This window comes from Rhipicephalus microplus, chromosome X, assembly GCF_043290135.1.
Source record: "Rhipicephalus microplus isolate Deutch F79 chromosome X, USDA_Rmic, whole genome shotgun sequence".
Lineage (NCBI taxonomy): Eukaryota > Metazoa > Arthropoda > Arachnida > Ixodida > Ixodidae > Rhipicephalus > Rhipicephalus microplus.
Genome location: NC_134710.1, coordinates 19,648,675 through 20,198,741, shown reverse-complemented (window position 1 = coordinate 20,198,741; position 550,067 = coordinate 19,648,675). Strand labels below are relative to the sequence as shown.

General features: G+C 45.7%; 6 protein-coding genes and 1 pseudogene across 12 annotated transcripts; 2 read left to right on the top strand and 5 right to left on the bottom strand.

Moving 5' to 3' along the window:
• Positions 1–30,942: 30,942 nt before the first annotated feature.
• LOC119183336 (uncharacterized) lies at positions 30,943–63,983 on the bottom strand. Of its 3 annotated transcripts, none has more exons than XM_075881922.1 (4): positions 63,863–63,983; positions 63,368–63,459; positions 37,891–38,212; positions 30,943–33,614 (listed from the first exon to the last, which is right to left on the bottom strand). In XM_075881922.1, the coding sequence occupies exons 1-4, from the start codon at positions 63,911–63,913 to the stop codon at positions 33,450–33,452; spliced, it is 630 nt and encodes a 209-aa protein (XP_075738037.1). In that variant the 5' UTR covers positions 63,914–63,983; the 3' UTR covers positions 30,943–33,449. The 3 variants fall into 3 exon arrangements, with proteins under 3 accessions (XP_075738037.1, XP_075738036.1, XP_037289553.2); XM_075881921.1 differs by lacking the exon at positions 63,863–63,983 and adding an exon at positions 63,637–63,744 and having other exon boundaries at positions 63,368–63,574; XM_037433656.2 differs by lacking the exon at positions 63,863–63,983 and having other exon boundaries at positions 63,368–63,757.
• Positions 63,984–67,915: 3,932 nt separating this feature from the next.
• LOC142775016 (uncharacterized) lies at positions 67,916–88,641 on the bottom strand (annotated as a pseudogene).
• A 28,062-nt stretch (positions 88,642–116,703) lies between these two features.
• On the bottom strand, positions 116,704–122,537 carry LOC142777468 (mitotic-spindle organizing protein 1-like). 2 transcript variants are annotated; one of them, XM_075881917.1, is made up of 4 exons: positions 122,444–122,537; positions 122,203–122,357; positions 116,900–116,956; positions 116,704–116,838 (listed from the first exon to the last, which is right to left on the bottom strand). In XM_075881917.1, the coding sequence occupies exons 1-4, from the start codon at positions 122,496–122,498 to the stop codon at positions 116,719–116,721; spliced, it is 387 nt and encodes a 128-aa protein (XP_075738032.1). In that variant the 5' UTR covers positions 122,499–122,537; the 3' UTR covers positions 116,704–116,718. The 2 variants fall into 2 exon arrangements, with proteins under 2 accessions (XP_075738032.1, XP_075738033.1); XM_075881918.1 differs by lacking the exon at positions 116,900–116,956.
• A 72,905-nt stretch (positions 122,538–195,442) lies between these two features.
• LOC119175699 (uncharacterized) lies at positions 195,443–200,928 on the top strand. The gene is made up of 2 exons (XM_037426642.2): positions 195,443–196,421; positions 199,542–200,928. Exons 1-2 carry the CDS (start codon positions 195,813–195,815, stop codon positions 199,683–199,685), a joined length of 753 nt encoding a protein of 250 aa, XP_037282539.2. The 5' UTR covers positions 195,443–195,812; the 3' UTR covers positions 199,686–200,928.
• A 1,266-nt stretch (positions 200,929–202,194) lies between these two features.
• Positions 202,195–307,313, top strand: metro (membrane palmitoylated protein 7-like protein metro). Of its 4 annotated transcripts, XM_037426638.2 has the most exons (16): positions 202,196–206,148; positions 206,664–206,724; positions 207,579–207,649; positions 213,664–213,782; positions 218,347–218,424; positions 218,512–218,589; positions 235,465–235,596; positions 237,643–237,724; positions 250,315–250,400; positions 254,007–254,278; positions 256,317–256,453; positions 270,607–270,693; positions 279,225–279,305; positions 295,806–296,008; positions 298,918–299,058; positions 304,040–307,313. In XM_037426638.2, exons 3-16 carry the CDS (start codon positions 207,607–207,609, stop codon positions 304,223–304,225), a joined length of 1,725 nt encoding a protein of 574 aa, XP_037282535.2. In that variant the 5' UTR covers positions 202,196–206,148; positions 206,664–206,724; positions 207,579–207,606; the 3' UTR covers positions 304,226–307,313. The 4 variants fall into 4 exon arrangements, with proteins under 4 accessions (XP_075738029.1, XP_037282535.2, XP_075738028.1 ...); XM_075881913.1 differs by having other exon boundaries at positions 202,196–206,724; positions 254,010–254,278; XM_075881912.1 differs by having other exon boundaries at positions 202,196–206,724.
• Positions 307,314–320,017: 12,704 nt separating this feature from the next.
• LOC119175593 (uncharacterized) lies at positions 320,018–321,988 on the bottom strand. The gene has a single exon (XM_075876302.1). It carries the CDS (start codon positions 321,986–321,988, stop codon positions 320,018–320,020), a length of 1,971 nt encoding a protein of 656 aa, XP_075732417.1.
• Positions 321,989–335,712: 13,724 nt separating this feature from the next.
• Positions 335,713–451,301, bottom strand: LOC119175697 (trypsin-1). Its single transcript, XM_037426637.2, has 7 exons — positions 450,917–451,301; positions 409,535–409,562; positions 394,424–394,512; positions 393,991–394,097; positions 367,483–367,748; positions 355,569–355,705; positions 335,713–342,508 (listed from the first exon to the last, which is right to left on the bottom strand). Exons 1-7 carry the CDS (start codon positions 451,037–451,039, stop codon positions 342,248–342,250), a joined length of 1,011 nt encoding a protein of 336 aa, XP_037282534.1. The 5' UTR covers positions 451,040–451,301; the 3' UTR covers positions 335,713–342,247.
• Positions 451,302–550,067: the final 98,766 nt, after the last annotated feature.

The following is a 550,067-nucleotide window of genomic DNA, read 5'->3' as shown; positions in this document are numbered from 1 at the left end:
TATAGTGGGTATAGTGAAGGCTTCCGTCAAAATGAACGCGATGCACTCCAGATACCGCTTCGTGTTTTAGAAAGAAGGATTGTGTTTTCTCAGCATATGCCATAGTTCATTAGAGCTAGTAAAAAAAAAAGGTGTTCTAAATGCGCTGGATCTTTGATGTTGGTCCCCTCCCTAAGGGGTTATAGATTCGCTTGTACTCAGACGCTGAGTGACGATGAGCGAGCAGCGATGACGGTGACAATTTTAGTGTCGTCATCGTAGTGTTTACATGTGGTACCGTCTGGCGGTGACGCCTGGCTGTCTGGCAACGGCTTCACTTTGTTTTGCTTGGATAGTGCAGCACGTTAGTGTGAATCCTGCATTTCCGTGGTGCCGCTTCGGGGGATTTGTCATGAGCGTGAATGTGATTATTTGAGACAACGGTCATTGCGAACAAGTAACAAGCACGCAGCTTTCATAAGTCTCCCCAGCCAGCAAGGCCAAAGCGCGCGTCTTCAGCTGCCTCGTCGCTGCGCGGTCCGGCATCGATTTTAGAATCACAGTTCAGAAGCCGATCGAACCGAAACTGATTCGCCACGCCACGAATCATCACGATTCTATATTTCTCAGTGTTTTCATCGTCACTTGTGGACGCTGATGACAACGGTGACGAGAAGGGGGGAGGGTGGAGTGAGCCTAATAAAATAATAAACAGGAGACATAACGGATCCTTGACTGACCCATCTGGACCTATTTGGTGAACATAAGCCACGTCGGGTACAATAAAATTTCCTATCCTTTGTAAACACATCCCACCAATTGATGACATACTGGGGGAAGTTCAAGTTATTGGATGAGTTCAGGAGGGTGACATGTTCTACACTTTTGTGTGCCTGCCAAATCCAGGGTTCCTATATATTGATCTATTGCCGCCTGTCACAATCAAGTGTCACGCATGCCTCTAAATCTACGCGTGAATACCACGTGAAGTATCCACTTCTAAATATTGTCTGACATGGGCTCAATATTGAGTTTTAGGCTATAAGTTTGATGATTCTAAAGTAAAATGCTATTTCAATTTCTTTTGTAACTTGCCAAGCTATAGTGCTATAGGTCTTATATTATCAGTATGCGCACCTATACTACTTGTTTTTAAGCAAGGAGATTATATTTGTGATTCTCGTGCCTAAGCTGCCAAATCACGTGGCACTCCCTCCTGGTATTCATCTAACTTCCATGATTCCGGATATATACGCAACTGATTCCTGTTGCAATTAATTCGTTTTCAAGAGATGCACTTGAAATCACACAAATGAACCTGTCCAAGAAGTACGTCAGCTTTGTCATATCGATATATAGGATGAAGAAAATCTCCACGCACTTTGAGAGTTGTCTACAATTTCCTTGTGGGAACAGTAATTTGACTGCGGCCTTCTCTCGAACGTTGCTGTTGAGCAGTATTGCCATTTCAGTTGCTTTCAAGTTTTCGTCTGCTAGAATGTCTGCAACTCAAGGCACGTCCCGTGCCTACCGAAACGCGCGTTTGGCGTCAAATCGTCGACCACTTGTCTACTGTGGTAGTTGGGCGTGTCAGTTCATGAGCGACCACCCACCGGTACCCCACTCCACCCACCGGTACCCGAAAGCCTTGCTTATGCATGGCTGCAGAGTCGCCGTTGGTGGCTACATTGAGCCAAATGGGACGGAAATTTGCAGTTGGCTTCATGACTACGTGTATATTTTTCAAGCTACCCGTCAAGGTGGTCTAGTGGTTATGGTACGCGGCTGCAGACCCGCAGGTCGCGGGAACGAGTACCGGTCGCCACGGCCAAATTTTTGATGGTGGCAAAGACGCTTGAAGTCCGTGAACTTTGATTTGGGTGCACCTTATAGAACCCCAGGTGGTCGAAACTTCTGGAGCTATTCTACTACGGCGTCTTGCATAACGATGTGGTGGTTTTGCGGTGCTAAATCACAACTATCATTATTTTTGAAGTTCAAGGTCTACTTTCGTGCATTAAGTATAGCCATTCTTTTTGTTAATTGAGGGTAAAATCACCATCATCATCATCAGCCTGACTACGTCCACTGCAGGACAAAAGCCTCTCCCATGTTCCGCCAGTTAATCCAGTCCTGTGCTTGCTGCTGCCAATTTATACCCGCAAACTTCTTAATGTCATCTGCCCACCTAACCTTCTGTCTCCCCCTAACCCGCTTCCCTTCTCTGGGAATCCAGTTAGTTACCCTTAACGATCAGCGGTTATCCTGTCTACGCGCTACATGCCCGGCCCATGTCCATTTCCTCTTCTTTATTTCAACTATGATATCCTTAACCCCCGTTTGTCCCCTAATCCACTCTGCTCTCTTCTTGTCTCCTAAGGTTACATCTACCATTTTTCTTTCCATTGCTCGCTGCGTCGTCCTCAATTAAAGCTGAGCCCTCTTTGTAAGTCTCCAGGTTTCTACTCCGTAGCTAAGTACCGGCAAGATACAGCTGTTATATACCTTCCTCTTGAGGGATAGTGGCAATCTACCTGTCATAATTTGAGAGTGCTTGCCGAATGTGCTCCACCCCATTCTTATTCTTCTAGTTACTTCAATCTCGTGGTTCGGCTCTGCGGTTATTACCTGCCCTAAGTAGACATAGTCTTTTACAACTTCAAGTGCTCTATCACCTATCTCGAAGCGCTGCTCCTTTCCGAGGTTGTTGTACATTACTTTCGTTTTCTGCAGATTAATTTTAAGACCCACCTTTCTGCTCTTTTTGTCTAACTCTATAATCATGAGTTGCAATTCGTCCCCTGAGTTACTCAGCAATGCAATGTCATCGGCGAAGCGCAGGTTACTAAGGTATTCTCCATTAACTCTTATCCCTAACAGTTCCCATTCTAAACTTCTGAAGACCTCCTGTAAGCACGCGGTAAATAGCATGGAGGAGATAATGTCCCCCTGCCTTACACCCTTCTTGATTGGTATTCTGTTGCTTTCTTTATGAAGCACTATGGTAGCAGTTGATCCCCTGTAGATTTCTTCCAGAATGTTTATATATACTTCATCTACGCCCTGATTCTGCAGTGTCTGCATGACGGCTGATATTTCTACTGAATCAAACGCCTTCTCGTAATTTATGAAGGCTATGTATAGTGGTTGGTTATACTCTGAGCATTTCTTTATTACCTGATTGATAGTATGAATGTGGTCAATTGTTGAGTAGCCTGTTAGAAATCCTGCTTGTTCCTTTGGTTGATTGAATTCTACTGTTTTATTTACTCTGTTAGCAATTATCTTTATAAATAGCTTGTATACTACAGAGAGCAAGCTGATCGGCCTGTAATTCTTCAAGTCCTTGTAATCTCCTTTCTTATGTATTAAGATGATGTTAGCGTTCTTCCAAGACTCTGGTACTCTTCCCGTCAAGAGACACCTTGTAAACAGGGTGGCTAGCTTTTCTAACACAATCTGTCCTCCATCTTTCAGCAGATCTGATGTTACCTGATCCTCACCAGCAGCTTTGCCTCTTTGCATGCTCTCCAAAGCTTTTCTGACTTCTATTATTACTGGGGGGGTGTCATCTCGGTTACTGCTAGTTCTTATAGTATTAAGGTCGTGGTTGTCTCGGATACTGTACAGATCTCTGTAAAACTCCTCCGCTATTTTAACTATCCTATCCATATTGGTAGTTATTTTGCCTTCTTTGCCCCTTAGTGCATACATCCGACTTTTGCCTATCCTAAGTTTCCTTTTCACTGCTTTGATGCTTCCTTCGTTTTTCAGAGCGTGTTCAATTCTCTCCTTGTTATACCTTCTTACATCGCATACCTTACGTCTATTAATCAACTTCGAAAGCTCTGCCAGTTCTATTTTGTCTGTTGTACTTGACACTTTCATGATTTGACGCTTCTTAATTAGGTTCCTCGTTTTCTGGGAAAGCTTGCCAGTGTCCTAACTACCCTGCCTCCTACTTCCACTGCACACTCCGTAATGATACTCGTCAGATTATCATTCATTGTATCTACGCTAAGGTTTGTTTCCTCACTAAGAGCCGAGTACCTGTTCTGCAGCGACACTCTGAATTCCTGTACTTTCCCTCTCAGTGCTAGCTCATTGATTGGCTTCTTGCGTATCAGTTTCTGTCGTTCCTTCTTCAAGTCTAGGCGAATTCGAGACCGTACCATTCTATGGTCACTGCATCGTACCTTGCCAACCACGTCCACATCCTGCAGGATTCCAGGGTGTGCACTCATTATAAAGTCTATTTCGTTCTTATTTTCGCCATTAGGACTCTTCCATGTCCACTTGCGGTTTTCTCGTTTTCGGTAGAAGGCATTCAAAATCCGTAAATAATTGCGTTCTGCGGATTCTACTAGTAGCTCTCCACTGGCGTTTCTAGTACCGATGCCATAATCTCCTACTGCCTGGCCTCCAGCCTGCTTCTTCCCTACCTTTGCAATAAAGTCGCCCATCACTATAGTATACTGTGTTTTTACCTTACTCATTGCCGATTCCACATCTTCATAGAAGCTTTCAACTTAAGCGTCATCATGGCTGGATGTAGGCGCGTAAGCCTGTACTACCTTCATCTTGTATCTTTTATTCAGTTTAATTACGATACCTACCACCCTTTCATTAATGCTATAGTATTCTTCTATGTTGCCAGCTATGTTTCTGTGAATTAGGAACCCCACTCCCAGTTATCTTCTGTCTGCCAAGCCCCGATAGCAAAGGACGTGCCCATTCTGTAGCACCGTATAGGCCTCATTTGTCCTCCTAACCTCACTGAGCTCTATTATATCCCATTTAACACCCTCTAGCTCCTCGAATAGTACAGCTAGACTTCCCTCACTAAATAAGGTTCTAGCGTTAAACGTTGCCAAGTTCAGGTTCCAATGGCGGCCTGTCCGGATCCAGAGATTCTTAGCACCCTCTGCTGCGTTGCAGATCTGACCGCCGCCGTGGTCAGTTGCTTCGCCGCTGCTGGGTACTGAGGGCCGTGAGTTATTTGAAGTAAAATACAATGGGTAAAATACAATGTTCCAAAGCTTTGCTGTCGTCTCAAACACGGGCATCCTCCCCCTCACAGCAGGTTGGTGCACACCGAGGCACACCGACGCAACGCCTGCCACCGCGGCCTGGCAGGCCGTTGTCGGCGCTGATGGCGATTGCGGGGCTAGCACGCTACTCATGGCGCTCACCATCTAAGCGGACGCTGCGTGCAAGTTTCTCATTCTGTTGCACAGCTCGTGTACTCGTGTGATCCGCAAAAAAATCGCGTGGCTGTTCATCTTCGATTAGATGTGTGAAGCTGGACGGGTAAATTTGGCCCGTGACGTCAAGCAAAAAAGGCTTCGATGGTTGATGTGCCAAATGGTTTGTTGGCTTGAATGTCCCGAAGTGACTCTGTATCTGTCAATTACGCTATCTATTCTTTACAAAAACTATATAGTGGTGCACTGAAAATAATATAATTTATTTATTTGCAACTTATCTGTGACTTGAAGACCATGCCAGAGAGATTAAATCGTTCTATATATCCACGGTTTTTCTTTTATATTGAAAATAGGTATTTTTTACTGTTCAGTATGACGAAAAATTAAGTCATCTTCACGCTATACTCGGCAACAACTTTTCTTGGCACTGAAGCAAAAGCTACGGAGGTGGAGCTTCTGCACATGTAGGACCACTCGAAGTAGTCCGTCTTGGCGCGCGTATCTTAGCGCTCTGGAAATTGACGGGGGCACACCATCAGCGTTTCATGTAAACGCAGACGCCGCTTAGCGTTTGAGGGGCCCGTGGAAAAGCGGGCCTTTTTCAGGCGTTCGAGAACGTGAAGTCACAACAGATGAATTACAAGAACTACGAATATCTTACAGGAGTGAGTTGCGTTCTGTCTCAAATAGCTCCACGTAGAAAATAAATGATGAACATCTCTATTTAACGTAGCAAATACGGGCGCAACATTGGAACTATACCTTCACAAGTGGTAGGATGCACGTGATTTGGCTCCGTAGCTTTCCCTTCAGTGCCAAGAAAAGTTGTCGCCGAGTGTAGTAGCGCCAACAAAGTGTGGATCTTGGCTGCCTTCTTCGTTTTATCTTTCCTTCTTTTTATATATTCTCTTCATTCTTGCGTGTCTTTGTTTTCTTCGATGTCGGTCTCTCTATGTATGTCTTTCTGCTTTTCCCTCCTCCTTTTTTCTTTCTCTGTCGATTTCTCGCTTCCTCTTTCTTTGTATACGTTACTGTCTACGTGTTTCTCTCCGGTTTGCCTCATTGTTTTTCTTCCCCTTCTTTTTATTTTTCTTTTTCACATTATGCTAATCTATCCCACCCCTCCCTCTGCTCACTTTCCCACCCCTTTTGCTACACTACACTACACTACGCAACGCTATACTGTGCTAACGTGTCTGGATGGCGGAGTGGTTGCGACACTCGCTTTTGGGTCGTGAATACACGGGATCGAATCCCGCCTCACCAAGAGTTTATCTCTTGGTGTCTGTCTCTTTTTTTCTACCTTTTTCTCTATGTGCTTCTTTAGTGCCTCACTGTAACGTTTGTCTCTTTGTATTCTCACCCATAGGAGTTATTTCAGACCACGCTAGGTGGCGTCAGCCACCGCCCGATCAAAAGGGCACAGCCGGATACACCCATATATCCATCCATCCACGCCAAACTAATCGGCACACATGTTCTGGGAGGATGATAGCGGGTGGCCGTTCATGACAGTCTTCTGTTCGCGTATCACAAACGACCGCTGGCATGAGCAGCTCTGCTGTAGGAATAATACAGCCTTTATTCTATTTGGCTACAAGTTTGGCGATAAAATGAACTGGAATGGCTCATATTTTGCTTGAGTTCGCCATGGCTATTTTTCAAATATACCCAACGGCAACTACATGCTTAACTCGCGGTACCAGTTCAATCTATGGCTTCGAGAGCGCATTGGGCGGCTACGGCTTATTGAAATCCTAGACTGAGGATTGCCCCCAGGGTTCATATAACGACCCTGCGGCAGCTTTTGTTTTTAAAAGGGCCCTGCAACACTTTTTGAGCATGGTCAGAAAACACTGCCGATTGGTCGTATAGGCTCTCGAGAACACGCGAGCCAAATAACACGCGGCCTGGAATTCACAATAAATTATCAAAGCCAGCTGAAAATTGCTTTCTCATGCTTCCATCGACAAATGACGGAAGACGCTCAAAAATTGCTCGTGTAATGCCCATCTATCAGCCATTGGCTGATTCGAACATGGCGCACTCGGTCGTCACAGAGATCGCCGCGAGAGGCTGTCACTTGTCCACGCGTGCGCACACAATCCCACTGACAAAAAACAAAACAAAAACAAACGCGTATTTGAAAAAAAAAGAAAAATTGGGGAACCCTTAACCTTCAACGCGATAGCGAAATCTGGCCCCTAGTGCACCCTTCAGCCACTAAGTGCACACTTATTAATATGTTTTGTTACACAAAGACACACACACACACGCACAAACGTGCGCGCACACAAGCGCGACGTATAGTAATGCAGTGACTGTGCAGTGTGGCCAGTTTCCTATGCTAGAACGACGTTCTGCTGTAGTCAAAACATGTTTCTCCCAATATCTCACAGATGGCACACAGACACAAACACGCGCGCGCGCGAATGGTACATACAGGTTTTTGATAGAAATCAAGAGTCGCATGGCCTCCAAGATACACGCCGCGCGCTCGCCATCTCGGAGGCCATAAAGAGTCTCACAATGCCTCGCAGGTGGCAGCACATTATTTAGCCTTTGCTGTTTGCTTGATCAACGCCTCTGGAAAGGCGTATGTTCTCTGCTAGATGGACAAAATTGTCCATTTTTAGAGCTGTTTGAAAGTTCCGGTGTGTTTTTGCGACGATGGCTGCACTATCCCGGCCTTTTTCGACGTAGTTTGATGGCCTCCCAAATGCGCCTACAGATCGCCGAATGGGCTCGTTTTCGTCGTGACACCCGTCGAACAAAATGCGTCGAAAAGACTCCTTCCATTACAGGGCATTTATGTAGTGTTTTTTTTTTTCCAAAGCAGCTGAAAGTAACATCGTGGCTTTGTGGTAGGACACCTGTTTGCCATGCGAACGGCCCGAGTGCGATCCTCAATGGCACTGAAAATTTTATTCTCTATTTTTTTGTTCTTTCTCAATTTTTTTGCGCACAGACGATTTTTCGCTCACAACAAACGGTGCCGATGCCGACGGCGAAATTTCCGCAACACGAGCTCTCTGCGATATTGCGTTTAAAAAAAGTGCTCAAGTTCACGAGGCGTGCGTGACGTTTTTTGTTTGTCCCTCCCATCCCTCCCTGTTTAGCTTCCAGCGCTTTCGTCAAGACGAGAGAAGAGAGAATTTGATTACAGCATGTGACAAATTTTTGTAACCCCGCTAGTACTGGACGAATTCTTAAAATGTTTGCGGCGTTGAATTTGTGAGGCAATAAGCTCTTCCAGTGAATGAATTCCATGGTTACTCAAAAAAAAAAAAAAGTGTTTCAGGGCACCTTTAAGGTTTCCACGGACTTCTGATGCGTGCAGTTCATGGGGATTTTACATCGTATTCTAAAGAACTCTTCCATTCCACCAACACAATGAACGACGCCTTGTAGTGTTGTTCTTTAATGTTTTTTTTCTGCCAAGTATCAACGCCGTTGAGATATATTCACATTCTGCATGCGGGAGTGCTTATACTGTTGAGTGAAGCACTCGACTACAATGTGTGGGACCTCAAGTTTGGAACTCCAACAGAGTTGAAAATAATTTCACTGACACTTATTTGCATACGAAAATTGGCTTGCGTAACAGTGGAAGGACGGAATGACACGCGTGTTTTCTTTCGGAGTCGATGTATGAGAACCGCACATGCATTCATAACGCGATTGACTGTCGCATTTATACTTACAAAATGACGGAGGGGCAGATACTGCTTCGCCCGATAGCGCAGTGCGGTTTACCACTCTGGCATAAACGTATCGTGGGACCTCCCCGTTCCACCTCGATTTTACGGTGGACGACAACTTAGCGCTTTCGAAACACATGCGTGCGTGTGAGGCCAGCGCCTCCCGCTCTTTTAGTGGCGGTCGGCTTCACAGGAGTGCTACCCAATCTGGTCTCCGGGCGGTCACTCGGTGGGCGCCATATATGGACTGCAGCGTGGACAAAAGCAGCTTCGCGGCTCATCTCCAAGGTCTCTCACGTGAGCCCTCGCTCGCGTACCACACGCCGGCGGCCCAAATAACGCGCGCCTAAATGCGGGTGTCGCAATCCGACTGGCTGCCGAGTAAATTGGCGCCCCCCCGGTCTACTCGCAGGGGCAGGCTTCTGCTACGATGACGCGCATGCCAATCATAACGAGGTCCTCGCAGAATGTGGGTGGGCGTCATAGATGTCTCAACGCGTTGTACACACGCCGCTGGCTTGTCGAATTCACGACGTTTGACCCGATACACGAGCGCCCCCGTCCATTGAAATGACGCGCTCCGGAAGAACTAGCCCTGCATGCCCGCGCACAGAAAGCAAAACGCCACCTCGGTTGTGTTGGTTGTGCAAAAAAGACGACAAGAACCCACCCTGGTCATATTCCCCGTACCTTCAGTGACGTGGTCCCAATATTAACTTGAACGAAAAACTTTATGTATTTAATGAATGGGGTTAGCTTATAAACTGATTGGTCCTTGAACAACTACTGCAATTTTTTACCCCGAATCTAGAGAGACTGAACAGAGGTGAAAGAAGGTATAGTTTTACCAATGCCAAAAAACGTCTGCTATATACACTACACTTGAGAGGAGGTGTACGCAAAGCTGAGACACAAGGCGCACACGCACACGATCGCCGCAATGAATACCAGTTTAGACAAAAGGTGTCGAAACCGCGAAAGCGTCTTCGTTGCCTTCTCTACGATATTTTTTGAAGGCGCTTTGTTCTGATAGTGATCTGTTGAAAACGGTTAGTGATGGCAGGAACGCCAGAGGCAATCACAGCTATATTGGTGTACCCGGTGCCCATGGGTGGCGCAGAAAGGGCTGGCTACCATTCAGCCCACCTGCTGTAATTTAAAGCGACCAACACGCAGCAACGATGGTCACACATAACGTCTTCCATCCCTCGTGACCCACAGTTCACTGGCGCGGTCCACGTGGCATGAACGCGTTACTAAAGAACTTTCTCAGGCGTGCTTTCGTCGTGCTGCACACACACGCAATGAAATACGGGCCCATCACCGGTGCCATACTTTATTACGCAGTAAAATGAACCAGTAAGCAGTGTTGCTCTCACAGGCAAAACCTTAATCACTGAGAGTCAACACAAGGAGACTTACTTATCATTATGTAATTGTGTGTGATTTGAATCTTTTTTTTCATTTTTTATGAGGATCTCAGCTCAGACTGACCATTTTCAAAAGGTGACTGCTCTTGGAAAAAACCACTTCACACACACACACACACACACACACACACACACACACACACACACACACACACACACACACACACACACACACACACACACACACACACACACACACACACACACACACACACACACACACACACACACACACACACACACACATATATATATATATGAGGATCAAGTGTATATTTAAGGGCTTGTTTTTTTGTTTCACACAATAATAATGAGATCTAACAGACAGTAATGCCAAGGAAAGTATAGGGGGGGGGGTAAGTTATTAGACCAAATTGTAATGTAAATGTGAAGAAAGAAAAGTGGGTGCAAAGATAATTTGCCGTAGGCAGGAACCGAACCTGCGACCTTCGAATAACGCGTTCGATGTTTTACCAACTGAGCTACCACGGCGGCTATCCTTCTAGCCACTTTGTAGGGTTCATATATGTGAATTAAACGTGGGAGTGTCAGTCAGCGCCACCTGTAGGCATGGTGGCGAGAGTAGTGCACTCTTTGGGAGCCTGTTTTTGGCGTCCCGTAGCACGTGAATTTATTACGAGCTGGCAGCTGACCAATAGTCCCTCGTATACAACCTAAAGGCACTATGTCTGCCAGTACGAGACCCTCGTTAATGAATTAAGGAAAGAAGTGTTTAATTAAGGGCTCCTTATTCCATGTTTATCACAATAATAATGAGATCTAACAGACAGTAATACCAAGGAAAGCATAGGGGAAGTTATTAGACTGAATTGTAATGTAAGTGTGAAGAAAAGTGGGCGAATACCTTGCCGTCAACATATATATATATATATATATATATATATATATATATATATATATATATATATATATATATATATATATACATATTGTAAAGAGGAAGTACTCCGGCGCAGAGGTCATCATCAACATCAGCGTGCAGCAGTGGCTCGAGCTCGGACATTGCGGCTGGTGCATCGCCTTCCAAGCCTTCCAAGCATCAACCTTTCTGCTCAATAAATCTCCTTTATTGGTGGAGCCGTGCTGGGTACCGTCCCCTATACCTTCCCGCTACCATCCTGGAACTCCGTTCTCGACGGCTATCTTCTGCTATGCCGGACGCCGATCAGCAGACGCTTCCATCTCTTCCGGTCACCTGTCCAGGCAGTGTTCCTCAGCGGGAGCCTCCAATCTTCAGTGGAACAGATGACAACGACGTTGAAGATTGGCTCTCGACTTTCGAACGGGTGAGCACTTTAAACAGATGGACGGACGTGTACAAGTTGACACGCGTGTCGTTCTACCTCGCGGGTGTAGCCAGCCTTTGGCTTAGAAACCACGAGGCAGACGTCCGAAAGTGGCCGCAATTTAAAACGTCGATTGTAGCAGTCTTCGATCGACCTGCCATCCTAAAACTTCGTGCCGAGCAACGTTTACGCACACGCGCACAAGAAACGGGTGAAACCTTCACAAGTTACATAGAAGACGTCGTCGATTTGTGCAGACGCGTGAACGCCGCAATGACGGAAGCTGAAAAATGTAAGCACATCCTCAAAGAGACTGACGACGACGCTTTTCAAATGCTCTTGGCGAAAAGCCCGACCACTGCTAACGACGTAATTAGCCTTTGCCAAAGCTACGATGAATTGTGGAAGCAGCGAGCTTTGACAAGACATCCTCCAGCGCACGATTTGGCATCACTGTCTAGTGGGATCAATGGTCATGAGCAAGCGTCACCTATAGCCGAAATAAAAGCATTTGTCCGCGAAGAAGTCGCACGACAGCTTTCCTTAGTGCCTTTCACACCAGACCTACCACAACTTTACCGTCGTCTCTTCGTGGCGTCATTCAAGGAGAGGTCGCCGAGGCCTTACCAGCTGCTCGCGAGCCTAATCTTCTGGCTGCTCCTTTCACCTACGCCGCGGCTGCAGCCATGCCAACTCCCAAGGCGCCTGCGCCTCCATTCCAGCCTCGCGCGAGCTATCCCCCAGCTCCAGTTCACTGGACCAGCACTAACACCACCAACCCGTGGCGCACCCTCGACAATCGCCCGACATGTTACGCTTGTCGATACCCCGGACACGTCGCAAGGTATTGCCGCCGCTGGACGCATATCACTAATGAAAACCACCGTCAGCCTTTCTTCCCGCTTGACTACAACGCGCAATACGGTTCCTCCACTCCAATACCAGCCCGCTACCAGGACGACCACCGCCCTCGGTCGGGACATCTTCGCTCGCCCTCTCCACGCTGCCCCTCGCCTTCTCCTATGCGTCGACGGCCCGCGCCTAACGAGGAGGAAAACAAGACGACGCAGTTCCTGAGGCAAGAACTGCGCAAGTTTCGGTTTGCCCAAGTCCTCATTTGTCACCTACCAATGTTATTGAAGTGTTCGTCGAAAATATCCCTACTGTCGCTCTTGTAGATACCGGTGCAGCTGTTTCTGTTATAGATGCTGGATTTATTCGCTCAATTCGTAAGGTTACGACGCCTTTCTCCGGATTATCGCTTCGCACAGCAAGTGCTCAACCTGTTCGACCGACCACAGTATGTACAGCCCACGTGACAATTCAGGGCGTTCTATATACGATAGAGTTCATGGTTCTTTCATCGTGCTCCCATACTATTATCTTGGGATGGGACGTTTTGTCGCGTCATAACGCCGTAATCGACTGTGCTAGGGCTGAAGCTGAATTTTGCTCACTGGATGACCAAGCATCCGTCGACACCCAGTCTGCCGCTAAACTTGTCGTTAACGATGACACCTACATCCCTCCATGCTCTTTTGCGTTCGTGCCAGTTTCATGCAGCGCCATAACCAATGGGACGGTCTTCTCACACCATCTCCAATATTCGTCGCCCGAAGAGCCCTCTCCCTGCCTTTTGCTGCTATCGACCTTGTAGAAGGCTCAAGCACAATGCCAATTTATAATCATGAGTCGTCGTCTTTATCCTTACTTTGTCACGAGTGCCTCGGCCACGTCGAGACAATCAGTTCTACCAGAATTATATCCGTCCCCGATGAGGTGCCTTCTACCTCCGTCTGTGAACTGGCTGTCGTCTCAGCGGCTGATTCAACGTCGGCGAAAAAATTTCAACCATTCATCGCTGCAGATTTGACATCTTCGCAGCGTTCACAACTCCTCACCATTCTAGAGTGCTACCGCCATTCTTTCGACGTTGAACAAACATCTCTCGGCCGTGCCTTAGCAGTAGAACACCACATCGAAACTGGGTCCCACTCACCGCTGCGACAACGACCAAATCGCGTGTCCGCTACAGAACGCCGCGTCATTGCTGACCAAGTAGACGACATGCTTCGCAGAGGCGTCGTTCGACCTTCAGAGAGCCCATGGGCGTCTTCGGTGGTCCTTGTCGAAAAGAAAGACGGTTCTATTCGTTTCTGTGTCGATTTCTGGCGATTGAACAACATCACGCTAAAGGATGTCTATCCACTACCGCGCATTGACGATGCTTTGGACAGTTTACAGGGTGCCGAGTTCTTTTCCTCGTTAGGCTTGTGGTCAGGCTACTGGCAGGTGCCTATGGCGGAGGCCGATTGCCCCAAAACCGCTTTTGTCACGCCAAACGGCTTATATAAATTCACCGTCATGCCCTTCGGTTTTTGCAATGCACCTGCAACGTTCGAAATAATGATGGACAACATCCTGCGTGGACTAAAATGGAAGATATGCTTGTGTTACCTCGATGATATCGTGGTCTTCGCCCCTAACTTTGGCACCCACTTACGTCGCCTTCAGCACGTCCTTACCGGCTTGACTAACGCCGGTTTGCAATTAAACCTCGAAAAATGTCGATTTGCCATGCGTCAACTGAACAATTTGGACCACGTTGTTTCCAAGGAAGGCATCCTCCTGGATCCCGAGAACTTGCGAGCTGTTACGGCGTTTTCTAAACCTGCCACCATCAAAGAACTTCGAAGTTTCATCGGCTTGTGTTCGTATTTCTGGTGATTCGTCCGAAACTTCGCGTCTATTATATCACCTTTCACGCAACTTCTCAGCAACTGTAAAGACCTCTTATCGTCGTCCCCTGCCTGCGACGAGGCTTTCACCACCTTGCGACGGCTTCTCACGACGCCACCCATTCTACGCCATTTCGATCCTGAAGCTCCAACTGAAATCCACACCGACGCCAGTGGTGTAGGCCTGGGTGCTGTTCTCGCACAGCGTAAACCGGAGCATCAGGAATACGTCGTGGCATACGCTAGTCGCACACTTACCAATGCTGAGAGCAACCACAGCGTCACAGAAAAGGAGTTCTTGGCCATTGTGTGGGCCCTTGGAAAGTTTAGCCCATACCTATATGGTCGTTCTTTTGACGTCGTGACCCACCACCACGCGTTGTGCTGGCTTTTTACGTTAAAAGACCCATCTGGCCGCCTCGCTCGCTGGGCGTTGAAAATTCAAGATTATGACATACGCGTGGTTTATCGGTCAGGACGGAAGCATGCAGACGCCGACGCCCTTTCCCGTTCCCTCCTGTCCCAGAATGCCACAGCTGACTCCGCTTGCGATTCCACATTGTCATCTCTTGAATTTGACCCCATTGCTATCGAACAACGCAATGACCCGTGGACTGCGTCTCTTCTCAATCATCTCTCCGACACTTCTGAACTCCCAAAGACGCGAACGCTCCGGCGCCAAGTTCCACACTTCTCGATACGTGACACGCTTTTCTATCGACGCAACTACGCACCAAATGGACGCAAGTGGCTGCTCGTCGTTCCACGAACCCTGAGGTCGCAGATTTGTTCCTCTTTCCACGCTGACCCACAATGTGGCCACGCAGGAGTCTTCAAGACCTACGAAAGGCTTCGACATCGTATACTGGCGTGGTATGTATACCTTCGTCCACAACTTTCTCCGCTCTTGTGCCGAATGTCAGCGCCTAAAATCTCCACCACACCGCCGGTGAACTTCAGCCTTTACCATGCCCTTCCCGACCCTTCGAACGGGTCGGAAAAGATATTTATGGGCCACTTCCTTTGACTCCGACTAGCAACAGGTGGATAATAGTTGCTATCGACCACTTAACGCGCTATGCTGAGACCGCTGCTCTTCAAACGGCTACAGCACAGGAGGTTGCCACTTTCCTACTGCGTCATATTGTGTTGCGTCATGGAGGCCCTCAAGAACTCCTCAGTGACCGTGGCTGCGCCTTTTTGTCCGAGGTCATTGAAAAATTGCTCGCTGAGTGTGCTATCGTACATCGCACATGTACAGCTTACCACCCTCAAACCAATGGGGCTACCGAGCGCTTTAATCGTACTCTCGGTGACATGCTATCTATGTATGGGACGCCTGATCACTCTAACTGGGACTTAGTTCTCACATTCATTACATATGCCTATAATACGGCAACGCAAGCGACATCAGGCTTCTCCCCTTTTTACTTCCTCTACGGCCGTTTCCCTCCCACACCATTGACACCATTCTGCCCTATCGACCGGACGCGTCCGAGTGCCTACCGATCTTGGACGCCACCAGACACACAGAAGAATGTCGCCAGTTAGCTCGTCGCTTTACTTGCGATGACCAAAACAGGCAAAAAGCAATTCATGATGCCCTGACCTCAACTCCCGTTTTTCTTCCGGGTGCTCTTGTGTGGCTGTCAGTGCCGCATCGCATACCTGGGCTCTCTTCCAAACTTCTGCCAAAGTACGATGGGCCATATTGTATTCTCGAACAAACTTCGCCAGTAAATTACCTCATTGAGCCTCTTACGCCACCGTCAGACTTGCGACGTCGCAACCGCGAAGCTGTAAACGTCCAGAGGCTCAAGCAGTACTATGGTTCAACGCCGCCTGCACAGGACTACGTCGCCAGGATGGCTCTTTTTTTTTCTCCGCGGGGCCATTGTAAAGAAGAGGAAGTACTCCGGCGCAGAGGTCATCAGCATCATCAGCATCAGCGTGCAGCAGCGGCTCGAGCTCTGACATTGCGGCTTGTGCATCGCTTTCCAAGCCTTCCAAGCATCAACTTTTCTGCTCAATAAATCTAGTTTATAATATATATATATATATATATATATATATATATATATATATGTGTGTGTGTGTGTGTGTGTGTGTGTGTGTGTTTAAACACGCACGAAGTAACTATCGACGTTTCGGCAGTGGGTCCAGCCTTCATCTAATTACATTGCATGGCATGTTTATATACATATACGTAGCAAAACACAGTTACCTATCTGTATAATGTGTATCACCCTGTTTATCTGTTATCTTCCTATCTTAGCAAGTCACACTACATCGTCTATATCGGTTGTTTAGGTAGCAGCTATGTAACGTACGTCTTTTATATATAGCTCTCATGATTTTTGTTAGTTTTTTACATATTTGTTTCCTTGTGCACCTTGCTATTACCGGTCGTACTATATGTCATATGCGTTTTATCCTTCATTTGTTCACTCGTTGAAATTAGAGTTTTTTACACGTGCATCAGGTGCTCTTCAAAGCGAGTGGCACGCATTTATGTTTGCCCATATATCAACTTTCATGTCAGTTTTCATATTTTAATCTCATTGATATACACATATATATAAACAACACTCTTGCCATGCAATATATTTTGATGAAGGCCGGACCCGCGGTGGAAACGTCAATAAATTTACATAGTACGTGTGTCAACTTCACTAAGGATATATATATATATATATATATATATATATATATATATATATATATATATATATATATATATATATATATATATATATATATATATATATATATATATATATATATATATATGATGAGTAGATTTTAGTGGCGCAAGGGCCAATTGATGGCCAAAGAGCGCCATTTCAATTGACTACAGATATGAACAATGATATGGTGCGTGGCTGTAAAGGGGCCTTAAAATTCCTCGCTCTAACGCGGGTTAAAACATGAAAGTAATAAAATTATGACAGTGGCGTGACATATGTATGGTGATAGCTGATGGCAAAATGTCATGATAATAAAACCATGATGAAGATATAGTCACCGCAGCCACGACCACTCTATAGAGGTCGTGCTACGGGTGACCTCGAATTATCGGGTGAAAGCTTTGCACATCTTTTAAAAACGTAAAAAGTGTTTGCAGTTTAAAAAGCGGATCCCTACCGATGACCATCCCAGGGTGTAGAGGGAGCTGCTGTCGGTAGGGCAGTAGTGCTTTTTTCTTAGAGCATCTAGCTCATTGCACTGGACGAGAATGTGGAGAACCGTAAGGGGCTCTCCACATCTCTCACAATATGGTGGATCACCGGTAGAGAGAAGAAATGAGTGTGTGGAATGTGTGTGTCCTGTTCTAAGCCTTGTTAGTATTACTTCTGTGTGTCGTGATTTTGATAGTGGCGGCCAATGACCTAAATGCGGCTTAATAGCATGGAGTTTATTATCTGTGTGTTTATCCCACATGCTCTGCCAATACTCCCTGAGCTTTCGTTTTATAAAAGGTTTTAAGTCAAGTGCAGGGACTGGTGTCGATGCATTGGCAGTAGTGACATTGGCGCAAGCAGCCAGATTGTCGGCCAAAACGTTTCCTTGTATTTCACGGTGCCCTGGAACCCAGCAGACAACGACATGCTGTTTTGATGCGTAAAGTGTGCACAGAAGTGAGTAGAGTGACACCAGCACGGGGTTCTTGTGTTTTTTAGGAGTTTTCAGGGCTTTGACCACGCTTAGGGAATCTGTGTATATTACCGCCTTTGTAACTTTATCTGTTTAATGTGTTTTACGACCGCCAGTATTGCGTAAGCTTCTCCTGTGAAAATCCTTGCATTAGGATGAAGAACGCCGGCCTCGGAAAAGGATTGGCCTACCGCTGCATATGACACAGAAGTGTTTGACTTTGACGCATCGGTAAAGAACTCAGGGCATGTGTATTTATGTTGCAGTTCTAGGAAGTATGTGTGTATGTGTGCAAGTGGTGCGTGCTTTGTGACATCAACAAAAGAGATATCACAGTCTATAAGCTGCCACTGCCACGGTGGCAGATTATGTTGCAGGAGCCATCAAACTGTGTTCAAGAGGCACACGTGTTTCTTCGGCCAGGCTCCTTACACGCAGCGCGTAGGGCTGCCTAAACGAAGGACGGTTCTCGAACAAGCCAGAACTAGACAAATCATTAATTGTTAAATGAGAAGGGTGTTTCTTGTCTGCCTTCACATTCAAAAAGTAAAAAAGGACAGAGAACATCTTTGTAGGTGGAGCGACCACTCATTCGAATCCACGTACAGGCTCTCCACAGGGCTGGTGCGGAAAGCACCCGTAGAGAGGCGAATGCCTAGATGGTGGACAGGGTCGAGAATTTTCAAGGCTGATGGTGTTGCCGACTGATAAATTATAGCACCGTAATCTAAGCGTGTGCGTACGAGGCTTTTATATAAGTTAATTAAACATTTCCTGTCGCTACCCCATGTAGTGCGTGACAACACTTTCAAAATGTTCATTGTTTTTAGGCACCTGTCCCTTAAATACTTGATGTGTGGGATGAAGGTTAGCTTAGTGTCTAATATGAGACCAAGAAACTTGTGCTCGGTCTTCACTGACAGAGGTTGACCATGCAGGTCAATGTCGGGGTCAGGATGGAGGCCCCTCTTTCGGCTGAACAAGACACAAGTGCTCTTTTGCGCGTTGAGTATAAAACCATTCTCGTTTGCCCATTGAGATACCTTGTTCAACCCTAGTTGAACTTGACGTTGGCACATTGAGATGTTGCACGATTTGTAACCAATCTGCACATCATCGACATATATGCAGTAAAAAATATTTCGTGGGAGAGACAGGTGCAAGGAATTCATTTTAACTATGAAAAGTGTGCAGCTCAATACACCTCCTCGTGGCACTCCTGTTTCTTGGACAAATACTCGAGATAAGACGGTGCCAACTTGGACACGGAATGTACGGTTGGACAGGTAGCTTTCGATAACTGTCAGCATTCTCCCCCGCACAACTAAATGTGACAGGTCTCGCAATATGTCGAAGCGCCATGCAGTGTCATATGCCTTTTCCATATCGAGGAACACAGACAGAAAATATTGCTTATGAACAAAAGCATCGCGAATTTGTGATTCAATACGGACAAGGTGGTCCGTGGTGGACCGAGCCTCTCGAAACCCACACTGGTATGGGTCAAGTAGGCCACTAATTTCAAGGAAGTGCATCAGGAGCCTGTTAATCATTTTTTCAAAGACTTTGCAAATACAGCTGGTTAATGCTATTGGCCTGTAGCTGGAAACTGAGGCCGGGTCCTTGCCTTGTTTTAAAATTGGGATAATGATAGCTTCCTTCCAGGCTGAGGGTAGCTCGCCAGAAGACCATATCGCATTATAGAGAGAGAGGAGAGCTTTCTGGGTTTCAGTGGGCAGGTGTTTCAACATTTCATATGCCACACGGTCCGGGCCTGGGGCAGATTTATTGCAGCAGGCAAGTGAGGCCTGCAGTTCAGCCAAACAGAAAGGTTCGTTGTATGCCTCATGTGTTCTGGGCTTGCGCTCTAATCTTTGTTTTTCTATTGCGGTTTTGTATCGTCGGAACGCTTCACTATAGTGTGTTGAGCTGGAGACCTGTTCAAAGTGCGCTCCGAGAGTGTTTGCCTGGTCTTCCAAACTCTCCCCTTGTGTGTTCACTAGAGGAAGCGAATGTGCTTCTCGTCCTGCCACCTTACCAACCATGCTCCAGACTCTCGACTCATCTGTGTATGAGTTAATGCCCGATACAAATTTGTGCCAACTTTCTCTTCTCGCCTGTCGGCGCGTCCTCCTTGCTTGCGACTTGACGTTCTTAAAGTTTACAAGATTCTCGGTTGTGGGCGAGTCTCTAAGCAACCTCCACGCCTTATTTTGTTTTTTTCGAGCATCACGGCACTCATTATTCCACCATGGGACTCGTCGTTTGCTTGATGGTCCACATGTTTGGGGAATACATCTTGTTGCTGCATCAACCAAGAAAGCTGTAAAGTAGCATACAGCATCCTCTATGCTCATTGCCGCCATGTCAGTCCAAGATAATAAAGTCATTTTTTGAAAGTTTTCCCAATCGGCTTTGTCAGTGAGCCATTTGGGAACTTGTGCAGGACATGTATTTGTTATTGATGAGCTGATAACGATAGGAAAATGGTCACTACCGTAATATGGATCATTAATAACTTCCCATTTAAGTAGAGGCAGGAGTGATGGGGATATTATGCTGAGGTCTATTGCTGAGTACGTATTGTTAGCAATGTTGTAGTATGTTGGCGCTTTCCGATTCAGAAGGCATGCACCGCAAGAAAAAAGAAGCTGTTTAATCAGGCGACCTCGAGCATCGCAGCGAGAGTCACCCCACAGATTGCTATGTGCATTCAAATCTCCCAGGAGAATATAAGGTTCTGGAAGTTAGTCTATGAGGGACTCGAATTCATGCTTTTCGAGACGGTGTTGTGGAGGTATGTATAGAGAGCAGATGGTGACGAGCTTATTCAATAGAACTGCTCGAACAGCCACCGCCTCAAGGGATGTTTGTAATGTTAGGTGTGTGCATGCAATCCCTTGATTGACTATAATGGCAACACCACCGGATGGCACAATGGCATCATTCCGGTCTTTCCGAAAGATAACGTAGTGACGTAAAAAGTTGGTGTGTTTTGGTTTCAGGTGTGTCCCTTGTACGCACAGCACCTTAGGTGTATGTTTGTGTAAAAGTTCCTGGATATCGTCGAGGTTTCTCAACAGTCCTCTGACGTTCCACTGTAGTACTTGTGTCATTTTAATTTAGTGTGGTGCTGTGCATACAGAGGTGTTGCGTTAGTTTACAAGGCCTTTTGAGGGCCCTGTGATTCGAGGTTTTTCTTTTTTGGCGCGCTCCAAGGAGTTGCGCCTATCCTTCGGCGTCTGAGGCGCCGGAGGAGTGGGACTTGTATCCATCACCTCGTGTGAGGTGGTGGATGGTGCCTGCTGGGCAGGCACATTCACTGAACTTTCGGACCTGACTGCGCCTGCAGTGGTCCGAGGTTCAGCAGACACTAGGGTCTGCCGGCCCTGTTTGTCAGGTGGCGGAGCAGTACAGGCTGCTCCAGCCGGGGGCGCTGGTGGCACGACCGCGGCCACACACTGTGTGGCATTCGCGGGTGCCGAGGCATGTGGCGCGGCGCCCCGGCGCGTCACATCTGCAAAGGAGGGATAAAATGGGTTGTGTATTGCGAAGCGTTGGCACGCTTCTTGGAATGTGAGATTAAATTTAACTTTAAGTTCTACTATTTGTTTCTCTTTTTTCCATGCGGGGCATGATCGTGAGTAGGCAGCGTGATCTCCTTCACAGTTCGAACAATGAGTTGTTTCTGAGGTGCAGTTGTCTGATATGTGTTGAATGGATGCGCACTTTGCGCAAGTGGCACGCCCTCTGCAACTCTGCGATCCATGACCGAAACGTTGGCACTTGAAACATCGACGAGGGTTGGGAATGTATGGTCTTACACGAAGCTTACAATAGCCGGTTTCGATTGATTCTGGTAGGTCACTTGTTCCGAAGGTAATTATTACGTGTTTTGTAGGGGTCAGTTTGTTGTTGCGTCTTATTGTTATTCGTTGGACTTTGACCACGTTCTGGTCCTGCCAACCTTCGAGCAGCTCACTTTCAGAAAGCTCAGTAAGATCATCATCAGAAATTACGCCACGGACAGTGTTCATGGACCTGTGTGGGCCCACCGAAACAGGGGTTTCCCCAAAGGCCACAAGCTTAGACAGCTTTTCATACTGAGCTTTGTCACGAACCTCCAGAAGAAGATCGCCACTTCCCATCTTTGTTACTTTGTAACCTGGGCTTATTGCTTCTGTGAGAGTTTTGGAAACGAGGGAAGGTGAAATAGCTCGGACGGTCTTCTTTTCGTTTTGACTGTGAATTACATGGTACTTTGGGAATGTCGGCTTTGGTGTGTTAGGCAAGAATGTATCTTCGGTGCGCCACCTTTTTAGGGAGCGATCAGGAAGGGGGGGGAAAAGATTTTGCCATAAAATACAATAAAGTTCGGCGGCGATGGTGGCCACCCACCACCGAGCCCAACAAGGGGACGCTGCAAGGTTGACTAGTGAACACTTGGAGACGCCAGCCATGCATCGCCGCTTTAACCGAATATAACTACCCAAGGTTGGGTAACTGCACAGGGTTAACCCTCGCCGCCAGGAAATTCTGAAGTAAACGGAAAAGAGGAGAGGACAGGACAGATAAAAAGTAGAGATAAAGACGAAGATGTAGGAAGAGAGAGATAGGAAAAGGCAACTGCCGATTTCCCCTGGGTGGGTCAGCCCAGGGGTGCCGTCTACGTGAAGCCGGGGCCAAAGGTGTGTGTTGCCTCTGCCGGGGGGCCTTAAAGGTCCAATCACCCAGCATTGGCTCAACCCCCAGGATCCCCTTTTCCCCGGACACGGCAAAGCCACGCACGGCTAGGCGTGGGAGGGAGTAGAAACTCCCCCGTTAGCTCGGGTCCGTGGTGTCGCTACACACCAAACGCCTACTTGCGCAGGTGCCCCTGCGGGGTATATATATATATATATATATATATATATATATATATATATATATATATATATATATATATATATATATATATATATATATATATATATATATATATATATATATATATTGTAGCGATGCTGACGCCGACAGGTTAAGAAAACAAGCGTCTTTATTAGGGCGAACTTGTGCCCACGATTCTAAAAAACTATGGTCGTCAAGTTCGAGTAGCCGAGTGGCACCGATCCGACTATCTTCCTCTTCCTCGTTGTTGAACGTGCGAACGCGTGGCGCATGCCAGCCGAGCCGGGTCTTGCTGGTGCTAGTGCCACGATGATTGTGGCGGGCTACTTGAATGTGGCGAACCTGTCGCAGCATTGCCCCCCTCCTCAGACGCATCGTCCCGATGCTTAAGACAGTGAAAAGATACACGCGCACTCTCACTCGTTTTTCGACTATCTGTCATGATAGGGCTTCATGCGGACTACGTGGACCACTTCCGTGGGATTGCGGCGTCTTGACCTCACCTGTCCAGCGGATCTAACTTCATAAGTGACGTTGCTGATACGGTTGAGTACTTCATAAGGGCCGAAGTATCGGCAAAGAAGCTTTTCAGAGAGTCCGCGGCGGCACACTGGTATCCATATCCACACTTTGTCACCGGGATGATAAAGTGTGTCACTGCGTCGCTTGTTGTAGCAACTAGAATCGACGTGCTGTTGGTGGCGTATTCGGTATCTTGCCATTTGCCGTGCTTCTTCGGCTCTTTGCAAGAAGTCATCTAAGTCAGGTGGATAGCTGCTTTCGTCCTGTAGTGGTAACATGGCATCCAGCGGGGTGGTCACTCTTCGGCCGAATACTAGTTCGATAGGGGCAACGTGGGTTGTTTCTTGAACGGCTGTATTATATGCGAATGTTACGTAGGGTAATATTTCGTCCCACTGTTTATGTTCAACATCAACATACATTGATAGCATGTCGGTCAAAGTTCTGTTGAGGCGTTCGGTTAAGCCATTTGACTGAGGGTGATACGCCGTTGTTCTTCTGTGATCGGTATTTGTCATGCGCATCAGACATTGCATAAGGTCTGCAGTAAATGCTGTGCCCCGATCCGTAATAACGACGATGAGCGCACCATGTCTGAGCACTATGTTCTTCACAAAGAACTTGGCGACTTCGGCAGCTGTCGCACTGTATAGAGAGTCAGTTTCAGCATAACGGGTGAGATAGTCTGTGGCTACGACTATCCATTTCTTGCCTGCACGCGATGTCGGCAAAGGTCCTAGGAAGTCCATGCCGACTTGTTGGAATGGGGCATCTGGAGGGTCTATTGGCTGGAGAAGGCCGGCTGGTTTTACGGGTGGAGTTTTGCGCCGTTGACATTGACAAGTTTTCACGTAGCGCTGCACTGATGCGAGCAACTTAGGCCAATAGTATTTCAGGCGAATCCTGGCGAATGTTCGGCTCACACCCATGTGTCCAGATGTTGGCTCGTCGTGGCATGCGTGCAGAATTTCCTCTCGCATGGCTGTGGGCACGACTAGTAAAAACGTTTCACCATTAGGTTCGAAGTTCCTCCTGTAAAGGACACTTCCTCGAAGGCAGAACGCGGAGAGCCCTCTGGAGAATATGCGAGGGACTTGAACGTCGAGACCCTGCAGGTGTTGTATAAGTGCCAGCAAATCCGGGTCATCTCGTTGTAGTTGAGCGATTTTGGATGTGTCGACAACGCCTAGAAACGGGAAATCTTCCTCTTCAGGTACACTTAGATCGACGGGAGAGCGTGACAGGCAGTCGGCATCGCTGTGTTTCCTTCCCGATTTGTACACGACCTCCTGCAGCCTAAGGCTCCATCTTGCTAGTCGACCTGACGAGTCCTTGAGATTTGCCAGCCAGCATAGAGCATGGTGGTCACTGACAGCTCTGAACGGTCTACCATAAAGGTAGGGTCGAAACTTGTTTATGGCCCAGATGACTGCGAGGCACTCTTTTTCAGTTGCAGAGTAGTTTGCCTCAGCTTTTGATAGTTTGCGGCTGGCATAGGCTAACACTTTCTCTTGACCATTTTGCCACTGGACAAGGATGGCGCCGAGGCCGACATTGCTGGCATCGGTATGGACTTCTGTGTCGGCTGTCTCATCAAAATGGGCAAGTATTGGTGAACCCTGTAGTCGTTTCCTTAATTCGTCAAAATCTTTCTGTTGTTCGCTTTCCCACGTGAAGGGCACGTCGTCTTTTGTCAGTTTTGTAAGAGGTTACGCACTCTTTGAGAAGTTTTCCACAAATCGTTTATAATAGGCACATAAACCCAAAAATAGACGCACTGACTTTTTGTCTCTGGGTGTAGGGAACCTCTGAACAGCGGCTGTCTTTTCGGGATCGGGACGAACACTCTCGGAACTAAAGACATGTCCAAGGAATCGCAGCTCTTCGAAGCCGAAGTGGCATTTTTTGGGTTTGATTGTCAATTTTGCTGACTGGATGGCTTCCAATACTGTGCGTAGTCGCTCTAGATGTTTGTCGAACGTTGCAGAGACTACCACCACGTCATCCAAATACACTAGGCATGACTGCCATTTCAATCCGGCGAGGACAGTGTCCATCATTCGCTGGAACGTCGCTGGTGTGGAACAGAGGCCGAATGGAAGCGCTTTGAATTCGTAGAGGCCATCTGGTGTTACGAATGCCGTTTTTTCACGGTCCCGCTCGTCGACCTCTATTTGCCAATATCCGCTTTTCAGATCTAAGGAGGAGAAAAACTTTGCGGATCGCAACCGATCTAGTGTATCGTCGATACGTGGCAAGGGGTAGACATCTCGTTTAGTTACACTGTTCAGTTTTCTGTAGTCGACGCAGAATCTAAGTGTGTTGTCTTTCTTCTTAACGAGCACTACGGGAGACGCCCATGGACTATTCGAAGGCTGGATGACATCATCAGAAAGCATCTCCTCCACTTGCTTCTTGATAATTTCCCGTTCTTTCTGTGACACCCGATATGGATGCTGGCATATAGGCCTCGTGTCGTCTTGCGTTATAATTCTGTGTTTCGTGATTGACGTGCGCTGGACCTTCGAGGTACTTGAAAAGCAATCAGAGAATTCTTTTACCAAGGCGTAAATCTGTTTCTTCTGACTGTCCGGAAGGCTCTGATTGACGGTCACGGATGTGTCGATGTTGCAGGCCACTGGTCGAGTGGTTGATGTCGTTAAGCTGCATAGTTCGGTCGCCATACAGAAGTCGTGTAAATAGGCGATAGCCGTGCCTTGAGCGATGTGTTGAAGCTCATTGGAGAAATTTGTGAGTAGGACATCTGCACGGCCATTCGTCAAGTGAACTAGACCCCTAGCTACGCAGACACCTTTGTTCAAAAACAGTCCTACATTTGTATCCGCTATGCCTTCGCGGTTGTACAATGCATCATTTTCTACGAGCACCATTATACTGCAGCGTGGCGGCACAGTTACGTCATCATGAACAACGCGTAGCACAGTTAGGCGTCGTTCCTCAGATTCCTCCACAGGTATAGCTCGTTCAGTCGAAAACGACACGCTGGACCTACGCAGGTTAATTACGGCGCCATTAGCTCGCAAAAAATCCATTCCTATAATGAGTTCTCTTGAACATTCTGGCAGCACAATGAAATCGGCCACGTAAATAAAGCCCCGTATTTCAAGTCTTGCAGTGCATCTGCCAAGGGGCGTAATAATGTGACCGCCTGCCGTGCGTATCTGCGATACACTCCACTGTGTCACAACTTTGTTTAGCTTTTTCACCATCTTGTGACTTATCACTGAATAATCAGCACCGGTGTCGACTAAGGCATTCAGCTCCCATCCTTCCATTCTCAACCGCAAATCTGATGTAAAGTTTTCGTTGCTGCACCCATCTACCGGAAATACACCGTCATCACCCTCAAACCAAATTGGAGGATCTTCGTAACTGACGTTATCAGCGGCTTCACCTCCACAGGTCGCTTGCTTCAGTTTTCCGGGTGTGGGCTTGGAGAGCGATGACCAGGCTGCCTTGAAGGTGTACGTGGGCTGGATGACCGGTAGCGCATAGGCGATGGTGACTGTGACCGGTGTTGGCGTAGAGTTAGCGAGTTCTGGCGCGTCGACAAGTACTCCTCAATCTCCGCTGGTCGTTCGCCGTTTCGGGGGCACGGTGCATATGACGGGAAGCCTCTTAATCCAGCCTGTCGGTAAGGACAGAATCTGTACAGATGACCCGCTTCCCCACAATGAAAACACAGAGGCCTGCGCTCGTGATCACGCCAGACGTCACTTTTCCTGGGCCTACGCTCCACATAGTGATGTGTGCTACGTGCTCGTGGGGGCAGATAGGTAGCTGTCGGTTCCCGTGGACGAGGCGCGCTGCGTGCCGCAGGTGGGAGAGGAGTCGTTGCCATCGCAACTGCTGCATTGCTGTGTACCGTGGGTTGTCTGACAACCTCAGAGTATGTTCAGATAGGTCGAACCGGCTGCAGCTCACGCTCTGGCTCTCGTATAACCTGCCTCAGTTCGTCACGAACAACGTCCGTAACAGATAGTGTAGTTGAAGTCTGGGGCATATGCAGTCTGCTCAGTTCTTCTCTGATAACTGATCTAATTAGCTCTCGCAGGGCTTCAACGTCGTTTCGCACGCCTCCGGGGAATACCTGTGCAGATGCGCAGTTAAGATTCCGGTTGTACTGCCGAGCCCGCTGTTCCAGTGTTTTTTCGATGGCCGTCGCTTCCGAGTAAAACTCAGCAACCGTGCTCGGAGGGTTGCGGACGAGAACGGCGAACAGCTCTTGCTTCACTCCGCGCATTAGATGGCGCACCTTCTTATCCTCAGCCATGTTGTAATCCGGACGCTTGAACAGGCGGACCATGTCCTCAATGTACATAGCAGCACTCTCGTTCGTTAGCTGGTTCCTCGATTGAAGAGCTGCCTCCGCCTTTTCTTTCCGGTCTATGTTCGCGAACGTAGCCACCGCTTGTCGTTGAAATACCTCCCAGGTAGACAACGAGGTTTCATGGTTCTCAAACCATGTCTTCGCGAAGTCTTCCAGGGCGAAGTATACGCGACGGAGCTTCTCTCTTTCGTCCCATCCATTCAAGCTCGCTACTCTCTCGAACAGGTCCAACCAATCTTCAACATCCTCGTACGAGTCGCCGTGGAAAACTGGCGGCTGGTGCGGTTGGCTAATGAACACTTGTGCCGGTGTTACCTGGCTAGTCATAGTGGTGGCATCCATCGTTTGAATTCCCCTTGGTGTGAAGTGAAGAGGACCGAACTCAGGTGAGTCACCTCGAAGACGGCGACTTGCCCTCTGGTGTACAGGAGTCACTTCCACGGGGTTGATACGCTGGTCGTCGGGGCTACGCTGTCTTGAGCTCGTGGGGCTTCGATTCATAACCCAGCACCTCCACCAGAAATGTAGCGATGCTGACGCCGACAGGTTAAGAAAACAAGCGTCTTTATTAGGGCGAACTTGTGCCCACGATTCTAAAAAACTATGGTCGTCAAGTTCGAGTAGCCGAGTGGCACCGATCCGACTATCTTCCTCTTCCTCGTTGTTGAACGTGCGAACGCGTGGCGCATGCCAGCCGAGCCGGGTCTTGCTGGTGCTAGTGCCACGATGATTGTGGCGGGCTACTTGAATGTGGCGAACCTGTCGCAGCAATATATATATATATATATATATATATATATATATATATATATATATATATATATATATATAGTCTAAAACTGTATGGCAGCGAGTGTGTGTATACCGGCGCCGTTGTACTTTTTTGTCTCCTTAGCTCTCTCCCTAGCCCTTGCGAACCTTTTTTTTATCCTAACGTAGTCGAGTTATGCTTGTACTGACTCAAGGAACATTTCGGAAATTGAAAAAAAAACATGTAAAGGTGCGTTTCAATAGTTCTTCTAATGTACCTCGCACTGCGCGAATATAAAGCACCACTGCAGCAGTTAGGTGAGGCCAAAAAGTACTGTTACGTTTGGCCCGGCAATTTGTCTGGGCAGACGCCATTGTGCGTAAGCTGATCCACTAGGGAGGCTTTCAACCCCATAGGCGCTCAGTCTGCAAGACGCTGTCCGGTAGATGTTCCAAAAAACAGTCGGGTCTCAACGAAAGCTTCGCGAGGCAAGCCTTTTGTGGAATGGGCTCGAACAGCGAGGGGGGGGGGGTGGAACGGCGCCACTGTGGCGGGTCTCTTTAAGTCAACCTCTTGACTCGCCTTTTGTCATCTATGTGAGGCCTTCTCAACGCACCAACAGCCCGGAAGCGTGGGAACGCTTCGAAGAAGCCGTTCACCGGAATCGAACGTTTGGACGGCCTGAAGCTGAAAGCAGCGTGGACCGCTGCTGACAGTCGGGTTAGCAGCCATCTCCCCGGAGGAGCTCAACTTTCCCTCTCCGGACTCTACCTACTCGCCCTGCGGTGCCTTCAAGGCGTAGGCCGGGTGCGTCTCTGTGTGGTGCGTTCCTGTTACCATTGGACTGTTTCGCCCAGCCGAGTGGTGCAATATCTGCACCCTTTCTGGTGGGTGGACCACAAAGACTTTGTCCCCTGCTGTGTGGCAAGAGTCATCGGCGGTGACGGTGGGCTATAAAAGCAGAAGCATTCTTGTATATAGTGCTGAATCTTGAGCTGAATCCTGTACGGAATCGTGAGCTGAAACTCTGTTGTACATAATGCGGGATCTTCCGGATCCCTGTATAGTTGCTATCTTTCTTTTATAATGTAAATAAATCTTCGTTCTACCTCTCCTAACGCGTCTCCTCAATGGCGAAGATCAGCTATGCGGACGACGGCGGGGTGCCAGCTACCCTAAAGAGAAGCCTGCCGTTCCTGCCATTAACTTCTCTACCCTTTACAGTACTGTCCAGGAATTCTTTGCGTCAGTAGCATAGCGAGAAATTTGCGTCGATGGGAGGATGGGGGAGTAACCATACTTTGTGCATGTTCGTGTGCGTTTGTAGCCAGACTGATTTTTTTTGAGGGGGGGGGCGGGGGGGGGGGTGAACCTGCACTCTTTTGACTATACACCTATGCCTTTGGTGGAAAACCGCCTCGTGTGATCGGATGATGGGTAGCCTTACACAGCATCTCTCGTTCAAGAGGTTTTCAAACGACAAGAAAAAAAGTACTGGAAACATGGTTGGGGAACAAGTGGAATACTGCGTACAGCTTTGTACTGTTTGTGCTCTCGTAAACAGAAAATACACCATGATGCTGCATGCGGTGGGTCTCTTCACGCCATTTCGCACACAGCAGTGAGCTTGGGCACCAGATAAACTTCCATCGTCTTTCATTTGTATGTTGCCGTCAAAAAAAAAGACAATGGACAGAACTCAAATGACTGCGACGAGCGCTGAAATTTCAACGCTCGTCGTCGTCGTTTGTGTTCCGTCCGTCGTGTGTTTTGCGCACTGCAGTGCTCCAGAATAATGTACCAACGAGCCATTCTAAATCAAGTATTTGTCCACCACAGGATGTGCATATCATATGTCGTATACTTTACTGTATTTTATAGACAAAGAACCGCCCATGATTTGCCGCTGCAGAATATCCTTGAGAACCCAAATTCACCCCTTCGTAGCATATACTGTTACTTCCAGCACCAATGCATTCTTGAGCAGTTTGGTATAAACTTTCCTCGTTAGCCGCGTGTCCATTGTGCCTTCCTTCACTGCGCGGCCGTGTTGCAACAGTTATGATCGTAATTCACATAGTTAGTTATAGCCTTTAGGAAGGCGTAGATGTTAACTAAAAACTCGCCAACGAGAACTAGGCTACCGCCACGCTGGTCTCAAGATTGATCCCGCGGGATTTGAATGCTGGCCATTGCGGCCGCAATTCGGAGGACGGGAAAGGTAAAAGCCGGCGTGCTCAGATTTAGGTGAAAGTTAAAGAACCCTACGTGGTCTCTCAATCATATCAGTATTTTGGAACGTAAAACCTCAACTATATAATTAGCGTGTTGTACATACCTATACGTACAATACAGGCCTACTCAGGAACCATGGGCGTACAGCACGCCGTTGTTTATTCGGAGACAAGTCGACTCTTGTGTAGGTAACAAACTCTTTATTCGACAAGCTCTGAAGAACTGCGTCGGGTTACAGCAGCGGCAGGAGACGCTATGTACACGGCCAGCCCGTGAGGCTATCGTGTGGGACAGCTGAACCACGCCGCACTTTCGTTTCGGTCAACTCGAAAACAAGCGGCCTTGTAAGCTTCTGCATCATCCGGAGAATCTTGACATGTAGCGCGCAGAACCGCCGGCCGGTCACGCAGAGGTTTCTGTGGCATACCTATAGCTCAAACGATGCGGCGCTACAGTAGGTCACACGGCCGAAGCACGCACCCGCGATACCGAACGCCCGCCGTGGATCTGAGCCGTAGGTTTTCGCACAGGGATTGCCTTCCCTCGGCAACTATATATATCTACGCGGCTGGCATGCACAACGACACGCTAATGCCCACTCCACACAGAAGTGACGCATTCCTTTGGCACATGAGCGTCTTCGACTAGAAGATTTGTTGATCCTCTTTTACGTTAGAACACATGTCACGCACATGAGAGAGAGTTTATAACGCGATATTTCAGCTTGAACTTTTTTCAGGAGACAAGCCCTTACTTCCCACCCTAAGCGCAACTTGTGTTGGAAACAAGTGGTGCGTTGCGGAAGACTCCTCGGACTGCTAATTCACGCGGGCTACCGCGGTCGTTGGCACGCGAAAAACGCTTCCTGTTGAAATGCGCAACGGGTAATGTTGAGGCGCACAGCTGATGTCACCATCGAAATTGTCGAGGAATTTGCGTAACATCCCGAGGACGTGTTGCCGCGTTAATATACTCCTGTCACATCTTAAGTGTAACTTGACAAGCTCATCTTGGTCATACAATTAGTGTTGTCACACCGGAATAGGGCACAAGCTTCTGTTATTTTGGGGCTCTTCTGGTGAAATGTCCAAATGAGCATTGTAGTGCCAGAGCGATCGATTTTTTGGCTCTAAATTGCAGGAAATAATGCGTATGGCTGTTGTACTCCTATATTGCAAAAACAAGCCAGAAGCATTGGGGACCTCTTGTGTGCACAGAAGCGACAAGTTTAGTTATGCGCTGGTATGATATTCGACTGCTAATCAACTCTATGTCGACCTATACTTGCATACAAGGCATGTTAGTCGTCACGAGAACGTTAGCACAATCTGCGTTAGCTACTAAACTAGCTTAGTAGTAATCTCTCGATGCCGCGCTCGGGGCGTCATATGCGGCTATACTCACAAAGAACGCCGCGCGTTAACTGCAGCCGAAACAACAGGGACAAATACGTTTAGCAACAAGAAAATAAAACTTATTCAATCAAGTCGCTTGAGTTCCCTCTGCATGGTTCGGGCTTCCAGACTTCCGTTAATGGTCGCTCTTTCAAGCGTCATGAACAATCCTGTGGTACTGCGAACGTCACACACACAACCACAAGGGGCCAAACATCTTTCACGCGATAGGTGAACGTACTTTGCCATTTCAAGAAGGGCGAAAAAAATACAGGAGAGCGGCGACAGCCTATCATGCGCGGTCGCCGCTTTTTGCGTCTGAACGTCCAGACGTGAGCAAAAACGAAAACCCGGTTTGTTTTTACAAAGCATTTCGTACAATAGCTGCTGCAGTCTCTAAAGACATACGTAACCACCTCACGATACTCTAACATTTAGTGAAGACGGCCGTTAAACTATCAACCACTCTGTTTCATCCTGTCTCGCACCTAAAGGAAGAGATGCAGGCAAGCAAAAAAGATCTTTGTGAATTACGCCCCTGGTTTGTACAATTCGCTGAATGCCTGCGTGTTGTTGTTTTGTTTTTTTTCTATGGTGTAAACTGTACAGCTATTGCAATGCTACCTCTCCACAACACCTTGCAAGTCTTCGCACCACAGTCTCCAACGGTCTGGAACATTCTTTGAGAGCTTAGCACCAGCCGCTCACGCCAGTAAGGCCCCTCAATACCCGCACCGCATGCAGACCCCACGCTTGCAGTGGCTCGGACAGTTATGGCACAATTTTATCCCTTGCTGAGACAGCATATTCCAACAAGCAAGGGCCAATGCAAAGATGGCAGCTTCTTTTTTGGCCATGTCGCGACTACAACTGTGCTTCCACCATACACCTACAGCACTTCAAAGCAAAGAATGGCATTCCGCTGAAAGGCCCGCTCAGTTTTTTTTACGTACCAAGAATAAGCATGCAATCTGATCAATACTACTGCCACCTTTTTAAGATCATCTCTTAGAGATGTAATGCTCTTAAACGTTCGGGCGCACGGTTTTTGAATACGTTTTGCCCTGTCCAGGACCCACGGCGGCTGTGAGCGACTCTTGAAAGCCGTTGCTGACGAAAGGTGCTGTGTGAAGCGATGGACGTTTCTGTCCAGTCTGTAGCACACCCGAAGGACGTCTTGCGCATCGTCACCGCAGATGTCAGTGAGCCCAAGAGTCCGCACGCGCTCGGCTCACCGGCGACCGCTTGAGCATTGCGGAGCAGCCGGGGAGCCGGCCGGGACGCCGCCGCCTTTCACCGGGTAGCGGCTGCGGCGCGAGCCAAGCCGCGATGCACGTCGTCTGCCTGGTAGCTGGACATCTGATGGTCGCGCGTTTCCTGAGGTACCTGGCGCATCGTCTCGGTGCTGTAGGGCCCGGCGTGGCCTAGCATCTCGGGTTCCATCATGGTCTCGTCCTCCTGCACCGCCATGTCGCTCATTATTGCGTGCGTTGCGCAAACTTATGCAACCCCGTTCCCCAAACAAAGACAAAAATGCAACCACTTTTACTTACCACTGTGGCCACTCATAAAGTTTAGGGCTCGCTGGGACGTGTTTGCCCAAATTTTCCTCATCCGACCTCACTCGGACTCACCCTCACCAAAATATTACTCACCCGGACACGTGCGGACTCACGGCTTGATCTGAGACTCAGTGAGTCCTAATGTGCGGGCTCATGAGTCGGTTCGCCGACCTATATGACATAAGCGATGCCCAGACGGAAACTTTTGTTCCACCGCGGTGGTCTAAAGACATTCGGCTGCTAGGTATAGCGTGCGACTCAGTTTATCAGGCCGAGGTCAAACCAATGATACGTTGTAGTGCGTTTTTAACAGTTTTATAGTGCTCCGTAAGCTTTACGAGGCTCGAGTGGGCGATGTCAGGGGATCTTTTTGCATGCAGAGATCGAATCGCATCGACCGTTACAAGAAGCCAAGGCAGTGGTGGTTTATCAAGCTCTTGTGCAGTTGTGTGGGCTGCTAAAGGACGACAGGCCCATACACAGGACTTGTCAAAAAGTTTATTGCCTAGGAATACAAGTTTCCTAACGCCGACTGCACTAGTGCAAAGCAAAAATTGCCTACATTCTAGCTTTTTTCGAGGTTACGTTCGCGAAATGCGTGCGTTCTTTGTACTAGCTAGCGTCAGTATGATGCGCGAGAGGTGGTTCATTGAGCAAGAAGATACATATTTTTTTTTAAATGTAAGCTGTTGCTGCAAGCCACATCCATGTATGTTTGTTCTTGTTAAATTAATTAGTGTGCGCGTCTTACCTCAGCATCTTGGTGCGAAATTCTTGCGCGATATTCTTTTTCCACTTTTTCTCAAGCCGATATTGTTTCATTTTTCCACCGTATTCAATCGATTAGGTCGCATTCACCCCGACGTATAGCACCCCACTACTGGACCCACCCAACAATACAGGACTAGAAAATCTCACCCTCCCAATTAGCATTGTCTGAGGCTGTTTGATGAATGAGGTTGTTTTTAAACCTTTCAAAATTCATTACATTCAGTCTGATTAACCCTCGTAATCTACAACATCCCCCAACGCTCAACTTCGACTCGGCAAACACGACGATGCCGTCCCCGGCAAGAAGGGGCAGGGATCCTTCGCAAGTGGAACATCACCTTCAAGTCAGGTTCTGCACACAACTAGGTCGAGTGAAGGGCAATTCGAGGCTAGTTTAAGAATGCAGGGGTAAGAATTCCGCAGTGTATTGGCCCGCAAGCTTGTAAAGCTCTCGTTTCTCCTTGACTAGATCGTTGGCACTTTTCCAGGAGGACGAACTACCGCAGCACCCTGCGCCTGTATCCCGTGCGGTAACCTCTTGTGCTTCCATCTTCTTTAAGCGTACAACAAACTGCTTTCGGAAAATGTCTTCTTTCATCGCCATTCTCGTGCACCTTCTTCAGACACTTATATGCCTGACTTTTCATAGACAACACATTCAGCTGTTTCGGGTATATATACGTGCCCGTTCCTCCTACAATTTCCTTCGGCGCTTCGAGCTCGCCTTAGCCGTTCTTGTCTGCACAGAACGCAAAGCCGATGTTATCTGCTGTTGCTGTGAAATGTTCTTGTATAGAACATCAATCGCCGTGGTAAACACAATATGTCACTCGAGGCATAAGCACGCTGCTTGGTTGTTCTATATTTACACCAGGACGAAAATGAACTGGTCATGTGGGATATTTGCGTATAGTGTCGCTGTTTTATGCCATCAATTCGCGCCCGTTCATATTTTGTGTAAAACAGTATATAGAGTGTTGAAGTGGTTTGGTGGGTACATTATACCAAACTTGAAGGAATCAGCGTTACAAACGATACAATACCTTCGTCGCTTAAGGTTATTTGCACCCTTTCAAAATAGGTTTGAGGACTTTTTGAAACTCTTTTGCTTTTTTAACTTAGCCACGCCCTCCGTAAACTTGTGTCTTGATTTGTTGGTGCTAATGCACCACTTTCAGTAACACCCTATGGCAACTTGAAAACCCTCAGCGCTTTGTACGTGTAAGTCTAGAACTGGGCTGTATAGACTCGCTGGCTGGATTCCGTGCCGACCGGTTGTGCCCTCGCGATCTCCGACGACAGCGCAGCTTTGGCCGACTGGGTCGATTATACGCCACGTCCTGCCGCCGGTCCGCTATGACGACGTCAGCGCAGCTCTGGGCGACTGGATTAATTGATATGTGGGGTTTAACGTCCCAAAACCACCATATGATTATGAGAGACGTCGTAGTGGAGGGCTCCGGAAATTTCGACCACCTGGGGTTCTTTAACGTGCACCCAAATCTGAGTACACAGGCCTACAACATTTCCGCCTCCATCGGGAAATGCAGCCGCCGCAGCCGGGATTTGAACCCGCGACCTGCGGGTCAGCAGCCGAGTACCTTAGCCACTAGACCACCACGGCGGGGCGGCCGACTGGATTAGTTCAGCGAACTGGGAGCGCGGGGGTAAACACAGACACAAAGCAAAGAAAAGGCACACAGCACGAGCGCTCAACTAACAACTGGTTTATTCTCATGTTTGAAGGACATATAAGTACACGAGTGCGCATGTCAACAGGAATAAGATGATAGCCCCGCGCTCTCAGTTCGCTGAACCATCATGAATTACCAACTAGCCCACCTTTCCATCCTATTGCGACTCGATTAGCCCTACGCCATCTCCTGTCGCCGACATGAGCTCTCGCAAGTGGTGCCCCGTCCTCAGACTTCTGCAACCGTGTTTCTATCTTTACTATTTATTTATTTATATATTTATTTAAAAATACCTTACAGGGCTTCGTTGAGGCATTGTGTAAGGGGGCAGTACAAGAAAGTGGACTTCCGTAGTAGTTACAAAAACACAAAGTTCATGAACAGCGGTCATGTAGCAGACCACATAATAAGAGGAGAATCTCTCTTATGTGGTCGCTCGCTGTCCTTGCGCATCTTTCTCTCTCTTTCTCTCTCTCTCTCTCTCTACCTTTAATCCTATCTTTTTAATCCCTCCTCACCCCCATTCTTTGTGAGCTATTGAGGTGTCGCACGCTGATGCAGACAGTTGCGGGGCTCACTTTTCTCTTCTTTTCCCTCTTATAACAACAATCTGGACCGTATGTAGGAATCATTTCTCAGGAATTTCGGCATCGCCGACAGAGAGTAATAGTAATGTATTACCAGTTTTTTAAAGACAATACACATTTTTAAAAATAAAAGTTCCATCGCAGCAAGGCTTTTGTCGTTTTCGCACATGAACTCCAAGTCGAGGCGGAAATAATTTTGCGCAGGTCAAATGACCTGGACATCACTAATTGACAAAAATCTTTAATATTTTATTCATTCACTAGAGTGTAGCTTTTGTGACATCTAAAAACGGGTGTTCCACAAGTTAGCATGCACTGCGACTTCCTGATACAAACAACTGCCCCCCAGTCAATAATTAAAAAGTTAGCACGTTTTTGTTAATGAGTCTCAAAAGTGTTATTACACCTGGGAAGAAGTGTTTGCTTTTCGACTGCGTTTATTAAACACCCTGTATATTTTCACATGTGTTAATTTGGCAGCACAGTGCCATGGCCTCTGTGGATGATTTAGGTAACATATATCTGCCCGTATACCCACACGCACTTCTTTTTGTTGAAGCACTGATTTTGAAGACCACTTTTGAAGGTTTTTTGTGCATTATGTATTGTCCCAAATATCCATACAACTTGAGATGGCCCGCTCAAACGACCGAAGCGTGGCGGCAGCCGATGGTCTCCGTGACTAAAGAAATAGTTCCTCTTGTGCACTCGGCAGTGTTTTCAGAAGGCGGGGACGACACTCCACCAATTGGCGCAGGATTGTGTGCATTCACCATTGGGGAGGAAACGCCGCAGTTATATCCAACTATAGTTCAATTTTTACGCATCCCCAAATCATGAATTTTCTTCTTATTTTGTTAGACACATTATTGATGAGAACGCCATGTCTTGTCCTTCTGAAGAAACACAGCCACCACACTCGCTCGAGTTGATAAACTCGAATCTTTTTGAACCTCGCTATGCCCTGCTTTGACAGATTTGTGATGCTATGCAGACAGGCGCGTCGTGACGCCCGTCATGTGATAATCTTATAGATAAAGCCCAAGTCTAGACTAGTCGGGTCTGGTGCACCTGTAGAGGTAAAATTGAGCAAACCCATATTTCAGGTACATATACTCACGGGCGGCGGTGATCCTGGGAAGACGAAGTGGGCCACGTCTTGCGGGAACTGCGGCGGCGGGCTGCGTATCAGGTGCTTGTGCAGGTCGCTTATGTCGTCGGGTGGGAAGAGTAGCTGTCGCTCATCGGCTGCCGGCTCGTCCTGAATCGAGAATCGCTCCATCTGCTGCTGCAGGTACGGGTTGTCGTGGCGCGACTGGCGCAGCGCTTCCATGTCCTGCTCCAGGTTACGCACGCGCACTGGCGACGTGGACAGCAGTTCCCAGATGCGGTCCGACGACTGCGTCATGCTCGGCCCGCCAGCCGGTCGCAGCGAACGCCGCCTGCGTCGCCGCCCGCAAAACATCATCTTCATCTTGGTTCAGCAGCGCGCACGAGACGACGACGATGTAAAAGAACGCAGACATGCACTGACTCGAAACTAACAGTTATTTGGGAAAGAACAGCTGATTTCTGTAGGCATTTTCAGTTAAGTTGCACCTCACATATATCAGCTGTTCTTTCCCAAATAAATGTTAGTTGCGATCAAGCGCCTGTCTGTGTTTTGTTACTTCGTCGTTGTCTCGTGTGCGCTGCTCAACCAAGATGAACGCATACCAACTCGCTCAAGCTTCCATTCTTACGCAGAACATCTTCCTACCGCGGTCTATGTTTCATTACCGGACAAGAAAGACTCTCACGAACACGAAAAACGACAGGAAGATGGAAGCTTGCGATGAAAAAAAAAATAAAAATCCGTTAACAGGAGAACTGTGCGCTCCAGCCGACGTTGGATTTGGCCAGACTTGAAGAGAAGCCCACTTGTCGAAACGTCGGCTAGATTCTCCTGTTTACAGACTTTTTCATCTCATGAATACGGTCACCTCGTTGCTCGAGCGAACCAACAAAACAACTTACCCGTTTTTTTTTTCTTTCTCTCTTCGTGTAAGTGAGCATTGAACATCACAGAAGCTGCTTCTCATCGCTGAAGTCCTCTGACATGACGTACAGGATAACGTCAGTGCATACAAGCCAACCGCTGCAGCGTTCTCAAATGCTCGCTTCAGTTTTTGAAAAGCTAGAAGTGCGAGTTAGTCTTTGCTTACTTGTTTGAGGACTCTAATGTCCTTATAACTTTATTCATAAGGGTTTGCGACACGGGAATACGAGATCAATGGGTGGAGCCCAAAGTCCAGGGCCCCTCTGAATAGCTCCGCCTGCCTGACATGACCCGGGAACGCAAGCTGCACCTTCGGGTCATAACTGGAAATCTGCGCCTCCCATTGGTCGAAGGTATTATAGAGATTGTCCTGACCTAAAATGTATATAAATTTGGTGGTTTGTTTAGGCGACTCTACTAAATGTGATACAGTGATGGTAAGCCGCCACAACATGACAGACGTACCCATTCAGCATAAAATAGTTTGCTTAACATTTATCAAAGTCCCCGAAACCAGTTCTGTCAATCTTTTCGTTCATGATTGCAGCCTCGGGACCAGCATGCAATCACGATAAAGACAAGAAGCGAAAACCCGTTAGCGTTCTGAACTTATGACAACTTTATAATTAAAAACACACTTCTGACACATATAGCCAATCAACCACACCACTGCACACGCCACAAAATTAAGGCTCTTGCTTCACCTCCTACAACCCTAATTGCGGAAATAGTATTCTTTGCTAGATGACAGCATATACCGACTTTGAGCTAACGCACCCATGAATGAATGGTTCTATGAATGGTTCTAAAGTCTATGAATGGTTCTCCCCTTCTATTATCTTCCTCCAGTTATTGTTTCTGTACTGTGGTTGATGATGCCTGTAGCATATATACGCCACATTCGATATATATGATGTGTCATCATTTAAACAACTTCTACGAGGCAGCCCCACCACGGCGGTCTATAGTGGATAAGGTACTGGGCTGCTGACCCGCAGGTCACAGGATCGAATACCGGCTTCAAAGGCTACATTTCCGATGGAGGCGGAAATGCTGTAGGGCCGTGTGCTCAAGATTTGGGTGCACGTTAAAGAACCCCAGGTGGTAAAAATTTCCGGAGCCCTCCACTACGGCGTCTCTCATAATCATATCGGGGTTTTGAGACGTTAAACTCCACATATCGTCTATCAATTCTTCGAGGCACTAATTAATAAAGTTAATTCAAAGCTGCAAAGTATGCATCCTACTCTGCCACAATATAAACGATCGCTTTATTCACTCGATGGTTTTTACACATGCGGTTAGACACAGGCACCCTTGTCTCTCATCGCCCCGTTCTTTCGATGGTGCACATGCAGGAACTATAAATTTTTCTCAGAATGAACTATGAAAATATGAAGAAAGAATATATCCCAGCTACAACAGAGAAAAAACGCATCACTGGTATTACGCATACGAAAATAAGTTTAATGAAAATGCCCGAACAACGCTACAATAGCAGGAGGACACACAGAACATGCGCTGTAAGCAGCGGCGATATTTTAATGATGCTAAATAAGTCAGTACATAACTTTAAGTCTACAAACTTCACTGGATACCTGAATGCTTTCATATGTATTTTTATCTCCATGATTAAATCTTCTTTTTTACTGATGATTCAACTCTGGATATCTACAAAAAGTTGCATTTGCGTGATCGTGTTGCGAGAGAACCCGATGACTCATGACCGAAAATTTGCGGGAGGGGGGGAGGGAAGGGACGGCCAGCGCAGGCACAAGACAACCGTTGACGAATCGGGGGCTTATCTAAAGACAATCAATGGACACTTTGGGTCAATCTCAACCGAACACGGCTCAATGAATTGGTATAGCATTTCCTCTATATGGCAGTGGGTGCATTTACAATGGGAAAGGGGGCTTATTTCTGAGGGTGGTCACTGTTGCAGCACACTGAAAAGCCAACTAAGGCGAAGTTTTCTTTCAAAGTAGCTCTTGCATAATTGCATAATGAAATTTTTTTAACGTACCACCTGCTTCTTATAGGGAACGTTGTCTTCCGGGCCCCCACACGATGCGCGGTATAGCCATATAGGTTCGCGCTGCGAGCCGCTTGTGTGACGCTTTCACACCTTGTGCCCCAGCATTATGGAGGAGTCTGTCATTAAGTATAGGTTCGATCATGGCAGACTATTCCGCCCTATCTTCATTTCATTCTACCTAACATCAAAATAGCATCACCAGTGACGCAACGGTACTTAGAAATGCTTTTTTTTTTTACGAAAATGCATAGCATTGTCTGCTCTATCTCCTTGGCTGTTGAGAGTCGATGAGCGTGCAGGAATGCTGGGTGCTTTAGTTGGGTGTAGTTAGATTGGAACACTGGGGGAGAACAGGTTTCACCTCTACACATCTCTGATTATTCTAGTTCGCAACGCCTATGCCACGCGGCATGCCGCAACAGCATGAAGGAATTTAAAAAAAAAAAAGAAAAAGAAAACGCACCCCCAGAAATGAAGAGTTCATCGAACAGAACGATGTCGCATACACGCATAGCAACGTTATGTTAACCTGGAAAATATTCATAATCGGAAGAGAGGAATTCACACATGTACGCAACACTCACTGCAAACTATACCACCACAGTTCTCGCTCAATATGAATAAATGTTCGTGATTGGCCGCTTTCATTTTTCACACTCGACCTCTGAACTTCCTTCACCAGAGTTCCCAACAAATCGCAGTGGAATTAACCTGTTGTGAGTGCCCTTCACCGCGAGCATGCACAATCATAGACCAACGGCTTGCTAAGTGGGCGATAGCGAGACAAAGCGTGCCGCACGATTAGGCTAGCCACCATAGCACGACGCCGCTTCGTGAATATATTGTGCACAGTTTTTTTTTTCAAACAATTTGTATACTATTTGAAATGCAATGAATGGCCAGGACGATACGCTAAGTTGTTTACACTTTGCGCCTAATGACATTTCAGCGACTGAAATAAGGCAGTTTTCAATGCACAGCGATAGAAAGCGTTCGGGGTTCCAGAGAGATTTCATTTAAAAAATTAAAAGTAACCTTTTTTGAGAAAACCATTTTAAACTGGTGTTTCTGGCAAATCGTTTTTTCTATAGATATATAGTAAACACACGTTTCGGCACATTTTTGAAAAACACAAAAGTTCTTTTTTGAAGAAGCTCAGCTAATAATCAGTGTGTAGCAAGTTCTATTATTCTTGGCTTAACTTGCCTGCAGTCGTATACTTCTAAATTGCAGGTGTTTTGTGCATCGTTTACCGTGCTATCGATTTTTTCCCGTGGCACCTCGGCAACGAAGGGCAATAAAATATTTTTTGTGGCTGGCAACGCAATACCACAGATAGACTAGAAGTATATGGACATGGCACAGCAGTTCTAGTCTATGTGGTTTCGCGCTGTTAGTAACAATGAATCGGCACCTACTCGCGCAGTTTTCCATTTTACCTATTAAAATACAAGATTGCATCTCATTTGTTATTTGCTATGAATGAATATTGTGACCAAAAAGTGCACCGCTTTTTTTCGCTAGGTGAGACCACAGTTCAGAAATTTAGAAGTTCACCATGAAGTTTTTTATGCAGCCAAGGTTTGTCAATTTTTCTTGAAAAAAAAACAATATCAGAAAACATATCAGAAGTCATTGTTTTGGGCCATATAGCGGTGCCGATAGTAAACTTTGTCGAAATCGGGAATGGCCACTGGGACCTCGTGTGCGGTCTCATCTGGGCACATCCAACTGGGACAGAATTTTCGATATCTAACTTCTAATATCTATCTAATATCTATCTAATATTGCTAGTACTTAACTATGGAGCAGAAACCTGGGGGCTTACAAAAAGGGTTCAGCTTAAATTGAGGACGACGCAGCGAGCAATGGAAAGAAAAATGGTAGGTGTAACCTTAAGAGACAAGAAGAAAGCAGAGTGGATCAGGGAACAAACCGCGGTTAAGGGTATATCATAGTTGAAATCAATAAGAGGAAATGGACATGGGCCGGGCATGTAGCGCGTAGATGGGATAACCGCTGGTCATTAAGGGTAACTGACTGGATTCCCAGAGAAGGCAAGCGGGTTAGGGGGAGACAGAAAGTTAGGTGGGCAGATGAGATTAAGAAGTTTGCGGGTATAGAGGGGCAGAAGCAAGCACAAGAGCGAGTAGACTGGCAGAACATGGGAGAGGCATTAATTTGTCCTGCAGTCTGCAGTGGACGTAGTCAGGATGATGATGATGATGATGATGATAATTATGATGATGATGATGATCTAATATATAACAGTATCTAACTTCACTGACCAAAGGCATGCTGACACTGGAAAGACCATGGTTCGCCTCGGTTGAACATTGGCTATGGTTGCTCGGCTGCTGACCCAAACCGAAGGTCGCGGGTTCGATCCCTGCCATGGTGGTCGCATTTCGATGGAGACAAAACGGTAGAGGCCCGTGTACTGTGTGATTCGTTCACGTTAAAGAACGCCAGATGGTCAATCTCTCCGAAGTACTCCACTACGGCGTCTCTCATGATCATATCCTGACTTTGAGATGTAAAACCTCAGATATTAATATATTAGAAACACCGTGGTGTTCTATGTGAAAAGCTTTGTTTATCTCGAATGCATGCTGGTAGTTTTCACTCGTCCTCTCTAAGCGCTGTATTGCCCTTTTCTACTTCAAAAGATCCAGTTGCCAGGAGTTTCTCTGAGTAGCTTCTCAGTCGCCTGTTCATGTCCGCACTGATCATGACCGAAAGTTCGGCAACCTTTTAGATGCGGAAGCATCTTATACTCGCGCCTTGTAGTGCGCCGTCCGTGCAGTTCGCGCCGTCCGCACCGCTTCTCGAACATTCGACAGCTGACGCGCGCGCATGCGCCGTCGCGCCGTCGCCCACTCTTCCACCATCTGTGCATCCCTTCCTCCTCTACACACCGCGCGCGCTTCACTCCTCCACCATCTGTGCACCCTTCCTCCTCTACACACCGCGTTCGACATCTACAATTCTCCTGATTCTCCAGTGGACGCGCATGTGGCGTCGCGCTTCGAGAACATTCAACAGCTGACAGTGCATGCGCCGTCGTGCTGTATATATACTCAAGGTCGGCGCTCGCTCGCTCAGTTGCCGCTCGTCGGTTGGTTTGTACGACGCGTCGACGTCCAAGGTCGCGGTGAAATGAATTCCAACGAATCCACAAACACAATGATCGACGTCCCTTCGACCAGCGCCGCCCTTTCGCATACGTGTGTACGTGTTCACTCATTTAACACCCCCTCCTACAACCACGTTAACCAATTTAGCCATCGACCCAAGTAAGTCACAATTTAACACCCCATTTCACAACCACGTTAACCAATTTAGCCATCGACCCAAGTAAGTCGCACTTTAACACCCCGTTAACCAATTATATGGTCCGCATCCTCCTCAGTGTTCCCCCGAGGGAAGCTGCGGGCAGTTTTTTTAACAGCTCCCCGAACCAAACATTTAATGTCACAACGCATTAAAAATGTGCCTGTTAATATCTTTCGACATGTTACATTTTTCCCTAGATTTTGTGCAGGTATTCTGTGGGTCTGCTTTTTCATGTTCGTATTGTTATGATCGGCCTGCCTGGCTTGACGCCGCTTTGTCTCATGAGACATGGTGGCTGAGCCTACACTGATTTCTTCCGAGTCAGCGCTCTCAATGACGCACCAAGAACGGCGACAACAGAGAAATCATTCTAACTATCTGAGGTCGTCGGCGTCCCTTGTAAAACCCTTTGGATACGCCTGACCGATTGTTGGCCGTCGAGGCGGCTTGCCTTGTCGTCAAGGTGCCCCGGGCAAAGGGCCCAGCGTCTGAGAACCGTCTGCGGATGCATTTGCCACGTTCTCCGTGGCATTGCCACTGTTTCCACAATGTGTGGTCTGCCTGGCGCCGCATACCCATCACTGCAACAAACTACGAAATTGACTTCCATGAAAGACTCAACGTCTTCGTGCCGTGCTGGGTCGTGCGCGGCGTGCAGTGTTTTCCCCTTCGCCATGGGCTGAACTGGGCGTGCCTCTTCCCCCTTTCGTGGGCTGGGAAGGAGGCGGCGTTTCACCCACCCCTTTTGGGGGTGGAGGTGAAGATGGTAATCTTCATTGGACTGTCCTGGCCTCCATTGCTTTTTTTTCACACAGGGAACCCTGGGAAGGCAAGGACATGAAACGCGAGCGCCGAGGCTATCCCGACAAGCTCTCACGAGCTCGCAGAATCTCTGATCATGCTTCTGCCAAGAGCTTCCATGATGCTGCTCTCATCATGTAATAACACGCTACCTGTATATAATGTAAATAAAAGTTACTGTTATTAGCTCCGGCCTCCTCTCATCGACATCTCTCCAAGACTGGCTGGCTCCGGTCACTGGAGCAGAACACTGGTTACATCAATATTGATTTTCTTTCACCTTGACATTCATTTTCGACCACAAGCACAATGGCACGTATGCTTCTCTGTTCTTACCTCTTTAGCATGGGTACGGGGCATACTTACGTAATGAAACTTTTTTTTTGCTTTAAGTTAACAGAACTTCTATTCTTATTAATATGTACCAATACGAAAGCCAATATTGCGGTAAATTGGTTGGAAAAAAATTTGCCTCGGTCCACCCTGTTGAAACAGGAGTTAAGGTGCTCGGCTGCTGATCTGAAGGTTGCGGGTGCGATTACTCAACTAGCGGTCACGTTTTGATGGAAGCGAAATGCTCGAGGCCTGTGTACTGTACGATGCCGGACAGTGGAAATTTCCGGAGCGCTCCACTATAGCATCTCTCATAATTACATCGTGCAGATGTGCCCCGCTGCGGTGGTCTAGCGGCTAAGGTACTCGGCTGTTGACCCGCAGGTCGCGGGTTCGGATGCCGGCTGCGGCTATGCATTTCGCATGGAGGTGGAAATGCTGTAGGCCCGTGTGCTCAGATTTTGGTGCACGTTAAAGAACCCTAGGTCGTTGAAATTTCCGGAGCCCTCCACTACGGCGTCTCTCATAATCATATGTTGGTTTTGGGACGTTAAACCCCACATATCAATCAATATCAAAGCTCCAGATGTTATTATTATAAATGAGATTATCCGGCTAATTATAAATACGTACAGATTAGAGATACATATCAGATGTTAATATAGATATCAATCTGCTTTACAAGTAACGGAAACCTGTCTGATCGGACTTGCGTTGGGTTTATACCGGTTCTTATTTGTTGTGATCGTCTCTATAGAGTGCATTATCTTGATAAATGCTATGTGAAGCCTACTCATGCGTCTTCTCTCGTCGTTCGTTCCGGTAGCCATGCACACGCAAACGTGACGAACCGGTCCTGTCACTAGAGCTACATTAGAGCAGACTAACATGCGCTAGTTGATTGATATGTGGGATGTAACGTCCCAAGAACACCATATGATTATGAAAGACGCCGTAGTAGAGAGCTCCAAAAATTTCGACCACCTGGGCTTCTTTAACGTGCACCCAAATCTGAGCACACGGGCCTAAAAAATTGCCGCTTCCACCGCAAATGCAGCTGCCGCAGCCGGGATTCGATCGCGCGACCTGACATGCGCTAGTAAAGTATAGTTGGACTGTATATGTAATCCCCAGGTATCACGTGACAGACGTAATGAAAGCTTCAGGGACCATTAGTAAAGCAAAATGGCTTTTCTCTCTTTCCCAGATGTTGAAAACCAGGAAGCGGAGCCGTAGTAGAGAACGTCTTGTTTATTAGACGCTGGGTTCAAAACTAAAAACAAAATGGAATGCGCGCGCTATCCGGGCACGCTCTAGTCCTCTTCTTCGCCGCTCTTCCAAATTAATGTTTGACATCTCCCGGCCGAACAAGCTGCGCGGACTTTCTTTCTTTAAGACGATTCTATACAAGGATATTGCAGCTTGTCCGGCATATTCGAGAGGAAACAACAGTTGCATCGGTCTCTTGAACGTGATGCCACCAGAACAGCGCATCTTGTATGACCGAACTTTGCCGTCCTTGCCCTGAAATAATTCTGTAACTTGTCCCATATTCCACAGTTGTCTCGGCGTGTTTAGTTTTTTTACGAGTACGATGTCTCCTTTTTTAACTGTATATGCGATTGTATTTCCAATCAAATGAGCTGAACGAAGCTCTTGGAGGTACTCTCGTCTCCACCTGTTCCAAAGATTGTTCAACACTTGCTCCCTGTGCTTCCATCTTCGTTGAAGAATGTCGCGTGACGATGAAGCTTCTTCTGATGGTGTACTCACACACAATCCACAGGAAGCATAGTCAGTGGTTGTCCCGTGAGGAAATTGCTTGGCGTAAGTGGGGTCGGTTCAGATGATTCTGCGTACACAAAAGTGATCGGTCGCGAATTTATCATTGTTTCAACTTGAACGGGGATGGTCGAAAGTTCTTTTTAATTAAAAATGATTTCCCAGTGTTTTTTTAATGCAGACTTCACAGACATAATTAATCGTTCCCAAAATCCTCCCCACCAGGGAGCCTGTTCGGTGATAAATTTCCAAACGATCGTGTGACTGGCAAAATGCAATTGCACTTCTTGTGATTTCATCAACTCATGAAGTCGCTGAATCTCTCTTAAGGCCTTTTTAAAGGTCTTGACATTGTCGGAGTACACAAGCCTGCAAATTCCTCATCGAGACATAAATCATTTCAAGGCTAGTAGGAATCTGTTGTAACTAAGATTGGTGACGAGCTCCAAATGAACAGCTCTGACGACTGCACATGTGAAGATCAGTATGTAAGGGTTTTTTTGTAGTATCTGCCTTTTTGGAGAAGCGGTCCGGCGAAATCTACCCCACATATTTCGAAAGGTGAAGAGGGGTGACACGGTCTTCAGTTAGAGGTGCGAAGGGTTCCGAATATGACTTACAGGAAAATCTCCGGCAGACTTGTGCATTCGTGAATGACTTTCTTTACCACCTGCCTGGCTCTCAGTATCCAGAACCTTTCTCTCAGTTCCGTCATGAGTAAACAGAGTTCACCGTGTAAAAGCCGTTGATGTTCTTCCTTCACCAGCAACTTTGTAAATGTGTCTGAAGCAGGAAGAAGAATAGAGTGCTTGGAACTTTCGCGTAGGTGGCTGAACTGAAGTCGACCCCCTAAGCGAAGAAGCTCTAATTCGAAGTGACAGGGACTGAACCGCTGAGGTGCAATGTTCATTCGTCGCACATCCGGTCGAAGTACTTTGTTTTGCCTTCGACGTATCCAGTATATTTCTGCATCTTCTAATTCAGTTGCGGCTAGAGGTCTTTTCTTTCTGGTGTCTGGGTGTCTGCAATTCCTAGCAAACTGCTGTATTCATGCAGTCGTACGCATCAGTCGGTTATAAAATCTGTAGTCATCAATGTTTACAATCGTAGGTTCTGGTCGTACAGTTGTTATCAAACACTCAGTTTCTTCTTCTATGTCCATTGTGTTCTCGCTGTAGCAGGGCTCGTTGAATGTCGTCTCAGTGGGAAGAAAGTTTGTTCCTTTCCATCAAAACGAGCTTTGTAGGAGTTGCTCGGCGGTGGCTCCTCTAGACAACAAATCAGCAGGGTTTTGATCACCTGGGCAATGTCTTTACATTTTCACTTCTCTTAAGGAGAGTATCTCAGGCACTCAGTTTGCTACGAACTGTTTCCAGCGCTTTGTTGAACTTCGTAGCCAATTAATCACTATCATAGAGTCTGTCCACACAACAGTTTCAAAGTCTGATAAGTTTAAGGGTATACGTCTCACTGTTGCAATAAGTCGAGCCGCCACAAGTGCTCCCATGAGCTCTAGTCGTGAAACAGTCATCTTTTGTAGCAATGCTACTCTCGATTTGGCTATCAGAAATAGAACTTTCGTGGCTCCATTGAAGCCTCTTACCTGAAGGTAGAGCACGGCGCCGTACGCAGCTGGGCTTGCGTCGCTAAAGGCGTGTATGGCAACATGAAATTTGTTGCCCGGAAGAAATTGACCAAAATGTTTCTGAACTTCCAACTGATTCTCTATTGGGAGGCCTTTCGTCCATGCTGTCCACATTTTTAGAATAGACTCTGGTAGGGGCGCATCCCAGGTGTATTTCTGTAGCCACAGCCTGTGTATTATTAACTTTACCACCAGAACGAATGGCGCGAGGAATCCGAAAGGATCGTGCATAAGTGAGGCAAAACTTAAAACCGGTCACTTCGTAATCTTGGCTCACTTAATGATTGAAGCATCTTGTTTAGCGAGTACTTTAAAATATCTTTGTCGGTATCCCAAACAAGTCCCAGTATCTTCTTCTTGTTTCCTACATCGAACTGTATCTTCAAGTCTTGGTGGTTGTAATAGTTCCGTAAACTGTCCATCATTTGTCGTCGGCTTTGTTTAATCCATCCCCACCTCTTTCAGAATATTGAAGCAGTCGCTAACAATTGTTTGTGCTTCCTCTACGCTCTGTGCTCCGATGGCAAAATCATCACCGTAGATATTGTCTTTCAGTAGTTTGGCAGTCGTAAGGTATTTGCCTTCCACTAGCCGGAAGTGGTGTCGCAGAGTTGCCGCAAGAAGGAAAGGGCTGCTGCAGGCACCGAAAGGAACCCTTGTCATGCATAGTTAACTTTAAGGTTAGAATACCCTTTCTTAAACCAAAAGTAACGAAATGCGTCTCGGTCTTGTTCGGCCAGTGACACTTGAGGAAATGCTTTTTCGATGTCAGCGGAAATTCTAATCTTGAAGTTGCGAAACTTCAGCAGCAGGTCAAGAATGTTGGGGTTCGAATTCGGCCCAGTACACAAGACGGCTTTGAGAGAAAGAAAATTTGGAGCGTGAGACGAGGCGTCGAATACCACCCGTACCTTTGTTGTAATTCTGCCACGTCTTACTACCGCTGTGTGTGGCATGTATTAGGTGACATGCCCGCTCGAAGTGCTCGTTGGAATCTTCTCAGCGAAGCCATTGTTGTAGTAGCTCCTTATCGTAGTGTCATATTCCTTGTGAAACTTTGGCTCCCAACGTAGCTTTCTCTGTAGACACTCAAACCTCTTCAAAGCGACATCTCGGTTGTCTTTAAGCTCGGAATAATTTGCGCCAAGGGAGTTCAACCTCGTATCGTCCATTCATTTGAACAGTTGATTTCACGAAGTTCTTCAGAATATATTCATCATCTTTCGAATGTATCTATTCGTAGGCCAGTCCCAGATGCCCCACTTCCCAGAATTCTCTCAGTTGCTCGAAGACGTTGGCTTCTATTAGACATACGTTGAAGGTCCTTACAGTGTCTTTCGTTTCAAGCTTCGGCAAACTTCTGGTATTGTCATGTAGTGTCCATCCCACGATGGTTTCAACGGCGTTTAAGAAGTTGTCCAGTCGATTAATTTTGCCGCTGACGAGTTGCCAGTATTAGTCAGCCCCTATAAGCACGCATGTTCCAGGCTCGGGTGAGACCTGCAATACAGTGACATCAGCCAAGCGTAGGTTCTGGTTCTTTATTCTTTTAAGAACATTTGTCTCTGTTAGTGCTGACATGTCACTGAATACTTGTGGGACTTCTATAGATACGATTCCCATTGAGTTTGAATTGTACTGGTTATACAACGTCACTCGTACTCTCCGATAAGATTCCCGAGGTGCGGAAATATTTCCGAACCCAGAGATAGACAGCTGTTTTTTGCCTAACACGGTGACTTTCAGCATTCTGGACAACTCTTATGTGATGAAGCTGCGTTGACTACCGCCATCAAATAACATTCTTACAAGGCGTTTCCTTCCAGTCCCTTGAGCCCAGACTTGCGCGGTCTGTGAAAGTACTGTGCTCTTTGAAGCATCCACAGAAGAGCTGGAAACAGTGGTCTGCGTTTTGTTATTTTTCTGTTTCTATTTTGGGTCACACATAGAAGTGATGTGCCTTCTTTTACATTTTTTGCAACTCAACCTCTTCCAGCTTTTGCATTCTTTCACTCTGTGAAAAAAGACGAGCACATCGAAAGCAACCTCCCAATTTGCGCAGTTTCTCTTTTTTCTCGTCCAGCATTAGCTCAGCTGGACAGCCATTCACCGTGTCACCTTTATTATCGCAAAACATACAACTCTTCGGAGAGAGTTTGATGGTTAATACAGACGTTGAACCTCGGTTATCTTTTTTTTTAAATTTCGGTTTGTCGGTTAAGGCTCGTTCTCGGTGATCAACCGTCATCAGCAACGCTTGCTCCCGGCTTCTCACTTCCAGACTCAAGAACTCTAGAAGAATAGACGATTCATTCTGTGGGCTTGTAGTACCACTTGTATTTCTCTAAGACAAGGTACGCTGAGTATAACGAAGTACCAATTTTTGCGGAAGATTCTGTATTATTGCCGTTTCGAGCAACACTCCATACCTTCTGTCTTCGACACCAAGGTTACGAAGTGGTCTCACGCAAGTTTCCACCTCTTCATAGAGCCTTTGCAGCCATTCAAAATGTTCGCATGAGCGTACTTTACGAAGGTTGAGAAGTCGGCGCATGTGGTCGTTCACAATCAGTGATTTGTGGCCAAATCCTTCTTGTAGAAGATTTATAGCTGAGCTGTAACTTTCGTTGGTTGTAGCCAAGCCGCTAATGACACCTTCTCCATTACCCGACAGGTAGCTTTGGAGATATTTCAGTTTGTCTACGTCAATGAGGTGCCCGTTTTGATAAATAGTTGATTCCAATTGATCCCGAAATTCCGGCCATTTATTGAGGTCATCAATAAACTTCGGTATATCAAGCTTAGGAAGCTTAATCTGCGCACGGGCTGGAGGAGAGTCATGATGAGATGCGTACCTAGCTATACGACTTGATGTGCAGATAAAACACATTCGGCGCAGTACTTCGCTAGGACGATAGAATCTTGCATGGTATTGCCCAACGCTTTGAATCTCATCCTCAAGGTTATCCTCAGCCACATAGTCTTCTATCTGGCTATCAAGGTTCGTTAACAGAGTCTCTTTTATCTTCAACAGGTTAGGAAGATCGCTTAGCTCACCGGTCGGCGTTGGTTTCGTTTGCATCAGAGTCGTTGATGATCCTGGTGACCGCCGCTCGAACCGTCGTGCGTTTCTGTCGCAGCCTTTCCATGTCTTCACGTCGGGAATCGAAGTCTCGTGATGACGTGGATCGTTCGCTCGTCGCCCAGCGTCACCGCGTTAATAGCGTCGATCAGCCTTCCTCTTCATCAGGGAGCTCGCCACATCGTTAGGGCTCTCCAACTGCTCGTTCGAATCCTGGTCACGACACCATTATTATGAAAACCAGGAAGCAAAGCCGTAGTAGAGAACGTCTTGCTTATTAGACGCTCGGTTCAAAGCTAAAAACAAAATGGAACGCGTGCGCTATCCGGGCACGCTCTTGTCCTCTTCTTCTTCTTCGCCGCTTTTCCGAATTATTATTTAACACCCGACACACGGCGCCTTCTCTTGTTGGCTTATTTTAGCTCGTAGTTTTCACTTTATTCTCTAAATGACGCACGATAGTATATTTTTCATGTTTTTAGAGACAATAAAGCATTATTTTTTATTTGGTGCGAACCACTCAAGTTGCACACGAATGTTGGTGCAACAGTGTATAGCAAGATGTTACCAGCCCTGATGTAACCGTCCAGTAGTCTGTCTGCGGCCATGTAATAGCATGACTGTGATGTGGTGTAATGAGCAGTATACAGAAAAGCCGCGGGAAACAGCACAACCGTTCAGTGATACGGAGTGGTCATTGTCTAAATCGAAGTTGAAAAGGGTAGTCATGCGTAAGATCGATGACCTGTGACAGTTATTCGTCTGAATTTATGCATCATTTCCGGCATGTAGCTGTGCACGATGACGCCCGTTTTACAATGCACAAACCATCCAAGTCAAATAGAGTACCAATAATTTTCTAAAGTTTGTTCTTGCCTCGCCAAGGATTTCCGACCCAAAGCCATTGAGCCGGTCACGAATGCGTGAGGATTGGGTTGCTATCCTGGACCATCTTCCGCAATTCCTCTATCTTGTCGAATTTTGTAGTGGTGGCACCTGAAGTCAATCGGAAAGGCTTTAGCAGCCCTCCGGACCAATCAGGCATGACTGTACAATGACGAAATTCTACGGCATGGAAGAATTTTACAACGTTCGGAATAGCACCGATGTTTAGCCGAAACAAAAAAAAATTACCCGCTGGTTAAGAAAACACGTGCACGAGAGCAAGATACTTGTCGCAACGGAATGCGGCAGTGTGAGACGCGTGCAGGTGACAGCGGTCACCACAGTGATACGAAAACGATGAGCGCATCTCGATGAGAGCCTTACCATGTGGCCCTTATATTCTATTAACGTGTCTTATTCGAACATTGTTCTCCCATTATATAGGGTCAGTAACACATGAAGGAAATACGATAGTGTTATTCGCAAACTCAGCGGTAGGTAAAGCCATTGCTTTCATGCTACAAACAAGACAAAACAGACAAGTCAGGGGTATACGGCAGTAATCTTGGAGCCATATTCGTCCACGAGCTGGTTATAATTTATACCTTTTCGCTGTTTACGGAGGTTTTGGGCGACTTCCGGTTTGGTGAGCCGCCGTATCCTATACTATAGCACTGGCGGGGAACAAAATCCTTAGCGAGTAGCCTGCTCACTTTCAACCATTTTCTCCCCCTGTCTGGCCAAATATTTTGAAGGCACTTTCTTTTGAGCTACACACAGCAATACAAGAGACCTGAAAGCGGAAAAAGAGTTTTTCCTTACTATAGCACAACTTCAAAACACAAGCTTTCTGCTTCGGTGATAAGTGATTATTGAAGTGACCGAAGTTTCTTGGGTAGCAACACGTAGATGCTGCTATTTCTATATATGTTTAAAACAACCAAAAAGGCGAAGAAGCATAAAGTGTCCACTCCATTCACTTATACCTCCGAGAATACGCGCTGCTACACCACTCTGTGCAAGTTGTCACGTTGTCGCACATAAAGCTATAGATATATATATGTATACGTACCCATCATGCTTGCGTATATTTATCTCCATAAATTACTCCTGCTTAGTGTTTCAATGAAGCTTGTCGTGGGTTAGAATTACGTGTCGTCGGCGTCGTTGTACGTGAAGAATTTGGCGTCGGCGAGTGCACACAGAAATGTGGCGCTCGAAGGTTCACCAATCCTGCGTGCATTTGTTTTCGAATAACCGTGTCTGATATAGAAGTCTGGTAGTTTATCGAGGACTCTCGGCATTTCACGTTGCCACACTCCTTGCAGCTTGAATATGATGTCATGACCGTTGTTGCTGCTTGTAGCAACTGAATTTCTGCGCTGCTAAACAGGTGGATGAAACCGGTCCAGTTCACGGCATGCATGAGGGAAGGGAGGAACTTAGTACGAATGTTTCCGTGCTAAGAGGGTGCATTGCGCAAATGCGAAAGACAGCCGTAGGCTAGGCAAGCACAGGCCAACCTTCACTCGCCACCATTTTCCCGGTAGGGGAAGGGCCTCTGAGAGTTTAAATGAATATAATAACTCATTACTACAGCAGCACGGCTGCTACAAGATTACACATCCAGGCGAATGTGGAATTTTACATTTTATGAAGAAATACGAATACTCCCGAGCTAAGTATAAACATGCTTTCTAACCTTTATAACTATATATGATTGAAAGCGCATTTAATCAACAACACCGTGGCTCCCGATGTTCCTTCTATTCCCCTTCGAGGTGATCCTCGCAGGTGCTGTGGAGCGGTCTGTCTGAGCACGGACGGTGGCAGAGAAGACCGGCGTGCGCGCGGTGGCCATCGACTCGCTACGGGATCTCCTCTGCCGCGTCAGTGGAGGTCACCTCTCCCCAAATGAAATTGATGTGATAGCTTGCCACTCATCTTGTCCAACCGCCAGTGCAATCAATGGGATTCATGTGACTGAAGATGGCTGTTCGGATGACATCATAGTATTTCCCCCCCCCCTTTTTTTTGAAAACGAATGAGAACCCTGCGTACCGAGAGCTCAACCCTTGGGTTTCGGGAGTTCCCCAACCAGAATGTGAAGCACTCTGCGTTGCGAAGACACAGCCACAGGGTGCAGTATATGAGCTTTCAAAAGTGAGTTCACCGCAATAAGCGACGACCAGGTGGCATACGAGTCTCAGTAGTGTTCATATTGTTGTACGTTGCGAGTACTGCCTCTTTAAAGGGGCCCTGAAGCCATTTTTAGTAACCATGCAACGGATTCAATAAAAGAGCTTATTACCTTACTAATGCAAAGCCGCAAAAATTTTAAAAATCTCTCCAGTACAAGCGGTGTTAGTATATTCTGACTTGTTACAAGTTGCAATCGCATTCTCCATTCTCTCGTCCCGACGAAAGTGCTGGAAGCTAGACAGAGAGGGATGGCATCGGCAAAAAAAAAAAAAAAAAAAAAAAAAGAAAACGACACGCGCGCATCGTGGTTTTGGGCACTTTTTCTTTTTTTTTCCCTTTTTCTTCGATCGCGCGGCGTTTTCAGGGTGATCGCGCGCGCACACGTAGACGATTCGCGGCCTCCCGCGGTGATCCCTGTCATGACCGAGCGCGCCATGTTCAAATAAGCCAATGGCTGATAGATGGCCTTCTACGAGTGATTTTTGAGTTTCCTCCGTCATTCGTCGAGAGAAGAGAAATAAATTTTTAGCTGACTTTGATAATTTATTGTGAATTCCAGGCCGCGTGCTGCGCTATAACCATTTGGCTCGCGTGTTGCCGGGAGCCTCTACTACCGATCGGCAGGGTTTTCTGAACATGCTCAAAAAGTGTTGGAGTGCCCCCTTAAGCAGATGCTTACTACTGCGTGTTAGCAGGGGGATTTATTGCTTTGTTATTCCCAGCCGTGTTACGAAATGCAAACTGTGGGATTAGATTTACATTCATGCTAAAAAACTCCAGGTGGTCAAATTATTCAGCCCTCACCCGCAATATTTCTTTTTGCGCTCCTGGTGGCCATAGAGTTTTCTAAAATTAACTAGAGGGAACTCTGACACTGCGATCGTTCAGGGACCATGGGAATGATTGTGTAGTACATGGATTTGCCTATAGTCTTCGTACTTGCGGGCCTCGACTCGCACTTGTGGCTTCGTTTATCACTGTGTTTCCGTTTTGTTTCGAAGAAAATAACGAACCCTTTTGAACTTCGTGACCCTATTTGAAATGGTAAGCCTAAAAGGTTAAGGTAGTGAAGTGTAATTGCTGAACATTTGCTGATTTTAGTTTTGTAACAAAACAGCTTCAAGCCACACCAATGCACACGGAGCCAGAAGTACGAAGATGAGACAAATTCGTGTAGTACCTAACGTTCCCATGTTCACTGAAGCGCTGTGTATTGCAGCTACCATATATAGACACTACCACCAATTTTCCCTTTGGTGTATGTATAGGAAAGTCTATGCTGGTGGCAACCTAAGAATAAATGTAAAATAAACCACCGTATGTGCGCAAACGTGTGCAAAATGCGCGTTCACCCATGGCAGTTCTTTTCTGTGATGTAAGGGTTGACAAGAACCAATTGAAATGCAACGTTGAATCGTATTCTCAGACGAGAGGCGAGGCAGCGGCATTAGGTTTTCTTGTCATGTTTGTTTCATCGGAAAGGTATTTTGGACTCATAGCCAAAGGACAACTTGGTGTCGCTGTCCTTGCTCCAACAAATATGTGCCGTTCTTCTTCTTTTCTTTTTTAGCGGCTGCAATGGCGTTGGTTCCAGCACCGGGCTCGCGAGGTGATTTATACCAATTTATTAGCTAACTAAGCGTAGCCAGCCTCCCAAAACCTGATGAAGCCAAGCACATAAAATCAAGTTTTCTCAGCTCAGCTTGCCTTTGTTGCGTAAGGCGAAGTTGAACTGAAATGAGCCTCGTTATGATGAAACAAGCACAATAAATATGACGACATAAGTAAAATTAGTTTTAAGCCTAATAAAATTTAATTTAGCTAAATGAGACTAGCCTCAATGATTACAAATTATTATTTTCCGCAGCTTGCACTCTCTGAGCTAAAAAAAACTGAACTTGAAAAATTTTTGCGCTTTATTAGAACTTGTTTAATTACACCTAAAATAATCAGGATAGTTTGGTGATGTCATGACCAACCACAGTTATTCAGATTGTTCAATGTTTATCTTGGCGCTTCCTAATTAGATCAGTTACGCATATTTAGTCTAATTATACCACGTGAAACTCTAGTATGTCGTGTGTGATTAGATATTGGACTAATTACCCAAAATAACTGGTAAGCGTCTTAACTAACGATAGTTAGACATAAATGAGGTTGATTGGTACAGTGTCATTAAGGAGTAATCAGTATCCTCCAGAGTTTGGCGCCTCTATAGGCTCGTGGGGAAGTCTACATGAATTAATTGACCGCGATAAGGTTTGCCTTGCAAGATGTTTCAGCGCGCGAACAAAGGAAAAAAAGACAGGGTAGACAGAAACAGCAGCGCTCTTTCTGTCTACCCTGTCCTTTTTTCCTTTGTTCGCGCGCTGGAACATCTTGCAAATATGACTACGCACCAACTAGCCCAAGCTTACACTCTTGAAGGTTTGCCTTATTTAGGCTAATTTTGCACGGCTAAATGAAATGATAGCATAATCAACCATGCATAATTGGATCTCGCTGTACGTGTGCTTTTTCTCGACGCATCTGGGCACATCGAAGCATACTACGCTTAACATAAAACCAGCAACCTTGACTAGGCTTAAGCTTACTTACACCCAAATCGCTCAACTAGGCTGGATTAGATTCGGCTGCACTTACATTCAATTAACTAGGCTCATTCCTCTTGAATTTAGCCCAACGCGACAAAGGCAAGCTGAGCTGAGAAAATTTAATTTTGTGTGCTTGGCTTCAGGTTTTGTGAGGTGGGCTACGCTTATAGTTATGAATCAACCGGCATATATACCTACGCCATCCCGGCGCTGCAACCGGCACCGTCACAGCCTCTACGTTAAAAAAAAGAAGCAGCACAAATTCAATGGAGCAAAGAAGGCGACGCCAAGGTGTCGTTTTTGCGACTTGCTCGTTGGAGAGAGCGACATGCGATGACAACTGATACGCCGGACGTGCATCCGCACCGCAGCAGGCGTCTCGCCGCTATCGCATCGATGCCTTCGGCCACGCGATCACGTGGTCTGCACACATATGCTCACGCCTGTACCTCAGCGTCACTCTCGCCAGTTGTTATCCGATGCAGCGGAAGCAAGAAGCTGGCGATCGAGCCGCTCTTGTAGTACACCGACACTGCATGCTATTGGATCTTGTATACCATTGTTTCGGCAGCCGCAAGTACGCCGCCAAAGACATCGCCTGACGACCGCCACACTCACCGATTTTCGTGAACTATATATATATGCTTGCTTTGCAGCACGCTCTCGTTGGTGGAGCTTATATTTGTTCTTAGGTTGCTATTCGATATACAGGATGGCCCAGCTATCTTTAGCCAGAGTTTAAAAATATGCCGACACACGCAATGACGACGCGATCAAATGCATGTTGGCGACTGTTTCCTGGAGTGAGTCCGACTAATATTTGTGTTCTGATTAATTGCCTATTTAGGTCACTTTTATTTACGCGAAAGCGTTAAAGAGCTCGTTCCGCAGAAAATCCGGTGTCGGCGTCATTGGTTGTGAGCGAAAAATCATCATCGTATGCGTGACTGAAAAATCGAGAACGATGCAAATAAAATGAATAAATGATAAAAACCGCTGGAGGAAAGCGGGGACCGAACCAGGGTTGTTGGGATCCGAGTGCAGATTGAACCCGGGTCATTTGCGTTGCAAGCGGGTGTTCCACCACACGGCCGTGCCTCTGCTTGTGGAAACGGTGAAAGGAACTGCCACTGCTTAGAAATGCAGTGAAAGTAGCTTTCGTGCTTCACAAACACACGCGCCCTGCGTATATGCTTTACGATACAACATGAAATATTGATTGCAGTAATAATGCTTGCTGAAGCGTCCGTTGCCAACGGGTGTCAGAATATGTGATTATCATAATGACTCCGTGGTTGAAAGCCGGTATCAAACTACAAAAGGCACCCACGCTACTGCGCCTGTTGCCTTAAGGCCACGTAGTGGGTGCATAGCAAATTCGAACAGGTTTCACGCACCAAGTGATTGAAGTGCGCACTACGAACAAGATGTCGCTTTCGCGTTCAACTCCCAAAGGCGAAGCTTTAGGGCCCCATCATTTTTTTAACTAACTTTTCGAGCAACGAAAATGGGACGGACATTCAAATGAGAAAGTTGTTCATCGATTTGCAAAGCGTTCGATTAGACAGTTTAGAGCTTTATATCTGTGAATTTTAGTGTTTTTCTAGTAACTTCAAACGCCCGTGAAATGCAAAAAAATACCACGTCACAAGCCCGCTCAGGCGCCAGTGCGCACGATGATTCTATAGTGCTCCCTAACGTCCCGCGTACGAACCACCCCATCATTTGCCCGATCGTGTTGTCTCGACAGGGGCGCCACGATGGTGGTGGCTTTGCTGCGATGAACCAGTTTCGCTATCGGCCGCAAAAACGAAAACCGCTGTGACTGCTTCCCACAGTCATGAACCCGTGCGAAGGAAGCGTATCGTTTGTACGCGGAACGTTAGAGTGCACCGAAATCACGACGCGCATAGGCGCGCCAGTGGGCTTGTCCCGTGGTATTTTTTTTATTTCGCGGGCATTCGTCGTTAGCGGAAAAGCACTAATAATTAACAGACATAAAGTTCGAAACTGTGTAATCGGACGTTTTTGCAAACAGGTCTACAACTTTTTCTTTGAAATTTTTATCCATCTTATACGTGTAACAAGACAGATTCCGAGCGTGTTTTCTCTCTACAGAGAAAAATTTTTTAAATGACTTCTTTTCATGCTTTCTTATCAAATAACTCCATCTGTGAAACCAGAAACATACAATATACCATTCTGAAAGCTGCGTAAGTTTTGTCGGCAACAATGATTTTTCGCAAAGTCCAACTCGATTGTAGCATCTCAAACAAATACTTGAACAGAGAAGTGGCACACGAAACTCGAACTATTTCACTGAAGGAATCGAGACGAATAACTGCGATAATAAAATTCTGGATTATCAAATAATTTCTTTGTGTAATGCATGCCAATCGTTAATCGAAGCGACCAGTGAAAACTCATGTACGTCTCACTTCAAGAAACAAGGGAAGCTATCTTTTCATGCCTCACAATAATATCTGGGGCTTGACATCCCAAAACCGCCGTATGATTATAAGGCACGCCTTAGTGGAGGGCTCTGGAAATTTCGACCACCTGGAGTTCTTTAACCTGCATTGAAATCGTACAGTACCCGGGCGTCTACTATTTCGCCTCCATTGAAATGCGATCGCCACGGCCGGGATCAAATCCGCGACCTTCGAGTCGGCAGCCGCGCACTATAACCACTGCTCCACCGAGGAGGACACTTTTCACGCCTCCTGAAAACCAGCAATAGGTTTTCAATGTAGACTCAAATGTGTGTTTCATATTGAACGTGCTTAATGTGCAAAGACTGTTACAGTGTTTAAGTGTGCGCGATGTTGAATGCCCACTATTAGAGTTTGCATAAACTTTTCCCCTAATATTCACGCTGAAGTCTTTTTTAACGTTCATTTTTGTTTGAATACTGTGTAATTAGCAGTGTAATTACGTTTATAATTCACATTATTTCACAATTAGCTCCTGGTTGTCTAACAAGTAGGTCCCGTGTGCAGGCCTCATCAGGAGCCTTACCTATATGGACATATTTCATATTGTGCATGTACGTCCGAAATAAACGGCTTAAAATTGAATGAGGCCAAGAACATATGGCTTGCCATCATGTAGTGCTTGTTAGGCTATCTTTTATGTTGAGATTACGGAGTTAATTAACTAAGATAAATTGTGCGAAAATGTAGGCGAAGTGCATTTGTTACTATAGAGAGAACCGATACAATTTTTTTGTGTCGCATCGTTGTATCCCCGTCAAATGAAACGCAAACAGCGTCAAGTATTCACAATGGTATAGTGCCAGTTATCACCATGGGCAGGCGCGCATATCTACGAAGTGCTGTCAAACTGCCTGCGCGCGCCTGTCAGCGTTGATTAGTGTAGGGCGCGCATTTAACACTTGGAATGCTTGCCGCTGTTTGCGTTTCATTTGACGGCGATGGTAGATGCTGCGTGATGCTTGACTACGGCGTTTAGCAAAATATAGAATTAAAAAAAAAATACTTGCTACCGCATTACAGCACTCATCAACCTTCTTCGAGCGAAACAACGGACCATCAACCTACCACTTATTACTGGACAAAGGTGCGATTACTTGCCGTGTCGGGCCGTCCAAATGCTGACTCGCTGAGAAGTTGTGAGACGGCGATGCCTAGAGCCAGGAAGGGGGAGGGGAGGGGCTCAGCATTGAGGCTCAGCATTCACCGAGCCTCATTTTGCCGTGGTCTGAGCACACGATTGTTTGCGAATGAGTGCAATAAAACTACGTGATATATGCAGTCACGTGGTTTTATTTAACATTTCGCGGGCTTTATTTAAACGCAATCACCACGAAGCATGTACGTTGCCACAAAAAAAAACACAAAAAACTTGATCAATATTATTGGAATGCATTCTATATACTGCGTAACCAAACGCACTTATCACTAAAGTGAATATTTCGAATGTTGCATAATTGACCTCAGTTGAATTAACTAATTAGGTGTAGAGTAAAACCATATCCAAGTGAGCGCCACATAACGGCAATCTATGCGTTCTTGGTTTCACTCAGCTTCCGTTAATGCGTTCTTGTTACGCACGAGAAACAAACAAGCTGGCACTGCCAACCGCGGTGTAATATTACTTCGGAACTGCCGAGACAATTTGTATGCACGTCAGAACAATTAGGCGAGAAAATGGCAATCAGTCTAAAGCATCGCAAAGCATTAGGCTATATATTATAAGTGGTCATGTATTTTGCAACCTAATCTTCAGCATTCGCTGAGCTTCCATTTGTTTGCTATCGAATCAGTCATCCTGTTCAAAGCCACTACCGTAATGTCTATCATAATTAAGTGATCTCAATTGCAGGAACTCGAATGTAATTAAATAGCTTGTATGGGAGAAAGTCTGAATAGTAGTATTCCGTGATGTAACGTCGAAAACATTTAAACGTTGCTGCCCGGAACATACGTATGAACGGAGCTCGAAGAATCGCCACTCATTAATTTCTGTTGCGCGGTTCCAGAGTGTGGTGCCTTTTTCCTAAATGTCCGTTTTCCCCACCGTGTTGGTCTAGTGGCTAAGGTAAGTTACCCCGCTGCGGACCCGCAGGTCGCGGGATCGAATCCCAGCTGCGGCGGCTGCATTTCCGATGGAGGCGACAATGCTGTAGACCCGTGTGCCCAGATTATTGGGTGCAGATTAAAAAACACTAGGTAGTCGAAGTTTCCGGAGCCCTGCACTACGGCGCTCATAATAATATGGTGGTTTTAGGACGTTCAACCCCACATATCAATTAATCAATCATTAAATGACAATTTCATGGAATTCACTTAATTACACTGACAACGCGAGTACAGAAGATCATGGAATGAATTCACGAGGTCGTGCCACGCTGTCTTCCCTCCATCTACTCGAGAACTTTCAGGATTAATCAGCAGAATGCTGGGGAATGTCCAGGGACGTTTTTTGAAGGCGCGCGATGTCAGTCGATCAGCAAGTCAGTTCCGGATTATGGACGTGACGCTAATTCTCACTGGTCGAATTCGACCAGGCAGTTACAACATAATCCTTCAAGGATGCGTTAATGCTGTCATCTCTTTTATACGCCACTGCATTCGACTCTCCCTTCCACACGATAGATTGATGGGTGTTGGCGTAGGCATCTCTATACAAGTGCTGAATTACGATAGTGATAACCCAAACCGCAACGAAACGCGCGACATGCTCCATGTCTGCTTGCCAGAAGCTGGAAAATAAATCAATCGATTGAAGAGGACGAAAAAGATTGGGCATTTTCGCGCGCGGCATGGGCAGGTATGCAATGCTGTGCCAGCGAATGGAGGTCTAGCCGTCGCCACACGGCAATATACAGCTGTGCGGGACTATTCTGTTACCTGCTGGCGTAGAAATGTTTAGCATGGTAAAAGCGCTCGCACTGTCGTCAAGGCATTTCAGAAAAATGTTTTAGCAGTGTGCTGCTCACTGTCTGAAAAAAGTAATCTCAGGTATTCAGGAAAAATCGCCGATATGTCACGAATATAAGATCTTCCTCGTTAAAACCAGCATTCTCTAATGAATAGCAAAAAAGAAAAACAGCCAGTTTTTTACTGATGGGCACTCATTTTTTCACAACTTCTACGTTGCTTGAGGGTACCAACTTGTATATTTCGAGAAGCGAAATGGACTAGAAATCGCGTCACTCAATACAGAGGTTTTATCACATTTCATCTTTCGGCTGGAGACTAAGCCCACCGTCAACAGTTTGGCTACTGGAACACATTTAGTGGGCGTGTTCTTCCCCGAAACCTTCGCTGATTGGACACACGACAAGATGTGCTTGTTAAAAGCGACACCAGAAGAGCCAAGAGCAAGAAAACGCTCACCTGAACATGCTGGTGAAGACATCGAGTGGGTTTCGCCGGTTGCCCGGTAGCGAGGTGGTCTCCGCGTTCATGGAGTCGGGCTGAAGCATGGCCTGCGAGCGTCGTTCCGACACTGAGCGCAGCCGGACGCCGGAAAGGCAGCCGACGGGGCTCGGAGCCCGCATCAACGGCCGCGTTTCGGCCTCGCCTGCAGAGCAGCCCGCGGACCTAGGGGACAGGGTACGGCTCGGCGGCTCAACTAAGGAGGCGGCGGCAAAAGCGGGGCCTACCTGCTCATGGGCTCGGCCGTCCGAGGGGCCGCCGCGCCGCGCGGCTCGCAGCGAGCACGCCGCTAGCTCCGGCCATCGCGCAATGACTCACAACGCGATCGATCGGCGGTGCGCTGCGGGCCTCGGACGCCACCACGTGGCCCGGTGGCGTCACCGATCGTCAAGGACCGCAGTTGTTAACATGATACATGCTGGTCCGCCATCTAGAAGCCAAATGTCAACTTACCGGTGCAGAGGACGATGGTATTACCCGGCGGGCTTCCCTGGAGTCCTGCATGTTGACGGTCCTGCCGAAACCGATCGGGCACGAGGAGCGAACGGCGGCCAATGCACGTGCTCCTCCAACGCAACTTCCTCGTTCACCTTGAAACCAGGGCTAATGAAACATCTTTTTTTTTTTTTGCATTGATTCGCAAAATAAATGCACAGGCGCAGAAACACGCTGGGTTGGAGCAGTACTAATAGTGGTCCCACCTAGTAGCGGAGGATGAACAACAAAAAGGAAACTTATTTCAGAAAAGGGGAATGCAAGGAGATACATCCACCCTATTATCGTTTGGAGCCAGTCAGTTGGCTGCTGGCCGCAGTGCTATTCTGTCAGTGTTACATAAATCCATTCAGGTAACCAGAGGGATACGCTGCTAGTGGTACTGCCAGATATATCCAATTCTTTGTCCCCCTTCCTCATTCTTGTTAATTTGTTTTATATATTCTGGTTTATCGAATTCTTCTGTCCTTTTTACCGTTTTTTCAAAGGAACATACTATTGTTGTTATCTAATTTCTCTCTTTTTTTAGCAAGCGTTGTACAAAAAATTATTTATTATAAGGTGCAGTGTGGCCGATCTCCCTTGTGGGTATGAGCCAAGATCTCCTAGGCGACAAGACAAGACCTTGGCTTTCACCGCACGCGGACCTAATCTTGCGTTTCCGGGTCCGAGGCGGTGAGCCTCCCATTGCCCCTTTTCATGGTCTATATACTACGGTTAAGAAATTTATCTAAACCAACTGGTTTGCGTTCACATTCCCTTAATATGTGGAAGAGCAATGGCCTACCGCCACGTCATGAGCAGACGACCTGGCACAACGTTGGATGGTTTTAATGAGATATCAACGTATTTGTGCACTCGTTGATTTGGATCTGCCAAGGGGTCATTCACACTATCGCGTACTCGCTATCTAAGAATTTGTCAGGATTGCCACATATATGTCGTGTGCACCCTTCGGTGGGTGAGAAGATTTTTAGGTTTTGTCAACTGAGGCTCTTTGGTGACGGGGAGGTGCACCTCTGGAATAGTGAGCTCTCGAGCTAAAGCAGCCTCGTTTCCTTCGAGTTCGGCGTGCCCCGGGCACCAAACTAGCCGTTGTCGTTAGGCCAATGCCACTCCAGCATTTAAATAGGAAGCTGCCATGGCAGTAGAAGAAGTTGCCAGTTCCAGTGGACTTGGCTGAGCAACAAAAAAATCCGAAATTATCAGATCACGCAACAAACGACATGAGAGCAACGCAAACAAAATCCGCTGAGCGTCTCAGCAGCCAACGAGAGCCGATGTCTTGTGCATTCACCACGTCACAACTCCGAACCAACTAAGTTACGACGCGTGGTAGAAGAAATGGTAGTAATGTGCCAAGATCACCACCACCACCACCACGCAGTAATACGTAAATACAGCATGAATTGGAGCACGTGAATACATGTTCGATACAGCATGAGTTATCTATGAAAACGCATCTACCCATGATTTCAAGCATTACATATGCACGAAGCTAGTGCTCAGGTAATATGGAACTTAAAACTATCCACGATGTCATGCTAGATGCTACATCAATCTAACCATCTGGATAGCCGATTAAGTGCACGCGAGGCTTATTTACAAGTTTACAGGTTCCGTTTCTCAATCTTTAGCTCGCGAGTTGTACACCCTTCGCAGTCCCGAGATGCCAGACCTATAGGGAATGACGTTTCCTGCCAAGCAGGGGTGCTATGCAGGATCGCCGAGTTTCGCGAAACTCAGGATATTTCCGAGTTCTGGCGACACCCTTTCTTGAATGAGCCAACAGTACGAAAATGTCTAATACACCCCTAAGCGCGCGGCGTTTCATTGGTTACGATGGAACCAGTCATCGCGTAAAGAACGGTCGACTATGTTAGGCGGCGTTTTGACACTAGAGGTGTCTTCTTTAATTTGTTTGTCATTTCACTGAGTGCAGAAGTGCACACATGCAATGAAACGGTGAGAAACTTTTCGTGATGATAATTTTTTTGCACGTTTGGGGTGTTTAAATTTATTTTGGAACTTTTAATGCCTGCACTGAGTCTGTTTTAGTATAATCAGCATGGCCTCTGAGATCAGTACCGGCCGAGTGTCTTACAACATCGCGACCGTAGCTAAACTCGAGGCCACGTGTTAATTATCATGGTCAGCACGTACATTTTAACGCGCTGCTCGGCCGGTGTGCGTCTTCTTCGTTGTCATCGCCCGCTAGCAACCGAGCACGTGTGGCCGGCAGATTAGCTATTTGGCTGGACGGTATACTTGGCTAGTTAGGCCAGGACATGCTAAGACCAAGCTAATTGCTAACATGCTATGACCAAGCTAATGGCAAGGCCGAGGTAATTACGCCATTTTTAGAAGACCATGTGCTAATGAAGCCATGTAAAGCTAGGACCGGGCTAACTAAAACATGCTAGTTGATGAGCTGACTAAGTCATGCTAAAGATGCGACATTCGCCATGAACGTGTTAAGTAAAACAATGCTAATTATCTCTAATATATAAAATTAGTATCGTGCTTATCAGGATTACGTTTATTAGCTGCATAATGATCATGGTTTTGCTAATTGCGACATAATTGTATTTTAATGGAAACTTTACGAATAAAGACAGAACAGCTTAGTGTAACGGTGGTTAAGTCAATTAGTACAATAAAAATTAAGACAGAGTTCATGCGGTCTTCACTTCGAAGCTGACCAAGCACATGAGTAGACGACCAACTTTAAGGAGCTGCGAGAAGCTAGGTAATAACAAGCTTCCCTATGGCTCCAGTCGTGCACAAGTAGTGTAAGCTCACCAAATTTTTTTATATGCAAAGAAGCTTGCGCTTAGCGTTCACCACATCAAACGCTTGACAGTCACACCTGAACCATGAAAGTCACGAGTTGAACTGGCTCCTTCTTAGAATCAACGAGTTTGTATTCGAGTTGACGCGTTAATCAGTTTGATTGACAGACGTCCACGGTGAAGATCAGGTACGCCCACCGCGTTTACTATTGCCGAGGAGCCGTACTTACGTCGAGCGGCACAATTAATCTATCAGCTTTATTGCACAGACTATTCACACATGCAGGCAGAAGTTAAGGGAGGGGGGAGTGATTTTAAATGAAAACAAGAGAAAAGTGAGCCCCGTAACAGTCTCTCAGGGGGAGGACACCTCAACAGTAGCTCACGAGGGGGGGGGGGATAAGGAGGGATTAAAAGGATAGAATTAAAAGGTAGAGATACAGGCAAAGGAAGGAGAGAGCGAGGCGCAGGGACAGGCACATACGGAAGTAAGGATAAGATAGGAAAGATGGACACGTTCGCAGGAGTCCCAGGACGGGGCACCACTCGGCGAGAGCTCTTGTCGGCGTCAGGAGATGGCGTAGGGCGAGCTTAGTCGGCCAGAGCTGCGCTGTCGCCGGAGATCGCGGGGGCACTACCGGTCGGCACGAAATCCAGTGAGCAAGTAAGAAGTAAAAGGAATATCATCACGCGGCTACGAAGTCCCGCATTCCATTTCACCTAGCTCACGACGTATCCAATCACATCCACGTTGCCACCATAATATCAGACCACCTGTCCTATATTTATCTGCAATATTTGATACAAGCCAAACCAGCAGCCCGAGAGCGCTGTGCGTGCACCCTTGCGGCCTTCTAGAGTGGAAATTTCCATGCTGCAGGTGGAACGAAATAATGTGTCCGAAAGAGGACAAACGCCCTCGAGCACGCCTGTGGGAGGCACGTGTTGAGTTGGCAAAAAGATAGCGCGACTATCACGCTGGCGTCGCTGCACGGTTAAAAATGTTGCCTGAATGGCGGCGCGGACGTGTTCGTGCGCGATGCTTCTTTTATAACCACCGCGCATGTCCCACACGCGTTTCCGGCCACGCCACGCACGTCCCTGTCGCCATTTTCATCAACGCTGCTATCACGCACTGTCTTCGTGCCATGGCCGCCGCAGAGCGAGCTCGGAGCAAACTCGTCTGCCCGAGAAGCTCGGCTCATGATAGCACCCCTGGTCACTTCGCCTGCCACGCCCACATCACATGCACACCCACGCGCGTGTTGTTCTTGCGACGCTGTCGAAAACATGCCTCCAGTATTCGGGAGGCGGCGGCTCCTTCGTCTCGCTTCTCGATAACCACCCGTGGTGCCGAACGGCAGCCGAAGGCCAGGCTCCCGGCCCTCTCGTCCCAGGGCGTGGATCTCGCCACCTGGCGCTCATCCGAGGACAGACGTCCTGCCAGAGGGGACACGTAGCGCTGTGGTTCGAAGCCCCACCTCTACGTGTACATATCCAGGAAAACTCGGCGTCGTAGGACATGCAAAGTGTTGTATTTCGACTCCAATACGAGACACAAAGGTGGTGTTTCGAGCCGAGCACAACCTCTCACGAAAAACTGCAGGGCGTGCCTTCATGCTTTTTCTTCATGCTGCATACTGCCTTGTTTATTCTGTCCTGGCGCCCCGCACGTGACGGGAGGCTCGCTGATTTTAACAGCTCTTCCGGTACCAGGAAAGCCTCGAATAGCCAGGAAACCAATGGCTGGCCATGCAGAGAGCGTCTGACTGCAGACGTGCAGCTCGCGAACAAGCTGAAACAAAGGGAAACAGCAGAACAATGGATCCATGTGCCACAATGCGCACAAGCGTTCGGAATTAGCTTCAACCAACCAAGCTCATAAAGCAAATGTTCATATAGCACAAACTGAAAAAAATTATAAACCTCGATGACTTTTGACACTTTAGACGCACTGCAAGCAAAATAACTGACCATGTTCCCTCCTAATGTTTCACACAAGATAAAACTTAGTATTAAACGTACGTTGATTACACTTTAGAACTATTCAGCCAGCAGTTAAACAAAACTTCATGTTTTATATAAGCTTCGAGTCTACAATATTAACTTCTACGTCCATAAGTATTTCCGTTTCTCCTTCCTATCTGATGCCAGATGGAAAAGTTGATCTCTAGGAGGGCCAGACTTAATTGGAGTAATCGTTATTCTTTTGTGATGACAACTTCCGCTGATTCAGAATCTCTTGCAGACGAACGGCTGTTTGCAGAATCATGAAGAAGCTGATGTCCTCTCCCGGAGACGTAATCCGTACACCACTCCGCCTTTCTGAACTTGCGCTTGTCGCTGTTACGGCTTATGCGATCACATGGTCGTCAAGCATGGAAACAAGCAAAGTTGATTAATTTGCGTACGATCAGGCCCGTCTGGTTAATCTTACGTATACCGGTGCCAGCGCCTCTGATATCAAATGCACAAATCTCTTCTGAGCGCTTTAACAGTAAACTGCTCTATATAGAGCACCGTAAAACATTAAAACATGCTACTGACCTCACGACAAATCTCTCTAAGCAATGTTTGTTTTAACGCGCGTCCGTAATGCAACTTCAAGACCTGCGGCGCTTGCATAAAACAAATTACGAGGTGTGATTGTGGAAATTGAGCGACACCATCTCGTAAAGTTTTGGTTACTTTGAATTCTTCGTGATACCGCGAAGCCGTAACGAGCGTCTGCAAAGGTACTTTCGCAATTAAAATAGTACACATCATCTCTCTCTACGGGCAACCATAGTGGAATGCTACATCATTGGGGGGGGGGGGGGGGTGGCACACATTGAGTTTCCGTTTCGTTTTACTTGGTAACACGACCAAATGAAAGCTATAGAGTGAGAGTGTGTATTGAAAAGAGAGGAAATGTTTGTACGAGATTGTTGCGTGTTTATTTAGAGATCGTATACGTGACTCTTGGCGTCGGTGCGCGCGGTATCTTGAAGACGATGTCTTGGTGGTTTGTCGAACGTGGGGCAGTTGCCTCAGGTCTCAAAAAAGGACCATGCCCAGGCCCCCGAACGGATCCATTCTTTGACCGGGTTCAGCGCGGGGAGGTGCTCGCGCGTTGACGCTTACGTTCGGCTTCCCTAGCCCGAAATTCGAGGTCCGCTTGCCGACGCTGACGTTTACGTTGTTCATGGTGTTTCGAACATTGTTGCACAAATAATAACGGAAGCACTGCGAATGCGCGTTGGGCGACCAGCGCTGGATAGGTGGCGCGCCAAAAAAAGAGCACTTGGCTGAGTGTCGCGACACAACTCAGCCATCCGCCCCCAGACGACCCATAGAGTAGCATAAATATGACAAGAGTGGTCACTCGGGCCAAACAGCGGCTGAGCTAGACAGCTTCATCTCAGCCGTAGGATGGCAACACATCACTTACTGCTTCAAGGAAACACGCGTACTAGTTATTTACTACAGTACATTTTCTAGTGCATTGTCTACGTGTTTTAGGGGCGAAGCTCCTTATGGCTTGGCTTGTACGTCCCTCGTAGTACGTAACCACCGGTGGCACATACCCGAAATAGCGGTCCTTACGATTTTGACCTCCAAGGTGGTTCCGGTGAGAGATTTCTTCTGTGCGTTGTTGAACAATTAAAGATAGTGCTCAATGCACATGTTAATGGCTGCTAAGGGGGAATGAGAGACAGCAGCATTCGGCGTTTAGGTAACGCGCACGCTACGATCCCCATTAGCAGCTATTGGCATGTACATTGAGCACGATCTGACAAGAAAGGGTTGGTACGTTATACTCGCTGGGTGTAACCTCCTTGGTTTTAGAAAGGTTTAGCGAGCGTTGGGCCGCACAGCCATGAATACTGTGAACTAGTATATACCATGAACTCGAGGTGGTTAAAGGTGGGAAGTAAACCCGAAGCGCAAGCCGTAAGAAAGTGCGCACGTGCCACCTCCCGTTTAGTCCTTGAAATGTCCGCTGGATGGCGGTGTTTCTATAGGAATATATGATCAAAAGATGCGAGATGGTGGTACTTGGAGTGTTGAATAGATGGACGAACGGACACACAGACAGATGCATGGATAGACGCATGAACGGACGCAGGCGCGGATGCATGGACGAACGCAGGGACGGACGCACGAACAGACGCACGCACGGACGGGTGGATGGACGCATGGACGGTTACACAGACGTACGCATGGACGGACGGAAGTAAGAACGAATGGACGGACAAATGCTTCGCCCCACTCCCCATCATTCACTCCGTGGATATGCTGCCATTTTTTTTTTTTTTGCGTATGTGATAGCGGCCTGAATCCATCTTTGTCGTCTGCGATTGTACAGTGCGATAACGTCGGGCAGGGATCAGGCATGAATCGGACGCGAGAGAAGTGCACATGGCGTCGACGCGACGGCAACGTTGTCACGCTCCGTGTTCTTCATGAGCGTTTGTGGCAAAGAAGAAGTACGGGCAGCAGCAGGGATATGCCATAACAGATGTGCGAAAACGTGCCTGGCGTGCGTCGTCCTCTTAGCCTGTTTCGGCTGCCTATCAGCTTGGCTGCTGGTAGGTACGAACGCCATCAATACTATGTTTAGTGTGTAATGCCAGAACCTAACGTTTCTGGCATTGTGCTCTTCGGCGCAAAGATCATTTTGGTGCTCTTCCCTTCGTGTACTGTTTTCGTGGATTGCTTCACACGAAAGAAAACTGCCAGGGATGCTTCGCAGCACGTTTACGAGAAAATTCTTTCTTGGCTCAAGAAATTGAGTCGCCGCTCGCGTTGTGAGGTTTTCGTTGAGCCGCTACATGTATTAGAATTCACTGCATGAGTGAGTTTTTGTAGAAAGTGCAGCTATGCTCAGTTTTGTTTTCTGTGCCGTTTGCAAATACCTTGAAGCACTAACGAGATTAAGCTAACTTGACGTAAAACTGAAATACCACATACTAAATAAATATTATAGTTTGTATTACCTGCAATAATAATAATAATAATAATAATAATAATAATAATAATAATAATAATAATAATAATAATAATAATAATAATAATAATAATTATTATTATTATTATTATTATTATTATTATTATTATTATTATTATTATTATTATTATTATTATTATTATTATTATTATTATTATTATTATTATACAATGAGATGACGATGACAATGATCTCTAAGTGTTTTTACCGGGAGATCTTGAAGAACCTTGAGAAGGCCAACAAACCGTTCTATGAAGCAGTGCACGTACAAAATAAACGGGAAATCGAATAAAACAAGGTGTAGCACAGTTCTCAACGGAGATGTCTGGCAAATACTTAATTTTTCCAGCTTTCCAGCTCCGTTTAGGGATTCTGTTGCTTACGTGTCGGCCGGCTGGCGGTCAAACAATGCTGTGTAAAATGATTATGACTTCTATGGTAGAGCAAACAAAATGAACGCGAAAAAGACACACGGCAACATCTGGCGTAGTGTTTCTTTCTTGTGTCCCAGTTATTGTGTATTTTGTCTTTATACCGGAGTAATCAGTAAATGCGATACAAACAAGCCCCATTGGCCACTTACGCAGTTACAGAACTGCAACTGAGGATTTTCTGGATAATGCGAGTAGGATATCCTATATATTTACCTTCTTTGAGCCTCGTCAGACTACAAGTATGAATGTGCACCGTAAATATTGATTATAAGCTTTGCGGTATTGATTATAAAGAGTAAGTACAGCTCAACGCAGCGAGCGTGTAGAAAAACTCTCCGCTTACGGATCATCTGCATTGTAATTACGCTTACCGATTCGTAATGTCATTCGGGTGCTCAATTTCGGTGACTGAAGCATCCTCAGCGATGACTAATCGATGAACGCATCTTACGGCGGTATGTGCCAAGTAATCACTTCCATTTTTACTGTAATCGAGGATTCCGGTGCTGTTTCTGCGAGTCTTGAATCTCAATGCGGAATATTTTTCGGGAGGTCGGTGAGGATTGTGTTCGACTGGCACTTCAGCGAGACCTGTGGTCTGTTTGGAAGCTCACTGCCGACGCACCTTCGCGCAGCAGATAAGCAGCAGACGCAGAGCGCAAGTTGTAGCGAGCAAACTGAACGTATGCATGCATGGGTGACTATCGTCCGATGTACCACGTGCAAGAAAGAAGGGGTAAACGAAGAGAGCGGGACACATAGCTTCTGAAAAAAAAAAAAAGCTTTTTTCCCTCATTATACCACGGCGTCTTACTGCTCCCTTCTTCGCAACTGTAGTTTTTGCATGACCATCGGGCTTGCTTGGGGTCCGTGCAAGTGTGCGGTGCGGGGTGGCTGGCGACCATGCTGGCGGATCACACTCAGAAATGCAGGAACCACAGAGTACGTATAGCCTCCGCGGTTTGCGGTCGCTTTGGCGAACGAGCCGCGCGCAAGGCCGCCTTTCTTCTCGCCACTCCAGTGCTCATTGTACGTCCGCTGTCTAGGAGAAAATACACGACCACCCTTCTGGAAACACCATTCCTCCGACAACAGCACAGCTCTGGCCAACTGGGTTGGTCCTACGCCACCTCCTGCCGCAAGTGGTGCCCCATTTTCGGACTCCTTAGAATTACTGTATACCTATACAGTAACTCTAGGACTCCTGTGACCGTGTTTCCATCTTTCCCATCTCTCTTAAGTCGTCGCTCACTGTCCTTGCACATCTCTCTTTATATATATACCTTTAATCCTATCCTTTTAATTCCTCCTCACTCCCCATCCTTTGTGAGCTACTGTGGAGGTGTCGCATGCTGATGCAGACAGTTACGGGGCTCACTTTTCTCTTCTTTTCCCTCTTATAGCCACAATCTCTCTTCTGCGCAAGCTCCAAAGAAAACAGAAAACACGCGCTTCGAAGCGCCTTCTGATCTTTAGAACTTTGAGTGGGTTAGAAGTGTGGCAGCTTGGGCTACTTGGTATGGCATGACGATAGTTATAGCGCGAGAAGAAAACGACGACACAGAGACAAGAAGGACATTGCCCCGCCGTTTCGGAATACATACGGTCCCTCTTGAGAGTTCAAAGAGGGGAGGCACGAACCACCCGTCCCCATGGATCCTCGGCTGCGGGCAACGCATTCGAAGTGTGGAATGTCAGCGAGAGAGAGAGAGGAAACTTTATTAGAACTTGGCCGGCAGCTTGGTCTTGGTGGCCTCAGATGGCGGCGCTGAGTCCCTGAACTCGGGCGGCATCTTCGGCCTGCCGGACAGCCCAGAGCTGGTCGTTGAGCTCCGAGCTTCTGAGCGCCGCCTCCCAGCGGCGGCGTCGCCGACGGAGAAGGTCCCCCGCGGCACCCGCAGACGGGACGGCGGCGGGAACGAGTGAGCTCGAGGCTTCCTGTTGGCTGGTATTGGCAGCCGCCATAGGCGCATCGCGAACGGCGGCCGTTTCTCGACCATTGTTATCGGCGCATTCCCAGAGCATGTGGCGCAGCGTTGCTCTGTGCCCGCATGCTTTACATAGATCGGTAATGTGTAAGTGCGGGTAGCAGTGGCGTAAGACGACCGGGCTGGGGTAAGAGTGGGTTTGTAGTAAGCGATAGCTTACTGCATCGTGTCTGTTTAATTTGTCATGCGGTGGCGGGAACTTTCGCCTTTCCAGTCTGTAGTGTTGCGTAATATCTCGGAACGTGATGAGACGATCACCCCACGACCATTGTGGTCTGTGTTGTCGCTGCGTGTCTGTCAAGGTGTCTCGATCCGGCAGATCAGAAGCCCCGTTCTCGGGAGCGGAGGCGGCGGCCACGGAATGTGCCGCGGCTCGGCGAGTGAGACCTCGAGCCGCGGCGTGGGCCGCCTCGTTGCCCGGAAGCGGGACATCGGTGTGTGCCGGGGTTCAAAGGAGGAAGACTGTTAAATTTTGTTGTGGCGATCGCGACGCTGAGTCACCATCACCGCACCTCTTAAGGATGCGGGCCGCTTCCCGCGAGACGCGGCCGCGCGCGAAGCCGCGGATTGCTGCCTGCGAGTCGCTGATTACGATCGTAGCGTTCGGCACCGTGGCGATTGCTAGGGCTATCGCGGCTTCTTCGGCCGCCTCCGTATGTCCCGTGGTCACCGTGGCGCTCGCGAGGCATTTGCCCGCACGGTCAACGACCGCAGCGGCGTGTGCGCGTCTCCCGTCCCCATATCTCGCGGCATCTACGTACACAACTTCGTCGCTAGTGCCGTACTTCTTTTGAAGGTCACTAGCTCGCTGGTTACGGCGCCCGACGTGGTGCGTCGGGTGCAAATTCTTAGGAAGCGGCGGAACAATTAGGCGGTCGCGAACCGAGGCAGGAACATCCGCTTTTTCTCCCTGCTGAGTGTGGTACCGGATGCCAAGTGACTCGAGGATGTGTCGACCCGTCTTAGACCCCGACAAGCGTTCGTTTTGCGAAACGACATGGGCCTCAATTAACTCGTCGAGTGAGTTGTGCAGTCCAAGTTCTAGTAACTTTTCAATGCTCGCATTCAGTGGAACTCCAATTGCTCTCTTGAAAGCCTTTCGTATTATACATTCGATCTTGTTTTTTTCTGAGCCTAGCAATTTGAGGTAGGGGGCAACGTATGTTATACGGCTTATTGCGTACGCCTGCACTAGACGGATCGCGCAGTGTTCGCGCATACCAGTACGTCTGTTCGTGATACGACGTAGGAGTCGGATCGTGTCGTCTACAGAACGACGTAGTCTTCGCACCGTCTCACCATTATGGCCGTTTGCCTGCAGGTGTAACCCCAGAATTCTAATTTTGTCTACGTGTGGAATGGGAGTGCCATCTGCCAATAGAACGCTTATTTTGTAGCACTCCCTTTCCTCGTCGCGCGGGGTTTTGCGACCTCTACTTGTAGGTTTGTAGATTAGAAGTTCCGACTTGGTTGCCGAGCATTCGAGGCCCGTTCCTCGCAAGTACTCCTGAACTTCGTCTACACCTGCCTGGAGCGTACGCTCGACGTGACCATCACAACCTCCGCCGGGAACCCAGAGGGTGATGTCATCCGCGTAGATACTGTGATACAATCCTTGTATGCCTAATAATTTCTCGGGTAGCCCCAATAGAACTAAATTAAAGAGTAATGGCGAAATTACGGAGCCTTGTGGCGTGCCCCTCGAGCCCATCTCAAATTCTTGCAGTTCCACATCTCCAACGACGACGCGTACGCGTCTGCCGGCAAGGAAGTCACGTATGTAATTATATGTTTTTTGTCCTAGTCCTAATGTTTGAACTCTGTTTAAAATTGCTTCGTGTTTAACGCTGTCGAAGGCCTTTTTAATATCTAGGCCAAGGATCGCCTTGGTTGAGCTGGTAATGTCATCAACAATGTGGTGCTTCAGCTGAAGCAACGCGTCTTGTGCGGAGAGATTGCGGCGGAATCCTAGCATGGTGTGCGGAAATACATCGCGGACTTCGAGAAAGTCAGTCACGCGTTTGAGGACTGCGTGCTCCAGAACTTTTCCTACACAAGACGTGAGCGAAATTGGCCTTAGATTATCAAGCGCAACCTGCTTGCCCGGTTTAGGAATCATGATAACTCGAGCTCTTTTCCACGCTTCAGGAAGGGAACCGCGTTGCCAGCACTCGTTGATATAAGTCACAAATCGGGAGATTGACTCGTCATCTAAGTTGCGGAGAGCCTTGTTCGAAACCCGGTCCAGGCCGGGCGCCGATCGGGTGTTTAGTTCAAAAAGGACTGCCCGAATTTCCGCTTCGCTAAATTCGGCGTCTAGTTGCTCATTAGCAACGCCGTCATAATCTGGGTGTTGGATGCTCTCTGCCGACTTAAAGTAACGGTCACGTATTGCACCGAGCAGGTCATCGCCTTTATGATCGTTCACAAGTCTCCGAGTTTTATGGCCTTGAGCGGCACGAGTATCTTCCGGATCCAATAGGTGCCGGAAAAGGCGCCAAGCACTCGCCCCGCGCATCTGTCGCTCGAGGCCGTTGCACAGGTCTTCCCATTGTGACCTACAGACTTGGAACGCATGTTCCTCAATTTCTCTGTCTAACCGTGCTATGCGTTTCCTCAACGCCCGGTTATGTCTTTGGCGTTTCCACCTCTTGAGTAGGGCGTGCTTTGCTTCCCACATGTGTAGGAGCCTGCTGTCGATTACTTCGAGCTTCGCTTCGGGTGGGATGTGGCACGTTACCGCGTCTACGTCCCGATTGAGCGTCGCGGTCCACTCGTCTATATCCGTGATCGGCTCGTCGCCCCGCCCGCCTTCTGCTCTCTTTTTGCGGAACGCGTCCCACTGCACTAATGTCAGCGAGACTTTTTTTTTTTCAGTAGCTGAGTACGTAAGCAGTTTTTCGAACATGTGGTTTCCCTTTGAAGATGCGTGCGCAGCATTGTTTCCGGTTTAGAACTGGCCCTAGCTCGGCCTGTATCCCTCCTATTTCGGAGTTCGAGTGTGTGTGGCCGCAGCGAAAGTGGACGGGCCTGACGATAGTTATAGCGCGAGAACACAACGACGACACAGAGACAAGAAGGACACGAAAGACACGAGCGCTACTCGTGTTCTTACTATCACCTGACTCAGCCTTCCACGAATGGCACGTCGCCAGAGTTCGTTTCAAACGGACGATGGTTTCACTGGCGTCTCGCACAACGCAAATTGATATGTTTCTGTCGTGGTGTTGATAGGGGGAATACTGTTGCTGCATTTCTAAAATTGCATCATTGTGTTTTTGGTTTGAGTAAACAATCTTGGGTTACCGTTTTTGGCGAGATTGCTAAATATATGAAGTTTTTTTGCTCTTTTTTTAGTTGCGTGCTGCATTGAATTACGGCTCTTCGCATTACTGTTTTTATTACTGATGTATCGTGGAGTTTCGGGTGGTCTGAAGTGAACTGAGAATATTAGTTAGGGTAGGTGTGTTTGCAGTTTTATTTCCTGGTTGCGAGAACTTCCAAAAGCGACAATGAGCCTCTGTTTCAAGAGGAACTGAATACTTGTTCAATAAATTTAAATGAGAGATCAAAATGCGTTTAAGATCCCATAAAACGACAGTCCTTCAGATGAATTTGGTCCTTGAGAAGATACTGCTACGGTTAGAATGGAGTTAAAGCATGTTCTTTGGCGTGTTTCATTGTTATAATTTCGCGGCGACATGCAGACACGAGCTCAGAATTCCCGAGGAAGTTTATACATTTAACAAACTTAATGCATTGTGATGAGGCAAGAAAATGAAGAGTCGCACAATGTATCTGGAGAGGCAAGGGTAACTGAAATACTTCTTTCCTTCTTTTTGTTTCAGTGGGTCGATAGCTAACTTGATTTCATCCTGCCAATTTGAATTATACACCGTTTGCACGTCAACAGCAACGTTAATTAAAAAGGTTTTAAATCTAAAGAGCATTGTAGCGGCGACACGCGTTTGCCGTTCAATTTGTGCCTTCGTTCTTACTTCGTGTTTTGAAGAGCTCATTTATCATGCAAAAAGAATGTTTTTGGCAAGTAGTCTGCTTATCGTTGCTATTTAAAGGAAAACAAGCTATCTGGCTGACACAATTCATGTTCACTATAATGTAAAGTATTTGGGAAAAAGTAACAAAACTGCCACTGGCATCGCAACTGGAAATGGGCACCACGTGTTTCACTTCTATAACGAGTAATGCAATTGAATGAACTTAGTTGTTATTTCAATATTATTAGCTTCATGACTTTTTTATTTGAAGAAAGTTGCACTTTTAAAGCAACTTGAGCGTAATGTTATTACTTTGCAGCTTTGCCACATCACACTTTTAGGGCCATTAAATCAAGCCTTGTGAGGCCGATAATTTAGTGGTATCTAGGCACTTGCGATCTTAATCTCTAATTGCATTAGGAGCGTCCAAGTGAACCAGGTATTTGCATGTATGTAAACCTGTGCAGTAGATTTGCCCATGTGAACCAGATAATGTTATAAACGGTGAACAACACTGCAAACTTTTGGTCTGAACATTCATGTATGAAAGGGAAAGAAGACAACCACCCATTCGTAACACGAAGCTACAAGGAAATTCATACAGATTTTTCAGAAAGAAAGCCCCTTAGTTGGCGGAAAATTCGTCCTGGTACGTGGTTCAAACCAGAACCAACACTTATGGTGCATTCAGACGATGGACCGAATCCGGATTTCTCGTGGACGCGGACAGCTAATCCGCGGATGGTCCACCTGCAGGCGCATCCACACGACGGACGGTGTCCTAGGAGAAAACAGCCGGATTACCCTCGACAGAAGATTCGGCGCTCACCTGCGCCCGCTGGCAGCAGGCCGGTTTGAGAGTATTCAACATGGATGCCCGCAAGAAGCGAAGCTTGGCTGCGATGTCTGTCGTGTTGTGACAAATGGACGAGTAGTGTTATTCTTTCAGGAGAAAAGGGAGTTGCTAGCAGGATATTCTTTCAACTACATTATTTCCCACTTGTAGAACTTCTAAACGTGTCTCCCGCCTTTTTTTTTTTAGAAGCGGCACGTCGCCGGTTGCAGAAGTTGGAATATTTCACCACCATGACGGCTAAGAATTTCGCGTGTTAAGCGACGGCGGCGACGTTTCCCGAACCACCAAAAGTGATTTCTGCGTATTTAATCACATGAGAACAAAGTCTCCGGATACTAAGTAAACAGTGCTCAAGCGTAGATGATGCCGACCACTGGATGATGTCGCAGCTGTCCGCGAGCCATGGAGGACATGCCGCGAGCAGACGAAAAGTGTACTGGTTGCCACCGACCCCAAGCTATTCCGCTGAAGTACCGGCTCTCCCCCGCCAGAATCCCGATGTGAGAAACGGGTTGGGTTCATCCGTCCGCGAGCCGCGCGGACGAGTCGCGGACGAGGGGAATCGCTGATGTGAGGTCACGTGACGCGCCGTCCGTCCCGCCACATCGAGATTCGGTCCGTCGTCTGAATGCACCATTATCTGGGGCAGTCGCTCTGCCGATTGAGCTAACCAGGAAGCTGGCATTTGACAGCGTGAGGGTGTACTCATCGACAACTCGAAGCACAAGGACACAAGTATTACAAATGTATGTTGAATGGATAAACAGCTGGCTCAGCTGCTAGATGTAATACGTATTTGAAGAAACATGCACTGTGCACCGAAGCCAAGTCAGGCGGGGCATTGTCATTGTAAACAGCCCCTCTTCCATCAAGAATAAAATAAGAACGGTCAGGCTGACAACTCGTGAAAGCACCTTTTTTTTTTGTACAAAGCTGCTGCTTCACTGGAAGTGAATACAGTTCGAGCCATAGAGCACGCGCTTTCCGCTCTTTCGGTATAAGAGATAGGTGAATATGATAGAATTAATGGAATAAATCAGGCAATTTCGCCCTCAAGTCACTTCTTGGATTGAAACGACAACTTGAAAACAAGGCTGCACTTACCGGGGGGGGGGGGAGGGAGTTGACCTCTGGTGGGGGGAATTAAAACCCCTGTTTCGCACCCCCTTCGGTGCACCACTGACGTAGGTGACTCGGCGACAAGGACATCGGGGCATGTAAGAGGGGGGTTAGATTGGCCTCGGGCGGGGGGGGGTTACAATTCTCTACCCCCCGTCCGTGCGCCGATGCACTGCTGTGCTTCATTTTGGAACGAACAGCTCGAAAAGCCGTTGCGGCAGTAATACTGCACTGTGGTTTAGAAAAATAACTTTTCCGAACACTACTCTCACATCAAAAGCACTAAAAAACGGAATGAAGCCCTGCATAGTTAACTGCATATATGCATGCGACATGGAAGGGACAGTGCTGTGTCATAATAGAAACTCCCTCGTCCTCATTTTCAGGTTGAGTGCTGAGTTTTGTGCTAATTCTAGTCCTGTCTGACATGCCGCCATTGATAAGTTCGTGCTGCGACGATACCACGCTGCCAACATTTGTAGTTAAACAAAACAACAAACAAAAACTGAGTAAGTGGTAGCTGCCCCAATTTTTTTTTCTGCCATCGTATGCACGCCTTGTCCGTGGTATGTATGCACGGGGACGTTTATCGAGCAAACCAGCGTGCAGCATAACACGTGCGGTTTCGTGCTGCTATTCTTTGGGGCGCGGGATGGGGGTAAAATATACAAAAAACACCCGTAAACCAAGATATGTGTGCGCATTGTAGAACCCCGAGCGGTCACAATCCCCATACGCACATTACAACGTGCCTCAAAATGATGTCCTGTTTGGGACATGAAAGCTTATACTAGGCAACTATCGACGTTGAACAGACACCTTTATTTTAAGCCGACATAGGCAAACGGGAAAACTGAAACGAATTTAACGACGAGCAAAAAATGGAAAACATTCGATACTTCTCTATAGCAAGGCATAAATATCGATATTACTTAGCCACGGTAGCCAGTGGAAGAAAGCCTATCACATTGGCTGACTCCAGAAAGCTAAGCTTTGAGTAGTCTGCTGCTTTGTTCGTAACAAGAACCCTTTATTTTGCACTAAAACAGAGGCATTTCGGCATGGAGTGCTCACCGCGAAAGTATCTTTTATTGCAGTTAAGAGGCGTTGGTGAACGTGCCCGAGAACAAATCTTGTGGACAAAACAGCTTTCGTTTACATGCAACTTTTTAAAAATAAATTGACTGCTCGCCTATCGTATGATTCACTTCACGCGGTGGCAAAAGATGGAGTTTGGTGGTAGTGGTCAGATGGATGGATGCATGAGAAACTTTGCTAGTCCTGAGGCGCACGACTCAACGCTCAGTGGGCCAGATAAGAAAAAAAATACATGCGCCGTATGCAACATAAATACGCTCGTTTATTTCCAGCAAAACGCTGTTTAAACTCGATTGTTTGGCCCTGGTTTCCACTGGTGGCCGCCTTCACCGTCGAATAAATATAGCATACACGCGCCATTTATTTTAGAAACGTTTAGAAACCAGCCCGACACAACTAAGCAGGAGAGCGAGAGCAGAACATACTTTGCTCGCCTGACCGCTTGGTCGCAACGCCGCCTCTTCATTCTGCGTTCTCACTTTCCTGCATACGGCCTCCATCTTTCTACATATGGTTGCACTTGGATAAGCAGCAGTACCACTAGTAAGTACCCTTTCGTGTTGTTACGGTGATGCGCACTTGCACCACCTCTACCAGCCGACACTCTCATTTGCGGCACGCTGAGAACATTAGGGAGTTTTAGAATAGCGCACCGCGAGCCCTTGCGGTGCGGTCGCTGCCACTGCGCATGCGTCGTAACGCAAGTCAGCGTTCGCGTTCGCGGACCACACGGAGAAAATCCGAATTTGCTTGCGGTGATGGCGGCCAGCATGTGGCCCGCAAGCGCTGGTTTCGAGGCTACGGGCGGTGATGGCGGCCCGCATGTGCCCGCAAGCGCTGGTTTCGAGGCTACGGTGTCGCTGCGATCGTGCGTTGCGTTAACTCGATAGCTGAGAAGTGCACGCTTTGACCACCAGGGCGGCCGTGGAAACTCCAGTGCTGGTTCTCCACAGAGTTACTGTTTATGCTAACTTTAGGTAGCATACGTAAAGGTAGCATATTACACCTTTTCATGTTTTCACGACAGGGGGCCACTACATTGAAAGGCGCGCCGTCTAACGTGCAAGTTGGGCGTAATAGCCATTATGGGCTGCGCGCACGCGAGCTGACGCATTATCCATTAGTGTGAGATCCCTGCAACAGCCTGAGTTCACCGATCTTTCGTTTGTTCAGACTATTTTGATTGAATTTGCCGATGCCACTGACTGATTCGCCGCCCTCCGAACTATTCAACAGCGCGCATTCGCGCTAGTGACGCAAAAATGAGCTCCGCGTCTGCAGATTGCAGCGCGTCGTCATCGGTACCAGATTCATCATGATGTCAAGTGTCAGTAACTGGTAAGCCGAGTGTCATTTGTTTTCCTTACCCTGTTTACCGCTTGTGCTCGCTCCCGACGGGAAAGTTACAGCAGTGAACATATGGCCATCGTACTTGTTCGCAAATATCTTACCCTACGCCCACCCCGACGATATTGAAGACTGGGCTGAGGACACGCGCGAGTGGCCACAAATAGGACAACTGAACTTGCCTGTTACCTCGTAGAGGCGAAAGCGTGCGACCTTCGCCAGGTGTGCAACTACAGGGCATTAGAGTCATATAACTACGTGCAATCTGGCTGGGTGGGCCAGTTGGTGGCACACACAGTGAACGACGATGTTGTGCTAGTAAAAGGGGCGGTGACACCATCGCAAGCATCGCAATAGCAGGGCCCATCGCACATGGATTTCCGCGAGGCCTTCTGGTGAGGTTCTGCGCGCTGGCTGCACATGCGTAGCCGGACAAGCCAGAGTATGAAGCCATATCGGCACTGTCTTATGGAAAATAGAAAGTGCTGTCTCACGCGGCCTCACCGGCAGAGCGTGCACAGATGTTGCTGTTGCATTGAATAAAGGAACAAAACGTAGCGTTGAGCCCTCAACAATTGACGAAATAAGTTTCAAGTTTCCCCGGACTGCTGTTGACCCCGACCCCGTGGCAGAGTGTCGGCCGCTAGATATCCTCGTGCAATTGGGGAGAGAAAAAACACAAGCATTACATTGCGATTCGGGTTACCAGGGGCTGTTCAACGTTCCAGGTAAGCCGAAAGTGTTACACATACATTCGTGTCAAAAACAAAATAGGGAAATCACGCGGTGCAGTGAGAGCCAGCTAAATCTGCTTTTTTACCTGGCCTGTGGGGCGGTGGAGCAGATTTTATCATGGTAAACCTGTTCACTGCTTTAGTTTCCATGCTCACAGTTTTTAAGTTCTGTTAACAAAAATTTGGTGTTCCCATAACTTTCCAGCCTGGCTCATTAACATGAGGAATGTGATTTTTTGTTCAATCTGTAAAGCTAAGTAGCATTCTCGGAGCACTGTGTTGTAGCAGCAATAATTTTGCCTTTATTAGGGCTGCTATTGTATGAAACTCTCAATGCTCCACCGCGACCACCCAGAACTCTGGCCGCCCAGCCTATTCTGCATGCCCCCGACGACGATGTTGACACTCTACCTACCAGCTGTGCCCCTTGTAACAAATTTTATGAATAGTTGGTCAAGTTGTCGTTCAGAGCTGCAGCGTCGCTTGAGGAGTGCACGAGAAGCCAGACCACAGCCATTTGTCATGCTGCAAGGCGCATTCGCATTACAGCATCCAACATAAAAAGAGTGCTGAAGAGGAGCTCGGCATCCTGCACGAATGCTGTCAACTCAATTTTTAGCTCCAGCTTTTAAGGAAACGCGGCCACAAAGCATGGGCAGAGGTATGAGGATATTGCACGTAGGCAGTTCACAGAGAAGACTCGCCTGGCTGTAACACAGTTGTGTGCCGTGACATTCCCTGGCTGTCAGTGTCCCCAGATGGTCTTTTGAACAGTTTTCACGCGGTGCTGGAAATCAAGTGCCCCTACGTAATTGACTGCGTGGAAATGGTAAATGAAGGCAACTATGATGTGAAATGTGCTGCAGGTAATTACTTTCTTGCTGAAGGTGGCCCTAATGGCTATTATGAACAAGTGCGATTCCAGATGTTTTGCACGGGACGGAAGCTTTGCTTCTTTTATGTCTGGAGCGTGAAGAGTGATATACTGGTCCAAGTACCATTTTGTGAAAATTTTGCCACAGCCTGCATGCCAAGGCTCAAGACATCTTATTTTACAGAGCTGCTTCCAGAAGCAGAGAGGCGATATGCAAATGAATCACTACCAATTTCTACCGATTATGTGAACATTTGCAAATTGTAATGTACATTTCATATTAGATGGATAGGCAGAAGTTTGCAAAATGTTGACTTTAACGTTTATGTCAGCTCACTGGGCTGATGGACCACCACTGCATTGCATTTGTTTTCATTGTATATTTGAAAACATTGAATGTAGTTGGCTCAAATTTGCAAGTACTTACTTTTCTGATTGCCACAAAATTTTTGTGTAACACTACATTGTAAACTGAATGTCAAAATGTAGCTGATTGACACAGGGCATTGCATTGGTGTTAACGTGTCATGGTAGTACAGGGTTCTCTTTAAGAATCATCTTTTTTTTTAACATGCACGCGTCTAAACAAAATGTCATAGGTTCTTGTCAAAATGTCAGCCTCAACAGTCAAACTTGTCCTGTATGTGGTCTCCAGTCGGGTAAAGTGAACCAAGCTTGGTTATGGTATAAATTTATGAACTGTAAAAAAATAAGGCAACTGATTTGAGAACCCTGTTCATGGAAAGTTGTACAGCCCAATAACTCTTAGAAAAGTATTTAACTTGGTCAAAATTATTTTTTTGTTCTTTATCGCTATTGAGCACACTAATTTTCACGCACTTCGGAGTGCCGTCTAGCTAATATGTCTTTAAATATCCTGTGAAAGTTTCAAGAGTTTTTTTTTCATGCCAAGCGTAGTCACTGGCATGATTTTGCATTGAACTGTAGTTATCATAGCCTTGCATTTGCGTTTTGGTTCAGCTGTTCTGCCCAAGCACGAGTGTAGCTGCACATGCCAGGCATGATGTCATCAAATGTCTGCTATTTTGCCAGTAGGCCATACCATTTTTCTTTTCATTAGTGTGAAATACAGGTTACTGTTGCCATGAGTCATTGTGTGCTTGTATATTGCACATAACAATCCAGACGTACATAGTGCATCTCTTGTATGAGTATATTGTGTATGATTTTGTATATATTGCACACATCCTTCTAATAGTGCCATTGTATTCAGTGTAAAACATGAGATAGTGTTATTCATAACTTCTGTGTAACAGTGCATCCTGTCCTGAGATTGCCACGATTGTTGAAAATTTTGCATATCACAATCTCGGGCAAGGTAATTCTACAACCAATCGCAGCACTCATTTTCTGGAAGCCTGCCTGAAAACAAACATGTAACTGTTTATCTGATGGACTCTACTGACTGCCGCAAAACTTTCTGCTTGTCTGCATTGAGGAATTCAGCGAAATATTACTCTTTTTTTTTCCATAAGTCCAGTGGTCACGCTGTCTACTTACTAGTTACAGATGCCAAATGTTTGTTGCCCCAGGCTACTTGCAAGTGGTTGCATGTCTCCATGCCTTCAGTCACTACACCGCGGGGACAACTAGGCACCCTTTTTTTACTATTCATTAGGTTGGGCTCACTGCCAGTCTGCTTCACTCATTAGACCGAAACTCGAGTATGCGTCTTCTGTTTCGGACCCCGGTCTAAAAACATTAAAAACCATTATTGAGCCCGTTTAGAATTGATTAGCACGTTTCATTATGTCAAACTATTCCCGCTCAGCTAGCGTTTTATTAATGAAATCAGATCTCGGACTTCTTGATTTGCAGCTTAGAAGAAAAAGTTCTCGTCTATGCCTTTTTCAAAAAATTCTTCACTTGAAAAATTCAACTAAACAGGAGCTCAATTTTCCCATTTTTATTGCAGCGTTAGTCCTTGAAATGAAATAGGTTCTTCTACATTGTCTTTGTGTGCTAATCGAGCAGCTGCATCGGCATGTTCGTTGTCCGATATGCCACAGTGACTTGGAAGACACTGAAACGTGATTTAGTGCCCTTCATCGAAGAGGTGGTGGAGCAGCTAATTTCCAGCACTAGTTGTTCAAGAGGTCCCCGGCGTAAGGTGAATACCAAACACTGTATTGCTGCCTTGGAGTACGTGAACACGCTCCATTTTTCGGCTTCTCGGTGTTTAATGACTTTAAGTGCGCTAGGTAGAGCAGCAAGTTGCGCAGCTGGTGATGTCTTCTGGTGGGATAACGGAAACTTCGTCGTCCTTGCAGGAAATATCACTGATCCTGCAGACCTATCCACTGTAGTTGAAAAGTCAGTATGTAGATGGTTATGCTCACTGTAGTTGTACAACAGAAGAGAAAGCTGCTTTAGTGCTGAAGACAAGAGCTTGGTTTTGGACCGTATGCCTGGAACCATGAGTTGAACCTATTGAAAAGTATTACACTATAGGGGAGTTGCAATTGTGGATGGAGTTGTATATCTTGTAGGTATGCGTGTACGATATACAAGACTGTCTGGCAAAATGTGGCATAACGTTGGCCTTCTGGCAGCGAGGCTAGATGATGGGCAGGGGTGCAGGTAATGTGCCTCACGTGTGTTCTGAGTGCTTCCATTACGATATGCATCTTTAGCAGGTAGTCATTTGCAATCGCATACGTCTCGGCTGTTGATGAACATCACGGTATCCCTAGACATACTCGCAGAGCCAAAGCCCATGGGCGCTTTAGAGTGTGTGAATGCAGGTTCTGCAGGTATTGTTCAGGACATACAAGCTATGTTGCAAATAGCAGAAACAAAGTGTTTTCTACAATTGCGTCATTGCATGTATTGAGGTCCCCCAGGTTTTTCCTCCAAGATACTTGAAATAAGTTTGCAATGTCTGTCAGCCTTTTCTACAACTAGGCCACATATAGGCCCCAGCAGAGATCTCCATCAATGAATGCACCTAGAAACCTGTGTGTCCTGACATATGGTATGACTTGGCCGTCGATACATAAAGCGTATGAGAGGTATCATTGGCTTTCGACTAAAAGCAATTCATCCGCATTTCGATGGCGAGATCTTCAGACCCTGTTCATTGAGATACACCAATAATGTCTCAGCTTTCTGAAGCTGCACGCGTGCTTGAGAGGTGATAAGAAAAGTTGGGATCTCTTTAGTGGCCTTTGAAGTTATGTACAGTCATGATTTGCTGCTCTACTCATGAGCACTTTTTTAGTTTGCAATCAGGCCTCGCCACGGTGGTCTAGTGGCTAAGGTACTCAGCTGCTGACCAGCAGGTTGTGGGATCGAATCCCGGCTGTGGAAGCTGCATTTTCGATGGAGGCGAAAGTACTGTAGGCTCGTGTGCTCACATTTGGGTGCACGTTAAAGAACCCCAGGCGGTCCAAATATCCGGAGCCTTCCACTACATCTCTCATATTCATATGATGATTTGGGAACATTAAACCCCACTTATCAATCAGTCAATTAGTAAGCAATCAGTGCACCCTTCAAATTGCATAGCCCAGGACAGACAAGCACCATTTTGCCAATACTCTTCTTCCATTTGATGGGTATTGCTTGTTTGAGTATTCTGTAGGTCTTGATCCTATTCATTGCTCGTTCTACGTTTATACGCAATGAAGCGATCCTCCTTGGTCTGGTGACGTCTCCTTCGGAGAACTGAGGCCTCCCTGTGGAGGAGATGGATTGTTAGCTGACATGTTTTCAACCACAACAATAATCGAGCATTAGCAGTTCATTTCTTACCTTTTGTAAAGGTCGACATATTCAGCTTGACTCCTTGCAGCTCAAGGTTTCAGCTTAGACTGAATCCTCTGTCAGCCATAATCTCATCACCAGGACCCGGGAGGTCTTCAATGCTACTGTCGGCAGTTATAAATTTGTCAGACGCTCGTTCTCCGTACACATCGGACACATACAAGATGTAGCCATTTGGCGCAATGGCCACCAAGAATTTAACAGTGTTGTGCAGCTTATAATTGCTATATGTCTGTGTTCGAGGCATCAGCTTCCTTGGTCTATGCAAAAAGACCTCTGTGCAGTCAATGATGCATGTCGTCCCTTCATAATCGCTGTTAATGAAAGAAGGTGGCATGCTGTTTCTTATGGTCTCTCTCGGTAGCCAAAGGACCACTTTTTTCATTACTTTACAGAGTGCAAACAACGTAAGCTTCACAATGCTGTGCACAGAAGCAACTGGTTTTTCAAAATTCTGGACAGATGCCCATAGAGGAGCCCTAAGCGCAGTTTCATTAGGGTCATCAGTAGTTGATCCTCAACACAAATGTTGAACCTTTTGGTTCTTTCAACTGTGATGGCCTTTGCCCATTCCTTAAATATATCTGCTGATACACCAGTGTAAAAAAGGAAGTCGGCTTCTGTGAGGGTTGGTGCGAAGATTTTGCACTTCTTAGAGGCCGGAACAGTCCTTGCATAGTTATGGTCTTCTGCCATCATAGTTTCTCACTGTGTCCACTGGTTTTTTTCTTCTAACCTGTTTACAGAAACAGGAGATATTGATGAGCTACTGCTTCTGAATAAGCAGAACCACACAAACAGAAAGAGCAAATAAACTGGCTAATGCCCTGCCTTTCATCTTGAAGGCACATTAAAGAGAGTATTTTTGATGTGAAGATTTCTAACCTTTGACTTCTTTGAAATTCAATTGTATATACTTTCTACTAGGATTCTTTTGTCCTAATTTCATATCTACAGTCACATAACAGAGAGTAAGCATAGCAACTGCTGTTTACAAACAGCTCATAACTAACAAAATACTGTTGGGCACCTGAATTTTCGAATTCTTACATGTTAAGAATTTACACCTTTCGCAGTGAAGCTGTTTCAGTTGGCTGTAGTTTGTGTGATGTAACCCGAAACACACCATGAACAGGCATGTGCTCTCTTTGTCAAAATCGTGATTGCTCCTAAAACAAGCGTCAATTCCTCCAGCACGAGAATATTACATCCCCTGCTGGAGAAATTGATGAGCAAGAGGACTAGTATTGTATAAAAGAAAGAGAGAGAAAGAAAAATAAAAATAGATGAAGATATTGTTGAGAGAAAAATTTGTTTGCAAGGTGAGATTCAAGCTTACATAGACACAATCTGAAGGCAAGTGGCTAGCAGACCATAAACACAATGGGGTAGGAAGGGAAGTGAGGAAAGAGACAACTTGTTAGTGTGAGGAAGGAAACAGAGGGGAATGCCATCAGTTCCATGGCTCGGCCTCTCCCTTCAAACCACTAGTGGGGAGCTTGCCCTACATTTCTTTTATTGTTAATGCTGAAAGATTTATTAGACAGTATCATTTGTTTGAAAAAGGTTGAAGTTCGGGGTTAAATGCACGGTCAAAGCGATGAAACATTTTTGGCACAGTGTGTTGTTGGAGCCAACTTTAAGACAAGTAGACTTATCTACGAGGCCACGACATGAAGCCAAACTATTTGTCAACGCTGCCTCCAGCATGCCCCCATGTTCACAAATGTTTCATAGCACAATTTGTGTGTTCACTTCAATGCTTTTCTTTTATAAAACCAGGGTTATTTTCCATGTCACTGTCTAGCAGTAGAAGCTTAACAACATGTTGAAATTCATGAATTCTACTTAAAACTTGGGGCAGAAAAAGGGCAGCTATTTGAGCCCGTGCACTACAAAGACTGACATGAAATTCGTACATAATTATAAGCTCAAATTTAAAAAGTTGAAACAAATGTCCGCCTATATCACCTGCATGCAACGTGACATGTTGGTGCGAACATTTCCAGTATACCAAAGAATTTACACTGTAGGGAAAACCAATATCTATAAATTTTGTAATTTACACAATGCATCAAGTTGTAAAGGGGCATCATTAAGGTGAGGTGAATGTCAAGTAACGGCTGTCACAAGGCCCCAGAATGCCGTAGTATTTGCATACTTACTGTGGTATCCTTGACTGTTGCTTCCTCCTCAGTCTCGGTCATGGTCATGGGCTGCACGGCAGAAGAATAGGGTTTCAGACTGGGTGAGATGGCTAGTAAAGAACACGTCAATAGCACAGATACTTTTTAGATTTGAGAGTATCATCATCGTCAGTAGCCTGTTAAGTCCATTTAACAGCTTGTTATGTCTAACAATGCCAATCCGCCCTGGCAACTTGAAGCTTCTATTACCTGACTAAATGCTTTTTTAAAGTGTATAATGGATATCCCCATACCTTGGCAGTGTGCGATAAGTTGCCTAATCTCTTGTGAGAATATGCGTGATGTCTTTCTACGTGGTTCGTCAAATACTTACACTGATTTGAATCTCGTGCACTCTATTTTGTGCCGACTTTGAGTGAACTTTCCACGAAGCTGGTGTTTGAAGTTCTGTGCTTTATGTGTAAAATCAGCTTGTTTTGTATAAGCGAAATGTTGCCTTATTTTTAGCTTTAGTCTTATTTTGCACCTTACCATGCTGTGTCCACTACATTATTTCACCCAATACTTTCTACATTTTGCACTATGCTCTGGTCAGTGCATAATATATAATCTATTCTGTTCTGCCATGAGCACTTTTCAGTGACTATTTCATGTTTTCTGCATGCGTGCTGTCTTCATAATGCATCAGCCACTCCTTTTGAAAGTTCCACCTAAAGCTCTTCACTGCCATTCAAAATGAGTGTGGTACTCACCTTCAGCCAGTTCATTCAATTGATTTTGTCCCATTTAAGCGCTGAAGTCACTGTGACTACTGTTTTTTAGCCTGCATTTTACTCAATGCTGACTCACCTTCCTCACAGAAATATTTAAATAAACATACTACTTATTCATGTCATTTCTGCATCTCATTGTGAAAACAGTACATATTATCTTGCATGGCTGTAATTACGACTTGTTCTTCAGTGTGTTTCACATTACATCTCGTGGTTCCTGTAGACATGTTGTGTGAGCATCTGCGCTCAATAATATAGTCGAATGTTATTAAAGATAACCTGATGGGACAGAAAATTTGTTCAGCTGAACAATTCTGTTTGCTGAGAGAATCCAGGTATGAAACCAATCATTCTAGAAACAGTTATGTTTACAGACAGCCTAATGTACACATTTATACCAAAAACAGAAAAATACTGTTTGTCAAGCGTAAACTTCTTCATGTTCTCGCAATTTTTTAAAGACTAGTGTTCACGTGTATAACAGAGGCAGGCCTCAGTACTTCAAGAGCAGTATGTAGTTCAATGATCAGTGATTGCTACATTTTGTCTGAATTGTGGTCGTATTGTATGAAGATTTGGTTTCTGAAGTGGTCGCTTTACCAACACGACTGGGCGATGTCATGCCACAACCTGTCACGGTGGCAGTGTCACCCCAGTTCATTGGTGTAGCCAGCGGGTGGCACACCAGGCCTGAGCCCCCACCCCTTCAATATTTTCATACCGAATCATTACAGAACAGGTTCCATGTTTTTATATCACCATCTTAAACCTAAAGGCGTGTGGCAGTGCTATTTCTGCACTTACCTATACCATGGCAGCCTCATGGAGGTGGTTTAGTGCTTCCCCGGTGTCAGTGTCGGACATAGACTGTGTGGAAAAAAGAACAGTGGTTGTAGAGCACACTCGTAAAGTGCGTTAAATACAAAACTTCACATGCTTTAGTATGATCATTTTAACATACTAATCGCCATGCACAGAACAAGCCATTACTATGAAAGATAAATGGGTAAATATTTGACTTCAATAAAAAGTGGCAAGCTGCATCCTGTACGTCTCCCTTAATGCTGTTGTTCCTGCGCATTAAGTGAACACTATTCCTCACATGATGTATGACAGAGGCAGCTTTTTTTGTTGTTCACAAGCGTGTTGAACAACCAGCAAGTCTCGCATTTAGGCAAGGTGTTGGCTTCTCAATCCTAACTCGATGCTGTGCTAAATGTATACTTACCGTCCTAGTAGCATCCTCGAGCATGTGCAGATGTGCCCCATGGGTGTCATTATCAGATGTGGACTGAAAAAAATATAAGTCATAACACTGTCTACTGAAGCAATGCCATTACTTGCAAGCTTGAAGTGCATCTGTGTGGTTTTTAGTATTAACCAACAGCCCGAGATGATGGGACTACATCATTAATTATTTAGTTGATTGTGGTAGATATCAGCTAGTATGATCAATGATACTCCAGGAAATAAGGATACATGCATTGGCAGGCCTTTCTGATAAAGGCAGACTGTGAATGTAAGTAAGCACTGAACATGAATTTGCAGCCATAGGCCTGGGAAAGAAAAAAGGAGTGCACTTAGAGTCACACAAAAAATTTCTTGAGGCTCACTCAGGCTCAGATTCACCAAATGTTTCCTGAAACCACTCGAACTCTGACCCAATGAACATTTTGTTAGCCGAACTCACTCAGACTAGCAGCCCGATCTCAGGCAGAGTGAGTTGGCTCATGAACAAGTTACCTGACCTATGCCTACAGCTATCGTTTTACAGCATGGGGTATTAAAAGTCCGACACGTCCACTTACCACAGAAGGCTCACATGGATTAGATATGTTCTCATCATTCTCAGTGTCGCAGAGAGGCTGCACAGCAAAGAAGCATTCAAATAAGTTAGTATCCGCAGCCAAAACCCAGTGCACCAAAACAGTAAATGTTGTGTCACCATTATCATCATCATCATCATCATCAGCCTGACTACGTCCACTGCAGGACAAAAGCCTCTCCCACGTTCCGCCAGTTAACCCGGTCCTGTGCTTGCTGCTGCCAATTTATACCCGCAAACTTCTTAATCTCATCTGCCCACTTAACCTTCTGTCTCCCCCTAACCCGCTTGCCTTCTCTTGGAATTCAGTTAGTTGCCCTTAACGACCAGCGGTTATCCTGTCTACGCGCTACATGCCCGGCCCATGTCCATTTCTTCTTCTTGATTTCAGCTATGATATCCTCAACCCCCGTTTGTTCCCTAATCCACTCTGCTATCTTCTTGTCTCTTAAAGTTACACCTACCATTTTCCTTTCCATTGCATGCTGCGTCGTCCTCAATTTAAGCTGAACCCTCTTTGTAAGTCTCCAGGTTTCTGCTCCATAGCTAAGTACCGGCAAGATACAGCTGTTATATATCTTCCTTTTGAGGGATAGTGGCAATCTACCTGTCATAATTTGAGAGTGTTTGCCAAATGTGCTCTACCCCATTCTTATTCTTTTAGTTACTTTAATCTCATAGTTCGGCTGAGCGGTTATTACCTGCCCTAAGTAGACATAGTCTTTTACAACTTGAACTGCACTATTACCTATCTCGAAGCGCTGCTCTTTTCCGAGGTTGTTGTACATTACTTTCGTTTTCTGCAGATTCATTTTAAGACCCACCTTTCTGCTCTCCTTGTCTAACTCCGTAATCATGAGTTGCAATTCGTCCCCTGAGTTACTCAGCAATGCAATGTCATCGGCGAAGCGCAAGTTACTAAGGTACTCTCCATTAACTCTTATCCCTAACTGTTCTCATTCTAGGTTTCTGAAAACCTCCTGTAAGTACGCGGTAAATAGCATTGGGGAGATTGTGTCCCCCTGCCTTACACCCTTCTTGATTGGTATTCTGTTGCTTCCTTCATGAAGCACTATGGTAGCAGTTGATCGCCTGTAGATTTCTTCCAGGATGTTTACATATACTTCATCGACGCCCTGATTCCGTAGTGTCTGCATGACGGCTGATATTTCTACTGAATCAAACGCCTTCTCGTAATCTATGAAGGCTATGTATAGTGGTTGGTTATATTCTGAGCATTTCTCTATTACCTGATGGATAGTATGAATGTGGTCGATTGTTGAGTAGCCTGTTTAAAATCCTGCCTGTTCCTTTGGTTGATTGAATTCTAATGTTTTCTTTACTCTGTTAGCAATTACCTTTGTAAATGGCTTGTATACTACAGAGAGCAAGCTGATCGGCCTGTAATTCTTCAAGTCCTTGTCATCTCCTTTCTTATGTATTAAGATGATGTTAGCGTTCTTCCAAGACTCTGGTACCCTTCCCGTCAGGAGACACCTCGTAAACAGGGTGGCTAGTTTTTCTAACACAATCTGTCCTCCATCTTTCCGCAGATCTGATGTTACCTGATCCTCACCAGCAGCTTTGCCTCTTTGCATGCTCTCCGAAGCTTTTAGGACTTCTTCTTTCATTACTGGTGGGGTGTCATCTGGGTTACTGCTAGTTCTTATAGTATTAAGGTCGTGGTTGTCTCGGCTACTGTACAGATCTCTGTAAAACTCCTCCGCTATTTTAACTATCCTATTCATATTGGTAGTTATTTTGCCTTCTTTGTCCTTTAGTGCATACATCCGACTTTTGCCTATCCCAAGTTTTCTCTTCAATGCTTTGACACTTCCTCCGTTTTTCAGAGCGTGTTCAATTCTCTCCATGTTATACCGTCTTACATCGGATACCTTACGCCTGTTAATCAGCTTCGAAAGCTCTGCCAGTTCTATTTTGTCTGTTGTACTTGAAACTTTCATGATTTGACGCTTCTTAATGAGATTCTTCGTTTCCTGGGAAAGCTTGCAAGTGTCCTGTTTAACTATCCTGCCTTCAACTTGCACTGCACACTCCGTAATGATACTCGTCAGATTGTCATTCATTGTATCTACGCTAAGGTTGGTTTCCTCACTAAGAGCCAAGTGCCTGTTCTGAAGCGAGACTCTGAATTCCTGTACTTTCCCTCTCAGTGCTAGCTCATTGATTGGCTTCTTGCGTATCAGTTTCTGTCGTTTCTTCCTCAAATCTAGGCGAATTCGAGACCGTACCATTCTATGGTCACTGCATCGTACCTTGCCAACCACTTCCATGTCCTGCACGATGCCTGGGTGTGCACTCATTATAAAGTCTATTTCGTTCTTATTTTCGCCATTAGGGCTTCTCCGTGTCTACTTGCGGTTTCCTCGTTTTTTGTAGAAGGTATTCAAAATCCGTAAATTATTGCGCTCTGCAAATTCTACTAGTAGCTCTCCTCTGGCGTTTCTAGTGCCGATGCCATAATCTCCCACTGCCTGGTCTCCCGCCTGCTTCTTCCCTACCTTTGCATTAAAGTCACCCATCACTATAGTATACTGTGTTTTTACCTTACTCATTGCCGATTCCACGTCTTTATAGAAGCTTTCAACTGAAGCATCATCATGGCTGGATGTAGGCGCGTAAGCCTGTACCACCTTCATTTTGTATCTCTTATTCAGTTTAATTACAATACCTACCACCCTTTCATTAATGCTATAGTATTCCTCTATGTTGCCAGCTATGTTTCTGTGAATTAGAAACCCCACTCCCAGTTCTCTTCTGTCAGGAACCCCACTCCCAGTTCTCTTCTCTCTTCTGACAAAGTACCTACCCAGTCACAAGTTGGCAAAGCAGCAATACATGATAGGCATTCATACATGTAGAATAAAAATGAACTTTACAAGTATAAAATGACACCAAGTACGAATACAAAAGTTATGAAACAAAGCTCCACAAATAGATAGCGAGGTAGTACATATGTATCATGACCTGGCATGAACATTATTAGCAAAAATCAATAATTAGAGTAACCGAAATTCCGGGAGATCTACTATTCGGGAAAGTGAATTAGCTGGGCGAAGCATCTAATGTGACGATTTTGATTATTTAAAATACATATATCTACAGCGCTACAGTTGGGAAATAATCGTAAGAAATAATTACACACAATATTATCAAATGTAAGAAATCATCAGGATCAAAAACATACACTGATACACAGAGACATCACAGCAAATGATGCAATACAGTAATAAGAATGATTTTTAAAATGCGCAAGACAGCCAATCGTAGCAACGTTTCTTGCAATATTTAAGCAGATTTATAGGAAGTTCTGAATGGCAGAAGAAAAAAAAAAGTGTCAATGTCTTCGTGGTTTAAGGTGGTTAATAGGTAAGGTCGCCTGTAAGACAATGTTCATCCTAAACACTTCTAGGAATAGGTAAAATCTACATTCAATTCTTCGTGCCTAGTCAGACAAACACTTGGGTTGACGTTCATCTTATCAAGATAAATTATGATACTATAACCATGTTTAACGAATGCTTTATGAGATGTGAATTATAAATACGAGGATTATTAAAATGATATTCTGGCTCCCGCAGCGCGGGCGCACTGATTCAAACTTCTGATCTTGGAGTATAATCGATAAAGAACCCCAGGTGGTCTAAATTTACGGAGCCCTCCACTACGGCGTCTCTCATAATTATATGGTGGTTTTGGGACGTTAAACTAAACACATCAAGGCCTTTTCAAGAATGGTTTTCAGAGATGAGACTTCAAAGAGCTTAGGTGCCATGCACTGCCCTACACTTGCTCGATCAAAATTATTTTACCGAAAACGGGTCACCACCACACAGCATGGGAGTAATTTTTGTGGATAGTGGCGCGTGTGTCTCGTTAGGGTGGCTAGAATGGAGAGGCGTGAAAAGTGGCCGCCGAAACCGGTCCCCAAAGCGCTCCGATGTCGCTTGGGGCTCTGCATGCACTGGCGCGGGTAACCTTGCGGAGGAGACAAACGAGACAGCGCGCGCCGCTCTCCAAAAAACTGCGCATTGACTTTCAAACTTTGTTGCTGTACTACTGCCAGGGCTACCACCATAAAGGGCACCTAATCATTACCACCCCTGTAAAGCCTGTTTGTGATCCTTCTTTCTTATCCCCAGAGTTTCCTGCATGAAGTTTTTCTTTCGTAGCAGTTTCTAGCTACCCCTGTGTACTGTTCAACTCATACTTATCCTCCCAACGTAGGCATTTTCATAAACCCATTTTGTTTTAATTCATGTGTCTCCACGACCTCTTAAAATTACAAGCACCAGAACTAAAATATAGGCAGTTGATGCTAGAGACTTTTAAATTCCTCCCCACGCATTCATCTTTGCTGCACTTATTACTTTTCTATTAGTTTTCTTTTCAACGTAAACCTGCTAGTATTTATTTCGTTATTTCTCTATGTATAATGTATTCCGACTGGCCCCTGCAAAGCCATTGAGCCCTCAGGATAAATAAATAAAACAATAATAAATAAATAAATAAATGAAGTTACAGTGAATAATCTCAGACATTCTGAAAGGCAGAGACCCTGTTTTGTATAAATAACTACCTTTCTATGAATGACTTAACAACACTAAAGGTACTTCACATGCAGTGACAGTCCAAATAGCATGATGAATAATGGAAATTTTAGACCAATATACCGATGCAACATTTTTGGCCAAAGAAACAAGAAATTTTATTTCTGTCATTGAATCACAGCAATTAAAGAGTAATAACATGACAACTTTTAGAACAGGCAGAGCACACATGAAGAAAATTATGCAGTTTATGACAAGCATTTAAAAAAATTGTCAAAAAAATAAACTGCAAACAACTCTGTTCACAATAAATAAGAAAAAGCCAGCACACTTGGCACTGGCTGAATCAGAACATGAAAACAAACACAACAGGAAATTGCACCAATTAAAAAGTAATACCATGACAACGTTCAGAACAGGGAGAGCACACAAAAGAAATTTATGGAGTTTATGATATGCAAAAAAATTGTCAGAAAACTGTAAAGAACTCTCTTCACAATAAATTAAAAAGTGCCAACACACTTGGTACCGGCTAAGTCAGAACATGAAAATAAACATACAATAATTATACAATAAACATACAATAACATAGTCACTTACAATACAAACAAGAGCTGGAAAAGTCCCCAAGTGTGTAACCGTTTTGACATTATGAGTGACTAAATTTCACAAATGAGAAATGGAACAAAAGTCAGTCGGAAGGCCACTGCATTGTGCTGAAATTTCTAACACTTACTTTGCAGTCTTCTCTTTCATAACACTGTTTCAAAAACAAGCAGTAAACAGACGATTTGTGCACAAACTGATAACTGCTGGTGCGGTAATTGGGAATGTGGATATGCAGTTATTTTTGGCATAACAACGTGAAATATGAAAACATGTGCACTTTGGCAAAGCACTTACTTTGCATAAGGTGACAAAAAAGAGTGACTTACAAAGATGGTTTTAAGCACTGATAACCCAAGCAAAAGTAAACATACTTAGAAATGAAAAGCAACAAAAGGTCACCTAACCTTTTTTCTAAAAATCTTCAACAGATTTTAAATATTATCTGATAACATAGACTAAATATCTCTGAGCAAGCAATTTTGATTAACATCGGTAGTGAATGGAGAAATAGCGTATGTACATATCACAGCGAAGTATTGTTTGGTAATAAGAAATTATTTTCTGCAAATAGGACAGGATACTAGACTGAAATTCCTTCAAACTCATGCTTCGAGATCTTCAAGATCTGTTCATTTTAATGTTTTTCTACCGCATGATAGTCGATTCCAGTGAATAGAATTCAAATCAAGACTTTAGTATACACATAGACATTGCACAGCTTGTCCAAAAGATTGGGGCCTTCAATTTGCATGCAAGTTCCGTCCCATTGGTTCACTCATGGTTGTAGACGATCCCCCAGTGCTTCTGCAGCAGCATTATAATCTTCTCTGCACTGTTGCATCACCGCCTAATCGATTCGTGGACCGGGGAGTCCAGTGGCCAAAGCTATACCTGGATTCTCAAGGGTGCCCTCTGACAGCTGCAGGAGTAATGAGAAATTATATTTTAAGAGTAGTGGGAGTGATAATAACAAACAGAGATTTAATGAGTGCTTACTGGAACAGATATTCATCAATGCATCCTCTTTCATTTTTCTTTTGAAGTTCATTTGGCTATCAAATATTACCTTTGCTGCATCGTATTTCATATGCGTAATCTACCACTATTATGCTCATCCAAGAGTGTAGTAAACACTCAAGAAATGTCAGCAAACAAGCTTTGTTCACAAAAAAGCAGCACTTTTCAGTGCAAAGTTTCAAGAGCCCCTAACATGTTCTTTTTTTTATTGAAAGAGAAGGAAGCAGTGCGCATCACCGCCTCATCAATTCGTGGAACGGGCAGTCCAGTGGCCAAAGCTATACCTGGAACCTCACGGGTGCCCTCTCACAGCTGCAGGAGTAATGTGAAATTATATTTTTAGAGTAGTGGGAGTGATAAGAACTACACAGAGATTTAATAAGTGCTTACTGGAACAGATATTCATCAATGCGTCCTCTTTCATTTTTTTTGAAGTTCGTTTGGCTATCAAATATTACCTTTGCTGCATCGTGTTTTATAAGCGTAATCTACCACTATTGTGCTCATCCAAGTGTGTAGTAAACACTCAAGAAATGTCAGCAAACAAGCTTTGTTCACAAAAAAAGCAGTACTTTTCAGTGCAAAGTTTCAAGAGCCCCTAATATGTTCTTTTTTTTTATTGGAAAAAAGCAGTTCGCATCACTGCCTCATCGATTCGTGGACCGGGCAGTCCAGTGGCCAAAGCTATACCTGGAATCTCAAGGGTGCCCTCTGACAGCTGCAGGAGTAATGTGAAAATATATTTTCAGAGTAGTGGGAGTGATAAGAACTACACAGAGATTTATTAAGTGCTTACTGGAACAGATATTCATCAATGCGTCCTCTTTCATTTTTCTTTTGAAGTTCGTTTGGCTATCAAATATTACCTTTGCTGCATCGTGTTTTATAAGCGTAATCTACCACTACTGTGCTCATCCAAGTGTGTAGTAAACACTCAAGGAATGTCAGCAAACAAGCTTTGTTCACAAAAAAAAGCAGCACTTTTCAGTGCAAAGTTTCAAGAGCCCCTAATATGTTCTGTTTTTTTATTGGAAAAAAGCAGTGCGCATCACCGCCTCATCGATTCGTGGACCGGGCAGTCCAGTGGCCAAAGCTATACCTGGAACCTCAAGGGTGCCCTCTGACAGCTGCAGGAGTAATGTGAAATTATATTTTCAGAGTAGTGGGAGTGATAAGAACTACACAGAGATTTAATAAGTGCTTACTGGAACAGATATTCATCAATGCGTCCTCTTTCATTTTTTTTGAAGTTCGTTTGGATATCAAATATTACCTGTGCTGCATCGTATTTAATATGCGTAATCTACCACTATTATACTCATCCCAGAGTGTAGTAAACACTCAACCAATGTCAGAAAATAAGCTTTGTTCACAAAAAAGCAGCACTTTTCAGTGCAAAGTTTCAAGAGCCCCTAATATGTTCTTTTTTTTATTTGAAGAGAAGCAGTGCGCATCACCGCCTCATCGATTCGTGGACCGGGGAATCCCGTGGCCAAAGCTATACCTGGAACCTCAAGGGTGCCCTCTGACAGCTGCAGGAGTAATGTGAAATTATATTTTAAGAGTAGTGGGAGTGATAATAACTAAACAGAGATTCCATAAGTGCTTACTGGAACAGATATTCATCAATGCATCCTCTTTCATTTTTCTTTTGAAGTTCGTTTGGCTATCAAATATTACCTTTGCTGCATCGTATTTCATATGCGTAATCTACCACTATTATGCTCACCCAAGAGTGTAGTAAATACTCAAGAAATGTCAGCAAACAAGCTTTGTTCACAAAAAAAGCAGCACTTTTCATTGCAAAGTTTCAAGAGCCCCTAATATGTTCTTTTTTTATTGGAAAAGAAGCAGTGCGCATCACCGCCTCATCGATTTGTGGATCGGGGAGTCAAGTGGCTGAAGCTATACCTGGAACCTCAAGGGTGCCCTCTGACAGCTGCAGGAGTATTGTGAAATTATAATTTGAGTTGTGGGAGTGATAATAACTAAACAGAGATTTAATAGGTGCTTACTGGAACAGATATTCATCAATGCATCCTGTTTCATTTTTTTTAAGTTCGTTTGGATATCAAATATTACCTGTGGTGCATCGTATTTCATATGCGTAATCTACCACTATTATGTTCATCCCAGATTGTATTAAACACTCAAGAAATGTCAGCAAACAAGTTTTGTTCTCAAAAAAACTAGCACTTTTCAGTGCAAAGTTTCAAGAGCCCCTTATATGTTCTTTTTTTTTTATTGGAAGAGAAGCAGTGCACATTTAAACCCCACCTGCTATTTGTTGCCTTTAAAATGACAGCTTCAAGTACCTCATCAGACACTGGAAAAACTTGGCATGTGGTACGAAAATTCATGTGACCTCATGCACTATAACAATGCAGTATAAGAAATAAAAAACAGGGTACGAGACAGAATCAAGGCACTCAGAGTCGCAGTCAAGCATTTTAGCACAAAGCCATGCCAGCACTTGGAAGTTCTTCAGAGAAAGACCCTATAGAGGTGTTGGAAGGAAACAGCGCAAAAAAATAGAAATCAGACAAGGAAGGACACATACAGAGCATTGACTTACAACAAAAGATTATTCTTCAAATCGCGCATGTATACGTATGCAGTGGAACGAAAAAAAAGTGATCGTCATAGATAAAAATAAATATCAACATCATAAAAAATCACCTAATAAAAACGCAATCTCATTTTCTGAGAGTGCAACAGATTGTCTGGTTTTTCGTGCTGTTTCCTTACAACTTGTATGTCATACCAACACGCCCAAGCAACCACTTACCTGAGTCATGTTACCTGTAGTAACATGACTCAGTTGAGGAGTCACGTTAACAGATGTAGGTACAACGGCAGAAGTACATGGCAGAGGTGCAAAACTGCACCAGACATAACAAGTAAGTCTTAAACCTGTCCACTCATTAAAATGGCTTTAGCCATGGTTTATTATTATCAGCAGCATTAGCTCCAACATCAATATGCACACGATGGCCTTAAATATATGTACAGGGTACTTCACTACATCCCAAAATGATGAATTTCAACATGTTGAAATTCATGAATTCTACTTGAAACTTAGGGCAGAAAAAGGGCAGGGATTTGAGCCCGTGCACTACGAAGACTGACATGAAATTCGTACATAATTAAATGCTCAAATTTAAAAAGTTGAAACAAATGTCCACCTATGTCACCTGCATGCGAAGTGACATGTTGGTGCCAACAATTCCAGTATATCAAAGAATTTACACTGTAGGGAAAACCAACATCTATAAATTTTGTAATTTACAAAATGCAACAAGTTGTAAAGGGGCATCATTAAGGTGAGATGAATGCCAAGTAACGGCTGTCACAAGGCCCCATAATGCCGTAGTATTTGCATACTTACTGTGATATACTTCAGTGTTTCTTCCTCCTCAGTCTCGGTCATGGTCATGAGCTGCGCAGCAGAAGAATAGGGTTTCAGACTGGGTGAGATGGCTAGTAAAGAACACGTCAATAGCCCAGATACTTTGTAGATTTGAGAGTATCATCATCGTCAGTAGCCTGTTAAGTCCATTTAACAGCTTGTTATGTCTAACAATGCCAATCCGCCCTGGCAACTTGAAGCTTCTATTACCTGATGAAATGCTTTTTTAAAGTTTATAATGGATATCCCTATACCTTGGCAGTGTGCGATATGTTGCCTAATCTCTTGTGAGAATATGCGTGATGTCTTTCTACGTGGTTCATCAAATACTTATACTGATTTCAATCTCGTGCACTGTCTTTTGTGCCGACTTTGAGTGAACTTGCCACGAAGCTGGTGTTTGAAGTTCTGTGCTGTGTGTGTAAAATCAGCTTGTTTTGTATAAGCGAAATGTTGCCTTATTTTTAGCTTTAGTCTTATTTTTCACCTTACCATGCTGTGTCCACTACATAATTTCACCCAATACTTTCTACAATTTGCACTATGCTCTGGTCAGTGCATAATATATAATCTATTCTGTTCTGCCATGAGCACTTTTCAGTGACTATTTCTTGTTTTCTGCATGCCTGCTGTCTTCATAATGCATCAGCTACTCCTTTTGAAAGTTCCACCTAATGCTCTTCACTGCCATTCAAAATGAGTGTGGTATTCACCTGCAGCCAGTTCATTCAATTGTTTTCGTCCCATTTTAGTGCTGAAGTCACTGGTGACTACTGTTTTCTTAGCCTGCATTGCATTTTAGCACAAAGCCATGCCAGCACTTGGAAGTTCTTCAGAAAAAGACCTATACAGGTGTTGGAAGGAAACAGCGCTAAAAAGGAGAAATCAGAGAAAGAAGGACACATACAGAGCATTGAATTACAACAAAAGTTTGTTCTTCAAACCGCGCATGTATACGTATGCAGTGGAACGAAAAAAAAGTGATCGTGAAAGATAACCTAAATATCAACATCATAAAATATCACCTGATAAAAACGCAATCTCAATTTCTGAGAGTGCAACTGATTGTCTCGTTTTTGGTGCTGTTTCCTTACAATTTGAATGTCATACCAACACGCCCAAGCAACCACTTACCTGAGTCATGTTACCTTTAGTAACATGACTCAGTTGAGGAGTCATGTTAACAGATGTAGGTACAACGGCAGAAATACATGGCAGAGGTGCAAAACTGCACCAGACGTAACAAGTAAGTCTTAAACCTGTCCACTCTTTAAATGGCTTTAGCCATGGTTTATTATTATCAGCCGCATTAGCTCCAACATCAATATGCACACGATTGCCTTACATAGGTGGTATGTGGTGTTTAACGTCCCAAAACCACCATTTGATTATGAGAGATGCCGTAGTGGAGGGCTCCGGAAATTTTGACCACCTGGGGTTCTTTAACGTGCACCCAAATCTGAGCACACGGGCCTACAGCATTTCCGCCTCCATCGGAAATGCAGCCGCCGCTACCGGGATTTCGATCCCGCGACCTACCGGACAGCAGCCGGGTACCATAGCCACTAGACCACAGTGGTGGGGCGATTACTTTATATATATGTACAGGGTACTTCACTACATCCCAAAATGATGACAAGCTTAACAACATGTTGAAATTCATGAATTCTACTTGGAACTTGGAGCAGAAAAAGGGCAGCTATTTGAGCTTGTGCACTACAAAGACTGACATGAAATTCGTACATAATTAAAAGCTCAAATTTAAAAGTTGAAACAAATGTCCACCAATATCACCTGCATGCAACGTGACATGTTGGTGCCAACATTTCCAGTATACCAATGAATTTACACTGTAGGTAAAATCAATATCTATAAATTTTGTAATTTACACAATGCATCAAGTTGTAAAGGGGCAAAATTAAGGTGAGGTGAATGCCAAGTAACGGCTGTCACAAGGCCCCAGAATTCCGTAGTATTTGCATACTTACTGCGGTAACCTTGAGTGTTGCTTCCTCCTCGTCATCATCATCGTCAGTAGCCTGTTAAGCACATTTTACAGCTTGTTATGTCTAACAATTCCAATCCGCCCCGGCAACTTGAAGCTTCTATTACCTGACGAAATGCTTTTTTAAATTTTAAAATGGATATCCCTATACCTTGGCAGTGTGCGATAAGTTGCCTAATCTCTTGTGACAATATGCGTGATGTCTTTCTACGTGGTTCGTCAAATACTTATACTGATTTCAATCTCGTGCACTGTCTTTTGTGCCGACTTTGAGTGAACTTGCCACGAAGCTGGTGTTTGAAGTTCTGTGCTTTGTGTGTAAAATCGGCTTATTTTGTATAAGCGAAATGTTGGATTATTTTTAGCTTTAGTCTTATTTTGCACCTTACCATGCTGTGCCCAATACATAATTTCACCCACTACTTTCTACATTTTGCACTCTGCTATTGTCAGTGCATAATATATAATCTATTCTGTTCTGACATGAGCACTTTTCAGTGACTATTTCTTGTTTGACATGAGCACTTTTCAGTGACTATTTCTTGTTTTCTGCATGCGTGCTGTCTTCATAATGCATTAGCCACTCCTTTTGAAAGTTCCACCTAATGCTCTTCACTGCCATTCAAAATGAGTGTGGTAATCACCCGCAGCAAGTTCATTCAATTGTTTTTGTCCCATTTTAGTGCTGAAGTCACTGGTAACTACTGTTTTTTTAGCCTGCATTGCATTATAGCACAAAGCCATGCCAGCACTTGGAAGTTCTTCAGAAAAAGACCTATGTAGGTGTTCAAAGGAAACAGCGCTAAAAAGGAGAAATCACACAAAAAAGGACACATACAGAGGATTGAATTACAACAAAAGTTTGTTCTTCCATCCGCGCATGTAAACGTATGCAGTGTAATGAAAAAAAAAAAGTGATCGTCAAAGATAAAAAATCAATATCAACATCATAAAAAATCACCTGATAAAAACGCAATCTCATTTTCTGAGAGTGCAACTGATTGTCTCGTTTTTGGTGCTGTTTCCTTACAATTTGAATGTCATACCAACACGCCCAAGCAACCACTTACCTGAGTCATGTTACCTTTAGTAACATGACTCAGTTGAGGAGTCATGTTAACAGATGTAGGTACAACGGCAGAAATACATGGCAGAGCTGCAAAACTGCACCTGACGTAACAAGTAAGCCTTAAACCTGTCCACTCATTAAAATGGCTTTAGCCATGGTTTATTATTATCAGCCGCATTAGCTCCAACATCAATATGCAAATGATTGCCTTACATAGGTGGTATGTGGTGTTTAATGTCCCAAAACCACCATATTTTTATGAGGAACGCCGTAGTGGAGGCTCCGGAAATTCTGACCACCTGAGGTTCTTTAACGTGCACCCAAACCTGAGCACATGGGCCTACAACATTTCCGCCTCCATCGGAAATGCAGCCGCTGCTGCCGGGATTTCGATCCCGCGACATGCGGGACAGCAGCCGGGTACCTTAACCACTAGACCACCGTGGCCGGGCGATTACTTTATATATATGTACGGGGTACTTCCCTACATCTCAAAATGATGAGAAGCTTAACAACATGTTGAAAAATCATGAATTTTTCTTTGAACTTGTGGCAGAAAAGGGGCAGCTATTTGAGCCCGTGCACTACAAAGGCTGACATGAAATTCGTACATAATTAAAAGCTCAAATTTAAAAAGTTGAAACAAATGTCCACCTATATCACCTGCATGCAACGTGACATGTTGGTGCCAACATTTCCAGTATAATAAAGAATTTACACTGTAGGGAAAACCAATATCAATAAATTTTGTAATTTACACAATGCATCAAGTTGTAAAGGGGCATCATTAGGGTGAAGTGAATGTCAAGTAACGGCTGTCACAAGGCCCCAGAATGCTGTAGTATTGGCATACTTACTGTGATATCCTTTAGTGTTGCTTCCTCTTCAGTCTCGGTCATGGTCATGGGCTGCACAGCAGAATAGGATTTCAGACTGGGTGAGATGGCTAGTAAAGAACATGTCAATAGCACAGATACTTTGTAGATTTGAGAGTATCATCATCGTCAGTAGCCTGTTAAGTCCATTTTACAGCTTGTTATGTCTAACAATGCCAATCCGCCCTGGCAACTTGAAGCTTCTATTACCTGATGAAATGCCTTTTTAAAGTTTATAATGGATATCTCTATACCTTGGCACTGTGCGATATCTTGCCTAAACTCTTGTGAGAATATGCGTGATGTCTTTCTACGTGGTTCGTCAAATTCTTATACTGATTTCAATCTCGTGCACTGTCTTTTCTGCCGACTTTGAGTGAACTTGCCACGAAGCTGGTGTTTGAAGTTCTGTGCTTTGTGTGTATAATCAGCTTGTTTTGTATAAGCGAAATGTTGCCTTATTTTTAGCTTTTGTCTTATTTTTCACCTTACCATGCTGTGTCCACTACATAATTTCACCCAATACTTCCTACATTTTGCACTTTGCTCTGGTCAGTGCATAATATATAATCTATTCGGTTCTGCCATGAGCACTTTTCAGTGACCATTTCTTGTTTTATGCAAGCGTGCTGTCTTCATAATGCATCAGCCACTCCTTTTGAAAGTTCCACCTAAAGCTCTTCACTGACATTCAAAATGAATGTGGTATTCACCTGCAGCCAGTTCGATCAATTCTTTTTGTCCCATTTTAGAGCTGAAGTCACTGGTGACTACTGTTTTTTTAGCCTGCATTGCATTTTAGCACAAAGCCATGCCAGCACTTGGAAGTTCTTCAGGAAAAGACCTATACAAGCGTTGAAGGGATACAGCGCCAAAAAGGAGAAATCAGACAAAGAAGGACACATACAGAGCATTGAATTACAACAAAAGTTTGTTCTTCCACCCGCGCATGTAAACGTATGCAATGGAACGAAAAACAAAAGTGATTGTCAAAGATAAAAAATAAATATCAACATCATAACAAATAACCTGATAAAAACGCAATCTTATTTTCTGAGAGTGCAACTGATTGTCTCGTTTTTGGTGCTGTTTCCTTACAACTTGTATGTCATACCAACACGCCCAATCAACCACATACCTGAGTCATGTTACCTGCAGTAACATGACTCAGTTGAGGAGTCATGTTAACAGATGTAGGTACAACGGCAGAAACACATGGCAGAGGTGCAAAACTGCACCAGACTTAACAACTAAGCCTTAAACCTGTCCAATCATTAAAATGGCTTTAGCCATGGGTTATTATTATCAGCCGCATTAGCTCCAACATCAATATGCACACGATTGCCTTACATAGGTGGTATGTGGTGTTTAACGTCCCAAAACCATCATATTATTATGAGGGATGCCGTAGCGGAGGCTCTGGAAATTTTAACCACCTGGGGTTCTTTAACGTGCACCCAAATCTGAGCACACGGGCCTACAACATTTCCGCCTCCATTGCAAATGCAGCCGCCGCTGCCGGGATTTCGATCCCGCGACCTGCGGGACAGCCGCCGGGTACCTTAGCCACTAGGCCACCTCGGCGGGGCGATTACTTTATATATATGTACAGGGTACTTCCCTACATCTCAAAATGATGAGAAGCTTAACAACATGTTGAAAAATTATGAATTTTTTTTGACCTTGTGGCAGAAAAAGGGCAGCAATTTCAGCCCGTGCACTACAAAGACTGACCTGAAATTCGTACATAATTAAAAGCTCAAATTTAAAAAGTTGAAACAAATGTCCACCTATATCACCTGCATGCAACGTGACATGTTGGTGCCAACATTTCCAGTATACCAAAGAATTTACACTGTAGGGAAAACCAATATCTATAAATTTTGTAATTTACACAATGCATCAAATTGTAAAGGGGCATCATTAAGGTGAGGTGAATGTCAAGTAACGGCTGTCACAAGGCCCCAGAATGCCGTATTATTTGCATACTTACTGTGGTATCCTTGACTGTTTCTTCCTCCTCAGTCTCGGCCATGGTCATGGGCTGCACGGCAGAAGAATAGGGTTTCAGACAGGGTGACATGGCTAGTAAAGAACACGTCAATAGCACAGATACTTTGTGGATTTGAGAGTATCATCATCATCATCAGTAGCCTGTTAAGTCCATTTAACAACTTGGTATGTCTAACAATGCCAATCCGCCCTGGCAACTTGAAGCTTCTATTACCTGACTAAATGCTTTTTTAAAGTTTATAATGAATATCCCTATACCTTGGCAGTGTGCGATAAGTTGCCTTATCTCTTGTGAGAATATGCGTGATGTCTTTCTACGTGGTTCGTCAAATACTTATACTGATTTCAATCACGCGCACTGTCTTTTGTGCCGACTTTGAGTGAACTTGCCACGAAGCTGGTGTTTGAAGTTCTGTGCTTTGTGTATAAAATCAGCTTGTTTTGTATAAGCGAAATGTTGCCTTATTTTTAGCTTTAGCCTTATTTTTCACCTTACCAAGCTGTGTCCACTACATAATTTCACCCAATACTTCCTAGATTTTGCACTATGCTCGGGTCAGTGCATAATTTATAATCCATTCTGTTCTGCCATGAGCACTTTTCAGTGACTATTTCTTGTTTTATGCATGCGTGCTGTCTTCATATAGCATCAGCCACTCCTTTTGAAAGTTCCACCTAAAGCTCTTCACTGCCATTCAAAATGAGTATGGTATTCACCTGCAGCCAGTTCATTCAATTGTTGTTTTCCCATTTTAGTGCTGAAGTCACCGGTGACTACTGTTTTTTTAGCCTGCATTCATTATAGCTCAAAGCCATGCCAGCACTTGGAAGTTCTTCAGAAAAAGACCTATACAGGTGTTGAAAGGAAACAGCGCTAAAAAGGAGAAATCAGACAAAGAAGGACACATACAGAGCATTGAATTACAACAAAAGTTTGTTCTTTCATCCGTGCAAGTAAACGTATGCAGCGGAACGAAAAAAAAAGTGATCGTCAAAGATAAAAAATAAATATCAACATCATAAAAATCACCCGATAAAAAAGCAATCCCATTTTTTGAGAGTGCAACTGATTGTCTCGTTTTTCATGCTGTTTCCTTACAATTTGAATGTCACACCAACACGCCCAAGCCACCACTTACCTGAGTAGTGTTACCTTTAGTAACATGACTCAGTTGAGGAGTCATGTTAACAGATGTAGGTACAACGGCAGAAATACATGGCAGAGGTGCAAAACTGCACCAGACGTAAGAAGTAAGCCTTAAATTTGTCCACTCATTAAAATGGCTTTAGCCATGGTTTATTATTATCAGCCGCATTAGCTCCAACATCAATATGCACACGATTGCCTTACATAGGTGGTATGTGGTGTTTAACGTCCCAAAACCACCATTATATTATGAGGGAGGCCGTAGTGGAGGCTCCGGAAATTTTGACCACCTGGGGTTTTTTAACGTGCATCCAAATCTGAGCACACGAGCCTAACACATTTCCGCCTCCATCGGAAATGCAGCCGCCGCTACCGGGATTTCGATCCCGCGACCTACCGGACAGCAGCCGGGTACCATAGCCACTAGACCACAGTGGTGGGGCGATAACTTTATATATATGTACAGGGTACTTCCCTAAAACTCAAAATGATGAGAAGCTTAACAACATGTTGAAAGATCATGAATTTTTCTTTGAACTTGTGGCAGAAAAAGGGCAGCTATTTGAGCCCGTGCACTACAAAGACTGACACGAAATTCGTACATAATTAAAAGCTCAAATTTGAAAAGTTGAAACAAATGTCCACCTATATCACCTGCATGCAACGTGACATGTTGGTGCCAACTTTTCCAGTATACAGAAAAATTTACACTGTAGGGAAAACCAATATCTATACATTTTGTAATTTACACAAAGCATCAAGTTGTAAGGGGGCATCATTATGGTGAGGTGAATGCCAAGTAACGGCTGTCACAAGGCCCCAGAATGCCGTAGTATTTGCATACTTACTCTTGTGTCCTTGAGTGTTGCTTCCTTCACAGTCTCGGTCATGGTCATGGGCTGCACAGCAGAAGAATAGGGTTTCGGACTCGGTAAAATGGCTAGTAAAGAACACGTCAATAGCACAGATACTTTGAATATTTGAGAGTATCATCATCGTCAGTAGCCTGTTAGGTCAATTGAAAGCTTGTTATGTCTAACAATGCCAATCCGCCCCGGCAACTTGAAGCTTTTATTACCTGATGAAATGCTTTTTTAAAGTTTTTAATGGATATCCCTATACCTTGGCAGTGTGCGATATGTTGCCTAAACTCTTGTGAGAATATGCGTGATGTCTTTCTACGTGGTTCGTCAAATCTTATACTGATTTCAATCTCGTGCATTGTCTTTTGTGCCGACTTTGAGTGAACTTGCCACAAAGCTGGTGTTTGAAGTTCTGTGCTTTGTGTGTAAAATCGGCTTGTTTTGTATAGGCGAAATGTTGCCTTATTTTTAGCTTTATTTTTATTTTGCACCTTACGATGCTGTGTCCGCTACATAATTTCACCCAATATTTTCTACATTTTGCGCTATGCTCTGGTCAGTGCATAATATATAATCTATTCTGTTCTGCCATGAGCACTTTTCAGTGACTATTTCTTGTTTTCTGCATGCGTGCTGTCTTCATAATGCATCAGCCACTCCTTTTGAGAGTTCCATCTAATGCTCTTCACTGCCATTCGAAATGAGTGTGGTAATCACCTGCAGCCAGTTCGATCAATTCTTTTTGTCCCATTTTAGAGCTGAAGTCACTGGTGACTACTGTTTTTTTTAGCCTGCAATGCATTTTAGCACAAGGCCATGCCAGCACTTGGAAGTTCTTCAGGAAAAACTCTATACAGGTGTTGAAGGGATACAGCGCTAAAAAGGAGAAATCAGACAAAGAAGGACACATACAGAGCATTGAATTACAACAAAAGTTTGTTCTTCCACCCGCGCATGTAAACGTATGCAGTGGAACGAAAAAAAAGTGATCGTCAAAGATAAAAAATAAATATCAACATCATAACAAATAACCTGATAAAAACGCAATCTTATTTTCTGAGAGTGCAACTGATTGTCTGGTCCTTGGTGCTGTTTCCTTACAACTTGTATGTCATACCAACACGCCCAAGCGACCACTTACCTGAGTCATGTTACCTGCAGTAACATGACTCAGTTGAGGAGTCATGTTAACAGATGTAGGTACAATGGCAGAAATACATGGCAGAGGTGCAAAACTGCACCAGACTTAACAACTAAGCCTTAAACCTGTCCACTCATTAAAATGGCTTTAGCCATGGTTTATTATTATCAGCCGCATTAGCTCCAACATCAATATGCACACGATTGCCTTACATAGGTGGTATGTGGTGTTTAACGTCCCAAAACCACCATATTATTATGAGGGACGCCGGAGTGGAGGCTCTGGAAATTTTGACCACCTGGGGTTCTTTAACGTGCATCCAAATCTGAGCACACGGGCCTAACACATTTCCGCCTCTACGGAAATGCAGCCGCCGCTGCCGGGATTTCGATCCCGCGACCTGCGGGACAGCAGCCGGGTACCTTAGCCACTAGACCACCGTAACGGGGCGATTACTTTATATATAGGTACAGGGTACTTCCCTACAACTCAAAATGATGTGACGCTTAACAACATGTTGAAAGATCATGAATTTTTCTTTGCACTTGTGGCAGAAAAAGGGCAGCTATTTCAGCCCGTGCACTACAAAGACTGACATGAAATTCGTACATAATTAAAAGCTCAAATTTAAAAAGTTGAAACAAATGTCCACCTATATCACCTGCATGCAACGTGACATGTTGGTGCCAACATTTCCAGTAAACCAGAGAATTTACACTGTAGGGAAAACCAATAGCTATAAATTTTGTAACTTACACAATGCATGAAGTTGTAAAGGGGCATCATTACGGTGAGGTGAATGTCAAGTAATGGCTGTCACAAGGCCCCAGAATGCCGTAGTATTTGCATACTTACTGTGGTATCCTTTAGTGTTGCTTCCTCCTCAGTCTCGGTCATGGTCATGGGCTGCACAGCAGAAGAATAGGGTTTCAGACTCGGTGAGATGGCTAGTAAAGAACACGTCAATAGCACAGATACTTTGTAGATTTGAGAGTATCATCATCGTCAGTAGCCTGTTAAGTCCATTTAACAGCTTGTTATGTCTAACAATTCCAATCCGCCCTGGCAACTTGAAGCTTCTATTACCTGATGAAATGCTTTTTTAAAGTTTATAATGGATATCCCTATACCTTGGCAGTGTGCGATAAGTTGCCTAATCTCTTGTGAGAATATGCGTGATGTCTTTCTACGTGGTCCATCAAATACTTATACTGATTTCAATCCCGTGCACTCTCTTTTGTGCCTACTTTGAGTGAACTTGCCACGAAGCTGGTGTTTGAAGTTCTGTGCTTTGTGCGTAAAATCGGCTTGTTTTGTATAGGCGAAATGTTGCCTTATTTTTAGCTTTATTTTTATTTTGCACCTTACGATGCTGTGTCCGCTACATAATTTCACCCAATATTTTCTACATTTTGCGCTATGCTCTGGTCAGTGCATAATATATAATCTATTCTGTTCTGCCATGAGCACTTTTCAGTGACTATTTCTTGTTTTCTGCATGCGTGCTGTCTTCATAATGCATCAGCCACTCCTTTTGAGAGTTCCACCTAATGTTCTTCACTGCCATTCGAAATGAGTGTGGTAATCACCTGCAGCCAGTTCGATCAATTCTTTTTGTCCCATTTTAGAGCTGAAGTCACTGGTGACTACTGTTTTTTTAGCCTGCATTGCATTTTAGCACAAAGCCATGCCAGCACTTGGAAGTTCTTCAGGAAAAGACCTATACAGGTGTTGAAGGGATACCGCGCTAAAAAGGAGAAATCAGACAAAGAAGGACACATACAGAGCATTGAGTTACAACAAAAGTTTGTTCTTCCACCCGCGCATGTAAACGTATGCAGTGGAACGAAAAAAAAGTGATCGTCAAAGATAAAAAATAAATATCAACATCATAACAAATAACCTGATATAAACGCAATTTTATTTTCTGAGAGTGCAACTGATTGTCTGGTTTTTGGTGCTGTTTCCTTACAACTTGTATGTCATACCAGCACGCCCAAGCAACCACTTACCTGAGTCATGTTACCTGCAGTAACATGACTCAGTTGAGGAGTCATGTTAACAGATGTAGGTACAATGGCAGAAATACATGGCAGAGGTGCAAAACTGCACCAGACTTAACAACTAAGCCTTAAACCTGTTCACTCATTAAAATGGCTTTAGCCATGGTTTATTATTATCAGCCGCATTAGCTCCAACATCAATATGCACACGATTGCCTTACATAGGTGGTATGTGATGTTTAACGTCCCAAAACCACCATATTATTATGAGGGACGCCGGAGTGGAGGCTCTGGAAATTTTGACCACCTGGGGTTCTTTAACGTGCATCCAAATCTGAGCACACGGGCCTAACACATTTCCGCCTCCATCGGAAATGCAGCCGCCGCTGCCGGGATTTCGATCCCGCGACCTGCGGGACAGCAGCCGGGTACCATAGCCACTAGACCACCGTGGCGGGGCGATTACTTTATATATATGTACAGGGTACTTCCCTACAACTCAAAATGATGAGAAGCTTAACAACATGTTGAAAGATCGTGAATTTTTCTTTGAACTTGTGGCAGAAAAAGGAACGCTATTTGAGCCCGTGCACTACAAAGACTGACATGAAATTCGTACATAATTAAAAGCTCAAATTTAAAAGTTGAAACAAATATCCACCTATATCGCCTGCATGCAACGTGACATTTTGGTGCCAACATTTCCAGTATACCAAAAAATTTACACTGTAGGGAAAACCAATATCTATATATTTTGTAATTTACACAATGCATCAAGTTGTAAGGGGGCATCATTATGGTAAGGTGAATGCCAAGTAACGGCTGTCACAAGGCCCCAGAATGCCGTAGTATTTGCATACTTACTTTTGTGTCCTTGAAGGTTGCTTCTTTCTCAGTCTCGGTCATGGTCATGGGCTGCACAGCAGAAGAATAGGGTTTCAGACTCGGTAAGATGGCTAGTAAAGAACACGTCAATAGCACAGATACTTTGAATATTTGAGAGTATCATCATCGTCAGTAGCCTGTTAAGTCCATTTAACAGCTTGTTATGTCTAACAATGCCAATCCACCCCGGCAACTTGAAGCTTCTATTACCTGATTAAATGCTTTTTCAAAGTTTATAATGGATATCCCCATACCTTGGCAGTGTGCGATAAGTTGCCTAATCTCTTGTGAGAATATGCGTGACGTCTTTCTACGTGGTTCGTCAAATACTTATACTGATTTCAATCTCGTGCACTGTCTCTTGTGCCGACTTTGAGTGAACTTGCCACGAAGCTGGTGTTTGAAATTCTCTGCTTTGTGTGTAAAATCGGCTTGTTTTGTATAAGCGAAATCTTGCCTTATTTTGAGCTTTAGTCTTATTTGGCACCTTACCATGCTGTGTCCACTACATAATTTCACCCAATACTTTCTACATTTTGCACTATGCTCTGGTCAGTGCATAATATATAATCTAATATGTTCTGCCATGAGCACTTTTCATTGACTATTTCATGTTTTCTGCATGCGTGCTGTCTTCATAATGCATCAGCCACTCCTTTTGAATGTTCCACCTAATGCTCTTCACTGCCATTTAAAATGAGTGTGGTAATCACCTGCAGCCAGTTCGTTCAATTGTTTTTGTCCAATTTTAGTGCTGACGTCACTGGTGACTACTGTTTTTTTAGCCTGCATTTTTCCCTTCCCAATGCTGACTCTCCTTCCTCACAGAAATATTTAAATAACCATACTACTTATTCATGTCATTTCTGCATCTCATTGTGAGAACAGTACATATTATCTTGCATGGCTGTATTTACGACTTGTTCTTCAGTGTGTTTCACATTACCTCGCATGGTTCCTGTAGACATGTTGTGTAAGCATCTGTGCTCATTAATATAGTCGAATCTTATTAAACATAACCTGATGGGACCAGAAATTGTGTTCAGCTGAACAGTTCTGTTTGCTGAGAGAATCCAGGTATGAAACCATCATTCTAGAAAGAGCTCTGTTTACAGACAGCCTAATGTACACATTTATACCAAAAAATTAATAATACTGTTTGTCAAGCATAAACTTCTTTATGTTCTCTCAATTTTTTTAAAGACTAGAGTTCACATGTATAACAGAGGCAGGCCTCAGTACTTCAAGAGCAGTAAGTAGTTCAATGATCAGTATGGCTACATTTTGTCTGAATTGTGGTCGTATTGTATAAAGATTTGGTTTCTTAAGTGGTTGCTTTACCAACACCACAGAATGCTCACATGTATTAGATATGTTCACATCATTCTCAGTGTCGGAGAGAGGCTGCACAGCTAAGGAGCATTCAAATAAGTTAGTATCCGCAGCCAAAACCCAGTGCGCCAAAACAGTAAATGTTAAGTAGCCTATGCTATATCTCTAATCACAGTGAGAACTTGGGAGTAGTGCATCAAGGAAATCTCAGCAGATGAAACCTCTCACACTGTGCAACATCACTAAAAAGTGGTATGCCACATGTATTTAACAATATTGATTGTTAACACTATATGAAGACATAGAAGTACACCAGTAGGCATTGTAAAAAGGTAAGTTCAAGCATGAACACTATCAAAAAGAGGCTTGAGGGGCCCTCATTACTGTTGGGCAACCTGATATCTTTTAGCAGACATTCATTATGATTCTTCTGGTGCAATGTATGCATCAATTAATACTGCTTATGCTACCTTTACACTGCTTGTGTTCATGTTCCCTGTTAGTCTGTCTGTGATGTTAGAAAATATTCACAGTACAAGACAGGAATATTTGGAGAGTCCTTTAGCCAAAAATGAAATTAGGCAATGTGGTTTTAACAAGATGGCATCATTCTTGGGGGACTGCACAACTTTCGATACCTTCAGGGGTAAGAAATTTGAGGCTGCAGAGAAGATTTTGTCATTTGATGGCAGAGTGATACAGAAAACTGGTGCACTCTGGTCATTCTGTTTAGCGGCCCAGTTGGTCACAAAGCTTAGAATAATGTTGCGCACTACACTATCTCGTAGTTTCTATCATTGGAAGCATGAAGTCGTTCAAAGAGCACTTTCGAATGCATAAGTGCATACTGAAAGGCGCGTTGCGCCAACGCTGAAGCTAGACAGCCTTCGGGGTGCTGAAGAAATTACTAGAACAAGGTTCATAAAGTTATGCGCGACTTCCCGATTGGACTGATTATTGTTGTGAGAAGTGGCTCGCAATTTTTCATCTGGGTTTCAGCAATGTTGCAGACTTCCCAAAAGTGAACATTAAGTGCCCCACAGCGCAAAGAAAACGCATTGGTTCAGCCCTGCCGCTTTTACATCCACGCGCGCGAGTGCTTGCCAGCCTCCCTCTAAGTGCATTCTTCGGAGTTTGGGCTGACCATGACTGGATCGGAAACACTTACTGTGCCTTTACTTGCTTGCGCACTTGTCCCAGCCGAGTCCGAAAGGGCGTCATCATTCGCCGACTTCTGCAAAAAGAAACCTAGCTTGTCGTCGAAATCACGAGCCGCACGCCAAGTGCACCCGTACCTTCTTTGATTCGGGAACATAATCTTGCCTAACCAAGCGCCGCCGCTCCATAACAACCTGAAGAAAATGATAATTGAGACTTTGAAGAACAAATACGCAATGTTCTCGTAGGTTATTAGGTAAATGATAAGCGATTTGCGTACCTTTCTTTCGTATCCCAGAGGCAGCATGGGGACGTTGTTTTCATCGTTTTTTTTTCGCTTTTTCCAATTTACCGACACCACCCACTGCCTCCGCAATTCAGGTGACGACGGAAAGCGATACAGTAAGAACATGTCACACCTGCAGTCGTCGCGTGGAGTGCTGTGTTGCGGGCACGCAATCGCACCTAAAATATTTCTTTTCCGCTGATTGTTGGTGCACCCATGTACGACACAACGATGGCCGGACGATTTGTTAGAGTACGCACCATTTCTTGCCATTGCAACTGCTGTTAATGGCAAAGACGCGCCGAATTCGCATGCCACATCCAAACGTACCAAGCGTTGAGGTTTAAGATGCACAGCCCAGAGCACGATGGCAACACTGAGAACACACTCTCGACCCCAGCAGCTCGGGGGTTCGAGAGTGCTGCTAGGGTAGCTAGAATGGGGGGGGGGGGGGGGTAAAAAGCGGCCGCCGAATCCAGTCCCCAACGCGCGCCGATGCCGCTTGGGGTGCTGCATGCACCGGCGCGAGTAACCTTGGACAATGTTTAGAGGAGGCGTTGCCTTGGAACATAGAGTTTCTCAAAATTAACTGGAGGGCACTCTGTCGCTGCGATCGTTCAGCAACCATGGGAATGATGGGTAGCCAGGACAGTACACACATTTGCCTAGTCTTTGTACTTGTGGGTGGCAAATCCTACTTGAGGCTTCGTTTATTGCTGTGCTTCGGTTTGGTTTCGAAAGAAAGATTCATCTTTTTGAACTTCGTGACCCGATTTGGAAAGATAAGTTTAAAAGAATAAGATGGTGAAGCGCAACCGCTGAACATTTGCTAATATTTGTTTCGTGATAAAACAGCTTCAAGCCACACAAACACACACGGAGCCAAAAGCAGGCCAGAAGTACGAAGTTTAGACACATGTGTACTACCCAGCTTTTGTGTCATAGCCATGCCTGCGCAACGTTTAGTGTGGGCTCTACGTGCACATAAAGCTTTACCTTTCTTTTGTTGCCACTAAACTGCTGTTATGACTGTCACGTATATGCTGCCTGTCAAGTGCGCCACTTGTCAACGGGCGGGAATGCCAGCCACCGGCCACTCTGCGGGTCACTCGCAGTGCCCGCTACTAAAGGAAAAGATGGCGAGGCTAAGAGCTCGAACTAATTATGGCGGGGCAAAATGGCGGCGCCACGAATCCAGGAGGGGGGATTCAAAGGGGGAGGCTCCGCACCTTGTTCGTACAGGTAAAGCTTGACCACGCACGCCTGGGGACTGGCACCCTGTGCGAGCGTATGGTAGCGGGGTCACTGTGTCTGGCCACCCGTGTCGGACCCGTACGGACCATCGAAGAAGATTCCGCAGCTTTCGGCCGGTTTTGGGGTGGTCGCGGCGAAGGAGGACCCGGGCGCCACAGTGGTTTACAAGCAGCCGCCATTTGATGTTTGCCCCATTTTTGTGGTGAAACTAGTGGTTGCAGTGTACTGTCAGGGGCGAGACTAATTTCGTCTTGGTGTCAGCATACGCCCCGCCCCTCAGGTCCGTGGAACCAACCCTACAGTGGATCGAGGATGTACTATTGAAGGCAAGGTCTCCCAACGTAGTGGTGGCAGGCGACTTCAATGCCAAACACCTAGCGTGGGGACTGAACGCCGGGGACGAGAGGGGAGCGCGCCTGCTAGTGTTCACTGCGGCAAACGAACTTATCGTATTGGACGACTTCAACTCACGTACCACGTACCAGACCCCATACGCGGCCAGTTGGATTGATGGAACGCTAGCCACGTCGACTGCCATGCAGTTCGGGTTCCAGAGGGTGGTACGTGAAGATGTCACTCATTCGGAGCACTGGTACATAGAAGTCCAAATCGGAGCAGACTAAGTCCAGCCCAGAAAGCAGTTGACGTGTTTCGCCCAGGCCGAACTCCTCAGGGTGCTCGCAAGGGACGTTTGGTTTGACCAGGCTGTAGGGGCCGACATCGCACCTCCGGTGGCACTCGATTACGTCACGGAAGCGTTCTATAAAGTCTTTTGCGGCCATCAACGAAAACACCTGCACCCAGTCAAGTCGAGGACTGGGAAATCATGGGGAACGCTGCAACTGGCGGAGGATAGGAAGCGGGTCAACGCGATGCGAAGGCGGTACCAACGTTGCCGAGACGGGGACCTCGAGAGGAATCTATCGCTGCGAATACACTAAGGTGTTCGCACTGTTCTGGGCTCAAATAAGAGAGGCAAAAGACCGATACGCGGCCGAGTGTGACTCAGCCTGTTTGAGACGCAGCTTATTTTCAGCCCCTTTCAGAGAGGCCTTCAGTCGCACTTGCGACTGAAGGCTTCTCTTCTTGCCGCCCTTATCCCTATCTCATTTCAGTAGTTCACGAGTTTGACCACCAGAGGGCGAGCACTTTCTCGAAGAAACATGGCGTCTCAGCATGTGCGTCCACGCCGGCTCCTGCTATGGTCTTGTTAAGCCTCTCTGTCAGTCCATTGGATTGAGGGTGATAAGCCGTCGTTTTTCGCTGACTTGTGCAGCTCAATTTGAAAATGTCCTCCTATCATTCGTGCTGTAAACGACGTCCATGTGTCCGTAATCACGCATGACGGGGCACCATGCCGTAGGACGATTTGGTGCACGAAGAACTGCGCGACCTCGGAGGCCGTGCCACGGGGTAACGTTTTTGTTTCAGCATAACGAGTAAGGTAATCAGTTGCAACTATGATCCATTTGTTCCCAGAGGACGACAAAGGGAAAAGTCCGAGAAGGTCCATTCCCACGGGGTCAAATGGTGTCCGTGGTGGTGCAATTGGCTGGAACAGGCTTGCGGGTTTCAAAGGCGGAGTCTTGCGGTGCTGACACTCACAGCAGCCTTTCACAGTGATGTACATTAGTTGATAGTCGCGGCCATTAATACTGTTGGCGTATTCTGGCGAGAGTTCGCGAATAGCCCAAATGTCCTGACGTGGGCTCGTCGTGGCACGCAAGGAGGATCTCATCACGCATGTCGGTAGGAACAACGAGTGGGAAGGCTTTGTTGCTACCACGGGCCTTTTTCTTGTAAAGAATGCCTCTTCTTAGACCGAAAGAAGACAACTCGTGAGCAATGTGTTGAGGGACCTGAGAGTTCAGGCCTTCCAGGGAATCAATAGCTGAGCGTGATTCTTCGTCTTCCGATGTTTGGACACGAATTCCGAATCGCTAACTGCTCTGAGAAAGCCATCTTCATCCTCAGAGTCTCTGACAGCGTGTCCCAAGGGAGCTCGAGAAAGCGAGTCGGCATCTTCGTGCTTGCGTCCTGACCTGTACACAATCGTAATGTTGAACTCCTGCAAACGCAAACTCCACCGAGCGAGACGGCCGGATGGATCTCTGAGACTGGCCAGCCAGCAGAGCGAGTGGTGGTCAGTCACCACTTTGAAGGAACGACCGTAGAGGTAAGGCCAAAATTCGGTCGTCGCCCACACGACTGCGAGACATTCTTTTTCTGATGTAGAATAGCTGGTCTCGGCTAGAGAAAGAGTACGACTGGCGTAAGCTATTACATGCTCAACGCCGCTGTGTCGTTGTACAAGGACAGTGCCAAGTCCAATGTTGCTAGCATCTGTAGGAATTTCTGTAGCAGCGTCCTCATCGAAATGGGCAAGAACAGGGGCTGTTTGCATTCTCTGTCGTAGCTCTGTGAACTCTGTATCTTGTTCTGCGCTCCAAGTAAAGGACACATCATCTCGGGTGAGTTGCGTACGAGGTTCAGCTATCTTCGAGAAGTTCGCGATAAATCGGCGATAATACGCGCAGAAGAACACGTGCTTGCTAATGTTTTATTTCTCTGGGCTCTGATGCTTAGAGTTCGACAAAGTCCTTAGATGCCTGCAATGAAAGCTAGGGGTGGTGTTTAAAGCGATGACGTTTGACTATGTGTCGGACCTGTCAAGGCGCAACAGCTCCCTCGATTCCACAAATTTATCACAGATCCCGGCACATTTCCTTCATTAGTGTAACTTGTATTGACATAATGCTAAAAAGTAATCACAAATTTAATAATACAATCTCAAGAAACTGAAATGAGCAATTTAGATGAAGTTACCCAACTCTACCCTTGAAACTCGAGCTACCAGCAATAGGTGCGTAGCTGAGGACTGCGTGGCTGCTCTGTATACGTGTGTAAGCACAAGTATTTGTAACAACTCATGCAGTAGACGCGCTGCATTAGACGTGCTCCTGGAATTTCAATAAAAACCGACAAATACACTCACTTCACAAAACCATGTCTACGAATGTGGCCAAAGTTGCTCGAAATCGTTCTCGTGAAATGTTTCATAGCTGCCCTTCACGGCGTGCATCATTTCGGATAGCACAAGGTAACTTGAAGAGAGCGAAACCATTTTCTGTAGATTTACGGCAACCCAGAATTGTTGAAAAACTCGGATATTGCATTGAACGAGCACTGCAAAACAATCTTGGCCGACTTGGCGTACACTGAAACACTCCTCCTTTTCAGTTTGTCCTGGCTACGATTTCGTCTTTGGTCACGGCGAGAATCCGGCTGCAGCCATATGCGCATGCGTACTCGTTTTGAACCGTTTGCATAATAATAAATAGCACCACCAGCCATTTGCACGATCTCGAGCAAGAAATGGACCAATTACACACGCGGATAGCAGAGAAAAGAAGGAGTATGCTGCAGAGTGAGGCAGACTGCATCGAGAACAATGAGTGATGCTACCTTGGAAACGAGTTTAATCTAGGGGCCTTACTCGCGGGGCCAGCGGCACCCCACCTGACGGGCATCTAAAAATAGAGGAGGCGCTGAGCAAGCAAAGCACCTTGAACCTGTAAAACTTCCCAAGGTTGTAGGTTTGGTCTCCTGATAGAAAAAAGAAATTAACAAAGAAGACGTATATAACAAGCTTACATGCATCGCAACCACACTGTCAAATTAGAGAACTTGCATGAACGTCAAGCACAGTTGTGTCGAACGCTCGTGCCAAACTATATCAAGCTTCACCGCGCGATAAACCTAAAAAAAACCAACGATCGAGCTTGAACCAAGTGCACGAGCCCGGTTACTTCAACGATCGGGATAGCCGGATCGTTGTCACACAAGCTAGAAACCTCAAAGCACCTTACGCACGAACATACCCAAAGAAATGAAACCTACCGAAGTGGGGACGTTGGACGCCGTTTGGGCGCGCACCTCCTTGATGAGGCAGGCCAGGGCTACGGGGTTTACGCCGCTTTCGCACAGCTTGACGCAGAGACCGAGCGATTGAGCGTCCAGGCCCGTGTTCAACAGCTGAGACATCTCCAGTAACACTGCACAGTCAGATGCAGCAGGCGTTGTTTGCTTAGGTTGCAAAGAAGGCAGATGCTTGGCCAGAAAGTGAGAAATGTTTACAAACCTTCGAAAGTTTCTATGACAGCTGCCCGCTGTTCATCACCGCCGGGAGCCGCCATCTTTTGTTCGTTTCTTCTAGGGCATAAAATGGCAGAGACTTGTCTTGTCTTGTCTTGTCTCCTGGGAGATCTTGGCTCATACCCACATGGGGGATTGGCCACACTGTACCTCATAATGGATCATTTTTTACAACGCAAAAAAATAAAGATAAATTAGATAGGAACAATAATAATGTTCCTTTGAAAAACGTGAGAAAATTGCAGAAGAATGCGATAAACCAGACTTGCTTGCTTGCTTGTTCCTTTCTTTTGTGGCTCTCGCCCACTAAGGGGGATTGGCCAAGAAGCCGGTGGTTAATGCAAGTCAATACCTTTAGATTTTCTAGACTAGGGGAATATGATTACTGTGTTTTGACTGTGAAATCAATTTGGCGCAATGTAAAAAAAGAAAAAAAGGGGGAGAGAAATAATAGAATTTGTTTAATATCCGAGGTGGAATCGTTATATGAAATTCTCCTGAGAGTTGAATCATTGCAGTGTATCAGCTAAAAGATAAGTGGTAGTGTGGCTAGTAAAATTCGAGAGCTGATCGCTGACTCAGCAAGGTAATCTCCTTGTATTATATATGAATTCGCAGAGAGCCCCGCAGATGTTCCTGTCGCTGTGTCCCAATGAAGTGGCCCCAAAAGACAAAATATTGGGAGTATTAAGTGGTATTCCTAGTTTTTTGAATAAAATTTCGAAGCAGTTTTTTCTTTGATTTTTGAATCAGTGACATGTGTAAGAAAATGGCCGATATGTTAAGGTTCGTTACAGCTTGAGCACAGAGGGGATGGCACCAGACAAGACCTGTTTAAGTGGAAATTAAGAGGTGGTACACGGCAACGTAATTTTGTTATCAAGACTAGAATGCTGCGCCGTGCGGCGCACGAGCCAAACGGTTGCTGCGTCGCACGAAAGTGACGTCATGCATTTTTCGGTGAGGCGCTTTGTTTCAATAGTCGGGAGTGTCTAGCGGTACGTCTAGACATAACGATAAAAGCCGGTAAAGTTACGTCCAAACGAAAAAGTGAACAAAAAATGTTAGTTAAGTTTAGCGTGACCACAATACAAAACCGGCATGTTTGCCATCTTAAACAGATTGGCAGCTGTGGCGTAGTTGGCTAAAGCAACACATCAACTGGTGAGGTCAGTGGGGCAAGTCCCATTGGAGTTTATGTTTCGTAGTTTTTCTTTTTTTGTCTCTTGCAAAATTGACTATATTTATTATGATAAAGTGTTTTGCGAATTAGTGCTCTTAATAGGCGAGACGCAAAAAGACACAAAAAACTCGAATGCAGCTAGCTGCATTGGTTTCTTCGGCACAGGGGTCAGGAATGTTGATTATCACGGTTTATCAAAGTTTTGATGACAGGAAGGCGCACTGCGACGTAGTCTCGGGCAACTTTTTTATGTCGCTCAGTGTACCATCAGCTGACGAGGTAACCGGCAGGCCACTTTCTCTAAAAATACTGACGTGTCACCGCAATGTTCTAGGTTATCAGCACTTGATAAACAATGTCCAAGGGCAAATGCCGACGGCGTTAGTGTTGTGTTCTGGGTTTCGCTTTCAGATTGACATTTGAGGATGCCAGGGGGCGCCGCTCTGGCATCTAGGATTTCAAGGCGACTGTGAAATAAAGACAGTGTGTGTTGGGTAACCGTGGAGTGTGGTTGTTGTTCTTCCTTCGGCGTTTCGCGCCAACCCGCGTGTTCGGGCTGGTCGGCGTCGCCGCCGGCCGCGTACGTCTCCGTCGGCCGTCTTCTTCTTCTGCTACGTCGGGACCAGCCAGCCCCCAACACTGCAGTTAGCCCATCTAACTACAAAGCAGCTTGTCTGCCTAGCTCAATAACACGCGCGGCCTGTGACAGCACGGAAGCATTCACGTAGCAACGAATGAAAATGGCCGTACGTGTTCGCACTTGACAAAACAGACGGCAATGCAGTAGCTCTGGCCTTCGGAGATCACAGGCTTCAGAAGAACAATACAATAAAGTTGTTTCCATTCATCGCATGAACACTTCGCCGACGCACAGGGGGGGGGGGGGCAAGGTTCCTTTTGGCGTTGCATAAGTTTGTTGCTAGACTTTGGGGTGGTTGTTGTCAGACTGCCGCTAAATTTGGCTGAAAAGTTTTCTTCTGTAGTTGTGGCTTTTTCGTAAGACTTTGGTGCTATCCGCGGCGCATTTTTTGGCTGAAAATGTTTCTGCTGTACTTGTGGCTTCTCCGTAATAGTTTGATGCTATCCGCGGTGCATTTCTTGGCTGAAAATTTTTCTTTTGTAGTTGTGGCTTCTCCGTAAGAGTTTGGTGCTATCCGCGGTGCATTTCGCGAGTGCATGACTGACGCTGGCCGTTTTTATTAACGGAATGAACCGAGCCTAGCAGAAGTCGAGCGTGGTGCTGCCGTGCAATTAAGAGGCCGTTTTAATTGCGTTTTAATTAATGGAATGAACTGAGCCTAGCAGAAGTCGAGCGTGGCGCTGCTGCGCAATTAAGAGGCCGTTTTAATTAACGGAATGAACCGCGCATTACAGAATTCGTTTTATTTACGGAATGAACTGCACCTAGCAGAAGTCAAGCGTGTTGCTGCCGTGCAATTCAGAGGCCGTTTTAATTCCGTTTTAATTAACGGAATGAACCGTGCATTACAGAATTCGTTTTATTTACAGAATGAACCGCGCCTAGCAGAAGTCGAGCGCGGCGCTGCTACGCAATTAAGAGGCCGTTTTGATTAACGGAATGAACCGCGCCTAGCAGAAGTCGAGCGCGGCGCTGCAGCGCAATTAAGAGGCTGGTTTGATTAACGGAATGAACCGCCCATTACAGAAGTCGAGGCGCGTTCTCTTGCTGTGTGCGCAGCTGTGCGATTAAGATATCGCGTCTCAGTACTGGGGATTACGGGGAAAACTGAATAGAGTCGCAGGAGGTGATGCGCTGCCCCCCTCCCCCTTACTTTTTTTTTCTCTCTCAGCTGATCGTGTCGCGTCGACCACGCGCTACGACGGGGGACGCTACGCTTCCCCTAGCTGTGTCAGCACAAGACATATCGTTCGGACTCGTGTATACATGTGATGAATAAGCATTCCAAGGCTGGTTAATCGGGGTATGTCGGATATGCTACAGCTATGTACACCTGGAAGGCTGCTTTATCGAAGCAGATGGAGCGCATTAAGCGCGACTTGCGCGTACCTGTAAATGGGACCCGGCCGACGAGCCACCGTCGCTTACAGGGCCCCACCCACAATAAGCTCAAACTACCAAAATTCCAAATAATGATTGTGTATTGTTTCTCAGCGCAAGAGCTTAGTATACAACAAGAAGAAAATGACATAATAAACATAATAATGACAATAATAATAATAAAACATATTGACAACATAAACATAAGAATAAAATGAAAATAAGTATCACTACGCGCTAATCACAATTAAACTGGAAACCGGCGAGCAATTACCTCCATTAATCAAAGAAAAGGGTCTTTCACGTTGGGACGTGCGTTAATTGATCTCCACCAAAGCCAGGCGAGGTGAGACGGCATAAGTGAGGTAGTCGTCTTGTTGCTGTTGCGAACGAGACGGCGCTTGGCCTTTTGCCATTCACTTTCAATCCTTTGCGTGTTGGCGCCTGCCGTAGGATCAACGAAGTTGACACTGTGGTTCACGGTATGCCAGTCCAAGTTTAGCGGTGTTCCGTTGGCATCCACAAGTCTGGGTATGCACAGGTACGCGGCCCACTCGTCGCTGTACACCGTCGTCCCGGGAAGAATGTGCTGCCGGTCGAAGCGATGGCGCAGGCGACAGTCCGATTTCACGAAGAAAGGCCTCTTCCGCGGCAGGGTACCTGATGATGCCGGTGATTTCGACAATGCTGGGGTCTATCCATGGCGTGGCCTTGACGAGACGCTTCCTGAACTGGTAACAGTGTAGCTTGCATGGCTAACGTTACTGCATTTTATAAGGGTCATGAGGTGAAAAAGGGATAGAGCGCTCTAACGTTGACAGGGCGCCTTCGTGATGCAGCATCAGCGGGGAAAGAGGGGGTGGGTCGACGTGGCAGCAGCATCTGCGGAGAAAGAGTCGATGGGCCACGGCCCTAACGCCACGCGAGCACCTGCGGAGAAAGACGGGATGGGCAAAGACACCCGGAATAAAAAAAAGATAAAAAACCTTTTTGGACCTCTAACGTTGGTTGACATGGCGCCGACCCGACGCGACGCGAGTGTCTGCGGATAAACAGGGGGTGGGCAAAGACGCCTGGAATAAAAAAAAACATAGAAAATAACCTTTTTGTACCTCTAACGTTGGTTGACATGGCACCGACTCGATGCGACGCGAGTGTCTGCGGAGAAAGAGGGGGTGGGTCACAGCGCCGACGCGACGCGAGCATATGTGTGAAAATACGGGATAGGCGAAGACGCCTTGAATCGTACAACACCTAGGTCACGTACTCCACTTCGGTGTCCCCCCTTCTCCACAGCAACGGTGACTTGAGCGGGAGTGCGAACGACGTTACGTGATGCTACGTGATGTGACCCACGTATCACGTAAACAGTACACCACCCAGGGCACGTACTCCACCTCGGTGCATTGGGCCTCGCGACATGGCCAAACTTGCTCACGTAAACCTCTTAAATTTCCTTATTTGGTGCTCTCTATCTCGGTCGCAATCCCTAAGTTTTAGGATCGTGGTCCTTACGAAATGCCGTAACGTTAGTTGTGCAAAGTACATTGTCACCATTTCAGGAGACGTCGCGTTATTGGACTGTCGAAGACGCCATCGCTTCGAGCGGCAGTTCAACCTGCAGACAGTCGGGAACAGCACAGAAGCGGCCGCCGACATACGAGTGATGGGGAATTCGCAAGGACCTCGGCTTAATTATGGTGAACCAGGATGCAGTAAGTCGTCACGTACAATCGCTCCGGCAAAAAAAAAAAAAAAAACGAGCAGACCCACACTTCAGGTACAATGGTTGCAGGAAACAGCTAGCTGTCCCAGCTCCGCGGGACCCTCACATGCAGGGTAGACAGGGGCAAGGCTCCTTTTTTGCCTCTCGAGACGTACTTGGTCGTTGCACGTCTCAACGTGAAAGACCCTTTCCTTCTATTAATGGAGGTGATCTCTCGCCGATATCCCGTTTAGGGATCCCTGCCATATCGTGAGTGATGAGCGTGTAGTGAGACATATTATGCGATTTTATTCTTATGTACCCGCCCTATTGTTCTATACTGCGCTCTTGAGCTGAGAGACAATTTGTGCTTATTGTGGGTGGGGCCCTGTAAGCGACGGCGGCTCATCGGCCGGGTCCCATTTACAGGTACGCGCAAGTCGCGCTTAATTCGCTCCATCTGCTTCGATAAAGCAGCCTTCCAGGCGTACATAGCTGTAGCATATCCGACGTACCCCGATTAAGCAGCCTTGGAACACTTATTCACCACATGTATATACGAGTCCGAACGATATGTCTTGTGCTGACACAGCTAAGAGAAGCGTAGCATCCCCCGTCGTAGCGCAAGGTCGATGCGACACGATCAGCTGAGAGAGGAAGAAAAAGAAAAGTAAAGGGGGAGGGGGGCAGCGCATCAACTCCTGCGACTCTATTCAGTTTTCCCCGTAATCCCCAATACTGAGACGTGATATCTTAATCGCACAGCTGCGCACACAGCAAGAGAACGCGCCTCGACTTCTGTAATGGGCGGTTAATTCCGTAATTAAAACGGCCTCTTAATTGCGCAGCAGCGCCGCGCTTGACTTCTGCTAGGCGCGGTTCATTCCGTTAATTAAAACGGCCTCTTAATTGCACAGCAGCGCTGCGCTCGACTTCTGCTAGGCACGGTTCATTCCGTAAAGAAAACGAATTCTGTAATGCGCGGTTCATTCCGTTGAATAAAACAGAATTAAAACGGCCTCTTAATTGCACGGCAGCACCACGCGCGACTTCTGCAAGGCTCGGTTCATTCCGTTAATTAAAACGGCCAGCGTCGCTCATGCACTCGCGAAATGCATCGCGGATAGCACCAAATTCTTACGGAAAAGCCACAACTACAGAAAAAAAACTTTCAGCAAAGAAATGCACCGCGGATAGCACGAAACTCTTACGAAGAAGCCACAACTACAGGAGAAAACTTTTCAGTCAAGAAATGCACCGCGGATAGCGCCACTCTCTTACAAAGAAGCCACAACTACAAGAAAAATTTTTCAGCCAAATATAGCGGCAGTCTGGCAACAACTCAAGCAACGCCAAAAGGAATTTTGCTTTGGGGTTTCATGCATGTGCGTCCGGTCAGTCACACGTGAACTGTGCGAAAGCATTTATTTCATCGTCGACCTTGTCCTTCGCGACAAGCAAAACTCGGCAGCATGAACACTTTCACCTTTGACAACACCACGCTTGGCATTGCAATCTAGAAAATGCAGTACGCCCAACAACTGTAATCCGCACATCATACTGGGAAACTTTGTGGCGCACACACTCAGATGAAGCTGAGCGCGATGGACGACAGCGCTAGCTCCAACCACCAGGTTCAACTAAGCATCCAGCAATCACATGAAGCAGCGACGACACTACAGTCCTCCTTGGGAGTAGCCTAAGCCATGGCCACGATTTCATCGGAGTTTTCACCACCTAACACATCGCACGCAGCTACCATCTCGCTGTGTTTACCTTTCGCAGCCGCAGCGCCCAAGGCGCCCCCTGTATTTAAAATACTTTAATATGTATTTAAATGACCAACCTAGGCAAGTTGACTAGTTAACGCCTGCTTAGTAAAATTTTTGTTGGTTTTGCGCATTACACACGAATAATTTACACAATTACCTACCTTTAGGTAATAATTTTAAAGTGACGTCACTTCCGTGCGGCACAGGAGCCACTTCTGTGTGGGTCTGGCTGCTGCGCCACGCGGCGCAGGAGACGCTGCCTTCTTCTAGTGATGGGCCGGATCTTTTGAACGGGCCTTCTTAAAAAGTGAGCCGCTGTTCATCGGCTCACCGTGAAGCCAACTGACTGACCTGCCGCCGCTACGCGCTCGCAGCCAACTAGATTCTTTTTAGTTTGCTAACTCCGCTGGGACCAGGTGGCGAAACGTGGGCCCTTTCTATTCCCGCTCCGTAAGTGGCGCTTTCGAAGCTATTTGCAACGCCTCCTCTAAAAAGATGGCTGATGAATCGCTCGAGCTCCCAGTGGAGTTGGCCTGCCTTCAGTTTTAAACAAGCTTCGCGCTCGCGACCAACACTTTCGCTGTTCGTCCCGAGCGAACTTCCTCGAACGAACTTCCTCATCCCACCAACCCAAAAGTTGGTGGGATGAGTAACTTAAGAAAGAAATAGAAAAACGTCAGGAAGCCTCTAAGGAACACAGACAAGCTAAGCAGCGGGGTGAACCGACAGAAGATGTTGAAAGAAAATGGGAAACTTTTCTAAGCAGTAGAAGGGATGCATTTCTTCTGATAAATGAGTAGATTTGAAGAAAGGGAGCTCAGTGGCTAGCAGAAGTACATAAAAAAAATAGAAAGGCAGCTGCGAAATTTTAGAACCATCTAAACTCCCTAAGAAATTAGACGAGCCTAGATCAGAGGTTTATATCAACAGCCCATGGTAATACGCTAGAAGGGGACGAAGCTATTGAATATATAAGAACAAGGGCAACAAAAAAAATTTCAACAAAGAAGTGCTTTATGCACCACAGTAGACAAGGATGAATCAAGTGGTGTAATGGCTTCATTTTCACAACGAGAGTGGGAAAGGGCTGAGAAACGTGTTTCTAGTAGTACATCAACAGGCCCAGATGGCATTCCAATTATGCTGATAAAGACATTAGGTCCGAAGTCTAAGCAGGCTTTGAGAGAGGCAGTGAGCAAAATAATAATCGATGGTGAAGCTCCCGATGGATGAAAACTTAGCAGGATGGGCATGATCTATAAAGGAAAGGGGGACAAAGCTGACATAAACAACTACCGTCCTATAACAGTGACATCAGTGGTCTACAGGCTGGCGATGCAGATTATAAAGGAAAGACTGCAGGCGTGGATAGAGGATGAGGGGGTGCTGGGAAAACTGCAGAATGGGTTTCGGAAACACAGGAGGTCGGAAGACAATCTGTTCTCACTGGCGCAGTGCATCAAAATAGCATAAAAGGAACACAGGCACCTGTGGCAAGCTTTTTTGGATATAAAGGGAGCGTACGATAGCGTGGTTCAACAGAAATTGTGGGGAATACTCGACACACTAGGCGTGCAAAATGTAGCCACTAATCTTTTAAACGATATCTATAAAGGTAACAAGGTAGTGATAAAGTGAGAAAAAACAGGTATCCAAGCCTGCAGAGGTAAAACGGGGGCTAAGGCAGGGGTGTTCCTTGTCACCCTTATTATTCATGATGTACCTACAAGGATTAGAGGCGAAATTAGAGGGAAGTGAACTGGGCTTCAACATCTCTTAGGTCAAACAAGGAAAACTCATTGATCAGGTACTACCAGCATTAATGTACGCAGACGATATAGTGCTAACGGCCGACAACAAGGAAGGTTTGCAGAGATTGGTGGACATCTGCGGTAATGAGGGAGATAGGTTAGATTTTAGATTTAGAAAGGAAAAATCAGCAGTCATGATTTTCAATGATAACGAAGGGAGTGAGCTCAGAATACAGGAGGTCACGCTAGAGATAACAGATAAATACAAATATCTGGGCATATGGATAAGCAATGGGACCGAGTACCTAAGGGAACACGAAATATACGCGACGACTGAAGGTGACAGGAATGCAGCAGTGATGGAAAATAGGGCACTGTGGAATTACAATAGGTATGATGTTGTGAGAAAAATATGGAAATGGGTCATGGTTCGTGGGCTGACGTTCGGCAATGCGGTCTTGTGCATGAGATCAGAAGTTCAAGCAAGATTAAAAATTAGCAACGTGGAATAGGCAGGCTTGCTTCAGGAGCTCACGGGAATACACCAAATCGGGGAGTACAAGGTGATATGGGATGGACATCATTTGAGGGCAGGGAAGCCAGCACAAAGATAAAGTTTGAGAAGCAATTGAGAGAAATGGGGGAGGAGCGTTGGGCTAGGAAGGTTTTCAGCTACTTGTAAGGAAGAATGTCGATACAAAATGGAGGAAGCGAACCAGGAAATTGACTGGTAAATACTTAGAAAACAGCAGGTGACCAAGTCAAAAAGACCTATCGGTTAAGAAGAAAGTGAAGGAAATGGAGGCTGACATGTGGAGAATTGGAAAGAATAAGAAGTCCGCAGTTGAGATCTATCGAACTTTTAGGTAGGAAATTGCGAAGGAAAGGACCTATGATAATACTCGGGGTAGTTCTCTACTGTTTGAGGCCAGGACGGGAGTGTTGCGAACCAAGACATAACGGGCCAAATATGAAGGGGTAGACACAGTATGCAGTGCGTGCGGAGAGGAAGAAGAAACTGCCGAACACTTGATAATGTTCTGTGAAGGATGATGGCGCAGAGTTTTTCAAAGCACTGTGGTTTAGGGACAGGGAGGGCAAAATAGACTTTAAGCAGGTAGACTTAACGAGAAGGAGGTTATCTTATTGGTGGCTGAAGTCAAGGCACGAGTGAAAAGTTAAACCCTTCGCTGCAAAATACAAATCCTCGACCTCACTACTTAAAGGAAAAAATAGATGAATCTAATGGTTAGTTCACTAAATATTATGGCTAGGTGGCGTTAGCCGCCGCCTGATCTAAAGGGTACAGCCACATTCATTCATCCATCCATCCATCCATCCATCGGTCGCAGGGTTTGGTTCGGACTGTCACGACAGGTGTTCTGTGGTCACGACGGGGTTCGATTCGGACTGTCACGGTGGATGGACGTGTGTTTTTTAGCGACTGCGCAGATAAGTGTTTTTGCATGTTTTGAGCTTGTCTTTATAATTTTAAGGCAGCAGTTGAAATCTTTGTATCACTTATTTTATTGTACGGCTTTTTCGGGGGCCAGTCACCGGGTATTTATTAGTTAGTGCGGGTGTGTGTGTTTGAATTTTTGTTGTTTTTTTTCTTTTGCCACCCCGTGGGGGAGGTGCGCGTACATTGAACACGCAAATTTTTTGTAGTAGAGCTTAGACTTTCTTGTTTTTTCGTAGTGCAGGGCTGGAGTTTAGTAATTATCGAGTGTAGGGATAATTGGTGTCAGAAAGACATGGTTAAATAGACTGTAAAATGCTCAAAATGTGGAGTGGGTTTGAAAGTAGACCCAAACGTAGAAGCGGATGGAGAAGAGGCTGACGCGAAGTGTAGTCAATGTGAGGTCGAGGAAAAAATGGGGAAAATTATGGTTGCCCAGAGTGAACTGCGGATGAGAATCGCAGAGCTCGAGACTGCATTGGCGACAGAGCAAGAGAAAACGAGGGCAATGGGAGAAAGACTGAAGTACGCCGAGAAAGCACTAGCGAAGCTGAACAAAGAGGCGGCCTACGGAGAAATCAGTAGGGAACCGGCAACCAGAACGGTGGAGAAGGAAGAGCAAGCAAGTTTGGAAAAAACAGGTTCAACCGGTTCAATTGTCGCAAGGCCCAGCTTCAGCGAGGTATTGGTAGGGCTGGGAAAGGACAAAGCAGCCGGCGTCACAGGTACAAGTAGCCCCCAGGTGCAGGACGCTCCAGCTGAAAAGTCACAGCATGTGATAATCGTCGGTGACTCGAATTTAAGGCCGCGGTCAACACTCCGGTGGCGCGAACACATGCTTCAAGCTTGCGTCCTGGGAACGCCCCTACTGCAACCCTTTTGTCACCTCTTACCCTCTCTTTGATGGCTTCTGTGCATCGATTTCAGGCGGCGGTCTCACTCCGGCGGCACAAACACATCGTTTTTGTCACTTTTCCAACTGACGTGGCGGCTGTTCTTCTTGTCCTATATAGTTGGTTTATGTGTCATTGAAAAGCCTAATTATTGTACATTTTAAACATATCTAAAAAAATAAGTAAGCTTTTAGCATTTGAGTAGGGAGAGCCAAGAATAAGCGCTAGTTACATGGTTTGGTCTGACTGTGTGTCAGCAGTGACCATTTTCTGAAATATCTGCTGCAGTTACAGCCCTGTTCTTTGCGCAGAACATTTAAGACATATTTATCTATTTCCTCAACGTAGCAACTTATTCTAGCACGTTTACTGTATTGCTGATTAGCTTTCGAAAAGAGCCAAATTTAGTAAATGTCGATGCGGACTATCCGGCACCTATTCGCCAGAGAAAATTCATTTTATGGGTGTATATAGAGGTTGGCATTTTCCGTTTGAGTGCTCAATTTTATTTATGTACGGCCGCTCGCTTTTTAATTATATTGATCTAAATTGGGCAATATTCTCATTAAATAGACCTACGGTGGCCCATTTTTGCGGAGAAATACTGAAGTTCGTTAGCTGAATTTGCACGTGGATAAACTAGAACCCCTGATCTATTTCCTCAACGAAGCGTTTTCCAATAAAGCAAGCAGAAATGCGAAACAAAGCTCGCAAAATGTCTTAATTTATCGTGCCGTAAACATCAACAAAATCGTTGTTATCTTGAAATAGCATTGAAAGCTAAGCATGCATAGCCTAAAATATAACAGTTACGGTCTTCTGGTATACGTATGCACATGAATCGCACACAAGAACTGCAGGAATATTGAGAAATCTACATTATTCCTATCACTACAACGAAAATCTTCCCCTAGCGCCACCTAAACAGAAATAAGGAAAGCGCTGAATTTGAAGGTTCCCTGTCTCCACGAATGCTGCGTGCGAAAACATTTTTCCTCAGGAAACGTCTTTTCTAACTTCAAACCATGCACCGTCATCTGTAAGCCTTCCTCCCCTCAAAGTCTCATAAGGCTGCGCGGTACCGCGGGAGAGCGTGAAAACAGGTGGGCGGTATCCTCCCAGAGGATGGGGTGAGCGTCTTCACAGGAAAAGAAAGGCCGAATTCTTGGAAAGTCCCTCTTTTATGTCTGCACGTCTTTGTCACCCTCCTCACCCCCCACGGACTATAGCGAAAAGCGAGGGCTGTGCTACAACAGTCAGAAGAAAGCAGAAAAACGAACGACAAACGAGCGATACGAGTGAACTGAGCAGACGTGCGTGGGTAAGGTATTTGTGATTATCTTTTTTTTACCGTGAAATATACGGAGCTGCAGACGTGCTGCGCTTGTTGGTATGAACCCATCACAACAAACAGCACAAACACGAAACGAGGCACACCTACAGGAATGAGATGAAGTCTGTTTGTACTTTCTGCGTGTTTATTCCATTTATTTACTCTGGGGAAAACTATGGTGCGGCAGGAGTTGAGGACGCGTGTTCGCTTTCCGCCTTTATATACGACAAGCGCACATTTCCATAGCGCCGAAATGCGCGAACACCAATGTTCTGGAGTACCCCATGACGGCGTTCCTCACAATCACTGCAAACTCGCTCTAAGGGGACACGGGTGCTTGCAAACTCTTCTCTCGGAGTCGACTGTGAATATCCGTCATCGGTTTCAATAAACCACAAAACCGAGCAATATTTATTCCGTTGCTCACTGCATAAACTGGCTAAAATCATGCTACTACCTGAAAATCTTGCAGATTTTTCAGCCAGTAACAACGAAGCGAAGTGGCATGAAATTTGCTGAATGCACGGCGTGGTGTAAGAAAGTATTTCGGTGCGGGGACAGCAATGAGGGACCAGGGCTCTTTTTTTTCTGCTTTGAAGCACCCGCGACAAGTGAGGTCCTTCAGGGAGGCAGAAAGGCGGATAATTTTTGACTACGCTCCCACTGAACAGGTCTGGTGGGGGAGCGGCAGTGGTGAAGCCCATCTATATTTCCTATGCGCTGAGGGTTTATGCCACTCAATCTAAGGATTGCAACGTCGAGTAGGGAACTTGTTGGTTTTCTTCAGTGCCAGTGTACAACACCATGCGACAAGGCACCTTGCCGACGCTTTCGCCTGAAGGACGGAGAGAGAGAAAGGCAAAGGAAAGGCTTATATGCTACCCTACACGGGGAGGGGGAAGGGGAGAAAAAGAATAGAGAAAAATGTCAAGGGCATGCGGCACCTGCTGACAATTTGTCATTGGGAAGTCTGCCGTGCGGAGAACTGTCAATGCGTTAAGATAAGGTAAGTCGACCCAGAGCAGCTCCTTGACTCGTTAGCGTGAGTCATAAGGCTGACGAGTAGAAATAGCCGATCTTGAACTTACGCCTAGTAGCTCGAAAAGAACAGAAACGTTTCTGAAAAGGATAAGTTTATAAGAAAGTGTGGTGACATCAGTGTGCATAAAACACGTTTACATGAGTGCGAAACATGCGCTTCGCATTCATGTAAGCAATGGAAGGCGCATTGCACTAATGCGTAGGAAATGGGCAGATTTGCGAGTGCCGGTCGATTCACGGGCCGTAAATCACGATGAGGGGAATGGTGGCCCCCCGTTGTGTGAACTTCATGCGTCCCTCTTTCGCTATAAGGATTTAATATTAGCTCAAGAAAACAAAAACACTCGAGAAAGAAGTGGGACGAAGCAGAAATGTCGGGAGCTGAGATATTCCTGTCTCCTGCCACTCCTTTCTCAAGTCATTGTTATTTCGATCGCGCTAATATGTACCTATTTATGAAGTGGTTGATGACGCAGAAAATTGTGCGAATTTTTGTTTCCCATGCTCGAGGCACGACTGAGCTAATGAGTTATTTGTTTTAAATTCTTTTACATAAACCAACTCGCCCAGCTACAAGTCGCTGTAATTCGATACTCGCTCGCTGTAATCCGACATCACATGGTAGCTGCGGCGTACAGAAGACGAGAGGTCCTGCAAACGGCGTCGCATCACCTTTCCGAAACGCGCTTGCAAAGTCGATGGGCTACTCTGGCATTCGTGTAAAATTGATTACAGCCTGACAGCTTGAGGCAACTGCCAGTCAGTCGGCTGCCTGCTGGGGCGACTAACTAACTTCATTCAACAAGAGGCTGGCATGCTGTCTCCACGGTTGTTGGGAGTGGGGTCCAGTTCGTCTTTCCTCGATAAGAAAGCACGTTTGCGTATAGCCGGGCGTCGACAGTTTGCCGTAAGCCGGCACGGCACGCACAGCGTTTATACGAATGCGACAACTGGCGCATCACGACCATGTAAACGGGGGTAATGCGCTAGAAAGACGTATCGCACAAATGCGCCAGGTAGGTCTGGATTCCGAGGGGTAAGTCGACCCAGAGTACTTTTCACGACAAAGGAACGCCGACCACTCGTCGTGTTGGCCTTGTGTGCACTTCTCGCACACTACAAGACAGCTGCGAGGACAGAAAGCAAGAGCTTATCGGGGCTAAAGTCCGCTAAATTTTTCTCTTTCACCTAAGTAACGACAACTTCCTCCTCTCCCAACCCTCTCTCACACACAGCCGGTGTCTGCCGCCATGTGCTTCCTAACTAGGAAGACTTCCAAAACCACGTACGTATAAGTAAATTAGCCACGCGCCTATCAGTGAACAATGTGCGAACGCGACGCGCCTTTCTCCTCCAGCTAGTCCCCCGTCAATCGTGAGCGAGGAACGGGTTTTACCAGGTGCTTCCATGGGAAGAAGGGGTGCCCAAGGCGACACCACTAACACCTGAATAGTCGAGATGGCTTGGCACGAGGGCAGAAGATGTGGAATAACAGCCACTCTGCTAGCCTAAAGGTGCGAGGCAGCATGACGAGGGGGAGGCGGACTGAAAGAGGATGAGAACCGACACAAAAATGCTTGCTCAGCATGGAAGGCGACAGTGCTGTAGTAGCGTGAGACACTACAGATAGAACGCATTTCTGCCGCATCCTCTGGTGTCCACTGCTCGCGTAGAGGGCTTCTTTAGAGTTTGCTTAGCGTGCGCTGCGAGTGCGTGTGGGAGTACCTGCAGCACGAGTGTCTTGCCGGGCTTCACATGAGTCATGACAAATCATGAGAATAGAGCTTCACGGAAGAGGAAGAGAGCCGCCATCGCGGCATGTCGAGCACGGGCAGCAGCTGCATTTTCACACCATTCAAGGTAAGACCATTTCGATTACTGTGGTTTATTTTGATAATAAAAGCGCGCAGCTACAGCAGCAAAAAGAAAAAAAAACATTATAGTAGCCTATTCTCGATACGGTGGCGACCTAGTTTTGTACCCCAGACGCAATGTGGGCTCCGTAAAGGAAGGAAGGAAGCAGAAGCCAAATTGTGCCGTTGTGGGCGACATTCTTTCTAAGATCAGCTTTACGTTGCCAGCTACACTGCTATACTTTACTCTATTTTATGTTGGCATGTTAGTTTTGGCGGCTATATATGTACAAAGACAACTTCGTTAGAACTTCTGTTTTACGGCTTCAGGTGAACAAAACTGTCCAATGCTATAGCCCGTACTTTGTCGCTGCAGCGCCTTTAGGTGCGTGTACAGGACGCTGGACACGCAGTCACTCCTAGATAATGCGCGCCCGTGAGAAGAAAGTGCCAAGATCTGCGGACGTGTGGAGTCTATAAAGAGCCTTGTTTCTTTGTGTATCTGAAATGTCGCTGCCGTGTATCAAAAGGCTAAGGGTTGGTGCTTCTTAGCGCTCTGACGAGAGGTCTGGGCGAATCAGGACCTACAGCGCGCTGTGTGTACGTCACAATGCTCCTGCTTGCGTGTTTGTCTGCTTGGGCGCCTTTTATTTGTCGTGACCTTGGGATCCGTCTATCTTTGTAACCTGCACTTGTCCGATCGAACAGCATATTTGCGGGCGGAACATTGAGCAGTGGTGGAAAAGCCCGGCATTTTTGTCTGATGCTGATTTTGTCGCAAGCACGCGGCGTGCTTGAGAGCTGAGCACTGTAACTGAGAAAGTGTTCTAGAAAAGCTAGACTGTGCTCAAAGTAAAAAAAAAGATGTGAGATGCCCCCAATCAAATGATTCTGTACACACGAGCGCTTATCCCACAGCGTTCGGACGCGCGCGCACACAGCGTGTCACATGCCCTATCCGCCCAACCATCCTCTCAAAACGCTATGATGCACTTGTCAATCCGTAATGGTTCATATTTTATCCCGGTCACCCTTTTCTACCGTAAATATGCTTTTTGGAAACAAAATTATTTAATTTATATATTGATATATTGATTGATTGATTGATTAGGTTCAAGGAAGGCAGCACAAACACGTACCTGTATCGTTTATCTTGCCTTTTATCGACATTCAAGCAACCCATAGTAGACGACTGTCGGGAGAAATTCTTTTCAGTAATTGTCCCGATTGAGAAAAGGACTCGCCCTTTTATTTCGAGTTTTGCATCTGTCCCTCACCACACCAGCTTATTATTCATGCCAGCTTTGGAAGTGTAGTTGCTACGATCCCTGTGCATCTGGTGCTAGCTCACTAACCACATGATGTACTTTCCTGTAAAATTTTCAGGAAGGCGAATTTGCCGGAGAGCAACAGACAGCAACGCCAAAGCGCCCCCTGTACGCCATGCTTGGACGACAGTGGTTTTTCCAGAGAGGATGACGCAACGTCTGAACACTGGGACAATTTCGGCATCATCGAAGAGTCGCTGCCAGGCCTGAGTCTGGAGACAAGCGTCCCAACTTAGCCAGAAGAGCCTATCATCACCGGAAGAAGAGTTGTGTCGCTGGCCCATTTCATGAACGCTGTTCGTAGTCTCGACGACCACAGCTGTCCTGAAAGAACGGAGAGTGAAAGAACGGAGAGTGGGGTTCTGGTCGGAGCTCACGTTTACCTGCAGTGAATGTCAGGAAATCAGAAAGTGGACGACTGACCCCGTCACAGAACCAACGTCCCTCACTGACAAAGCAAACATAGGAGTCAATGATGCTGCTGTTTGGGCATTTATGAGTATCGGATTGGGCCACTCGCCGTTCGAGGAAGCAATGGCAGTCATAGAAATTCCTGCTATGAGCAAAGGGGCTTTTCTACGTTGGGAGGAGTCCCTGGGAAAGGTAAATAAGCTGATAAATATTTATTTTCTCTTTCTGAAGACGATGAAGGATGTACAGCGCTTTGTTTTTAGTAAAATTCACGTGAAGTGACAGTAGCACGTGCATGGCAAGCGTTTTGAACGGGAGTACGGCACGATGAGAATTTCTCTGCAACATTTCGTCGTATATAATGAAACGATTGATCGTGAGATGTCAGGATTACAACTGAGCCAGTAATCGTCCTGTCAAGGAGCTCACTCACGCATTGACGCAATTACAAAGTGCGGCATCGCTATTGTGAAAACAATTTCAACGTTGTAATCTGCTGTACTTTTTGTGTTGTTGCAGGGCTGGAAAACCGTCCTTCTTGACCAAATGATAAAAGCCGGAAAAGAAGATAAAACAAAACTCGCGGAAGAAGCTGGGGCTTTCTGTGAGGATGGCATAACCCCCTATATTACAGTGATTGTCGATGGTGGGTGGTCACACCGCAGTCATGGACACCGGTATTCCGCCAACTCTGGTGTCGCTGTGATTATAGGAGAACGCACGGAGAAGCTCCTCTACCTATGATACGAAACAAGCTGTGCAGTACCTGTGAGCACTAATCTAGGACGGGAAAGGGCAAGAAAGACCATGTGTGCTACAAGAATTGGAACCAAAGCTCAGGGGCAATGGAGTCGGATATTATCGTTGAAGGCTTCCAGAGAAGCGTGTAAATGCATGGTGTGGAATACCGGCCCCTGACCCCTGCGGTCGCTGCTTTTCAATAGATCCCTCATGTAGGCTGCGTAGCCTGCTTGGCCAGCTGCTCTACGTTCCATAGAGTGCCGGAATGCGGGGTTGAGTGAAAAACTCTATCGCGGAGGTCACAACAATGTATACAACGGGGATCGAAAACTTGGACTATGAGTATTCATGCGAGGTTCAACGGAACAGTTAGTTCTACAAATAATTGGGGTTACTGAGCATGATGTGGTTCGGTGGGGCAGGAGAAGGCAAATTATATTTGACTATGTATACTTCCTTCCCAGTATGACCTAAGCTTCCGAATTTAAAAAAAAACAAAAAATGGTTAGTTAGGCAAATCGCGTGCTAAGAAGTGCGGCCGCTGTGACTCACGGTGCCCAACACGTGCCGACTGCATAATCACTAGTTTTCCCCACTATACGTAGCGTAATTTATTTCATTAAAATTGAAACTTCAGCAGGCTAGTATGAATTCATGTTTTGGTTGATGCAGCGTTTATTTATCACGTTGCCGTACGCAAAGCATCGGACTAGTCGACAAACTATTTTTATGACGAAAATGAAGCAATTACCTCTTGTGTGTCATATGAGCGAGACCCGCACATGCGTGGTCTGAATGGTCCAGGTGCGTTATTCCCTTGTCCAAGGAACGACTTCTCTATTCGCGTACGCTATTTCAACATCATTTTTTTTTCCTGTAAAAGTCGTGGCAATAACATGAAGAGTGATCGTTTCGCCCAAATCAGTTATTGACTGCAAGCTCGTAGATTCGAGGCTGTTACCTCAAGCTCTATAAACATCTCATGATAAAAACTGGGGGCGGATTCACACAAACCTCCCAGGAGTGCAACAAGGGAGGGGAAGACTTATGGTACAGTGCATCTCCCATGCATCTTTCTACACAGCCGCTGCTTGTATTACTTCTATGTCGTACCCATTTTGAGTTCGTAAAGCGCATGCAAGGCAAAAAGATGAGTACACAAATACAATAGTTGCAAAGGAGTTGAAGAAAAGGTCTCATCGCACTGGATAATGCTTTTGGATGCATGATTTGTCAATTCAAATAACTATGTCGGCTAACATATCTTCAAGCAACGAGTCTTAGTGTTGTGTATATGCTATGCAATGAAGAACTTCGTGGTTGCTGACCACGAAGTTCTTCTTCGTTGTACAGGTTTCGCTGCTGACGGTCACAGGATTACCGAACACGAATGACACGTGCGTGCCGCCGGTTGACACCATCTACCTTTCCGTGGCAGATCTGCATGTGCGGACGCCGATACTGACCTTTTGTATGGACGCTCCGACGCAGCGACAGTTGCGCATGTCCGTGACATCAGCGACCGAGGCTATAAAGCATCCACTGCAGCATTTCTTTGACAGTGGGCACGGTGAGCCGACAGCGACCATGTTGCTGACCATGAAGTTCTTCTTCGTTGTACAGGTTTCGCTGCTGACGGTCACAGGATTACCGAGCACGAATGACACGTGCGCGCCGCCGGTTGACACCATCTACGTTTCCGTGGCAGATATGCATGTGCGGACGCCGATACTGATCTTCTGTATGGACGCTCCGACGCAGCGACAGTTGCGCATGTCCGTGACATCAGCGACCGAGGCTATAAAGCATCTACTGCAGCATTTCTTCGACAGTGGGCACGGTGAGACGACAGCGACCATGTTGCTGACCACGAAGTTCTTCTTCGTTGTACAGGTTAGCTACTCTGCTTCCAACATAAAAACCAGTGATGAAGTCATGTTAGTAGTTGTGCCGTGCCCAAGAGCCTGTTTAAGTATTGCATATGAGTGCTATTGTGCATGCAAAATGTTACTCTGTGGTGACGTTGAGACAAACCCAGGACCCACGAACGCTGATTTATTACGCAGTATTCTTCATGGCCAAGCAGATATGAAGGCTGAAATACTGCTATTAAAATCGATGAACGAACAAATAATGTGCGACATGGACTTGCGATTTCGAGCAATTGAAGCCAAACTACACGAATTTAAAGATAAATCACCGGAAGTTGCAGCTCTTGAATCCACTGCAGCTTCCTTTAAAACTGTGCTGTCATGGCAGAGCTCCAAGTTAACTGATCTCGAAGACCAAAGCCGTCGGGCAAACCTTATCATTCATGGTGTTCTCGAAAACACAAATAAAAATGACACCTGTCTTCGAACTGCTGTTGTAACCGATATATTCGAGAAAACATTGGGAGTGAAGTGCAAGTCCATAGCCCGCATTCACCGTCTTGGCCGCCAAGGTAGTCGTAAGCCTGTCATAGCTTACTTTCAAGATTATCTGGAGAAACAAGAAGTCTTAAAGAATTCAAATAAATTGAAGGGCTCCAATATTTATGTGCAAAATGATTATAGCCAGTGCACGCTGCGCAAGCGCCGCCTGCTTTGGGAAAGTGCAAAAGCTGAACGCGACAGCAGGAAACGGGTTACTCTTATTCACGACAAGATCAAAATTGATGGCAAACTATTTGGCTAGGATGAAGCCAAAAATGTGCGTGTAGCTCTTAATCCGCAAGCTACAGGTTCTGATTGACCCGCTCGACAGTGTGTGTCCAAAAGTTTGAGAGTGCTTAACATAAACGCGCAAAGCCTGTCAAATAAAGTTGACAAGCTCGAGTACCTTCTACTCACCTACGACCCTCACATTACAATAATCACAGAAACCTGGCTGCACGAAGGTATAAATGATTCAGTACTAATTCCTCCGAGATATCAAATCTTCAGACGTGACCGGCCAACAAGAGGTGGTGGTGTAGCAATAGTTCTCAAAGATTGGATTAGTGCTCGGCCCCTTCAACAAATTCATGAGCACGAAAGTTCATTCCTTAAGGTAAGCTGCTGGGGCCATTACTTCACTGTATGTGCCATCTACAGACCACCCTCTTCAACACACGAATATCTGTCTAGACTTTATGACCACATGTGCACGTTTAAAAATGATCGTCTGATTCTTGCAGGTGATTTTAACTTGCCCAATGTTGACTGCCGCGTTCCATGCTCTGGCTCTGATGTAAAGATGTTAAACCCTCTCGCTGACATTGCCTTGATGTGCGATCTTGTGCAGATTGTTAATGAGTGCACCAGAGAGGCTGGAAACACCCGTTCTACACTCGACCTAGTCTTTTTAAATTCCGATGTATGCAAATACACGGTCTCTATTGAAGATGGCATTTCCGACCATAAAGCAGTATTTTTATCCTTCGGTATTGGTGAAAACAAAGCACACCGGCAAGAGACCAGACATGTCATTAAGGATTACTCGAAGGCGGATGACCAGGCCATTTTGGATAATCTGTGGTTTTTATGTGATAATCTTTCTGATGATGTGTCAATCGCCTGGAACGAAATAAAAACTGCGATACATTACTGCACTGATAAGTTTGTGCCAATCAAACGGGTTAGGAAAAACTGAAATAACCCATGGATTACTAGAGATATCATACATTTGCCCCGCAAGCTAAAACGAGCTAGAAAAAAGAAAAAAAATACCCTGCAAACTTATCTCGTTGAAGGCCCAGCTTGCAACTCGGCTAAGCGAAGCTAAGGCAAGATACTTAAACCACTCGCTTCCTAACTTTTTGAAAAGTAACCCGGATAGATTCTGGCGGTACTTGAGCGATGCGCACAAAACACCGACCGAGATATCAGTAAATGGCTGTATTGTTAACGATCCAGTCAAAATTGCAAACCAATTCAATCAGTATTTTCACTCAGTATTCACTCAGGGAGATCATGCTGACACCAACATTTTTCTCTGTCTACTATATCTGCCGATTTCATAACTGTCGAAGGTGTCCTTTCACTGTTACTGAATGTGACGACTAAATCTTCCGATGGTCCCGACGGCATACCTAATGCATTTTTGCAACGTTACGCCGAACCTATCGCGCATGTCTTCACCCATATTTTTCGTCTTTCGTTTCATAATTCAATTCTTCCCGATGATTGGCGTACGGCACGTGTTATTCCCGTGTTTAAAAAAGTGATCGCCTAAATGTTGAAAACTACCAGCCAATATCATTAACTTCCGGTCCTTGTAAACTTCTTGAGCATATCATCACGCATTACATAATGTCATTTCTTGAAGAAAACAGTATTCTGACTCCTTTCCAGCATGGTTTTAGGAAGGGCCTCTCGACTACCACTCAACTTGTCACCACAATTCACGACTTCGCAATGGCACTTGATAAGGGCAACGAAATAGACGCCATCTTCTTAGATTTTAGAAAAGCTTTCGACTGTGTTTGCCATAGTAAATTACTCACCAAACTTTCAAACATTGGCCTACCCATTACTGTAATTAATTGGATCCGCTCCTACCTTACCAGCCGCAAACAGTTTGTCCAGGTCGAGGGCTGCTGCTCTGGGGTTCTACCTGTAACCTCGGGAGTTCCACAAGGCAGTGTCCTTGGTCCTGTCTTGTTTCTCATCTTTATCAATGACATCGTTTCATCTGTTGACACCTCCGCCATAAGCCTAAAGCTTTTTGCAGATGACTGCATTCTTTACAAGCCAATTAAAAGTGAAAGGGACCAAGAGTGCTTGCAGAACAACCTAAATTCTCTCTCCGATTGGTGCCATACCGGGTCGATGGAGTTAAATATTAGTAAATCGGTCTATATGCGTATCTCAAATAAAATGACCCCTTTTGCATCATGCTACACCTTAAATAATAATTCGTTGATCGAAGTGAGCAATTTTAAATACTTGGGAGTCAATATTACCAATCGACTGTCGTGGAGTAACCACATTGACGACGCTTGTTCCTCCGCCTCTAGAAAGCTAGGGTTTCTTAGACACAAACTAAAAAACGCGCCAACTCAGATCAAACTTCTTGCATATAATACATTTATTCGACCCCGTCTAGAGTACGCATGCGTAGCCTGGGACCCGTATTTTAAAAAGGATGTTTATAAACTTGAAATGGTCCAGAGGAGAGCAGTAAGATTCATCTATAATGCCTATCACAATCTTGATTCACCTTCGTCACTTATGGCTATCAACAACATTCCGCTCTTGAAACAGCGTAGAACTATCGCCAGACTCAAGTTTCTTTTCCTGCTTCGTAATCATCAGTTTAATATCAATCCCAGTAAATACATCTCTCCCTCTTCTTCCAGGAAAACCAGGCATGCTCACAATCATGATCTGACACCTTACTTTGCACGTACTAACCTTTTCAAACATTCCTTCTTTCCGAGAACCATTAGCGAATGGAATGCACTGCCTTCAAATGTTTTTCCTGAACGCGGCATTCCCGACTTTGAAAACTACATGCATCTTTTGTGTAATCAACACTGTTGATATTTCAATGCTAGATTACCTCATCCTATTATTTCAACTGTGTAGCTTTACTTTTTGTGCTTGAAACTGTTTCTAGAAGTTTGTTCGCTTTTTTTCTAGATATGTATAACTAAGCATCCTATTTAGTATGACTTGTTTTTCAGTAGCCTTGTGTATTCTAACTTGCTGTATAACTTGTTCGTTTTTTTTCGCTATGCTCCCTTTTTGTGCCCCTCCTGCTTGGTCTACGGACTGCAGTATGTAATAAATAAATAAATGAAATAAATAAGGGCTGTCATGCAGTAAGCAAGATTGAGTCAATACACGTTGTTGTGACAATTTATTTAGTACGAAACGAGCGTCGGCAGCACTTGGTTACAGCCACGAAGACACCTGCTGGCTTCGCTTGTCGTAACGGGGCCTTCGGCATTTCGCTTGGTTCGCGACGCCTGCAATGCACAAAGTGGTATGCGTAACGCTCGAGCGCTGGCCATTTGCGTGGAAATATGTAAATAGCTACAACTGCACATGGCCGAAACTACAGACGCACTTGGCGTTGCCCCAACACGAAAGTGCGCTCAAAATCACCATTAGGTAGCATCGTCACAATTGGTGAATTTCTGGACAGTGCACGCGCCCAGCAGTCCTACGACTCAAGGCTGTGGAAAATGTCTGAGTCGCCACTGCTTTGCCTCCTTGTTCTTCATAGAAGCTCGTTTAGACTGCTGGTGTGACTCAATTGCTTTCACATTCCACTGTGGTCTGCGTATGGCCATGCTGCGCGTAGTACGGGGATCTACAATTTCAGGTAACATGCAGTCTCTGTAAAATCTGATTAGTTGTGGAAGCATTCTGAATTTCCAAAAGTCATTATCTCTTTCGATCCGCTGTACGTGGATGCCGTTCGACGTGCAGACGACGAAGTGGCAGAAACTTCTTTTAGTGATATGCAGCTGGCCTTGCACTTGGTAGAAATAGTTATGAGAGCGGCTCAATTTGGGTGGTTCTGTACTTGGCTCCTTTGATTGTACTTTTTAGCTGCCTTGGATGGCTCCATGTCCTTCGCAATGAATGGGCACTTCACCTCCACGATACCATCGCTCGCAATTAATCCGTCTGGCGACGCCGCCAAGAATCCGTACTCTGGGTAAACAAATAACCCGCAAGGTTGCACAGCACTTTCCATTTCTTGCTCGTATAACCGGAGTGCGACACGTTCCTGTTGTCTTGCATGCTCAAAAGCGGCACTGGTGAAATTCTTCTTATAGAGCAGGGTCTTCACGAGCATGTCACACGGTGTCCACTCCCTCCATCGGCATACTGCATAGAAATTCGACGCCGTTAGGCGCATGTTTCTTTCAAAATGCCATGTAGGATTATCAGCCTGTCCTCGAGTAGCCTTCTTAATTTCCATCTGCTGTTTCTCATTCACCTGCAGGCTTGCTAAAACAGCCCGTTCTTTCTCGGCATATTGCTCTGGTGGCATGTCTGGCTGCTGGCAATTCAAACCATAATGAATCATTGAGTCGTTCACCGTAGACTCCTTGTGCTTATGCTTCTGGTGGCCATTTTCTTCAAACAGTTTTCTTCTGAGAGACTATTTGTTTGCTTTCTGAGCCGTCTTCTTGCTTGCGTATAGCGCTTCAAGACGGCTGCGGGGCTCTTGCAGGTTACAGCCTTGGATGTGGTGCAGTGCCACTGTGGCCCCAGCTGAAAGCTGAGCCCAGCTCCATAACAGCGGTGTTCATAAGAGCCCTTTTGACATCTGTTGATCTGTTTACCACCAGATAATTTGGCTACCAGTGCCAAGACTGCCTCGGCAAGATTACTTGTATCATCTGTCACAAGACGGTCAGCTTTTTCGGCAATTATATTGGCAGCGGTAACTATTTTCATTTGTAGCACCTTAAGCATGCTATCATAAATGTTGCCACCTTTGGTGCCATCACAGAAGTAGTCTTTGCATCTGTCGGGGCAACCAAAAACATGTTTTGGGCCATTTATGAGGTCACCCGCAAGCTGGCGCGTAAGATCAGCTTTCTCGGCCCGCTGCTTTTGTGTACATCTCTGTACGTCTCTAAGAATGTTTGCGTAGTGCTTTATGGCCTTCCGTGCACCATTCTTTAACCGCTTAATCCTAGGGCCACTTAGGAAAGCTGCACTGCCCTTTGTTTCTTTGGCTATGCCATAGAGCCCAGTGGTGTAAAATTTCACAGCATGGTTTGCACATTCCCTCTTTTTTACAAAGCGCCCGTACTCCACTTTCGTGAGCATCTGATGTAAAACGGACGAATCCCCGTCCTCTATGAATGTCCGGTATTCCACACCATGCATTTACACGCTTCTCTGGAAGCCTTCAACGATAATATCCGACTCCATTGCCCCTGAGCTTTGGTTCCAATTTTTGTAGCACACATGGTCTTTCTTGCCCTTTCCCGTCCTAGATTAGTGCTCACAGGTACTGCACAGCTTGTTTCGTATCCTAGGTAGAAGAGCTTCTTCGTGCGTTCTCCTTTAATCACAGCGACACCAGAGTTGGCGGAATACCGGTGTCCATGACTGCGGTGTGACCACCCACCATCGACAATCACTGTAATATAGGGGGTTATGCCATCCTCACAGAAAGCCCCAGCTTCTTCCGCGAGTTTTTTTTGTCTTCTTTTCCGGCTTTTATCATTTGGTCAAGAAGGACGGTTTTCCAGCACTGCAACAAAACAAAAAATTACAGCAGATTACAACGTTGAAATTGTTTTCACAATAGCGATGCCGCACTTTGTAATTGCGTCAATGCGTGAGTGAGCTCCTTGACAGGACGATTACTGGCTCAGTTGTAATCCTGACATCTCACGATCAATCGTTTCATTATATATGACGAAATGTTGCAGAGAAATTCTCATCGTGCCGTACTCCCATTCAAAACGCTTGCCATGCACGTGCTACTGTCACTTCACGTGAATTTTACTAAAAATAAAGCGCTGTACATCCTTCATCGTCTTCAGAAAGAGAAAATAAATATTTATCAGCTTATTTACCTTTCCCAGGGACTCCTCCCAACGTAGAAAAGCCCCTTTGCTCATAGCAGGAATTTCTATGACTGCCATTGCTTCCTCGAACGGTGAGTGGCCCAATCCGATACTCATAAATGCCCAAACAGCAGCATCATTGACTCCTATGTTTGCTTTGTCAGTGAGGGACGTTGGTTCTGTGACGGGGTCAGTCGTCAACTTTCTGATTTCCTGACATTCACTGCAGGTAAACGTGAGCTCCGACCAGAGCCCCACTCTCCGTTCTTTCACGAGTACAAAAACGTCCAGTCAGCTTAGGACAGCTGTGGTCGTCGAGACTACGAACAGCGTTCACGAAATGGGCCAGCGACACAATCTTCTTCCGGTGATGATCGGCTCCTCTGGCTGAGTTGTGACGCTTGTTTCCAGACTCAGGCCCGGAAGCGACTCTTCGACGATGCCGAAATTGTCCCAATATTCAGACGTTGCGTCATCCTCTCTGGTAAAACCACTGTCGTCCAAGCATGGCGTACAGGCGGCGCTTTGGCGTTGCTCTCTGTGGCTCTCCGGCGAATTCGCATTCCTGAAAACTTTACAGGAAAGTACATCACGTGGTTAGTGAGCTAGCACCAGATGCACAGGGATCGTAGCAACTACACTTCCAAAGCTAGCATGAATAATAAGCTGGTGTGGTGAGGGACCGATGCAAAACTCAAAATAAAAGGGCGAGTCCTTTTCTCAGTCGGGACAATTACTGAAAAGAATTTCTCCCGACAGTCGTCTACTATGGGTTGCTTGAATGTCGATAAAAGGCAAGATAAACGACACAGGTGTTTGTGCTGCCTTCCTTGAACCTAATCAATCAATCAATCAATCAATCAATATATAAATTAAATAATTTTGTTTCCAAAAAGCATATTTACGGTAGAAAAGGGTGTCCGGGATAAAATATGAACCATTACGGATTGACAAGTGCGTCATAGCGTTTTGAGAGGATGGTTGGGCGGATAGGGCATGTGACACGCTGTGCGCGCGCGTGTCCGGGCGCTGTGGGATAAGCGCTCGTGTGTACAGAATCATTTGATTGGGTGCATCTCACATCTTTTTTTTTTACTTTTAGCACAGTCTAGCTTTTATAGAACACTTTCTCAGTTACAGTGCTCAGCTCTCAAGCACGCCGCGTGCTTGCGACAAAAGCAGCATCAGACAAAAAATGCCGGGCTTTGCCACCACTGCTCAATGTTCCGCCCGCAAATATGCTGTTCGATCGGACAAGTGCAGGTCAGAAAGATAGACGGAGCCCAAGGTCACGACAAATAAAAGGCGCCCAAGCAGACAAACACGCAAGCAGGAGCATTGTGACGTACACACAGCGTGCTGTAGGTCCTGATTCGCCCAGACCTCTCGTCACAGCGCTAAGAAGCACCTACCCTTAGCCTTTTGATACACGGCAGCGACATTTCAGATACACAAAGAAACAAGGCTTTTTATAGACTCCACACGTCCGCAGATCTTAGCACTTTCTTCTCACGGGCGCGCATTATCTAGGAGTGACTGCGTGTCCAGCGTCCTGTACACGCACCTAAAGGCGCTGCAGCGACAAAGTACGGGCTATAGCGTTAGACAGTTTTGTTCACCTGAAGCCGTAAAACAGAAGTTCTAACGAATTTGTCTTTGTACATATATAGCCGCCAAAACTAACATGCCAACATAACATAGAGTAAAGTATAGCAGTGTAGCTGGCAACGTAAAGCTGATCATAGAAAGAATGTCGCCCACAACGGGACAATTTGCTTTCTGCTTCCTTCCTTCCTCTACGGAGCCCACATTGCGTCTGGGGTACAAAACGAGCTCGCCACCGTATTAAGAATATGCTTTTATAATGTTTTTTTTTACTGCTGTAGCTGCGCGCTTTTATTATCAAAAGAAACCACAGTAATTGAAATGGTCTTACCTTGAATGGTGTGAAAATGCAGCTGCTGCCCGCGCTCGACATGTCGCGATGGCGGCTCTCTTCCTCTTCCGTGAAGCTCTATTCTCATGATTTGTCATGACTCATGTGAAGCCCGGCAAGGCACTCGTGCTGCAGCACTCGCAGTGCAGCGCACGCTAAGCAAACTCTATAGAAGCCCTCTAAGCGAGCAGTGGACACCAGAGGATGCGGCAGAAATGCGTTCTATCTCTAGTGTCTCACGCTACTACAGCACTGTCGCCTTCCGTGCTGAGCACGTATTTTTGTGTCGGTCCTCATCCTGTTTCAGTCCGCCCCCCCTCGTCATGCTGCCTCGCACCTTGAGGCTAGCATAGTGGCTGTTAATCCATATCTCCTGCCCTCGTGCCAAGCCATCTAGACTATTCAGGTGTTAGTGGTGTCGCCTTGGGCACCCCTTCTTCCCATGGAAGCACCTGGTAAAACGCGTTCCTCGCTCACTATTGACGGGGGACTAGCTGGAGGAGAAAGGCGCGTCGGGTTCGCACATTGTTCACTGATAGGCGCGTGGCTAATTTACTTATACCTACGTGGCTTTGGAAGTCTTCCTAGTTAGGAAGCACATGGCGGCAGACACGGGCTGTGTGTGAGAGATGGTCGAGAGAGGAGGAAGTTGTCGTTACTTAGGTAAAAGAGAAAAATTTAGCGGACTTTAGTCCCGAGAAGCTTTTGCTTTCTGTCCTCGCAGCTGTCTTGTAGTGTGCGAGAAGTGCACACAAGGCCAACACGACGTGTGGTCGGCGTTCCTTTGTCGTGAAAAGTACTCTGGAGGCCCGTTTATATTGACTCGACGAGGGCGCGTTGAGTCGAAATAAACAGGTTTTCTGGACTCGCCCTCCCCATGTATAAGCGGACGCGTCGAGGCGGAGAGTCGTCGCGGCGAGTCCCGTCGACCAGGAGACATGGGGTAGGTTCACCGAACTCGCCGCGCTCAGAAAGGGCATGTATAACCGGTCGCTCTGAGTTGACAGCTCGTCACCTCTCCCGCCCGTCGCGGTCTCCGCTTCCCCTGTCCCCATCACTCCGACGTTGCTCTTTCTCTGTCGGCCGGTACGCGCGCGCTAGGCACGATGACATGAAAAAATAAGGACATATTCATGGACCTGGAAAGATGTTTGAAGGAACAGGGCTTGACGTGGACGTGGGAGCAAATAAGGACCTGTTGGAATAATTTGAAGAAACGCTTACGTGAGCCGATAGAAATTTTACTCAAAAATGTATATTGCATTCCAATTGAAATTACAAGCCCTCAGATTAAAAATTCATCGTGTAAGGATCTCACTGTCCAGTCCAAAAGCCACAGAAATCAGGTTAGCCAAACAGGGTGAGCGTATGAGGCAAGAGGAACACAGTGCACTTAATTGTGGTGGAACTGTACACTTTGTTCCAACAATTGATGAGGGTCTTTAGTCATTTTCATTTAAAAACTGCTTATTGTTTTCAATTTAAAATCTTCAACGAGGTTCAGGGCGCCGCTTAATTCGTATTAGCGACAAGCCACAACTATTGCGAAAAATGACTCGCGTGTAAGGCTTCAAAGGATTTGCCACAGCATCAGGTACACAAATGAAAGGTGTGAACCATGAATCATGGCGAATTCCTGGAGACCAGCCAGGGGTGAACAGGGGACGGTGCGTCAGGCTGCGGATACGCCTGCGGCGAGCGCTGTGCCGCAACAGAACCACTGCTGCCATCGCGTTGTGCAGTGTTAGCCAAGACACCAACACAACCATAAAGTACAGCTGGTGCAAACTGAGAAAAAATACCAAGACAGCCAGCGCGGTGGCGGAGCGACAACTGCGTAAACAACCGCAGCCCACAGCGACGAGAGGCGAGAGCGCAGGCTTGGAGGAGCGGAAACCGGTACCGGAAGACGGGCTTTCAGCTGGCCTCGACGGAAAGCGTCGCTGCGATCACCGCTCACCTCAACTCGTCCGTGCGAGTTCATATAAACTCGGGCGCGTTGAGGTAAGCTGAACCCGCCACTCAACTCAGCCCGCCCCCGTCGCGTCCATGTACACGGGCCTTGGGTCGACTTACCCCTCGAAATCCAGACCTGCCTGGCGCATTTGTGCGATACGTCTTTCTAGCGCATTACCCCCGTTTACATGGTCGTGATGCGCCAGTTGTCGCATTCGTATTAACACTGTGCGTGCCGTGCCGGCTTACGGCAAACTGTCGAGGCCTGGCTATACGCAAACGTGCTTTCTTATCGAGGAAACACGAACTGGACCCCACACCCAACAACCGTGGAAACGGCGTGCTGGCCTCTTGTTGAATGAAGTTAGTTAGTCGCCCCGGCTGGCAGCCGATTGACTGGCAGTTGCCTCAAGCTGTCAGGCTGTAATCAATTTTACACGAATGCCAGAGTAGCCCATCGACTTTGCAAGCGCGTTTCGGAAAGGTGATGCGACGCCGTTTGCAGGACCTCTCGTCTTCTGTACGCCGCAGCTACCATGTGGTGTCGGATTACAGCGAGTGAGTATCGGATTACAGCGACTTGTAGCTGGGCGAGTTGGTTTATGTAAAAGAATTAAAAAAAATAACTCATTAGCTTAGTCGTGCCTCGAGCATGGGAAACAGAAATTCGCACAATAGACCGATCCCACCAGCCGATCAGCGCATGCGCCGGTTTTCCGGAGTTGCCCCGCCGCCATCTTAGTTGTAGTCAATCGGTCAACCAGACTACAGCGACTACGCAGTGGCCGCCGCTTTTTCAGTACTGCGCCGGAGCTTCGCGGACGTCTCTCCGATTTCACCAGCAAGAAAAAGTCGTCATGTGAGTATTTTCAATACCTACATTGTCTGTTAATGGGAGCAGGCGGCGCGAATTTCGGTCATAAGTGCCTGCTACTCCTTCGTTTCGGCGGGACTTAGGACAGCCACCCGTTCATTGCCTGTTGAGTACCGTTTTCATTTGAGTGATGTATGTAAGCGGTTGTTCTGCGCGACTGTTTTTTTCGCATGTGCATCTCGGGGATTGCAACGTTTGTTTGCACAGTGACGTGCTGTTGGGGACAGGCTTTATATGCGGCGCCGAACCTTTCGTGTCTTACGGCACTTACGTGCACGAGTGTCGCGTTCAACATACAGCATTTGGTAGTAATAATATTTGAAATTCTTAATTTGGGTGGCGTTCTGATTTTAGTCCATGTAAGTCCATGTAAGTCCTGTTCATGTAAGTCTTTTTTCCTCCTTCGAAGTGGGCACCGCATACTCGGTGTCCCGTGGTAGGCGTAAACTTGGAGAACCTGAGCACAAAAAGTTCCAGCACTATTTCATATGACACTGAACATCACCTACTGCGTTTTCAGGTTCCTTTTAAATGTCCAGTCTGCATGCTACCACTGCAAGACAACAGTATCACTTTCTCTTGATTAACGTACAAAAAGTTCCATATCAGTCAAGGGCAAATGACAAATGTAATTTTAATTTTCAGCCTCACTCGACAACGCCACACACAGGTAAATTATACAGAGAGAGAGAAAATTTAATGCGGAAAGGCAGGGAGGTTAACCAGAAAACATATCCGGTTTGCTACCCTGCACTGGGGAAGGGGTAAGGGGAAAGGGAGGAAGAGAAGCACAAACACACACACACACACTCGCACACAGTAGTGTCACAATCGTTCAACGAGGCGGGTCGCTCGCAGAAACTTCATCAGCGCCTTCGTTGCTTTCTGTCGTGAGGCTCGATCTTTCCGACATTCCAAGATTGACTGCTCAGAAAATGGCTGGTCGTCGAGGCGAGCAAACACTGCTGAGAGGGACTGTCGCTGAGAGCTGTACTGGGGGCACTGACATAAAATATGTTCAATTGTTTCGTCATTGTCGCAATGGTCGCATGTAGCGCTGTCTCTCATTCCGATGCGGCAGGCAAAAGCGTTCGTGAAAGACACCCCAAGCCACATACGGCAGAGAAGGGTCGTCTCGGATCGGGGTAGGCCAGATGGAATAGTAAGTCGTAGGCATGGGTCCAGGCGGTGAAGACGGGTGTGGAGAAAACCGGGCGTGTTCCGCATAGACCTTGCGACATCCTGCGCAAGCGTATTAATCTTTGCTGCTGCGTCGCTTCTTGATAGTGGAATAGGTTCCATCACTCCATTTTCGTGAGCATTCTTAGCTGCATTGTCGGCATGTTCGTTACCGATGATGCCGCAATGGCCTGGTAACCACTGAAAAGATATGTCATGTCCTTCGTCTATTAGGTGATGGTACAGTTGTCGTATTTCGAGCGCCAATTGGTCTTGAGGTCCACGACGTAGAGCATTGTGTAGACATTGGAGAGCTGGTTTCGAATCAGTAAAAATGCTCCATTTTTGTGGTGTCTCTTGGTCAATCCTGCGGAGTGCGCTGCGGAGTGCCGCGAGCTCCACGGCTGTCGATGTCGTCTTGTGTGACGTTCTGAACTGGATGGTTTCGGCTCTTTCTGGGAAGATCACAGCTCCTGCAGATCCTCCAACAGTTGTCGAGCCATCCGTGTAAAGTTTGACATGATCTTTGTATTCTTCGTGTAGCATGAGTAGAATCATCTGCTTTAAAGCTGGCGCCGAGAGCTCCGCCTTCTTGCGAATCCCCGGCACTGTCAAGCGCAGTTTTGGTCGGTTCAAGCACCAAGGAGGTGTTAGTATCCGTTCCGGAGGCGTGTAGATTGTTGGAAGGCACTCACGGAAAGTCAATACTCTCTTACAGAAGGAGGCACTCGGTCGATCTTCTGGAAGCGAAGCTAGGTGGTGGGCAGGGGCGCGAGCAAGGTGTCTAATATGAGCTCTAAGCACCTCCAAAGTAATGTGCACTGTGGCCGGATGATCTTTGGCGATTGCGATGGTTTCCGCTGTTGATGTACAGCGTGGTAATCCAAGACAAACTCTGAGTGCCTGGCCCTGGGCGTTTTCTATTGTGCGTATACTGCTTTTGCAAGCGTTCGTCAGAACTGGCAAGCTATACCGCAGGTACCCCAGAAACAGCGTTTTGTACAAATGCAACATCGCGTGCACTGATGTGCCCCACGTTTTGCCTCCGAGGAACTTGAAAAGTTGTGCGATGGCCGTTAGGCGCTTCTTTAGAGTGGCCACATGGGGACTCCAGCAGAGATTTCGATCGATCGTGACCCCCAAAAACCTGTGGGTCCTGGCGTAGCAGACACTGTGTCCATCGATGGTGATGGGAAATGACGTCATTGCCTTCCGCGTGAACGCGACCAGCGCCGATTTCTCAGGAGAAATCTCGAGGCCTTGTTCTCTAAGGTACGCCGATATTGAATTCGCTGCTTTCTGGAGTCTCGCACGTACCTGAGGACGTGTTACACCTGATGTCCAGGCACAAATATCATCTGCATAGAGAGATATCTGCACGGAATCTGGTATGCGTTCAACGAGACCGATCAGAACCAGGTTGAACAGTGTGGGGCTCAATACACCACCTTGAGGAACACCACGGTGTGTATAATGTTCAGAAGTCGGCCCATCATCAGTTTGCATAAACAATGATCTCATATGTAGGTAGCATTGGATCCAGCGGTACACTCGCCCACCCAAACCAACTGACTCGAGGGCGTCAAGTATGGCTTCATGAGAAACATTGTCATATGCTCCTTTGACATCTAAAAATAGTGCGACAGATAACCGTCTGCTCATTTTCTGGTGTTGTACGTAGGTCACCAGGTCAATGACATTGTCAATGGAGCTCCGAAGACGACGAAAACCGGCCATGGCGTCTGGATATATTCTATGGCGTTCTAGGAACCACTCGAGTCTGGCAAGGATCATTCGCTCCATCAGCTTCCCTACGCAACTAGCCAGCGCTATTGGGCGGTATGATGTTAGCTCTAGAGGCGATTTTCCAGGTTTGAGAAGTGCAACCAACCGGCTTGTTTTCCACTCTCTGGGGACCGTTCCATCTCTCCAAGAGTAAATTATACAGCTGTTTGTGCCACTCATCTGCATAGGTGCAGCGAAATCGGCCGCGTGCATGCACCAGATAACTATTTTACGGAAAGGACGAGATTACAGAGGCACCGTTTGCATCGAGGGTGATCCGCGAAAGCTAATCGCCGTTTGGCACAACGAGTTCTGGGTAAGTTGTTGCAAGCGTGCCGTGAAGTACGTTACGTCGTTTCTAAAAAGTAAGGTCTCGATGTACGGTAGAGCTATTAGGAGAGCCTCGTCAATGAGCTTGCCTTCCCCTTATGCCTGCATGCTTGCCACTTGCGTTGTAAAAAAAAAAAAACGCAAGCCGCGTACGCGGTGCTGCACTTGCGCAACATGGAAAACTAAAAGACCTCAGCACTACAACTCGTAATAATAATAATATTAGTACGCAGCGGTAACAAAAAACGCTAGAATAAGGAAGATGCGCTAAAAAATGACCGGCATGCACAACCGCGAACCGCGGCTGAGCTATCCGGTAAGAGTATACGCAGGCAGAGTGAGCAAAGATCATATTCTTTGGTATGCTAAGCTTCATGATTAAACATTCACATAAAAAAACCACCGCAATACGCTTATTTAGTTTCAAAGCGGCACTATACATTTAATAAGATGTCTTACCTGCCGCCCCGTCCAGCCCTGTTGATACGCTGAATCCACGTCTCCCGAAGCTTTTGCTCTTTAGGAAAGACGTAGAAACCCAAGCCTTTATCCCTTGTGCTGTTGTTGTAGCATCCAGGAACACAGCACGTAAATCCTCCCATCGTAAGACGGCTACACACGACCGAAAAATCTATCGAAAAGGGAACGCTCAGGCACTTCGGCTGGCTGGTGCGCCCGGACGACTACAAGTACCGGCATGCGCCGCGGCTGCCGCGGCAGCGGTGGCGTCGCGAAACTGGCCTGTGGGATCGGTCTATTTGCTGCGTGATCAACCACTATATAAATAGGTACATATTAGCGCGAGCAAAATAACAATGACTTGAGAAAGGAGTGGCAGGAGGCAGGAATATCTCAGCTCCCAACATTTCTGCTTCGTCCCACTTCTTTCTCGAGTGTTTTTGTTTTCTTGAGCTAATATTAAATCCTTAGAGCGAAAGAAGGACGCACGAAGTTCGCACAACGGGGGGCCACCATTCCCCTCATCGTGATTTACGGCCCGTGAATCGACCGGCACTCGCAAATCTGCCCATTTCCTACGCATTAGTGCAATGCGCCTTCCATTGCTTACATGAATGCGAAGCGCATGTTTCGCACTCATGTAAACGTGTTTTATGCACGCCGATGTCACCACACTTTCTTATAAACTTATCCTTTTCAGAAACGTTTCTGTTCTTTTCGAGCTACTAGGCGTAAGTACAGGATCGGCTATTTCTACTCGTCAGCCTTATGACTCACGCTAGCGAGTCAAGGAGCTGCTCTGGGTCGACTTACCTTATCTTGACGCATTGACAGTTCTCCGCACAGCAGACTTCCCAATGACGAATTGTCAGCAGGTGCCGCATGCCCTTGACATTTTTCTCTATTCTTTTTCTCCCCTTCCCCCTCCCCGTGTAGGGTAGCATATAAGCCTTTCCTTTGCCTTTCTCTCTCTCCCTCCTTCAGGCGAAAGCGTCGGCAAGGTGCCTTGTCGCATGGTGTTGTACACTGGCACTGAAGAAAACCAACAAGTTCCCTACTCGACGTTGCAATCCTTAGATTGAGTGGCATAAACTCTCATTGCATAGGAAATATAGATGGGCTTCACCACTGCCGCTCCCCCACCAGACTTGTTCAGTGGGAGCATAGTCAAAAGTTATCCGCCTTTCTGCCTCCCTAAAGGACCTCACTTGTCGCGGGTGCTTCAAAGCAGAAAAAAAAGAGCCCTGGTGACTCATTGCTGTCCCCGCACCGAAGTACTTTCTTATATCACGCCGTGCATTCAGCAAATTTCATGCCACTTCACTTCGTTGTTGAAAAATCTGCGAGATTTGGCTGAAAAATCTGCAAGATTTTCAGGCAGTAGCATGATTTTAGCCAGTTTATGCAGTGACTCTGAGCAACGGAATAAATATTGCTTGGTTTTGTGGTTTATTGAAACCGATGACGGATATTCACAGCCGATTCCGAGAGAAGAGTTTGCAAGCGCCCGCGTCCCCTTAGAGCGAGTTTGCAGTGATTATGAGGAACGCCGTCATGGGGTACTCCAGAACATTTGTGTTCGCGCATTTCGGCGCTATGGAAATGTGCGCTTGTCGTATATAAAGGCGGAAAGCGAACACGCGTTCTCAACTCCTGCCACACCATAGTTTTCCCCAGAGTAAATAAATGAAACAAACACGCAGAAAGTACAAAACCGACTTCATCTCATTCCTGTAGGTGTGCCTCGTTTCGTGTTTGTGCTGTTTGTTATGATAGGTTCATACCAACAAGCGCAGCACGTCTGAAGCTCCGTATATTTCACGGTAAAAAAAAAGATATTCACAAATACCTTACCCACGCACGTCTGCTCAGTTCACTCGAATCGCTCGTTTGTCGTTCGTTTTTCTGCTTTCTTCTGACTGTCGTTGCACAGCCCTCGCTTTTCGCTATAGTCCGTGGGGGGTGAGGAGGGTGACAAAGACGTGCACACATAAAAGAGGGACTTTCCAAGAATTCGGCCTTTCTTTTCCTGTGAAGACGCTCACCCCTGCGGAGTGGCTATGAAAAGAGAAAAGAAGAGAAAAGCGAGCCCCGTTATTGTCTGCTTCAAAGAGCGACACCGCCACAGTAGCTCACGAGGGATGGGGGTGAGGAGGGATAAAAAGGATAGGAGTAAAGATGTGGGAAAGCCGAAGAAGCAGAAGAGAAGAAGAGACGTGTGGTAAGCCACAGCGAGCGAGGACAAATCGAGGGGATAGAAGAGATAGGAAAGATGGAGCACGGTCACTGGAGTCCGAGGACGGGGCGCACCTGCGAGAGCTCCTTTCGGCGTCGGTGGATGGCGTAGAACAAGTCCAGTAAATCAGAGCTGCACTGTCGTCGGAGGTGGAAGGTCGTCGGCGGCAGGAGATGACGTAGGGCGAGTCCAGTCGGCCAGAGCCACGCTGACGCGGGAGATCGCAAGCGCGCGGAGCGCGCGAGCGCACGACCGGTCAGCTCGAAATCCAGCAAGCGAGAGACGCTCACCCCATCCTCTCGGAGGATACCACCCACCTGTTTTCACGCTCTCCCGCGGTACCGCGAAGGCTTATGAGACTCTGAGGGGAGGAAGGCTTACAGATGACGGTGCATGGTTTGAAGTTAGAAAAGACGTTTCCTGAGGAAAAATGTTTTCGCACGCAGCATTCGAGGAGACATGAAACCTTCAAATTCAGCGCTTTCCTTATTTCTGTTTAGGTGGCGCTAGGGGAAGATTTTCGTTGTAGTGATAGGAATAATGTAGATTTCTCAATATTCCTGCAGTTCTTGTGTGCGATTCATGTGCATACGTATACCAGGAGACCGTAACTGTTATATTTTAGGCTATGCATGCTTAGCTTTCAATGCTATTTAGAGATAACAACGATTTTGTTGATGTTTACGGCACGATAAATTAAGACATTTTGCGAGCTTTGTTTCGCATTTCTGTTTGCTTTATTGAAAAACGCTTCGTTGAGGAAATAGATCAGGGGTTCTAGTTTATCCACGTGCAAATTCAGCAAACGAACTTCAGTATTTCTCCGCAAAAATGGGCCACCGTAGGTCTATCTAATGAGAATATTGCCCAATTTAGATCAATATAATTAAAAAGCGAGCGGCCGTACATAAATAAAATTGAGCACTCAAACGGAAAATGCCATCCTCTATATACACCCATAAAATGAATTTTCTCTAGCGAATAGGTGCCGGATAGTCCGCATCGACATTTACTAAATTTGGCTCTTTTCAAAAGCCAATCAGCAATACAGTAAACGTGCTAGAATAAGTTGCTACGTTGAGGAAATAGATAAATATGTCTTAAATGTTCTGCGCAAAGAACAGTGCTGTAACTGCAGCAGATATTTCAGAAAATTGTCACTGCTGACACACAGTCAGACCAAACCATGTAACTAGCGCTTATTCTTGGCTCTCCCTACCCAAATGCTAAAAGATTACTTATTTTTTTAGATATGTTTAAAATTTACAAAAATTAGGCTTTTCAATGACACATAAACCAACTATATATGACAAGAAGAAAGCCGCCACGTCACTTGGAAAAGTGACAAAAACGATCTGTTAGTGCCGCCGGAGTGAGACCGCCGCCTGAAATCGATGCACAGAAGCCATCAAAGAGAGGGTAAGAGGGGACAAAAGGGTTGCAGTAGGGGCGTTCCCAGGACGCAAGCTTGAAGCAGTCATGAGGCAAGCGAGCGCAAAACTCACAACTACAGCTGATAGACGAAACCTCATGATAATTTCAGGCAGTTTGAACGGTGTCTTAAATGAAGATACAGCAGGACTAGCAACCACACTGGCGAAAGGCGTCGATGACATGCGTGCCACTTCTCCTAAGGTACAGGTAGTGATATGCATGATACCGGAGGTACCGGTGCGTGATAGCAACCTGCAAAGAGCGGTTGTCAACGCAAACCAAGAGATATGGCGGATAAATCGAGAGAAAGGCTTTGAGGTGGTGGAAATAAACAGAGAGGTGCACAGGTGGGGTGGTTTTTAACGAGACAGAATTCACTTCTATGGGCGGCTAGGTCTTGAGGTGGGTTGGCGACTTGCAGAATGCGCAGTAGCTTTTTTGGGGGGCAAGCGAGCCCTTCGGGGTGCTGGATAGCTAGTAACGAGGAAAACAACCAGGGAGACTCTTCGACAGGTGGTATGGACAGATACGATTCGAAAGTGGCACCAATATCTAAGATAGGTAGAGTCCGGGACATAAATAGACGTAGCCACGAGTGCCGAGACAATTCAGGCATAGGGTATATTAACATGCAGGATGGTAGGAACAGGCTGAAATGGGAAGAGATAGAAGAACAGCTAAGGGAAGAGAGGCCGATGGTATACGGTTTTGTGAAAACACATGTCAGGGACATGGAACAACCTCCGAACAATCCGGACTACGCGTGGGAATATTGTAATAGAACAGAAGGCAGCAGAAATGGGGTGGTATTGGGGCATTCATTCATAAAAGTACAGACTGGCAAAGGGTCAAGCAGGAGTGCAAGGAACATTTATGGCTAAAAGGGAAAGTGGCAGGTCAAATGACACTCCTTGGTTTCGTGTACTTGTGGACGGTAGAAAAGGCCAGAGAGGAAAACCAGGAAATTGTAGAGTGTATATCAAAGGACATTCAGGAGCTAGGAAGAGAGTGCTAGATAATTATTTAGGAGAAATGAATGAGCACTTAGAAGATATAGATGGGTATACCGACCCGACAGGCAAAATGATCATAGATATGAGTGAAAGGCTTGATTTGATCATTTGCAACAGTACCGAGAAGTGTGAAGAGCAAATAACATGGGAGATAGGAAGGCTGCAGACGACAATAGATTATGCACTGATGTCACATGGGATGTATGATAAGCTCAGGGGAATGCACATAGATGAAGGTGGCTCCAGAAGTCTGGGTAGTGATCACAAACGTATCAAGCTAAGTTTTGGAAGAGCAGTGAAAGTGGGAAGGAGACAAGATGAGCAACTACAGGAAAACTTTTATCCAGAAAGGCAAATTGAAATAGCCACTAAACAAATTGAGAAAGTAATCACGGAGGATAATAAGACAGTGTGGACATACACGGATCTAATAAAACTCTTTGAGCTAGAGCTTGCTAAGACGCGTGACAAGTCACCCCGGAAAAGAAGACACAAACCCAAACGTTGGTGGGATGAGGAAGTTAAAAGAGCCATAGCAAAACGTCAGGAAGCCTTTAGAGAACACAGACATGCTAAGCCGCGGGGTGAACAAAGAGATGATGTTGAAAGAAAATGGGAAACCTTTCTAAGCTGTAGAAGGGATGCATCCCTTCTGATCAATGAAAAGATTAGAAAAAAGGGAGCTCATGGGCTGGCAGAAGTACATAAAAAATTTAAAAAGGCAGCTGCAAAATTTTGGAACCATCTAAGCTCCCTAAGAAATGAGACGAGCCTAGAGCAGAGTTTTTTAACTACAGCCCAATGTGCTAGGCTAGAAGGGGATGAAGGTGTGGAATATATAGAAACAAGGGTGACAGTAAAATGTCGACAAAGAAGTACTTTATGCACCACAATAGACAAGGACGAATCAAGTGGTGCAATGGCTTCATTTTTAGAACGAGAGTGGGAAAGGGCTGAGAAAAGAGTTCCTAGCAGTACATCAACAGGCCCAGATGGCATTCCAATTATGCTGATAAAGACATTAGGTCCGAAGTCTAAGCAGGCTTTGAGAGAGGCAGTGAGCAAAATAATAATAGTTGGTGAAGCTCCCGATGGATGGAAACTTAGCAGGATGAGCATGATCTATAAAGAAAAGGGGGACAAAGCTGACATAAACAACTACCGTCCTATAACAGTGACATCAGTGGTCTACAGGCTGGCGATGCAGATTATGAAGGAAAGACTGCAGGCATGGATGGAGGATCAGGGGATGCTGGGGTAACTGCAGAATGGGTTTCGGAAACACAGGAGGTTCGAAGACAATCAGTTCTCACTGACGCAGTGCTTCAAAATAGCAGAAAAGGAGCACAGGCACCTGTGGTTAGCTTTTTTGGATATCAAGCGAGCGTACAATAGCGTGGTTCAAGAGGAAAGGTGGGGAATACTCGACACACTAGGTGTGGGAAATGTCGTCACTTATCTTTTAAAGGATATCTATAAAGGTAACAAGGTAGTTATAAAGTGGGAAAAACAGGTATCCAAACCTGCAGAGGTAAAACGGGGGCTAAGGCAAGGGTGTTCCCTGTCACCCTTATTATTCATGATGTACCTACAAGGATTAGAGGCGAAATTAGAGGCAAGTGGACTAGGCTTCAACCTCTCTTTAGTCAAACAAGAAAAACTCATTGATCAGGCAACACCAGCATTATTGTACGCAGATGATATAGTGCTAATGGCCGACAACAAGAAAGATTTGCAGAGATTGGTGGACATCTGCGGCAATGAGGGAGATAGGTTAGATTTTAGATTCAGTAAGAAAAAATCAGCAGTCCTAATTTTCAATGATAACGAATGGAGTGAGCTTAGAATACAGGAGGTCATGCTAGAGATAATAGATAAATACAAATATCTGGGCGTATGGATAAGCAATGGGACCGAGCACCTAAGGGAACACGAAATATACGTGACGACTAATGGTAACAGGAATGCAGCAGTGATTAAAAATAGGGCACTGTGGAATTACAATAGGTATGATGTTGTGAGAGGTATATGGGAATGGGTCATGGTTCCTGGGCTGACGTTCGGCAACGCGGTCTTGTGCATGAGATCAGAACTTCAAGCAAGATTAGAAAGTAAGCAACGTGGAATAGGCAGGCTTGCTTCAGGTGCTCAAGGGAATACACGAAATCAGGGAGTACAAGGTGATATGGGATGGACATCATTTGAGGGCAGGGAAGTTAGCAGAAAGATAAAATTTGAGAAGCGATTGAGAGAAATGGGGGAGGAGCATTGGGCTAGGAATGTTTTCAGCTACTTGTACATGAAGAATGTCGATACAAAATGGAAGAAGAGAACCAGGAAATTGACTGGTAAATACTTACAAAACAGCTGGTGGGCAAACCAAAAAGACCTATCGGTTAAGAAGAAAGTGAAGGAAACGGAGGCTAACACATGGAGAATTGGCATGAATAAGAAGTCCGCACTAGAGATCTATCGAACTTTCATGCAGGAAATCGCTAGGAAAGGATCTATGATAATACTCGGGATAGTACTCTACTGTTTGAGGCCAGGACGGGAGTGTTGCGAACCAAGACATATCGGGCCAAATAAGAAGGGGTAGACACAGTATGCAGTGCATGTGGAGAGGAAGAAGAAACTGCTGAACACTTGATATTGTTCTGTAAAGGATGATGGCGCAGAGTTTTTTAAAGCACTGTGGTTTAGGGACAGGGAGGGAAATATAGACTTTAAGAGGGTAGACTCAACTAGAAGGAGATTATCTGATTGGTGGCTAAAGCCAAGGCACGAGTGAAAAATAAACCCTTCACTGCAAAATACGAATCCTCAACCTCACTACTTAAAGGAAAAAAAGATAAATCTAATGGCTAGTTCACTAAGTATTATGGCTAGGTGGCGTTAGCCGCCGCCCGATCTAAAAGGTACAGCCACCTTCATTCATCCATCCATCGGTCGCGGGGTTCGGTTCGGACTGTCACGGTGAATGGACGTGTGTTTTTTAGCGCTCCCGGTCGACTACGCCGATAAGTGTTCTTGCATGTTTTGAGCTTGTCTTTATAACTATAAGGCAGCAGTTGAAATCTATGTAGCACTTATTTTATTGTGCGGCTTTTTGGGGGCCAGTCACCAGGTATTTATTAGTTAGTGCGGGTGTGTGTGTTTGAATTTTGGTTGTTTTTTTCTTATGTCACCCTGAGGGGGAGGTGCGCGAACATTGAACACGCAAATTTTTGTAGTAGAGCTTAGACTTTCTTTTTTTCGTAGTGCAGGGCTCGAGTTTGGTAATTATCGAGTATAGGGACAATTGGTGTCGAAAAGACATGGTTAAAGAGACTGTAAAGTGTTCAGGATGTGGAGTGGGTTTGAAAGTGGACCTAAACTTGGAAGCGGATAGAGAAGAGGCTGATGCGAAGTGTAGGCAATGTGAGGTCGAGGAAAAAATGGAGAAAATGATGGTTGCCCAGAGTGAACTGCTGATGAGAATCGCCGAGCTCGAGACTGCGTTGGCGACAGAGCAAGAGAAAACGAGGGCAATAGGAGAAAGACTGAAGTCCGCCGAGAAAGCACTAGCGAAGCTGAACAAAGAGGCGGCCTACGGAGAGAACAGTAGAGAACTGGCAACACGAACGGTGGAGATGGAAGGGCAAGCAAGTTTGGAAAAAACAGGTTCAGCCGGTTCAATTGTCGCAAGGCCCAGCTTCAGCGAGGTAGTGGTGGGGCTGGCAGGGGACAAAGCATCCAGTGTCACAGGTGCAAGTAGACCCTAGGTGCAGGACGCTCCAGCTAAAAAGTCACAGGATGTGATAATCGCCGGGGACTCGAATTTAAATCGATGCACAGAAGTCATCAAACAGAGGGTAAGAGGTGACAAGAGGGTAGCAGTAGGGGCGTTCCCAGGACGCAAGCTTGAAGCAGTCATGAGGCAAGCGAGCGCAAAACTCACAACTACAGCTGATAGATGAAACCTCGTGATAATTTCAAGCGGTTTAAACGATGTCCAAATGAAGATACAGCAGGGCTAGCAACCACACTGGCGAAAGGCGTCGATGACATGCGCGCCACTTCTCCTAAAGTACATGTAGTGATATGCACAATACGGGAGGTACCGGTGCGTGATAGCAACTTGCAAAGAGCGGTTGTCAACGCAAACCAAGAGATATGGCGGATGAGTCGAGAGAAAGGCTTTGAGGTGGTGGATATAAACAGAGAGGTGTATAGGTGGGGTGGTTGTCAACGAGACAGAATTCACTTCGATGGGCGGCTATGGTCTTGAGGTGGGTTGGCGACTTGCAGGACGCGCAGTAGCTTTTTTGGGGGGCAAGCGAGCCCTTCGGGGTGCAGGATAGCTAGTAACGAGGAAAACAACCAGGGAGACTCTTCGACAGGTGGTATGGGCAGATACGATTCCAAAGTGGCACCAATATCTAAGATAGGTAGAGTCTAGGGAATAAATAGACGTAGCCACGAGCGCCGAGCCAATTCAGACATAGGGTATCTTAACATGCAGGATGGTAGGAACAGGCTGAAATGGGAAGAGATAGAAGAACAGCAAAGGGAAGAGAGGCCGATGGTATACGGTTTTGTGAAAACACATGTCAGGGACATGGAACAACCTCCGAACAATCCGGACTACGCGTGGGAATATTGTAATAGAACAGAGGGCAGCAGAAATGGGGTGGTATTGGGGCATTCATTCATAAAAGTACAGACTGGCCAAGGGTCAAGCAGGAGTGCAAGGAACATTTATGGCTAAAAAAGAAAGTGGCAGGTCAAATGACACTCCTTGGTTTTGTGTACTTGTGGACGGGACTAAAGGCCAGAGAGGAAAACCAGGAAATTGCAGAGTGTATATCAAAGGACATTCAAGAGCTAGGAAGAGAGTGCTAGATAATTATACTAGGAGACATGAATGCGCACATAGAAGATGTAGATGGGTATACCTACCCGACAGGCGAAATGATCATGGATATGAGTGAAAGGCTTGATTTTATCATATGCAACAGTACCGAGAAGTGTGAAGAGCAAATGACATGGAGGTAGGAAGGCTGCAGACGACGATAGATTATGCACTGATGTCACATAGGATGTATGATAAGCTCAGGGGAATGCACATAGATGAAGGTGGCTCCAGAAGTCAGGGTAGTGATCACAAACATATCAAGCTAAGTTTTGGAAGAGCAGTGAAAGTGGGAAGGAGACAAGATGAGCAACTACAGGAAAACTTTTATCCAGAAAGGCAAATTGAAATAGCCACTAAACAAGTTGAGAAAGTAATCACGGAGGATAATAAGACAGTGTGGACATACACGGATCTAATTAAATTCTTTGAGCTAGAGCTTGCTAAGACGCGTGACAATTCACCCCGGAAAAGAAGACACAAACCCAAACATTGGTGGGATGAGGAAGTTAAAAGAGCCATAGCAAAACGTCAGGAAGCCTTTAGAGAACACAGACATACTAAGCAGCGGGGTGAACAAACAGATGATGTTGAAAGAAAATGGGAAACCTTTCTAAGCTGTAGAAGGGATGCACCCCTTCTGATCAATGAAAATATTAGAAAAAAGGAGGCTCAGTGGCTGGCAAAAGTACATAAAAAAGATAGAAAGGCAGCTGCAAAATTTTGGAACCATCTAAACTCCCTAAGAAATGAGAAGAACCTCGAGCAGAGTTTTTTACCTAAAGCCCAATGTGCTAGGCTAGAAGAGGACGAAGCTATTGAATATATAAGAACAAGGGTGACAGAAAAATTTCAACAAAGAAGTACTTTATGCACCACAATAGACAAAGACGAATCAAGTGGTGCAATGGCTCCATTTTCACAAAGAGAGTGGGAAAGGTCTGAGAAAAAGAGTTCCTAGTAGTACATCAACAGGCCCAGATGGCATTCCAAATATGCTGATAAAGACATTAGTTCCGAAGTCTAAGCAGGCTTTGAGAGAGGCAGTGAGCAAAATAATAATCAATGGTGAAGCTCCCGGTGGATTGAAACTTAGCAGGATGAGCATGATCTATAAAGGAAAGGGGGACAAAGCTGACATAAACAACTACCGTCCTATAACAGTGACATCAGTGGTCTACAGGCTGGCGATGCAGATTATAAAGGAAAGACTGCAGGCATGGATGGAGGATGAGAGGGTGCGGGGGGAACTGCAGAATTGGTTTCGGAAACACAGGAGGTTGGAAGACAATCAGTTCTCACTGACGCAGTGCTTCGAAATAGTAGAAAAGGAACACAGGCAGCTGTGGTTAGCTTTTTTGGATATCAAAGGAGCGTACAATAGCGTGGTTCAAGAGGAAAGGTGGGGAATACTCGACACACTAGGTGTGGGACATGTAGTCACTTATCTTTTAAATGATATCTATAAAGGTAACAAGGTAGTTATAAAGTGGGAAAAACAGGTATCCAAGCCTGCAGAGGTAAAACGGGGGCTAAGGCAAGGGTGTTCCCTGTCACCCTTATTATTCATGATGTGCCTACAAGGATAAGAGGCGAAATTAGAGGGAAGTGGACTAGGCTTCAACATCTCTTTAGTCAAACAAGGAAAACTCACTGATCAGGCACTACCAGCATTAATGTACGCAGATGATATAGTGCTAATGGCCGACAACAAGGAAGATTTTCAGAGATTGGTGGACATCTGCGGTAATGAGGGAGATAGGTTAGATTTTAGATTCAGTAAGAAAAAATCAGCAGTCCTAATTTTCAATGATAACGAATGGAGTGAGCTTAGAATACAGGAGGTCATGCTAGAGATAATAGATAAATACAAATATCTGGGCGTATGGATAAGCAATGGGACCGAGCACCTAAGGGAACACGAAATATACGTGACGACTAAAGGTAACAGGAATGCAGCAGTGATTAAAAATAGGGCACAGTGGAATTACAATAGGTATGATGTTGTGAGAGGAATATGGAAATGGGTCTTGGTTCGTGGGCTGACGTTCGGCACTGCGGTCTGGTGCATGAGATGAGAACTTCAAGCAAGATTAGAAAGTAAGCAACGTGGAATAGGCAGGCTTGCTTCAGGTGCTCAAGGGAATACACGAAATCAGGGAGTACAAGGTGATATGGGATGGACATCATTTGCGGGCAGGGAAGCTAGCAGAAAGATAAAATTTGAGAAGCGATTGAGAGAAATGGGGGAGGAGCATTGGGCTAGGAATGTTTTCAGCTACTTGTACATGAAGAATGTCGATACAAAATGGAAGAAGAGAACCAGGAAATTGACTGGTAAATACCTACAAAACAGCTGGTGGGCAAACCAAAAAGACCTATCGGTTAAGAAGAAAGTGAAAGAAACGGAGGCTGACACGTGGATAATTGGCATGAATAAGCAGTCCGCACTAGAGATCTATCGAACTTTCATGCAGGAAATCGCTAGGAAAGGATCTATGATAATACTCGGGATAGTACTCTACTGTTTGAGGCCAGGACGGGAGTGTTGCGAACCAAGACATATCGGGCCAAATAAGAAGGGGTAGACACAGTATGCAGTGCATGTGGAGAGGAAGAAGAAACTGCTGAACACTTGATATTGTTCTGTAAAGGATGATGCCGCAGAGTTTTTTAAAGCACTGGGGTTTAGGGACAGGGAGGGCAAAATAGACTTTAAGAGGGTAGACTCAACTAGAAGGAGGTTATCTGATTGGTGGCTAAAGTCAAGGCACGATTGAAAAATGAACCCTTCACTGCAAAATACGAATCCTCAACCTCACTACTTAAAGGAAAAAAAGATAAATCTAATGGCTAGTTCACTAAGTATTATGGCTAGGTGGCGTTAGCCACCGCCCGATCTAAAAGGTACAGCCACCTTCATTCATCCATCCATCGGTCGCGGGGTTCGGTTCGGACTGTCACGGTGAATGGACGTGTGTTTTTTAGCGCTCCCGGTCGACTACGCCGATAAGTGTTCTTGCATGTTTTGAGCTTGTCTTTATAACTATAAGGCAGCAGTTGAAATCTATGTAGCACTTATTTTATTGTGCGGCTTTTTGGGGGCCAGTCACCAGGTATTTATTAGTTAGTGCGGGTGTGTGTGTTTGAATTTTGGTTGTTTTTTTCTTATGTCACCCTGAGGGGGAGGTGCGCGAACATTGAACACGCAAATTTTTGTAGTAGAGCTTAGACTTTCTTTTTTTCGTAGTGCAGGGCTCGAGTTTGGTAATTATCGAGTATAGGGACAATTGGTGTCGAAAAGACATGGTTAAAGAGACTGTAAAGTGTTCAGGATGTGGAGTGGGTTTGAAAGTGGACCTAAACTTGGAAGCGGATAGAGAAGAGGCTGATGCGAAGTGTAGGCAATGTGAGGTCGAGGAAAAAATGGAGAAAATGATGGTTGCCCAGAGTGAACTGCTGATGAGAATCGCCGAGCTCGAGACTGCGTTGGCGACAGAGCAAGAGAAAACGAGGGCAATAGGAGAAAGACTGAAGTCCGCCGAGAAAGCACTAGCGAAGCTGAACAAAGAGGCGGCCTACGGAGAGAACAGTAGAGAACTGGCAACACGAACGGTGGAGATGGAAGGGCAAGCAAGTTTGGAAAAAACAGGTTCAGCCGGTTCAATTGTCGCAAGGCCCAGCTTCAGCGAGGTAGTGGTGGGGCTGGCAGGGGACAAAGCATCCAGTGTCACAGGTGCAAGTAGACCCTAGGTGCAGGACGCTCCAGCTAAAAAGTCACAGGATGTGATAATCGCCGGGGACTCGAATTTAAATCGATGCACAGAAGTCATCAAACAGAGGGTAAGAGGTGACAAGAGGGTAGCAGTAGGGGCGTTCCCAGGACGCAAGCTTGAAGCAGTCATGAGGCAAGCGAGCGCAAAACTCACAACTACAGCTGATAGATGAAACCTCGTGATAATTTCAAGCGGTTTAAACGATGTCCAAATGAAGATACAGCAGGGCTAGCAACCACACTGGCGAAAGGCGTCGATGACATGCGCGCCACTTCTCCTAAAGTACATGTAGTGATATGCACAATACGGGAGGTACCGGTGCGTGATAGCAACTTGCAAAGAGCGGTTGTCAACGCAAACCAAGAGATATGGCGGATGAGTCGAGAGAAAGGCTTTGAGGTGGTGGATATAAACAGAGAGGTGTATAGGTGGGGTGGTTGTCAACGAGACAGAATTCACTTCGATGGGCGGCTATGGTCTTGAGGTGGGTTGGCGACTTGCAGGACGCGCAGTAGCTTTTTTGGGGGGCAAGCGAGCCCTTCGGGGTGCAGGATAGCTAGTAACGAGGAAAACAACCAGGGAGACTCTTCGACAGGTGGTATGGGCAGATACGATTCCAAAGTGGCACCAATATCTAAGATAGGTAGAGTCTAGGGAATAAATAGACGTAGCCACGAGCGCCGAGCCAATTCAGACGCAGGGTATCTTAACATGCAGGATGGTAGGAACAGGCTGAAATGGGAAGAGATAGAAGAACGGCAAAGGGAAGAGAGGCCGATGGTATACGGTTTTGTGAAAACACATGTCAGGGACATGGAACAACCTCCGAACAATCCGGACTACGCGTGGGAATATTGTAATAGAACAGAGGGCAGCAGAAATGGGGTGGTATTGGGGCATTCATTCATAAAAGTACAGACTGGCCAAGGGTCAAGCAGGAGTGCAAGGAACATTTATGGCTAAAAAAGAAAGTGGCAGGTCAAATGACACTCCTTGGTTTTGTGTACTTGTGGACGGGACTAAAGGCCAGAGAGGAAAACCAGGAAATTGCAGAGTGTATATCAAAGGACATTCAAGAGCTAGGAAGAGAGTGCTAGATAATTATACTAGGAGACATGAATGCGCACATAGAAGATGTAGATGGGTATACCTACCCGACAGGCGAAATGATCATGGATATGAGTGAAAGGCTTGATTTTATCATATGCAACAGTACCGAGAAGTGTGAAGAGCAAATGACATGGAGGTAGGAAGGCTGCAGACGACGATAGATTATGCACTGATGTCACATAGGATGTATGATAAGCTCAGGGGAATGCACATAGATGAAGGTGGCTCCAGAAGTCAGGGTAGTGATCACAAACATATCAAGCTAAGTTTTGGAAGAGCAGTGAAAGTGGGAAGGAGACAAGATGAGCAACTACAGGAAAACTTTTATCCAGAAAGGCAAATTGAAATAGCCACTAAACAAGTTGAGAAAGTAATCACGGAGGATAATAAGACAGTGTGGACATACACGGATCTAATTAAATTCTTTGAGCTAGAGCTTGCTAAGACGCGTGACAATTCACCCCGGAAAAGAAGACACAAACCCAAACATTGGTGGGATGAGGAAGTTAAAAGAGCCATAGCAAAACGTCAGGAAGCCTTTAGAGAACACAGACATACTAAGCAGCGGGGTGAACAAACAGATAATGTTGAAAGAAAATGGGAAACCTTTCTAAGCTGTAGAAGGGATGCACCCCTTCTGATCAATGAAAATATTAGAAAAAAGGGGGCTCAGTGGCTGGCAAAAGTACATAAAAAAGATAGAAAGGCAGCTGCAAAATTTTGGAACCATCTAAACTCCCTAAGAAATGAGAAGAGCCTCGAGCAGAGTTTTTTACCTAAAGCCCAATGTGCTAGGCTAGAAGAGGACGAAGCTATTGAATATATAAGAACAAGGGTTACAGAAAAATTTCAACAAAGAAGTACTTTATGCACCACAATAGACAAAGACGAATCAAGTGGTGCAATGGCTCCATTTTCACAAAGAGAGTGGGAAAGGTCTGAGAAAAGAGTTCCTAGTAGTACATCAACAGGCCCAGATGGCATTCCAAATATGCTGATAAAGACATTAGGTCCGAAGTCTAAGCAGGCTTTGAGAGAGGCAGTGAGCAAAATAATAATCAATGGTGAAGCTCCCGGTGGATTGAAACTTAGCAGGATGAGCATGGTCTATAAAGGAAAGGGGGACAAAGCTGACATAAACAACTACCGTCCTATAACAGTGACATCAGTGGTCTACAGGCTGGCGATGCAGATTATAAAGGAAAGACTGCAGGCATGGATGGAGGATGAGAGGGTGCGGGGGGAACTGCAGAATTGGTTTCGGAAACACAGGAGGTTGGAAGACAATCAGTTCTCACTGACGCAGTGCTTCGAAATAGTAGAAAAGGAACACAGGCACCTGTGGTTAGCATTTTTGGATATCAAAGGAGCGTACAATAGCGTGGTTCAAGAGGAAAGGTGGGGAATACTCGACACACTAGGTGTGGGACATGTAGTCACTTATCTTTTAAATGATATCTATAAAGGTAACAAGGTAGTTATAAAGTGGGAAAAACAGGTATCCAAGCCTGCAGAGGTAAAACGGGGGCTAAGGCAAGGGTGTTCCCTGTCACCCTTATTATTCATGATGTGCCTACAAGGATAAGAGGCGAAATTAGAGGGAAGTGGACTAGGCTTCAACATCTCTTTAGTCAAACAAGGAAAACTCACTGATCAGGCACTACCAGCATTAATGTACGCAGATGATATAGTGCTAATGGCCGACAACAAGGAAGATTTTCAGAGATTGGTGGACATCTGCGGTAATGAGGGAGATAGGTTAGATTTTAGATTCAGTAAGAAAAAATCAGCAGTCCTAATTTTCAATGATAACGAATGGAGTGAGCTTAGAATACAGGAGGTCATGCTAGAGATAATAGATAAATACAAATATCTGGGCGTATGGATAAGCAATGGGACCGAGCACCTAAGGGAACACGAAATATACGTGACGACTAAAGGTAACAGGAATGCAGCAGTGATTAAAAATAGGGCACAGTGGAATTACAATAGGTATGATGTTGTGAGAGGAATATGGAAATGGGTCTTGGTTCGTGGGCTGACGTTCGGCACTGCGGTCTGGTGCATGAGATGAGAACTTCAAGCAAGATTAGAAAGTAAGCAACGTGGAATAGGCAGGCTTGCTTCAGGTGCTCAAGAGAATACACGAAATCAGGGAGTACAAGGTGATATGGGATGGACATCATTTGCGGGCAGGGAAGCTAGCAGAAAGATAAAATTTGAGAAGCGATTGAGAGAAATGGGGGAGGAGCATTGGGCTAGGAATGTTTTCAGCTACTTGTACATGAAGAATGTCGATACAAAATGGAAGAAGAGAACCAGGAAATTGACTGGTAAATACCTACAAAACAGCTGGTGGGCAAACCAAAAAGACCTATCGGTTAAGAAGAAAGTGAAAGAAACGGAGGCTGACACGTGGATAATTGGCATGAATAAGCAGTCCGCACTAGAGATCTATCGAACTTTCATGCAGGAAATTGTTAGGAAAAGATCTATGATAATACTCGGGATAGTACTCTACTGTTTGAGGCCAGGACGGGAGTGTTGCGAACCAAGACATATCGGGCCAAATATGAAGGGGTAGACACAGTATGCAGTGCATGTGGAGAGGAAGAAGAAACTGCTGAACACTTGATATTGTTCTGTAAAGGATGATGCCGCAGAGTTTTTTAAAGCACTGGGGTTTAGGGACAGGGAGGGCAAAATAGACTTTAAGAGGGTAGACTCAACTAGAAGGAGGTTATCTGATTGGTGGCTAAAGTCAAGGCACGATTGAAAAATGAACCCTTCACTGCAAAATACGAATCCTCAACCTCACTACTTAAAGGAAAAAAAGATAAATCTAATGGCTAGTTCACTAAATATTATGGCTAGGTGGCGTTAGCCGCCGCCCGATCTAAAGGGTACAGCCACCTTCATTCATCCATCCATCGGTCACGGGATTCGGTTCGGACTGTCACGGTGAATGGACGTGTGTTTTTTAGCGCTCCCGGTCGACTACGCCGATAAGTGTTCTTGCATATTTTGAGCTTGTCTTTATAACTTTAAGGCAGCAGTTGAAATCTTTGTAGCACTTATTTTATTGTACGGCTTTTTCGAGGGCCAGTCACCAGGTATTTATTAGTTAGTGCGGGTGTGTGTGTTTGAATTTTTGTTGTTTTTTTTCTTTTGCCACCCCGTGGGGGAGGTGCGCGTACATTGAACACGCAAATTTTTTGTAGTAGAGCTTAGACTTTCTTGTTTTTTCGTAGTGCAGGGCTGGAGTTTGGTAATTATCGAGTATAGGGACAATTGGTGTCGAAAAGACATGGTTAAAGAGACTGTAAAGTGTTCAGGATGTGGAGTGGGTTTGAAAGTGGACCTAAACTTGGAAGCGGATAGAGAAGAGGCTGATGCGAAGTGTAGGCAATGTGAGGTCGAGGAAAAAATGGAGAAAATGATGGTTGCCCAGAGTGAACTGCTGATGAGAATCGCCGAGCTCGAGACTGCGTTGGCGACAGAGCAAGAGAAAACGAGGGCAATAGGAGAAAGACTGAAGTCCGCCGAGAAAGCACTAGCGAAGCTGAACAAAGAGGCGGCCTACGGAGAGAACAGTAGAGAACTGGCAACACGAACGGTGGAGATGGAAGGGCAAGCAAGTTTGGAAAAAACAGGTTCAGCCGGTTCAATTGTCGCAAGGCCCAGCTTCAGCGAGGTAGTGGTGGGGCTGGCAGGGGACAAAGCATCCAGTGTCACAGGTGCAAGTAGACTCTAGGTGCAGGACGCTCCAGCTAAAAAGTCACAGGATGTGATAATCGCCGGGGACTCGAATTTAAATCGATGCACAGAAGTCATCAAACAGAGGGTAAGAGGTGACAAGAGGGTAGCAGTAGGGGCGTTCCCAGGACGCAAGCTTGAAGCAGTCATGAGGCAAGCGAGCGCAAAACTCACAACTACAGCTGATAGATGAAACCTCGTGATAATTTCAAGCGGTTTAAACGATGTCCAAATGAAGATACAGCAGGGCTAGCAACCACACTGGCGAAAGGCGTCGATGACATGCGCGCCACTTCTCCTAAAGTACATGTAGTGATATGCACAATACGGGAGGTACCGGTGCATGATAGCAACTTGCAAAGAGCGGTTGTCAACGCAAACGAAGAGATATGGCGGATGAGTCGAGAGAAAGGCTTTGAGGTGGTGGATATAAACAGAGAGGTGTATAGGTGGGGTGGTTGTCAACGAGACAGAATTCACTTCGATGGGCGGCTATGGTCTTGAGGTGGGTTGGCGACTTGCAGGACGCGCAGTAGCTTTTTTGGGGGGCAAGCGAGCCCTTCGGGGTGCAGGATAGCTAGTAACGAGGAAAACAACCAGGGAGACTCTTCGACAGGTGGTATGGGCAGATACGATTCCAAAGTGGCACCAATATCTAAGATAGGTAGAGTCTAGGGAATAAATAGACGTAGCCACGAGCGCCGAGCCAATTCAGACATAGGGTATCTTAACATGCAGGATGGTAGGAACAGGCTGAAATGGGAAGAGATAGAAGAACAGCAAAGGGAAGAGAGGCCGATGGTATACGGTTTTGTGAAAACACATGTCAGGGACATGGAACAACCTCCGAACAATCCGGACTACGCGTGGGAATATTGTAATAGAACAGAGGGCAGCAGAAATGGGGTGGTATTGGGGCATTCATTCATAAAAGTACAGACTGGCCAAGGGTCAAGCAGGAGTGCAAGGAACATTTATGGCTAAAAAAGAAAGTGGCAGGTCAAATGACACTCCTTGGTTTTGTGTACTTGTGGACGGGACTAAAGGCCAGAGAGGAAAACCAGGAAATTGCAGAGTGTATATCAAAGGACATTCAAGAGCTAGGAAGAGAGTGCTAGATAATTATACTAGGAGACATGAATGCGCACATAGAAGATGTAGATGGGTATACCTACCCGACAGGCGAAATGATCATGGATATGAGTGAAAGGCTTGATTTTATCATATGCAACAGTACCGAGAAGTGTGAAGAGCAAATGACATGGAGGTAGGAAGGCTGCAGACGACGATAGATTATGCACTGATGTCACATAGGATGTATGATAAGCTCAGGGGAATGCACATAGATGAAGGTGGCTCCAGAAGTCAGGGTAGTGATCACAAACATATCAAGCTAAGTTTTGGAAGAGCAGTGAAAGTGGGAAGGAGACAAGATGAGCAACTACAGGAAAACTTTTATCCAGAAAGGCAAATTGAAATAGCCACTAAACAAGTTGAGAAAGTAATCACGGAGGATAATAAGACAGTGTGGACATACACGGATCTAATTAAATTCTTTGAGCTAGAGCTTGCTAAGACGCGTGACAATTCACCCCGGAAAAGAAGACACAAACCCAAACATTGGTGGGATGAGGAAGTTAAAAGAGCCATAGCAAAACGTCAGGAAGCCTTTAGAGAACACAGACATACTAAGCAGCGGGGTGAACAAACAGATGATGTTGAAAGAAAATGGGAAAACTTTCTAAGCTGTAGAAGGGATGCACCCCTTCTGATCAATGAAAATATTAGAAAAAAGGGGGCTCAGTGGCTGGTAAAAGTACATAAAAAAGATAGAAAGGCAGCTGCAAAATTTTGGAACCATCTAAACTCCCTAAGAAATGAGAAGAGCCTCGAGCAGAGTTTTTTACCTAAAGCCCAATGTGCTAGGCTAGAAGAGGACGAAGCTATTGAATATATAAGAACAAGGGTTACAGAAAAATTTCAACAAAGAAGTACTTTATGCACCACAATAGACAAAGACGAATCAAGTGGTGCAATGGCTCCATTTTCACAAAGAGAGTGGGAAAGGTCTGAGAAAAGAGTTCCTAGTAGTACATCAACAGGCCCAGATGGCATTCCAAATATGCTGATAAAGACATTAGGTCCGAAGTCTAAGCAGGCTTTGAGAGAGGCAGTGAGCAAAATAATAATCAATGGTGAAGCTCCCGGTGGATTGAAACTTAGCAGGATGAGCATGGTCTATAAAGGAAAGGGGGACAAAGCTGACATAAACAACTACCGTCCTATAACAGTGACATCAGTGGTCTACAGGCTGGCGATGCAGATTATAAAGGAAAGACTGCAGGCATGGATGGAGGATGAGAGGGTGCGGGGGGAACTGCAGAATTGGTTTCGGAAACACAGGAGGTTGGAAGACAATCAGTTCTCACTGACGCAGTGCTTCGAAATAGTAGAAAAGGAACACAGGCACCTGTGGTTAGCATTTTTGGATATCAAAGGAGCGTACAATAGCGTGGTTCAAGAGGAAAGGTGGGGAATACTCGACACACTAGGTGTGGGACATGTAGTCACTTATCTTTTAAATGATATCTATAAAGGTAACAAGGTAGTTATAAAGTGGGAAAAACAGGTATCCAAGCCTGCAGAGGTAAAACGGGGGCTAAGGCAAGGGTGTTCCCTGTCACCCTTATTATTCATGATGTGCCTACAAGGATAAGAGGCGAAATTAGAGGGAAGTGGACTAGGCTTCAACATCTCTTTAGTCAAACAAGGAAAACTCACTGATCAGGCACTACCAGCATTAATGTACGCAGATGATATAGTGCTAATGGCCGACAACAAGGAAGATTTTCAGAGATTGGTGGACATCTGCGGTAATGAGGGAGATAGGTTAGATTTTAGATTCAGTAAGAAAAAATCAGCAGTCCTAATTTTCAATGATAACGAATGGAGTGAGCTTAGAATACAGGAGGTCATGCTAGAGATAATAGATAAATACAAATATCTGGGCGTATGGATAAGCAATGGGACCGAGCACCTAAGGGAACACGAAATATACGTGACGACTAAAGGTAACAGGAATGCAGCAGTGATTAAAAATAGGGCACAGTGGAATTACAATAGGTATGATGTTGTGAGAGGAATATGGAAATGGGTCTTGGTTCGTGGGCTGACGTTCGGCACTGCGGTCTGGTGCATGAGATGAGAACTTCAAGCAAGATTAGAAAGTAAGCAACGTGGAATAGGCAGGCTTGCTTCAGGTGCTCAAGGGAATACACGAAATCAGGGAGTACAAGGTGATATGGGATGGACATCATTTGCGGGCAGGGAAGCTAGCAGAAAGATAAAATTTGAGAAGCGATTGAGAGAAATGGGGGAGGAGCATTGGGCTAGGAATGTTTTCAGCTACTTGTACATGAAGAATGTCGATACAAAATGGAAGAAGAGAACCAGGAAATTGACTGGTAAATACCTACAAAACAGCTGGTGGGCAAACCAAAAAGACCTATCGGTTAAGAAGAAAGTGAAAGAAACGGAGGCTGACACGTGGATAATTGGCATGAATAAGCAGTCCGCACTAGAGATCTATCGAACTTTCATGCAGGAAATTGTTAGGAAAAGATCTATGATAATACTCGGGATAGTACTCTACTGTTTGAGGCCAGGACGGGAGTGTTGCGAACCAAGACATATCGGGCCAAATATGAAGGGGTAGACACAGTATGCAGTGCATGTGGAGAGGAAGAAGAAACTGCTGAACACTTGATATTGTTCTGTAAAGGATGATGCCGCAGAGTTTTTTAAAGCACTGGGGTTTAGGGACAGGGAGGGCAAAATAGACTTTAAGAGGGTAGACTCAACTAGAAGGAGGTTATCTGATTGGTGGCTAAAGTCAAGGCACGATTGAAAAATGAACCCTTCACTGCAAAATACGAATCCTCAACCTCACTACTTAAAGGAAAAAAAGATAAATCTAATGGCTAGTTCACTAAATATTATGGCTAGGTGGCGTTAGCCGCCGCCCGATCTAAAGGGTACAGCCACCTTCATTCATCCATCCATCGGTCACGGGATTCGGTTCGGACTGTCACGGTGAATGGACGTGTGTTTTTTAGCGCTCCCGGTCGACTACGCCGATAAGTGTTCTTGCATATTTTGAGCTTGTCTTTATAACTTTAAGGCAGCAGTTGAAATCTTTGTAGCACTTATTTTATTGTACGGCTTTTTCGAGGGCCAGTCACCAGGTATTTATTAGTTAGTGCGGGTGTGTGTGTTTGAATTTTTGTTGTTTTTTTTCTTTTGCCACCCCGTGGGGGAGGTGCGCGTACATTGAACACGCAAATTTTTTGTAGTAGAGCTTAGACTTTCTTGTTTTTTCGTAGTGCAGGGCTGGAGTTTAGTAATTTTTGGGTATAGGGATAATTGGTGTCGGAAAGACATGGTTAAAAAGACTGTAAAGTGTTCAGGATGTGGAGTGGGTTTGAAAGTGGACCCAAGCGTAGAAGCGGATGGAGAAGAGGCTGACGCGAAGTGTAGGCAATGTGAGGTCGAGGAAAAAATGGAGAAAATGATGGTTGCCCAGAGTGAACTGCTGATGAGAATCGCCGAGCTCGAGACTCCGTTGGCGACAGAGCAAGAGAAAACAAGGGCAATAGGAGAAAGACTGAAGTCCACCGAGAAAGCACTAGCGAAGCTGAACAAAGAGGCGACCTACGGAGATAACAGTAGGGAACTGGCAACGAGAACGGTGGAGAAGGAAGAGCAAGCAAGTTTGGAAAAAACAGGTTCAGCCGGTTCAAATGTCGCAAGGCTCAGCTTCAGCGAGGTAGTGATGGGGCTGGGTGGGGACAAAGCAGCCGGCGTCACAGGTGCAAGTAGCCCCCAGGTGCAGGACGCTCCAGCTGAAAAGTCACAGCATGTGATAATCGCCGGGGACTTGAATTTAAATCGATGCACAGAAGCCATCAAAGAGAGGGTAAGAGGTGACAAGAGGGTTGCAGTAGGGGCGTTCCCAGGACGCAAGCTTGAAGCAGATATGAGGCAAGCGAGCGCAAAACTCAAAACTACAGCTGAAAGACAAAACCTCGTGATAATTTCAGGCGGTTTAAACGATGTGTTTACTGCAAAGTACGAATCCTGAAACTCACTTTTTAAGGAAAAAAAACAAATCTAGTTTTTCGTTCATTAAGTATTAAGGCTTGGTGGCGCTAGCCACCGCCCAATCTAAAGGGTACAGCCATATCCATCTATCCATCCATCCATCCATCCATCCATCCATCCATCCATCCATCCATCCATTCATCCATCCATCCATCCATCCATCCATCCATCCATCCATGGGTATTGAGCAGCGCACTTCGCAGAGTTTTCCTCGGGTGCGCTGCTTTTTTTTTTCAGACCTGGTAGCTGCTATACAAATACTTCGTCAATCAGTTATTGCGCTGGGTTACTCTGAAATGCCTGGAGGCGTCAACGACAAAAAAATGTAGACCTAACGTCGCTGCATTATGCTTGTCCGCAAAACTTAATGCTTCAGTTCAGCATCTTGGAGAGTCTTAAGGGTGGCAACGTGGCTCACTTAGTGGAGGAGTCGCTCTGTCTGTAGAAAAAAAAATGCTGCATGAGATGGAATGAAATGAGGAAGACTACCAAAGACTTCCATCTGATGAACTAGCAGTGTCTGTCGCCCATGAATCGTACACCGCTGAGCGGCGGATGGTCGCCCTGTATATTATGTGGCAAGCTACGATGTGAGAAATCTGGTACTTCGTAATAATCGTGATGAGTGCAAGAACGCCCGCCTTGTTTCGCAGTGTTGGTGGTTACGCGTAATAAGTAACACCGTTGCTGGTATAGCACGTTACTTCGGCAATTAGTATCTGATGCACTCGTTATACAAGTAAATCTGAAAAGCATTCTTGAAAAGGCCTTGATATGTTTAGTTTAACGTCCCAAAACCACCATATAATTATGAGAGACGCTGTAGTGGGGGGCTCCGGAAATTTAGACCACCTGGGGTTCTTTATCGATTATACTCCAAGATCAGAAGTTTGAATCAATGCGCCCGTGCTGCGGGAGCCAGAATATCATTTTAATAATCCTCTTATCTATAATTGACATGTTATAAAGCATTCGTTAAACATGGTTGTAGTACCATAATTTATCTTGCTAAGATAAACGTCAACCCAAGTGTTTGTCTCACCAGGCACGAAGAATCAAATGTAGATTTTACCTATTCCCAGAAACGTTTAGGATGAACATTGTCTTACAGGCGACCTTACCTATTAACCACCTTAAACCACGAAGACATTGACACTTTGTTCTTTCTTCTGCCATTGAGAACTTCCTATAAATCTGTTTAAATATTGCAAGAAACGTCGCTACGATTGGCTGTCTTGCGCATTTTTTAAATTATTCTTATTACTGTATTGTATCATCTACTGTGATGTCTCTGTGTATCAGTGTATATGTTTGATCCTGATGATTTCTGACACTTCATATATTATGTGTAATTATTTCCTACGATTATTTCCCAACTATGGCGCTGTAGGTATATGTATTTAAAATAATGAAAATCGTCACATTAGATGCTTCACCCAGCTAATTCACTTTCCCGAATAGTAGATATCCCGGAATTTCGGTCACTCTAATTATTGATTTTTGCTATTAATGTTCATGCCAGGTCATGATACATATGTACTACCTCGCTATCTATTTGTGGAGCTTTGTTTCATAACTTTTGTATTCGTACTTGGTGTCATTTTATACTTGTAAAGTTTATTTTTTATTCCACGTGTATGAGTGTCTGTCTTGTATTGCTCCTTTGCCAACTTTTGACTGGGTCAGTACTTTGTCAATCCCTCGAGCTTTTAGTCCCGTGCTCCTCGACCTACTGAAAGAAAAGAAATGAAGTCTCTGACCAAAACAACCAAAGCTAATTTAGTTGAATTAAACTAGCAAATTTTGCACAAGATACCGGACGTAGAACACAGTGGCCTAATGTGCACCGGAGAGTTGCATGCGATGGCTTATAACAACGTGGCGCATGTTAAACCCGTTTCTCATTGTCACAGAAAGCCGAAATATTATTTCACCGTCAAACCTCTCCGCAAAGGTATGATCGCTGACCTAAAAAAGAATTACAGTAAATCTGGCAGCCTGCATATGTTAGCGGACCACAATCACAGGTATTTGCAGTTTAAATAATTTTTGCCCCTTTAACCTACACAGGCCCGCTAGAATTGCAACAGTTTATGGAAACGTGAGCCTTGCTTTTCCAGGTACTGCAAACTTAATGCTCCGCGACCTGTACTATCAGCAGAAGCAAATTTTATTTTGGAAACATAACTGATAAATAGCGCTACCGTGTTGCAAGAACGAATTGCTGACAAATACAACTCGCACAATTTAAGAAGCAACTCCATTTTTACTTGTATAACGAGTGCATCAGATACTAATTGCCGAAATAACGTGCTATACCAGCAACGGTGTTACTTATTACGCGTAACCACCAACACTGCGAAACAAGGCGGGCGTTCTTGCACTCATCACGATTATTACGAAGTACCAGATTTCTCACATCGTAGCTTGCCACATAATATACAGGGCGACCATCCGCCGCTCAGCGGTGTACGATTCATGGGCGACAGACACTGCTAGTTCATCAGATGGAAGTCTTTGGTAGTCTTCCTCATTTCATTCCATCTCATGCAGCTTTTTTTTTCTACAGACAGAGCGACTCCTCCACTAAGTGAGCCACGTTGCCACCCTTAAGACTCTCCAAGATGCTGAACTGAATCATTAATTTTTGCGGAAAAGCATAATGCAGTGACGTTCGGTCTACAATTTTTTTGTCGTTGACGCCTCCAGGCATTTCAGAGTAACCTAGCCCAATCACTGATTGACGAAGTACTTGCAAAACAGCTACCGTTTATGAAAAAAAAAGCAGCGCACCCGAGGAAAACTCTGCGAAGTGCGCCGCTCACTACCCATGGATGGATGGATGGATGGATGGATGGATGGATGGATGGATGGGTGGATGGATGGATGGATGGATGGATGGATGGATGGATGGATGGATGGAAAGATATGGCTGTACCCTTTAGATTCTGTGGTGGCTAGTGCGACCAAGCCGCAATACTTAATGAACCAAAAACTAGATTTATTTTTTTCCCTTTAGTTAGGTCGAGGATTCGTACTTTGCACTGAAGGGTTTAATTTTCACTCATGCCTTGACTTTAGCCACCAATCAGATAACCTCCTTCTAGTTAATTCTACCCGCTTAAAGTCTATTTTGCCCTCCCTGTCCCTAAACCCCTGTGCTTTGAAGAACTCTGCGCCATCATCCCTAACTATAGGGTGAATCCTTTTACAGAACATTATTAAGTGCTCGGCAGATTTTTCTTCCTCTCCACACGCACTGCATACTGTGTCTACCCCTTCGTATTTGGCCCGATATGTCTTGGTTCGCAATACTCCGGTCCTGGCCTCAAACAGTAGAGAACTACCCCGAGTATTATCATAGATCCTTTCCTTGGCAATTTCCTGCTTATGCTTAAAAGTTCGATAGATCTCTAGTGTGGACTTCTTAATCATGCCAATTCTCCACATGTCGCTCTCAGCTTCCTTCACCTTCTTCTTAACCAATAGTTCTTTTTGGTTTGGCCACCTGCTGTTTTCTAAGTATTTACCAGTCAATTTCCTGGTTCGCTTCCTCTATTTTGTATTGACATTCTTCATTAACAAGTAGCTGAAAACCTTCCTAGCCCAACGCTCCTCCTCCATTTCTCTCAATCGCTTCTCAAATTTTATCTTTCTGCTAGCTTCCCTGCCCTCAAATGATGTCCATCCCATATCACCTTGTACTCCCTGATTTGGTGTATTCCCGTGAGCTCCTAAGGCAAGCCTGCCTATTCCATGTTGCTTAATTTCTAATCTTACTTGAACCTATAATCTCATGCACAAGACTGCATTGCCGAACGTCAGACCAGGAACCATGACCCCTTTCTCTATTCCTCTCACAACATCATACCTATTGCAATTCCACAGTGCCCTGATTTTCATTACCGCAGCATTGATGTTACTTTTAGTCGTCACGTATGTTTCGTGTTCCCTTAGGTAGTCGGCCCTATTGCTTATCCATACGCCCAGATATTTGTATTTATTTGTTATCTCTAGCGTGACCTCCTGTATTCTAAGCTCACTACCTTCATTGTCATTAAAAATCCACACCGCTGCCATCAGCGCCCCCAGCGGCATCAGCGCGTGAAGGGCCTTCTCCGGCAAGCAAAAAGGGCCGCGCTCACCACACCTCCCCATTCTAGCCACCCTAATCATGGTGGTAGACTGGTAATCATGGAGGAAAAAAAATGTTTTTCCTTCCTCCATGGGGGTAGTGCCGTACGTACTGTAACGCTTCTTTCAAAAAATGTGAACACACTTCTGTTTCAAGTGTTAGAGTGTGCACTAGGTTTTTTATTGTTTTATTTTTGTTTACGCTACGCCGCGCATGGAGCGCAGGCGATTCGATCCAAAGGGTATAGCCGTATTGCTATCGCCAACGGGTTGCAACCATAGAGTTTCTGAAAATTAACTAGAGGGCACTCTGTCATTCAGCGACTATGGGAATGTAGTAACTTAGTACACAGATTTGCCTAGTCTTCGTACTTGCGGGCGGCGAATCGTACTTGCGGATTCGTTTATTGCTGTGTTTCGGTTTTGCTTTGAATGAAAGATTGAACCCTTTTGAACTTCGTGAGCCAATTTGGAAAATAATTCTAAAAAATACAATGGTGAAGCGCAACCGCTGATCATTTGCTAATACTTGTTTCGTAAGAAAACAGTTCCAAGCCACTCAAACACACACGGAGCCAAAAGCAGGCCAGAAGTATGAATATTAGACAAATGTGTGTACTACCCATCATTCCCATGCTCGCTGAAGCGCGGTGCGCTGCAGCTCCCATAGACACTAGCGCTAGAGTTTCCTCTGGTAAGTATTGTAGGAACCTCTATGGTTGCAACAATGGCGGCAACGTGCACCCCGGCTACAGTGTACTAGAGGAACGCCCAGCACCTTTTCACAGCAGCACTAGGTTGGCTAGCCACCCTACCGTGGTCGCGCCACTCGGTGCGATCACGGTGATGGCAATGGCTGCGTTGTGTTGGCTCTCAGTAAGCGCAAATAAAAAGGATATACCTGCATGCCAAAGAGAGGAAACAATAAAATAACAATAAAATTTATTTATTTCTTCAAAACTTGATATGTTAGTGGTAAGCATACGTGTTTTTATAAAGTGTCAACCTCCGCTCGTGACGTCGGCAGCCAAGTGCAGCGAGCTAGAATCACCAGAGTTACTGGTGCCCTCATAGAGTTAATATATTAACTCTATGGCTGCCCTGCTACGAGTTTCGTGATTTCTAAGCTAAAGCAAAAAAAAGAGATAAACCTTCTTATAAAAGCACGATACAAATATTACTATTTTTATGTGCATGACAATCGTGCACGCGCACAAACCGTGCACTCCGTTGGAATCACAGTTTCCGATAGATGGCCAATTTTCAACACGGTGAATTCACCGCTAAATTGAACTCCCAAACAGATCCCACAAAGGGTGTTTTAGGAATGAACCCTATGCATATCTCCAAAGGACATCTTAATAACCACCCTGTTGGGATGACCCTTATGCACATGTCCAAAGGACATCTAAAAAAAACCCCGTGTTAGGATGTGGGACGTCGGGATTTTTTGGGGGAAGTCCTTTGGATGTTTTGTGTTGTCTGGGTGTTCGCGGCACCTTTGTGTTGTACTTTCACCCATGGCGTGGATAAGCCTCTTTCACCTTCCCACCGCATTTGTAACGGGCACTCTACTGCGTTTTTGGTGTTGCCGCAGGCAATGAACGTGTTGCGATTTTTTTATAACACTGCTGTGTACTTGCCGCGCTGCGCTTGGCTGTAACACACATGTACAGCAGCGTTAGTTTACATGAGGAGACGGTGAACACGGCCCAGTTGCTCGCTAAGGCCGAATCCATGTGAGTGGCCGTACTGCTGTGGGATACGTGTACACTACACTGCACTAAACATCTTGTGAGACTTCGAGCATGGCACCACAATTGACATCCGGTTCCGGGTGAGAGGTCAACGTCTCTCCCGCTCTCTGCATTGACCAACCACGGAGACGGGGAGAGTCATATTTGGACATGAGAACGGCAGAAAAGGGCGAAAAGGCTAGCCCGCGCCATGGGGACGGGTTAGCCTCAATTCACAGCTTCACACTCACTACACCGAGAGTACAGTGTTCTAGAAGTGTTCGAGAGTACTGAAACCTACTTCAAGCTCTGACGTTTTGATCACGTGTTGGGCTGAGAAGGTGGGCTTCACTCGTGTGACATATAATGCTCCCTCCTTTCTTTTTCTTCCTCCATGCTGGCAATCCAACAATGCCAGCCATCGCTCGCGTCTCTCGACTCCCTCATCTTGAATTGAATTAAGTTTATTGCGCAACAAGGTTGCGAGGAAATCAGGGGAAAAAGCTGCACTGAGCAGCTTGAAGAGAACCTGGCCTTCTCACACATTAAGCGGTTACAGTAGTTCCACTTCGGTCCCCTGTACCGGTATGAACAGCAAACGCAGCGAACAATGCTTCCGGCTGGGGCGAAGCACCAGCGCTGTTATGGAAGTGAAAGAGTGGATGAAAAGAGAGATACAACCACACCAAGGTGAAATACAGCCAGAAAGGAGAACTATAGCTATACCAAGACATTTTCTGCCTCCTTCTTTCTACGGTCATCATCTGAATGGAACGACCTTTCCCACAGCAATGTCGTCATTACCTGTCCGACTTTATTATTGCAAAGTGTAACACATTACCTCGCTCGCAAATAACATGCGTGGTTACCATTTTGTATAATATCTCTATATCCAACCCTTATGTAACACCCCCCAGAGGGGTCAAAATGAAATGAGAGGTGGAGAAAAGTAAGATGAAGACGAGAACACGTGCATTCTCCATGAGCCTCGGTGAATTGGACGTCACGGCTCGCGAGCAGCCACCGCGCGCTGACAATTCGTTGATTGATAGATTGATACGCGGGGTTTAACGTCCCAAAACCACCATATGATTATGAGAGACGCCGTAGTGCAGGGCTCCGGAAATGATTCGTCAAAAATATACAACCACATGTTCAAAAATACGGAAAATAAACTCCGTTTATCGGAACAGTGGCATCTTCCGAGACAAATTTACAAGTTTCGTCAATTTTCCCAATTTTCGTTCAGTATCGTTTTAATCTGAGCACACGGGCCTGGAGCGTTTACGCCTCCATCGAAAATGCGGCCGGGATTCGATTCCACGACCTGCGGGTCAGCAGCCGAGTGCCTTAGCCACCACCGTGGCGGGTAAATTATTTCATGTGTCGTGTGCCATCGCAAGAGTGGCAAATTAATCAGCGATCACTGGTTTTCTGATGTTCACTGTCACTAGCGATGCCACAGAAATGCCTGCGCAATAGAAAGTTTTATCAAGAGGCAGAGCTTCAAACCAGACTCCTGTGGTTCCCGGCTCACATGGGAGAGGTATCGGAGACACACCGCAACCTAAACGAGAGAGAGAGAATAAACTTTATTGGGTTCCAGCATGCGGGATTCCCTCCGGCCGCGCAGGGCGTGGGGTTCACCCTATCTCACGTTACACTAGAAGTCCTAATGTCACGCGGGCCTAGACCTCAAGGCCTTCGTGCCCCGTCGCCGCTCGGGTTACTGAGGGTGTCCCCCTTTCGCCTTTGCAGCGCCAGTGCGACCTCGAGCTGCCGGACGGCCCTTCGCTGGTCTTCTGGGTCCGTAGACCCCACACGCTGTTCTACTTGCGGCGGTAACACCGGACCGTCCGCGCTGTCTGCGTCACATCCCCAGAGTATGTGAGCCAGGGTGGCTCTCGCGCTCGCGCACACACTGCACATTTCACTCACGTAGAGTTCGGGGCACACGTGTCGCGCTAGCGATGGGGTCAGCACAGTCTCGGTTTGGAGCTGGCGCAACCTCACCGCCTCCCACCGGGTAAGATCCCTGTGCGGAGGCGGGAAGCCACGCCGTTGCTCCCTGTACCACGCGAGGATGTCGCCGTAATCGAGCAGCTGCTCCTCGCCTTCTTCTTTGGTCGTCGTCGTGTCTTCGGAGGCGGGCGCGGCCGCGGTCCGGCACGTGGCGAGACCACGGGCCGCGGCATCCGCCTCCTCGTTGCGGTTCGGAGATCCTGGTATCAGGTCCCTACCCATGTGAGCCGGGAACCATTTTAGCGTCAGCCTCGACTTGGACTCGTCGCTTGCCAACGCCCTAGCAGCCGCCCCGCACACGGCTCCGCGCGAGAAGCTACGGATGGCCGTCTTGCTGTCACTGAGTATTGTCCGCACGCCCGGGGAGCGCGCCGCCAAGGCTATCGCCATCTCCTCGGCCTGGCTCGCGCTCCGCGTACGCACGCTGCATGACGTGACGATCTTGCCCGTCGTTGCGGCGACCGCCGCCGCCACGTAGGCGTCCTTGTTCTTGACTTTGGCCACGTCCACGTAGACGGCGCCCTCGTCGTTCTGATGTTGCAGCAGCAGCGCCCTGGCTCGCGCCGCTCGTCGTCCCTCGCTTTCGCCGGGACCCATGTTCTTTGGCAGCGGATACACCACCAGTCTTCGCATGGTTGACTCCGTGAGTGGAGACGTTTCGTGGTCTTGTTCCTCGGGGGAGGACAGGCCCACTCGTTCCAGCAGCCGCCTGCCGACCGCGGTGCGGCCCAGGCGCGTCAATTGAGCAGTACGTTGGGCCTCGCCGATCTCCGAGAGCGTGTTGTGCGCTCCCAGAGATAGCAAGGCCGTCGTCTTGGTGCCGTTGAGCAGGCCCATGGCACCCGCATACGCCTTGCGGATGGCCGCGTCGATTCGCTTCCTCTCCGCTTCCGTCCACTTGTGAAAGGCCCCCGCGTATGCTGCGTGGCTAACTGCAAAGGCCTGCAGCAGTCGCAGGAGGCTCGCTTCTCGGATTCCTCGGGACCTCGACGTGACCCTCTTGACGAGTCTCGTCGCTATCCCGATCTTCGTTACTATGTGGTTGGCTGCCGTCCCGTTCGTGCGGTGGGCGTCCACGTACATGCCTAGTACTCGGAGGCTCTGGACGTGCGGGACCGGCGTGCCGTCGCTGGCTCGGACGACTATGTTGCGTTCCGCTTCTTCCGCGGCCCGCTTTCTCCATCTTCCCGGTGGTGGGAGCACCAATAACTGGGACTTCTGTGGCGAGCACTTCAGCCCCGTGTCTCTCAGCGTGGTCTCCACGGCGTCGATCGCTGCCTGCAGTCCGGCCTCGATGTCGCCGTCACTGCCGCCCGTCGCCCATATCGTGACGTCATCGGCATAGATGCAGTACCGGATCTTCGGTCCGAGCGCGTCAAGGCTCTTGGCGACGGCGATCATCACGATGTTGAATAGAAGCGGGGATATCACGGACCCTTGTGGGGTTCCGACGCTTCCTAGCTCCCTCTCTTCGAGTCGTTCGCCTCCCACCTCTAGCCTCGCCGTGCGACGAGTGAGGAAGGATCTTACGTAGTCGTACGTGCGCTTGCCCATGTTGAGCTTTGCCACGCAGGCAAGGATGGCCGAGTGCTCCACCTTATCGAAGGCGCTCTGCAGGTCCAGGCCGAGAATGGCCCGGTTGTCTTTCTGCGGAACGCCTCCGGCTGGCTCTAGTACCTCGCGTTGCAGCAGCAACATCGCGTCTTGCGTCCCCAGGCGAGACCGGAATCCCAGCATGGAGTCGTTGTAGTGACCGTTCTCCTCCAAGTACCGCTGCCACCGGTTGTTGAGGACGTGCTCCAACACCTTGCCCACGCAGGACGTGAGCGAGATGGGGCGCAGGCCCTCTATTCCCGGCGGCTTGTTGGGCTTGGGCAGTAGTATCGTCTTGGCCGTCTTCCACTGCTTGGGAAGGCTTCCGCTCGTCCAGCAGGCGTTGAAGTACTTCGTCAGGGCCGAGACTGCAGCGTCGCTGATGTTACGCAGAGCCTTGTTTGTCACTTTGTCCGGTCCCGCGGCTGAGCGACAGTTCAGGGCGTTCGTTGCCTGGCGCACCTCCCACTCCTCGATCTCGCGGTCGAGCAGCGGGTTGGGCGCGCCGTCGTATTCCGGATGCTCCACGTGGTTTGTGGCCGGGAGGTACTTGTTGTTTAGCCGCTTGTGCATCTCCGCTTCGCCTAGCTGGTTGGCCGCGGCGTGGAGGATCTGCGACATGCGGTGTCGTTGATGTTCCTTACTCTTGGTCTCGTCCATGAGGTGGCGCAGGAGGGCCCACGTGCCTCCCCTATGGAGTTGGCCATCCGCTTCGCTACACATGGCATACCATTGCTGGGCACACAGTTGGCGGCTGTAGCGCTCGATTTCCTTCCCGAGTGCCGCGACGCGTTTGCGCAGCTTTCGGTTGTGCCTTTGTCTTTTCCATCTTCGTTGTAGCGATCTCCTCGCCTCCACGAGATGGGCGAGGCGCGGGTCCACCCGATCGGCTTCCTCCGGTACCTCGACTTCGGTCGTGGCGTCCTTGGCGGCGGAGACAAGGCTCGCCGACCATCTCTCCACGTCGTCCACCTCGCCCAGATCGGCTTCCCTGAACTTGTGCCAATCGGTGAGGAGCTGACGTCGTTTGGTCGTTCCGTCGACCACACTAGCGTGGGCGAGCGGTATCGTGACTTCGACGATGTAGTGGTCGCTTCCGAGATTCCAGCCCGTGTTCTTCCATCGCGCAGTCCCGCCTCGCGGCAGATGCACGAACGAAAGATCGGGCGTGGTGTCTCTGGCTGTCGACGTTCCGATTCGCGTTGGTTGTGCCGGGTCGGTGAGCAGCTCGAAGCTCGCTTCCTCGGCGTCTTCCAGTAATCTCTTTCCCTTCACCGTTGTGCGAGTGTACCCTAGTTCCTCGTGCGGTGCGTTAAAGTCCCCGCAGACGACCGCCGCGGCCCCAGAGCCGTGGGCGGCGTCGCGGATCTTGTGCAACAGGGTCTTGAATCTTTGGTTTCCGTGCTGTGGGTTGCTATATACATTTGCTATGTACACCGTGGTCGAAGCCTTGTTCTTGCCTCTTCCCTTCTTGCCCGCAATGATGATTTCCGTCACGTTGGCTTCGATGGCGGAGTCTTTGTAGTTTAGGATTTCGTCCTTGCCTACGCTCGTGATACCTTTCCTCACAAACGTGCACACGCCCTGCGCGGCGCCTTTCCCACAGGTGCGGGCGCTCGGCGGGCGGGCGTACGCTCGGTAACCCGGCAGCGAGGTGATCTTGGGGTCTTCAGCGTGTGTTTCCTGGATCGCTATCACGTCGGGAAGCTCCTTCTGATCAAGCGACCGCAGGTGCTGTTGAAGTACTGCCTTGCGGCACCGGTAGCCGTTAGCGTTCCAGTGCCACATCACTATCCGATCTCCTTGGGGCCGTCTATCCATGTTTGGGTAGGGTTTCCACCTGAATTTGGGCTCCTTTACCAATCATGTTGAATTGGCTCACTATGAATTTCTTCAGGTCCTCGATTGATTGCTTCACCTCGGCGAATTCTTTCTTTACCTCAGCAAATCCTCTCTCGACTTTGATCTCCAGGGCGCCCACCCGTGCGGTGAGGGAGCCGATCTCCCTGTCGTGTTTCACTAGGCGCGCGTTTATCTGCCTGATTCTCGTTTCGTGGTCAAACCCGCCGCTGGATGGCGACGCCGGGTCGGTGATGTCCTCTTCTTGCTGGAATCTTTCGTCCTCGCTGTCGGTGAGGGGAGCCGGGGCCCGCTTCCGAAGCTTGAGTGGTGTTGGACTGAACGTCGGCGTTCGCGGCGGCGTCGGCGTTTTCGGTGGAGCCGGTGGCGATGATGTTGCCGTTGGTAGCGTGATCTTCTCGACTGGTGGCTTGGCGCCCAGCGCCGTGAAGCTGGCCGGCTTTGGTGCCGATCCTTGCGTCCACGTGGGAGTCGCCTTCAGCCTTTCTTGTGCAGCCAGGAGCTTGTCGATAGTCTCCTGCTGTTTCTTGATAGTTTCCTGAAGTACTTGGATAGTGCTCTCCAATTGCTTCATCCTTTCTCCTTGCGGGGAAGCTTGCTTGGCCGCTGGCATGGCCGGTCTGCCGTTCGTTTCGCGCGCACCACCCGCCCGCGCGCCGCCGTTAGGGGCACCCCCGACATTCCCGCCAGGGGCGTCACCGTCGCCGCCGCGCGCGGTCGCCACGGTCGTCCACGACCTTGAGCTGCGTGACGTACTTCTCTTCCGTTCACTGCTCTTCCCACTCTCCTTGCTCTTTCCCCGGCTCGCGCTGCGGCTCTTGTGACGTGTTGTTTGTGCGCCGAGTTCGGGGAACTTCTCTTCTTCGGGAAACCGGACTTTGATCGCCTGGCCGGCAGATTTTGTCGCCTTTTCGGCCGTCATCTTGCGCTCTTGCTCGCGCTGGCGGACTAGGAATGGAGTCTTGAACCTATTCTTACAGTTACCGGTGCCCGAAGCGTGCGGGCCTCCACACAACTTGCAGCGCGGTCTGCACTCCTTCTCGTGGTTTGGACCCGGGTTGGATCTTCCACATGCGAAGCACACTTTCGCGTTAGGGTTAGGGCAGACATCCTTTCGGTGGCCGACTTTGCCGCACGTGCGACACACTTCTTTATGTTGCCTGTACAGTCTGCACCGTACTATCATGCCCCCGAATATAACGTGCGAGGGGACTTTGTTACCCTCGAACAGGATGATTACCGATTTGGAATTTCCTATTCTCTGCGCTGCCAGTACCGTTGGGTTGCGTTCGTTCACCACAGCGTTGTGGATCACCTCCGCAGAGTGTGCCTGCGAGATGTAGTCAACCACTCCTTTGGCCGTGTTCTCCGGCGCCACGCGGTACGCAAAGATCTCGAAGTTGCGTCCGCCTATTGCGATCTCCCGCACGCGGTCGTACCGCCCAGCGCGTTCTTCGCTGGCCGTGCCGATCACGAAAATGTTTTGCACTACGTTCGGACACACGATGTCCGCAAGGAAGGCGTTCGACTCCATCCTAGCCGCGACGGCCATAGCCCGAAGTAGCTCGAGCGGATCGGTCTTCCCTACCAGCAAGCCGCCACGTGGCCGCACAACCACTTTGTGCTCTCCGATAGGCATGTTGGGCATGCGAGCCGCTTTCGAAAAGGCGACGTTCAATTTCTGGGCAAACTGCGCTCTCGTAGGTTGAGACGACGAAGAACGCTTACCGGTTTGCTTGGCCTGCTGCGAAGGCGCTTGCAAAATCTTCTTAGTCGACCGGCTGCGTCGAGTGGCGACGACCCAACCGTTGTGGCTCTCCGACGACGACTCCTCGTCGAGCGGCGTTCCACTCATAGTTATAACCGTGCGGCCGGAACCGCGGTCTAAAAGTCCATCACAATCCACCGCTGGAGTAGTATCCATGTCCGGTAGAGGCTCCGATGACGACATCTCTTCGCGGATGAAGTCCGAAACAGTCGCCGATGCGGCCGAGGCCGCTCCCGGACCACGCCGGCCCGTTAGGCTTGGCGTGGTCGCCACCTCGGATTTCGGAGCTGTGGGCGTAAAATGCCCAAAGGTCCACCGATTTTCAAAATTCTTTCGGCAGATCGTAGCGGAGATCAAACTGAATCTTTACACACCTTTCCGGTCAAGATGGGGCAAGTAGAACCGCAGATCTTCTTCATCCCGTGCGGAGCCGATGCGAAGCACGTCCGATCGCCTTCGACGCTCGCAGCGCCCCCCCGCAACCTAAACGAGACGGCACTCGACAAGGCGCGCGAGCTCGTGAAGCGCGCCGGCGACCGTCCTCTATGGGGAAACACCAAAGACCGTTTGACGACCCATAATGAAATTACCAAGGCTTTCCACCTGGCCCGCCAAACCTTTCCTCCACCCAGCGAGAAGCTGAACAGGATGCAGGTGGTGTCTCTACGACAGCTACAGACGCACACGTATCGCAACCCGTCGCTGTTTAACAGACTATACCCCAATATATATCCGACGATTATATGCAAGATATGCCATAGTGAGGTTGCCACATTAAATCTCATGCTCTGGGACTGCGCTAGAAATCCGCAAGGTGCTAAATCCGGAACCCTTCCACCGCGGTTGACCGCTGCCCTGAGCAGCCCCAGCCGCGGTGACCAACTTTGGGCCGTCCAACAGGCCCGCGAGGTGGCGGTCAGGCAAGGTCTTGACGTCCTCTCGCGGGAGGCCTAAGGCCCGGTCGGCGAAAGCTCTGCCGGACTTCCAATAAAGTATTTACCAACCAACCAAGGGCACGCCTGATCTTCTCATTAGGCCAGTTGTGAAAAAAAAAAAAAGCTAACGCCATTTTCACGGGCGGATGAAATACACCTACACCGCAGTACTTCACCATTGCACTACTCTCTCCGCGGAGAAAAAATATATTCGTTTGTAATTAAAAAATGCACTGTATATACAGAAACTGAATGATAATTATTCGTCACGAACTCAATCGCCATGGAGACGTTGTGTGGGGGGTTCTCACAAGTGCACCTGTTTTCAGGACCAGAGCCACTATAGAGTGATGCCTAGTGATACGATCTCTGTTGTCGACCGCGACCGCGCTAGGGTGGCTAGTCTAGCCACCCTAATTCCGCGCATTCAGCAACGCGGCCTGCATCGTACACCGCCTCGCCCTCAATGAGACACCGCGACGTTTTGCAATTTCATATACATACTTGAATAGAGGCTAAATAAAGGATCGCTTATTAAAATATCGAAAGGAACTCTCGAACTAATTTGTATAATCTCGTGAAAACTGTATATGACAAGCGAGAGCACTCACACAAGTTTAACTTTCTTACCAGCAATGTATTCTTATCAGAGAAAAATATTTTTAGTAGCCCCATTACAAAAGCTAGGATTACAAGTAACTCTACCAGTACTTTTATCACTTGGCGGCACTTCATTTGGCTACTGCCACAGGGATATATGCTCCACTGTGTTTGATTACATCAACGCAACTAAAAGATTACCGTGCTAGTGAACCCTGACCTTTTCAGATCTATAGTTTACAATTCGTAGCGATGTCTGTCAAAAACAAGAGATGGTTTGACCGCTTGCTCAGCAAACATTTTTGTTTATTGGTACTATTATCTCTAAACTAAATTTTCAGACTGGCTTTAATTTCAATTTAGTTTCATTTAAGTATCCTGCCACCCGGTTCTTGGCCCATCCCCCTCTGTGGGTGAGCGCCATCCATCTCAGGTCATCAGCATCAGCATCAGTTGGCGGCATCGGCGTACCGCGTTGGTCACCAGGGAGGTTTCTTTGTTCTGTCGATTAGGCTGCAGCTAAAACAAGTTCATAACTGCACTAGAACATATTCGTTGCAGGCATTATATAGTTGAGCCTGCGAGACGGTTCGTTCGACGAAGTCCCCGCCTGAAGCAGACGACCCGCGTACAGGAACAGCGGTTGCTACAACGCGGTGGAGAGCTCGCCGTGCCCAGCTCTAACCTCACGCGAGAGGGCGCCCCTCCATTTGCCAGTTTTCACGCTAGTTAGTTCCGACAATTAGGTTGACAGTTGTTCCAAAAGAGGAAACATTTCGATATTACCAACCACTGTGTAGGGCTTCTACTGCAATGACTCACTACGACTTGGCACTATTGAAGTCGAAGCTGAGGTTGGTTTCTCGGGCTCAACTACTCTCCTTGGATAGGTTCGTCATTGCTGGGTGGCGGGATCTGGAGAAAATGGGTCGTAAGCGCGCCGTGAAAGAGATCATCCGCACTTTAAATGTCATGACCCCCGAAAGACGTTTGCATGGTATTGCTTGGCTGTACTGCTGGTTGCTACCGCGCACAAGTGTCCAACCATGGTTTGCCGTCCGCTTCGGTGAAGCGTCAGTCATTGTTCGCTTTGATGAGTGGCTGACACGCATGGCCTCGCTGATGCGCCGTGAAGGCTTTCAAGTGACAATGGAGAATGATTTAAACGATGGAACCATATTCGCCTGTTTCCTCGCTCGAGACCTGGCGGACCAATTGCAAGAACAACACCTCGAGGCGTTCGTGGCCATGTGGCCGGGTGTTCCACTTGTCATGATGCATACCACGGAGCCACGACTGATGTTCAGCTTGCTGCGTGCACTGAGCGACTCTGTGGATCGAGCACCGATGCTCGCACTCAACGTGCCACCTGGAAACCTTCATGCGGGGTTTCACTATTGCCTGTTGGAGCTAGGAATAGAGGTACAGTGCAGTTTTTTTTTTCGCTATTGCTATCGGCAAATAGAACCGTAGGCGTGCACACTTAGTGCGCACAGTTCAGTTCGAAATATACACAAACAAGAAAACATAGTCTTAACAGTCCAAGGTGCATGCGACGCCGATCTCTTTCCACTCTGCCGCTCTCCTCCTCCATATCACACAACAGTCCTAGCCGCCTCTCCCAACTGGCCCTATCCTCTCCCGAACAGCCGCCGTGTGGGCTCCAGACCTTGCTCGCCATTTTTCTATCAAGTATGCTTTCACTGAACATACACCAGAACACCCAAATCAACATTGCACACATCACTGTTATGATGGATGCTGCATTTAGCTAGCCACCAACTGGGGCCAGTGCTTGGACAAAGTATGAACTGAATACGGCTGTAGATCTTAAAATTGTTATTTTTTCTTTATTCGAGAATTACCCCGCATTGCTCTTGGGCATTATAATAGAGGGAGTTTACAACAGTGGTAAAAATAAGTCTTTGTTTGCACAACAAACTTGTTTTTCAGAAACCTTATTCCATTTTGCATCACACTTTGGGGAAAAAAAAATTTGCGAATGTGTATGTCCTGGACACGTAGTCACGAATTTTGAGTTATATATTCATGTTTGTTTGCTTCCTATGAATGATCCCTTTGCAGCTATTATAGACCTTTGAAGAGAAGGCTCCCTGGGCACCACCACCATCCCATCTGGGCTCTCTGGGCTGTGGTAAAAAGGCACTCCCCCAAAATGCACTGCCAAAGCAGCAGTGTCCGCAGCCTTTGCACTCTCGTGCCATAGCTCAGACAGGAGGTGTTTATCCTTTTCAGTGAAAAGGTCCTTACAACAAGACTTTTTGCCTCTGATGTGTGCATAAGCAGCCACCTCCACACTCCATTAAAACAGCTGTTTATCATGCCAAATATCTCAGTGTTGCATGTAAAAAGCTTTGCAGTGCTTTATATGAGCAGACAGCTTTTTTTTTTAACAAGAGGCTATATTTTCGAAGTAGGTGGAGCGTGTAGTTTATTAAGATAGTTATTCGTCAACACCTATAGTAACCCATGTGATTTGGACATGGCTGGAAGTTTTCTGAATAGCATTTTGAGTTCATTTCAGAATTCTTGGATTTTTTCATTCATAGTTGATATTTGTACAACACCAGGTCATGTGTACCAACATGCATGTGCCTCAGAGCAGTACAATGGGCGCTATACTTACATGCTACTGATGTCGAGTCTGTAAAATGCACATTTATCATGTCAATGTCATGGGACCCAGTTGATTAGAATCCACCTGGGCAGCTTATGATTTTCATAGCAAAGTGTCCCTTGTACATGATTCTACAACGACTTGAAGGTGAAACCTATCCGCAATGGCTATATTACGGTGCACTTTATATTGACCCCAATGCTCATTAATGTAACCTTAAGTAAGTAACTTTTACTACTTGACTCACTATTAGCTGAATTCACTTTTATTATCATTATACTATATGTTCACAATAATGCAATTTCACTCAAAGTATTCACTCTGCCACAATTCATCATTTTTGGATGTAGTGAAGTACCCTGTACATATATGTAAGGCAATCGTGTGCATATTGATGTTGGAGCTAATGCTGCTGATAATAATAAACCATGGCTAAAGCCATTTTAATCAGTGGAGAGGTTTAAGACTTACTTGTTATGTCTGGTGCAGTTTTGCACCTCTGCCATATATTTCTGCCGTTGTACCTACATCTGTTAACATGACTCCTCAACTGAGTCATGTTACTACAGGTAACATGACTCAGGTAAGTGGTTGCTTGGGCGTGTTGGTATGACATACAAGTTGTAAGGAAACAGCACAAAAAACCAGACAATCAGTTGCACTTTCAGAAAATAAGATTGCATTTTTATCAGGTTATTTTTTATGATGTTGATATTTAATTTATCTTTGACGATCACTTTTTTTTTTCGTTCCACTGCATACGTTTACATGCGCGGTTTGAAGAATAAACTTTTGTTGTAAGTAAATGCTCTGTATGTGTCCTTCTTTGTCTGATTTCTCCTTTTTTGTGCTGTTTCCTTCCAACACCTGTATAGGGTATTTCTCTGAAGAACTTCCAAGTGCTGGCATGGCTTTGTGCTAAACTGCTTGACTGCGACTCTGAGTGCCTGGATTCTGTCTCGTACCCTGTTTTTTATTTCTTATACTGCGTTGTTATAGTGCATGAGGTCACATGAATTTTTGTACCACATGCCAAGTTTTTCCAGTGTCTGATGAGGTACTTGAAGCTGTCACTTTAAAGGCAACAAATAGCAGGTGGGGGTTATATGTGCACTGCTTCTCTTCCAATAAAAAAAAGAACATATCAAGGGCTCTTGAAACTTTGCACTGAAAAGTGCTAGTTTTTTTTTTTTGTGAACAAAACTTGTTTGCTGACATTTCTTGAGTGTTTAATACAATTTGGGATGAGCATAATAGTGGTAGATTACGCATATGAAATATGATGCACCACAGGTAATATTTGATAGCCAAACGAACTTCAAAAAAAAAATGAAAGAGAATGCATTGATGAATATCTGCTCCAGTAAGCACTTATTAAATCTCTGAGGGTGGCGACTTGGGCTTGTTGGTATGGTTGCATGATGATTATTATTAAATCTCTGTTTAGTTATTATCACTCCCACAACTCAAAATATAATTTCACATTTCTCCTGCAGCTGTTAGAGGGCACCCTTGAGGTTCCAGGTATAGCTTTGGCCACTGGATTCCCCAGTCCACGAATCATGAGGCGGTGATGCGCACTGCTTCTCTTCCAATAAAAAAAAAGAACATATTAGGGGCTCTTGAAACTTTGCACTGAAAAGTGCTGCTTTTTTTCTGAACAAAGCTTGTTTGCTGACATTTCTTGAGTGTTTACTACACTCCGGGATGAGCATAATAGTGGTAGATTACGCATATGAAATACGATGCAGCAAAGGTAATATTTGACAGCCAAACGAACTTCAAAAGAAAAATGAAAGAGGATGCATTGATGAATATCTGTTCCAGTGAGCACTTATTAAATCCCTGTTTAGTTATTATCACTCCCACAACTCTTAAAATATAATTTCACATTACTCCTGCAGCTGTCAGAGGGCACCCTCGAGGTTCCAGGTATAGCTTCAGCCACTGGACTCCCTAGTCCAAGAATCAATGAGGTGGTGATGCAACAGTGCATAGAAGATTGGAATGCTGCTTTCGAAGCACTGAGGGATCGTCTACAGTCATGAGTGGACCAATGGGATGGAACTTGCATGCAAATTGAAGGCCCCAATCTTTTGGACAAGCTGTGCAATGTCTATGTGTATACTAAAGTCTTGATTTGATTTCTATTCACTGGAATCGACTATCATGCGGTAGAAAAACATTAAAATGAACAGATCTTGAAGATCTCGAAGCATGAGTTTGAAGGAATTTCAGTCTAGTATCCTGTCCTATTTGCAGAAAATAATTTCTTATTACCAAACAATACTTCGCTGTGATATGTACATACGCTATTTCTCCATTCACTACCGATGTTAATCAAAATTGCTTGCTCAGAGATATTTAGTCTATGTTATCAGATAATATTTAAAATCTGTTGAAGATTTTTAGAAAAAAGGTTAGGTGACCTTTTGTTGCTTTTCATTTCTAAGTATGTTTTCTTTTGCTTGGGTTATCAGTGCTTAAAACCATCTTTGTAAGTCACTCTTTTTTGTCACCTTATGCAAAGTAAGTGCTTTGCCAATGTGCACATGTTTTCATATTTCACGTTGTTATGCCAAAAATAACTGCATATGCACATTCCCAATTACCGCACCAGCAGTTATCAGTTTGTGCACAAATCGTCTGTGTACTGCTTGTTTTTGAAACAGTGTTATGAAAGAGAAGACTGCAAAGTTAGTGTTAGAAATTTCAGCACAAAGCAGTGGCCTTCGGACTGACTTTTGTTCCATTTCTCATTTATGAAATTTAGTCACTCATAATGTCGGTTACACACTTGGGGACTTTTCCAGCTCTTGTTTGTATTGTAAGTGACTATGTTATTGTATGTTTATTGTATAATTATTGTATGTTTATTTTCATGTTCTGACTTAGCCGGTACCAAGTGTGTTGGCACTTTCTAATTTATTGTGAATAGAGTTCTTTACAGTTTTCTGACAATTTTTTTTTGCATATCCTAAACTCCATAAGTTTCTTTTGTGTGCTCTCCCAGTTCTGAATGTTGTCATGGTATTACTCTTTAATTGGTGCAATTTCGTGTTGTGTTTGTTTTCATGTCCTGATTCAGCCATTGCCAAGTGTGCTGGCTTTTTCTAATTTATTGTGAACAGAGTTGTTTACAGTTTAGTTTTCTGACAATTTTTTTAAATGCTTATCATAAAGTGAATAATTTTCTTTTGTGTGCTCTCCCTGTTTTGAAAGTGGTCATGTTATTACTCTTTCATTGCTGTGATTCAATGACAGAAATAAAATTTCTCGTTTCTTTTGCCAGCAATGTTGCATCTGTATATTGGTCTAAAATTCCCATTATTCATCATGCTATTTGGACTGTCACTGCATGTGAAGTACCTTTAGTGTTGTTAAGTCATTCATAGAAAGGTAGTTATTTATACAAAACAGGGTCTCTGCCTTTCAGAATGTCTGAGATTCTTCACTGTAACTTTATTTATTTATTTATTTATTTATTGTTTTATTTATTTATTTATCCTGAGGGCTCAATGGCTTTGCAGGGGCTAGTCGGAATACATTATACATAGAGAAATAACGAAACAAATATTAGCACGTTTACGTTGAAAAAAAAAACTAATAGAAAAGTAATAAGTGCAGCAAAGGTGCATGAGTGGTGAGGCATTTAAAAGTCTCTAGCATCAACTGCCTATATCCTAGTTCTGGTGGTTGCAATTTCAAGAGGTCATGGAAACAAATGAACTAAAACAAAATGTGTGTATGAAAATGCCTACATTGGGAGGATAAGTATGAGTTGAACAGTACACAGGGGTAGCTAGAAACTGCTACGAAAGAAAAACTTCATGCAGGAAACTCTGGGGATAAGAAAGAAGGATCACAAACAGGCTTTACAGGGGTGGTAATGATTAGGTGCCCTTTATGGTGGTAGCCCTGGCAGTAGTACAGTAACAAAGTTTGAAAGTCAATGCGCAGTTTTAAACAGATTCAAGTTCAGATGCAAGTGAATCAATGACAGAGTCCCGGGTAGAGCCGCATATTCTAATTTAAAATGGACTAAAGCCTAAAGCTATATAAAAATATTTCTAAGCTTGAGAAGAGGTAAAAATTTTGATGCATGTAGGCTACGATGAGGTTAGTATATTTAGTTTCAATGCATGTGTAGTTTCCAATGAAGATAAGAACTCATTTGATAACTGAGATATTTGAAAATGTGCCAGCTTCAAGATGAGTATTTTGTAGGTGGCTGTTTTAACTTGTGATGAAATACATATCATTAACACTTGTTAATCATATGTTTTATGTTTATGATTCACTCCTATGATTCAGCTATCACACACAGAAAATAATGAGGGCAGAAAGACTGCATCGACAAAATAACTTGGAAGAAAAAGTCACAGTTTGTGGGAATTGAGGCTGGCCCGCTGCCTTTGAGCGGGCTTTCCCGCCTTTTCTGCCGTTCTCATGTCCCGACATGTCTGCCCTCCTTGCTGTCTGCCGCACTGGGAAGGGCGGAGTGACGTATAACTCCCTCACCCGGAAGCGGATGTGGACTGTGGCGCCGCGTGCGGGGACCCCCGAGAGGTTTTCGCGCGCTGCGTCGGGAGCGGTCAGATACTCTCCGGGACAGCAAACGGTGAGCCACGCTATCTTTTCGTCCGTCGACTCCCGTCAGTCGGGGGCTCGTCGGACTTCGCTGACGGCGCCTCGCGCCCAAGGCGAACGCTCACCCGCTGTTTGCCCCGCTGCGTACGCACGGCCGAAGGGCGGTACGGTGTCCTAGTGCGTGGCCTCGCTACGCCGACCCGTCTCCCTTCGAAGCCAACGCGAGCGCCTTTGCCCTCGCTCGAGCAACCGGGCCTTTGCTCCGGTGTCTCCGTGGATCGGCTTTACCGCGGAGACGTGCTCGTGGCACCCCTGTGTAGTACTTTGTGCCCGTGGCGTGGATAAGCCTACTTGCTTTCCCGCCGCGCCTTACGGGCTGTACTGCGTTTGGTGTTGCCACAATAAAGTGTTGCGACTTGAGCAGTATCGTGTTTCCCGCCACGGCGACGGTTAACGCGTGCCCTGCGGCTCGCTAAGACCGGACCCACGCTGGTGGCCGTACTCCTTCGGGATACGTGTACACCACAAGTTTCAGCACAAGGCTGAAGCAATGACTGCAATAGCAACACATCGGGCTGTTATATGAAGTAAGGCTAGGAGATTTAGGTACCATACGAAATATAGAAAACAGGGTCAAATAATTGTGCTTGAGGGGACAGTAATACAGTAACCACAATATCTAAACAGATGGTGTGGTGAATAGTTGATTGTGTGACATCTGACAGGAGGCAAAGTTCAAGTTCAGCATCGAGAAACGGGACAAGCTACTGGTTTTCACGTTGAAGTATCCAGTGACTATCACCGGTACATTCTGTAGGCACACCTCATAGAATTTTTGTAGCAAGAAGTTCATGACGTCAGACCGCAAGGTTCCTGGCGAGATATACTCGAAGTAAGGAGATGTTTAAACAGCGCAAGTGTAACCACAACTCACCTGGGGCAGCAAGTTGAGTGTGTCCGTCTAAGGGAGAGTGGGGGTGCGCATTACGATGGGATCTGAATTCACAGCAACTTCCCCAATAATTCTGGACTTGATGCGAGCAATTTTTTTTGTTGCTTCAGAGTTAAAGTGAAGCCAGAGACATTTTGGAATGCCCCTTTCATCAAACTGGATGTGCTTCAGTGAACCGACCCCTCCATAGATTAAGCCATCGGACATGTGCATGTTTAGGAAAAGCATGTATGGCTTGTCCAAAAAAAGTACTTGCTTTGTTCAAGAATGTTTCTTCTAAGTCCATTGACAGTAAGCCAGTGGTAAATTGTGTATATACATAGCTCATTGTTAGTGAGACGAACTGTGTAAGCGGCATGTCCTAGTCAGTTAATGCAGCGCGCTGAAGAGTGGGTGCCATGAAAATTTTTTTGTGACTTATTTTTTTGGGGTGCCTTTTATATTGATATACGCATACATCTACATACTCGGGACATCACGGTGATGACAGAAATCAGCCGAGAGTGTCCATAACAAAAAAAAAAACTGTGTGCAGCTTTCATTAGTGGTGTAAGACTGGAACCAACAGCGAAGCTTGTGTTCAGACTCCCTAGAAAGAAGCTGCCTTCCAGAGCTCGTGTCCTAGTCCTGCTTAACCGTTTAATGCGTTATGTAAGAGCTGAACAAAATAAATATTGTTTTCATTTTCCAGCTTAAAATAGCAAACTTTAAATGATTGTGCAGTTAAATTATAGAAAATTCAACTTTAATGTATACTTTTATGTGTGTTGCAAATTCTCCTTATGTCACAGAAACAAGAACCTTGCAACGGAAAACTTACTTCAAAACTGCATAAAATGTCCTGTGTCACTTCTTGGGTGTGTACACAACAAATAAACAAAATTATTGAAGATAGAACTCGCATCGCCCAGGCCAGAAAGAACGAAAAACTGAGAGCTGTTGCCCGCACTTCATGCTCTCCACCATCAGCTACAAAACAATTGCTTCTTGTATAAACTACCTTAGACGAGACAATGCTACATTTTTCTTGCTGAAAGCTACGTTCCCCGTAAGTACTTGGCAACCGGCAATAAAGGTGGCATGCATTTCATCACTTGCTTACTCAAAGTTTTTTCGGTATGTCGTGAATTCGCGACACTCAGCAGTAAAGGGTTAAATGACATCGGTTTGGCAGAAACATGTCACATAACTTATGCAATATTGGTAGGAACATGTCATGTGACTACTGTTACATTTTTTTGGTGGGAACATGTCCCGTGACTTGTGTTACATAGTTATTGCATCTTACCTGTCAAAAAAAAAAAAAAGCATGTAACCATATCCGGCTGCTCAATTAAAGTATGTAGTTTCTGCGAACTTAAACGTAAACATTTTGACAGCAATCTGTCTGGCTGGGTGGAAAGGTTTAGAAAATTGAAATTGCTCCAGCCACAGTTCAAATAGAGTCCGACGTTTCGAGACCGACTCGGTCCCTTCCTCAGGGGGTGACTGTCTTGGTCATCTTGACCAAGACAGTTTCTGCGAAGCAATGCAGCTCTCCCTCCGGGATCTTATGGGCACTTCTTTTGAGCTGTGATCGTTGGCTGCCTTGCCCTTTCACTACTGTTGATGAGTATATATAGTGGTCATGAGATTTTGTAACAAAATGACCATGCATTGACTCGTCATAAAGAAAATTGGTCCCACTTGGAACCAGTGAAGAATATATACTTATCATACTTGCGTTTCTTCATGCTAAATTTGCTGACTTGACCACGTTGGGCCATTTGTGTCTCAGTTTTCTTTTTATTGGCATTCTTCATTGTATTGCCATGCGGTGAAGCCACCTTCGAGTTTTTTTTTTTTTTTACTCATTTAGTGAAATAAAGGAAACTGACTGGTACCCTAACGAGACCAAGGTGAACATTTCTTAATACATATGAGCGTGTAGTTTGTTGGTCAGATGCTTTGTGAAACAATCGCTGCGCCATACCTAGTGAGAGAGGGTGGTTGCTCGTTGTGCGCGGTGTTTCGAGGAAGTGCAAGCTTGTTTGGCTGTTTTGCTCATGCCACATAAACTGTATATTTGAGATTAAATTATTATTCATAAAATTGGACAGTTACAATTTTCTCGCGCAAGGCACTCTAAAAAAATCACAGCATATTCACGGATGTGAATATGATTGGTGGGGCGATCGCTAGCGTTCGTCAGTCCGCCCGTGCTTCCGTCCGTTTGTTTGTCTGTCTGTTCATGCGGTCGTTCATCTGCCTGTCCATCCATTCGTCCGTCCGCCCGCACCTCTGCCTGTCTGTCCATCCATCCGTCCGTTTATCTAGTGAACACTCCAAGTACCGCTATCTCACATCTTTTCATCATGTATTCATCATATACCAGTACCGCCATCCAGCGGACATTCTAAGGACCGCTCTCTCGGGTATGTGCCACCGGTGGTTACATACGAGACGACAACGAGACGCACAAGCCACGCCGTAAGGAGCTTCGTCCCTAAAAAGAGAAAAAAGAAACCAACTTCGCAGCTAGCTTGTCGAGTGAATGCTGCGATTGACCCAGCTTAGTGGGTGCCGAGCCCCTGCTTATAAAATAGAGGGACCGCACTCGCCCCACGGCAGACTGTTAGCCGGAATCGAGCGCTTAATTGTGTTCCAATTTGAAACTTGCGCTCTTCGGTGGTTTTTACGACCGCTGTACCACTCAGCGTTGAGATTTGTAACTAGTGCCACTCGCTCAACCATGCTTCGCATGCTTGGCACTTGGTGCCACTGGCGCCACTCTATGCTTGGCGCTTGGTTGTTCTGTGGCTTAGTGCACATTCTAGAGCCTTGGCGCCCTGCCAGTCCGCCCGTTTCAGTTTTGTTTTGAAGCTGTGCGCTTAGGTGTGTTGACAACTGTTCCCACTCCCTACTCCTGAGCGTCGTTGACGGGTGCTGTTTCCCTTAACGCGTGATGGTTTTGTCAGGAGGAACTACAGGTGGGTCAGTTGCTGCTGGCTTCTCCGAGCTTAAATGGAAGTTTCAGAAGTTTAATCACGTTGGGGCTCCTTATCCGCCCATTTAAAGTTCTGTAGGATGCGCTAGTACGCTTTGTTTTGACATTGCAAGCATAGGGGTTCTTCCACTCATCCTTATTCTAAATCAGCAGCTCGCGCATTTAAAAGTGGGTACCACTAATTTGGTTACGCAGCCGACAAAGCTATTTTGTTTTCAGCTATTCACGGCAATCGGAGATAGCATAAAATTTTACGCAGGATTTAATATGCAATATCTAGAACCGCGATGTAAGTGAGGAACTAAAAGAAAAAGCTCAGAGAATAGTCCGTTAAGCTTTGTAGTAGTGTTGAAAGGAGCATATGCAGAGCAATCATCGCTCAAACATACGAGCTGTGCACGCTGACAACTTTTCACATGCAGCGCAGAGAACGGACGTGCTTGTTCATCGCACCAACCTCGCTTGACTGCGCAGCATTTCGTTTTGATTTCTTTGCAGTGACGTGACGCGATGACGCCCACTTGCAGCAAGTTGCGCTGGCGAGAAACGTTCTCCTAAGGTGAGATGTTCCAGGCGAAACGCTGATTATTTCATTGACTCTTGCGTTATCCGGGCAGCATTCCATCTGGTTTTGTGCCTTGAAGCGCCCAGTAAAAATTGCTTGCTTATTTACCACTCCAAACGTTCGTAGTGCAGCATTTGCGCTGTTCCCCCAAAAGTGCAAGTCTAATTTGACGCAGTAAACGGGTACGGTGCGCTTTGCTGCCTTTTGGCTGTTAAGGATCGGGAACTTCGACATGCTACGTGCTTGGTACTTGTATACCATTGTGCTGACCTCATCTTTTACATACTGAAGCTGTTAATTAGCGAGCAGTATGTGAAGTGTAGGAGCTGTTGGAGTAAACTGCCTGCTTATCCCTGTTTCTGTGTGTCACCGTGCACCGGCTTCTCACCATTTGAACAGAGCCACAGAATCAGAATGGTCCTGTTGTGATTTATTTGGCACTGTTATAACTTTGAGGTAAGACGGAATTAGCTTTGGAAAACTGCCAGTGGGGTGTGCATCCTCTAAATGCAGCTGGTGGCTCTTGGTTTGCCTCATTTATAGTTATTTTCTGGGCCACAACAGAGTGTGCCTATGTCGGCTGTATTACTGTTCGGGGGAATTCTCGCAAGATGCCGTTGTGCCCCCTTTGCTTCAGCTGTTGGGTTCCTTCCAGGTACAATGTTCATTGAAAACTCTGTGGAAAGTCTTTGTTCCATTGTTTTTTTTTTTTGCCATCATAGAGTAAAAATAACGAAGAGGAAAAAAAAGACAAGTCCCGATTGTAGCTGGTTACCACTGGCTTATTCGTAGTCATATGTTGTTGTAGGAAAGTGCTGTGTTTCTACGTCTTTGTTTTTGTCTTTCAGTAATGATGTCTTGCTGCCACCAAAGGGAATGGCTGTAGGAGGCAAATACAATGGAACACATAGCGACCAAGGTATGTTTACATATGCTAAACTTATCAGTGAAATTGAGCTTTAGATAGCCATTCTCTCACCGTGCTTTTTTTTTGCTGATACTGCTTAACAGTCCAAAACCTTGTCGTATGTATAGTTTAATCAGCATAATTATTTTATCAATCCAGAATGATAACGTTACTGTCCACAATATACAGTAACTCTTGTCATCAATTGTATCCAGACCTCCTGATACGTATGACAGTATAAATGAGATGGTAGAAATAGAAATTGAATGTTACATAATCTTGAAGCAGGGAAGCTTATGTTGACAAAAGTAGTCTGGTGATAGAAAAAGGGTAAATATCAGGAGCAATTCTACTGTGAGATAACAGTGCACACTAAATAGTTCTAGATGGTTGAATGTTCTGGAGCCCTTTACAACTGTGTCCCTCATATTTGTATTGCGGTTTTTGGACATGCCATGATATCACTGCTATCGACTGCAACTAATACAGTGTAGTCCACTTATAATATTGACAAAGTAGGCAAAGTCATTTATAAACGACTATTGTTATACTGGAGCAGGAAAGAAGGAACATTCACACCTGTATTCCTGTGCATATAAGCCTATCGTTTATCACGAGGAATGCTGTAGTGGACGGCTCCGGAAATTTCAACCACCTGAGTTTTTAACCTGCACCTAAGTCACACGTATCTCGAGCATTTGCACAGTCATTGAAAATGCAGCGGGATCAAATCCCAACTCCGGGATTTGATCCCGCGAGTGTCTTTTGCTCATGCCTTGGAAGAGCTGGACTCCATATTTGTACTTTTCCTCATATGTACTGTCTGTATGGCAGTAGGCGGTGCCATGGCATCATTGTTTCATCTTCTGTGTTTCTGAAAAAGTATTGGTGAAAGTTACGACAAAATAGATTTCGCATAGTTATTGCTATAAGGACTCGAGAGAGTCTTCGAAGTACCTTCTTTGAGCATCAACATGCATTTACCAGCGGCTTTTCCATGTCCCGAAGGCCTTCTCATAGGCAGATGTTGGAAGGTCTTTTGGGGCACACGTACAAGCTTCTTTAATGGCACATTGGGTCTCATGGTAGCGTTCGCTAAGGGCAGATTTCACTTTTGAAACTAGGAAATAGCTGGTGCCAAGACGAGGCTGCAGAGGGGTTGGGGAATTTTTGCGGTGTTGTTATCATCGGGTAGTCTGGTATTGTCAGGCCAAGACAAAAGTTGATGCTCGGTCATACCTCTGTTCAATCGTTCATTGAATTGTGCACTTGCACAAATTTCTTGACTGGGGTTCATTAAAAACACAATCTAGCCTGAATGAATGCTCGCAGGTGACTGGCACTTTGCACGTCTTGAATGTAGCATCTCCCACCATAGCGCACGAATGTTGCAAGCACACTGCAACATACAGTCGGGTCAGGAAAAAAGTGTTTCCAATACTTTTTTTGGCTGCTTCCTGGCACAAGCACAGTGATAAAATTTCGATTGGATTTCTCTACCAGAGGCTGTATCTTAAATACACAGTTCTGCGAGACTGTAAGCACTTCATTGTTTGCTAAATGCCAGTTTCTCAAAAGCAGGTAAAAGTGGCCTCAGCTCAAATTTCGACCAATGATTTCAATGCGGTAGAGGTAATTTTCAGTTTTGTCTTGACTCTTAGTAGGAAGATGGACAAAACCAATACAAACCAGGATTTCAACTAGTACTTTCATGTACTTTCATTTCAGGAACATTGGTTTCTGTTTAGTTCTTAAACTGCGATTTTGCATTGAGAGTAGGGACCCCAGAACTTGTTGTGCAAACATGTTCGATTCATTGACCATCATTTGTAGGGTATCATCCTTAATATACTGTGTGTACAAAGTCAGGGTATGATTGCTAGATAGCAACCGACTGATTGAGGGCCGCCTAGAGTGTGGTGTCACACTAGGTGAAGTGGTCAGTCCCAGTGTCCATTTTTCTAGAGATGGGCTGGGAAAAATGGGAGTATTCTTGTCCGAATCACTGTCTTGAGAATCGCCAATCAGGTCTGACTCACAATTTGAAGTCATAGCTGGGGCCTGTTACAGTTTGTAAACATTATTTGCATCCCTGGCCTCACAGTCCGTTCACTGCTGAACATCTGACACTAAAAAAGCACTTGACTCAAGTTGCTAGTGCATTTGTGCTAAAAAGAAGTTTGCCTCTGTGATAAACTTTCTTTAAAACTTGTAAAACGCATGAGGATCCATTAGACATGGTAGATGGTTTGGGCACAGCAAGAACAATGCATATGCTCAGTCAAATGGCATGTATTTCAAATACCATGACAAAAAGTTGGAATGGTAGTTATTATTTGGCCCCTAATAATTTTGGAACCTGCTCAGAGAATTTTTCTCTGCTGAACAGCACTTTTACTGAAAAGCAGGACGGCATCTTCTCTTAAGGGCTATGTCTGTGAACTAGTAAATTCAGGTGTTATGCTGCAAGGGGTGCAGAGCATCGCTTTTATAGGGCTAGTAAACTGGCTCCGACATTTTTTTATAATGCCCTAACAAGCTGACTAATTCATACAGTAAACCCCAGCGATCACATTTTCTGAATACTGTAGCGCACTGCAGACCCTCCATCTCGAAAAACAATTCTTGCGCCTTTTTCCATCTGAACAATCCCCCTTGTGTGCACAGTGACGCAAGCTTGACCATGGGCAGCTTTATGTACCACTGAGCTTGGCGATTGGTCTTTTGCCTTGCGAAACAGTCTCTTAACCCTGCGGTGAAGAAGTTTCGGCCGCGCAGTCTGCATTTTAATTTTCCTGTGCTGCGCGCTGCCGTCTTGTTGATCCCGAGACTACTGAAGAAAACTGTATTGCCAGAACGAAAGCCTCTGAGATAAAGAGGTGTCTCGCTACTTTACCACTAAGGGAAGGGTGCTGCTCGAACCGCGTCTCCTCCCCATGTCTCTATGACATGTGCTCATGTGGGGGAGGTCTTGCTCGATCGTCGGCTGCGCGCCGATGACGTATCGCCAACGTCGTGTCACATTGCCGAAATGGGCGGAGTCATGACCACGGGCTGTGCCTTACACCTTTTTATGGTGAAGGGTGGTGAGGCCGCGCGAAAGTTTGAAAACAGCTGAAACTTCCTTATTTGCAAAACTCTTGCGGCAGCGTGTTCACATCGCAAAAGTGTTATATTTCTCTTCATAACAATTTTTGGACTTCAGGCTTGTTTACTGGCCCTTTAACAGATTGAGACCACTCCATGTAAACTGCTTGTGTCTTAACACATTTTTTCAATTCGTAGTACGACTAGTCTGTGAATACTATTATCATTCGACTTATTTATTAGTGCAGTATTTTCTTTATTCATGGCAAGGTCCTGGCACTTACCAGCATTAAGTGTAACTGCTTTAATAAGTCAAGATAAGAAAAGAAAGCACTTGCATACTCGGGCAGCTGCCAAGAACGCCCCCCCCCCCCCCCCCCCCCCTATTCCAAGGTCTCGCTAGGGTGACCTTTCAGTGCTACACTAATGAAGACTACTAGGCACTGTTGCGCTCGTAGTTTGAGTGTGCTAAGGTCCCTAGATAAAACAAGTTTCCAAGGTAGCATCACTCATTGTTCTCGGTGCCATCTGCATCTGTAATTGGTGCATTCCTTGCATGGGATCTTATGAATGACTGGTGGTATTGTTTATTATTATGCAAAAGGATCAAAAAGAGTACACACGCGCATATGTATGACTGCAGCCGGATTCTCCTCGGGACGGAAGACGAAATCGTAGCCAGGACACAAACTGCAGAGGAGGGGTGTTCCAGTTGGTGCAAAGTCGGCCAAGATTGTTTCACTGTGCATGTTCAGTGCAACATCCGAGTTTTTCAACAATGCTGAGTTGTAGTAAAATAACAGAAAACTGTTTTCCTCTCTTCGACGTACCTCGTGCTATCCGAAATTATGCACACCATGAAGTGTAGCTATGAAACTTTTCACGCTAACGCTTTCGTGCAACGCGGTCGATGGATGTCGACGCGGATCTGCGAAACGAGTTGATTTGTCGGTTTTGTTGAAAAGCCAGGAGCACGTCTAGTGCATGCCAGTTGTTACAAGTACTTGTGCATATGCACATTACATAACAGCTGGAGGGTTTATTGAATGCACCTTGAGGAACATTTCATGCTTGACCAGTTCGAGCCACTTTCCCTAGAATGTGGCATAAAAGTCGTAACATGCTGCTTGTAGACATCTCACCAGTAGAACTCTTTTTTTTTGGGAGGTTCCGCGCACCCCACCAGAATTACCTGGCATCACGATGGTCGAAATGGGCGCATAAAAAAAAAAAAGCTGTCATCGCAGTGCTGCTATACTCGGCAACTTTTTTTGGCACTGAAGGGAAAGCAACGAGGGCGGAGCTTCTGCACATGTAGCACTGCGCGAAGCATTCCGTTGTGGCATGCGTCTCAAAATGCTATGGTAAGTGATGGGGGAGCACTAACAGGGTTTTATGTAGCTGCACACGCCGATTACCGTTTGAGGTACACGTAAAAATGTGGGACTTTCTCGCGCACTCTGAAACGTGAAGTCACAATGAGTAAATTGAAAGAAATATGAATATCTTACTGGTGCAAGCTGAGTCTTGTCTCAAATAGATCCCTGAATAAAATAAAGGAGGAATTTTTATATTTCACTTTGAAAATACGGGTGCTATTCAGGAAATACTGTGAGTGCAGTCACCGACTCTTCTTTATCAATTGGACGTGTCATCATCATTTGTATGTCATCATCTGTAGATATCATCATCAATGTGTGCCAGCACGAGCTCGTCTCGAATAAAGCTCTTCCTCATAAGTGGTGGAGGTGCTGGGTCACTGGATGTAGGATGCAGGCGATTTGGCTCTGTAGCCTTTACTCCAATGCCAAGAAAAGTTGTCGCCGAGTATAGTCGCGTGTTCGTACCAGCCTGGCTGTGGTTTTTTCTTGCATGTGCACAAGCCGGCTATAATCACTCGTCACAATCATCACGTCCTGTGGTCACTGACAGGATCCAGCAAGAAGTGTGTTCAGTTTGTCACAGCACGAACAAAACACATTTGGAGAACTGGATGAACTATGATGTACGATGCGAAATGCCATGGCTAGTGGTATAAAATATGTAACTGCACAACGTTGTAAGTTGCCCCGCCGCGGTGGTCTAGTGGCTAAGGTACTCGGCTGCTGACCCGCAGGTCGCGGGTTCAAATCCCGGCTGCGGCGGCTGCATTTCCGATGGAGGCGGAAATGTCGTTGGCCCGTGTGCTCAGATTTGGGTGCACGTTAAAGAACCCCAGGTGGTCAAAATTTCCGGAGTCCTCCACTACGGCGTCTCTCATAATCATATGGTGGTTTTGGGACGTTAAACCCCACAAATCAATCAATCAATCAACGTTGTAAGTTGAGTAACACACATCCCGCTTGCTCTTGTGTTGTTTCGTTTATATTCATATAGGTAACCGTTTATTCTACGACTCATTTCCTTACATTTTATTTCATTTACATCTATTCACATTAGCGACTGAACCAAAACATTACCTTTTTTATGAAAGTTTTGAACATTCTAGGGTGTGCTCCAGGAATATGAGCGAGGAAGAAAGGGAGGGTGTCGCTACCTTGGAAACTTGTTTTATTTAGAGACCTTAGAATGCGCCACACAGCCAAGAGAGTGGAAGAAGCAGAGAAGGGTGGTGGTGGCAGATAGCATGTGGGGCTGTAAAAAAGAATGTGTGAAGAACTACAGCCACTGCTGCAAAATGGACATTTATTTTGTTAAAGTAAGGAATGTCATTATATTTACATAAAAAAAGCTTTCCAAAAGCAGCCAGCATGTGAAATAGTTAAAATAATAATTAGTAATAGTTAAAAAATCACTAGTGTTACTAGCGAGGCAAACATTGAACCTGTGAAAGTTATTTCTGAAAGACTAAGCATTCTCTTTAATAAACTTGCGACAATGACTAGCCCTAAGGAGCATTGAAGGCAGATTTCCAGGTTGTTTGTTGGCTTCCCTTTCAGCGCTGCAAAGACTTCTGGCTTCTCTGGAGCAGGTGTGCCATAAAGCTCACAGTGCTGATGAGGACCGTGCCTTCCTTGCTGCTCTGCTCCAAAACAAAGCCCTCCAAGCCCTGGTCCATGTTAGTTTTTGTTTACATTACTGCATGGTTTTATTGTTTGGGAGCACTTGGTGTCAAATCGCTTGTAAGCTTTCGTAGTCACTGTGTTTGCTCTGTATGCAAAGTACTGGTTCATGGGTGCATTAGCCAGTTTTAAGCTTATTGAAAATACAGCAACATCTCAATATAGTAAACACAGACATACCTTACTACTGATTCTAATGAGGGAAATGAAAACTCTTGCTATTAGTATTATTATGAGTGCATATTATTATGAATCTTTTTTGTGTCAGGTGCAACATTAGTATAATGATAATAGACTGTATTGTCCTTACGCACTCAAAGAAAAGGTAGAGTAAAAAGGGCAACCTTTTGTCCCACAACAATAATCAATTATCTTGTATTCTTTTCCTTGCTTTATCACCATGCTCCCAGAACTTTCAGGTATCAGCATGACTTATCATTCTTGATAGGAAAGGGACCAGTGCTGAACTTTCCAGGAAGGAAATGGAAGCAAGCCAGATAACGGTTATTGTTGTTTCCACTTCACGCTGTCTTACACAAGTCTATTCTATTTTACGTCTGCTGATTTCTTAATTTCATCGCGCCACCTTACTCTCTGCCGCCCTCGGCTGCATTTTCCATTTCTTGGAATTCCGTTTCGTTGCTCTTACTAATTATGCCCAGGTTCATTTTTTTCATAATAGCAATAAGCACATAATAGTAAATTCACCACTCCATTGATTCTCTAACCGTAGGGTGTAAACAGGTCCTTGAAAGCTCTTGAAATTGAACAGTACGTTTCTAAGGCCCTTGAAAGTTCTGGAATAATTTTTTTATGGAGAACCCTTGAATTTATTGACAAATGCAGTCTAATATTGACTACATAACTTGTTTTCAATGGCAGATGAAGGCTCATATGGCAAATTCCCCGTGTTAAAAGCAATGTGTTTTCGTGAATGGACATGTTCTTCTTTGTATAACTTGTGCGGAACTTCAAACCACACCGCGAACAAAGCCAGGTACTCGTATTGGTGTTCAATGATGGCTGCCTTCTCATGTTTACCATTCGTCCTTCAAGCCTCGTCTTATCATTAATCTTTGCACCTGTGTGCCTTTCTTCTCCCCCGCATTCTTTCAGTTTGCCTGTTTGCGACTAGACACCAGCTCGAGCTCCACTACTGCAGTCGAATCCACTTATAACAATACTCAAGTGCCTGCACAAAAATTTAGTTCTCAAAACCGATTGCTATAAATAAGTTGCACCAAGAGGCAAGATAGGACGTCAGGCTGTTGTGAAGAAACTAATATATCTGATGTGATATGCCAACAGACATCAGTGATACGGATAACAAGGCTGTCGATTTTTTGGACATTTTTGAAAACTGACTTTTTTACGGGACTGCCACAAGCCTTATAGAACCAATGTACGACATCTGATGTTTTGGATATTGAGTCTTCCAAATTTCAACCTTTTACTCAAATCGCATGTCCAAAAGTGTGTTAACAGCCACTTTTCTCCGTATAGTTTGGCATTCTAAAATATGTATCCAAGCATATTTGTGTTTTTGCAAGTAGTATTGAAAAAATATCAACAAAATCGATTGCAATCCTAAAACATCTCACATTGACCCATAGTGTAGGGCCGAGATGTGCTGTGGTGGCCTTCTTGTCATGAGGAGAAGCTCTGCAGCTGGCACGAGCACATTGCGCCCCCAACAATGTTTGGACCTCGCACGTAACCAGAGTAGCTCTACATCGTGCACAAAGGTCAACAGCTATGCGCGTGCAACGAAAAGACCATGTGAGGCTGTAAATGAAACCAATCTCTGAGCGGTTGCGAATGTCCCAGGCTGACACAAAACATAGTCGGCATAAGAACTTGAAGTTGAGGGGCTGTCACTTTCGTACTCAAAGCTCGTCATCACTTATTTCAAGCGTGATTGCATGATAGTTTTGAGCAGCACACATTTGTTTGCGACCCACGTGGGCACCCACATGCATGATGCCACCACCATAAGAGTGACTCGCAAAACTGGATTTGGCCCTGTGTCTTGTACAGTCAAACCTCAATATATCGAACACGGATATATCGAATTATTGCCTATATCGAACGGTTCCTATATCACGTGGGAAATCGCATGCATTATTGATTTTTTATTTCGAACAAAGTTTGACATATAATGGATATATCGAACTCAGCCACCCCAAACTGCCCGCGCTCCATTGACAGGCGGCGAGCTTTCCCGCAACTCTCGAAAGTAGCGGTAGAGCAGCGGGCGTTTACGAATGCTGCACACATCGATGGCGGCGAGAGCGCCACTTTAACGTAGCGACGTACGCGCGCCGCAGCCTTGCGGTAGAGGTTCTTGAATGAGGAAAGTTAAGAGAAAAGCGCGGAGGCACCGACACGGCTTCGCGCGGGAGACGGGGAGTGGGAGGTAAAGATTGAGGAGGAAAGCATTAGAGGGAAAGGAAGCAGGCGACTGTCTCGGACGCGGCCCGCGCTGCCGCCGGGAAAGGGAAAGCAGCCAGGCGAGCCGGCATGGGCGCGCCAGTTCTGTGGGCGCGTCATGTGCGCGCTTTACACCCGGACTCATGCCGCAGCCTTGCAGCTTGCAGTCGTTGCAGTCTCTATGGTGTCAACGGCACACTGCGCACTTGTTGCAAGCTCCTCCCCCGTAGCATCGGCAGGCATCGGTCGTTGTGCTCGCAGTCTTCGTGCGTTCGGAGTTAGGCCTGTCGCGCACTGTTCGGAGTTGGGCTTGTCGGGCGCTGTGCGACAGGCCTAACTCTGAATGGCGGAGCTCACGGATGTGAAGATTGTCGCGCCGAAGCTACTGCTGAGCAGCCAAGAAGACTCTGCCGAGGTGGATCCCGCAAGCGCTGATGGTGCCCCGCTCCCGACATCAGCTGAGGTCGTAGCTGCCTTGGCCCTTGTACGCCGCCACTGCGGTGCGATTGAAGGCACCGGCCTATCACTTATGGATCGCCTGGACTATATTGAGGATGCAGCCGTCAAGCACGCCATGGCCAACAAAAAGCAGGCTACTCTTTTTCAATATTTTAAACCTACACAATAAATACTATGTTTGAATCTTCAATTGAGTATTTACTGCACAACGCTTGAACGGTTTGTTGGTCGTTTTCAGCAAGCTGTTGACGCATTTTTTTCGTGATTTTCTTATATCGAATTCTGGATATATCGAACTATTTCGTGATCGCCGTGCCATTCGATATATCGAGGTTCGACCGTATAACAATGAAAGCAAAACTGAAGCTGCCTAAAACTGGCTGAAACGGCCACCTTCGTACATTCTACATGCGATGGACCTTCAGAAATAATTCTTTTGTAGACTAAATCTTCCCCACCTCCAAACTGCTCTCTAGTGAATAGCTAGCATAAATTTCGAGCAATTATCACTCAACACTTTCAGATTGCGAAGCTGACACCATAATCTGATGCTGGACTTGCAAAGGTTCTCTTGATTGCATGACTTTGATATTACTATAGCACAACCACGGACGGCACGCATTTCTCTCAAGTTCGTGAGCCAAGCTCATTTTCCCAACAACACATGCACATTAGTTTGCTCAAAGATTGTCCGCCATGGGAGTGTAGCGGTAAGAGGGCTCTGCTCTGGCTTTGATCTCTGCTGCAGTGGTCGCATTTCGGTGGAGGGGAAACGGTAGAGGCCTGTGTACTGGTGCAATGTCATTGCACATTGAAGAACACCAGATGGTCGAAATTTCTGGAGCCCTGCACCACGGCGTCTCTCATTATTGTATCGTGGTTTTGGGATGTTACATGTAAGATATTATTATGATTATTATTAGGGTGCAAAGATCTAAAAAATTACTATGTTCCAGAACAACATTGCCAAAACAGGCAAATTAAAAGCGATTCTAATGTTTCAGTGGCTGAACTACCTAACTACTTGGAAGTACTAGGTGCATGAGGAACAAATTCAACATGCCAAAACCGATGATTCATAGCATGGTAATAGCATAATAGATTCGTAGCATGGTTATAGGCATGGTAATAAAAGTGGTAATGTCTACAAGCATGCCTAACACGAGTTTCTTTTTTCTTTATATGAAGGTCCTATCCTGACCTATTATTTCCAGAAAGAATCTTCTGCTCCTTTCTGGACCTACGTGCAAAAAAAAAATGCTAATCACTATCTAGCAAGTGTGAAAATTGGGGCAATGCCAAGTGGGAAGTGATCTTTATTTGTTCTTATTTAAGTAACCCCATTTGAAGTCAAAATGCCATGACGGCCCCCAAAGAGAAAGTGACTAGGGGAGGGGAAATTCTGACGCCATACCAGGGGCTGCATAATACTGTCGTGTGGGCCGCAGGTTGCTCACCCCTGCATTACTGAGTTATAGAGTACCTCTTCCTGAAGCCAGCTTCATATCTGGGTTGCTTAAAGTCTTGCTCCTGGCACCCTATTTGAAACCCTGTACTGAAAGTATTGTAAGGTCTATAATTTTTAGTCTTTTGTGTCTACGTTCTTGTGTATTAATTTATTACCTACAATTGTTGTCTATTAATGTCGTTTCAAAATGTTTATCATGACAGATACATACAAAGATTGTCAGCTTTAGTAACAAAGGAATTGCTCCTTCTAGCTGTGATGCCTCACTCACTGCCGAAAAGGTACTAGTAGCTGTTTTATAATGTTCTTTCTTAATCATTAAATATTTCTGTCACCATCTGTATTATGCTTGACATCATATTTCACAGGTGTTACATGCCCTCCAAAAAAATGTGGAGCCAGAGGCTAAGGAGCTCTCTATTTTGATATCTTCCCCACATGTCAAGGTATGAGCTGTTTTTTTTTTTTTTTTTCCTTCCTGGATTCTCTATGCGTGGTTTGCAAATACAAGAGGTTGCTTTGATTTGTTCATGTAGATATTGTCACACTTTTTTATGGATTTTGTATAGTTAATTGGGCCAGAAGGATGCACAACTGTTTCGTGTACACAAATACATTTAATCTTGGCTTATGTCAGCATATAAAAGCATACACAAACTGAAGAAATATTACACACAAACAAGCAGGCATGTGGGGTATGCACCAACAAAGTCAGTTTTCTAATTTTCGTCTGTAAAGAAATTCAACCTATCTAATGAAAAATAGCCAAGTTTTGATTTGAAAGAGTCCAAATATAATACTTGATCGAGCACAGCTGAAGGATCGCTGAGGATTCCACTGGGAGCCTTCAGAGCAGAAGCTGAAGGAGCGTTTTGGCAAATCGGGTTTGTAACGTAGGAGAGTCGGTGTTGTGCCCCGAGGGAAAACCTCGTTGCCTTCTCCCTGCACCACTTCCAAAGCCGTTCTCCCTGTTGCTAGTTTTTGCGCCATTTTCTGCCAGAGCAACGAAGACATTTAATACCGGCAAACGGCCTTGCGAGCGTGGTGCGTGGTCATTGCTGCATCCACGCAGTGGGGTGCCTCTCTTCACCGAGCAGCTTCAACCCCAAACGCTGGCATTACAGTAACCGTCGTCTTCTCACCACCTTTCACGCTCGGGCTGCCGGTTTGTCCCCTCTTGCCTCATGTGCAGGCATAGGCGTATCAGCCAAAGCGGTCAAGGGAAGCGTGAGCCTCCCCACTTTCGACAGTGGTCACTCTTGGCTGCATACTGGAGAAACCAAGAAGTAAGGCGAAGTTTTCCATCACAACAGTAATCGCTCAATTATGTTCTTATGGGAGAATGAAAATATTATGAGGCAATGTTACAATATAGGGATATTTCGCCAACATTTCCGCTGTGATGATTTTTCTTGAAGGCTCTTTGCGGTGCAAGTCGCCTATGCCACACTTTCACATCTTGTGTTGTAATATTTCAGAGCATGCAAGCGCTGAAAAGGGGCCCTGTAATATTACATCACTTGTTCATGCTTTTGTTCTGATGTGACTTGTTGATGGAGTTAAGGATAGGAAGGAGCAAACTTTTTATGGACCGGTCAAAGCATTTGCTGCTTTCGGAAAATAATTTTCTTCGGTAAGGATATATCGTCACTGCTGCTCTGTTGAAGCTGTTACAAGCCGATGAGTGTGACAAATCATTTTTGACGAAGTTTTTTCGTACTAAAACGGCAAAAATTGTTTCCACTTTAGTCTATGATAAACCTAATCAGCTTTGCTTATGGTAACTTGGAGCCATAGCGACAGCTTGCATAGTGGCAAAGCAGTGGACTCGAGCTTAGTAGGAAGCTCAGCTTCTAAGCTTGCCCCACAACTTGACCCACCGGACCAGGGAGAAGGTGTAATACCATGGTTTTTAGCACTATGGAGGCTTAGTTAAGAGTCGGGCTAGTTGGTTTTCACTCAACTTGAATTGTCCTTTACAGCTCAAAATATATCTCGGAGAGCAATGAAGCACACACGTGTAGCACTGCTTATTTCTCTCTATTCCTCTTCTTCTTTCACAAGTATAAGCTATGTGTGCTCAGATTTGGGTGCACGTTAAAGAACCCCAGCTGGTCGAAATTTCAGGAGCCCTCCACTACGGGGTCTCTCATAATCATATGGTGGTTTTGGGACGTTAAACCCCACATATAATCAACAAGTATGAGCTATGTATACGCACACAAACTGCTAAAAACCATTACGCTGCAAGGGGAAATATTTTGTTAAACTCGTCTCGCCAGCAGCTATATGTAGCTGCTGGTTATGCAATTAGCAGCTAACCTACATGAATTACATTTAGAAGGAGATGCTCTCTAGCTTCATGATGTCATGTAACAAGCAGGCGATATTGTGGCTCACTGAAAACTTTAAATGCCATAGAACCAATGGCAAACAATATGCCATATCGAAAATAATTTGTTTGCTTATTCTTTACATGGTTGCGCATAAGTGTTCATTACGGTATGGGTTATTTTCGAGTCATTGGTTGCCTTGCGTAACATGCTGGTGCTGTGTGCATGACAGACTGTTTACACCAATCATATACAGCTAACGACTATTTTGAAAGAAAGCAACGAGGGATAGTTTAAGGTTACACATAATCACCCACATTTTGTTTTATCAAAGGAAAATTTTGTTTACACCATTTGTATTGGCATATTTATGCAGGTGCCTGGGGGCCCATTAATAAATTTTAATACAAAGAAAATGAGTAGAAACAATGTACTTTACTTTTAACACCACAAATTGTACATTTTTAAAGAAAAAAGTTGACAAGTTGATAAGTTAATAAACAGTAACATAACAGTAGCAATATTAAGAATTATGGCACGCTCTAGATACAGTGTTCAGACTATTAGCAAATAAGGCAAATCATAACACACATGCCTCAATATATGCAAGAAAGTGTAATACTTAATATGAAAAATATAACAGCAATAATTCATTGAAAAAACATGGTTGATCCCTCTCTCAGAGGAATCAGCATATAACGTGAAAGTAAAAGTGCCTTTACAGGGGTAATTAAATGTTTACTGTACATTGATAAAGGAGGGTTCCCCGAATATATGTTTCGGTGTTGTATGTATGTAACCTCGTCTACGCTTGGTACATCTTGATCCCGATGACTTAACATCCATGATAAATTTATTAAACAAACATTGTAGTATCTTTAGATCTTAACCACCTAAGCATATTCAGAGAAAGAGGTGTGATAGCAAGATGAGCGTCTCATATTGAACGCGGAAATTGGGCAAAGTGCGACATTCCTCTGCCGGTTAAAGTGTGATTGAACCTCGTGGTATCTAAGAATGCGCATCGTGTCACCTCTGTGTATGCAAATTCATATCAAAATGCGAGTGCGTTGATGAATTTCTTCTGATATATATACATCCCGCCCGACGAGTGTGGTAGTTTTGCCCGGCCCCCCCTGCACTGGCGAAAGAATTGGCATGCCTAAAGCCCCTAGAACTTCGTAAAGTAGCGACACTCTTCTCCTCCGCTCTCGTTTTTCCTCGGTCTCCTCTCCTTCGCACTCTCTTCTCGAACCTGGTGCCACCTGTATTGGTCTGGCATAGCAGATGCCCATTCGTGACCAGAGCGCTTACTCAGCAGACAGCACGCTGACAGAATTCGCGCCAGCCGTCTAACTCACCCTAAAATTATCTTTAGGGTGAGTTACCTTTATATTAGCAGGCGTGAGCTTACCTTTTTGTCAGCAGGCGTGATAGAGCCCGATGGGACCGTGCAACCATCTTATATACGCACATACATACATACATACGCACAAGACACGCAACAATGTCTTGTGTGTATTTATTACGTGAAAAGTCTTTGAACGGATTTTCTTGCATTTGCGAAGAGGCGGTACGTGCTGTGGTTCCACGCCAGCCAGTAGCGACAATGATGAACTCTGCCATATTTGGTTGTAACAACCAGGCGAAAAAGAAGCCTGGGGATCAGTATTGTGCTACGGAGGGGCGTTCTTTTTTTTTTTTATTACACCAAAGGTGCTAGAAAGTTAATGCTAGAAGACCTCAGAGGTAACGGCATGGCAAAGGACGGAGTGGTTTTGCTGCATTAACTTTCGATACATCCTGCCCTGCCATCCCATGACTGTGCTTACCGGATTCACTGGCGCTAGCAAGACAGAAAAGACGTGATTAGAAATAAACGGAAAGTCTGCTTACTTTTTCGACAACAGTGATCGTGCTGTATAGCAGAACTTTCATGTCTACATTAAACAGCTGCGATCGCTCGGCTACACATCAGTGAGCATGGTTACACAGCGTTTATTGAGGAGAAACAGTCGCTGCAGCAATTGCTGTGATCTCTTTCCTGCCATGACAGTCCCGTACCGTGTTTACAGTATCGACACAACGCTCGCACGGCGCCACAAACGCGATTCAAGTGGATGAGGGAAGTTACCTTTCCGGCTACCGCTATAATCGTGCTGTTTGAGAAAGACGTCATGCCCAGCTGCTGCACCCATCCCCTCGTGTAAAATAGTTGACTCTCCATGGATTTGTAACCTTTTAGTTGCTCATGGGACACAAACCTTTTCGGGTGAACAAAATTGTCTTCTTTATGTCGGTGAAGTCAACCCATGGCAGCAGTTCATCATCGCGTTGGAGTTCAACGACTTGAAGTTTGAGTGGGTCAATGCCACTGCACAGACTCTGTTTCTCCAGGTAGCACTATTGCGCAGGTTTATCTGACTCACGTGCGCATGTGCTTAAATTCATTGCAGTCCACACGTGCACCAAGAAAACAGGAAAAATCAGATAGCTCCACAGTGTCACCGCAGCCACTGCAAGCGCATCGAACCATCGAGACCGCCAAGATAGCGGCATCCGGGAACGACGATAGCGCACCTTGCGGATGACATCAAGTGAATACCCCGGATACCTTTTTATTCTTTGAGTAGGGTATTCGATCTGCAAGAAATGAAATAAAAATAGAAAACAACCCTCCTGCTGAAAACTACACAGAGTATATCTTATACTTAATTTCAGTTCCACCTTTGAGAAAAACAAGTACACTTGTTGAAACATCGGCTCTACCATACAACCAGTGTTGCCGACGAATTCTTGGAAAGTACCCTACAGTCTAGTCAAAATGTTTCTACTTTACATAGTCTTTTTTTATTTTCCCCAACGTTTTACCCTACACCTATAAATAACGCAGTGTAACATAAAAAAAAAAACTACAGCTTTGCTGTACGACATGCAGACATGCAGTGGCACTGTAGTTAATAGCAACTCAGTGGTTTGTAAATTAGTTCAAAGTGGGACTAAACAATAGGAAAGACAGCTGCTGGGAAGAAAAAATGTTATGGTATTTGCATGGAAGAGTGTTAAAGGGGCCCTGAAACACTTTCTTGAGTAACCATGGAATTAATTCACTGGAAAAGCGTATTACCTCACAAATTGAACGCCGCAAAAATTTCAAGAATCCGTCCAGTATGAGCGGAGTTACAAAAATCTTTTACGCGCTGCAATCACATTCTCTCTTCTCTCGTCCCGACGAAAGCGCTGGAAGCTAAGCAGGGAGAGATGGGAGGGGCAAACAAAAAAAATGTCACTCGTGCCTCTGACCTTGAGCATTTTTTCTTTTTTTTTTCTTCGAATACGTGGCTTATTTAGTGTGATCGTGCGTGCATGCGTGGACAAGTGACGGCCTCTTGCGATGACCTATGTAACAACCCAGCGTGCCATGTTCAAATCAGCCAATGGCTGATCGATGAGCTTACGGGGCTTAATTTCATGATTTGTCGAGAGAAGAGAAAGCTACTTTTTAGCTGATTTTGATAATTTATTGTGAATTTCAGGCCGCGTGCTGCGCTATATTTGGCTCGCGTGTTGTTGGGAGTCTCTACTACCGATCGGCAGCGTTTTCTGACCATGCTCAAAAAGTGTTGCAGGGCCCTTTAACGAAAAGAGCCAGGAGACTCCTTAGCAAACACACGATTAGCATTGTAAGCGATATGGTAACAAAGAGCATTAAGCGAGACGTCATAGAGGTGTATAGCAGTGATGAAAGGCAAACCTGCTACAAATAGCTCCTAAAAGTGAGAGCTGAAATATTCAAGAATGCATTTTACAATAATTCAAGGGGAAGATCATTGCCGTTCAAAGTGAGCAGGGATTACCTTGGAATGCATTCTTATAAATACATGTTAAGTAAAGAAGAGAAGGGCACACGCAGAGGAAAGCAGAATGTTTTAATTGAATGTGAAGATATACAATAGAGTGTATGGTAAGACACCAGCCTGCATGAAGGCATGGGTTTTAAGTAAAGGATTAGAAAGGTAAACAGGCCATTGGTGGAAATAAGTAAAAAATGACAGGGGGATTGGTAGAGGAAAAGTAGGCATAAATAAAAAAGTGTGAGAGAGAAAGCCAAGGTTCACTGCAGTCAGCCATAGTTAGATGGTGTGTGCACTTCAGATTTTTTTTTTTTTTGCAGGAAAGCAGAGAATTTGAATTTAACAAGATCAAGTGAAAATGTGGTAAATAATCCAATCAATCAATCCTTTATTTAACGTGCCCAAGAGCAACCATAACATCTTTGTGTAGGCGCATGCAAAAGTAAAACAATAAACAATACAGTACAGAGTCTTCAGAAAAAGAAATAAAACAAAAAAGCTAAAATGCACAGACAAAAAAAAAATTGGAAATAGAAAGAATGAAAAGACAAGACAAGAATAATAGAATTCAAATGCGAAATAATAAGGAATATACTCAACTATATGGAAGGCTTCCTGAAAGACCAAAAAGGAAGAATCTATACATTGGCAAAAACGTTAAAACAGCGCAAAGCTCAGATAAAAGCAATAATTGTGGACTATGAAAAACATCAAGATCAAGAAAGTTAAGATTATAAGAAGGACTGTGTATTTTGTGAATGGTAAAGTGTTGGAAGAAGGTGGCAGGTACATGAAATGGTTCATTCTCTCTGGTTTACTTGGAAGATGATTTCAAGTCTCTGGTTGACTTACGTGAAATTTGAAAATTAGTACAACTGAAAAGTAAAGGGCAGGGTATCATACCGTGAATTAGTTTGTAGAGAAACAGCAGGTCAGCACCATTTCATAGGCAGTAAAGTGATGGCAGTGACAATAATCTAGCAATGTTAGATAGAGATGCAGAGTAATTTCTAGCAAAACGATGGTTGTAAATGCCTATAATTTTTTTTTTACTTGCTCAATAGCATTACTGCTGGACTTAGCAATGCCATTCCAGATCACAGATGCATACTCAAGTTGAGAAAGACATAGTACAGTGTACAATTTGTAGAAAATGCTGGGAGAACTGAATTCTAGAAAGAGATTCTGCAAACACAGCCGAGAGAACGAAGACCTCGCATGGCAGCACATTTAGTGTGAGCAGTACTCTATCAAAAAGAGTACCAAGATCACTGAACTCGTAAAGCTTGCATAAAGACTCAGTATTGATAGAGTATGGAAATTGCACGATGGATGTTTTGCGAGATATACTCATCAATTTGTTCTTTTGGGTATTCAGAGAAAGGTTATTGTTGCAACACCATTTGGAAAAAGAATACAAATGTGACTGCTGCAAGTGACAGTCGTTAACTGAATTAATTTCCTTAAATATCGATGTCATCAGCATACATGGGAAAGAATAACGAAGTGCAAAAGAAACATCATTAACGTAAATTAAAATCAGAGTGGGCCTAATGCCGACCCTTGAGGTACCCCACTTGTCACTTCGTATGAGGAAGATGTTTGGCCATTTACGGCAACATAACATGATCTATTAAGCAGATAGCTATGCAGTAGATTTGCAGCAGACGAGTGAACATGAAAGTGTGAAAGTTTAACCAGAATCGTTGAGTGGCTGATTATGTCAAAAGCCTTGCTCAAATCACAGTTTAATAATAATAATAATAATAATAATAATAATATCCAACTCGCTGGAGTGCAGGTCACCGCCCCGTTATAAAGGGGATGCTCTTAGCATACGATGATTCACTGTCTTAGATAAAACTTGCTTATGCATTTCCCTGTCTCGAAAGTGCAGGCCTTTGTTTTATTTTTCCTCTCAGTTTATTGTATTGACTTGATCCCCTTCAAAAGATTTCTGCAAGTGGTGTGGTTATGCACTGCCTCTGGTATCGAAGGCATTGCAAGCTTTCTGCAGCCACACGCCTCTGGCACCGGCCTAGCTATGGCCAAGTGATGTCATGATGTCATCATTCTATGTCACATTATGTGATGTCACAGGGACTTCACTATAAATTCATGACGATTTCAAAAATTCTGGCAATCTCTGACGTGACAATGATTTCATAAGGTAACATTATATGATGATGATTTTCTCCATAACTTGCGTCAAAGTGGATGGTCACGTTTATGACTATAGCACCGCCGTGGTGGTCTAGTGGCTAAGGTACTCGGCTGCTGACCTGCAAGCTGTGAGATCGCATTCCGGCTGCGGCGGCTGCATTTTCGATGTAGGTGAAACTGCCGTAAGCCTATGTGCTCAGATTTGGGTGCATGTTAAAGAACCCCAGCGGGCCAAAATTTTCGGAGCCCTCCACTAAGGCGTCTCTCATAATGATATGGTAGTTTTGGGACGTTAAACCCTACATATAAATAAATCAGTTAATCAATACTTTAATGACTAGAACTAATGTCACAAAATTTAAAAGCCCCTCTACGCAATGAATGAATGGGAGACGACGCAGAGAGAAATGAAAAATATCCATGAGAAAAACTTCAGCAGCAGCACAGGGATGTATGATGCATTTTCTTTTCTCTCTGCCCTGTGCTGGAATTTCGAATTTAAATAGTTCAAATTTTAGTGAAGCAATAATTTAGTTTTCTTATATTTTTGAGAATGTCTCTCTTGTAGATTTCACATCTATTATTACATTTTTGATGATAGTTGTTAAAGAAAATGTGGAAATTATTCTACGTTTGGTAGGAAAATCATAATACCGCCCTTCTGCCCCACGAGGCCTCAAATATTTTGAAATACCCTGCAAGTAAGGTAATTACCCCTACTGTTGGCAACACTGCGTACAAACCCTGTTTAGATTTTTTTCATTGCAGTCTTCCCTATCCTGTTATATTTTTTATTTTATCTCACAAGTAACTTGCAGCAATGTTGAAGCCATAAGGTATATGAAAGCCATATCTTGATGAAGCACAATATAGCTAGAGAAGTTATGGCCTGGTTATTGGCAGGCGTTATAGTTTTAGGCTTTTCAGGTATATGCTAAGTTGCAGCAAGACATGTCCGCTGCAGTGTTGTAGTGGTTACAGTGCTCGGTTTCTGACTTGAAGGTTGCGGGTTCGATCCCAGCTGTGATGGTCACGTTTGAATGGGATGGAGAATAAACGCTAGAGGCCAGTGCACTATGCAAAGTCAGTGCACGTTAAAGAACACCAGATTGTCAAATTTCCGAAGCCCATTACTACGGCATGTCTCGTAATGATATGATGGTTTTGTTGCATTAAGCTTCTATAATTAATGTTAATAAATGCCAACAGTATATGTAATACATGATACATTAGGCATGCTTAGTATGTATTTTATATAACTAATTTTAATATGTGCATTATGCCTAGTAGCCTCAATGCTTAAGCACATGGCAGTGCCCAAACTCGTCATCGTTACTTAGCCCAGTGCTCCGACAGAAAAAAAGTGTTGAAGTCAGCCATTGCTTTGTGTGATCTCATGTGTCGGACAAAACATCAAGTATACTTTGATGTTACAAATATCAGCTGTTCGTTTTGATGCTGAGAGTTCTACTCAGCAGTGCCAAGCTGTAAAAGTTGCTTGATTTAAACTTGGCAGATGGCGCTTCCATGAAGTGCTTCCAAGGTGGCTACAGTAGAGTGGAAATAGAGCTGTGTGTTATCGACTGAAGCTCCCTTAATTAGTCGTGTTATTGAAACTATAGTATGTAACACCTGGCGGGTGAGACAGCCCGAGGAACTCAAGATGGCAAGAACGCCACACGCACACTTGCCAATGCATTCTAATGTTACTTATGGGCGGGGCCTTGCCACCGTCTCATCTTCCCCATGTAGCTTCTGGTAAACTTGTAGATGAGAAACACTTCATGCAGAAGTGCAACAGCTACCTTTGACTCCATTTTAACTTGAAGGAGTTGCAATTTTTTTGCTGTAGGTGATTCCTAGGCAACCTGCTACGGCAAATATTTTGCGAATACCGTATTTTTGCACGTGTAACACGCCCTCGCATATAATCCGCACCCCCACTTTCACCTCACCGAGAAAAAAAAAAATCCTCACGTATTGCTCGCACATTTGATATACACCAAAGGCTGTACAAAAGCTACTGTTCAAGCAATATAGCGCATATGTAGACAGAAAAAGCTTTGTTTATCAAGCAGAATACGCTGTCTGCAAGGGCAGTCGCAATTCACTCACTGTCGCTGCTCTCGCTAGAGCTATCACTTGAGCCGCAGTCCTCACTGTTATGCACAAGGTCATCTTCAGTTCCATCCATGTTGTTTGTGATAGAGCATTTCTTGAAACTTTTTCGCACCATCTCACCTGGAATGGCCTTCCATGCCTCGACAATCCACTTGCAGAATAGGGAAATATCAGGCCTTCGGACTCGTCCTGTCGACGTCAAGTTGTAGCAGCCTTCGGCCATCCACTCGGCGTAATAGCGCTTGACATGGGCTTTGAAGGGCTTGTTAAGCGACACATCTAGAGGCTGTAACATTGACGTCTTTCCACCGAGTATAACAACTAAGTCGGTGCCGTTGCGTGAAAGGCGGTCCTTCACTTCCTCAGTTGTGTGGCCGCGGATTGAGTCAAGATCGAGTACGGACCTCTTTGCGAGCATCGCACCGGTCTTCTACTCCCATACCGTCTTGATCCAGTCCACGAACAAGTCACTGTTCATCCACGCGTTCTCAAGTGCGCGCACTACCACACCGGCTGGCAAATGAATCTTTGGTAGAGTTTTCCTTTTCAAGATGACGTACAGTCGCAGTTGCGTGCCGTCGGCGAGGGCACAAAGCAAGACTGTGATGCGCAGTTTCGTGTTCCCGCTGGTCAGCACGCTCACCGAACTGCTGCTCGTCTTCTCAATCGTTGTGTCCAATGGCATTTCAAAATAAACAGGAGTTTCATCCGCATTGCCGATTTGCGAGAAAATGTAATTGTGCTGCTTTCGCAGGCCAACTAGATAACTCTGGTACTTGGGCAGCTTCTCCTCATAAGAAGCCGGCAAGCATTGACATATGGCAACGGCGATGATATGGCAACGGCGATGATATGGCAACGGCGATGATCTTTAGCTTTTGCTGTGCCGTGAAGGACTGCTGCCGTACGCTACTCATGGTGACAGAACAGATCGACTTAGGCTTCCACGACTTAGCACTACCCCTTCTAGTACACTGTAACAGCACCCTGGAAACAACAGAACCGAAATGCATGCCTGCTACCACGTCAAAAAGCAGTACATAAGTTTACTGATAATATCTCTACAGGTACTATAATATCTCATTTGCCTTGCTGAAATAAATACTGCCTTATTTATTATGGAACTCAATCGGTTGCGGGAAGTCGTAGGTAAGATACAGGTATCGTTCACTTAGCAAAAATGCCTTTCTTCGTTTTCTATTTCTTAGACAGCACCACCTTTTCGGCAAGCCCTTTCCAAAAGTAAACATGGCGTCCGTGACGTAGGGACATGTGGAGGGTCACTGAGCGGCCGCGAACGTCCAAAAAATATATTTGTGGTGCGACAGTGAGATTTTACACTGAACAATCGAATTGTCTCTCCCCAAATGTTTTTTCTAAACGCTTCCACGATGCAAGCAAGCGAAACCAAAATCGGCCGCGAGCTGCCGTGCTACTTGCGGAGCAACACTAATTTGCGGAAACCGCCTCCATAGTCTTTGCTACACTGTTAAGGGGCTTCACAGCACAACACGCATTGCTGTGAAGCAGCACTATAGAAAAAACCCTGCATATTATCCGCACCTCCAGTTTGCCACTGAAATTTTTGGGTTTTTGGTGCGGGTTATACACGCGAAAATATGGTAAGTGCTGCAATAAGGAGGTTACAGGTGATAGAACTACCTTTTTGTGGCCACTTGCCTGGTTTAAGTTTCTTGTCTGTTCTCCCTAGTTTTTTTAGTTGGTAAAAAGGGCAGGCATAGCCTGCTGTTGGGACTACACCCACTTCAGCAACGTAACACTACTTAGGTGATTTGTGACAATGACATGCAGTCGACCACCGAGTAATGCTTCCTGCACATATTGCTTGTGTCAGTTATTTTTAGGTGATGCGGTGATGAAGTGTGGTGCGAGACACTAATGAGGTTAGCAAAATCTTGATGTGTGCAGCAACTGTACAGCCAAAATCTCATCAATGCAGGGCAAAGGTGCAATTTCATAATGCAAAGGGCCAATCGACAAGCCTACTGCTAGGTCAGGTTTCCCGTGGGAAACCTTACGTTACCTAGCAGGTAAAGAGAACTGACCAGGAACCAGAGAGTGGCACAGGAACGTTTTTTGAACAGAACGCTTGCATGATGTACTGTGCTGTGATATTTGGTAAATGTGACTGCCACGGCCCTCTGTACGAACAAGCAAGCTTGTAGGGGAGGTGTTAATCATATTGTAGTTTTAAGACATAAACCCTGTTGAAGTGCTAAAAAAACTACTGATTTTGATCGATTAGCATTTTTGATACTGCTGACGCACTGGAAAAGTTTGCTGATTTGCAGTAAACCCCTTTTGGTGTTCTGATGGACCCTTTGCAGGGTCCAACTCCCTTTTTATCAAAGGAACTTTGCACAGAAGAAGCTGTTCCTTTGACGACTTCCAGAAAGTCTCATAAATGCCTTTCTGGAAGTCGACATGGGCAAGCGCTTCTGTGTCGGCTCTCTTTGTTGCATTCTTGTTAATTACCATGCTGCTGAAATTTTCTTGACAATGAACTACCAGCTCAGCCAGATGCTCACATTAATTGGCTTCAGAGTGCTTGTGTGTTGGGAATTTTACTTTTTATATGTTGTGCCTTACCACGATATCAGACTCAAGCTACACTCCTTTGTCTTGCAGAAGCTGCTGTGCATAAACACATGGTATCACACCAGCACTAAAAACAAGAAGTCTAAAAAAATTTAGTGTTTTAGCAGGGGTGACAACATGGTTATAACACAGGAACACTGTATCAAAAACCAGTTCTTTGAATGCTAGTAAGAGATATATGTATAGCACCTGAAGCAGTATTATTATACATATACACTATAATGCCGGCACACAGCCATCTTTACGGGGGCTCAGAAAAGTTGGCAATAAAGCTTACCAAAATATACTGTAAAAATCGGTCCAAACGTAGCCAGCAAACAAACTTCAAATTCAAAGACTCAACTGTTCTCATATGGCAGAAAATAGCTACTAATGGCCACATTGTTGGCTGGCGTATGTTAGAACATTATTGCTTTGGGAACAAGCACCTTTGTGTGTGAGCATTATATTGTGTATGAGCTAGTTGCGTTTATTTTAACACGACAGCGTCAAAGAGCTCATTTTGCAGCAATTGCTGTGTTGGTATCGGCATTGGTGGTTGTGAGCGAAAAATCACCTTAGGCTTGACTGAGAAATCAAGAAAGATGCAAATAAAATAAACTATAAAAAATTCTGCATGTGAGTGAGGTTTGAACCCGGGTCATTTGCGTGGCAAGCGGGTGTTCTGCCACACAGCCACGGGTCTGCTGGTGAATACAGTGAAAATAACTTCCTCTGCTTGTAAATGCAGTGAAAGTAACTTTCATGCTTTAAAGACACTCGCGTCCTGTATATATGCTTCACAATACAAGATGAAATATTGTAGTAATGCGTGGTACAAGCTTACATTGTTAACGGGCATCAGAACAGGTGATTATCATAATGACTTCATGGTGGAAAGCCAGTCACCTGCTACAAAAGGCACACTCGGTCCTGCGCCCATTACCTTAAGGTCCACGTAGTGGGTGTAAAGCAAGTTCAAAAAGATTTCATGTGCTATGTGTTTGAAGTATGCACTAGGGACAGGATATTGCTATCACGTTCAACTCTTAAGGGTGAAGCTTAAGCGTCTTCCAATTTTCGCTGTGGCAAATTACCTGCTACTTATTGCTCATTGTCAAATGATCAAACATTTAAATTGAGTTAAGTATGAATTATATTTGTATAAAGCAACCTTCGGATATTAAATATCCTAATAGTTCCTCATTTCTACACAAATTGAAATATCTACTTCTGGATAGTACATCTGGTAAAAAAGTTTTACATTATCAGGTGTTTCAGGCCCTGCTGACCTTAACTATTTTGAATAAATAAAGAATAAAGAAGAAACTAGAATCTAGAGTGGTTAGTCGCAAATTGGAGCAGTGGGCAGTATTTTCTACCCACTGTAAAAAAAAAAATCTGGCTACTGTTATCCGAGAAATCACGTGGGCTGTAAAACAAAACGGGAATGGAGTTGTGCTTGCTGAGGCAACAAAGTGCAACTCTATGCTGCTTGTCAGCCTAGGAGATCAGTTGTGGCAAGATTCCCAACTTAAAAGAATTCATAAAAAATAAAACAGGAAATTTATGGAGTGCTTGAAGCTGAAATTTCATTAAAAACTGTGCACGCGACCAGATTGTTTGTTTCGTTTATTCACTTTGCCTTGGAAATGGAAGAATTGTGGTCTTTCATTTCAAATCATCTAAAGTGGCTAGCTAATGGGACACTGGCTGGCCGAACACCTTTTGTTCACAATGTTTTTCCTCTGTGTGTTACCTTCGAGCACATATTCTCCATGGCTAGCATGGCTGATTATGTTTCACATACCAGTTGTTGCAGTAGCTTGAGAAAAAAATGACATTGTTGCTGTTTGTGTCGGTTCTACTACCACCACAATCTTGTGTTTAGTTGTATGCTCTGTTGAAAAGTTTCAGAACTTCATCAATTGGGTGCTTCAGCAAGCAAACGCAAGACTTTATTTTGATAGTCATACCAGGCTCCGTGTTTCTGTAGTATATTACGTAATGTGGTTCCCAGAATCAAATCATTTAATTAAAGGGGCTCTTTAGAAGTGGTAGCACACACTGTCTGTGATAGTACCATACTCATGGACAAATTGTTCTTGAAAGTGCAATTCCACAATTAGTGAGTGAACAGCAATGTTCACCATTTGAAGCAGGTGGTCAAACTACTTCTTGTTTGCAGCTGACTTTGCGGGAATGGCATCTGTTGCATTGCCTGTTGCTGCGGGCAAAATTGCTCAAACATGGCTTATACTTTATTGAATGCCTGAACATTATAGCATAGAAGTTGAATGCTTGATATGTCAATTATCGATCCCTTCTGCGACATCTATGATTGCAACAAAATCGTTCATAACAGTCCCCTTGCTTTTCACTTTCTTCCCTCAGTTTTCAATCTTTTTGCTTATATTCAAACAGAACCAAATATTCAACTACAGTAGACTCCCGTTAAGGCATTGAAGGGACCATGGTCATTTGTTGAGTCTTATCGGTTTATCAGAAACTTATCTGCTCATCAGTTCGGCTTATCAGAAGTGCCCCCAAAGAAGAAATGTTAGCATGCCAAGTGCATCCAAATATGCTGCTTGAAAACACTGAATGGAGTAAACTTACAATGGGGGAGGAAAAAAAAAAAGGAAAAACATTTATTTGGTCAGCTTGATAAAAACTAAGCCTTCTAAGTATTTACTTAAATCTGACGAGCACTCGATTTTGCCACTTCATAATAAATATACTTATCAATGAATTACTACCACATTTTAACAATAAAACTGTAGCACGACTCTATTTTGACAATTAGAAAAAGAAAAAGAGCGGGAGACAAGGATAATTTTCAAATGGAAAATTTATTCTGGCTGTTCGCTTTTTGTGAGCCTGTCTTTTTGACTTTGATATCACTTTTTGATATGCCTTTATTACATGCTGTTACCTCGACAAAGCCAATATACGCCGAGTTAATTAAGCAAGTTTGCAAGCTTTTCTTCGAGGTTCGAATATTTTTTTAATTTCAGCATGCAGTAACTTTTCCTGATTGACGTGCAGCTGAAGATCTCTGCTTGCCCTACTCACGGTCACAAAGCCTTAAGCACACAAAGAAAGACACGACACAGCTATATTTAGTGCGTAAAATCAACTTCCTTTGTTGTGTACCTATGAAAATGGCACATCACAATTTGCATTTACTGGGAAGAGGTACAACGTGCACAGGCTTTATGAGAAACAATGTAAACTGACCACAACGTCTGCTAAGTTATCATTGTGTGAACTGATCCCTCTGGTGGGAGTGCTAGCACTGCAGTGGTTTCAGTTTCATATGTGATTATAATGCACACACAGTTTTTTTGCTACTGCTTCCCTTTCATTTGGCTTTCTTTAGCCCCCTTCCCTTGCATTTTCCCTTTAGCCGAGCTCGTGTTCTTCCGTCCTTCATTGAACTCCTGTTGGGGAACTAAAGAACGTGGAGAGAATACAAAGGGACGCGATGGCTTTAGGGTCCCTGTATTTAGGCCTGCTAGGTGACTTGCCTTAAATGGATTTTTTCATTGGCGTCGAGTCTGAGAAATTTCTGAACACTTTTTGTTGCTTTCTTTGTTGATAAAGCCAGCTCTTTTTTCACCTACAGGCGAGGGGTGAGGGAGATACAGCTTTATATGCTGACTTGTTGTTCTACTCATCTCGCTTCCTTCATCCCAGTCTCGATTTGCTTTGAATAATTGTGCCAGGAAGTTTCCCCCCCCCCCTTTTTAAAATTTTTTTCCCTCTCATTCACCTGAATGCCCCACCAAGACTACATTGTTCATTGTGCAGAATTGCCATCATTATTCGTCACTGCGAGAGTTTGTGTTAACAGGAGAAGCCTGTTACAAGGTTTGGATTAAGAACATTTTTTTTTTGTATTGGGCCTATGGGAAACAAAACATACATTCTCGTGTTGTTTGGCTTGAGCAAGAATCAGTCTTAAGAGAGTTCATCCTAACTGGATTTTACTGTATATTGAATACTAGTCAGTCCTTGGATGGTACATGTATTGGATAGCAAAGACTGATCTGCATTTGAAAAAATGAAATGTTCAAGCTCTCTTGGTTTTTATGTAGTCATCTAATCGGTCAGCAGCAGCCTTACAGGCAATGATTGTGTTATGACTTTGCCATTCAGGTGTGGTACTAACTGCTTTCTTGCATTTATTATCAATGTGTTGACTCATGCAAATTGGTTGTCATATCTGTAATTTTCGTCTACTTACCAGGCTTTGCTTGAGGCCCATGATATTATAGCAAGAAAGGACTTCCTGCCATCGCTCACAGAAGCTATCTATGAAGCTGAAGAAGATGAAGAGACCATAAAGATAGTCCAGCTTGTGAAAAGCAACGAGCCACTAGTAAGCTCAAAGTACCCTTTTTTTTCTAATATTACCCAGAGGAGATGCCAACCGCTTCTTCCGGCATCCAAGCTGTTGCATAGTCAGAGGGATAAAAAATTATATTATTTTATTCTTGTTGTGAAGGCTGTGGGCACACATGCAACAAGGGAGGAGGAGGGGGGGGTGGTGCTAAGGAAAATTTTTCTCAGTCAGGCCACTTTTGATGTGATTTCACATTGAATTACTTCCTTGACATGAGAACTAAGTGTATGCATTTGAAGGTTGTGTTAGTTTCATATTGCAGTGATGTATTGACAGAGCCTATATGAAACTTGTTAAAAAAAAGTGATGATTTTCGGCATTAGCCATTGATTAAAGTAGTTTGTAAGCTTGTGTAGGAGCATAGGAGAGATTCTTTTCTATATCCAAAAGTGAGAACATGCACAACATTCAGCCTGTCAGAGGCGGTGGTCTTCATAGGTGTGCAAAGACTTCTATTAATAGCCAGGGACCAAATACCGTATTTACTCGCATAATTTGCGCACTTTTTTTTGCGATTTTGACGCCTTGAGAAAGAGGAACGCAAATTACGCTGGGATTTCACGAATGCATACGAAATATTGGGCCACACTCCTAACGTGCACAGTATATATATTTTAATAAAGAATAAATGAATTGAAGCATAAACGAAGTGTATTTGTTAGTTTGAAAGAATTAGCACGTACTTTAACCAGTCAGATCCGGTCACATGCGGTCTAGCGGGAATCGCTGATCGCGAAGTCTGATTGGGAATAATCGGCGCGGCTGCTGCCACTACCCTCCCGAAGCGCATCGTCCTCGGTTCTATCGAGCGTGTTTGATCGCCCCATTTTCGACTACCCCATTTTCTTGAAGCTCTTTCAATAATGCTGGGAAAAACGGCGATACCGGAAGAACTAAGCATCTGCACATATTTGTGTAATTTCAAAATAATTGAAAAGGCCTCCTTCAGTGGCAGGAAACTTGCAATAACGAGCGCGCACTCTTCTGCTTTCTCGTGTACCGATCGCGCCAGTTGTCACATTGAAGTACATTGCCTTGAATTGCTTTGTGGCGGCGGCACGCTTCTCGTTTTCTTCGCCGAAATATACAACAACAAGCTTCAATTTTACTGCTTATATAATCACTGTAGCACATTGCAAGGTAACAGTCAAAACGCGTCGGCTGGATGGCCAAACCTAAACTTCCGAAATCGTCCAGGCATGTGTTGCAGCGCGGACGCAGAGAACGAGGGCAACAGTTGCTGCGACAGGCCCTCGCTTGCCTCCAATGCAGAAAGTCGTCCGTGCTGCGACACTTGCCATTATCGCGGTGGTATAAATTGGGCAAACACCCGAGTATTTTCGGCGACCCGTCTACAGGTTTGTGTTTGGGTGCGGTATTCTAGGGGCCCTAGCTCAGGGGAAGTCCTTGGAAGAAAGTACGTCGCACTCGCAGCCTGTTTGACTGCGCTCGTCTGCTCGGCGAAGCGCGCACCCGGCCGAATCATCGAAACGTCAAAAGGGTCAGGGAGCGCGAAATATGCGAGTAAATTTTTTTTTTTGCGAAAATCTGACAAAATATTGGGGGTGCACAAATTATGCGTGTGAATATGGTAATCACTGCAATGCGGTAATCAACACGGTAAACATTTCTTGGAATGTAGCTGCAGGGGTGGATGGCTGCCGTTGTCATCAAAAACCTGCATGGCCATAAATGCGCACATTCAGCAATGATGAGGCAGGTCTGACTGACTGACTGACCTGGGGCAGACTTGGCAACTCCACTTACTTGATTGGAAAGGCAGAAGGGGCTGGGGTGCGGTGCCCTTGCCACCACTGCAGGTGTGCCTATGGTGGGGTAGGCATCGGAAGTGCTAGAATTAAGGTTGGTGACAATGCACTGCATTTCTTTTGTAAAGGTCTACTAGTGAGCCTCTTCCTCCCTTTGTAGTGCAATATATTATATGCAAGCAAAGGGTTTGTTCAACTTCCACTGGTTGCTCACAGCTGTAACATGAATTATATTGCTCTCTTTTATATGCAGGGTGCCACCATTAAGTACAATGAAATTGCTAAAGCAATCACTATTGCAAGAATCATGCATGGAGGAGCTGCTGACAGAAGTGGTGAGAAAAAATATTTGAAAACGTACGATGTCTGCACCCTCATATACTTAGGTCGGCAAAAAAATTGGAACTCATTCTGACTGACTCAAAATAAGTTTAGCTCTGAGGTTTCACTCGGATACAAAATCACCGAAATTTTTCTCAACTGGATTTGTTCAGACTCAGAATCACTGTCCCCCCCCCCCCCCTTTTTTTTGGAATGATCTCGCATAGACTCAAACTCACAAACATATGTCATATTTTTTTTTAAATGTGCCTAGTGAACTTTAATTAAAGTGAAGAAAAACACCTCTTTCTATTTGTTAAACATTTCAAAAGCTGAAAAGAAAAATTTAGAAAAATAAAGGGACACAAGGGAAACAATGTACAAAAATCGTTTTCAGACATAAACATCATGAAACACAACCAAATTCACCAGAAAGCCAGCTCAAATGACCAGAAAAAGAAAAATCAACATAACAGTACTATGATTAGGTGGTAAGATGAGCATGAAAAAGATCCTGAAATTTGCTAAGATTGTGTTCGGTGGCAATGTCTGATGGTAGTGTGTTCTACTTGGTTATTGTGCGTGGCAAAAACAAATGAGGATAATGTGAAGACTGGCAGTTTAAATGTTTGACTTTATATGTGTGATCACTACGGGGGAAGATAGCTAACGGTGACTGGAAGAATTCATCAGGGAGAGAATCATGATGATAAAGTTTACGGAATAGTGATAACCTAGAAATGTTTTGGCAAAGCGCTAATTTTCCCAATTCAGCTTTCTTGTTTAATGAGGTCACACTACTGTAGTGGGAGTAATGAAAGAATGAATCGCCCAACACGGTTCTGCAGGGCTTCCATGTTATCGATGATATATATTTGTTGTTGGTCCCAGATGGCAGATGCGTATTCTAATTTTGTATGGAGCAACGTTGTGTGTGCTAGTTTAACATGCAGCGGGGCTTCTTTTAAATTATGTTTCAGGAGTCCAAGGGTGCGTTAGCAGAGGCAAGGGTAATATTAATGTGTTTGATCCATGATAAGTTTGACTGCAGATTGATGCCAAGGTATTTGTATGTGATGGTGAGTTCAAGAGTACTGTTGTCAAGGTAGTTCGTGGTCGGTATGCGTTGCTTATTAGTAAAAGACATCAGCTTAGTTTTTGAAATGTTCAATGGCATTAACCAGTCTGAATACCATGTTTTTATGGTCTCTAAATCAGTGTGTAAAAATTGATCTGTTTGACGTGTTACTCGTCGGTAAAGCACACAATCATCGGCAAATAATCTAATTTGTGATGCCACAGAAATGAATAAATCATTAATATATATTGAAAATATTAAAGGTCTAAGCACACTGCCCTGAGGAACTCCAGACAATACATCAGCAAAACATGAGTCAAAATCAGATGCAAACTGAATTTGCGAAGAGAGAAAAATCCATGATCCATGCAATTATTTCAGGGTGAACGTTAAGTCCAGAAAATTCGAGCAACGACTTCTGGTGTGAAATGTGATCAAATGCCTGTGAAAAGCCTAAAAATATGGTGTTAACTTGAAAACCAGCGTCTATCAGTTCAACTGTGATATTTCTAACCCCTGTGTCACTTTGTGTACTTTGCGTCCGGCACGTTTCATTTGCGCAAGCAGGATGAACACATGAACAAGTGTAGCATAAACACAACTTTCATTACACACGGACTATAAAAAGCGCACAGGAAAAAAGAGAAACATATGAGACTCGACAAATATCTCAATGTCCAATGGCCAAACTACTAGCGTCCCTCACACCGCGTCCATTAACGTTGGTTTGAACTGGAGTGGCTTACGCTCACCGTCGAACGCTGTCACAAAGTCGTCGCTTGGTGCGTCTCTCAGCGGCAATGTTGTGAGGCGCTCTCCCGGCAAAGCCCGTTGCTGGCCAGGAGACGCGTGCCGGCAGGCACTTCTGGCACCTCCAGTCTCCTATGGCCCATGAGCAGTTGGCGGGGCGTACATCGGCTGCGAGCCCGGGCTCGTTGAAAGTTGAATGGGTCAGCTTACCGCGCAGTTGGCCAGCTGGATGCCTGAGCATGAAGACGGCAGTTCGCCGAGGTAGAAGCTGTCAATGACTGGGGCAAAACCCCGATAGCCCAGGCAATCAGCCGTCTTCTCCGCCCTGGCCAACGTTCTCCCATGAGCGCGCTCGTCCAATCTGGCGTGACGACGCGCACTTCTTGCTTCTTCTTAGCCTACTCCCCGTGTTTTCTTCTCGAATTTCTTCCATTACTTCTCTTGTTTTTCTCTTCTTTTTTTTCTTCTCTTGTTATCCCTGGCACCCTATTTGTTCCTGGTTCTCCTCCTGTCTCTTAAGGGTTACTGGCACCAAATTTCGTGGCCAAGATAGCCTGCGAGATCGATTCCCGTGAACATGTGTATATTGTCTGCGAAATATCAACAGTGAATATAGCTTGGAAGCTATTTTACAGCACTTTGGAAGTTTGAATTTTGAAGGTATTGACACCATCACAAGGAACCTCATGAAGACCCCCTTACTTTCCTCACGTCACCACGCTGCACTCAATGAAACAATTCATGATGATGTCATAGCCATTATTTTTCTTGTTGCTTTGCTTCCAGCAGTCTATACTTCTCGCAGCTGGCTTTGAGTGCGTGGCCCGGTGCATGTGTTAAAAGTTTTGTAATTTGCAACACTGAAGTCCTGTTTTCTGTTCGAAAAAACTTCTTGATGCGGACCATGCGGAAGTGTCAGTTCTGTGTGCTGACGTGGTCGAGAGCTGTACACTCTGGGTGGCGATAGTTGCACCCGGCGGCTTGTCGTTTTTGAGCTCTCTCAAACTGAAACTGGTTGATAATGAGGAGCCTGTAATTATTTGTCATGTGCTACAGCAAACGATGTGCTGTGTTATGACTAACAGGCTTCGAGGAACACACTACAGCAAAAAAACGCAAAGGCAGTTTTTTTGTCTGTACGCTTTTATGGTTACACCTATCATTTTCGTTTTTCCATCACTCGCTGTGTCGTCCTCAATTTAAGGTGAGCCCTCTTTTTAAGCCTGCAGGAGTTCAGGTTTCTGCTTCGTAGGTAAGTACCAGTAACATGCAAATGTTATAGACCTTCTTCTTGAGGGATAGCGGTAGACTTCCATTCATGATTTCAGAATGCTTGCCGACCCTGCCGTGGTGGTATAGTGGCTAAGGTATTCGGCTGCTGGCCCACAGGTCACGAGATCGAATCCCGGCTGTGGCGGCTGCATTTTTGATGGAAGCGAAAATGCTGTAGGCCTGTGTGCCCAGATTTGGGTGCATATTAAAGAACCCCAGGTAGTAGAAATTTCCAGAGCCCTCGACTACGGAGCCTCTCATAATCATATGGTGGTTTTGGGATGTTAAACTCCACATATCAATCGAGAATGCTTGCTGAATGTGCTCCACCCTATTCTTATTCTTCTAGCTATTTCACTCTCGTGATTTGGCTCTGCAGTTACTACCAGTGTCTCACTGCCTATCTCAAAGCACTGTTCTCTTCCAATATTGTTGCGCATTACTTTAGTTTATTGCATATTAATTTTCAGACCTGCTCTTCTGCTTTCAATGTACAGATCAGTAATCATGAGCTGTAATTCATCTCTTGAGTTACTCATCAATGCCATGTCATCAGCGAATCACAGGTTACTAAGGTTACTGAGATATTCTTCATTAACTCTTATCCTTAACTCTTCCCAATCTAAGGCCCTCAAAACCTATAAACATGTGGCGAATTGCATAGGAGAGATCGTGTCTGTCTTGCTTACACGTCCCTTCTTTATTGGGATTCTGTCACTTTTTTATGGATGACTATGATAGCTGTGGATCCACTGTAGATTTTTTTCAGTATGTTTGTATAGGCTTTGTCGATGTCTTGATTCGACAGTGCCTGAAAGACTGCTAATATATCTGCAGAATCAAATGCCTTCTCGGAATCTATGAAGTTTATGTACAGGGGTTGATTGTATTCTGTGCATTTTTTTACCTGGTTGATAGTATGAATATGGTCCATTGTGGAGTAGCTAATATATCTGAAGAATCAAATGCCCTCTCGGGATCTATGAAGGTTATGTACAGGGGTTTGTTGTATTCTGCGCATTTCTCTACCTGGTTGATAGTTAGTATGAATAAGGTCCATTGTGGAGTAGCCTGTACGAAATCCTGCTTGGTCTTTTGGTAGAGTGAACTCTGTCTTCTTAATTCTATTAGTTATGTTTGTGAATAGTTTGTAGACGATGGAAGTAACCTGGCCGGCCTGCAATTTTTCAAGTCTTTGACGTCCTCTTTTTTGCCCCGCCACGGTGGTCTAGTGGCTAAGGTAGACGGCTGCTGACCCGCAGGTTGCGGGGTCGAATCCCGGCTGCAGTGGCTGCATTTTCGATGGAGGCGAAAATGCTGTAGGCCTGTGTGCTCAGATTCGAATGCATATTAAAGAACCCCAGGTAGTGAAAATTTCTGGAGCCCTCCACTACGGCGTCTTTTATAGTTATATGGTAGTTTTGGGACGTTAAACCCCAAAAATTATTATTGACGTCCCCTTTCTTACGGTATAATATGATGGCATTCATCCAATATTCTGGTACTTTCCCCACCACAAGACATCTTGTGTAAAGGGTGGCCAGTTTATCTAACACAATCCCACAAGCATATTTCAAAAGGTCTGATGCTACCTTATCCTCACCAGCTGCTTTGTCTCTTTGCATTCCCTCTAGGACTGACTTTACTTCTCCTGTCATTCTTGGTGGGATGTCAGATTCCTCTAGGCTATTACTGCTTCTTAAGATATCATCCTGGTTATCTTGGCTGTTGTACAAATCGCTGTAGAACTCCTCCACTACCTCAACTATCCTATCTATATTTGGTGTGACTAGGCTTTTCTTGTCCCTTAATGTATACATCTAATTTTTGCCTTATGTTTTATGTCGGCTATCTCACGCCTATTGATTAACTTGAAATCTCCTCCAGCTCCATTTTGTCTGGTGTGTTTGAGGCTTTCATGGTTTCATCTCTATTTTCGAAGTTTTCTGTTTTCTGGGTTATTTTGGTAGTGCTCTAGTATTAATTGTACTCCTGAGTTCTATTGCTCACTTGTAAATGATACTAGGTAGCCGGATTATCATTCACAGTGTCAACACTAATGTCCCTTTCCTCTGTTAGAGCCACAAATTGTTTCTGAAGCGAAACATTGATTGTCTGTACTTTCTCTCTCAGCATTAGCTCGTTAACTGGTTTGCGTATCTGTCTTTGCTGTTGTTTCTCGAGTCTAGCTGAATTCGAGCCCTTATTATTCTATGGTCACTGCATTGGATCTTGCCAACCACTTCCACATCCTGTGAATGCCTGGGTGTGCACACAGAATGAAGTATATTTCATATGTAGTTTTGTCATTAAGACTCTTCGACATCCACTTGCAGTTAGCCCGTTTTCTGTAGAAGGTATTCAAGAGTCACAGGATTATTAAGTTTTGCGAATTCTACTAGTAGCTCCCCTCTGGCATTTCTAAAGCTGATGTCGTATTCCCCGCTGCATGGCCTCTAGCCTGTGTCTTGCCTACCTTGGCATTTAGTCGCCCATCAGTATGGTATGCTGTGTCTTTACGTTATTAATTGCTGATTATACATCCTCGTGGAAGCGTTCCACCAAGTGATCATGGTTGGATGTTGGCGCATAGGCCTGTACCATCATCTTTTACCTCTTATTAACCTAATTACGATACTTGCCACCTTTTCACTAACAGTGATGAAAGTGCTGGTCTAATTGCTCTATGCTACTCCAAACACCATTTTTTGTTAGGAATTGCTCCAAATTTGCTCCGAAATGGCACTGAGAGAATGAGAAGGACTAGCTTTTATTGTTTGATCTGCTCATAAGTCCTAAAGAAACTGAAAAGAAACTGTATACTATATGATCCCCCTTTGCTACTAGTGTGCAGCATTGTCGGCTCCGATCTCATTTGTGCGACAAGAACTGGCGTACTATGCATATAGGTCATTTGGCAGGTTTTTTTTTCTTCCCAACTAGACTTGCAAGGTGGTGTGGTGAAATGTGAAAATGAGCAGGATTGATTTAACTCAAACCGATTATCTACTGTTTATTTTGCAATAGTTGCGCAGGACTGCGGTTACTTCTAAAATGTGATGCTCAGCTTTACCTGTATGGTTTAATTTCTGCTACAAATACTAGTGTTTTAATTAAATCACTCATTTCACAGCCTATTTTTGACAACCAGCCATCATTTTGTTTGCTTCTTCAAATTTACATCGATTGATATCAGTGAAATATATTTAATAATAAATATTGTTAGACAGTAGCAGCGTTGGAGTCTCGACGGCGTTTATTAGACTGAATCGCCTGATCAACCCTTCGTACGAAGACGACGTTTTTCGTGATGATGATTATATAAAGATGAAGAAGATGAAGGTCAAACGTCAATATTGTGCTTACACTAATTTCCCCCTCGCGCGGAAGCGGCCAATCAGGCCGCTGTTTATGACGGTGGTGTACGGCGCACGAATGGTTTTAAGCGTGACACGTGAACAACCTCCGTACCACGAGAACGGCTGTCGGAAGCCATGACAACAGGGGTTACTTGATAGTTAACAGGAGACGTCTGCTCGACTATAGCGTAGGGGCCGATGAAACGTGAGTGAAACTTATCACACAGCCCGGGAACCCGCGTTGGGGTCCACAACAGTACTTTGTCTCCAGTATTGAAGTGAACTACGTGGTGGACGCCGTCGTAGCGAGTCTTCCGCTCTTGTTGGCTTGCCTGTGTGTTGAGGTGGGCGCGTCGGCAACAATCGGCCAGGGGAGCGATTAAGTGCTCCCTCGATGACGATGACGAGTTCACAGGGACGTCGAAAAAGGAGATGTCGAGCGGAGATGTTGGTTGACGGCCATAGACGAGAAAGAATGGGGAATAGCCCGTAGTGCGCTGCGTAGCGGTATTGTACGACGAGAAAGAATTGGGAATAGCCCGTGGTGCGCTGCGTAGCGGTATTGTACGCAAAAGTCACGAATGGCAGGATGCTATCCCAGTTAGTGTGGTTGGCGTTGATATACATAGATATCATGTCGGTCAAAGTTCGATGGAAGCGCTCTGTCAGGCCGTTAGTCTGGGGATGGTAGCTGGATGTCGTCTTATGAATCGTATTACATGCGTGGAGGACTTGTTCGAGTAGTTTCGAGAGAAATGCCTTGCCGCGATCGCTCAATAAGATGCGTGGTGCACCATGTCTTAGAAAGATTGCCTCCAGAAAAAATGTGGCAATGTCCTCTGCTGATCCTGAAGGAAGTGCAGCTGTTTCGGCGTACCTTGTTAAGTGGTCAACTGCTGTGACAATCCAGCGCTTGCCGCTAGCTGATATTGGTAGCGGTTCGTAGAGGTCAATGCCAATGACATCAAAAGGAGCGTCAGGACACGGAAGAGGCTCTAGAAGACCGGCCGGGGAGAAAGTGGGTCGCTTGCGGCGTTGGTATAGCGAGCATGACGCAACATATCGCGCTACGCAGTTGGAAAGGCCAGGCCAGGCAAAAAGACTGCGGATGCGTTCATAGGTTTTTTGAAAACCGAGATGACCAGCCTTGGGGTCATCGTGAAACGCCTCTAAAATCTGCGCCCTTGGGAAACGAGGAGCAACAGGAACCCAGCGCTGTCCTTTGGGGTGGAAGACAAAGCGGTAAAGGATTGAGTTTTCAGTCTTGAAGTTCCGCAGCCGTCGATGGGCGCGAGCGTTGAGAGGACGAGAGGAGCCTTGAAGGCGCTGCATTATAGAGCGACAGTAAGGGTCGCTGCGTTGGTGCGATGCAAACGTCTCGTTGTTGAAGGTAGAAAGAAAATCGACAGCGGCGAGTGAATGAACTGACGGAGACACTTTGATGGGTTCACTCACAGTTGGCGACAGGCCAGGAGTGCCTGATGAGGATTGTAAAGGACAGCGGCTAAGGGCATCGGCATCGTTGTATTTCTTGCCGGATTAGTAGATAACGTCAAGCTCGTATTCTTGGAGACGAAGTATCCAGCGACCGAGACGTCCAGACAAATTCTTCAACGTCGACAGCCAGCACAAAGCGTGGTGGTCAGTGATGACGGTAAAGTGGCGGCCATGAAGATATGGTCGAAACTTCTGGATGGCCCAGACACCGGCGAGACACTCCTGCTTGGTGATGGTGTAGTTTTTCTCTGCTGCTGTGAGGGTGCGACTTGCGTATGCGATCACACGTTCGTCATAACATTCTGTTTGTTGCAGAAGTACAGCGCCGAGTCCGTGTCCGCTGGCATCGGTATGGAGGAGAGTGGGTGCGGCGTTATCGAAACGACAAAGCACTGGCTCAGACGTGAGGGCACGTTTCAAGGTGTCAAAAGCCATTTGGCATTCGTCCGACCATACATATGACGCTCCCGATAAAAGGAGTTGGTGAAGTGGCGCAGCAATGGTGGCGAAGTCTCGTATAAAGCGCCGGAAGTACGACGCAAGGCCAAGAAAGCTTCCGAGCTCTTTGACGCGTTGAGGCACCGGGAAGTGAAGAACGGCGGCAATCTTGTCGGGATCAGGCCGTATTCCATCTTTGCTGACGAGATGTCCGAGTACTTTAATACTTTTGCTAGCAAAGTGGCACTTCTTGGTGTTGAGCTGAAGGCCAGCAGCTGCGATACACGTCAGAACTTCATTTAGGCACTGCAAGTGCTGTTCGAATGTTGAAGAAAATATGACAATGTCGTCAAGGTAACATAAGCATGTTTTCCACTTAAGGCCCCGCAATACAGTATTCATCAGTCGTTCAAACGTTGCTGGCGCATTGCAGAGGCCGAAAGGCATGACGTTAAATTCGTAAAGTCCGTCGGGTGTGGCAAAGGCAGTTTTTTCCTTGTCATCCTCGTGCATTGGAATTTGCCAATAGCCGGAGCGCAGGTTAAGGCTAGAAAAATATTCCGCTCCTTGTAAGGATTCTAAGGCATCATCAATGCAAGGCAAGGGATATACGTCTTTTCTGGTTACTTTGTTTAATGCGCGGTAGTCAACGCAGAATCGCACCGAACCGTCTTTTTTTCTTACGAGAACGACAGGTGACGACCAAGGGCTTGAGGAGGGGCGAATGATGTTTTGCTTGAGCATATCAGCAACGTGCTTGTCGATGATCTCGCGTTCGCTGGAAGAAACACGGTATGGTCGACGTGTGTATGCGATGAGCCACCGCAGAAGTCTGGCTTAGAGCAGTGGAATGTACGTCGAAAGAAAATTTACGCTTGGACAACTACGCCAGTAGTTCGTCTGCTTGCAGGGGAGTGAGATCCGTGCTGATGGCATTGACGAGAGCCATAGTAGGTGGAGCATCTGTTGGTATTGAACGTGATTCCACCAGACTAGTATCCGAAACCACTACAGAGATAGGTTGTGTGTTCATGCTGGAAACTACAACAGTGTCCTTAGTCAGCAGAATCGGCTCATTGGTGATATTCAGTACTGCGGGAAATGCGGTGCCGTTGGAGAAGCGGACAAGACTCGATGAAAGTGCAATCCCTCTGGATAGACAACGGGCTGATGGACTGACTAGGACGTCACCGTGGTCAATGGAGTCGGACATAACTGTGATAACGTGCTCGTGGTTAGGTGGCACAAGGAAGTCATTGGCTGTTCGTAGCCAGTCACGTGATAATTTCGGAGAAATATCATCCGTCTCTCGCATATGTATGAGTCGTTGTCGACAAGAGATGGAAGCAGCAGCATGAGAAAGTCCCATCCTAAAATAAGCATAAAAGCACAAGAAGCCAGCACGGCAAACTGAATATGATGCCGGATCCCATCAATGAAAACTCTAACGGTGCACTGTGCTGATGGCCGTATCTGCGAGTCATTTGCGCTACGTAAGAGAGTGCCAGTATAAGGTGTGGTAACCTTACGTAGACGAGTACACAAATCCGCATGAATAACAGAAATAGCAGCCCCCGTGTCCACCAATGCCTGAACTGGTATCTCTTTGGCATACACTAATAACAAGTTGGCTGGGCCCTCTGAAAATCTTGGTGTTTGTTCGAGCGATGCAGCTTTCCCTCAAAAAACTGCACCAGCTAGTTTTCCGAGTGGTAGTCAGAAGTAGGTACAGCCGGTCTCAGAGGAGATGTTGAGCTTCGTAGAGGTGAAGGGGACCGGCGGCGTCCGGGATAGCAGGGGCGAGGTGCGGCGAGTGGAGAAGTCGAAGAGAAGGAACGTGTCGTAGGGCGTCGCTGGTACTGGTTCGGGGATGGCTCCAAATCCCTTTCGTAAACAACGTAGCCACGGCGTTCGTCCTGTTGGTGCTTGCGGCAAAATCGTGAAATATGGCCCCAAATGCCACAATAGTAACATATTGGGCGAGGCGAGCGCCAGGGGGCGTAGTGTGCTGGAGCTCTCACAGGCGCTGGTACTGGCGCTGGGACAGGCGAGTGTGGTGCAAATGCTGCTACGTTGAACTGCGCAGGAACAGTATGCACGTGCTGAACCAAGGCAGGTGGCATGGCAGCGACTTGCGCATACGTCATGGGTGGTGTTGCTGGCGCTGTAGTGTTCAATGGGAGAGTGCCAGCCATGGATGAGAGCTCCTCTTTGATGATGTCGTGCAGACCAGCAGATTGAGAGTGAGGCCGAGGGGCGGGTGCACATGACAACCCTTGCGCTTGAAGTTCCTCGCGAATCAGAGTGCGAATCAGCGCACGCAAATCCGCATTCAAGGAAGACCGGCTGTCACTGGCGTTTGGGTAGTCTGGGTGCAATCGAATGGTCTGGAGTTTATCAAGATGCTGACATGTCGTGATGACGTCCTCAACGGTGGTAGGGTTTTTAACAGCCAGAGCATTAAACGCGACATGGCCTATCCCTTTGATGATGTGGTGAACACGATCAGCTTCTGTCATCGCCGAGTTCACGCGGTGGCAAAGGGCAAGGACGTCTTCAATGTACGAAGTGTACGTCTCCCCGGGAAGTTGGGCACGCCCATCGAGCTTTCGTTTCGACACTTCGGAATGGATGTTCGGTCTTCCAAAAATGCTACGGATTTGTTGAGCAAAAGTAGGCCAATCTGGGAAGCTTCTCTCACCACGTTTTCGCGACATCGGACAGATAGAAGGCGACGTGACGAAGTTTTTGAGGCTCATTCCATTGGTTATAAACACTGGTCATGTCGTATTATTTTAGCCATACCTCGACGTCGTCGCGTAGAAGACCACAGAAGATGGGTGGGTCGCGCTGCCGGGCGTTCACGATCCACGCAGGAATGGTTTGTTGGACAAGGATGCTGGATGTTCCAGGCAGCGGCTCTTGAGCCATGACAGCGGACGGGGGAAGCAAGCGGCGGCCTGAACGAAGCTCCAGGGGAACGTGACGTCGGAGAGGACTTGTGGATCGAAGCACCTCCATCACTCTGTAAGACAGTAGTAGCGTTGGAGTCTCGACGGCGTTTATTAGGCCGAATCGCCTGATCAACCCTTCGAACGAAGACGTTTTTCGTGATGATGATTATATACAGATGAAGAAGATGAAGGTCAAACGTTATCAATATTGTACTTACAATATTAATGTTCAAGATGTTTCGACAATGCTTTGAGCTCCTGTTGGTGTATGGCAAATTTTTTATTTGCTTCTAAAACACCGATAGCTGCTCAAACATTTTTTGTGCTCCGAAAAAAACGTATGTCTGCTCCAAAAGAGTACTTTTTCTGCTCCAAAGTGTGCTTCAAAAAGTGAAAAGTCTATTTCATCACCGCACTAATGCTATAGTATTCTATGTTGTCAGCTATATTTTTATGGATAAAGAACCCCACCCCTGGCTCTCCCGTCAACTAAGCCACGGTAGCATAGGATGTGTCCGTTCTTTAGCAGCATTGCATAAGCTTCATGTGTCCTCCAAATTTTGCTGAGCCCTATTACGTTGCATTCAACACCCACTAATTCCTCGAATAACACAGCAAGGCTTGCCTCACTAGATAACATTTTAGCATCAAACGTAGCCAGGCTCAGGATTCTAGTGGGGACATGTCCGGATCCAAAGAATCTTAGCTCCCTCTGTTGCGTCGCAGGTCTGACTGCCGCTTTGGTCTGTTGCTTCGCAATCATTGGGGACTGAGGACCGAGGGTTAATTGGTGTGTTCATAAAAACGGAGAGGCTAGCAAGTTGGTACTGATTCATTAAGGCGTTTTCATGTTGGAGCTGCTTAGTAATTATACAATATATTTTTTTAACCACAATAGCATCACATTATGAGTTATATCAGGCCAAGTTTTGTTTTGAAAATTGCAATTTGTCAAATGCTCGGTTATGGTTTTATATGTGTGGTCTGAACCCTCATAGGCTTAATTTACTATTTAACTTGTCGTCTAAGCAGGAAAGTTTTCACGGAAGTCGAGCCATTACTGTTCCAGAGCTCCATAATCCTGATCTTTCATTTATAGTAGCACACACAACGTGCATGTTTGCTGGCCAATTGGTCACTCACTGCACCTACCCATCAGTCCTTGCAATAGCATCAGTGCCCTCAAACACTTGCTAAAGACGGCTTTTCATGCCTTGCTCCATCAATACTTACAGAAAGTGACTCTTTCTGTGCAGGTCTTATTCATGTTGGTGATGAAGTCCATGAAGTGAATGGAGTTAGTCTGAAAGGCAAGGCACCACATGATGTTGTCAGCATTTTGGTGAGCACAGTTTTCTTAAATGGAATGGCATTGCTCATCTGTTGTATGCCCATGTTTATCTTTTACATACTGTATTAACCTGTTAGGTATCAAACTTTTTCACCTAATGCAACCTCTCAGGGTCACTTTTTTATTGAAGAGACACTAATTTTTGTTCTGCCTTAGAAAGATTTTGGGTTTGAAAAGGACATGCTGATTGGTTGAAAAATTCAGTGTGGTTCATTGGGCTCTAATATGGTGGTAATAAGACGTTCAACCCCAACAATTAATATTACACATAGCTGTTGCACAATTTAGCCTGGTGTTTGCCAAATGCATTAATGGACAAATCCTGCTTCCGAAGTGTTGTGAAAGGGTGCTACATCTGCTCTGAATGGTCCTTCTGGCTGCTTCAAACTTGCTCAAAAAGGTTTTTCTGGATGATACAAGCCTGCTACAAAATGCACTCTTGCTTGCTCCCAGGACTGCTCCCAAACTCATGTAGCCTGTTCTATCACTGTTCATTCCACACCCATCGAAGTATGACTGCTGGGGCCAGTAATTGAACATACATGCAAAAATGCTTACATGTAAGCATGGTAGAATTTCTCTGGGAATTTAGGTGGTCGACACGCAATCATATGATGACATCGCGAAATTACGCAACATTATAGATTGGCCAGACTTATTTACCCCCCTGGGCACGAATCTCCATTTTTTTTAATTGCGACAAATACTTTCCTTTAAGGCATACTATTTTTGCGAGTATGTTTGTTAAATGTGTGCCGTTAGGCCGGTGCTGTGTATGAAGTGGTGTCTTGTGGAATGTGTTGTCATGTATCCAGCGGTTGTAACTGGCTGTGTCGCTGTAGCAAAGGTCGGCTTGAAAGAGGTGACGGGAGCGTTCTGGCTGCAACCCTTTACATGTCCATATAAGGTGGTATGCATCTGCTTGCATTGCTGGAGTGGGACAATATGGACACGTATCACCAACTCGTAAATGTGACCAGTTCCATGATAATGTAATGGACGGTGTAAGGGCCACCCCTGCCCGACGGCTCCTAAGCACAACTTCCTCCTGCCTAGTAAGTTGAGGTGGGAGAGAGCAGACACACGGTAGAATGAGAGCACGTGTATATTGCCGGAGAACATTTTTACGGGTATGGAGCAAGTTAAGGGGCTGAGGTGGAAGGGGAATGGCTGGAAGGTCCATGTCTGGAGGGCAGTGCACCTGCTGGTCAGCAGCATGTTGTGTGGGGTCGCAACATGGCCTTAAATCCAATGTACTTTTACGCAAGTAGCTGTACTATGGTTCAGGTTATGAATCTCCTTGCAGATCTTCATTACCTTGTGTACTTTCTTGAGCTCCTTAATAGCTCCTAAGAAATTAGTCTATATGTCAATCTGCTTAATTGTAGGCAGCTTAGAGGTGGCATTCTGGATTGCATGATGTATGGCTTGAAGTTTCATCACAAGAGGAGTGGCTTCCATGGATAGACCATGCTGGTGGACACTGGCAAAATTATGTGTAGTACTAGGGAATGATGTCCTTCTGCAGTCTTGTAGGATAGCAGCTATATAGTAGGCTTGTGCGAATATTTGAATGCTTCGAATATTCGAACGCTTCGAATATTCGAACGAATAGGTGAGTACTCGAATTCGCTTCGTTTCGATTTTAAATTATCGAATATTTTCGAAGTATTCGCAATAAACAAAAAATGGTACAATAGTCTGCCTGTAAAGGTGGTTTCACTGCAATGTAGTAATGCCAAGCCGTGAAAGCACCTACTCAGGAGAAATTTCCTTTGCCACGAAGCCCTCCTTCAGATTTAAAGGGGCCCTGCAACACTTGCTGAGCATGGTCAGAAAACGCTGTCCATCGGTAGTAGAGGCTACCGAGAACACGCGAGGCAAGTATTATTGCGCAGCACGCGGCCTGAAATTCACAATAAATTTTCAAAGCTTAAAATTTCTCTCTTCCCTCAGCAAATAACACTACAAGCTCAAAAATCACTTGTCACAGCCAAGAAAGAAAATACGGCTCTGGTCACAGTCACTGGCTGATTTAAGCATGGCGCGCTCGTCGTTATCGGACCACCGCGTGAGGCCACCGCTTGTCCACAAGTACGTGCACGATCGCACTGAAAGGCCTTGTATTCGAAGTAAAAAGAGAGAGAAAAGATGCTCAAGGTTGCTAGGCGCTCATGACGTTTTTTTTTCTATTCTCGTGCCATCCTTCGCTACTTAGCTTCCAGATCTTTTGAAGGGTTGAGAATGGAGAATGTAATTGCAGCATGCAACAAATTTTTGGAACTCCGCTCGTACTGGACCGATTCTAGAAACTTTGCGGCGGTAAATTTGTGAGGCGACAAGCATGTTTACTGGCTCCATGGATACTTGAAAATGTGTTGCAGGGCCCCTTTAAAGGAACATGTTACCCTCAAATCAATCCATTTTATTAAGTTTGTTATGATGGTTTATATGATTTAAGTATAATAAATTTTAAAACGTTATGTATCTTACAGGTTATCACTCGGATCCTACCAAAACTACTAATCAAGGTTGTTTCGAGTTCCTTTCAACGAAAAAAAAAAGGCATTTGCATAGAGCCCCTATTTCAATTCAAAAGAAATATTGTGCAGGTTAGTTAGGTTATGATAAATATTCCCTATTTTTATATGTCATACATACTATTCGAATTCGATTCAAAATTATTCGACCAAAATCACTATTCGTTTCAACTTCGCTTCGACCCTGATATTCACTATTCGCACAAGCCTAGTATATAGTTTGCAGGTATTATCGCGTGGGGCCTCGATGATGGAGCGTTCGTGACTTGTAGATGATGTATCGAAGCGCCATAACTTTGTTGTCTTATAGATGTGATTTATTAGATGTAATGGTGGTGAAGAATCTCCAATTAAACGGCAAGAGCTCGTGTGGAAGCAACTGCAGATGAGCTTTTTTTCTACACCAATTCTTTACCCTCACATATATACCACTACATTTACACCTTAGTGTAACCTGTGCCGAGCCCCTAGAGCCAACATCTTCCACATACATTGGGGGCTGTCTGAGTACAAGTGCAAATTACTACAACGATGCAGCAGTGGGAGGCCACACTGGTAAGCTCCGACCACAACGTGCAGGTCTATTTTCAAAAAGACCCTATTGTTTGTGAAATGTTGATTGTGGTTGCAGTGCTGGCTGTCCAATTTTATAGACATTATTTATGTACTTCTATGTACAGCAGTCACATCGGGTTATCGTCTATTGTAGTTAGGTGCGATGCGCTGAAGTTGACTTATGTAGCAGTATCCAGGGCTATTATTCTCGCAAGCTGCAGTGCTTTATATCAGCTTATCGCTTCTGGTGTTCCACATAGTTAGACCGGGATGCCTACTTCGTGAGCCACCGTAACTAGAACATCCCTTCTAGCCCTAGTGTTCCTTTGAAATATTAAAATGAATAATAATAATAATAATAATAATACTTGACTCTTTCATATGTACAAGACAGTTACATGCCACTGGGATAAGGCAAAAGAAAACAGGCATAACTGTTTCCTGACTTTCAATAAAGTAAACAGGCAGCTTACCAGCAAGTGGTGCTTGTATTTTCATGCAGCAGCAGAGCCAAGCAGGGACCATCACTCTGAAACTGGTGCCAGCGGAAGAAGCTTCTGTTGGTCGGGAGAGCAGAGTGCGTGTCCGAGCATTGTTTGACTATGATCCGGCTGCAGATCCATTGATTCCATGCAAGGAAGCAGGCCTGCAATTTTGGCGGGGCCAAGTTTTGCACTTGGTCAGCCAGGATGACCCAAATTGGTGGCAGGCACGCTGGGAGGGTCAGCGGTCAGCACGTGCAGGACTTATACCTGCACAGAGCCTCCAGGAAAGGTATGTTGAATGTGCTCATGAATGACCTTTTCTGACTACTGATGAGATTGAGGTTTTGTACCTGTGTGCATGAAATTTTCTGAGTGCAGAAATCACATGCACACTCACAGAGACACACACAAAAAGTGGTATTACTGCTTCACTGCTCATTTAGAATTCAGTGTTGCATTTTAATGGCAGCATCGGGTACACAGTGTACTTGAATTAGTAAAAAAATGGGTTGAGTTTGATGCCTTATTTTCTCAGATTTGATGTTCCGGAACCATCTACAATGATTAAATGTGTGTGCAATTGCTGTACATCTAGGTTTGCATAAAGGTTTGCAGTAGACAAATTTGAACTTCTTACTCTGCAGACAGTCAAAAAGTATCAGGGCGCCCCACTCAGACAAGTGCAGCCAACTTGAAGCACTTGGCAGCTAGATGATTTTATAGAAGCATAGCGCACGACCCAGATCTCCAGGCTCAATTGCGCTAGATCTGGCAAAGCGATTTTGACGAGAGCATGCATCGCATCACCTCTCGTGAAAAAAAGGGGGTGTCACTGCCAGATTTTATTAGATTTGGGGATTACAGTTCACCCTTCCACGAAATATGAACCCTGTACACGATCATCACTGGTCAATTTTACTTCGTTGCGACGAGGTTAAAAACGCATGGTTCTCAATGTAGCTTACAAGGGGAAATTCATTTACTTCGTTATATTCATTATTGCGTTATATCCTGTTATGTTATAACGAGGTATGAGTGTATATATTCCTAATACCTCTACCTCAAAAAAAGTTCTGTTTTCTATATCGAGGGGGCAGCGGCTTGGTGACATGTAATAGCAGTGTGTCGTCGTGGGAAGATTTCAATTTGCGGCATACTATCGGCAGATCTGCCATCTGCCCATGGTACATATAAGCAACGATGACTGCATTGTCTCCAGTGACCCCGACAGTGATGTCTGGGAGTTAGGCTGCATGCAGTTCACAGAATTCGCAAACTCGGTGGAACTGTGTTGACTCGTTGGGATAATGTCTATGGTGATGGGGCTGGCTTGCTCATGCTCAGTGAGAAAAACTTTAAAATTCAAGAAAATATTTTAGACGTGTTGGCTTACTCTGGTGTGTGGATATTGTTAACATTGCATACTAAGGGAATAAAATATGTCCCTTTTGAGATGTCTCAAAATTATGTCACTATTTCTTTAACCGCATAGCCTGAGCTGTACTTGCCACGTGAGTTTGTACCAATATCATCAACAACGAGTCACACTAGTCCGGCCCAGTTTTTTTTCTCTTTCCACCACCAAAGATATATCACACTCATCAACTGCTTTGCTTGTAATTTAATCCCCTAGACGGCTATATTTTTCCATGAGAAACTGCATCTCGTGCCTCTTGCGCTTGTTTCAAGCCTGGAGACAGTTTTATGAAACAGCATTTTGTAATGCTGCTTCGCAGAAAGAACGCTGTTTGTAGCAATGCTCCAAGAAAAAGATGTGCTTCTTCGAGCATTACGGAAAGCAGCATAGTGATGACATGAAATTTGGGTCTAAAAGCTACTTGGATGTTGTATTTACCTTGGATTGGTCTTAAGGTCACAATGAGCGGTGATGATGCTTCGACACCTTGCTTCGAAATCTACCACAAAAAAAAAAAGTGACTGTTAATCATGAAAGCTTTCGTGTTCACGAAGCAATGTCTGTGCAATTTTCAGTGTGTTACCATTGTGTATTGCATCAAATAAATACTTCTACCATTGCATATTTATGGTGTTACAATAAAGTAAGTATGGATGACCTTGTAAAAGGAGGCACATAAATTTTACAAACCTGTGTATAGCCTATCTTAACTATATAAAGGTCGCACATTGTCTACCCATGGCTGTTGTGTTTAGGCTGTGTGATACATTTATTTGAAATGTATAGCTTTTTGCACTTCCTGTGGCCGTTTAGCTATTCATGACTATTCATGCTTCCATCCTCCTTCATGTTTGTGAACTGCCACATGATGAATTAGGACACTTTGGAGCTCATTGTACTTTAATTTCAGGCGTTTTGCATCATTGCGAGTGGTGAATCAGGATGACGATGATGAGGGCTTGTCAGCGGGCTGCTACTCACCGATGCGCAAAGAGATGAAAGCTCGGAGAGCCAAGAAAGTCATGTATGATGTCTCTGACAATGAAGGTAGGCATAGTCGGTTTTACTGTTGTATAACTACTTCAGTCAAACCTCAGTAAAATGAATTCATAATCGCAATAGAAACTGTCTGTGTTTCATGAACTTAAATAATGTGAACTAATAAACAGTGATGCCAAGGAAAGTATAGGGAATGTTATAGGAGTAATTGTAATATAAATGCAAAGAAAGAAAAGTGGACGAAAAAATAACTTGCTGCCAGCAGGGACCGCTAGTTGTATGTTAGTTCTCATTAATATAGTGTCTAACAAAGAAAACAAGCCCTTAAACTTACATATGAAATTAAATTGTAGTTCTTTTATTTCAACAGTAAAAATAACCTCATGTGTGTTTCTAGAATAGTCCTGCATCTCATTAGTAAGCACTCTGAAGTTTGGCAGGCGAACAAAATACTAGCGTAGCATGTATGCTCACCACGTGAGCCAAGAAAAAACTCGGAAGTGCAGATCAAATTCTGGCTTTATAGAATACAATGGTGATAGCACGGAGCATTTCTAAACCATGACAGGCAACGATTGGGGCAGAGTACAGTCCAACTGGCTTTCTCCTGTACATTTGTACAGTTCATTTGTACAGTAATCTACTACTGAGCGAAAGCTAGCTGCATGGAAATGTTATCTGGTGCCTTGTGGCAGGGATTGTCCCGAGAGATCCTTGTGCAGGCAGTTTGCTTTGCTGTGACAGTATTTGTCCATCTGACTGTGCATATACAGAGCATATATTGTTGGGCTTACACAGGCAGCACACACTTGAAGTGGTCCGACATATAGACCGAGAGTATGGGGGGCTGGGGTGCTCATGGCCCTTCCGGGCTGATTCATTGGGTGCATAGCATCTCCTGCCGCTGAACCAGGATATTTTTTTAAGGGCTTAGCTTAGGCTGTCATCCATTGCCAATGGACTGTTTGCCATCCTGTCTTGCAGCTATTTTAAGCCATCGAGTCGCATGATGAAGAAAATAGCGGTATTTGCATGGCTCTTGTGCAAAACAAGCATGAAATGTACGCACCAAGAAGAAATTTTCGTTTTGGGTAACAGACAATTATTTATTGTCTTCTTAATAATTTAGAAAAGTCTCTCTTTCTCTCTTATATATGTATAAATACAGTTGAGCCTGACTATATCGAACCCGTTTATATCAAATTATCCTGTATATCGAACAATTCCTAAACACGGTAAGTTTACTTTGAAAATATATAGCAAAAGTTACTGTTTTATCGAACGAAAATAGCAACGACAACTGATATATCAAACTCCATGTGCCTCAAAAGTGCCCCAGCAAGTTGGCTTTCCCTTGCGGTGGCGGGGAAAACTGCCGGCGCCACCCTAGAAAAAGTTGGTTAGACCCGGTTGTGCGCGGGCAAACACCCCCCTCCAAGAAATGATCCTGACCCGCTTGCAGCGCTTACAGCCATTCAGAGGCCGTCGTGCTTTCTCCGAGGCACGGAGGCGGTAGAAGTGAGCGCCATTTTTTCTTTCTTTATGCTTGTGTGCCTGCTGCTGTTGATTCAGCGTGGTCTGGGGTGTTGCCTGTTGGTGCTCTGTGAACTGTATTGGCGTGCTGTCATCATGGCTTGCGCAAAGAGGCAAAATTTGGCATTCGCCGCCCAACTCGAAATCATCAATCGGGTTGAGCCTGGTGAAAAGAAGTCCGACGCCGCCGCCGCATACAAAATTCTAAGGAGCACCTTGAGTACTATACTGAAGAACAAGGCAGACATCAGGGCCAAGTCGGACAAAAGGCCAGGTGCCCGGGGCGCTCGACACGTGCGCGCTGCTGTGTACGAAGATGTTGAAGCGGTCGTTTACAAGTGGTTTGTGGACGTTCGGTCGCGAAACATCCCAGTGTCCGGCCCTATGATCAAGCAGAAAGCCAAGGACCTTGCTTTTCTGCTTGGCAGGAATGATTTCCAAGGCGGTTCAGGCTGGCTTCAGTGGTTCAAAGAACTGCTCGACATCGTTGGCGAAGCTGTTACAGGTGAAAGCAGAGCGGCGGACTTGGACAGTGTAGAAAAATGGCTCGAAAAAAACTGGCGAAATATCGCAGCAAGATATAGAGCACAAGATATCTTCAATGCGGATGAAACCGCTCTATTTTGGCAAATGTTGCCAAACAAGACACCTGCGTGTCGTGGCGACAAGACAAGCGGCGGCAAGGCAAACAAAGCTCGTATGTCCGTGCTGTTGGCAGCTAATTTAGACGGATCGAAAAAGCTTCGGCCTCTGGTTATCGGAAAAAGCACGGCGCCACAGTGTTTTCAAAATGCGGCGTCGCTTCCAGTTACCTACCGAGCAAACTCAAAAGCGTGGATGACCGGGGAGCTTTTCAGCAGATGGCTATCGTCGTGGAATGATGATTTGGTAGGCGAAAATCGCAAGGTGTGCCTGCTCGTGGACAATTGTTCATCGCACCACTGCAGTACGACCTTCAGCAACATCGAGCTGCATTTTTTGCTCCCGAACACTACGTCTGTACTGCAACCACTGGATCAAGGCGTTATACGCACAATGAAAGCCGGCTATCGAAAGCGCCTGGTGGAGAGGCTGCTGCAGAACCTTCGTGTCGGCAGGGAGCTTAAGATCGACTTGCTCGGAGCTATTTCTATGTTGAGTAGATCGTGGGCAGATGTCAAGAAGGAGTCGATCCTGAACTGCTTTAGGCATGCCAGCTTCCGCATGCTGGGGATCACACCCCAAATTCTGACAGCACTGAAGACACCGCAGGTGTTTCCGCCGAAGTTAGGAACGAGCTGGCAAAGTTCCCAGGTGCTATCGACGGATCGACATTCGAAGAGTTCGTCAGTGCGGACGATGATGTCCCCATCATGGGCCAATTACAGGATGAGGATTACATTGCAGACGTCGTGCCGACCACGAGCCAAAGCGACAGCAGTATGGAAATCGACGACGGCCCATTGCCTACATCCTCCAAAGTGATTAGTGCACTTGCGTTGGCCCGGCGCTATTGCTTGAATGTGGAAGGTTGCGGCCTCAGCTGCTCCGACTCGTTAGACAACGTGGAGGCGTGCGGGCTGTCGCAGGCAGCGAAGTTGTTGTCACAGAAAAAAATCCGGGACTAATTTGTTCCATAGTAGGACACGCAAGTAAGCCACCATATTAATAAAGTACTTTTCTTCTAGTTTGTTATGTGCCTTTGTGTCAAAACCTATACCGGGCCTATATCGAATTATGCCATATATCGAACTAATAAATGTTTTTTGGCGAGTTCGATATACCCGGGTTCGACTGTATATATAATGTATATGTATGTATGTATGTAGATTATGAAGAGTCTGTCTTCAATTGTCGTAGAATTAGGGGAAAATAAATATACGCTTAAAAAAAACTCTTTATTCGTGACATTTCAATTTCAGACCGATCTTCATCATGAAGATTGGTCTCTGATCGAAACTTCACCAATAAAGTTTTTTAGAAGCATATATTTATTTTCCCATATATATATGTAATGAGATCTAACAGACAGTAATGCCAAGGAATGTACATTCCATTGGTTATAATAACTTCCCCAGTACATTCCTTGGCATTACTGTCTGTTATATCTCATTAATATTGTGTCAAAAACATGGAAAAACGAGCCCTTAGGTATACACTTCATTCCCTTATTCATTAACGAGGGTCTCGTACTGGCAGACTTGGTGTCATTAGGTTGCATACGAGGGACTATTAATCAGCTGCCCGCTCGTAATAAGTTCACGTGGTACGTGACGCCACATATGCGCATAAAAGAGTGTTTCACACTCGTCGCTTGGCTTATAGATGGCGCTGACTAACACTCGTACTTCTAAATTCACATATAAACCCAAAAAAAGTGGATGGTGGGAAGGCCGCTATGGTAGCTCAGTAGTTAGAGCATCGAACACGTTATTCGAAGGTCGTAAATTCGATTCCTGCTCACGGCTGGTTATTTTTTCACCCACTTTTCTTTCTTTTTTACATTCCATTGGTTCTAATAACTTCCCCTGTTCATTCCTGAGCATTACTGTCTGTTAGATCTCATTAATATTGTGTCGAAAACACGGAAAAACGAGCCCTTAAATATACACTTCTTTCTCTTATATATATGTATATGTATATATATATATACGTATATATATATATATATTTATATATATGTATATATATATATACGTATATATATATATATATTTATATATTGTAACGCGGACGGAAAGAGCGAGGAAGAAGAAGAGATCGGACGCGCTCGAGCGATGGTGATTCGGCAGTGACGGTAGAGCGCTGACATTTTTCATTGTAAATAAACCCATCACATCCGTAACAGCTTTGGTGGAGCGGTGCTGGGTAACTTGCCATCCTGGACCCCGCAGCAGAAGTTCTTCGAAGAAGCAGACGCTTAGCTGGCCTGCCTCCGGACAACATCAGCATGAACGACGACATAGCAATCCCATCGACGTCCTACGCTGCTGCATCCACCAGTGCCACCGACACGGCACAAGGTGGCCGTCGACCTCGACAACCAGACTACTTGGCACCTGAGCCACGAATTTTCTCAGGTAAAACTGACGAAAACGTGGACGCTTGGCTAAAACACTTCGAGAGAGTGAGCCGCTACTACGAATGGGGCGCACCGGCGAAGCTCGTGAACGTAGTATTCTTCCTTGCCGGGACAGCCTTGCTTTGGTTTGAGAACCATGAACATGTCCTCCCCACTTGGGATATATTTGTTAAGGAACTGAAGGCCTGCTTTGGGGACACGAGTTCCATGAAAAAGAAAGCTGAGCAAACGCTGTCACGTAGGGCTCAGTTGCCCGGCGAGACGTGCACAACCTACATTGAAGAAGTGTTGAAGCTTTGCGGAATTGTCAACGCAAATATGTCTGACGAAGACAAAGTCGGTCATTTGTTGAAAGGCATCGCCGAGGACGTGTACAATTTTTTGATAACAAAAGAAAACTTGAACACTCCTTCGATTTTCAGGCAGCAGTGTCGCGCATTCGAGGCGTTGAAGACCCGAAGAATTTTACCCAAGTTCGGGCGCTTGGACAATGTTCCCACTGTCGCAAGTATGGACGTCGCCACCTGCGAAGACATTTCCTACCTCGTACGTCGGGTAGTTCGAGAAGAGCTCGTACGACTTCAAGCAGGTGACGTTCACCACCAATGCTCGTTCGCCGCGTGCCTCGAACCACCTCCCTACTGGATGCGAGAGCGTCACGTCGAAAACCGACCACGCAGAGAAACTGCAGATTTTACCCCGCGGCTTCCGTTTTCCCCGACGGGTCGTGGCCACCACCGAATGTCATCATCTCGACGTGCCGCTGCGGACCCCCGACCGTCGTCAACCAGGCCTCTACCAGAAGATTACTATGCTTCATCACAAAATGTTCCTGCGGAGCACGACCCGTCTCCGCGTACTTCTGCCACCTCTGCTCCAGCTAACGTAAGTCGAAAAGTCCCCGTTTGCTACACATGTGGTCTCCCAGGGCATATTTCGCGCTTCTGTCCCAGACGGCCGCCTGCACCGCCACGTTTTTCGACGTATCCGGCTCGTATGTACGAAACGCCTGTGCCACCACGTTTTTCGACGCACCCGCCTCGTATGCTCGGAACCTGGACCTCTCACTCGGCCGACCACCGTCCCCGACAGCAATGGCCTAACGAATTTCGCAGCGAGTCCCCTGCCTCCGAGAGAAGCCTGATGCCGCCTCTAACACGGTCCCGCCGGTCGCCGTCTCCGCGTCGTCGGTCACCTTCCCCGCATCAGCTGGGAAACTAACTGGTGCGACCGATGGAGGTGCGGTCGCGGGACGGTCAGTTTCGCCAATTCCTCCTTCTGCTGTGATGTTGATGAACAAAGTGCGTGTGTGTATAGACGGTGTAGATACTCTTGCTCTTGTAGACACTGGTGCTGCTGTTTCGGTTATGAGCCTTCGTTTCAAACATCGTTTCTTGGGTCACAAAGTTATGTTCGCGTGGAATCGTAAAGAAACTTTTCGTGGAGTTGGAGGCGAAACGTTATGCCCTGTTGGTATTTGTTCAGTTGTACTCACGATTGGTGGACAAAATTTCCGAGTTGAATTCACCGTACTGGCTCGCGCAACTCATGACATCATTTTAGGGGTAGACCTCCTTCATGAATGCGGCGCTACGCTTGACTGTGGAACTGGAGAGATTCTTCTACAAAGTACGTTGCCCGCTGCAATAGTTGACGATTTTCCGACTCTGCCCATCGATGCTCTTTCGTTGTCTGAAGATGTGACGATCCCTGGTCGGACAGCAGTGTTTGTACCCGTATGCTCTTCTCATGTCCGCTCAGGACCCTGCACTGGACTTGTGGAGCCTGATCATGCAAACGCCATTAAGAAGAATGTGCTGGTCCCACGGTCTGTCCTTACAGTCATCGACGGACATGCTTGCTTGTGGGCACTCAACGCAGCCTCAGAGCCTGTTGTTCTACCAGCCGGATTCAAACTGCGTACGTTCGAGGAGCAGGCCACAATTGACGTGAGAATGGTCTCAGAGTCTCCAGCTATCAGTCAGACTGCGCCCAACTACTCAGCCGAGATTAAACGTATGATCAACAAGTCGTTGCCTTCTTCCGAGCAGAATGTCCTTGAGGAGGTACTTACACGCTACGCGGGAGTCTTTGATTTCGCTCAAAACAAGCGTTGTTCCATGTTGCCCGAATCCCGTATGCACCACCGCATCAACACGGGAGATGCTACACCGATACGCCAGAAACCCTATCGCGTATCCCCGTCAGAGAGGCAAGTGATCGCCGATCAGGTCAACGACATGCTGCAGAAAGGCGTTATTCAAAAGTCAAGCAGTCCCTGGGCAGCTCCTGTTATATTGGTAAAAAAGAAAGACAACTCTTGGCGATTCTGTGTAGACTACCGCCGTCTCAACGCCGTCACAAAGAAAGACGTGTATCCGCTACCACGCATTGACGATGCTGTTGATTGTCTGCACTCGGCCACCTACTTTTCGTCTGTCGACCTAAGGTCTGGATACTGGCAAATACCAATGCATCCGTCTGACAAAGAGAAGACTGCTTTTGTCACGCCTGATGGATTATTTGAATTCACCGTTATGCCGTTTGGCTTATGCAATGCCCCAGCTACCTTCGAGCGATTCATGGACTCCATCCTTCGCGGTCTCAAATGGGAGATATGTATGTGTTATCTCGATGATGTAATTATTTTTGGCAAGACATTCCACGAACACAACCATCGACTTAGCGTTGTTCTAGACTGCGTCAAACAAGCTGGTCTCGTTTTAAACGCAAAGAAGTGTCATTTTGGTGAGCGTCAAGCCCTTGTGCTTGGATATCTAGTTCACAAGGACGGTATACGACCAGACCCGCACAAAATCAGTGCTGTCCGAGACTTCAAGCAACCGACGTCTTTGAAGAATCTCCGTAGCTTCGTGGGCCTGTGTTCTTATTTTCGTCGGTTTATCAAAGACTTCGCCCAGCTTGCTCATCCCCTGACAGAGTTGCTCCGCAAAAACACTCCATTTCGATGGACCATTGAGTGTGAGGCTGCTTTCGAGCAGCTGAAGTATTTGCTTACTTCCGGGCCCCTCTTGCGCCATTTCGACACCGAGGCACTCACGGAACTGCATACAGATGCTAGTGGTATCGGAGTTGGTGCCGTGCTAGTTCAATATCGCGATAGCCGGCAGCACGTCGTGGCGTATGCAAGTCGTACTTTGACTAAGGCGGAGAGGAATTATACGGTCACCGAACTGGAATGTCTTGCAGTTGTTTTCGCCGTCCAAAAGTTCAGACCTTATTTGTACGGCCGGCAGTTCAAGATCGTCACAGATCATCATTCGCTTTGTTGGCTTGTCGGACTACGTGACCCAGCTGGTCGGTTGGCTCGCTGGGCCTTACGGCTTCAAGAATATAATTATTCTGTGACCTACAAGAGCGGTCGATGTCACGCAGATGCCGACTGCTTATCTCGTCTTCCATCTCCAACTGTGGATGCTGATGATGATGATTTTGACAACTACCTGGCCGCAATCTCATCCAACTTCCCAAATTTGGATGTCTTTCGTCACGAACAACAGCGTGACCCTTCGCTGAAACCAATAATTGATGTGGCTCGTAGCTCTAAACGCGCCACGCCATTTGTGATTCATGACGCCCTACTATATCGCAAGAATTACTCCAGCCATGGTTCCACACTACTACTCGTCGTGCCAGAATGCCTGCGTCTTGCGGTATTCCAAGCCATGCACGATGACATCACGTCTGGGCACCTTGGATTTGCCCGAACGCTTCACCGTATCCGACAACGTTTTTACTGGCCTCGACTCTGGAAGATCACCAAGCACTACGTCGCAAGTTGTGATGTGTGCCAACGCCACAAACAACCTACCACACCATCGGCCGGCCCACTGCAGCCGGTTAAGCCACTGACATCACCATTCGAAAAAGTCGGCATAGATTTACTGGGCCCTTTCCCCAAGTCTACCACCGGCCGCCGCTGGATTATTGTGTGCGTAGATTACCTGACGCGGTATACTGAAACGATGGCGGTTGCTTCAGCCACATCATCTGATGTGTCATGGTTTCTTCTACACTCGATCATACTTCGTCACGGGGCCCCTCGTGTGGTGATAAGTGATCGCGGCCGTCAGTTTACCGCTGACGTTGTCGAAGAGTTGCTACGGCTTTGTGGGTGTCAGTATCGCCATTCCACGCCATACCACCCTCAGACCAACGGCCTCACTGAGTGCACCAATCGTACCATCATCAACATGCTTTCAATGTACGTCGCAGCGGATCACAAGAACTGGGATGCCGTATTACCTTTTGTTACATACGCCTTTAATACCGCGAAACACGAAGTCACAGGTTATACGCCTTTCTTTCTTCTCTATGCTCGTCATCCGCAAAGTTTCCTTGACACCATACTTCCATTTTCGACGAACGAAAACGCCAGTGTCGCGCCGACTTTGTGTCGCGCCGAAGAAGCTCGTCGACTTGCTCGGCTCCGAACTCTTTCCGCCCACGCTCGCGCGAAAGACCGTTACGACGCAAAACACCCGCCCGTGACTTTCGCTACAGGTGATTTGGTCTGGCTATGGACGCCTGTTCGAAAAAAGGGACTTTGCCAGAAGTTTCTTTCTAAGTACTCAGGACCGTTTGTCATTACTCAGTGCTTAAGTGACATCACTTACGCTGTCGCGAGAGTGACAGCTCAGAACCGGCGTTCGCGCAAGACGCAAATTGTGCACATTGCCCGATTGAAGCCCTACAACAACCGATCGCTTCTACTCGCTCGGTGAGCTTCGTCTGGCCCGGAGGGAAATGTAACGCGGACTGAAAGAGCGAGGAAGAAGAAGAGATCGGACGCGCTCGAGCGATGGTGATTCGGCAGTGAAGGTAGAGCGCTGACATTTTTCACTGTAAATAAACCCATCACATCCGTAACAATATATATATATATATATATATATATATATATATATATAAATATATATATATACCAAAAACAAAAGTTATGCTTGGTCCGGGAAAGATTATTCTGATGATGAAGAGTTTCTGATGAAGGCCGGACCCACGGCCGAAACGTCAATAAAATAACTTCGTACGTGCGTCTTCTTTCCTATACGGATATATATATATATATATATATATATATATAAATATATATATATATATAGTATGTGAGCAAGAAATGCTGCAATGCAAAAGAGTTATGTCTCTTAGCCTTTCGCAATCAACATACGCTTACACTGTTTGGAAACAGCATCTTTGTTGCACTTCACTTATCTTTGGTGGTTGATGGCGTGATCTTCTGCTAGGTATCCCTGCGCCGCCCACGTGCACCATAAAACCGTTTTGCGGCTATATTATCTCGCACTCGTTTAACCGCAACAGTAGTATCTGCTCTGATCTCTAGGGGTGCCCAGAAGCATGCACTACGATGCACTTTGCCAACTTCGCTGCAACCCCGCATGATGACCGCGACGACGCTGTTGACTTTGTAGCAAGTAACCAACGTTGCAGCAAGCTACCCCTGTAGCATCAAAACAAGTTGTCGATAACAAGATTAATGACGAAGTACGGCTGCCGCCTCGCTGTCCACATGAGAAGTCACTGTAGAAAAGGTAGCCTATATCTTGTGTTCTTTGAAGTATGCGCGGATAACAAACGTGAAAAGAAAGTTGAAACCGAAGCAAGAATTGGAAATAGTCGCGATCATTTCTAATTGACAAGCAACTTTTTCTGGTTTTCAGAAACCTGCGATGCGATGGCAACGAATGGCCCTTTGCGACAGCCATGATGACAGCAAATCTTGTCGTCGCTTCAAAATTGCTTGCATATGATTGGGCCATAAAGTTTCGTATTTGCAGAAAGCGACTGTTTGTTAGCGCGGCAGTTTCGTAACCTTCGCTTGCTGTGGGCTTATCAGCTGCGATGTCCTTACTATCGCACCGTTCGTGAACCTGTTGTGGCGCATAGATATTTGAAAAAGACTGGGGATGTGGTGCACAGAGATAGAAAGAAAAAGAATACGACGCACAGGAGTGGGCGAAGTAGAGAGAAAGCGAGCCGAGGTGGATGAGGGGGTCAGCATAATAATGAAAAATGGAAGAGTTCCAACAGGCAAGAAGGAGCCAGGTTCTCCGCTGCGGTGGTCTAATTGCTAAGGTACTCGGCTGCGGCAGCTGCATTTTCGATGGAGATGAAATGGCTGGAGGCCTGTGTGCTCAGATTTGGATGCATGTTAAAGAGCCCCAAACGGTCAAACTTTCTGGAGCCCTCCACTGCGACGTCTCTCATATCATATGGTGGTTTTGGGACGTTGAACCCCTCATATCACTCGAGAAGAAACCAGGTGTCATTTAGCGAGAGGGCAGCGAATGGATGTAGCAACGTTTATAGAATGTTGGAATGTAGGGGGTGCGCTCATTACTCGGCAGAAAAAAATCCAAATTTTGACGACTGAAGTTGGGGGTGTGTTCATTATGCGAGTACAGACACCCACTCACAAACACACATACATACACACACAGTACTTAATTGTATAATATGCGCACTTCTTTCCCAGAAAATTCGGCGCCAAGTTCAGGGTGCACATATTACGCGGGGTAAAATTTCTGAAAATTTTATTTTAGATACTGCATAGACTGTTGATGATGTAAGTCACTGAAGTCACAAATATCCACACTACAGACGAAACATTTTTCTTCATAAGCTATGCTAGGGCAAAACGTATTGAGCATGCCGTCTCGCGTGTCCGAGAATCGAGGCTCATAATGCAGTGGACTTGCAAGCATTCAAATTTCAGAAAATTAACGTTGAATGATCTGCATAATTGCCTACAAAATGAACACGAAAAAAAAATGAACAAAAAGAAGGCTTCATCACGAAAACTCGCTCATATTTCCGGCCACCTGGATGGTTATACGCATTATCACTGTCAAAATGCTGTGCACAGAACGGTACCGATCGATCGTATCGTCACGGGCTCGTCACGTCGCTGAAGGGAGCAGACTCTAGTTCTAAGATCGAACTTTATTCGGCCGAATTTGTGGCCGATCAACGGAAAGTAAGACTACAGCGATACACACTGGCACTGAGAGCAGTGAACTGAGTGTCGCCTATGGATAAACTGACAAGGGGCGGAGCGCGGCGGCATTGATACATGTGCAGTCAAATATTACAGGGTCATCGCTGGCGGCCACATAAGTTCCAGAATAATCTGTAAGGGTCACGTTGCACGCATAATTTTAGCAATATGACCTACTACAGTCCCGAAGTTTTCGAACACTGCAGGCACGTTTTGTTTGCGCCGAACATTACTTCTAAATTCTATATAGAAGATTTTATAGGTTTGTTGGGTATACCACGGTTTGACTGTATTCAAAATACACTCAAACCTCGTTATAACAAAGTTGAAGTGCAGCCACAATTATTTCGTTATATCGATTATAACAGTTTGTGGCAATGTATGCGCACCCCTATAAGCATGCAAAGAAGGAAACCGCCACACGTCCCGATGTACCGCGACGCGACCACGGGTGCCACGGAAAATAAACTCGGTCAAATCTCATTAAATCAGACTTTCGGGTAATTCCAACTCTCGCTGGGATCCGGTCAAAGCTATGTGTATTTCACTGAGCGAAAATGCCCTGTAATTCGAACGCGCAAGCACTTGCAACGGTTCATTCGAACATACCATGCTCCGGAAATACTCTCAGCACCATGCCCAATCCTGCGGCGGCACCTCTCGATGCTGCTCGCAAAGAAGAAAATGAAAAAAAGGAAAGAGAAGACTGTGGCAGATTGTTTTCTTTCTTTCAAATGCCGATCTGCGACGTGCCTGTGCCATTCTTCTGCCTTTTCAGTCTCTGTACGTAGAGACCCTTCCCCTTTCAAGGCCGCACGCAGAGAGAGAGAAAAAAAAATACAGCTGTCGCAGAGAGTCCTGCTTTTTCGGTGCAGAGGGCAGCAGCCATGGTAGCAGCAGAGACGCAATCGTTGCCATAGTGAGAGGGAAATCGCTTTGCACCGCAGCACCGCTTCTCAGTCATGTGACCCGATGAGCACTTCTTCAATCCTCTCCGGTGGCTCTGTGAGAAGGGCGGCTCTCTCGGCCGCGCGTGGCATGGCTGTGAGGTCGGCGCGGGTGTTTTGAAAGAGCTGCGCCGAACAAGCGTCAAACTCCGCAGAAAACAATATACTTAACACACTACGGTCAGGTTTTTTTTATAGAGAGAGAGAGAAACGAGAAAAAAGGAAGGCAGGGAGGTTAACCAGATGCTAGTATCCGGTATGCTACCCTACACTGGGGTTGGGGAATAGGGGGTTGAAAGAGGAAGGGAGAGTTAAAAAATAAATAAGAGAAAAATACTGACACACACGCACATACAAAATCAGTCCACTCAGAGGCGTTCCGACAGGCCAGTAGTTCGTAAGAAGCCCAGTAGCGCTTGCACGGCTTTCTTCTGTGACGATGAGTCATGACGATGGCGCAGTATAGTTTCTTCTGACAGCGGCTGGTCATCTAACCTGTTTAGTTTATTAGAAAGGTGTTGTCTTTCCAGGTTGTATTTTGGGCAGTCACACAGGATATGTCGAATTGTTTCTTCATCTCCGCAGTGTGCACAGTCGGCGGTGTCGGCCATACCTATGCGGAATGCGTACGCACGAGTAAACGCGACTCCCAACCATAGTCTGCACAGAGCAGTAGCGTCGCCTCGTCGAATTTTTGTTGGAAGCTGCATGCTTAACGTTGGATCAAGGGATCGTAATCTTGCATGCGTAAAGAGAGGCTCATTCCAAAGAGCCATGGAGCGTTGGCGAGCAAGAATGCGGAGCCTCCTAGCAGCGTCCGTCCTTGAGACTATTTGATAGACTAATTTAGTTTGTTATATCTATTTACCGGTCAATTTTACTTCGTTACAACGAGGTTTAAAATGCATGGTTCTCAATGGAGCTTTCAAGGGGAATTTCATTTACTTCGTTATATCACATTACGTTATAACGAGGTTTGAGTAATACTCATTCACTGGGATGACTGTCGTGTGGCCATTATATTTGGATGTCATAAGAACTGCCTTGATGTCTTTTAAGGGGCCCTGCAACACTTCTTCATGGAATAGATTTACTAAAGGAGCTTATTGCCTTGTGAATTCACCGCCGCAAGAAACGTTTGAATCCATCCAGTACGAGCGGAGTTGCTAAGATTTGTCGCACGTTGCAATTGCATGCTCTCTTCTCTCATTCTGATGAAAGCGCTAGAAGCTAAGCAAGGACGGATGGCCTGGGGAAAGAATATACATCGCACGCTGCTCGTGACCTTGAGCGCTTTTCTTTTATTCGAACACGCAACTTTTCAGTGCGATCCCGCACGCGTGCGCATGGACAAGTTGCGGCATTTTGCAGCGGCCCGAGTAACAACCATGCGCGCCGTGCTCAAATAAACCAATGGCTGATAGAACGGCTGGACGAGGGATTTTCGAGCTTCCTCTGTCATTTGTCCAGAGAAAAGAAAGCCATTTTTAGCTGGCTTTGAGAGTTTATTGTGGAGCCTAGACTATCGATCGGCAACATTTTCTGACCATTCTCAAAAAGTGTGCAAGGTGCCTTTAAGTACATGTACTGGGGTAAACACTAGAATTTTTATTATTCTTTTCAGACTTCGATCGAGAGCTTATTTCAACTTATGAAGAGGTTGCCAAGCTTTATCCAAGGCCTGGACTTCATCGTCCCATTGTTCTTATTGGTGGGTATGTTTTAAGAAAATTTATTTCAGTGCTTACGAATAGCTACGGCTTTACTAAGATGCCTTTCTTTGTAATAAATTGGCACTGTGAATTTTTCGTGGCATCACTAACTACTTTTGTCATAGTTTTCTTTTGTACGGTGTCACCAAATCCTTGAAGGACAGCCGAAATTGACAGCCAAAAGTAGCAACAATTAACTTTTAGGGTAGTCGGCATCGTTGGCTCACGTGCTATCTCGGCAAGTATATCAGTGCACTTTCAATGCGAAGAGACTGTGGGAAAAGGGCACTTCTCCCTGGAGTGGGTGTATTTGCTCACACCAGCGTTTTGTAGGAGTCCCATGATGTCAGATCCAAAAGAGTTATAACATTACATACAATTTTGTTCTATCGTGCTTATCGCATTGCATTCAGCGCGCCATCGTGTTGTTGCCAGAGCTAATCGGCTAATCGTGAAGGCCTGCGAAAGCCGCCCCGCCGTGGTGGTCTAGTGGCTAAGGTACTCGGCTGCTGACCTGCAGGGCGCGGGTTCGAATCCCGGCTGCGGCAGCTGCATTTCCGATGGAGGCAGAAATGTTGTAGGCCCGTGTGCTCAGATTTGGGTGCACGTTAAAGAACCCCAGGTGGTCTAAATTTCCGGAGCCCTTCAATACGGCGTCTCTCATAATCATATAGTGGTTTTGGGACGTTAAACCCCACATATCAATCAAGGCCTGCGAAAGCCTGCGAACTCGCAGCGCAAGACATAAGCATGTGACAAGTTGACCTCCGATAATCCGTTGTCATCGTTGTCTCAGAGAGTTACCATCAGCGAGCACCTAATCTGACATCCCCTCAATGATGACATGGTTATCCGTATTTAAAAAAAAGAACTTAAAGAAAAAAAGCAAAGCTGCACATCGCCGGGGGCCAGCATGCACGCACAGTGAAACCATGCACGCTCACGTGGCTTCGAACACAACGAGCGAACGACACGGATACTGCAGCAAACTATTCAGTAAAGCGCCCTTCATATGGAGTGTGGCCCCATGTATGTGATGCTAACTAAAAGCATGGCACTGCCAATGCAAAAGTGTTTTTTTTTCTTTGTTCACAGGGAGGGGAGTGCATTTGCGCATGCGGCTGTTGCAGCAGAAAGGGTGGCAACGCTGGCTTGTGGGGCACAGGCCCGCCTGCTCTCTCTCGCCTGGTTTTCGCCGGGATCGCAAGCACGCCGTGCGTGCCACTGCCGCTTAGCACTTTAGTGGTGGCAGGGCGCCCACGGAAGATGCATGCTCGTACCAAAATGACAAAATCTGGGGCAGAATTTTTAGATTTTCCGTGGGGAAAATTCATTATATCAAGGTTTTTTCCCACTGTTACTTTTTTACATAGAGGTAGCAAATAGAATCGATCCCAAATATATCAAACTCTGGTATATCGAATTATTGGCTATATCGAACAGTTGAGAAAAGTCCTTGAATTTCCCATGAAGAAGTATTGGACCAGTGCACCAGTGTATAGAATGCTGCTCCACGACAAAGCCCAGAAAGTGCATTTTTTCTAGCAAATATGGATAAATTTTTGGCCACGTTCTAACAAGTTCTCAATTCTTTTTGAGCGCAGGTAACGAAAAGGCGGTGTTACTCCATCGCGCTGATCTGGATCGTTGCTCAGTGCTTTCGAGTGTACCAGTATATTTGATACGCGATCTGCAGGTCTGAACGAGTGGGAGTAGTGTGTTTCGAAAAGACAGATTGCGGAGGACACCAAAATGAGAATGTGAAGTGACTCTGCAATCTCGTTATAATGGTCACATTCCCTACCTTGTTGGTTAGTGCACAATGGTATGCAATGGGCATGCGTGCCTGAAAAGCATGGCCTTCGAGATGTGCAACCTTGTGACGTCTTTTAGTGTTTTCGGTTTTAAAATTCATGTCTCGGAGGCTGCGCTTTTTCTAGCTTTTCACATCAAAGCAGCTAAAAGCAGTGGCGGCCAACTAAAAAGTCACAATGGACATTTAAATTGCCTACACGTCGACGGTGGTGTTCTGTTGCATTGGCTTTTGCACCTTGAGTACTTCTCGCCTCGTTCCTGATAAATCCTCGTTCGGGAGTTGAACTGAACGTTGACCCTCATTTAGCGATAAAAATCAAGACTGGCGCTAAGAGTGACGTCAAGTAAAACACTGTTGTAAACTTTTCTTGTGGACCAGGTGACAACTTCGGGTGCGTCATGACGGCTGACAATGGCGTGCTGGGCCTCAGTGAATTCACCGACTTATCAGTGTTTCTGGGCGCCATTTCTGATAGTGAGCGATTTTATTGGTGCAGATGACGACTTAGCTGTTTCTCACTGCATCAGTGCAGAGATCATGGCTGCTGTTGCCGCAGAAGTGGACCCATATGGTTATGAATACGCTGCCGCCAATAACCAACCGTTTTCAGCGCTACGAAGCTTGCATCGGCGTTCTGCTTCTATCAAGGCTGTTGTGGTTGAAAAAGATTAATTCGCCTATTTGGAAAGCTTCAATGATATTGAGGATGACAGGAACTTGGTGGCGCGCAAGAAGCAAAACAAGTTTACACACTATTTTTCATGTGAAATAAAGTGCAGTAACCGGCAGTTCACTCCTTGTTTTTTATTATACTGTGGGCAAATTGTTATGTTAAAGCTTGTAACGATTTCTGAGGGCTGAAATGCTTTATATTAGGCTTTAAATGCGCATAATTTGTATTTCGAATTACGATTATATCAAACTATTTCGCGATCCCCTTCAAGTTCGATATATTCGGGATCGCCTGTACATGAGCTTTTATGGAGCAACGGCGGGGAATAGAAAAATTGTTATATGGAGGTTCGTTATAAGCAGGTTTAACTATAAATTTTTTTTAATTTAATAATTAGGAGTGCACTAATAATATAATTCTAAGAAAACAAATTTTATGGTTTTTCTGTAGTTATATGGATTTCAATGATGGATGTTACTTGTGGGACGGCCATTTCAGTCATGCGCAGTTCAAGGGCATGAGTGATAGTGGGTTGTGGTGCAACAGACTCCTTTGCGGGACTTGTGCAGGCAAAAAGATAATTAGCTGGTTTGAAGGGAAACTATAAAGAAATACTTGATACATTTTGTGATTCAAAGATGGCATAAGAAATCGGTAAACAGATATGAATGTGCAAATAGTAAATTTTGTAGCTGAATCTAATATGAATTGTATAGTGATGACACCGAATCAAATACAAATAGTAATGTAATACTGTTCAAATAGCAAGTAGATTATTTTCAAAACACTGTTAGAACATCAGAACATTTTATTTGAAGCAAATATTCACAAACTTCTATCAAAGACAATTACAGTTACCTTTAATCGACTCAAAATATGTCAATTACGAAAAATAAGGCAAGCTCGCATACAGCAGAAACTAGCGCCTTTATAATATTTTGTAACTGTAGGCTCAAATACAGCATTCATTAACCTTATGAATGTGACACTTTGTTGCCCAATTTTAAATAAAATTGGGACACAAAAACTAAATGCTTTTCAACCAAACGTAGATACAGCTAAAGATGTAATGAAGCAGTTCAACCTGTCATCACAACATGGCCTGTGCACTGAAGGCATGTAACCATTGGCATTGCAATCTACATCTGCAAGAACATGTCCTTCAATCACAACTCTTGCATCTGTTATTAGTCATGAAGCCATGAAGCTGCATGCAGTTGTAGTCCCAACCTTCAGGTATTAGAAGATCAAGACAGGAGCTGATTATTATGATACAGCTTTAACATAGTAGAAATAGAAACTGAGCACGAGTGTATTTTTCAGAAGAAACTCGTTCATCTGGCATTTAACATAATGCTAATAGCCTCGTGAAAGTTTGGGCTGTATGAAGATAACTTTAGCAATAAAGAGAAGAATGACGACCTTTAGTTGTTACGAAGTTATGTTGTTTTGGAATTCTCCCTCCGGCACTGATTATTTCAAAGCTATCTGGAAAATATTCGGTATTTCAAATATTTTTAATATGTCCTTTAAGTTATTAGAAGCTATCAAGCATTTGCTTGCCCCTATATACAAAGGGTGTGTGTTGGAACTAACATTTCGACGAGTGGACTTGTCTTTGCACTTGTTAAAATTTCTGTTCCAGCACACACACCCTGTTTGCAAATTTGTCATTCCAAGCTTCCGTCTTCCCTTTCCTGCCTTTTTTCTTAACATTTTATAGTAGTTTTTACTAACTGGAAACTATGCAAAAAACGAACAAAAACAAAACACCAGACAAGAGAAAAGAACATCAGATGGGTGCAGTGAGAAAGGATCAGTTCTAATAATTTCGCAGGGCAGTTCTTGGTTAGGTGGTCATGCTTTAGTTTTAAGGTCAGTAACTCTGGTATGGTATAAGTAATATGAGTGGGATTAACCTAACTGCATGGTTTCAGACAAGTTATATAATATCCTTGCTTAGGTTATGTTGGGCTTGGTCCCATATTGCAGACATAATACTAAATGTTAGAACATCCTTGTAATTTAGGTGAATGTCAAAGAACCCCAGCTGTTCATTGTCAACCTGGAGTCCCCTACTACAGTGTGCTGCACAGTTTTCATGGTTTAGACTCATGAAATCCCACAAGTTAACTTATTTACTTTGCGTAATAATTCCATGATAATTGTAATCACATGTATCATTCTTTTGGAGCTTATCATTAGTAACAGATATCAAAAAGGACAATGTAGGCCAAGCGCCAAAAAGTCTGAAAAGAGTAATAATAACTGCTGGGATTTTAACATTCCAAAACTGCTGTGTGAATAATAAAGACACATGAACGGAGGGCTCCGAAAATTTTGACCACCTAGGGTACTTAACAACGGTACCATAAATTTAAGCACATGGGCCTCAAGCATTTTTGCCTCCATTGAAGATGCCGCCGCCACGGCCGAGATTTGATGCCAGACATGCAGGTCAGCAGGGGAGCTATTCTAGTGGACATGTACAGCCTCTAGTGGACATGTACAGCCTCTAGTGGACATGTGCATTCAGTTACTGGAAAAAGTGGTGATCTGCGATTTCACAGCACTCTTGACCATGTTGACGCACCGAACCCGTCGGCGCATTCTCAGCATAAAGAGAATGAAAGTGGACGAAATGCACAGTAACAAGACTCTCAAACTTAACAAGTCTGAACTAACATGTGAACGTGTCGAGATGTTTGAAGATTGATGTAGGTAATCCGTACCGACCTTCGAGGAGCATCAAGTGGACGGCAGCATAAAACCTAACTCAAGTGCTAATGTGATGAGAGTTGATGCACTATCTCAGGCTCTCTGGGGGTAGCATTCGTTGCAGCAATTCAGTCTTTCTCATTTGCGACGAGAGTTGTGAAAGCTTCGTGACGTACAGTAAGTTGCAGAAAAGACTGGAAACAGGCGGTGTACTTCTCACTGAGCTCCAGCTAATCAGTGGAGGCCGAAGCGGACACACAAGAATCGCGCCTCAGTCGAGCACCATCAGACCACTACGGAGGGTCTGAAAGGAGTAATGGTGACAAATATTTTGTGGGAATTGTTGTTAAAGCTTCGTTTTATACGCTGTTTCGTCATCTGCATCGCTCTTCTTTTGCGCGTAGTGGGAGCCATTTTATTGTGTGCTGCGACATTCTTCAGTTGGCTTTGTGTTTAGTAACAACAGTTTTTGTATGGTCTTTTCAAAGAAATGCATTACTGAATACATCATTCAATAAATGTGTACACTCCTAAAGTTACAGGAATGTTTTTCTTCACTCAGGCTGTGATAAGTTTTCAACCCAAATAAGGCTGCTAAGTTTTCTTGAAGGTATAGATACCCAGAAACAGTTTCAAAGAATCGTACAAATGCATTGGGCTGGTAGCATCAATTCTTTGGATCATTAGCATGCCGAATCGAGTATCCTGGTTGAAGTGTGCAATTTATTGTGATATAGTAATATTAAATGTGGACATTGCTATTAATTGTAGCAGTGCTGCCAGTAGAGTTTGTAGATACCCCTGCACGTGGCACATTGCTTGGGTAAGCAATGACACACACATGACAGATCTGATTGCCTGCACCACTGACATCATAGCTAATTTTTTCAGCCTTACTGTGAAAAAAATGTTGCTCATAATTAGGACACCTTATAATTGTGTGGTAAAAAGTACAGGATGAGAATGAGTAATCTCAACTTATTGCTACACTTGGAAACTTCATGTTGACAGCGAGGTTGTCTGCCTGTGTTGAAACATCTTTCATGTAGACATGGGCAGTGTGATCAGTGTGGATTTCAAGCTTTTTTTTTTTAATGCTACAAATTTTTTTCGCTGTGCCATAGGCAACAAATGTGGTAATTCGAGACATGTCATCCTGTGACATTGTGTGCTCGTGCCAGAGAACTGGCAAGTGCAGTTGCAAAACATTGGTACAGTGAGCATCGGGCTCTCTGTATGTAATCAACGCCAGCGTCGACGCATTTGTGGCAGTCAGTTCATGCTGGAAGGCTACCATCGCAAGTCTCATATATTTACATTTATTAGTGATCATTTTCGGAGAGTTATAGTTTTTCTGCCAACTTTGTGCTTAAAAGTTATTAGCTATCCTGAAAATGAAATTGTAAGAAGCTGCAAGGATATTTGAGGGACGTTTTAGCATAGAGAACTACAATACACACTAGCAGAGGGCTTCAGAAAGCAGAGCTTAGCTTCGACCACTGATCTGTGATAGACCCCACCGCTCTGCGGAGTTGTAGAAGAACGCTGCAAAGGAGAAGAATAACATCTAATGGCCCTCAATTGCATTGATATGAAGTGCTTTGCTTAAATTATGGTGTAAATGATGTGATAATGGGAAACCTAGATGCTTACACAAATTTGAAAAGCAGTTTCAGGGACCCTTTGAGAAGTGAGTAGTAAGTGCTATACAGTCGAGCCCGCTTATAACGAACCTGAGCGTGACGCGGCATACGTTCGCTGTATCCCGAAGTTCGTAGTAAATGAAGCACAGCTTTTAAAAAAAAGTTGCGAGTGAAAACACTAACTTTTTATGCCCCAAAAAGTCCGTCATGCACGTGTTTCGAATAGCATAAGTGGTAAGGGCGGTCTCGAGTTCATTTAAAACGGCAGAGTGCTCGTTCGCCGAGGCCCGTGGCATAAGCTGCATGAGGCACTGACTCCAAAGTTTTGTCGTTCTCGCGATCCAATTCCTCCAAATCGCTCTCGCCACGTACTTAATTCACAATGCCCTAATCCGTGCACGATTCCGCAGCGTCGGAATCATCATCGGCCATAATTAAAGCATCGCAACAGATGTCCCACCCGCTCTCCCAGGTCTGAGTTGACGACGTGCTGTCACAAATCGCCGACGCAGTGGTCCTGTTTGGAAGCTTCAGGCTCGGCATCGGGCCCGACGTCGACGAAGTCGGCCTCGCGAAAACAGTTTCATGCGCATGTAGCCGTCACCGCCGCTGCCCACGAAATATTCACCATCTCCACAGCTGAATACCGGGACGCCTGAAGCGCCAAGTTGGCTGCCAGGTGGTCAACGGCTATGAGCAAGCACTCCTCAACGTGGCACCTAACGCGCGGATTACGCTTAAGCCAAGCGGTCACACTTTCGACGTTTTGTTGAGCGGCAGAAAAAAAAAAAAAGCGAGCTAGTCCTCCCGTCGGCCATCATGACCACACACGCACACCAAGAGCAAGCAAGACGCGCACATGCGACACACGTGCCAGAACACGTGGAACAGCTCTGGGCCCGTTTCCAGTCAGAAAACGAAACTAATTCGAGCCAGTGTGGTGGGCGTCGCGGAGCAGTAGAGATGGGCGAAGGGGTTGTGATCAAGAGAGGAGAGCAGATTTGCGAGAGAAGGGCAATGAGTTGTGATAAAGAGATGGGAGGATGCGGCGGGAGGGCACAATTGGTCTGGTCACTCCAGGCCGGTGACGTCAACGACAGTACCAGCGATCAAAAACGGAGTAAATGGCTGACTGGTCTTCGAAAGATCGGTGGCAGTGTGAAAACATGGGCCTCGTCTGGCGATGCGGAATGCTCAGAGTACCGGGGGGACAAAGGACGTAGGGGTGCGTAACAAAAGCGGTCGGGGAGAGCAGCAACTAGAGGGGCGCGGAGGCAGGGTCGGCGTTTAACAATAAGAATATATGGGCACCTCGTCGATGCCTGATTGGTGGTTTCCCAAGAAGTCAGCAGACCGACTCCGTTCACTGTAACCAATCAGCGGCACTCGGAGATGTTCGTTGTAAGTGCGATTTTGTGCCATTGAACCAATGTATATTTTCATAGCCACGCGGATATTGTTAGTTTTAAGCGAAAGTTCGTTTTAAGTGGGGCTGTTATATGTGGGCTCGACTGTACACATACTTAATTTCAGCATTCCCCAATGTTGCCTTAACATTATTTACTCTACTGTAATGGACAAAACATGCACCGTTCATAATTTGCAAGTTCTCTTAAAATACATCAGTTTCTGCTTTGTGCTATATCACTGAGGTTTTTCAAGTGATTTCTTTTCCTTCAGGTCCTCCAGGTGTTGGCCGCAATGAACTGAAGCGAAGACTTGTTGCAAGTGATCCTGACAAATTTAAAACTACAATTCCTTGTGAGTGATCCTAGAACCTTTTTTCAACTTGTTGTAGTAAAGCAGGGGTGGAACACTTGTAAGAGTGCGCAAAACTGGCAAGGACAACAGAGACAGGGTACAAAGAGTGTTATGGAAGAGCAGTGCCAGTTGTCTAAATGATATCTAGGGTGGTTCTTTTCACTTTTCTGCTCCAAAGTGACATTTCTTGCTGTTTCTGTCTGTGCTGCTAAAGCTGAGATCACAATACAATGCTTGCTGTCATTGTCATAGAAGTTGACTTAGTGGTTATTGGCACAGATCGAGCCGATGTCGTTAATTTGGTCTCATTGTTCTTTTGTTGCTTTTTTTTTCTCTTAAATCTCTTTGTGTACCACCGCTGCAGGGTTCGTCTTGCGCCATGTGTAATGCAGATCTGCATTCATGCTTGCGCAATGAGGTTGGCGAATGAAGCAGCTTTGAATAATGCTGGGCCACAAATTATTCAGTGTAGTTATTCACTGTGCCACTCCCGAAATACCTTGCAAATACAGTACTCAACTATACTCAAACCTCGTTATAATGCAATGGGATATAAGGAAATAATGGATGTAGCGAAGTAAATGAAATTCCCCTTGTAAGCTCTAATGAGAACCATGCGTTTTAAATCTTGTAACGAAATAAAATTGACCGGTGAATGGGTATAACGAACTACATTATTCTATCAAATAGTCTATAGAAAAAACTGACCGTAGTGTGTTAAGTATATCGTTTTCTGCGGAGTATGAGGCTCGTTCGGCGAGGCTCTTGCAAAACTTTCGGGCCGACCTCACAGCCACGCCACGCGCGACCGAGAAAGTCGTCCTTTTCACACAGCCAGCAGGAACCGCTCAGCAGGTCACATGACCGAAAAGCGGCGCTGCGGTGCAAAGCGATTTCCCTCTAAAGACGACAGCAACGACTGCGTCACCGCTGCTACCCTCTGCACCGAGAAAGGAGGATTCCACGACGGCTTTTTTTCTCTCTCTCTCTCTCTCCACGTGCACGGCCTTGAAAAGAGAAGGGTCTCTACGTGTGGAGACAGACAAGGGAGAAGCGTGGCACAGGTGCGTTGCAGACCGGCATTTGAGAGAGAGCAAACAATCTGCCACAGTCTTTTCTTTCTTTTTCTTCTTTTCCTTCTTCGCGCGCAGCGTTGAGAGGAGCCGCCGGGGGATTGGGCATGGTGCTGAGAGCGTTTTCAGAAGGCGGAATGTTTGAATTAACTGTCGCAAGTGCTTGTGCGTTCGAATTACAAGACATTTTCACCCATTGGAATACACATAGCTTTGACGGGACCTCAGCATGAGTTTGAATTAACGGGAAGTTCGAATTAAGCGTGTTCGGAATAATGAGATTCGACTGTGTTTATTTTCCGTCGCATGTGTGGTCACGTAGTGGTACATTGGGCCGCGAGGTGGTTTCCTTCTTTGTATGCTTCTAGGTGTGCGTCCATCTGAGCATACATTGCCGCAAACTGTTATGATCGATATAACGAAATAATCGATATAACAAAATAATTGTGGCTCCCCTTCAACTTCGTTGTATTGAGGTTTGAGTGTAGTACTGATTGTTTTGGGAAGAAGTAAAAGTGCATGGAAAACTTAAATGAAAAAAAAAATCGCAGCATATCCACGTAGAGAATACTGAGTGGGATGAAGCGTCCATCTATCCATCTGTCCGTGTGTGTGTTCGTTTGTCCAGCTGTTCGTGCTTCCTTCCATCCGTTCTATTGCACACACGTCTATTGGACCAGCGCTATCTAGGAAATAAGACTAGAAGCCCTGCCGCGGTGGCCTAATGGCTAAGGTACTCGGCTGCTGACCCGCAGGTCGCATGATAATATCTTGGCTGCGACGGCTGCATTTTCAGTGGAGGCCAAAATGCTATAGGCCCGTGTGCTCAGATTTGGGTGCACATTAAAGAAGAACCCCTGGTGGTGGAAATTTCCAGAGCCCTCCACTACGGCATCTCACATAATTATGTCGTGGTTTTGGGAAGTTAAATCCCACATATCAATCAATCAATTGAGATGAGACAAAAAATGTTGATGAGACAGCACCATTTAATATACTACCATATTTTCGCGCGTATAACCCGCACCAAAAACCCAAAAATTTCAGTGGCGAAGTGAAGGTGCGGATAATACGCGGCGTATTTCCTATACTTTTGCTTCGCAGCAATGTGTGTTGTGCTGTGAAGCCCCTTAACAGTGTAGCCAAGGCTACGGAGGTGGTTTCCGCAAATTTGTGTTGCTCCGCAAGTAGCACGGCAACTTGCGGCTGATTTTGGTTTCGCTTGCTTGCATCGTTGAAGCGTTTAGAAAAACAATTGGGGAGAGACAGTTCGATTGTTCAGTGTAAAATCGCACTGTCACACCACAAGTATATTTTTTGGACGTTCGCGGCCGCTTGGTGACCCTCCACATGTCCCTACGTCACGGATGCCATGTTTACTTTTGGAAAGAGCTTGCCGAAAAGGTGGTGCTGTCTAAGAAAGTTTCATAATAAATAAAGTAAGTTCCATAATAAATAAAGCAGTATTTATTTCAGCAAAGCGAATGAGATGTTATAGTGCCTATACCGATATTATCAGTAAATTAATGTACTGCTTTTTGACGCGGTAGCAGGCATGCATTTCGGTTCTGTTGTTTCCAGGGTGCTGTTACAGTGTGCTAGAAGGGGTAGTGCTGTCAAGTTGTCGCCAAGTGTGAGCGCTCTTTACCTCGCTGATACCGCTAGTTCTCCACATCTCGACCCGTTCGCCTAGATTGAGTCGATCTGTTCTCTCACCATAAGTAGGGTACGGCGGCAGGCCTTCACCGCACAGCAAAAGATTAAGATCATCGCCGTCGCCGAGGAATTTGGAAATCGCGAAGCGGGAAGACGGCATGATGTGGACGAGTCCTGCGTGCGACTGTGGAGAAAGAAGAAAATGAGCCTACAAGCCGCGCCCCGTGACCGTAGGTCATTTTGTGGCCCCAAGACCGGTGCCTACCCTGAGCTGGAGGCAGAGCTAGTAGAGTTCATCGAAGATGTGAGAAGCAGGGGTCGTGCCGTATCGACCGAGATGGCCAAAGTGGAAGCGCGGCGACTTTCGAAGGAGCTAGGCCTACCTCACGAGTTCCATGCGAGCTGCGGATGGCTGCACCGCTTTATGAAGCGGCAAGGGCTCTCAATCAGACGGCGGACTACAATATGTCAATGCTTGCCGGCTTCTTATGAGGAGAAGCTGCCCAAGTACCAGAGATATCTAGTTGGCCTGCGAAAGCAGAACAATTACATTTTCTCACAAATCGGCAATGCGGATGAAACTCCTGTTTATTTTGAAATGCCATTGGACACAACGATTGAGAAGACGGGCAGCAGTTCGGTGAGCGTGCTGACCGGCGGGAACACGAAACTGCGCATTACAGTCTTGCTTTGTACCCTCGCCGACGGCACGCAACTGCGACTGTACGTCATCTTGAAAAGGAAAACTCTACCAAAGATTCATTTGCCTGCCAGTGTGGTGGTGCGCGCACACGAGAATGCGTGGATGAACAGTGAGTTGTTCGTGCACTGGATCAAGACGATATGGGAGAAGAGGACCGGTGCGATACTCGTAAAGAGGTTCATGCTCGTTCTTGACCCGTTGCGCGGCCACACAACTGAAGAAGTGAAGGACCGGCTTTCACGCAACGGCACCGGCCTAGTTGTTATACCCGGTGGAATGACGTCAATGTTGCAGCCTCTAGATGTGTCGCTTAACAAGCCCTTCAAAGCGCATGTCAAGCGCTATTACGCCAAGTGGATGGCCGAAGGCTGCTACGACTTGACGCCGACAGGACGAGTCCAAAGGCCTAATATTGCCCTATTCTGCAAGTGGATTGTTGAGACATGGAAGGCCATTCCAGGTGAGATGGTGCGAAAAAGTTTCAAGAAATGCTTCATCACAAACAACATGGATGGAACCAAAGATGACCTTGTGCATAATAGTGAGGACTGCGGCTCAAGTGATAGCTCTAGCGAGAGCAGCGACAGTGAGTGAATTGTGACTGGCCTTGTAGACAGCGTATTCTGCTTGCTAAATAAAGCTTTTTTCTGTCTACATATGTGCTATGTGGCTTGAGCAGTAGCTTTTCTACAGCCTTTCCTGTATATAAATGTGCAAGCAATACGCGAGGATTTTTTTTTTTCTCTCGTTGAGCTGAAAGGGGGGGTGCGGATTATATGCAGGGGCGGCTTATACGCGCAAAAATACGGTATTCAGGAGATGCTGCTGGTTACGCCTGATTCAGGACAAGGTTAGACGAAAAGGAGCTTCGCCCCTAAAAGACACGCACATGCACACACAGCACCTGTGCATGTGTGTATATGTGGGCCTCTTTTCCTTCCTGTTTTCTGTCTGCATTTAGTACTCTTTAGAATGGATTATCAATGTTCCCTAACTGCTCCCACATTGGTAAACTTTATAACTAGCTGGTAGTTGAGCACAAGAAAAAAAAATAATAAAGGGCTGGGGCATGGACGAAAAGCTGCGCCAATTAAGCTGCAATCTTATATTTACATATACAGGGCTGTGCCAAAACAGTAAAAACTCCTTTAATCATATCTGAACCGCCTCATAAAGTTGGAGATTTGTGAATTCAGACGCGCCTAGAAGAAAAGCACCAGGTGGGCAAAAAGGTCTGTCTCACCTTATATGCTAAATATTGATATTGATTGCAATTTGTTAACAACTACATGGACTAAAGTTTGCAGCTGGAGTAAGCATCCACTTAATAGTTAAATAGTTATCAAGCATGTTAAATTAAAGAGTTTCGAATTTTCAAACGGCTTGTTTTAGACACAAATTCAGATTGAACTTCTGGTCTGGCCTTTCTGGTAGTTATTGCGAACATGTCACTACCAGTGGATAAGCATTGCCTATGAGATTCGCTCACAGATAACGGAAGCAAGGACGCTTGTGTTTCGAGTGCTTGCTCTAGTGTGAGCGATCTTTTAGGCTGCAAGTCCACCTGTTCAGACTCCTCTAAAGGAGAAACTAAACAGGATCTGAAAATACGAAGAACGAGCTCGTTATTCTCTTTCGGTGTTTTCATCTTTTTGGCACAATTCATGATGCCAGCAGTCTGTCAACGTGACGGCAGGATAAAATAAGGTCTCGATTGCTCGATATACGAGAGATATTCGTTGTGAATTGTCGCCTACCCTGCTTTGCCCTGCAGTCACATGTCCGTTTTGCCTTGTATCGCATGTCTATGGTGCGTGATAAACTTTCATTTCATTTTCTGCGTTTACGACTGCATGAGCGGAGATGGCAGCGTGTAGCCGAAAAGTGTGCAATTCTTACTGGCTCAACACTTAGTGCAAGCATTCAACATGTTTTGTGAAGAAATAAGTGTCAAGGAAAGATAGCATCCGTAGGAAGGGTGGGGAGGGCAAGAAGGAAACTACTCTCTCGTTTTGAACTCGGTGGGGTTTAGGGGCACATTAAGGTAACTGGTTGGCAAGAGCCACAGCCTGCTAGTAGTGTACATTTGACTACCTCACTGTATTATGAGTCTCCTACATAGGCTCTCTGCATGCTGGTGTGGCACATGCACAGCTACCATTTTTGTTGTTCCTCAGGCACACATTTTAAAGGGACCAGTCGGAGCGGTAGGTGATCTATCATAAGCGGTGGGTAGTGAACCGGAGTGATAGGCAGCGTTTCCACCCCCGCCCACCATAGGGAGAACCCCTCAACACTAGACAATTTACTGTCTCAGTTCGCGTGTATGTCACTCTTCTCAGACTCCTGCTTTTAGAATGTAGCCTGCCTGTCACAATGGCAGACTCCTGATGCACGACTGTCCACCTGAGCTGCTCTATCAATATTGTGGTAGACTTCCTTGTATTATTGCAATAGCAATTATATGAACACACTCGGCTGGATTTTGCTGTCATTCACCGTATATAAAACGTATCTATATATATGAAAACTCATGAAAGAAAAATAATCCAGAAAATTATTCTGGCGCATGGAATTGAACGTCTGACCTCTCGCTTGTGAGTGCATGGCGTTAGCCACTGAGCCACGAAGGAGCACTTTTTTTAATATTGAAACGGCAAGCTATTTATATCTACCACTTGCGGCTGGTGATGGCGATTTCAGGGGAACTATTGTGTTTTCAGTATTACTGGTGAGATGGTGCAATTAGCGCATGTCAGATCGTCGCAGCGCGGCGACACGCTGATGCATTCATCTCCCGCACGTACTTTGCCCTGCGAGGGGGGGGGGGTAGAGGCTCATGCGTGCTTGCACTTATCTCGCGGTGAGGAGAATTGTACGCCTTGAGCATTCACTGGAACGGTTCTATTGTAGTTACCGGGCGCACAAAGGTCACTGCACTTGCTGCACAGTCTCCGTTTGCGAAAAGGGTGCGCTTTTCTGACACAGCGAAGTAACAACTGAGGCACTTATTCATGTGCATTTGTACCTCTAGAACGTTTCGTGCATCATTTGTGCGTGAGCAATATGAGACACGTTTTGATCTGCTTGCCATTCTTCACATGGCAATCCAATTTGTTTGCTATCGCATTCATTGCTTCGCTTTTGCGGCAAAGCTGTGTTCTTTCTTGCTGCTCATCGGGCCTCCCTATAATGACCAGGTCAGACAGGTTATGAGGAACTAGAAGAGGCTGCATCCCCAAAGGCAGCCCGATGGCAGCATGGGAAGTAGAGTCAAGACGTGCATGTTCTTTGTAATAATGCTAAACACCAAACAGTTGAATGCAGGTGGTATATAGATAAGAAATTTGAAATAAAAATGAGTTGCACGCTTCTTTGACCTGCTCCAAATGGAGAATGTCAGCTCCAAGAACTTCCCATTTTCCTGCTTTGAATATTCCCATGAAAAACCTAAATTTTTCTGCTCCGAAAGTTTTTCCAGCTGTCCCAACCATGACAGTTTGTTTTTAGGGTGTATGATTGGAAGAGCAGTTCGTGTCCATGTTTGAGACTTAAACAACTGTTGCACTGCTCAGTGCACAGTTATGTAGGAGAGATGTTGCCCATTATATGAAACCTCTTGATGTCTTCATCTTAATTTAATGTGGCATTGTTTGATGTGGCATTTTTATTATATTTGCTCACTTTATTCGAAATAAAATCATATAAGCATCTTTATGCTACATTATATTCACTTGTATTTAAAATTCATAATAATGGCCTCCATGTTTTCTTTGGAATGTCAAGTAATATGGATAGAGCAGGCTTTGCCATTCTTGTTGACTAGTATTGCAGTTAATATTGAGACCATATGGTATATAGATGTTTGAAATTCTACCAGAGGTGATTAGTGTAGGCCAATTCAGTTTTTTGACAAGGTCTATGCAAAAAGGTCAAGTGGCTGTTCCATCAACGAGTGAGATATTTGTGTGCATCTGTGTTTGCACTAACGCTTAAAAACTTGATAAATGTTTTTCAGATTTTTTTAATTGCTTCAGTGTGTGTTCAAAATGTTTTATTTTGCTCTTTTTTTATTAGTCAAACTGATGATTTCAAAACAGATTTGCACTTTCAAAACAGATTTGATGAACAAGTAAGAGCAGTTAAATAATGATAGTGGCTTGCTTTTTTCTGTTTTCTTTTCTTTTTTTGTACATGAGACATAAGTATATAATAAATTCAAATAAAGGCAGCAAATGATAGATGAATAGTTTCAGAGGTTAGTATTTAGGCATGTCCATATGAAAGCAAGCAAAGTGTAGAAGGCATGATCTATAATTTTCAATTGAAGCACAGTACTTATGTGATTAAGAAAAATGAAAGTGGATGAATAAACAACTTGCCGCCAGTGGGGACTGAGCCTGCAACCTTCACATTATATATATGACGCTCTATGAATTATGCCACGGTGGGGGTCATTTGCCAGATATAAATAATGCCCCCTAAGTTTTTCTTGGCATTACTGTTTTTTGGCTGCATATGGTTGTATTTCGGGGCTAGTGTATATTTGAAGACAACCTGATTATATATTTTTAGAAAACATTGTTTTAAGGTATTCATAATGTGTGGCACCAAGTATTCTAATTTCATGTTCAGTTTTGGGAATCTTGATACAGAGACCAATCTCACTTATCCAACATTGTCGAATCGATTCAAAGCCGTGCTGCGCATTTTATCTACTCTGAATATACCTATAATTCCAGTGTTTCCAAACTTCAAACTCGTGCTCACTTTCCTAATCTAGAATCACGTCACATATCTCGACTATGCCTTTTTCACAAATTTTATCATGCCCCCATCGAAGTTCCAGCTATCCTGCCAGTCCATCGCTCATCAAGCCGCACAGACCATTCAAGCGCAGTGTATCCTCCATCAGCCCAAAGCACCGCACATTTTTGCTCCTTTTTTGTGACAACCGCATGGGACTGGAATCGTCTGCCTGCAACTACCGTGCACCACTCCGACCCGCATCAATTCAAGATCGCCCTCGAATCACTTTTTTTATTCTGTAATTAATACCCATCCTTCATGTAATACCCCAGCTGGGGCCTTTGAGGTATTCAAAATAAACAAATAAATAAATAAACTTCCAAGTAATGTAGCTGATTTGGCAAAGCTCCAATAGCACTGTGGCAATTCTAGTGTGCTGCTAAGCCTGTGATTATAGATCTGATCCCAATCATATTGGTTCGTGCCTCGTTGGTGGCGAAATAGCAAGAATGTTTTTCCAATTAGATATAGTGCATGTTGAAAAGCCCCGGATGGTCACAACTTATTTGGTGTTGCTCTCAATAGTCCTGTAGCATTGTAGTTTTGGCTCGTAAAATGTCGCAATTAACTCAGATAAAGTATAAAAGATTCCTCGCAGGGAGCTCCGCCATGGTGGTCTATTGGTTATGGTGCCAGACGGCTGACCGACAGGTTGTGGAATCGAACATCAGCTGCAATGGCCGCATTTTTGATGGAGGCAAAGACGCTCGTGTAGTTTGATTTATGGTGCCTGTTAAAGAGCCTCTCACCAGGTCCCATAACGAACTTTACTTAAACCGTGGCAGTTGTGTGTCCGATGAAGAGCACTATGCCGGAACAATTTTTTTTTAGTCTGTTCATTGCGAGCTGAGAAAACTTGTATTTTTAAGCAGCGTGAAACTATGATGCGAGGAGGCAAGCTTGAAGCCCTTGCCGCTTGGCCCACATAGCCTTTGCAAGCCAAATCCCTTCTCTAACCTCTCCAGCATCCAAGTGAGAGAAACACATCATGCGCACATCAGGGCATGTGCACATGACAAGCCCGAGCAAGCCCAAGCCCCCGAGCACTTGTGGGGCATTATTTTGTTGACCAGCATTAATTTGTGGCTTACTCCCTCGCCTATCATCAGGCTTGCAACCTATTACCGAGCGCGAGAACTGCGACATTTCACTGGCACGAGGGTGGCAGCTTCATAATCCAGTGCCGCATGAGCGCTTAGTTGGGTGCAATACAATAAATGAGCATAATCAGTTATCGAACGAGCCAGAACAACACTTTAGTTTTTGGGGCTGGGGTCTGCTCAATGCGTTAACCGTTGGGACACAACGGCATGTGAAACGGAGGCACATTAGCTCCGCATATCACGGCAATTCGTGGAGGAAAAAAAAAAATGAGAGACGCAGACAGTCCCCTTGTGCGTTTCATTATTTATGTCAAGTTTTTTAGTCTATTCAAGCAACTAATTGCCCAAACTACACATGTAGTGTTAAATAATTTTTGCCATGTCTAATGGTATTGTTGGTGACATCGAAGCACAGTCGTCTACGCAGAGGACCGACGTCACAGCACCAATTGTTCTATGTAGGGCGATTCCATAGTGTGCATCAAGCCCTAATTCTCTGGGTGCGAGCACGCAAGAAGGGCAAGTGGGGTTCAGTTTGAAATTCGACCCATTTTCACGATGCATAGCATTGCGAACTTTGGCAGACAGGATCAGGAATTCCCAGTGTATGCATTGCGCTCGTCAGCTCAAAATTGTCATTTCCGGAGTCTTCCACTACGGCATATCTGATAATCATAGCATGTGAAAAGGGGTTTATTGGCGTGTGCTGCGACGGTGTCCCTACGATGAAAACACGATCGGGACAGAGCAACCGTCAAGCAGATGCCAGCGAAATGTTGTAGGCTCGTGTACTCAGATTTGGGTGCACGTTAAAGAACCCCAGGTGGTCAAAATTTCCGGAGCCCTCCACTACGGCGTCTCTCATAATCAAATGGTGGTTTTGGGAAGTTAAACCCCACAAATCAAGCAGATGCCAGCGACGATCAGCACGAGGCGAGCGAGAGAAGCCCAGAACCCAGTACCCAAGCGGTGGCGATGTTGCTTGCCAGCGATGCATTTTCTTCACAATTTTCCCCCACCGAAAAAGAGCTATCCTGGCGACCTAAGAGTGTGAAGGTAGAGAGCTATGATATGGCTTAAGGCGGGCTACGTGGACGATGTCACGTCCACGCCGGCGCATGTCGTCAGATGGGGAAAGTGGCTCAATGAGAAAATTCACCGGCGAGGTTTGGTCCAAAACGTCGTAAGGGCCCTCGTACTTTGGGACGAGTTTTGAGGAAAGGCCGGGGGTTTGGTAAGGAACAGCCAGCCAGCCATACAAGTGATCCCGGGGAATAGCTGTGGCTTCATGAAGAGTCGGCGTTGTTTTCTTTTTGGCGCTGCTGTTCTTGTGACGTAAAGGTGCATGCGAGTTCACGGCATTCTTCTGCTTTTCGGGCAGCTTCGGACACAGATGGGCATTCAGATGCGTCAGGACGGTATGGAAACAGTGTCGATAGTGTGGGGTTGTTCGCGTCTATAAAGAAGAAAGGTGAAAATCCAGTGGTAGACTGTGCCGCGGTGTTGTATGCAAACATGATGAAGAGAAGAATGCGATCCCAGTTAGTATGATCAGATGTCACATACATCGCGAACATATCGCCAAGGGTGCGGTTAAATCTATCCGTGAGCCCGTTAGTCTGCGGGTGGTATGCCGTGGTCTTGACATGAACAACATGGCATTCAGAAAGCAGAGCCATGATGACTTCCAATAGGAATGCTCGACTTCGGTCACTTAGTAGTTCTCGAGGTGCACCATGTCGTAGTATGAAGCGATAAAGGACGAAGGACGCTACGTCCCGTGCAGTAGCACTTGGAAGGGCGGCGGTCTCAGCGTAGCGTGTTAAATGGTCCACAGCGTCTATGATCCACCGATTTTCATCTGATGTTGTCGTAGAGGGCCATAGAGATCAATTCCGATCCGATCGAAAGGTTTGGCAGGGCACGGAAGCAGTTGAAGTGCACCGGAGGAGTGTAAAGGCGGTGATTTGCGGTGTTAACAGTCGGGGCAGCCTATAACGAATTTTCGAACAAAATTATACATTCCACGCCAGTAGAAGCGATGGCGAATGCGTTCGTAAGTTTTGAAAACTCGGGCATGGTCACATTGAGGATCGTGGTGAAAGGAGGCGCATATTTGGGATCGCAAGCTGCAGGGGGACAACCAAGAGCCACTTGCGACCTTCAAGGGCGTAGTTGCGTCGGTGTAGCAGCCGATCACGAATGGCGAAGTGAGCAGCTTGACGTCGGAGAGATCGTGATACCGCAGTGGTTGACGATCCAGAGAGACAGTCAAAAAGGGAAGCGATCCATGGGTCCCGGTGTTGTTCACTGGCAAAGGAGTCGAGGTCGAGAGATGTGACGAAGTTGGTACCAGTGGTTCCGCAGGCCGAGTCGGGAGGTAAAGGCGAACGGGACTGGGCGTCAGTGTCGGAATGCTTGGGTCCGCTCCGATAGATGACGGGAATGTCGTACTCCTGGATTTGCAGTGCCCACCAAGCTAGGCGGCCAGAAGGATCTTTCAATGTGGCGAGCCAACAAAGTGGAATGTGGTCCGTTACCAGGTCGAATGGGCGACCGTACAAATAAGGGCAGAACTTGCGAAGCGCCCACACTAGCGCTATGCACTCCTTTTCAGTGACGCTGTAATTGGCTCCAGCTTTAGTGAGCGTGCAACTAGCATAAACAACGACGTATTCGGAGTAGCCCGGCTTGCGTTGGGCGAGGACAGCGCCAAGACCAACCCCGCTAGCGTCTGTGTGAACTTCCGTTGCAGCTGTTGGGTCGAAATGCCGAAGAATGGGAGGAGATGTTAGCAGACTACGGAGTGTGGCAAACGCGACGTCGCAGTCAGGAGACCAGGATGAAAGGTCTGCGTCACCGCATAGTAGGTTGGTCAGTGATTACATGATCGTGGCAAAATTTCGAACGAAGCGCCGGAAGTACGAGCATAGTCAGACGAAACTGCGTAATTCTTTCAGTGTAGTAGGTTTCGGGAACTCAGCAATCGCTCGCAGTTTTGCAGGGTCTGGTAGAACACCATGCTTGGACATCATGTGCCCTAAGATGGACAGCTCTCGCGCAGTGAAGCGGCACTTTTTAAGGTTCAGTTGGAGCCCAGCGTTGGTTAAGCACGTCAGAACCAGTTGGAGCGAAGCAGATGTGGAGGAAAATTGGGAGAGAAAACGACAATGTCGTCGAGGTAGCATAAACACACAGACCACTTCAGTCCATGCAGCGTGTTGTTCATGAGTCGTTCAAACGTGGCAGGAGCATTACAAAGCCCAAAAGACATTACGTTAAATTCGTACAGGCCATCTGGTGTAATGAACGCAATTTTCTGGCGATCAGCTTCTGCCATAGGAACCTGCCAGTATCCATATCGTAAGTTTAAGGAGGAGAAGAGTTCGGCTTCTTGGAGGCTGTCAAGGGCGGCGTCGATGCGCGGTAATGGATAGACGTCTGTCCGCGTCATCTTGTTTAATCGCCTGTAGTCGACGCAAAGTCGAATCAATCCATCCTTCTTTCGAACTAGAACGACAGGTGATGCCCAAGGACTGTGCGATGGTTGAATAACTTGACGGCGTAGCATCTCTTCGACCTGGTCGTTGATGACATGACGTTCTGCAGCAGACACTGTACTGTCTTTGACGCAATGGCTGGTGCGAACCGGTGTCAATGTAGTGGTGCACTGCGGAAGTGCGACCCAATTGCGGCTGAGAAGGGTCGAATTAATTCGCGAAGTGCTGGAGGAGATTAAGAAGCTCGGCACGTTCTTGAGCACTTAAGGTGTCGGCGGTGGAACTCGAGAAGATGTCGCTCGATGAGCATTCCAGTGGGGAAAGGGCATGAAGTTTGGTCTAGGTGCTACTGCACGACTCGTCTGGCATGTTAAGGAATAAAGAAGAATCGAGGTACTCCACTCAATCGAGGCATTCGCCGGCAAGTAGCATAGGCGGTGCAGAAAGGGGGTTGTGGACGAAAATATTGCTTCGGCCAGCAGTGACGTCAAGTGTAGCGAAAGGCAAGGAAACGGCTCTGCGGCTCATGAAAATGTTGGAAGGTGTAAACATTACTGTAGCATCGTTATGGTCATCGCAGCAAACAGGGACAACGGCAAAAGAGGCTGGCGGAATTTCAGTGTCCTCACGCACGACAAGTTTTGGCGACCGCTCAAGAGTTTCGTGCAAAGGTTCATCACACAGGTGCGAAAATTGAACTTCAGCGTGTGCGCAGTCGATGACGGCATGATGATGTGACAGAAAGTCCCACCCGAGAATAACGTCATGCAAGCACACTGAAAGGACGACGAACTCGACAACGTACATAGAGCCTTGGATGAATGTGCGGGCCGTACAGGTGCCGAGAGGTCGAACTGGTTGTGCGCTAGCCGTACGAAGCGATGGTCCAGAGAGCGGCGTGGTCACTTTGCGTAGGGAGCGGCAGAGCTGGGCGGCTATAACAGAAATGGCAGCTTCTGTGTCGACGAGGGCAAAGGTAAAAACACCATCGACAAATATGGCAACGACGTTAGCAGGTGAAGTGGGAGGACTTGAGTATTTCGACAACGGCGCAGTTCTTGCCTCTAGAACTGCGGCGTTCAGTTTTTCCGTTTGGAGGAAACAGGTCAGGGACGCATTGGGGAAAGTGATCGCCTGCGAGGAGACGGGGAGCGGGGAGAGTGAGTCTGAGACCGGGGCTGGCGTGACTGAGACTCGGGATGGTTACTGTAGCCATACTGTGGTGAGGGATAGGGAGCAGGTAGGTGCATGGGCTGTGGGTCATAAAATAATGGCCGAGTAGCGTCGTGGAGTGGTTGGAAGCGACGGCGACAATATCGTGCCGCGTATCCTGGAGTACCGCAGGCGTAGCAGATCGGTCGATTGTCTGGAGTGCGCCAGGGATTGCTGACTCGCGGTGCGACCCAAAGTGTCGAAAGAGGGGCGGAGTGGGGAGCAACTGAAGCCATGGGTGGCAAACGCTGCTGGGGGGGGGTCTATTGTGTACCGCCTGGGCATACGTAAGAGGCACGGCCACGGGCTGCATAGCCGGCGCATAGGGAACAGGCCTGGCCACAGGCTGCTGGTGGGCAGCGACGGGAACAGCCTGAGCTACCTCTTCAGTAATAATATCGCGGAGTGGTGAGTGCGGACGAGAGGATGGCGGCTGCTGCGTGAAGGAAATTAACAACAGTTGCCGAGCTACTTCTTCATGCACAGTCTTTATTCTCTTGCATGGTTGGTGAGGGATCGGGAACAGAAGTAAGGCTGGAGAGCGAGTCGGCGTGGGAGGAAAATGCCCGAGTAAGGGCGCGCTGCTTCCTCAACTCTTCGAAACTTTGACATAAACTGACAAGTTTCGCAATGGTGGCCGGATTACGGGCCAGGAGCATCTGAAATGCGCCGTCATTTATCTCTTTGAAGATGTGTTGAATCTTCTCCGACTCGGGCATGGCGGTGTTCACACGGTTGCAAAGACCAATAATGTCTTCGATGTAACTGGTGAACGATTCCGATGGCTTCTGTGCACGAGTCCGCAAGCATTGTTCGGCTCTGACTTGCGAACAGCGGGTCGGCCAAAAACGTCAGCAAACGACGTTTTGAAAATGGACCACGTTGTAATGTAGTTTTCGTGGTTGTTGTACCACATTTTGGCCACTTCAGTGAAGTAAAAGATGACGTTAGTCAACTTGTCCGCGCCATCCCACTTGTTGTTCGCGCTCACCAGTTTGTATTTGGTGAACCAGTCTTCCACGTCGGTCTCATCAGCTCCGCTAAAGACCTTGGGCTCTCGCAAGTGAAGAATGCCGGGGTTGCTGGAGGATGAAGTGGAAGAGCCAGGTTGCGCGTTGTTGGTGGCCATGATGGGAGGTAGCGTTCAGTTGCGCAGCTCCAGGTTTAGGCGACAGCAAATGGTCGCACCCAGGTTCAAGCGACGGGGAACGTCAGCACCCTCCACCAATTGAAAAGGGGCTTATTGGCGTGTGCTGCGACGGTGTCCCTACGATGAAAACACGATCAGGACAAAGCAACGGTCAAGCAGATGCCGGTGACGATCAGCATGAGGTGATCGAGAGAAGCCCAGAACCCAGTACCCAAGCGGTGGCGATGTCGCTTGCCAACGATGCGTTTTCTTCTTCACACATGGTTTTGGGACGTAAAATCTCGTCAATTATTATACTCATAGGAGCCAGGTGTAGTTAACAGCAGCTATGATTTTTTTATCAGCTACACTTTATACTGGCTACATGCTATTTAATTACTAATATCCTCATATTAAGGGAGGGGGTTTATCGTTGTGTCAAGACTCCGGTCTCTGAATATGAAATCAGTGTTTGGCTTGTAAAATTTGATGGTGAATACCTTGAAACACAAGAGCTACAGTAGTATTGAAAAAATCAAGTTGTCTTTGAATATGCTTGACTTCAAGTGCCTAATGTAAACATATATTCAGTAACTGCAATGAAAAAGCATTAAGAAACATCAGACATATTAGCTACTAATGTCAGAAAACGACAATGTGCAGCCGGGTTGCATTACCAAAGCAGCTGGTTTGCCGGGTGGGAAGTGTGGCTCATAAAAAACATTTTTTTAGTGATTCGATTGGCAATATCTGTTGCATTTGTCTATTATAGTGGCATTTTGATTTTTAAATATTTTCGCTTGATCTTTATAGCATACCTGCATACTCTTCACTCCTGGAAGGAAGTGAACAAGAGGTGGTTAATGTATACTGTTGGATGGCAAGGTTTATGATATCAGCAGCAGTCGGGACTCAAGTGCCTAGATGATAGCCCTGTCTGTCTGAATGTCTCAAGGTTTGTTGTACAATAAATAATCGCTGGAATTTCATGTTAGTTTCATAACTGCTGCAAAAGACCACTTTAGTTCTTATCAAAACCTTATTTGCTAATACATATTTCTTTATTATTAGCTGTAATGCATTACTTATAACAGGATGTTGTTTGTACAGCACCCTATGCCACAAAAGTAGTGTGCACAGCTGGCCCAACTGTGCTCAATGCATGGTAGTAAAAGGATTAATTTTATTTTAGTGACCCCACTTTTGTGCATTTGTCTGCCAAAGTCTCTAAACCACCTGTGCAAGCAGCACTTGCATTGCTATTAGCGTGTAGCTAACGGTCTTTAATGGTAGTGTCTTTTGTTTGCTGTGCAAGATACAAGTCGTCCCATGAAACCTTGGGAGATTGATGGTCGAGATTACTACTTTGTGAGCCGGTCTGAAATGGAGGAGAAGATTCGACAGGGCCGCTTCGTTGAGCATGGGGAGTACAGGGGTAACCTCTATGGGACCAGCCTTGACACTGTTCGAGCCATTGTTGACCTTGGCTACACATGCGTGCTGAATCCACATCCGCAGGTATGAATGCAATGGTGTCTTATAGGTGTTTATTGACATTGATGTAATGAGTATGTTGGTGAGGCCATGGTATGAAGCCTGAAGGTTGGGCTTAGAACTGTTTTTTTTTATTCTTCTGACGTCTTAGAAAAGTTCATTCTTGTGTAAATTGCCCCGCCGCGGCGGTCTAGTGGCTAAGGTACTCGGCTGCTGACCCGCAGGTAGCGGGATTCAATCCCGGCTGCGGCGGCTGCATTTCCGATGGAGGCGGAAATGTTGTTGGCCGTGTGCTCAGATTTGGGTGCACGTGGTGGTCGAAATTTCCGGAGCCCTCCACTACAGCGTGTCTCATAATCATATGGTGGTTTTGGGATGTTAAACCCCACCTGTTAAACCCCACATATCAATCAATCTTGTGTAAGTTTTGTTTATTGATTTCTTTAATGGTTATTGAGTTTTCAGATTGGGCAAAGTTACCACCATTTCCAGTTAGTGAAGCTTTCCAAAGCAAGCATTTGCTAGCTCCTAAGCAGCTGATATGCAATTCTACATTCCAACGTACATGTAGGGTAATGGAACAATAATGAAATGGCTTTTTTTATAACCAGTGGGAGCAGTATGTACAGCTGTTTTCAGAAGCAGAAAACAGATAAATGTATAATTGCCACCATAATTGCACTTCTTGCATCGAAAATTTTAATTTTTCTTTAAGAAGCAAGAAAAAAAATTCAAGTCTTGAATGTAAAGTAGGGTATTTAAACCAGAGTGCTTTGAAAAGCCCGGAGTGTAAGCCACTTCTGCACATGGCTGCTGTTTGCATGCTGTGCTATTTAAAAATTTATGTGGGCTTCCAGAGGTGTAGTGTGTACTAAACTTCGAGTCATTGTAGACGTGTAAATATGCACTAGAGTTATATTTGGGCCAGTTGGAACATGTTAAAAAAAAACGAGAAATGGCGCGAAATAAAGGACAGCAACTGAGACAAATCAAGCACTGGTCCAGCTCTGTCTTTGTCCTGTGTTTCATGCTGTTTCTCTTGTAAATGGGCCCACAAAAAATGGCAAGGAGACCAGATATCGTGCAGCACTATTAATAATGGTTGATAATAGTTTGAATGTACGAAATTGTTTATCTTAAAATTGGCGGAAAATGTGAAGCTTCGTGTGATGCTAAATTGTGGCCAAGTGACATGATCTTTGCCAGTGGCAGTTAGTAGGTGTTCTCGGTTTGTTGATCACTAAAAAATTTCCTTGTGATTGATTATTAGCTTGTGTATTGTACACCGTATTGTGCAGTGATGCATTTTCAATATGTTATTGTTTTGCGGTTTATTTATTCACTCACTGTGAATTCATAAATACAGTAAAATTCTGTTAATACGAACTCTGTTTAGACGCATTCTCTCATAAGACGAACAACACGGGAGTGTTTGTTTGGTTTGCCATAGCATCAGTGAAAAAAGACAAACTGCCTAACAAGGCTCTTCTGTCATGATGAACGCAGTGACCAACAACGACGGGGATTATGCTCAACGAACGAGCCTCGATGGTGACATTCAGGCAAACAAAAGAAAACAAAATGGAGGGAAAAAACCTCAACTTCGTGGTGCAAAGAGTCAAACCAAATCGAAAGGGAATTGTGACATGGAGAGAGAAAGCGAGATAAATGGAAAAGAAGGGTCCGCACATAAAGCTAGCATCTCCCTCACTCCTAGCCTGTAAATGGAAAAAGGGCGGCTTTATCAGCAAAGAAAGCGACAAATTGCGTTCGTCCTTTCGTATCCTCCTCGCGTTCTTCAGTTCCCCAACAGGAGTACTATGGAGAACAGAAGATTACAAGAGCTTGGCTAGAGGGGAAAATGCAAGGGAAGGGGGGAAAAAAGCCAAATGAAAGTGAAAACGGCAACAAAGTTGTCTGTACTTTATATAATCACACTAAATGAAAACCACTTATGCGCCATTACCACTCCCATCAGAGGAGTCGGATGCATTGTCATCACCGTCACACAATGGCACCTGAGTGCATGTTGTGGTCAGTTTGCATCGTTTTTCATAGGGCCTGAGCACATCGTATTTTTTCCCAATGAAATGCAGCAAATTGCGGTGTGCCATTCTCATTATGAAAGTTCACGACAAAGGAAGGTCATTTTGCACACTAAATATAGCTGTGTCATGTCAAAAGTGTGCCCGAGGCTTGTGATCGTGAGTAGCACAAACGAAGGTCGTCAGTTGTATGTCATTCAGGAAAAGTTACAGCGGGCTGAAAATAAGAAAACATGCGAACCTAAAAAAAAATAAAGCTTGCAGACTTCATTAGCAACTTGGCATATATTGGCTTTGCCAAGGTAGTGGTATGCAACGGAGGCGTATTTGAAAGTTGTAAAGCCAGTAAGACAGCCTCTCAAAAGGTGAACAGCCGGAAGAATAAATTTTTCATTCTTCGAAGGAAAGTTGTGCTTGTCTCTCCCTTTTTATCTTTTTCTAATCGTCAAAGCAGGGTTGTGCTACAGTTTTATTGTTAAAATGTGACAGCAATTTATTCATGAGCATATTTATGAACTCTTGAAACCAAGTACTCGTTAGATTAGTCTAAATACTCTACTCGAAAGCATATTTTTTATCAAGCTGAGCCAAATAAATGCTTTTTTTTGTTCTTTTGCTCCCCATTATAAGTATACTTCATTCAATGTTTTCAAGCAACATATTTGGGTGTACTTGGCATGTTAGCATTTGGTTTTTTGGGGGCACTTCTGATAAGACTAACAAATGATCATGGTCCCTTCAAGTTCATCTTAAAGGAAGTCTACTGTAGCAATACTACTGTTCTCTTTTTGTCATGTCTGGAACTCTATAATCTAGAATCTGTTAACATGAAACTTGTGCAGCCAGATTTTTTTTTTCCTGAGAATACTAAACAGTTCTACATTTCAGGCACTGAAAATGCTCAGAACAGCCGAGCTTAAGCCATTTGTTATATTTATCAAGCCTCCAAGCATCGAAATTCTGAAAGAAACAAGAAATAAGGCCTGTGCACGTTCTACATTTGATGAAAACTGCTCACGAGGTTTTACGGTGCGTATTTGAGATTTATTTCTTTAATCAGAAGCAGCATTTGAGTAGTACTTCTTTTTTAGTCTGTGTGGAGACATGATGGCATTTATTTCTAGCGGCTTGTACTGAAACTTGTCATGCTGCTTGTAAAGTCGACAAGAGAGCACCCACACAATCTTGGTTATGCTAGCCACTTGTTGGTCTTAAGAAATGATCAGCAAATCTTTGCTGACTCATCTAAGAATCCAAGCCACTTCTGGAAGCATGGCATAACAGTTTCCTCATAGTTGACTTTTTTGTACAAGTTCAGCAGTTTAAAAGGCACAGATATCACAAAATACTTTACTTAGTTTTGAAATGTCATTTGTGGAATGCATTGTTGCTTGTGTGGCATTGTGCTGCTTCTGTAATTTTTTAAGGGGATACGTGACTCAAAAAGTTCCAATTTTTTCTAAAATGAAATCTTTTGTTTTTAATTTTTGTCACAAGTTTCATTTCTCTACTTTTCTGCCAAAAGAAATCAAAATTGCAGTTAAACTCAAAGTAGGCTAATATCGCCTTTAAGAAGCACGAAGTGGCTATAAAAAACTAAAAGGAGTTCATTGCCTAGAGTCGCCTTTAAATTGTCCCTTGATAGCTTGCCATTGCATTTCACATGAGGACTTTGCCAAAGCCACATGCACAAAACAATCATGATTCCCAATCTCTCATATGGACCAAATAATTTAAAAAGTGCATCATTGCCACACAGATAATTTCTTTGTTTATAATGCGTTTTTCTAGAGATGCAGTTTTGGGCGACTTCTTAAGATTTGACGACACGTTTTTGGTATTTATGATGGCCAAATAAAGATGAAACTTTTGTCACATATTCCTTGACATGTGAAGAGTGCAATTATCTCCTTTAAAGCGTGGTAGCAATTATATAATTAAGTAAAAGTAAGTACTTTGTATCGATTGAGCATTTAACACTCCTCATATTATGCAATGTTTCTTCTCTATTTAAATGTATTACACACACACTTTTTATAGTTATTTGCATTCTACTGTAAATGTGGAATAATATGAGCTAATAGTGACTCATAATTATAAAAGTTTCTTAATAGGAAAAGTCTGTTCAAAAAGAGCTATATTTTACACATGGTCATTGTACAAAATGAAAACTATGCAATGTACTATAAAACTGATTACATATTTTAAATCAGCATGAAAACTTACGTAAAGAGCAAAATTTTCATTGCCTTAGTCTTCAGAACAAAGAAGCTTTTTTTTTTATTGTTGCTGTGCCTCCCCTTAACTACTACTACTGCTATTAAGGCTTTTTTACTTCCCATTTGTCTACCATATTGTGCATCACATCTGTAGGGTTGGTTCCAAGATGGCAGAGAGAATAACTGTGACTATAGATTCAAGATACACTGTAATGGACAAACTTTTGCCCATTGAGGAAATGTATGGGGCTATGAATAAATATTCTAAGATTGGAATTGAACCCTGATTAAAGATCTTGCCATAAGCAACTTGAATATTGAGTACCTTTCAAATTGTTTTTAACATAGTGAGCAGCCATTTTCACTTCTAATCCTTGTATTATGTTTGCAATATTAGCAGCCTCTGTAATTACATTTCACTATGTGAAATGTTCTTTACTGGGCGAACAAATGGAATATTAGTAGCAAGTAAACAGTGTGTTTGCAAACTGATGTGTGCATGCAATTGGTACTTTTTAGCAGGAAAAGCTTGAATTGCCAAGCTCTTCATAGCATACTCTGCATAGCTGTGCAGAGATATTTTTGCTGTTGGGACCAAACTACTTTGCAGTGCCCTCCTCTTCTCCCCGCCCTATTTCTTTCTTGAATCGTATCCACACTGGGAAATTTCTTGGGCATCGACGAAAAATGAACAGTCATTCTAGAATATGTTTTACACTCAAAGCTCTTATGATATCAGAAAGTCGCTGCAGCATAGTTGTCTGCCACTACCTTTGTCCGTAACGACTACTACACGAAATAAGAATAAAAAAGAATATAAGTAAATAAACAACACCAAGAACACAATGGGATTTGAACACTCCCTTCAAATTCTTGAAGTTATGAAATAACTTCAAGAATTTGACAGAATCTTGTCTTGCTGGGAGGAGACATGGCAGAATAAAAACAAAATGTCAAGCACGAATAAAACAGAACATACGAAAGGGTTTGTGGGAACCAAAACATCTTTGTTCTTGTTTAAATTGTGATCGGTGTTCATTTGAAGGTTGTACAATCACGAATTAAAGAAAATGCCGCCAGGCCTGCACTGAACGGGCAGCACAGCCAGAACGAAAGCGGGAAGAGTGGCCTTTGAAAGGCTATTTTGAAACACTCTTTAGGTAACTGCTACAAACACACTTGCAGGGTACCCACTATGCCCTAAATCAATTTTTGTGTAACAGGGAGGCATTCCTTTTTATCATTCTTCGGAGAAGTGTGGTATTTGCTACATGCTTGCAAGGTACTTTGTGCAATTTTTCAAAGCTGTCGCTAACGACAATGAAAAATTATACCTAAAGCTTTTGTAATGGGTTAGAGCATTCGACGACCTACTCGTTACGCAACTCGCATTGTGTGATGCATGGTTGTCCCTTTTATGCTCTAAAACCCTTTATTGCTTATAATAATGCAATTCTTTTCCCGACATCAAGCCTGCCTAAAACGAGTTTGGAAGCGAGTTCCAAGCGCTGGTGTGGCTCAGTGGTAGAATATTGGGCTGGCATGCAGCAGACCCGTTTTCGAATCCCATTGTGTCTTTGGTGGGTTTTTATTTACTGAGTTTTTTTTTCTCATTATTTCTTGCGATACTAGTTACGGACACTGGCAGCAGACAACTACGGCACCGCACGTGACCCGTGTTCTGATCTTGCAACAAATTTCACTGAAAAAAAGTATTTCCAGCCTAAATCATCATTGGCCCTTTACTCTATGCAATTGCCACGAAAATTACGAGTGCTTATGTGAAGGCATTAAAGGTCAGCCTTGCTTGCTGAGGAATTCAACAACCAGAATTGTATAGCTGCAGTTAAAAGCAAATAGAAGCAAATTTGATTTCTAAAACAAAACTGGTAAACAGCTCTATGGTATTGCAGGGACAAATTGCTGACAAGTACAACTTGAAACAGCCCTGTGGTGTTGCAGGGACAAATCGCTGACAGCTACAACTTGAATAATTTAAGAAAAAGCTGTACCGTATTTACTCGATTTTACCGCGCCTTCGATTGTAACGCGCACCTGGTTTCGAGGACGAAAAAAAGAAAAAAGTAAGACATCGATTGCAACGCGCACCCATTTTTCTCGTTGGCCCGCACGATCACACCACTCGAAAAAGTGATTCCTTACGGGAGTGTCTTCTATTTAAATATGACGTACGGGGGAAGCTTGTGCCCATCTGACGTGTAACAGAGCATTGCCGTCCCTGTAGTTTTACCGTGGACCGACGTCAGCACGCGAACTTGCTTGCGACATCAGGCGAACTTGCGACAGTTGTAGTGCCAGGCATGTCGAAGTAAAGAGGCGTCTGATCGGCATTCCCGATTTGCCCAAGCAGGTAGCCATTGTTGTGCCACAGGTTTAGGACGAACCTCTGAAAACTCTGAAGCTTTTCATCGTACTCCTCCGCAAAACTTTTCGCATATGCCCACTCATCTTCAGAGGGAAAAGCCTTTGCTCTTCATAAAGTTAGTTAGCCAGCACCTGCTCGCATTAAACTGGCTCCGCATTGGACCTTTTTATAAGGCTAATTGCATAGCCCGCACTTGGAGCAGTTCTGTCGTCACGGGCGGCTGTGCCGCTCGCTGCTCAAGCACATACTCACCGAGCAGCTCTTCGATTTGCGGAAACCTACCCTGCTGTAGTCCACTGAAGCCTTTACGTGAAGCTTTGCAGTCGACAATCTTCTGCTTTTGTTTCCGCCAGTCCCGCACGCACGTTTCAGGAACTCCGAACGACCGCGATGCGGCCCGATTTCCGTTCGTTTCAGCACACCCGATGACTTTTCTTTTAAAAGCGGCATCGTGGTGCACTCTTCGAGTCTCAATTTAGAGTCTGCCCTTCCATGCCGTCGATGCTAATGCACTACAAAATGACGAACTCCTCAGCACACGTACGAAGTGCCGCACATGAGAAACACATAGGCAGAAATGGCCGACGCGCCATGCCGACGCACGTAGGGGGCGGCCATTTTGGAAATGCCGATGGCAATAGAATGACCGTATTCATTTTTTTTTTTTTTCGTACTCGATTTTAATGCGCATGCGATTTATGAACCCGCTTAACCGGAAAAAAGGTGCGCGTTAGATTTGAGTAATTACGGTAATTTCTAAGCTGTCGTCGGGCAGCTTGCTCGCTCCTTGGTGAACATGTCCACACCTGCGCCAAGTAGGTGGTCGTTGGAACACATTAGATGATACTACTCCTATTGTCGATGCCTGGCAAGGTTATAGCAGTCCACTACCGCAAAAGAATAGCTCTGGGAAAGTGTCGCCTATGAAACAAAGCAGTTCTGTGTAAGACCCTTTTAGTTGATTGAAGTAAAACGTTACCAGCAGCGTGACACCTCACGTTATTGCAGAAGTGTGACGCAAGTACTTTACCTGTTACAGTTATGAATTGGTGACACACACGTTTTTAAATTACTCAAAAAATTACACATTACAACACTGGCTGGAACGTACATGGGGGGATAATGACAAAGGGGCAAGAAGCTGCGCCTGCATGCATCATGACACTGAACTTTGTCTCTATACATTTTTTTTTGTTTGATTATGTTTGCACACTTCTGATGCGTCACAAACTTGTGGCAATATTCTGCTTTCATGTAGGCAAGAATTATAGTAGAAATAAAAATCTCAAAAAAAATTGATCAATGGAGCTCTGTGAGATTTATCTGCCGTTTTATGCATGTTTCTTGCAGCATTTTTATTGATTGTTTAGGTCAGCTCAACTGGATCAAATTATTTTTTTTCCAGGACGATGAATTCCATGACATAGTTTATTTAGGCCACAAGATGGACTTCCTGTATGGCCACATGTTTGATTTGACCATTGTGAACGAGGAGCTTCCTCGTGCCTTCTACCAGCTGATGGCAGCTGTGAAATCTGTTGAAGCAGAACCACAGTGGGTGCCTGCTAGCTGGGTGGTCACGTCCCAGTGAAGCCTTACCTCTACAACATTTGTTAATGGAGGACCTTTTTCAAAATGCATGCGGTGAAGCTTTGTTGTATGGTCAGTTTCACATTGAAGCCTAGTTTCTCAACCTGACATTTGACTGTTTGTGCATTGTGCAAGCATATGTTTTTGTCACTTATAGTGAATTTTTATTATCTTGTTTAAAGTCTTATCTTTTTTACTAGCATATTTCAGCTCTGTTAACTTGCAGAAACTCGTATTTCATTATCCGATCAGTGTTCGGAGCTACGAACACATTTCTCATATGCTGTTCATGCATCCCACCAGATGTGTAGACATATGTAGACGAATGTGGTGCAATATATCTAAATATTTGGTGACTTTTAGAAATGTTTTATCTTGCAGTCTCTTTCTTTCTCTTATTGAAGTCAAAAATGCAAAAAAGTCACCGCAAGTGTATGGTTTATGTGGGGCATTACTTATCTTTATAGCAGATTTTCGTGTGAAAACTTTGCTTGTGTTTTAGTGTGCAGTGCATTTTTTGGAAGCAGCAGAGAGCATGAACAAAGCTTGTTAACGTAGCATATTGTAAGAATTTTTTATCTCGTGTTGTATATACCTAGCTGTCAACCAGTAACATTTTATTCATAATTAAGCAGGCCATGCAACAGGGCTTCTTATCTTGTAAATAACTATCTTGAAGTACTGTCATTGTTTTAAACTATTCTTTTCTAGCACAAAGGCATAAATTAATGGTATGAAATGAAAAAGCAATGCATGGTTATAGCTGTGAATGTCGCAATAATGTAATTGGCAGCTTTTGCATCCTGCTCTACCTAAACTAAATTTGTAGACCCGTGTACTCAGATTTAGGTGCACGTTAAAGAACCCCAGGTGGTCGAAATTTCCAGAGCCTTTCACTACGGCATCTCTCATAATCATATGGTGGTTTTGGGACGCTAAACCCCACAAATCAATCAATCAATACCTAAACTCAATCCGGTATGTTTTTATCATGTAATTGGCTTTAAGATAATAACAGTTTGATCAGTACTTTCCTGCTAATGCTTTTTTTTATTTTGCTCATCACTTGTTTGATCTTGTAATCATCTGTGCATATTGGAGGTGAAAGCATGGAGCACATTGCTTTTGTAGCATGTAGAACTTTTGTCACATCAGTTGCTCTTAAGTAACATGTGATGGCCTTGCTGTTTGTACAAATTACATAATGGCACTTGTCTTTAGGCAGCGATTTTGTGCATGATCTGCTAAACTTTGTGAGAATCGAAAGTGGCAGCTCTTATAGTGCTGCAAATACATTTCATTGCCTTAAACAGTGCTGTTTACTGCTGATAGCTTTTGTTTTCAGTTATTTTGTTTTGTTTTCAGTCAAGCTTACAGCAGGATTGAAGGCTGTGCTGAACTATTGTTTTCATAGCTGTGTCTAAATTTTCGTGTTTACACACTTCTACTCATGTCTGACAGTCTGGCTATTGAGTGTTTAGATGTATTAGTGCACTTATTAGCTCTAAGTTGTCACAAACCCTTTGGATATTCCTTTATCCAGAGTATTGCAATTATACTCTGATCCACCTAGTGCATTTAAGTTGTTTTTATATTGAGCACATCTTGAAAGTGCAACTATAGTTGGACCATAGGGTGTTACCAAGTAAACTGAACTATCAAGGGGAAAGTGTGTTCTCCTTGTAAAGTTAAAGAATGATGAGCTAAATTAGTCAGTTACAAGAGCCACATGAAGCATGGTTGTATAAGTGCATTAGTAAACTTTGTGTAATTCAGTGAGTGCACTTAATAAAGTGTGCATCTGGACTAGAGCCAACATGGTGCGGTGCAAGCAACACACCACCTCAAATGTTTTACCTCATCTGCCCTTTTTTCCTCAGGTCTGTAAGCTGGGTCTACTGACTGTTATTTTCCTATGTGTGCACCATGTCCCAAGATTTGCACTACACTGAACTACTTTGCATAAGATGTAATGCCAGTACAAAATGCCAATTATGCATTGACAAGCCACCTGACATCATTGTACAAAATGGTCCTATCCTTGTTTGTGCAAAATTTTAACAGTATATTTGTAATAAGCCCAGACTACAGTTTTTCTTACTGCATTAGCCATATCTCTTTGTTGGTTGTGCAGGTCGCACAAGCAAAGACCAGTTAGCTTTTTGTTTTGTTGAAGAAAAGAAAGTATATTTTTGCTTGTTAGAGATGGCCATTGTACACCCTGGTACACTGTCATTAAGCATTTAAGTTCTACATATTTTCATAATATGGTGAAATGGTCATAATTTGGTGCACTAGTACTTAAATCAAGGGTCTATAATGCACCAAATGCAAACCTTGTTGACTGGACTAGATGTTAGACTGCTCATAAATTTTGTGTACAGTGCATTTATTGAACTTTTCCAGCTTCTCATTGCACCTGTAGCTTAAAGTAACTTTGGATGCTGCATCATTTATTAATAACATTAAAAGATTAATGTGTTTGCACAGATGTACTACCTTTTTAATAATTTACAAAAGAAGAGGGATAGATCAAGGGGCTTTGTTCCTTGTTAAGCACAATCTAATGAATACCGAAAAAAGTATCTTGCCTTTTGCCCCTAATGCTCTGTTGCGAAGGCTGCATGTATCTGATAGATAAAACCTCAATTGAACATGGTGAGCATCTGTTGCTAGACGTCTATTGCTGGACATCTGTTCTACTATAATTAGCTGAGAGAGGTTGGAGCCAAAAGCTTCTCACTTTGCTAAGCCATATACGATTTTTCTATTTTGGCAGCTTTGCTTGTAGTTGGATAATGCTCACATCTCTTGTAAAGCTAACAAGAAATTTGAACATTTTCTTCACTCAAGGTGAAAACATTTGTGTCTATAAGTTACTTTATTTTTTATCAACAATATTGGTTTCATTTACTCTAACTTGTTTTGCTGGCTCAAACGAAAATCCATGTAATTCTGGAGCTATTAAAGGCTGCAGTGCAGTGCACTCTTGCAGAGTGATGCCAAATATGTTTGCATGTGTTCATTAGTTGGGTGTGTCATGTGATTGGGCATCATTTCAAATAATAAATATCTAGTACAACAGTTAATGTTGTGTGAAACAGTGTTTTGTGCACTCTGGATTTCACTAAAATCCAAATTCTTCTTATTACTGTCATAGACAAGTTCCTGACCCTGCTAGGCAGCTTTCAGGCACTACAAAAGTCCATGCCCAGTGTTGGTGTGTTCCACCTTGTTAGGAGCAGTGTAGCATTTTGTGTGTTTAGCCACGGTCTTAGTAGAGCAGTGATGCGATATATGTGAATGAGAGGGCTCGTTGCATCTTCTCTCGAGCCAGGCCATGGCCCCACGAACCACCACTTCACGGCACGTAACAAGTGTAGCAAAGACAAGATGCACTGTGCAAGAATTTCGGTAGTGTAGAAAAGCTTTCATATTTGTTTTTGCAATTTATTCATTTTGCCATTTTTCATGGCATCACTTCACCAAACCTGTTGAGGAAAATTGAACAGGTTGTCTAAAGGTGGACGTATGTGTGTTTTGTGGCTTTCTCTGCGAGTTATGTCTCTACACTAAGCACACAGCTAAACTAAGGTTCTTAAGTTGCGGAAGAGGCACTGCTGTTTATTTCTAAAATGTAAAATGAGAATGATTTGCCGCTTACCTAAAATATTAGTGTGCTTGTGTGTGATCGCCATAGCTGTTTCATTAGCAATGTTTCGTGGTTATAGCTAAATGTCCTTTTGCGCCCTGCCGCGGTGGTCTAGTGGCTAAGGGACTCTGCTGCTGACCTGCAGGTCGCAGGATTGAATCCTGGCTGCGGCGGCTGCATTTTCGATGGAGGGAAAAATGCTGTAGGCCTGTGTGCTCAGATTTGGGTGCACGTTAAAAAACACCAGGTGGCCAAAACTTCCAGAGCCCTCCACTACGGTGTCTTTAATAATCATAGGGTGGTTTTGGAATGTTGAACCCCACTATAAATCGATCAATTAGTTGTCCTTGTCGAAGATCAGGGTGCAGATGGGTGGTGCCATAGCAGGGGGCTACTAAACAATTTTTTTTAAGGAAGCATGACTGATAGTGAATACATACAGACAGGGGCCCTGCATTATACATATGTAAATTCTTCATATTGAGATTGTCATGTGGCATCAGAAATGAAGCATTTTCGTCTTGGCAGTTCTAGAATATACAAACATTGCCATCTTGGATCTTGGGCCTTAGTGCACTTTGCTGTAATATAACTGCGAAAAATTAGGCTTAAATATTTTAGTTGTGTTTCAGCCTGGAGACCATAATACTGGAACTTTAGTACATTGACAAGCATGTTGGTTGAGTTAAAAGCGCTGAGGTGCAAGCTGGGTGTGTGTGTGCATGCCTTAGATACCATATTGATGTGAATTGTTTAACTTAGATGCACATCAATACTGATATATAAAAAGTAAAAATTCTGGTGCATGTTTGTCTTAAAGGCTGCAGCTGTTATCGGCCTAATGCACTAAAATTCTAAATGGTTAGTCATGCTGTTCTTATTCTCTAGGCATGCGTTCTCTTTAAACAGAGGCACACAGAGTCAGCAAAGCGAAGAAAATGTTTAGGGCAGCGAAACTTAGGCTCTTATTGAGAAAACAAGGAAAGCCTTCTGCCTCAGTAGAAATGAAAAAAAGGCAAGAAAGGGAACGCTGCAATAAGAAATTCGAAAACCGAGTGGGTGCACGAGCCGATGTTTCTACAAGCGGACTTCTCTTTTTCAAGGTTGCTACAGATTTCCTTAGCAATAAAAGCAGCTGCAAGGGCTAGTTGGTGTTGCATCTTGGGTAATCGCGTTTTTTTATCGTACAGGGACGGACTGTGTACATTACAAACTTACTGAGCTATGTGTCTGCGGTGTATGCAGTACGTCCATGCACGATAAAAAAGCGCGATTACAAAAGATTTATGTAGTGCTTGTGTGTGTATGCCTCGTACTCTCTCCCCCAATGCAAACAAAGAAGTGGGAGAGGACAACAGTAAAAAGGCGAGGGGATGGTGGGGTGGACAATAAGGCCGCCGTGGCGAATCGGGTGAGGAAGAAGGCATTCCGTGAAAAAGAAATGCCGTAGGGGAGTGGGGGACACGTGGTGTGCACGTCTTGCTTAGTTATGGTTGTCGGAAGAAAGCATCACTTGATAGTTGAGGTAGAAATTTCTATAAGAAAGACTTAAAGAACGGTAAATTGAAGGGATTCTCTTTATTTAGATAATAACAATATCGATAACAAGTGACCAAAAATGCGAGGAAATTATTGGCAGTGACCAAAAGTGCCAGGAAGTTATTGGCCTGGTGTGTGAACCGCGTCCGTGTGACGTCAGAGCGGGGATTCGCGTGCTTTCGAGGCCTGACCGGCCTGACGCCGTACAGAAACCACCGTAGTGGATCGCGGGATCGAATCCCGGCTGCGGCGGCTGCATTTTCCGATGGAGGCGAAAATGCTGTAGGCCCATGTGCTCAAATTTAGGTGCAGGTTAAAGAACCCCAGGTGGTTGAAATTCCCGGAGTCCTCCGCTACGGCGTCTCTCATAATCATATGGTGGTTTTGAGACGATAAACCGCACATATCAAACCAACATACACAGGTTCTTTAGCGTGCACAATGCTTGTATTCTTCACTTCTGACAGGCAAAAATCACCACTCACGCTAACACTAGGAAATTTCTGTTTTATTCAATGGTCATTATAACTGCACACAAAGGTAATAAGCACGAAAGGTCTGCGGACACTACATGCGCTATGTTATGCATTGCGCTCCGATAAATTACCGTTGTACGTATGCAAATGCGTTCATGCGCAATAGATAACATGGTGATCTTGTCACCGATAATATGAAGTATAGTAGGCACTGCGCGTTCAAGAAGGAAACCGGGCCATAGAAGTATGAATGTAAAGTCCAGCGAGCACAATCCGAGCCGTTGCCTTTGTTTCTTATCTAGAAGACATGGGTCGGCAGGTATACTTTTGTTCCTAAGCTAAAGAAAAAAAAAACATTTTCAAAAATTGTGAGATGCTGAACAGGAGGTATAATGAAACCTGTGGTAAGGTGCCCTAAGTGTACGTGGCATTGGAATTGTCTGTCGATTAGAGGAGGCGCTGGTTTGTTGCTACTGCATCCTTGCGCAGCACAGTTTCTGCTGGTACCGACGCAAGCCCTCGGCGTTAAATGTAATCGGCATCATTCCGCTGCCCGTTGGACACTGCACTCAAGATGTTCATCAACGATGAAATGCACCTCAACCTGGCGCACTGCAGAGAATGCACGCAAGTGCGGAACACTAAAACACATGAGGGGGCAGTGGCGTACCAACTTTTTTGCGAGTGGGTTGGCGGGGGGGGGGGGGGCAAACCTATTTCACTCATAAGCCGGGATATCGGGATGTATATTCAGAGGCCACTTCGTTTGACAGCTGCGGAGGATACCGAACTACCACTAGGTCAAGAGCGAATTGTAACTATAACCTCAAAAGACATCGACAATGACGACGTCTTGGTCTCACCATCATTTAGTTGCGTCGGTAAAGGCATCGTTCTCGCTTCCGGTGTAGTTCGTTTTCTCAATGGTTCCGCACTTGTTACTGCCATGAATACAACATCTGAAAAAAAATCTACTTCCTCAGGACACCACGGTGGCCTGCGTGACCGATCCCGAGCCTGCGTGCGTCGTGTCACTTCATGCCGTCTCCTCCAATGACCACCCTAGTGATGAGCCTGCATCTTCTTCCGCATTTGCTGCAGTCATTAGCGACGACTTGACACCTTCACAAACGCAACAGCTGCTTGCTTTGTTAAAGAAGCACTCAAGTTCTTTTGATGTTTACTCCTCGACGTTGGGCCGCACTACTACTACTACATCTGTTGTACGGAGCATCTGTTGTACGGCACCGGCCCTACCGCATGTCTCCTGCTTAGAGAAAAATTATCGAAGAAAAGGTAGCTGACATGCTCAGACGAGAGGTCATTCGCTCCTCATCTAGCCCTTGGTCGTCGCCTGTGGTTCTCGTTCGTAAGAAGGATGGCTCCGTGCGCTTTTGCGTTGATTACAGGGAGCTCAACAAGATAACCCGCAAGGATCTGTACCCAATGCCTCGCATTGACGACGCCCTTGATTCTCTACAAGGTTACTTTTCCAGCCTCGACCTGCGTTCCGGATACTGGCAAATTCCTATGCACGAAGATGATAAAGAGAAAACGGCATTCGCAACCCCTGACGGGCTATATGAATTCAACGTTATGCCTTTCGGGCTGTGCAGCGCACCCGCTACTTTTGAGCGCATGATTGATACCGTGCTGCGCGGCCTCAAATGGAAGACCTGCCTCTGCTACTTGGACATCATTACTTTTTCGACAACGTTTCCTCAGCACCTGCAACGTTTGAATGACATTCTGACGTGCCTTGCCGCCGCTGGTCTCCAACTCAACAACCAAAAAAAGCCGTTTTGCCGCAAAAGCTATCAAGGTTTTGGGCCATGTCGTGACCAAAGACGGAATTCGGCGGGATCCGGACAAAATTGCTGTGGTGCTTAGCTTTGCGCGCCCCGAAAGGCCGAAGGAGTTGCGGAGTTTTCTTGGTCTCGCCTCCTATTTTCGCTGTTTTATACGGAACTTCCCATCAATGGCGGGTCCACTGCACCAGCTACTTGCTTCAGACGTGCTCTTTCTGTGGTCGGAAGAATGTCAAACGGCATTCGACCTGTTAAAGTGTGCTCTCACGTCTGAGCCTGTACTCCGCCACTTTGATGAGGCTGCACGGACCGTCCTACATACGGACGCTAGCGGCCGTGGTATAGGTCCCGTTCTGCCCCAACGCAACACCTCTTCACAAGAGAGAGTAGTTGCATATTCCAGTAGAGTTCTAACCGTGACCGAGAAGAACTATACCATAACTGAGCAGGTGTGCTTGGCGGTGGTCTGGTCAGTGCAAAAGTTCCGTCCCTATCTCCACCACCGTCATTTCACGATCGTTACGGACCACCACGCCTTACGCTGGCTTTCCACGCTGAAGAACTTGTGTGAACGCTAGAGTGAGGGGATTCTTCGTTTACAGGAGTATGACTTCGATATAATTTACAAGTCAAGTAGAAAACACCAAGACGCCGACGCCCTTTCGCGCTGCCCACTACCAAATACCCAGCTCAGCATCGGTCAAAGTTCGGCCATCACTTCTACTACAGCGCCCGCGCTCGCTTCAATAGACCAGCGGTTCTCGGACGACAAGCGCACATTTCACTCCTGCCAGTAGTCTGATCCGTACTGTCGTATTATGGACCAGCTCTCAGGAGCTTCCCATCCACATAACGCAGAGCATCGTCGTCGACTCTTGTGATTTAAGCTGGAGAATGGAGATCTATACCGTCACATCTACTACCCTGATGGTCAACGCTGGGTTCTCGTGCTACCACGCTTTCTTCGACTTGACGTGCTTAAAGCCTTCCACGACGATTTGACTGCTGGACATCTTGATATTCAAAAAATTCACGACCGCATTTGAAGTTGCTTTTACTGGCCTGGTATTTCTACTAGCATCGCACGCTACGTCGGTTCCTGTGTCCCGTACCAGCGTCGTAAAATCCAGACAACTGCACCGGCCGCGACTCTACAGCCAATTCCGTGCCCTACAACGCCATTTGAAGTTGTAGGTATCGACCTTTACGGCGCTCTTCCCGTCACATCTACTGACAAAAGATGGATAGTGACCGCCGTCGACCACTTGATACGCTACGCGCAACGTCTGTATCAACTGCCTCTGCTTCGGAAGTTGCCGACTTCGTTCTGCACGCCATCATTTTGCGCCATGGTGCCCCTCGTATATTGCTAAGTGACCGTGGAAGGGTGTTCAGAAGTGCATGCTAAATGAAGTATTGCGCACCTCTAGAATAACACAAGACAGCTTCAAGCTACCACCCTCAGACCAATGGTCTCTTCACCGTACTCTATCTGATATGATAGCCGTCTACATCAGTCCAGGTCACAAAAACTGGGTACTCTTCTACCATTTCTCACCTTTGCCTACAACACGGCCGTTCAGCGCACCACCGTTTATTCGCCGTTATACCTCGTTTATGGACGTTCCCATACTTTCTTCCTCGACGTTTCCTTTTTCAACAGTGACGTCAACTCGTTTCCGTCTTCCAGCGAGGAATACATTTCAAGACTAGCCCGGTGTCGCGATCGTGCTCGCATAAACACGGAAGCATGAAAACAAGATCGAAAAGTCACTTATGACGCACGCCATCGCCTTGCATTCTTCTTCCGACCTGGTGACGGGGTGCTCCTGTTCACACCTATTCGTACACCTGGTCTGTGTAACAAGTTCCAGCCACACTTCATTGGGCCTTACATAGTTATCGAACAGACTTCGCCCGTCAATTACCGTGTGACTCCACTTGTCGTCCCAACAGATCACCGTCACCGCACCGCAGAGATCGTGTACGTGTCTCGCTACAGCCAGGTTGACCGCTTCGATGTGGGGGGAATTAGTGTAGGCATTCGTTATGCGCTTCTTCTCATATATGCATTATCATATTCATCATCATCATCCGTCTGGGTCCCTGTCCTCATCTTTCTTCACTGGGTGGTCATCACAATCATCATCGGGTGTGTGCGCGCTCGGGCTCAAACTGCCGGTTCGCTGCTGAGTCCTTGGGCTGAATAAACGCTGTCTCAACCCAGACATAATATATATATGGAGATGAATTTGCATACACAGAGGTGACTTGAGGTTTAACAGCGCGAAAAAATACACTGTTTTTCCTGTTCACTCGGGTATATTAACAGCCTTGTTCTCAATAAAATATTAGTTGGACGTCAGCGCTTGTACCGTCCTTTTCCTGTCCTCCGTGTATTTTTTGCGCTGTTAAACCTCAAGTATGCTAAACCAACTAGCCCCAGTCAAACACAGAGGTGACACGACGCGCATTCTTAGATACCACGAAGTTCAATCACACTTTAACAGGCCGAGTAATGGCGCCCTTAGCCCGATTGCCGCGTACAGTATGCGACGCTCGTCTTGCTATTACGCCCCTTTCTCTGATTATGCTTTGGCGGTTAAAATCTACAGATACCACAATAGTTTAATAAATTTATCATGAATGTTAGTCGTCGGGATGAATACCTACCAAGCGTCAACGTGGATACATCCACGTTGATCGGTGCTATAGCTGCTAAGCACCGAAACATACATCCGTCTAACCCTCCTTTATCAATGTACAGTAAGCATTCGTTTACCCGTGTAAAGACGCGTTTTACTTTCGTGTTATATGCCAATTCCTCTGGCAGAGGGATTAGCCATGTTTTTTTTGAAGGAATGATTGCTGTTATATTTTTTCATAAGTATTACACTTTCTTGCATATATCTAGGCATGCGTGTATTATAATTTGCCTTATTTACTAATAATCTGAGTACTGTATCTGGAGCGTGCAATTATCAATAATATTGTAATTGTTATATTACTGTAATTAACTTAATATCAACTTCTCAACCTTTTTAATGCATAATTTGTGGTATTAGTGGCATAGTACATTGTTAACATTCATTGTATTTGTATCAAAAGTTCTTAACGGGCCACCAGTCACCTGCATGAACACACCAATACAAACAGTGCAAACAACATTTTCCTTTGAAGAGCAAAATGTGGGTGATTATAACGTTAAATAATCCCTCGTTGCTTCCTTTCGAAATGGTCGTTTGCTGCATATTGAATTGAATTGCTTTTATTGCGCTACAAGGTCTCGAGAAGGCCAGGAGAAAAGCTGCACTGAGCAGCTTGAGGGGAACCTTGAGAGAATATTGGTGTAAACAGTCTTTGTCATGCACACAGCATCAGCTTGTTGCAGGCAACAATGACGCGATCCATCGCGTGATAATCACTTATGCACGACCACGTAAAAAAAATAAGAGTATAAACTAGTTTCGATACGGCATATTGGTTGCCACTGGTTATTCGGCATTTAAAATTTTCTGTGTGCCACAAAATCGCGTGGTTGTTATATGACGTCACGAAGCCGGAGAGCATCTCCTTCTAAATGTTATTCGTCGGCTAGCTGACAATCGCATAACCAGCAGCTACATATAGCAGCTGGCGAGATGTATTACGAGTTTATTAAAATATTTCCTCTTCCGGCATAACGGTGTTTAGTAGTTTGTGCGAGTATAGGGAGCTTGTATGAACGGCGGAGACGCTATGCACTCTGGGTAGGCAGCCATTTTTTTGTCAGAGGCGGTCAGAGAGTGCAGCAGTCCAGTCGTGCTTGCGAGCTTTGGCGTAGCTTGCAGGTGAGATCGAGTGAGGGCATGACGCAAATTTAATTCTAAGGAGTGTCGTGCACGATATCAGCGTTACTGGAAGACTACGCCGCAAAGCTGTGGCAAAAATATTTTGAGCGGTACGAAGAAGAGACGAGAATCAGCTATGTGGTACCATTCATGCTTCGCGCGCGCGACTACACCGTCGCCCACGTGTTAGTGTTGTGGAGTTCTGGAGGAGCATCGCCAGCTCCAATATTCACGAATTTCGCGTTACGAGAACGAGTTTGATTACTCGGGAGCAGCTGAAGCCGAGAAAGGTGCCTTCGAGGGCCATAACTTCGTGACGAGTGGCTGTGTGTGGGAGCCTTGGGTGAAGAAAGTCACCGCCAACACTGTGATCGTCGTTACTCATGTAAGACGCGCAAATTATTATTTTTGCCGTAGATGTTTGTTTCTATCCTAGGTTAACCACTCCGAGTGCGTTAACAAGCCCCCCGTCGACATCTTGTGCATGGGAAAAAGTGATGGCGAGGTCCTCGCCGCGCACTGCGCACGCATGGCCGGGAATGGCGAAATCTGCTCGCCTATTACTGCGCTGTTATTCTTCATGGCGTACGGCGTATACGTGCACGATAAGAGCGCTCCTCAGTTTAACACGTCGTACTTGAGTGACGACGATCACGGTGTCGGCGGCGACTTTCTTTACCCACGGCTCTCACGTATACCAGTCACAAAATTGTGGCCATCGAAGGCCTTTCTAGACTTCAGCGACTTTCGCCTAATGAAACTGGTTCTCAAAACAAGAAATTCCTGAACATCGAAGCTGTTGACGCGCGGCCACACGCCCACGTCGCTAAGGGCCGTTCCACGCGCTTCCCGCACTGCCGCAATGTACGTGCCGGGACCCCTACCGCGCGCAAGCGGGGGACCAATAAGCCAATTGACGCTGCGGTAGGTGAAAGAGCGTCACCAATTGGCTTATTTGTCCTCCGTTTGTGTGTGGCAGGAGTCCCGGCACGTGCGTTGCGGTTGTGCGGGCAGCGCGTGTAAATGCCTTTAAGGGCCGTTCCATGCGCTTCCCGCACAGCCGCAATGCACGTGCCAAATGAGCCATTTGGCGACGCTCTTTGACCTACCGCAGCGTCAATTGGCTTATTGGTCCCCCGCTTGCGTGCGGTAGGGGTCCCGGCACGTACGTTGTGGCAGTGCGGGAAGCGCGCGGAACAGCCCTCGCCCGAACGAAGCGTGAATGGGTCCACTCGGAGCGAATTCTCGTCTCATCTTCGTATTGCTCGAGGTTTTTTTCGGCACAGCGTTGCAGTGTAGTCCACCAGTGATGTTGACATCGTGCGCGACACTCCTTGGAGTTTAATTTGCATTGCACTCGCATTAGACCACGCCTGCAAGGTACGCCTACGCTCGCAAACGTGACTGCGCTGCTGCACTCTCCGGCCGCCTCTGACAAAAAAAATGGCTGCCTCCCCATAGTGCATAGCGTCGCCGCCGTTCGTGCAAGCTCCCTATATATAAGCTCATACTTGCTGAGAGGAAGATAAAAGAGAAAAATCAGCAGCGCTGCACATGTCTGCTTCTTTGCTGTCCGAGATATATTTTAAATTGCAAAGGACAATTCAAGTTATGTGAAAACCAACTAGTTCTATTCCTAACTAAGCCTTGTTACGACCGTCATAATTATTGAAGTTTTTCGGCCATTGTGAACAGGACGAAAATATTTCAACGCATTCCAAGCAAGAGTGTGCCATCAAGATGGGTTGATTTCCTCTAGGCAAAACCTGAACGAGGGGTTTGGGACTGGTTCGCGCAAAGAAAAACGCACGAGCCAAGAGATGCCATTGTGAGCTCGACTCAAGAAAGGCCATTGTGTTTGCTGGGAGCAAAAGTTTCGAGGCAGACAAGGAGGCAGCCGGGCCATTTTCGAGGTCACCACGGATCTGGAAATCTCGGAACCAGCATGATATTTGCAGTTGAGGCTGCAAGCTGAAGCCAAATTGGTGGTGGCTGCATCTTGCGAGGACAAGCAGAACCACAGGATATGTGCAGCTAAGCCACAGCTTCTAGCAAACAACCAGGAATGGAATGTGGGGGTGAAGAAAAGAATAATGCACTATGTGCTGCAGCCCTTGCTAGAGCCCCCCTCGGCGACGAGGGATTAGTTGACTACTCCTCCTTCCCCCCTTTCTCCATAGGGTCGGCTGAATGGGGTGGCATATTTTGACGAAATGCTGGCCCACCACTACATTGTCCTACCCAAACAGTCAGGCAAGTTTGACACGTGTACTGGCGGCCGGTTTTTCGAACCTTACCCAGCTGCCAGAAGAATCTTGAAAACCAAGATCATCGGACGTGCGCGAAACTTGGTGACGTGTGCAAAAACGTTGGTGCAATGCATTTTTGACCATATTTGGGCATCGTGTAGACTATGCCCTCTCCACATTCATTGTGTGGTGTCTTTCCCCTCCTTCGTTGGTCGAGCACCTAGGCCATGGAGCGCCCTATTGGCGGAAGCCGCGGACAATGCGCCCCGGGGTTGGAAACGAGGTGCTATATAAGCCGAAAACTTTCATATATTACAAGTTCTACAGTTCAACAGTTCCCATGTACAGTTATGATCACTTGATCACCTTTTTTCTAACTCTCAGCTACTAATCATGTAAATAAATTGTTGTCGTTTCTACGAGCGTCTCATCTGACTTGTTCGACGATGGGTCCTAGGACGGGGGCCCGCTACCAAACTGAGACCCGCGGGACCCGGAGTCGCAACAACTGGATGGCAGCGGTGGGATTGCGTCAACCCAGGTCGCAACCACTGGATTCAGTGGATAGATGGTGTCAACCCAGGTAGCAATGACTCGACGACAGCAGTCAGATGCTACGACCCCATCGACATCGAGAGGCGATACGACGACAACGGTCGGATGATCCGAGCTCATCGACTTGAGAGGCAGCCGAACAGCACTTCTGGGATGACACGAGGTCATCGACTGCGAGAGGCAACCGGAAGGCACTGCTGACATGCACGATGCTGGAGGTACGACTGCGAGCCGGGTGAATGCCGACTTTTTCTCTTAAACTTCACCAGGCATTTACTAATGTGCGAGTAAACGCTGGTAGGGAGAATAGCTTTTTTGGTCATTGTGTAACTGGTGTCAGGCAGATTGTGAGATAGCTTGATTAAGCTATAGTCTGTGGGTGACGGCAAGGTTAACAGTGACAGAGCTGTTTTAGTCATATGGTTAGCAGATAACTTGCGTCGGGCAGATAATTGTGAGATAGCTTGTTTAAGCTATAGTCTGGGGGTGACGGCAAGGTTAACAGTGACAGAACAGGATTCCGTGTAAGAGCTTAAGGAAGCTTTTGCAGACTAAGTTAGCAGGTAACTTGAGGCAAGGCAGAAAAGTAGGGCTGTTGTTGTTGTCAGGGCTAATTAGTTGCAAGACAGGAATCATTCGTGGAACAGAGTACGGTACCGGAAGCAGTCATGAATCTGAAAGCCCTGCGAAAATCCGTATTGCTAGCGATCGCAGAGGAGTTGAAACTGGATGTGTCGGACTTCCCAAACAGAACAGAACTGATCGAGCGGATCGTCGGGACAGGGACAAGCGATGAGGAACTCTCAGAGTTTGTCGAGAGCATTCAACAGAGAAAACAGGCAGAAGCCCAGAGAGAAGAAGCAAAAGAAGCCGAAAGGATACGTATACATGAGGCTACGATGCAGGCCTTGTCTGAGAGCATAGAAAGGTTGAATAATCTCATTATGGAACTGCATCAGGATCGTCGTCCGTCGTGTATATGTGAAGTATGTGTAAAGCCCAAAAGGCGCGGTGAAGTGGCGAGTACGGTGCAGTGTGAAGTTACCGAGGAAGCCGCTGTTTGCGAGGTACCGCCCGAGAAAGGTACGCGTCTCCATCAGTGCGACATGAAAAGTGATCCTTCGGCGGAGAGAAAAGAGAAACAGGTCATTGTTAGTGAAATTGCGCCTAGGGAAGGTACACAACTCTCCGATGGTGCAAAGGTAGTGCATGTAGAGAGTGTAACGGTGGCTGTTATGCAAACTGTAGCAAGTCCAAAAGGTGTTCCCTGTGAGATCGAGGCTGGTTCCAGTCGCTCTGATAAGGTCATTGAACAGATTGGTGAGCTGGAGACCATGCTCGAGCCTCAGCAGGGGAATTACTTTTCGATCGCTGAAAGAGAGGACGAAAAAGGTAGTCTTAAATGTAGCGAAGACAAAACGCTACTGAAACCCGGCAGTACTGCCAGCGAGGGCGAGCTACTGTTGAAAACATTTGTTGTTGTTAGTGGTTCATGAGGAAAAGGAAGAAGGCACCTAATTTCTGTCTGCCTACAGGCGACACGGCGCAGTGCCTTTGGGGTGGTGTAGAGGGGGATGAAAGGGGATAGGAGAAATAGTGTGTGGTGTGTAAGGAGGGATGTCCGGTCCGCTTCAGCGCGAGCAGCAGGCCGTCGGCAAGGGCAAGGGCAGCAGGGCTCCTGGGATCAGCGGTAGGCAGCAATTCCTGACTCCTCCACGAACTCCGCCAGGCTGCGGAGTGCTGCTAGATGTGGACGAGACGGGAACAGCAGGTTTTCCAGGGGGGAGACGGGTAGTCCCTGTCTCCTGTAGGCCGTGTAGGCCCTCAAGCGTTCCTGTGCTAAGCCAGGGCAGGCACAGAGGAGGTGTTCGAGGGTCTCTGGGTCTCCGCAACGGCTGCAGGCAGGGGAGGGACAGAGGCCCTTGGCGTGGCGGCGGGCCGCCGTCCACACACAGCCAGTCCGCAGTCGCAACAGGGAGGCCCGTTCTCCCCTGGTGAGGCCCGTCTCTGGGAGAGGCTTTGGTCCTCGCCCGCTGGCCACCCTCGGGTCTGGGTGGACTGTGATGAGGAGCCTCTTGAGACGGGCCTGGGAATAGTCCCTGGCCGCCACGGCACAGGAGTAGGGAGTACCAGGCTGGTGGGCAGCCTTGGCGAGGGTGTCCACCTTCTCGTTTCCAGCGATGCCCACGTGGGAGGGCAGCCAGTGGAAGGAGACGGACACCCCGGCGTCGGTGAGGGCGCGAACCTTGGCTCTCAGGAGGCAGGCCGTCAGTCCAGCACGGTGGGAGTTGGCTAGGGTCTGCAGGGCCGCCTTGCTGTCACACAGGACCGCGGCCGGCTCAAGGGGGATGTCCTCAGCCAACAGGTCTACCGCGAGATGCAGTCCAGCCAGTTCCGCAGCCGTGGAGCTCGCCGGGAAGGGTAGCCTGCACTGCCTGCATTTGGCTCTGGACGGGATTACGCATGCGGCCGCTGCAGTCCCGTCTGGCATGGCAGATCCGTCCGTGAACACCTGCAGCCATCCCTCCAGTCGTTCTTGGAGCTTGCAGGAGGCCGCCTGTTGCAGTGCGGCCGCAGGCGTTCGTCGCTTGGTTGCCCCTTCCAAGCAGAGGTGGACCTCTGGTGGTTGGTGGTGAGGCGGTGGAGAGGCAACCGGGACTGGCGGATCTAGAACCATCTGGTGGTAGAGCAGGCAGAGGCCTGCCATCCGTGATCCTGGCTGGCTGCGGAGACGCTCCAGGAGGGCCCTTCCGTCGGTGGCGCGGTGAAGGCGGTCAGTGTGGCCCAGCGCACGTTGGAGCATACGTAACGTCAGGGGCCACTCTCCTGCCTCCGCGAGAGTCGCTGCCACCGGCGAGCTTTTGGAAAGCCCCAGGATGGCGCTCAGTGCACTCCTGTGGAGTCCCTCCAACAGGCGTCTCCTGGCCGGTGTCAGGCTCACCAGCGGGAAGGCGTACAGGAGGACCGAGGACGCCGCAGCCTGGTTGAGCTTGAGGGCCCACTTGGTGGAGCAGCCGCGGCCACACAGCTGCAGCCTGCTGATGGCGCCCTGGACGCGCCGCACCTTGGTGGCAGCAGCCTTGGCAGCCGGGATCCAGGTGAGTCGGTGGTCGATGGTGAGCCCCAGGTACTTCACCACCAACCTCCAAGGCAGGCTGCGATTGCCAATCCTCAGCCGTCTCACGTGGGTGCGAGCTGCCGCCAGCGGGTGAATTAGCAGGGCCTCAGTCTTGGTGGCAGAGACCTTAAGCCCGATGCCTCCGAGGTAGGTTATCACTGCATCGAGGACCGCCTGCAGTGATCTCCTGATTGCCGGGATGGACCGCCTTGGTCCCCGGACCCAGAGTGCCACGTCATCTGCGTAGACAGAGCAGCGGGCCGGGAACCTGGTGTCTGTTGGGAGGGACGCCGGAAGTCCTGCTAGTGCCATGTTGAAGAGGAAGGGGCTCAGTACTGAACCCTGTGGGACACCAGCAGTGATGACCCTGGGTTGGCTGGTAGCCCCTCCAACACGGACACGAAAGGTCTTCCCGGACAGGAAGGCGGTCACGAAGCCTCGGAGGCTACCGCTGATGCCGAGGCGGTCCAGGGCCACCTCGACCGCCACGTGTGGGAGTCCGTCGAAGGCACTCTCCACGTCCAGCAGCAGCAGCATGGCCACGTCCCCGCTGCTCCTGGCGTCCTCGAGGGTAGCGACGACGTCTGAGATGGAATCTGCCGTGCACCGGTGTCGCCTGAAGCCCGTCTGCTGCTCCGGGAAGAAGCCCAGGTGGTCGGCAGTTCACTCCAGTCTCTCCAGAGCCACCCTCTCCATCACCTTGCAGGGCGCGGAGGTGAGAGAGACTGGCCGGTATGAGGAGAGAGCCGTGGCCTTCCTCCGGGGCTTGAGGATTGGCGCCACCACCGCAGTTCGCCAGGACTCGGGTAAGACTCCGGTGCACCAGACGTCGTTGTAGTACTCCAGGAGTCGTTGACGGCCACCTCCATCCAGGTTGCGGAGCATTTGAAAGGTGGTGCCGTCGGCCCCTGGAGCACTTCGTCGCTTGGTCCTCTCGAAGGCTGCCACCAGCTCGTGTATCGCTATGGGCTCTTCGCACAGCTCCCGCACCTGCGCGGACACCCATCTGGGATGATGGCAGGAGGTAGGGCAAGGGAGGGCAGCAGGCAGTGGTGCAGCAGGCAGTGGGGCTCTGTCTCTGGCAGCGAACTGGTCAGCCAGCCGCTTTTCCAGGTTCGCAGCCGTGATCGACAGGTGAACAGCCAGGGACAGTCTCTGGTTCAAGGCCCGGGGTGCCATCAGCAGGCACTTCAGCAGGCGCCAGGCCTTGGTCCCATCACGTGAGCTGTTAATCGAGACGCACACGCCCTGCCAGCCCTGGTTCCGGCGCCTGCGTGCGTGGCGTCTGCAGACGGCATCAATTCGCCGGAAGACCGTCCAGAGCTCCGGTTGGCCCTTGTTCAGGGCTTGCCGCTCTGCACGTCGCCGTGCCGCCCTCAGAGCCAGGTGCCGGAAGTCTGGGACAGGCTGTCCCTGCTGCACCTTGGCAGTGATTGTTGCTGCCCTCACACTGTGGGCCACCAGTTGCAGCAGGTCCCCGCTGCTTGTGTCCTGCTTGAGTAGTCGCCGGTAGGCCTGCCAATCCACCGCGCGGTACTCGTGGTCCCGTGGAGCCCTACCTCTGAAGGGAGACAGCAGGATGGGCAGGTGGTCCGAGCCCCAGGTGTCCGGGAATGGCAACCAGGCATACTGGTAACCCTCCGTGGCCACGCTGAGGTCTATGGCAGTGCTGGTGGCCTGCTGCCCACGACGGAGGAAGGTGTTGGCACCCGAGTTGAGGATCGCCAGCCCCAGCTGCCGGAGTACATCACGCACCCCTCTGCCTCGAGTGTCAGTCCTGCGGCCGCCCCACGCTGGGTGTTTCGCATTGACGTCCCCGCAAAGCAGGAACTCCCTGCCCAGGCGATGCGCCAGCTGACGGATGCATCTGGGGTCCCAGGGCTGGCCCGGCCGAACGTAGATGCTGGCCACAGTGGTGTCCTGTCCCCCGATGCGGATGCGGACGGCGCAGCATTCAAAGGGGCCCCCAACCAGGTCAGCCACCTTCACCTCTGCCTGCGGGAGCTCCCGCCTGGCGTAGACAGCACACCGGGAACGTCCTTGCTGGTGGCTGTCGTTCAGGCAGGGAGCATCAAGGCAGGTCGCAAGGGTGCAGCCAGTCCTGCTGCTGTATCCAACGTACCCTGGCAGGCGAAGGTCGTCCGCCCGGGCATACACCTCCTGCAGTGCAAGCACGTCGTAATCGCTCCGCAGAAGGTGCTCTGCCAGGTCGTCTCTTCGCCGCCCCAGCCAGTTGACGTTTCACTACAGAACGCTTGGGCGGTGGCCTCGGCTCGTTCCGGGCGGGGAGCTAGCCATGATTGGTTGTGGGGAGCGGTGAGCCTCCCGTCTGTAAACAGATGGCTCGAAGGGGGTGGTCCAGAGGAAGAGATTCTCCCACAGTCCGCAGGGTGTTCAGCAGGGTGGCGAGTGGTAGGCCGGGTCAGCTGGAGGCGACGCTACGGTCGCAGCAGGCGGGGCCGCAGGAGCCATGGGCACAACAGGCCGGCCTCCGGGGGCAATAGCTGCAGGCTTGGCAGCTGCAGCAGGTGGGGCCTCAGGAACAGCAGTGGCCGCTGGCAGGGCCATAGGGGCAGCAGCGCTGGTGGACTGCAGTCCCTGGAGTGGCTGGTGGCGAGATTTTCGAGGCGCCAGGATGGGTCTTGCCGGAGGGGGGGCGGCGCAGGGTGGCCCTTCACTACGCTTGCAAAGGTCCGCGCCTCCTGAATCTCCTCTCGCACCGCCGCTGCCACTGCGCGCCTCGAGAGGATGGTTGGAGAAGATGCCATGATTGTGGCAACCTTCCGCTGCTCCTGCCACCGGGGACACCCCGGGGTGTCTGCATAGTGAGGGCCCCCGCAGTTGACACACCGGGTCTGTTTGCAGCTCTCTCCAGGGTGGGTCCAGCCACATCTGATGCAGCTGCATGGCCAGTTGCAGCTCTCCTTCACATGGCCGAACCGACCGCATTGCCGGCACTGCAGAGGGCGGGGTCTGGCTGGCCGCACTGGGAAACGGACCAAGAAGAGTGACACGTGCTCCGGCGGCACAGGGCCGGCGAAGCGGAGCGTCACGGTTCGCCCCTACCTGGCAGCAGAGAGCACCGGAACGGCCGACTGGATACCAGGCAGCAGGCTGTCCACCGCAGGCTCCCCGTCGACACCATGTAGGAACCCCGTGCTGGTCTTGTGGTCAGCGGGTTCCTTGGCAGTGACGGGGATCCCCTTTAGCTCCCTGATTGTCAGGAGCTGCTCCAGGCACTCTCGCGTGGTAGCGTCAGCAGCCACAATGTTGCGTTTTTGGTTTACGCGAATTGCGGCCACGCCGGGCCTTGCAGAGAGCGCCTGTGCGAGGATGAGGCGTGGGGATCCACTGAAGGTACCTCCGGGGGCTGACGGCCGGAACAGAACTGTGCCCACAATGGCAGGGTCGACCGGGAGGGCCGCAGCAGCAGCAAGGTCCCTGGCACGGCGTCGGGCACTTCTGGTAGTGACCACCTGGAAGCCCTCTGTGTCTGGGGGACTCCCCGCTGCACTGCTGTGCTTCCTTGTGGTGTCCACTGCAGTGGGGGCCTTGCTGAAAGGTGGGGGAAGGTTGGCAGCTGTGCCCTCCGATGCAGTAACCGGGGGTCGCTTCTTGGTTGGCTTCTTCTTCCCCTTCATTCTGCGGTTGGTATGTGTGGCCCCCGCTGACGATGTGACGAGAAATTCTTTCGCCGTATAAGGGGCTTCCTTTCGGGTGTTGCCCCCTGCAGCGGTACGAGTGAGAACCTCTTCAACCACCTCCATGGCAGCTGAAGCGTCGGAGGGTGGGTTGTCAGGAGATTCGGTGGTCCCTTCTGTTGCAGGGGCAGGTAAAGTGCTGTCTACTCCTTGGGGAGAGGCTGCTGGCAAGGGCCGTCCTTCTGTGTGGGGGGAGAGTCGTCGTTGAGGCGGTAGGTCGTCCGTTGAGGCGGTAGTGGGGTGTTGGCAAGTGCCTGCACCATCCGAGCTCGCTGGGTCCGGGCAGCCTGTTGTGGTAGATGATGTCAAGTCCGCTGTAGTGGACGCCCCTTCGTAATCCACCATGGTTCTGCACTCGCTCCCGGACATCTCCTCTGAGCCCTGAGAAGCGTGTGATTCCTCGTCGGAGGGGGTAGTGGCCGTTTGCTTTCAGGTGCGTGGTCGTCCTCGTCCCCCATCTCTTCCCGCAGCCTCTTCCGCGAGTTTAAGAAGTCCATTGACTCGTCGTCCTCATCGGAGCTGAGAGGTAGGGGAACGCCAGCAGGCCCCTGTGTCTGCCCAGGAGCTTCGCTCTGCATGGGGCTTTGTGGTGGCTCCTCTGCAGTTCTGGTGGCTATGATGGCAGGTGCGGCCCCGCTGGCGCACTGAGAGGCAGGCATGGGGGCCTGTGTGGGCACGACAGGGTTGGCCTGCAGCCACTTTTCTACTATGGCTTGGATGTTTTCCGTCGCTATCTTTTCAAAGAATAGATGGCGGTGTGCCTGTACTTTGTTGGTTGGGAGGCTCTCCGATCTTCGGTGAGAAAAGGGGTGCCTCGTGGGCTCTTCAGAAGTTCGGGCAGCAACTGGAGCGCTGTCTGCCGATGGGGGGGTTGCCACGATGGGCGAGCGGGCGTCGGGGGCGGAGTTGCGCCTAGGCGAATGCATGGTCGCACTCGCGCACGAGTTCCCAGGGATGCGCGACACCGCTCAGAAAAACACTTCACAGTTAGTGCAAGAGAGAGAAAAAAAAAGAAAAACGGTTGCACCAAGAAGAACTGGGAAACGTCACAGTCAATGTTCGTAGTATTGCAAAAAAAAAAACACAGCGCATGCTGCACTACTGTACAGGAATGGTTGCTTAATAGCGTGGTCACGCGTAATAAGCACTAGCTGTTCGTGATAACTCAAGCGCCCGTGCACCGCACACACCGGGGCGGCGAAAGCGCGTCTATGCTACGCGCTATGAGCCGTGGCCCTACACCACGACACACTCAAGCGCCCGTGCACCGCACACACCGGGGCGGCGAAAGCGCGTCTATGCTACGCGCTATGAGCCGTGGCCCTACACCACGACACACGCTCGTCGGCCGCGTACAACACGCGAAGTGAAAGGGAATCAATTCACAAACCGGCAGTGTGAAGTGTGGGGGGTTCCGGGCAATCCATGGCAGGTTATTCCACAGCAGTTCCGACTGCAGTTCAGGGTAGGAGTCCGTCACTGACGCCGGAGCGCGCACGCATTGCTGCGAAGGAGCCGTACTCCTGACGAGCGCGGCCCGCGAGCGACCGCACTCAGCGGGAGTTGGGGAGCGACTGACGTGAAGGAGAGGCAGCGAAAAAGCGCGGAGCGCACTGACACGACCTTCTCCTCTTGCTGTCGCGAATGCTCCCTTTGAAAACATTTCCTACAGATAGAGTGGGAAATGTTTCAGAGGGTGAGAAGGTACATTGCAAGGCTGTCGTAGGTGTACAAGCAGGCACAAGTCCGGTGGAGGATCGTTTCGAAGAAAAGTCTAATCCCAGTAGCATGGACAGAGCTTGTGAGCTTTTAGAGACATGCCTCGTGCAGCGGCACCCGCAAAAGATCAGTCGGACGATAAAAACTACCCAGAAATTGAGAAGGACGCAAATTTCCAAGAGTTCAGATCTGTGGAGGGCCCAGAGTCTGGTTTTGTGAGGGGTAGCGCAGATATATTAGCCCGTCAGAGTAATGCAGCGGGGAAACCGAAGGGCAAAGGCTGCAGAAAGGGTGGTGCACAGGCACACCTGAACTGCAGGGTTGCCGATGACGCTACCAAGGAAGTTTGTAACAACCAAAGAAAGGTTGTACATAAGCTTCACAGCAAAAGAAGGAAGCGGGGACTTGCAGCACCACAAAAGGTGGAGGAAGAGGGCACGCCGCAGCAGAAACGGAAGAGTTGGCCATCGGGCAATTCTACAAACCGTACTTTGAGGCATATGGTCAGGCGAAATTGACGAGAGAGAAGTAGCGGAAAGGGACGCGCGTCCCTAATAAGGAAGGCGCGGTTGAAAAGAACAGATTTGCGTCGACAACGATGTCGACAAGTTCCTAAAAGAAAGGCTACTAGTCCCAAATTCAGGGTGGAACAAAACACCAAAGGACAATGGCGATTCTTTCTCCTACACTTCTGGAATCTTCGGTGTCACGAAGAAAGGCGGCCGGAATCAGGAATGAGGAGAGATAGCAAAGTTGGGCTAGGAACTCGCGCTCGTTGTGGCCTCTGGCGATGGCGAAAGAGGCACAGAACACGACCGCCACGTGCAAGGCTAAAAGCATGCAGGTCAGCTGCAAGCTTTTCGCAGAATGTGACCCAGAGTTTCTGGAAGGAAATCATTTGAATCTTCTTCCAGTTTTGAACCTTTGAAGTAAAGTTTTCTTTTGTATGTAAGGTTTGATAAAAAAACAAAGACTGGTTTCAAAAGGTTCGTGCTAAACGTGGTATGCTGTTGTTTTTGTAAACATTTACAAACAAATGCGCAGTTTGAATATTTTTAGATGGTACGGAAGCGTACATTTGGTCGGGAGATGTTACATCGCTTTATAAGTGCTAATAGAGCTAAAGCACCCGAAAGAACCCATGCGCTCTTTATCCAAGTGGCTGGCATGATAATGTAACATTAACCAAAGAAGGTTTAGTTCCGTGGTTTGGTTTTGATAGGATGCTTAAGTATCGTGTGAAAGTTTAGGTGGAGCGTTACGCATTACCGGAAGTCGAGGTAGGAGCGACAATTTTGACAGTTGTAAGATGCAGATGAATTTAATCTTAAAGATTCGAGTCTGTCAAGGTGTGTCCTACTAGAGGCGTGAATAACGGTAACGTTTGAGCTTGGGTTATAGCGTCCGCAGAGAGCTAGCGCGAAGACTTAAGTTGTTCATTGTGCGTAAATGGAACTCATGCGAGAATTATTTTTTTGAGCTTTTCGTTGTTTAGCAAGTGTCCTGTTTAGGTGGTGGAAAATCCTACTGAAGGCAGCTCGAAACACTAGCTTACTAGATTACCAAGTGAGTTTTATTGAAGTGGAGCATTGTCCTCTCTCGTAGCTGCTGTCTTTGTCCTTTAAGAATGGCCGCATGCTGCGTTGAAGGTTTAAGCCTCGTTTTGCAACAATATACGTTTGATATACATTTCAAAAGGAAATATACCCCATGGCAACGCTGAGTGTTTAAGTCGCTGTCCCTGACGCGAATGGCATTCTCGAGAGTTCTGCAATATTTTTTTCATGACCTAGACGAGGACCATTGATTGGGTTTTTTGTTATTTTTACGCCTTTTTGAGTTCGTTGAACTCGTGGTGAATACATTGAAGACACCGCTATCCAAGGTTTCAGGTTGGGTGTGCTTCCAGTGTTGTTATTCTGTTTCACTCAAACGTAACAGAGAACTTTAAAATAACTTGTGTACTTCTTTTAATTAGTTGAAAAGGGTAAATATGCCTGGTGGAGTTTGACGGAATTGTCTGGCACTCACTAGGTGAGTGGTTGTGTTTCATATGCGTATGTGATGTCTGTTGAGCCAAACTGAAGCAAGTGGTCACTACTTCATAAAGGACAGTCTTCACCAGACCAGACGTCAGCGCTGATCTCTCCGAACTGTGGCTGCAAACCTCAGCGCATCAAGATCTTCACCCCACCGCGCGAGAGACTGTTACGATCGTCATAACTATTGAAGTTTTTCGGCCTTTGTGAACGGGACGAAAATATTTCGACGCATTCCAAGCAAGGGTGTGCCGTCAAGACGGGTTGATTTCCTCTCGGAAAAACCTGAACGAAGGGTTCGGGACTGGTTCGCGCAAAGAAAAACGCACGAGTCAAGAGATGCCATTGTGAGCTCGACTCAAAAAAGGCCATTGTGTTTGTTGCGAGCAAGACTTTCGAGGCAGATGGGCCATTTTCGAGGTCACCGAGGATTTTGAAATCTCAGAACCAGCATGGTATTTGCAGTTCAGGCTGCAAGCTAAAGCCAAATTGGTGGTGGTTGCGAGGACAAGCGAAGACAAGCGGAACCCCGAGATATGTGCAGCTAAGCCACAGCTTCTAGCAAACAACAAGGAATGGAATGTGGGGGTGAACAAAAGGATAATGCACTATCTGAGGCAGCCCTTGCTAGAGCCCCCCTCGGCGACGAGGGATTAGTTGACTACTCCTCCTTCCCCCCCCCCCCTTTCTCCATTCTCCATATGATCGGCTGAATGGGGTGGCATATTTTGACGATATGCTGGCCCACCACTACTTTGTCCTACCCAAACAGTCAGGCAAGTTTGACACGTGTACTGGCGGCCGGTTTTTCGAACCTCACCCAGCTGCCAGAAGAATCTTGAAAACCAAGATCATCGGACGTGCGCGAAATTTCGTGACGCGTGCGTATACGTCGGTGCAATGCGTTTGTGACCATATTTGGGCATTGTGTAGACTATGCCCTCTCCACATGCATTGTGTGGGTCTTTCCCCTCCTTCGTTGGTGGAGCACCTAGGCCACGGAGCGCCCTATTGGCGGAAGCCACGGACAATGCGCCCAGGGGTTGGCAACGAGGTGCTATATAAGCCGAAAACTTATGTATTACAAGTTCTACAGTTCAACAGTTCCCATGTACAGTTATGATCACTTGATGACCTCTTTTCTAACTCTCAGTTACTAATCATGTAAATAAATTGTTGTCGTTTCAACGAGCGCCTCATCTGACTTGTTCGACGATGGGTCCTAGGACGGGGGCCCGCTACCAAACTGAGACCCGCGGGACCCGGAGTCACAACAGCCTCCATAGTGCTAAAAACAACGATATTTAACATTCACCCTGGTCTGGTGGGTCAAGTTGTGGGGTAAGCTTGAAAGCTGAGCTTCCTACTGAGCTCGAGTCTACTGCTTTATTCGTGACCTCTTTACAAGCTGCCGCCCTGGCTCCAAATTACCATAAGCGAGGCTGATCAGGTTTATTATAGACTAAAGCAGAAATAATTTTTGGCCTTTCAGAACGGAAAAACCTAAACATTAAAAACTATTTGTTACACTCATCGGCTCGCAACAGCTTCGACAAAGCAGTGGTGATGGTACATTCTTTTTGAAGAAAATTATTTTCTGGAAGCAGCAAATGCTTTGACCGATTCCTAAACAGTTTGCTCGTTCCCATTCATAACTGCATCAACAAGTCACAGCAGAATAAAAGTATGAAGAAGTAATGTAATATTATAGACGGTTTCAAAATTACAAGTTTTGTGCCCCCCAAAAACTTCCGGTCACCTCATTTACCAGCTCGGAACGTGAAAACTGACATGACGTTTTCACGTTTTTTCAAGGATAAGGAAAGTCTCTTATTAGTTTTTTTAGATAAAATGAATGCGCGCACCGTTAAAAGCAATTTCTTGTAGTTTTCATGTATACAACCTGAGGTCCCGACAGAAGAACCATGAACCGGCTCTTAACCGGCGCGTCTCATAGACAACTTAAGAACAGGACCGTGATATCGTTGCCTCCTCGAGGGAGCTGACACAATCATCAGGAATAAGAGCACAGCTTGACAGATGTTTTCGATAGAAAACATTGTGCCCTTCTTCAAAGAAAATGAACTATTCCTTCTTCCGGCGGACAAGGTAGGAGGCTTTGTCGTTTTACCAAAAGATCTTTACTGGGAGAAGGCCTCTTGTGCCATTGAGAACTTTGTCCGTTCATCTACGAAGCCTCCCAAGGTAAGAAGTCGGGATGTATCTTTGTGCAACGAACTAAGTTTAGGCCATCTAGCAAAAGCTATTGGCGAGTGCAAAGACTGAAGTTTTTTCTCGGTTAAAACAGACAAGTCTGAAAGACCGTTCAGGTCTGTTGTCACGGAAAGGGGCACATGAAAACTTCAGGTCAGCCGCTTCTTGTTTAAGCGCCTAAATAAGCTTTGCACTGATGACCCGCTTGCCACAAAAAATTCAGCCGTGCTCATTGATATTTTTACTAGTAGTAAGTGGGGGCACCGCTTTCGGCCGCTGGCGTTCCAGGATGCTAAGCACGTGCTGGACCACGTCTCTTTGATTGCCTGGCTCTCGGCTGATAATTTTGCTGCTTATGGCAGTTGGCATTACTTCTTGGTTACCCGGTGGTGGTGCACAGTCCCAAAGGAGGTGTCTCTGGGTGGCTCGCGCCTTCTTGCAGTGTTGGCATACATCAGTGGTGTAAACCTCCGGGCAAACGTGCTTTGCCCAGACGGGGGTCCATATTGCTTGTACTTGCAGCTGCCGTAGTGTGGCTGCTTCTCTGCGTTGTAGGTCTCGGTGAGGCGGTGGGTAGAGGCGTCTGCTCGTTCTGTACCACTGCAGAACGTCGGCGTAGGTTGTGATAAAATACTCTCCGTCTTCGGCATCTGGTCGTTGCGGCTCCGAGGAATGCGTTGACAGAGACCCGCGGCTAGTTATCGCGTGTGCCTCCGTATCTGCCTCCTCATTGCGGTTCGGGCCCACGTCCAGCTCCCCGGCGTGCGCAGGGAACCACTTGGCGGTAATATTGGTTTCCGGTCTTGCTATAGTTGACCCGAGTAGGTTGCTGCTCCGGGACGTCCGAGCACGCTAGTGTCTCGCTTTAATCCCCCTACCCCTTCCCCCTTTATGCCGGATCGTCAATAAAGTTGTTTCACTCACTCACTAGTAGTAAGTGCTTTTTGGTACGCTTTTAGTATCGACACCGAGGGTTTATTTTATTCTTTGCCTCACGTTGAACTTCTTCCCTGCGATAGAGATTGTAGTGATGTCAATGGTAGCACTGACTTTGTGAACTCTTGTGGTTTATCAGTTCACAAGTACTTGTCCCTGCTGGAATTTTATTTGAGTACACACTTATTTCTTTAATGACTCAATCTATGTACAACGCAAAGGCATTTTCATTGGTTCATATGTAGCTCCTGTCTTATACAACATCTTTCTTTCATCTAGTGACCAGTCACTTGCTAGAAACCTCCACTCGGAACTTTGTCTCAAAGTTACGTTGACGATTTTCTGGTATTTCTAATCACCCCTGACTCCTTGACAACTTGTGACGATGTAAAGAATGTTTTATCAGTTTTTTCTTTTCAGCAAGGCGAAAACTTGACGTTTACGCATGAACTACCTAAAACAATCATTTGCAGTTTTGAGACATCAACCTGTCATTAAACGCTACATATTCGTGTTGGGTGTGCAGCTGCCGTGCACGCAAAAAGCTCCTGCCTTACGCATCTGCACACTCGAAAACCGTAAAAAGAGGCATTGCGACAATGTGTCTCCGGTCTGCGTTGTTGAAGTCGTGCGAGCACAACATGGACGACAGTTTTCAGGAGCATATTTCAAGGCTGGTTGCAGCCGGTTTCCCTTCGGTGGTCTTAACCAGTGTGTCCGAATCTCTGCTCCGGAAGCCTAAAGGATGCAGCAGGCAGCCTGAGGCGGTGCGGAAAAAGAAAGCGCTAGTTCTGCATTACACGCACAAAATTGCCCACAATTTGAAGAAAGCTGCTAACAGGCATGATGTTACAGTGGTCTTCACGGCACCCAACAAGCCGTCAAGGCTTTGTGCCCGCATTTATTCGCAAAAAGCTAACCTTTCATGCGAAAAGAAGCACGCCCGGCCAGTTCGTTGCATAGTTGGCGTTATGAAATTCCGTTGAGCTGTGGTAAGTCATACATAGGTCAAACAGGACGCTGTGTTAATTATCGCCTTAGGAAGCACATATTACCAATTAAGAATGGCGTGGGTTCCCACCTGCCGTTACATTGTGCTTCATACGACAGCACACCACTGTTCCGAGAAACTCGTGTGTTAGGACGAAGCAGGGAAACGTTAGCATGTGAAGTACTTGAAGCATATCACATACAAAGGAAGGAGAATGAATGCGTCAGTGTCCCGTCAATCACTTTGAACAAGAAGGAATAATTGTTTCTAGATAGCGCTGTGCAATATCTTTCTCCTGTTTGTGCTTTTGTGTGTGCATTGTGATAGTCGCTTGTGCTGCGCCCCCTCTTTGTGCGAATTCTGGAAGCACATATATTTGAGTGATGTGAGGAAAATAAACGAGTTGAAAGTGTGGCGCCCTACCCTGTCTTCTTCTTTTTCCTTGCCTGTATCAGTTGTACCACAAATATTTTATTAAGGTCTGTTCATTTACTGCTGCAGCGCCGCCTATTGTCATATTGCGGGGAGTGTAGAACTCTTTTGGACTGTTGGCGTTACGGGTCCCGTAATGTTATTATACGCGCTGGCTATTAATGAAGAAAAGAAGTGTAAATTTAAGGGCTCGTTTTCTTGCGGGCTTGTTAGCTGCTAGCCCGTAAAAAGACCACGCACTACGTGACGCTAACGGGCAAAAAGAGTGTTCAATATCAGTGCACGTTAAACAACACCATATGTTAAACATTTTTGCAGCCACGGAGGAAGGAAAGATACGAGGGCATGTCCTGCCGGCGCACGGCGTGAAAAGTGTGGAGGAAATGACATCATGGTGACCATATTCCCTGGGCACAATGGCGGCGTTGCTATGGTTACGTGTTCCGCAGTGGAGCTGGTCTAGCAGTGAGCGGCCGCGGCTGGCTGTGGCATGTGTGCCTCCCCAAGTCTCATGCTGAGCCGTGGCGGACAATATCCGTGCTCTGCGCTGCGTTATTGGTTACGCAGTGTTCTCCTGGCAGTTACTGTAATCTTAGCAACGTTTACAAATCCTTTTGTCCATCACGGGGTTTCAACAGTGCGTAGAACGAGTCCATATGTCGTGCAGCGGATGACGCGGATTAAGCAATTAGTGTTCAGCGAAATTGCGTTGGGCACAATGACGAAGCGGAACGACGACGAACGCCTTGCAGGTCAGTGACGGTTGGGCAGTGGTCCTGCTTGTGACAACGCACGGCGCTGTTGAGCCCAGCAAGACGCAATGAGGACCATGTGCACATACGTAGTTTCATGTTGTGTGTGTACAGTAACAACTTGCATGTACGTATTAAAACACCTTTTCTCTTCCGCTTCGTATACTCTCCCCAAGCATTGCATGTAATCTCAACGTAACAGCAAACGCGTTCAAGTGTCACTTGCACCGTGCTCAAAGTCACCATGGTTGCAGAATGCTGACGCCGGTGATTTTCACGCGGAACACGGACACAGCGGCCGGACGCTGCATCGGCCGCGTGGCAGAACGCAACCGTAGAAGGTGCACGACCATTCGTGTTGTCTGTACAGTTGCTGAATTAATGACGTGAAAACACTCACCGTTGTCAATGCATCTAGCTCGCGTTCTCTTGTACTTGCTTCACCGTCGGTGAGCTGTTACTTGCTGTTAATACTAGGACGAAATGATTTCGCCGAAGGTTTCGCGCTAACCCCGAGTGTTGAGCCCCGTTCCATTAGTTTCGGATCGTCACGACACGCGTACTGCGAAGCTCACGTGCTTTCCGAGCCGGAAAGAGAGTCGTGCCTTCTGCTTTACATTCGGATGTAAACAAGAGAGGAGAATTCGCCCAGTCAATATGGCCGACTTCCGGCTTCATCACGGCTTCACAATCAGTGACGCCAGGGCCTCTCCTACCTTTCCTTTCTCCGTGTTTGCAGCCCTCCACTATGCGTCTTGTCGTCATATTGTCACGTGGTCGTGACGTTTACGAAGCCAGCAGTGCGTGTTCGAGACTACAGGCTTCATTTGGGTGAACTTGTGCTGGTAAACGATAACTCAAATGACAGCAATAGACCTGGTACGCTGATAGCGGTGAACAGGCCGTCGATAACATGATCACCGGCGCAAGCGTCGTCTTTTATATTGTAGCCACTGTAGCCATCGAACATTATAGCGCTATAGCTCGTGCTCGCGTAATATCTTTATTGTTCGTGTCCTGTGTGTTGTGAACTCAAACAATCACAAAGCTTCTAAAACATTGTGGTGTGTGCGGCGCCGAACGTTTCTAACAGTCTTTGCGGGTGAAACCTAAACGCGCCAAAAGAAAGCAGTAAACACGGTTGCAATATCGTGGTTATAGCATACGTAAAAAGACGCGATTACAGGTGTTTGAAGAATCAGTCCATCATACTTGGCCTGCTGGCCTATATCGAGCTTAGGCAGAGGTATCTTGGCGCCAGCTTGATCTGAAGTGGAGGCCAGGCAGGTAAGTGGGGTCGAGTGTCATCTTTTGCTCTGTATGTCATGGCAAAAAAAAATCGGGGAGAGAGGGGGGGTGGGCGGGCTTGGGCTTAGTCCCACCCCCTGGCTACATTACGTTAGTCAATTAGTAGGAAGTGAGCTTTTTACTAGACAGTGAAATTCATATTTGAGACAGAGTATTTTCGACAGCTTAATGCAATTTTAACAAACAAAAATATATTTATTTTCCACGCAATTTACAGAAGCTTCTTCAGTGCAGTTACATTTGGTGCTGACCTGTTGGCGACCAATACACTTAAGTACAGGGGCAGGTGTACTGTCTATAACACGAAACACATTTTGTTTTGGGACAGTAAATTCTTTGGCTTGACAAAAACATTCCACTTTTTTCGTGTATTCATAAATCCTATAACAAGAAAACTGTTTAGTACCAGCAAAATAAGAGTTTCATAATCTATGTTATAGTGGTGGTTGGCGTTCTTTAGGTATTTGTGCTTTATAGGTAACAGCAAAGGCTTAAAGGTCAATCTGCAGAAATTGATGGATGCATTGAATCAACAAGGTAACCACACATGTGGCACTGCAAAGGAAGAGTGAGATGCAGGCGTTCGTTTATCTCTCTTATTTTACTGACCCTTACGTGGTTACATTGCATAGCATTTGAACGTGACAGTACTTGAGGACTCTCTGCATATAGGTTTTGCATTCCCTGAAGTTAGTTTGTCACGTCAGATATAACTCAACAGTGTCAACAATGTTAATGGAGGACTTCTTCGTGTCGCTACATTTTTGTAGACACACTTCACACCAGCAGTAACCTGCAACACAAACAACGACAGCTATTTCGAAATCTATAGTTGGCCTAATTGGCCTCTCAATGTAACAGTAACAGGAGATGTAAACATCACATGACACTGCATGATAGTTGCAGGTCTTTGACCATATTTGATTACCAAAGCTAGTTTATTGAATACACGGTCGACTAGGCTGGCCGTGGGCTCAGTGTGTGGGCAATTAAGGGCGGGGACTCCATGCACAGTTACTGCACATGCTTCAGGAACATGTACAGTACACATCTAACACGGTTTAACCGTCAGCGCCTAAGTGACTTAGTAGGTTAGATCACGCGCGGAGTGTCTTCTGCTGCGGAGTTCGCTGCAGCACTTTTCAAAGTAGAGGCACGGCTGCCTGTTGTAAACTTTATACGCGAAGTGTTCGATTGTATTGTTTTATACATTGTGTCGTTTATCTTCGTGTGCTTTCATATAAAACTTCTGCATTCGTGCTGCTAACGGGTGGGGGGCTGCTATATGTTTCTTCAAAATGCAAGCATTTATTGAGCAATCCGATGGCTTTTCTACTAAATTTCACCGACAATGGCGACAAAATTTAAATGCGACAATAGATTAATTCCTCAGATCTTCACGGTAAACGACGGCAGTGAGAAAAATATACTGAATGACGCAGAATGAGTAAAATTGTTCGTGCCACAGTATTTTCTCTCTATTTGCCGGGCTAATTTCAAGCTGGAAAATTTGTTCGAGTTATCTTAGTTTTATGCCGTACAAGAAGGAAGCACACTACTGCTCGCTGTGGCATGTATATACTTCCATGCAGTATCTCAACGTATGTCGTTCAGCGTTTAGTTAGCGTGATACTCCCAACGTTCAAGTGCACATTGCTTGCTGGTGGAGCTTTTTGATGATTCGTTATTTTTGATAGGTCAGGGCATTATATATTAGCCTCTTTAATGTTGTGTTTCTTGTATGCATAGTCAAACTTGTCGTGTAAACTTTTAGTGCAAATCCTGCATTATTGCCGTTTATCCGCAATAACTCACGCAGAAAGTTTGGGCGTCGGTTGCGCATCCAGTATATCTCCAGGACGAAAGTTACTGCGCAAAAAATACAAAAGTATGCCGCCTAAATCCCGCGGGAAAACTGCTTGAAGACAGTGGCTGCTCTCTCATAGTCATGCGGACGCTTTAAAGCGGCGTCGCGTGGTCCAACTTACGTCAAAACTTTTAAAAATGCTTTGTTGAGCGCAAATAGACAATACACAAGAAGAGAGGACGACCCTATGAGCGCTCGTCCTCGCGCCCGTCCTCTCTTCTTTTGTGCGGATTGATTGATGACTGATATGTGGGGTTTAACGTTCCAAAACCACCATCTGATTATGAGAGACGCCGTAGTGGAGGGCTCCGGAAATTTCGACCACCTGGGGTTCTTTAACGTCCACCCAAATCTGAGCACACGGGCCTACAACAATTCCGCCTCCATCAAAAAGGCAGTCGCCGCAGCCGGTATTTGATCCCGCGACCTTCTTCTTGTGTGCTGTCCACTTGCGCTCAGATTTGTTCCAGTACGTCAAAACGACAGCCGTGCCTGCGCTTCCATCGGCATTCCTATCTGTGCACTATACTACTGCTGCCGCAACTATATCCAGCCCTAGCGGATGTGATACGACTAGAAGGCAGCATCTCGTGACAATCTTCAGGCCCAGAAAATGAAAAACTTACAGGTAGAATAAGTCGTGAAAGGCCACTGGTAGATTGTACCGGCTTGCAATCTGCTCAAAACGCACCTTGCTCATGTTCTTGAACAGTGGACCCCGGAGGGGGTGTTTGACAGGCATCGTCAGAGGAGGTTGGCGAAATGGTGAACGCTTCCTCGTAGATTTTTTAAAGACGATAGTCTTTCTTGGGGACCTCCAACGGAAAAAAATTGGTTGGTCTGTCTGTTTGTCTGTACATTTGTCTGTTTGTCCGTCCTAACGATACCTCAAACGACACCAAACGGCCAACCCTATTCGCAGCGCCCACCAATATTGCACAAGGTTTGGCGTTCATAGTTGTGCGACTGTCAATTAGAAAGCAATTATTGTGCATATCTGAGGTGCCGTAACAATACTTCGAAGTTTTGTATGTCTGCCTTATACTAGAAGAGGCACACACAAGTGAGTCTAAGGAATGTAGCGTTTATCGCGCTGCGCTGACAGTGCAGCGCGATGCTCAAAAAGGTGTTTCCAACGCTTTGCTACGACGTCACGGTGGTGGCACCTGCCCGTCGCTTTGCGTTCTACACCTTATCACATCCGAGACTGGCGCGCATCTTTCTCCGCGGGCTGCACGCCTTCGTTTTCGAAGATAACTGTCAGATGGCACTTCTGTCTAACGTGCCTCGATGCGCTCGTTCGCCTCCGCTACACGCTCCAGGCACTCTAACGCAGCGCCTCCAGAATACTATTCACCGATTTTCTTGCGCAGAACATCAAATAAACGTTTTGTTCACTCTCTCCAGACGCAAGACTATCGTCTTTCGACTACATTTGCGGTGTAACGTGCAGATTTGGAACCAATTTTTTTCTTGTTTTCTTGCAACGCATGGACTAGGACACTAGGTGAAACGACAGACAAGTTGCCCTCAATGCCAATCGTTCTCGATTCCACGTCGCGGTATTGCACTACATGATCAAAGTTTTCATTGAACGAGGCATAGTTTTGAGAACGCGCACTAGCCCAGTGTGGAGTGTTGTATATTTTGATTGAATAGCCGTGGTGTACACTACTTATTTTGCAGCAAACAGCCACACCTCTCACCTGCAGGGCAGAGAAATCTACAGTCACAGGTGCTCGTCAGTCAGACTAGAGGTCTGCAAATGCTTCCCTTCATTGTCCACTGAGCGAAAGATTCAAGGAAGGAGGATTAGCGGTGCACAATGAACGAACAATCTTTTTTCCCCTCTTTTTTGGCATTTTAGATGAAGGCGAAAATGCTGTAGGCCCGTGTGCTCAGATTTGGGTGCACGTTAAAGGACCCCATGTGGTCGAAATTTCTGGAGCCCTCCACTACGGCGTCTCTCATAATCATATGGTGGTTTTGGTACGTTAAACACCATGTATCAATCAATTTTTCTCTCTTTTTTTTGCGCAGAACACGTACGAGCCTCAGTTTTCACCACACTGCACGGATTGATCAAGATTTAACTTTATCGCACATTCTGAAAGCGTGATTTCGCGTTTTCGTGCCTCAGAACTATTCCAAGGTGAGCGGTGGCGAGGTGGCGCTGGGCATATAGTGAATTTACTGCGGTATAAGCCTCACAGGTATTTGGATCGCTATAACGATATGACGGGACAACGGAATAATATCCTGAATACTCGTAATTCTCCGGTCTTCGACGAGTTATGGCAAAGCTGCGCGGACTGCCGGGTTGCCCGTTCATTCAGCGCTATTGCCTCACGACGGTATATGTACCGACATGCCCGGATTTCAACCGTGCTGATCTTGGTAGTGATTGCTCGATAAACAGTATGGAAATGCACTATAATAGGTCAGAGCTATGTGGAGTTCTGTCAAATTGCACATATAGGTAACGCGTCGTTAACTTCTTTCCGTCACATGTGTTGGCGTTTTGTTCTATTTATATTTACTGAGCCGCACAACTGACGGTATATGTGCTTCAGATCTAAACGGTCTGTGTTGCTTATCGTTGTCTCTGGCTCTGGCTGTCATTGTCTCTGGCTCTGGCTTCGCTGCCGTAATGCTAGCACAGCTCCCAAAGCCACTATTTCAAGGCACGGCGTATGCGTGCGCCTATATTGGCCTATTTCCTCAGTTGTTTCTGTTAGGAAACGATGCCGGCGTGCATGCTGGCGCACTCATTCGCGCTTCCGCCTATCTTGGGTGTGCCAGGAGCAGCCCGATTTTATTGCAGCTGCACGGCAGAGGTACAGCCGTCGTATCCAGAGCACGGGGGCAGGTCGCGCACCGAAAATCGGTCAGTTTAAACGCGCTTCATTAATTGAGGAGGAAGCCGGTGCAGTTTTGGGCACTGCTCTAGTAGAAAATTCGCTCGCGATTTTGCGTGCATAGCGCAGCTGGATCCATGAAATCCTGACCATTAAATCACATCCTACATGCCTCTAAGCTATTCACAAATTTGTCACACGCCTAAAAAAGAAAGCGAATATGCACACTCGTTGAGCTACAGTATGATATAGAAGAGATTATAAGTATATCTTGTTTTGTTAACGCGAGGATTATTATATTTCAACCTGTACATTTGTTCTTGTTTTTACAACAGTAACAAGTAGTTCTCAAGTCAATCGTCGTACATTTATAAAGTATACAAGAACAAGAAAACTTCAACATTGGTAATATGGAGTAAATATGTATTTTGCAAGGAGCCCTAAACGACCGCCCCGTACTGGTCTCTATGGCTTATAGCTGGGGCCATTCATTTAGTTGACTAGATGTGAGGTGTGTATTAAAATAAAACGAGTTTCTTCTACACGTTATCATTGTTATCTTTGGCACTCATTAACTTTGAGCGACATGAGGGAGTTTCAGAATAGCGCGCCGCGAGCTCTTGCGGTGCGGTCGCTGCCAATGCGCATGCGTCGTAACGCAAGTCAGCGTTCGCGGACCGCGCGCAGAAAATCCGAAATACCGTGCGGCGATCGCGGCCCGCATGTGGCCCGCAAACGCTAGTTTCGAGGCTACGGTGTCGCTGCGATCGTGCGTTGTGGTTTGCAGGAGGGCTAACGCTATTCTAAATCTCGTATGGCGCCAGCTATGCCCGCAACGGCCGGAACGCTTGTAAACGTTATTCTAAACCTCCCTGTTGGTTTTTCTCTGTCTTAGCGAGGTGGATGCGTTGTTGGAACTTTTTTTTAAACGTGAGGGAAACGGTTCGGCTAGTGGACGGGACGCCGACGTGCCCCACATTTGCCGTCACGCGAGTAAGAAAACGAAGCCATTTTAGCACTACCAATGATGGTGAAACCAACCGCTTTCTCCCGCCATTTGTTGCAAAAGCTTTGACAGGAGAACCTCGGGGTGCATGGCGTCTACTGCGTCCTCGGCCCGCGGCTACGTGTTCCAGCTTCACTAAAGAAGTGAACGAGCGCAATCGCGTTCGAAAATTTTCCTCTTTCCTGCATCTGCATACGTCTTCATGGCGGGCTGTATTGGCGTTGCCAATAAGTCTCTGTCGTAAGCTTAGTATGCCCTAAACGTGCGCGCTGGTAAATAAAATACTCATGCACTCGTGGAAAGGTTGCGGTGATCGTTATCACCTCCCTAAAAAAATATGATACTACCGTGTTCTTAAAGCGCATCCAGACACGGAACCAGAATTTAACTTAATAGTGGGGTCACTCAAACCGGCGTCCGTACTATAGCTAAAAAAAAAACGAGTTTCTCCTAAAAAAACAGTCTGATAAAAAACAAACGTTTTCAGGCTGTGCAGCTGTGGCCGCACGTCCATTTCCAGCGGTGGGACCACATCACTCGGCAGCTAAAGCCCTCGCTATAGACCGCAGGTGTGACTGAACCCCCCCCCCCCCCCCTCCAAGAGCTGGTTCTCGTACGTGCACGTGTTTTCGCGAAAGCTACCACATTTACGTTGAAAAGTGCTTCTCATGCCATGTCGCGGGCGCTCAAAATTTGCGAAGATATGCAATCCTGGTATTTTTTTTTAGGGTACCACATTTCGCGACGACTCTCACTTACTGGTTTCTTTCGCAATAATCCATAGCTGCGCAGCAGTTCGGTAATTGGCTAGGGCGCATAAGCGGCAGCGCTGAATTATTGCCCTTTTCCCGAGAGCAATGAAACGTCGAACGTGGTTCGAGAGGAAAAAAAAAATCTGAGCGCCAGGACACCTCTCATAGACGCACTTTTCAAGTAAAATATCGGCAAATCGCTTATATAGGAGACCGTCAGTCTAGATGTGGTTGTCGGGGACTGGGTCCGGCAGTGCAGGCTTGGTGGTGATGCCAGTCATGTCGGGGTAGTTTTGCCCGTCGCTGACGTACGGCTTGCACTTGGCGTCCCGAGTGTTCGCGTACAACCAGGGAACAAAGAGGCCCACCCGGGTATACACGCCGTAAACGTCCTTGAGGGCGCATTTCTTTCCGAATGACACAACTCCGCAAATCGCCTCGCAGTTTCCGGCTTGCACCATCAGTGGGCCCCCGGAGTCACCCTGCAAACAAGATTGTGAGCTAGTTTCAGTCCATTGGCTTGGGTAGTTATCGAACGCCCAGAAGTCTAATTTACCGGGAATTTCGCGAAAACAATAGCATTTTTCTCGTCTTTCATACGCTCCTCAAATAGGTTAGTGCAGAGCTGTACACAGTGTGCCCCATCTCTTTTTAGCCAGGGTCGAAAAATATGCCGACGCATTATAAGACGATCAGACCAAGTGCATGTTGCTTACTATCGTCTGGGGTGAACCACAATATATTTTATTTGTTTTCCGCTTAGCAGTACAATTAGGAATGATTAATTACCTAAGTTTTGATGCAAGAAGGCAATTCAAGTTCTCATTTTACCCGCGCACAATTAACGAGTGGAACTCGCTGGGAATATCAGCAGTGCAAAGTATAAAAATAATTGAATGTCTTCTGGATTGATGTTAGGTTTTAGTCAGTATGTTCCTTTTTTGTGTGAATATAGCTTTTTTCTTTGCTTTCTTTACACATTTTGAGATATTCCAAGTGTTATTACTTTCAAGCTTTGCTGTACTAATTAGACACTGCCTTTCTTTTCAATGCACTGTATGTAAGTGTGTCTATGTATTGCCTTTTCGAGTACACTTTTGCCCCTCCTGCTAGGGCCCCAGTCAGGCCTGCAGTATTCAGTAAATAAAATAAATAAAAAAAATACTGGAAAGATTGCTGATCGGTTCGTAAAACGTTTGATTAAGCACTTTGCGACTTCATATCTGTTAATTTTTAGGGGTTTTATGCTTACTGCAGCTACCCACGAAAGACAAAAACAATACCAAGTAACACGCGCGCTAAAATCCCTCTATTTTTCAAAGGCAGCGTGAACTCCTCCTCGCCCGTCACTCTTGGCCGCCATTAATTGTCCGGCGAGAAGGCACGTCTGAGCGCTTGCTCCGTACAGTAAAAATAGTTTGTGGTTGGTTATCTATCATCTCGCGTTTTATAATCTTCAAATCGCACACTGGTGTCGACATACATGAGAAATTCCAACGCGGCCCCTTACGCGCGAACAGCTTTCACTCCAAACAGTTTTCCGGAGTAACTGCACAGTTAACCCTAAAAGTGCGCTTTGCTCCTTCAAAAGACGAAACGTATGCAAAAATTTCCACGTGGCTCGGCAAGCAGGACGCTTTCCAGCTTGGGGAGGAAAGGGCCCTTCTGCAGAAATGTTCGCGCCGTGCGCAAACGACCCGTCGCTGCATACACAAACCTGTTTCTTTCCAAACGGTGCCTTGTAATGTGGTAGCGTTAGTGCACGCGCATGCTTGCGCAATGTTTGCGAGTTATAATCCCGTGTGTTTGCTGCAAATTTTCTGAAAAATATATTGCTGTATATGCGATGCGTGTGTATCGATTCTATACGTCTAATCATAATGCCTGCTCAAACTTCAAAATGCTAGTTAATTCAACCAAGAATTGATTTTTCTTTTGCACAAAAAGCGACACCGTTTAGAAGCATTGGGAAGAGAGGGGGGGGGGGGGTAACTTGGCCGTTACACCGAAAAGGAAGGAATGGCTGGCTGTGTCAAGTTAGTTACTTCTCTAAAGGAGCAACCTCGACACCTCTTTTCCTCCTTTCATTCTGACCTGGGACCTGTTTTGACAACGTGAAGAGGTAATATTTGTGCATTGTATTTGAGTTCATAAGTATGAGATGAGTCGCTCGCACGAGGAAACCACTTAAGAGGCAGAGCATGTTGCACTCGATCCTAGGAAGTCTTTACAGCTACCGTTTTTCTTTTTTCCCAAACCGTGGTGTTTTTTCTAGAAGGCACATTTCGGAAAATCAACCGCCACATAAAATTATGGACGCACAACATAAAGTAGGCACTTAATGGCTAAATACCCCCAGGGTCATCAGCATCATAATAATCAGCCTGACTACGTCCACTGCAGGACAAAGGCATCTGCCATGTTCCGCCAGTCAACTCGGTCCTGTGTTTGCTGCTGCCATTTTATATCCACAAACTTATTATTCTCATCTGCCCCTCTAACTTTCTGTCTCACCTTAACCCGCTTGCCTTCTCTGGGAAACCAGTTGGTTACCCTTAATGACCAGCGGTTATCCTTTCTACGCGCTACATGCCCGGCCCATGTCCATTTCCTTTTCTTGATTTCAACTATGATATCCTTAACCCCCGTTTGTTCCCTAATCCACTCTACTCTCTTCTTGTCTCTTAATGTTACACCTACCATTTTCCTTTTCATTGCTCGCTGCGTCGTCCTCAATTTAAGCTGAAACCTCTTTGTAAGTCTCCAGGTTTCTGCTCCGTCGCTAAGTACCGGCAAGATACAGCTGTTATATACCTTCCTCTTGAGGGATAGTGGCAATCTACCTGTCATAATTTGAGAGTGCTTGCCAAATGTGCTCTACCCCATTCTTATTCTTCTAGTTACTTCAATCTCGTGGTTCGGTTCCGCGGTTATTACCTGCCCTAAGTAGACATAGTCTTTTACAACTTCAAGTGCACTATTACCTATCTCGAAGCGCTACTCTCTTCCGAGGTTGTCGTACATTACTTTCGTTTTCTGCAGATTAATTTTAAGACCCACCTTTCGGCTCTCCTTGTCTAACTCCATAATCATGAGTTGCAATTCATCCTCTGAGTTACTCAGCAATGCAATGTTATCGGCGAGGCGCAGGTTACTAAGGTAATCTCTATTAACACTTATCCCTAACTGTTCCCATTATAGGCTTCTGAAAACCTCCTGTAAGCACGCGGTAAATAGCACTGGCAAGATTGTATCCCTCTGCTTTACACCCTTCTTGATTGGTATTCTGTTGCTTTCTTTATGAAGCACTATGGTAGCAGTTGATCCTCCGTAGATGTCTTCCAGGATGTTTATATATGCTTCGTCGACACCCTGATACCGCAGTGTCTGCATGACTGCTGATATTTCTACTGAATCAAACGCCTTCTCATAATCTATGAAGGCTATGCATAGTGGTTGGTTATATTCTGCCATTTCTCTATTACCTGATTGATAGTATGAATGTGGTCGATTGTTGAGTAGCCTGTTCGAAATCCTGCTTGTTCCTTTGGTTGATTGAATTCTAATGTTTTCTTTACTCTGTTAGCAATTACCTTTGTAAGTAGCTTGTATACTATGGAGAGCAAGCTGATCGGCCTGTAATTCTTCAAGTCCTTGTCATCTCCTTTCTTGTGTATTAAGATGATGTTAGCATTCTTTTAAGATTCTGGTACTCTTCCCGTCAGGAGAAACCTCGTAAACAGGATGGCTAGTTTTTCTAACACAGTATGTCCTCTATCTTTCAACAGATCTGCAGTTCCCTGATGCTCACCAGCAGCTTTGCATCTTTGCATACTGTTCAAGGCTTTTTTTACTTCTTCTATCATTACTCGTGGGGTGTCATCTAGGTTACTGCTAGTTCTTATAGTATTAAGGTCGTGGTTGTGCTGGCTACTGTACAGATCTCTGTAAAACTCCTCCGCTATTTTAACTATCCTATCTATATTGCTAGTTACTTTGCCTTCTTTGTCCCTTAGTGCATACATCCGATTTTCGCCTATCCCAAGTTTCCTCTTCACTGCTTTGACGTTTCCTCCGTTTTTCAGAGCGTGTTCAATTCTCTCCATGTTATACCTTCTTAAATCGGATACTTACGCCTATTCATCAACTTCGAAAGCTCTGCCAGTTCTATTTTGTATGTTGTACTTGAGACTTTCATGCTTTGACGCTTCTTAATGAGATTCTTCGTTTCCTCGGAAAGCTTGCCAGTGTCCCGTCTAACTACCCTGCCTCCAACTTCCACTGCACACTCCGTAATGATGCTCGTCAGATTATTATTCATTGTATCTACGCTAAGGTTGGTTTCCTGAATAAGAGCCGAGTACCTGTTCTGAAGCGAGACGCTGAATTCCTGTACTTTCCCTCTCTGTGCTAGCTCATTGATTGGCTTATTGCGTATCAGTTTCTGTCTTTCCTTCTTCAAGTCTAGGCGAACTCGAGACCATACCATTCTATGGTCGTACCTTGCCAACCACTTCCACATCCTGCACGATGCCTGGGTGTGCACTTATTATAAAGTCTATTTCGTTCTTATTTTGGCCATTCGGGCTCCTTCATGTCCACTTACGGTTTCCTCGTTTTCGGTAGAAGGTATTCAAAATTCGTAAATTATTGCATTCTGCAAATTCTACTAGTAGCTCTCCTCTGGCATTTCTAGTACCGATGCCATAATCTCCTACTGCCTGGTCTCCAGCCTGCTTCTTCCCTACCTTTGCATTAAAGTCTCCCATCAGTATTGTATACTGTGTTTTTACCTTACTCATTGCCAATTCCACGTCTTCATAGAAGCTTTCAACTAAAGCGTCATCATGGCTGGAGGTAGGCGCGTAAGCCTGTACCACCTTCATCTTGTATCTCTTATTGAGTTTAATTGCGATACCTAACACCCTTTCATTGATGCTATAGTATTACTCTATGTTGCCAGCTATGTTTCTGTGAATTAGAAACCCTACTCCCAGTTCTCTTCTGTCAGCCAAGCACCGATAGCAAAGGACGTGCCAATTCTGTAGCACCGTATAGGCCTCAAGTGCTCACCATATTGAGCTTTCACTCTGACTTAAATTGTGATTTGACTTTACCGCGTATTCACAAACGCTCTTCAACTCGACTTTCACCTTTCACTTGACAGAGCTGCGCACTGTGCCGCCGCTCGGCTGAAAATGGCGCTGAGCTACTCAAGAATAGCAGCGGATCATCACTGATGTGCAGCGACTTGTCGTCACTAGAGACGGCGCTTCCATCGGCTTTCTCAAGTGAAGGTGGAGCGTTGAGTGAAAGGACGTTCTAGAATACGGGGGTTAGTGTCTTTTTGAGGAGGCGCTCAGTGAAGCACCCAGACATAGGCGGCTATAGATAGATGAAGACGTGGAGCGCTGAAACTAGATGGAGTTCACTAAGAAATACATTCGCATGCAATGAAGTTTTATAGCTTTATTACCTTTCCTTTGAAAGAACATACACCACGGATTTCCCTTATTACATCACTGATATATTTGTTCATTTCGCAGTTGAAGGTTCATGAGACTCTTTGACCTCTTCATCATCACCGCAGCTCCAAAGAATCTTTCAGAGGAGCTGTTCAAGCTCGGGAAACTCCCGTGTCATTCATCCGAAAAATCTGCCTAGCCATGATGTCCCCTCTAGTTGTCTAGTAAACACTTCGTACAGCTGCACCTTCCTTGTCCAGCTTGGAAACCAGTCACAGAACCACGTAACAGCTAGTCGTGTAGCAAGTTACCATCATCGCAGCGGAGCATGTAGTAACGTGAAATGCCGCCAAAACCACGTGACTAGTGACGTGACATGCTCCCGCCAAAGTACACGTAACAACTAGTAACTTGGGAAGTTCTCGCCAAAGACACGTAACAACAGGTCAGGAGACATGTTCTCGAAAACCACGTAGTCACGTGACATGCTTGCTAGGTCGTCCACTAGCTACGCTGTTTGGTTCCACCCTAGCGCCACTATAGTGCACGCTGCGCACATTACTTTACTTCGTATTTGCTCAAGATTGAATTGAATTGAAATTTTATTTGCCCTGCAAAATCTTACAGGAACAGGAGCAGAGATTAAAGGCTATACAGCCTGACAAAGGGCCTCTGCTCCTAAATACAGTTCGGCACGCAGGCCACTGAGCATCTTCATATCTAGCAAATATTTTAGATATATTATTGCACAAAAATACAACAAACATTAGCATATTCTTAATACGCAGTGTGAATTAAACGAAAGAAATTTATCACGAAGCAACATTTCAACAGAACTTCATTGTTACACAACCTGAAAATACAACATTTGATCCTCGTGGCATATTGCAAATTTATAAACAAGATATTAGAAATCAAACTAACTTTAGGTAGCGTACTCATTATCATGATGCATTAGTATAGTTTTGATAATAGGGATTAGAAGGTATGGGATTGTAATCTACAAGACCTTGTAGACGATTTAGCATTGTAGGTATCTGGTATTGAACGTGTTGTTTACCTTAATTTGGCCTAAGTGTTGTGATGTTCTGGCGTTGCTGACGCATGTGGTAATTAGTACTTCCAGGTGTATTCCGAAGACATTGGGGTTTATTTTACTTAAACAATTGCAAAAGTCAGAAATGATACAGCTGTGTTACCTTTAACATTTCATATTTTTTAAAGAGTGGTTTAGTTTTTGAGTCTCTGATAATGCCTTGGCATTGTTCAAATGCTTGTAATACTCTCTTCTGGAGAACTAGTGACTTTTTGGGGCGAAGCTCCTTATGGCGTGGCTTGTGCGTCCTCCGTTGTCGTTGTGCGTAACCACCGGTGGCACATGCCCGAGAGAGTGGGTATGTGCCATAGGGGATAGACGGGTATGTGTCACTGGGGAAGGAGAGGGACAATCACGCGACTATAATCGCGATGAAAAGATGCGAGATGGTGGTACTTAGAGTGTTCACTAGATGGACGAACGGATGGACAGGCAGACAAGCAGATATACGGATAGACGGACGCGCGGATGGATGGATGGACGCACATTCGGACGTACGGACAGGCGGATGGACGCACGGACGGACACACGGACGGACACACGGACGGACGGTTGGATGCACAGACGGATGGAAGCGCGGACAGACTGACGGACGTTTTGCCCCACTCATCATTAGAGACAGGATTATAGGCAAACGCCTATTTTGTTCCTTGCGTTCCTATCGTGCCATTTTGATATATGAGCATGAATTAGAGGTTAAGAAGGGCTTTTATGGTGTTTTTATAGTGCCTATAACTGCCTATTTTGGGTGTTCGTGCCTAAAAGCCTATAAGTGCCTATAAAGCCTATTTTCACAATGAGCGTGTATATGATCGCTAATTGATATGTGGGGTTTAACGTCCCAAAAACACCATATGATTATGAGAGATGCCGTAGTGGAGGACTGCGTAAATGACGACCACCTTTGGTTCTTTAACGTGCACCCAAATCTGAGCACATGGGCCTGCAACATTTCCGCCTCCATCGGAAATGCAGCCGCCGTAGCCAGGGTATATGAGCGCTATTAAAGCCCAAAATTTCTTTTCGAGCGTATTGTGAAACTGTTATTTATGTAAAAAAAGAAGCATTTATATTTCCAAACACTATAAGGCTCAACGAAGACAAATCTGACTGGCTGCGAGCGATTGGAGGAGGAGTATGAAGAGTGCAAACACTATTTCTGCAGCATTAAGTCGAAGAATGTCTCAGCGTCTGCAGGGGAAAGAGGAGAGAGAATTACAGATGGCGAAAGAAAATAAAAGTGACGGCTATGGCCGAGGACGTGGCGATCACCTTTTATAAATAGCTGTCCAGTGCCCTGAAGGAACTGAAAAGCCCCATTAAAAAACTGGGGGTCGCGGTGGGAAAGGAAGAGGAGGTTTTTCTGGGCAGCTGCAGGTAGCTGGAGAATGAATGAAAAACACTGGGGGACCACTCATGGAATGCTCTTGTTGATTCAGTGGTAGCGAAGGTCGTCAAATCGTTATACTTCATACAGCGAAGCCTGAGACAGGCGCCGGCATGCTTACAATCAACGGTGCACTTAGCATACATTCACCGTATGCTTGAATGCGCTTGTTTGGTATGAGATCACTTGTCATATGTCTTTAAGTGACAAACATTAAAAAATACAGAACAGCGCTTCAAGGTTTGTCCTAAGCCATTACTCAAAAAATGGCAGCTGTAACAATATAAAAAATTAACTAGGATGGGAATTACTATCATCGCGTCTAATTAAACTGCGATTAAAGCTTCTATGTCAAGCATTTTATACTAAACCCATATTCTAAAATGAATGCACCTAAACAGTCCTCTTTGCGCAAGGGTAATTAAGATTTTAAAATGTCGTATCAGATATAATTTTCTATTATTTCGTTTTTGTTAGTTTCATGACAGAATGAAATGGCTTATAAAGAGAACAAAGTGTGTTGTGTCAATGAAGGCGTGCTTTCTTTGACATTGTAACCCATCTGCTGCAGCGCCTTCAGGTAAAAATGTGATGTGCATGCGGCCTTTGTTTTGTTTATAGTTTACTTTTTAAGCGTCTCTCTCTAGGTGACATAATAAGTTGTAGTTAGACACTAGAAATTCTTGCGTGCCCTATGAAAAGCGTTCTACCATGGTGATTTGTCAAATTGGTTCGCTACGAGCCACCACAGCATGATGCGAAGAAGCAAACTTGAATCCCTTGCCTCTCGTACCATGTAGTCATCGTGAGCCTTATTCCTTCCCCGTTTTCTTCGGTATCGAGGCTGGAGAATCACATGCCGCATATACGCACCAAGAACACCATGCGTAAGCAAGGTCACGCGCGCATGACGTGCCCCAGCCTACTCGTGCGCGTACGCCATCGATGTTGTGTCGATTCAGCGCTATCTGTTGTGTATTACCAGTTTCTGTGGCATGGATCAGTCAGTGCGTGTACTTTAGGAGAGGCTGGCAAAGATCATGTATTTTGACCGCGATACACCACGTCGCTCCATGAAACTGCGGTCAGAGACGACGCACCAAACACAAGCTAAGCGTTATAAGGGTTGGCGAAGGCACGATGCAGGAATGACGAGAAGACGAACGCAAGCGAAGTGGGGTAGTAGTAGTAGTAGTAGTAGTAGTAGTAGTAGTAGTAGTAGTAGTAGTAGTAGTAGTTGTTGTAGTAGTAGTAGTAGTAGTAGTAGTAGTGGTGGTGGTGGTGTAGGTGGTATGTGTGAATTTACGTAAAAAAGCCACAATATGAGGGACGCCGTAGTGGAGGGCTCCACAAATTTTGACCAACTGGTGTTCTTTAGCGTGCACTGGCATTGCACAGTACACAGGCATCTACTTTTTCGCATCCATCTAGATCTGACCACCGCGGCCACAATCCAACTCATGGCATTCGGGTCAGCAGCGGAGCACCCTATAGCGACTGGTCCACCGAGGCGGACGCTAAACGAGGGCCGATTGGTGAATAGCATCTCGGGGCAATTCAAAACAAAAATAAAAGTAATAACAAGCTGAGTTTCCGTTTGCACGTTTTATTATTTTTCTCAGCGTTTACTCATTATACTGATTTTGAAAGGGCAGTGCAAAGACACAGGGAAAAGAAAGACATAGAGACAAGGAGTGCTGTTTTTCTTTTCCCTTTGTCTTTGCGCTTCCCGCTTTCAAAAATTGATATGAAGCAGCTAGCCCAAATCAAAGTACTCCTCATTCATGCTACACAACAGAACACACAAATTGCACATGCCAAGTAGAATAATGTCACGTGCAACTCTCCTAATGTGGTACCATTTAAAATGCAGAATATAATCAGGAGATGCAGCCTTTTCCGTCTGTTTTTATATATACAGTTAGCAGAACGAAGTTCTGATGAATAGCGTACAGTATGCGACGTCCACCCACCAATGTCAATGTAGGTTCGGATCCCGGCTGCGGCGGCTGCATTTTCAATGGAGGCGGAAATGTTGTAGGACCGTGTGCTCACATTTGGGTGCACGTTAAAGAACCCCAGCTGGTCGAAATTTCTGGAGCCCTCCACTACAGCGTCTCTCATAATCATGTGGTGGTTTTAGGACGTTATCCCACATGTCAATCAATCAATGTCAATGTGAAGGAGCGACGTAAAAACGGGACCATTTCTTGCTGTACGTTACTCCGTAGATCTTGGGGCAAGTGACATTCATTAGAAATTGAGTGTTTTTTCCGCAACATGTAATTTTGCAAATCTTAACAGGAATGATCCCAAGTGCCCAATGCATTATTACGCTTGTCAGCTAGAAATGATCAAACCTAATGAGGGGTCCTTTAAAGTGTTCACCAATAGGGGAGAAAATGGTCCTACGCGATTAGACCTAGCATGCCCCTCTTCTGGGGTATCAGTGGTCTCGTTATTTGCTCCTGCGCTGCCCTTTCCAGCCACAACGAAACGAAAGAGACCCGTGAGAGTGTTAACTGAATGGTGGACACTTGACGCACAATGCTAGACAACAAAACGAAAAACCACATATGGCAAATCGCGCGGGAAATGCATGCCTATGTTCAATCGTTGGTACCTTTCTGCTATTTTACACATTATTTTTTTGCTTCTTGCCGTAGATACAAGTTACCGACGTCGTCGTTTTGGGATATATCAATTTCTGTAAAAATTTGTTGTGCCTATAATTATGATTTGGAGGGCCTAAAATGGTGGTTTACCAGCCTATCTTTGACACCTAAAACACACTTTTTAGTGCCTAAAAATCCGGCCTCTGCTCATCATCATTCACTCCGTGGATATGCTGTGATTTTTTATAGTTTGTTTGTGTGGTAGTTCCTCATACTAAAATACAGTAAGTCAGTTTAGAATAGAAAAGTGCATAATATAATTCTACCTGTAACCATTTTGGCAAAACCGCGATGAGCCTGTATAAACATCCCACGGTTCTACTAAGTTCTATCATTGATTTTTCTACATGTGTAATCCATGTCAAGCCCTCGGTGAACCATACGCATAGAAACTTCTGGTTGCTGACTTGCTCTGTCTCTCTGCCCTCAAATAAAACAGTCGAACTGTAGCTACGCGACTTATTAGGTGGGGAAATACCATGTATTTCGTTTCATCAACGTTTTTTTTACAATTCATTTAAACCAAGATGACCCGGCACCTAATATAGGTAGTCATGAACCAGGCGTTCAAGCTCTAGAATGGATGTACCACTGAAGAATGTGTTTGGGCCATCTGCATACATTATTAGCTTAGGTGAACGAGGGATATCACACAGGCCATTTATAATTATGAACAACAGAGGGCGGAGTATCGACCCTTGCGGTACCCCTCTGACGACTCGCACACGATACATCATACGAAAAAGCCCGCCTTGCAATTTTAACCACACCCATACGCCACCATGGGACAGAGTTGTATGTAACGCGTTACAAGTAATTGATTTCTTTAAATATTTACAGTTTCTTGTAATTATAGTATAAATGATTACTTTTTCGGAACTGCAACTTTCATGGCAATTTAATTTCATTTTATTGCAAAACAGTACGGGTAATCAATTACTGTTTTCCCCAAAAAATTAAGTTATAACCACTGTTCTGCGGTAGTTCTCGTTCCGAAAAATATGCGACCGCCCTGTCGTGACCCTCCGGCCTGTCATACGGGTGGTTGCTGCAGTGGATATTTTTTCTCCTTTTCCTTGACCTTACCACGAGCAACAGCGAAGCGCGACGCTTCATAGAGGACATGGATACTATAGCATCGAAGCACAATGCATCTACGAGCGGCTGTTCAAGGTGTTTGTATACGTTATAATACCGCCCTTAAATTCAGCGCTTGCATTGAGAAAATGTTGAGGGAACTCTTAAAGAGATAACGTGAAAGAATCAGCGACGACAAATTCGCAAAACAACTCCTGTTAAAGAAGAGTGGCACAGTCAGCGGCATTACGAACGTGCTTCTCGGGAGTACTCTTGCAAGTGGCACCTTCTACACTCAACGGTTTTGTCGGCCGCAGATGTCTTAATTGACATTGCAGAATTGTAGCGTTTAAATTTGACTTATTTTCATTTCTGGTTAAGAGCCGAGTTAAAACGGTGCTTCAGCTCAAGCTGTCTAAGTTCTGCAACATTTGCGCAAGAACATTAAATTATACACGTTGGATGAAGAAAGACATTAAAATGTGGGTCTATATGACGTCACCGGCCTTATCATAGCGTCACAGTGATGAGCTTCTTTTATGTCGTATCTGTAAAGGTAGATGTGATAACATTTACTTTATATTCCGTCTCAGAAGTTCTCTCCAGCTCTGTGAAGGTCACAGGGACCGTTAGCTAATAGAAAGGCTGATGGGCCCTCTCTTCAGCTCTGTGAAGGTCACAGGGACCGTTAGCTAATAGAAAGGGTGATGGGCCCCTCCACGTGTATTCATCCGCCTGGCGTCGTCTACTCTGCGTCTACCTGGCGTCTGATGGCATGCGCATGCAGGGCGAGTAAAGTGAAAAAAAAAAAAAAAAAAGCACTGCTGCACCCGTCGCAGCTGACACGATCCGCTTCGAATTTATCTAGTCGTCGTCGTGTGCTGCGCGTGACCCGCAAGTTACCAAATGGTGCTTGTATTTGCTTCAGCTTAACGTGATAATGCTTCGATGGCGATGTATTCGTGACGGTTTCCTTCTACTTCTATGTGAGAACCATTATCAAATTATCGGTGCGTTGAGCTTAGGCGGCGTGTCTAAACAAGCAGCTGACCTCGCAAACGAAGACAAAATGTATTTGGAGCTTCCTCTTCAGTGAGAGATGGCACAAAACGATGCCTCATTTCACCATTCATTTGTTGCTGCCATCGCATGTGGGTGAATAGGAAGCGCAACTTCGGATCGAAATAGATGATCGCATCTGCATGAGCGCTGCCATGTTGATTTGTAACCACATTTACCGGCGGTTACTGATACTGCAGTTAAATACACGTTACGTGAATGCGAAGAAGAATAAACGGTATCACGCATCGATTTGGCGTAACACGTAACAAACAGCCGGAAATCTCTTAACCTTGGCGATTGTGTGTGAATCAAATTTGGAACTATGCTTTCCGGTGCAAGCGTGTGGCTTGCTTACACGCTGTAGTCTTGGTGGTGCGGAAAAGGAGTAGTAAGATAGAATATAAAAAGGCGTGTTAGTGTTCACGTGAGTCGCACGAGTGTTTTTGCATGTCGTTCTGAATGCGGTTGGTTATAGGATTCACCTAGTGGATTGCGTAATTATATTTTATAGGAGCTCCCGAGGCAAACCTTTGGTGACCTCAAGATTTAAAACACATGCTCAGTTCGTCTGCTTAGGATGCCGAGAGACCCCGAAATCACAATGCTTCGTATGTGTAAAGTTCTCTCCGGCGACGTTTGACGGCGTTCCACGAAATGGAACGTTCGAGTTGAGACGCATCCACAGTGGCGGTTCAGCCCCAGGAGTTGTGCGAACGATTTAATTTCCCAGGGAGTGGATACGGGGATATCGTATGGACGTATCATCGCAAGGCCACTCACCACGCATGCGTCCTCGCCCTCGCGGCCGCCGGCGCAAATCATGTTCTCGTTCACTTTGTGCGAAAGCGGCTTCTGGCACTCGCTCCTGTTGACCGAGGGCATGCACAGCTTCTGCAGGGTGGTCGGCTTGGCGCCCTCTGTAAACGACACTCCGAATTATTGTAAAACCCAGCCGCAGATGGAATGCCACTGTCACGAAGCGAATGCAGAGCAGAGCGGTCGGCAGTGTGCCCACTGACGCTATTGCTCACTGGTTGCGTAGTGCTTTCGCAGAACTGATTTCGCATACTCGGTGAACAAACGTATAGGCTTATTTCAATTTTGGCTCATCAATGTCAGCCCGCAGATTGTATATGCAGCTCACTCTGACGCTAAATACTACTACTGCTACTACTACTACTACTACTACTACTACTACTACTACTACTACTACTACTACTACTACTACTACAAATAATAATAATAATAATAATAATAATAATAATAATAATAATAATAATAATAATAATAATAATAATAACATCACCACCATCATCATCAATCACTTATTTAACGTACCCCGGAAGAACCACGAGGTCTTAGTTCAGGTGCACGCGAGAATAAAACAATAAAAATAAACAATAGAATACGGACAGTCTTTAGAGAAAGAAATAGGATAAAGAGAGTAAAAACGCACTGACAAAAAGAAATCGGCGCAAAATTGGGAGAATAAAATAAAAAGACAAGCGAATCGTGAAGTGGGAGTGAAAAATAAAGGGTAATATACACAACTATGTAGAAGCCTTCTTCAAATACAGAAAAGGGAAGAATCTGTACATAGTGTGAAAATATGTTAAGACAGTACAGAGCTAAGATAAAAACAATGAGTGAAATGTAAAGAACATCAAAATCATTAAAGTTAACATTATAGAGACTCTGTATTCTGGCAACGGTATACAGTGTCAAAAGAAGCTGGGAGGTACATGATATGGTCGATTCTCTCTGGTAAACTTACGCAGAATCCGAAAGTTTACACAACTGAGAAGCAAATGGCAGGATATCATACCGTGAAGTAGTTAGTAAAAAAATTATAGGTCGGCGTGATTTCGTCGGCAGTAAAGTGAATGCAATGATAATAATATGGCAGTGTTAGAACGAGACCCAGACTCATTTCTAACAAAACGACGGTTTTGCATGCTTATGAATTTTTTCTGGACTCGCTCAATGGCGTCACTGCCAGTTTTAGCGATGTCATTCAAGATAACACAGGCATACTCAAGTAGAGAAAGACATATTGCGGTGTAATGTTTCTGGAAAGCTGTAGAACTGAATTCTCGTGAGATTCTAGGAACACAACTAAAAGAATGAAGGCCTCACGTGGCAGTACGTTGAAGTGAGCAGAAAAATTGAACATGCTATCAAACAACAAAACAGCAAAAACAAAAGTCACCAATATCACTGAACTCATTAACGTTGCATAACGACACGGTATTGACAGAGTTCGGAAATGACACGATGGATGTTTTGCGAGATATGCCCATGAACTTGGTTTTTGAGGTATTCAGGGAAAGGTTATTGTTGCCACAACATTTGGAGAAAGAACAAATCTGACTGCAGAAAGTGACAGTCGTTAACTGAATGAATTTTCTTAAATAGCTTGATGTTATCGACATACAAGAGAAAAGAAGAATAGCGAATGGTTAAAGAACCATCGTTAACGTAAATTAAAGATAAAATCAGGCCTGATAGTGACTCTTGAGGGAGTTCACTTGTCACTTTGTACAAGGTGACGTTGGGCATTTACGGCCACATAACATGATCTGTTATGCAGATAGCTGTGCAGGAGATTCACAACAGACGAGTCAACATCAAAGTATGCAAGTTTAAACAAAAACAATGTGTGGCTGACCACGTCAAGAGCCTTGCTCCGGTCACAGTAGAAAACGTCTACTTGTCCTCTCTGAGAAATATGTGAAGAGATTCAGGAAACTTTAGCAAGATTGATTGATATGTGGGGTTCAACGTCCCAAAACCACCATATGATTATGAGACGCCATAGTGGAGGGCTCCGGAAATTTCGACCAACTCGGGTTTTTAACGTGCACCCAGATCTGAGCACACGGGCCTTCAATATTTCCGCCTCCATGGGAAATGCAGCCACGGGATTCGATCCGCAGTTCACGGGATTCGATCCCGTGACCTGCGGGTCAGCAGCCGAGTACCTTAGCCACGAGACCACCGCGGCGGGGCAACTATGGCAAGATTTGTGGCAGTTTAGTGGCCAGGGAGAAGCCCGTGTTGATTAGGAAACAATGAATTATTCACGCTAATATACAATATGTTGTGAAGAGCCAGCTCAAAGATCTTCGATGTGGCAAACAGTAGAGAAACAGAGGGATAAATAGAAACCTCAGTTTTGCAGCCCGACTAAAATACTGAAAAACGCGCAGTTTCCCACATGCTGGGAAATGTGGAAACGCTAAGACAGTTATTAAATATTGTGGTGACAGTGCTGGGGCAAATATACTATACCATAAGCCTTTATACATGGTGGAAGTAATGCCATCTGGGCCACATTATAAGGACGGTTTTAAGCACCTAATGTATGAGCAGATGAGCTTTTCATCCAGCGACAGACCACTAGATGTGCTAACTGCCTAGCGCTGCTGTCCTATCCGAGTCCTAAAGTATCAGGTCTTAGAAACAGATGAAAAATGCGTGGCGAAACACTTAGCGACGGCATGCACTTCGACACCGTCCGAGTCCAGTATATAACCTAAAGGGCCCCCCACTTTTGCTAGGCCGTTTGCGTACATACTCCAAAACTCAGCTGGCCTGTCAGAAAGATTTTTTTTTTTCGAATAAGCTATATATAAACTGTGGTTCCGTTTATATAGGCGTTTAGAGAGAGCTCGAAAAAAAGGTGAACTCTTCCTTCCACTTGCTGAAAGGAAAACATTTAGCCTTCTTGTGCGCACAATCTTTATGCTTAAGCGCACTTATAAGTTCAGGGGAGAACCAGTGAGGATATTTACAATATTTAGGTGTATATTGCGGAATAAACTTAAGCATTCTGTTTAATACAAGTTCCGTAAGCTTCTAAACCTGGTCGTTAACATTTGGTCTGTGAGTAACTTGCGACGTGCCCCGCCGCGGTGGTCTAGTGGCTAAGGTACTCGGCTGCTGACCCGCAGGTCGCGGGATTGAATCCCGGCTGCGGCAGCTGCATTTCCGGTGGAGGCGGAAATGTTGTAGGTCCGTGTGCTCAGATTTTGGTGCACGTTAAAGAACCCCAGGTGGTCGAAATTTCCGGAGCCCTCCACTACGGCGTCTCTCATAATCATATTGTGGTTTTGGGACGTTAAACCCCACATATCAATCAATCAGTAATTTGTGACGAATCAGCGGCTGGCAAGTAACGATAAAAACCAACATAGTCACCTTTCTTGAAATCAAATCTTGGAGATTGGGTGAAATCACTGGTTTAGCTCGTAGTTGCAGCAAATACAGATAATCTGACGTTTAAGTGGTGAGTAGAATTCGTCAAGACGAACAAGAGAGATGTCGGAGCATGAAACTTCAACGGGTTGATTGTATTACAAACAGAAGTCTCAGACGTTGTCTCTACAATTAACGAATGTGTTATGTTGCAGTAGAGAATGATACGCCAAAAAATCCAAGAGCAGACTGCCCTTTTTCTCAATGAAGTGATTATCATGAGAAAATCTAAGCGAGCTGTAGTCAATTCCGGGCACATTGAAGTCACCAATAACATTAGTTTTGTGCTCACAATGAGACGAAATCACATGGTCAATGGAAGATGTGACATCATGGAACAAGGCAGGGGAAATGCTGGGTGGTTAATGGAAACATCCAATAAACAATTTTTCTTCGGCGCTCTTGGCTGGTTTTTAACTAGATAGATTCTTCGAAATATTCCCTGTCTTTCCGTCGAACAGATTTCAGTGAACTGTCAATGGCAATCAGCACGCCACCGCCTTTGCGTTTGTTTGCACCTAAACCTCGGTCGCTGTGGAAGGTGGTGAAGGTTGGGGGAAGAGTCAGATGAGGGAATTTCAGAGCCCAGCCAGGTTTCAGAAATAGCGATAATAGGAAAAGAAGACGAAAGAACATCGGCGAAAAACTCCTTTGTCTTGGTACGCAGACCACTAACATTCTAGTAGAGAATGACCACGTTACACGGTACTTTCAACACTTGGCACTAGCACAGAGGGATGAAGCATGTCGTCGTGCAGCGCCCCACGAAAAGGCTTGAAAAGGCATCCCAGAGGCCACATCGAGGGGTCCTTCAAGCGCTGTAGTGTTTGCTTGTCAACCTCGATGTAGAAAGAAGAATAGGTCCGAAACTTAGTCTGGAAGCGCCGGCAAGCTATGGGAAACAGATCCATTTTTGATGCCAGCAGCAGTAGTGTCCGGGCTCAGCTTCGGAAGAAAAATGACCTTTTGGAGGTTGCGGCCGATGTGGCCGTTGAGAAATGGAAGTAGCTGAAGTCGTAATTGCTCCAAATGAGGCAGGTTTCTTCTTTCTTTCACCTTCAGGTGCAAGAAGAGCTGCAGAAGAGTTTGTCGCTGGAATCGCGCTGCGTCGCTCAGACGTGTCTTGAGCCGGCGGCAAATTCGACGAAGAAAGAGTATGAGAGAATGGTTATACACAGTACGCTGGCGGCTTGAAAATCGCAAATTGGTCACCGTTCTCCCGCACTGGGAGGGCCACAACTGCCTTCACTGGCACCGCGGCCATGCGGTCGGTTCGTCAGCAGCACCTAGTATCGTATCAAGTAGGTGTCAAGGCTGCCAGAACGAGACCCTCGTTATGAAATGAAAGGAAGTGTAACCTTAAAGGCTCGTTTCCTTTATTAGGCACGAAATCATCATCATCATCATCATCATCATCATCAGCCTGACTACGTCCACTGCACGACAAAGGCCTCTTCCATGTTCCGCCTGTTAACCCGGTCCTGTGCTTGCTGCTGCCAATTTATACCCGCAAACTTCTTAATCTCGTCTGCCCACCTAACCTTCTGTCTCCCCCTAACCCGCTTCCCTACTCTGGGAATCCAGTTAGTTACCCTTAATGACCAGCAGTTATCCCGTCTACGCGCTACATGCCCGGCCCATGTCCATTTCCTCTTCTTTATTTTAACTATGATATCCTTAACCCCCGTTTGTCCCCTAATCCACTCTGCTCTCTTGACTCGCCACCTCACGTGGCGAGTCAAGTAATCCAGGTGTTGACTCGCCACCTCACGTGGTGTACACCACGTGAGGTGGCGGTACACTACGTGGTGTATCGCCGGGATAAAAATATGAAGGACATTCTTGTCAGAGCAAAAACAAACACCCCCAAAATTCAATCAAGGTGCCATCCCTGCAGAAAAGCTCGATGCAAGGTGTGCCCACTGATGGTCACAACACGTGAATCCAAAGCGAACTTCTCGGATTTCAAATTCTGCATAACTGAAAGCCTTAATTCTGACTCCAGTAACGTAATATACATGCTACATTGCAACATCTGCGGACAAGAATATATCGGCCAAACAGACACGCCATTTCGGCTGCGGTTCAATAATCACCGGCACCACGCCACTTCACTGCCGAAGCTACCTTTATCTAGACATCTGCGCCTGCCAAACCACAGTTTTGAAAATATCAGCGTAACTCTTTTGCAGTCCGGTTTCTCAAACAGACGCGAGCGCGAACAGCGTGAGGCATATTTTATTTTCAAATTTCGAACATTAGTAGCCGGCATCAACGAGGACCCGGGTAAACTCAACTGCCTCCAAGAAGTAAGCCAGGAGGAAATTGGTGACAAAGATTGATAGCTGGAGACCATGCTTTTTTCTGACTGACTCGTACGTGTACACTGTCCATTCTTGTTTTTGTTTTTTCTTCATTCATTTTTTTTCTTCCTTTTTTTCCACATGCACATACAAAGTGTTTTCGTTCGGCCACCACTTGATGGCCATTGAAGGGAAACGGACGAAGATTAAGGGTAAATAGAGCCGACCGACCCATTAACGGGAAACCCTTCCTTTACGCATGCCACACGCTGACCGACCCATTACGGGGAAACCCTTTCTTTACGCACGCCGTCACGGACCTTCCCGGCACCGCGGCGACAATCTTGGGTGGCCCGACACACGTCGAGAACTGAACAGCACGTGATAAGAAACGTATGTGGACGTACACGGACAGTTGGTTTCGTTCTCAGTGTTGACAGTGGTTCTTCCTCTTTTTTACTTTCTTTCTTTTCTTTCTTTTTCTTTTTTTCTCCCCCCCTTCTTTTTAGTTCCCTCTCACTCTCGCAAACATGTTTCAAGGCGAGAGGGACGCGGCAGCAACGAAGTTTGGAAATTCATGTCAGTATAACTCATACCATGATGAAGGGAGGACCCCTCCCGAAACTGTTGGGAAATAAATATAGTTATCCTTGATGACAACGCCCCCGTTGTGCCATATCCCATACATTCACAAAGACTAACTGGCCCATTGAATTATTACTCCCACTATATATATATATATATATATATATATATATATATATATATATATATATATATATATATATATATATAGTAAATTTCGGTTCCTAACCTAAATCATCGTGAAGTTCAATACCATTTTATAAAACCACTCAATTCTTGGACGATCCTCCATAGTGTGCGTGAGACACATTTGAAGGTGAACAAAAATAGGTACGGCATCTCGTGGTCGTTCCAACCGAGAATGAGCGTCTTCCCACACATATTATCTAGATAGGGGCGCCTTTGCGGACATTTTGGATTAGTTCCGACTACAGTGGGTTATTTAACACAGCCGAAATGTTAGCTGGCCATGGTGACGCAGACAGACGCTTTCGCATTTCGCTTCCCAAAATTATTCTTATGTCATTATTAAAAGAGAGAAAAGTGAGCCCCGTAACTGTCTGCATCAGAGTGCGACACCTCAACAGTAGCTCACAGGGGATGGGGGTAAGGAGGCATTAAAAGGATAGGATTAAATGGTATAGAGATAGAGCGGAAGGAGAGAGCGTAACGCAGGCACAGCGACACCCAGAAGTAAGGAGAAGATAGGAAAGATGGACACGGTCGCAGGAGTCTGAGGACGAAGCACCACTCATCGAGAGATATTGTCGGCGTCAGGAGATGGCGTAGGGCGAACCAATTGGCTAGAGCTGCGTTGTCGTCGGAGATAGCGCGGGCACAACCGGTCGGCACGAAATCTGGTGAGCGAGTCTCCCAATACTTTTTGCCGCATGACGCTATTAGAATCAATGTATCCCAAAGATAACCAGAGTTCCAAATATATATTCTTTTTGTTCACGTACGAAACTGTTGTCATTCGTTAGGCGCACTCTCGCCCGAGTTGGTATACTGGCCACTGTGTCTATATGTTTTGTGCTAATGCACTTAAAATGTTCATTCTATGAATGGCGTATTGTACATGTATGGTCTGCAGCAGCCTTTCGCATGCATGCCAAGAAAGAGCGGCTTGTCGAATTGCTTTATATTCCAGTTCATCCTATAAGAATCTATAGTGACAACCCGAAAATAAGTGTAAGCTCCACTCACAGTAAAAATAAATTTTCATAGGTACCCTTAACGTCGATTAGTTTCTTGACGTCAATCAATAGTGATTGTTTTACAAAGCAGTCAAATTTCATCACATCACAGCACGCACATCCGGTCAGTATCGAAGACATGCATCTATGTATCTGAGATGCTATTTTTGACAATCTTCGGGTATATTGTATCTGTATCGTGATACGTACAGCAAACATGTATCATCAAAACTTCTTTTTGGGCGGGCTGGTTCATTGTAGAGCAAGGCCCGGAGTAGGAGCGCGAAACACGCCCGACAAAGAGAAGAAGACACGAACACACAGGCGCTGTGTGTCTTATTTCATGTGGGTGTGTTTCCACGCCTCTATTCTCTTACTCTAAAACGTGTATCGGTATATATATATATATATATATATATATATATATATATATATATATATATATATATATATTTCTGATAGAGGCATTGCCTGTCTAAAGGTACCAGCGTTGGCTCAACTCCGCTTCTCATACTCATACAGGCATGCGGTCACTAAGCAAGCTCGGTAAAGGCCTATCAACTGCTCTAGGATATACACGGACAGAAGACGGCAACACGCCCTCGTCTTTTGTCCGTGTATTCCAGCGCAGTTCGTAGACTTTTAAAATTAACGTGAACCAAATAGCCCGACTCGACGCTCTATACAGTAAAAAGTGTATGTCAACAACATAAAATGTATACTTATTTTCTGTTTTGCCTAGATGAAATTTCTGGTACTAGGTGAAATGAGTACTTGACTTTTCAAATAATCTAATTTCTTTCACCTTGTGAACAAATAGTTTTGTGTAAATCTTAGATCCACTTTGTAATAATACCGCATATTGTGAGAGTTTACCTATTGTTGAACCGATAACTTATGTTAGGGCACTCAAGACGTTGCGCACCAAATCGATTCTGCGAAACGCTTGCTGCCATGCTTTATCCGCCACAAAAGCGTGACTCTTGGTACAATAAAAGCCCCGTCTAGAACTAACCATGAAGCCGTCTTCCAAATTTGATAAATTAAGACTTCGCGAAAAGTTGATTTCAAACTCGATCGACAAATGCCAGGTGCATTTCAGCAGTCGCGGCAAGTCCCTTGTGCTGAGAGGACAACGAACGCTAACAAGAAAATGAAATGAGTTGTGCCTACGCTACAGTACAATAAAGTTACTGGGAATGCCGCGAAGCATAGCGAATGCGGGACGTCACAGGAAACAAAGCGTGCACTACTCTGTCATTTGAGCTACAGATGATAGGGAGAGTAAATTTCTGCAAACTAAAAAAAAAAGCATTGCCAGAAAAATTGTGTACATATACAAAAAAGCCTGTTTCTTCGGAAGAAATCAGAAACGAAAAATTTCTGTACAAGAACAGAAAAACAATACCATACAATGTATGCTGAATTCCTGCAAGAATGAAAAACAGGAAGCAGAGAAAAACAGATCTTGTTACTAAATGTCAATAAATTTGCCTTGCACTTTCTGTTTTTTTTTCAAAAGCATTTTGCAGTGTATCCGTCACATAAATGAAGCTAACCATTGACAATCTATTATGCTTACGCTAGTGCCCCCTGCAGCGAGGGCTGATGATGAAGCAGAGTCACGTGGTGGCGCTCACGCCTTCTTTTATCGGCGACTGGTATAAGAATCTTACGGGTGTAAGTTTGACTTTCATGCGATGAGATATACTTACTTGTGAATAAGGCTTTAATAATTATCGCCGCAGCTAGTGATAGTCGTCATAGAGGAACAGTATATCTTGGCGTACTGCATCTTTGTTTTGCTGCTGTCTTTGTTCGAAATGCTTCTTAAATCACAATTTTTCGGTTAACGCAGACGCTCTCTAAGCTTTCTAGAATTGTGCTTCCAGTACATTACGTAGGTCTATTCATTGTTTTTCTTTTTTGTGCGTTTTTTGTGTATATTACAACTTGCCCTTTGTAACACGCTGCAAGAATATGTTATGCTTTATTGTTATTGTTAAACTGTCTGCGTCATTCCTAATATTTACATAATTGAGTTTCCTGTGAAGTCAAGGGGATGTTCCGGACAAAAATAAAACAAAAGAACTGGGAGCGCCTGAAGTATTTAGCAAGAAATATTTCATTTACGATATAGTAAAATAACGATATTAAGTTTGCATTGTATCATAATAGAAATTATAAGAAATATTTGTTAGATATGTTAGTAAGGGGACCTAGAAACATACTTAATACTTTTCTTTCACAAGTGTCCCCACGCGCTCAGGCATTGATTTTTATATGACAACACTTTATGTGTAATTGCCGTAGACACTATAGTGGGGTCACCTGTATACCGTGTTGCTATATATGCACTTTCAGCGATTGTGTGATATGGAGCACCCTTTTTATTTAACGCAGATATAATCTTTCTTTAGTTCAGTTTAATTTTTTTTTAACTTTTACAAATCGCAATCGGACCTACGGGTGCCATTAGCGTCAATAGCAATGGTATCCTGCGACGTTTTGTGCCACTATGTGTCTGAAACGTTTCTAGGCTGCATGATGTCCCTCGCCGAAAAAAAAAAACTTGTTTCCCTTGTCTGACTATTATGTAAGCGTACAGTACTTTGCTGTACGTTGCGGCCTTCCCTCAGATGGCATCGGTGCGGTGTCTTTCATTTTATCTCTTAGGGCAGGGCACTCTAAAGTCGCCTGAGGTGGTGGGGCCGCAAGTACTGAATTTACCCTATAGTGCCTTGTTAGGACAGGTGATAAGGGGGGGGGGGGGGGGGCAGGGGGGCACGGTCTTTGGAGCGAGGAAATGGTTTGTCGAGAAACTGCAGAGTTAGGGATAACCCTAGGGTTTAGTCGGCCAGATTTGGCATACCTTAGTGCATTTGTGTTAAGGGGGAGTTTGATATGTATAAACAGGTCCCGAAACCGAGTGTAAGCCTTCAGCACATTTTAGCTTTTCTCTTCTCGCGTTACATTATGATGTTCTTTGCGTTACTTATTGACTTAAATACGTGACCGTTTTCGTTCATTTCTTTTTTTTTCTTGTTTGGTTTTGTTAGTTTCTCACGTACTTCGTGTTGTTCTATTTTTTTTCGGTGGTATTACAGTAAAGTATTATTAAAAACACAATAGCTTCTAGGGATATTTTGCTCATACGACGTCCTTGGGAAGGCCAGTGGGAACTGCAAGGGCTAACGTTGGCTGGGAGTAATCCCAATTCCTTCTAATCCTTGCCAAACATCTTTACACTAAGTCTTGTCGTGGCCACCTTGCACCACACAGGTTGTGGAAATGTATGTTTTTAGTACACACATTGCCAGCAAGCCATACCATTGGAAAGAAAGCATATTGCATATCTCAAATACGGATCTTTTATGAAGATTTCGGGCCCGAATCACGTCCCCCATGTCGATACAGTCCTCCAATATGAGTAAAATCTTGACTCCAATTCCAAAATACTGCTTGGGTTTCACGGTTACGGTTAAAGACATGGTCATCGTATATAGGGTGCCTCACGAAAACAGTGTTTTAGGCCAGTCATGCCTGTGTAGCCCGCACACATGATTTTTAAAAATAATGTGGGGCAAAGAGAGTCATGTGTAGGCCGCGGGCCGCATGCGACCCACGACTGCGTACTTGAGACCCCTGTTTTAGAGCAGCGCCGGGAACGGTGCCCTCAAAAGGCGCACTTGCCGCTACCACACAAACGCGAGGTTAGAATTCAATTTTTGCGCAGCCTATATTTTCCCGACGTGCAGTGCTCAAATTCGGGTTCACATGGTGTCATAGAAAAAGGATTTTAATCTATACCAACACGAAACTCAACGAAGGTTTTTTCGAAACTGTTCTCTTTCTAAACTTGATTTGCACCGTGAGCAGAAAATATTCATGCGGTTCATACACTCAGCACTGCCGTAAAAATTAGTTTAGTTTATGCATCTTTTTTTTTCTTACAGCAATGATTATCCTACATGGTAGCGAAACAGAGAATTTTCTCGTTTAACCTGCGTAGAAATGCTCACCGGTTGTAAATAATGAAAGTATTGCACCATTAATGAATACGGCGCGAACTAATAATCATTTACGCGAGTGAATGATGCTACTGTACTGTGATGCGGCATGGCGTAAACGGTGATATGTTTCTGGACATGATAAAACAGAAGACTGGAATATGAACCATCATGGGGATGCTTGTTGTTGGCGTTCCTTAAATCTATCGAAATGTGTTAAAATAAGATGGCAACAGAAAATATTGTATGTAGGATACTATAATTGCAAAAAAGCTTATAAATAAAGCTACCATCTCCGATTGAACTACGGAATCTCGTCGTATGCAGTGTTTGCGCGACGTACCATACTGGAGCCTTCCCCAGCCCATGACGCACACCGTGGTGTCCTGAACCAGGTCCGAGTTAACGGGAGGAAGGGCTACCGTCGTCAGAGACTCCCACGGGATCGGCTCCACAAGCGTAAGCAGGGCTATGTCGTTGTCGTAGGTGGGAATGATGTACTCCTCGTGCTGTATGAAGCTCAGCACGTTGCGCACTATATTTTGGGCGTCGTCGCTCGATGACAGGTTGTAGTCGCCCACGTTCACCGACAGCATGGACGCCGTTTTACTGCGTTGAACAGAGGGTAAAGTGTGCATGTATCAATCATTAACCAGGGCAACTGCAACGGTGACATAAGTTTATTGATTGATATGTGTGGTTTAACGTCCCAAAACCACCAAATGATTATGAGAGACGCCGTAGTGGAGGGCTCAGGAAATTTCGACCACCTGTGATTCTTTAACGTGCACCCAAATTTGAGCACATGGGCCTACAACATTTCCGCCTCCATCGGAAATGCAGCCGCCGCAGCTTGGATTCGATCCCGCGACCTGCGGATCAGCAGCCGTGTACCTTAGCCACTAAACCACCGCGGCGGGGTGACATAAGTTTCATCATCATCATCATCATCATCATCATCATCATCATCAGCCTGACTACGTTCACTGCAGGACAAAGGCCTCTGCCATGTTCCGCCAGTTAACCGGGTCCTGTGCTTGCTGCTGCCAATTTATACCCGCAAACTTCTTAATCTCATCTGCCCACCTAATCTTCTGTCTCCCCCTAACCCGCTTCCCTTCTCTGGGAATCCAGTTAGTTACCCTTAATGACCAGCGGTTATCCTGTCTACGCGCTACATGCCCGGCCCATGTCCATTTCCTCTTCTTTATTTCAACTATGATATCCTTAACCCCCGTTTGTCACCTAATCCACTCTGCTCTCTTCTTGTCTCTTAAGGTTACACCTACCATTTTTCTTTCCATTGCTCACTGCGTCGTCCTCAATTTAAGCTGAACCCTCTTTGTAAGTCTCCAGGTTTCTGCTCCGTAGCTAAGTACTGGCAAGATACAGCTGTTATATACCTTCATCTTGAGGGATAGTGGCAATCTACCTGTCATAATTTGAGAGTGCTTGCCGAATGTGCTCCACCCCATTTTTTATTTTTCTAGTTACTTCAATCTCGTGGTTCGGCTCTGCGGTTATTACCTGCCCTAAGTAGACATAGTCTTTTACGACTTCAAGTGCACTATTACCTATCTCGAAGCGCTGCTCCTTTCCAAGGTTGTTGTACATTACTTTCGTTTTCTGCAGATTAATTTTAAGACCCACCTTTCTGCTCTCCTTGTCTAACTCCGTAATCATGAGTTACAATTCGTTCCCTGAGTTACTCAGCAATGCAATGTCATCGGCGAAGCGCAGGTTACTAAGGTATTCTCCATTAACTCTTATCCCTAACTGTTCCCATTCTAGGCTTCTGAAAACCTCCTGTAAGCACGCGGTATATTAGCATTGGGGAGATTGTATCCCCCTGCCTTACACCCTTCTTGATTGGTATTCTGTTGATTTCTTTATGAAGCACTATGGTAGCAGTTGATCCCCTGTAGATTTCTTCCATAATGTTTATATATACTTCATCTACGCCCTGATTCCGCAGTGTCTGCATGACAGCTGATATTTCTACTGAATCAAACGCCTTCTCGTAATCTATGAAGGCTATGTATAGTGGTTGGTTATACTCTGAGCATTTCTCTATTACCTGATTGATAGTATGAATGTGGTCAATTGTTGAGTAGCCTGTTCGAAATCCTGCTTGTTCCTTTGGTTGATTGAATTCTAATGTTTTCTTTACTCTGTTAGTAATTACCTTTGTAAATAGCTTGTATACTACAGAGAGCAAGCTGATCGGCCTATAATTTTTCAAGTCCTTGCAATCTCCTTTCTTATGTATTAAGATGATGTTAGCGTTCTTCCAAGACTCTGGTACTCTTCCCGTCAGGAGACACCTCGTAAACAGGGTGGCTAGTTTTTCCAACACAATCTGTCTTCCATCTTTCAGCAGATCTGATGTTACCTGATCCTCATCAGCAGCGTTGCCTCTTTGCATGCTCTCCAAAGCTTTTCTGACTTCGTCTATCATTACTGGTGGGGTGTCATCTGGGTTACTGCTAGTTCTTATGGTATTAAGGTCGTGGTTGTCTCGGCTACTGTACAGATCTCTGTAAAACTCCTCCGCTATTTTAACTATGCTATTCATATTGGTAGTTATTTTGCCTTATTTGTACCTTAATGCATACATCTGACTTTTGCCTATCCCAAGTTTCTTCTTCACTGCTTTGACGCTTCCTCCGTTTTTCAGAGCGTGTTCAATTCTCTCCATGTTATACCTTCTTACATCGCATACCTTACGTCTATTAATCAACTTCTAAAGCTCTGCCAGTTCTATTTTGTCTGCTGTACTTGACACTTTCATAATTTGACGCTTCTTAACTAGGTTCTTTGTTTCCTGGGAAAGCTTGGAAGTGTCCTGTCTTACTACCCTGCCTCGAACTTCCACTGCGCACTCCGTAATAATACTGGGGAGACGACGACGAAGTGTCTATTTCATAGAACGCTTGTACACTTGTCTCAAATTTTCTATTTGTTTCACCGCAAATTCTGGGAGCTGCTGCTCCCTCCTTGCGAGAATGGATGAAGAAGCCTCTCAGGATTTTCGAGGTGTACAACCGCTACGTCTGGCAGCGGCTAGGAAACGTGAGACCACCTCAAGTGGCACAGACAGCGAGGCAACGGAGCTCTATTCCGACGGTTTCGAGTCATCACGTGACGACTACACAGTCGTCATGAGCCGCAGTGCAAAAAGAAGACTGCTACGAACATCGTCGACGACGAGTATATCCAACATGCAGGCTACCGCGCAGCGTTGGCCACACACTATACTCTTCATGGCTGTGGACCCTTCAGCCAACCTACGGCGGCTTAACAGGCAAGTCCTCTCTGCATACCTCGAAGGACTCGCTCCAAATGAAATTAAAGACGTCAGGGTCAACTCACGGAAGAATATTTTGGCAGTTGATGTTCTACACCGTAGTGCGCTGCAAAGCCTGCAGAACATCTCGGAAATCGACAGAGTGACAGTTAAATCAGTGATCCCCACTGACTGTAAGGGCAGTGTTGGCGTCATTTATGACGTGGACATTTACATTCCCACTGACGATTTCCCAATCTTGATGAAGCCAACTACATACGACATCCTCATCAAGCACATCAGAAGGCTTGGTCAGTCACGATGCCTGAAGATTGTTTTTGAGGGAGACAGTCTTCCCCCACACGTCAAAGTTGGCCACGTTCGCCATCAGGTCCGTCCATACATACCGAAGCCCCTACAATGCTTCAGATGCTTCAAGATGGGACATGTCAAAGGAGTATGTACCAGCAATGTCGTGTGCCCGCGGTGTGCCGAACCTCATTCAGAAGACACCTGCCATGCAACTGCGTTCAAATGCTCCAATTGCCACGGCGCTCATAAAGCGTCGTCTAAAGATTGCCCACGAGTGAGAAATGAACGCGCGGTGCTGAAACGCATGGTGCGCGACAATTCAACGCACAGGGAAGCCGCTGCTACTGTCAGGCGACGTCGGCGTCACCACAGAAGATCATCACGCAACGTGGCATCTGCCGATAGAGACCCGTCATCTCAAGCAAGAAGAACTGGCCCCCCATTGTCAAGCTCTGCGAAGACGGATACACCGAAAACAGAATCAGGGTCAAGACTCCCACATCGTGAAGAGTGGCCATCACTTCCACGAACACAGCCTGTTTCCGAGGTGCATCGATCCCCGCCAACCTCAATGCCATCACGAACCACTGATGAAAAGACAACTGAGGATCGCCAGGTCATCAACATGTTGCAGACCCTTATGAGCGCAATGCGCATGCTCCTAAGCAACATGAACACCCCATCAGCACAGAGCGCACTCCAAGTGCTGGACACTTTGAGTCCGGTGCTTGCAGCTCTAAGATAAAACGATGGCCCGCAACATGTTATCCTTTCACGAGGAGGTCAAGAACGCATCTGTCCTTCAGTGGAATGCCAGAGGAATTAGGGCGCGTATGTATGAGTTCCGGCAATATGTATTCACAAACCAGTTCTCTATAATTGTGATTTGTGAACCGAACCTGTCAGCCCAGATGAGACTGTCTGGATATGAGTGCTTTATGTCTTCTACCCATGGAGAACGCAGCAAGGTCGTTGTGTTCATACGGCGCGACTTAACTTATGTTCATCACCCTGTACCCCCTGATGAAGAAAACCAGTACGTTTGCCTAACAGTAAAAAACAAGAAGACCACGTTCACCATCATCGGAGCCTACTTACATCCATCAAGTCGTCTAGACCGAGAGCGCTTGCGCGGAATTTTGAATTCAACTCTCCAGCCATGGGTGATAACTGGTGACTTCAATGCCCACCACTACTTATGGGGAAGCTCCAGGGTCAACACTAGAGGTAGACAGTTAGTGTCTTTCGCTTCTGAATGTGAACTTATCCTCGTGAATGATGGCAGCCCTACTTATCTGCGCGGATCGGCCTATAGCAGTTGCCTGGACCTCACTTTCGTCTCACGCTCGTTCACACGCAGAGTGCACTGGTTTTCGGATTTGGAAACAAGGGGTAGTGACCACATCCCAACATACCTGAAGAATGACGGCTTTCCAAGTCTCAAGTCCTCCAGAGCCGTCCAGTGCACCGATTGGCAAAAATACAAGTTAATCATGGAAGACTATGTTGGCGCCTCACCTTTCAACCTAGAGGACGCAATAAAGAGTGCCCTACAGTCAACGACGCGTTCGCTTCCGGTGAGCTCATCTCGCACTGATATGGACATTGATCTCGAGAAACTCCGAGCGATTCGTCGTCGTGCAGAACGACGTTATAGACGCACGAGGTCACTTGATGATCTGAGAGTGGCCAGACGCACACAAAAGAAAATACAGCGTCACATGGACAAGTTGGCCAAGCAACGATGGGTATCTTTTTGCGAGTCTTTGGATCCCAGAAAGCCTCTGTCACTAATCTGGAGAACTGTCCGGGGTCTTCGTACAACCATTACTCAGCGCTACCCATTAAAATCTCTGGCACTTCACTTACGCTGCGAAAAGATTGATGTCGCAGATTCCTTCTGTCGAAGGATTGCCTGCGGCTCAAATTCAACTGGGACAAAGACACCCGACTTTTCTGTATCCTCACGTGATCCCTGAATGGAGATTTCGTTTTCAATGGATGAACTAAAGGCTGCGCTTGCTTTGTGTAGACGTTCTTCAGCGCCAGGACCTGACGGCATTACTTACCGCGCTCTGTGTCACCTAGGAGATCAAGCTCGGCAGGCACTCTTACAGCTGTACAACGACTCCTGGCAAACTGGCATGGTTCCACAGGAATGGAAGTCAAGTCACCTGATTCCACTTCTCAAAGCCGGCAAGTCACCCTTGGACATTTCCTCTTACCGCCCGATTGGCCTCGCGAGCTGTGTGGGAAAAGTTATGGAAAGGATGATTTTAACGCGTCTGGAATGGTACTTCGAATTCTACGAAATATATCCAGATGCCATGTCCGGGTTCAGACAAGGCCGCTCGTCAATTGACAATGTAGTTGACTTGGTGACATATGTAGAACACCAGAAGGCCTGCAAGCTGTTATCTGTTGCTCTGCTCTATTTCTTGATGTTAAAGGGGCCTACGACAATGTCACCCAAGAAGCCATTATCAGCCCACTAGAAGGAGTGGGACTCGGTGGCAGGATATATACGTGGGTTCAGAGCTACCTACAGAATAGATCATTTCACGTGCAGACAGAGAATGGCCCGACACCCGAGTATCACTGCAGCCGAGGAGTCCCGCAAGGCGGAGTGCTAAGCCCGACGCTGTTGAACCTAACACTCATTGGACTAGTTGGCAAGCAACCAAGCAGTGTACGACTTTTCGTTTATGCTGATGACATCTGTGTGTGGACATCAGGTGTGACTCGACTTCAACTTCGCGCTCGACTTCAGAAGGCAGCATCAGTGACATCGTACCACTTACGCAAACAAGGGCTTGAAATCGCAAGTGAGAAGTGTGCAGTCGTGGCCTTTACCAGAAAACTAATGTCCGCTTACGGCATATCAATTAACGGGCAGTTGGTGTCATGCAGCCGGAGTCACAGGTTCTTGGGAGTCGTAATCGACCAAAACCTGTCTTGGACACCCCACGTAAACTACGTGAAAAAGCGGCTGACTGCCATTTGTCACTTATTCAGGTTTCTTGCTGGGAAAAGTTGGGGAATGTCTGTCGAGTCTATGTTACAGCTGTACAAGGTATTATTTACTGGATTCCTGCGGTATAGCCTACCTGTTATATCTAACACATGCAAAACGAACCTGCGCACAATCCAAAATATTCAAGCCCAAGCGCTTAGGATATGCCTTGGTTTACCCCGCTGCGCATCAACAGCTGAAACAATTGCCATTGCACAGGACTACTCGATCATGACGCACATCACCATTGAAAAGATGCGTACGTACCTCAGGCAACATGCTAGGAATCCTTCCCACCACTTGGCAACCCTCGCTACTGAGAGGCCCCGCACGAAATTTAGTGCGATTGTCTGCGCTCATCGTGCGTCGTTTACGTCAGGTTTTACGCCTGCTGAGAAACTGGTGTATCCTCCGTGGTGCCTGACACTTCCACAAGTACGTGTTTCAATTCCAGGAATACAGAAAAAATCAAATTTGCCTTCATCAGCCCTAAAACAATTGAGCTTGAGCCATCTGCACGAAATGTACAACAACCACGTGCACATATACACCGATGGTTCAACCACAGCGTCTGGTTCTGGTGGTGCGGTGGTGATTCCAGGTAGAGGAATCACTTTGCGAATCAAACTGTCACATGCCACTACGTCCACAGCGGCAGAACTTGCGGCTTTGCGTGGCGCCACAGAGTACATCAAATCCCAAAGACCTAGTAAATGGGCTGTGTTTTCCGACTCAAAACCAGCCCTACAGAGCATGCAGTCAGTCCTTCGACGAGGTTGCCATGAACAATTAACTTACGAAGTTGTCAAGCTCGTTCACCACGTCACAGAAACAGGCCACGAGGTCAAGTTTCAGTGGCTTCCTGGCCATTGTGGGATCAGTGGCAATGATTCCGCAGACAACGCGGCTCGTACATCGCACCAAGAAGAATACACCCTTCCGATTCCTTTGTCAAGGACTGACGCTGCAAATCAACTTCGTCACCTAGCACGTAGTCTGGGCCAGCAGGAGTGGAACACCCCAAGCATAAGACATACGAGACTATACCAAATAAATCCTCGACTGGAACTTCGACCTCCATCCGGACTTCGTCGACGTGAAGCTTCACTTTTTTGTCGCCTATGTTGGGGTTGCCTTCACAAAAGCATATAGAACCCTCATCGGATTGACCGACAATGCGGAATGCGACGTCTGCTGCACCAAAGAAGACATCGACCATCTGATATGTCATTGCCCTCGATTTGCCTCTGAAAGACAGAAGCTTTCGGACGCATTGCGACAATTGGACGATCGGCCACTCTCTGTGCAGATGCTACTGGAACACCGTCATCGCTTTTCGTCGGCTCAAAAAGCAGTCAAAGCTGTCTTGTGCTTTTTGAGGACTACAGGCCTATGTGACCACCTTTAACTTTTGTGTAGTGCCACCGCCGCATACGCGCCAGCCGATTGACTGACAATCCTCCTTTTTTTTTATCTCTCTCTCTCTCTGTCTCTTCTCTTTCCTCTCTCTCTCTCATCTTTATGCCCCCTTTCTATTCCCCCAGCGTAGGGTAGCAAACCGGGCATGTGCCTGGTTAACCTCCCTGCCTTCCCTCTTGTTGTTTACCCCCCCCCCCCCCGTAATAATACTCGTCAGATTATCATTCATGGTATCTACGCTAAGGTTGGTTTCCTCACTAAGAGCCGAGTACCTGTTCTGCAGCGACACTCTGAATTCCTGTACTTTCCCTCTCAGTGCTAGCTCATTGATTGGCTTCTTGCGTATCAGTTTCTGTCGTTCCTTCTTCAAGTCAAGGCGAATTCGAGACCACACCATTCTATGGTCACTGCATCGTACCTTGACAACCACTTCCACATCCTGCACGATTCCTGGGTGTGCAGTCATTATAAAGTCTATTTCGTTCTTATTTTCGCCATTAGGGCTTCTCCATGTCCACTTGCGGTTTTCTCGTTTTCGGTAGAAGGTATTCAGAATCCGCAAATTATTGCGTTCTGCGAATTCTACTAGTAGCTCTCCTCTGGCGTTTCTAGTGCCGATGCCATAATCTCCTACTGCCTGGTCTCCAGCCTGCTTCTTCCCTACCTTTGCATTAAAGTCGCCCATCACTATAGTAGACTGTGTTTTTACCTTACTCATTGCCAATTCCGCGTCTTCATAGAAGCTTTCAACTGAAGCGTCATCATGGCTGGATGTAGGCGCCTAAGCCTGTACTACCTTCATCTTGTATCTTTTATTCAGTTTAATTACGATACCTACCACCCTTTCATTAATGCTATAGTATTCCTCTGTGTTGCCAGCTATGTTTCTGTGAATTAGGAGCCACACTTCCAGTTGTCTTCTGTCTGCCAAGCCCCGATAGCAAAGGACGTGCCCATTCTGTAGCACCGTATAGGCCTCATCTGTCCTCGTAACCTCACTGAGCCCTATTATATCCCATTTAACACCCTCTAGCTCCTCGAATAGTACAGCTAGACTTCCCTCACTAGATAAGGTTCTAGCGTTAAACGTTGCCAAGTTCAGGTTCCAATGGCGGCCTGTCCGGATCCAGAGATTCTTAGCACCCTCTGCTGCGTTGAAGATCTGACCGCCGCCGTGGTCAGTTGCTTCGCAGCTGCTGGGGACTGAGGGCCGTGAGTTATTTGACGTATGCATGTGGGAGGTAGTGGCCAGATACGGCACCAGGGTGGCCAATGCTTCTCTGGTGAGGGAGTGCGTTCCCGGCGGTGGTTACCGGTGAGGCCGAACCCCAGGCCTCTTAATGCAGTTCCATCAACACGCGGATTTTTTTTTAATCCGGTTGGGAACTGCGCGGCACCGGGATTTGAGCCACGGAGCTCTTGCATGCGAGGCGGATGCTCTAACTACTACGCCATCGCCGCACTATAAGTTTAGGCCCGACATAAGTTTAGGCCCGAGCTATTCACAGCTTGAGGACGAGAGTAAGGTTCACTTGCAGAGAGATGTCATGCAAGAATTATACAGGTGCTCTAAATAGATACACATAGAAAGGACGTTCTACATGGCTGAAGATAACTTTGTATGATAAATAGCTGATACGTGTTCATGGTTAGCATATCTTTTCTTGACATGAAAACACGCGCAAACTCATGTGTACCATGCATGTGTCAATGAACAGGCGGAATATGGTGACTGAAACGGGCGATGGCAACAGCGGTATAGGAAAATGGGCTTAGATTTGTAATGCAGATTGTATCAATGTTGGAATAGTTTCACGATGATAGAGTGCAGGGTAACGTACATATACGCTCATAGAAATTTAATCGGGTTATTGCCGGACAGCTGGTCATTCGCCTGCGGGAAAACAGCGGTGCACTGCGCGCGGTGCACCTTAGCGAACAAGCTTCCCTCTATTTTTGTCCATGGGAGTTGCTTCGCGTCAAAAAACTATAGTTTTATACAGGTGCCCCTTAGCGCTGTGAGGGGGCGTCAGAGATTCCGGGCTTTGCCAGCGTTTAGTAGCACACCGTAAATATATTGACCAAACAGACAAGTGGTGCACCATGGTCGAAAAAGCCACGCGAACGGACTCGTGAGTCGGCTCGCTCATAATCACTCAAACTCAGATCGAGCCGCGAGTCTGAATCAGTAGGAGGTGGGTTTGAGTCCTAGTGAGTCCGGCCGAGAAAAAAAATTAGTCTAAATTCGAGTGAGTTCAAACGGCGATGTTTATTTCACGAGTGAGTCTGAGTAAGCTCGACGTTTTTTGCCCACCTATGCCTACATAAATCGCTTAAAAACACAGCGCTGCTCTATAACACACACAAGAACACGGATGCTTCGTGGTGGACTTGATCCAACAAGCTCGCATCCGAACCCTATCAACATATATAGCATAATATTGTTATAGATATAAGAAAGTAGTAATTGATACATTTGCGTGTCACTCAGAAAAGGCGACCGCTCTGTGACGATATAAATTTTTGGATGAAGGCCTGTCATCATGAGAGAAAAAGTGGCGGCAGGTCATCTCGTGTGAACAAGCTGATCGCTTATTCATCGCTCTTGATGTTTTGTTTCCAATGTGCGCAAAATAGCCACTTTTTCTACGACTGTGTACAGTAAAACTCCGTGGCAGCACCTGCGATGCTTTTTTTTTAGACAGGTCACATAATGTTTTGCTAATTTATACTTTAACAAAAAACGGATAATCACCACACATCACACGCAAAGATCAAGTGGTTGATTTGTACGCTTGCCATTTCTCCTTAGCAGACTCTATTTCGAGGAGTCTTAATTCTAATTTCGTCATCATTCGTCATGGAATGTTTCGGTCTCACGTAACCTGATTCGGAGCCTTGACCTTCGATGACGAATATTTCATATCAGGCGTGTTTTTTCCAATTTCTATACACCGAAATGGTATAAACTGTGATGCCCTACAACATTTGCGTATGAACAGCTGCGCTAAAGTTCATAATAGAAAAGTTACTTTACAAGTACTTTTTAAAGGTAGCCTTAGCAGCGGCAAAGTGTTTCCGTCTCCCCGCAGAATTCAATGGTAAATGCGACAGGTGCCTTACCGTCATATCCTTTGCATAAAAAAGCTGACGAGAAAAGGAAAGCACACCTCGTACACGTGACATTTATGGAATCACACTAAGTTCTGTAAGAATATCAGTCGCCTCTGTGTTCTGCCATAATAAATACGTGCAGCTTTATTGGCTTCGTTCCGAATGCCAGCAAGCGTCGCAAGTCCTTTATCTCATTGAAATTCGTGCCCCATCCATTGCTTTATTATTTTGTTGCTGTGGGCTGCTTCCAGTTAGGGGACGCCCGTTCATCCGAATGAAATCTTGTGCGCAGATTACGAGGACGGAACGTGACCCGTGTTTCCTGGTGGAGCGATGATTGGGTGAGGTACCGCGGTAGTGAAATATTTGAACTGGGTTTATGAAGCCAGTGCTTCGTTCCCTGTGAGTCGTTTTTTGTAACGTAGTTATTATGATTACATGAATTTCTTGCGGCGTTATGCCTTATTTGTCGAATGTTTAATTTGTATTCTAAGCTAGTACTGCTATAGTAGAACGGTGTTATTATTTTTTGTTACTTTTGTGTTTAGTGCTTATTTGCTACGTGATAATTTATTGTATGTAACTTTTTTCACCTTTTTATGTGCGTGTATTTATTTTATTTATCTTTTTTCTCGTGCAGTTGTCGCGTTGTAAGCGTATTTAACCTGATGTATGTGACGCTACGATGACTGGGTGACGTGGCCTGGCTCATACGCCATCTTTATTCTACTCTCACTTCTTCCTCATCTACTTCTTCTAACCATCCCTGCCTTCTTACGTCGCACGATTCCCCCTCCCCCCGAAAGATGGCACCGGTTACGAGCTACAACAAATTGCAGAGAATAAACAAAATAATGGCCAAATTCACAGTTTGACGTCCCGACATAGTTTCACAATCTCACTAAATCTTCAAGGCCGAGGGAGCAGTCCGGTGATTTTTATGACGACTCTGGTGGTCGAGCTTGACTGTTGCGTTCCGGACAGAGCGGGCTACACATGGATACCGACAATACTGCTTGAACTGTTCTGGGGACTAAGAAAGGTTGGAACGCATCGTTGCATCGGCGGCTCGTACGTCGTCGGGGTTGTATTTTTTGTCGTGAATGGTGCAATTCCGGTGATTCTTGCTTTCGTGCTTTTTGACCGACTGTGACGAAGTGCCTGAGTGCTTGCCGTGTGCAAGCAGTGCTTTTGCGTCTTTCTCGGCGTTTTTTGTGGTGGTGCAGTCGGTGTAATAGCAGGTGCAGGGAGCGTTTCTGGTGACTTTTCTTTGTGCGAAATTGCCTGACGTCTTGAATCGGTCTTTGGTTTAGAGATCTTATTTTCCGATGTTCTTTTATTGGTGCATGCGCTTCCGTTGAATTTCGCGTTCGTCAATGCCCTCATTGCAGTTTCTCTCGTTGTAGCATGGGTTTATGAACTTGGCTTTGCTTGCTTTGCTGAGGCTGCTCAAGAGATGGCTGTAGTGGCGCCCGTTCAGGAATGGGGCATTCATTTCGTTCGGTGTTTGACGCGTCCTGTAGACAGCTGATGAATGATGAACGGGTGTCTTGCTTGTCGGGCATAGTTGGCAATGCATCATCATTGCTAGCATGCTCTTCAGAGGCTTCGGTGACGGGGTTCATTAAGGGTGCTTCCGATAGACAACTGTGTACAAGGCTTGATGTATCATGCACTTCTGAATTTGTTCGATTCTTGGATTGGTGACCACTGCATGAAGGTATCACATGTGACATGGCATTACTAGGTTTGAACTGCAAATTTTGGCAATTCTGCGGTGCCGTAGAAATGACAGGGAGCTCTTCAGGGGCTTATTTTTCGCTGTTCACTGCGAGTGGTCCTGGCGCCTGGTAGCGTGCGACGTTCGATGCGCCTAACCCTTCGGTGTTGCTTCGACTGTCGAGGGTGTGTGCACCGGACGGTGATGCATGAGCCCGTGCGAAAGGAGCATGGCTCGACTGGGTATTTTCTTGGTGTGTGAACTCGTCTATCGTGAACATGGTTTCCTTATGAGGCAAACGGTGAGCGTCAGGAGCGCTTGAAGAGCCGCGTGATGGAAAACCGCGTGGTGGACCACGTATGCGAGACGAAGAATTACGAGCATCAGGTCGGTGGGCAATGTCTCGCGTCGTAGGCTGGAGTGAGGACTTTCTAAATGCCGGCTTTCGTGCAGAAGAGAGGCGTGCTTGATGGTTAGGTTTTTCCCAAAACACGCATGGTCTTCTGAAAGTAAACTCATGTGCCACTTCGTCTTGAGGCACTTGTCGATTCGCACTGGACTTTCGAATGCTTGAGGACTGCTTAGGAAATTGACGATAGTGTGCAGTTGTCTCTAGATGGTTGGCAATGAGTAAGTCTTGGTCATAGTCATTAAACATATTCTGAATGTATATCATGTAGAAATAAGCTATGTAACTAAATAAGATATGTATAATGTCACTTATTTGTATATGTATGTTACTGATGTGTGAATATGTGTAATATGGCACTGATGCAGACTGTATCAGGAGGTCAAGACCTCGTCAGGCTATTTAGCCTTTAGTCTTTGCCTCCCGCAGGGAAGTTTTTGTATTTTTTTTTCCTGCAAATAAACTTTGAAACTTTGAAACTTTGAAAACGGGTAATCATCTCCTCTTTGATTTTTTTGCCATGACTCGTCGTTCTCGAATATGTGAATAAGGTAAAATTTAAATGCCTCACCAGTGACGTAGTCGCTGAAGTTCATAACCATCTCCCGTTTCGACCAAGATGCAGCGGTAGCGTGGAGCTCGAACAGGTCGAACCAGTCCTGCACGGGTCCATCGTCCGCTGCTCCGGTGTACTTAGGAATGGGAAGGTCATCTGATGCTGCTGTCATGATGCTTGTCGCTGTGTGCGGCTAGGAGATGATTCCGTAGTCGATGTATGGTCAGGGCGTCTTGTGTAGAACTGCGTCGATGATGAGACACTGATCAAGTGGCTGGGAGGTCTTCATCCTGTCGACTCGTGTGACGCTACGATGACTGGGTGACGTGGCCTGGTTCATACGCCATCTTTATTCTACTCTAACTTCTTACTCATCTACTTCTCCTAACCATCCCTGCCTTCTTATGTCACATGTATATGTACTTATGATAGTCTATTTGAATTGCTTTACTTGTTTGGTTTGCTCGCCAATGCACGGAACTGCTTGTCATTACTGCCCTGTGTAATTTTAATATAGTCTGGTCGTTGGGTCTCGTCAAGCTACCTATGTAGCTTTCAACCCGACGGAACCATCCAGCATGTATAACCTGGAAAAATAAAATTGAATTGAATCAAACTCAATGTGCAGAGCTCGATCATATCAATGAGAACGGATAGGTCACTCTTTTGTTTCGTCAGCGAGCTTCGTTTGTCGCACTCACAGCCGCTTCTTGCCTTCAAAATGCAGGATTGACGGCCATTGTCATTGGGTTAAAGTGAAATTTGTAGACATTCCGGGAAAAAAGGTTTCTGCTTGATTACAGTAGTCACATTGAGGGAAAAGAACGAAACCAGGTATCTGCAAAGAAAAAATTAGCGATGGTATTCTGCGTCGTAGTTTATTTAATGTAACTCCAAACTGCATTGGGCTATACCATATGCAATACCACGGAAACGTACGGTGCTGAAAATATGCGTCGCTTATAACAGGAAGCTTGGTACGCTCCTCTTGAGTGCACAAATCTGAAAATTGTGCAATGGTGTAGTAGGAAGAGGATGTTTGAACTTTAAGGACAGGTCCTTTGACTGTTGCTGCCACCAGTGCGTCCACTGTTTCACTTAATGTTCATCTAGCGTGATTTATATCTCCCAAACCAAAAGAACAGGTCGTACATGATTGGGCATATATGCATAAAATTCTGTGAGATAGCTTGATCACTTTCGTACTGTGAAACCAGTGTGTATGACAAGTTGTCAGTAAATATGACTATACCGAAAAAAATATATGTTCAAAGTTTCCGCAATACTACAATATTTGCCATTAATTCCGCCTGGAATATTGTTGCGAATTCAGGCTATCAAAGGGAAAATTACCAGTTTAATTCTGCTGAATAAATGCCAACCCCTGCCTTCTCTACACTAATAGAATCACCTGAGGACATACTGCTGAACGTATTTGTAGACTTAGGTTGATCTTCCTACAACCAGATTGAACATCTAGTCAGCAGTAGTTTAGCATTCTTTGAAATATGTCATAGATTTCATTTACTGCTCCATGGTTGAGTAAATCTGCGAAAACTATCTCACAGACCACTAGTTAGTGTAAAAAAATATTTCGCTGAATCATGCTTGGCAATCGTGATTGAGCGAAATATCTTCCTGCTCTTTTACCCCTTGGACGTGAACCTCTTTTTTTCTTGTTCTAACTGATTGCTTCATCTTTCTTTACATTCCCCAATTCGGCATGTCTCGAGGGTCAGTTGTCGAAGCTTTGGTTTGAATATATATATATATATATATATATATATATATATATATATATATATATATTATTACGACGTGTATGTGCCGGATTGATAAGAGGGAATAGAAGTGTGGACTTGGGAAGAAGAAGATCTCTCGCCAGTTTTATCCGGTGCGGCCTCGCCATCCCAGCTTCCGTTCAATAAACTCCCGTACCCCTACTTCAGGCGTAACAGAGTGGTGGAAGGTGCTGGGTACAGTATACGTCGACGAACCACGGAGCCACAGCTGTTCGAACTTCGCCGGAGCCGTCGTATTGCCGGTCTGCCACCGACACCAACTGCCATGGCCGAGAGCGAAGGTCACACCTTCTCAACCACACAAAGGTCAGTGCCAGCTGCACCTCGATATCACTATATGGAACCCCGCCCGTTTGCGGGAAGAGCAGGAGAAGATGTGGATGCGTGGCTGACACAGTACAAAAGGGTGAGCCGGTACAACTGCTGGGATGCCACCGACCAACTGGGAAATGTCGCGCTGTTTCTCACGGAAACAGCTCTGATGTGGTACGAAAACCACGAAGATTCCTTAACAACGTGGGATCGTTTCACTGAAGAGCTCAAGAAATGCTTCGGCGACTCTGATTCAAAAAAGAAGAGCGCGGAGCGCACGTTGGCTCAAAGAGCTCAGACTCCTGGAGAAACGTGTACCACCTACATCGAGGAGGTCCTGATGCTCTGCAAGATCATAGACCCGTACATGACTGAAGAGGACATGGTCGGCCACCTTCTGAAGGGTATAGCAGAGGACGTCTACAACTTTTTGATAGGCAGGGAAGACCTCACTTCCGTCTCCGCCGTCCAACGCCACTGCCGTACTTTTGAGAAGCTAAAGACCCGTCGTATTGCCCCGAAATTTGGTAGGCTGGCAAATGTAACAACGGTCGCCAGCGTCGACGTGAGCCCGCCCGCCGACCTTGCCGCCACTATCCGGACAATAGTGCGGGAAGAACTACAGCGACAAGACACACTGTTCCACGACACCATCCGTCATACGCCTACCTCTTCATCCTACTACCCGGCCCCGTCAGCTCCTCTGCCACCATCAGTATGTGTGACAGACGTTCGCGAAGCTAGGGCTTCGTGGCCACGCCGAGACTCATTCCCGTCTGACCAGCGGTATGACCAACGTCTTCGTCCCGGCCCCGCCCCACAGAGGCGCGCAGCTCCCGTTCAGCAATCTGCTCCACCCCGTTCGGTTAGGCGACCCTACACAGCCCAGCGCTCTCAGCAGTGGTTCGGCGAGCGACCCCTACCCATCTGCTACAACTGTGGCGTCGAAGGCCACATTGCCAGGTACTGTAACTACCGGCAGCCGCCGAGGTACGACTGCCCACCGAGATCCCACCTGTCCGACTTTGCACAAGCACCAACGTTCCCTGGAAGCGCATCTTACGAGACACCAAGGCCGCTGCGAAACCGTTCTCCAGCCTCTGACCGCAGTCTGACACCCCCGCCAGCCCCTCGCTCCAATCGGTCGCCGTCTCCTAGGCGCCGCTACCCTTCGCCGCCTCCGGAAAACTAGGCAGCGCGGCCGCTGGGGGTGAGGTCGCTGGTGATTCGCTGCAAGAAGAGATACCTCCACCGGTGCTTATGTTTAAAAACAAAGTGCAAGTTTTTGTTGATGGTGTACATACGATGGCTTTGGTGGACACTGGAGCCGCTGTGTCGATCATGAGTGCTGCGTTCAAAGCTCGTTTGGGAAGAAAGGTGACCTTTTTGTTGGAGAAAGCGATAACGTTCTGTGGCGTGGGCGGCAACTCGTTGTGTCCGATTGGTGTTTGTACCGCGGCAGTGTTACTGAGTGATCAAGTGTTTGTGACAGAATTCACGGTTCTTCCGCGGAGCACTCATGACATCATTCTAGGCATAGATTTCTTGCGAATGTGCGGAGCCACTGTAGACTGTCGAAATGGCGAAGTTATCATAAGTGACGCTGTTCCTCATGGACTTATCGAGAATTCGGGTACGGAAAGCGGTGCGCTCCGAGTCTATGAAGATACCGTTATCCCGGCCTTCTGTGCTGTGCGCGTTCCAGTAGCTTCTTCGCATATTAACGACAATAAGACCAGTTTCGATGCGCTAGTGGAGCCTTTCCATCTAAGTTGTATAAAGAAGAACACGTTGGTACCCCACAGCATAGTTTCAGTGAGTGAAGGTCGTTCAGACCTTTGGACAACGAATTATTCAAACGAACCGGTGCTGCTACCAGGAGGACTTAAGCTAGCGTCGTTTAAAGAATACTCGCCAACAACAGTAGCTGTCCTCAGTGACGTTCGACGGGATGAACAAGTGACCGCCTGCTCAGACAGTTCGAAAGTTTTACCTATGGTTGATAAGGCGCTGACTGCCGACAAGCGCAGAATGCTTGTGGACGTTTTGTTAAAGTACTTGCAAGTTTTTGATTTCTCCCAGAGTGACCATACGCCTTCCATTCCTCCATTTCGTATACGCCATAGGATAAATACAGAAACAGCACAGCCAATCCGACAAAAACCGTACCGAGTATCGCCGTCCGAGCGCAAGATAATAGACAATCAAGTGCGTGAAATGCTCCAAAAGGGCATCATTCAAGAATCATCGAGCCCTTGGGCAGCTCCTGTGATCCTTGTGAAAAAGAAAGACGGTACCTGGAGATTTTGTGTCGACTATCGCCGTTTGAACTCCATCACGAAGAAAGATGTTTATCCTCTTCCACGAATTGATGACGCCTTGGACTGTCTCCATTCGGCGTCATACTTCTCGTCTATCGATTTACGTTCAGGCTACTGGCAGATTCCCATGCATCCAGCGGACAAGGAAAAGACTGCTTTCATAACTCCAGACGGACTTTATGAATTTAACGTGATGCCGTTTGGATTATGTAATGCTCCTGCCACATTCGAAAGGTTCATGGATACCATTCTGCGTGGCCTAAAATGGAATGTCTGTATGTGCTACCTAGATGACATCGTGATCTTTGGGCGCACATTTCGTGAGCACAACGAACGCGTGGACATTGTTCTGGAATGCATTAGAAACGCTGGCCTTGTACTTAATTCGAAGAAGTGTCATTTCGGCGAGCGACAAACCTTAGTACTTGGGCACCTTGTGAACAAAGATGGGATCAGGCCTGACCCGAGCAAGACAGCAGCTGTGAAAGCGTGCAAACCACCTCGCTCAACGAAAGAGCTTCGCAGCTTCCTAGGCCTGTGCTCGTACTTTCGCCGATTTATTCCTGCATTCGCCGACGTTGCCTTCCCCTTGACCAATCTGCTACGTCAAGGTACTAGCTTTGAATGGACACATGACTGTGAGACGTCTTTCAACCAACTCAAGTTCTTACTCACATCGCAGCCCATTCTCCGGCACTTCGACCCTTCGGCGCCGACCGAAGTTCATACTGACGCCAGTGGCATTGGCATAGGTGCAGTTCTAGTACAACGACACAGTGGAAAGGAACATGTCATTGCGTATGCCAGCAGAACTTTAAGTAAACCAGAACGGAATTACACAGTGACTGAGCAAGAATGTTTGGCACTCGTCTTCGCTGTACAGCGATTCCGTTCATACCTGTACGGTCGCCCCTTTCAAGTGGTCACAGACCATCATTCCTTGTGCTGGCTTGTAAGCCTCCGAGACCCATCTGGCCGCCTGGCACGCTGGGCCCTCCGCTTGCAAGAGTATGACTTCACGGTGTCATACAAGAGTGGCAGGAAGCACGCTGACGCTGACTGCCTTTCGCGGATGCCGCTTACTACAACACTTTGCGATGCCGACAATTTCGATCACCTAATTGCGTCAGTGACTCCAGTATTCCCGGACAAGACCACCTTTGAAAATGAACAGCGGAAGGATGTCAGCTTGGAGCCATTATTTGCTGAAGCACGAGCGTCCACTTTGGCCGGACGCTTTTGCGTTCGTGAAGGATTACTTTACAAGAGGACCTTCTCGGCCACGGGTTCCCGCTTCTTGCTGGTGGTGCCACACACACTCCGTTCCTCCATCCTGCGCGCCATGCACGACGACGCAACTTCGGGTCACCTGGGAATGACGCGAACACTCCTTCGTACACAGGAGCGATTTTACTGGCCACGCATGCGCCAGTCAGTTGAGCAGTACGTGGCCAGTTGCACTCAATGCCAGACGCACAAATCAGTCACGACTGCTCCGGCTGGACTTCTACAGCCTGTGACGCCTCCCAGCACTCCCTTTGAGCAAGTTGGCATTGACCTCGTGGGCCCTTTTCCACGCTCGGCAAAAGGCAACCGTTGGATTGTAGTGTGCGCCGATTACCTGACCCGCTACTGCGAAACGGCCGCCCTGCCATCTGCGACTGCTGGCGAAGTATCCTCCTTTCTCCTGCACTCTATCATACTGCGCCACGGACCTCCTCGCGTCATAATAAGCGACCGCGGCCGTCAGTTTACGGCAGACGTTGTTGAGGAACTGCTCCGTATGTGTGGCTCGGAACTTCGTCATTCGACACCTTACCATCCACAGACGAATGGCCTTACTGAACGAACGAACCGGACACTGGTGAATATGCTTTCAATGTACGTGGCGTCCAATCACAAGAACTGGGACGACGTCTTACCGTTCATCACGTATGCCTTCAACACTGCCCAACACGAAACCACCGGCCACAGCCCTTTCTTCCTTCTTTACGTTCGACCCCCTCGTTATACCCTGGACACTATCTTTTCGTTTTATGACAATGACGATCCTTCATTAGCTGAAACACTATGCCTTGCAGAAGAAACTCGGCGTCTTGCCCGCCTGCGTACTATAGCATCGCAAGACCGCTCAAAGCTCCGCTACGACAGCAAACACCGCCACGTCACATATGAACCGGGAGACCTTGTAATGGTGTGGAAGCCTATCCGCAAGCGTGGCTTGTCCACAAAACTTCTCGCCCACTACACTGGCCCATTCGTTGTCCTTGAGCGCCTCAGTGCAGTAGATTATAAAATAGCACGACTGACAGCTAGTGGGAGACGATCAACCAAGACCGAGGTTACCCATGTGGCTCGCCTCAAAGCTTTTAGACTGCGGGACGATGCATGAAACGCGCGGTGCGCTTCGTCTGCGAAGGGGGAAATATTACGACGTGTATGTGCCGGATTGATAAGAGGGAATAGAAGTGTGGACTTGGGAAGAAGAAGATCTCTCGCCAGTTTTATCCGGTGCGGCCTCGCCATCCCAGCTTCCGTTCAATAAACTCCCGTACCCCTACTTCAGGCGTAACAATATATATATATATATATATATATATATATATATATATATATATATATATATATATATATATATATATATATATGCAACTGGCTACACAATAAGAAGAAAAAAGAGTCAAAAGAGGTTCATGGCCCCTCTTCGGTCATCCAGTTGACTCCTTTTGGAAGGTAGAAGGCGAAAGTGAGAGTTAGGCCACACATATCACGCGGCTGGCGTTGTGGCACGGCCGGGTTGGTGACGACGCCTCCTCTCTGTTTGTTGGAGTGCTTTGCGTGTCTTGTAGTTTCGTCTGGTTGTGTACTCAAGAAAGCTTGTGCATCCGCGGGTGTGGTCACGCCATATTGTACGTGGAAGCTTCATGCTCGAAGTGAGGCTTGCAGTGTGCCTGTTAACGGCGAGTCTATAGTGCTTCCGTAGGCACTAATTATACAGCTTCATCTGGGCGTCTGCAGCAGTTATGCAGAAGTAGGCTTCCAGTCCTTCTCAATGAAAGCCTGCGTCCACTGGGAGCTTGGGGGTGCCCAACCTAAACTGTCAGTTAACAAGTTGAGACCATTATGCACGTTGCTCTATGAAGAGCGATGCATCGAATTATCAAGGACGATTGTTGGCTGATCACAGATTACGGATGCACTGCTGGATGTACATGATATAGCTGTGAGAAGTGCTTTCTTGAAACCCCCAATAAACTTTGCGTCAATATTGAGTGTGCAGCGTACGTTCACGACTGGAAACGTAAAGAAAAAAGTCTGCATGCAGGACACTTATACACACTATATATAACAATTTTTGTAAATTTAATAATGGTAGTTTAAGGTGCAGAGACTGTGCGATGCTTCTAGCACAGACGCGGCAGTCAATTGAACTGGAGATGCCTCGCCGGGAAAAGGAGATGTTGAATACAATATAGACAGCACGCGTTGTTGGGACCGCCGCTGCACCCTCTTCTTGTTTCTGTCAAAATTTTGCAGTTTGCCTACATTTGCGATGACGTTCAGCGTTATAACAGAATCAAGTGAGTGTAATTGACTATAGATATAGCAGCTATTTGCGGTTATTCTGTAGCATAAAACATGTCCGATCCAGGGGCAGATCCAGCGACACATTTCAGGGGAGGGGGGGGGGTTGCTTGAATTACCGCCAGAAATAGGAGCGTGGTCATTACTTTTTTTTACTAGCACAAAATTTCTGTAATGGCATAAATACTGTTAATGTGTGTTCACAGTGGTCCACCTCATTTGTCCTAACTGGAAGTAGCAGGTGCGTGGCAAGAACTGAAGGGAAGGGGAGGGGCTGCTGACAATCTTTGGGGAGGGGGTGATTACCCCTACCGCCCCCCCCCCCCCTCTGGATCCGCTATCTCAATGTAGACGACGTCCACGCTCGCTGCGTGCCGTTCTGGTGCTCGCATGGCATCATTTGGGCCTGTAAGGACGGGTGACGTTTGTAATACCCCTGTCACATGGGCACCCGTGAAGACCGTTTAACTCCCTTGTCTTTACGACAACGAAGATGCGGTTGGTGTCACACGGCCACCCTTACGCAAACGAAGGTGAACTGAGCATTTCGCAAAGGACGTTCAACGATCTCCCTTCGCAGCGAAACGAGGTACTCTCGTCCTCAGTAGTCTAAAGGTCAGAGAAAAATTTCGAGCACTAAGTGGCCGCAGTGAAAGAATAATACATTTTAGCAATATTAAACGTTATTTCGTTGTAGAACTCATTCACAACGCGTGTTTGTTTACAATATTTATGCCCGCCAAAGTTCACTTACTCTCAACACCGATGCCCTACACACCGTGCCTCGCGAGTCAGGCCGGCCGGCGCCAGCCGATCAACGTCATTACCAGCGCAATATCGCCCCAGTTTTTCACGTCATCTGCTGTGTCACTCATGGCTGAAGAACACAAAATGTGCGCTCACGAGGCAAGGAAGCATAAGAACTTTCGTACCGGGCATGTACACAGGCAACAAAACAACTAAAAGCACAATGTGGCCAGCGTCACTAGCAGCATTGCTACATTTAGCAAATGCGTTTTTATTTGAAATTATTTTTAATGGTTTGTTAGTCGCATACCTACTTTATAGTGCTTTTTTGTAAAAACCGCATAACGAGGATTCACAAAAAAATTTATAGGGATCAAAGTAGAATACTTTTCCGAAAATCAAACAGCGCCAGCTGAGCCCCCTAGCGGCAACTGTTACAACCTTGTCATTGCCGTGTGACACTGCCACAACTCCTTCTCCGTCGAACCCCCTAGGGGAGATTTACGTTGACGATGTTCAACGGAGTTTGGTGGTGGCCATGTGACAGGGGTATAAAACGCGCGGTCGATAACTGCTCACGGCGTGCGCCTGACTGCCGGAGAATACATTTGGGTGCCGGAATATGCCAGCGTAAAGACGGGCGGAAAAAAGAAATTGAAGAGATTTCCGACAAAAGAAGCGCTTTCATACGTGCATAGCTTGTGCCTGTGGCAAAACGGCGTTCCCGCCTTCGGCTGAGTGCAAAATTTGTTTTCGTTGATAAATTATTTGAAGAAAGACACTCGGGTCATATGTGTGTGTGAAATTGAGGTGTTTTTTACCAATAGTTGTTTTCAATTCAAATAATCAGTCTGCCTGTGCTGGTTATTCACAAAATCCCGGATCAGTTCTCTCGCCTCTTCGCTTCAGTTGACAGTCACGATATGAGAAACAAAGGTCCCGCGATATGCTCTCTCGCCTCGCCACTCGTGATGGGAAAAATCATCAGCGCCCTTCGCACACGCTTCCATTATCTCGCGTTTGAAAAAAAAAAAGACAGGAGAAAAAAAGGTGCGTAGCACCCACGCAAACGACCCATACACGAATTTCGTTTGCTGATTAAAAGAGGCTCACATCATCTTGGGCTGTTTGAAAGTTGTGGTTTCCTCGATCAGGTCGAGGGAGCGAATCCCGGCTGTGGCGGCTGCATTTCCGATGGAGGCGGAAATGCTGTAGGCCCGCGTGCTCAGATTTGGGTGCACGTTAAGGAACCCCAGGTGGTCTAAATTCCCGGAGCCCTCCACTACGGCGTCTCTCATAATCAAATGGTGGTTTTGGGACGTTAAACACCAGATATCTATCTGGTTTCCTCGATAACGGCAAATACATGTTGCTTACCGTGTTGCTTAACATGCTTACCATCACTACTTTTTGCTTTACCCATATTAATGAGGAATAACTGCAGAAACATATTTCTTCACTGCATTTTTCAGCATATTACACTATGCACATCCCAATCACGCATTTCAGTTGGCTATACTCAGGCATGTGAACAAAGTCTCACAGACTGTTCTGTGGCCCCTCCTATGTTACTCAGGCTGCTGTAAAAGTTGTGTTAATATGATGATTTTTAATTAAATAATGCTTAAATTGAAGAATTACTTCTGGTTGTCATTGGTCTCAGTGGCACGTATTACTGGACTTGCTTAAAACGAGCACATCATTATTTCCTACAATAGTGGCTTGACACTAGAACATGAGCCAAATGACTAACTTAAAATATTTCTTGAGTGGCCTGACGCTTTTGTGTGCGTCATTTGACCCTCTTAGAAGTGTTACCTGCAAGATTTCTCTCACTCTCTGAGAAGTGGTAATGTGATGCTTCAAATTAGAGTTATTTCACTCTTCTTTGTAGAGTCAAGCTACTCTCTTACTAGGAGAGTCGAGCTACTCTCTTAGGGCGCACCGACTCTCAGCCACCAAGTGAGTTTTTTTTTAGAGCTTAGCAGGCAAATATAGCTGACAAACGTTGTTCAATATGTATACTACCCAGTAAGTGTGTCGCCAAGAAAAAAAAATCACCGCCATATCCACAAAGTGAATTATGTTAGAGGAGCTTGCTCGAAGGGGCACGAGGTGTTTTTTTTTTTTTTTTGGCAAGACCATTTCTGTAAAAAGGCTTGTTAACGAGCCGGGACATGATGTGCACGTCGAAGGCAGCGCTGTCGGGCACGTTCCGCGCTTGCCACTGCACAGTGTTGGCCACGTCGATCAGCACGTTAACCACCTGTCATGCTGGCCGCTGCCGTGAACCAAATTCCGAACGCTCATGAATGGCAGACGTGGACCTATCACGCGTTCTTCAACGGGGTCGAGAGCAGGCAGATAAGAGGGCTCGGGAGAATATCGGTACCCGGGCACAGCACTCATCTTGAGAACTTGTCACGTGCTGCCGTGCCTACGAAGCGACGAGAACCAAGTGGACGTAGTCGTGAGAAGGTGAGTGTGCGGGCCATCGAAAACCGACGCCTATGGTGGCGGTGCTTTATCTAGAGAGCATGGTTGGAATCACCGGGGAGGCGACTGTAGCGGCGACCATAGCGGCGACCGGAGGAGTGTATACTGGCAACACTGGTGTACACGCCGGTGGCCGCTGGACAGGGCGCGAGCTTAAAGCGACACTAAAGTCAAATAACTATTTTATGTCAGAGTACAAGCTCAATGTATGACAACGTCTAAAACGACAATGTTATCAACAGCAGTGCCCTACTTATCTAGAAAGCAAGATATATGCACGAGAACGCATGCGCCGTGAGTAGGACATTCTCAAAATGATCCCGATGACGTCAGACTTTCCTCTTACAATTAATCAATAGTAATCAAACCAGCTGCAATAGATTAAGAACCTTCAGACATCGAGAAACGTAATAAAATGCTGCGTGTTCGTTTCTGTTTGATTCATGAAAAAAATAACCACCGGGCGCTATGGGGAACGGCGCGAGTGGTTCAAAAGTTCAATTTTCGTCTGGTTAAGCTGGATAGGTCGTGCCATCTAGCGGGGCCCAGCTGAGCCAATCATGCCTACCACCTCGGAGGCCATGGCTAAAATTGTTCAACGGCCCTTGTTCCTGTTGTGGCTCCCGCTACTTTCGCTCTGCTGCTACTAGGGTCGGCGACCGCGCAGTAAAGCCGGGCAACGTTGTGCTCGGCCACAGTGACGTAAGACGGCCACTTTCAGGCAGGACACTTGAAGTGCGCTAACAGGATCCGGACCACTAAAACGTTGTTTTATTTCAGCAATAGACATTGACTTATTATTTGCGTTTAGTGTCCCTTTGAGGAGCAGGCGTTTAGTGTCCCTTTGAGGAGAGTCTGTTGTGAGTGAAGACTGGCGACCGAAGCTGTCACAGTGACGAGAGAACATGACAGACAAATTATGCCAAAATAGTTATGCTCTCTATTGCAAGAGCAAAACAAAATGCATTGTCATCCTCTTTCTGTCAGTGCCTGGAAATCGCTTCCGTCGTGATTCCTCGCGGGTAATAAATAAATTATGGATCGGCGCCTTCTCACGCGTTCAAGGTTGTCTAAAAACTCCGCTGACGTGCTGGGAGCAGGGTCGGCCAAACCTATTCGATTTTTTTTAGAAACCACGCGAGTCACCAGCAGCCTCGTACAGTAGAGGGTCCGCGATTTTTGGTACACATTTGAAGCATTAGGCGGGATAAAGGTTCAAAAGTTTGCTGCTTTTGCCGTATATAAGACAGACTGCCATTGACGGAAAATTTGTAAACATACCTGTTACAGAAACAAGGTGTGATTGACGAATAGCAGGCGCTGCGAATTCCGTATTTCCCCTCAGAAGTATGTTTTCGTAGCTGACAGACATAAGGCAGCAGCGTCAACAAATTCCAACCGCTAACGACGGTATGAATTTTTGTATAGCACTTGGTAATTTATTTGCATCAATGCGTGTGTAAAGCGAATACATAATGTACAGAGATCATTGTACTTCTACGTCGTGCGACATGAGTTAATTAAAGCAAACGGCAAGGCCAAAGGGCGTCAGAGAATCGTGTTCTTTCGCTGTATGCAGCTTGACGTTGCGGCACTAATTTAGGAAGCACAGCTCAGTTAAGACGGTATGTCTGGCGCCCACGCATTGATCACCAGTGCCCTTGAAAGACCATCGAGTAAAAATGGTACTGTGTAGCATTTTGCTTTGGTTTTCGGTGGTGCGGATAGGTAAGGAAAGGCTCACTTGTCGAGTACTCACTTTTTGAGGCAGTGAGCGGCTGTGACGAGGTGTTTCTCGGTCAGCATGCTGGCACCGCAGAACGGGAAAGGCTTGGACAGCCCTGTCACGTTCTTCTGCAGGCTGGCCTGCGTTAAGGAGCAAGAGTTTCATTTGCATGAACACAGTGGTTAGATTCAAAACCTTTTTACGTGAACATTTAGTCAATCGAAAATAGATTCGCTATCGTCTCGTTTACTATCTAGTTGCTGAGTTTTATGCATGTCGCGAAGGCATACGACTTGTGTTTCCCAATCAGCTATCATAAGTCATCTGGTATAGTTATTCTAAAGGAGCGACAATTTCTAAGTTATTCTGTGCAAATATTTATGATTAAATTTTTTTCTTGTACAAAACTTCGTTCGGCATATGAACAAAACATAGGTCTAAATGAGAAAATTGTTTCTGTGCGTACCATGAACGGGATAGGTTCACCAGCGTCCCGCCCTCCGACCACCCTCCTGGAGCGGTGCTGTTCCGAGCAAGAGCTCGGACAAACTTTCCCTGCATTGTGAACAAAGGGGGGGGGGGGGGAGGCTTTGAGTGCAATAGATTTCAAGAGTAACAGTGCGTAAAAAAACTTACAAAGTACTGAGTCCATGGCTTATGGTCACATAGAATTATGGCAGTTTGGGCTAGTTGGTATAACATGACGATAGTTACAGCGCGAGAACAGAACGACGACAAAGGTTTTTCTTCCCTGGCGACAAAGATTCTTCTTGTCTCTTTGTCGTCGTTCTGTTCTCACGCTATAACTATCGTTATGGTCACAGCGGGGGAGCTACAAGTTTTAAGCCCTTCAAGGATGTATGATTTAATTTCGTGGCTTGCTATAGCGGTTGGACATGGGGGCTAAGTACAGTGCAAAAGCCAAATGGTTATTAAGGAGCGTTGATCTTTCTTCAAGGTTTCTTTTTTTTAACAGATTGTGCACCGCCCACATAGCGTGGTGACATAGCATAACTAAAAAGCAGGTACTCCACTGAAAGCATGCACCAAAGCCAACTTGTTCATTTTTATTTCTTTTGTGACCCAGAAGAGCAGATAGTGCCACCAGTGGCTGGAATTCCCCAGTCACGTACATGATACTCCCACGCATATAATTGAGAACTAACAGACAATGATGCCAATAAAACTAAGGGGATGTTGTTAGAAGTAATTCCTAAAGACAAGGAAATAAATGTAAACAAAAATAGAACTTGCCACTGGCAGGATCCTAACATGCGACCTTCTAATAATGTGTACGATTCTCTACCACTGAACTACATCCCCCCGTCCACATTATATACTGCATATGTGCATTGAAACGTGGGAATGTCAGGAAGCGCCGCCTGTTGCCATTTAGACGAGTGTAGGACACTCTTATTGCATGTTAGCGTAACGTCGCACTTGATCGTATTACGCTGGCAACTGGCCAACATGTACATATGCACATACACACCCCATAAAATTAAGGGGGGGGGGGGAATAGCCGCCATGGTAGTAGCTCAGTTGGTAGGGAATCGGAGGCGTTACTCGAAGCTCACATGTTCAGTCCCTGCAAGCAGCAAGTTATCGTTTCAGCCACTTTTCATTCTTCGCATTTACATTACAGTTACTTCTAATAACATCCCCCATATTTTACTTGGCATCATTGTCTGTTAGTTCTCAATAACATTCGCTCTAACAAAGTAAACGAGCCCTTAAATTTCAACTACTCCCATGCGTAGATCGTCAAAATAAACAGAGTTAGCTCAGGCTCATGAAGTGCGTATCTTCAGTTTGAAGCTTACCTAGGCTCAGATAATCTGATTAACTATTTCTCATGTTGCTACGTCGGCAGTCGCGGAAACTGGAAGCCATTATAGAAAAGTTGACGGTGCGCTGTCTATGGTTCTGTCGATGTAATGGTTATCTATTTGACGGAATTTCATGCACAGAGACATTAGCTCACCTACACCTTGTCCCAATCTGACCTGGTCTACAAACAAGACACTGGAACATTTAAATATTTATTGTCACACCAAGCCGTGATCGCTCTAGGTCGGGGGCATCTTTCGTCATGCATAGAACCTTTGTGTTTTCTGTGTGTATGTTTGTACTGCCACTGTTCCTTCCTTCATTCCTGTCTTCCCTACTTTTCTGTCTCTCCTTACCCCTTCATCAATGCGAGGTGGACAACCCGATAATTGTTTTCCGGTAGACCTACCTGACTTTTCGCATGTCTCTTTCTCTCTCTATTGTTTGAGACTAGCTCACTCAAGTTAACGGGCTAATGGACTCGGACCAGCTTGTGCTGACTCACAGAACGGGGAATCAGTTATGGAGGCTCAGTCTGTTAGAACTAACAAAAATCACAGCAATTCACCGAGCGAATGATGATGAGTGGGGCTAAGCGTCCGTCAGCCCGTCCGTGCTCCCGTCTGTCCGTTCGCTTTTGGTTCCGTCGGTCCACGCGACCATCCGTCCGTCCGTGGGTCCGTCCATCCGTCTGTCCGTTCGTTCGTGCGTCCATCCGTCTGTCGGTCCGTCTGCTAGTCTGTCTGTCCATTCGTCCATTCTTCCATCCGTGAGTTCATCTAGTGAACACTCCAAGTACCGCCATCTCGCATCTCACGTACCCTGTGGCAAATACTCGCTCTAGAGCGGGTATGTGCCATCGGTGGTTACCTACTACTACTACATACATCGGAGGATGTACAGAATCACGTCTCAAGAAGCTTCTCTCCTAAAAAACAATGGTATTCATATGTGATTTACTAGCACAAGTTGCGCTTCCGTCTATCTAAATAAGCTATTACTTTGATTATTTTTATTCAACTCGCGGAATATTTATTATGCTCTATTCTACTTGAAACATCATGTTGTTGCGATTGACTTACTTGGACTCACTTCCATGTGCAGCTTCACTTATTCAGTTAAGAAAAACAGAAGATCTGGTCAGGATTCAGCGCTCGTTTTCTTGTGTATATTTTTATATTGTTCTTATGTCGCTTACTGCGCTGCTTTGAAGATCATACTCACGGGGCGACTCGGTGACCGGCTTCAGACTTACGGACCCACTTCGTCAGGCTCACACTGCCTTCGTATCATAAAATATTCCTTGACTTCAAGTTTTTCCTGTATCTCACCGACTTGAACACAGTCACCCCGCAAGAAAGCAAAAACGTAGCACTTGTAAAGAATTGCCGCTGAGAGCCATTGAAGTGCAGTGATCACTTTTGGCCAAGGTCCACGCTGCCGCCATCTATATTATCAATGCAAGCTGAAGCATCGAGTGGGGGGATATTCTAGAATACGATGTGCCCACGGTAGGATCATCTTTGGCTGACTCAGGCTCCAACTGACAGGTGGCTCTATAGGTATTGAGCCGATTCATAATTGGGTTAGTGGGCGTTGCTTGATTTATTTATTTTTTATTTATTTATTTATTTATTTATTTATTTATTTATTTATTTATTTATTTATTCATGTGTGGAGTTGAACGGCCCAAAACCATCATATGATTACGAGAGACTCCATAGTGAAGAGTTCCGGAAGCTTCAACCACCTGGGGTTCTTTAACGTGCACCCAAATCTGAGCACACGGGCCTACAGCACTTTCGCCTTCTTCAAAAATGCAACTGCCACAGCCGGGATTCGATCCCGCGACCGATGGGTCAGCAGCCGAGTACCTTAGCCACTAAACCAGCGCGGTGGGGCTTTGCAGGCGTTGTCGTGCATATACGCTTGAATCACTGGGCCCACATGGCGTTCCAACGTATTTTACCGTGGTTTTAGACGCTGGGTAATTATTTACCAAGTAACATTTTCTTTTTACCTTCAGACATGAAAAATGCTGCTATTCGCGCGAATTACGTGACTGTCCAGTCTATTACGCAAAGCGCAATAGATTGGACAAAATAAGTGAGGCACCCAGAACAATGGTGAAGGCTGATTGGAAAAAGTTCCTTTAGGCAAGACAACACGCGCACGCGTCCAATACCCTCCGAAAAAGAAGGGAATGACACCCTCCCACTTTTTTAGTGCTGTTTGCGTGCTGTCTCGAGCAAATACGCGACTGTCTTGCTGAAGCGAATCTTTTTCAATACACATTCACATAGCCCCGCCTTATGTTGTCTTGTCAATTGCGCTTATCACACAGTTGTGCATCACCCAGCAGCCAACATTCAATCCTTTTCAATTGTTGCGTGCTTACGAAATTGTGGTGCGGGAAAGAGACACGTAATGTAAATTAGGAATTTGGAGTTGAATTCAGAGGCTGCACAATACAAAACGATACGTGCAGTATTGCAGTACCGTCGCGCCTTCTCATGCTCGTGATCGTGCGCGTGGCCTTCAGTAAATCACAAACAGTTGGCGCTGAGGTCGCGCTGGCTTTGTTGGTTTGCCTCGCTTACAAGGCTTGCATGACGCAATAGATAATGACGCTGGCGTAACCAGAGGGTGGGGTTGAGAAGATTAAGGGTGGGGGTGAGAAGATTAACAGACAACACAAGCGCTTGTGTAGTCTTATTACTCCGTCTCAGTCCCGTTTTCGCACTCTGCACTCTCCGCATCCTGCACCAACTGCCCTTTCAAGACAACTTCTGCAATTTGCATGTTTTCATCAGGACCCACAAATACAAATGCACGGGCGAACATACGTCAAGTATGATTGCACCCCCCCCCCATATATATTTTTTTTCTCCACTCAATAGTAATGAGTGTCAAAGTCATAAATTGTTCCTTTCTTTTGGCACATCCTCCGGCCTTATTCTCTACTCTGGGGTTTTATTGCTTCACATCTGTTGTGTGTGTGTGTGTGTGTGTGTGTGTGTGTATGTATGTATGTGTGTGTGTGTGTGTATGTGTGTGTGTGTGTGTGTGTGTGTGTGTGTGTGTGTAAGTGTGTGTGTGTGTGTGTGTGTCTGTGTGTGTGTGTGTGTGTGTGTGTGTGTGTGTGTGTGTGTGTCCTCAATATCACTGTGCTACAGAGGGCAGTGGGTAAAAGCATACATAAATGAACAACAACACAGCAAAAGTGGTCAGGTTTTTAAATTAGGGAGCAAATGCGTGCGCAGAAATCCCCTTCAGGAGGGAGAGCGATGGTTTGTCGCAACGCTCTCCACCCCCACCCCTATGTTGGCAATGTATGCGGAAGACTTTGCGCCTCTTCCTCTCAGGTGACAATATGGCCGAACAAAACTTTGAGTTGTCTTTCACAGCATACAACTGCGCCGTTTCCCTTCCGTCTTGAATAAGTGGATCGTGGCATTGAACTGTTCCGACACCTCTGGCTATCTTCGATCATGCGGGGTGAAATGTAGGTAGATGACGTGTGATTATCGCGCTGGTCAGAATTCTGGAAACGCGGTTTGCGCAACATTACAAGGCGATAGCCCTCACATCAGGCTGAAAGTGGACCAAGTGCAAAGTTTTTCATTGACCTACGCTTGATGTGTGGCTATAAATGCTAGAAAGGAAACGCGTGGCATTGTTTCAGAACAGTTCAAATGATTAGACATAACGGTTTTTTAACATTCATCCCAGATGGATGAGGCGTACTCAATTTTACTTTCAACTGTTTTGTATAAGATGAACTTTAACAATGTACGACCTCTAAATGCACGTTTAGGTGTACAGATCATCAGTGTCTGATGGAGTTAAAATCAGTAAGTTACTTTGAACTTACTAGCTAAAGATAAATGTCTGCTGATTTAAACAGTGCGTACTTTCAAATGTAAACTGACGTTAAGGAACATCTGTTAATGTCAAGCGGACGAAATACCTTTCCATGGAAATTATGAACGATAGCACGTTGCCTTCCTGTTTGGCTTGCTCAAAGCAATAACTCACTTCTGGCAGCTGCATGTAACCAGTGCTACGTAGGCAAAGCACCTGCAGCTGTTTCAATACCGATGCACCATGCATATTGGACAGTCTTTTCTTTTTGGTTTTAAAAAAGAGCAAGAATTGCGCAGATCTACGTCAGCATTGAGCACATTTTTCAGGCTATTGAGATATTTCATTGTTGCCGGAAATTTATGTGGCGCCATGTTAATGGTCACATGTTCTTTATGCGCGACGATAAGTCCTTAATAAGCTGTCTCCTTGTTTTCGGAGTTCTTTTGGCAGTTTTGAGAAGCAGCTGTTCCCAACAGTCAAGCTAGGTGACGGTACTTGCGAGGTTTGGCAATGCAATGGCGATGGCTGTATCTCACACGCGTGCTCTCAAGCGATGACAATGCCATCGTTATGAGTTCTCGTTGGGTTTTAGTCTGTAAGTGCAATTTAAGTTCTTTCGTTGAACATAGCCCTGTGACACCATCAGGAACAGTGTAATGCATTAATAATAATAATAATAATAATAATAATAATAATAATAATAATAATAATAATAATAATAATAATAATAATAATAATAATAATAATAATAATATAATAATATAATAATAATAATAATACTTTCTTGTACACATTCATAAAAACTTCAAAAAAACGGGCCTCTCTAAGTGTTCGAGGACTTGTGCGACTAGGCCCGGCAGAGCCAGTTAGAGCAATCTGGTTACACGGTCACCAAAATATATATACTTTTTGTTTTTGTCAACGAACAGAAAAATATTTGACATCATTTTTTGTTTACAGGGAGTAAATAAAATGAGAACAAAGTAACCAAGAGCGTATATTACATACAAGTAGACCATGCCCAATGTAGTTTCACAACTCAGCGGATAACTTCTTGAACTGTTTTTTTTACCAGTCGAGAAAAACCTTTCAGATAGTTTTTTGAAAATTTGGGTGTATATACACTTCTGCAAGCTTCTCCATATCTGCTAGAAAGCCGTGGTACAGTAAAACGCTTTTTTTTTCTTTCAGTGGTCGATGCGCAACATATGGTACTTTGAAGTCATCACACCAGTTGTATCTCAGAAATTAAATCCTAGAACAGAGAAAACCCTCAGCCACGAAAATAGTACTGGCATCTAAAATGCTACCGCAAGCAACCCTTTTGAGAACATTTCGAAGCAAATTTCAAATAGCATTTTCCTCAGAGCGCTGAAGAACACATATAAAATAATATTATTATTATTAATAACAATCTGTTTTATATAATATCAACAATATTTATAAAGTAATTTATTTAATCTGCCCCTGCGCTCTTAATGCCGGTACACTGATCAAGTAACAAAGTAAATAATAACAAGCAACACACAATGAGGATGCTCTGCCGGAGAAAATACGAACAAAACGAGAAAAAACGTTAACACACAAAAAAAAACAAAATAAAAAAGTAGATGGCCATAAGGAATGTTCACAGTATACGAAGTACTAGTCAGCTGAAATGTTGGGAGAGAACGATGCTCATGAAAAGAAAACTACAATCACTTATAAAAGCATAAAGATGAAGAAGATAAGTATTAGGAACACTGTATTTTGTGGATGGTTAAGTGTTGACACAGGTAGGCATATACATGACCACGTGTATGCCCTCTCGTTTAGCTTGCATTGAATTCGAAAAACCATGCAACTGAGCCATTCAGGGCAGATTTTGTACCCCTGAAAATGTTTGAACAGACATAGCTGATCAGCGCTTTTTCATCGGTAGAGAAATAACGACAATGCTAATAATCCAAGATAGCTAGAAAAAAAAACGCAGGGTCATTCCCTGTGAAGCAGTGATTATATGTGCTTAAGATTTGTTTCCGAACGCAATCAATGATGTCACTTAAGAATACAAAAATGTCATTCGAGATCCCAGATGCATAATCGAGTTGTGGACGACATATATTGCGCATATGTGTTGGAAAACTGAATTCTATATATAGGTATTCTGCAAACATAGGCGAGAGAAGGAAGACTCCGCTAAGTAATAAGAACATAGTGGGAGCGGAAATATGTAACGTGCCATCAGATTGAACACTGAGATCTCACGAAGCTTTCATAACGACACAGGACTAACAGAATGAAGTCTGAGGGTGGAATGCAGCATACAGTAGCAGCATGAATTTACTAAAAAGCTTGGTGTCCTCGCCGTACGGAAAGAAAGAAGTGTAGCGACCAGTAGTGTTGCCAAGAAATTTTTGGCGGGGGAAGGGGGGGGGGGTGTTAAAACATACTTTATTTATGTTATTCTGCGCGTTATCTATCTATCTATCTATCTATCTATCTATCTATCTATCTATCTATCTATCTATCTATCTATATATCTGTCTGTCTGTCTGTCTGTCTGTCTCTATCTATCTATCTATCTATCTATCTATCTATCTATCTATCTATCTATCTATCTATCTGTCTATCTGTCTGTCTGTCTGTGTCTGTCTGTCTGTCTGTCTTTCTGTCTGTCTGTCTGTCTGTCTGTCTATCTATCTATCTATCTATCTATCTATCTATCTATCTATCTATCTATCTATCTATCTATCTATCTATCTATCTATCTATCTATCTATCTATCTATTATGATCGTCATCAGTTTGACTACACGCACTGCACGACAAAGACATCCCCAATGTTCTGCCAATGAACTTGGTCTTCTCCTTGGTGACACCACTTTATAACCGCAAACTTCCCAATCTCACCTGCCCACCAAACTCTCAGCGTCCCCTTCACTCACTTGCCTTCTCTTGTAATACAGTCTGTGATTTTTAATGACCGGCGGTTATCTTCTCTTCGCGCTACTTGCCCTGCCCATGACCATTTATTCTTCTTGATTTCGACTGATCATCATCATCATCAGTATGACTACGCCCACTGCAGGGCAAAGGCCTCTCCCGTAATCCACCAATCAACCCGGTCTTGTGCTTTCCGTTGTCACGTTATACCTGCGAACTTTTAAATCTCATCGGCCCACCTAACTTCCTGTCTCCCTTTCTTGCGTTTGCCTTCTCTGGGAATCCAGTCAGTTGCCCTTAACGACCAGCAGTTGTGCTGCTTACGTGCTACGCGCCCGGCCCATGTCCAGTTGTTCTTCTTGATTTCAACTAAGATATTCTTGAGCCCGGTTTATTCCCTGACCCACTCTTCTCTCTTCTTGTCCCTTTGGTTACACCTATCATTTTCTTTTCCCTCGCTCTCTGCATCGTCCTCACTTTAAGCTGAACCCTCTTTGTAAGCCTCCAGGTTTCTGTTCCGTAGGTAAGTACCGGCACGATTCAACTGTTAAATATCCGGGTTAGAGGCAGATTACCATTAATGATTGAGAATGCTTGCCGAATGTGATATACCCCATCGTTATTCTTCTAGTTATTTCACTCTCATGGTTTGGCTCCGCAGTTACTACCTGTCCTAAGTAGACATATTTCTTTACAACTTCCAGCATATCTAGAACTATCGCAAAGCGCTGTTTTCTGCCTAGACTGTTGCAAATTACTTTCGTTTTGTGCATATTATTTTACCATTATACTCTTCTGTTTTCCGTGTCCAGTTACTGCAATGTCACCAGCGAATCGCAAGTTACTAAGGTACTTACGATTATCTTTTACTCTTAACTCTTCCCAATCTAGAGTCCGGAAAACCACATGTAAACACGTAGTGAATAGCATTGGAGAGATCGTGTCTCTCTGCCTTATATCATTCTTTATTGGGATTCTGTTTGCTGTATTTATTGAGAACAAAGGTGGCTATGAATCCACTGTAGATTTTTTTCCCAGTATGTTTATGTAGGGTTCGTCCATGCCCTGATTCCGTAGTGCCTGCATTACTGTTGATCTCTCGGCTGAATTAAGATGATTTCGACGTTCTTCCTAGATTCTGGTACGCTTCTCACCAAGAGACACTTCGTATATAAGGTGATCAGTTTTTCTAACACAATTTTTTCGCCATCTTTCAGCTGGTCCGTTGTTACCTTATCCTCACCAATAGCTTTGCCTCTTTGCATTCCTTCTAGGACTTTTCTTACTTCCCCTATCGTTACTGGTAAGATGTCGAATTCCTCTCAGCTATTATTGCTTCTTACGATATTATCATATAGTCGGTGACAACCTAATAATAAAAATCAAAACACAAATAAAACAACAGGTACCACTTCAAAAACTGCGGGTCACCAGCCATTCATCTGTGCGAGAAAGTTTTGCTACGTGGCCTCCGTTACAACCGTAAATACTTTTTTACTGCTAACACAAATAATACGCCCAATAATAATTGAAAGTTCAACGTCCTTACTTGAAGAACTGTGTTTGGCAGAGAGTTATGTCGAAATCTTTGCGGAAATTGGGAAGGAAGTCAACGTTTTTTACCAATAACCAGTGGCACCAACCTGTGTCTTCATAAGGAAACCACCGATGTAAAATGCGCAAGCGATACTTGGCGTCACGCAAATTAACAAACGTGATTTGATGCCAGTTTTCTGGCGGTGGCAAATGCATTGCTGTAGGTGGAGCTTATATTTATTGTTAGGTTGTAACCGACTATAGTTGTTTTGTCTTCTGTACAGCTCTCTGTAAAACTCCTCCGCCTCGTCAGCTATCCTATCCATATTGGTTATGACATTTGTTTTTTTTTAGTATTAATAAAAGGTGGAAGATCCTCAATTTCTAATTACAGGCCGATATCTATTCTGCTTTTTTTAGCAAGGTAATTGAGTAGCTAATATATATCCGAGTGTCAAATTATCTTACAAAGTTTAACTTATTTCATCCTAGACATATCGGGTTTAGACAATGATAATTGACTCTAAATCAGCCCTCATTTACTTCATAGAAAAATGGAAACAAGAAATTGACAAAGGTAACCTCATTGTTTTTTTATTTACTAAATAATTTTATACACTTAATCATGACATTCTCTTCTCTAAACTTTTATCTTATTGCATTGATGACAACTGTCTCAGTCTTTTTTATAGTTATTTAGCTGATCGAGAGTAATTAATATCTATTTCCGGCATCTATTCTACTGACATTGGTGTTTCCCAAGGCTGAATCCTGAGTCCACTTTTATTTCTACTCTAAATTACCAAATTTCCGCTGAGTGTAACCACTTATACTGAAAACAGTTTATATGTGGACGAACCGACTTTTTTATGTCCGAGTAACTCAATAACCAGCCTTGTAACAACCCTTATAGCTGAACTTGTTAACGTTAATGCATGGTGTGTTAAAAACTACCTTTTGATAAATCCCTCTAAAACGAAGTTCCTAAGTTTTAATTCCAATAAAATAAATAGTGCCCAAGTTATACCACTCTTTATCAACTCGCATCTCGTTTCCCTGTCAGACCATTGTTCTTTCTGTAGAATCAAGCTTGACCCTGGTTGAAATTCGACTTACATTTTGAACAACTGCAACAAAAACATCTTATGGTATTAGGATAATACTGAAAGCTATATGTTATTTTAACTTTACCACTTTGATTTGTTTATATTTTGCATTCATCCACAGTGATCTTGACTATTGCATCGCTTCATGGGTTCAAACAAATAATTGCCATCTTTTTTTTTAACGTGTTCAAAATCAAGCCATTCAGATTGTTACCTGGAGCAGCCGACGTACTGATGTCACCGATTTATACTGTCAACTAAAGATAATCAATATTGAGAACCTAAACCAATTTAATGTGTGAACATTTGCTTATTGGGCCAATAAAGACCAGGGCATTCTGAAATTTGTTCTTATCCGAGACCTTGCTAATTCGAACATAACCCGCGTTTCCTCAAATAACAACTTTTTGCTTCCCAAAGTCTGAACTAACTAAGGTTCACAAGGACTAGCTTTTCTTTCAATCACATTTTATCTTTTGCTATATAACATTAAGTGTGCTTTTTCTGTATTGTCATTCAAACATCTCATTCGCCATTTCATCCTTGACCAACAGCAAATGAAAACAACCACCTGTTTGTAGCACGAAGCCACAAGAAAATCCATACGAATTTCGCAGCAAGAAAAACCTTTTTGTTGCCGAAAAATTTGTCGGACCAATGCCTTTCCGGAGTGGTCGCTCTACAAATTGAGCTAACCAGGAAGCTAGCGATTGGCAGTGTGAGGGCGAAATTGCGCTGCCTATTGACAGCTTACTGTGTTCGAACCATGGGCCAGGACGAATAAGAAGATTTTCTTTCTGAGAAATCTGTACGAATTTTCTTGTTGCTTCCGGCTGCAAACGGGTTCTTGTTTTATTTCCCTTTCATAACCCTTCCGCCACCTTGCGGGTTCATGCAGAACTCATTTTGCTTAACCAGTAGCACCATTTATTTAAGTTTCAACAAACATAACTTCAATTCTGTTGTTCTGATTAGTGCGTGTATGTATTATTCAACAGTTCTTATCATTTTATGTCTTGATTATGTATTACGCTTTGCCTAAATATCTGAATAGCCCATGCCTGTCATTTTTTTTACTTTGTACTCTGATTAGTTTGCTGTTTTTATATTTTTATTTTTTGCATTTAAGTAATGTTTTTTTAACGTAATAATAAGGTCCCCCGACAGTGTTCACACAATAGGAACTTTTTCTGTAACAACATGACTATATCTGTATATGTACTCAGTATTTAATTAACTTCAAACTTCAAACATGTGTATTCACATACGCTGACTGCCTAGCCAGGGCAAAATGCTAATGACACGTGCACCTTTTCCAGCTATGAAAATAATGTGTGCTTGTCATATGTTACATGTGTCACAAATTGCCGTAAGTTATCTAGTACGGTTGCTTGCTATAGACTATTTGGTTTACTGAACTCATCTAACAGGACGATAAAAATAGAAAAGCCGACAACAGATAATAATAAAATTTGGGGTGTAACATCCCAAAACCACCATACGTATATAAGAGACGCCATAGTGGCGTCTCTTATATACGTATGGAAATTGCGACTACCTGGAGTTCTTTATCATATATCTAAACCTAAGCACACGGGCCTACAGCATTTCCGCCTCCATCGAAAATGCAGCCGCTGCAGCCGGGACTCGATCCCGCGACCTGCGGGTCAGCAGCCGAGTACCCTTAGCCACTAGACCACCTCAGCGGGCCTTTCCGGCAACAGAGGCAAAGCGTAAAGAACACTTAAACTGTGTCTCTGCCATCCTTTCTACTTTTGCGCGCTGTTATACGAATACTTCAAAGACCATCCCACATGCGTTTTGTCTTCGAGATGACAACACAATCAGATGTGCACCTAGTATTGCGATCAGAGGAAAATGGCGTGCACATTTACTTCAAAAAAATATTATGATCGAGCCAGTTCTCTAACGCATATGGGCAAGCCTGCAATCGTCCATGTAGGGGTGTGTGATGTCTGCGGAGGTAAAAAAAAATGACATTATTTGCACAAGCGGAAGTTATTATTTTTTTGGTGACGTGGAAAGCACCGGGGGAATAAATGAGCATTGAGATCCTCCTCTCGTTTATGTGTAAGAAAAAAGGAAAAAACACATTTGAAACGATAAAAACTTTTTGTACACAAGGAATATATTTTGTTTTCAACATGTTCACTGTTGTACTATTTTGTTGCCCTCCCTGCTTGGACTACCTGTTCGTAGTATTTGATAAATAAATAAATAAAAAATGAATAAATAAATTGGCGATCCAGCGGTAATAGTATTCCGGGAAACTGAAGGAATTCGACCATATGTCCAAATACCATGTTCGATATCAAATGATATCTAAAGTCACCGGAGCCACATATGGCTTATGGCATCATGCTATAGCAGCAATTTTTAAATACATCTGGGCATTCCGGATTGAGCAGCCAGCCCTGAACCTTGACGAGGGCTTTTATTTGTTCCTTAATCAAGAAAGACCTCCATGTGGACTTCACCCTATATCAAAGGCAGGGCACCCTCTTCTTCGGTTTGTTTTCTCCCAGTTAAGCGTTGGCTCAACTGTTTCATTTCAATATGTAGCTATGAAGTAATGGGTTAATGTACAGATCAAATGAAACCACATTAAAGCAGGGGCAGTGCGATTTTGAGTTAAGACCAGTCCAGTTCTGTTTTGTTGCCTTGAAGAAATTGATTCATACCCACTAGGTGGATTGGCCCCACTATCAATAATAAGGGAAGTTCAAATTGTACGACTTCGCTCAACCACACAGTCCAAGCCAGGGATGTGAAATTGAGAGGAATTATCCAGATTAAGGTAATCTAAGGTTTTTGCTAGAAAATAAAAAAAATGTTGCGATTTCTAGGATTATTTAGCATGTTTCTACTCATTTTGTTTTCAAAATAAATCACGACATTTTTATGGCAACTTTCTGCGCTTAAATTGATACTAGCTTCAATAATAATAATAATAATAATAATAATAATAATAATAATAATAATAATAATAATAATAATAATAATAGTTGTCAGTCTTTAACGTCCCAAAACCATGAGAGACGCCTTAGATGCCTTAGTGGATTATGGGAGATGCCTTAGTGGAGGGCTCCGGAAATTTCTAGCAGCTGGGGTTCTTTAACGTGCACCCAAATCTGAGCACACGGGCCTACAGCATTTCCGCTTGCGTGGAAAATGAGGCCGCCGCGGCCGGGATTCAATTTCGCGACCAGTGGTTCGGCAGTCGAGTACCTTAGTCACTAGACAACTGCGGTGGGTTTGATACCATTTTTTGACGATCTTCTCATACTGTCATAGATCGATCGCAATTGTTGGTTTTGTGAATATTTATAGACACTCCCGTGATCCCACTATGTGTTCAGGTGGTTGTGGTTTGTTCTATCGAGCTGTGAAATGCACACAATTACCGTAAAACACTTGCGATTAACGCGTACTTGGTCTTCATATTCGATGCTTTAGCTAGCACTGCTTATTTAACGCACGAAATATAGTGTAATACCGTCAGTACCAGCGAAAAGCGTGACAACCGCTTTCATTAGCGACTCTCTGATAAGCCACCAGACAATTAAGACCAGCGCCGAGTTAGATTACATCAGTTAGCAAGGGATATATGACTCATTATTATCCTTGGTTGGCGATTTGATTGTGTATTTTTTTCCTCGGTGCAAACTCTATGATACCAAACATGGGGAGCCTGTGAGTCCAGGTGAGAGTGTCGAAATTTCTGCCGAGCAAGGTGGCCCACGCTGGCAACCAACATGAAGAGTGAATTAGTACTGGTTTTTATTAATCATTACTTCGCTGTTGTTCGAATATTACTGTGTTAAATAATATGAAACAAATGGCATTTTATAATTATAGCTTCAAAATATTAGCCGGTTCTGTAATAAATTGCGAAGAATTTATTATTTTATTTAATTAAGAGAAATAATGAAATTTCAGCTATCAGAGTGAAACTTTGTATTCACGGATTGGAAGCCCTGGTCCAAGCACCGACTCCACTATCCTTTTTCTTCTTCTGCGTTTCCTACATTCGTTTCCTACAATCTACACTCAAATAAACTTCCGGACGTCCATTATTGTAATTTACATCAGTTATATAGTGTTCCTAAAGCAAGAGTGAGAAGTTGGTTGAAAAGAACTTGTTTTAAAAAGTTCTCGTGGTGTCGCCAGGTGTCCCCGCCGATTTCAAAAAGAATATCCTTAACAACAACGGCAACTGCTTACAAACAAATACTTGCAAGCTTCTGTAATGTTTACGCGATGTAAAAGAATGCCGAGTAACGTATCACTTACGTTCGTCGTCTTTGTATTGCTTCAAGAACTGCAAGAAAGAAAAGTCATATTTAGGAAGTACTGTTGCAGCTTCAAGTAGGTTTGAACCATTGAGCTATCAAGCAGTTCTACGAATAGCTTGCGATTGATTTTCGTTAAACCGCGTTAACATTACCTTTTTATTTGAATGTGGATTCGTCTGTGACTTCACATTCTCAATTGTGGTTATACGCAGAGGCTAGCATTAATATTGCGAGGTATGACCCTAAAGGTGCATAATAATTTTTTTCATTATCCGTCCATACATCTATCCATCACACTATTCGGTTAGTATATTTACTGAAAAGAATAAGCTTTTTCACTTGGGGGTGTTCTTATTTGCTGACAGCATCAAATGATTCCAACTAATTGATAAAATGTGTATGTATGTATGTATGTATGTATGTATGTATGTATGTATGTATGTATGTATGTATGTATGTATGTATGTATGTATGTATGTATGTATGTATGTATGTATGTATGTATGTATGTATGTATGTATGTATGTATGTATGTATGTATGTATGTATGTATGTATGTATGTACGTGTGAGTTTGTGTGTAGTGCTTCGTTCTCCTCCCCTCTCTTGGCTTGGCTCGACAAGCATCTTACTAACTTTCTTGATATCTCAGCACGGATGAGTGTGCGTCCGCTTGGTTTTGCGAATGGAGTATATAAGTAGGTATGATCGACCGTGAATTATGACAAACTTGCCATTGGCGCTGGGAGCACACATAAGGATTCCATGTGGTCACGCGTTATGTATATGGTGAAAATAAGCACAATTGTACGCTTCACATTGATTCAATCAAGCACGTCACTAAACCTTGGCTTCGTATATACATTTCACTATCTCTGTTGGACATTCATATTTTGTTATTTTCTTTCCCATCATCGTGTGCTGCGCTGCACACACACACACACACACACACACACACACACACACACACACACGCACATGCACGCACGCACGCACGCACGCATGCACACACACACACACACACACACACAGAGAGAGAGAGAGAGAGAGAAATGTTGATTTATTTTCATAAGCTGTTTGAAAAAGTGCGAAGAAACCACGAAAACAAAGGCACGGGGGATACAGGACGACGCGCTACTAGCAATTGAAATTTTAATCACGGAAGGAAGGAAGAGAGGAAGGAAAGGCAGGAAGGCCAACTAGACGCGCGTCTGGTTTGCTATCCTACATTGGGGGAAGGATAATTGGGCTAAAAAGATAGGCCGAGAGAAAGAAGGAAGCATATAAAAAATACTGCTGCGTTCCACAGTACTAAACACAGGATCTCGGCCATGTCACGTCTGCACTGTAGATAGTCGAGTAATTGTGCCTACGAAAACTTTCAAGTACTAGACTCAGAGCATCCAGCACCTCTTGCACGGGCTGAGACGGTGATTTGAGCTTGCTGACAAACATGCGAAGTGTGTTTAGGAGTCACTGAAGAAATATGACGATTGTTTCATTGTTCTCAATTGTCGGTGTGCACTATGACTCAGCACGTCGCTGCGACTTCGGCAGAGAAGGCCAAGCTGGCTCAGATGTATCCATGCCTTTCTTGGTCTTGTCGTTTATGGCGGCTGTCACCCATGTACGGGACTTTGGCTTCGGCAGTGTAGGCCCATTACGATTTGAACCGGCCGTGAAGGGTCCCGTTGACAAGGGAGTCGGCGAAGCAGGGCGTTCAAGAGGCGCTGTAGATGCAGGGCATTGCTTTTCTCGCATGAATTCTGTCGCCGATCTCGCCGCTTTCTGATAGTTGCGGCAGCCCCGTGATGTGATAAATGGGCCCTTGCCATTTGTTTCAATGCAGTAATTTCCCTTTTCATTTTTGGGCGCTTTTTTGAGGAGGCTTCATGGTGCCCATTACAATTGGAACATTTGTGGACATTGGCTATAAAATTGGCGCAGTGGGCTTCAGCGCAACGAGAACAAAGTCTCGCATACGGTTCTTATGAGATCCAGTTTCATGAATCTGTGACATTGCAGTGGTTTTGGCACAAAAGGTGTTACCTAATGTCAAAAGTGGCCCACGTCTCCTTGAATTTCGGCTCGTTACAAGTTCTAAATCGTCATTAGATGGCCTCTCACCTGTTAGTAAGTAGACACCAGGCACATTACAAAAAAAAAACAAGATCAGGAATTAGGCGACCGCAGAATGACTGCGCACATAAAAAACGCCGAGCACATTTTGGCCACCGAATTAAGTTACATCCAGGTATTCTACATCGAGGCTGTATAGGGCTACCGAAGGACAGCCTATGCTCGAAACACCCGCTATAACTGTACAGATCGCTTTGAAAATTCCTCGAATTCTCTGATCTCGGTTTTAAAAATACATGTTCCTTTAAACAAAGATTGAGCAGATAAATGTGAAAGCCTGTCAGTCCTCAAACTCGTTTTAATCGATTCGGTCACCTGCTTATGCTTATTTAAATCAGCTGATTTTATTCGTAGAATATTCCATGCAGCATTACTGACAAGCAAAAGAAAGGAAAAAAAGGTTAATTACTACAATGCAGTGCAACGAATACAAGCTGGAGTGAATTCATGGGCGAGATCGCTTGCTATAGAAGTATATACGTTCTACATTAGCGGTTACCACAATGTACTCTCGAAAATAGAGTAGTGTTCAATTTGGACCCCATTAACTCTCCAATTTTCTTGGAACTAATGCTCCATAGGTTAGCCTAGTAGTGTTTGTTCGGAGTGTAAGCAAATTGGTATTTGATAGAGACGAGTGTTACGGCTACACCATTTGGCCGCCGCCGTTGTGCTGAATGCAGGAAGTAAAGCGATCGCCGTGAGAAATCTCGTCTGGCTCAATTTCTATGCGTCTCACGTCGGTACGTCGACGTTCTTTGTGCGCGAAACGGCAGCGTCGCGATTGCATTGAGTCTGCTCATCCGAGACAGCCCTTAATGCTTGCGTATGGTACGCGGCATGCGTACAACAAGTACAGTTAATTCACGTCACCATGATAACGGTTCTAAGGAAACCTTAAGCACCCAGATCAACTGCTGCGTGGACGGAATCGCAATCACGAACGAAGGTGTCCGGGGTGCTTCCGACACGGAATGCTCGTTATTTGGCTCCGTGCCACGGCGACCATGAACGTAGCCGCATGTAGCAACGATACAGTGACCAACTTTGTGAGTCGCAATGATGTCGCTCGCTTGCTCTCTGATAGGAAGCCTTGAATGATATCGCAATTGTTATTCGTCCGAATTAGGTCATCAATAATTTAGGTGACTGTACCAAATCGCTACAGTCAAACAGCCAATAGATGCGCGCATTGCTACGTTTCTGTCAAGGCTGCTTGTCCCGTTAACCATTTAGCAGAACAAGAGAGAGATAGAGAGGGAGAGATTATATAATAATAACATAATATTTGTAGTGTTGCAACGTCCCATATTCACGATATTGTCATGACGCCAAAACAGAGGTCTTGCCGTAGAGACTGAGACACCAGAAGCAGGTCGATCTTTTTAATTAGAAGGCGCAAGCGAGCTCTTCTTCTTCGTCCATTTCGTAGTCCTTCGTGGCACATGCACAACATTCATCGTCTTTCTTGAGAAAGCACGTGACATTTGCCTCCCTCCGAAAGAAGCATCGTCCCGATGCGCAACTTAGGTGCTCTACCAGGCGTATGAAGTGGTCGTACGAAAACGGTAATCGGGAGCTAATTAACTCGATAAATACGGTTTCATACGCATGACGTGCACGACTTCGGGCAAACGCTTTTGGCGCTTAGAACTACAATTAGTGTCGGGAACGACTTCGTAGTTCACGTCGTTCAAGCGTCTCGTGACGCTGTATGGACCAAAGTACCGTCTTAGCAGTTTCTCAGACAGTCCACGTCGACGTATCGGAATCCAGACCCACACTTTGTCGCCTGGCGAGTAGCTAACAAACTTGTGTCGGGTGTCGTAGCGTTGTGCATCTTGATGCTGCTGATGACAGAGAATATGCGAGAAGCCGTAGTGGATAGCTCCGGAAATTTAGACCTTCTGGGGTTCTTTAACGCGAACATAAATCTGAGCAGATGGATCTCACGCATTTACGCATTCATCGAAAATGCGGTCGCCGCGGCCGCGATTTGATCCCGTGACCTGCGGGTCGGCAGCTGGGTGCCTTAGCCACTACACCATCATGGCGGGTCGAAAAGAGAGAGAGAGACCGTGAGTCACCGAGGAAAAAGAGTTCGTCCGTTGTTTGCCGATATTTTCTCCTAAGTCTTCCACACCCGAGAATTGGAAGTTCTTGTTAGCGACACAATTGCTGTATGGGGGAGTATACTATGGCTGGAATGCTTCGACTGTTGATGGTATTATTGCTAAGTGGTGAATGCAAAAATATCTTCCAATGTTCTGCATAAGACACGAAATTCGCCACAAATGCTTCCTCCCCACAAACATGTGCATTTCACGACATGGATGCATCTATACTCGAAGGCGGAGATGTCGCAAAGACGCACATAACTGATACGCGTCGGATCATAGTACTCGCTGTGCACTCAATACATTGTTTTTTTTTTCCTTGGTTAAGTATACCTTAATGCATCCACTAACGTTCAGCTAGATATAACACACCTTCTTTTAGGTTACGTTTGTCTGTGCAAACATAAATTTATAGCTGGGCTGGTCACACTGTCTGCTGAAGCTAATATAGTATAGTACTCGCGGAATTAGCGAGCGCTGTGGGATTACACAACAGTCATTGTATACAGCATCAGAATGAGTGTGAACATTTGAACGTCAGGTCAGTGAAGAAGCCCACAAGCTATCCCCGACCGGTGTTGTGCAGGTACTTCCTAAATATATGAGACCAAACTAGAAGTGCATATGAGCATCAGTTCTAAAAGACGGGGGCTTCGAACTTGGATACAACAAGCAAGTCAGAACATCACAAACACCCGTACTGACAACCGAAGGTGCGCGCAACGCTGGAAAAGAAAGGAGACACGCATCTGCGCATGCCCATGCAATATGCGAACGAACTTATCTGGCAGGCGTAGTGGTCTATGCGAGAGATAACTGTTAAGTCATTTGAGTTCATCTTGACATTAGTTAATCTACGGTTGACTGTCACATCCACTACCGCTATTATGGATATGCCGATTATTATCAATCATGATTGATTGATATGTGGTGTTTAACGTCCCAAAACCACCATATGATTATGATAGACGCCGTAGTGGAGGGCTCCGGAAATTTCGACTACCTGGGGTTCTTTAACGTGCACCCAAATCTGAGCACACGGGCCTACAACATTTCCGCCTACATCGGAAATGCAGCCGCCGCAGCCGGGATTCGATCCCGCAACCTGTGGGGCAGCAGCCGAGTGCCTTAGCCACTAGACCACCGCGGCGGGGCTATTATCAATCATCAATAAGTTCGTTCGCATACTGCATGGGCATGCGCAGATAAGTTTCGTGTCTTCCGTCATTGTGCGCATCTTCAGTTGTTCGTAGGCGTTTGTGGTGTCCCGACTTCTTCCTGGGTCCGTGTTGGTGCACGCCCAGCCTTTTGAAATGAATACGTACGAATTAGCTGAGCTCTTTGTTATTCTAAGCTTCACTTCTAGTACACTGAACTATTTTTATGTTTTCTTACTTATCTGGACAATCCTGCTTCCCTGGCTTTTCTTTAATTGCTATTTGAGCGTTTAGTGCTAGAAATTTTTGTTATTTTTTTAAATAAGGATTATCCAGCTGGAATTCAACTTTTTGTGTGGCTTTCTGCAAATATCGACGCGGCATGCCAGGAGAAATTGTGCCATACTACTAAAAAAAATTTTGGTGTCATGTCACGTTTTATCTGGAATGCATCAAGGTTCGTTGCTTTTCTCGACGTGACGATCGCCGCCAGCAGCAGCTGTACGCCGACTGGGTGAGGGTAGCTAACCAGCCTTTCTATGGAGGGCAAAAATTCGAGAACTTCAACCAGGTAAGAGGATTTTGTTCTACTGCACACAGCAAAATAACTTGTTAGGTTTGGAGGACCAGTCTTCGATGAAAGCATGACTCAGATTATAGTTGCCAGAAGTCATAGCCTTGTAAGCCCAAAATTACTGTTTGAAGCCGAGCCTTTAACCAATAGACGTAATAAGTTTGCCACCTATACTATGACTAGACTACTTCCTAGAAGAAGAGCGCTCGGACTGCCCTTTAGACTGCGTTGTTAGTATGTATGGATGATATGCATCTCACATGCCCTGATCCTATCCGGCATTTGGTTATAATTGTGCAGAGAAGAAACGCAGGTCAGTAATTACAGATAAGAAAGGGTACTTTTTTGTAATTATACCGAACAGTATATGCCCTCAGAAAAAGTGAACAGCCGTAAAAAAAATTTTAGGATGGTAACACTTGAACGATTAGTAGTTAGGCAATGTGTGGCGACCTTTTGTTACCACATAATGTTGAGAGAATAGCTTCAAATGTCAACAAGACTAAATCACTTCCTTTAAAGCGTTTTTTAGCAAAAACACACAAGAACGAGATTTATTTCCAAGCAATTGTTTCAGAAAAAGGCACTTGGTAAGTTGCTGCATCTGGTAATTTGCAGAACATCCTTGGGTTTTTCAGACCTTTTTTGTATGCGTAATTCTCAGGCACCAGTTCAGTTACTTTCTGAAAAGAATCCCGGTGGCTGCAAAGGTTTTAGCATAAATATAAAGAACCTTTATTACTCCTTGTCGCATCAGAACTTGTTAAAATGTTTTAATGACTGTATCAACGAACAAGGGCCCGAGGCACCTTTCACTGATAACTTTGGCCTTTCTACGGAGCCTTTCATGGAAATTCTTTCAATGAATTTAAAGTCGACGCTGGTAGGTTGGAAGGAAATTGTTTATGTACGAAAATCGGGTATGTGTATTAGTTCTAAGGATGCTCCGGTTCTTGATTATTTATACCCCAGCACGGTAGACTAACCTTTCGAAGGCGCTTTAGGTAATTCCATTAGTAAGATTTTTTGTTGTGTACACTATTACTCGATTTTTTGTTGTTGTCAGGACTTTGAAATTTTGGTAACCTAAGTGAGCAAAAAATCTGAATTGAATGGAGGAGGGCTGCTCAATTTAACTATGGAATTGCCTCGAGATACTGGAATAAATATGTACAATTTCTACACATTTTCTCAACGTTTCAGAAGAACCATATGCTGTTAGTATTCTCCAAGATCTTCAAAACCGCTCTTAATCTTCTCGTCGAAGCACTTGAAAAATTAAAAAAAAACGGTATAGTCATGTCTTGCTTCAAGCCGGCCTTCACGAAGTCGAGTGAGCAGTGATAGCTTTAACGCTCTATCACGCGTCTTTTAGTTGTAGGTTATTGTCTTGTTGCAGTGCTGATACGGTCGCTGAACGTTTAAAGAAGTTTGTTATGTCAAGTCGGAGCATGGTTGCAGAAAGTCATAAGATGAAACGTATCGTAGGCACGTCCTATATTCCTTGCGTATCTCACAGGCTTAAGAAAGTAGGAAGCAGATACAGCGTTGATGTCGCTTTTACGGCTGCATATGTAAGGTCTCTGCTGCGGTGTAGAGCAGGCCGCGGGATCAAATCCCGGCAGCGGTGGCTGTATTTCCGATGGAGACGGAAATGTTGTACACCCGTGTGCTCACATTTGGGTGCACGTTAAAGAACCGCAGGTGGACGAAATTTCCGGAGCCTTCCACTACGGCATCTCTCATTCATATGGTGGTTTTGGGATGTTAAACCCCACAAATCAATCAAATCAACAAATTTTTCTTTGCATTGCCGAGAGTGTAGGAACAAGCCGAAATTTGATAAATGCGCTGTCTTGTACTGGCATGGGAATGAAGAAACAGGTCTCATAATTGAGTCATAGCATATCGATAATAGTGGTAGTGCATGCGGGAGCCAACCGTTGATTAATGAAGATGATATCGAATGTCTTAACAGTTATCTTTCACAGAGAATACCACACGCCAGGTTCCGAAAAAAACGTCTCCGGAATAAATGACCCCGGAAGATACGTCCCCTGTATAAATGTCTTCGGAAAAAATGTCCCTGGAAAAAATATCCCCATTTACATTATCGGAAAAAACGTCCCCACAATACGGACACCGTCAAACTTCGCGCATTCCAGTCACCGATTCTTTATTTCTAAAAAAAAAAAAGATTGCAGTTTACTGAAAGAACATTGACGAAGCACCATAATGACATCCTAAGTGTCCCAGCTTATCTGTACTAGTGTAATGTCAAATGAAATATCACATTGAAGGCGCATTTAGGATAAAGCAATCTAGCGATATGCACATGCTTGAAAAAGACATAATGGGGGTCGCAGTTCATGCATTTCATCCGGAGGCAGCAGCGTCGTCGCACCAACACTCTACATTTAAGGGTACGCTTTCGCGAGTGAAATCGATACTTCCTCTGTGGTTGACTTAACGGTATTTATTTGCGGGATAGAGATAATGATAATGAAATCGAACAAACGAGGCAAGAAGCTGTGAGTAGGAGGTTTTAAATAAAGACAAAAAAGGCACCGCCTTGGGTATCCGCTGGCGTTTCCTAAACGTAATGGATGCGCAGGCGTTTTCATTAGTGTCGAATAAACATTCTATATAAAGTGTCAAATAAAAATTTTAGTTTATTAGTTTCTCGCCTAATTTTCCCCTGGGGACCTTTTTTTTCCTAGACAGCGATATCAGAGGGGCCATTTCTTTCGGGGACGTTTATTTGGGGGACGTATTTTCCTACACCTCCCCCCCCCCCCACGTGGCATATTGATTGATGATTTGATATGCGAGGTTCAACGTCCCCAAACCACCATATGGTTATGAGAGACGCCGTAGTGGAGGGCTCTGAAAATTTCGACCACCTGGGGTTCTTTAACGTGCACCCAAATCTGAGCACACGGGCCTACAACGTTTCCGCCTCCATCGAAAATGCAGTCACCGCAAGGCATATTGATAGGGGCGCACATTGCGTGGGCATGGGCAGAAAAATTTTTGTGTCTTTTTTCTCTTCCACCGTTGCGCACATAGTTGCAGTTGTTATAAAGGGTGTGTGACGTCCTGACTCCCTTCTTCCATCCGTGTTTGCACGGCCTGTCTTTTTCAGAATGAATACGTACCAACTAGCTGTGTGTTGGCCCATTCATAGTTATTGGTGTATATAGGCCACCACATGGCCATAAAAAGAAATTATTGAGTTTCTTAATGTTGTGTTATCAACTGTTCGCGGGAATTCTCCTTGCATAGTCATGGGTGACGTAAACATTGACCTATGTTCCAATGATCCTTATGCCAAAGATTTTGAAACGCTCTTACTTACATATGGAAGTACAAATTTTATACGTTCACCTACTAGGATTACAGCAACAAGTGCTACGCTCCTTGATATATGCGCTTCAAATTTAAGTTCACAGAATATTAAATCCGGGGTATTTGCGTATGACATAAGTGATCATATGCCCATCTTCTTTCTTGCACGAATTACTTCTCAAAATGGTCAGAAAACAGAGACGTCTTTCCACAGAATCAAAAACAGCAAAACTCGGGAACATTTTTTTCAGCTAGTTCAGAACACAGATTGGACCACTGTCTATATAGACAAGAAAATCCTGAGATGCTTATAACACATTCATGAGGTTGTTAAGTGCTAGCTATGATGCGGCATTTCCCCTTCTGAAGCGCTCATGTGGCAGAAATAAGAAATGCAGAAAGCCTTGGATAAATCGTGATTTTTACCGGCGCATAAAAATAAAGAATAAATTGTATCATGATTTTATCCGTTCGCGGAACACAGACGCCTTAGCTGAGTACAAGAAATACAGAAACGTTTTAAATTCAGAAATACGGAAGGCTAAACAGAACTGCTATGAAAAATTATTTAAAAGCATTTACAATGACCAGAGGAAACTATGGGAGGTCATAAATGGGCTTACGAGTACAAATAAGGGTTGTAATAGGACACAGGACTTAACAATTATTGGTCAGATTTTCAGTGGTGAAAGGTTGGCCAATGTTATGAATGAACATTTCATAAATGCGGGTTCCTTTATTTTAATGGATGAAAAGCGAGATAATGCTCCAACTCTTGATAAGTCTCCTTTGCCGCATTCTATTTTTCTCGCACCCACAGATCCGGTTGAAGTAGAAAGATTAATCAGAAAACTTAAAAACAATGTTGCATCAGGGATTGATGAGATAGGTTCTGTTGAGTTAAAAATGGTGTCACCATTGATATCTAATGTCTTGGCCTATATTATCAACTTCACCCTCACTAACGGTGTATTTCCAGAGCAGTTAAAAGTGGCAAAAGTCACTGCAGTACATAAAGGTGGTGATATCAATACTTTAGCGAACTATCGACCTATATCTGTGCTTCCAACAATATCAAAAATATTTGAAGGGGTTATTTATGATAGACTTGCATCCTTTTTTGATAAGCATCAAATAATAACACAAAGTCAGTTTGGTTTTCAAAAAAATAAATCAAAAGAACAAGCTCTACTGTATATCAGAAATAAGATAATCCAAAATATGGAAAACAAAAAATATACTCTTGGGCTCTTCCTCGATCTTCAAAAGGCATTTGACTCCATACAATTCAAATCATTGATTCATAAATTATCAGGTTATGGGGTGCGTGGAGTTGCATTAAAACTGTTTAAAAGTTACCTTGAAGATCGTTATCAATATGTACAACTGAATAACACTATTTCTGCAAAGATGAAATTAAACCAAGGAGTCCCCCAAGGGTCTATACTGGGGCCAATATTGTTCCTTGCCTATATAAATTATATTGTCGATATACCTCATTCTCCTGAACTTATAATGTACGCTGACGATACGAATGTTTTCTTTTCATCAGACAATCTAATATCACTTGAGGTCAGTGTAAATAATTATCTAAGCAATCTTTCAAATTAGTTAAGGCAAAATGGACTGTGCTTGAATGCAAAAAAAAAAACAACCTATATGATATTCCGACCTATATAAACAAACCTATTAGTAACATAGCTGTAAAATTTGAAGTAAATTGCATCGCACTTGTTAGGGAACAAAAGTTTCTTGGTGTATGGTTTCAGGAGGAATTAAACTGGAACACACCTGTAAATCATCTGATCACCGCATTAGCGCGAATGGTTGGTTGTTTTTTTAGAACAATGCACTTAATCCCATTGAGGTTAAAAATAAGTATGTACTATGCACTCTTCCATTCTAAAGTAACTTATGGGATGTTAGTCTGGGCAACGACATCACAAGGGAATTACCATAAGCTAATAACTATACAAAAGAAAATATTGCGCTGCTTTGAAAAATACAGGGGGAATCTACAAGACTTGCGCACTGGTCCACTATTCATTAAACATTCCATACTCAGAATTGATCAATTATATCATTTTAAATTGCTTCAGTTAATACAAAAGAGTAAGCTATATGAAGAAAGTTGCACCGGAAGACCACACTACAGTCTGCGAGAACAAAAGAAACGAGCTCCTAGAACAAGAACCAAGTATGGAAAACAAAGTGTTGCTTACCAGGTACCTCAGGTTTTAAATACCCTTGCAGATCAATTGAACTTTAGGGCTAGTAGTGCGACTTTCAGAAAACAAATAAAGAACTTATTCATAACCACCGGTCTACACTATCGAAATTACGTAATAGCGTCTCATGCCTCTGCAAATGCTTAAATTGTTCATAAATTTCTATGTCATTATACAAGTGTATACAGCGCAATTCACTGTATTTGCATGCATTTTGTGTCTGTTTTTTGAGTTGTTTTATTGATATCGTTTAGTTGTTAATTTTTACTAGAGTGACCTCTAATTCTTGAAATGTGTTATGTAAACTTCTTATGCTACTTATGTTTGAATTTTGTGTGTAGAATTGCAAGTTGCTCTAAATAAATGTATTGTATATATATATTGTTTGCCAGTGCTGATGTTTAAGCTTTGCACTTCACGGACTGCGGAGGGACAAGGGCCTTTGTCAGGCTGTTCGCCTTTAGCCCTTTGCCCCTGCAGTGAGCTCTGTATCCGGCTTACCGTAAATAAAGTACTATTACTATTACTATTACTAGCTGAGAGCTGAGCTTCTTCAAAGACTATTTGCTAGCGGACTGCGCGTCTGTCTAGGTGTTCCACGAGCCACTTTCAGCAGCCTCGTAATAGAAGAGACGTCCTCAATCACCCTTTCCAGTCATGAAAAACGTCGAAACATGCCGGCATCTGTTTTTCGCTTACAGACGCAACACAAAAAACTACCCATTGGCACTGGAGATTTTACGAAGAGATAAAATTATGGTTTGATTGATAAGTGAGGATTAACGTCCCAAAACCACCATATGATTGAGAGACGTCGTAGTGGAAGGATCCTGAAATTTTGACCACCTGGGGTTCTTCAATGTATACATCCAATTCGGAGCACACGGGCCTACAACATTTCCGCCTCCATCAGAAATGCATCTGCCGCAGCCTGGATTCAATTCCGCGACCAGTGGGTCAGACGCCGAGTACCTTAGCCACTAGACCACCATGGCGGGGCTGATTCCTGGACATTAAATGTGGTGGTTTAAAGAGGTTAAAATACTTGAGCCATCTGTGCAAACATGTATGTATCATGAATAAAGCGTTTGTGTCTAGTAGACAGCTAGTCATGGAGCAGCTTGAATAAACATGTCCCTTTTTCTGATGATACCATCTACTGACAATTCATTTTTTGGTATTGCAAGCAGCCATTTAGGATAGTAAACTTCAGCGCTTCAAAATTCACTCCTTGGTAATATATGGAGCCCATCCTGAGCTACTTGGTACGTATTCATTCTGAAAAAAGACAGGCCGTGCAAACACGGATAGAAGAAGGGAATCAGGACGTCACACACCCATTATAACAACTGCAACTATGTGCACAACGGCGGAAGAGAAAGAAGACACAAAAATTTATCTACGCATGCCCACGCCATATGCGCCCCTATCAATATGCCTTGCGGCGGCTGCATTTCCGATGGAGGCGGAAATGTTGTAGGCCCGTGTGCTCAGATTTTGGTGCACGTTAAAGAACCCCAGGTGGTCGAAATTTCCGGAGCCCACCACTACGGCGTCTCTCATAATGATGTGGTGGTTTTGGGACGTTAAGCCCCACAAATCAAATCAAAATCAATATTCAAGAATCATTTAAGTAATTTCGCGCGACGTCATTCAGGACAGCTGAGTTATTCGCTATTCTATATGCTAAGAAGTTCATCAACTAGGCAGCAGAAGCGAGGGAATGGGCAGCTTTCGGCGATACGCGGGCTGCATTCCAACACTCTGCAGCACAAACACAACAGTAGACAGTGATAGTATAACAACACATGACACACTTAAAGATCTTCCAAAAGCAAGCCAAGGCGAAATACTAGATCAAATTCCAGCAGATACATGTTCAGTAACATTCCTGGTAACATATCTGCCGATGAAGTTGCACGTCAAGCACATCGTAAAGCTGTTACTGTTTTTTTTTTACTAATTCCGAAAAAATGAATTGAATGCATGGTGTTATAAAGGCAACAACTTTCCAAATGGTCCAAAACACTTGTTTTGGCCAAAGTTAAAAGAGTTATTTGTATTATGTTGATTCATTCATTGCATATAATATTACACTAGCATTACATAGAAGTATGGCATGGTTTGCGCTTTCCCTGTGTTCGTCCTCAACTTTGCAGCGCAGACTTTTTCTGACGTATGGAAACATTTACTCACCGGTTAAGGATATAGGCACCGCATACACAAAAACTTCCTTACACAAAATTGGCAGAGCTGAAGTTCCGGAACGTGAATGTGGATTTGTAGCTGAAGATGCTTGTCACCTTTCAACAGACTTCCCACATCATGACGCACTGAGACGCCGGTTCGAATCGGAACAACTGGCATTAGACCGTAGAGCGTTCAGAATCAAGAAAGATGGGCCCGTAGCCAACCATACCTTTGTAGAAATGCGGTCTAAAAGCGTTAACACGTTCGTTAGAAGAGAGTCGGAGAGCTGAAATTTATTAAGAAATAACAAACTTTCATTCATATAACACATTTCTTACTTGTTATGCGCAGTAATATATGACTCCCATCATATGCGTGTGCTGAAGTACATGATGCTCTAACTGATTCCCACATCAGCGAATTCATCCCTATACGGACCAGACGTGTTGACTGCTATGTTGGGCCTGTTAGATTCAATGATGATTCCAGGCATTATCAGAGACATTATTTATTGGCTTTCCGACATTTGATTTGCGTTGTGATGGTGTTGTTTGATATGTTTTTGTGTTTTCACGCGCGTGTGCTCGTGTGTTTTATTTTCCATGAGCTGCTTTTGTTTTTCCTACCTCAAGATATATGCTCAATATTCAATCAAGGGTTAAGAAGTAGCTGACACCTTACTTGTGCACTGACATCTCCTTATATATCATATCAATAAAAAATATGCTTGGTAAATCCACTTGTTCAAAAGCGCTTGCGCGTTGTATACGTATTCAGCGCGCTGCGCATGCGCAAGAACTCGCTGTGGTGTGCAGGGTGGTAGAGTGGCAGCGCATATGCTAAAGCGTTAGACAAATGCCCCTTGGGGGTCGCTCATGCAAAAAAAAAGAAAACCTTCACGCAAGTAGACGAAATAAATGCTTTCACAGGGACGCGCTTTAATTATTACGAGCCGGAATCTGCTCACGCACGCTTTTATGTATGTTGTTACACATCATAATGATAGTTGGCAGTGTTGTGGTGCTGTGAGAAGAAATTCAAGCACTCGGAGACAGTGTGAACGTCCCTCGGAACGTGCTTGGCAGCCCCAATTTCTTTCTTGAACCGCGGAAATCAGCTTTGCCGGTCGTTCCAACGAGTGGCCTCTGCTCGAGTCGGACACCTGTTGCATCACAAAGTGGGACTGCCGCGTCGCATGACCACTGAGAAGAAGCGCACTGTTTATTGACGTCTTATTGGCCGGTTATTGGCCGGTTATTGGCCTGACCTCCCAGCAGGCGAGCAGTTAACCACGTCTCCGATTCCGTAGATGTCAGCAGTGACAGATGCTGCAGTGTTTTGCCTTTATTGTGATTCCCCTGCATTTGTTTCCGTAATGACGCACACATTAAAAATAACTCTAGCTTTTTTCATCTGAATGTTTAGTTCTAAACTTGTGATGGAACCATATGACCCGCAAACGATGCTTTAAGCTTGTCAAAAAGCTATGATTAACATTAAAGGACGCAGTCGTACTGCGTTGTCACAGGAACGAAAGAGATTTATTTAGGGTTTGTTTCTTCGTTTGTTTGATATAGACCAACCTTCCTTGGCTTCAATAGAGTGTTCTACTACAGAGGAGTACACTAACGGTCGCAGCACCAACGTACAGAAATTGAAGCCCAAACAGGGTCTATTCGCTTCTGGGACGTGCTGCGATTTGTAGTCTTCAGTCTGTCGTTATGACTTCACCAAACCACTGAAAAGGCCCGGGTTTGAACTGCAGCTGTACATATATATTTTTTTTTAATTTTTAGTGTCACTTGTTATAGCTGTATAGAGTTTCCATAATTTCTCTAAAGTAGATTCAGCTGCTTTGAATTACTAGAAAAAGTAACGCGAAATTTGAAGTCTCGTTGAGCATAGTTTCCTAAAATTAACAGGAGGGGACTCGGGCGTTGCGATTGTTCAGCGACCCTGGAAATGGTGGGCATAGTACACGGATTCACCTAGTCTTCAGGCTTGCAGGCCTCGAACGCACTTGTAACTTCGTTTATATTGTGTTTTCATCTTGCTTCAAATAAAAGAAAAAAAACCGTTTTCAACATTGTAAGTCGTTTTGAAATGATGAGCCTCAAAGGTTAAAGTAGTGAAGTTCAACTGCTGAACTTTTGCCAACTGTAGCTTCGTGACAAAGCAACTTCAAGCAACGCGAAGCCAACTGGAGCCGGAAGTACGAAAAATTAGACAAATTCGTGTACTACCCATCATTCCCATGCTCGCGGAAGCACCGTGCATTGCAGCTCCCATAGACACTATCGCCAGAGTTCCCTCTAGTGTATTTATAGGAAACTCTGTCATATTGGCGAAAATCTCTGAGGCCATACTTTACGCTTTAGTTTAATGTCGTGCGGTGACACCGCAAATAATTACGCTCACTATCAAATTTCTTTTTTTTTTCACTTCACATTTTTTATCCCGGCTGCGACGGCTGCATTTCCGATGCGTTTACATGCATAGGCAGCATGAATAAAATAAAGAACTTGATGTTTAAAAGGAAAGGACGTCACGTGTCAAGCTAGACTGAGCCATTTCTATGCTGCTCATCATCGTTATAGAGACCAATAGGGATGCACCAATAACGTAAAACCATATCACGGGCACACCTTGGACGCCACATTTTTCCGTCCCCACATCTCATATACCTGTCACACAGGCACTTTCGCTTGTTTGTTCGTTTGTTCATGACAGCCACACAGCTGTTGAACAGCCAGCTTCCTGAATTCAGGCTTTCAGTTCTTTCGCCTATTCAAGAATCCTAATTTGCGGGCAACAGTGTGGAATTCAAGTAAAACGAGGGCCATCTTATCGCACTAAGTCTCCGTGAAGCGAATGTGGCCCACGTGGCACTCACAGAATGCGATTGATTGATATGTTGGGTTTAACGACGCAAAACCACCATATGATTATGAGAGACGCCGTAGTGGAGGGCTCCGGAAATTTCGACCACCTGGGGTTTCTATAACGTGCACCAGAATCTGAGCCCACGGGCCTACAGCACTTTCGCCTCCATCAAAAATACAGCCGCCACAGCCTCACAGAATGCGTTCGAGCTAGGAGTAAGTGCACGTGTGAACACTGAGTGCTGAAGTCGCGCAGAAAACCCAACGGCCGCCAAAATTGCAGCTGCATGTTCGCAACAGGCGTGAAAGAGTGCAGCGAGAGTTGCTGCAGTTGGCATGCGCGTACCTGCCTGCTGCGATGCCGGAAAGTGCAGTGCGGGAAACAGCTGGTACCAGCCAGTTTGTGACATCACTGCCGTTGTTGCCACTTTGTGCGTCAGCCACTCTCACAGGCTCAACGAAAAACGTGGTTTTCGTGTTCTGAATGAACTCAGTGGCTTTCCTTGTTTTCCATTGATAGTAACCCGGTAGTCACTTTGAGCCAAAAATGGCAAAAGTACTCCTAAAAAGTAATTACACTTAATCACTAACTACTTTTGTGTTTGGGAATGTAATGAAATTGCATCACAAATTACGTCTAGCCACAAGTAATGACATTACTGTTATATATTCCTAAAAATGAGAGTAACAATTTTGAATTTAGTCGATTGATTGATTGATTTGATTGATATGACGGATTTTACGTCCGAAAACCACCATTTGATTGTGAGAGACGCCATAGTACAGGGCTCCGGAAATTTCGACCACCTGGGGTTCTTTACGAGCACCAAAATCTGAGCAAACGGGCCCACGGCATTTTCGCCTTTATCGAAAATGTAGCTGCCGCAGCCGGGATTCGATCTCGGCTTTTGTTCTCGCACGCAATACCGGTTGCCCCGGTTTCTACCAAAAGCCTACTGAAACAGCAGAGGGCAGCACCGAAAAATAAAAAAGACAAAATTCCCCCCCCCTCCCTCCCCCTGTCACCAGGTGTGCAGCGGCGCAAGCGCGCGTGGCACACCTTACGCACGAGTGGTGGGTACTTTGCAATCAGCGAAATGAAGAACTATGGCGTACTGCGGAACTTAGCAGCTGTACATCCAGCAGACGTGCTTCGATCAGTGGAGTAGTTAGGGAATACGACCCCCCTCCCCAATACTTATTCTCCATGGCGTACACAGCATAAAATAACCATCTACCTGGCCGGCGATCATTTCAGATCAAGGTGGTGACCCTTCCTTTTGAAAAAAATTGTTTCCTACGCCCCTGGCTTGGACAGTTTGAAAGTGCCGCTTTTAGGCGCACCCTCTCCTTGCGGTTGAAGCGAATGCGCACGGGACGCAATTACGCCATCGCGTTCTGCTCTTGACGGTGAAGTTCAAGCTTGCCCCAAGTTTTGGTCTCCCTCTTTTCTCATACGCGGACTTACAGAAGCTCTGCATAAAACTGTAGGCGAAAAACGAAACCATTATTTTTGTATGCTTTGTGGCGCCGTTCTAAATCCACGCGAAGAAGCCTTAAATTCAGCGAAGTTTGCTTCAGTTTCTTCGTTATTTGCTGTTTGCAACTATGTTTTCAAATTTATTTTCGCAGTTGTTCGGCATTTGCACATAACAAGAGTCACTTGAGTTAGACAGCTTTCATGCGTGCCTCTTGCACGAAAAAAAAAGTGAATGATCATTACTGCTGTGGGAGAGCGACAGAGAAGCATCTTCGCCGGTGAACGATCGCTCATTAAGAAACCTCGATATGTGAGCGAGTGAATGTGGCAATCGGTGCGACGTGCGTGCGCACTTAATGTTCTCACGATTTTTTTATATGTCTGCTTTCTTTTCGCTTTAGAGCGTGACAACAACGCCGACCTTTCTTTAGAAGTTCAGGTTCTCCGGTGGGCACTTGGCTTTAGTCGGCCCTGTCACATCAAGTGTTTAAATCGCCTATTGTGCTGCGAGTCGTGACGGATATTATGCCAGCTGGGTTTTGTTCTTCCAACTCCACAAGTCACCAGCGTGAACAAAAGTGACTTCTGTTTTGCCACCTAGTCGTACATATACCCAACGACTTCGTGAAGAAGAACGTTGTTTCACAGACAAGTGTTACTTATTCAAGTTCAAGATTATGGCTTCGAGTGTGTGTGTGTGTGTGTGTGTGTGTGTGTGTGTGTGTGTGTGTGTGTGTGTGTGTGTGTGTGTGTGTGTGTGTGTGTGTGTGTGTGTGTGTGCGTGTGTGTGTGTGTGTGTGTGTGTGTGTGTGTGTCGCGGGGCGGGGCGGGGTATAAGTGTTTGAGCTATCGCTTTCTTAACAGAAAAGAGAGCGCGCTTAAAACTCGATACTCCACAGTGCTGTATTTTTTTTTTTTTGGCGTGGTGTAAATTATGTAGGCAGTCGATGTGGGATGGTTGGGGGGGGGGGGGGGGGGCAGAGATTGTGAACTTGTACTCACCCGAGACACTGATCCGCATAGGTCAGCAAAAAAAAATGTAGAACTCCCTCAGACTCACTCAATAAATATACTTTGCATTTAGGGCTCACACGTACTCAATCTCACCAAAATGTTCTTCAAGTGAACTCACTCGGACTAAGAACCACATAAAATTTCTCAAACACCTTGGTCCAGCCGCGGTGGTCCATAGGGGCTAAGGTACTCGGCTGCTGACCAGCAGGTCGCGGGATCGAATCCCGGCTGTGGCGGCTGCATTTTTGATGGAGGCGGAAACGTTGTAGGCCCGTGTGCTCAGATTTGGGAGCACGTTAAAGAACCCCAGGTGGTCGAAATTTCCGGAGCCCTCCACTACGGCGTTTCTCATAATCGTATGGTGGTTTTGGGACGTTAAACCCCACAAACCATTCAAATCGATCGCACTATCCTTGACTTAAATCTCGCCAAAATATTCCTCACCTGTACTTAGCCACACTCAAACTCAGCGCTCGATCTTATTGTCGGAGTGAGTTTGCCAACATATATACTAATCATATTCTAGCCGAGTACAGCACAACACTTGCGACCACGAAGGCCACAGTTTGTGCAAAGGAAAGCGGATACTGTTCAAAATGTTACCGGAAGAGCGTCATTTCCACTTGGGCTCTGCTCCAAACATTTTCCTTCCCATTCCAAAACGTGCCAAAGTTAAAACGCCGCACTGATAGTGCCGGGATAAAAACTCCAGGCAGAGGCCGCAAAAAACCTTCGTCATTTCTTCAACACGTCTGATCTTGTGGAGAAAAGCCATTGACTTGCTCGAGCGCTCACGTGGACCGTCGATCAAGAGGGCTTGGTCACCTCCGCCTTTTTTTTTATTTCATAACGGTCCGTATCATGGTGTGATCATATTCGAGGGTGGAACTGCGTTCTGGTCTACCGCGCCCTTTTTTTCGCAACAGTCCTTGCAGTGCTCGAGCAACCATACTTCCCGAAATCACACCGTCTTTTTTTTAACTGTATGGTGACCGGTCAAAACGTACGCTCAGTCGATAGTAGAGCTGACATTTCGGCGCCAGTGTTCATTTCTTTGAAGTGGTGCCACGGAATGACACCATCTGTGTTAAAGGGAGCCGACATTGGAGTTTAAAATATTACTTTCAACATTCTTTATTGTGAGGCATGAAAATAAAAAGACATCCTCTGCCCGCACCATAAACATATAGCAGGCAATGTCGATGAGAAAAGAAAACTGAACAGGGCAGAGCCAAGGGGGAGGATGCGCAGGAGAAGCGGACTTCACTCCCTGTTGAAACAGAAAAAAAAAGGCCCTTGATTGGTTTACAATGCTGTTATTGCAGCTAACATGTTTAACCGAGTTAATCTTCACTGACGACAGTAAATTAAGCTTATTTCTATAGATATGTTTCCTCTGTTGATGAAAAAAAGCTTCCCTTTATAGAAAACCTTCATCCACAGCTGCCGTGCACGCACCGAAGAAAAGAACATCTTTTCTTTCCAGTGCTGGGGTTTGAAACCGGGTCCAAAAGTGAGAGTCTTGAAAACCAAGGTCCATACTAACCAAACGTGAACTCAAGCATACAAAGGCATTTTCCCAACGATTCAAAAAGAAAAAGAAAACGTGGTTGATCCTCGAGCTCCGTCATAGGAACCGGTGTAGCACGAAAGTGGACCGCGTCTGTCCAGGTGTATTTCTGAATGTTTATTGTACATTGATGCGTGAGAGCTTTTACAATATATATTGGTGTTTGGCAGCTATAGCACCGTTTGATGTGGATGTACTCGCTTTGACACCTATAGTGGCACATCTCCATCCCAATGACTAACGCCCATGATCATGATATAATCCTCATGGTAGTTGAGGTAGTTCAAAAATACAAGCCACACAAACGCGCGTGCGCAAGCGCGCCGTATCTATAGTAATGCAGTGGCTGTGCAGTGTGGCCACTTCCCTATGCCAGAACGGTGCTCTGCTGTGCTCGAGAAACGTTTTTCACAATGTATCACAGATGGCAAACACACACACACCCACTCGCGCGCGTGCGAATGGTACATACAGGTTTTTGATCTAACGGAACAGTCGCATGGCCTTCAAAATACACGCCGCACGTTTGCCATCTCTGAGGCCATAAAGCGTCTCAAAATTCCTCATAGATGGCAGCACATTATCTAGCGTTTGCTGTTTGCTTGATATACGCCTCCGGAAATGCATGACACGTTTTCCGCTAGATCAGGGGCGGCGCCAGGGGGAGGCAAGGGTGGGCTGGAGCCCCCCCAAAATTCTCGCCTGCCCCCCCTATGCCCACCCAAGTGCCCGGAAGCATATATTGAAAACCTAGTAGGAGCAGAGCTAGCTTGCCCCCCCGGAGGAACTCACTTTTCGTGGTTGCCCCCCCAATAAAAACATCCTGGCGCCGCCCCTGCGCTAGATGAACATAGTTGTGCATTTTCAGAGCTCTTTGAAAGTTCCTTTGTGTGTTTTTAGCAACGATGGGTGCACTATCCCGGCATTTTTTGGCGTAGTTTGATGGCCTCCCAAATGCGCCTACAAATCGCCGAATGGGCTCGTTTTCGTCGTGGCACCTGTCGGACGAAATGCGTTAAGGAGACTACTTCCACTACGTAGCATTCACGTAGCTTTTTTTTTTTTTCGAAGCAGCTGCAAGTAACATCGTGATTTTGTGGTAAGACACCCGCTTGCCACGCGAATGGCTGGGGTTCGATCTTCAATTGGACCGAAAATTTTATTGTTTATTATATTGGCTTCTTTCTTGATTTTTTGCTCACGGGCAATTTTTCTCTCACAACCACCGGTGCTCACACCGACGGTGAAATTTCTGCGACACGAGCTCTCTAACACTATCGCGTTAAAAAGCAAATAACACTCAGACTCGATATGCCCTCATGCCAAGCATCCTCATTTGAGGAGATACACGGGAAGGTCTGTGTTTCCCAGTAGCAGGGTAACCTACGCCTGTGCCCATATACCACACAGCGATTCAGGAACGCTAGAGGCAGGCAGACTTTGTAGCTTGAATTGTAAACGTGGGAAGGCGTTCCGCTTCCCACCCTCGCTGCACCGAAAGTTGAAACTACTGAAGCGCTCCTTGTCCATGTTCTTTGGTGTCATTAAGCTCTAGTTCACTTCACCGACCCCTGACGGCGACGCTGCCACCCGCCAACCAAAGTCACGGTAAAAAAAAATGGCCTCGTATCTGCATGTTACACTGCAAATGTCGTCGAAAGACGATAGTCTTGCGTCTGGAGAAAGTGAACACAACGTTTATTTATTTTCTGCACAAGAAAATTCGTTAATGGTATTCTGGAGGCGCTGCGTTAGTGTCTCGAGCGTGCAGCGGAGGCGAACGAGCGCATCAAGTCACGTCACACTTGAAACACGAGCGCTATCTGGCAGTTATCTTGGAAAACGAAGCGTTCGCGTCCTGCACGCCTGTCGCGGAGGTGATAAAGTGTAGAACGCAAGACGACGCGTGTAGGTGTCACCACTGTGTCGTCATAGCAAAGCGTTGGAAAGAATTGTCTTTTCGTGCAAGCATTGCCTGGTGAGAGCAACTTCATAAACGCTACGGTCTTTATTGTTATGTATGCTTTTTTAAGTAAAAGACACACATACAGAATATTGACGTGTTGTTGTGGTGCCTCATATATGCGCAATAATTGCTTTTCAATTGACAATTACACAAGTATGAACGCTGAATATTCAGCAATATTGGTGGGTGCTGCGGATGGGGTCGGCCGTTTGGAGTATCGTTTGGCCACTTTGGTGCCGTTTAGGGTATCATTAAGGGCGGACAGACAGAAAGACGGACGGACGGACGGACGGACGGACGGAGAGACGGACCAAAATTTGGCGTCGAAGGTCCCCAAGTTAGACTATCGTCTTTAAAAGAGAGTCTGAAAGATGTGGCATGCGTTTGTGAAGCGACATGAATGAGCGTCGGCAGCGCAGTGGGTAGAGCGTCGCCAACGTAACGCTGGAGCGTCGCCACCTATCAGCGCGCGCACCAGCGAAATGCAGAAACGTCTCTGTAACAAGTGTCCTTGTTATGTCTGTTTCATAAGTACTTCTACAGTAACAAAACATCTTCGTTACAACTAGAACGCCACCTCCTCACATCACGTAGGTTAAATAATCATCTCAGCTTCACCCGCATCTTTGGTAACACAAACGCGTTCAACACGTCAGCACTACCGAAAGCCATCCGCACGTGGAATGATCTTCCCGATAATATTCTCTCTGTTAGCAACACTAACACGTTCAAACAGAAAGTTTGAACTTTTTTTCGTTATAGCGTTGTCTTATTTTTCTTTCTTTTTCTTTCTCCTTTATCGTGTAACTTCCAAACTCTTTTGCGCTGTGAAGTGTTGCGCGTTCTTTTAATTTTTGTGAACTGTTGAATTGATCGCTGAATGCATTGCTAATTCAATTTTTTACGAATACTTTGTCATTATTATTGTTGTGCACTGTATCGTTGTTCTTTATGAGCTTACTTCTGATTTTCACTCTAACCCCCCTTACTCAATGCCTTCGGGCCAGTAAGGTGTTTTGTGATAGATAAACAAACCAACAAACAAACAAATAAATAACTAAATAAACAAATAAATTTTGTTAGGTGCATGGTGAGGAGCCCAGGGGGCCAGAATTATTGCAGAATATTCTCCCCCCCCCCCTGCTGCCCCGGTCACGTTGCGGCTTCAAACTTCTGATGCAACGTTTGTATGTAATGTTGGCAGAAAGTAGTGAACGAATAGGTATTTCTTCTTGAAGCTGCGGTAACGCGCACATGAAAGCCACACTCACTTCGTTGAACGTGCACTCGGTTAGGGATGCATGCGAACGCGTCGTAGCGTTTCTATATACGCCGAGCCGACCTTTGTCAAAATACTTTTCATGGGACTGGCGTAAACAGAGCCAATGATACGCGTAATGAATTCGTCGCAGATATATTAAAATTGTAAAAAGCGTGAGGCCGACTAGAAAGCTGGCAAAGTATTGCCACCAAGTACATCAAACTTTTCATTTGTGTTGTTTGCCATTGGTCAACAATATTACTTAATAATATATATCCAGCACCGTGACCACGTGGAAACAGCTCGTGCGAACGTATGTAACCTAAGAACGTTTATTCTTTTTTTAATACAGACCCTGTTGGGGAATTTTTGCTCACGGCGTTCTGACAGAGCGTTCCGTCTAAAAACTGGATGAAAACAAGAAGCCCTAACGACGGCCTCAAGCGCGTCTGCTATTATTAGTGGCGAGGACCACCAGTACGGCCGCTGCTTCAAGCTCTCAATATCCGTTGTTATCCGTCTCCGCCAACAGCGGAGTGCGGCAAGTTCAGCGGATCACCTGGAAAGAAGGAGTGAAACCGCTAGCGTGCCTTATAATTTCAACGTGCACAAATTAACAAAACTATCTCACGGAACATTTCTTGGCAACTGCTACGAGGCGTTCAATTGCGGTGTAATGTGATGCACCCAATCCCGCCTGGTGCGCGTCCTTGATGTCACAGTCATTGCCGGTCTTCCCTGCATGCAACGAACCAGTCCAGAAACGACCAGCCTTGCTTTGTATGCTAGCCACGTGAGGTTCTTTTGTGTGCGTTCGTTGATTCGATTCGTGCCTGAGTTCGCTGATCGCGTATAGGCTTCCGGCCGCCGCCCATTTTTCGTCGGTATTGAACAGCGGGGCACTTCAGCACCGTGCGCGGCATGCTTATGTCCACTGGCATGCCGCAGATGAATCGAACTATACTTCGCGTCTATTTGAGACTCGCTGCGTTGTGTGTGGTTTTACGTATCACGCCCAATTCCTTGTACTTCGTGTAAGTCTTACGCGCACGGCACTGTGCCGTCGAGTTACGCTTTTGAGCGAAACACGCTTAGTATATATGTATTTCTGCAGCAAATGGGCCTTTTTCTATGCCAGTGCCAGCAACGATGCAAGAATATGAAGTAGTCAACATGCAAAATTTCATCTGAATACACCTTGCAATAATTATGACGCAAATTGACAGGACTCTATAATCGCAGAAAGGAATATGATTCAAGTTAGGAATCGTGTTTACACTCAGATTAGTGCATGACACTTGTCAAAACTTACGTTCTGCGCGATTTCGAGGAGCTGGAAAGATGCATATCTGGCACCTTTTTTCAATCGATTCGAGGGAGTACCTTCGCTTAGATCATTCACCCGACGCAGCAGGCTAATGAGTAGCGCAATCAGTGCCCTTTTTATGACGTCAGGATAGCGACCTTGACCGTCCGGACCTCTCGCATAGTGGCCCACGGCAGCACTGGGTGGTCGTTACGTTATTTCGCGTCGTCGATTATGGTTCAGTGACTTCAGAATGTATATATATATATATATATATATATATATATATATATATATATATATATATATATATATATATATATATATATATATATATATATATATATATATATATATATATATATATATATATATATAGAGAGAGAGAGAGAGAGAGAGAGAGAGAGAGAGAGAGAGAGATTACCAGAAAGAAGTGGACCATGATAGTTTCCAATTGGCACTTGATTACAATTTGGTAGTTCGAGACGCTGTCGGTGTGCATTCGAACGTCATGTGACTGCAAAACTCGGAGCTTCTTAAGAGCTTGGTTGCATATAAGCCATGTATACAATAAAACAATTATATACTGCAGGCATTGAAATCGCAGATATCACCCTTTCCTGACTTCGCTAACATCTCATTAACACTCCTGGCACTTCAAACTTCACTTTCTCTTCAAATTTAGGATCTAGAAATAAAAAAGCACATAAAACAAAAAGATGAAGATACTACCCGTTGCCACACATAAATTTTATGTTTAGTGCATTTGTAGTTTATATATTCAGACCTGTAATTTACGCTTGTATATATCTTTATTCCATTGTGTATGTGTATTTTTCGCAACGCCGCAGTCGGCGGTTTGTTTGAAAGTTGTCATTTTTAATTTTTTTTTAATTTGCGTATTTTCATCAGATCTTTTGATCTGTTGCGGCCACCGCCTGTGCCTGGCCGATAGCCGCTGTTCCCCTAATCCCTTACATGAACGTTGTATTAGTGGAAATAAAATCTTCTTCTTCTTCTTCTTCTTCTTCTTCTTCTTCTTCTTCTTAATAATAATAATAATAATAATATTAGTCCCTTAACTAACGCGACTTCCGACAAAAATTCTTGGGCATCTATTAACGAGTATTCTGTGGCATTGTTTCACAAGGCTTTTGTGGTCCGCCATCGTGGTCTATCGGTTACGGGGCTTGCACTGCTGCTCACACTGAAGTCGCGAGTTCTATCCCATTCCACGGTGTTCACACCTCGACGGAAGTGAAAAAGATAGAGGCTCGCATACTGTGCAGTGTCAGTGTACGTTAAAGAACACCCGATGGTAAAAAATTACCGGATACCTCCACTACGGCGTTCTCGTAATGTATGACGGTTTTGGAATGTAAAACCTCAGATATTTATTATATTTAAATCATTCAGCATGTAAAGTATACCAGAAGAGAGCGAGCTTACGAAAAGCTCTTGGCTCTTCAACTGCAGGTGTAAGATGGTAACAATTTTCGGAGACCACCACTATGGCATGTCTCGGTGTCATATTGTCACGTGGTCATGGCGTTGACGAAGGCAGCAGTGCGTCTTCAAGACGACAGGCTTTTCATTTAGGTGAACCTGTGCCCGTTAAACGAAAGCTCAAACTACAGCAATGGGCCTCCTAACCTCGGCCAAGGGGCACTGCGCCGCGCGCGTTTCGTTGCCTTTCTAGCAAAAGCCGGTATCCCGCTCCCGCCTTTTGCCTGCGCTATCTCGGTACGTTCACGCACTCTGCACGCGCTGTTATCTGATCGCCCTCCACGTGCAGCGTCACCTGTGACTTGCTCGGAAGGTTTGATTGATTTGATTTATATGTGGGGTTTAACGTCCCAAAACCACCATATGATTATGAGAGACCCCGAAGTAGAGGGCTCCGGAAATTTCGACCACCTGGGGTTCTTTAACATGCACCCAAATCTGAGCACACGGGCCTACAACATTTCCGCCTCCATCGGAAATGCAGCCGGGATTTGATCCCGCGACCTGCGGGTCAGCAGCCGAGTACCTTAGCCACTAGACAACCACGGCGGTGCATTGCTCGGAAGGTTTATAAAGATTATAAAAACGTTTTCAGGGTGTGAATCTTCTCTAAACCGAGAGCGATTCATTGACAACCTTTGCGAGACCAAGCAAGTCAAACACGATGTCTTTGACCGAGTACGGTGAACAGGGCGTCGGCAGTTGATAATTTGACCACCGGCGCAATGCGTCGTCTTTTTACGGTAGCCATCGAACATTCCGGCGTTATCGCTGGTGCTCGCGTAATCTCTTGATTGTTCATGTGGTCGAGTGTCATTTTGAGCTTCGTATGCCTTGCCAAGAAAAAAATAATAATAACAAAGAAATGTGGGAGGCGCGGTTCATAGGCCTGATCCGAATGGCAATCAATGAACAAAATAATCATCTTGATTGCTTGATTTGTGAAACCACTCTTACTGTCATGCAAGCCTGTTCGACGTCACACGAATTTGTATCTACCTTCCGAAATGTAAGCGTGGCCGAATTCCGCATGCAGGGCTTTTGCAGGGATGAAGCACATGGTATATACGTGCGCACCAAAAAGGGTGCGCACGTTGATTTTGTTGTACCACCGTTTTCAACAAACGTGCCATGGTAGCCTAATAATAATCATCTTCGGGAGTACACGTCCCAAAATTGCCATATGATCATGAGAGATGCCGTAGTGGAGGCCTCCGGAAATTTTGACCGTGTGGTGTTTTTTTTTTTTTTTACGTGTGCTGACACCGCACTGTACACGGGGTCTCTATACCATTTCGTCTTTATCGGAATGCGACCGCTGCAGCCGGGATCGTGACCTCGACTTTCGGGTCAGCACCCTAGCCGCCGTTCCACTGAGGTTAACGGGGTTGTTATGGTGGTCGACTGCTCACCGAAAGCTCGAAGACGTCAAACCAAATCGCTAAGTTTAGCTCAAAGCGTAAGAACCCGCCACTGATTGCCACGGGCTGATTGCTTCGCATGAAGCCCCGCCGCGGCAGTCTATAGTGGCTAAGGTACTCGGCTGCTGAACCGCGGGTCGCGGGTTTGAATCCCGGCTGCGGCGGCTGCATTTCCGATGGAGGCGGAAACGTTGTAGGCCCATGTGCTCATATTTGGGTGCACGTCAAAGAATCCCAGGCGGTCGAAATTTCCCGAGCCCTCCACTACGGCGTCTCTCATAATCATGTGGTGGTTTTGGGACGTTAAACCCCACATGTCAATTATACAATCAATGCTTCGCATGAAATTCACTTCTAAAGAGCAACGGTTGACGCCGACTAGCCGGGACAATTGAGAAAGTAAGAAGTTAAGCTTTGTCCTCGCCAGTGCGCACTAGGAAGGTCGGGGTTTCGAACCACTGTCGCCGCATTTTCGATAGAGGCAAAGATACTTTGTACCCGTGTGCTTAAATATACGCGCTCGTTAAAAGACCCCTGGTGGTAGACGTTTCCGGTGCCCTCCACTACGGCCTATAATATTCATGTCATGGTTTGGCCCCGTAGTAATAATGAGTCCTTGTTGCGTTATCAGGTCCTGAAACCGCGGTAAAATTACGTGGGACAACGTAGTGGAGAGCTCCGGAAATATCGACCACCTGGGGTTCTGTATTTGATATGTGGTTTTAACATCCCCAAAACCATCATATGACTATGAGAGGCACCGTAGTGAAGGGCTCCAGAAATTTCGACCTCCTTTGTGTTCTTTAACGTGCACCCAAATCTAAACACGCGGGCCTACAGCACTTTCGCCTCCATCGAGGATGCAGCCACCGCAATCGGGATTCGATCCCGCGGCCTGCGGGTCAGCAGTTCAGTAGCTTTGCCACTCGAGCACCACGGTGGGGCCAACTGGGGTTCTTTAACGTGCACCTAAATATAAGCACACGTGCCAAAGCATTTTCGCGTCCATCGAAAATGCAGCTACCATGACCGGTATTAGATCCCGCAACCGGTCAGCAGTCGAGTACCTTAGCCACTATACTATTGGCACGTGAATCCCTGCAAATTAGTATATATCAGCGGCATATACGTTCAGTGTGCATGAGCACAACAAACCTCTCAACTGCTATGCACGTAAATGTATCGAAAGTTGTAATACACATGTATTGACGATTATACAACGTAATTCGTTCATCACAGTGGACAATTATTACATAAGTGAGCAAGAGTGACCCACGTGACTGCTGTTTTTTTTTTCATTTTTTTGTAAACCCATGTGTTCCTACTCGCGTGCACGTTAAAGAATTCTAGGTGGTCGAATCTTCCGGAGCTCTCCCCTACGGCGTCTCTCGTAATCATATGGTGGTTTTCGGACGTTAAACCCTACAAATCAATCAATCAATTTTATTTTGTTTTGTCTTTTATGGGGGAGTGTGCAAAAAAATTCTCCATGTGCGAGAACAACATCAGGTAATCTTGCGCCGTAAACTTTAATATCGCACAAGCAGCACCAAAGCAAATGTGGCGTTCTTTCGTGTCTCAGGTTTTATTATGGCATCAGAGCAGAGCACGCTCGCAGGCGCATAGAATAAAAGGAAAACGCATCGCATCAGCGCACATCATGGGAGGAGCGGTTGCTGCTCGGGCTCCGTTGGGAGTGAACCAATGCTCTTTCGCGCAGTCGGTGGCACAGAGAACAGCTTCGTCGGCAAAAGGGGCTGCGGAGTGGTTTTCGATATCAGTACGCGACAGCTGAATGAAACGTACTCCACTTACTTTCGTAATCACTTGCGATCGCGGTCAATGTTTACAAATATTGTTAAGGTTCTCGGGAACTTATAGGCTGTAAGCGCTAATCGGAATTGAAAGCGAGCTCCGCAAATATAAACTTCCGTAGAATACGAAGCTGTGACGGTGGAATGGTTGCCCTGAAACATGCGAAATAGAAAAATAAAAGCACACATGTTGATTGTAGCTGTATAGGCGAAGCCATGCACGTGTGGCTGCTGTAATATTTTGTCAGCAAGTGTAGATCCCCTAAAGCGTTTACTTCAAATCGATTCGTACACTTCGTTAGCATTTATGCACACAAATTCTTCGACGACGCATGCACCGCTTGCGTGGAGGCCGCCACAATAGTCCCCATGCTTTGCGAGTTTGGTTCGCTTGGCTCGACTTACATAAAGGACGAATGGGATGCGCTTTTGTGAAGCCCAACCTTTCAGGACCATATTCTGGACGTCCAATGCGCCTGCGACACGGCCGTTAGGCTAAATCTGCCGGTCCCCAGCGGGGTATCGCGGGGTAACATCAGCGTCTGCACTGGACCATAATAAAGAATGAACTCACTCACCCACTTACTCACTCGACAAATGTTAGACGTTGTCCTTTACGAACTAGCCGTTTCTTTTATATACGTGGAGGGCACGTCATTACTTCTTCTTTTTAATGCCGAGGTGCGTTTCTTATGGGTCTTCTGTAAAAGCCCGGTCTCATACTTGCACAATTGTTTATTCCTGGACACGGTTGAAGTTGTGAAGAAAGCAATTTTTCGAAAACCAGCCGAAACTGACAGAACAAAAGAAACAGTGAGGTCTAAAGTAATGGTACATTTTCATTTAAATTACTTTCTATTTCGCTGTGGTGGCACAGTGGTTACGATGTGCAGCTGCTGACCCGAAATCCGCGACCTCTATCCCAGATGCGACGGTCTCGTTTTGTTGAAGGCGAAACGCCATATGCCCAAGTTCTTACATTTAGGTACGCGTTAAAGGGGTCATGGCAACATGGTCACCCAACAGTGAACGGTTTTTGGCGAAAAACGAAGGTAGAGGGTCAAATGTGCTTGTACACGTGTCAAAACTGTACTGTAAGTGGTTATCTGAGTCCCAAATAAGCGATATAAGTCGTCACCTGTAAACTCCGCCCACCGCCGGCAACCACCATTATGTGACGGCGTGCTTGACGTCACAATCCGATAGAGCACTGTCATCGTCTGCTATCGAACAGCAGCTTCCGCACGTCGTCAATGTAGCGAGTGTTACTTGCCACGTGGTACGCACGTGTCAGTGGGTTGCAAGTGATGCGGCGTGTTACCGGTGCATACCGTCACGATATGCGGCGACGACGTCGTGTACTTTGCGCATTTTGACTTCGACTCCATCACCACCAGCCTAAACGACAAAGAAATCGTCGAATATGGTGTGAACCAAGACGCCAACGGCCTCGCCGTTGTGCCAGATGTTGCAGACGCCTTTCCGCGATGTTAACTAGCTTTATTTCAAGCGTGTCCGGTCGGAAAGCAAGCTTTAAATACGGGGGTCCGTCGACGCTGCATTCACGAGCAAGTGTTAGCGCTGTGGAATTCACAAAACATGTAGATCTTTGTTGGCTAGCATACGTGCATGCACGACTTTCGGTGCTGAACATGATCGTGTACAGCATTGCTGCGCTTTGGGACTGTTGTTTTTTGATCGGTTGTTGCGTGCGGCATATGTAAACAAAAGCAGAAGCGAACGGTATGTCAGCGCGGCTCTATAGGGTTCCTCATGACATACATTTCGGCCAAATTTTAGCTTGAACTCTGTTGCTTGAATTCGGTTTCGGTAAAATAAATAGCAAGTGTAACCAACACCGACTAAATTTCAAGGCCGAAGGGCTGCTGCAGTGAGGTCAGAGGGTGGGGGCCCAGTTATCTTACTGAGCATGCTCAGTAAGATTTTTTTTTCCGCATCTTTTATTCGGCCCAATCTAGCCGCAGCAGCTGCGACAGCGGGAGCGTCGGTTCTTTTAAAACAAGAACGACTGGCTTTTCGCCGCATTCGCGGCGTAACTGGGCCCCCACCCTCAGACGTCACTGCGGCAACCATGCGGCCTTGAAATTTAGTGGGTGTTGGTGTAACGCTCAGCCATGGCACTGCCTGCGAGTATTTTCGATATCCGTAGCGGCAAACGGCGTATGCATTGCACATTCACAGGACAATTTTCCATCTCCGGAATCGCTTGCTGCAAGTACCAGCGCTATATGGGTTACGCGGTGGCATTGTTTCAACCCTTGGAAGTCATTTAGCTCCAGCGCTAAATTGAACAACGCAGAAAAAAGTTCGATTGCAAGCGCAGCTGACCGCGGAACGCGATCGTCCTCCAGAAAGCAGACCGTGCAGCAGCTCACTCAGCAAGCGGTTCGTGACGTAACGACTAATGATCACGGCAGTGTTGCCCGACTCTCAGGCCGCTCACTTGTTTGTAAAAATATTCGAATATAAATTAACGTCTTGACCGAATTTGCTCGAATTTCGCCAGCTTGTCTGTGAACGTGCGCCCACACAAATCAGACTATGGTTGAAATTAGGGTATCATCATCATTAGCCTGACTACGTCCACTGCAGGACAAAGGCCTCTCCCATGTTCCGCCAGTTAACCCGGTCCAGGGCTTGCTGCTTCCAATTTATACCCGCAAGCTTCTTAATCTCATCTGCCCACCTAACCTTCTGTCTCCCCCTAACCCGCTTGCCGTCTCTGGGAATCCAGTTAGTTACCCTTAACGACCAGCGGTTACCCTGTCTACGCACTACATGCCCGGCCCATGTCCATTTCTTCTTCTTGATTTCAGCTATGATATCCTTAACCCCCGTTTGTTCCCTAATCTACTCTGGTCTCTTTTTGTCTCTTAAGGTTACACCTACCATTTTTCTTTCCATTGCTCGCTGCGTCGTCCTCAATTTAAGCTGAACCCTCTTTGTAAATCTCCAGGTTTCTGCTCCGTAGCTAAGTACCGGCAAGATACCGCTGTTATATACCTTTCTCTTGGGGGATAGTGGCAATCTACCTGTCATAATTTGAGTGCTTGCCAAATGTGCTCCACCCCATTCTTATTCTTCTAGTTACTTCAATCTAATGGTTCGGCTCCGCGGTTATTAACCTGCCCTAAGTAGACATAGTCTTTTACAACTTGAACTGCACTAATACCTTACTCGAAGCACTGCTCTTTTCCGAGGTTGTTGTACATTGCTTTCGTTTTCTGCAGAATAATTTTAAGATTAGGGTATCATGACCGCTTTAAAGGACCCCAGATGGTCGAGATTTCCGCGGACCTCCCCTACGGCGTCTGTCATAATCTTATCGAGGGTCTGGCACGTAAAACTCCCGATATTTTAGGCGAAAGCCTTGGGTTCCTCATCAAGCACGAAAATAGGCCGTCGGCAGCGTCGATCCGGGTGAGGCGAACAACCATCGTCACATCCTGACAATTACAGTTTGCCACGTGTCATAACGTCGTCGCTTGGTCAAAGGTGAGCCGATCACAGAGGCAGTGCTTAATTCAGGTGACGCGTAGGAAGCCTTCGATTCATCTGATCTCGGAGGCAGTGCCAAACCACGTGACGTGTGTGGCAAGGAAGAATCAATACATCGACGTAGAAGAAATAGAAAGTAATAATAATAAAATGATAATGATCGCTGGTGTCCCAAAACCGCGATATGGATATGTGAGACGCCGTGGTGGAGGGCTCCAGAAAGTTCCACCACATGGGGTACTTTAACGTGCACTTATAAGTGTAGGTGCACGGGCCTTGAGCATTTTCACCTTCACTGAAAATGCGGCCGGGATTGGATCCGGCTGGTCGGGCTCCATAGCCACTATACACCACCACGGAAAGAGAAAGGCGCCTTTTGCCTTCAAGATGTCTTATGCGAACGCACCCTGTGAGTTTTTGTTATTTAGTGTTTTTCCCTTGAGCAGAGCGGCAAAATATTGGGGTTGATAATGAAGGAGTAAAGGGGCGTATCAAATTATTACGTGCTTACAAGGCATATCGTTGTGCTGCTGAGATGGCGCTCGCGCAGCCAAGAACTGACGAGAACGCCAGATGAACACGACCCTCGTCATACATACGTACAAGAGATAATAAGTAAGATGCAGATAACAGTATGAAGGTGAAGTAATAAGCACTTCAAACACTGCAATTTCTTGATTCACGCAACCGAATTTTACGGAATTTCACGGCTCATCGGTCCAAACACATGTTGAGCACACGTGCTACGGAACATTTCAATCATGGAAAACTTATGCTTCTCTTTCTTTTTTTTACGGCACCATGCTGGAGCAATTTGAGAACTGTTCGAAAATGCCAGTCAATGCTACACGTACTGATAGGTAGCAAAAATAAAATACAAACGAGAAAATTATTGTTTTTGCCCTTTGATTGTAAGCACAATCTATAATTATATATAGCCTTACAACCGCAGAAACAATTATGAACAATTTTTTCTACTTTGAAAAGTAGCTTGAACAAATTCAAAGGGCTGATTTACTTTTTGTTTTTGAGTCACTGTTATTATTTCGAGCTCTCTTTTATTCAGTTAATTAAGTGCAACTTTTTTTCGTTCGATGCACTGACAGATGTCAAGAGGTGAATATCCAGGGCGCACGTTGATCCTATGCGCAATCTCCCAATGTATCAGAGTCAGGGCACGTAGTTCACACAAATGCTATGACATTAAACTAAGTGATCTAGAGATAGACATGTTATTAGCGAATGAGGCTGGCCAATGGCAAGCAACCTTCACGATGTAAAATTAATTGAGTTACAGGATCTGTATTCATGCTATATTAACTTGAATCACCCACGTGTACAGGTTTCAGTCGTTCATTATACCAGACATTACAACAGCACACGTGGCCTTCCCATAAAGCCGAGTGTATTCAGCCGCAAAAGTTTTCGTTTCTTAGAAGTTGCTGCGAATGTAATACATGTCCATTACGAATTCACTGTAATGGTAAAAAGAGCGACAAAACAAATAACAATTCACAAACTCAGTGATGGAAAATGTTAGTCACTGAACTTTGTGCGTAACGATACATGTCTGTGATGGAGAGGAGGAAGAAAAATATAGAGGTCAACAAGATTCAAATGAAGTTTTGTGCAGAGTGTACCGTGCCAATGCATGGTGCACTTTAGTTGTATTATGTTTCACTTTCCCAATCTCTTCGAAAATTTTGGGGTTGTACCACTGTCTAGTCGAATAGCAGGCGCTAAACACTTACGAGAATAAAAAAAATTTAGTTATTGACAAGTGATAAAATGACAGACGGAGGAACGGACAGACAGACAGACAGACAGACAGACAGACGGACGGACGGACGGACGGACGGACGGATGGACGGCGGGTAGACGGATAGACAAATGGATAGATAGACGCATATACAGGCGGATGGACGAGTAGACGGATAGACAGACGGATAGATAGACGGATATGCAGGCGGATGGACGGGTAGACGGATAGATAGACAGACGGATAGATAGACGGATGTACAGGCGAATGGACGGGTAGACGGATAGATAGACAGACGGATAGACAGGTGGATAGATAGATAGATAGATAGATAGATAGATAGATAGATAGATAGATAGATAGATAGATAGATAGATAGATAGATAGATAGATAGATAGATAGATAGATATAGATAGATAGATAGATAGATAGATAGATAGATAGATAGATAGATAGATAGATAGATAGATAGATAGATAGATAGATAGATAGATAGATAGATAGATAGATAGATAGATAGATAGATATAGATAGATAGATATAGATAGATATAGATAGATAGATAGAGATAGATAGATAGATAGATAGATAGATAGATAGATAGATAGATAGATAGATAGATAGATAGATAGATAGATAGATAGATAGATAGATAGATAGATAGATAGATAGATAGATAGATAGATAGATAGATAGATAGATAGATAGATAGATAGATAGATAGATAGATAGATAGATAGATAGATAGATAGATAGATAGATAGATAGATAGATAGATAGATAGATAGATAGATAGATAGATAGATAGATCACTGCCAAACATGAACGAGCGACACACTGTGAGTCGGTGACAAGATACGATGGGAAATCAAGACTGCTGGTGCCACCATCACCCTCTTTGCTATTTCACTCATCGTCGCGTGACTTCATCGCGCTCATGTGATCCAGAACACACAAACCAATCTGCGTACGTTTCGTTGATAGTCTTGCAGTAGGCATGCGGAGTCCCTTTTGCTTCTCAAGCGGAGCGAAACACCTGCTTAGTTCCACTTTGCAGAACATACCTGCGCAGAAACTGCACGATACATATCTGAGCCAATAACTAGTTGAGATAATTGTTTTTTGTTGTAGCGGTGCTTCTCTAAGTTTATCGTGCTAATTCAGCACTGCTCGTCGCTAACGACTATGCCTGTCTATTGTGTTCGTAAACAAATCAATCAGACATTACTCGTTTACGATGTAATATGCCATACGTGAGTGCTGCAATATGTGTGAGCCCAAATTTAACTTCCCATATGGGTGCATCACAGATGACCCAGTTAAGACAGCTGTGCCCGTAAGCAAGCCTGCCATGTGTCCATGTCCACATTTACAGCATAAATGCCCGTGCTGTCACGCCCTCTTTCAAGCAGTTTTGCACATCAAATCGCCCTTATTTACAGCCTAATTATTTACTTGCTCTCAATGTCATCGGTATTAGGTCCGTATAATAAATAATAATTGTTGGTGTTTAACGTCTGAAAACCATAATATAGGGATGCTGTAGGGGATTGCTCCGGAGGTTTTGACCCCCTGGGATTCTTAGCACCTAAATCCAAGTACACGGACTTTAGGAATTTTCACCCCCATTTAAGGTGCGGCCGCCGCGAACGGAATTCGATCCCACGACCTTTGGGTCAAAAGTCGAGCAGCCTAAGTACTATGCCTTTGTGGCAGGTTGATGTTTCAGACCATGGCGAGAATCAGTCGGCAGGTGCAAACGTCGAACCAGCTAACGTCAGTTTAACGTCAGCGTGAGGATTGTTTGGTCTGGTATACTGTGAGCACTAACTGGCGAGTGACAACGCGCATACTGGCGGCACGGCTCATTTTCACGGCCCTTTGAATGCGGCGTTCCTCACATTTGATGGCCACATCTCAGCTGTGCCCCTGTGCAGTAGTGCAGCTGTATTTCTCCCGCTTCACTAGTCGTCACTTCTATAGCAAGTCCGCTTGATTGTTGTACGTATCGTTTCTGCAAGACTTTGTCTGCTGCAGATCAAATATCAGAGATATATCGTTTTTGATGTACAGCCACGGCCATTTCTGTGTAGAGTGCTCGAGCAGCTGGTTTTTGCTCTGTGTGTCGAAATCTTGAGGCAGTTTCGGGCTCTGAAGTGGTGTATTAGGAGCATGCGCGGCCTAGTTGTCAGGCTGACTACGTCAGAGCCTGGTACTGCCCCAAGGTTTTGCCCCGCAGAGCGAACACCGGCTGTTCACGTGCTCTACACAAAAGTGGCCGCGGCTGTACATGTTCTTAATGTAGGCTCATGGTATTTTACTCACTGTTATTATGACTTACGAATATATGAATTATGACTCAACAGATTCTGCATTGATCGCGGAACGTAGTTTGCACGGCTGTAACAAATCTTGAAGCGTGACATAGACGATTCCCGCAGGAAATGAAGGCGTGGCATCACTTGTCTCCAGAGTGAGAACTATACTATTAAAACATTGCAACAAGCTGCTAATGCTCGGGCCGCAAACAGAGAATCGCTTATCGATGTCCAAGCGTGCGTTCTTCCTCCGAATTTTCAAGGATGTTGCATGAGTGGTTCGCAAAAAAACGCCAGGCCTGCGCGGAAGGCGCAGCACAGCCACAGCGAAAGCTAGAAGAGCAGCCTTTTTGAGCCTCTTTTAAACACTCATTGGGTAACTGCTGCAAGCACACTTGCTTTTTACCCACTACGACATTAATAAAAAAATTTTGGGTAGTAGGCCGGCATTCGCTATGCTATTTTTCGTCATTCATCTGAGAAGCGTGGTATCCGCTAAACACTTGCAAGGAATTTTGTGCCAATTCATCATGCAATAGCTGACGACGATGAGAAATCATGCCTGAAGTGGGTATGCACCACTGTTAATAAGTGAACAAGACCAAGCTTTTGTAATGGGTTGGAGCGTTGGACGACCCACTCGTTACGCTGTTTGCAATTTGTGACGCCTCGTTGTTGTTTTGCTGTTCTAAAACGCTTTATTACTCATATTAACGCGGTTCCTTTCCCCGCATCAAGCCTGCCTAAGGCAAGTTTGCCAACAAGTCACAAGCACACGCGTAGCTCAGTGGTAAAATACTGGGCTGGCACCCAGCGGACCTGGGTTTGAGCCTTACTGTGTCACTGGTACTAGTTTTTTTTTTTCTAATTTTGTGCGACAGTGGTTACGGACACCAGCGGCGGCGGCGGACGACTACGGTGCTGCGTGACACCCAAGTTGTGATATCATAACAGCTTTCCCTGTAAAACGTCCGAAATTGTGAAACAAGAGTGAATGCAGCTAAAATAAAAGATATGACTTTTATGTAAAAGAAATATCAATAAAGAAAAAGAGTTTGGAAACAGACGACAATAGTACATATAATTGTCGGCATGCTGCATATCAGAAATCTTGTCGAAGTTATAAGTGAACCAGAGGCAATTAGTCTAAATGTAGGCCTACGAATGAAGCGTGAACTGAAATTCTCGCAAACCAAGAATAACTTTATACAAACAAATCAGCTTCGTGGAGTGAAGTGATGTGCCTCTTCAGTGAGCGAATATGTGCGCCTGAAAATGTGATCATTGAACGGGGTAAGAGGGGAAGAGCGAAAAATTAGGACAACAAAAAAGAAATGAGAATGTGCGACCTGCTGGACAAAAATATACCGGAGGAAATTCGTAACAGGATGAGGCACCTGTGCACAATGCAGCGAACATCCGGGCACGATTTATTTAGCTCACCGATAAAAATGCCAATATATTCGTTCAAGAAGAACCGTCGAGAACTTCCGCCATTGCGTAGATGAAAGCATTATCTGGTCAGCGGTTGACATAAGCAGAAGATAGTAGTCATAATGGCCAGAGCGAAGCCTTTCCAGCCCCGGACGTCCAGCTATGGAAGAGGACGGTCGCAGACTATACGTGTGACGTCACTTGCTCTCTGACCCCGTGCCGCTAGCCGTTGTCGTGATGGTCCCGGTATGTGTGCGTCGCCCGTAAATTCTTCGGATCGAGCGATTTCGCCGCTCCGAGTGGCAGCTGTTTCTGCCCGCGCAGCTGCATCAATGTGGAAGCGAAAGCCTCGCTTTCTAATCTCCTCCATGTTGGGGCTTTGTCGAACGGGCAGTGTTCGCACACGTCGGTGGTGTTATGGAGCGCACTCTGCTTCTCGATGAAAGCTGCTGCGTGTGACATGTTTCGGAAGTTTCGTGCCACCATAGTTTTTTTTTAGAGAAAATGTCGTTCGGTCTCGGCCATTGCGCTCCCATTTCGATGGAGGCGAAATGGTTGAGATCCGTGTCCTGTGCGCTGTCAGCGCACGTTAAAGAACACCTTGACGGTCAAAATATTCGGTGCCCTCCACTACGGCGTCCCTCATAAATATATCTTTATTATTATTATTATTATTATTATTATTATTATTATTACTATTATTATTATTATTATTATTATTATTATTATTATTATTATTATTATTATTATTATTATCTTCATGATCGAAATCAGCTGCTCCTTCTGCTGACGTCTATAATAAAAAGAAGTTCAATGCTCCTCCTCCTCAAAAATTACGTCATCGAATGCTACAAGCCTATGGCAAACCACACTGCAAGTGAGTTCCGCGTGTTACGATCGGCACACGCTTTAAACAGCCCCACTTCCGGGACAACGCACGTGAACTAACAGCCGTTGCCCCGCCGCGTTGGTCTAGTGGCTAAGGTACTCGGCTGCTGACCCGCAGGTCGCGGGCTCGAATCCAGGCTGCGGCGGCTGCATTTCCGATGGAGGCTCAAATGTTCTAGGCCCGTGTGCTAAGGTTTGGGTGCACGTTGAAGAACCCCCAGGTGGTCGAAATGTCCGGAGCCTTCCACTACGGCATCAATCATAATCATATGGTGGTTTTGAAATGTTAAACCCCACATATCAATCAAATCATGCTAACAGCTGTTCGTCCGTGTGATATCTATGAGCTCTTCATTGCCGGTGCTGCGTAAATACGTAGGTACGCTTGCTATGCAACGTACCTATCGCATCGGGAATGCTCATTTTGCTACAGTAACCAAGGGGCCAATAATGTTTTGATCATTACAACTGCATTTCACTTTCTGCCTAAAAGAGCGTGACAGGCATATTGGACAATTATACCTAGTCAACGAGATCAAGAAGACAGTTATAGAAAAAGAAATGAGTGGTTTTGATTGCTGCGCCTGAAGCTGTTTTCTATGTAGAAAAGAGCTTCAGGCGCTAACCGATAGCATCACTAAGAACTGTAAACACATTCTGTAGGTCCGCTCGATTTATCTGTGCACATTGCAAAATGTGTTTTCTTTTTGCAGACTCATCAGCCAGCGCAGTTTATGAAAAAAAGGAAAGAAAAGGGACTTGTCATTTGTCACTGCAGTGACCGAAGCCGTGTCATCCTGTGTGTACTGTTACCAATACGACAGACTGGAACCATGCTATATCGCTGTGCTATCAGTATCTTCTCCTTCACCAGCTACTTCCCTTGACGCGATACACGTAGGGTTAGGCAAGTTCTGTCCCCGTAATAATTTCTCAGGCCAAGCTTTTCGTTCGCGGAAAGAATTTAACGTGTGTAGAATGCCATATATGTTGCAAGATCTTTATAGAGGTTAAGTTCACTAGGCATCAGGAGCAATTGCGAATGATTCAAATGCTCATTGATTCGAGACATACGTACGATCTACTTGAACTTATTCGAAGCACATAAAAACGCTTTGATTTACCTTCATGAGTTCATTTAGAAGTAAAACATTTGAAATGTGTCAGCTGAATTGCAAGGTCCTTCGGTAAAAGACGCCCGTTAGGCGCGGGTAAAACCCAATATAATAGAATAGCAAATATTCCGTCTATGGGCAAACGGTGGTGCTTATACTTAACAGCAAATCACAGATTCTCACAAGAGTCAGTCGAACGTTCATTAGAAGCAGCGTTTAAATGTTCGGCTGGTATCTGGCCGTGGCACCGGTTCTGTGGCGGTCACTCTCCTTCTTTCCAACGGCCAGATTACGGCACGTGGTCTTCACGTCTACAGGTGTGATGGAAAGCGACGAGTGAGAAAAGGGAGTGCGTGACGCAACAGCGTGCTCACCTCGTCGACCTCGGCCTTGGACAAGGAGATCGCTCCGGTGGCGGTCTCTGCGAGGGCGTGCATCAGCAGCAGGACCAGGAGTCCCGAGAAGGCGCCCGTGAGGGCGACGGCAGGTCGTGGCATGGGCTCGCGTCGTCGGCGGACCGTCTGCGGCCGAGTGGCTGCTGCACGGCTCGCGGCCAGGCATAGGCAGGAAGGGGAACAGATGCGCTTCCAAATGACGACAGCGGTCGGGGAGGAGGGGCTCGTTAGGCCTCTCCGCAGATGCGCTGCCGCACGGCAGGTTATCTGGTGCACCGACGCTGCGCCAACGGACGACGACTCGGGCGAGCACGACACAGCTGCGAAAGTCCCCCACCTCGGAACAGCGCCACTCGTAATGGGGGGACATGCGCTTGCCGTCGTCCAACAGTCCAACCCTTGGTCATTCCAGGGAAAAAAAACCCAAGTCATCCACTTAGTACTTTCTCTTGGCACGCTTCACCAGAAATGTGACTCTCTGACGGCATAAGCTACCTAGGGAGAAAACCTCGCTGACTTTTTGTGTGTGTGTGTGTGTGTGTGTGTGTGTGGTGACACCCGCGACAAACGGTAGCGTTTGTCGCTCGTGTCTAAAAGGGCGCCTCCTAAACGGGGCATTCCGCGTCGCTCGCGGCGGAAAAGGGGTCTCCGCAAGGGTCGTGTCACCGAGATCAAATCACTGCTTAGGCGCCTGAAACACTTTCTCGGCTCCCGAGCGCGAACGAGGTCAAACTGCTCTCTGACGCCAGTGGCTGGCTCAGGGGGTTGAAAGCGCCCCAAGAACTTTAGCTGAACGTACTGCGGATATATATATAAAAAAACTTTGTGTATGTATACACACACACACACACACACACACACACACACACACACACACACACACATATATATATATATATATATATATATATATATATATATATATATATATATATATATATATATATATGTATATATATTTTCGCACAATTCTAGGAAATCGTGTCAAATGCTGGTTCTCTCCTGTATTGATCAAAGCAGCCGTCAATGCGGAAACTTGGCGGGTTTCTGTGCTGACCTTGACCGTTCTTGTTTCACCGCGTCTCATTTTACGATAAGAAATCTCCCGTTCACACATCCTTTATTAAGTAGTTAGATCGCTTTGATGATCGAAAACGTTTTTGCGACCGAATCGAAGGGTGGGAAACGATTCACAAACTGTGTTCTCTATACAAATCAACGATGAATACCTTAAATTAACAGGTAGCACTGAACAGCTGTCTGAAGCATGCAGCATGTGCGTAGCCGTGGGTTTTCCGGGGTTTTTTAGGGTCGAACGCTACCAAGGCGGTTTTTTGAAATTTGACTCACTAAATCTACACCGTGACAAGAAAAGCTTTCGTCAAACTCTATGAGCAGTGCTTTTTATATATCAAAGGTGACGTCCACCGTGTAGCGAAAGCCTTTCTAGTCAAAAAATTAAAAAAAAATAAAGCTTGCATAATTACTTTCAATATACTTTCACCCATGCATCGCGTCTATACCATCAAGGTGAGCTGTGAATGAAGCCCGCACATGACCCTCAGCGCTAATGACAAAGGTCGCCTTGCGAGATACATAAGCAGCTTTTTTTTTTTGTTCTTTTGTTCAACAAGATGTTTTTTTTTCCTTTTGTTGGTTCTCGCTATAGTGAGTCACGCAAAGTCATTATGTTTCTGCGTACAATATTTGTGGGCATTGTTATTTTTGTGTTTACCTTTGTCAACATCTATGTCGAGCTTCATTATGTACCGCAAGTGCGGAAACTTTAATCGCGGAAACATCTTTCCGGTGCGGCTGCCCCGGAGAAGCATTGGTTTCGGATTCTAACTCTAAATCCGGACAAAATTTTCGCCGACTGCCGAGTTTTCTGTCGGATGAATCTGAAGATTTCCTTGTAGTTTCGCGTTACAAACGGGCGACAATTTTTTTTTCCTGTTCGTATCATGTAGTTTGAGTCGCAAGTTGCATAGCGCTCGCTTCTACGTCGGTTCTAAGTTAGACAGTGAATCGTGTGCTCCAAATTTCCCCAAATCGAATGACGCGTATTGTGACAATAACAGGTCTTCTTCATGGAGTGTAGAGCTGGCTTTCCTGCGACGCAGTCTGCCTTGCTAATGGCGGCGTCATAACGTTACTGCGAGGCGGTGTGTGCAAGCGTGATTTTCTTCTGCTATGACATGAAAAAAAAAAAAAACTCCGCTCTCGCAATACCGGAGACCAAGCCCGGGCCTCTTGTGTAGTGAGAACATTGTCCTCACTGGAACAATGTCAGGTGCTGCCACGAGTTAATCGAAACTGTCATGCCGAGAAGCCCACTCACAAACGGTGGGCGATCGGAGGCGTTCATGCTATCCTCCGATCGGAGAAGGTCCATGGCATTCTCCACGGTAAAGGTAAACGTGAATAACCTTGCGAATCGGATCCTCCGTATTTGTACGCAGTATAGCTGGCTGACGCAAGTTAAAGCGAATAAAACCAAATATATTTACTTTTCAAACTTATCAAACGGCTGCAGTCCCATGTTTGACGAATATGGTAGAGCACACTCGGCCATTTTTCATTCTTTTATAGAAAGTACGAATCACTTGCTTGCTTTCCACAAAATGAATACAACACAAGGTTGGTACGAAGCTATATGCGCAGCAGTGAAAACAAATTCTGCACGAACAGAGACACTATGAGAACGCTGCCGGACGTGTTGCGCGTTCCTTTTGTCCCGCCCTACGCATAAATAATAACTATCCCACAAACTATAGTACCTTTCTTTTTAAAATTGCATAAGAAAGTTCCGTTGAAAATTGTTTTTCATAAATACGCTTTTTAAGCCAGCGGGCACCTTATCCCTGAGAACAATAGTACAACCACTACGAACTCTTGGGATACGCCATACAATGAGAAGCATTCATTTCAGCGTCTTTCACATGTATCCAGCTCATGCCTTGCATAAAGTTAATTGACATGAGTTCGACCGGCTAGCCAAAAGGGCTACCACCACCGAGATATTTGATAAAAAAGAAATCAAAAAAGCTCCCTCATATCGACCAACCTACAAGTGTCCAAATTTAGGAAGCGTACAAGCAAACCAACAGTATAACGAAATAAGATATGGCACCCACCAGTTACTATACTCAGCTATACTGTACTTTACCATACCGCACAATATTTCCCTAGCGAAGTCAGCAGGATAGGACGAAACATGCCTTTGCAAGTACGCCCTGAATACTTTTGAGTGATTGCTCATTGCGATATATATATATATATATATATATATATATATATATATATATATATATATATATATATATATATATATATATATATATATATATATATATATATATATATATAAGGGAAAGAAGTGTATACCTAAGGGCTCGTTTTACCGTGTTTTAACACAATATTAATGAGATTGATTGATTGATATGTGGGGTTTAACGTCCCAAAACCACTATATGATTATGAGAGACGCCGTAGTGGAGGGCTCCGGAAATTTAGACCACCTGGGGTTCTTTAACGTGCACCCAAATCTGAGCACACGGGCCTACAACATTTCCGCCTCCATCGGAAATGCAGCCGCCGCAGCCGGGATTCGAACCCGCGCCCTGCGGGTCAGCAGCCGAGTACCTTAGCCACTAGACCACCGCGGCGGGGCTATTAATGAGATATAACAGACAGTAATGCCAAGGAATGTACAGGGGAAGTTATTAGAACCAATGGAATGTAAATAAGAAAAAAGAAAAGTGGATGAAAAAATAACCAGCCGTGAGCAGGAATCGAACCTACGACCTTCGAATAACGCGTTCGATGCTCTAACCACGGAGCTACCACAGCGGCCTACTTCTAAATTCACATATAAACCCAAAAAAGTGGATGGAGAGAAGGCCACTGTGTAGCTCAGTGGTTAGAGCATCGCACGCGTTATTCGAAGGTCGTAAGTTCGATTCCTGCTCACGGCTGGTTATTTTTTCATCCACTTTTCTTTCTTCTTATTTACATTCCATTGGTTCTAATAACTTCTCCTGTACATTCCTTGGCATTACTGTCTGTTATATCTCATATATATATATATATATATATATATATATATATATATATATATATATATATATATATATATATATATATATATATATATATATATATATATATATATATATTTGCAGACGGTGCTTGGCAAGTCTCCAACGAGGCTAGCCCATTGGAACGGATGTAGGCTCTTCTTGCAAGGGAGGCAAGGTAGCAAAACTAGCGTCATTTGGCCGAATGATTGGGCGCGGTGTTACTGTAATGACGAGGCGTGGCAGAGGTCGTGAGAGAGCCAGCTTCGACCTTCATGATGCACCGTTGACGGATTCCCCTATACCACCGGATTCTGTTGTTTTTGTCACGATCGCCTTCCAACTCCACGAATCGCGTTCCCTGTCATTTCGCTTTCTTTTTTTTTTTTCCTTCGACCCAGTCCGTCGGACAACGTGAGCCGCACTACGTAGGCCCACACTGGCACGACACGTGCGCAAGTATGCACATCCTACACTGAAGGGGTTCCGTCCCCTCATTCTGTCTTCAACTGCCCATTTTCTTCGGGAGTCCTTGAGCCAGAGAATGTCGTTGTCGAGAATTTCCGCTGCCATGGGACACAAATCTATTTTCCATAAGCACTACGTACCATGCGTCACAATTCACTATGGATTACTATAGTTTAATGCCATTCTTCTGTCTCATGGTGACTCGGCAGTGCCGGCGATGATGTAAAAATGGTGACGCAACACACTGACCCTTGCCCGGAGAGAAAAGAATGTTTTATAGTTGAGAGTTGTTTCGGATAGATGCGTTGAATTTATCAAGCGGTGCTCTTTGTCTCCGAGTATCAAAGCCTTATGTATTTGATTACCGATATGTATCCCCGGTGTGATCATCACGAAAAGAAACTACTTGTGTTTTTGTTTGATTGATTGTTTGTTTCTTTGCATATTGATGACTATGCACGGTGATGAGCACATGCGAGAGATTTGTCAATTGCACTAGCCAAATTTTAACTAGAAAAAAAAACGGAAGATAGTGAAACAATAAACTGTGATGAGATCTCTATGGTGTTCGCTATCTGTCTTCTTCCGTAAAAATGAAAGATTTTCACAAATGAACTCCTTGGGAAATTATGAAAAAATTAAGCAAAAAAATAAATAATCAACAAAGAACAGCTAGGCTAACATTAGCTATAGGACGCCCTAATAAGTGGCAGCGTCCAACACTGTTGCGGAGTTACCACTCCGGAATCGGTATGAATCCGGAATCATTCCACATTTTCGTGACCCCGCAATGGAATGGGAATGGAATGGCGACAAAGCTTGTAGGAATGGAATGAAAATGGAATTAAGCGCATTTTCCACGGAATGGAATAGAATTACGTCTTCTTCCGAAAACGCAGCACATTTTTGCTGATGTTCTTTTTTTTCCTGCTTAAAGCAATAGTAAGTCAGGCTCTAGAATTTATCAGTGAAACAGTGATTTAGAAAAAAGCTTAGCTGATTACAAGCAGGGTACATTTATAAGTAACGCGCCTGCTGTGTAATTTTCTACTGAATGTGTTGGTCTGAGGTTGTTCTCTATTCTTCGCGTAACCACGGATGTGTGCCACGGTATCCGTCTTGGGGAACTCTATGACGACGTATTCAGCTTACACCTTAAGAATTTTTAGCTCCTCGGTGGCGCCTCAGCTCCCTGCCGTCTCCCCATTCTTCACTTTGTTTTTGCTTCTGCGGCCGTTGGCGACTCGTACACATATTCGAAAAAGTACTTCTCTAAGTTGTGATCCGTATTGACGCTGGTGATATATGCTTGCGTTTACTGCAAGCTTTCATATACCAGCTTGCGCACAGTCTCGACACATATTTCCCCCTCCCCCTTTTTGCAATACTGTCCCCTCTGCCTACACACATGGGTGCCTCTGCCTAAAACTCTCCCGCAAAGGTCTGTAGGTCAGCGCAGCACTCATTCGTACACGATGTGCTGTGTCAACTGCGTGTGCGATAAACTGCTGTAAAAGATGAACCGTACCGAGAGAGATAAAGACTATTGAAAGCATTGGTTCAGGTTGCCAGCCAAAGCAGGCGTACCACGTAACCAAGGCGGCGCCTCCCCGAATCCCTATGCGACGATTCGCTAAGTCGTCATTTTGGCATTGACGCATATAAGCCTAAACAACATTAAAACATCATTCATTTAAACATACAATCTTACAATAATGGCCAGCTTATTCACCAACTAAATACTAACCATTTACTTCTCACAAAAAGCCCTAACCTCCTACTAAGTGAAGGTGGTGAAATGCTGATTAGTGAAACTTGGTAGCTTGCAAAGTAGTTCGTGAATAGTGAATAGAATAATTATTACAGTGCAGAATTTTCAGCCAACGCGCGTCGATATATGCATATATAGGGGGGGGGGGGGGGCTGAAACGTTCTCAGGCCACTAGGGCTTGCAAGTATTCGCCAGACCGGCTATCCAGTTAAACCGAAGAAACGCGAATCCGGCCTTGAAGGCCGGTTATCTGGTCATCCGGATTTAAAGAAATGTGAACTCTGCTTATCCGATTTGAATGAACGTACACCCGTTTAATAGAACATTCGGAAACGAATATTTAGTCTCTCTAAGAGCTTATTGGAAATTAGAGTGCTATTAGATACGCACCAACACAACATGCGCAGCTCGGTAATTCATTACTGACGTAATCACTAATGCCCATGCAAACATTCCGTTTCTCAACTGTGCGTGATCATTCGCACCCTGCGGATTTCATAACTAACGGAATGTTGTGCATGACTAATCACTGGCTACTTTTCAAGAGGCAGTATCACTAGTGACTCACGTAATGTCCCCACATTAGGACAAATGAACAGTGCGAGAAGGTGAATGAAAGCACGTGTCGGATTTGTACAAATAGTTGCAATGTTTCCCACAAACACGAGAATCTAAGAAAAACGAATATCTATGCTTGCATTACAAAATGAAAATCCGGTTATTCGATTATCCGAATATCAGGGTATTTTTAACCGAATAACCAACTGAATATCCGGTCAACCCAGTTTTCGAAATCGAATAACCGATGAATTGAATAACCGGATAATCGGTTTTGCCGCAAAACCGCTTTAATGTTGATGCCCTACAGGCCACTATCTGATGTATTTCTATGGAAGTGTGGTCTGGGAACGTTTGACCAAGACTATACATTGACGCATCAAGATATGATTCAAATATACACGTATATAGAGGGTAATAAGGAAATCGCAATTGTCCACGTAGAATAATTAGAGAAGACTGATTACTTCATGTAATTAACATGGCAAGCACGCATCACAGCAACATACATAGAGGCATAAACGAATCACAGACGAGCACATACTCGCAAACGCGCACGTAGAATATCATCATTTAGCCGGTATCGTATAGCGTACAGCCGTTTGAAGGTTGTTTATGCTCCTACACTGTGTACTGGTTAGTGGCCCTAGAATTTAGAAAAAAAATGAACGTTTTTTACCCCATTGTCTGCCCTGGTATATAAGTGTGTCATCAATTAGCACTAAATCTTGTCCATAGTAATTGACAAAATTAGGATTTGTTTAAATTTAAAGTGTCACGATTACTGCAAGATTTACGGTGGTATTTACGAGATCTGGCAGCCGGGGTTTGTGACTTAGTTAACCTTGTTAAAAAGACCAAGAAAGCGTTTCTCGTTAGTAAAGGCAAAGGTTTCAAGCTTTACTAGCTGCGGAGGAGTAAAATATGCTCCAAACAAGTAAATGCATGCGTTTCCAACTGTTTACCAACTTGTTTAAAGACTGTGCTGGCCATGCAAATAACATAGGTAGCTGGAAAACTGCCCCTATGGGAATTAGTAGTGTAGTTGTACTGCATGAGATATGTCACCAAACAACTATACCTCAACCATGGCAACGCATTTAGCGTACTTTTGCAGTTCTTATGCATCTGACGACGTCAGCTTTATGTTGTTACAATCATTCTTAGCACATAAAGCTATCAAAGTGTGCTTTTCATACGTGGAGGAATTGTAAGAATGGAATTGACCTGCCTGGCCGTTCCCCAAGTGGGGATGGGCTCAGTTCTTTTATTCCCAGGAAGTGAAAAGTATAGAATCAAGGAAGTTGCAATGTTCTGGAATGGAATCGGAAAGGAGTTGGGTGCCCATTTCGCGACACTGGCGTTCACTATTACTGCAAGTTTCTTAGTACTCTTATATGCGCGATGGCAATGTCGGAAAATACATGCAACTGTCCTCAACATACAGCCTCTATTGCTCGTGTTCTTTTTTTTTTAACTCGTGATTGCCTCACATGGAAGTATGCGTGTGCTTTCGGGGGCAAGAAATACACTATGAAGGGAAAATGAAACGATTGCTTCATTGCAACTAATTAGGAAAGCGAACGCACGGTTACATTGAGACCACAATCAATAAATTTTATTATTATTGATTTTGAAAAATATTTCTTAAAAATATTGAGTGTTTGCGAGGTGATGCTTCCAAGTTTGAACATGCCGAAGGAGGTCCCATAGCTCAAAGCTGCAATGGTTCTATATTACAGGAAGCTTGGTGAACTTATTCAAAATTTTTAGCAATTTGAAGCCAGGAATTATATGTGGACCTCTACGCAAGATATCTGAATGCCTTGCAAGACGTCGACATTTTTCGATCAGCGTCTAAAAAGCGATTTCCGCTTACAAGTTTGTGGGATTTCATGTCGACGCCGAACGAATCCAAAAGCATAACAAACGTTTGTTTTCGCTTAACAGCAGCATACAGCGGGCGAGACACGACATTGGGCTATAGGGGGCAGCACTGTCACCGCGCTAGTGTGGATATGCGGCTGGCGGCGCGCATGCAGTGGTGCGTTTTCTGAGTGGTGTGAGCCGGTTATCAGCGAATAAAATGCATTGATTGCTGTCTACTCGTATTATATATCCTGTCCATTGCTTAATTAATGCACAAAACTCGCTGAACGTTACTCTTACTTGTGGTATAGAAACGCAATCTACCATTAAAAGGGATGTTCGCACTCGACGACTGTATACGTTTTCACACTGTGTCACGTTTATTCTATTTTCATTTTAAGTATTGAGCTTGTGTCGGTTGCCCCGCCACGGCGATATAGTGGCTAAAGTACTCGGCTGCTGGCCCGCAGGTCGCGGGATCAAATCCCGCCTGCGGCGGCTGCGTTTCTGATGGAGGCGGAAATGTTGTAGGCCTGTGTGCTCAGATTGGGGTGCACGTTAAAGAACCCCAGGCGGTCGACATTTTCAGAGACCTCCACAACGGCGTCTCTCAAATCAAATGGTGGTTTTGGGATGTTAAACCTCATATATCAATCAATCAATCCATTAGCTTGTGTCGATTGTAATACTCACTGCTGTAGCGCGACTAAATTTATTCTTCATGCACGCTGGTCTCGGATACAAAAAAAGTAAGAAATGCAATATTCTTTGGTGATGAGCTCAAGGATACCGCGATTACACATCCACACTTTTGTCTTATTTAGTTTTTCATGAAATAAACGTAGGGCAGCTGATAACTTAAATCAGGAAAGCTACGTGATTAATAGCGGTTGAGCGCGCTTCTCCTTACTTTCATAACTGCAAATAAAGGTAATGGTTCGTCCCGCAGATTTTTTTGGTTATCTGCCTCACAGTGATGCAACAAAGGTTCGATTATTTCTTAAGACAAAACTTTCTTGAAGCGAGAATGTGTCCGCCCTTTCCGCAAGTCTATGACAACGCCGCAAAAGCCCTCAAAATAATGTGAAAAAACAAAGATGACGTTCTGCGGGAATCTATACTACATATGTGAGGCACGCCGCCTGGATTAAGTTTGGCAATCTGAGTTTCTTTAAGCAAACCCGAATCTAAGAACATGGTTGTGTCAGTGAAAATTTCGCCCAATGTGGAAATTTTGCTCGACAAATAACTCAGGTTTAATCACCTTCGTGTCATTCAAGTTTTTTAGGGACAATTTGAGTACACAAATGTCAGAATTTACTATACAGCCATGTCGTGGGACCAAGACCCTAAAATAAAAGGTTATCTCAAGAACAATTTAAAAACGTCACATAATCAATAAGCAAGAGCGCCACAATTAGACACCTAACCACAATGCAAAACTTGGTTTATCCCCAGGTCGCTAAAACACTGCATTCATACAATTGATAATATTCCTCATGTTTGGGACGACGCCGAATGCCCTTCACGGTGTGCTTCGGCTAAAGAGCGGCACCAACACCGACGTGGTCCTGGCGAACGGAGGCTACGACGACAATACACAGCACTCTCGGCAAGTGCCCGACCTGATTGTATACTATCGTACATCTGTGGTCCACCCAGCTTCTTTGCGTGGAATATAAATGTGGGAGTCTAGGGCATCACACAATAAGACATGCTTATCAATAAGCACATGCACATAAAGGCTTTCTTCGAAGGCCACCTTTTTTCTCAAGACAAGCTCACACCTTTCAGAACCAGTAGTTTTGGTTTTGCTAGTACGTGCTTAAAATGGGTATTCAGCTTGCAATCTACACTATTTCAATGGCTTCTACTCAAATTTTCAATACTGTTTTGTTTCTCTCTCGGCTCCTTTTATCGAATCAAGAAAAACACCCCTGGCATCCTAAGCTGTAAGTCAAGTCAACGAGCATATGCACATGCAATCTGTCCTCATGCATTCCTGACCTGAAGTCGACCTATCTAACTACGGTAGTCGATCACAATCTATACATGATTCCTCATTTGTTATCAACAATCAACGTACATATATGTAGTATGAAGCTTTGTGGAGACAGTGACTAAGCTGTAAATCGAGCCTTTCCATTCATGAAACGGTATGCCGTTCTTGTATAGTGTGCTCTGCTCACGCGTGCTCGATATTAAATTTTGAACGTGCCGACTCATGAATTGACGGAGGATAGAAAGTGCAGTGTTAACGCAAACGCCCGCAACACTGATAAATACGGGCCTTTCTGGCATTTTCGTGCCCTTTGGGAGAGTTGTTCGATGCTAGAGGAAAGACTGCAATGGGGCACAACCACCGCCCTCCTTTCCCCTCCTAAGACACGAGCTTTTGATTCTTTATCTCTCTTACTATAAAGCTTGAGCATAAAGACTCGCTCTTTTGGTTCAGTCTACAATTTCTGTGCGGTAGAATATTGTTCTTTAGCTGTTTTATCTCTCCTTAGGAAGCACGAAGCATTCTTTACAGGAGTTGCCGTGTAGCTGATGACACCGTCACATCTTCAACAACCCTTTCAAATATAACGGAAGGAGTACGACGAAGCTTGGTTATGGTCACTTTCTGTGCAGATTGAACGAGCATTGCACAGTTCGGACCAAGTGCATGGTTTTACTCGCCGCACTACAAGTAACGAAATTGCGGGCACGAATATAAAAAAAAATACAGGTCACTGGGCATAGCCGAAACGACGTTACTTAATCTCGTAATCGAGAGTTACCTTTTTAATTGACACAAAGAACAAATAATGAGATATGGAGAGTCGTCTATGCAATTTTGATAAAAAGATAACGGTGCGTCTTTTTTCTACTCGCGCACCAATCCAGTCGTATCAAAAGAAGCAACAAAGATGCGTATCACTGGGTTTCGCAGGTGTTATAGAAATGCGTTAAGCCCAGCCATAAAAATTGCGGGTCGCAGCCCAGTCTGCTCCAAACGGTTTGGACGGAAGTGCCTCTATTTTATTACCATTTTTTTTGGCTTTCAGTCTTCCAGCCATCTTAAAAACGCAATTGTTCAGTATAACGACTCAATTTGCTTCGAATATTTGGGTCCTTAAAGGGGCCCTGAAATACTTTTTTTTTAGTAACCATGGAATCATTTCACAGAAAAAGCATATTACTTCACAAATTGAACGCCACAAAATTTTTAAGAATCCGTCCATTGCGAGCGGAGTTACAAATATTTGTCACACGCTGCAGTCACGTTCTGTCTTCTCTCGTCCCGACGAAAGTGCTGGGAACAGAGCAGGGAGGGAGGGAGGGGAGGGGCGAACAAAAAAACTTCACTCGCGCCTCATGGCCTTGAGTATTTTTTTTTTCTTTTTTTTCGAATACGCGGCTTTCTCAGTGCTATCGCGCGCGCGCGCATGGACAAAGTGACGGCCTCTGGCGGTGACCTCTGTAACAACTGAACGCCTCATGTTCAAATCAGCCAATGTCTGATAGATGTGCTTACTGGGCTTAATTCCGTGATTTGTAGAGAGAAGAGAAAGCTATTTTTAGCTGACTTTGATAATTTATTGTGAAGTCCAGGCTGCGTGCTGCACTGTAATATTTGGCTCGCGTGTTGTCGGGAGCCTCTACCACCGATCGGCAGCGTTTTCTGACCATGTTCAAAAAGCGTTGCAGGGCCCCTTTAAAAAAATTTGTCTGGAAAAAAAGAATGACCATGAGATGCGAATACAGGTTGCGAGCTGTCAACATGTGCTCCAGCGTAAAGAAAAGTTTTCATTAAGCTCGAAATGGGCTACTCACAGCTGAAACTTCATCCTAGAGCCCCTGTTCGTTTGATTTATGTATCCATGAGCAACGCACGATGTATCCATTACGCCTGGACGCCACAACACCTAAGAACATCCGTAATATTTGTGCGGCCGCCACGGTTAGAGTTGCGGAAGACGCGCTTTCTGCCTATGACAAGAAGGCGGTGCGTGACTTTACCTAAGAAACGCCTCCTCCACTACAGCAAATTTTACTTTAACCTCATCTTTGGTGTCGTCACTTTTTGCCATCAAAAATCCTGGTGGATGCCTCTTGAAGGCCGGCGCACATGCACAGACTACCTACCCGGAAAAGGCTCATAAAGCCATGCTTGTCGACGACCTGCCTCGAGCGCCATCTCTGTGCCGTGTCGGAAACTCGACGAACTCGGCCGCCTTTGTGCGCAACGGCAGCGGAAAACGTCGCGTCCCTTCCCGGTCGCTTAGTAGAGCAGGCCTTTAGCAATCATATTTCCAGGGGCTGCGCTGCTTTATGCGCCAAGTGGGTCGTCACAAATTCAGCAAATAACTCACTCTTAAACTATTAGAGACCACGTAATGTAAGTTATAGGCCGAAAATTTCCCTTACCCTCAACGACGCGGCACCGTGCTTCCTTTTGGGTTGTGGAAATAAGCGTCTCTCCGATCCTCAAACCACCACTAATAAATGTACTGCCCTCGGAAAACCATAGCGGTGGTCAAGCGTTTGGAGCGCCCGGCTTTGCAATACGTTAGGCACTGGGTTCGATAGGCAGTGCTGCCGGGAACCTGACAATTTTTTTGTGTGTGCTAATGGAAAGCGATACCCTGGCTTGACCATCAGTATTGTGGGTTTAGCATCTCGACGCTGTGCCATACTCCCTCATAGGTTGCAGAAATAAGAGTATTAGCGGTTTCCAAGCTGCTAGTATGACCTCCAGAAACTTATCTTACTACCTATTAGTCCTGCGGTCTCAAACTCAAATCAGATAGTTGCATTTACGAAATTTGGTTGCACTTGTACTCGGCAGCAAAGATGGATCAAGCGGGGGGCCGGGTGTTTTATCAGTGAAATGTCAAATAACCAGTATTGTACACGTTCTTCTAAAACAGTAACTAAAGCTATTTCCTCGTTCCTTCGCAATTTTTAACTGAGTTCTCGTTACAAGTTACAAAATGAACTCTTGTTTCAGTTACATTTTAAAAATTGGGACATGTCAAATAAAGGGAGCAATCGAAAGCGTACTCAGAACTACGAATATTCATACAAATTTAACATCGCTGCCAGCAGGTTAGATGTGTGTAGAAAGAATCTAAATAAACACTACTGGACAAATTTTCGAGAGACCACCAGCCCTACTGTAACCTTTGTGCTCGTCTTTTTCAAGTCCAACACAAGTGGCACATCGCGCTTCCGTCTGCAAAGGCGCAGTTAAAATACTGTGCAGATATATTGATATAGAAATACCCACCAAATTACCAATAAAATTAAATTTCGTGCCCAGAAAATCTCAAGAAAAGAGACAATACTTAAATGTTTATTCAGTGCTGATTCGATATTTCAGTGTGATGTAGTAAAGAATTTTTATGACATACAATTGCAACTTAGCAAACTGCTTTGTGTGCAGTCAGCGAACATAATTCTATTTCGTTCTCTTTCTATCTTTTTCTCTCTTCCTTCTACTGCACATTTCTCTTGTTTAATATATCTTTTATTCCTCTCTCCCTGTTTCTCTATACTCTTTCTCCCCTCCTCCTTCTCACCCTCACTTTTTTTCTCCATCTTATTGCAATACGTTTCTATACAAGGCTATGTTATACGCTATTCTGGCATGTTGCAGATAAATGCAATTTTCTCAACATCCCAATTGATTGGTATGGTCACTCAGGTATGATATGTGTATACGAGAAAGTGGTAAGTCAGCCACAATCTTATTGGCATTGTTGGTTTTTAATTTTACCGTCATTTTGGTGTATATCTGTTTTACTTAATCCATTCGCTCTGTGAATGAAAATACTTTACTGCTATGGGTAACTCATTCGGATAGCCCGCCTTCAAGCTACTGTCTCCATGAGATAAAAAAATAATGCATGCAGACTTTAGATTTAGCCCTGTTACTTGACACTTACAAAAGAAAGTTATAACCTTATACGATAAGGGTAATTACGATGTATAAATAATTAATTGCAGCATTTTGTCCAACGTCTCAGTCTGAATTTCACCCCTGGTTTATGCAGGGGAACTGCCAAATTTTTGAGCAAAAGCTGACTGAGCTAATAGCCAACTTCATCCCTAAAACCACTATCCGTGTCAACAGTCATAAGCCATGGTTTAATTAACGTGTGCACCGACAAGAACAAACGTACATTTCGAGCTGCCAAACTAAAAGGAGGCTCCCACAACTAGGAGAAATACTACGAGGCTGGAAAAACTTATCTGGCGGCTATCAATGACGCAAAGTTTAAATTTTTAACAACAATTTGCCCAATATTTTATTTAACAATCCCCACAAGTTTTGACAAGTAATTAACCTTAAAGCAGTTGTTAACCCACTCTGGCAAGCTTCTTTCAGGCTATGAATGCGCTGATCCTTCCAATATTGCCTTCTCATCTGTATTTACTGACGAATCCCACGCACCTTTACCTGTATTTTCATCTGACATGCCTGAAATCAGTTTTACTGCTGATGGTATCTCATGCCTCATTGGAAAGTTGAAACTAGCGTCAGCATCTGGACTACATGGTATCAATGTCAAACTGTTGAAAAATATACGTCACATTGCGTCGGAGTTTTTCGTATTGTTTTTCTCGCAATCTCTTTCAACAGGCATCATCCCAGGTGAATAGAAAGTGGGAAAGGTTGTTCTTGTCTTCAAATCCCGGAACGTGAACTCCATTGAACTACCGACCAATCTCTTTGATCAGGGTATCCTGCAAACTCATGGAGCACGTCATTTTTTCTTACGTCATGAACTTTCTCGACTCCCATAACTTCTTTCGCCATTCTCAACATGGGTTTCGGAGGGGCCACTCTTGCGAGACCCAACTTGCCCTCTTTGTTCATGACCTTCACGCCAGCCTCGACATTAACAAAGAAAACAATTCCATATTCCTTGATTTTGCGAAAGCCTTCTGTAAAGTTCCCCACGAACACCTAATATTAAAACAGTCTTCCTTAAACTTGCACCCACATGTACTTAACTAGATAAAAGAATTCCTGACTAACCGCACGCAATCAGTGTTTACAGATGATAGCTTGTCTGAACCTTTTTCGGTGACATCAGGTGTACCACAAGGCTCTTTCCTTGGTCCTCTTTTATATTTATTTCACCTTAATGATCTCCCTTCACACGTAACTTCAAATTGCCGCATGCTTGCTGACGACTGTGTCATTTATGAAACCATTACTAACCCTTATGACCAGATGTTATTACAAGAAGACCTCAACATTTTCATACAGTGGTGGGATGACTGACTTATGACTTTAAACCTTACTAAGTGCAAACTAATCTCAATCACTCGTCATCTAAACCCCCTTCGCTTCTCTTATAACATAGCTAACGTTCCCGTGAGTGAAATCAGTAACCACTTATGAATACCTTGGATTCACCCTATCCTACAATTTGTCGTGGGACACTCACATTAATAAAACCGCATCAACATCTAACAAAACCCTGGGTTCTTGAAGCACCATTTACGCAGCGCTCCGAGTCATGTGAAACTACTTGCTTATACATCAGTCATGTCAAAGTTAGAATATGCACCTCCCATTTGAAACCCACCTGAAGTTGGTCATTCAAATTCCCTTGAAACCATTCAAAACCGTGCAGCTAGATTAATTCATGCTTGATACACATACGGCACCGGTGTTTCGTCCCTCGAAGCCGAGTGTAACTTATTACCTTTATCTTGTCGCCGACACATTACAAGCCTCTCATTATTTCACAAGTTTTTCTTTCACTCGCCTCTTAATCGCTCTCCTTATATTATCCCTGCAGCTCACATATCTCATCGCAAAGGCCATGCGCTTCAAGTTTTTAGCCTGCGTGCCCGTACTAAAACATTTTCTGCTTCCTTCTTCCCAGAGCAGAAAAAACAGGAACGGCCTTCCCTGCAATATCGACACAATCACCTGCCCATCTGGCTTCATGCATAGCATTTCAAATGTAATTTCACATTGACAATCGTGACAACACTATCGATTGTATGTTAACCCACTCCTTACATAACACCCTCTGGAGGACTTGAAAGAAATAAAAATGAATGAAAGGAAAACTGGGTCATGACACGAGCACACTGAACATATTTTATTTTTTATTTAGTTTCACAATAGTAGTAGTAATAATAATAAGCGAGATTTAACGTCCCAAAACCACCATATGATTATGAGAGACGCCGTCGTGAGGGGCTTCGGAAAGCGTGCACACAAATTTGAGCACACGGGCTTACAGCATTTTCGCCGCCATCGCAAATGCAGCCGCCGCAGCCGGGATTCAATCCCGTGACTTGCGGGTCAGCAGCCAAGTGCCTTAGTCATTAGACCGCCACGGCAGGGCTTTGTTTTTATTTTATTTTGTTTAAGTGAAGTGTATTAGTTATTTGTTTACAGTGAATTGCTGAAAACTGTCATGGTTCTGTTGAATAATTTTATTTATTTATTTACTTATTTATTTATTCGTTTGTTTGTTTGTTTGTTTGTTTGTTTGTTTGTTTATTAATACTGTTAGCCAAAGGCCGTTACAGGGTGGGGTAAAGAAATACACTTCACTTGTTGACACAAGCACTACAAAATGAAATCAAGAAAGACAACACAACGGGCAGTTTTAACAGAGGACCAATCCAACAGGTAAGTTAATTAAGGTTTACACAGTAGTGACCAACGATTGGCATGGTAGCATAACTTCATAAAACACACTTGACGAAGGCTATACCATATACATCTCCAACTTCAGCGACGTAATTACCAGGAAAGGAAAATAAAGTGGATATACGAGCAGTAAGGACGCTCATCTTTGGGTCGTGGATAGACGGTCTCGAATCACGCCTTGCTGGAATTTGTTTCTGTGTGCTCGTTCTATTGGCCTTCGGAGTTTTCGTATCCTGCGCCGGGCAAACTTTGACACCTGTCCTCGGAACGAAGCAAAAGAGGAAAAGAACGAAGAGAGCGCATGTCGGTTGGTGATGAGGATAATTTTTATTCTGGAACACATGGAAAACCTCGAGTAAAACAGCTCTATAAAAAAAAGTAACTGCTGTCACCTAAGGCACCACCATCATCGACGGAGGGTGGGAAGGAACCAGGGTTACTCCAACTTCCCCCCCCCCCCCTTACCGCCTCACCCGAAGGGCACTGCGAACTTTACATGAAGTTTATTCATTCATGTTGCTTTCGCACATGGTCAGTCTGGACGCCTTTCTCTACCCTGCGCCACCAGCGTGAACACAAGGACGCCTCAGTGAGCGATAGGCGAGGAGTACATTTGGAGCCTCACACGGTGACCCATCTGCTCTGTTCTGCATGAAGGGCTGCATTCTTGTGCCTCTTGAATATAGTGGAGCGTTTAGAAAAGGAACGTTGTTCCCTCTGCCGTTCTTTCATAAACGTAACGAGTTACCGCTACAGTTTCACCTATCCTGAATGCAATGGTGGAAGTCCTTCATGCATGCTATTTCCCGGAATGTCGTTCCTTGGCACGGTGTCTTGTATAGCGTCTTGTATAGCGTCTTGTATAGCTGAGACATCGTGTGCACTGACGTTTCCCACTTTTTTACTCTGAGGAATTAGAAAAGTCCCATGCGGCCACTCTAAAGAAGGCCCCGCCATGGTGGTCTAGTGGCTAACGTACTCGGCTGCTGACCCGCAGGGCGCGGGATCAAATCCCGGCTTTGGCGGCTGCATTTCCGATGGAGGCGGAAATGTTATAGGCCTGTGCACTCAGATTTGAGTGCACGTTAAATATCCCAAGGTGGTAAAAATTTCCGGAGCCCTCCACTACGGCGTCTTTCATAATCAAATGGTGGTTTTGGGACGTTAAAACCCCACAAATCAATCAATCACTCTAAAGAAGTGCCTAACAGCCATCTCCCAACTTTTTTTTTCGAGTAATGAATGATGCGTATACATGTAAGACTGTTTACAAAGAATCGTTACCTGTTCGATTCACATTATACCTACATATATGTCGAGAAAATGAGTGCGTCACGACGCGCAAAAGATGGGCCCAGTATACCTTTATAAAACTTTCATGACTGATTATTGTCCGATTCATACTGCAACCTGATATATGTCGTGGAAATAAATACGCCGCGACATGCAATTAAATACGCACAGTATACCTTTATAAATAAATACGCATTAAACTCGGCTATATAGTTGACAATGAATTTGGAGCCACTTCGTTTTAGTTGTTCACAATAACATTATTAATGCAATGCTGAGTTGTCGTACGAGTGAGATCAACGGGATGGCATAGTGCTTTCTTATTGCTTCAATCGGACAGCCGAACTCGCCGTGTGCATCTAATGAAGCGCCTGCATATGAAGAACCATAAACCTCTAGAAAATTGTGGGGCTAGGTAGTTGTCCATAACTAGCTTTCATATTACCACAAGCATATTAGACATTGCTTCACTTCATGCACAACACCGGTTGAGCGGCACCCATGGAGTTCTTTCTTTCTTTCTTTCTTTCTTTCTTTCTTTCTTTCTTTCTTTCTTTCTTTCTTTCTTTCTTTTTTTCTTTGAGAGGAACTGAAAAAAAACGTAGTTTTTTTGGTATCGACAGTATCTTTGCGCGTGCTCCAAAAGTCAGTTTGCCAGTGTGCCCATGTCACCTAAATACCTCAAAAATATAATGCGGTTTAAATATACATATGTAGCCCGCTATAGTCAGTATTCTGAGGTAAAGTTAGACTTCACTGGGCTTGAATAAGAAATAAAAAGGCCTCAATTGTAGCGAATGAACCGGTATAGTTACAATACAAATCTTCGTTTTTAAAGGGGCCCTGCAACACTTCTTGAGCATGGTCAGAAAACACTGCCGATCAGTAGTAGAGGCTCCCGACAACACGCGAGCCAAATAATATAGCGCCGAACGCAGCCTGGAATTCACAATAAATTATCAAAGTCAGCTAAAAACAGCTTCCTCTTCTCTCGACAAATCACGGAAAATAAGTCCTGGAAGCCCATCTATCAGCCATTGGCTGATTTAAACATGGCACGCTCGGTTGTTACAGAGGTCGCCGCGAGAGGCCGTCACTTGGCCACACGTGCGCGCGTGATCGCACTGAGAAAGCCGCGTATTCGAAAAAAAGAAAGAAAAATACTCAAGGTCACGAGGCACAAGTGACGTTTTTTGTTTGCCCCTCCCCTCCCTCCCTGCTCAGTTTCCAGCACTTTCGTCGGGACGAGAGAAAAGAGAATATGATTGCAACGTGTGACAAATCTTTGTAACTCTGCTCGTACTGGACGGATTCTTAAAAATTCTGCGGCCTTGAATTTGTGAGGTAATACGCTTTTTGAGCGAATTAATTCCATGGTTACTCAAAAAAGTGTTTCAGGGCTCCTTCAATATACGGAGGACAAAGAACGAATGCGAAACCGTGAAGTGTCATCAGGAAAATGTAGAGTGTAGATAAAAACAACAAAAATGTCCATCGGGCTTTTGTTTTCCTTGTCCTTTACTTAATAAGCAACACTTCACTAGGCCACATGAGAAATTTTACTTAGACACTAGAATTTGTTGCTTGCCCAACGAAAAGCCTTGTACGACTAAAATTCAAACATTGGTTCATCACAAGCTGCGAAACCATGATGCGGAAAGGCGAGTTTGAAATCTTTGCCAATCATTTGGTGTGGACTTTTCCAGTGAATTACTTCCATGGTTATGCAGAAAAGTGTTTTGGGGCCCCTTTAATATAACCATTACAAACCTGACTATAGGCAAATGCCTATTTCGTTTCTTCCGTTCCTATCGTGCCAACTTGGTATATGAGCATAAATTCCTTCCCTGACTTTTTCGGTATCGGAGCAACTCGGAGCCGGAAGATTACATGACGCGGACGCATCAGCGCGTCATACGCATGCAAGGTTACATTCGCATGGCATGCCGATGCAAGGTCGTGCACGCAAGCGATGTTGTGTCGTTTAGACGTTCTCTGTATTGCACTGCCTGTTTTTGTGGCTATGTGCGTACGTTTGGAGAGGCTGGCATGTATCACGTATCCTTACCACGATACACAGCGTCGCACCGCTGGCACTGCGGTACGATGCACCAAGAACACTCCACGTGTTGTGAATGCTGGCGCCGGCACTATGCGAGAACGGCGAGAACACCAACGTTAACTAAATGGAGGCAGCTTAATCTCGCATCTCGCTCGATACGATGTAAAAAAAATGACGCGCATAGATTCCGTTTGTATGATTTATTTTTTGTCAACCTTCATACTTCTATTCAGGCAATAGTTTGCACAAATTGCACTCGTCACCACGAATAATTCTCAGTGTCACGTACGACTGTGACGTACACAGAACCTTTTTTTTTTGTTGTTGTATACGTCACCTCCACCATGTTGGGGCGTGCGCCCGTGAGATTAAGTTCGAGCGGCGTTCTTTACGGGGTACGTAGCAGTGTAAATCATGGCAGATGAGATCGTGAACGTTCAATGCATGATGAGAGCGTGAGCGTTCTTGCCTGCTCAAAATTCTCAAACCTGGTGAAGAGCCCTTTAGGGGCTTTCAAAAAGAAAAAAAATGACCCTGTGTGGTTAGACCAAGTTAATACAAGGCAAAAGCTAGACCACCTCCCACTAAACGAGAGACGCCGGGGACGCCGACCAGTGCGGACGCGAGAAGATTGGCTCCCGCTTCTGTGAATGTTTTCGCTCGCATTTTTGTGTTTCCTGTGGTCAAGCTGCGTTTCATTCGACGCAGTAACTTATGAAGATGACATCGATACCGGACTTTTTTCGTTGAGTGGTCTTTTTGCCGAAGCATTGGAACTTTTCAGGTGGAACGCTAAGCCTAACGTCTGCGCGAGGCGCAGACGAGCAGCAACATGCCAGAAATAGAGATGGTGGAAGGAGAGGAAATCTGTCACGAAGAAGTGAATCGCCCGGGTTGGACGACAGCACTGGGCAGTAACAAGAAAGTTCGTGTCGACACGCCAGTTTCGGGGGGCAGCACATCACATGTGGGCTCGAAGGGAGGCCGCCGTACGGCAACCCCGCAAGGTGCGATGAAGCGTCTTGCAGCTGCATCAAAGCTCCCCTGGCTGCCGAGGAACCACATGCGAATCATCGTCCGGCCGAGGGACGGACTGGACGTCAAAGAAGTAAGCCAAATAAGGCTTGCACAGGCTATTGCCATGGCGGCTGCTAGAGAGAGTAACGTGCAGCTGTTCGAGAGATGTAAGAAGGAGAGTTCCAAATGCGTAGTGAGAGTGCAGACGCCACCGACGCCGCGGGACGTAGGCCCGAGCAAGAGATGCTTCGTATCTACAAGACCTTTCTTGCCTATTAGCGCACTGGATATTTGCTCCTGTGTTGCCTTTCTCAGCAATGCCGAAAAGAGACCCAGGAGCGAGTTATTCGACGGTGGTCACTTAACTCACCATGCTGAACTAGAAAAGGAGAGACCATATTCTGCAAACTTTGCGGAAAAAAAAACGTCACGGCTATGCTAAACCATCGGTGCCTTTGCATCATAATAAACTGACACATTTCTATTTGCTTTCATGTCGTAAACACAGATATCACACGTATTTATTCGAAAATTAAAATTTTCTCAAAGTTTATTGTGCCTATATATGATTTTGGAGGCCTTAAACATTGCTTTGACTGCCTATACTTGGCGGCTAAAACCAGGTTTTTAGGACCTATTAATCCGGCCTCTAATAAAAATATCTGTGGTTTCACGTACAAGATTTGTATGATTATGAGCCACGCTGAAATGGAGGGCTTAGGAAATTTCCAACTACCTGGTGTTCTTTAACGTGCAGTGACATAGCAAAGTACGTGGGTTTTAACGGCCGCGGCCGGGATTGTCTGATTTCCTATGTTCGCATTTCTTCCTCTAATATGTACAACTCGGTCATTGGCCACTAATCCAGCGAACGTAAGCAGCCTGTTCATAGAGCGTGACAAAGCACTGATCAGAAACACTGTTGCTGAAGGGACCTTTTGAAGAAACAAACACCTACGTCGCCGATAGTTAGCACAATAGCCGACGCGGCGAGTTGAAAAAGTAACTAGCGCTCTCAAAGGTGGAGTGGAGCATTCGGCGGGCCGCACTGAAGGAGGAGATCAAGCGGCCGTGCTTTTGTAATGGGTGGCCGGCTTGAAACCACGAGATAGTTTCTTTTTTTTTTTTTTTGATAAGCACCTGTTCTGACGCCCGATGTCACTGTACGCTTGTTCCACGCAGTATTACTGTGATAATGCATATCTTATTGTGAAGCCAGTATTGCGCGCGAGGACATACCGTGGCGTCGCCATGCGGAGGCATCCCTGTGACGTACGTATTTAGATTGCACCACCACCCTTTCGCACGCAGTCCGCAGCCGCTTTCGCGTCTACTTGTTTTTAACATTATTCTTGTACTTTACCCAACTAAATCAGATAAATATGGCTGCAGCTTCTTCCCTGGCTGTACGAAGTGATGAGTAACTGTCTCGGAAAAGTGTTATACGCTTCCCACACTGGCTGACGGCCAGCGTCGTCGGCTGTTGACACCTAAATAAAACAACCACGGTGGCCCAGCGCACCGCCTCTTTAAAAGGTGACCAATAATTACGTGTCGAATTGATGGATAGCAACATTGTGGCTCGCGCAAGGGATTCTGGGCTACAGCGCTCGTCTGCATTGACTTCCGGTTCGAGATGCCGTGCCGCCCGGGACGGCCATTTTTGGCAGTGCCGTCGCTTTCTGCGTGTTCCACCCAGCACTCGTGGTGCCCTTTTTTTCCACAAATTTCCGCATATAACTTTGGAGAGCTGAGCAGTTTAATAACAAATGCAGTCACTACGAGATAGTTATAACAGTGCGAGCACTCATTTCTTCATTTAGGCGGCATGCACCTCCGGACAGATGTTTGTTGTTTCGCTGTGGAGGGTGCTATAGGCATTTTTGTCACATAAAATGATTTTCTGGACATCATAGCATCGCAAGATATCCGTATATTTGATTTTTTTATGCTGCTTACCCGTAAAATTATTTATTTGCTTTTGTGTTAAAAAGACACCATCCCGGGTTCGATATAGTCAACTGCTTCTTACTCGGAAAATCAAATGTGCTCGTAGTTTTCGGGCTTATTTTAGGCCTTTACATTTTCATATACTTTAGATCTGTTTCCATCACGCATTTGAACGTTGTGTTTAAATATATACAAAATTCTCTGCACATGATACAGCCTATCAGCACTTTACGATTGCAAGTCTGACACAGTATAGACGCCACATCATGCTGCTTGTCCAAGTCAAAGCGCTTTTGAAAAGCTACTTCTATCGTTTTACGTCCTACAATACCATTAACAGAGCAGCCGTTTAGTACTGTGGGGCTAACGCGCTGAGCGGTTTCCATAACTCTGACAGAGTGCGTGTACTTATGTTGTCATCAAACGTATGCTGACATTCGGCAGCATGTGTCCATAAGTATGTGTGAGTGATTTTGAAGTGGTCACTGTTCGTGCTCGAAAATATTAAATAGAGGTGGTTCTGTAAAAGATTACTGTATGAATCAAAACATGATCGCATGCTGCGTTCGAAACCCGCCTGTTACGCTCTTTCCATTTGCGCACTTCCACTTCTCGCTTCGTTGTCAGAAATGCTGCGCGAAATATCGTCTATCCATGCGCAAATAAAAAAAACGAGAACATATTCACTCAACAAGTGACTACGAACACGTCACAAAATTACACAGGTCTCCTCTGTTACACTGCGCAGCAGGCACCGGAAGTACCGTAGCGGAAGACGCACTATTTTGCTATCCAACTATTGCAGCATCAAACGCGTATTAACAGCCGCAACCTTATTTTCAAAACATAAATTAGCAAATGTTCACCGTTTGTGCTTCCCAACCTTATTCTTTTAAGCCTACTATTTCGAATCAAGTCCCTAAGTTCAAGAGGGTTCGTTCTTTCTTTCAAAACGAAACCGAAACACAGCAATAAACAAAGCCGCAAGTATGATTCGCCGCCCGCAAGTACGAAGACTAGGCAAATGTGTGTACTACCCATAATTCCCATGGTCGCCGAACGATCGCAGCGCCAGAGTGCCTTCTAGTTAATATTGAGAAACTCTATGTAAACAAGGAACCCTGTGAGCTGGAACCCTGTGAGCTGTGAGACGAAGCTCGTGAAATGCCTGCTGTGGGTCTTCGCCCCATCTGAAGGGGGTATCTTCCCGAGTAAGCTGCGTCAATGGTCATATGATGCACGAAAAATTAGCAATAAACCACCGGTAATAGGCACAGAATCCTATAAAACGTCGCACTGATTTTTTGTCTGATGGCGTCAGGAAGTTTTCCACGGCGGCAATTTTATCCGGGTCGGGTCGGATCCCTTGGCTGCTCACGACGTGACCGAGAAATTGAAGTTCGTGGAAGCCAAAGTGGCACTTTTCTGGTTTTAGGGTAAGACCGGCCAAGCGTATTGCTTCAAAAACTGCTTCGAGCCTTCGTAAGTGTTCCTCGAAAGTCGCCGAAAAGACACTCACGTCGTCGAGGTACACCAAGCAGGTTTGCCACTTAAGTCCCGACAGAACCGTGTTCATGAGACGCTGGAATGTTGCTGGTGCCGAACACAAACCGAAAGGAAGAACCTGAAATTCATAAAGTCCATCGGGCGTAGAAAGGCGGTCTTCTCACCATCTCTCTCATCCACTTCAATTTGCCAGTAACCACTTTTCAAGTCCATAGACGAAAAGTAGCGTGCGTTTCGTAGTCTATCCAATGAATCATCAATACGCAGCAGAGGGTAGACGTCCTTCTTTGTGATCTGGTTAAGCTTATGGTAGTCGACGCAGAAACGCAAGCTACCGTCCTTCTTTTCGACGAGTACTACAGGTGATGCCCAAGGACTGTTAGATGGCCGAATAACACCATCTTCTAGCATCGTTCTCACCTGTTTTTGAATTGCCTCACGCTCCTTTGGGGCGACTCGATAAGGATTTTGCCGGATGGATCTGGCGTCGGAATCCGTGATGATGCGGTTTTTACTCAGTGTCGTTTGACCAACTCTTGATGTGGATGAGAAGCAGCCGTGGAACTTGTTGATCAGCGTGAGAAGGCGGTCTCGCTCAATGGGAGATAACATTGGACCAACGTCGACAGGTGTCGGTGTAGTGATAGTAGACGCTGCTGCTTTCTCCACTAAATGACAGTCTTCTGTTTGCGAGGCTTCGTCAAAATAGGCAATAGCCATGCCTTTAACTATGTGTCGGCGTTCTCTGCTGAAATTTGTCAATAGTAGTTCAGCGCATCCGTTAATAACAGTGATGACAGCCCTGACAACAGAAATGCCACTAGTGAATGCGAGCTCCTTGATGTGTTCAGCGATGCCAGTACCGTTTTATAACTTGTCAGAGTGCACGGATACGAGGGAACAACTTCGTGGTGGCAGTATGACGTCGTCATCGGCAATACGGAAGCCAGGTGGCTGGTGTTCCTCATCTGTAGCAGTCTCCGAGCTTACAGTGAACGTTACGCTTCTGTCATGGATGTCAATCACAGCCCCGTATTCGCGCAAGAAATCCATTCCCAATATGAGCTGTTTACAGCCCTCGTGAAGTATGATGAGGGTGGCAACAAAGGTGGAACCAGCGATGAAGAGTCGGGCCGTGCACTTTACAACCGGTGTCATCAACTGACCTCCTGAAGTTCTTATATTGGGTCCCTGCCATGGCATCTTGACCTTCCTTAGTTTGTCGGCTAGCTGCAGGCTTATTATAGAAAAGTGGGAGCCGGTGTCCACAAGAGCCGTCACTTGGTGGCCGTCAATGTGAACGACGAGGTCAGCGCTGATAACGTCGGTTACGTCGGTAGTTGTTCCATTCGTCGGATTAGTCGTTGCTGTCGTCATTTTTGGCATCGGCGGCTTCAAGCTGTTATATGTCTGCAATGGGGGCTGTTCGGAAGATCGATTAATGGCAACCCCACCCCCTGAGGTTGCTGTGTCTAGTTTCCCCGTCGCGGGCTAGGGGACCTGCCCCTGGTGACGTCGGCAAAACTGCGACGATTAGGTGAAGTGCCCCGCGCAGGAGATGGAGAACGTGACTTGGGCCTCATTGGATTCGGCGGTGGTGTGTTCATAGGAGTGTCATTGTTCGTGCGTCGATCGTCGTACGTAGCGTAATCATGGTAGCGAGGAAATATCGAGTAATGAGCGTCGCGATAACGGCAAACTCTGTAAACGTGCCCGGCTTCGCCACAATGAAAGCATACCGGTCGACGGTCAGCGGTACGCCACAAATCGGTTTTCCGACGCTGGTAGGTAAATGGGGTCTCACTATTGAACCACGTTGTGGGCTTCACATTTTGGCTAAATGGAATTCTCTTGTAGGCGAGATTGGTGCGGTTGGGAAAGTCGTCAGCGGTGACAGCGGCTGTGTTTGCAGGGTTGGTGGTGGTCCAGTCATTGGAGTCCGCTGTGCTGAAGGCGCGACGACGGGGTGCCGGACTGCATCAGCATAAGTAAAATGTCGTCGCACACCATTATAGCCGGATGAAGAGAGAGCCTGGCGGACCTCATCCCGGACAACATCAGCAACAAAAGACAATGCCGGCGTCGGTTCAGTCGCTGGAATTAAACCAAGCTGCCGAAGCTCCTCCCTCAAAATCTCCCGGATGACTTCCCGCAGAGGCCTGTCATTGTCGCAGAGGCTCGCCGCAGCTGTAACAGGGCTACTCACTCAAACGTTGACCGGGTTCTGCTGGCGGTACCGTTGCTGTAGGGCCCGTTCAATAGTTGTGGCTTCTTTCGTGAACTCAGCTACTGTTGTTGGCGGATTTCTCACAAGCCCAGCAAACAGTTGCTCCTTCACGCCTCGCATTAGATACCGCAACTTCCTGTCTTGCGGCATCTCGGGAACCGCCCTGCTGAAAAGACGGGTCATGTCCTCGGCGAACGTATCAACGCTCTCATTTGGGTTTTGAATTCGAGCTTCCAAGAGACGTTGCGCATTCTCCTTTCTGTCAAGACTACTAAAGGTGTCTATCAGCTGGTTGCGGAAGTCGTCCCACGTAGCCATGCTTCTTTCCCTGTTGATGTACCACGTCTGGGCGTTGTCTTTCAGGTAGAAACACATTCGTGAGCTTGTCTTCTGGGGTGGCCTACTGGTTGTACTTCGCGCAGCGTTCGAACTAGTCCAGCCAGTCTTGTGCATCTTCATAGGTCTCACCATGAAAGCAGTCAGGAATCATAGGATTCTGAAGTATCATGTGCGATGTAGCTGCAGTGGCCATGGTGGTTGAAGGAGGCAAGCGATTGCTGGCAGTTTCTGGAAAGGGATTGAGCTCGGAAGCTAGGCCTCGCAGACGGCGGCTGGAACGATGGACTAGTGTGTCGACGGGTGGTAGTGATTCCGGGCTCAAATGTCGGGTCCGCGAAGGGGTGCCAAGCATGAAGACGTACCCAGCACCTCCACCAGTGTGACGACGCGAGATTGACGAGCACACAAAGCGCCTCAAACAAGTACGATTTATCGATCGCAGAAAACAGTTTGTTTGTTTGTTTGTTTGTTTGTTTGTTTGTTTGTTTGTTTGTTTGTTTGTTTGTTTGTTTGTTTGTTTGTTTGTTTGTTTGTTTCCCTGGGATGATGGCTCATACCCACTCAGGGGGATTGGCCAATAAGGTGTAGTGCAGTTTTTCTGTAATCATTTTAACTAAGTGTAATGAATTGGTATTATAATAAGACAAACTTAAAAACAACATAAAGAGAGCAAACTAAAATAAAAAAGCCAAGTTGAGCAATTTCGAGATTTGAAGTGTTATGATTACCACTCAACTGCGTTTACTTCACTCTGCCCTGGGGAGTAATAAATAATAATTTTTTTATTGAAGATCACAAAGGTATACGCTTGGTTGCTTGAATATAATCGCAAACGGCATTGAAAGCATCCCTGTGGCAATGTCCCAAAACTGAGGCACCAAAGCTTAGCGCCGTTTCCGCCGTCAATCTAACGCCTATTTTCAGAAATGGCATAACTAGTAACCTTTTTCGAAGTATAGAGTAGTGGCGACAATACAAAAAATAATGATCTAGTGATTCCATTTCTCCGCAGAAAGCGCAGAGGGGTGATTTTGTCTGACCAGCTCTGAGTAGATACAGGTTTAGGGGGGGGGGGGGGGGCACGACATCAAAATTTAGTAAGCAGGAAACAGACTGCAACGACTTCTTCGTCTTTTGCCCTCGGCCAAGGACACTCGCACTGCTTCGTTGTCCTCACCGCTGGCACATACGCGCGGCAGTATCATCTAAGAAAGAAGGTTCTGTTGAACGCGCTTGCCGAACACACAAAACTGGCTATGAAATATACCAAAGTAGGGTAAACATAACAAAAGTAAATGAAAGCAACTGGACTTCTGGGCTATATATTTTTCTCTGACAACTCAGTCCTCTCTTAAAAGATACATAATCTAACTGTTTGCACATTCATTTTTTTGTTGTTGTTGTGAAGGGGGCTCCCGTGAGGGAACTGATACATTCTGATTCTTTGTGGACGTTCGTGGTCCGTGCTCAGGTTAACCCCATGAGCTCGAAATAACCAACACAACAATAAATAAAGAGAGGTGACAGTGGCACTGCCCGCGGCCGCGACAGTGGTATCGCGTATACGTAGCAGACTGTGGCACGCCACCTGTAACTTTTATTGCCTCTTTCCGCATTGTGTAGTCTGCAGAAGTCCGCACACAAGATTGATTAATTGATATGGGAGGTTTCACGTCCCGAAACCCCCACATGTTTATGAGAAACGCCGTAGGGAAGGGCTCCGGAAATTTGAACCATCTGGAGTTCTTCAACGTGCACCCAAATCTGAGCACACGGGCCTACAACATTCCCGCATCAATCGGAAATGCAGCCGCCGCAGCTGGGATTCGATCCCGCGACGTGCGGGTCAGCTGCCTTGTACCTTAGCCACTAAACCACCGCGGCGGGGAGTCCGCACACAAGAAGTACGAGCAATACAACGCTGTTCAACAATGAAAACACCGTGAAGTCACAGTAAAAATAACGCATCCAACCACTAGCTTTCCTTCGCCAGAGCGAAGCAAGATCACGTGATCTAATCCAACACGTCACAGCCATTGCAGCGCTTGCGCCTCCAGTGGTGCCCCTCGCGCCCACGCGTGTGTTTCTAAAGCATGAACGTTACTTTCATTGCACTGCCAAGAAAATGAGGTTATCCTCACTGTAATTCCAAGGAAGCAAGGGGTTGTGTGGTAGAACATCTACTTGCCAGGCAAACAGCTCTTGTGTGGTATGCGGGATGACCCGAGCTTCTCAGGCAGACGAGTTTGCTCAGAGCTCGCTCTGTGGCGGCCATGGCACGTAGACAGTGCGCAGCACGTGATAGCAGAGCTGATTAAAATGGCTACAAGAAACGAGCGTGGCGTTGAAAACGCATGTGGGACATTTGAGGTGATTATCAAAGAAACACCGCCTGCGAAGAAGTCAGCGCTGCCACTCAGTCAACATTTTTACAGTGCAGCGACGTGACGGGGATTGTAGCGCTATCTTTTTGCCAACTCAACACGCACCTCCCACAGGTGTGTTCCAGGGTGTTTGTCGTCTTTCGAACAGGATCCTTAGTTCTACTTGCAGCATGCAAATTTGCACTCTCGAAGGCAGCAAGGGTGCACACGCAGCGCTTTCGATTGAGTGATACGTGGGGTTTAACGTCCCAAAGCCACGATATGATTATGAGAGACGCCGTAGTGGAGGGCTCCGGAAATTTTGACCATGCACCTGGGGTTCTTTAACGTGCACCCAAATCTGAACGCAGCGCTTTCGTGCTGCTTCTTTCGTTTCCGTCAAAAGTTGGCAGATCCACAGTTGGAATCGATGATATGCGAAGCACGAATGAGGAAGGATGATATGTCACTTTAAAATCGGCACAACGTTACTAGGTGGACGTAAATTACGCCGTGCATGACTTCCATGTCATGATTGCCATGTTTGGACGTGTCATTTAATTCCGTCGTCTATTCACGTCACGTGATATCAAATTTCATGACTGTGGAGCTAGCGAAACGGCCGCGAGCGCGCTATGAGCACAGCATGTAGTTATGGTTTACATGACACGCATGTCAAGATTATCCTGTTTGGACGTGTGTTGTACCTTCGTCTTCCATTAAAGTCACGTAATACCAAATTTGGTATATGTGAAGCTAGCGAAACGGCCGCGAGCGCAATATGAGCGTGGTATGTAGTCATGTTCTTACATGACGCGCATGTCATGATTATCATGTTTGGACGTGTCATTTACCTTCGCGGTCCATTCACGTCACGAAATACCAAATTTGGTACATGTGAAGCTAGCGAAACGGCCGCCAGCACACCATGCAGCATGCCATTTAGTCTTGTTCTTACATGACACGCATGTCATTTATCACTTGCGTCACGCGATACCAAATTGGGTATATGTGAAGCTAACAAAACGGCCACGAGCGCATCATGAGCGTGGCATGTAGTCATGTTCTTTGTGGGGGTGCTGACACCCCCCCTGTAAAGTTGTCTGCGCCGCGTGGCGCACGTGTCTCGCCCCAGGGCGTTATTTCGGTGGTGACCACCACCGGGCGATAGATGGCGTTGTGTTCGCTCTGAGTACCACTGTTGGTAGAGTGGCAGCGCCGGTGGTGGCCCCTGGCGGAAGGCGGGCCTTGGTGGTGGGCGAGCGTTGAGCGAGCCTCTTCTGCGCGTGGCGGCTGCCGCGAACGGTTGTCTGTAGCGTAGGCTCCCGGTGCTCGGCACCGCGGGCTTCGCGCCGGGGTCCCACGTGGAAGGTTAGGCGTTGGCGACGCCGCCTTGGGTATGTGCTAGTGTGTTGGGTGTGTTAGTGTGTTTTTATCATGTTATTGTGTGTTTAGTGCGTCCCTGCATTATGTTGTTTGTATGGTTTAGTGTTAATTGAAATTGTTGTATCATTCGGCGGACGATATCGTCGTCTAAATTAGTTAATAAATGTATGTATGTTGTGTGCTTGGTACCGACCGCGTCTGCTGTGTCCGTTGACTCCGAGAGCGTGGCGTGGCGATGCGCGCGTTCGCCTCGCCGAGACCCCACACTGGCGCCCAACGTGGGGCTCTTGGAGTGTCGGACGTCGGTTCTTGCGGTTCGGTACAGGGATTTTGTTAGAGCCGGAGTAGAGTAGGCCTAGGGGGGACTTCTTTGCTAGCGTCGGTGGTGTGCTTTGTTGAGAAGCGAGGGGATTGGTTTTGTAACGTGTTTCAATTTGTCGGCAGGTTGACTTTCTTTTTTTTTTTTGCTCGCAAGTGTTCTTATTTTTTTGTTGTTAGTTTTCAAAAACGTTGTTGAATTAGGACGAGAGCCATGCGGTCCGCATCCTGGGGTGAGCAAGGCCTAGAGCACGTGGTTTGTAGGCCAGGCCCGAAGCGAGTGAGTACGGAAGCCTCGTGGGTGGTCCGATTTTCTGTAAATAGCTTCTTCTATCTCTTTGGGCTCAGGGAGCCGGGCGTCGTTGCTGACTTGTATTGCGGCTCGACGCCGGGGCGTCGTGACACCGCCCGGGGCGGTGGACGCCGATCGCTCGGTAAGCTGCTGTGTGCGGCGAGCGATAGGGCCACCTCACAGAGTGGACGTCTCCTCGCGGCTGCCTCTCCTGCGCCTAGGCTGGGTGCTGGGTGGATGCCGGTTGTTGCCGAGCGACTCATTAGGCCTAAGGCTCTGCGCAGCCGCCTGTCGCACGTGGCACAACTAGGTGGATCGTAGCGTTGAGGTGTTGCGCTCTGCTTCCCTCACTTTTTTTTTCTTGTGAGCACGAGTTAGGAAAAGTGATTTTTGTTTTTATTTTGATGGGCGTCTCGGCCGCCACCGATGTAGTAGCTAGCAGTACTAACCACCGTACCACGTGGCCGAAAAGCCTGAAGCTCCCTCCCCTAGGCCGCGCTCCATTGTTTCTTTCGAGTTTTGTTTTTTGTTGATGTATTCAGCGGGAGGGATGTCATCCACGGCCGGCTGTCCTGCGCATCGTCAGCGTCGCTGGCCAGGAATGCGGTCGTGAGTTCGGGCGATGAAGATGCCTGGGACCTGCGCAACTGCCTGCAGTCCGGCGCCCTCGTGAGTGCTAGTCGCAACTGGAAGACGTGTCGGCGCTAGCGACGGATCGTCGCGCCGACGGCAACGTTGCTGTTGCGGGGCCGGTACTGAGGTGAAGTCTAGCCGGAGAGTGCAGCAGTGTCGACCAGCGGCGGTGTCGTGGTGCAAGGACATTATGGTCGTGCGATATCATTTTTTTGTTAAAGCTTGTGTAGCTAATTTATGATTTCGGGATATGGTTTGATTTAAGGTTGGGGGAATGTGGGGGTGCTGACACCCCCCCTGTAAAGTTGTCTGCGCCGCGTGGCGCACGTGTCTCGCCCCAGGGCGTTATTTCGGTGGTGACCACCACCGGGCGATAGATGGCGTTGTGTTCGCTCTGAGTACCTGTGCCTATGGGGTTGCAACCGATTTCAGATGATCCGGGACCTGTGGAAGATGGTTCACGTGCCGGGCCTGACGTTTGGAAACGCGGTAGTGTGCATATCGCCAACGACACGGGAGTGGTTGGAGCGTCAGCAGAGAGAGGTCGGCCGTGCAGCGCTCGGTTGCCATTATCGAGTGGCCAACGAGGCGATTCAGGGAGACGTCGGATGGTCCAGCTTTGAAGCTCGGGAAGCCGCCAGCAAGATTGCCTATCGGGGTCGTCTCACGCTCATGCGACGCACTCGATGGGCGCGCCGCGTGTTCGAGTACCTTTCGGCAACATGCATGAGGACTGACTGGACACGACGACTCTACCAGCTGGAGAAGAAGTATGGCTTCTTTGCAGAAGCCAGTCCTATTGAAACAGCAGCCAAGTGGACGGTCGAGGTCCGCATGCGAGTCAGAGAAGCAGAAGAAACCCGATGGCGAGAAGCTATGGAGGCGAAGTCCACTCTCGAGTGCTACAGGAAACACCAGGACAGCATCTGTGGGTCGCGCCTCTATGACAATAGCATTGGCAGCAGCCTCCTGTTCGAGGCGAGAGCTGGGGCTCTTCGCACTCTGGAGTACCGCAGAAAGTTTGATGCCACTGTGGTCAGCAACCTGTGCAGAGTTTGCGGCGTAGCGAGTGAGACACAGGAGCATCTCGTCCTTCACTGCAGGAGTCTCCCAACTTCTCAGGTGGAGGGTGCAACCCTCCCACAGGCGCTCGGGTTTCAAAGGCTTGATGAAGATGGAAGCAGCGACAATGGGGGGGGACGGTACGCGGTCGCAGCCACGAAAAGGCGGCTTACTGAGTGGTGGGCAACTATACGGCGGACTTAGGACCTAGACCACTGTGTGCGCGTCTCTTGCCTGTGTCGTTCAAGAGTGTGGATCCTTTTCTTGGTCCTTTCTTTTTTCTCTGTGCTTTTTGTTTTTCTTTTCCCACTTTTCTTTTTGAGGCCAGGACACTGAGTGTGTTCCCCCGTTGCAAAGGGGCCGGCCGCCATCACATCATCATCATCATCACCACTGTTGGTAGAGTGGCAGCGCCGGTGGTGGCCCCTGGCGGAAGGCGGGCCTTGGTGGTGGGCGAGCGTTGAGCGAGCCTCTTCTGCGCGTGGCGGCTGCCGCGAACGGTTGTCTGTAGCGTAGGCTCCCGGTGCTCGGCACCGCGGGCTTCGCGCCGGGGTCCCACGTGGAAGGTTAGGCGTTGGCGACGCCGCCTTGGGTATGTGCTAGTGTGTTGGGTGTGTTAGTGTGTTTTTATCATGTTATTGTGTGTTTAGTGCGTCCCTGCATTATGTTGTTTGTATGGTTTAGTGTTAATTGAAATTGTTGTATCATTCGGCGGACGATATCGTCGTCTAAATTAGTTAATAAATGTATGTATGTTGTGTGCTTTGCTACCGACCGTGTCCACTGTGTCCGTTCACTCCAAGAGCGTGGCGTGGCGATGCGCGCGTTCGCCTCGCCGAGACCCCACATCTTACAAGACACGCATCACCCCGCCACGGTGGTCTAGTGGCTAAGATACTCGGCTGCTGTCCCGCAGGTCGCGGGATCGAATCCCGGCTGCGACAGCTGCATTTCCGGTGTAGGGGGAAATGTTGTAGGCCTGTGTGCTCAGATTTGGGTGCACGTTAAAGAACCTCAGGTGGTCGCAATTTCCGGAGCCCTCCACTATGGCGTCTCTCATAATCATATGGTAGTTTTGGGACGTTAAACCCCACATATGATCATCAACCCTGCTGATTATTCTAAAACAGACTTAGTGCAGGCATTAAACGCTTCCAAATAAATGTAAACACCAACTGTCTCTAAACAATGTCATCACGAAATGTTTCTGCCACCTTTATAGCATGGGTGGACTTCTGCACTGAGTGGAACGACAAACAAATGGAAGAAGATATTTCTGGTTTGAAAACACTGCCCATCTTAGTCGACCGTCCTTGACGCGACGACTGGTTTCATCATAACCAATAAAACGCAGCGTGTTTAGGGGTGAATTAGGTTTTTTTTTTTTTTGTACTGTTGGCTCATTCAAAAGGGGGCGTCGCGAGAGCTCGGAAAGATCGCGAGTTTCGCAAAACTCGGCCGAAACTCGGCCGATCCTGCATAGCACCCCTGGTCGATCCTCACTCGAAGGCGAAAATTTTTATTATTTATCTTTATTTGCATCTTTCTCTTTTTTGGTCATGGACAAGTTGATGATTTTTCGCTGACTACCAACGACTCCGATGCCGTAATTTCAGTGAAACGAGCTCCTTAACGCTATCGTGTTGATAATATATAAAACAAAACGCCCAGCCTGCGCGGCACAGGCAGACCATCGGAAGCTGGAAAAGCGGCCTTTCTAAAGCCCGTTGTAATTTCTCCTGGGGCGACTACTAAAGACAGTTGCACGGTACCGCTACGCCACGAAACATCATAAAAGTGGGATGTAACGAAATACCCGCTATGCTATTATTAATAATAATTCTGCGGAGAAGCTAGGTACCCGTACACATATGTAAGACAGTATGCGCAGTGTTGATGATTCGGCTGAAGACGATGAAGAATCATGGCTGAGCCCATTGTAATGACTGGGAAGCTGTAAACCGTGCACCCACTCGTTACACCATTCACATTGTGTGACGTCTGGTTGTTATTTCGCTCATCCTATCACGCTATGCTACGTGTAATAACGCAATTTCTTGGCCAAAATGAAGACTGCATATGTTTTTTTTTTTAGTAGAGACCGGGATTGGAACACACGCCATCTGCCCCGCCTGGATTCGAAGCTCGGTTGATACTGATTATATTTTATTTTATTGTACCCGATAGCGGTTACTAACACTAGTGGTGGTCAAGTATGCAACCAAAATCGGCTGTTGTGATCTCGCAACACCTTTCGCTGTAAAAAATTTATATTAATAAACTGCTGAGAAGAACACATTTTAAGCCCCTGGTTTACAGTGGTTTTAATGCCTACGAGTGGTAGCGTTGGACATCCAGCAAAAGCGGCAGTGATAAGACAACATTTGCAAATTATATGCGTTCGAAATCAGTCATTCGAAACATATTCTTACAATAGAATTCTTCGCAAGAGAAAATTTCAGCCATTCCTGACACTGGGAATATCCTCAACGAAGGCGAGCAGTCAAATGCAAAGACAACTTACATTATAAAAGCCTTGTGAACCGGCAGAGCATTTAAACTTGCATGACGCCACATGTGGCAATAGGTGGAAGCGCTAAAATACTGCTGCAGGCATTGTGATGCAACTCGTGCAATACTATACATCCCTTATGCGGTTCTTTTTAAGTAACTTCCGAACGTACGTCGACTACTAATGTAGCTAGTCGGCACACACAGCAAGACCGCATGTTATCACGCATATGCACATTTCTTTCATTATTTTCTTTTTCGCAGGTGTCCCCAGCAGTATTCCCACGTTCACTTATCTCATGTTCTATATAAGCATGCAGTTCACAGCACCTGGAATACTGGAAACGCAGGCAGAACACACTTCCGAGAGAGTAAAAGGATACTATTGATATCTCTGGCGTTAAGTCCCAAAACCGCGATATGATTATGAAAGCGCCGGCTACGGAAATTTCGGCCATCCTGTTTTCTCTAACGTGCGCTGACATAGCACAGCACAAGGGCGCCTAGCATTTAGTTTCCTAGGATTCTGGTAAAAGTAAATATTAAAATAAAACAAAAATTCGCTTCTTTTTAACCGGCTCAGCTTAGCGGGACAAACTTTGACGAAGTTTGGGCAAAGCTAGCTAAGAGAATGCCGGAAGAGGTTCGCACGTGCAAGACAAGGTGGCACGGCATGTCGAACTTCATGACTACTTACTAACGAATAAGACACACATACAGAAATAAGAAACCTAATTTGCTGAACACAATATTATTTTATGGCAAATAATAAAATAACTGCGATGCGCCATTCATTTTTTTTTCAGAAGCCACTAGTTAGCTTTAGAGATATTCGAAGAGCTACCGTTTCAGCACACTTACCGCGGATGGACGCAGCTGCATTGATGCAACGAGCGTACGTCACTACAGGAAGCCGGCCTGCGGGAAAGTGTGGAGCGTCGCCCCCGAGCGAATAACATCGGCACTGCACGGTTTCCTGGTATTTCGCCGCGTTAATCGCGATGACAGCAACAACTAGAGGCTTGCTCTGCGTTCGGCGGTCGACAGAAGCAGGGAGAGTGAGCAAGTTTTGGATGTAAAGTGCTGCTCATTGATGCCAGGCCTGCGCATCGATACCGAACATTCGTTCGACAGCTCGGTGAGCGTCTTACATGTTGATCTCGATACCGGTCAGGCGCCATGAGTTCCGAAGCTTATCTTTCGCAAGTGATCCTGGTTGCAGCGTTTGACAGCCGGCCTCGACGATACCTGGAACACGACAGGCTGAAATCGTTTCTTACGAACAATGTTTTCGTGGGACGTTTTTTTTTCCTGTGCTTTTGAGTGCCTAAATACAGGTATGTATTATTAATCCATTTGTTTTCGCAGTCCCTGTCATAATCATTCGTTATGGTGAGAAATGTGACTCTTGCATTTGCACACAGCAGTGCATGCATGTTCTCGGCGAAGTCCAAAGACAGAGAGATCCTGTAAGTCGGGTTACGGGGCTTAATGTCCCAAAGCAACTCAGACTATGGGACAGCAAGGGGTGGAGAGCTCCGGATAATTTTGACGATCACCTGCTGTTCTTTAAGGAGCACTGACATCGCACAGCCATCAAAATGCGACCACCGAGATTAAGTCCGCGTCTTTTGAATCAGCGGATACCTCGCAGGGGGACGAGCTTTCAGCAAGAATGACACGGAAAGTCAATCTAACGATGTATTTGCTCTCATATCTGGGGGGGGGGGGGGGGGGGCTTTCCCTGCCAAGCTATTTCTTCAACAGGAGGACAAACTGGGCTGGTCGACTTACCTGTGTGTATGTCTCTCTCTCCATCGTTCATCGTCGTCTTCCCACCTTTTACCTCGTGCCGGACGTTTAAAATCAGGGTTGTCAAAGTTTATTAACTGCAGCGTCTACTGCCTGCACGTCGCTTTTACTACGTGTGGGAAAGGTTTCACTACTATAGAAATACGAACGGCAGTAAACGTTGTCATTACTCATTGTGGAATATCACCTATGTCACTTCAAAATCTTATGTCACTGTGTGCTATTCTCAAAATTCCACGGTGCATTCCTACCAACTAGCTCAGCTTTCCGTACTTCTGCAGTTTCATTACCGTTCAACGTGGCAGGGTTAATAAATTTCAACAATGGCGTGCGCCATGGGTTAGTAAAAGCTGCTACCTCTACAGGCCGTGGTATTTTATGCTGCAAATGGGACATTCTTACAAAAAAAGTATCGACTATCTCCCCGAAGGGAACCATAATAGGATGCGATGCAGCAGCGGTGCGCACGGCGTTGACCCGGCTTAAACATACGTCGACGCGGGTGCTGGAAGAACGGTTTAAATCGAATCTCGTTGTAGCCTTTACTAGAGTAAACATTTCTTTGAAACGCAAGGGCATGGGAGGCGGCTTGGGTTTCTTGTAAGTTTTATAGCAGATAAATGAGCCGAAAGAGTGTTTCCACTCGATGTGCGCTCGAACGTTGCGAGTGGTGGAGAGGGTGAAGCGAGAGAGATGACACGCAGCGAGTGGCGGTAGGCTATAGAGAGAGTCACGTCAACGCGCGCGCGCTGCTAGGGAAGGCGTGACCTACTTGGCCCCGGCCCAACACCTGCGGCCAGGGGAGCGCGGTGCGGATGGAGGGACAGCGTTACACTGGCTAGTCAAAGAGCTGCTTCGAATCTAAAAAATTATGGAACTTACAATATTCTTGATTATGTTGGAATAGCAGGTTTGTGCCTTGCCATGATGCACGTATAAACAAGTAGTAATGTATAAGAACTTAGTAGCACAATGCTTAAGAAGGTAAGGTTGCTATCCCAATACTGCAATTTTGATTTTGGTGATTTTAATTTTCCTTCCATTGACTGGCCCAAGATATTCTCTCACCAAAATATGAACAATATACCAGCTAAATTCTAAAACACGTGTTTTATATTCGGTTTGTCAAAGCCTAATTGTCCCTCAGCCTAGGCGCATAACTAAGCATTCGAGCAACGTTCTTGACCTGCTCACGTCACATCCCGACTGTTGCCTTTCTTCTCTTTCTTAGAATTTTGGCCTCAGTGACTGATCACGCCACTATTCATATACTATCTTTGCCTATACCATGATTTAAGAACCATGAAATGAAAGAAGTTATTGACACTTTACCGCAGGGCTGTTTACGCCACTTTGAATAAGGACTAAACAGTCTTTTATAGTGAATTTTCTTCTGCTTACTATCAACGCTCAACCTAATGAGATTAGGCTCCATTTAAATCCAAAATGCAGGACTTCTTTAAACTTTGTATTATCACGATCACTGTGAGCGAAATATTTCGTTCTCCATAGTTTAATGTCCCATTCAAAACGTACGTGACAGTTTCACTCCGCCAGGCAATCAAACTTGCAGATAGTGTGTGATAAGAAAGCACAACCAAAGAATATGTAGCCTTATTAGCAAAATCAAAACGAAACTCTTTTTCAACCAACCTACCTAACATTCTTCAGGACAGCCCACGCCGCTTTTAGAAAATAATAGATCTGGACGACAAAACTACACTTCATCTTTGTCACAGTTCCACATCACCCATTGCCGATAGCCACACTCCATCTGTATTGAACTGCACATTTTGTTCCTTTCCTACTGATGATCCCAGCAACAAACTTCCTGGTTTTCTGTATTTTGATTTTCCCCCAATGCCTAAGATTGAAATCAATTCAGAGTAAATAGTAAATATTACTAACCAATAAACTAACTTATCATGCGGTATAGAAGACATAATGCAGTTTCATACTGTCGACCATTTTTCAGGGTCGCTCGACACAGGTGAAGTCCTATTAGGCTGAAAAGTTGGCACGGTCAATCTAGTCTTCAGGAAAGTTGATCGCCCATGAGCACCTAACTCTACCGACCAATTTAGTTCACTAGTGTTTGTTCTAAGAGCATCGGGCACGTCATATTTTCTCATGTTGCTCACTTTTGACCATCTTCAAGCATATTTTTACTCAAAACCAGCTCGTTAAGGTCATGCATGCGACATCTAAATAACATTATTCCTACACAAAATCCACTTCCAGACCACAACACTCTAATTGATACTCTTTTTAGGTTCCAAAAAAAAAGTCTGTGATAAAGGTACCTCACTCTCACCTCCTACTAAAACTCTCACGTGTAAACCTTCACCAGCATGTTTTTAACTGTATTAAAGCTTTTCTAACGAATCAGATACAATTGTTGCATGTTAACAACCACTCCTACTACATCTCCCCTGTCTTGTCAAGCTTGCCGCCGGGCTCCGTATACTGGCCTCTTTTATATTTATTATACATTGACGACACTCCAGTGTCTGTACAATCTGACATTCCTCAAGGTTTTGTCACGGACATCACAGGGCAGTGGTGGGAAATGATGCATCTTTATAAAAGCCTCATACTCATGCGCTTAGATTACGGAGCGATTGTCTATCAGTCTGCCGCGCACCAAGCTCTCTGAAAATGCTTGACCTGCTCCATCATTTGGGCATCCGTCTTTCTACGGGTGCTTTTTGAACTAGTTCCGTAGAAAGCCTGTACGTCAAGTCGAACGAGTGGTCGTTGCAGCTGCAGATGACTTACATGTCTTTTGTGTATTACCTTAATGCAAACGCAGACGATAAGCACCCCTCACACTCTGTAATCAATTACTTGCCCAGTTTTACACTGTTTCACTCGCTTCCAGCGAAAGGCCTCGCTGAGGAAACGGGAGTGCTACTTCTCGATCAGTGTATAATGGTTCCTGCCACGCATCTGCCACCGAGGCAGTGGCAGCACATAGAATGTGATATATACTTCGGGGAAGTTACGAAACACGCACCTGTGGCACATATCTGCGCGTACTTTCTGCAGCTTCAACACAAATACAATTGTCCTGACTTCTTCACAGATGCCTCAGTCCCACACTTCTGTGTCGTACGCAGCAGTCGGGTCATCTTTTTCGGAAGCCTGCTTACTGCATCCTGATACAACCATCTTCACTGCAGAAGCCTACGCGATACTTGCGGCCGTCAAACACATTAAACAATCAAAACTACAGAAGGTGGTAGTCTACAAAGATTCATTAAGCGTAGTAAATACTCTGAAAACTTAAAAAAACACAGAAACCTTGTCCTTGTTTTGCTTTATTCACTAATATGTACAGTATACATACGAAAACAGCATGGCGTAGTGCGCTGGGTGCCAGGACACCGTGACATCCAAGGTAACGTGATGATGAACCAGCTTGCCACATCTGTCCACGAAAGCACAGCCAATACATCCGTAAGTATCCCTTCTCTAGACCTAAAGCCATATCTCAAACGAAAGCTCAGAGCTTATTAGCAGAACACGTGGGATAGTCACACAGAAAATAAACTACACGTCATCAAGCCATTCCCTGGTAATTAGCCGCCAGTATCAAAATCACGCCACACAGAAGTTACACTTACAAGGCTAACAACAGGACATACATACAGCACAGATTAATACGTTTTTGGCGGTGGGGATACATCTTCGTGCGATAGATGTGGTGAAACACTCACTGTCAACCACATCATCACCCAATGCCGCCAATGCGACTTTATTACAAAAAAAGCATTTTCTGTTAGCTTACCATGAACACATTCTGCTACATCCTGGGGTGTTCATTGGCAAAGAACCACTTTTTTAAGTATCACTCATTGTTTGCGCTTTTAGAAGAAATTCAAAGCTTCAGCATCATATATGAGGAAAATTCATAGCGTAACCTCTCCGTGGAGGTTGTTGCTGCGGTAGCTGCTCTGAGAAGCACATGCCTCTCGGTCTTAGGCTTCAAAGGGGTTGAGGAGGCATTCCTGCTATTTTACAATCGCTCACTTGTAGATACCATGGTCACTTCCAATTCATTTCACACGTACACATCAAATCCCTTATCACTTCCATATTTTATACTTGATGCACACATTTTACGTTTTTATATTGCACGTGATTTTAGGCCTCCATACAGCCGTAGTATACCCTGCCATCGCAATCAATGGTCATTGCTTACATTGTATCAAAGACAAGGCACTCTTTGGCCTCCCCTTGGCCCTTGTGCCACAAGACTCTACTAATCATCATCATCGAATCTGACATTCGTCTTTTTTTGCTGTTGGTTAAGTCCTATGCCGCCATATATATGACTCTACTGATGTTTCTTTTCTACAGCCTGACCTCTCACGTTTTCAGCAATGATGTACCACTTGGTTGGTGTAACTTCATGTGCATAAACATCATTATTTATTTCCATAATCCCCCACAACCACACGCTGGAAGCTTTCACGATTAACAACTGTCGTACTAATTAGATCAAATACTTGTTTATCCTTCCAGTGACCTATCGAGCAATGACCATATAAGTCACATAGCTCTGCTAACAGTGCCCTTGGATACATACACCGTAACATTTTCATGACACCACCTTCAGTTAAAACAATCCCTCATAAAACCATCATCCAGCTAAAACATGAGTGTGCATCCACTGTCTTTGATCCCCACCAAACTGAACCTATTGAAATTCTGATGTCAATCTAGAAAAGCGCATTGTTTCGTATTATTCCCGCTCGTCCAGCATCCCGACCCTTATATCCCAGCTAAAACTTTCTACCCTCGCTCTTTTTTCGTCGTATTGCACGTCTCTGTCTTTCTCCCAGATTCAACCCCGTGTGACAACCAGCTCATCCAACCAGCCCCTCGAGGTCACAACACAAGTCATCCAAACGCTGTGCTCATGGCACGTTGTTCTACCAGCGTACTTATTTTCTGATATTTTGATAATAAAGTCGATTTTCATATGCCGCACCTACCGACGTGGGCACTATAGCTTGACGTAAGACTAAGTTACTAATTATGCTGGCTTCACGCAATTGTCTCGCTAGTTTTGATGGCTTCAGGTATAAAATTTTGCAAAATGACTGCTTGTGCGTCTCCAAAACTTCCAAAATGGCTGTTTGTGCGTCACCAACACATACAAAATAGTCGCTTGTGAGTCACCAAAACATACAAAATGGCCGCTTGTGCGCAGCCAACGGAGCACACTGGTGCGAAGCGGCCGTGGAAACGTCATGATATCTAGCACGAGCACATGACGGGAAGCTAAAACAGTGCTAGGGACACCAGGGTTCAGTAGTAACTAAAACTAGCCTTCAAAGACAAGCTGTAATTATTTTTTCAGGGTGCTCTCACGGTTAGCAGTGTTTCCTAGGCTCTTGAGCACTACAGCTTTCCTTTGGAGCAAGGAAACAAAAACAGAAAATTCTCATGTTAGTACCCATTTAAGCACAGCGTTAATGAGAACTAAAAAACAAGAATAAAAGACAAGAATGCTAAGGAGAGTATAGGGGATGTTATTCGTAGTAAAGGTAACTGTGAAGAAAGTGAACCGGATGAAAATAGAACTTTGCGCTGGCAAGGACCGAAATTTCGAATAACCCGTCCAACGCTCGACCAACTCAGGTACAGTGGCGGTCATCCCTCATATATCTTACAGGGTGTACATTGTTAGGAATTCACTGTGTTGCGATGGTAGCTGGTAGCGGTAGCGGAGAGCACCGAGCAGTCGAACGGACTTTGCTGAAGCCTTCGCCCAGAGTATAGCAGGTTATAGCTTGTACAAAGCCGGCCAGCACGACAAAGTCGGCTGGGGCAAAAATCATCAAACGTTGGGCCGGCATGGCTTTAAACAACGTTGTTGGTCCTTTCTGTGAGGCCAGTTCCTGGTGCTCGGCGGAGGAGACGCAGCTTTTCCCGGAACTGCACGGTGGCTTAGCGGAGGAGGTGACGCTCTCCCCGGAAATGCATGGTGGCTTACCATGCATTACCATGGTGTGAAAGGTGGCGCGGGGAGGGGGGAGGTCACGCTAGAGATAACAGATAAATACAAATATCTGGGCGTATGGATAAGCAATGGGACCGAGTATCTGAGGGAACACGAAATATACGTGACGACTAAAGGTAACAGGAATGCAGCAGTCATGAAAAATAGGGCACTGTGGAATTACAATAGGTATGATGTTGTGAGAGGAATATGGAAAGGGGTCATGGTTCCTGGGCTGAGGTTCGGCAATGCGGTCTTGTGCATGAGATCAGAAGTTCAAGCAAGATTAGAAATTAAGCAACGTGGAATAGGTAGGCTTGCTTTAGGAGCTCACGGGAATACACCAAATCAGGGAGTACAAGGTGATATGGGATGGACATCATTTGAGGGCAGGGAAGCTAGCAGCAAGATAAAATTTGAGAAACGATTGAGAGAAATGGGGGAAGAGCGTTGGGCTAGGAAGGTTTTCAGCTACTTGTACATGAAGAATGTCGATACAAAATGGAGGAAGCGAACCAGGAAGTTGACTGGTAAATACTTAGAAAACAGCAGGTGGCCCAACCAAAAAGAACTATCGGTTAAGAAGAAAGTGAAGGAAATGGAGACTGACATGTGGAGAATGGGCATGATTAAGAAGTCCGCACTAGAGATCTATCGAACTTTTAAGCAGGAAATTGCCAAGGAAAGTATCTATGATAATACTCGGGGTAGTTCTCTACTGTTTGAGGCCAGGACGGGAGTACTGCGAACCAAGACATATCGGGCCAAATACGAAGGGGTAGACACATTATGCAGTGCGTGTGGAGAGGAAGAAGAAACTGCCGAACACTTGATAATGTTCTGTAAAGGGCTTCACCCTATAGTTCAGGATGATGGCGCAGAGTTTTTCAAAGCACTGGGGTTTAGGGACCGGGAGGGCAAAATAAACTTTAAGCGGGTAGGCTTAACCAGAAGGAGGTTATCTGATTGGTGGCTAAAGTCAAGACACGAGTGAAAATTAAACTCTTCACTGCAAAGTACGAATCCTCAAACTCACTTTTTAAGGAAAAAAATAAATATAGTTTTTGGTTCATTAGGTATTACGGCTTGGTGGCGCTAGCCACCGCCCGATCTAAAGGGTACAGCCATATCCATCCATCCATCCATCGTTTGTCGGAACTGCCTCGTTCTCGTGGGAAGAACCGCTCCCGAACGAGGACCATGCCTGTGGCATAACAATATGTCCATTTAAACGTAAGAGTTTTGGTCAACGCCGCTAGTAGCCATGACAGCGAGTGTGGAATTCTCTTCTTTCTGCCTGCTCGCGTCATGATGTATGCGATGTTTTTTACGATCTGGCAGATGACCAATAATCCTTCGCATAGTCATTCGCATACCCAGAACGAGACCCTCGCTATAAATTAACAAAAGAAGCGGAATTTTAAGGGCTTGTGCACTTTACATTTAGATCACAATCACTAAAAATAACATCCCTATGCTTTTCTTTGCTTTCTCATCAGTCCGCATCAATGTTGTACGGTAAGTACTAAATGCCATAGTAGCAAGGTTACTAACTAACCTGGCAGTGATTACGTGTCATTACTACAAAGGGGGTAAATGTTATCACAAGCATTTACTACACATCGAATAATAAATGCCACTACTTCTTCTTAAGACTCTATGTCAGTGGTTCGCAGCCATTGACGTTCAGGGATCCCTTGTGAACTGGTGGAACAGATGAAGGTCCCTGTAAAGTGAGAGAGAGAGGAGAGGGGGTCATAAAATAACAGAGCATGCAGCATTGAGTAGGTGCCTTCTGTTTCTCCCTGGAAAATAATGGGTTCAGCTATGTTTGCAAATATGCTAACCTAAAACTTCAAATCTGCAAGCCTGGAAAAGGCGTGCTCGAGGGCGTAACGTCATAGAAAACTCCAACAAAAGCTTCACAGCCATCTCATGAAGAAGTGAAAACATGTCGGCTCCCTCGCAATGTGACGCGTACAGGAGGGGCCGCAGACATGGCAAATTGTGTGCTTCAAAAAATGCTTTTTTGTCCAGATGGGCTTCTCTGACCCAAAAAAAATGTCTCCGTGGACCCTTCTAGACGCCCACTGCTCTATACCCTGAGAGTTGGTTCATGGGAAGAGGTAACTTAAGTATACACTTGCACAAGGCTGCGCAGCTGCTTCGGCCGTTCACACCAGGCTGCTATATTCGAAGTATTTCATTCTTTTCGAACGGCCTAGTATTGCGAAGCGCTCCTGAAGGCTCGAGCCATACAGTTTCCTAATATACACTAGAGGGAACTCTGGCGCTAGTGTCTATGGGAGCTGCAACGCACGGCGCTTCAGCGAGCACGGGAATGATGGACAGTACACAGATTTGTCTATTCTTCGTACTTCTGGCCTGCTTCTGGCTCCGTGTGTGTTCGTGTGAATTGGAGCTGTTTTTTAACGAAAAAAAAATTAGCAAATGTTTTGCGTTCGCGCTTCACAACCTTATTTTTTTAGGCTTACCATTTTGAATCGGGTCACAAAGTTCAAAAGGATTCTTTCCTTCAAAACAAAAGCGTAACCAGCAATAAACGAAGCCGCAAGTACAACTCACCACCCACAAGTACGAAGACTAGGCAAATGTGTGTACTACACATCATTACCATGGTCGCTGAACATCCGCAGCACCAGAGTCCCCTCTAGTTAATTTTAAGAAACTGTACGGCTCGAGCGATGATGGCACTGCCCCTCCTCCCCCCAACATTGCCCGAAGCAGTAAGATACGCGTTCAGTCTGGCCATTAAGGAGAGGGGTGTCTCATGCGTCCACTCTGCGGAGTTAGTGACCGCTTGCAATCGCTTGTAATCATACCTTCAGGCGCGCTCATTGTCGTTGCCAAATGAGAGAATTAGCAATAATAGCTGCCACCACAACACAGTCCATTGCCCTTGCAGGGTACAGCAACGTTGTGTCAGCGGCACTCGAGTTCATACAGTCAGATTCCTCGGCAGCGTCTTGGCGCCCGCAGAAGAAACGCCACACTACGTAAACACGGCCGCATTCACCGGCAGCATCTCGGCGCTCGTACAAGAAACACTACATTATATATACAAACGTGGACTCCGAGCCCTGAGCACGTCCGCTCGGCACAGTTGCCATGAGGTGTTGGCTCAACGAACATTCAAAAAGAACTAAAGTGATCTAGTGAGCCGGAAACGCATAGCAACACATCGCCAGAGAGGAGAGCGAGCCGGGACACGAGTGGCGTCGGACGTAGCCGATTGAGCTCCAGCACGAAATCCCGTTTCCTTCAACATGTAACTACTGCTGATTTACTTGTAGCTTTAGTACAATGCAGTTTTCTTCTTAAAAATTGAACCTTGCCTTAACTCCATCATTCAGTCATCGCTGACATGGCGTAGCCGACGACAAGATGTGAATTGACCGAGCTGCATGCGGAAGGAGAAACGACGCCACGAGAAGTAGCGACGCCACGCCGTACATCGTCACGGGACTCAGAAGCGACTATTGTCGAAAGCCTGCTCACGACCCTCGATAGCAGCATGATGGCCAACTCTACGAAAAAGCAACTCGTCGACGAGCTGAGAGTACGAAGTCCACGCTGCTCTGGACGAAAGGACGAGCTCATCGCACGACTCATCCGCGACAACACCCGCCAAGACCCGGAGCCGACGGACTCATAAATGAACAACCAGGCTGCCTACGACAACGACAGGTAGGCACACCTGGAGACGCTGTCCACCGACAACGCGAGGCTTCGTGCAGAACTGAACAGTATGCGAGCCCAGCTCAACCGTGCGACCACGAGTGAACAACGTGAGAAATTATACAACGCCAGTCACAACGCTTCAATTCCAACGGAACGGGTGACGACTCCAACCAACTGTCTACATCACTTCGTCCCTGCTGACCCAACGATGTCCTCGAGTTCAACACAATCACCGTCACTGAACGACGGCACCAACAAAAACCATTTCAACGCACGAGGAAGAACCATCCATGGCCCAGATCCTCGCAACGCTTGTGAACATGCAGGCCCTGCTGGCCTACACGCTGTCGAGAGCTCTACCGACGACGAGCCCGATCTAGATTCATTCCACAAGCGACACGGCATCTTAAATCCTCCTGTTCGATGGGACACCGCAACAAAGTGCCCAAGAATGAATTGGGCAAGTGGAGAGAATAGCAGCGCTCGCCCACTGGACGCCATCGCTCACGTTGGTGACAGCAGCAAGCCGCCTGACGGTATCTGCCAGGGATTGGCACAGAGCCTACGGCTCACAGCATGACAACTGGGAGCAATGGAAGGAGGCACGCATTTTCCGATTCATACGGAAGCTGACAATGCAGAAGTTCCTCGAACTGTAGACGAAGCGACGCCTTCAGAGCCACGAGACCATCGTCGAGTACATGTACTGAAAGAACGCCATTCTGAACAAGGAGCCATACCCTCTATCAGAGAAAGAACGAATTTCTCTCATTCTCAGCGTCATTGAGGACGACACATGGGCCAACCCACTGGCAGCACAACTGTGTGGCACAGTGACCGAACTCATTGACAGAGTGGCTTTGCTCGACGTGAGGCGTCGTCTGACCGTGTGTGCTGAAAACGATAAGAAGCCGTCACCGTCTACAACAAGCCATGGTCAGGGTTCGAACCAGTGGGTGCCAGCCAGCAGCTCTGCCAACTTGCCGACGGCCAACTCGCGCAGATTTTTCCGAAGCTCCGCGCCCGTGGCCCATCCCCGCTCGCTCCTGCTCCAACTGCGGCGACATCGGTCGCCTGTCCCGTGATTGTACCAAGCCGAAAACACCAGCAACCATCAGAGTGGACGAGAAACGAGCGAAGAGGGACAACAGCAGCCACGGAACAGAGACTACGTCATCTAGGCAAGCAACCCGTCTGCGTGTGCATTGACAGTGGCGCCAACGTATCCATCATGAGTGCCAATGCTTTGACTGACGACATTCCCACACACGCGTGGATATCGCGCAAGGACGTTGAAGATCTCAACCGCGGCATACGTCCAACTCTCGCTGCGGTGCTTGATATGACACTGGGCACGACTAATGTGTGACTCGAAGACGTCGTTGTAACGGAACTGCCCAGCGGCATCGACCTGATTCTTGACTTGGATTGACGACGAGTCGCGAACATCGACGTAGCGTTTCACACGTCAAACGATGTGACTATTGTCCCAGGGGAGCCTACAGAAAAATCTCCATTTTTCGAAGTGCCACCACCAAAACAAGGCACACCACACCGCACCAAGGAAGCGCTTATCGCGACATTCCGCCGGCAATCGGACGAGAGTGTTCCCAAAGACGAAGGGTACGTGCGCCTCCACACTAAATGTCCCGCACTCGATGAAGACTTCACAATTCTAGTCAAATATGCCACACGGAAGATAACTAAGGATTCCACCAAGGCAGAGAGGGAACAACTTCGCGCAATTCTGTTAATGCATCACCAAGCGTTCACCTCCAACGGCGACACTTTGGGCGTGCGTCCTCACACTGAAAACAACATCAAACTCAGAGACGATATACCCATGTCATCGAGGCCATACAGGTGCTCACCACCGGCTCATCGCAAGTTCATCCGAGAACAGGTGAATGACTACTTGTTCAAAGGCATCATAACGCCGAGCGAAAGCAAATACGGTGCTTTAACGATAGTCGTCGACCAACCGCACCACCCAACGACTGCACGAAGAATGGTACACAACTATCGCAAGCTGAACGAGAAAACCATCAACCCTTCTTATCCAATGCCTGACATGGAGGACGTGATTGACGATGTCATGCGCGATGGACCGGCTTTCTTCATTGTGTTGGACGTGAAGACAGCATTTATGACGACACGAACGAAGCTGGACGATCTCCACAAGACCGCATTCGTCACTCCAGATGAAAAGTATGTATACCTTCGAATGGCCTTTTGGTTTTGGCCCCTCAGACCATGCAGAGTCATGCATTGCACGTTTGATGGCTTACCTAGGACATTTACGCACATGGACGATATCGGGCAGGGAGCCACAACAGTGAGGGAGGCTTTGGATTTGCTGAACGAAGCACTCAGAAGAGTCGTGATCAACGGCTTCAAAATGGATTTCCGGAAATGCCTCTTGATTCAAGACAAAGTATATTTCCTCAGTTCCATGATCTTCACCGAAGGACGACCACTGGACGAATCCAGAGTTGCCGCTGTCGAGAAGTTCAAGCCACATCGCAGCGCAAAAAAGCTGTACTCCTTCGTGAAGTTCGGAAACCACTACCTAAAGTTCATACCGGAGTTTGAAAAAGTCACGTACAAGCTACGGCACCTTCTGGCGAGGGACGTTCCTTTCTTATGAACCAACGCTCACGAAGGAATCGTCAACGCCGTAAAACACGCCCTGAAGAACCCGCCGATTTTGACAAGCTTCAGCCCAGAATGCCCGACCAACCGTCACGTCGACTCTTCGCAAACCGGGCTGGGTGCGGTACTTTCTCAAACTCATGACGCAAAGGAGCGAATCATAGAGTACGCTAGCAGATTACTAAACGAGCACGATCGTTGTCAACACTATAACATGCTGAAGTGCATGGCGCTCTACTGGGCGATCACTGAGAAGTTCTCGGTCGACCTGAGAGGAGGACCTCGTTTCACAGTGTTCACGGACAACTTCAGGTTATCATAACTTGTTCAGAAGGGGGCCAGCAACCGCAGATTTGTGAGGTGGACGCTTGACTTAGCAAAGTACACCTTCGACGTGAAGCACAAGCCAGGACGCCAGAACTCTGCTGCTGACGAACTCTCGAGGTGGTCGAAATCTGCAGGAGCTTTCAACCAGGGCGTTTCGAACCGAGACCTCCACTGCTACGCAGTAGTAGTCGGCAGACACAGTCGCCTTCGTGAGTTTCAGGATAGGGATACTCATTGCAAAAGATTTTGGGAGGAGGCCAAGCAGAAATCTTCAGAGTACGAGATCGAAAATGACACACTAGGGAAGAAATCTCTCGAGGGAGGATGGGTTCGTCAGAAGGTGATCATTCCCGCTGGACTTCGTAGTAGTGTGATGATCGTTTTCCATGACAACAACGGCCACTTAGGCATGGAGAAGACAAGACACCTGATCCAGCGAAAGTACTGGTGGCCATCAATGTGAAACGACTTATGCGAGTATGTTAACTCCTGCCACACGTGCCAGACTATCAACCTCTGATGCGTTGATATCCCTGGATAACATGGGTTCTCTAAACGAGAAGGGGGACCACATCCTCGTGGGCATCGATCACGCCAAGTTATACATGGAAGCCATGACCGTACCAAGCACTTCGTCGACGCACTATTTTGACTTCATGACAAACAGGTGAATTCCGTGATTTGGAGTTTCCGGCTTCATTTTTACGGACCAAGCCAAGGGATTCATGAAAAAAAAACGAACCAATTCCTTCACAGACTGGCAATTGCCCATCAGAACTCCCCACCGTACTGGCCACAATCAAACGGACTGATTGAGCGAATGGTCGGGACATTGAAGCAGGTGGTACGCAAGATGCGAAACAACGTCGGACAAGGACAAGTGGCAGAAGGAACTATCCCGAACAACGCAGCAATCAACGCCATGAAGCATCGACACAGCGGCCACAGCCCATTTAGACTCATGCACGGCTACGACCCAAAACTGCCAGGAGAGCTCAACCTCGCCTCAGTCAAGAGCGACATCGACGAGTCTCATGGGCTGCACGACTTGCCAAGGTGACGCGTGGAGACGAGAGAGTATAGCTACTGCAAAGTCAGCGCAAAACAATGGTCCGATATGGCGAGAAGCGGTGAACTTCGAGGTTGACATCGGGGGACCTCGTCCTGATTGAGTTGAGCGCTCGAGGGGCATCATACCCTCGCTATGAAGGTCCGCTCGAGATAACCGCCCTTGTTGGAGGAAACAGGCCTAAGGTCCAGAGAGTACCCCACGCACCGGGCAAGATCAACGAAAAAATCCTCAACGTGGAGCAGCTTCGTAGACATAAGGAACCACTCCTAGAAGTTACGGAACCATCGCCATCGAACGACACGTGCGCCTGAGGACAGGTGCAATTTTCGGGAGGGCCGTGTCAGCGGCACTCGAGTTCACACCGCCAGACGCAGCGTGTCGGCGCCCGCACAAAAAACGTGACAATAACACGAAATGAAATAAGCTATTATAGTCATTAAAGAGTATCGCCTTGAGAATAATAAAAAAAAATTTCGTATTTTTACTCCAACCAGTAATACTATATAAATTATTTAGCATGACACAGTTTGAAGCACCGTCCAGATGCCCCGCCGCGGTGGTCAAGTGGCTATGGTACTCGGCTGCTGACCCGCAGGTCACGGGTTCGAATCCCGGCGGCGGCTGCTGCATTTGCATTTGCTGATAGAGGCGGAAATGTTTAGGCTTGTGTGCTCAGATTTGGGTGCACGTTAAAGAACCCCTGGTGGTCGAAATTTTCGGAGCCCTCCACTACGGCGTCTCTCATAATCATATGGTGGTTTTGGGACGCTAAACCTTACATATCAATCAATCAAGCACCTTCTAGACAACACTCAATTTTATTTGCTATATATAATGCCTCAATAACTACTTCTCACATTCACACATACAATATATATATATATATATATATATGCTACCCTTACAGCCCCTCCCCCCCCCTTCAGTGATGGGAGACATTAATCCCTGTGTGACCAAGCCTTGCGCTATACTTAGTGCAAGCTGTGCTGCTTTTAGAAACATACGCTGTTCTTAAATGAATCCAAAGCCATCCCCTTGGCTGATTCTTGTCTCAGGGTGACAGGAGCGACCAGCATAGCTCCGTAGCGTTCCCACGTAACTCGGACGAGTCGTGTGTAGATGGCCACACGTGGCCCAGTGGAAAACGTTCTCTCCGCCGCAGTGTTGGGCGGGCAAACGCGACTTCCTCGTCGCGTCGAAGCACGGCGTCCGCAGCGCGCAAACAGTTGGGGCGGAGCACGGTAAATCAAGGGATGCCTTTCGCGCCGGCAGATGTTTTTCGCGTAGATTTATTGGGAGCTGCGCTTGGTCGACGTCGGTCAGGCCGAAATATGCCGGAGCCGCGTCACGCGCGGTCATCGCTGCGGGACCTCGTGGGCCGATCGAGAGTGTGCATGGCGGGCGTGAGAAAGACGCTGCTGTCATTTCTCGGCTTGCCTGTGCGACTCCTCGAGAGGAGATGGTAAGCATGTGTGATGTTATGGAAGACCAGAAGAGAACCACTACTGATGTAGTTGTAAAGTTATTGTCAATAGAACAGCGTGCGAGTTTTTTTTTTTTGTAATTCTCAAAATATTGAAATCTTGGGCCTTATGGTTAAGCATTGTGACAAATCAGTACGCAGTCACGAGTCCCTAACATGGCGCTAAATTTCATTTAGGGTGTTTTACTTGCCACGATATCAATATGAAAGTGGAATACCCGGGAGTAATTTAGACTACCATGGGTTCTTTATTTACATGCGCCTAATTCTAAACACATGAGTGTTCTTGCATTTCGCCCGCCGAAACGCGGGCGCTGAACTTGTAAGAACGTTATCGGGAAAGCATCCCTCATATTCATATGTTTGAAACCACACCATTGCGCATGTCCCTGCCTTAACGCGTTTCAACTTCCAAACACCAATAGCAGAAATTTTAACGATTAATAGACAGAAAAACCACCGTGTAGCTAACAGTCTGCTCGCCTAACTTGTGCATCCTTGCAGCTTTCATTATGTCTCGTATGTGCTTGTTTTGTGGTTTGTTGATTATTTCGGCTTCTTCGAAGAGGGGTCGACAGGAGCAGTAGCCACAGTATATAGTTGAATAAAGGTCTTTAGACTTTTCATAACACTACTGCTGCATTCCTGGATCGACAAGTATTCTATTATGGCCGATGTTGTGGTAATTATGAATGTGTAAATAAATATTTGCAAGAAAACTAAAGTGACACTGTTTTTTCAAAGATAGACGAACATATATTACAAGCTTAAAGCATTGTTTTGTTTTGAAAAGTGCCAGAGTAGAAGCTGTTGACGAAATAAAACTATCGGGAGCACTTAAATCACGTGATCTTGATATAAATCACGTGATCTTAAAATTAGGTATGCCATACTTTGGGTAAATTGGCAAATCTATAATTTACACTTCCAGCTAGTGTGAAGCTGCTTATATACAATGCTTACTTCTTTTTCATTGAAATGACGGTGTCCCCTGTTTTTTTTTTGTTTTTTTTTTCGTGGTTGTTCTTGTTGTTGTGTTGTTGTCGTCGTCGTCGCGAGTACTATTATACATTCTAGTTTAAATTACTTGCATATCCTTCAAAAGAAAGCTATTTGCCACATCGGCGGAAAGCATTTGACACTGCGTCGATGATTTAAGAATTTTCACCAAATTGCACAGCACAATATATATTTTATGGCTTTACTCTATGATACAAACTAAATCTCGGGCGTCACCCCGCCACGGTTCTCTAGTTGCTAAGGTACTCGGCTGCTGACCCACAGGTCGCGGGATCAAATCCCGGCTGCGGCGGCTGCATTTTCGATGGAGGCGGAAATGTGGGCCCGTGTGCTCAGATTTGGGTGCACGTTAAAGAACCCTTGGTGGTCGAAATTTCCGGAGCCCTCTACTACGGCATCTCTCATAATCATATGGTGGTTTTGGGACGTTAAACCCAACAAATCAACCAATCAATTAAATCTCAGGCGTCTATATAGGCACCATTTTTATAGCTTCCTGAACTGAAGTGTTTTAAAACGTTTCCATACCCTACACTGCACTCGCCGTTTGAAAAACTGCTTTGGAAAAAGAACCTGTGCTGGCATGACGTTGATGAAACGTCAATTGAAGTTGCATTTCTGGCTGTCTAATGTTAAACACATGGCATATGCACTGCTATGATACATGCGTCACGTCTGGTTAACGTCAATTGTGGTTAAGCGCCATCCACTGAAGTTGATGTATGAAAGGGTACCATCCTCGCTAGTACAAGCACTACATTTCAGCTTACCGCTTGTGGTATTGGCAATACCCATGCTGCAATGGACACCGTTACGCAACTGCAAACAACTGGTGATATAAAACATATGCGGCAGTTAAACATACATGCTTGTGCGTATAATATTTGTACACATTTTAACGTCATTTAGGAACGTTCCTCTCAATAAAGAAATATCACAACAGTCACCTTCCCTCCACACGCTTCGCATAACAACAATTGCCATGGTACGTGGGACATGCCGATTTTCTTGGTTTCCGAACCAAACAGCACTTACGAACGGCAAGCTTCACAAATTCAATCCCTTTGAATGGGTGTATTCCTCCCCTTTTCTCTTAGCGTCAAAGGTAAAAATTTCTAACTGTATTACTCACAAGTGAGTTCTTCACGCTGTGAAGCCACGACTTGCTGCTTCAGTCATAACGGTGTGTCCGGGTACACGTAGTTGAGAAACAAGGAGGCCACTTGCGCTACGCCCGTATGTTGCTAGACACAATATTAATGGGAACGGAGAATGATGCCAAGGAAAGCACATTTTATTAGTCGTAATTGTTAAGTAAATGTGAAGAAAGAAATGTGCACGGACAGATGACTTGCCACCGGCAGCATCCGAGCCTGCGACCTTCGAATGACGCGTCCGACGCTCTACCAACTCTCTTGCCTTGGCACCATTGCCAGTTGGTTCTCATTAATGTTGTGTACAACATGGAAAACGAGCCCTTAAGGGCCGTTCCACGCACTTCCCGCACAGCCGCAACGGACGTGCCGGGACGCCTACCGCACGCAAGCGGGGGACAAATAAGCCAATTGGCGACGCTCTTTCACCCTCCGTAGCGTCGCCAATTGGCTTATTGGTCCCACGCTTGCGTGCGGTAGGGATCCCGGCACGTCCGTTGCGGCTGTGCGGGAAGCGCGTGGAACGGCCCTAAATCTTCGCACATTTCCTTCACAAACACTCGCCCAAGGGGCGTACGCAGAACATTTTTTTGAAAGGAGGGGGAAGGGGGCATAAGCTTGGCGTGCCACCCCCTTGCTTTGCCACTGGCTCGCCCATATTGGGTTTTGTTGTCACATTAAAATAGAGGAAATGGCAAGCATCCAGGCGCACTTTCTCAAGCTAAATGTTTTTTGCGCAGGCATGGCACAACGTGAATATGTATAGATACAGTGTGTCCCAGCTAACTTGGTCCTAGCTTAATAAAACTATAAATAAAGAAAGTAATAATAAAACAAAAGAAAAGAAAAGCCACAATAACGGAATGTTCTACAAGTTCTACCAGGACTTTTTTTTTCACGAAAAAGAAACAACCAGAGAGATTTCACCACGAAATAAACACCTTCTTTTGAGGTTCTCCAGCTAATTAGAGTGGATAATTTATGCTTGGCGATCAAGAAAATACTGGTTGTAAGTACGCATGACTACCGCGAATATTTGGCTCGTACAAGTTTCCCCAGAACTTTTTGTAATCTTCTGTGAAGGTATTGAATTCGTTTTTATGTAAACTCATGACACACGATTGTATACAAACGTCATGTGTTCGTCCAAGGAATTCACTTGAAATTTAGCGTTTGTGCTCGTGCTGTTCAGTCTTCGTCTTCAAAGTGGTGCGCAATAACGTTGTGATGAATAATTACTAACTAGCCTAAGTGAGTATCCTCTCGAGTTATTTTTTCCGGCGAGCCCCACTGAATCACCCGACAAGTAGAGCAGCCGTGCGAAAGTCAAAGAAGCTTGGGGGGCGTATTTTTGGTCCAATATAAGAATATCGGCGCTTGCTGGTGTTCCTACAAGTTTGTGCCCGCGCACTTTTGGCTCGTTCCATACTGAGCATTCCGGCCTCCGAAAGCGTACCGATTCCGATTCGGCGGCGGCGAGATCCACCGAAAGAGCCCTCTCCGCGCCGATCGCTCTCGGACCGATTTTCGCGGCGTCTGCCGCCGGATCGGCTCGCCGCGAACCAATAGGGAGGACAAGCTCAAGATCGCGCAGCGCCGTTCACCGCCCCAGCGGAAAGAGGGCAAAGCTCCGGTCGCTCGGACGGGCCGCGCTTGCTAGGTTTTCCAATTGCGCGTGCGGAAAACGTCTCTTTGGGGCGCTTATCTCGCATTTGCACGCTGTGGGAAGCGCTCCTTCGTCATTCTGGAAAGCAGGCACGCACTACTGCTGCTTCAGACGTTTAAACATGACGGAGACCTGAAAACTGCCCGTCAAGTTTTGGTGCTTCCAATGCAAGCCGTGCGAGAAGCAAATGCGTCAAGAGTAGATTATGACAGTTCCCCCACACTCCGTGGTCTCATTACTTTGAAAATTTTTTTGTCGTGCACAGTATTGCAAACTATTAATTAACTGAAAGAAACACGGTGGCCAGACTCTTATTGTTACGTTCCATTTCTCAAGTTTTGTTATCACCCCAATACACTACAAAATTCTCAGCGCCAATCGCGCCTGCAGTTTTCGAGAAGCTTCAGGACTGTAGTAGATCATTTCGATAAGATAACGCCCACTCGGCGAACTGTACAGATTATTCCGGAACCTACGTTACCGCCAGCGATAACCCTAGAACATTCGATGGCAACAGTATAAATGCTGACGTACTTCGCCGCTTGTGAGTAGTTGATCGACGCCCGAAGCTTCGTTCGCCGCTATCAGTCCAAGACTGCTACTGTAATCCGACTTTCTGTTTACTGGGCACAGGTACGCCCAAATAAACAATTTATTATTCGACTCGCAGTGTGCTCCATTCGTCCACGTCCATACCCCATGACAATATTAATAAAAAGCGTGTTTGTAAACTGAAACTACAGCAAATAGACAAGCGCTGTGCATTTCGCGATTGGGCTCTGGCTTTCCGAGACAACTATTGATAGTGCGAAAGCGGTGGAGCTTGCAAGCCTAATACACTTGAAATACCGTAGTGTAAGCCCAGCAAGTGTTTTATTCAGCTGATGGCTCTAGACCACTCGTCGCCGCTCAGTGTAAACAGATTTGTGCTGCGGGTTTGCGCTAAGCGTTTATACGATCAGGTCTTGCAAGCAACACCCACTGATAAGTTAGCATGATGAGGTGTTGCGATGCTAGGATCAAAGTCATGAGTTCGATTCCCACAGCTGCATTTACACGGGAACGAAACGCAGTAACAGTGCTCTCAGATTTTGGTGCAAGAATGATAGACAGGATGCGTTGGTGTTGCATATTTCAAGCGTACGGTAGTATGATGCTCAATGTAAACAGAAGGGACGCTCGGTGTGTGTGCCCCCTCTATCAGTTATCGTCCCATTGTATACACTTCAAATAGATTTATATGCATGTAAAAAAGTAAACCACGGGTGGCCAGAATCAATCTGGAGTCTCAAGCCCCCGCCGCGGTGGTCTAGTGGCTAAGGTACTCGGCTGCTGACCCGCAGGTCGCGGGTTCAAATCCCGGCTGCGGCGGCTGCATTTCCGATGGAGGCGGAAATGTTGTAGGCCCGTGTACTCAGATTTGGGTGCACGTTAAAGAACCCCAGGTGGTTAAAATTTCTGGAGCCCTCCACCACGGCGTCTCTCATAATCATATGGTGGTTTTTGGACGTTAAACCCCACAAATCTAATCTGGAGTCTCAAACCATGGCATGCCCCCTAATGTTATGATTGTTTTGGCACATAAAATATTATGTTCTTGCATGCGCCCGAGCCGCGGGCGATATACAGCTGCCGTTATGAAAATGAGTTGAAAAAAGAACCAAGGCAGATATAAAATTTTCGATGGGATCGCGAAATTTGACGCGACTATCAGGGGCAAATCTCGGCGTGACTAAAGCATGCTCAATTCTAGTGGGTATTGTGTGATATGACGATGAGCAAGGGAGCTGTCAAAACAACCAAATTGACATTGGAATCAGTGAACACGCTGCGTGATCAGGCGTGGATTTCAGGGAGTTTTCTAATTAGACTACCGTTTGCAAGCGCTGCGAACGTTGCGGGCGAAGCAGGCGCCATAAGTGTTTTAGAATAGCGTTTGCCCTGCTGCGAACCGCAACGCACGATCGCAGCGACACTGCAGCCTCGAAACCAGTGCTTGCAGGCCAAATGCGGGCCGCCGTGACCACGCGCAATATCGGATTTTCTGCGTGCGGTCTGCGAACGTGAACGCCGACTCGAGTTACGACGCATGCGCAGTGGCAGCGACCGTACCGCAAGGGCTTGCGGTGCGCTATTCTAAAACTTCCTATTATCCGAAAAGAAACATGCGCTGCAATAAACATGCATGGTTGAAGTGGACATAAAAAAACTTTTTTGTGCGCATCATTATACTTTTTCATTCGTTACTTTGCTGTGTCTGAAAAGCGCGCGCTTTTCGCAAACGGAGACTGCAATGATTGGAGTGACCTTTGTGCACCAGGTAACTACAGCAGAATCGTTCCAGGTAAAGCCCGAGGCCAGCCAAGGCGTACGACCTTCCCCTCCTCGCCGCCGCGAGATAAGGGCGCGTGAGGGAGCGTCGCTCCCTCACGCGCCTTTAGCTTGCTGGGCAATGTACGCGTAGGAGATTAGAGCGGGCGCCACCGCGCGATGAGGCGACGCACGATGTTTGCGCCATCTTGCTGGTAATGCTGAAAACACAGTTACCTCCGAGATACTCGTGAGCAGCGGTAAGTGGTAGATATAAGAAGCGCACCGTTTGAACGGTAAAGGATGTGCTCTGAGGTGGTTCAATGGTTCACGCGTCGCTTTCATGAAGCAGGGTTCCCACGTTCGATTCCGCGCGCCGGAGTGCTTTTCTGAATTTTTTTCTTTCTTGCGTTTTCTTATATATATATATATATATATATATATATATATATATATATATATATATATATATATATATATATATATATATATATATATATATATATATACGTACACATATACGGTGCATGACATCGCCGACGTCTACGCCGGCGGCAAAATCCAGCTGAAAGTGTCCATATAATTGCTATGGCAATAAAAAGAAAACTTTTTCCTGCGCATTAGTATGCTTTCAACGGAGCTGCAATAAATCAAAGGTGTCATTCAACTTACGATACGACCTTGTTAACATCCCATGAATACCTCGGCAAAAATGAAGCTGTTATAAAACTGAACACACCGCATTGAAATGGTGCCAGGGACTGAACAGGGCAGACGTAAGTGTAGTCTCTTCACACTGACCTCCTAATAAATTAAAAAGCGCGTGACAAACTTGGCATGAAAATTCGAACGCTATATACAAATGCTCGCGAAAGCGTGGTGATAGTTTGCCGACAGCTCTGAGAAGGCATGAATACCGCAGCAAATGCGCGTTTTACCGGTAACATACATATAGATTTCACGCCGTCCCATCACTTTTATTGTCATAGAAATACAGCTGTTCACCATCGACATTCGCATAGCATTCGCTCAAAGACATCGTGTTTGACTTAATTGGTCCCGCAAAGGTTTTCAATGAATAGCTCTCGGTTTAGATAAGATTCACACCATGAAAACGTTTTTATAATCTTTTAAACCTTTGGAGCAAGTCACAGGTGACGCTGCACGTGGAGAACGACTAAAGTTACTGTATATATACAATAACTCTAAGAACGACCAGATTTCAGCGCGTGCAGAGCGCGTGAACGTACTGAGATAGCGCAGGCAGAAGGCGAGAGCGGGCTACCGAGCGACCGGCCTTTGCTAGAAAGGCGTCCAAACGCGTGCGGCGCAGCGCCTCCTGGCCAAGGCCGAGGAGGCCCATAGCAGTGCTAGCCGGGAAAAAAAAAATGGTGGCCAAGTTCGACTCGTTCGTCATGTCACAGTCAAGTAACGTGCGCTTAGCAGAAATGCTCATTCAATTGGTGCGCAACCACCCCGTCCTATACGACAAACGCCACGCCAAGCACAAAGACAGCTTGCTCAAGGACGACTAGTGCAATAAAATAGCAAACAAGCTGGGATTGACTGGTAAAAACAAACTTCTGTGCCTATGTTGCTTTGCTCGTTAAATCGCGAGCACGTTGTGATGCTGTTGCCTTTCTCGTGAGAATTTCAACTAGTATTGCAACGAGGAAAACAAAAATATCTAACTCTTAACGGGCACACTGAAGTTGTGAGTCGTCGAGAACATTCTGGGAACAGCGCCTCCATCCCGTGCTCGCCCTGTAGTCGCTTGTTCACTCAGCAGATGGCGCGCTATGGCTATTTGGCGTAAATCCCTTTGATCTTGGGAAAGTAACGACACTCTCCTCCACGTGCGCGTTTCCTCCATTCTCCTCGCCCGCTTACCGTGCCCACGGCGCGCGGCGCCATTTTTCGCAGATGCTCCCGCGGGCAGGGTGCATAATTCAATGCAGGTGGTTTATTTGCAGCAGCTTGCGCGCCACAGTAATGCTAAAACTTTTTTGAAGTTGTGATAACAAAAATAAGAACGCTGAGTCAACTGTTCATTAAAGAATTAACTTCTTCCAAAGGTCGTATTAGTAGGGCATGCTAATAAAAAGTTTTTATTGGGAGCTATACGATGCGGATGTTTTTTTGCTGCATAATAACATGCTGTAGATTTGCATCTGATGTAGTTCCGCTTGTGGCATATCCGTCTGTGTTCATCTTTTTTTTTTGTGCTTGTGCGCCAGTATAAGACACAGGTACTTACAGCGTCATATATTGCAATGACTTCGTGGGTGGTAGATTGTTTAGCCATGTGTTAATCTTTTCGGCCTGAAAGTAGCTTTTCGCAGTGGTCTACAAACTGAAGAAGGCCTTTGAACAATGCCAATACGATTAAGCTAGCCAACATTGACTCATCTACCACAATAACAGAAACATAAAACATGATTGTTTAGAACTGTGTTTTCACGTTTTTGTCAAAGAAACTAGCGATCGGGTTACTTGTGAGAGGAGAAACTCTGCACAAGGAATGTCAACATAATCTGCGCATCCATAGCGACCAAAAAATTTTATCCAGACTGACTTATCCCAGTCAGAAGTACTCATGTCACACTGGTAGAAAAGATCATATATTTTCTTATTGGGGAACGGAAGACATGAACAGAAGCAGGCGTTAGCAAAACAATTGCGGCCACGATCTTCTAGAAAATGGCTTACTCAATCCCCGTGCTATAGTTTTTTCTTTCGTTGCGCCTCTGTATTTCTTTATTTCTTTCGATTGACTGCATCTCTTTCATGATTTTTGCGTATTAATTCCCTCCCTCCAAAAAACAAATAACAAAATAAATACCCTTATGGAAACGAGCGCCAATTATTGTCATCTCTATTCATCCATTCATTTGTTTTCTCCAACAAACGTTCTCGTCAATGAATCCTAACCGCCACAAAAAGCGCGATCGAGAAACTGTGTCATCCTACGTAATTGTTCACAGTGAAAGCAGACTACCGTTTATTTTCGATGATTGCCAAATTGCGTGCGAGGTGAAGAAGTATGAGATGAATATTTTTATTTATTTTATTTATCTATTCAGACGTACCAGCATTTTGGTGCAGGCAGGGGGGGGGGCATAAGAAACGTCAAGTGATTCGTAACAGTAAAAAAAATTGTATTCATACGCTAATGAAGGTCATATGATTGTGAAACAGCCACAAAATTTATAACACATTTAAACACTCTAATCACCAAGCAGATAACGTTCCAGCGTTATGGCAAAATTGCCAGCCAAAAAATATCATGAGGCAGTGAATTGCATTCACCAACTGTTCTGGGAAAATAACTGTATTTGTGAGCAATACTTCGTGCAAATACGGGTGCCAAGGATCCATTATGTTTACCGGGGGCATTTCTACCAGTGACTGGCTGAACTCAACAAGGTACATTTAAGGCAACTTTCCCTGACATAATTTTGTATAAAAACATTAAACGATTCAACTTTCTTCTTGTTTCTAACAAAGAAATCCAGCATGTTGATGACAACTCCACTTTGAAGCAACGCACGAGTAGCCGCGAAATTAATCACAGCATATCCACGACACAAATGATGACGAGTGGGGCGAAGCGTGCGGACGGATGGACACATGGACGGACGGATGGATGCACACACGAACGCACGGAAGCACGGACGGACTGACGAATGCTTCGTCCCACTCATCATCAATCACGCCGTGGATATGCTGTAACACCGTTTTTATTGATATCCAATGCAATGCAACTGGTTACAGAGACGACTATGACGACACGGAACATACGACCCACGGCGCAAGGAGCTTCGAGAATAAAAAACACGTATGTTGATGAACAGGTCGAAACAATATTTCAAATACAGCATTCGGTGATACTTTGATACGAGCAATAAGAAAGGCGCCTTACCTCGCAAAGTACTTACTCCTTTGATACAGTCGTCACGTCGGGTTAACGTCAATTGTGGTTAGTTGCCACGCACTGAAATTGATTTATGCAGCAGTGTCTAGGGCCAGCATCCTCGCCAGCATCAGCGCTTCATATCAGCTTCTGGTGTCCCGCCGCAGTGGTCTAGTGGCGAAGGTACTCGGCTGCCGCAGGTCGCCGGATCAAATCCCGGCTGCGGCAGCTGCATTTTCGATGGAGGCGAAAATGCTGTAGGCCGCTGTGCTCGGATTTGGGTGCACGTTAAAGAAACCTAGGTGGTCAAAATTTCCGGAGCCCTCCACCACGGCGTCTCTCATAATCATATGGTGGTTTTGGGACGTTAAACCCCACACATCAATCAATCATATCAGCTTCTGGTGTTGATAATATGCATGTTCTGTTGGCATCGTTGCGCAAGTGCAAACTAGTGGTTATATAAGCATCTGCAACTCTTCAACGTGTGTCTGTGCGTGCTACCTTTGTACATATATTTAGCGTAATTTCATGACGTGTCTCTCAATAAAAAAATGCAACATGGTCACCTTCCCTCCCCATGCTTCGCATAACATTGGTTTCCAGGTACGTGGGATCTGCCAAGTGTCCCCCCCCCCCTTTTTTTTTCTTGGTCAGCTCATGTGAATTGCAGCGAGTGGGTGTTTTAAAAGACCACACTTTATAAAGCGCTTATAAGACATACGCGGTCATCATCAGCTGCAGAAGCTTCAACGAAGAGGGCAGCTGCTCGACTGCTGAAGGTCGCGGATTTGACCCTGTCAGCGGCGGTCACATTTCGGTGGAGGCAAAATGGGTGAGGCCCGTGAACTGTGCGACGTAGATGCACGCACGTGAAAGAACTCCAGATATAGAGTCAAAGTTTCCGGAACCCCTCTACTACGGCGTCTTTCATAACCATATCGTGGATTTCGCACGTTACACCCCATACATTAATTATTTATTTAAAAGGAGCAGTTCCGTATCCACGTGTTGCCTTACGCATGTGTAGTGGGCCATTCAATGATTTGCAAAGCGAAGAAGTGCGACGTAGTGGGCACTTCAGAACAATGCCTAACAACAAATCACTGTCAACATGGTTTCTGCAAAGGACGCTCTACTGAAACCACACTGCTTGTCCAGAAATAATTAATTATCGATAACTAAAAAGAGGAAACCTAGTTCTCGGAATATTTATTCAGTATAGTAAGGCATTTGACCGTCTGCAACACAACAATTTTTTAGCAAAGTTGATGGCCTACGGCATAGAGTTTCTTAATGTACACTAGAGGGAACTCTGGCGCTAGTGACTAGGGGAGCTGCAACGCACGGCGCTTCAGTGAGCATGGGAATGATGGGTAGTACACACATTTGTCTAATCTTTGTACTTCTGGCCTGCTTCTGGCTTCGTTTGTGTTCCTGTGGCTTGGAGCTGTTTTCTCGCGAAACAAAAAATCAGCAAATGTTCAGTGGTTGTGCTTCACCACCTTATTTTTTAAAGCTTACCTTTTCAAACCAGGTCATGAAGTTCAAAAGGTTTCGTTTTTTTTTTTTTCAAAACGAAACCGTAACCAGCAATAAACGAAGCCGCAAATACGATTCGCAGCCCGCAAGTACGAAGAATAGGCCAGTGTGTGTACTACCCATCATTCCCATGGTCGCTGAACGATCGCAGCGCCAGAGTGCCCTCTAGTTAACTTTAGGAAACTCTATGGCCTACGGTGTACGCGGAGTGGCTCACTGTGTCATGAGTTAGTAACTGCTTGGTCGTAGGCAGTGCGTTGTCATAAGAAATAGTATTTCCTCCGACAGGGCAATAAAGTCAGGGGTCCCACAGGGCAGCGTCTTGGGCCCCCTTCTGTTCGACATCTACATTGTTGACATACATGCAGAAGGCGGCAACAATCATTCTATGCGGATGATACCAGCCTCTTTGTCGTCCAGAGGCTAGCGAAGTCATTCGTAAGGCGAACGCGCTTCTTCCCACTCTATCAGAACGGTCCTCTCGCAACGGCCTTAAAATTATAAACAAAAAATCAAAAACAATCCTGTTTAGGACCAGGGGCAGACAGGTACCTTTATGCGATGAACTACTACTTGATGATGTACCAATTGAAATTGTTAGCGAGCATAGGGCACTTGCCGTCGTTTTCAATAGTGTGCTGAATTGGAGACCACATGTTGACATATTGTCAAAATGTTTGGTATCAGCAACAGGTGCCCTGTCACGAAGTCGCCATTTCCTTCCGGAAAAGAGGAAAAAAATTTATCCGGCACTTTTTGCATCGCACATTAACGCTTGTGTGTGGCGCACCACTACAAATACTAACATACGCAAACTGCTTCAAAAACGTGCACTTCGAATTAAAGCTAACGGTCCACACCTCCACACAACATTACCTCTTTTCGCTAAATTTAACATAATAAGAGTTACTGAGGTGTATCAGTTTTGTTTGCTCTATTCATACTTCTTTTCTTATAAAAAGTTCTCTTCGCTTCTAAGATCACTGTCAGGACTACAATGGCAGTTAAGTGACCAACGCACCCGTAGTCAGGACAAATGGATTATCCCGAAAAGGCGTACTAATTACATAATTCAATCAACCGTCCACAATGTCCCTGCTCTTCTCAATAAGTATCAAAACTAAAATATTGATGTTCATGCCTTAACCCAGAAAGAGATGAGAAATGTTTTTTTTTTCTGTGTTAATGATGCATGACGCTTGTGAGTAAGAACTAGTATGTAGACTTAGAAGACCATTGCTAAGAGTATTGCTCTCTTATTTTATGGTATTCATTACTGTGGTATTTGTATTTATAGTATTTACTGCTAATTTTAATTATCACACAAAGTTGCGTTGTCTTAATGCTTTTTGCTTTTAAATAACTGTGTCAAATGACCGCTGCTGTACACAAACTCATTTTATATGTTATTATTATGTTATTATTACAACTCATGCACACTTTTTGATTTTATTTGGTTGTACGCTGTGTATAAAGAGTGCTGCCATAAAGGGCCTTCATGCACTCTCAAGCTGTTTGTAACAGCTTTTCGCCTGAAGGACTCCCAACAAATTGTAAAATATTGTTGGAAATAAAGATTTTCATTGATTGGTTGACTGGAATTCAATTCGAGGATATATCTTGAAACGGCCTATGTTACACGCACAGTCGGTAGTTTCCTCATGGCACGGTTGAGATATGGAACCGAAGGGAGGCTGGCATTTGAGAAGCCGATGCGCACAGTGTCCGATTACACTATCGCGTTCTAACCTGGATGGCGAAGTCTAAGTGCCCTACAAGTTTGGTTGGCTGAACAAAATAATGTGGAGCTTGGGCTTGACTGTTACAAATACAATAAAAAAGTGGTGTGAGAACCCAATGAAAAGCTGATACATTTTTGAATAGAAGTCTCTATAGAATAATTGGATGCGTGTATGCCCTGCCCACTGAACAGAATGTCACTCTCTCTTTCGCATTTTGCCATCACACTTAAAGGGACACTAAAGGCAACTATCAAGTCGACGTTTATTGTTGAAATGGCGGTCCAGAAACCTCGTAGTTTTAATTTTGTGACAAAGATCCAAGGGCCTATTTTGAAATAAAAGACGTTTCAGTGGTCTGCATCGGGTTAGTGCACTTCAAATTACCCGCCTCTAGAAGCGGACCGACAGGACCAGATCACATCACTGTTGCCGGGCACAGCGTTGCCCGGCTTTACTGCGCTAGTAGCAGCAGACCGAGAGCAGCGGGAGCCACAGCAGCAACAAAGGCCATTATTCTATTTCTCGCCATTGGCTTCGAGATTGCAGACGTTTTTGTTTTTACTGCACCCCGCTAGTTAGCACCACCTGTCCCATGTAACCACGCGAAAATTGAATTTTTGAACCACTGGCGCCATTCCCCATAGTAACGTCCCGGTGGTTCTTTTTCCATGAATCAAACAGAAACGAACAAGCCACATGTTATTGCGTCTCTTGATGCACGGAAGGTTCTTTATTTAGTGCAGTTAGATCGATTACTAGTGAATAATTGTAGGTGGTCTGTCTGATGTCATCAGGATCATTTCGAAAATGTCCTACTACGGCACTTGTGTTCTTGTGAATTTACCTTAATTTCTCGGCAAGTAGGGCACTGTTGTTGATAATATTGTCGTTTTAGATGTTGTAATACATTGAGCTTTCACTCTGACGTAAATTGTTATTGGCCGCGACTGCTTCGCCGGGCGGCGCACGAGCCACCACCCACAAAAACGGTTGCTACGCCGCAAGGAAGTGACGTCATGCACTTTTCCGGTTAGGCGCTTCATTTGAATAGTTGGAGTGTTCAGCTGTACGTCCAGACGTAACGATAGAAGCTGCAAATGTTACGTCCAAACGTAAAAGTAAAATAAAAATGTTAGTTAGGTCCGGCATGAGAACAATACAAAACCGGCTTTTTAATCGTAACCGAACCGATTGGCAGCTGTGGCGTAGTAGGTTAGTGCGGCACAATAAGACCAAGTGAGGTCGGTGTTTCGAGCCTTATTGCATTCCTTGTTACTTTTTTTTCGCACATGCGTTGTTTTAACATTTGCGCCTCCTCGTCGGCTTCCCGTCAGCCTGACTTGCTGATGGCGGTGGTCCTGTCCACAGACCCTTTAATATTGGATGTTTGATGACTCTCGCAGAATTGGCTATATTTATTATGCTACTGAAGTTTTTTTTGCAAAATATTGCTCTTAATCAGCGAGACGCAAAAGGAGACGAAAAACTCAAACGCTGCTGGCTGCATTGGTTTTCTCCAGCACACGCGTCAGGAATGTTCATTTCCACGCTTTATCTAAGTTTTGATGACAGAAAGGCGCACTGCAACGTAGAAGAAACTTTCAATGTCACTCAGTGTACCATCACCTCACGAGGTAACCGGCAGGCCGCTTCAAAATACTGACGTGCCACCACAATGGTCTAGGCGATCAGCCCTTTATAAACGATGCCCAAGTGCTGACGGCGTTAGCCCGTCTCACTACAAAGCAGCTTGTTTGCCTTGCTGAATAACACGCACGGCCTGTGACAGCACGGGAGCATTTACGTAGCAACGGATGAGAACGGCCGTACGTGTTCGCACTTGACAAAACAGATGGCAATGCAGTAACTCTGGCCTTCGTAGATCACCGGCTTCGTAAGAACATTACAATAAAGTTGTTTCCATCCATCGTAAGAACGCTTCACAGACGAATTGATGTTTCATGCATGTGCGCCTGGTCAGTCACACGTGAACTGTGCAAAAACATTTATTTCATCGTCGACCTTGCCCTTCGTGACAAGCTTCGCTTGTCACGAAGGGCAAGGTCGACGAAGGCGATCAAAGGCGAAAGTGTCCTTGCTGACAAGCAAAGCTTGTCAGCAAGAACACTTTTGCCTTTGACAACACCATACTTGGCATTGCAATCTCGAAAATTCAGTACGTCCAGCAACAATAATCCGCACTTCATCCTGAAAAACTTCATAGAGCACACACTCAGATGAAGCTGCGGTGCGGTGAACGGCCGCGCTTGCTCCAACCACCAGGTTCTACTGGGCATCCAGCAATCACATGAAGCAGCGACGACACAGGGTCTTCGGTCCTCCGTGGGGGCGGCCTAGGCCATGGCTGTGATTTTGTCGGAGTTTTCACACCAACACACATCACAGGCAGCTATTGCAGCTACCATTTCGTACTGTTTACCTTTCGCAGCCGCCGTGCCCATGGCGCCCCCTGTATATAAAATGCTTGTAATATGTGTTTAATCAACAAATATAGGCTGATTAACTTGTCAAACAGCTGCTTAATAACATTTTTGTAGTTTTAACGTATTATACAATATTAATTTATAGATTTAAATAGCTTTAGATAATAATTTTTACAGTGACGTCACTTCCGTGCGGCGCAGGAGACGCTGCCATTGCTATTCGACTTTAGTGTCCCTTGAATGCGCTACAGTGGCTAGAACAGGCCACTGTAAATGCGTTAATCTCACCGCGCATATCTCACCGCGCATATCTCACCGCACTGCCCACGCGTTTCAAATTGCCCGTCCACATGCTCGCACTACTACTTTTTCTGCCTCTTTTTTCCCCCGTGTAGCAGTGGACTGGAATGGCCTTCCCTGTGACGTTCCAGCCATCACGTGTCCATCAACATTTAAAGAGAAGGTCACCGCGCACATTTCCATTTGAAAACCTGTGTACATTTACCTGTAACCCACCCCTTATGTAATACCCCCTACATGGGGGTCTTTAAGGTATTAAAGTGATGTGATGTGATGTGAACACCGTGAGCCAGCAAAACGAAAATTATAACTGATATCGCTTACGATCTGATCGACTACTTGCGCCGTCACACAAATGCACGTGTGTTTCCCGCACCTCTCTAGGCTCCACTCCGTTGCCAGTACAAGTTTCATACAAATTTCACTTCGCATATTTTATTGAAATGGCCGAACGAAGAACGTTTCTAAACAAATCGAACGCACGAAACAAAATAAAAAAATAAAGGGCACAAACGCATTCCCACAAGCTAGCCTTTTACTACACCATATCTGCTAGGTCCTCCTGGTTATCTCCGTAATGTCCAGTGGATTTTATTCTGCAGCACATGTGCGGTCGCTGTTCCACGCGTATCTAAATTAAGCACCTTCGCTGACGACGAATCGCGTGCAGATTGCCTTCCTCAAACAGCCGTGCAAATGCGGACCCTGGCGGCGACAAATCAGCTAGAAGCAAATGCACGACATTCGACTTACACCGCACACAAGCATGCAATGTCTGCATGCGATTAGTCGCAGCGGTATGATCTTCTTGTGACGTAGCATTATTCAACACTGTCCAAATTATCCTAATGTTGAACCATAAGTGCCCAAGTTCAAGCACGTAGCAAACACTGCTCGCTTTGAGGCCGCTTCCGCAGCATAGAGATCCCATGTGTCTGGTCTGGTACTGCAGCACCGCAGTTCACAGTTCATAGGATCAACCAATTATAGCCAACCCACTAAGTCAACCCACCTGCAGTGTTATTTGCGCAAAGGTTGCAATATCGTGCTTTCGTTTCCCTTATCTTGATAAGTCGGCAGGATAGAAAGTTGGTATGCGAAATTCTATTTTGGTGCGATATGTTACTCCGAAGTAACGCTAAAAACATGCGCTTGAGCATGGGTCAAGTTATTTATCATTTGCATGTTTGATCTGTACTTTCGCAATCGTCCATTGAAGGAATGAAAATCCTTAAGACAACATGCCAGCTTTCGGATAGCTTTGTGCCCCCGAGGCAAGTATAACTGTGACCACGCGTGCACTCAGCGATCTTTTGTGGCCGCTAGGGTGTGCTCGTCATGCTGGAAGGCGGAAATTTGTACTTAAGAAATATGATCATACTACCACACTGATAAATCTACCACATACGTCTCTGGATAGACTTCAAGGGAACGCAATTAATATGGACGACAAAGAAAGACCGATAATTCTCGAAGTTCTCGCGAATTCGGTCAAGAGCTACGGCGTAGTGCCGGGAACTGACCTGACGCGGCTCGAGGATTCAGAAGGTGGGCTTCTAATGCATTTTTCTCTTTATTAACTTCTCGTATGGCTCACAAAGGCATGTTGTGTAAGCTGGATGCCTTGCTTAGCGCTTTGGAGAAAGTGTCAGTGAAATTTTCTAGAATGCTTAGGCAAACTACGTTAAGTGGCTGTTCCACAATGAAAGAGTGAGTTCGTGTGAATGGTTGAATGATCCACATTATCCGGCGAACCAAGTTATTCGAGCAAGAATCTATTCGTGCTCGAAAACAAAGAGTCTGCCACAGTGGAAGGCCGGTTAGGCTGCTCGGTACCTGATTCGAAGGTCACGGGTTCAATCCCGGCCGCGTAGGTCACGTTTCGATGTAGGCGATATGATTTGTGCCATGCCAGTGCACGTTGAAGAACACCATATGGACGAAGCGTCCGGATTCCTCTACTACGGCGTATCTCATAATCATTTCGTGCTTTTGGCACGTCCCAGGTATCATTGTTATCGGAAGAAAAGAAGCAAATAAAGGAGACTGTAGGGTGATTCGACTTCAATCAGTAGCCCTGCACGAAGCCACCCGGATAAGCAGCAGTGTGCTTCCCCAGGCCTGTTGATGCATTACAAAAAAAATCACACCATCTTTCCAAAGGAAACCCTGATGCAGCAGCGTTGCGCATGGGTGGCGTGATGGGTTGAACGGCACTAACGCGAGTGCTGCGGTGAGCGCCAGAAGATTTGTTTGAAACGATGGCTGGCGTAGGTCTTGTCGTTTCTTCAGAGACACACCGACGCTGGACCGCAGCTGGCGCACGTTTCGTATTGACAACCATGGCCTTGTGATCGGTGAAGTGCACGCTGAGAAGTGGATGTCTCAGTGAGCGAAGGAGCGTTGTCTTCCAGCGTCCCCTCCATCACAAATAACGAGCCAAAGGAGTATTACCACTCGATGTGCGCTCAAGCGTTGCGAACGGTAGAGTGGGTGAAGCGAGAGAAAGGTGACACGTAAAGACATGTTTCAACGCGTACGTTAGGCGCGCGTCAGGTTTTTTGCACGTGAACCGAGGAGTCGGTGGTGTAGCGAGCGGTGGACGCGGTAGCGGCAAGTGTTGCGGGCGACCGGGCGAGGCGACAGCTGCCGGCGCAGCGACGAACGTGTGGCAGGTGAGGGAGAGAGTGACTTCAGCACACGCTGCGAGGGGAACGGACGTGAACGCGCAGCTGCGGTGTGACCTATTTGGCACCAGTTCAACACCCGCGACGAGGAGAGAGGTTACGGTGCGTTCGTACGGACGCACGGAAGAACAGCGTAACAGAGGATAGTAAAAAAGCTGGCATCTAAAAAAATAGCAGCGCTTTGGTATGACGGATTTGAAGATGACAAAGGCGTGGCTGCCGTCTCTGCTCTTTCCAGAGCACTTCTTTATTCTCTTTGCCTCTACTGCACTGACATTGCAGAGAGCCTCTCATCGCTAAGCTGTCCTCAGCGGGGCCCTGTATCAGAGTTGGCTTTGCTGGCTAGTTCCCACCGAAGTTGCTGCCTTTCTGCGCTAACTGGTGACCAAAATGTTTTATTGGGTTGATGTTTATTTCGAAACTTTTTTCGCACACGAACATGTGCCTTTTTTATATTTGCAGACAAAATAAATTGCTTGTAAGCGTTTCAATCGGTTGAGACGATGCGCCCACACGTCGTCCTCCCACCAGCAGACTCATACACATCGAGGCACCCTTGCGTATTGCTTGGCACACCTGAAAGTGTGGAGTGGCGACGATGCGTACCATTTGGCTAACGCGTGGCCAGCCCACTGTTTATGCAGCCCGCCATGCATGTTGATGCTGGGCGCAAGTTTCTGCGAACAACTCTTACGTAGAGTGCGTGTTCTCGTTTAAACTAAATAAATACTGAGATCCGCGGCAAAATGAAGCTGATGCTTCATCTTGTGCGTATCACCCTGGGTTTTGTGTGCTCGAGCGCACGAGCTGACACACGCACGGGGAACGACCGCTTAGGCAGTCGAGCTTGGGCCTGCGGTCAGTAAAGGTAATGTTGCTTATGCTACCTCTGTCTGCTTTTTGAGAGCTTCAGCCAACCCTCTGCCCTGAGCCTACACTTAGCGCCCATAACGTGGGGCCAGCTGATAGTTCTCGGAGAGCGACGACGAGGTTTTCTTGTAGCAGGTATGGTGTTTTTCATCGCGAGTCTTCTTCGTTTTTCTTGTTATCGGTTGTGGTGCGTTTCAGGGTCTTGTTCGCAGCCTCGTCTTGCGCAAGTACGTTTTTTTACTATAAACACCCGCTCGACTAGCCGAGCAGCTTTGATGACAGGCGCAGACGAGCCTGGAGTCGACGATGAGGCGGGCGCTCATGACGCGGCCGAAACCAGTGGTCAGCAGCGGTCGTCACATGGCGAGTGTACTCCATCGTCTCGTGATTCTCCCGTGGTTTTTTTCGGTCCCGAGACCTTCGAGGCTTGGTTCACGGACTTCGCTCTCAGGCGCACGCTGCCCCCAGTCCTGCCAAAGATGGACGTTCCAACGTTTGCCGGGCACGCCACCGGTACATTGGTTGCTGATTTTTTCGGTGGCCTTTCCATTTAGAGGGTTGTTCAAGGCATATCGGAGCTCCATTTGCTCAAAATGGTTCTGCCCAAGGCGACTCAGGCGGAACTTCATCGGATACTTCCATGATTCATCTTTAGCAGGTCACATTTTTGCCAGCAAGACTTACGATAGGTTATCTCAGACTGCTGCATGGCCATCTATGCGGAAGGATGTCACGCGTTACGTGCGAAGTTGCCCAGTCTGCCAACAGGTGAAACCACGTGGTGGCCGCCCACCTAGCTGGCTTAATGCAGCTAGTATTTAGCCAAAGCCCATGGTAGATCGTTGCATGTGATGTAATGATCCCATTTCCCCGTACACCTAGGGTCAACCGCTGCCTTTTAGTTATTACTGATCACTTTACTGAATTGGCCAAGCTTTACCCCTAGCGCGTTTTAACTTCGCGAGTGATTTGGCGTTGCCTTTTGGATGTGTTCTCGCGGTTCGGTTTTCCTCCACAATTTATCACAGAAAACTCCTCGTAGTTTACTAGTCGTACATTTGTCAAAGCATGTTCCGCATTGGGCATCAGACTAAAAAATACATCTCTATATCACCCATAATCTAACATCACTGAACGCGTTAACCGAAACTTGAAGGTGATCCTCAGGGTGAACACCACGGACCATACGCAATGGCTTGTCAATCTTCCGGAAATGACATTTCCTACGCGCCCCTCGGTTAATGGGACTACAGGTTATACGCCCGCATTCCTTAACTTCGGGACGGAGCTTTCATTTCCATTACGCCACACCCTCGTACCATTGCAGCCATCCTACCCCGACACCCAAACTTTTACCGAAACTCAGAAAAAGCGTCTTTTCTATGCCGTCGTTGCTGCTCGCAAGCAGTTGGATAATGCAAAGCTCTAGCAATCGCGTCAATACAACGCCCACCGCCGTCAGGTTCAATATGAGCCCGGCGATTCAGTTTTGCGCCGTACACACTACCTGAGTAACACATCTAAATGTTTCTCTGCATCCTTTGTCCCTAAGTAGGAGGGTTCATTTCGCGTTTCACAAAAGCTTGGCAGCTTATCATACCGATTGAAGCACACCACGACCGGAAAGCTCACGAGACCTGCACATTTCTCTGAGCTTAAACGTTATTACGTATAACCTCTAACTACTTACTTGCTGGCCCATTCTCCATTAGAAGTTGCAAGATCGCAAGCTTGCGTTATCGTCAAAGCATTGCATGCCAGCTTCTTTAAGCTATGCTCCGCGCGCTTCCCAGACGCATCGTAACCGGCGTCAGCGACCTTCACCCACGTTCTTCCGATAGTCCCGCTCGCGATCAGCCCCCTGGGCCCGGTCTTTCACTGTTCGAGGCCCTTATCGTTACCCACAACCACGAAGTCATGGCCGTACGGTGGCCACATGAACCACCTTAGATTCTGCGGACCGCCCCGTGGCCCGGTCATCACACCTCCCATGGGACCCACCCCTCGAGGCTCCAGAGTCGTTCCGCGGACTCCTCCTTTCTGACCGCCACCCGACCGAGCCTCCACAGCATTACGCAGCCGAAGAATCACGGATCCTCTATCCCATCTGCCGCGTGCCCGAAATCTCTCGCCGAACCCACGAGGATGGCTCCCTCCACCGCAGCCGTCTTCTAGCTGTGGCTATTCGAGACGCCATCCACCTACCACCGCGACATCCGGCAACAACGGTCGAGGCCGCCGTCACTCTTCTTCGATAAGCCCGCTCAGACCTCTTGACACAGGGTGCCTTGTTCGTGCCAGTCGACGACCTCCTCAACTTTTAAACCACCGCTGGTCGAGGGGGAGGGGGTATCACTCTTGGTTTTGGAAGCTCGAGCGCACCAGCTGACGCGCGCACGAGGAACGGCTGCTTCGGCAGTCGAGTTTGGGCCTGCGGTCAGTAAAGGTCATGTTGCTTGCACTGCTTTTGCCTGCTTTCTGAGAGCTTCAGCCGACTCTTTACCCAGATTTCACTATATGAAGCTGTACTTAGATTACGTACCCTCCACTGATTTAATTCGCTCTGCAGCTTCGAGAAAAAAATGTTTCGTCGCTTAATCTTTCAGCTGGCCCTGCCGCTGTCATCTAGTAATTATGTCGCTCGACTGAAACGCGAAGGTCGTGGGATCGTGTTCCGGTAGCAGCTGTTGCATTTTCGATGGAGGCGAAAGTAGTCGAGGCCAGTGTACTTGGAGATTTAGGCGGACGTTGAAGAACCCCAGGTGAGCGAAATTTTCGCAGCCCTCTACTATGGTATCTTTCATTACTCTATCGCGGTTTTGGGAAATTAAACAACAGATAATGTTTCAGCTGATTTTCTGGCTGGAATTGTTATTAGATTACTCTTTATCTCGCCAGATCTCCATCTTCGTCTGCTGTAGATAAACATGATGGGCATATGATTAACAAAAGAACCTAAAAAGTGCCTATCAGCTCTGGTGAGTCCTAGTCTTGCGCGGCTTAGTCCAAGCTGCGCTGTTTTTTTTTCAATGTTAGTGCTATGCAATGAACAGCAATTATTATAATCTGTTCATTGATATGCCACTTATCCGTAGCTTGAAGACTAGCCAATACCAAAAATGTTTATAGCTCTTGCTTATTCAAAATGGTATCATTCTGGATCAATACTAAAGACTCTACTCCTAAAACACATCGGTTCATGTTAGCTGAACATTTGTATATTAAATACCATGGCTGCTTTGGATACTTTTGGAATCCTGTTCTGGCTTCTCAGTTGGTGGTAATACGGTAAGCCGGTCGAACCTCTCCATGGAAACGTCGTACACCAGCATTGAGTTGAGTGCAGTGCTTCTGGAGAAAATCGCTACAATGGAAGCGAGAATGACTCGTCAAGTAGCGAGCAGTAGCTGTAGGTGAATGCAACAAGAATGCGCCAAAATAATAATGATAAATTTCACCCAGTGGTACAAAGCTCTGACTTAGATTGTAAGAATGTGGCCCCGATCTTGTGGTGCTCTGAAAGTAACAGACAGTGTGGTGCTCTGAAACAGTGTGGTGCTCTGAAAGTAACAGACAAACGTAGTCGAAACGCTCAATTTCGAACCAGCAGAGCGTGACCCGCGTCTCCAGGGCATCCCGGGACACTCGAAAATGACCAGTCGAATGTAACACACGACATTGCTTTTATTATATTGCGCGATGGTTGTGTGTTCACTGTGCACAACAAGTGGTGGGCAATATTAGCTCCTGCTTTCATTTTCATTTATTGTATAATTACAATACTATACTTTAAATAAAGCTGCCACAAATATCACTTAGAAAGGCCCTGCAAAACTTTTTGAGCATCCTCAGAAAACGCTGCCGATCAGCAGTGGAGGCTCCCAAGAACACAAGAGTTAAATATTATAGCACAGCACTCAGCCTGCACATCCCGATTAATTATCAAAATAAGCTAAAATTGCTGAAGCAAGCTCAGAAATTACTCGTACAAGGCCTTCTATTAGCGATTGGCTGATTTGGACATGGCGCGCTGGGTCGTTACAGTGATCGCAACGGAAGGCCGCGACTTGTTCATGTATGCCCGCGCGATCACACTGAAAATGTTGTGTATTCGAAGAAAACAAAGAAAAAATAAAGTAAATAAAGGCGCACGTGACGTATATTCTTCTGCCATGCCATGCCCCCTATTTAGCTTCAAGCGCTTGCGTCGCGACAAGAGAAGTGAGAATGCGACTGCAGCGTGCGAGAAATCTTTGTAAATCCGCTCCTACTGAACGGATTCCCAAAACTTTTGCAGCGTTGAATACTTGAGGCAATAAGCTCTTTTCGTTAATTCATTCCATGGTTACTCGAAAAAGTGTTTCAGGGTGCCTTTAAGATTTATTGCCCTACAAGCACTTCGGTCCATCTTGTGGGGCTTTGGAGATTGAATTGCATACATTTTCACGGTGCAAGAGATTTGCTTAGCTTCCTAACAAATCTTTTACATTTGCGATTCTGTTGGCATGCAGACAGGTGTTCAATCTGACTAGCCTGCTAACACCGCCTGCGTAAGCTCTGCAATCTTTAAAGAGACCTTAAAGACAACGACATTTTCGTTCATATTTGTAAATTGTTATTCCACAATACCAAAATGACCACGACTAGCAAAAGAAGATGGTTGGCGAGGGAAAACGCGAAAACAAAATGCAGGGGGTGACGCCTCCTAGAAGTTCCCGCACCGATTGCCGTGACAGCGTAGATTTAACGACATTCCTAGCTGGTGAAGATGTAGCACATTATCCTCTGCAGCAGCCCGGAGATGTTGCGTACCAAGTTTTTAGACATTTCATCAAACCAGTATCGTCAAAAAACAAAGAATGTGGTTTGAAATCTCCGTCGCCACTGTGGCTATTTCGACACAAACTTTAGGGGTAAAATTTCGACCTTGACTTTCTTAGTGAAACTAGCGATAATTAAGCTTTGAGAGCACAATTTATCGGTCCAAACGGATTAGTTATAAGTGTCTCTTTAACCTACGAACGTTTATATGACGCGAGACTTGCAACCCTTTTGCCAGATTCTGCGCAGTACATCGTGACGTGTATCTACCATGGAACAATTCCAGCCGAGTCCATCAGAACAATCCAACTGGACATTTTTCAATAACTTTATTAAACTAACTAAAGAGCTAAAAATAAATAAATCTAGACACTAAAAAATAAATAAATAAATACTGAAGAACCTTGTCTTCTCTGGGATCTTGGCCTTCGGTCCGTCTCCAGTAAAGGTATTTTTCACTTCTTACAAAAATAAATTCTAAAAAATGAATAAACATTTGTTGCTATAGCACATCAACAGGCTACCAGCACGAGCCAAGACAAACACTCATAGACATTGATGTATTGACGGGGCGCTGTTGCATTTTTTTTCTTTCTTCTCGGTTCTCTTGCACTGGAGTGTGTCTTGTGTTTGATACTGAAAATAATGAAAAAAATGGATCAAATTTGATGCACCTTAACAAAGGTTATTAATAATCTCCAAATTCTATGACACCAGTAGATCAGACCAAACGCTCTTTACAGTGCCGCTGATGTTATCGGCTGTTTCCAATCACCACCCGCTTCTTATAGAAGTGTACTGGTATTATAATAGCCATTGTACGGCGAACCCAGCGTAGTTCTGCAGAAGTTTTAAAATTTTCCTGTTTAAAAGAGAAAGTGTAAAAATTTTTGATCATTTTTATAGCTCACTAGCATGGCCTGTGGGACCATATAAATATTACACAAAACCATAGATTGGCAAGACACGTGGAGCTCGCTGAGGCTCCCTCATGAAATACATTTTACCTTTGAGACTCACTCGGGCTCAGATTTACCAAACCTTTTACTCAACCGGACTCAGATGCAGTGAAACTTTTCCCAGCCGGACTCACTCGACCTTCTGCCTCTACCTAAGTCCGAGCGAGCTTATTCCCGAGTCCATAAACATGCAATTGGCTTACTGAAACTGAGGGTACGTCAGTGGTGCCAATATTGTAGGTAAAGGCTGCACTGCAAAGTTGAGGACGAAAAAAACTGCACTAGCATAGGTAAAGCACACTTTTTTCGTCCTCAATGCAGCCTTTACCTACAATAAAATTATAACATTGTTCTCAGCATTACCACTTGCTCAACAGTATCCATGCATTCCGAAGTACCAAAAGAAACGACGAAACTGACATCCTTCAGTCGTGTCAGAAGTCCCCTTCAAGAGCAATAAGCAGATGGGGCAGTAGTGTAAACACTCAAGTGCAAATGAATTTTCGGCCGTCCACACTTGTCTTTAAATTCATTTATATGTGTGAGTAAGCACACATAGGCAAGGCGCCAAAGGAAGACGCCTTTTGACAGGACAGCATGTTCCAACAACATGTTTCTTCCTTTTGTGTGGTCACTGAGGGATGCTTCACACGTTAAAACAAGCTGTAACTAAATGGCCTATACATCAGCTTTTCTGTACTTTCTGTCCTAGTATTTTTTTGCGTAAGGTGGCCACCGTGTACCGATTGCTACCTTTCCCCATCATTGTCGAATAATTCATTTCCATGCCTCTGCAAATAGTATATGATAGGTTCCTAGCGAATAGTGATTTAGTTGAATAATTTCTAATCAAAAAGTTCTGACTTTATACACAACATATCGAAGAAAAATTAACATTTCTGTCATATCTGTCATGGGCCAACCAACCTGCACAATAATTTTTGAAATCCGAGCAAGGCATGTGTGAATGTCACTTTTTTGGTTTGAAGTGAAGTGGAAGCAAGTTTGCACAGTAGCAGGATTTGAATTTCAGTGGAATGCAAGTGATATAAATTATGAAATATGCTAGGTTTCCAAAATTTACTACACTTGAATTGTGTAAGCTCATATAGCAAGTTTTTTTTTAATATGACGAGAGTATGTTCATTTAACGCTGAATTATAGCTTCGCAGCACAGCAGATCTTTATTGGTTGCTTTCACGTCATAGCATTCCTTTGCCGCAGTGAAACCACCTTTTAAAAAATACATGCGTGGCAGTGACTAAGGTGACGGGGCCCGTAAACGCAGTACCATCGTTAAAGTGAGGGGGCCCGTCAGCGTAGCGTAATCGTGATCACGGTGACGGGGCCCCTCACTTTAACGATGGTACTGCGTTTACGGGCCAATGATAACAGTGAGGGGGGGGGGGGGGGGCCCGTTGCCGTAAATTTGTAGTCGTTTTAGACGTCCCTGCCTAGCTGTTTTGTTGGCGCAATGGGTTGACGCGAGGTTGGGGAAGCAAGCGTGCCGCTGGTTGTCAGTTCAAGTCCCGTTTTGTTAATTTTTATATTTTGTTTTTTATTGTATTACGTCAATATTGACGTTACCGATTTCAAGGAGTCTTAACTTTGTTTTTTCACAAGAAAATAACGTCGCTGTTAGTACCTGTTGTTAGCTATACCGCGTTGATTTTTCGAGGCGCAGTGGGTACGTTGTTGGTGTGTAACATAATGCGTTGTTGGTGTGCGACTTCAGTTCGAGTCGCGCTGACAAACTAAACTTTTCTCTTTCTTTTCTGCTTCATAGTGTTTCGAGTAATGTTGCGTATTTTCAAGACAACATCCTACATTGGAGTGATGAGAAGAGCCGCTGGCCAGCGAGTACCTGGGTGATCAGCTGAGTAGAGGTTCTCGCTGACGGACCCGGCTCACTGAGTGGCAGCTGCCGTAGAGCCCTGGTCTGAGCTCCCCACCACCACCACCACCACCACGATATCCACTGAAGTATTGCAAGACTAGTGAGTTTTCACCAGCATCATTAGCGCGTGCACAGACCCTACCACATCGAGGCAGGGCCGTAATGATGTAAATATGAGGTGGCCCATTTTAACAACGCTGCCTATAGTGACGGGCCTCGACATAGTGCTGCTGTTTGTGCTCTTACTTAAGTTATTGGAGAAGTTTTCATTTGTTTTTTTTTTCTTTGCTGCTGCGCGAGGTGACTACGTACAAGCTCCATACGGCTACCTTCCCTCATCGTATGATACATCAACGCTGCTAGAGTCGCGTTCGTTCTTGCGCATTCCTTTCATCGACTCGGTCACACCTTGTAGTTTACCCAGAACCGCAGCCGCACCAGCCAGCACTTGCAAATTAAAGCATCCAGACGACCGGTCACACCCACGACTTCGGCGCACTCGCATTTTAATCGCCGAGAACGATACGAAACACGTTTCGCTTCCGTAGGACAAGCGTCGTCTCGGGATGTGCAGACAGCTACAGAGAGCACATCACCGTGCGGGTATCTACCGCACCGTAGAGAGCTCGAATGTCCATCTACGTTTGCATGTAGCAATAGTACATATTCATGAGACGAAAGTGACGTGCATATTCCCTTGTTTGAAGGAGCCGACGGGCCCTCTCACTGTATTCATTGCTTTATGATGACGGGGCCGTCGCTATAGCTGCATCGCTATTATGACGGACCTTGTCCCTGGTAATATTTCAGTACGGGGACGGGCCCCTCATCTTAACTATATACTGCACTGACGGGGCCCGTCACTGTAGTCACAATTACGCTACGCTGACGGGCCCCCTCACTTTAACGATAGTATTGCGTTCATGGGCCCCGTCACCATAGTCACTGCCTATATGCGCCTTAAAGGACCCCTGCCAGCGAAAGCTATGACTGCAATTTTTTAGAGTAATCGGTAGTGTTGCGTCTATTTGGCTAACCTAATTAATGCACTTGAGCTCGTATACAAAACAATACTGGCTGTTTCATTTTAACGAACTACAATCACACCCGTACCGCAAGTGTCACCACCACAAAAAACACTTATTTTACGATCTCTAGCATCACGATGCCAAATCTCGCGCTTGTGTTTGTTCCGTAATTTTTTTGCCATTGCCCTAACATACGGGACGAAATCTAATCTCCTCCATCTTTCATTTCACCTAGGCTATATCATTCCCATAAAGTAGGCGTACCTTCATTTCAGATAAAATTCTGTTCACAGTCCTTCACTCTCCGTACATAAGTAGACTAGAACCACCTTCCCGGATCGACAGCTGACATCGAGGACAACGCTTGCTTCCAAAATAACTTGTATACCAAGGCTAGAACATTGTGCTCGTCGTTCTGTACTACCCTTTTAATTTTGTTCGTAAATTGTTACAGCGTTATATATAATTGCATAACCGAAAAACATCACGCTTGTATTTCAAATTTCATTTTTTTCTCGTATTCATTTTTTACTACTCCCCTCTGTAATGCCTTTTGGCTTTGAGGGTATCAAGAAATAAATAAGTAAATAAATAAATGCCAAAATTCAATTGTAATTGCTATGAAGCATTGTATATTGCAATTATTCAGAACGGTTTTGCGTCAGTTCGAAACGCCTGTCTAGCGTCCGATAGCCGGGCAGTACCTGAGACTACGTGCATAGCACCGCTGAACGCGTCTGTTTCAAATAAGGAGACCCGTGGGTGATGAAGAAAGAAAGAGAATGAAATGATGTGGGTGGCCCCTCAGAAGAAGAAGCAGCCAAACCACATTAAGAGCAGCCCCCAACAGAGCAATAATGGTGACAAACGGTAGTCTTCACCACCTGCCAGTCGGGCTTTTGTGCACACCCCGCAAATAGTATGTGACGCTGACAATCGTGCTGGAGCTCTACAACATCACGAGGGCTGCCCCTGTCTACGTCAAACCACAGAAAATGTCAATTGCACCTGAATGCTCGGGTGAGCACTAACCCTTCCTTTAAAACTTATCTTATATGCAATGCTCGTCTCTAATAATCGGTCAGAAGTGGTGCTGCATGCAAGACCATCAAACAGCACAAAACATCGCGAGTTCCGCAATTTGGTGTCAGGGGTCATTTAACATTTGCCGATTTTGTTCATTTCAAATTATTCAAAATTTCAAACAATTTCAATTCGTGCCAAAGCGAATTCAAGTACTATAACATCCGTTGGAATATTTGAAGTGCTCGCATATTCACACAAGCCTAATCACTTCTTTGAAGGTGTCGTGGTAAAATGAGTTTTGTATGGCACATTGAGACAATAGTGGGTAGCTCGCGTTGGTACAACCCACCGACTCACTTCTTGCGTCGAGTGCTAAGTGGCCTGCACTCCTCAGCACCGCCTGTCATCGCTTTCATCAGAGTTGCGTAATAAACCTGTGTCCTGAAGTGCTCGAGGTGTTCCTTGGCTTCGGCTATTAGCCCCTCACCTTCCTCATCAAGCACTACAGGAGGTACGCTAGGCGGAGGCATCTGCGACGATGCCACAATTCGTCCAGAATCACTGTCACCGTTTCCGGCCTACACCTGTTCCTTACAGCTTTACGTGTCTCTAAAGCCTTATATCATCATCATCCTCATCATCATCATCAGCCTGACTACGTCCGCTGCAGGACACAGGCATCTCCCATGTTCCGCCAGTCAACTCGGTCCTGTGCTTGCTGCTGCCAATTCATACCCAGAAATTTCTTAATCTCATCTGCCCACCTAACCTTCTGTCTCCCCCTAACCCGCTTGCCTTCTCAGGAAATCCAGTTAGTCACCCTTAATGACCAGCGGTTATCCTGTCTACGCGCTACATGCCCAGCCCATTTCCATTTCCTCTTCTTGATTTCAACTATGATATCTTTAACGCCGGTTTGTTCCCTGATCCACTCTGCTCTTTTCTTGTCTCTTAAGGTTACACCTACCATTTTCCTTTCCATTGCTCGCTGCGTCGTTCTCAATATAAGCTGAACCATCTTTGTAAGTCTCTAGGTCTCTGCTCCGTAGCTAAGTACCGGCAAGATGCCGCGGGTACATACCTTTCTCTTGAGGGATAGTGGCAATCTACCTGTCATGATTTGAGAGTGCTTGCCAAATGTGCCCCACCCCATTCTTATCCTTCTAGTTACTTCAATCTCGTGGTTCGGCTCCACGGTTATTATCTGTCCTAAGTAGACATAGTCTTTTACAACTTCAAGTGCACTATTACCTATCTTGAAGCACTGCTCTCTTCAGAGGTTGTTTTACATTTCTTCCGTTTTCTGCAAATTAATTTTAAGACTTACCTTTCTGCTCTTCTTGTCTAACGCCATAATCATGAGTTGCAATTCGTCCCCCGAGTTACTCAGCAACGCAATGTCAATGGCGAAGCGCGAGTTGCTAAGGTACTCTCCATTAACTCTTATCCCTAAATATTCCCATTATAGGCCTCTGAAAACTTTCTGTAAGCATGCAGTAAATAGCATTGGGGAGATTCTATCCCCCTGCCTTACACCCTTTTTGATTGGTATTATGTTGCTTTCCTTGTGGAGCACTATGGTAGCCGTTGATCCCCTGTAGACTTCTTCCAGGATGTTTATATATTTTTTGTCGACGCCCTGATTCCACAGTGTCTCCATGACTGCTGATATTTCTACCGAATCAAATGCCTTCTCGTAATCTATGAAGGCTATGTATATTGGTTGGCTATACTATGAGCATTTCTCTATTACCTGATTGATAGTATGAAGGTGGTCGATTGTTGAGTAGCCTGTTCTAAATCCTGCTTGTTCCTTTGGTTAATTGAGTTCTAACGTTATCTTAATTCTGTTAGCAATTACCTTCCTAAAAAGCTTGTACACTACAGAGATCAAGCTGATCGGCCTCGATTTCTTCAAGCTTTTGTCATCTCATTTCTGATGTATTAAGATGATGTTAGCATTATTCCAAGGTTCTGGTACTCTTCTCATCAGGAGACACCTCGTAAACAGGGTGGCTAATTTTTCTAACACAATTTGTCCTTCATTTTTCAGCACATCTGATGTTACCTGATCCTCACCAGAAGCTTTGTCTTTTGCATGTTCTCCAAGGCTTTTCCGACTTCTTCTATCATTACTGGTGGGGTGTCACCTGGGTTACTGCTAGTTCTTGTATTAAGGTCGTGGTTGTCCTGACTACTGTACAGATCTCTGTAAAACTCCTACGCTATTTTAACTATCCTATCTATATTGGTAGTTATTTTTGCATTTCTTGTCTCTTAGTGCATACATCCTATTTTTGCCTATCTCCAGTTTCCTCTTGAATGCTTTGACACTTCCTCTGTTCTTCAGAGCGTGTTCTATTCTCTCCATGTTTTACCGTACGCTTATACCTTCAGCTTATTAAAACTTACGATACGTACGTTTCAATACCTTACGCTTATTATTCAACTTCGAAAGCTCTATCAACTCTATTTTGTCTGTTGTACTTGAAGATTTTTTGTTTTTACGCTTCTTAATGAGATTTCTTGTTTCCTGGGACAGCTTGCAAGTGTCCTGTCTAAGTACCGTACCTCCAACTTCCACTGCACAATCCGTAATGATACTCGTCAGATTATCATTCATTGAGTCTACGCTAAGGTTGGTTTCCTCGATAAGAACCGAGTACCTGTTCTGAAGCGAGACTCTAAATTCCTGTACTTTCCCTGTCAGTGCTAGCTCATTGACTGGCTTCTTGCGTATCAGTTTCTGTCGTTCCTTCTTCAAGTCTAGGCGAATTTTACACCGTACCATTCTATGGTCACTGCATCGTACCATGCCAAGCACTTCCACATCATGCACGATGCCTAGGTGTGCACTCAGTACAAAGCCTATTTAGTTCTTATTTTCGCCATTGGGCCTCTTTCATGTCCACTTACGGTTCCCTCGTTTTGAGTAGACGGTATTCAAAATTCATAAATTATTGTGTTCTGCGAATTCCATTAGTAGCTCCCCTCTGGCATTTCTAATACTGATGCCATAATCTATTACTGCCTGGTCTCCAGCTTGCTTCTTCCCTCCTTTGCATTGAAGTCTCCCATCAGTATACTACACTGTGTTTTTACCTTACTCATTGCCGATTCCACGTCTTCACAGAAGCTTTCAACTGACGCGTCATTATGGCTGGATGTAGGCGCGTAAGCCTATACCACCTTCATCTTGTATCTCTTATTGAGTTTGATTACGATACCTACCACCCTTTCATAATGCTATAGTATTCCTCTATGTTGCCAGCTATGTTCCTGTGAATATGCAACCCCACTCCCAGTTCTCTCCTGTCAGCCAAGCCCCGATAGCAAAGGACGTGCCCATTCTGTAGCCACGTATAGGACTCATCTCTTCTCCTAACCTCACTGAGCCATATAACATCCCATTTAACACCCTCTAGCTCCTCAAATAGTACAACTAGACTTGCCTGACTAGATAAGATTCTAGCGTTAAACGTTGCCAAGTTCAGGTTCAGCTTGAACCTCATCAAATGTGGAAAGTGAGCATCGGCATCCTCAACGCATTGGCAAGGAAAGTCAAACAAAGCAACAAAAAAAGCAACAGGCACACATTGTAGACCTGTGCCTCATACAAGATGCCTACTGTCCAAGAAAGCCAATTAAGTCGCCCCACTTTTCGGTCACACCACTACAAAAATTATGTAAAAAGTGACAGTGGTTAATAAATAATTGAGAACAATTAGGCAGCCGTTTAAGGTAGCAGATCTACAATAATCTCAGACAACAATTGACATCTTATGCTCGGCCTCAAATAGTACAAGCGTCTCCGTCCGCTTGGAAGCGTCCTGAAAACGTTTCCAGAACATCGTTTGCGGGCTTGTCCTTAAAATGTTCTCATTCGGACGTGTTTTAGACCGAAACCCGATTGGCTGTTTATTAATAGAAATTACAGGATTTGTGCAATGAACACCATTTGACTGCAGATTTATTATAAAAATACATCTAGCAATATCACAAAATCATATGACGGCCGACGCACACGTTTTGCCTAATGTTGAACGAATACATATCACTTTGGTACTCAATGCTTGGTTATTCCGATTGTTCAAAACACACTAGTTGAGGGGACAGTAAGCATCGCGAAGTTAAAAGTCGTCGATATATATTTAAATTCCTCGGATTTTTGACTGCTGGAAACACTGCGACTCGGTGTTCGGCCAAAAAAAAAGTGGACCTCTAGTGGCTGTAGGAGTCCCAAGACGTGTCTTCCGCTTCCTTTCTGCTTCTGCACTTCAATGGCGGAAGGCGGAGAGGCTGCACGTGGTAAGCCGCACCCAAGCACGAACATTAGTGAGTTACATCTAGTTTCTTGAAAGTGTTGCAGTTGTCGTTTTGTGTATTCGTGATGGCAGAAAGCAATGCATGACTATTTCGCCGCGAACGAAAATGCCGCGTCGATGCGTGTGTTGAGCTTTGAGCGTAAACAATGACCTCGTAGAGCCGGCGTATAGCTCTCAAAGTCCGACCGAGTCCACAAAAATGTAATGTTCTCTGCTCGACACAATATCTACTGGTTGCGTTCAATGTTGAGCGACTCGGCACAATGGATAGATGGCGCATAGACCCGAGCCCAGTGGTGATTCTGCCGGTCTTGTTAGTGATAATGCACAGGTGGTGTATCGGTGTGTTGCAGATCTAGTAAGGGGTTCCATCAGTGGTGGCTCATGTGGTGACGACGTGAACTTGTCGCCACCAGCTTTTTCGTTGCAGCATGGTCGGCGCAGAATGAGCAGTGATGTGCAGAATATGACCGTCTAAGTTGAGGCCTGGTCTCTCACGACGACGAAATCAATGTGCCTAATTTCTGGCAAATATTACAAGCGTGAGTGGTAGAAACGTGGTGCTCACACGCCGTGGTCACGACAGTGCTGTCAGATTTACGGAGACGCTCTTGTTTCTTGTCACTACCGTCATCTGCTAGGATACTCTTGCAAACCCCGAATAGGGCCTTTAACGTCAGAGAGCTGCCAGTAGGGAAGTTTTGCCATTTTGGGACTGTAGCAAACTGCTGCAATGTACACGTTTGACTAACAAGCTCAGCCTGTGTTTGAATATTGACGGTTTGCCACATGCGAACAGTCCGAGGGCAATCTTTGATCGCATCCGGAATCCGATAAACCCAGAACCTTTTGCGGTGAGTTTTTTTTAGCAAAACCAAACTACAATTTAAAATGCAAATGTGTTTTTGTAGCGCTTGCTTGAAGAAATAAATGTCTGATTAATGGTGCGTCAATTACTGTGAAGCTGCACAGCAAGGTTTAAGATGTATTTGCCAAAACCTTTGTCCTATATATCAGGAGCCACACAGGCTATGTTATCTGCTCAAATTTTGCCGTATAAGGCACATATACTGCTTAAGAAGTTTGTTTCCTGACTTTATAAAATACTGCCCGCACTGATCATAAGAGTGGCTTCATGCTGTGCTTGCGAAATATGTATAGCATTTTTAACTATTGTCCTCACAAAAGCGTTTTGATTTTCTTTTAGGATCACTGGAAGTACTCTGATTATTCTGATGAATGAAGGCTACTGAGTGTCTCGTTCACCTCATCATTTGAAGGACTTTGTTGTTGGCTTTGCTGGCCGATGCATCGGAATAGAATATTTCTTGAAACTGGTTGTTTTTCTGCTTGCTTCAGCGGGTGGCGGGGCCACGTACCCTGCATGGGCATCGTCTGCATCGCCACTGATGTGTTTCTATACTATTAACACACAACCGTGCTCAAACGTTATCTTCAAATGAACGTAGAATACACCAATTCAGCATATAACCTCTCCTAATGGGTAGCGTATAGTCTGTGCGCAAAATGTCCCAGAAATGTCCTGATGGCTAACCCACTTTAGTGGTGTAGCCAAAAAAAAGGGGGGGGGGTCACTCAGAGAGAGAGAGAAATCAACGTTTATTTAGAAACAGTGTTCCGAGCGAGGCCTGGTGTCACCCAAAGGTGGGAGGGTTCCCTAGTCCAGGAACCCTCTAGCTTCTACTGCCCTCTTGGTCCTGGCGACGAGTTGTCACAGGTCTTCCAGGTCCTCGAGGACGAGCTTGGCCTCCCACACTTCCATTAGGTGATTGTCGTTTATTCTTCGGGCCTGGTTCCACTCCAGTTACACGTCGTGGTTTGCATGGCACTGGCATTCCAGGAGCAAGTGTGCCAGGGTCTCTGGTACGCTGCAAAGCGGGCACATGACGCCATGTGTCGTAGGGTAGAGACGAAACATGAATATGTCATGTATGTAAGTGTTGCTTTGTAGGCGTCTGAAAATTACTGTCTCTTCTTTGGTTAGTCTTGGATGGGGTGGAAGGTACACCCGTCGCTCCAGTTGAAGTAGCGACGAGTAGGTGTTTTCTACTACCTCCATCTCTGCAGCCACGGATCGGGTATCCTTTGGTCTCAGGGCAGCCCGGCTGACGTACTCGCGGGCAGCGGCGTGAGCCGCTTCATTTCCCTGTAGACCCTCATGTCCAGGAACCTAGATTATGCAGGTATATGGAAGTGGAGAGCTTCGCCGTTGCAGGATGTTAATAGCGTCGGCTGAGACGCGGCCTTTCACATAATTTCGGCAAGCGGCTTGCGAGTCAGTGAAGACCACCACGGCGTCTTTACTTGTGGTGGTGGCGAGTGCGATTGCCGCTTCTTCCGCTGCGTCTGAGTTGCGTGCATGCTTTAACTGTGGACGACGCTAACTCTCAGCTTTGAGAGTCGACGACGCTGATAGCATAGGCGTTTCTACTGGGGTACTTGACCGCGTCGGTATAGTGGGCGTTCGGGTCTTGGCTGAACTTCCGTTGAAAAGCTTCTGCTCTGGCCTTTAATCTACCTTTGCGGAATAAGGCGTGCATGCTGCGTGGGATAGGTGCAATGGACAGGGACTCTGTAACGTCCACCAGGATGCGCTTTGTCCGGTCTGCATCCACAATGTATGAATCGCTGTAGTTGAGATACTGGAGTACCGACCTCCCAGTGGGCGTGAGCTTGAGTCGTTCCAGCTGGCTGTTCTTGTGAGCCTCCGCGAGCTCTTGCCACACACACTCCCGAAATTTTCCGTGTGAACTCCCTCGCCACTTACCCCCCCCCTTTTTTTTTTCGTCGGTTCACGCTGACATGATTTAGTAACTAAGCACCGCTACTATCCCAATATCATTCCTGTGCGCTTTTACAGTGAATAATGTCTGCACATGGGCAAACGTGTCGCGATGTTTGTCAAGGCTTTGGTACTCTCTGAGATGTCGGCAGGAATCTCGGCCGCGAGCATTGCAAGTTGGCCCGGCGACGGGAATGATGCTGCAGCCACGCCTATACACGTACCCGCCAGAACAGATCTCGCCGAAGTCGATCGCTACGATAATTTTCGCTAGCAGATACTCGTTTTAATGGTAAAAGCCAAACACAGTTCCAAGATCCGGTACTCTACGTTCAAGCATATTACATTGTGACTCTTCGTACGTGTGCGAAGATATACTCAAGCCAGCGGATATCATTTCTATTGAACCTTTGAATTTTCGCACGTTCTCCTAACATTTAAACACACACACACACACACACACACACACACACATACATGCACGCGCGTACGCGACAGAATAATTGGCTTATCTACCGAACTTCGCTTTTATGCGAGTGTACAATGTATTGATACATATCGTTACTAAGCCCTAACGGCTAAAGGCGCTCTGAAGTGTCTAATAATGAAGGTGCAACACAGGCAAACATGCAGGCCAATCGTAACCTCAGATAGTTCGGCTAACATACTCATCATGTAACCTAAGCTGATAAATAAAAAAGATGGTGGTCATGGATTAATCAATATGTGGGGTTTAACGAGACGTCGCAGTGAAAAATTCCTGACATTTCGACCACCTGGGTTCGTGCACGCAAATCTGAGCACATGTATCTACAGCATTTTCGCCTCCATCGAAAATGCAGTCACCGCAGCCGGAATTCAATTCCGCGACCGGGTGATTATAAACCTAAAGCAGTCTGATAAGAAATGTAGTGTAGGCATCTGTAGTGAGCCCAAGTTTTAATGTTCAGCAATGTGGCAACCAGTGCTAGAGTAAGTAAATAATACTAAAAAATGTACGACAAATAAAGATTCACTTCATCTGTTCGTCCCTTTACAATGACATGACTAGAAGGGCACACCGAGCGATTTCTGCAACAAGCGACATAACGCGCAACAAGAAATGCACAGATAGAAAAAACATGGGTGGGCATGTTATCGTGTAAAATTAGGAACAATATACAGAGTAACTGTAATTTTTTACACCAAATGAAATAAACTCTGCGCAAGCAACGTTTTAAGCAGCAAAAAACGCAAGACTTACAAGAATAGTGTTAATTATCTTCTTCAATTGACCCGAAGTATGACACGCGTCTAGAGCAGCGGTTTTGTGGTAGTCACACTCGTGATGGCTTCTGAAATTTTCGAGTGCGTTTTTCCAATGCGTCAACCGAAAGAGGACCAAGGCACCAAAAACTTGGTGAGTCATCTTGCCTGAACTTTCTTTTCCAAAAAGCACTCATGTCTTGCAGAAAGCTCCCTCCTGATATTTGGAATACGCCAGCCAGGCAAACTTTTCTAGCCAGAGAGGTTGGAACTTCAGTTAGCGCTTAAGGAAAGGTGTAGTTAGCGCCTGGTTTCTATGGCGTCATCAGAAAACGTCGTCTCTCGTCGTCCTACAATTCCTGGCGTTAAATACGTAAAGACCAATGTTGTTGTCAGGAATCGCGGTTTCCGTGCATGCATCATGCTCCAATCGGTTTTCAGGAGTTCTTTCGGCACGCTAGTCGTATTCAAGAGAACTTGTTGTTGGGCTAGTTGGTAGATCATTTCGAAAAGTTAATTATAGAGTTAATTAGAGAAAATTAATTAGAGCTGTGTAAGCGCCCCTTCAATTTCGTTGTTACCAAGCGAACTTCAGTTTATCGCTCTAAGGCTATGAAATCGATTAACTGTACGTTTTGATAATGTATGCTGTTGGCCTTCTTTGGTGTGTGTGCGCACAATGTGTCCTGTATATATTCAAGCCTTCGAGCTATGAATAAATCAGTTGGAAGTGAGCGCTGTGTGTTTGATGCATGGGTGTGTGCGTGTGTGAGTGATCGTGTCAAGTTTTCGCGCTCTAATTAACTTTTCGAAATAGTCGTATTCAGGCAGTGCAGAGCTACAGCTGGGAACCATTTTTTCGGCTGCTGTAGCCTTTTCGCCAGTTATTCAGTGTGCACTGGGGCAAGCGTCACCTTTCGCGAAATAATCATCAAGCGTTACCTTACGGCGTTTCGGCGGGCATCGACTCTCATGAACGGACGCTGATTGGCGGAGAATACGAACTACCCACCGACACGTGTAGGCCGTATATTTCAAGACGGTGACTTCGCATTGCTAGGAAGCAACGCACTCAGCAAATTTCGGGCAGTGACACTACATTCGAGATACGAGAACTTTAGCGACGATACATGTCGGCTGGTAATGTTCCACCTAAAACACTAGCGCTCATTTCTCCCCTGGCAGAAATATTCGCGGGTATAAATTTCCTCCGCTTTCCTTAAGGTGCCGGTAAGGTCGCACTCGCCCAGTATCTTGCTCTGCGCGCGAAACGCCTCGCGTTGGTGATTGCGCCCCTACATAAGGCTGGTAGGTTCTGTTGCGTTGTGATGCCATACCACAAACGCAAATGAACGCGAACGTGTTGAAGCCAGCAGTGCAGTTCCAGCGACTCACTTCATAATGCCCGAAGTAGACAACGGAGAGGCACGAATGGTGCACAGTATACCGCGTAACTAAGCTCGTGTTGCATGCGCTGGCAGTTCTCGTTGGACTTCACGCGTTCTGAGAAATTTATTATGGTGCACTATGTTATGAACGAGACCGGAGTTTATTTCTTCACCACTAGTCAGCCGAGCGCTCGAGATTTTATGTGGTAATTAGAGGCTTCTCCCGTTCGCGCCGGCGTAAGTGCTGCAAACATGAATGCACGTACTAAATAAAACAGTGTATACATGGCATATGTATGCTGCGCGGTGAAACAATCTGTACAGTTCTGAATCTGCTGACGCAAAGGGAAATTACGGCTGCACGCTTGCAAATAACGGAACACACCTCGCTGCAACGCTATCGTTTAGGGGGCAGAGCGAAAAAGCTCCGAAAAAATAAAATAAAATGAGAACATTAGGCGTTTTTGCGCGTACTTAAGTCACCTAACGCATATACCAAGCCAACAAACTATTTCTATGTGAGTAGCTATAGTCTCGTCCATGGTGCATTTTCGATTGAGACCAACTGAACACTTCTCTACAATGATTGCCTTTGCAGATTGCTCGATAAAACATCTACGATTGGAGTACTTCATTGCTATCAAAAGCCGCAGTGTAACTGTAATGTCAACCAAGGTTGCGAGACAGTCTGCCCGAAAAATAACTCGTGCGAAATTGTGCTGCCAACGTTCAGCTTAACTAATAAAAAAATTACTTATCGCGTATCGCAAGCACAATGGATTCGCGCAGTAAAGTAAAAAAAATGTTGACCAAGAGCTATCACTGCGTCAGGGCTGCTTGGCATATATACATAGCTTAACATAACAATTTTCCCCATAGGCATGCAGTCACAAGCATCGACAGTGAGAAATTCATCGCTCAACAAAGTAAGCCAAACCAAATTGTAATTAATGTACAAAAACATGCTGCATATACCTCTCATTTCTAGTTGTAAGCGGAGCCGTCCTTGACATCTGAAACTCACTTCGCCCCGACGAGGACTACGCCATCTACGCTTAACAAAGATTAACCATTGAAGGTGTCTTCTCCAATCGGGCAGGTCATCGCAATGATGCGTTTTCGAAGACTAGTCCATTCAATGGTGGCACAAGAGGCTATGGCTCCAAACGGTCACTCTACCTATCTTTTACACCTGCCGCGGTGATCTAGTTGCTGAGGTACTTGGTTGCTGACCTGCAGGTCGCGGGATCGAATCCCGACTGCTGCGGCTGCATTTTTTACAGAGGCAAAAATCTGTAAAGGAGCGAAAATGTTGTACGCCCGTGTGCTCAGATTTGGGTGCACGTTAAAGAACTCCAGGTGGTAGACATTTCGGAGCCCCATCTACGGCGTCTCTCATAATCATATGATGGTTTTGGGACGGTAAACTCCACATATCAATTAATCAATTACTGGTCCTTTACTGTACGTTAATTCCATTACTTTACTTTTACTTACTCTCCTCACAAACATACGTTTGGGGAGAGGGGGAGTCTCATGACTTTATTATACGTGTACACAATCTGCTCAACTACCACTGTTAGTCACGACCCAGAAAAAAGCTGATGCTTCTGCCCCCCCCCCCCCCTCCTCCCCACGTCGGGTCGTTGTGAATCCCTCTCGAAAAGATTTCTGGCTACGCCCCTGGTTTGTCATCTGAAGTTCTGCTACAAGGGACCTCGTTGGCGTTGCTCTACACTTTAGAAGACAACGCGGTAGATGTTTTCACGATGGCCGCTCCTTCTGACCCCCATGCTCAAAATCAATCTGACACTTGCTCCGACAGCGCTATGAGGTCGATGATCGCTTCCAACTTAACGTCACAGCAGACTCACGAGCTCCACTGGGTTCTGTTGTCCTACATCGACGTTTTCAACCTCAGTGGCCGTTAATTGGGGAAAGCTATTGGCAGAACACACCGCATAAACAGTGGTAATGAGCATCATATATTCATAGGCGTCTTCATCGGGTGCCGGCGGCCGAGCGTCACATTATTCAATGTGAGGTCCCCAAAATGCTCGCCAAGGCCATCATTGAGCCATCCTGCAGTCCATGGGTTTCTCCTGTCGTGCTAGTCCGCAAGAAAGACGGCGCATGACGTTTCTGCATCGATTCAACATCATCATCATCAGCCTGACTACGTCCACTGCAGGACAAAAGCCTCTCCCATGTTCTGCCAGTTAACTCGGTCCTGTGCTTGCTGCTGCCAATTTATACCCGCATACTTCTTAATATCATCTGCCCACCTAACCTTCTGTTTCCCCTTAACCAGCTTGCCTTCTCTAGGAATCCAGTCAGTTACCCTTAATGACAACCGGTTATCCTGTCTACGCGCTACATGCCCGGCCCATGTCCATTTCCTCTTCTTGATTTCAACAATGATATCCTTAAACCCCGTTTGTTCCCTAATCCACTCTGCTCTCTTCTTGTCTCTTAAGGTTACACCTACCATTTTTCTTTCCATTGCTTGCTGCGTCGTCCTCAACTTAAGCTGAACCCTCTTTGTAAGTCTCCAGGTTTCTGCTCCGTAGCTAGATACCGGCAAGATACGTACAGCTGTAATATACCTTCCTCTTGAGAGATAATGGCAATCTACCTGTCATAATTTGAGAGTGCTTGCCAGATGTGCTCCACCCCATTCTTATTCTTCTAGTTAGATCAATCCCGTGGTTCGGCTCCGCGGTTATTACATGCCCTCAGTAGACATACTCTTTTACAACTTGAAGTGCACTACTACCTATTTCGAAGCAGTGCTCTCTTCCGAAGTTGTTGTACATTACTTTGGTTTTCTGCAGATTAATTTTAAGACCCACCTTTCTGCTCTCCTTGTCAAACTCCGTAATCATGAGTTGCAATTCGTCCCCTGAGTTACTCAGCAATGCAATGTCATCGGCGAAGCGCAGGTTATTAAGGTACTCTCCATTAACTCTTATCCCTAACTGTTCCCATTCTAGGCTTCTGAAAACTTCCTGTAAGCACGCGGTAAATAGCATTGGGGAGATTGTATCCCCCTGCCTTACGCCTTTCTTGGTTGGTATTTTGCTGATTTCTTTACGAAGCACTATGGTAGCAGTTGATCCCCTGTAGATTTCTTCCAGGATGTTTATATATTCTTCATCGACGCCCTGATTCTGCAGTGTTTGCATGACTGCTGATATTTCTACTGAATCAAACGCCTTCTCGCAATCAATGAAGGCTATGTATAGTGGTTGGCTGAGCATTTCTCTATTACCTAATTGATAGTATGAATGTGGTCGATTATTGAGTAGCCTGTTCGAAATCCTGCATGTTCCTTTGGTTGATTGAATTCTAATGTTTTCCTAACTCTGCTAGCAATTACCTTAGTAAATAGCTTGTATACTACAGAGAGCAAGCTGATCGGCCTGTAATTCCTCATGTCCTTGTCATCTCCTTTCTTATGCATTAAGATGATGTTACCACTCTTCCAAGACTCTGGTATTCTCCCCGTCAGGACACACCTTGTAAACAGGGTGGCTAGTTTTTCTAGCACAATCTGTCCTCCATCTTTCAGCAGATCTGATGTTACCTGATCCTCACCAGCAGCTTTTCTTTGCATGCTCTCCAAAGCCTTTCTGACTTCTTCTGTCATTACTAATGGGGTGTCATCTGGGTTACTGCTAGTTCTTATAGTATTAAGGTCGTGATTGTCCCGGCTACTGCACAGATCTCTGTAAAACTCCTCCGCTATTTTAACTATCCTATCCATATTGGTAGTTATTTTGCCTTCTTTGTCCCTTAGGACAAAGGCAAAATTATGCGTCGATTATCGACACCCAAACGAAATTACCGAAAAAGTATATTCTCTGCCACGAATAGATGAAGCCCTTGATAGCCTCTATGGGTCCCACTATTTTTCTTCCATAGACCTTCGTTCCGGCTACTGGCAGATTGAGGTAGATAAATGGACTATGAAAAGGCGGCATTCATCAACCCCGATCACCTATACCAGTTCAAGGTCATGCTTTTTGACCTCTGTAACGTCCCAGCCATCTTTGAACGAATGATGGACTCCCTGCTCAGAGGATTCAAATGATCCCCCTGTTTGTGCTACTTGGATGACGTCGTCGGTTTTTCACCTACATTCGAAACTTATATAGAGCACCTCTCAGCCGTCTTAGGCATCTGTCGTCGCTGCTACCCGCTGGCCATCTTCACCCAATCGACATACCCGCGGAGTCATTTCACCGTGTTGGGTTATACCTGCTAGGCACATTTTCCACATCATTAGGAAACAAATGAATAGCCTCGATTAGAGATTACGCTACACGCTACGCTATTACGTGAGCTCTAATGACAAGCTGTGCAACCTACGTCGCTGAATCCTTGTTACGGGACGTTGCATTGGTTCACGGTGCCTCGAGACAACTCCTCACAGACCGTGGCCGTACATTTCTATCCCAAGTCATCACCGACATCCTGCGTTCTTGTTCCACACAGGAAATCGCTCGCTGGATTTCGTGCCGACCGGTTGTGCCCCCGCAATCTGCGACGACAGCGCAGCTCTGGCCGACTCCTGCGACCACGTCCATATTTCCTATCTTCTCCTTATTTCCATATGTGGGTCTCTCTGTCCTTGCCCCTATCTCTATCTATCTCTGTCTCTTTTATTCCTCCCTATCACTTTTAATCCCTCCTTACCCCCATCCCTCATGAGCTACTGTTAGGTGTTGGACTATGGTGCAGACAATTAAGGGGTTCACTTTTATCTTCTTTTCTCTCTTTTATGAATCACTGACTTATAAATTCCACGCAACACAAACTGACCTCCGCTTACCACCCCCGAACAAACGGCATCACGGAACGATTTAACCGTACTCAGAAATATGCTCGCTATGTACGTGTCACCCGACCACCGACATTGGGACCTTACATTGCTCTACGGCACTTTCGCGTATAATTCATCGCATCAGCGTCACGACACAGCGGAATTTCCACCGTTTTACTTGTTGTACGGAAGAGAGCCGACTTTACCTCTGGACACAGTGATATCGGATCATACCTCGTCCACCGGTGAGTATATGCCCGCGACGCGATTGCGCGAGCCAATCGTGCCCGTCAGCTCGCCCACACTCGGCTGATGGCGTCGCAGACCAACCAACGCCGTCGGTACGATGCGGAACATCGAGACGTACATTTCGCTCCCGGTACCCTCGTTTTACTGTGGTCCCCTCATCGTCAGGTGGGCCTATCAGAGAAAATTTTCTCATTACACGGGACCTTACCGTGTATTGCGTCAAATAACACCTGTCACTTATGAGATCATAATCTGCTGTGCGGTCCAGTGATACACGCATTAATTTTCTTCTTGAGGAACGAATGACGTGGATAAATTAAAACCGCCCCCCCCCCTCAAACCCCTCTTCCTTCTCTGAACAAAAGAAAAGTATAGATCAAGAAAGAGTGAAGAAAAAAACGCCGGGCCTGCGCGGAAGGCGCACCACAGTCACAGCGAAAGCTGGAAGAGCGGCCTTTCATTGCCTTTCAAAACAAAACACTCATTGGGTAACTACTGCAAGCACACTTGCTTGATACCCACTCGGGCTTTAATAATAAATTTTTTGGGGTAGTAGGCCCGCATGTGCTATTCTACTTTTCGTCATTCTTCTGAGAAGCGTGATATCCGCTAAACACTAGCAAGGAATTTTGTGCCAATGGTTCATGCAGTGGCTGACGACGATGAGTAATTATGCCCGAAGTGGGTATGCGCCACAGTAAATAGGAGAACAAGAACAAGCTTTTCTAATGGGATGGAGCATTGGACGACCCACTCGTTATACGCTATTGGCATTGTGCGATGACTGGCTGTTCTTTCACTGTTATAAAACGCTTTATAAGTCGTATTACCACGATTGCTTTCCCGCAATCAAGCCTGCCTAAGGCAAGTTTTCCAACATGTCCCAAGCACCGGCGAAGCTCAGTCACTCTGTTTCTGGACACGGACGCGTTCAGACGCAGCAAGTCGTGCTCTGTCGGAGCGGTTGAAGCGGCCGAGCCGGGCTGCGGTAACAGGAACGCTGTAACGGAAAATGATCAGTAACGTTTGATTCTGCTAAGCTGCCCAGTGGACGCTCTATTTTAAACACTGTTCTCATGCATGGTGATGTACGAGCAAGGCCTTTTCGAGTGGAAGACTTCAGAGGCGCGTTGGACCACCTTCGTCTGCTCCCTGAAGTGGTCGCCTTAGATGCCTACCAGATGAACCACGTTCGAGCAGTAACCTTCAGAAGCAACGAAGGGACCAAAAGACTTCTTGCAAGCAGTGACGTTAACGTGAAAGGTCGACGTTGTGTCATCATTGACCCGACAAATTAGGATCTCCACATAAAAGTTCACTAGTTACTGTACAACACAGCCGACGAAGACGTCAAGAAAGCGTTTCTGCCCTACGGCTGTGTCACAGACATCACTCGTGAGTGATCGCGTGTGAATGGCGTGACGGATAAAAGGTCAACAACGAGAACTGTTACTCGGAAGCTTAAAAGTGGCATCACCATCGA

Bases quoted from the DNA above. Each gene is read 5' to 3' on its own strand.
- LOC119183336 (XM_075881921.1), bottom strand. The intron at 38,213-63,367 runs GTGAGCGTTTTC...GCGGCGACGCAG, and splicing joins GTCTTCACCAGCATGTTCAG to GCGGCGTTCGCTGCGACCGG. The intron at 33,615-37,890 runs GTGAGTATATGT...ATGGCGGTGCAG, and splicing joins TCCCAGGATCACCGCCGCCC to GAGGACGAGACCATGATGGA.
- LOC142777468 (XM_075881917.1), bottom strand. From the start codon at position 122,498: ATGGCGGCTCCCGGCGGTGATGAACAGCGGGCAGCTGTCATAGAAACT. The intron at 122,358-122,443 runs GTTTGTAAACAT...CTGACTGTGCAG, and splicing joins TGTCATAGAAACTTTCGAAG to TGTTACTGGAGATGTCTCAG. The intron at 116,957-122,202 runs GTAGGTTTCATT...CATTTTCTTCAG, and splicing joins CGTCCAACGTCCCCACTTCG to GTTGTTATGGAGCGGCGGCG.
- LOC119175699 (XM_037426642.2), top strand. From the start codon at position 195,813: ATGACTCACTACGACTTGGCACTATTGAAGTCGAAGCTGAGGTTGGTT. The intron at 196,422-199,541 runs GTACAGTGCAGT...TTACTCCTGCAG, and splicing joins TGTTGGAGCTAGGAATAGAG to CTGTCAGAGGGCACCCTCGA.
- metro (XM_037426638.2), top strand. From the start codon at position 207,607: ATGGCTGTAGGAGGCAAATACAATGGAACACATAGCGACCAAG. The intron at 207,650-213,663 runs GTATGTTTACAT...CTTCCCTTTCAG, and splicing joins TGGAACACATAGCGACCAAG to CGCTGCAAAGACTTCTGGCT. The intron at 250,401-254,006 runs GTGAGCACAGTT...ATTTTCATGCAG, and splicing joins ATGATGTTGTCAGCATTTTG to CAGCAGAGCCAAGCAGGGAC.
- LOC119175593 (XM_075876302.1), bottom strand. From the start codon at position 321,988: ATGCTGCTGCTGCTGGACGTGGAGAGTGCCTTCGACGGACTCCCACAC.
- LOC119175697 (XM_037426637.2), bottom strand. From the start codon at position 451,039: ATGCCACGACCTGCCGTCGCCCTCACGGGCGCCTTCTCGGGACTCCTG. The intron at 394,098-394,423 runs GTACGCACAGAA...TCCTTAACGCAG, and splicing joins GTGAACCTATCCCGTTCATG to GCCAGCCTGCAGAAGAACGT. The intron at 367,749-393,990 runs GTGAGTACTCGA...TGTTCAACGCAG, and splicing joins GCCGCTCACTGCCTCAAAAA to TAAAACGGCGTCCATGCTGT.